Source organism: Manis pentadactyla, chromosome 8 (genome assembly GCF_030020395.1).
Source record: "Manis pentadactyla isolate mManPen7 chromosome 8, mManPen7.hap1, whole genome shotgun sequence".
NCBI classification, from domain to species: domain Eukaryota; kingdom Metazoa; phylum Chordata; class Mammalia; order Pholidota; family Manidae; genus Manis; species Manis pentadactyla.
Window position 1 is genome coordinate 80710223 of NC_080026.1, and position 576716 is coordinate 81286938.

The following is a 576716-nucleotide window of genomic DNA, read 5'->3' on the forward strand; positions in this document are numbered from 1 at the left end:
TCTCTTATATATCTATGTACATCCTGGAGAACCGTAATATACCAGAGCTGCTCTTTATTAAAATAAATTATGACTAGAACCACAGAAGGCTTTTCCTTCTCGTACCTCATCAAATAAAAAATGTTTAAACATTCTTCTGCTTCAGTGCTCAAAATTGGTTTTCATTAACAAAGAAAAAAAAGGATGTGAAATGGATAGAAACCATCTTGAGGGAAACGTAGGTCATGGAAGGGTGTACATACAGAAACACCCTTGAAGGAAGCACCTATGTGCCACTTCTGAAAAGCTTGTGGTTGGCTTCACAACCCTGGAGACTCTGCTCTGTGCCTTGTTCAAACCATGGTTCTGGCCTAGTTTCAAGCCGGAGCTCACTCAACACTGGATTCTAGCCCTATGGAGATTTACTTGGGGACAAGCAAGTTCATGAATCAACCTCAGGCTGCAGCCTGGGAATGGTCCCCTGAAATCTTACGGCCTTTAGCTGGACAGAGTTAGTGCAGAAGGAGGTTAGGACAGAATCTACAAGCCAACAACCTAGAGGGCCATTTGTGAAATACTTCACAAAGAATGTTTAAACTGTATCTGTGCCAAACACCTGTTCTGAGCCATCTCAACTCTCCTTCATGGGCTCCACCTCCTGGTGATTCTGCTTTTACAGTTATGGGACAGTAGAATCACAAGGGGGAAAGGTGCTATTGTATCTGAAGACCAGGGTGGTCTATATGCTCCACACTGTCCCAGGACAAACTAGAGCTCTCATCAGCCTCCAGAAAAGCACCCATAGGTCAAAAGAACTGGGAGCACTTGGGCGGAGAAGCCCTCTACAGACAAAGAGTGCTGACAGCACAGTCAAAAAGAAGCACAAAGGAAAACCCAAAAGGACCTCTTACATTTGCAAGAACAAACATGTCTTCATAGACAGCACGTGGAGGAGAAACAGAATTGGCAATACGAGGACTGTTCCCGGCAGCTCTGAGAAATCGGGTAACTTCCTTTCCAGGGAGAGCCGAGCTGGCAGCGCCCATCTCTGCTGGCCTCACTCGGCCAGGGCCAACTTCATGGACTTGAGGACCATTCTTTTGGCCGATTAACACGCTCGTGCCCCACTCTACATCCCAAGTACCGACAATGGCTGCTCCGTATTCTGCAGAGATTCTCCCTTAAACACGAGTTTCTGCAAAGGAGCTCAGTGTCTGTGGCCTCTTCAACACTGCGCGGCGGTAATGGAGAACCGGCTCTCTGCGGCCCTGCTGCGCAGTGACGGGAAGGTCAGGCTTCCTGCTGTCGGACGCCCGCTCTCCTCCCTCTCGGCCCAGAGCGGGTCCGACCTGTCTGCGTCTCGCGCCCCTCGGAGCAGGGGGTGGCCAGGGCGGGCGAACAGAGGCGGGGCCGGGCCGGCGGAGCTGGAGGCGCTGGGGCGCCGCGGCCCCACCTCGCGTCTCCGAGCCGGCACTCTGAAAAGTGACTGGCCATTCTGATGTACAGCCAGGGTGGAGAGCTTCTACTTTATAGATGGTGGGGCTGGAGGATTCTGAGACCTTTCCTTTCTCCTTTGGCAGGGTGGAAATACAGTAACGGCCATGTCCAGATGGAAGCTGGCATAGGGCTGACTAGGGGGAGAATCCAGGAGAGAGTGCTTAGTGATGAGACCTGAGGATTAAATCCCGATGCGGACGGAACTGACTTCATCGTTTTAAAAGAGTGTATTGAGATATAATTACATACTCAAAAGCTTAAAGTGTACAATTCCATGGGTTAAATATACATACAGAGTTCTGCAACTATTACCATAATCTAGTTTTAGAACATTTCCATCAAGCCCAAAAGAAACCCGCACCCATGAGAGGTCACTCTTCCTTCCCCAGCGCCCCAGCACATATGCACACAAACTTCTCCACCCCCCAGCCCTCAGCAGCCACTGATCTACCTTTCATCTCTGTGGATCTTCCTGCTCTGGACATTTCATATAAATGGGATCATACAGTATGTAATCTTTCTTGACTTACTTCTTTCACTTAGAATAATGCTTTTGAGGTTCATCCATGGTGTAACATCTATCAGTACTCTTTCCTTTTTATTGCTGAATAATATTCCATTGTATGGCTATACCACATGTTCTTTTTCCATTCACCAGTTGATGGACATTTGGGCTGTTTTCACTTCTTGGTTATTATGAAAAGTGAAGCATTGAACATTTGTGTGCCAGTTTTTGTGTGGATGTATGTTTTCATTTCCCTTGGGTAGGTATCTAGAAGTGGAATTGCTGGGTCATATAGAACTCTTTGTTTAACCCTTGGAGAAACTGCTGAAGTCACTATACCATTTTACATTCCTACCAGCAGCACAGGAGGATTCCAATTGTTCACATCCTAACACTTGCTATTCCAATCTTTTATTATTATTATTATAACCATCCCAATAGGTGTGAAGTATTAACTCACTGATTTGCATTCTTGAATGAATAATGATGTTGAATATATTTTCATATGCTTATTATCCATTTTTGTTCATCTTTGAAGAAATGTATATTCCAATCTTTTGCCTGTTTTTAAACTGAGTCATTTGTCTTTATATTATTGAGTTGTGAGTGTTCTTTACATATTTTAGATACAAGTCCCTTTTCAGATGTATAATTTACAAATATTTTCTCCAAGTTTGTGGGCTGTCTTTTCAATTTGTTGATGAGAACTGACCTTTAATAATTTTGTCTTATATTTGTTTTCAAGAACTCTTACAAGTTTGCCATGTCACTGTTACATTTGTTAACTTTGTCAGTTTCCCTGTTACTAATATTAAAATGCCTTCTGAAAAGTCTCAAAGGAAGAGTGTCTATGATTTTAGGGAAAAGTAGTAAGAGGAAGAAATAGGAAACCTGTTGCCGGCTTCCAAGAGGGTCCGAGACAAATGAGAACTACAATGAGAATGAACGTCCAACGCTAGGCATTAAGGTAAGGATAGGGACTATTCTAGAAAGTGTTATCTAGGGGGCAGAATCTCATGTGAGTCGAAAGCAGTCATAATCCCCACCTCCCTTGTGCAATTAGGCTCTATTTTTTGGCCAGTACTTCATGCTCAATATAGCACCTGTTATTACATCAACTCTGATGAAATGAGGAAGGAATCAGGGACTTTCCAGAATATATATAGTTTCTTGAATATGATGCTAGTAAATGTAATGTGTTCCCTCTAATCCATGTAGTCTCTAATAAATAAAACTATAAAGACTGAGATTGGGGAATATGGAGAATTCAAGAGAAATTTCCCCCTAAGTAAGAAACACAATTAAAAGACCAAAAGATAGGACCTAAATGGGGAGTTTAAAGAGTTGCATGAAAAGAGCCAAAAGAATGAAAATAACATTACTGGATGCTTACTCTGAACTGGGTGCTATATAGAGTTTATCTCTCACCCACCCTATGGAATTGGCACTATTACCATCATATTATATATGAAAAAAATTAAGAACTAGAGAGGTTAAGAAACTTGCCCAAAGATACACAGCTAATTAGTACTGAAATCAGGATATAAATTTACAGTTTTTATTCCAATATTATGTTCTTTCTACTCCTCCTAAAGAAAGAATTACATTACCTCCTAAAGAAAAGAGGCTTATTTTTCATATCATCTTCTAGTTAAATTGTAAGTAGGCTTTCTCTAAACTAACTCAATGTAGCAAGCAGTTGTTTACTTTATAAGCATTCTCCCCTCTACCTCTGTCATGAAACCAACCCACTTCCACTCTGGAGGAGACGTAATCTCCTTCTCTAAAGCCAGTCCTTATTTCTGTACTCTGGATCAGTGTTTCTCAAAATTTCACATGCAGATGAGTCACTTGAGGATCTTATAAATGCATATCCTGATTTGACAGGCTTGAGATTCTGTATGTATAATAATCTCCCAAATGACACCAAATAATCACCCAAACAAGCCAGACTTTGAGGAGCAAAGGTTTAGATGTTAATGCTTAAAGGCATTCATTAATGCCCTTTCTATTAATTTTTCCATGTCTCCAGTGGTGGCCACCCTCTCAAATGCCCCCCAGGGATTGTCACTTCCTGGGGTCCACAACTTTGTGTAGTTCCTTTCCATGGGGAGTAGGGGTGACAGTGTGTGACTTCCAAGGTTTGTTTATAAAAGTCATTATGATTTCCATCTTGTCCTTGCCTTGGAAAAAGGAATAAGGTGAAGCCAGTGTCATGTTGTGATGACACTCAAGCAGCCTTATGATAAAGTCCAGATAACCAAACCAAACCAAACCAAACCAAAGACCATGCTGCTATCATTGTGACTTATGTGAGTGAGCCATCTCTGATGGACCATCCTCCATCTCTAGTCACGCCTTCAGATGACTGCAACCCTATTGACACTTGGACCACAGTTTTATGAGGGCCCTAAAGCTGGAACCACCCAGCTAAGAGGTTCTTGGATTCCTCACACACAGACAATATGTGAGATAATAAATGTTGATTGCTGATTTAAGCAGCTAAGTGTTAGAGAAATTTTTTTTGAAACAATAAATAATAGACCTACTAACTCTTTTATATCTACCTCCAAGCATCCAGAGATCTTATTTAGAAAACATCACAAGGGCTCTTTTAGTTCCTATTTCATGCCTCTTTCTCCCTCAACAGCGAACTTCTTCAAAGTGTGATAAGCATTAGTTAATTCCATTTGATTACTCCTTTATTTTCAGCTTTATTGAAGTAGAATTGACAAAATTCTAAGATATTTGAAGTACACATCAAGTGATTTGATATATGTATACATGGTGAAATGACTAATCAACACATCCATCACCTCACATATTTATCTTTTTGTTTTCTTTTTTTAAGAACATTAAACTTTTACTCTTCTGGCAAATTTCAATTACCAGAAGTCACCATGCTATACATCAAATCCTCTGAATTACTCAAGTTACAGCTGAAAGTTTGTACCTTCTTACCAATCTCTCTGTATTTTCCCCACTGCCCAGCCCTTGCAACTACTTTTCTACTCTTTGTTTCTATTAGTTTGACTTCTCTGTTTTTTTTTGATTCCTCACGTAAGTGATACCATGCAGTATTTATCATTCTCTTTTGACTTAATCTTATTTAGCATAATGCCTCCAGGGTCCATCCATGTTGTCACAAATGCAAGATTTCCTTCTTTCTCATAATTATAATATTCAATTGCATATATACACCACATCTTCTTTATCCATTCATCCATTGATGGACAGGTAGGTTGTTTCCATATCTTGACTATTGTGAATAATAGTGCAATGAATATGAGAGTGCAGATATCTTTTTGGTATCCTGTTTTAATTTCTTTTGGATAATACTCAGAAGTAGACTTGCTGTGTCCTATAGTAGTTCTGCTTTTAATTTTTTGAGGGACCTCATAACTTGTTTTCCAGAGTGACTGCATCAATTTACATTCCTACCAACAGTACGCAAGGATTCCCTTTTCTCCACATCCTTGCCAATACTTGTAATTGTCTGTTTGGGGTTTTTTTTTTTTATGGTGGCCATCCTCATAGGTGTGAGGTGATACCTCAATTGGTTTTGATTTGCATTTCCTTGATGATTGTTGGTGTTGAGCATCTTTTCCTATGTTTGCTGATCATCTGTGTATCTTCTTTGGAGAAATGTCTGCTCCAATCCTTTGCCCATTTTTTAATTGGGTTATTTTGTTGTCATTGTTGAGTGGTGAGGATTCTTTGTATATTCTGGATATTAACACCTTATATATATGGTTTGCAGGTTTCAACCATTCCATAGGTTGCTTAGGTTGCTTCTCACTCTGTTGATTGTTTTATTTGCTGCAGAGAAGTTGTTAAGTTTAATGTAGTTCCATTGGTCTATTTTTGCTTTTGTTGCCTACAATTTTGGTGTCATATCCAAGAAACCATTACTAAACCCAGAGCCATGAAGATTTCCTCCTATGTTTTCTTCCATATGTTTTGTAATTTCAGGTCTTAAGTTTAGGTCTTTAATCTATTTTAAGTTAATTTTTTTGAGGTAAGGGTCTTTTTTTTAAAACTCTTCTCAATGCCTTGCCCTCTCCTCCCAAGGAAACTGGCTTCTTCTTTGCTTCTCTTGGCTCTCACCCTAAGAATTTTTCTTGCTTTCTACCTACTTTTTCATCACTGACCTTTCTTTTTCCTCTTATTCCTTCACTGAAGCTATTTCCCAGAGTTCAGTATCTAGTGTCTTACTTACTTATTTCTGTTTTCTCCCTCATCCTTTGGGGAACAATTTATATTTTATAATTTCATACCCATCTGTATTTTCAGCCCCATTATCTCTCTACTGTCAGGGCAATTCCCCATGGATATCTCATACATTTGGTAACCTCAAAGCGTATTTGTCCTAAACTCAACTTACCATCCCCTCCAAAATATCGTCAATGTTAGCACTTTATTCTAGCCACTCACTCTCACAAATTTGGAGTTCAAATTTACTCCTCCTTTATCCAATTTCTTTATTTCATTTTAGCCAAGTTCCATGGCTTCTTTTTTCAAGATATTTTTCTTTGTTTCTAGTGCTGTCACCCTCATATAGGCTCCTATTGTCTTGGCCCTAAATACTGCAAGAGCAACTGAACTTGTTCCCTGTTCTCCGTTTTCTCCTTATCTAGTCCATCCTATGTCCCTCCTCTAGACTCATGTTCTAATTAACATATCACTGTTACACTGCCACTCTCATAATAAAAAACCTCCTCTTGTTGCATGTAGGCTCAATTTCATATTTCCAGACCTAGCAGGCAATGTCCTATCTGATCCTAATCATTGGACACAGCTAGCTTTATTTCCTTGCTACTTCCCAACGGAAAACTTGCGCTCCCTGTGGAACATTTTATGTTCATTTCCATGAGCATTTCCAGATATTAGAAAGTTCTTCACTTATTCCTCTTCTAATTCAAATGCATCCCTCCATTCAAACTCTGCCATCTCTACAGAGGTTTCCTTTACTCTCCAGTCCACAATAATGCCCTTTGTGAATACCTTTTACCCTTATCCTCTGCACCACTTATTTGACTCGGGAATTTTTGTTGCTTAATGAATGAAAGAATATTATCTTGCATTGCTACTTATTTATCTCATTTTTTTTTCCATCTTCCTCTGAGGTAGGTTTTAAGTTTACAGAAGAAGAAGCAGGTCTAATCTCTCTTTTGTGTAATCCTTATTACTCAGTACATTGTAATGACCAAATAAAGGTAATCCTAGGGGTGAAAGCTGTTTATTGACAGTGTGGGCTGATGGCCAGAAATCTGCATTTCTAGTAAGTCTTGCACTTCTCTCTTTATCCCACAGGATTTTTATTTACTATTTAAGGGTAGAGGTTTTGTCTATTTTCTTCATTTGTGACTTCACTGCTTGCTATACAGTAGGTCTTAAATAATATTTTTTAATTTTGCATTTGGCTACAAACCATGTATCAAAACCATGGCCTGGAAGAAAGAACAAGAGACTAAAAAACTTTGAATTATCATATGTTGCATATGTATTTGCATGTTGTGAAAATGCCTATGAAATGTTCTGAAATGTTTTAAGCAATTGCAAGCTGTAAACTATTGTGAGATCTAAAATAGTTTTTTTTAAGTGTGATTTATTTTCTATTGGAAAATATATTTGCCCTGAGAAAGACAAAAATAATCTTGTAGGCTCCCTTTTTAGCTTTCTTATTATTTAGAAAGAACAGAAAAATCTCCTTCTTTTGTCATAAATCACAGACCTTTGTGTTGGAAGGGCCCCAAAAGTTTCAGCTCCATTCACTTTAAACAAATATAACATTAATTGACTTAGTTATAGATGAGGAAATTGGAGCTTTGACAGATTCAAGAATCTGCCTCAGATACAGATGCTCTCACAATATTGTACACTTTCAGCATCTGAATATCCTGGCAAGCTTGTTCAAAAGTATAAACTCCAGAACTTTATCCACAACTTGCTAAGTTAGACTCTTTAAAGGTGTCTGCATTTTTAGAGCCTTCTTGTACATCAGTGGCTTCCAGTATAGTGCTTCTTAGGCCCTAATGTTCATCTGAATCACCTAGGGATTTTATTAAACAGAATTTTATTAAAATTCTGATGTAGCATGGCTGGGGCCTTAGATTCTCCATTTGTAACAAGATCTCAGGTGATGTTGAAGTTTCTTGAGCATGGACCACGTTTTGAATAGCAAATATCCAGAGCAACAGTTCTCCAGGTGCCATCCTAGAACCAGCAGCATCAGCAGCATTTGGGACTTACTAGAAACACAGCTTTGGGCCCCACTCCCGACCTACTGAATCAGAAATTCTGATACATGTTAAAATTTGAATACACATTTAATGATACATATTAAAACCTGAGAAAAACTGATTGCCCTTGCCAGTGCCTGCTAGATAGTCTGATTTAATTACCCCAGTTGAAACTTGGACATTGCTCTATTTTTTTTAAGCTCCCTAGTTGATAGTAATATACACTCAGGACCTAAGTCACTTGCGTGCTGTTGACATCCTCTTTCCACCCTTTCTGTGTTTCCTAAACACTAGCTCTTCAGAATTTCACCACCCTCCCCCTTCATTACCTTTACCTTACCTTTCCTGTTCCCCACCCACAAACAAATGTATAGGAACACAGAGTGGGAAGGAAGGCAAGGAAAGAATCACTTCGCCCAGGGAGCTTTGTGAGAGTCAGAATCCCAGCCTGGGTTGGGGTACAGAAATGTGTACCTTCTTTAAAGTTCTCTAGTTTATATACACCTTGCCCTACATGACCCTGTCTACCCCACACTCCTCCCTTGCACAGGCTCAGATCATTTCTCCATCTGGGACAACTTTTCAAATAGAAAAATGCAAAGGCTTGGGTTAATTTTCACAAATCAGTAGATTAGATAGCTTAAAATCTATGGTTGTTGTATAGATATAAAATCAAGCTATGACTTTAGGTGCTTTTTTCTGCAGGGCAGAGGCTGAGCTGAGAGTGACAAGGTGTTTTTTGGTGTATCAATATATAGCGTTCAAGTCACAAATTTATGGCTACTTGCTTGTGAGAGTGCAGTTTTATCTAATCTCCCACTTTTGGCAATACCCCCCCTTTAACAATCCTACCACCATCATGCTTCTGTCTGCAGAAAATTTTACCATCTTTACCAGAGAAAGGATTCACAATGAATCCCTACTAATTTTACGTATGTGGTGATTGTATGGTTTGGTTAAATTTTTATAGTTTAATGGTGATCAAAATATCAAGCTAAAATAATGAAGTCCCTATAATAAAACTCCATAGACTGACAAGAAAGTGGGTAAGAGGTGGAAGTCAGGGGACTGTGGAATTAATCTCTGTATTAATTTTCTATTGCTGTCCTGTTTAATCCCCTTGCCTTGAGCATTGGTAGGACCTGTGAATACAATGGAATAGTCACCATCTTGATTACTTTGTTATCTTAAGACTGTTTTAGGCTACTGGAGAGACAGAGAGACCCTCCTGCTGACTGAAAAAGCTGCCAAGTTGTGGGACAGCATGTGGCTAGAACGTGAGGGAAATTTCTATGAGCTGAGAATAACAGCTGGCTGACAACCAGAAAGAAAATGGGAACCTCGGTACTACAACCACGAGGTACGGAATTCTGCATACAACCTGAATGATCTTAGAAGAGGACCTCAAGCTCCAGATGTGAGTGTGGCCCTGCTAACACCTTGCTTTCAGCTCTTTAAGAGGAATAAAAAATGATACTAGATGAAAATTCAGATCTGCTTGAGTGAATAAAGAGGGCCAAAATGGTCAATATGTAGACAAATACAAAGGACTATCTTTTTTGTCACTGTTTGATGCAAAATTATAATACATATTTTGGGATTTATAATGTTGGTAGATATAAAATACATTATAACAATAGCACAAAGAACAGGGAGTTATACTATTGTAAATTCTTATATTTTACATGATATTATAAAATGTTAACTCTGAATAGGTTCTGATAAATTTTTAATCCCTGGGGCAAATGTTAAAAAATAGAGAGAAAAATTTGAAAAGAATTAACTAAAAGTCTATTGGTGGGTTTTCCTCATTTTCTTCCTTTTCCTCTTGCCCATTGTTTTCCTTCCCTTCCTGAATACTCTAATTCAGACCTAAAGCCAACATGTAGGGTCAAGCAAGGTAGGTGCCAATGCCAGAGTTGGGAAAGACACACTGGCCCAGACTGTGATGTCACAGCCCAGCTAAGGTGAGGAGGATGCCCACACAGGGGTGGGGTAAGGAAGGTATGGTCAGCAGAATTCTAGTACACCTCCTTTCCTAGGGTTCTGTAAAGAAATATCACAAATGCAGTGGCTTAAAATGACAGAAATTTATTTTCTGATAGCTATGGATGCCAGAAATCCAAAATCAAGGTGTTGGTAGGGTTGTTTCCTTCTGGAGCTTCTGAGGGAGATCCCTTCCCATGCCTCTTTCCTAGTTTCTGGTGGTTGCCAATAATTCTTGGCTTTCCTTGGCTTGTGGCAGCATAACTCTAATATTTGGGTTTGTCTTCACAGGGCCATCTTCTTCTCTATCTCCTCTGTGTCCAAATCTCTCTCTTCTTTCTTTCTTTTTTTTTAAAATTTTAGTTTGGTATCCTTAATCTACAATTACATGGGGAACGTTATGTTTACTAGATTCGCCCCTTCACCAAGTCTCCCCCACAAACCCCACTACAGTCACTGTCCATCAGTGTAGCAAGATGCTGTAGAAACACTACTTGTCTTCACTGTGTTGCACAGCCCTCCCCGTGCCTAACCCCACATTATACATGCTAATCATAATGCCCCCTTTCTTCTTCCCCCACCTCATCCCTCCCTTCCCATCCATCCTCCCCAATCCCTTTCCCTTTGGTAACTGTTAGTCCATTCTTGGGTTCTGTAATTCTGCTGCTGTTTTGTTCCTTCAGTTTTTTCTTTGTTCTTATACTCCATATATGAGTGAAATCACTTGATACTTGTCTTTCTCCACCTGGCTTATTTCACTGAGCATAATACCCTCTAGCTCCATCCATGTTGTTGCAAATGGTAGAATTTGTTTTCTTCTTATGGCTGAATAATATTCCATTGTGTATATGTACCACATCTTCTTTATCCATTCATCTACTGTTGGACACTTAGGTTGCTTCCATTTCTTGGCTATTATAAATAGTGCTGCGATAAACATAAGGGTGCATCTGTCTTTTTCAAACTGGGCTGCTGTATTCTTAGGGTAAATTCCTAGAAGTGGAATTCCTGGGTCAAATGGTATTTCTATTTTGAGCTTTTTGAGGAACCTCCATACTGCTTTCCACAATGGTTGAACTAATTTACATTCCCACCAGCAGTGTAGGAGGGTTCCCCTTTCTCTACAACCTCGCCAACATTTGTTGTTGTTTGTCTTTTGTATGGTGGTGATCCTTACTGGTGTGAGGTGCTATCTCATTGTGGTTTTAATTTGCATTTCTCTGATGACTAGCGATGTGGAGCATCTTTTCATGTGTCTGTTGGCCATCTGGATTTCTTTTTTGGAGAACTGTCTGTTCAGTTCGTCTGCCCATTTTTTAATTGGATTATTTGCTTTTTGTTTGTTGAGTTGTGTGAGCTCTTTATATATTTTGGATGTCAACCCTTTATCGAATCTGTCATTTATTAATATGTTCTCCCATACTGTAGGACGCCTTTTTGTTCTGTTGATGGTGTCCTTTGCTGTACAGAAGCTTTTCAGCTTGACATAGTCCCACTTGTTCATTTTTGCTTTTGTTTCCCTTGCCTGGGGAGATATGTTCATGAAGAAGTCATTCATGTTTATGTCCAAGAGATTTTTGCCTATGTTTTTTTCTAAGAGTTTTATGGTTTCATGGCTTACATTCAGGGCTTTGATCCATTTCGAATTTACTTTTGTTCATGGGGTTAGACAATGATCCAGTTTCATTCTCTTACATGTAGCTGTCCAGTTTTGCCAACACCAACTGTTGAAGAGGCTGTCATTTTCCCATTGTACGTCCATGGCTCCTTTATCATATATTAATTGACCATATATGTTTGGGTTAATGTCTGGAGACTCTATTCTTTTCCACTGGTCTGTGGGTCTGTTCTTGTGCCAGTACCAAATTGTCTTGATTACTGTGGCTTTGTAGTAGAGCTTGAAGTTGAGGAGTGATATCCCCTCCCCCCCCAACTTTATTCTTCCTTCTCAGGATTGCTTTGGCTATTCGGGGTCTTGGTGGTTCCATATGAATTTTAGAACTATTTGTTCCAGTTCGTTGAAGAATGCTGTTGGTAATTTGATTGGGATTGCATTTAATCTGTAGATTGCTTTGGGCAGGATGGCCATTTTGACAATATTAATTCTTCTTAGCCAAGAGCATGGGATGAGTTTCCATTTGTTAGTGTCCTATTTAATTTCTCTTAAGAGTGTCTTGTAGTTTTCAGGGTATACATCTTTCACTTCCTTGGTTAGGTTTATTCCCAGGTATTTTATTCTTTTTGATGCAATTGTGAATGGTATTGTTTTCCTGATTTCTCTTTCTGTTAGTTCATTGTTAGTGTATAGGAAAGCCACAGATTTCTGTGTATTAATCCTCTTCTTTCTTTTATGAAGACACAAGTGATTGGAGTTAGGGCCCACCTTAAATCCAGGATGACTTCATCTTGAGATCCCTAACAACTTACATCTGCAAAGACCCTACTTCCAAATAAGAAAGTCTGGGTAAACACGAACTTTTCGGTGATGTTCCTGACCCCCCAGCATGGCATCCTCCAAGACTCCTGTCTCCAGGTAATTTAACCCTGAACAGAGAATCCTGCTCACCATGCCTAGATTTCTGACCTATGGAAATCATGAAATGATAAATAGGTGTTGTTTTAAATGACCAAGATTATGCTAATTTCTTACTCAACAATAGAAACTAGTACAAACAGTGTCCACAAAGGAAGGTTGCCAGACTCAAGGAACAGCGACCTTGGTGGTGTGAGCACCGTATCCCCCTGGAAGGTATCCTAGCCTGGGGGGCTGGAATTCAAGTGGACTTAGTGCAAAAGGGCGTCCCAGTGCACGGAAGCATAGCCAAGGTGGGTGAAGCGGGCATCAGTGTAGGAGGTAGCACTGCTAGCAGACCAGAGCCTAAGTGGCATGGAGAGACATTCGTGTCAGAAGGACATGGCCCAGTGTGGGGTATTGGAGCCTGAGCTGAATGAGGAGAGTGTCCACGTGGGAAGGCAGACCAATGTTTTCAGAACCCAAGCTGGGTGAAAAAGATACCTCCTAAGAGACAGGCTCAGTGCTACGTGAGAGAGCCCAAGACAGGTGAGGACACCCAAGGGAAAGCCTGGCTTGGATTGTCAAAAAGCAAGTGGAGTGAGGAGCACATTCTGGTGGGAGTCCTGCCTGCGGTTGGGTATCAGAGCCAAGTGGATAGGAGGTGGCATTCACATGGAGAAGCACCCCAACGTGGGGTGTCAGAGCCTAAACACAGGAAGGAAAATGTCCATGTTGGGGAGACAGTAACCTGATGCAAGGTGTTGGAAATTGAGTGGGTGATGAGGGTGCTCTCACTTCTGAACATGGAGTAGGAACAAGAATGGGATGAAAAGGGCATCTGCATGGGGGTAGAGGGATGTGGTAGCCCACTGCACAATGCTGGAGCTCAAGTGGGGTAAACAGGTAATTTGCTCAGGGGATGGGGAGCATTGATGATAGGCAATTAATTATACCAGAGGAATTGACTAAATAAGCAAATATTTTGAGTATAATGAGAGACAAGGTCTCATTGCCAGAGAAAAGAGTTTAAAATTGGAAAGTAAAAAACTGGAATGAGCCTCGTAGTGTTGGAATTGAATTGGAAATAATGGTGAATTGGGAATAATCCTGGTTTTTAATATATCTAGATAGTTACAGAAATAATTATAAATGTCTGTACATACATGTATACAAATACATATATTCCCTAACTTTCTCTACCATGAGGGCCTGCTAATAACTACACCCAATAACAATGACACACCTAATGCCCCGATTTTGGTTTCTAAATATAGTACCTTCAAAAGGAACTAGGATTCCTTGAGGAAAATCGCTGGCTCCAAAGCTGGGGAATGAAAGTGGAAGATGAGCCTAGAGCTGTTTTTCGGTCAGAAAGTAGAGAAAATCTCAAAGAATGGGAAAACATGACAAGAAGGCAAAGAAATCATCTGAAGGAGCTACAACTGGCCAAATCTAGAACAATCTGAGCAACAAAGTAAGTGATAGTAATAGAACATAACTCATTGAATAAAATGGGAAGCCATAAATCCATAGCGATATCAATGAATAAATGAAAAAATTGGCAGTTTGATGAGGAACATCTTACCTAGTCTCAAAGTATTTCCTTATAAAACAATATTTACAAAACAAAAAGTGTAACTTTTCTGAGAGAAGGCTTTGGGTTCTACACCACCTTAATCAAGTGATCAAAATGAACATCAGTAATGGGTCAGATTAAATTTCAAAATCATTGAGATGTATTACAGCATTGCTTCTCTAATATTCCTGCCAAATATCGTAACTGGGATTTAATCGTGACAAGATATGAAACCGAGTAGCAGCCTAGAAAGTAATTGGCCTATAATCTTCAAAAGAGTCAAGATCAGTAAAGTTAAGGGAAGACTGAGGAATAATTCCAACTTGAAGGAGGCTAGAAGACATGACTACTAAATGCAACACATGATTCTGATCTGGATCCTTTTGCTATAAAGGACATTCTTGGAACAATTGGCAAAATTTGTTTAGGGTCTGAGAATTAGATGGTATTCTACGTCAACATTAATTTCCTGATACTGACAATGTGTATTATGGTTATATAGGACAATGTCCTTTCTCACTAAAATTACACACTGATCTATTCATGGGTGGTAGAGTAGCATGTTGGCAGCTTACTCTACTATTGCTCAGGAGAAGATATTTTATACTATATTTTCAACTTTTATTTAAGCATGAGATCATTTTTTAAACGACAAACTCTGTAGCCTAGCCAGTCTGTCCAGATTCCAACACCAGCTCTACTCTTTATGATCCATAAGACCTTTGGCAAATCACTTAACTTCCTGGCAATGAACTACCTGTGCTTCTCCAATAGTGGTAGTGGCTTCTCCATGGTGGCAGTGGCCGAACATGGCCTCACTCCTGACATGACATCCAAATGTTATCAGCTTGGGAATGCAATTCCCCAAATCAGCTGGTGCCCAAGCCCAGACTGTTTCTTCCCTATTTACAAGGGCATTGACATGCTTGCCCTATAAAAAGGAAGAGTAGTATGGGGGTAGAGTCCTCTTATCTAGAGCACAAAAATGGTGCATAAAGTTAGCCCAAATATACCTCTCTGCAGGACAATAAGACCTTGATAGTGAGTTTCAGAAGCTTCTTTGCTCAAAAGTATTTCAAACTTCCCACAGCTGACTAGACCAAGGGTGGCCACATAACCCAAGGGTAGACAATAGTTTGTTCGCTAGCTGACAATTTATAGCCTAGAGTGAAAAGATGAGGTACATCAATGAGATTCTTCATTCTAGAGAGATGAAAATAGGGAGTACCAAAATGCTTGGCTATTTAGCAGCAGGAGCAGTTGCTGGAAGATTGTCAAAAACTGGAGGGAAGGCAGAGCAAGCTCAAGTCATGTATAGGAGAAGCTAAATGGGAGCTGGAAAAAGGTGGGCCAATGTGCAGGAGAAGCCAGATTTTAGGAAAATGAAAGTAAGAGAGTAGCTAGGCTCCAGAGCTGTCTTGTGGTTTGGTTCGGTTTGGTTTGGCTGTGTGTGGGGACGGGTGGGGGCACAAGGAGGTTTCCAAATTGTTTCAGATTCCACTAATTATTTTTATCATTCTTCCACTATCCTATTCCCTTGGACATTTTCTCTTAAATTTCACAAGCAGGATTTTCTTCCTTGCTCTTTGTAAAATGCTTTTGTAGCTACTGTTTCTGGCTTCCTGGAAAGCTTTCCTCCACCCTGACCTTGTAGTAACAGACTCTCATTCTGACCACATGGAAAGAAGGTGGACATATCCAATAGGCTTTCAGAAATATAAGGCTGAAACTGGGGGAAGAGTTTAGGCTGGGAAGAGAGATTTTAAAGTCATCATCATATAGGTAAAAACAAATAAGTAAATAATTTTTATAGAGCACTTTCAACGTATTAGGTACTGTGTTTGGCATGTTACGTATATTAATACTAGCTAATTCTTACCATAATACATTTAGAGATTGTCTCTGTTGACAAATGAGGAAACCGAGACTTAGAGAGTTTAAGGGATTTAGTTACTATCACACAGCGGGTAGGGGTCAGAGCTGGGATTCTTTCCCAGTATAGCATCAATCTACAAAGCCCATGCTGGACGGCCTCCTAGTACAGAGGCATGGGAAGGCACGAGATCTATCTTCTAGGAAGGTATTGATGGTGAGAGATCAAGGCTTGGAATTGTGGGGCACTCCAACTCTTGAGAGGAGGAGCTAGGACCGAGAAGAGAGAGTCGGAGAAGTAAAAGATCCAACCACCATGGTGCTCCGGAAGCCATGAGGGGGTGAGTGTTTTTAAAAGCAAAAGGGTGGCCGGCAATCTAACGGTTTTCATCATGGAGGATAAGGAGCCAATTAGATTTGATAATTAGAAAGAAGGTCAAGTGAGACCTTGGTGAAAATTGATTGTGCTGAAAAGCAGAAGCCAAGTTTTAACGAACACACAGGTTCATAAGAACTGAGGGACTGGGAGTTGTGAATAGATTTATTGAGCAGGTAGTGTCAACGAAGGGAAGGAGCCAACACTGCGGGTGAAGCTCAGAATTCGGAGTTGTTCAAAGCAAGAGCAGACCCTACAGGATTAGCTTTGGATAGAGGAGGTGCCTTTCAAACAGGAACTAAGCAGGTAAGTTAGGAGTCACAATTGGTTGACCTTGTCTTGTGCATGGGTGAGAAATGGAGGCAATTCCTGTGTTTGAGAATAAAGAGTGAAATATGTAAAGGTAAAAACCGTAAGAGCAGCTGTAGCACATATTAGACATTCCTCTAAGTGCTTTACGAGCTAATGCGTCATCGCCATTTCACAGACTGGGAACTCCAGGATCAGTGACCTGAACGGAAATCAAACAGCAGAGCCCAGTGCAGCCCGCAGCAGTTCCAAACCCCGCTGCGAGCAGGGGGTCAGCGGCCCCGCCCCCGGCTGAACTACACTTCCCAGCGTGCCAGGCGGGCGGGAGCGCGCAGGCTCCTTCCCAGAAGCAAAAGCGGAAACAAAGAGTCTCGCCGGCGTCCCTGCCCGCACACTCGCGCACATAGCGCTCGGGCGCACACGGAGTGGGCACCGGCGCCGGGAGCCAGCCAGCGAGCGGCGAGCCGGGGACCCACCGGGCTGAGCCAGCCGAGCGGCCAGCAAGCCGAGCCCGCGACCACCGCACGCCCCGGAGCCCGCAGCCGCCCCCCGCCGGCCGGTGTCCCCGCCGCCCTCCCTGACCCATGGCGCTGAAGCGGATTCAGAAAGTGAGTGCCAGGGCCAGGCCCGGGGCGGCGCGGCTCGCTTCGGCAACCTGCCCACGCTGACCCGGGCGGTGGTCCCGAGAGGCGCGCCGAGAGCGCACGGGAGGGGAGGGGGTCCGGGCCGGCGGGCACCGCACAGGTGAGGTGGGAGCAGGGGCAGGTCCCGGGCGGCCGGAGGGGCTGTGGGCAGGGGGCCCGCTGCGCGCTCGCGCCAGAGATGCCCGGAGCCCGGGCGGAGGTCCTCCTCGGTCTCCAGACCTTCCCGAATCCTGTGCTTCACCGTCACAGCTGGATTTTACCCTACGCCGGTCTGCTCTTGGCCCCTGTCATGCTGTGTTTTCTCCACGCTGTTTCTCAAGCTCATCCTCTTTATGTTCTTGCTTACCCGGGCTCCCGGGTAGGGCAAGGAAGGTGTGGTGGGCCTGCAACCTTTCTCAGAGCGCTGGGTTTGTTCTTTCTCTGTTGTGCGGCCGGCTTTGGCGCACATGTCGGAACGGGCTGGAAAAGCCCACTTGGGGCCGAGAAGCCCGGAGAAGCCTCCTGCCCCTTCTATTTTGGAGCTTGTGCCGCTGCCACTTGAGGTCACATAGCTGCAGCGAAAACATAGCTGCTGATACACAACAAGATGACCTCCTGGCTGTGATTCATGGTGAGTCAAGCCAAACAGGTTTTTTTCCCCTCATGATAAACTTACATGTAAAGTTCGAGACACAACAGAAACTGTCACAAATTAATTTGCTTGATGCTTTGACACATGGGTATAGAATGAGGAAGAAATGTGTATATTTCTTCAGCAAATATGCATCCCAGCTACCTGTAAGAAATTGCCATCTCTTGCATTATATTTATTACTACGTTTCAATTGGGAACATCTACAAAATTGGGTTTGGGGCATTTTCTTTCTGTTCACTTTTATTTCTTGTTTGGTTATTGGTGTGTTCACTGACACAAGTTTTAGGTTTTACAGCTACAGTTCATGTGGGAAGCATTGAGAATTTGTTTTTTAAATGGGGAGTGCATTTAGCAAGTTAGGCCAAAAATGGACAGCATGTTTTGTAAATGATTTCATAAGAAATCAGTGCCTGCTGAAAATTTTTATCAACTTTTTCAGGCATGGATCAATACAGCAGTGATAGAGATGTATACATTGTTTTCTCTGTCACTCCTGGTGACATCTTCTGGTACAGAGGACAGCAACTTTCAGACCCAGCCAATTTTTATTTTTGGTTCACATACTAAACCTGTGGAATACTGTTATTTTTTTGTGCCATTTGAGGCTCCTCTGACTATAAAACATATACCTAACAATCAACACTTAGTAATATGTTTTCTGATTTGAAGATAATGCAATTACACTTTTGTTTTGTATAGATAAAACTACTTTTGAAGCTCCAGTCAGCATTTTTGCCATGCCTTGTATACTTAATGATGATGTAATACTTGCTCGCATTTGAATTAAACAACACACATTTTTCAAGGAAGTTTTGAAATTCCATTTCCTTCTTTCCTAGTTGTGAGAATTTTTCACAAAACTTTACACATACTTTTAAAAACCATATTTTAGTAGTCATTAGTTATGATTATTTTACAGTAGAGTTGTCTGGTAAGAAAATACTGGCTACATAGAATTGACACCAGATCTGTAACAACTGGTATTTTAGAGAAGAAATGGGTATCACATAATATCCTCTGTGTCAATCTTTGGATTCCCTTTTCTGTTATCAGAAAAGTTTTGCACAAATCTCTTTTCCATTAATCCCATTCCCTCAAACTTGAGGGGATATTGTTTTGTTGGAGTCCTTACTTTTCTTCCTTCTTTACCCACCTCCTTGATTAGAAGCCAGTCAGTTCCAGGTAAGGTTTGCTGTTTGCCATGTGAACAGTCCCAGAGCCCTCTTTGATATTAGTATACGCATTCTCATTCGAATCTTGTATGTTCTAGCAAGAGAAGATGCATATCTTTTTGGCCTTTCTTTTTAAGTATATTAAAGTAACACTGTTAGATACCTTCCAGGGCATTAAGTTGTGATTTTCCTGTACCTAAAGTGGCAGACTTTAGAGCTGTGAGAACCTCAGAGAGCTCCGCAGGAGAGGGGAAGTGGGAAGAGGGGGCAGAGGCTGGGGAACAGTTTCTAGGGTAGTGTGTCAGAATCTCCTGTGGGGCAGTTTCAGACTGTCCCTACTGCTGTAAATGGAGAGATGTTGAATTCCTCAAATGGGCTGGGTTGGAAAGAAGGCTGTGATCCACTGATGTTCTAGTCTATTCTTAACTATTCAAAGAAGGAAGCTGTGGCCTGGAGTGGAGGAGTGCTTTGTCCAAGATAATCTCTTAAGAAGTGAATTTGGCATATTTGAGAATGTTGTTCATGACTTCACATTTCTTTACTTAATATGAAAAGATTAAACATGGCTGAATTAAAATTGTATATGTATTTATGGAGCATGTGGATCTCGATGCTTAAAATACATTTTTATATTAGAGTATGCTAAATGATTTAGTACTGTAATTTAGACATCCAGTGGCTGTTTTGCATTTCAGCTTATAAATTTACACACCCATGCTCTATTTTTAGATACAGTAGAAGATGTTATCACAGTCACCTGAATCACACAAGGGAAAAAGCTTTAACTAATTTTGAAAAAAGATACCTAAAACATGACTGCAAATAGAGGACAGTTTTTCAGCTGGGCATCTGTTATTTTCTAGAATTAATTTCTAAATGTTTCTTCTATAAATGCTATTTTTAATCCTTTACAAACATTTTTTGGAAATCATTTTTAAAATTATGAATGTTATATCACAATACTGAATGTTTTGAAAACCAGGAAGAGAAAGAAAGGAAATGTGAATATAGTCATTATCATCATTTTTATTTACTTCTAGAATGAGGTACAGGCTTGTTGCTCTTTTGGTCTATCTTTTGAAAAGTGAAATGAGTTTTGTTTTGCAAATTTAGTAACAGATAACTGCTGCTTAGTGTATAGTTCTGGCCCCCAAATGGAATATTTTTTTAATAATCAATTTAACTTAAAGCATATATAAACATAGATTAAAATATAATTTTTTTTTTAGTTGTCTACAGATGTAATTTTTTAAAATATAATTTTATAAATGTTTTGAGCTGCTGAATTTTTTTATTTGTGCAATTCCACATAAAACTGCTTATGTCAATCTAGAAAACCTTAGGATACTTAAAAACAAAAATCCAGCCTTTTATGGATGGACTATCAAATGGGAGAAGACCTGGTTTCTATTCCTGGCTCCTTTACTTACTAGCTTGTTTCCCTATCCATGCTGTGATGCTATTGATAATTACAACCAGCATGTATAATATATAATGGTTACTCTATAGAACAGCTAGACACTGTTCTAAGTTCTGTATGTAGATTGACTTAATCTTTAGTGGGCCCAAGAGGTAGAAACAATTGTCATCCCTTTTTTACAGATGATGAAACGAAGGCACAAATCTGTTGAGTTAGGTACTCGGATTCACATTATGTAGTAAAAAAAAAAAGTGGCAGTACTAGCATTCCAAACCAGTTGGTTCCAGAGTCCATGCTGTTAATAACCATTTCAGTACAGAGCTTCTCTTATCCAGATGGACTCGTATCTTACATGTATTGTACTTTGAAGGACATATGGAATCAAATGATTATGGATGTAAATGCTTTGCAAAGTGGGATGGTCTATACAAATGTAAAGTGGTATTATAATTAAGAGCTTGGTATATTTAATCATTTTCACTAACATCACTCTGCTGATCATGCACTGTAAATCTCTGCTCTGAAGTGTATACTCCGGATCATTTAATGTAGTAAATGAATAATATAACTTTGTTTCACCACTTGCAATTTTTTTCCTTCAAAAGGATTTAGAAAAACTGATTGTAACTTATAAGTGTTCTGTCAGAAGTATTATTTCATTGTGGAGCCTTCACTTGTGAATGCTGTTCTCAAATGTTCATAATGAATTAGCTCCTATAGTAGTTTTCAATAGTAGTTAACTGTCCAGACTGCACAGGTATGTTAGACTTTGAGATTAAAAGATAAAGACTCAAGGTTTTTCAATAAAGAAGTATGTAATTTAAAAAAAAATCTTAAAAGGAGGAACCCAGTATTTATGGTTCTTGGAGATAAACAGTTTGCCTTGAAATGAAAGGAAGAAGGTGTTCTTTTTCTAAAAAGCCACCATGTGGATTTTTCTGTATTTAAATCTTTGTAATTAAGTTCAGTCTTCCTTTTGCCCCTTGTATCAAGTATTTTTCTTTCTGCATTGCCACAAAGGTGTAAAAAGACGTGATAACCAGTTATAGTTTAAAAGTTCTGAGGTTCCTTTCTCTGTGGAAATAAATAGCATAGATCTAAATGAGGTTGTTTATACCTATTTTAGGAAGCCAGGCACTTATTATAAAAACCAAACCTAGCAGGATGTGGGATTGCATCCTGTAAAGCAGAGTAGAATCCTTGCTTTAGTTCCTTGAAATACATAGAAAATGTATTTAATGAGTGTCAGTAATCAAAATATAAGTCTAATACTTTTCTTTTTCTTTTTTTAAATTTTTATTAAGGTATTGTTGATATACACTCTTACGAAGGTTTCACATGAAAAAACAATGTGGTTACTACATTTACCCATATTATCAAGTCTCCATCCATACCCCAATGCAGGCACTGTCCATCAGTGTAGTAAGATGCCACAGATTCACTATTTGCCTTCTCTGTTAATCCTAACACTTTTCATCTAACTGAGTTAATGATTGTCTACAATGTATTAATTAGCTCTCCCATCCCTCTTTTGTGGATATTACATCTAGTTAAAAGCAGGTACTGAGATACTTGTCCTCTCTCCGCTTAACTCTGTGATGCTGGAAAAAAAGATACTAGAAAATATAACAGCGCAGAGTTGCAGGGTTTGGGGATTGGAGGATTCCTCCGGCCACCTCAGAAATCTGTTGAGAGGTATAACAGGTTCTGTTTCTGGCCTGTCTTGGTCTAGATGGCCTTTGAGAAGCTGAGGTTTTTCTGCATTTAATTTGGTTCTGGGATGAGTCTGTGAAGGTTCAGTTACATACAATAGACAGTAGTAAGAGGCTACTATGTTCCAGGAGTTGTCCTTAATACAGGGAGGAAGCTGCCATCCTGAAGCATACAGTGTAGTGCTGCCCGTCAGATGACCACCCTGTTCTGCAACTTCCTGTCTTACCTTTTCTGGTTGTTTCCCCATTATTGTGTATTCATGTTACGTTTTTTGCTTTTTAGTGATACCATATTGCTTCTTAGATTCCCGGTCTCTTTTCAGATTTAGTTAAGCCTTTCCAACAGGGGTTAGGTAGGGGTAGGGGGTTGGTTCCTTCACCTGATATTCTTAGTAGTAAAACTAATCTGATGGTCCTCACTCCAAGTGGCCACCCCTCCTTATGTGAGCAGAGTTTGTATTGCTCTAGAGGGAGCCAAGCAGACCTGATGGCCTGGACTTTATATTTCTCTGAAGCATTAAAACTGTGGCCTGTGTTTTTGCTTCCCCCAAATTTTGATGTGTTGTATTTTCATTTTCACTTAGTTAAAAATATTTTCTAATTTCCTTTTTGATTTCTTCTTCGACCCTTGAATTATTTAGAAACATGCTGTTTTCCCAAATACTTGATATTTTTACTGACAGCTTTCTATTACTAGTTTCTAATTGAACTCCATGTTATTTGACTCCTTTAAAAATCTTGAGACTTGTTTTATGGTCCAAAATATGGTCTTTATTTTTTACTTACACAATAATAACTTCTTTCAGGTACTCAATATAGCTTTTGAGTGAATAGCATTTAATCATTTCCAGACATCATTTTGCCAGTTTTTGGCTGGTGTCTATAGAACCAAGGTTATTTCTAAGGAATGAATGCCAGACTTGGTTTACACCTATCCAGTGTCTTTTTGCACTTACATGAGCTTCCAGAACAGGGGTGAAAAATTTGTTTAGTGGATCACAAACAGCATTTTAAAAATAGAACAAATTAGTGCTTTGGGTATAGTAAGGGTGCTATTGGTTCATGAAACTTTAGTTATGTATATGTGTCTGTGTGTGTGTGTACTAGGTTGTGATTAAGTTTTTCTTAATATGAATTACTATAAGGAAAGTTTGAAAATCACTGTTCCATAGTATAATAAGATCCCTAAGTAAAATCAATATTGTCAAAATTATATGCCATATACTCATACATATATATGTGTATTTAGAGGTAACAAATTAACATATATACACACAAACACACATATAGATACACAGTGTAAAATGTTCTAGCCTTGGAAACATTTATTTTTGATACAGACTGTCAGTGTTCATTGTTTTTCTACTGCAAGTAGCAGCATTTTATAGCCACCGATGTATAACCACAGCATTCAAGAATAGCATTCGGCGATATTAAGAGGTTAATTTATTAAACAAATACTTATTAAGTGCCTACTATATGCCAGTTAGTAGGGATAGAGCTGTACGAAATGATAACAAATATTTGGTAAATACTGTTGATATGTCTGTGTTTAAAAGTAGGTTTTAAGAAGGAAGCTGCTAGCTTTCTTCCATTATCTTTCTTTTTCCCTGAAGCACCATCTTTATTGGTTACAATGAAGTAAACAATACCTTTTGATAATACAGCATTCAAAATACTCAACGTTGCATGTTCCATTATGTGTCAAAATTCTATTACATATTTTGAAAACTTGGGTGTAATTTCCTGTCACATTTTTCTTGCCTCTCGGAATGTCTTTAAAGCTTATGAAGTAGTGTTCATTTCCAACCTTTTACAAGATAAAAGCTCCTGAAAAAGATAAAAAGAATTCCTTTTCATTCCTTCACTCATCAGACTTTTGTTTCTCTTAAGCATGGCTGAAATGTGTAAATGGCCTTAATTCAGTAGTGAAGCATTGCTGGCTCCAATGTTGAGAGAGAATAATGTGCTCTAGTTATTACAGTTTGCAGTGAGCATTGTTTTGGGGTGGGAAGAGTGCTGAAGTGGAAGTCAGATGGTCTGAGCCTTTGTTCTGGCTTAGCTTTGTGACCTTGGCTTTGTCCAAAACAATCAGTCTTTATTTTCTTCATCTAGAAATGTAATGCATTGAACTAGATCATTTCTGTGGTCCTTTCTGATTGGTCATTTTAAGTACACCTAAAATAATGTTATTTTCTGTTTTTTTTTTTTTTAATTCAGCAAACAGCAAAAAAGATAACAAAAATAAATATTGAGCAGTGGCACTGTGCTCTGTTGCTGTATGAAACTTAAGCTAAAGTTCTGTTTACTTTGAGATGTCAGAATTGAAATAAATGTTGGCATCTTAATGTATACTATAAAATTAATGAGTCTCTAAAGATGTATTACTCTGATTAAAGAAAAATTCTTTGTGATGCAAATAAGATATATTTCTGTACCACTTTTTGTACTGGTAACATGTTTTTCTAATTCCATTTAGCTTCCATCTGTTTTACAGGTGTTTTAGAACTTTAAAGATTGTTTTATCCACATATTTAGACAACTGCCTTGTACAGCTGCCTTACATGTAAGTTTTTTATATTCAGGCTAATGCATTTGTGGAGCACCTTCTGTATAGAAGGCATATATACAAAATGCCAGTAAGGAGATATTTAGAAAAGTAAGGTATAACCAGCAATATCTGAGAACTTTAAAACTAATAAGGGTAAGAAAAGTACCATAACGACGAGGCCAACTTAAGACAGTACTATGAGGAAGATACAGCCTGTTTGAGCAGGAAGAAAAGAGTCAGAGGTGGGAGAGGCCAAATTTATTTGGGGAAAATAAGAAAAAATTCTGTGTAGAAGATGGAATTGCATTTAGGTCTGGAAGAATAGGTAGCATTTTAAAGACAGGGAAACCAGGTTTGTAGAGGAAGCTAAAGCAATGAAAGCACTAGAAATCACATGGCTTATTGGGGAAGGAACAAACAATCCTGCTTTTGGGAAGCATTGAGGGACTAGTAGACCATCAAAGTTCATATTGTGTACTTAATGCAGAAGTTTGGGGGAGCCACTGACAGATTTTGAGTAAGGGAGTAGCATTCTTAATCATAGTGTTAGGTATATAGTCTTGCCCTCATAGAATAAAAGGCTTTACCATTTGTCATAAATTTGAAAAGGAAACGGAACTACAGAGTACTCTGGGAATATATCAGGGACCTTTTGAAGGGTTCAAGGAAGACCTCCTTAAGGAAATGATGTTTAGAATGAAACATGAATGTAAAAGTAGGCAGAGTGAGGTGAGAGTGTGTGTTTGGGGGTGGGGTGATTAAGAGTCTTATCTTAAAGGAAACACATTTGAAACTAGAGGCTAGATAACATTTTGGGGAATTGAAAGTCATGACAGGTGCAGAGAGCACTGAGGGAAAGTGGTTGCAGATGTGAGGCTAGAGAGCAGTCAGTCCTGGCAGGTCTGGTAAGCCATCTTAAGGATTTATAAATCTTATATTAAGGCTAATGAAAAACACTAACAGGGTTGGATGTGGTGCTTTAAGAAGATCATTTTGACCACACTGGGTCGTTAGAGAAATGGGTGGACAGCAGGTCAGTTGAGAAATATTCTGCCCTTGTTGAAGTGAGAGCCAAGGAGGGTTTGAGTCAGGATGGTGGCAGAGGACATTTGGAAAGGGGTGTGTGAAAAAAAAATACAGGGTGGCCTTTTTGAGTTGTTCCAACCCACCCATTCCTACCCTTCCTTGGCCCTTCAAGTAGGGGTTAAAAGTGGTATAGGCAGCCTTTTTAGATCCCTCTTCCTACTACCCAGTCTGTTCCCAGATACTTTAGTAGTGCGTCCCTGGTTTGAACCTGGTGCTTCTTATCCTAAAATGTCTTTCCTCTTGCTTTTCTTAGACTCTTATGCCCTTTGGACAGTTTTTGTGTAAGATGAGCCTACTTCTGGGAGCCTTTCAGTGGGCAGGATCTGGACTGAAGGAAATCTGAACAGCTTGGTACTAATTAATGTGCGGGGATAGGAGGGCAGGGTGGGACATGGAAGGGTCTTATTTTCAAAGGTAGCCGTGTTTTAAACTAGAGGCAAGGCGGCATTTTGGGAAATTGAAAGTCATTACACCTGCTGTAGAGAGTACTGTTGCTAAGTGGTTGCAAACCTGAGCATTAAGTAGATAATGTCCCTAATCCTGACCTCAGATGTTTATTCTGAATTGTGCTCTTTATAGTTCAGATTCAGTAAATACTACTTTGATGTGGCAAAGTCAGTAGTGTAACTGCTTTCTTCATTTTCTCCCTTTTGTGTGGAATTTGGCTGCATTATTATTATTTTTTTTAATGAACAGCCTTTGCCAGAGATACCTGATCCAAAGAGACAGTGAAGCTGCTGGGACCAGTTTGTTGAAGTGAGTTTGGTTCCTGAAAATTAATTAATTGGATGTCGTCAGCGTTTTAAAGTCTTCCAGGAAGAATCTACATGGTTTAAAATAAAGATGTTCTTTAATTTAAGGGCTAAAAGAGGTCTGTATTCGGAGACATTTTTGACAATTATTTGACATATCTCTATTGAAATAGCTCTAGTCAACCAGATAAGGAGATCAGAGTCTGAACTGTAAGCCCATGAAATGTTTATTTACAGACAAGCCAAATATAGCTCATATATTCCTTTAGAGACAACATAAAAAATGCAGTCCAGTAAGAATCACTGTCCTGTTTTAGAATATTTTAGATAAAGATGGTTGTGTCACTTTAATTAATTGCCTGTTGAGCCAGGACTTTTGAAATAATGCTTTCTTTCATATGCTTTGGATTCAGTAATTTAGAGTTTGGACTGTAAATCAGCACGGGCTGTTTAATGTCCTTTACACACACCCAGTTGGGTATATATTCTATCTGTTATTGAGATTTAGACCTTGTGAATGTTGAAGCCAGAGAACAACAAAGCATTTTCACTCTGGTCAGCATTATTTTTTAGAGAATATTTACTGCATTGTGTCATATTAAGCCTGATGGTAAATAAGGCTGTTCTGACTTGTTAGTGTTCATTCTCTACTGTTCAGATTGGGCTGTTACCCTTCTGGGAGCTGAGAGATTAATGCAGGCCTCTTTTCTTTTACATTCCCTTCTTTGTATCCTTTTATTTGTTTACTTTCTTTGAATTAGACTGCCTCATCTACTTTTAGATTTTAAGTCCCCTAGAGGCAGGGACTGTGTCTAGGTTGATTTTATGGAGAACACTCAGCATATTGTGGGGGTGTTATAAACATGCCATCTGTGCCAATTTAAAATTCAGTTTCAGACCTCTCAGTACTTTTCTTTGTGTCTAGCTGGTTACAGAAATCTGAACTAGAATAGAGGTGCTTAGCCATGTAAGGCTATATAAATCTATAAAGTATATATATTTTTATGAATTCATAGTGCTTTTAGTTCCAGTAATAATATAGGATAAAATCTTGAAATCAGCCTTTCATTACCGTACCATATACTTTTATTTTTAAATTTAGATACCCTATTAGTTTTTTTGAGCATTAATCACATTGGAATAGAAAATCGCTTCATTGACACAGACTACTTTTATCTGGGGCATATTTTCACCAGTTTGATATTTATTGCTTGATCTGTGTTTAAATAATAGATCTGCTTTAAGCTTACTTTGTCTTGAAGAAGGAAATTGGATTAACTATGTATTTCAGTTCTAGATTTAAAGTCACTGAACGAAATTGAAAGATACAATATGCACACACACTACATGTGTGTATGTATGGATACACACATAGTTGCTTAGTATAATCAGTTGTTTTCATATGTGGATTTATAACTAATTTCATTCTCTGATAGCCATGTTTTGCATTATATGTTTTCTATGTATTTCTGTTAGGTATGAACCTAAGCAGTAGAATTGCTGGGTCATTGAGTATTTCTTTGAGTATATTCAACCTTCGGTGGCTGTTGGCACACTTCTTCCACCAACAGCATATGAGCGGACCAGTTGCTTCACATCTTTGCCAACACGTGTACTTTTGTCTGGCTTTTTCATTTTAACCATTCTGCCCATTTGTAGTGGCATAGCGTTTTGGTTTTAATTTACATTTCCTTGATAACTGTTGAAGCTGTGCCCCTTCACTTGTGTATATTGGCCGTTTAGATAACCTCTTTTGTAAGTGCCTTTTCAAATCTGCCTTTTAAAAACTGATCCATAGGAATGATTTTTACATATTCTGAATGTGAGTGTTTTGTCAGATATATTTATTGCAAATATTTTCTCCTATTTGATGGCTTGGCTTTTCACACGTTCAGTGTGTCTTTTGATGAATAGATGTTCTTGATTTTTAATCAAGTACACATTTTCCACTTTCTCTCTTATAGTTAGTGCTCTTTGTGTCCTACTTTAAAAATATCAGACTCTCCCAGGTCATGAAGACCTTTTATGTTTTCTTTTAAAAGTTTTATTATTTTACCTTTCATTTTTAAATGTACAATCTACTTGGAATTGATTTTTGTGTATAGTTTGAGGTTGGGGAGGTCAAGGTTCTTTTTTTTTCCATATGGATACCTAGCACCATCTACTGAAAAATATTTTCCTTTTCTCTCTGCTAAATGTCCTTGTCTTCACTTTTAATTTTTGAATTTGAAGCTTGCCATTCTTTTCTTTCCATTGTCAAAACATTGATGAAATAAAGTTAAAATAAGTGCTCATAGTTCCACTCAGATGTCAAACACTATCACTTTTGGTTCTATATGAAAAGTATTCTGTTTTATCCAAAACAGTGATAATATCCTAAGATGGGTTTAGAGGATATGTTGTCCATTTCTTTTATGTGCAACTTCCTGTAATGAAGCTTTGCAGAGCCCCCAATGAGTGGGGAGGCACTACTGACATTGAAGAGTATGTGAAAGGCACCCCTTGGAGTTGGCGCATGGCCTGCATGGCAAAATGCAGCAGCCCTGAATGCTGCTTTTTTGTTTTTTCTCCCCCCAAATGCACAAATTTTGTTTTTCCCCCCATTTGTTTTTTTTTTTAATTGAAATAGAGTTGATACATATTATATTGGTTTCTGGTAGAATGCTACTTGTAATAACTGGCAAAAAAAAAACCCAATTAACTTTTTCCGTGTTCCAGCAGTCCATCTCTTAGCAAATAAGGGCTATGTATTTTTTTTAATGTTTTTTAATTACATCTCATCAGTTGTGCTTTTTTTTTTTTTTGGTATCATTAATCTACAATTACATGAGCAACATTGTTTACTAGACTTCCTCCATCGTCACGTCCCCCACACATACCCCATTACAGTCACTGTCCATCAGTGTAGTAAGATGCTATAGAATCACTACTTGGCGTCTCTCTGTTGTAGGGCTATGTATTTTTAAGTTCACTGTTGTGGTGTGCCACAAGTTTAAAGGGCTCTCTGAGCCCGTGTGGCTTTTCAGAATTTACCAGACCTTATCACCTCACTTTTAAATGTTTCATATTTCTGTTTATTTTAGACTTAGAAGGTAGTTTGTGTGAGTCAAGGTATTTTATACCAGTTCTTTACTCTATCACACTTCCTAGGAGAAACTTTTTAGGACTCTGCAGAGTGTTCTAAACTTTAATGAATACATTCAGAAGGTGACCCTTGAGGCTTATAGCTACTCTTACATGTATTTTCTTGGATACACAACAAAAGTTTAAGCTTCTAAGATTCCAGAGGACCTCTTTCCTCTACCTTTTAAATTACATCTTAGGAAGTTGTTTTTTTCCATAAATCAGTTTTCTTTGAATTTCATGCCCCCGTTTAACCATCAACAAATGTGCCTGACCTGTAGCTTGTGAGAAATTCATTAGCATCATAATCTGACACTATTAAATCTTTGAAATGTTGGAAGGGGTAGAGTTGGGACAAGAGTATAAAAACTGGGTCAGGATTAATCCCTATTATGAGGGATGTGGAAGTACTTAATAAATTTATGCTATAATTAGTCCAGCTGATTAAATTGAGCATGGAACAAAAACATAAAAACCAACTCTAACCGTGCCACAAACTGCAGCTTTCTCCATGGACAGCTCTGTCCCCAAAGATTGCCAGTGTTTGGAGGACGATTTAGTTTGAGACTGGGTCAGTTTAGCACAAACCCCTAACTCCTCATGGAAAAGCAACCAAAAGCTATATCCTGAAAGTAGGTCAGCAGCATCCTAAATAAACAATGAGGATGGAATGTTGAGTGTTTGAAATCTTCTAAACCAGCAAAACCAAAACAAAAATTTCTAAGAATTATGCATGACATTTTGCTGGAATATCATACATTCTGTAAACTCAAAAATAGTTGTAGCAGTAGCATGTGTTTTTAACACCTTAATGATGGATATTCTTTTGAGATTAATTTTTAGGTGGTGTTATATTTTACTTAAAAGGCCACCACAGTATTTTTAAGGGACCTGCACTATTCTCTCTTAAAGGCTATTTTTATGATAATTATTTTTATTATATGCAATCTGCATATCTATGTAGGGGGAATAGTTGATTCTGAATCTGCTGCCAGACCTAATCATTTGTATTTCTAAAAGACTGAAATTTGTTCTGTCTATGCCTTGCTGATCATGTTATTCCTTAAATTTTATTGCTTAACTCAGAGTATCAAGCACCTTATATGATAAAGCATTGTGGTAAGTATTGTGGAGGAATGCATGAATAAATGCATTAAAAGTCCTGGTTTTAGGAAAAATGTTCTGGTAGAAGAGGAAAGGGAGGGGATAAATTAGTATTTATTAAGGTCCATTATACATGCCAGGTATTAAGTTAGATATTCCGCTTATGTGTTTTCATTTAATTCTCAGTGTAGTTCTTCAAGGTTATCAGTGATGTTCCCAAATGAGACCCTTGAGACCCTAAGTAGTAGTCATACAGCTTGTAAGAGTCAGTAGTAGCAAGGCCAGATTAGATCCAGGTCTGACTCCAAAACCAGTGGCTTGAAGTGGCTGTTGAGAAGATGGCCACTGTTGAGGAGAATAGGCGAAATTTGGGCATTCATAGATAGAAGGAAGGTTATTTTAGAAGGAAAGTTTAGAAGGCCAGAAAGCTTAGTTGTGTACAGATAACATCCTAATAGGCTAGACCCGACTAAACTCTTCTCAACCTTTTTAGTCTCAGGACCCGCTTATAATAGTATTGAGGGCCCAAAAGAGCCTTTAATTGTATGGGTTATATCATTATCTACTATATGAGAAATTAAAGCAAATTTAGAAATATTTAGTAATTTACAAATGACAACAAACCCATTAATATTAACATAAAAACGTTTGATTAAAAAATGCATTTCTTAAAAGGTAGAGTAGCATTGTTTCATATGTGTTCAGATCTCTTTATAGCCAGGCTTATATATGATAGTTGAATTCTTGCATTTGCTTATGCATTTAACCTGTTTAAAATATCACATATCATTAAGCTGGAAAACACTGTATTCTCATGAGATATTAAGAGTGAAAAAGGCAAATAGCATTTTAGTTTTTAAAAAAAAATTTTTATTAAGGTATCATTGATACACAATCTTATGAAGGTTTCATATGAGCAACATTGTGGTTACTACATTCACCCATATTATTAAATCCCCTCCCTATACCCCATTGCAGTCACTGTACATCAGTGTAGTAAGAATAGCATCTTAGTTTTATTATGAAATTCATTTTGACCTTAAAGACCTCAAAGTGTTTTAGAAAACCCGAGGGAGTCCTGTGGAGTCCTTATTAGGTAAGCTTGTGAAGAGGAACCAATTGAAAGTATAGGGTAGAGACTAGATAATGAAAAGAACTTCACTGGTTGAATTTGGTCTTTAATAAGCAATGGGAGCCACTGAAATTTTCTAAGCAGAATGAAATTAACAGCTCTGCTTTTAGAAGATTAATGCTTAAGAGTACAGGGAAGCAATTATAGTTGAACTATGATTGGTTTTTTGAGGTAACTATGTTAAGCAATGTAATGGGTACTGAGGTAGAATATATTGTACTCTTCATCTGGCTATATATGAAGGATGAGAGAAAGGAGTCAAAACAACGCTGAGGTTTTGAGCCTGGTGACTTGGAGGCTAATGTTCCCTTACTAGATATAGGGAATACAGGGAAAAAAAGCAAGCTTGGGAAAGAAAACAGTGAATTAAGTGGATTAATATATGAAAAGTTTTACATTATTTTTTATTTTGAAATAATTTTAGTCTTACAAAAAAGTTGCAAAATTAATACAGAAAGTTCACATATATCCGTCACCTACTTTCCCCTATTATTTATAGTTTACGTAACCATGTTATCAAAATGAGGAAAGTAACATTGGTACAATACTATAAACTACAGATCAGTTCAGATTTTACCCATTTTTCCACTGTCTTTTTTTTGTTCAGGGATCCAGTCTGGTAGCCCTCACTGGATTTAGTTGTTGTGTCTCTTTAGTGTATATATATATATATATATATATAAAGAAAAGAGAAAGGTGCTTATAATATATGTAGTGGGGGAAAAAAGCGGTATCATTTCATCTCTTAAAATGTATTCCAACCTGAATTTAAATCATTTTTTTTCTTTAGAAAGTTACAAAAGTATTGTGAAAAAATTGAAACAATGTAGAAGACATTAATAAAAAGTGACAACCTATTCCTAGAGATACTACTGTTAATAGTTTGGTGTGTATTCTTTTATGTATTCTGTATGCATGTATACCATGTGTATGTATTATGGGATTTAATAAGCATGCTCTTCTGCACTTTGTATTTTTCACTCAAAAAACTATATTATATTCACACAACATCCTTTAGTGTCAACATGTATATAGACCTACCTAATTCTTTTCAACAGTTGCACATTATTTCATAATATAGCTGTGTCATGAAAGCATTTGCTTGTTGATGAACCTTTAGGTTATTCTCAGTTTTTCATAACTATGCAAAATGCCTCACTTTATATGTTAAAGATACATATGTATCTTTGGCTCTTTGGACAGTTATACTGTGAGGTGAGATTACTGAGTTAGAGACCATATGCATTTTCCACTTTAGCAATTATTACCAAATTGCTCTCCAGAAGGTTGTATTTCAACTCATACTGCATCCCACAGTGAGTGACATGCTTATTTCCGTCAAAGCTGTGGATATAAGTATTCTAGTAAATTGACAAAGTTTAGGTTTGGGTAATGGTCTTGTGGGTATTTGACTATTTATACATTGCTCTCTGTTTTATCCCTATAAAGCACTGTTTTGCTTTTGTAACACACATACAAACACAATACTTCAGTAAAAGGGAAGGATTTCAAATGTTGGTCTTTTTGAGAACTTTAACTTTTTCTTTAAATTAAAGTATCATTGATATACAATCTTATCATGGTTTCAAATATACAAGGTAGTGTGTCAGCATTCACCCGTATTACCAAGTCCTCACCCCCTCCACTTTGGAGATCTTTAACTTTTCTGCATGGGATAAACGCATGGCCATGAAGAGGCCTAAGCAAGAGAGCTGAGGGGCTAGTGAAACAGTTATTGGGAGACTGCCAATAGGGTGTATACTAGGTGTCAGGGTAGTGGTGGAGTAGGAAGAAGTGTTTTAGAAATGAGTGTCAGGGTCATTCATTGTACTCTAGAAGAGCTTCCATTAGCAGTGAGAAATGTGGAGTTAAGTCTTGGCTCTTTTGAAAATCCTATGGATCTGAGCAATTTGTATAATTAGTGTTAATTCCTACAGAGAGTGAAGAGAGGATCAAAGGAAGAGTTTACTAATCTTAGCATTTCCTTTTGGAATACATAAGAATCATTGCATTATTTTTATACTCCATATGTGGCTATGATGCTAGAAGTAGGTAAATAAGAATGCCACTAATATTAGAGAAAGCCTAAATCAGATAAGAAGTGATTTCTGAAACCTTGAAGTGAACTAAATCAAAGGCAGAATTTAACAAGTATAGGCAGTCCTTGATTTCTTATCTAAAAGTACACTGGCTGCTAAGTAGGCTAAGAAAAAAAAGGGTGGGGTTTTGGTTGGTTTGGTTGTAATTTTTGTTTGTTTTATATTTTCACCACCTTAGCACATCCCAGAATTCATTTTTTTTATTTTCAAATTTAATGTATTTCTGGTCGCAAGAGAGGGGAGGGGATATTGTGCCTTTTGGTCATCCTGTCTTTTACATATGCACCATTTCAGTTACAAATTTCCAAACAATGTACAAGTTAAAAAACTTAATGATTTGCATGTATATATTTTACAGAGATAACGTATATGTGAATAAATCACACATATATATAAATACCTGTCTATATGTAATATGTCCATATTATATACAAATAGATAGTTAAATACACACAAATTAATTTTCTTTACTAAAAAAAATAACCACACCATATTATACTTGGAATAGCCTGTAATCATGTTCAAATTTCAAATGTCACATTTATAGACACATAGTTTAACAAAGGAATAGAACATTAGAAATTTAGACCCTCTTAGAAAGTCTAGGATGTGTAAATCTCCTCATCAAAATGTTAGTGTCTTTATTAGTAGTAAGTAGTGATTAATGTGACTATTAGGAATGTTTGATGAACCATCAGCTACCTCTTTCTAATAATTAAGTGAGCTTTAAATAGACAACTTAAGCACCTGGCCTAGACAAAAGTTCAGTAGTTAGATTTTCCTCTCCTTAGCTCTGACTTCTAATAGGGGAGCTACAGTCAGGGCATAAAAATATAAGAACAAGGTAACTTATTTTTCTATAATTAAAGGGATTTGAAGAACAGTCTGACATTTGAAATTTGAACATGATTAAAGGCTATTCCAAGTATAATATGGTGTGGTTATTTTTTTTAGTAAACAAAATCAGTTTGTATGTATTTACCTATTTGTATAGAATATGGACATATTACATATACACAGGTATTTATATATGTGTGTGATTTATTCACATATACGTTATCTCTGTAAAATATATACATGCAAATCATTAACAGTTTTTTAAACCACAATTGGAGATTAACATTTTCTAATTAACTAGTTTTCTGCTTAAAGGCAAAGAAGTCCTAACACTAATACTTAGGAAGCTCAGTGTTCTCAGAAGCAATCTCTTAAAAAGCCCAGATTAGAAAACTGTTAAATAAGGTGCAGTCATTCTAAAATGAGGCTGTGACTTGGAACTGCTCCTCCACCAATCATTTAAATTATCTAGAGAATTGGGTGGTTATCAATTTCATATTCTCTTAACATTTATTTAATGCTTACTGTATGCCAGAGACTGCTGTGCACGTCACATGTATCTTTTCATTTGTTTGTCATTGATCTTGTGGTTGAAAGTAATAATGACACTTTACATTAAGGAAAACTAAGGTTTAGAAAAGGAAAAAATGTTTTGCCCAAGATCATGTGGTGAGTGAGTGATGCCACCTGAAGTTCAAGGCCTTGCTTTTTAACCACAGTAAGTCAGAGACTGAAATCTTCCTCTTTATTGCTTAACTATACCTGGACCAAAGAAGCTGCTAGCTAAGTTCTTGTCAGGAAGAAAAGCATAACATCAGCTGTGAAAAAAACAGCAACAAAACCAAAAATGAAGAGTACCACAGTATATTGCAAAAGACTGGAAGGCTTCAAAGAAGTAGATTTGAGTTTGCACTTGGCTCAGGTACTTAGCTCATGTATCACTTTTTTTAATTTACAGTGTCATTAATATATAATCTTACATTGGTTTCAAATGTACATCACAGTGGTTCAGAAGTCCCCATGATCAACTTACATTGTGATTACAAATTATTGTGCCCCTATACTCCCCTCCCCCTTGCCCCTTGTACGTGTCCCAACCCTCACCCCTTGGTTACCACTAGTCAGGTCTCAGTGTCTATGAATCTACTGCTGTTTTGTTCTGTTTTGCTTTGTTTTTATATTCCACAAATAAGTGAAATCATATGGTACTTGTCTTACTCTGCCTGGCTTATTTTACTGAGCACAATACCCTTTAGATCCATCCATGTTGTTGCAAGTGGCAGCATTTCTTTTCTTTTTATGGCTGAATAATATTCCATTGTGTGTGTGTGTGTATATATATATATATATATATATATATATATGTGTGTGTGTGTGTGTGTGTACCACATCTTCTTTATCCATTCATCTACTGATGGACACTTAGGTTGCCTCCATATCTTGGCTATTGTAAATAGTGCTATGATGAACATAGGGGTGCATAGGCCTTTTCAAATCAGGGATTTTGTTTTCTCCATGTAAATTTCTAGAGTGGAATTACTGGGTCAAATGGTCTATTTTTAGCTTTTTGAGGAAACTCCATACTCTTTCCACAGTGGTTGCACCAATTGACATTCTCACCAACAGTGTAGAAGGGTTCCTCTTCCTTTGCATCCTCGCCAGCATTTGTTATTTCTTATCTTTTGGATAATGGCCATTCTAACTGGTGTGAGGTGATATCGCATTGTGGTTTTAATTTGCATTTCCCTGATGATTAGCAATGTGGAGCATCTTTTCAAGTGCCTCTTGGCCATTTGTATTTCTTCTAAGGAGAAGTATCTGTTCAGGTCCTCCGTCCATTTTCTAATTGGGTTATTTGTTTTTTAGGTGTTGAGGTGTATGAGTTCTTTATATATTTTGTATGTTAACCCCTGATCAGGTGAGTCATTTACAAGTATGTTCTCCCATACTGTAGGATGCCTTTTTGCTCTGCTGATGGTGTCCTTTGCTGTATAGAAGCTTTTTAGTTTGGTGTAGTCCCACTTGTTCATTTTTTATTTTGTTTCCCTTGCCCAAGGACATGTGTCAGGAAAAAATTGCTTGTGTTTATTCAAGAGATCTTTGCTTATGTTTTCTTCTAAGAGTTTTATGGTTTCATGACTTACATTCAGGTCTTTGATCCATTTCAAGTTTACTTTTATGTATGGAGTTAGTAACCCAGTCTCATTCTCTTACATGTAGTTGTGTATCACTTTCTTAGGAAAGCCTTTCCCTACCACAGCCTCATCCTTATTTGTGTCTTTTAAAACACTGAACTCATTGCATTAATTACTGTATTGAAATAATTCTAAGGTGCACATCTTTTTCATTTTAATATTTCTAAAATCTAAGTGCATCTTATAGTTAATGGAGTCTTAGAATCAATTGGCAGCATGTCTCCTTAATTATTGGTACGTAAAACAAGGGTGTGATTTATATAAATGTTATTTTAGATTTCATGAAATGCAGTATTTGTTTACATGTGTTCCCATAAAAATGTCTACATCATTCCCACAGTTTTAAATACCAGATAGAGGCGATGATTTTTTTTAAGTTTATTTCTTATTGAAGTATCGATATACAATCTTATATTGATTTCAAATATACAACACACTAGTTCAGCAGTTACCCATATTATTAAGTCCTTACCCCCTCTAGTGCAGTTGCATCTGTCAACACAGAAAGATGTTACAGAATTATTGACTATATTTGTCATCTGTACTATCCCCATGACCATCTTACATTACATTTGAGAATTTTTATGCCCCTTTATCCCCCTTCACCCACCCTCCTCAATCCCTCCCCCATGGTAACTGCTAGTCATTTCTCAGTGTCTATGAATCTACCGTGCAATGTATTTTTTATTTCTAGTCTGTTCCTCTTTTAAGTTCCAGCCCTGTATGTTTAACTTAATTTTTCTTTGAGATCACAGGTTCAGTATGTCTACTTTCCAGATCAACTTGTCTTCTAGTATTTCCCCATTTCAGTAAATGGCACCTACATTTGTACAATTGTGAGGCTCAAAAGCTAGAAGTTTGACTGCCATGGTTTGAATCTCAGTTCTACCCTATGCTAGTTATGTGAGCACACAGTGAAGCATGTCGCCTTTATTCTTCATCTGTAAAATGGGAGCATATCACCTACCTCTGACGGTTGTAAGGACAATAAAACATTGAGTAGATATTAGTTACCACTCATCTGTGTCATACCTATCTGTGTGACTTCTCTCCTTAACTCTGTACTTGAAACTCATCATCAAATCCTGTGAGAGGTGGGCCCTTCAGAATATCTCAGATCCATCCACTTTTATCTCATTGATGTTTCTGCAGCTCAAGCCCCTATTTTTCTTGCCTGTAGTGACTAATCTTGTAGCTTCTCTTTCCCATGTCTAATCCATTCAGTACAAAGAGCAGTCAGAACTGAACCTTAGATCAGATCATGTCACTTCTTAAAACCCCTTCCAACACAGTTGGTATAAAAGCTCAAATCCTTAATATGCCATCTGTTTTGTTTTCTGCCTGGCCTCTGCCTACTTTTCAACCTCATCTTATGCCACTCTACCTCACAACATCACTCTTTTTCCCAAAACCAACTCCCTCTTTTCTTTAGATTTCAGCTTAAGTGACACCTTCTCAAAGACATTCCCTGTCTTCCAAACTAAGCTAGGTATTTCAGTCCTAAAATATAGTCCTTTATATTGACATCAGACCTTCCATATTTGGGAGTGATCATTTCCTTCTCAGCTGAAGGTAAGTAAGTTAAGTAACTTCCCCAGGTTCACGGAGCTAGTTATGGTAGAACTGGAATACCAACCTAGGATGGGCCAACTCTAAAGCTGTGTTGTTTCCATGATTCTTCGTTTACTTCTTTGAGAGCACCTAAGAGTGTATGAGTCAATGGTGTAGGCTCCAAAATATGGCCTGATGGCTCTCGTTTCTCTCAATTTAACTTTCAGGTTGTTCTTTAAATATCCATCTCTCTGAGCCTTTACTCTCCCAAAATAGATGTAAAACCATTGAAATAGGACCTGTTTCTTTTATATTACATACCTAGCACTTACATAAATTACCTTGCATACAGCAGATACCCATTAAATATTTTTGTCCTAGGGATATTAAAGAAAAACAATATTTCATTTCATTTCTTTTATTTTTTCAAGGTTTGGAGCTGTCTTATGAATGAATTAGTACCTATTCCATACTCTTCTGTCAGTGACAGTGTATTTTATATCTTCATATTTTGAATAAAACTGCCTAAAATTATTTTAAAGTGAAGTTAATAGTTTGTGTCTTCATGGGTTATTCTTATTTCACTGAAAAAAGAATTAACCTTCATTATATTTGTTTTGCTTCAGGAATTAAGTGATCTGCAACGTGACCCACCTGCTCACTGTTCAGCTGGACCTGTGGGAGATGACCGTAAGTTTTGCTCTTTTGCTAGGATTTTGCTACCATTAATAATACAGGTTTGAGCATTTGTTAATGACTCCAAAACTCCTTTGTTTGTTTCAGTGTTCCACTGGCAAGCAACTATTATGGGGCCTGTAAGTATGATTCGTATATGTGAAATTAATCCCCTCAGCCATACTTCATTCTTGCCATTTCACCTTTGATCAGATGTTTGTGGCTTAGGTTGAATTTTCTTGTACTCTGAATCACTCAGGAAATAAAATATGATTAAAGGATTTGTGATTTGTGATTTTCTAGAGCACTGGTAGCAAATACTTAGTAATGGATCAGTTTACAACCAGGCTGTGTGTTTGCTTTATCTTTTTCTTAAACACAAAAAGTCAGTTGTTATAACTATGCTTTGTTATTCTCACATCAACAGTCTTAATAGGTTACAAATAAGCCTAATCCCAATAATGGAATAGCTACAAATAGCAAGCAGCCTTTTGCAGTAAGTCTCATCGCTGACTGTGTGAGAGAGAACTCATAAAATACTGCAGTGGGTCTGTCTTTGCACCTGATGAATTCACTGCTTTTAGTTTTATTGCATTGTGCTGAAGTCAAAATCACCGGCTATTTTATGACTGGCTTCTTTTAACACTTACTACTTTTGTTAAGATTCTTTCTTTCTACTCCTCAGAGGTAGTTACTACTTGAAACAGGCTTTTCTTTCTGTGAGCAAAAATCTGATTGCCTAAGAATGGGTACTGACAGTTCAGATCTTTCTGGGTGAGAGTACATGAGTGACATGTTCCCATGCACATCATTGGTTTCTTCCTTCCCTGAAAGTTTTATCTAGTAAGCTATTGATCTACCTAGTAAAAGTTTTTACTCATATTGCCTTGTGTTTAATGTTAAAAAAAAACAGTTACTGAATTTTCAGAACGGCAGTCTCGAGCAACTGTCTTAAATTACTAAATTGTTACATTAAGTTCATTTTTTAAAGGTTAAAAGACAAATATACTTAATTCAATTACAACTTTCAATAAGAATCTAGTTGTTTTTCATTGCTTACCAAGAAGCTTCAAAATTTAAAGGCCCACCCTTACCATTTGAAGTATAGCCCTTCACAAATATTTTGTATGTCACTTGTGTAGTAAATGGTTATAATTACGTTACTCATACTCCCTTTATTTTAGTAATTACATGCCACTCTGTAGTCTCATTTGAATACCTAAGAAGACTATCTATTGATTGTAATTTACTTACATTTCCTACATTCCTTATAGATAATTTGTGGTGAACTAGAATTAAACAATATATATAGTAAGAATAATTATACAGTTTAGTTCCCTTATGTATTTGCAGAAACTTAAGGAGAAAGTAATGATAACCTTGGTGTTATTACCAAAATGTTAATTTAACATGAAAAATTTAATTAAATTTAAGGGACTTAAAAATAGAATTTTAGGTATTTTTGCTATCCTTTTTCTTTTTTGATCTTGTTTTTTTTCTTGCCTGTTACATATTTTCTAAGTGCCTTAAAGAAACATGGCCAAATTCAAATTTCTCTTGTAAAGTTGATTTCTAATTTGATAATTATATGAATATCGGTTTTATCTAGTTTTGTATTGGGCTCTCCTTTTTGCCTTTTCCACATTATTTTATAGATGTTACTTAACAAAGATTTGATCTAAATTGTGTGACAGTGTCACTTAGCCATTCTTTCGTCACTTGGTCTTTTCATCTCTATTCTTGCCCCTTAAAGGACCATCAGAACTTACGTTTTATAAGTAAGAAGGTAAATATTAAACCCAACCCTTTTTTCTGATTACTGCTGCAGAAAATTATTCTTTTTCCATAGCAGTCTTTTGTATATACTGATCCTTAAAAATCTGTACTCATAATCATATTTGTTTGGGCAAGTCACACCATTGTGTATGTCCTATTTTTTGTTTGTTTTAAACTCTATGGTGTCTATGTGATTTTTGGAAAACCTTCCTTTGTACCTGCACAGGGAAGCCTATTTTCACGGTAAATGATTTGTACTTATGACAAAATGATAGCATTTTTTCAAACATATATTTGGAGGGAAATCATTTTAGGTTACAAAATAAATATAGTAGTCAAACACTGATGCAAATATTTTGTAATTTCAGCCTGATAGCGCTTATCAAGGTGGAGTCTTCTTTCTCACTGTACATTTTCCGACAGACTACCCTTTTAAACCACCAAAGGTATTTTTATTTTTATGATTGATGTGATTCTGACATCAGGGATTTTACTCTCCATCAGGGGTTATTTTCATGATGTCAAAGACTGTTGGGTAGGTTGCATATAAGACCACTGAATCTAAAATATGCTTTCTTAGTCAAATGTTGGTTATGTCTGTAAATCAAAAGGTAGTATCTGTTATGCTATAAAATAATGTCCTTACCTTTCTTTCCCCCCTCATTAGACAAGTGTAGTTTTTGTGGTCAAGAAATCAGACATTTCCATTCAGGGAATTATCTTTCCAAAGCTGATCCATCTTTCCCAGTTTTTAAGTATTCCACAAACATTTATTAAGCACCTATCTTGTTCTGTTACATTGGGGAATACAAAAGTCCCTTTATTTAGTGTGGTAGGAAAGATAAAAACATGCTCTTACTAAATTTAGATTAAGTTGAGAGGGAACTAATGATTGTCGTATCAAGGAAGGAGAAATTTCTTAACAAATTCTATCACTCAGGAATAGTTATTTTAGATTTTTTAAGTGCCCAATTAACATTATATATTTGAAATGATATGACCACAATTGTGGAACATTAGGATTATTGGTGGGTTTCTTAGGACAGTTGAGGCCCTTGAACTCTCCTCTGAAACAGGGTCAGCATTCTATTTTTAGATCCAAGTGTCACTTCAGGTATCGCTTAAAGTCAAATTAAGGATCACTTTGAAGGATGATAAAAACCCATGATTAATACTTAAGGTGCTTCTCAATCAGTAATAACATTACAGACTTATTTATTATGCTTACCAAAATAATTCTCAATTCCTTGGCAGGGGACAGTGAGAAGCTATTTGCTTTTTCATTCAGTAGCTAAAACTATGTATGCACAAAGTAGAGGCTTAATTTGTGTTGGATATATTTCTCCTGTAAAGTCTTACAGAATTGTGGACATTTACCTTAGAACAAATTGTTTCATTCATAGTTCATGAGTTGTCACATTTTTATTTTGTTTTATGTTTAGATTGCTTTCACAACAAAAATTTACCATCCAAATATAAACAGTAATGGAAGTATTTGTCTTGATATCCTGAGGTCACAGTGGTCACCAGCTCTGACTGTATCAAAAGGTAATTTCATTTACTGGGTTTATAACAATTGATACCAGTGAGATAGTAAAAAACAGACATCTAGGGACCAAAGTTTACAAAAAACAATCTACTGTGTTTTCTTCTGTTTTGATTATTTTGCTTTGCTTTCATAGCTCTTAAATTAGTCCTCTGGTTTTAGCAGGTAGCTGTGGTGGTTGGTGAACAAATAAATAATGAAATGAGAGAAATTTAAAATAATGAAATGAGAGAAAATGTTAGAGCTAGAAATTTGGAGATAAACCTGTTGAAAATTTACCCCTTTATTGTGGGTCTTATCTTTAAAGAGAGAGACAGAAGTAAAAATAAGATTTTAGGACCATTTGTGCCATGCATTAAATGGAATTATTGACATGAGCAAAGCTTTACATCTGTTTTACTTCACTTAAGAAGTATCAGAGTAGGCTTGTAAAATAAATGATTTAAAATGAAAGACATATTTCACAGTCTAAAATAACGCAGTACATATAGGTTGTTACTCTAAAGTTTGAATAATCAATAACATAATTGTAATGACTGATACATAATCCATTGACTTCTCTACTTTTACAGCATTGTTCTCTGCTAAGTTATCTGACTTATACATAGGCCATCTGAAGCCATTTTATTAACTAATAATATTTGCTGTGCCAGCCCTCTTAATTTGTTTTGTGTCTTACTTCTCTAACAGAAGAGACAGGTGGAATATAGTGTTTTGAGTTAGAAGCATCTGTCCCTGAAGTAATTTGGTATATAAAATTTAAGAAAATTGTTACTCTTCAAGGACTCAGGGGAGGAAACCATGAACATTAAAAAAATATATTTAAATAAATGCTACCAGAATATGTAACTTCTTTTTTAAAGTGGTAAAATTTATAAGCAGGGTCCACAGCCATAATTATTTCAAGTATTACCTAAGTAACAGTGCTTCAGGTCAGTTATTTATAAAGGACAGTTTTTCTGACCTAAATATTCATATAAATGATTCATGTTGATTATAGGAAATGTAGGAAAGATTTTGTATCAAAGGGTTATTCAAATTAATATACTCTTTCCTGAAATGGTATCACAAAATGAAATTCATTTGACATAAGTGGCTAAGTACTTGCACGTATAAAAGAAATGGCAGACTGCCAGATGTTGAGCACTTACGTTCTGACATTGGAGCTTCTCTTAAATAATAATTAGTATTGTTAGCTTCTGAAAACTGTCAGTTTCAAACACTTTCAGTTTCCTCATATGTGAAATGGAGATTATAATAGTATAGTTGACTCTTGAACAACACAGGGCTTAGAGGCACTGATACCCTGCACAGTCAAAAATCCACATATAACTTTTGACTCTCCCAAAACTTAACTACAGTTGACCAGAAGCCTTACTGATAACATAGGTGATTAGCACATATTTTGTGTATGTATTTTATACTGTGTTCTTACAATAAAGCAAGCTAGAGAAAAGAAAATGTTTTTTCAAGTTGTTGCAAATTTCCAAAAAATTTTCTAACATATTTATTGGAAAAAAATGCATATAAGTGGACTCGTGTAATTCAAACCCGTGTTGTTCAGTGTTGTCAACTGTGTTACCACATAGGTCACTATGCACCTAGCACATAGATGAATTAACACTCAGATTAATGTTAATTATTATTACCTTTTTCCTTATCTTAAAACATTCGATTTGTATATGTAATAGTGAAATCAGGGCACACGGCTCTTCACAGCAAGGAGTGCAGAGATGAGGAACTTATCTCTTATTTTATAAAGTAGCTTAAACTTTGATCATTTATACATTTTTCATCTTTTTATATTTAAAATATCTTATTTTGCTTTTTAACATGGTTAGTGTTGGAAATGTTCTGGAGATGTGAGCCCAGATATCTACCTTGTTGCTTTAATGTTCAGGGTTTGAAATTTCATTTGGTAGATGGAAGATTAGGAAGATGAATAAAGTACTAGTTTTTTTCTGGTCATTTAAGCATCAGTTCTGCTTTATAAATTTACCTGTGGATTTGTAAGAGTAGGAAAATATAGAGGAATAGAGTAGAGGAGGGCAAACAGGGAAGGTTGTTCCACAGATTCCATGTACTCTGTCATAAGTGGTGGCATGCAACTGAAGCAAATGAGGAATCATAGTCCTCATTCCCTCCTTTTTCAGATACTTAGATTTTTTGAAAAAGTGTAGCTGTTCACATCTTACTACGCTGATGGACAGTGACTGCCTTGGGGTTTGGGGGGTACTTCATAGTATGGGTGAATGTTGAAAACAATGTTGTCCATGTGAATGAAACCTTCATAAGATTGTATATCAATGATACCTTAATTAAAAAAAAAATATATATATATATATATATGAAGTGTAGCTGTTGACATTAGTATTTTGATAATGTGGCAAGAAAGAACCACTTTTCCAATTTTCCACTTATATTTTAAAATATACAAGTTATGTAATGATAACTGCTCACATTATTTTTAAATGAGTGTAATAATAAATAATGTATGTGGAATAAAAGATTCATTGAAAAAATTTGACAAATATTCCTCCTTTGTAGACAGTCTATAGCACTAAACCAAAGTAAAAGAGTGCATGAACACGATGTCCAAAAGGGCTTGGACTGTTAATTTTAATTTGATGGCTTTACCTTGAATTGATTAGAACACAGATTTTCTGCATTAAAATGGAATAAAAAAGGTCAGTTTTCTCATTAAAGTATAAATCTCTAGGAAACATCTAATAAGGATGCTTTTCTAAACATTTTTTAATGTTATCTAAAAATATTTCCATAGAGAATGCTTGAGTAACAGTTGTTAATAACTACTTTAGAGGTTCACATTTTTAACATAGAAATCCAGATAGAATTAAAGACTTCAAAAGTTACAGTAATTTTGTATTATGTGTGTCATATGTTAATCTTACAATTTTAAAAATTAAAAATTTGCTACCAGCCAAAGTCTAAAATATAATTTAATGTTCATTTTATTTTGTTTTCTTTATAAGTTCATTGTACTCAGTAAAATCATTTTCACAAGTGTAATTGTATGAAGTAGATCATTATCTAATGTAATGTTCTCTTTTTTAATCTAGTTCTATTGTCCATATGTTCTCTACTTTGTGATCCTAATCCCGATGACCCCTTAGTACCAGATATTGCACAAATCTATAAATCAGACAAAGAAAAGTAAGTGTTTACTTATATTAGTTTCTTTATGTCTGTATTTCTATGCAGTTTGTTAAAACATAAGTATTATCAATATATTTAAGTACATTTAATCATGCTTATTATATTTATGTTGCTTGTTTATCTCTCCAGTGGAGTAAACCTTTCTTTTTAAACTCTAGTAGTCTTTTTACAAAAAATCATATTCCTTCCTACATACTGTTTAATCCTGTGCTATTTTATAGTGTATGTTCTGCAGTTGCACAGTGTATCATGTTTTCTGATAGGAAAGAACTATGTGTAGTTCAAAGTAGTAAATATAAAATGAAAGAATTTGATACTGGAAACTATTGAATATTGTATTCCTTATCTTCTCCCAGGAAGAGAAGTTATCCCTAGTGTAAACCCCTCTCCCTAACTGACCTAATTTTGAAGCTGCTTCATCTTGCTGGTATAATCAACTCATTTGCAATTTACAGATAATGCCCATTCAAGATTGGCTTTATAGATTTCTGTTAAAAAGCGGTTTTTCATTTTATTTATAATTTAGGTATGTTCTCATATAGGTTGTAGAGAAATCCACTAGTTCAGAAATCACTTATGTTTTCTGTTTTGTTTATGCAAAAGCCTGTCACATCAACATGTATAATTATTACAATTTAACTTAAGAAGGTAGAGTATACAATTTTATATAGATAGATCTTCCGAAAGATTCAGTTTGTTTATTTTTACCATATTCCTTTTGTATGCCTACAGATACAACAGACACGCAAGAGAATGGACTCAGAAATATGCAATGTAAAATCAAAAAATTTTTCATATATACCAGAGTACTGTAAAATCTAGGCTTTTTTCAACATTAGCAGTAAATTGAGCACTGTTTACTGTTTCATTGTACCATGAAATCCTTTGATTTTTACCCATTTTAAATGTATTTCTGAAGCAAGACAAACTTCCAAAAATACCCTTAAGACTGTGATGAGAGCATTTATCATTTTGTATGCATTGAGAAAGACATTTATGGTTTTTAAGATACTTGGACATCTGCATCTTCAGCTTACAAGATCTACAATGCATCTGAAAAGTAACCAAATTATTTTTTGCCGAAACTAGATGTTTTTACATGAGAAATACTGTGTGTGTTGTCTAAGATGTTGTCAGTTTTATAAATCTGTATTCAGATTTCATTCTTTGTTAGTTCACGTTATAATTTGTATTTTTTTACTGTTTAGACTAAATATATTCTATTTACATGTATGTCAACTCATTACATTTTTCCTGTGAACAGTATTGAAAAAACGCAACAGCTGATTAATTAAATGAATTAACTGTCTGTCTCCCTTGTCTTAGGGTATTCTGTAGGTCGACTGCAGATTTAAATCTGAAATGATCTTTACACTGTAATTCTCAGTATACTGATTATGGAGAAACACTTGTTTGATTTTGTTATACTTGACTTAACTTCATTGCAATGTGAATTAATTGCACTGCTAAGTAGGAAGATGTGTAACTTTTATTTGTTGCTATTCACATTTGAATTTTTTCTGTATAGGCAATATTATATTGACACCTTTTACAGATCTTAATGTAGCTTTTTCCATATAAATAAAATGCTTTTTCTACTATTTGTCTTCATTACTTAAAAAGATAAAAAATTAAGTTATCTATAAATAAGGTTCAAAACTATATAAAATCTTGCATGAAAGTTAATTCCAAATTGTGACAATGAGGTCTGTTGTATTTGGCATTCATCACTATTAATTTTATAAATCTTACTGCTTTAGATTTATATCTGTTTACTAAATTATCAGTCTGAAGGACGATATTGGTCCCTTGTTATAGAAGAGAATTTAGAATAAGTTGGGGTTTGCCTTGGATCACATCTAAAATGGATTATTTACTAATGTACTGAGATGAGTATAAGGCAGTGTCACCCACACTGAAGAAAAGTCTTTATGGACCTGAAGAATAATTAGATTAAGTCATTAAAATGTCCCCTAGATGTAACTGACACTGTATTTCTTCACATGTTAAAATCTAGAGTTTCTAAAATAGAATTTTAGTGCCATCACACTTTGAAAGAGGACACCCATTTTTTGCTATAGAAATTATAAAGAAAATTCTAAAATGATACTTTCTTCTGTTATAAATTGCCAGTTAAAAGTGATTTAAATAGACTATCTTGCAAGTTTTAAAGAAAGCTAGAAAGTTAAAGTATTTTAACTTGGAAAAAAATACATCTCTAATTATTCGCATGCTTACCAAACTTGAGTGTCATTTCTAAGAAGAGTTGTTGCTCCTCTGATACTGCAGTAGCTGTATATGTGTGCAAGAATCTGTGATGGGTGTAGTCATTAGCAAAGCATTTAAATCACTTAAGTATTTTACCATGGTTCATGATTATTAAAGCACAACATAACCCGTTGTTAGAAAATGTGTTCTTATAAATGAATGTAAAAAAATTGTGAAATGGATGCTTAAGAAAATACAGGTTTAAAAAGTAACTATATTAAGTGATGTCTTGAAACAGCCATATCATGGAAAGCACTACTTTATTAGCTATATTGTTATAAGAAACATTCACTCAGAATTTGAACACAACATCATTAAAGTATTCAGTATATTTTGATAGCAAAGGGTTTTGTTTCTTGAATATCTTTCACTTTTTAAAAAAACTTTCATTTGTGTGGCATTTACTTTTGGAAGTGTCTTTTTTTTTTTTCTTTATTAAAGTTTTTGAAACTTGCCTAACTCTTGTTTGCCTTTGCTTACATCTGAATTGTACGGCCAGACTCCTGAGAACAAGCACAGTTTTCATAATTAACTAAAAGAGTTCAATGGTGGGCATAATGACCAGTCATATCACTATTAGAGGTGTGTTGTTTTTGCTTAATTCTAACAAAGAGCAGATCGATTACTTTTTTATAACTCTCAATATGAAGCCAGGGGCCTTCCTCCATAGATTAACCATTAATTTAAGGACCTCTTTGGAGTGAGGGAAATGGGCAGTCTTTGGGAAATTTAGGATCCTAACTCTTGAAGTCCTGGAAGCTTTGAGACATAGTTGGAAATATCCGTAATCAGGTTGACTCTGGACACTTGTAACTGCCACATATAATAAATAAATAATACAGGTTGTAAGGGCAACCTCACTCATCCAACAACTATCAAAAGCATGTGATTCTTGAAGTACAGGCTTTACACATGTTTGGGTAACTCATATGTAGTTATTCATTTTTGCTTTAAGTTATTCCCTTCACCCCCCCATGAACTCTGTTAGGGAAAATTAAAACTTTACTTTGTAAATCAGCTACTTATCAATTTCAGAGAATCCAAAGGTATTAGGTGAGAAACACACATAAACATAGGGCACAAGGGCAATCCTAAGAGTTAACATTCAAAAGAGTAACATTTTTTAAGACCTACTGATAAACAACAGTAGTTTTAGTTTTTCATTTTTCTTATTTTATCACAATTTTCTGCTCAGTCATTTTTCAATGAACAGGACCCTGCTTTCTCACAGTACTGTATTTTTAAGATGAGAAGGTGGGAGAAATTAATTTTCCTCTCAGATTAAAAGAGGTTCTTGGTCATGAAGCTGTTTATATCATATCTATTGGCAGTCAGTTTGGACTGGACTTAAAGTTCAGTCTAGTCAGTGATGTTTTAAAACTTGAGTTCTGCAGTAGAACCATCAGACCAGCCATGGAAAATGTGATTAATGCTTTAGCCATGGCCATATAAATAGGGCTTCCATGTACTCAAATTGTTGAATTTGATCTGTTAAGGTATAACAGAATACTGCTTATATTTTTAGTTTGTTTAAATCTTTTAAGTGATCATTAATAAAACAATAACCTGAATTTTAAAAGTTCAGTTCTATCACTCTACTATAAACTAGGGCTTTGAAGATGTTTTTCTTTGAAGCAGGCTTATTTGCCATTTAAAATGTGATTTAACTAAATGTAATGCAGGTTATTTGTGAAAGTTATGTTTTATAGCCCTTTTACTGTTTTAACAGTCATATTGTACAAATAAGGGAGCAGGGAGATACTCATCTAATTTCACTTGTAAAAAGTTGCTATGTACAGATAACTAGTCATTTCTACTTTGTTATAGTTGGTACTGAGTGATGTCTGCAAATTCTTAAAACTGATTGAAATACTTTCACCAGGAGTTTTTCAGTAGTGATAACTGAAAATGTGGACAGCTGATATTTTTGATTGTAGAAATAATGTGTAATGCAGTAATATCTTGGTGACAACCTAATAGTGTTACATCACTTACTTGTATTATATTTGATTTAGATTTCTGCTTCCACTATCATGTTACATATAAAAATGTGGTTTTAAACTACAAATGAACAACAGGAAGAGGGAATATTCACCTGAAAGTATTAGCATTTTTATATAATAAGATATATTTCTTTAAAAACTTACTTTAGCATTCTCGTAGGTTCTGCTGTTCTATAGGGAGGAATGTGCCTTTCTTACCTTAGAAGGCAATTACTTTATTATGCTGGCACACATTTAAGGTCTGAGCTGTGCTTTCCCCATATAATTTTTTTGTGTTTAGATCTTTTAGTGGAAAAGATGACTATGAGTTGTATGTGAAATATTTTACTGTAAACTCAGTAATCATTTTGGGGGAACCGTTGTGACACCACTTGTGTTAGCACTTTGGATTCACCATGACCGCCCACACATTCTGTGTGTCAATAGAAGAATTCATAAGACACCACTTGTGTTAGCACTTTGGATTCACCATGACCGCCCACACATTCTGTGTGTCAATAGAAGAATTCATAAGATTAAACGTATGGTCTCATAGCTAAGATTTATTACAGCGACACAGTGAAGATATGCAGCTGGATCACAAAGGGGAAAAGACAGATCAGGTGGAGTCTGGAGGAATCCATGCAAGCTTCCTGTGCTCTCCTTGAAGGGGCCACAGACTGCACCCTCCAATAGTGAAATGCAGTGACACGGGGTCTAAATCATGTAGGCACTCTGCCCAACAAAATCCTAGTCTCCTAGAAGAAAAGCAGGTGTTCACAGTAAATCATACTATTTAAAAAAAAAGTCTGGTCAGGCTAGCACAGTAAATAACCTTATCACATAAGGAAAGTTTCAAAAGCCAATTTCCTAGATGCCAGCCAAGGCCAACCTGGTAAGCAAGCCCTTTTAAAGATCATTTGTTGAAAAGACTATTCTTTCCCCTTGAATGGGGAATAATAAGAAAATAAGAGTTTATTTCTGGACTCTGTTCACCTACATGCTTTATGCCAGTCCCGTGCTATATTGATTACTGTAGCTTTGTGACTTGAAGTGACTTGAAGTTGAGAAGTGTGGATCTCCCATCTTTGTTCATGTCCCTTGTGATTCCAGATGAATCAGCTTTTCCATTCCTCCTGCTGAGATTTTAATCACAATTGTATTGACTATTTTGGTAGATTTGACATCTTTTGTTCTGGTTATCTATTGCTGATTGACTTGTCACCCATACTAAGTAGCATAAAAGAACAACCATTTTATTGTGCTCGTGCATTCTGTTGGGTCAGGAATTGGGACGGGGCACAGTAAGGATGGTTTGTCTAGTCCATGATACTTCGGGCCTCGCTGGTGTGCACTCAAATGGCTGGGGGCTGAAATCATTTGGAGGCTTTTTACTCAGCTGTTGGCACCTGGACAAGTATTGTCTAGAGCACTTGTTAAAAGCCTTTCTGTGTGGCTCAAGCTTACAACATGGAAGCCGAGTTTCAAGAAGGAGCATCTGCAAAGCAAGTGTTCCAAGAGAACAAGGAGAATGCGGCATGACCTGTATGACCTAACCCTTGAGTCATGTAGTGGCATTTCTGCTGTAGTTTATTGGTTGAAGCAGTTACAAGCCCTCACAAATTCAAGGGAAGGGGATATAGACACCCACTTTTCCATGAGAAAGAATTTGGGATAGAATCTTCCATTTGTGGATATATATATCAATGTATTTAGATTGCCTTTAATTTCTGATTGTTTTGTAGTTTTCTGTGTAGCAGTCGTGCACAGTTTTCATTGGATTTATTCCTAGGTATATAGTTTTTAAAACCTATTACAAAAGTTATTTCTCGTCTCGTTTTCTGTTTGTTATTACTGCATAGGAATCATTTAACAATATTCACCTTGTATCCTGCAGGCTTGTTAAATTCACTTACTAAGATTGTTGTTTCATCAAGTATTGCTTCTGCCCATTCTACTTCTCCCCTTTAGGATTCTAAAATAAGATATATTAGATCTTTTGACTGTGTCCCACATATTTCCTAACCTATGATATTTTCTATTTTTAATTTTTCCTTTGTGCTTCCATTTGGAAATTTTGTATTGACCTTTTTTCCAGTTCAATAATCCTATCTTCTGCATGTCCAATCTGCTTTTAAACTGGTCTGTTCAATTTCAGATGTTGTAGTTAATTTCAGATTACATTTTTCAGTTCTGGACTTACCATTTGGTTTTTTGTTATGTATTTTAGTTTTCTATTGAGTTCGTAAATTGTCTATTTTCTCCATGCTTTTTTCTGTTTTTTTAAAGTCCTTAATCACGATTATTTTAAAGTCTTTGTCTCTTCAACTAATTGAATCACCTATGGATGTGCTTTTATTGAAAGCCAGGTATTGTGTATAAAACTGTAGAAACCAAATGGTATTATCTTCCATCAGAAAGAGTTCACTCTCTCCTCAGCTAGACAGTTAGCATGTGAAGACGATCACCTTCAGGTACTCAGGGTCTGTGCTTGTTTGAGGCTGGTTTGCAGTTTTATCAGATTCAAACCTTGTTGATAGCACACAGCCCTTGAGGACTGTCTCTGTTTCCTCAGACCAGAGAGACTACAGGAAATTCCACTGTTTTTAAAAATGTTTGATTCACACTTTAAGCCTTTTGCTTCTTAGAGGTGCAGAATTCAGCACACATCTTGAGGGGAAACTAACCACAAGTTAGAAACGTTTCATATCTGCTGTTCTGTCACTTTCGATCTCTGCAACCACCAAAAGTACTACTGGTTTTTCTGTCATGAACAGTTGCTCTCTGTCAGAGATCAAGCTTGAATTCTCAGCCTTTTGTCAAATCCAAATCAACAAGTGCCCCAGGGAAAAGGACTGTGGACCTTCAGTATCAATCCCCTCTTCAGTCTTTTAACTCCCAGTGTGTTCTTTGGGGACTCTTTCCTCTGGCAAGTGTTTGTCTTCTCATGAACTTGGATATATGGTTATCTCCCCAGAAGTAGAGTTCTCAGCAATTATTTCTTTAAATAAACTGTCCCCTTCTCTTCTTCCTGGAACTTCCATAATTTGCAAATTGTACCTTCCTATGGTATCCCTTAGCACATGCAGGCTCTCTTCATTCTTCTTGTTCTTCTCTGACTAGATATCAATGTTGTCTTCTAACTCAGATACTTCTACTTGTTCCATTGATGCTCTATTGCATTTGGTATTTCATTAAATTCTTCAGCTCCAGAATTCCTGCTTTAGTTTTTTTTTTTGTCTTAATCTCTTTTCTTAATATTTTATTTTGGTATCATTAATCTACAATTACATGAGGAATATCCCCCCCTTCACCAAGTCCCCCGCAAAAACCCCATTACAGTCACTGTCCATCAGCGTAGTAAGATGTTGTAGAATCACTACTTGTCTTCTCTGTGTTGCACACCCTTCCCCTGCCTCCCCCGACATTATACATGCTAATCTTAATGCCCCCTTTCTTCCCCCGCCACTTACACCTCCCTTCCCACCCATCCTCCCCAGTCCCTTTCCCTTTGGTAACTGTTAGTCCATTCTTGGGTTCTGTGATTCTGCTGCTGTTTTGTTCCTTCAGTTTTTTCTTTGTTCTTATACTCCATATATGAGTGAAATCACTTGATACTTGTCTTTCTCCACCTGGCTTATTTCACTGAGCATAATACCCTCTAGCTCCATCCATGCTGCTGCAAATGGTAGGATAAGTTTTCTTCTTATGGCTGAATAATATTCCATTGTGTATATATACCACATCTTCTTTATCCGTTCATCTACTGATGGACACTTAGGTTGCTCCCATTTCTTGGCTATTGTAAATAGTGCTGTGATAAACATAGGGGTGCATATGTCTTTTTTCAAACTGGGCTGCTGTATTCTTAGGGTAAATTCCTAGAAGTGGAATTCCTGGGTCAAATGGTATTTCTATTTTGAGCTTTTTGAGGAACCTCCATATTGCTTTCCACAATGGTTGAACTAATTTACATTCCCATCTGCAGTGTAGGAGGGTTTCCCTTTCTCCACAACCTCACCAACATTTGTTGTTGTTTGTCTTTTCGATGGTGGTGATCCTTATTGGTGTGAGGTGATATCTCATTGTGGTTTTAATTTGCATTTCTCTGATGACTAGGATTTGGAGCATCTTTTCATGTGTCTGTTGGCCATGTGAATTTCTTTTTTGGAGAACTGTTCAGTTCCTCTGCCCATTTTTTAATTGGATTACTTGCTTTTTATTTGTTGAGGTGTATGAGCTCTTTATATATTTTGGATGTCAACCCTTTATCAGATCTGTCATTTATGAATATATTCTCCCATACTGTAGGATGCCTTTTTGTTCTATTGATGGTGTCCTTTGCTGTACAGAAGCTTTTCAGCTTGATATAGTCCCACTTGTTCATTTTTGCTTTTGTTTTCCTTGCCCGGGGAGATATGTTCATGAAGAAGTCACTAATGTTTATGACCAAGAGACTTTTGTCTATGTTTTTTTCTAGGAGTTTTATGCTTTCATGACTTACATTCAGGTCTTTGATCCATTTTTAATTTACTTTAATGTATATGGGGTTAGACAATGATCCAGTTTCATTCTCTTACATATAGCTGTCCAGTTTTGCCAACACCAACTGTTGAAGAGACTTTCATTTCCCTATTGTATGTCCATGGCCCCTTTATCATATATTAATTGATCATATATGTTTGGGCTAATGTCTGGAGTCTCTATTCTGTTCCTCTGGTCTGTGGGTCTGTTCTTGTGCCAGTACCAAATTGTCTTGATTACTGTGGCTTTGTAGTAGAGCTTGAAGTTGGGGAGTGAGATCCTCCCACATTATTCTTCCTTCTCAGGATTGCTTTGGCTATTCTGGGTCTTTGGTGGTTCCATATGAATTTTTGAACTATTTGTTCCTGTTAGTTGAAGAATGCTGTTGGTAATCTGATAGGGATTGCATTGAATCTGTAGATTGCTTTGGGCAGGATGGCCATTTTGATGATATTAATTCTTCCTAGCCAAGAGCATGGAATGAGTTTCCATTTGTTAGTGTCTTCTTTAATTTCTCTCAAGAGTGTCTTGTAGTTTTCAGGGTATACATCTTTCACTTCCTTGGTTAGGTTTATTCCTAGGTATTTTATTCTTTTTGATGCAATTGTGAATGGAATTGTTTTCCTGATTTTCTGTTAGTTCATTGTTAGTGTATAGGAGAGCCACAGATTTCTGTGTATTAATTTTGTATCCTGCAACTTTGCTGAATTCTGATATTCTAGTAGTTTTGGAGTGGAGTCTTTAGGGTTTTTTATGTACAATATCATATCATCTGCAAATAGTGACAGTTTGACTTCTTCTTTACCAATCTGGATTCCTTGTATTTCTTTGTTTTGTCTAATTGCCATGGCTAGGACCTCCAGAACTATGTTGAATAACAGTGGGGAGAGTGGGCATCCCTGTCTTGTTCCCGATCTTAGAGGAAAAGCTTTCAGCTTCTCACTTTTAAGTATGATGTTGGCTGTGGGTTTATCATATATGGCCTTTATTACGTTGAGGTACTTGCCCTCTATACCCATTTTGTTGAGAGTTTTATCATGAATGGATGTTGAATTTTGTCTAATGCTTTTTCAGGGTCTATGGAGATGATATGTGGTTTTTGTCCTTCTTTTTGTTGATGTGGTGGATGATGTTAATGTATTTTTTAATGTTGGACCATCGTTGCATCCCTGAGATGAATCCCACTTGGTCACGGTGTATGATCCTTTTGATGTATTTTTGAATTTGGTTTGCTAATATTCTGTTGAATATTTTTGCATCTATGTTCATCAGGGATATTGGTCTGTAATTTTCTTTTTTTGTGGGTTCTTTGCCTGGTTTTGGTATTAGGATGATGCTGGCTTCATAGAATGAGTTTGGAAGTATTCCCTCCTCTTCTATGTTTTGGAAAACTTTAAGGAAAATGGGTATTATATCTTCTCTGTATGTCTGATAAAATTCCATGGTAAATCCATCTGGCCCAGGGGTTTTGCTCTTGGGTAGTTTTTTGGTTACTGCTTCACTTTCATTGCTGGTAATTGGTCTGTTTAGATTTTCTGTTTCTTCCTGGGTCAATCTTGGAAGGTTGTATTTTTCTAGGAAGTTGTCCATTTCTTTTAAGTTTTCCAGCTTGTTAGCATGTAGATTCTCATAGTATTCTCTAATGATTCTTTGTATTTCTGTGGGGTCTGTCTGATTTTTCCTTTCTCGTTTCTGAGTCTGTTGATGTGTGTTGATACTCTTTTTCTCTTAACAAGTCTGGCTAGAGGCTTATCTATTTTGTTCATTTTCTCAAAGAACCAGCTCTTGGTTTCATTGATTTTTTTCTATTATTTTATTCTCAGTTTTATTTATTTCTTCTGTGATCTTTATTAAGTCCCTCCTTCTGCTGACTTTAGGCCTCATTTGTTCTTCTTTTTCCAATTTCAATAATTGTGACTTTAGACTATTCATCTCAAATTGTTCTTCCTTCTGTAAATATGCCTGGATTGCTATATACTTTCCTCTTAGAACTGCTTTTGCTGCGTCCCACAGAAGCTGGGGCTTTGTGTTGTTTTTTTCATTTGTCTCCATGTATTGCTTGATCTCTATTTTAATTTGGTCATTGATCCATTGATTATTTAGGAGCATGTTGTTAAGCCTCCATGTGTTTGTGAGCCTTTTTGCTTTCTTTGTACTATTTATTTCTAGTTTTATCCCTTTGTGGTCTGAGAATTTGGTTGAAGAATTTTAATCTTTTTGAATTTACTGAGGCTCTTTTTGTGGCCTAGTATGCAGTCTATTCTGGAAAATATTCCATGGGCACTTGAGAAGAATGTGTATCCTGCTGCTTTTGGGTGTAGAGTTCTGTAGATGTCTATTAGGTCCATCTGTTCTAGTGTGTTGTTCAGTGCCTCTGTGTCCTTACTTATTTTCTGTCTGGTGGATCTGTCCTTTGGAGTGAGTGGTGTGTTGAAGTCTCTTAGAATGAATGCATTGCATTCTATTTCCTCCTTTAATTCTGTCAGCATTTGTTTCACATATGTTGGTGCTCCTGTATTGGATGCATATATATTTATAATGGTTATATCCTCTTGTTGGACTGAGCCCTTTATCATTATGTAATGTCCTTCTTTATCTCTTGTTACTTTGTTTTGAAGTCTATTTTGTCTGATACAAGTACTGCAACACCTTCTTTTTTCTCCCTGTTGTTTGCATGAAATATCTTTTTCTATCCCTTGACTTTTAGTTTGTGTATGTCTTTCGGTTTGAGGTGCGTCTCTTGTAAGCAGCATATAGATGGGTCTTGCTTTTTTATCCATTCTATTATTCTGTGTCTTTTGATTGGTGCATTCAGTCCATTTAAGTTTAGGGTGATTATTGAAAGATATGTACTTATTGCCATCGCAGGCTTTTGATTCGTGGTTACAAAGGTTCAAGGTTAACTTCTTTACTATCTATCTGTGTAACTTAACTTGCTTTTTGAGCTATTATAAAGATAGTCTGATGTTTCTTTATTTCTTTCCCTTCTTATTCCTCCTCCTCCATTCTTTATATGTTAGGTGTTTTATTCTGTGCTCTTTTGTGTTTGCTTTGACTGCTTTTGTGAGTAGTTGATTTAATTTTTTGCCTTTAGTTAGTATTTGGTTGGTCTGCTTTCTTTGCTGTGATTTTATTTTCTCTGATGATATCTATTTAGCCTCTCATCTAGAGCAGTCTCTCTAAAATACCCTGTAGAGGTGGTTTGTGTGAGGCAAATTCCCTCAACTTTTGCTTGTCTGGGAATTGTTTAATCCCTCCTTCATGTTTAAATAATAATCATGCTGGATAAAGTATCCTTGGTTCAAGGCCCTTCTGTTTCATTGCATTAAATATATCATGCCATTCTCTTCTGGCCTGTAAGGTTTCTGTTGAGAAGTCTGATGATAGCCTGATGGGTTTTCCTTTGTACGTGTCCTTTTTTCTCTCTCTGGCTGCCTTTAATACTCTGACCTTGTCCTTGATCTTTGCCATTTTAATTATTATGTGTCTTGGTGTTGTCCTCCTTGGGTTCCTTCTGTTGGGAGTTCTGTGGGCTTCGTGTTCTGAGAGAGTATTTCCTCCCCCAGTTTGGGAACGTTTTCAGCAATTATTTCTTCAAAGACACTTTCTATCACTTTTTCTCTCTTCTTCTTCTTCTGGTACCCCTATAATGTGGATATTGTTCCTTTTGGATTGGTCACACAGTTCTCTTAATATTCTTTCATTCCTGGACATTTTTTTATCTCTCTCTCTGCCTCAGCTTCTCTGTGTTCCTGTTCTCTCATTTCTATACCATTAACGGCCTCTTGCCCCTCATCCAGCCTGCTCTTACGTCCTTCCTGAGATTGTTTTATTTCTGTATTCTCCCTCAACGTTATCTGTTAGCTCTTGCATGTTTCTCTGCAGCTCCATCAGCATGGTTATGACCTTTATTTTGAATTCTTTTTCAGGAAGATTTGTTAAATCTATCTCCCCAGGCTCCTTCTCAGAGGTTGTCTGGTATATTCTTGTGTGGATTAAATTCTTCTGCCTTTTTGTGATGATAGAGGTAGTCATGGGCAGTTGGCACATGTGTCAGCTGGGAGAACAAAGTTCCTTCTTGCTTGCTGGTCACCTTCCTCTCCTGAGAGAATGGCAGCCCCTAGCAGCTTGTGCCGGGCAGCTTTGCACCAACGGGGCCTCTGAGTCTGGCCTGGGTGGCTGCAGAGGAGGGCCTGGGAAGTTGCTGTGGGCACAGCCACTCTCAGGCTGCTCCCCTGCTTTGGTGGGACCCCATCAGAGGGGGAATGGACAGGAGGCTGTTTATCACCATGAGGAGCCTCAGAGCTGTGCTGCCTCCCAGAGGGTTAGGGTACCCGGAGTTCCCCAGAATTCCCAGCTGCTGAGCTGAGTGTGCCGAGATGCTTCCGTCCAGCTGTGAGGCCTCTGTCTCTTTAACACTTTCAAAAAGTACTCACTTTTCTTTTGTCCCAGGGGCACCGGCTGCAGGGACCTGCTCACAGATTTTAGTGTTCCGTTTCCCTAATATCCAGCACACCATGCACTATGTGTCTGTGCTCCTGGTGTGGATGACTAGGGCTGGGTATTTAGCACTCCCTGGACTCCCACTCCATCCCACTCTGACTTCTGTCCTCCCGCTGGGGACCTGGGGTGGGGGGTTGCTTGGGTCCCACTGGGCCGCAGCTTGTATCTTACCCCCTTCATGAGGTGCTGAGTTCTCGCAGATGTAGATGTAGCCTGGCTGTTGTGCTCTATCTTCTGGTCTTTCTTTTAGGAATAGTTGCATTTGTTGTATTTTCAAAAATATATATGGTTTTGGGAAGAGATTTCTGCTGCCCTACTCACACCGCCATCTTGGCTCCTCCCTGTCTTAATCTCCTGCTTTAGTTTTTTTCCTGATGTTTCTTCATTACATTTTTAATGTATTGCTATCCTGATTTTGTTGAGTTGTCTTTATGTTTTCTTTATCTCACTGAGTTTCCTTAAAAACAGCTATTTTGAATTCTTTATCATATAAATGGTCGATATCTGTTTTGGGTATGGTTCCTGGAAGATTACTGTAATCCTTTGGTGGTGTCACGTTTACTTGTTTTTTTCACATTCCTTGTAGTTTTGCATGGTCTTTTCACATTTGAAGTAGCACCTCCTCCTGTTTTTACTACTTGCCTTCAGAGGAGAAGTAACTTCCATCAGCCCTGCTAGGGATTCTGAGTCTTTATCAGACCTATGAAGACACCTGCTCCAGGCTTCTTCCTCCCTCTTGTGGCAGAATTCTTAACTTGTATGCCTTTTAATTTTGTAATGCACTAGACTGAATACCGACTGGTTTCCTTTTGTTTTCCAGTAAGTGGCACTAGAGCTCACATTTGTGGTCTTTCTCTGGCCTGCAGATTCTGCCTGCCTTTCCGTGTTTTGCTCAGAAGCCATATGCCAAAACTTGTCCTCACCGCTGTCCTCAGATGTGCACACAGGGAGCTGGACACAGTGGGTGTGTGTACATGAGGAGCACGGAGTGCTGTGGGGGCCTGTGGGCTGGCTGGGGGCACCTGGGGCTAAGGCATCCCTAACAGCTTGTGGGCTGGCTTTTGGTGGAGTCCACAACACAGTATGATCCATATCTCTTTATTTTCCTCTGAGAATCCTATTTGGGGCTCTCCCAGCATCTTCCCATTCCCCAGTCCTGAAGTTCATGATTCAGTATTTTGGACGGGCTGAGAATGAAATGAATGCCCTTCTCAGTGTTCTGCATGGCGGGGAAGCTGGGTGCTCATTCACATTCTCTCACTTTCCCTTGTTAGAGAAATCATGGACTCAGATCTCTCCTGGCCCTAAACTGTACACCTTGGGGAAGGAGTGATGTGGGTAAATTCTTCCTCTTACTTTCTCTAATGTGTCCAAACCCATATATTTTTGCTTCAGTGTTGTCCTGGAAGTTCTCCACTGGAAACCGGGGCCTACACTGTGGCTCTTTGGTCTGTAAATGATTCTCTGAGATACTGTTTTTCAGGGTTTCCTGGACTGTGGCCAAGAGGGTCTGGAGCCCTTTCATGGACCCCTGTCTATATACCCATTACCCCAGGCAGACAAGACTTCTCTTGGGTCTCTTGGCATATGGTCCGGGATCCTACAGCTTCCACAAAGGTACTTTTGTTTGTGGATGGACGCCAAATTATTGAGGTGGGGACATGAATGAGGGACATCTTATTCAGAAATAATGCTGATGTCACCCTAACCTACATGTGTCTTTATAATTGCCCTTACAATGCTATATTATCTGTATCACTGTGAGTCCTTGGTGTTCCCCATTTCTGATTCCCTGGGACCTAGCATGGTATCTGGCACACAAGAACTCAAATATTTATTGAATAAATAAATGAATGAACTAGGCCTCAGAAGACAGTATTTTAAATGGCATGTTTAACAGCAGCAGACTCATAGACTCCAAGAAGGGACTAGCAGTTACTAAAGAGAAAGGGTTAGGCAGGTAGGGAGGGAGAAGGGGATTAAGGGGCATTATGATTAGCACACATAATGTAGGTAGCTCATGGAGAGCTTTTTATTTAGTATAGACTAGAGACTCTATAGCATCTTACTACTCTGATGGACAGTGACTGCAATGGGGTGTGTGGGACACTTGATAATTTGGGTGAATGATGTAAAAACCTTCATAAGATTGTATATCAATGATACCTTAATTAAAAAAAAAGAAAAAATAAATGAAATGGCATGTTTAAGTAAGGATGGCATTAAGTTAAATAAGAGAAACCAAAGATAATTAAGTAGAAATAAGTGAAAATGGCTTTGGTAGGTCTGTGTGCAATTAATGAGAGAAAAGATTAGGTGGAGAAGGCAGATCTACTGGATGTGAAACCTTTATTTGATAGCTTCTAAGAAGTCAGGGTAAGTTTTTAATGAGCATAGTACGTAATAAAAGCATTTGTTTAGGAATATTTATTTAGTATAGACTTTGAATTGGAATAGTATGTCATACTAGAATCATCAAAGTCATTTTTGGATTCCACAGGCTTAACTGTCAATGAAATCCTGCTGATTGTAATGAGAAATGCCTTTGGAATGTGAGCTGTGGCAGTATCTTAGTTCAGAATCTCAACCTCTTTCCAGGATTATAGCAGTAGCCTCCTGTCTCATCTCCTATTTTACAGTCTCCTCACTCCCATCACTCTCAGTGCTCCTACCAAAGAGAGATTTCTAAAAAATTTAACCTAAAATGTTGTCTATCTTTTGCTAACAAGCTCCTTAGCATATTACACATAGCCCTTCACAACCTAACATCACCCACCTGTTTGTATTTGTCTCCTACCACTACTTTTCATATACATGCAAGTACACCATGTTCCCATGAATGTCTGTGAGTTGCACATACTATTTCCTTTTTCTAGGAAGCACCTCCACCCTTCCCCACTTGAAAAACAGTTCAAATGTCACCTACTTTATGAAGCCATCTCCTAATCTCCCAGGCAGATTTAAACAGATGGATCATGCCTTAGTCATCTTTGTATTTTTAGAACTTATTGCAGTAGCTAGCAAAGTACTGGCTTCTACTAGAAACTGAGTTTTAACAGTATTACAAAAAAGGAATATTACTGTTGTGTTTTGGAAAAAATTTATAAAACAATACAGATCTATATAAAGTAAAAAGTGAGTATCATTTGTACACTACTGCAATACTCAGAGATAGTCACTATTAAAACCAATTTTGTGTGCATTATTTTGCACATTTTTTATGCAGACACACACATGTATGGGTATAATTTTAAAAAATTGAAGCCTAAGTGTTTTTGAATGACTGAGTGAGAAACAAAATGTGAGCTAGTGTTGAAAAAAAAACTACTGCAACCTCCTGATTTGCCTCCTCTGGGCTTACATAGAGACAAATATACTTTGCTGCAACCTATGTTTCATAGGTGGGCACTTTTAACAAGATTCAATAGGGAAGATAATCCTTCCTATCTCTTTCTCTGAATACCAGTTTTCATATCCGTATAAGAGAAATAATTCTACCTTGTAGGATATGAGAAGATTGGAGATAACATATTAAAATGTTTGGCACATAGTTTAGCAATAAATGATAATTATCATTTGTATTAATCAGGTGTTTTACAATAATGTGAGGGCAAACCCTGTAGGTTATCCTATTTACTAACAGCATTATTCCTTCAATGTAATCATTCTGGATTTCTCCCACTCTATTAGTTTGCTCTCAGGAATATCCAGCAATGTCAATTTGGATTTTATAAATTTGCATAAAATTATAGCTATCCTTTTTGCTTGTCCTACCTCCTGTGACTCATTGAATCAGCTTTAAAATAGAAAAGCTATATTTATTTTGCATAATGCCACTAAAGTAATAGCTAAAAATAACTGATATGTTCTTAATAATTAAGACTTTGTTCTAGAGAACTAATTCACAAACTAATTTGGAAATTTGGGCATTACTAACATACATAGATCTTTCTAATTTTCTCTCCTTTAAATCTTTTTGTATACTTTTTAAAGACAAATTCCAGTAAGGTGATAATAGACTCTAAGTAAATGAAAATAGTTTGAAAGAAAAAATTATACATGTAGTGTCTACATGTATAATTTATTAAAATTTTCATTAGCAGGGAAGATAAACTAGGAGATAGAATTTTTTTCTTCTATTGCTACAATGAATTAATTCCCATGTTTAATTCCCATGTTTATACTTTACTTTCCCAATCGGAGTGTAAACTCTTTGGGACAGGAACAATGTCCTATTCTTTTTGTTTCACTTTCAGTGCCTGTTATAACTGGCACTGTTATAACACTACTTAAATATTGTTATATATATAGCACCATTTAATTGCTGATGAGCAAATTGTCTTTAGATGTGGTATTTATAGTATAATCTTATTTCTACAACCGTATGTAACTTATGTCAGAATCACATCTATTCCTTCCATGTATATTTGATATACATGCTAAGCCTATTAGGCGATTGCTCCTATTATAACTGAATTATTTATTCATTATAATTATAAAAGTAAGAGTGCTTTCTCTTAGGAGTATTTTTTCTTCAAGTGATATCTATGTATCTGTTTTAAAAGAATTATCTTGGTGACTGCTGCTATTTATTGATGTCACCTTCATTTTTTCCAATGTGAAAGTGCCAATAAACCGTGATCATGTTTTTTCAATATATATTCCAAAATATGCATGGTTCCCATCTCCACATATAACTGTCCCTTCTATTGGTGAATGACACTTCTAACAGGTAGTTGCTATTTTCCACGAGGCCAAAATCTGTATGTAAATAATTTGTGCAGATACTTATCTTTTCACATTGTTTATCTCTGCACTATCTCTCCCTTTACCCATCCATCATGCTCAGTGTACTATGCTAAGTACTATAGAGGATAAAAAGAAGTATAAGAAAGACTTCTCCTCAAGTAGCTTACCAACTACTGAAGAAAAAAAAATACATACACATTACAAAAAGGATTAAGAACAAGAGTAGTATTCAATATGTCACACGTAAATTATTCAAACTCACACTCTATAGATGACCCAAGGAAGGTTTTTTTGGGTTGGAATAATGAACTGACTGAGTCTGAGGGATGGTCTGATATAATGGAAAAGCACAAGACAATAAGTTGGAAGACTTACTTATGAAGTTTTCACCTTCATAAATGACTAACCTTATGACTTGGGCTTTCTGAACTTAATTTTTCTCATCTGTAATTTGGGAACCATGATCATAATATTCTCTACTTCTTCAATTTGTGAATCATATAATCAAATAAAATTATATAAAAATGTTCTAAAATCATTAAAGTAAGATTTCAACCTAAGGGTGTTTTTCACTATCTACCACAGTGTTCATGCTTAAACATCACTAATTAAGGAAATGTTAAAAGTTGACTAGGAAGAGAGAAGCAATGCTGGTATGTAATACATATATATGAATGTCTAGTCTTTAATAGGGAGGGGAGAAGACAAAAAAAGTAAAGATAGGGCTGTGATGCAAATCTGTCTTTGGGGACAATTCATACTATAAATTATTTAGAAACATTAACAACTGTTATGAATACTCTAAGGATATTATAGCCTTTACTATGTGCCAGGGACTCTGCTAAAAACTTTTTTTTATACATTTGCTAATTTAATCTTCACAAGAATCAACCATTATTGCCCCCATTTCACAGAGGGGAAAACTCTGGGTCAGAGAGATTGTCATTTGGCAAGGGCACAACACTAGTAACAAAAGCAAGATTTGAATCTAGAACTAACTTCTAAGCCTGTATTCTTATCCAGTAATTTCCATAACTTTGGCATATCACACAAAATGCAATGGTAAACTCAGAGCCAAATGAAGTGGTTTGATATATTTATTGAATCAGAAGAAAAAATAGATATTTGAATAATAAATTATTTCAAGCAAAGATGAAGCGAGAAATGAAGCTATCGAGGAAACAGGCCAGTTCATGGAGGACTTGTATGCCATGTATGAGAATTGAAACTTGATTCTGGGAGTAATCAGGAGTCATTTAATGTTTCATGTATAGAAATGTGATCATTGCCTGCCTGGCATAGGGTTTGTGCTCCATCCATACTCAAAGAACAAATGAATGAATGGGACTTGCCTTTTAGAAAGACTGATCTGGTAACTGTGGAATATGGCACGGAGGAAAGTAAGACTGAAAGTAGGAAAACTACTTCAAGAGTTCAGGAAAAGATGGCAGAGCCTGAATCAGTGGCATATAGGAGCTGGCTGGCACTGGCTTTGAGAGCCAATTATGCACGTTTCTTCCCAAGTTCCGGTTCAGTGATGTAAAGTTGGTAGTTTGAAATCAGCCATGGTAGGACTTTACATCATAGATCTCAGCAAACACTACAAAATAGGGCTCTCTTTTTTGGAGAGCTGATGTTACCAACACATTACTGACCTGGACAAAAGCAATAGTAATGGGGCTAGAGAGAAGGAAATACTTACCAGAGGGGCTAGTAAGGTATAATCAGCAATACTTGTTATCAAACTTGATAGAAGTTTAACTTTTATCAAACATCTCAAGGAACAAAAACATTCCAGAAAAATATAGAGAAAACAAATTATTTCAGAAATCAGCTAAAACGTAATTATAAAAAATTGTATCCTATACTTACCACTACCTTGGCACTGTATTAGTTGTTTATTTCTTTGCCTCTGCTACTAGGCTTTACTGGGGGTAAGGAAATGGTGTTTTTTTATCTAGATTTAGGGGCCTTGTACATAGTATATACTCAGAAAAAAATCCATTTCTTCCATGACAAGTTGGGAAGTCAGAAAAGATGACCTGGAAGGTCTCTTTCAACCCTGAGAGTCTATAAAAAGGGAAGGGGGTGATAATTTCTTATAAACATGTGGGCTTATTTAGTCCTGTGTAGCACTAAAGGGCCACTGTTCCAAAGGTAGAGAAAGGCAGCAGATGCTCAACTCAGTATTACATGGGTAAGAATTTTCTAACAATTACAGTATTCAACAGAGGAAAGGCTGTTTCAAGAGGTGGTTATCTTTGAAATAACTGGGATGTAAAAGCTGGAAAGGCCCTTAAATCTTCCCAATCTTTCATGTCATTCCCTACATAGAAAATGGCTGTACATCACATCAACCAGTATCTCAAGGTGTACTTGTCACACGTTCTCAGGGCTTTGGTTGAGAAAATTTTGATCTAGTCCAACATCTTCATCAGCAGTGGGGGAAACTGAATCTTAGGGGATGAGGCATTCCTGAATCAAGACGTTAATGTTAATGATGGGATTAGAAATCCAGTCTTCGGACAACTAGCAAAAGCCTCCTCCCCACATATGAAACAGGGTTGGATGTCCCTTGACTGGGTTAATGATACATCGTTGCAGTGGATGACAGGAAGGTCTACATCAGTATCGCTTTAAATGTGGTCTGTGATCACTGGCATTGAACTTCACCTTGAGGAACTTGTTTAAAACGCAGATTCCTGGGCCTCACACAGACAGTGAATCGGGCTCTGTGGCCAGGCCCGTGAATCCGCATTTTTAGGTTTGACACCATCCTCCCCCTCTCCCTGGCCACCTCGCAGTATTTTTGGACTGAGCTCCAGCTCCGGCTGAACTGCGGGCCTCTGCTGGGCGCGCAGCACCCGCCGACCTGACCTGGGAGCTGCGTGTTCTCCAGGTAGAGCTGTCTGTTGCGTACCTGCCCTTCCGGCCGTCACGGGGACGCCAGCCAGTGCACGCCGGGGTGAGACCGCCACCGTACCTCCATCAGCCTCCTGGCCCTGCTGAGGAACAGACTGCGGAGGGGGCGAGGGGCCAGGGGCAGAGGCGGCTCAGCAGCGCCCCCTCGAGGCCAGGCCCCCCCCCGTAGACCAGCCGGGCTGCGGCTCCCCCTCCTCTCCCGAGCTCCTCCCCCTCCTTTCCCGTCCCGACCACTCGGAAGCCGCCAGGGCGCTTGCGCCAGTTCTTCCTTGCCGCACCGGGCTCTACCCGCCGGATGTGAGCACATTTCCCGAAGTGCCTCGCGAGTGGCCGTCGGGATAGCTAGCTTGGGAGAGTCGTTCGCGGGTTGCAAGTTGTCGTTGTTGTGGGTGTTGCGTGCGCCCGGTAGCTCCACGAGATTGAGGCCCGGTCACTACCTCGTCGGCGCACACAATGGCGCTTCTGCGGGGCGTGTGGGGCGCTCTGAGCGCCCTGGGAAAGTCCGGGGCGGACCTCTGCGCGGACTGTGGAAATCGAGTGCGCTTTCCGCTCGGGTAGGACCGCCTGCTGGCGCTCAGGAGGCAGCAGGGCTCGGGACACACGGGTGTTGGAGTGCGGACGCTTTCCTCCGCTTTCTGTCCCTTCTAGGAGGTCAGGGCCATTTTGGCCCTTTGATTCAGACCTCGATTGGATAGTGGCTGAGACCAGGCGGTAGCCAAGTAATCCCCATGCCTTGTTTCCGGCCATGCAGCATCTCACTCCGGCCCCGACTCCCCAGCCTGGCGCGCTTCTGCGGCTCGCCCTGAGTCGCCGCGCCGAGACTCCCGCCATCCCGTAGGCGTTGAGGAGGCGGGGCCCAGGAGCTGTAGAATAGGTGCTTTTTCCTCCACTCCATTCTTGTGCGGCTTCAGTTTTGCAGGCTGGTTAGAACAGGATTGTAAATGTCACTTGCTTTATTATTGAAGGTGGCGGGTGTGCAGCATCTTGACACCGTATTTGGGATCTGTGTTCATATACATGTGAATGTTGGACCTTGATTACTTGACTTTGGTTTTCTTTTTATTTATATGTAGCGTTTCGTATGTACCAAGATGGTTTTCATCCGCCGTGAGTAGTTATCCAAAGAAGCCTATGACTAAATACGTTCGATTTTCTAAAGAACAGCTACCCTTATTTAAAGCACAAAACCCAGGTGAGGAGTTTGGGTGCAGTACGCTTCTCTGACTTAATAGGGGCTACAGAGCAGTTAAACTGCAAACGGTGTGCACTACCAAAGCATCTAGTTACTGCAGAAACATAACCTTTCTCTTTGACAGCCTGAAAATACGAGATACGTTTATTTTTCTTAACCAAATACAAATACTTTAAATATAATTGAGAACTAATGAAAGGTATTTTAAAAAGAGCAGCATGTAGTGTGGAAACCATTCAGGGAAGAGGATGAAGCAGCCGAATTTTAGGCCTAGTTGCCATTGGCCAGAGAACCACGGATGTATCATTTATCTCTTGCCTAGCGCCTCCTTCTGTTGCAGGAAATTGGTAATGAAGTTACCATGAAGTGACTTATTTGGAAGTGTAAAGATAATAACAAATAAAATAGCTAGCCTTTGTTTATGACTTTTAAAGCCCTTTCATATGCTATCTACATCACAGGACACTTGTAAAAATCAAATGAGCTAGAATAAAAATTTCCCAGCTACAAAGACTTGATATAAAATACATGCTTAAGTACTCACATCTTTTAAAATGTAGGAATTGAAACTACAGTTGAAAGTGGTTTGTTAAAGCACTGACACCTTGTCATTCCAGTTAAGGAAGGAAATGGGGAATAACGAATTGATTGTTTGCAAATGGTATTTCTATAATTGAAATACAAAGTAGTATTATATGAATAAAGATTTTATTGTTTAGTTAGGTCTTACAATTCCTGACTTAAAAAAAATTTTTGATTGAAATATGAAGTAAAACACTTAAATAAATTGATTACCCACCTGCTTAAACTAGTAGGTAATTTCTGAGGACCATTTTGGTGGTATGTGATTATTCCTTAATTACTAGATAACAGACTTTAACAATGCAGGTTAAAGTATTATTTATCATATTTAAGTTAATTAAAACCTAAATCATTGTATTGAGTTGTGTATGGTATAGAGGTGTCCCTATTAAAACTTACTTTAGAACCAATGGGTTATGCTTTCTTGGAAGTCTTTAGAAATTAATACTGAGATGTAAATTGTGACATTTAAAAAAATTTATTCCAATCCATAGGTATGAAAAATCAAGAACTTATTAAAAAAATCGCCCAACTGTGGAGGGAACTTCCTGATGCAGAGAAAAAAGTAAGCATATAGGTTTTCAACAATGCTGACCAGTTTATTCTTCAGTTAAGAATGATGATTATGTCCTACAAAGGGCCTGATGACCCAGTTAGCCATTATATACAAAGGAACTTCATACCTTCTGATCCAAATAAATGAAGAAGTGATAGATGTAGGGGGATGGCGATGCAGGGTTGGCAGCAATTTGAAAGCTGTCACCTTATTATGTTTTGAGAAATACATGTTTTTAATCTGTAGAAATGTGAACCCAGAGCACATTATCCACTTGGGTATTCAGTCTGTCTTTATCTGAAATCATGCAGTTGTCTTTTCCTGGCAGGTGTGCATTGTGTAATTTGCCAGCAACAGTTTATTGACTTACTGAGTTTTTAAAAAATTTATAGATATATGAAGATGCTTACAAGGCAGACTGGCAGGCATACAGAGAAGAGATAAACAGAATTCAAGATGCGCTAACTCCAAGTCAGATTATATCTTTGGAAAAAGAAATCATGCAAAAACGTTTAAAAAGGAAAGCACTAATAAAAAAGAGAGTGAGTATCATTGAAATATTCCTTTCCTTTGACAAAGAACTGAAATTTAAATAACTGAATATAGGTAGTTTTCTTTGATGATATTTGTGGCTGTTGAAAATGTCATCAAGTGTACTACAGTTAGGGTAAAAAATGGAATAACTCTCTTCTGCCACTAGGACCACTTGGCATTGAGTTTGTCTTGGAAACCCTTGTTGCTACTTTTGGATATATTCAAATAAGATACGTAGGAGCAGCATGAGAGCTGTAGGAATAGAAACAGCCAAATAAGGCATAGTAAGAATCTTTGCTTATGGGTCTTGTTTAGAGTAACCTGATTTGAATTATACTGTAAGTAATTGTGAATTTGATACTAAATATTGCTGAATAGACTGAATTCATTAACACATCAGGGAAAAGTACCTATCTAATCAAATAAGTGCCTTTTAGGATAAAGTCCTATTTTTCCTCATTAAAAATCCACATGGTTCAAAATTTGTATTTCTTAGCTCAAGGATATTAATCCTCAAAAATTCCATGTTTGAAAGTTAGACTACATTTTTCCAAAGAACCAATATTAGATGATATGATCAGCTTGCTGGTCTAGTACATACAGCATAGAACATGGTTATCAGAGGTAAAACTATTTTTCTGAAAAATTAGATTCCAGCCTTTATTGTAAGATGACAAGGTACCTCTCCCTAAGCCTAGTGTCTTAAGCCTTCCTAGAATGAGGGCTGAGGATTTCCCAATTTTAAGTCATCAGTGGTAATCTAAGGCTGCTGATGCAGTTAATCAAAGGGAGCCAGAGAAGATTGTAAGAGTGAGAAATATAGTCTCCATGTAGGGATGGTATTTGGAGAGATGAGTGCTAAAGTTTGCTTTCTCTTTGTCCTCAATGCACCCAGCCAATATTAAGAGTGGAGAGGACCACAAATGAGGATTCTGCAGGGATTTCCATTGAGATACTCTGTTGCTTTCTCTCCTGGGTATTCCCATTAAAATGTTTATTACACCTATTATACTTGTCCTGTAGTCCTTGGATATTCTGTTCTGTTGTGTTTTCTTCTTTTTTTTTTTTCAGTATTCTCTTTGCTTTTAAGTTTTCAAGGATTCTGTTAATGTGTCTTCTAGCTTAGAGATTCTTTCCTCAGCCATGTCCAGTCTGTTAATAAGCCCATCAAAAGCATTTTCATTTCTGTTACCATGGTTTTGATCTTTAACATTTCTTTTTGATTTTTAGGATTTCCATCTCTCTGTTTTTTTTTCTCTCTATGCCAGCTGTGCTTGCATGCCATCTAGAACGCTTAACATAGTTGTTTTTAAATTCCTCATTTGAGACTTCTAATATCCTTGCCCTGTCTGAGTTTGATGCTTGCTTTGTCTCTTCAATTTCTGGATTTGGCTCTTTAGTGTATCTTGGAAGTTTTTCTTGATAGCTGGACATGATGCACCCGGGTAAAAGTAATTGCTTTAAATAGGCCTTAGTAATGTGGTGAGATGTGGGGGCAAGGGAAGTGAACAATGATTAGGTCCTATGATTAGGCCTCTGATTAGGTCCCATTCTCAGTGAGCCTTAGACTCTAGACTGTGAACTTCACAAGTGTTTCTCAGTTTTTTTCTCCCCAGGCCTTTTGGAGGGACAGGATGTTAAGAGTCGGCTGGAGTTGGGAATTTCCCTTGCTCAGGTCAGTTAGGATCTGATAATACCTCAGCATGTTAGGCCCTAGTTTACTAGTTTTTCCTGAGGGTAGGGCTTCTTAAGAATACTAGAGTGCACAGGTGTTTCAAAATGGCACATTTTCCTCTTACTCCTGCCAGAAGTAGTGGGGGATTTTTACTTACTATTTACTGTGGCTCTCTGGTCAACTTGGAGGTAAATCTCATTATGAGGGCCCTCCTTTGACTGGGTCCCCCTGGAGTGTTTTTTTCTTTTTGCAATATCATTGATATATACAGCACAGTGGTTCAACAGTTAACCCATGTAATTAAATCCTGATGCCCTGTAGTGCGGGTACTATCTATTAACATAGAAGGATGTTACAGCATCATTGACTAGATTCTCCATGCTCTACTATCCCCATGACCAACTTATATTGTGATTGCAAATTATTGTGCCACTTTATCCCCTTACCCTCCCTCCTCCTCGGAAACCACTAGTCATTTCTCAGTGTCTGAGTCTATTGCTATTTTGTTCTTCTGTTTTACTTTGTTGTTACACTCCACAAATGAGTGAAATCATTTGGTACTTGTCTTTCTCCGCCTGTCTTTCACCCTCTAGATTCATCCATGTTGTTGCAAATGGGAGGATTTCTTTTCTTTGTATGGCTGAATAATATTCTATTGTGTATATGTACCATGTCTTCTTTATCTAGTCATCTATTGTTGGACATTTAGGTTGCTTCCATATCTTGGCTATTGCAAATAGTGTGGCAATAAACATAGTGCATATATCCTGTTGAATCATGGATTTTTTTCTTTGGGTAAATTCCTAGGAGTAGAATAATGGGGTCAAATGGTATTTTCTATTTTTAGTTTTTTGAGGAACCTCCATATTGCTTTTCACAGCAGTTGTACCAATTTACATTCCCACCAACAGTGTAGGAGGGGGTCCCCTTCCTCCGCATCCTCGCCAACATTTGTTATTTCTTGTATTTTAGATAATGGCCATTCTAACTGGTGTGGGGTGATATCTCATTGTGGCTTTAATTTGCATTTCCCTGATGGTTAGTAATATGGAGGATCTTTTCATGTGCCTGTTGGCCATTTGAATTTCTTTTCTGGAGAAGTGTCTGTTCAGGTCCTCTACCCATTAATAGGGTTATTTGTTTTTTGAGTGTTAAGACGTGAGCTCTTTATATTTTGGATATTAATCCCCTATCAGATACATCGTTGATGAATGTATTCTCCCATACTGTAGGATGCCTTTTTGTTCTACTGATGGTGTCCTTTGCTGTACAGAAGATTTTCAGTTTGATGTAGTCCAACTTGTTCATTTTTTATTTTGTTTCCCTTGCCGGAGGAGATATATCCAGGAAAACATTGCTCATTCATATATTCAAGAGATTTTTGCCTATGTTTTCTTTTTAGAGTTTTATTGTTTCATCACTTGACATTCAGGTCTTTGATCCATTTTGAGTCTACTTTTGTGTATGGAGTTAGACAGTAATCCAGTTTCATTCTCTTACATGTAGCTGTCCAGTTTTGCCAACACCAGTTGTTTAAGAGGCTGTCATTTCCCCATTGTATGTCCATGGCTTCTTTATCGTATATTGATTGGCCATATATGTGTGGGTTTATATCTGGGCTCTCTATTCTGTTCCATTGATCTCTGGGTCTGTTCGTGTGCCAGTACTAAATTGTTTTGATTACTATAGCTTTGTAGTAGAGATTAGTCAGGGATTGTGATCCCCCGGCTTTATTCTTCTTTCTCAGGTTTGCTTTGGCTTTTTGGGGTCTTTTGTGGTTCCATATGAATTTTAGAACTCTGTATTCTAGTTCGCTGAAAAATGCTGTTGGTATTTTGATAGGGATTGCATTGAATCCATAAATTGCTTGGGCATGGTGGTCATTTTGACAATATTAATTCTTCCTGTCCATGAGCATGGGATAGGTTTCCATTTATTGGTGTCTTCTTTAATTTCTTTGAGTGTCTTATAGTTTTCAGAGTATGTCTTTCACCTCCTTTGTTAGGTTTATTCCTAGGTATTTTATTCTTTTTGATGCAATTGTAAATAGAACTGTTTCCTGATTTATCTTTCTGCTAGTTTGTTTAGTATATAGGAATGCAACAGATTTCTGTATATTGATTTTGTAATCTGCAGCTTTGCTGAATGCAGTCATTCTAACAGTGTCTTGGTGGAGTCTTCAGAGTTTTGTGTGTATAATACCTTATCATCTGCAAATAGTGAGTTTAATTTCTTCCTTACCAATTTGATTGCCTTTTATCTCAGTGTTTCTGATTGCCATGGTTAGGACCTCCAGTACTATGTTGAATAAAAGTGGTGAGAGTGGGCATCCTTATCTTGTTCCTGTTTCATATCATTTGTTTCTTTGTTCTTTGTTTCATGCAGCTATGGTCTGAGTAGCTGCTTGATACAATTTCAATCTTTGAATTGATTGAGGCTCTTTTTTTGGCCTAGTAATGATCTCTTCTGGAGAATGTTCCATGTGCAATTGAGAAAAATGACCGTGCTGCTTTTGGGTGGAATGTTCTACAGATAGGTGTTAAAGTCCATCTGATCTAATGTATTGTTCAGTGCCTCTGTTTCCTTAACTTTTTTTCTGTCTATTGATGTGAGTGAGTGGTGTGTTAAAGTCAACTAAAATGAATGTGTTGCTGTCTGTTTCCTCTTTTAATTCTGTTAGTATTTGTGTACATATTAGGTGCTTCTATGTTGGGTGCATAGATATTTATAAAGGTTATATCCTTGTTGAACTGACCCTTTCTTTCATCATTATGTAATGTCCTTCCTTGTCTCTTGTTACTTTCTTTGTTTTGAAATTTGTTTTGTCTGATGTAAGTACTACTACTCTTGCTTTTTTTCTCTCTATTATTTGCATGAAATGTCTTTTTTCATCCTTTCACTTTCAGACTGTGTATGTCTTTTGGTCTGAAATGAGTCTCTTATAGGCAGCATGTAGATGGGTCTTGTTTTTTTTATCCATTCTGCCACTCTGTTCCTTTTGATTGGTACATTCAGTCCATTTACATTTAATGTGATTATTGATAGATATGTACTTATTGCCATTTTATTTGTTTTTGGCTGTTCTTATAGCTCCTTTCTGTCCTTTATTCCTCTCTTATACTCTCCTCTTGTTATTTGATGATTTTCTTTAATGTTGTGAATGGATCCTATTTATATATTTATATATTTATTTATTTATTTTCTGTGTATCTATTGTTGGCTTTAGTTTTTTGGTTATCAAAGGTTCAAGGATAGTTTTCTTATTATATAACAGTCTCTCTTAAATTGCTGATTACTGTATTTCAGACACAGTCTAAACAAGAATCTTTTATTCTTCCTCCTCCACACTTTGTGTATTAGATGTCCTAATCTATACCTTTTTGTATCCCTTGACTGATTTTGTGGATATTTGATTTTGCTTCTTTTGTTTTGCTTTAATTTTCTATTTGCTTTGTAATTAATTGGTCTACTACCTTTACTGTGGCTTTATTCTGACTGGTGAAAGCTGTTTAGCCTTAGGAACATTTCCATCTACAGCAGTATCTTTAATATACCCTGTAAGATTGGCTTAATGGTGCTGAATTCCTTCAATTTTTTGTTTATCTGGAAATTGTTTAATTCCTGCTTCAAATTTAAATGATAATTTTGCTGGGTAAAGGATTCTTGGTTAAGGTCTTCTGTTTGATTACATTAAATATATCATGCCGCTCCCTTCTGGCCTGTATAGTGTCTGCTGATAGCCTGATGGGGTTTCTCTTATAAATAATCTTATTTCTGCCTCTGGCTGCTTTCAATACTCTCTCCTTATCCTTAATCTTTATCACTTTAATTATAAATATGTCTTGGTATTGTCTTTCTGGGGTTCCTTTTGTTAGGTGCTCTCTGTATTTTCATGACCCAAATGTCTGTTTCCTTTCTTAGAGTGGGGAAGTTTTCAACAATTATTTCCTCAAACAGACTTTCTTTCCCTTTGTCTCCCTCTTCTCCTTCTGGTACCCCTATTATGCAAACATTGTTCTGTTTAGATTGGTCACACAGTTCTCATTATTATTTCATTCCTAGAGATCCTTTTTTCTCTCTGTTCCTCCGCTTCATTGTGTTCCTATTCCCTAATTTCCACCTCATTCACAGATTTCCTCTACTTGCACTAATATACTCTTAAATTCCTCCATTGTATGTTTCATTTCAGATACTGTATTCTTCAGCTCTGAGTGGCTCTTTTTCAGGTTTTTTGTCTCTCTGTTGAAGTACTCCCTGAAATCTTGAATATTTTCTGTAGATCTGTGAGCATGTTATGATTTCTACTTTGAAATCTTTATCAAGAAGATTGGTTATTTCTGTTTAATTTAGCCCTGTTTCTGGTGTCTTAGCCTGTAGTTTTGTTAGGAACATATTCCTCTGCCTCCTCATTTTGTCAAGGTTTCTGTGTTTCTTCCTTTGTATTAGATAGCTCTGCTGTGCTTCCTGGCCTGTGGAGTACTAGCTTTATGAAGGTGGCATTCTGTGGTGCCCAGAAGCTCAAGACACTCTACTCTCCAGTCCGGGAGCCCCAGCTGTTGGTGTGCAGTGGGCAGGGCTGCCTGTATGGCTTCTGTAGTGGTTTGAGTCTGGGCTGGCAGTTTGCTTCAGCTGTGCCTTTGTGATAAGCACAGAAGTCTGCTGGATTCACTGTGGGTGGGCTGCGCTCTGCTTGTCCTGCAATACAGGTGGGGCTGCAGGGCCAATGGCAGGCTGATGTGTACCTGTGAAGGAGCATTTGGGGCTGGCTCCTGCAGGCACCTCCCCAGTTGGGCTGAAACAGCACCTAGAGCTGGGAGAGTCTCCCTCTGCTTACCAGGCAACAAAGTCTGATGCTGCTTCTGGGCCAAGTGGGTTGGCTGGCAGTGCACATAGGGAGAAGTCTTGGAGCTGCATTGCCAGCAAAGGGGATGGAGTGTCTGGGGCTTCTGAGAGTTCCCAACTTGTTGGGCCGGGAGAGGGCTGGGGAGGTATTGTTCACCTGCCCTTTTCCTGAGAATGGAGCTCTGTCAAGCCCTTGCCTCTCTGGCACCCCTCCTGCTGCTGGCAAGTCTTTCATACTGCCCTCTCTGCTTTTGTCTTGGGGACTGGTGTGTTGCTTGCCTGGTCTCCACAAGCAGCTGGAATATAAGCCGCCCTGAGTGTTCCATCTGTCCTTGGTGTCCAGCCCCACTAATCACCAGAACCCAGTGTATGGTGGGCTTGTGCTGAAGCAGATCTCCAGGGCCAGGTGTTCAGTGATCCTGGCTCCTATCCCTTTCCCACTCTGTTCCTCTTTCTCCCACCTGGAGGCTGGGGCTGCAGGAGGGTTTGGGTCCCACTGGATCACAGCTCTGCCACCTTACCTATTTTTGTGAAATCTTCTTCCCCAAGTGTAGGTAGTCAGTTCTGCAGTCTTCAGGTTGTTTTGGGTTTAGTTGTATTTGCTGTATTTTCTTCTTATATATGTTTTTCAGAGGAGGTTTTTCACTTGCCTTCTTACTCCACCATCTTTTCTCTGCCCCTCTCCCCTGGAGTTTTTAAACTCCGAGTTGTCTACATATAGCCTCCAGCAATTTGTTAATTATAATTTAGGTTTTCCTACCCTGGCACTGGTTCCTGTTGTGGTTTCCACTCCTGTGTCTTCCAGTAAGCCTTAACTCCCTATACTCATCTATCTCCATTCTTGGGTGCAGCATTTGCCCTGTGTTGTCCTCTCTCTCTCACGGTTGCAAGAAGAGCTGTTGATTTTTCAGTCTGTTCAGCTTTATGATTGTTAGTTTGGAATGGTGATTTTTAAGCTCCTTTCCTGTGGTACAGGAAACCTGAAGCCTGGGGGTTCTTTATTTCCTCTGACTTCCATTTTCCCTCCCTGTTGGAATTTTCTTCCTCTTAAAGATGCCCAATGTCAACTAGTTAGAGATCAGGTGAGAATTGTGGGAGCCAGGAAGTTGCAAGTGAAGCACCTAGAAGAGAAATCCCTAGCAGGGGCTCTAGAAACAAAGCAGAAATAGTTAATTCATAAACTGCCTGGAGTCTTCAGTAGTTTAATGACTGAGAGGTTCAGGAAAAAGGAAGTGATCTTTAGATGTAAATCAGAGGAGCCCTACTTCTACTTAGGTATAAAAGTTGGATGTGTTATTGACTTAAAACCAAATTGCCATTACAATCCACATAATATTTATAAATTACAAGTACTACTCACTATCCAAAATTCAGGAACTAAATAGGATACTGCAATATTCCTCATTTTCTGAACTCAAAAACTGAATTGATTTAGCTAGCAAGGAATACTTGCATTATTTTCCATTTTCCCTGCCCCTCAGCCTTTTGATAACTATTTAAAATAATTTAACTATTAAACAGAAAGTCCAGTGTTTATGAATTGTGGTAGAGGCATGTAGTGATTTGGTCAAGGAGATGATAGTGTCTCATAAGGATGAAACAGATTGTTCTATCTTTTAAAAAAGATTTTGTATGTATGTGTTTAGTTACTCATTTCAGAGATCACTGAAAATAATATCTAAAGGAAATGTTTTTGTATGGAAAAATGACTCATAAAATCTATTATAATCTTCAAAATTCAGTGCTATCAAAAAATCCTGAATCCCAAGAGGGAATAATCACATACTTATGAAATTATGATATTCACTTCAAGGAGCATTCTGTAATACATAGTAGTGAATAAAGTTTCTGTAGGTAAAATTAAATCTCATAGAGGTTAAAACTTTATTTAACTCTTCCATTTTTATAACTCAGGAGTTAACAATGCTTGGAAAACCGAAAAGACCTCGCTCAGCTTATAACATTTATGTAGCTGAAAGGTTCCAGGAAACTAAGGATGTTTCATCACAGGTAAAACAAAACTGTATTTATTTTTTAAGTTTTTGTTAATTTTTAAAATATATAGACAGGAAAGTTTGGGGTACTATTAATGTCAGGTGGTGAAGAAAAGTAGTATATCACTATAAGCAAGTACAAATATACAAATAAGGCCTTTCTTGTATCTCTTTTAAAGAAAAATACTTTTTCTTAGCACATATGGTTAGAGTATGTAGTTGCTAATATATATACAGTCAACTTTTTTTTTTTTATTTAGAAAAACAATCTTCAAATTTACAGGGGTGTTAATATTCTGGAGACTTTTCTTATCCAGCATTTCTTAACTGTTTTACAGTCACTGGGAAAGAATGAAAGTAGACTTACAATATTTTGTATTGGGATTTTAATATAACCTATTGCTTCATTTTATATTCTTTAATAAAACTTTGGTTATGCCCATAGGAATGTATTATGCACGTGAATGCCATCATATGAATGTGTCAAAGGAAAAAAAAAGGCTTGTTATTCCTGCTGTGGCTTAGTCTTTCTTTATTTCCTTATTAAAAGCTCAAAATTTGTGATTGTATTTTTCCTTTTATAATACAACATGGTAAGGAAAGTGTGTGTTCAGATACCTAACTCTTGTCACTCTGAGATGGTTTGTGCCATGCTGCCTCTTTGGGGGTTTTTTTGGATTTGTAGTTTCACAAATCTTGTTTAATGTAAGATTAAATAATATGTATATGTGATATGTAGTATTCCCTGGCTATATATTTTTAAGATTTACTTCTCTTGGGTTTTTTAATTGTTTGTATGGCCTCATGTTAATAAAATGCAAGTCTGTTTATTTAGTTGGAATTTCCTCGGTCAGTTCCTTAATTTAGTTTTCTTATCAGTATAGGTTATGTGCTAGAGAATCCTCCATATGAGTGGTTCTCAACTCTGCACCGTGGAACCAACTAAGAAGTTTAACGGCTGGGCCCTATCCCTGGCGTTTTTATTTATTTAAAAACATTGCCTATACTTTCTCATATTTTAAAGAATCAAAATAAGGCTTGTATGGGAAAGATACCAGTTTTCATTACCCTGTCGTATTCCTTACTCCAGAAGCAGATACATTTTACTGATACAGTGATTCTTATGGAACATATCTTTAAATAACATCCTTATATTGTTGTTAAATAACACCCTTTTACTGCTTGATTTTTTCCATTTATGCATTAGTGATATTTTAGTGCTATTTATGGTGAACATTTAAATTTAACTCTTTATCATCACACTGTTCATGTTTCCATCCCCCTGCCTCCCAAGATAATTAATTTTGGTTAGATCAGTATTGGGTATTTATATTATTATGATTATGTAAACCTTATTCATAGCTGTGCCATTTGCTATGATTATTTTTCCTTTCTTGCAAAACTTACTTTCCCTGAAGTTGTGTCTTGTTTTTTGTTTGCTTATTTTTTTATGTACTGTCAGTGAGTCAACCCCAACTCTACAGTTTGTCAACATCTGGTACTGTAGCGATGCATTATATGTTCTGTTAGTTTCCCTCTGGAGCCTCTTTGTTTTGGGTTAGCTATTGCTTTTCATGCCAGTGCACATATGACATCCTGGGGTCGTCCCCGTGGGGCCTTTGCTTCCTCTATTGTGTCTCTGGTATAGGGGTCTCTCAGTGCCACTCCCCAGTAAGGATACATGGAAGATCAGTTTCTTTATTTCTTTATTTTATTTTATTATTGTATCTTGGTATCGTTAATGAACAATTACATGAGCAAAATTATGGTTACTAGACACCCCCCTTTATAAGTCCCCACCACACATGTCATTACAGTCATACAGTCACTGGCCATCAGCATAGTCAGATGCTATAGGATCACTACTTGTCTTCTCTGTGTTATACTGCCTTTCCCATGCCCCCACCCCTATATTATGTGTGCTAATCATAATGCCCCCTTTTCCCCTTATCCCTCCTTTCCCACCCATCCTCCCCAGTCCCTTTCCCTTTGGTAACTGTTAGTCCATTCTAGGGTTCTGTGATTCTGCTGCTGTTTGGTTCCTTCAGTTTTTTTTGTTCTTATGCTCCACAGATGAGTGAAATCACTTGACACTTGTCTTTCTCCGTCTGGCTTATTTCACTGAACATAATACTGTCTAGCTCCATCCATGTTGCAAATGATAGGATTTGTTTTCTTCTTATGGCTGAATAATATTCCATTGTGTATATGTACCACATCTTCTTTATCCATTCATCTACTGATGGACACTTAGGTTGCTTCCATTTCTTGGCTATTGTAAATACTGCTGCGATAAACATAGGGCTGCATATGTCTTTTTCAAGCTGGGCTGCTGCATTCTTAGGGTAAATTCCTAGGAGTGGAATTCCTGGGTCAAATGTATTTCTATTTTTAGTTTTTTGAGGAACCACCATACTGCTTTCAACAGTGGTTGAACTAATTTACATTCCCACCAGCAGTGTAGGAGGGTTCCTCTTTCTCTGCATCCTCGCCAGCATTTGTTGTTCCTAGTCTTTTTGATGTTGGCCATCCTAACTTGTGTGAGGTGATATTCTCATTGTGGTTTTAATTTGCATTTCTCTGATGATCAGTGATGTGGAGCATCTTTTCATGTGCCTGTTGGCCATCTGAATTTCTTCTTTGGAGAAGTGTCTGTTCAGCTCCTCTGCCTATTTTTTAAATGGATTACTTGCTTTTTGTTTGTTCTGGTGTGTGAGCTCTTTATATATTTTGTATGTCAACCCTTTATCGGATCTGTCATTTATGAATATATTCTGCCATACTGTAGGGTGTCTTTTTGTTCTACTGATGGTGTCCTTTGCTGTACAGAAGCTTTTCAGCTTGATATAGCCCCACTTGTTCATTTTTGCCTTTGTTTCCCTTTCCCAGGGAGATATGTTCATGAAGAAGTTGCTCATGTTTATGTCCAAGAGACTTTTGCCTGTGCTTTTTTCTAAGAGTTTTATGGTTTCATGACTTACATTCAGGGCTTTGATCCATTTCGAATTTACTTTTGTGTATGGGATTAGACAATGATCCAGTTTCATTCTCTTAAATGTAGCTGTCCAATTTTGCCAATACCAGCTGTTGAAGGGGCTGTCATTTCCCTATTGTATATCCATAGCTCCTTTATCATATATTAACTGACCATAAGTGCTTGGGTTAATATCTGGACTCTATTCTGTTTCACTGGACTGTGGGTCTGTTCTTGTGCCAGTACCAAATTGTCTTGATTACTGTGGCTTTGTAGTAGAGCTTGAAGTTTAGAAACGATATCCCCCCTGCTTTATTCTTCGTTCTCAGGATTGCTTTGGCTATTTGGGTCTTTTTTGGTTCCATATTTGTTCCAGTTTGTTGAAGAATACTGTCGGTATTTACATAGGGATTGCATTGAATCTGTAGATTGCTTTAGGCAGGATGGCCATTTTGACAACAATAATACTTCCTACCCAAGAGCATGGGATGAATTTCCATTAGTCTCCTTTTTAATTTCTCTTAAGAGTGTCTTGTAGTTTTCAGGGTATAGGTCTTTCACTTCCTTGGTTAGGTTTATTCCTAGGTATTTTATTCTTTTTGATGCTATTGTGAATGGAATTGTTTTCCTGATTTCTCTTTCTGCTAGTTCATCGTTAGTGTATAGGAAAGCAACAGATTTCTGTGTATTAATTTTGTGTCCTACAACTTTTCTAAATTCAGATATTAGTTCTAGTAGTTTTGGAGTGGAGTCTTTAGGATTTTTAATGTACAATATCATGTCATCTGCAAACAGTGACAATTTACTTCTTCCTTACCAATCTGGATTCCTTTGATTTCTTTGTGTGTTCTGATTGCCATGGCTAGGACCTCCAGTACTATTTTGAGTAACAGTGGGGAGAGTGGGCATCCTTGTCTTCTTTCTGATCTTTGGGGAAAAGCTTTCAGCTTCTCGCTGTTAAGTATAATGTTGGCTGTGGTTTGTCATATATGACCTTTATTAATTTGAGGTACTTGCCCTCTATACACATTTTGTTGAGAGTTTCTATCATGAATGGATGTTGAATTTTGTCGAATGCTTTTTTAGCATCTATGGAGATGATCATGTGGTTCTTGTCCTTTTTTTTTTGATGTGGTGGATGATGTTGATTGATTTTCGAATGTTGTACCATCCTTGCATCCCTGAGATGAATCCCACTTGATCATAGTGCATGATCCTCTTGATGTAATTTTGAATTTGGTTTGCTAATATTTTGTTGAGTATTGTTGCATCTATGTTCATCAGGGATATTGATCTGTAATTTTCTTTTTTGTGGTGTCTTTGCGTGGTTTTGGTATTAGAGTGATGCTGGCTTCATAGAATGAGTTTGGGAATATTCCCTCTTCTGTTTTTTGGAAAACTTTTAAGGAGAATGGGTATTATGTCTTCTCTGTATGTCTGATAAAATTCAGCAGTGAATCCATCTGCTCTGGGGTTTCATTCTTGGGTAGTTTTTTGATTACCGATTCAATTTTGTTGCTGGTAATTGGTCTGTTTAGATTTTCTGTTTTTTCCTTGGTCAGTCTTGGGAGGTTGTATTTTTAGAAAGTTGTCCATTTCTTCTAGGTTATCCAGTTTGTCAGCATATAGATTTTCATAGTATTTTTTAATAATTCTTTGTTTTTCTTTGGTTTCTGTCATGATTTTTCCTTTCTCATTTCTAATTCTGTTGATGTGTGTAGATCCTCTTTATCTGTTAATAAGTCTTGCTAGGGTTTTATCTATTTTGTTTACTTTCTCAAAGAACCAGCTCTTGGTTACATTAATTTTTTCTATTGTTTTATTCTTCTCAATTTTATTTATTTTTTCTGTGATCTTTATTATGTCTCTCCTTCTGTTGACTTTGGGCCTCATTTGTTCTTCTTTTTCCAATTTCAATAATTGTGACTTTAGACTCTGCATTTGGAATTGTTCTTCCTTCTTTAAGTAGGTCTGGATTGCTATATACTTTCCTCTTAGGACTACCTTCACTGTGTCCCACAGAAGTTGGGGCTTTGTGCTGTTGTTTTCATTTGTCTCCATATATTGCTTGATCTCTATTTTAATTTGGTCATCAATCCATTGATTATTTAGGAGCATGTTGTTAAGCCTCCATGTGTTTGTGAGCCTTTTTGTTTTGTTTGCACAATTTATTTCTAGTTTTATACCTTTGTCTTCTGAGAAATTGGTTGGTAGAATTTCAATCTTTCTGAATTTACTGAGGCTCTTTTTGTGGCCTAGTATGTGGTCTATTCTAGAAAATGTTCCATGTGCACTTGAGAAGAATGTGTGCTCTGCTGTTTTTGGGTGTAGAGTTCTGTAGATGTGTATTAGGTCGTTCTGTTCTAGTGTGTTGTTCAGTGCCTCTGTGTCCTTACTTATTTTCTGTCTGGTTGATCTGTCCTTTGGAGTGAGTGGTGTATTGAAGTATCCTAAAATGAATGCATTGCATTCTATTTCCTCCTTTAATTCTGTTAGTATTTGTTTCACATATGTTGATGCTCCTGTATTGTGTGCAAGTATGTTTATAGTATTTATATCCTCTTGTTGGACTGACCCCTTTATCATTATGTAATGTCCTTCTTTATCTCTTGTTACTTTTTTTGTTTTGAAGTCTATTTTGTCTGATACCAGTACTGCAACACCTGCTTTTTTCTCCCTATTGTTTAGTTTACCTGAAATATCTTTTTCCATCCCTTCACTTTTAGTCTGTGTATGTCTTTGGGTGTGAAGTGAGTCTCTTGTAAGCAGCATGTAGCTGGGTCTTGCTTTTTATCTATTGTATTGCTGTGTCTTTTGATTGGTGCATTCAGACCATTTACATTTAGGGTGATTATCAATAGATATGTACTTATTGCCATTGCGGGCTTTGGATTTGTGGTTACCAAAGGTTCAGTGGTAGCTTCTTTACTGTTTAACCGTCTAACTTAACTCACTTATTACACTATTATAAACACAGTCTGGCGATTCTTTATTTCTCTTCCTTTTTCTTCCTCCTCCACTCCTTATATGTTAGGTTTTTCATTCTGTATTCTTTTGTGTTTACCTTGACTGATTTTGTGGATAGCTGATTTTATTTTGCATTTAGTTAGTATTTGGTTGGTCTGCTTTCTTTGCTGTGGCTTTGTTTTCTCTGGGGACATGTGTTTAGCTTTAGGAGCACTTCCATCTAGTGCAGTCCCTTTAAAATACACTGTAGAGATGGTTGGTGGGAGGTAAATTCCCTCAACTTTTGCTTATGTGGGAGTTGTTTAATCCCTGCTTCATATTTAAATGATAATCTTGCTGAATATAGTATTCTTGGTTCAAGGCCATTCTGTTTCATTGCATTGAATATATCATGCCATTCTCTTCTGGCCAGTAGGGTTTCTGCTGAGAAGTCTAATGATATCCTAATGGGTTTTCCTTTGTAGGTGGTCTTTTTTCTCTTTCTGGCTGCTTTTAATACTCTGTCCTTGTCTTTGATCTTTACCATTTTAATTATTATTTGTCTCAGTGTTGTTCTCCTTGGGTCCTTTGTGTTGGGAGGTCTGTGGGCTTCCATAGTCTGAGAGACTTTTTCCTTTCCCATCTTGAAGTTTTCAGCAATTATTTGTTCAAAGACACTTTCTATCCCTTTTTCTCTCTTCTTCTTCTGGTACCCCTGTAATGTGAATATTGTTCCATTTGGATTGGTCACACGGTTCTCTTAATATTCTTTCATTTCTAGAGATCCTTTTATCTTTCTCTGCCTCAGCTTCTCTGTATTCCTCTTCTCCAATTTCTATTGCATTAGCAGTCTTCCACCTCATCCAGTCTGCTGTTAAATCCTTCCATTGTTTGTTTCATTTCTGTTATCTCCCTCCAGAATTCATTCCTTAGCTCTTGCGTATTTCTCTGTAGCTCCATCAGCATAATTATGACGTTTATTTTGAATTATTTTTCAGGAAGATTGGTGCTTTCAGTCTCACCAGGCCCTGTCTCTGGTGTTTGAGGGATTTTGGACTGAACAAGGTTCTTCTACCCTTTCATAGTGATTGAAATTATCGCCAGTGAGTGGAGTGTGTGTTAGCTGGGAGAACAAAGTCCCTTCCTGCTTGCTGGCCACCTTGCCTGTCTGTGCTGCCTGTGCTGGTCAACCCCACACAGTGAGCTGCCTGTGGGTTAATCCCCTCAGCTTCCGTGGGTGGGACGGCCCTTGTGATGGCCTAGGGCAATGGCAGAGGTTTCAGGTGAGTGGTGTGTGTTCTCCCGTGAGAATGGCACCCCTTCATGCTTTCGAGAGTCCACGCCGGTCTCTGCTGCCTGTGCTGGTCAACCACACACAGGGAGCTGCCTCTGGGTTGATACCCTGAGCTGCCATGGACAGGGCAACCCTCGGGATGGCCTAGGGCCCTGGCGGGGTTTGCAAGCAAGCAGCACGTGTTCGCCGCTAGAATAAAGTCCCTTTATGCCTTCCTGACTCAGCACTGGTCTCTGCTGTTTGTGTTGGTCGACTGCAGGCAGGGTGCAGTGTTGGGGTCTGGCCCCGTTAGCCACACGGTGGGAGAAGCCCCTGTGTGTTTGCTGTGGGTGGGGCTGCTCTCCGTTTGCTCCGTAGCAATGGTGGATCAGCAGGTTTGCTTGCAGTGCCAGCAGGGGGGAAAGAACAGCAGGCTGCTTAATGCCTTGAGGGGCTTCCGTGCTGCGTTGTCACCCAGGGGGTTAGGGCACCTGACCTTAAAGTTCCCGGCCTGTTGGGCTGAGTGTGCCAGGATGATTTTGTCCACCTGTTAAACCCTTGTACCTTTAATGCTTTTAAAGCGTCTGCTTTTGTCCCGGGGCAGCTGGTTGTAGGAACATGTTCACAGTCTTAGTCTCGGAATTTGGTTTTCCATTCCTCTAATATCCAGTACACCATGTAATGTGTCTGTGCTCCCGGTGCAGATTACTAGGGATGGTTATTTAGCAGTCCTGTGCTTCCACTCTCTCCCCACTCTGATTCTTTTCCTCCCGCCAGTGAGCTGGGGTTGGGGAAGTGCTTGGGTCCCGCTGGGTCATGGGTTTGTATCTTACCCTTTTCGTGAGATGTTGAGTTCTCGCAGATGTAGATATAGCCTCGCTGAGGTACTGTATCTTCTGGTCACTCTTTTAGGAATACTTGTATTTGCTGTATAGTGAAAGTATATATGGTTTTGGGAGATTTCCATCAACCTACTCACGCTGCCATCTTGAGAATCCAAGAGATCAGTTTCTTGAGTTCTTGAAAATGTCTCACTCTTTGTGTTTGATAGTTTGACGGGTCATAGAATTCTAGGGTGGAAGTCATGTTCTTTCAAAATGTAAAAAATGCTGCTTTCTCTTGTGGCTTCTTGTATTGCTTTTGAGAAGTATAAAGTCATTTTGATGGTTGGTTCTATAAATGTGATCTGATTTGGTGTTTTTCCCCTTCCCTCTTTTTTGCTTTGTGCGGACTCTCTAAGAACTCTTACTTTTATGTGTAGTCTGAAGCAGTCCTCTAGTTTTATCTTTTCAGTTTTTTCTCTCAGCCTCTTTTACTTTTCTTTCTGAGATACTGTATTCATTTTTACTTTATCTCCCTATTTTCAACATGGTACCAGGGGCACCAGCTGATATGTCCAGAGTGACTCTCTTTTCCACTTTCGAGAGGATAAATCCTAGAATCTGCCTATGGTGGGACTTTAACCTCTTTTTGAACACATTTTCAGTCAAGCCTGTTTTTAGCCTGTCCTTCACCTGTAATGTATAGTTATCTGGTTTTGCCAATTCCTGAGACACTTGGGAATTCTGCATTGTGAATCCATTTACTTTTTTGGCTTTCCCCCCTGCCAGTTAGGGAATTAGCTTTCTTGGGTTAGGTAAGTCAGTTACCATGGCTCCATCTGTTTTTCAGTTTCTAAAATTTTGTGTTGGTAGTGCCCTTCCTGGTTGCTTTGTCTATGTAGATATTTAAGGCATAAGTGCAAAAGAGGAGTATTTTGTATTCTTTATTTTAAAATAAACAACAGAAGCTTATTGCTTACAGTTAAGGAGGTTTGGGAGGTTCCAAGACCAAGGTACCATCACAGTCACCTGTTGGTGGGGAGGGGGCCTCTTCCTTGGTTCGTAGCTGGCACTTTACTGTGTCCTCATGTGGTGGAAGGGCTTGTTTAATGGGGTTTTAGAAAGGAGCCAAAGTAAACATTTTTCATCCTTTCAATTTTTTTTAATGAATTATTTTGGTGAGTGACCAGATTATGTGTGCAACTTAATAAATTATTGTTCAACTCAATGAATATGAAACTTTATGGATTAAAGATAGGTTATGAAATAATTTGGAGCATTAAAGCAATTCTTTCCAGAACTAAGAGAGCAGTTATTTAGTGAATAATTATCTCTGAATATATTAAATGTGTTTATCAAGGTAAGTTTAAAATGTTCAAAACAATGGTTATGTAGTCTCAGATACTATTTGGTGCTTCTATTTTTGTTGATAGGAAAATAAAACTCAGTCAAAGTTCTAGTCAGACAGAGTTCATTATTCTCACTCAGCTCCTTCTCAAAATCACTGATGATCCTTTTAGTTTTGGGCAGATAACTTTTCACACCATATCACTCTCCTTCACACTCTCGTCCTACCCCTCTGTTTCCACCTCTGCTTCTCATTTTCCACCCACCCAATTTTCCCTTCAATTTCTTCTCGCTGGTACAACAGCACAGGCTGGGTGAGGTGTTCTCACTGTCCTCTCTGCCTCTCCTCCAGTGATGGGTTCCTTGCATCCCTTTAATTTTTTTTGCTTTACTTATTTTCTTCTTTTAAATTATTTTTATTTTGGTATCATTAATCTACAATTACATGAGGAACATTATGTTTATTAGACTCCCCCCATCACCAAGCCCCGCCACAAACCCCATTACAGTCACTGTCCATCAGCATAGTAAGATGCTGAAGAATCACTACTTGTCTTCTCTGTGTTGCACAGCCCTCCCTGTGCCCACCCCCCACATTATACATACTAATCATAATGCCCCCTTTCTTTTTTACCCCCTTTTTCCCTCCCTTCCCACCAATACTCCCCACTCCTTTGCCCTTTGGTAACTGTTAGTCCATTCTTGGGTTCTGTGAGTCTGCTGCTCTTCTGTTCCTTCAGTTTTTTCTTTGTTCTTATACTCCACATATGAGTGAAATCATTTGGTACTTGTCTTTCTCTGCCTGGCTTATTTCATTGAGCATAATACCCTGTAGCTCCTCCCATGTTATGGCAAATGGTAGCATTTGTTTTTGTCTTATGGCTGAATAATATTCCATTGTGTATATATACCACATTTTCTTTATCCATTCATCTACTGATGGACACTTAGGTTGCTTCCATTTCTTGGCTATTATGCTGTGATAAACATAGGGGTGCATCTGTCTTTTGCAAGCTGGGCTGCTGCATTCTTGGGGTAAATTCCTTGAAATGGAATTCCTGGATCAAATGGTATTTCTATTTTGAGCTTTTTGAGGAATCTCCATACAGCTTTCCACAATGGTTGAACTAGTTTACATTTGCCCCAGCAGTGTAGGAGGGTTTCCCCTGTCTCCACAACCTCGCCGACATTTGTTGTTGTTTGTCTTTTGGATGGTGGCAATTGTTATTGGTGTGAGGTGATATCTCATTGTGGTTTTAATTTGCATTTCTCTGATGATTAGCAATGTGGAGCATCTTTTCATGTGTCTGTTGGCCATCTGAATATCTTCTTTGGCGAAGTGTCTGTTCAGCTCCTCTGCCCATTTTTTAATTGGATTACTTGCTTTTTGTTTGTTGAGGTGCGTGAGCTCTTTATATATTTTGGGTGTCAAGCCTTTATCAGATCTGTCATTTATGAATATATTTTCCCGTACTGTAGGATACCTTTTTGTTCACTTGGTGGTGTCCTTTGCTGTACAAAAGCTTTTCAGCTTGATATAGTCCCACTTATTCATTTTTGCTTTTGCCCTTGCCCGGGGAGATATGTTCATGAAGAGGTCGCTCATGTTTATGTCCAAGAGATTTTTGCCTATGTTTTTTTCTAAGAGTTTTATGGTTTCATGACTTACATTCAGGTCTTTAGTCCCTTTTGAATTTACTTTTGTGTATGGGGTTAGACAATGATCCAGTTTCATTCTTTTACATGTAACTGTCCAGTTTTGCCAGTTCTGTTTGCGTTAATGTCTGGAGTCTCTATTCTGTTTCACTGGACTGTGGGTCTGTTCTTGTGTCAGTACCAAATTGTCTTGCTTACTATGGCTTTGTAGTAGAGCTTGAAGTTGGGAAGCAAGATCCGTGCACACACACCACCAACTTTATTCTTCCTTCTCTGGATTGCTTTGGCTATTTGGGTCTTTGGTGTTTCCATATGAATTTTAGAACTATTAGTTCCAGTTCGTTGAAGAATGCTCTTGGTATTTTGATAAGGATTGCATTGAATTTGTAGATTCCTTTAGGCAGGATGGCCATTTTGACAATATTAATTTTTCCTAGCCAAGAGCATGGGATGAGTTTCTGTTTGTTAGTGTTGTCTTTAATTTCTCTTAAGAGTGTCTTACAGTTTTTAGGGTATAGGTCTTTCACTTCCTTGGTTAGGTTTATTCCTAGGTATTTTATTCTTTTTCATGCAATTGTGAATGGAATTGTTTTCCTGATTTCTCTTTCTGCTAGTTCATCGTTAGTGTATAGGAAAACAACAGATTTCTGTTTATTAATTTGTATCCTGCAACTTTGCTGAATTCCCATATTAGTTCTAGTAGTTTTGGAGTGGAGTCTTTAGGGTTTTTATGTACAATATCATGTCACCTGCAAATAGTGACAGTTTGACTTCTTTACCAATCTGGATGCCTTTGATTTCTGTGTGTTTTCTGATTGTTGTGGCTAGGACCTCCAGTACTATGTTGAATAACAGTGGGGAGAGTAGGCATCCCTGTCTTGTTCCTGATCTTCGAGGAAAAGCTTTCAGCTTCTCACTGTTAAGTATGATGTTGGCTGTGGGTCTGTGTTATATGGCCTTTATCAAGTTAAGGTACTTGCCCTCGTACCCATTTTGTTGAGAGTTTTTATCATGAATGGATGTTGAACTTTGTCAAATGCTTTTTCAGCATCTATGGAGATGATCATGTGGTTTTTGTCCTTTTTTTGTTTATGTGGTGGATGATGTTGATGGATTTTCGAATGTTGTACCATCCTTGCGTCCCTGAGATGAATTCCACTAGGTCATGGTGTATTATCCTTTTGATGTATTTTTGAATTTGGTTTGCTAATAGTTTGTTGAGTATTTTTGCATCTTTGTTCATCATGGATATTGGTTTGTAATTTTCTTTTTTGGTGGGGTCTTGGCCTGGTTTTGGTATTAGGGTGATGCTGACTTCATAGAATGAGTTTGGAAGTATTCCCTCCTCTTCTATTTTTTGGAAATATTTAAGGAGAATGGATATTACGTCTTCTCTGTATGTCTGATAAAATTCCGAGGTAAATCCATCTGGCCCGGGGGTTTTGCTCTTGGGTAGTTTTTTTTTTTTTGTTAGATAATTATTTTTTATTGAAGGGTAGTTGACGCACAGTATTACATTACATTAGTTTCAAGTGTACAACACAGTAATTCAACATTTATATACATGATAATTCTAGGTACCAGCTATCACCATACCAAGCTGTTACAATATTTTGACTATATTCCTTATGCTATACATTACATCCCGGTTACTTATTTATTTTACCATTGAAAGTGTGTACTTTTTTTTGTTTTGTTTTCTTTTGTTTTGTTTTGTTTGTGAGGGCATCTCTCATATTTATTGATCAAATGGTTGTTAACAACAATAAAATTTTGTATAGGGGAGTCAATGCTCAATGCACAATCATTAATCCACCCCAAGCCTAATTTTCATCAGTCTCCAGTCTTCTGAGGCGTAACAAACAAATTCTTACATGGAGAACAAATTCTTACATAGTGAATAAGTTACATGGTGAACAGTACAAGGGCAGTCATCACAGAAACTTTCGGTTTTGCTCATGCATTATGAACTATAAACAGTCAGTTCAAATATGAATACTCATTTGATTTTTATACTTGATTTATATGTGGATACCACATTTCTCTCTTTATTATTATTATTTTCAATAAAATGCTGAAGTGGTAGGTAGATACAAGATAAAGGTAGAAAACATAGTTTAGTGTTGTAAGAGAGCAAATGTAGATGATCAGGTGTGTGCCTGTAGACTATGTGTTAATCCAAGCTAGGCAAGGGCAATAAAACATCCACGTATGCAGAAGATTTCTCTCAGAACAGGGGGGTGAGGTTCTAAGCCTCACCTCTGTTGATCCCCAATTTCTCACCTGATGATCCCCCTGCGACTGTGCCTGTCTTAGTTTGTTCCTCCCTTGAGGAATCTTACCCGTCTCTGGCTAAGCAGTCATCTTCCGGGGCCATACAGGGAAATGTAAAGTTGGTAAGTGAGAGAGAAGCCTTATTGTTTGAAATGGTTAGCTTTTTACTTCTTTGCATATTTATGCCCTGTAGCTTCTATGCCCAGCATTTGTCTTGAGGTATCTTTACCACTTGGAAGAATTATGATACTCGGTAAATTTGATATGAGGCACAAATTCTATTTAAGGGTTGTAATTAGGAAGGAAGAAGAAAAGCTATAGAAGTAGCAGGCAGAAGAAAACATGGGAAGATTGATTATTCCTTTGCCATATCTTCTTGTCTTGGGTAGTTTTTGATTACCGATTCAATTTTGTTGCTGGTAATTGGTCTGTTTAGAATTTCTGTTTCTTCCTTGGTCAGTCTTGGAAGGTTGTATTTTTCTAGGAAGTTGTCCATTTCTTCTACGTTTTCCAATTTGTTAGCATATAGATTCTCAGTATTCTCTAATGATTCTTTGTATTTCTGTGGGGTCCATCGCGATTTTTCCGTTCTCGTTTCTGATTCTGTTGGTGTGTATATATTCTTTTTCTCTGAATATGTCTGGCTAGGGTTTTATCTATTTTGTTTATTTTCTTAATGAACCAGCTCTTGGTTTTGTTGATTTTTTTGATAATGTTTTCTTCTTCTCAATTTTATTTATTTCTTCTGTGATCTTTATTACATCCCTCCTTCTGACTTTGGGCCTCATTTGTTCTTCTTTTTACGATTTCAATAATTGTGACTTCAGACTATTCATTTGGAATTGTTCTTCCTTCTTTAAGTAGGCCTGGATTGCTATATACTTCCCTCTTAGAAATTCCTTCGCTGTGTCCCACAGAAGTTGCGGCTTTGTGTTGTTGTTGTCATTTGTCTCCATATATTGCTTGATCTCTATTTTAATTTGGTTATTGATCCGTTGATTATTTACGAGCATATTGTTAAATCTCCATGTGTTTGTGAGCCTTTTTGTTTTGTTTGCACAATTTATTTCTAGTTTTATACCTTTGTCTTCTGAGAAATTGGTTGGTAGAATTTCAATCTTTCTGAATTTACTGAGGCTCTTTTTGTGGCCTAGTATGTGGTCTATTCTAGAAAATGTTCCATGTGCACTTGAGAAGAATGTGTGCTCTGTTGTTTTTGGGTGTAGAGTTCTGTAGATGTGTATTAGGTCGTTCTGTTCTAGTGTGTTGTTCAGTGCCTCTGTGTCCTTACTTATTTTCTGTCTGGTTGATCTGTCCTTTGGAGTGAGTGGTGTATTGAAGTATCCTAAAATGAATGCATTGCATTCTATTTCCTCCTTTAATTCTGTTAGTATTTGTTTCACATATGTTGATGCTCCTGTATTGTGTGCAAGTATGTTTATAGAATTTATATCCTCTTGTTGGACTGACCTCTTTATCATTATGTAATGTCCTTCTTTATCTCTTGTTACTTTTTTTGTTTTGAAGTCTATTTTGTCTGATACAAGTACTGCAACACCTGCTTTTTTCTCCCTATTGCTTGCATGAAATATCTTTCTCCATTCCTTCACTTTTAGTCTGTGTGTATCTTTGGGTTTGATGTGGGTCTCTTGTAAGCAGCATATAGATAGATGGGTCTTGCCATTTTATCCATTCTGTTACTCTGTGTCTTTTAATTGGTGCATTCAGTCCATTTACATTTAGGGTGATTTTTGATGAAATGTACTTACTGCCATTGCAGGCGTTAGATTCGTGATTACCAAAGGTTCAAGGGTAGCTTCTTTACTATCTAACAAACGTAACTCGCTTATTAAGCTATTATAAAAACAGTCTGAGGATTCTTTATTTCTCTCCCTTATTCCTCTTCCTCCATTCTTTATATGTTAGGTGTTTTATTCTTTACTCTTTTGTGTTTGCTTTGACTGCTTTTGTGAGTAGTTGATTTTATTTTTTGCCTTTAGTTAGTATTTTGTTGGTCTGCTTTCCTTGGTGTGATTTTATTTTCTCTGGTGACATCTATTTAGCCTTAGAAGTGCTCCCATCTAGAGCAGTTCCTTTAAAATATCCTGTAGAGGTGGTTTGTGGGAGGCATATTCCCTCAGCTTTTGCTTGTCTGGGAATTGTTTCATCCCTCTTTCATATTTAAATGATAACTGTGCTGGATACAGTATCCTTGGTTCAAGGCCCTTCTGTTTCATTGCATTAACTATATCATGCCATTCTCTTCTGGCCTGTAAGGTTCTGTTGAGAAGTCTGATGATAGTCTGATGGGTTTTCCTTTGTAGGTGACCTTTTTTCTCTCTCTGGCTGCCTTTAATATTCTGTCCTTATCCTTGATCTTTGCCATTTCAATTATTATGTGTCTTGGTGTTATCCGCCTTGGGTCCCTTGTGTTGGGAGATCTGTGGGCTTCCGTTTTCTTAGAGACTATTATTTTCTCCCCCAGTTTGGGAAAGTTTTCAGCAATTATTTCTTCAAAGACACTGTCTATCCCTTTTTCTCTCTCTTCTTCTTGTACCCCTATAATGTGAATATTGTTCCGTTTGGCTTGGTCATACAGTCCTCTTAATCTTTCATTCCTGGATATCCTTTTATCTCTCTCTGCCTCAGCTTCTCTCTGTTCCTGTTCTCTGATCTCTGTTCCATTAACGGCCTCTTGTACCTCATCCAGCCTGCTCTTACGTCCTTCCAGAGATTGTTTTATTTCTGTATTCTCCCTCCTAACTTGATCCTTTAGCTGTTGCATATTTCTTTGCAGGTCCATCAGCATGGATATGACCTTTCTTTTGAATTCTTTTTCAGGAATATTTGTTAAATCTGTCTCCCCAGGCTCCCTCTCGGGGGTTGTCTGGGTAATTCTGGACTGGATCAAATACTTCTGCCTTTTCATGGTGATAGAAGTAGTCGTAGGCAGTTGGTGCATGTGTCAGCTGGGAGATCAGTGCCCCTTCCTGCGTCTTGCCATTCTCTGCTGCCTGTGCCAGTTACCTGCACACGGGGAGCAGCTTCCGGTTTTGTTTTCTGAGTCGCTGTGGGCGGGTCAACTGTCAGGGCAGCCCAGAGCCCCGCAGGGAGAGGCAGGCGTGCTGAATGTGCTCTCCTGCGAGAATGGTGACCCTTTGCGCCCTGTCCCAGCTTCCTGTGTCTGTGTCAGGCTGCCCCATGCCAGCTGGGCCTCTGAGTTTGGCCTGGGTGGCTGCGGAAGAGGTTCTGGGCAGCTGGTGTGATTACGGCTGCTATCAGGCTGCTCCCTTTCTGTGGCGGGGCCATGCGGGAGGGTGAATGGACTGGAGGCTGTTTATCACCGTGCAGGGCTTCAGTGCTGCGTTGCCTCCTGGGGGCTGGGGCGTCTGAAATTTCCGAGGATTCACAGCTGCTAGGCTGAGTGTTTTGGGACGGTTCCGTCCAGCTGTGAAGCCCCTGTCCCTTTAAGGCTTTCAAAAAACACTCGCTTTTCTTTTGTCCCAGGGGCGCTGGCTGCGGGGACCCTCTTGCAGGTTTTACTGTTCCATTTCCTTAATATCTAGCACACCATGCATTGTGTGTCTGTGCTCCCAGTGCAGATGAGTAAGACTGGGTATTTAGCTGTCCTGGGTTCCCACTCCCTCCCCGCTCTGTCTCCTTTTCTCCTGCCAGTGGGCTGGGGTGGGGGGAGTGCTTGGGTCCTGCCGGACTGCAGCATGTATCTTACCCCCCTTGGTGAGGTGCTGAGTTCTCACAGATGTAGATGTAGTCTTACTGTTGTACTGTATCTTCTGGCCTCTCTTTTTGGAATAGTTGTATTTGTTGTATTTTCAAAAATACATATGGTTTGGGGAGATTTCTGCTGCCCTACTTATGCCGCCATCTTGGCTCCTCCTCTATTTTGCATCCCTTTAATTTTATAGCTAAAGAACCAAGCCTAGGGAGGTAATATAACTTCTTCCCAGTCACATAATTCGGTTCATCTAAGTAGATTTATGTACTGGTTGTGTTTGTTCCCAGAACTACACCTGAACATATGGGCACAAATTTTAGAATAAAACATTAAGCTGTTGGGAAAAAAATAAAATACTTAATATTTGAAATTAGGTTTATGATAGAATGTAGATTATACTTGAATGTTAATATTTCTGAGTCAAAAAAGATAATGTGCACAGCAAAGGAAATGAAAAAAATGAAAAAGCATCCTACTGAATGGGAGAACATGTTTGCATATCATATGTCTGATAAGGGTGATACAAAGAACTCATATAAACTCAGTAGCAGCAAAATATCTGATAAAAAATGGGCAGAGGCACTGAATAGACATTTTTCCAAAGAAGACATACAAATGGCTAACAGTACAATGAAAAGCTCAACATCGTTAACTATCAGAGAAATGGAAATTAAAACGATAATGTGATATCACCACACACATACAAGAATGGCTGTTACCAAAAAGACAAGAAAGAAGTGTTGCTGAAGATACAGAGAAAAAGAAACGCTTGTGCATTATAGACGGGAATGTAAATTGCTGTAGCCACTATGGAAAACAATATGGAGGTTCCTCAAAAAATTAAAGATAGAATACCATACAATTCAACAATTCTAATTCTTGTTATTTATCCAGTGAAAATGGAAAAAGCTGTAAAAGTATATGCACCGCCATATTCATTGCAGCATTAAGCGATTCAAGTGTCCATCAGTGGATGAATCTATAAAGAATATACACACACACACATGATGGAATATTATTCAGCTATAAAAAGAAAGAAAATTTTGCATTTGTGACAGCCAATCCATTTGTGAATGGACCTGGAAATAAGTCAGACAGAGAAAGAAAATGCTGTATGAACTCTCTTATATGTGGAAATCTAAAAACAACAACCGAGAATGAATTGGTTGTTGCCAGAGGAGGGGTTGGAAGAGTGGGCAAAATGGATTAAGGGGAGCAAAAGGAACAAACCAAGTTATAAAATAATCAGGTGCTGGGGATATAATGTGCAGCGTGGTGACTATCGCTAATAATAATGTAATACATAGTTGAAAGTTGCTAAGAGCAGATCTTAAAAGTTCTCAACAAAAGAAAAATTTTTTTTAACTATGGTAATGGATGTTAACTATTAACTAGACTTACTGTGATGATCTTTCCTAGTATATACAAATACTGAATCATTATGTTGTACAGCTGAAACTAGTAACTTGTATGTCAATTATATCTCAATAGAAAAGATTAATATCTTCATTTTTGTACTTTTTAACAGTTTAATAGCTTTTACTTAGAAAAGATAAGAATTGATAAGACTTTGCCTATGATTCTTGATACTTGAGCTTTTGTCATTGCAATAACAAAGAAAATTTAATAATAAAAGGGTAATAAAAAAAGTCTTTAATCGCTGAAGTCTTTATATCTGGTACTTATATGTATGTTGTTTTTTAGGTAAAGATGAAGATTGTAAATGAAAACTGGAAAAATCTCCCTAGTTCTCAAAAGCAAGTAAGTAGTGTAGTTTTAGTGTTTGTAGAGCTAGTTAGAATATCTGTGAAAGAATAATTGCAGCAAGGCTTTTAATTCATGGGAAAGTAACTTTATATTACCAATAACACAGTTAAAATACTTAAAAATTATTTTTATATTCTTAGAACCAATTTCGCTTCTTTTGGTAGCTTTTGACTACAAATCAAATTGTTATTTAAAATAATGTCACTCATAACTTGAATATCTACTGTATCCAGTGGTCATACACTGCCTCTGCTCCTTTCCTGCATCTCAAGCCTTGAAACTGTAACTCCATTAATGCTTACAAAATCTTTATCTCTTACCTTTTTCTAATCTTTCATCTCATAAAAACATTCCTTTTCATTCCTCCTCAATACATTTTAAATAGTAAGACGATTTCTTGAGTAAATATGGAAGCATTCCAGAAATTAATTGCAAAGCCTCAAAGAAATCATTTTAACAATTACACTTTTTCTTAGGTATATGTTCAACTTGCTAAAGATGATAAAATTCGTTATGATAATGAAATGAAATCTTGGGAAGGACAAATGGCTGAAGTTGGACGAGATGATCTTGTGCGTCGCTCAGCAAAATTCAAAGAAAACACTGGCCACTAAGGAATGTTAAAGTAGAAGATTGAGTTACTTTGACAATGGATAGACACAAGAAAGCAATTAAGTCTCAATATTTGAAGCTGTTGTAAAACTAGGATAAATTTGGTAAACATTTTATATTTAACTCCTTTTTTTTTAGCTCATGGACTTACGCCACTTTAGTACATTTTGTATTAGTATCATGCTTTAGAAAACCCAAACAGGTAAAAAAAAGGTCATGCAGAATTTATGTTGTGTTTAAGAACTATTGAGGATCAATATAATCCATGAAATGTAGTAGAGAATCATTTTACCTTTGATAAAGGTAAATCAGACTGTGAAGTTTTATTATACTTGATGACTATGGAAAAAGTATTCTTGTTTCCTTATGCTATGGAGTCAGGAGTTTTCTATTCAAAAGTGTTCCAAGTTGTAGAAACCAGAGTGTTCTATGGTATAATCATGTAGTTTTTTAAGAGCAGTGAGTGCTCACTTAGGTAAATTCCAAATTTATATTATATTCAGAGTTGATGGTTGTACATGTAAGGGATTACTGATTTCTTCTGCCACTTTTTATAAAAGGCATGGAAAGATTTACAAACCTTTTCCTAATTTTTTTTTCCCTAAAGTAAAAACTAAGAAATTATGTACCAAATCTATGCATATTGTTTCATAGTGCATGGAATAAAATTTTAAATCTTTTCTAATTATATGTTATAAGGTAGAACATTCATTTTACAGCTTTTTTGGTTTTTTTCCTTCTTTTTTAAGTAGGGATTTTTATCCTGAATTATTTTCTCATTCTCATCTAAGTGCATTTATCCAGTAAGTAGAGAACTTGTCTGGTCTAAGTTTTAAAATGAGGGATCTAGCAAACAAAAAGTCTCCAAAGTCTCTAGACTTGGAATCTGTGAGTTTTAAACATTTTCCTGATGTAAAGGTGTATATAAGGGATAGCTAACAGTGGCTCATGGGCCAAAGCTCACTGCTTGCTTTTAATGGCCTCTGAACTGAGAATTGTGTTTATAATTTTAAATGGTTAGAAGAATATTTCAAGACACATGAAAATTAATAGGAAATTCAGTGTCCAAAAATAAAATTTTACTGGTATATAGCCATACTCATTCTTTTACTTATTGTTCATGGTTGCTTTTGTGCAATAATGACAGGATTGAGTAGTTGCTATAGAGATTATAGCCTGCCCAACCTAAAATATTGCTCTCTGACCCTTACAGAAAAAGTTTGCCATCCCATGGTCTACAGTATAGTGTACTGTGACAAGTGTTCCAAAGTATTAATGTTTGCGGATAGGCTTTTTAAAAAACTGTTTCAGAGATTCTTATTTTAGAATCTTTGTTAGCATTGTCTTAAGAGGAAAGAGGTCAAATCACTAAAGAGGTTAACCAAACTGTTGTCCCATAGTGTTAGCCAGGAAAATAATCCTTAGTTTCAAATTATGTTGCAGTATAATAAAAAAGATTCATATAGTGTGGAATGAGATTCTCTTAAATTATTTACTATGGCTTGGTAAAATGAACCTTTAAAGTTTTCCAGTTAGCACATAATACAAAAGTCTTATCATCTTTTAAGCATTTGCCTTATCTTCTTAGGAGAGTCAAGCAAAGGTTTTCAAAATCCGCCTCACCTTTTTGGGAAGGATCTTTCACCATCAGTTACAGGAATATGATAACTCAAAATTTGTATATACTTAATATTATGTAAAATGTTTAGAAATTGTAGATTCTAGATTTCCAGCAAAAGTTTGAATATTTTTGTTCTTTGTGGGTAGAAATACCTAAAAGTCATGAATTGATGGCTTGTTACATACTGAACTTGGCAAAGGTAGGGACTGAAGAGAAAAGTATAATTTAAGAGAAGGAATAAGATCTGAATATATAAGGATGGGTGTTTCAAACAATTTCCCCTCTTGTTACGAATACAGGGCAAGGTCTGCTATTAGATAAAAAGGTATCTGAGGCGAGAGTTACTTTGGGGAAGAGAGGCAGGGAAGAAGAGACGTGTAGTGTCGTCTGTCGTAGTCTTTTCAGTTGGCTTTCCGGGAGAGAATTAGCCCTAGTTCTGTCTAATCTAGAATCATACTGATGATGTACCATCCCTGGGCTCATGTGAAGCACATATCATACATAGTATTTCAGAACAAAAATAGAGAGCAACATCTTTGCAATTACTTTCTTCTGAGCTCTTTTAGGATTTAAGTACTTTTTACTGAGCACATTCAAATCATATCTTTGCAAATATATTAGGAAGTTCCATGTCTACTAAGTTATCAAATATTTACAACTTAATATCAGGGAAAGAGTATGTGAGAAAAAAACTGAACTGACAAAGGTAGCAAAAAGAGCTAGAGCAAAATCATTTCATAATGTTGAATCATTTCTTTGTTAATGCTTTAAATACTAGGATAATCTGGTTCTACACTTTTCTTAATAAACTTCAGTACATGTTGAATACTGGCATGCCGTAACCAAATGCTATCCTGTTTAACAATACAGAGATTTTCTGTTATAAAGAATAAGAACTTGACCAGTGGCCACTCATATACAAAGCCTTACCTTTTAGGCTTTTCTTAAGTTAGCCCAACAAAGTAGTTGCTATAGGAGCTAAAGAAGAGTGCTAGAGGAAAAGATGCTCAAGGAGTGAAACAAAGCACTGTTTATTCTCTTCTGAGTAGGTAGTCATAAAGAGACTTGATGTTTCTGTTCATTGGAGTAATAATATTAGGTTTGAGAAATAGTTTAATGGAGAGAGGGTTGTGTGAATATTTTCCTTTGTTTTCTTAAAGAGTATTGTGTGCAAATTCAGCCTACTGTAATAATGTAATTTTGTTACTGCTTTTAGCCAACTTCCTTTTTGGAAATGCCATTTTTTTTTATACAAGGCATATTTTTTTTATAGTTCATTTGAAGTGTATATTTAAATTTCTGAATTAAAATGATACTACTATAAGTGGACTTAAAGTAACTAGAAAATTTCATTGATTTTTCTGTTATTTATTGTACTTTAAATTAATCACCACCAACTTGTACTAAAGCAGCAGGAAGGTTTTAAATAGTTAAGTGATGGCATCTATTATTTCTCTTACTTCATCAGTATTTAAGAATATTCTCTCACTTTCTTCCCTCTCCTCACTCTCCCTCTCCCTTCATAGTACCAAGCTGTTACAAATTGGAAAATGTTATAATCACAGACTATTTTGAAATTTTAAAGCAGTAATTTAAAAAAATTGAACCTTTGAAAAGACTAAGATGAACATATTTATTACTTTGAATTTGTAGGACTTTCCAAAGAAAAACTATACAAAGCTAGTGTTATCAGTCTCTCACAATGTTCACAAATAAAGTACTTCTGGTAATTGATGAAATCACTGATTAAGGTTAATGGAAAATACACAAAATACAAAACCATTTTCAAGCATATTTTAAAATATTAAAATGTTTTAACTGAGGAGCTAAACCTTAAAATTGATCCTAAATAAGAATTTTAAGTAAGTCGAACATTTAAAAATCACCCTATCATCATTTAAATCACCCTTACATAATGGCTTCTGATTTACATGTGATATGCAAGAAAATATTTTCAATTTTTTTTTGCATTTATTTAGAATTTATCAATTTTCATTCCTCCTGCATAAATCATGTATAAGATAGGGGAAGAAAAGAGTACATAGTTTTAACACAGTTATATATTATACATAGGTTGCCAACTACTAGCTTTATATTAAAAATGTTAATTTGGTTGTACCTATCTCTGAGGTTCTATTTAAAATACTTTTTTTTAACTGGAAATTTTGTGCATTGAATCTTGGGTAGGATCAAGTGGTGAGAGGAGGGGTCCAAATTTATTAGTCATTCAGAAATTGTCCAAGCATTACGACCATTCTTCTCAATTTTGGATTTTTTTCCTCATCACCAGTCAGAATAGGTCTTTATAGTTGTGTAACTAAAGTGATCAGGAATTTTACTGGTGGTAGGTGCTTAATAGATGCCAGTAGTTTTTTTACAGTGGGATTATATCTTGACTATAAGACTACTTTGATGGGAATAGTGTAGTTTTGTTGAAAGTATAGCCCTTTTCTTTTAATCTTGACATTAATAGTATCTGAATTTATGTAAGCTTAGTATCAAATATTAGTAAGACCTAAACTATTCAGGATATTTCCCCAAAGCTATCCCCCTTGCCCTTAGTTTTTACTTTTGCAAAGCTCCTACTTGTCATTTGTAATAAGAGCCTGCATGACAATTCGAATGGATGGTGAGTCATGTCATAACATTTAGCCAACACTATTATTGACAGTGTTATCTTGGAATCAGAAGGGAAGTGTTCCTTTTTTTACGGAAAATGGGAATTGATTTTTGATTCAATTTGTTGCTAAGTGGTAAGAACAAGAAAATATACACGAACAAAACAATCAGAACTAGCTGTTTATTTCCATAAAACCCAAGTGAAAAAAGGCTTGAAAATGGTGAGACTAAGCCTTCCCTTTTCCTGTTACAGAGTATTATTAACATGACTATAAAGGAATGCAAAATGAGTAGACAAATAGCAACATAAGGAAACAAAAAACAGTATCATATATAGAGCAACAATTTCTAGGTATCTTTTTGAAGATAGGAGGTAGGTGTAGGGATCCATAGGTGCTCATTGGTGCCAATATGAACAAACCAAATCAGAGAAGTAGAAACATGCAGGTCTCACCAGTTACGAGTAGTGGAGGCTGGTAACAAAGGTTAGCCCCTAAAGTGTTGGAGAGAAACTGGTTTTGGGTGGAGCACAAGAGGAGTAGGTATAAATGGACAGACTGAAGAGTTTGTTTCTCTCCAGTTACTAAGTTGCTTAGACTGAGGAAAGTAGAGTGATAGGCTACTGCATCGTGGGTGCTATGTTTGAACTAGGTGCTATGATTCTCACCCTTGCCCAATAGAATCAAACCTAGAGCTTTTAAACGTGCAGTTGCCTAGGCCATGATATACACGGTAGAACTGGGCACTGGTGTTTTTTTTAAAGTTGTCAGATAATGTGAGCCAAGGGTTGAAAACCATTTGGTGCGGGGGTAGTGCTATAGCTCAGAGCTTCCCAACCCAGTAATAGTGGCTGATGTTGAGTGGTCCATGGACAGTGTAATCATAATCCTTTATTCAAGCTAGGAGACTTTTTTAAAAAGTGAGAAGATTAATTGTATATCTGGACAACAAGCAATCTGACTTAGGTCACTAGTTATGAATGTGCTTAGATATTTGTTCCTTTCATCTCTTTGTGTAGTTGTGCTGTTGCCTGAAAGAGACAGTGCTCCATAAGGAGCCTCTTATGTTTACTAAAGTATGCCTTGTGAATATTAGCATTTTTTGTATGTCTTTATGTAAAAAGATTAGTAAGTACTGTTTCTAGCTAACCTCAGGCTACTTCTAACACGTGTAGTGATATGTCACCTCTCCTGTGTTTAAAACCCAATTTAAACCCTGGTTGGTAGGCTTAATGCTGCTTTGAGGCAAGGAATCAAGCTGCCTGAGGATTGTTTTCACTTTATCCCATGTGTATCCAGACATGCTTACTTTACTTTTAAGAGCACATGGAGTATTCTTCAGAATATGCCATATGTTAGGCTCAATAAATTTAAAAAGGTTAAAATCATGCAAAATGATCACAGTGAAAAATAACAAGCAATTTTAGAGAGTATACAAATATGTGGAATTTAAACAATCACATTCCTAAATAACCAATGTATCAAAGAGTAAATCACAAGAAAAACAGAAAATACATTGAGATGAACGAAAATGAGGATTGACCAAAACATGATGGGATATAGCTAAAGCAGTACATAGGAGATAAGGATAGCTTCTACTGGCTATATTATAAAAGATCACAAATCAACAACCCAAACTTTCACCTAAGATTGGAAAAAGAAGAGCAAACAGTGGAAAGCAAGCAGATAGAGTGCAATAAGAATTAGAGCAGAAATTAAAATAGATAATAGAAAAATCAATGAAACCAAAAGTTGGTTATTTGAACTGATCAACAAAATTGACAAACGTTTGTGACCTAGTGACGAAATTGACAAAACTAGAGTGACCTAGTGAAAAAATACTCAAATTAGAATCTGAAATGAAAGAGGGAACTTTTACTGGCTACAGAAAAAAAAGGATTATTATAAATACTATGAGCAATTTTATGTCAAATGACACAGGCAAATACATAGACAAACTACCAAAGTAATAGTAGAACTGATCATTTGGAAGGAGTGGAGATGTTTTCTGAAGTTGGTCAAGAAAAATATAACTGCTATTTGAAATTATATGGCAATGAAAGAAAAATCTATAAAATTGGGAGAAAGTAATGTTACTGTTAAAATTTTCATCTTTCAAGTTGTGGGAAGATGTGGTTTATAGAGAGCTTGAACTCACTTCCTCCAACCTTCACACCCAATCTACACCTACACACAGCAGTTCACCTAGATGAACTAAGGACTGAGTGAGCCTCTTCTACACAATGAGGGATAGAAAAGATCATGTAAAAAAGGCAAGAGAGACAGTAATGGAGGGAACCTAATCCCCAGTGCAGTGACATGCAGAGGGGAGGGATATTTCTTAAGGACCTGGAAACATTTCCTGCCCTGGGGCATAGACAAAAAGTCACACTTTAAAGTCCATCTAAACTGTAAATGAAAAAATCCAATTTACAGACCTAAAGCACCCACTATTGGCAGGGGAACAGGGGAACAGCTGGACTTTCCCCAGTTGGAGGTCGGGATAACACCATTGTTTGCACTCCACATTAATAGTGATGTGGCGAGCAAGATTGGAGTGCACACACATTTCAATCTGGTCTAGGTGGTTTCCCATCTCCTGCCCACACCCAGATGTTGGCTGGAGAGTGCATTCAGGCCTCAGCTGCCTGGAGGGCATAGAGCCAGTCTTTGCTGAACCCTGGTGAGCATACCCTGGCCACTCCTACACAGGTGCTAATCCAGTAGCTATGGAAGTTGGGCTTCCCTGGATCCAAGTATTGCTGCATGCCTGAGCTGCTGCATCACAGACTTGGACTGGGAGCCAGTGGCCACGGGGGCAGGGGCTACACTGGGGCCTGGGTATAGGCCTGAAACTGCACTGCAGGTGCAGAACTGGTGGGTGCAGAGCATAGCGTGCCTGGGACGCTGCTGCACTCTGAGCATGGAGGTAGTGGTCACAGGTGGGGCTTTGCTGGGGGCCATGCCTGGGTGTACATTGTGGATGTGAAGCCAGCCACTCCATCCTGGAGAGTCTACCTAAGCTGTAGTGTAAGTACAGAGCCAGTAGCTGTGGAGGCAGGATTTTCCTGGACAGCCTACCTAGGCCCATTTGTTCCCTGTCAGTGTCTATCTCATTGGTACCCATTAAGGAAGCCCTCAGAATAGACCCCTCCAACTGTGCTGCCCCTCCAACCATGCCCTGACAGCACTGACACCAGAACAAGCATGGCTTATGCTCACTAGGCCTCCAGCCAGCTAGCCAAAACCACCAGGCATATGCAGTATACCCAGGACTGTCCCTCCACAAGGCCAATCCCTCAAGAAGGGGAGAGGTAGCCCTTTCAACTGGTTGAGAGAATCAAACTCAGCCAAAATGAAGAGATGGGATTATGCTTAAAAGTGACATGACAAAATTTAAGAAAACTAAATGAAAGAGTTAAGCAGTCTACTGATAGAATTCAAATTAATGATTATAAAGCTGCTCACCAGACAGAACAGTGGAGGAGCTCAATGCGAACCTTATGAAGAGATAGAAAATATAAATCAATCAAATGAAGAATATAATAAATGAAAAATACACTAGAGGAAAATGAGCAGATTAGAGGATGCAAAAGAACAGTGATTTGGAAGACAAAGTGATGGAAAGCACTCAAGCTGAACAGAAAGAAAGAATAGAAAGACATGACAATAGCTCAAGGGAGCTCTGGGAAAATATCAAATATTGACTTTATAGGATTCTGAGAAGGAGGAGAGAGACAAAGGAGTGGAAACCTTACTTGAAATAATAGATGAAAACTTCCCTAACCTAGGGAAGGTAACACATTCAGGTCCAGGAAGCAGAGAGAGTCCTAAACAAAACCAGAGGTCTGCACCAAAACATAATTAAAATGTCAAAGATCAAACACAAAGAGAATCTTAAAAGGAGCAAGAGAAAGGCAATGATTTACTTGTAAGGGAAACGACATAGGGCTATCAGCTGATTTTCAGCAAAAACTCTACAGGCCAGAAAGAAGTGATATATATGCAAAGTGCTGAAAGAAAAAAAACCTCAGACAAGAATACTCTACCCAGGAAGGTTATCATTCAGATGGGAAGGGGAGATAAAGAGCTTAACAGATAAGCTTAAGTTAAAAGAGTTCACCACCACTAAAATGTGCTTCCAAGAAATGTTAAAGGGTTTTTTTTAAGAGGAAAAGGAAAGACCCTAAGAAGAGGCAAGAAAAATATGAAAGCAAAACTTTTATGGATAAAAGTAAACATATGACAGAGGTAGTAGATCTGTCACTAAAAGTAAAGAGGTCAAAAAGACAAAAGTAGTATAATCGACTACATCTAAAAATTACTTAAGGAAGTCACTAAATAAAAAGGTGTGAAAGAAGGCATGGTATGCATAAAATGTAGAGTAGGGGTAGTAAGAAATGTAGTGTTAGAATATGTTCAAATGTAAGTGACCATCAATTTTTATCATATATAGATTGCTATATATGTAGGATGTCATATACAAACCCATGGTGGTAGAGAGGGGATTAAAGATGGTGGCATGAGAGGAGAGACAGAGGCCTCCCAAAATCACATATAATATGAAAATATAATTAATACAACTAATCCTGAAAGAGCAACAGGAAGAAAGGCTGTGCCAGACTGCATACACCTGGAGAAAAGAACAGACCTCACAGAACAGGGTAACATACCAAAGCCATGTGGTGGGACTCAAGCCTTTCCCCCACCCCAGGTCACCAGCGGGAGGAAGAGAAACAGAGCAGGGAGGGAGTGGAGGCATGAGACTGTTGAACACATAGCCCTAACTATCTGCTCTGGGAGCACAAACCTACATTGCATGGTGCTCTAGAGATTAGTGGGGTTGGAAAGCTAAGACGGGTGGAATACCTGGAGAGACTGAGATTCCAGCTGCTCGTGGAAAACAGGGATCCATATCTGGCTTCTCTTGGACAAAAGAAAGGTGGGCAGTGTGAGAGACTTCCTAAAAGTGAGAGAGCTGCTAAAGAGGCAAGGACAGTATAGACCTTACTGTTCAGGAGAAAGGACAGTTAGACAAAATTTTCCAGGCGCACTCTCCCCGGCAGGTTAGGAACTTTCAGGCACTCCATGCCCCTGGCTGGCTACACAGCTCCAAGGCCCCCCTCAGTGATATGCAGCGTGCTATGCCTTCCAGCCAGCCCGCACATGGCTAACAAACCGGCATCCCCTGCCCTGGCGTCAGGCCAGCCAGAAGGAAGCCTTGCCTATGGCAGCTACAAATGCAAAGCATAGAGGCTTACACCTGTGTGTTCAGCCTGCTGGTTCAGGCAGTGAAGACAGGCACAACAGGAAGCAGGAAACAGCTCTTTCTTCCCCCCAGGCATGAACACCGCTTCCGTGCAAACCCCAACATCACTCCAGGGGCTGAGCAGCTCCAGTGAATAGAGCTTCTGGGCACTAGAGGGCACCACATACAAATATGAAATGTCAGAGGAACTTGGTTCAATCCAAAATCCCGCAAACATCAGAAAAAGGGTCAAGTGAAACTGAACTCATAATCTTCTTGAAAGAGATTTCAAAATGAAATTCATAAACATGCTCATGGAGGTACAGAAAAATATTCAAGAAGTCAGGAACGAATTCAGGATGGAGATCCAATCATTACGGAATACAATGGAGGGATTTAAAAGCAGATTAGATATGGTGGAGGAGAGGATAAATGAAATGGAAATTATAGAAGAGGAATACAGAGAAGCTGAGGCACAGAGAGAAAAAAAGATCTCTAGGAATGAAATAATATTGAGAGAACTGTGTGACCAATCTACACAGAACAATATTCTTATTATAGGGGTACCAGAAGAAGAAGAGAGAGGAAAAGGGATAGAAAGTGTCAGTGAGGAGGTAATTGCTGAAAACTTCCCCAATCTGGGGAAAGAGATATTCTCTCATACCATGGAGGTGCACAGATCTCCCAACACAAGGGACCCAAGGAAGACAGCACCAACACATATAATAATTGAAATGGCAAAGATCAAGGATAAGGACATACTATTAAAAGCACCCAGAGAGAGAAAAAAGATCACATACAAAGGAAAATGCATAAGGCTATCATCAGACTTCTCTGCAGAAAGCTTATAGACCAGAAGGGAATGGCATGATACATTTAATGCAATGAAGCAGAAGGTTCTCAACCCAAGAATACTCTATCTTGCAAGATTATCAATTAAATTTGAAGGAGGGATTAAACAATTTACAGATACGGAAAAGCAGAGAGAATTTACCTCCCACAAACCATCTCTACAGTGTATTCTGGAGGGACTGCTATAGATGCAAGTCCTCCTAAGGCTAAATAGCTGTCACCAGGGGAAATAAAACCAAAGTAAAGAAAGTAGAACAATTAATTACTAAGCAAATGCAAAATTAAATCAGCTACCCACAAAGTCAGTCAAGGAATACACAAAGAGTACAGAATATGATACCTAATACATAAAGACTGGAGAAGGAAGAAAAAGGAGAAAAAAAAAGAACCTTTAGATTGTGTTTCTAATACCATACAAAGTGAGTTAAGTTAGATTCTTAGATGGTAAGGAAGTTACCCTTGAACCTTTAGTAACCACGAATCTAAAGCCTGCAGTGGCAATAAGTATATACCTATTGATAATCACCCTAAATGTAAATGGACTGAATGCACCAATCAAAAGACATGGAGTCACTGAATGAATAAAAAAAAAAGACCCATCTGTATGCTGCCTACAAGAGACTCACTTCAAACACAAAGACATACAGAGACTAAAAGTTGAAGTGATGGAAAAAGATATTTCATGCAACTTATATGGAGAAAAAAGCAGGAGTTGCAGTACTTGTATCAGACAAAATAGACTTCAAAACAAAGAAAGTCACAAGAGACAAAGAAGGATGTTACATTACAATAAAGGGGTCAATCCAACAAGAGGATATAACCATTGTAAATATCTATGCACCCAACACAGCAGCACCTACATATGTGAAACAAATACTAACAGAATTAAAAGGGGAAATAGAATGCAATGCATTCATTCTAGGAGACTTCAGCACTGCACTCCATTCAAAGGACAGATCAACCAGACAGAAAATAAGTAAGGACACAGAGGCATTGAACAACACATGAGAACAGATGGATCTAAGAGACATCTGCAGAACTCTCCACACAGAAGCGGCAGGATACACATTCTTTTCAAGTGCACATGGAACATTTTCCAGAATAGGCCACATACTAGGCCACAAAAAGAGCCTCAGTAAGTTAAAAAAGATTGAAATTGTACCAACTAGCTTCTCAGATCACAAAGGTATGAAACTAGAAATAAATTATGCAAAGAAAATGAAAAAGCACACAAACACATGGAGGCTTACCAACATGCTCCTAAATAATCAATGGATCAATGACTAAATAAAAACACAGGTCAAGCAATATATGGAGACAAATGACAATAATAATTCAACACTGCAAAATCTGTGGGACACAGCAAAGGCTGTGCTAAGAGGGAAGTATATGACAATACAGGCCTACCTCAGGAAAGACGAACAATCTTATATGGACAGTCTAAACTTACAATTAAGAAAACTAGAAAAAGAACAACAGTTGAGGCCCAAAGTCACTAAAAGGAGGGACATAATAAAAATTATAGAGCAGAAATAAATAAAATTGAGAAGAATAAAACAATAGAAAGAATCAATGAAAGCAGGAGCTGGTTCTTTGAGAAAATAAACAAAATAGATAAACCCCTAGCAAGACTTATCAAGGAAAAAAGAGAGTCTACACACATAAACAATCAAAAATGAGAAAGGGAAAATCACTAAGGACACCACAGAAATACAAAGAATTATTAGAGAATACTATGAAAAATTATATGGTAACAAACTGGACAACTTAGAAGAACTGGGCAACTTTCTAGAAAAAAGTTCTGGTACAGGCATAAGAACAGATCCATAGAACAATGCAACAGACTAGAGAGCTCAGATATAAACCCAAGCATAAGTGGTCAATTAATATAAGATAAAGGAGCCATGGACATACAATGGGGGAAATGAAAGCCTCTTCAGCAGCTGGTGTTGGCAAAACTGGACAGCTACATGCAAGAGAATGAAACTGGAGTATTGTTTAACCCCATAAACAAAAGTAAACTTGAAATGGATCAAGTACCTAAATATAAGTCATGAAACCGTAAAACTCTTAGTAGACAATGTAGGCAAAAATCTCCTGAATATAAACATGAGCAACTTTTTCATGACTGCATCTCCTCAAGTAAGGGAAACAAAAACATAAATGAACACATGGGACTACATTAAACTAAAAAGCTGCGCAGCAAAGGACACCATCAACAGAACAAAAAGGCATTGTACAGTATGGGAGAATATATTTGTAAATGACATATCTGACAAGGGGTTAAAATCCAAAATATATAAAGAACTCACATGCCTCAACACCCCAAAAGCAAATAACCCAATTAAAAAATGGGAAGAGTATATGAACAGACAGTTCTCCAAAGAATAAATTCAGATGGCCAGCAGACATATGAAAAGATGCTCCACCTCACTAATTATAAGGGAAATGCAAATAAAAACCACAATGCGATATCACCTTGCACCAGTTAGGATGGCCAGCATAGAAAAGACTAAGAACAACAAATGCTAGTGAGGATGCAGAGATAGGGGATCCCTCCTACACTGTTTGTGGGAATGTAAGCTAGTTCAACCATTGTGGAAAGCAATATGGAGATTCCTCAAAAAACTAAAAATAGAAATACCATTTGACCCAGGACTTCCACTCCTAGCAATTTACCCAAAGAATACAAAAGATTCAAAAAGACATATGCACCCCTATGTTTATTGCAGCACTATTTACAGTAGCCAAGATATGGAAGTAACCTAAGTGTCCATCAGTAGATGAATGGATAAAGAAGAAGTGGTACATATACACAATGGAATACTATTCAGTCATAAGAAAGAAACAAATTCTACCATTTGCAACTACATGGATGGAGCTGGAGGATATTGTGCTGGAGGAAGTAAGTCAGGTGAAGAAATACAAGTACCATATGATCTCCCTCATTTGTTGGGTATAACAACGAAGCAAAACTGAAGGAACAAAACAGCAGCAGACTCACAGACTCCAAGAAGGGACTAGCAGTTACCAAAGGGGCAGGCTGGGGAAGGACGAGTGGGTATGGAGGGAGAAGGGGATTGGGGGGTTTTATTATTGGCATGTATGATGTGGGGGTGGTCATGGGGACGACAGTGTAGCACAGAGAAGGCAAATAGTGACTCTGTGACATCTTACTACACTGATGGATGGTGACTGCAATGTGGTATGTGGGGGACTTGATAATATGGGTGAATGTAGTAACCACATTGTTTTTCATGTGAAACCTTCAGAAGAGTGTATATCAATAATATCTAAATAAATAAATAAATAAATAAAAAGAAAAAAAAGAACCCATGGTAACCACAAACCAGAAACTTATAATGGATACTTGCAAAACAAAGAGAAGGGAATCCAAACATAACCGTGAAGAAAGTCATAATTCAAAAAGAGAGAGCAAGAGAGGAACAAAGGATCAGAGAAGAACACAAACAGCTGGGAAACAGTTAACAAAATGGCCATAATTAAGTACCTATCAATATTTTAAATTTAAATGGACTAAATACTCTAATCAAAAGACAGGGCAACCAAGTGGGTAAAAAAAAGGACCCATCCATTTGCTGACTACAAAAGACTCATATTGGACCTAAAGGCACACAAAGACAGAAACTGAAGGTATTGGAAAAGATACTCCATGGAAACAGGAAAATAGGAACAGAATTTTAAAAAAGCTAGAGTAGAAATACTTATATCAGAAAAAATAGACTTGAAATCAAAGACTGTAATGCAACAAGGAAGGACATTATATAATGATAAAGGTACAGTCTAGCAAGAAGGTATAGCAACTGTAAATTTTTTAATTTAAGTATCTTTTATACACAATCTTCTATTGCTTTCAAGTACACAACACAGTGTATACTTGCATATCAAGTATATCGAGTTACCCATATTATTAAATCCTCATCCCCACTAGTGCAGTTACAATCTATCAGCATAGAAGATGTTACAGAATCATTGACTATATTCTCCATGCTGTATGCTATCCCCTTGAGCAACTTATATTACTATTGAGAATTTTTGTGCCCATTTATCCCCCTCACCCTCCCCTCCCATCCACCCTAACCCCTCTCCAGTGGTAACCACTAATCAGTTATTAGTGTCTATGAGTCTCCTGAATTTTGTTCATTTTGTTTTGTCTTGTTTTTAGATTCCACAAGTAAGTGAGATCATTGGGTATTTTTCTTTCTCTTCCTGGCTCATTTCACTTAGCATTATACCCTCTAGGTCCATCCATGTTCTTGCAAATGGCAGGATTTCCTTTTTTTTTAACAGCTGAATAATATTCCATTGTATATCTGTACAACATCTTCTTTATACATTCATCTGTTAATGGACACTTAGGTTGCTTCCATATCTTGACTATTGTAAATAGTGCTGTGATAAACATACAGGTGCTTATGTCTTTCAGATCAGGGATTTTGTTTTCTTTGGGTAAATGCCTAGAAGTGGAATTACTGAATTGTGTGGTATTTCTATCTTAGTCTTTTGAGGAACCTCCATACTGCTTCTACAGTGGCTGCACCAATTTACATTCCCACCAACAGTGTAGGAGAGTTCCCTTTCTCCTCTTCCTTGCTAAAATTTGTTATTTCTTATCTTTTGGATGGTGGCCATTCTAACTGATGTGAGGTGATAGTCTCATTGTGATTTTGATTTACATTTCCCTAATGATTAGTGATGTGAGGCATTTTTTCTTGTGCCTGTTGACCATCCATATCTCTTCTTTGGAGAAATGTCTGTTCTTGTCCTTTGTCCATTTTTTAATTGGTTATTTTTTTTTGATGTTGAGGCATATGAGTTCTTTATATATTTTGGATTACCCTTACTGGATAAATCATTTATGAATATTTTCCCATACTGTAGGATGCCTTTTTATTCTGCTGATGATGTCCCTTGCTGTACAGAAGCTTTTTAGTTTGATGTAGTCCCACTTGTTCATTTTTTATTTTGTTTCCCTTCCCTGGGGAGACATGTCCAGAAAAAGATTACTCTTGCTTATATTCAAAAGGTTTTTTGCCTATGTTTTCTTCTAAGAATTTTATGCTTTTGTGTGTTACATTAAGGTCTTTAATCATTTTGAGTTTACTTTCATGTATGGAGTTATAGACAGTAATCCAGTTTAATTATCTTGCATGTAGTTGTCCAGTTTTACCAGCACCATTTATTGACGAGACTATCTTTTCCCCATTGTGTTTTCATGGCTCCTTTATCATATATTAGTTGACCATATATGTGTGGGTTTATATCTGGGCTTTCTACTCTGTTCCATTGATCTATGGGTCTATTTTTCTGCCAGTACCATTCTGTTTTGATTACTGTAGCTTTGTAGTATAACATGAAATTAGGGAGTGTAATACCCCCTGCTTTGTTCTTTCTCAGAATTGCTTTAGCTATTTGGGGTCTTCTGTTGGTTGGTATGAATTTTAGTACTATTTGTGGTAGTCCAGTGAAATATCTCTGTTTTGATAAGGATTACATTGAATCTGGTAAATTGTTTTGAGCAGGATGGCCATTTTGCCACTATTAATTCTTCCTATCCATGAACATGGGATACATTTCCATTTCTTTGTGTCCTCTTTAATTTCTCTCATGAGTGTTTTGTGGTTTTCAGAGTACAGGTCTTTCACCTTTTTGGTTAAGTTTATTCCTAGGTATTTTATTCTTTTTGACACAATTGTAAATGGAATTCTTTTCCTGATTTCTTTCTGCTAGTTTTTTTTAGTATATAGGAACACAATAGATTTCTGTGTATTAATTTTGTGTACTGTAACTTTACTGAATCCAGTTATTAGTTCTAGTAGTGTTTTTGGCAGAGTCTTTAGGGTTTTGTATGTATAATGTCATGTCATCTGCAAATAGTGACAGTTTAACTTCTTCCTTACCAATTTGGATGCTTTTTATCTCTTTGTCTTTTCTGATTGCTGTGTCCAGGAGTTCCAGTATTATGTTGAATAAAAGTGGTGAGAGTGTACATTCTTTTCATGTTCCTGATCTTATAGGAAATGCTTTCAGCTTTTTGCCATTGAATATGATGTTAGCTGTGGGTTTGTCATATATGGCCTTTATTATGTTGAAGTATGTATTCTCTGTACCCATTTTGTTGAGAGTTTTTATCATGAGTGGATGTTGAATTTTGTCAAATTCTTTTTCAGCATCTACTGAGATAGTCAGGTGGTTTTTAGCCTTTCTGTTAATGTGGTGTATGATATTGATTGATTTACAAATATTGTGCCATTGTTGCATCCCTGGAATAAATCCCTCTTGGTTGTGATGGGTGATCCTTTTGATGTATTTTTAAATTTGGTTTGCTAATATTTTGTGAAGTATTTTTGCATATTTGTCCATCAGGGGTATTGTTCTATGATTTTCTTTTTTTGTAGTGTCTTTGGTTTTGGTATTAGAGTGTTGCTGGCCTCATAGAATGAGTTTGGATGTATTCCCTCCTCTTCTATTTTTTGGAATACTTTTAGAAGGATGGGAATTAGTTCTTCTTTAAATATTTGGTAGAATTCAACTGTGAAGCCATCTGGACATGGATTTTGTGTGTTGGGAGTATTTTGGTTACTAATTCAATTTCATTACTGGTGATTGGTCTGTTCAATTTATTAGCATATAATTTTTCATTAAATTCTGTATAATTATTTGTATTTCTGTGATATCTGTTGAGATGATTCCTTTTTCATTTCTTATTTTATTTGTGTACTCTTTTTCTTGATAGGTCTAGCTGGGTTTTGTCTATTTTGTTTATTTTCTGAAAGTACCAGATGTTGGTTTTGTTAATTTTTTTCTACTGTTTTATTCTTCTCTGTTTCATTTACTTCTGCTTTGATCTTTATTATATCACTCCTTCTACTCTCTTTGGGCTTCATTTTTCTTATGTTTCTAGTTTCTTATTTGTGAGTTTATACTATTTAGGATTGTTCTTATTTCTTGAGGTAGACCTGTGTTGCTATGTATTTTCCTCTTAGGACCACTCTTGCCACATCCCACAACTTTTAGACTGTGATATTTTTGTTATCATTTGTCTCCTTGTATTGCTTAATTTCTATTTTAATTTGCTAATTGATCCACTGATTATTTAGAAGCATGTTGTTGAGCCTCCGTGTATTCGTGGGCTTTTTTGTTTTCTCTTTGCAATTTATTTCTAGTTTCATACCATTGTGATCTGAGAAGTTGCTTGATATAATTTCAGTCTTTTTGAGTTTATGGAGGCTCTTTTTTTGTCCTAGTATATGTTCTATTCTAGAGAACATTCCATGTACATGAGAAAAATGTGTACCCTGCTGCTTTTGGGTAGAATGATCTGCAGAAATATGTTAAGTCCATCTGATATAGTGAGTTGTTCAGTGCCTCTGTTACCTTATTTATTTTCTATCTGGTTGATTTACTGATGGGAGTGGTAGGTTAAAGTCTCCTAAAATGAATTAGTTGCAGTGTATTTCTCCTTTTAATTCTGTTAGTATTTGACATATTTAGGTGCTCCTGTGTTGGATGCATAGATATTTAAAATTGTTATACCTTATTGGACTGATGCCTTTATCATTATGAAATGTCCTTCTTTGTCTCTTATTACTTTGTTTTGAAGTCTGTCTTTTCCGATACAAGTACTGCTACTCCTGCTTTTTTCTCCCTATTATTTGCATGAAATATCTTTTTCCATCCATCCCTTCACTTTTAGTCTGTGTATATCTTTGGGTCTGAAATTAGTCTCTTGTAGGCAGAATATAGATGAGCCTTGTTTCTTTATCCCTTTTGGCACCCTATGTCTTTTGATTGATGCATTCAGTCCATTTATATTTAAAGTAATTATTGATAGGTATGTACTTATTGCCATCTTATTAATAGTTTTCTTGTTGTTTTTATAACTCCTCTTTATTCTTTTCTTCCTCTCTTATACTCTTCTATTGTTATTTGATGGGTTTCTTTAGTGTTGTGGTTGAATTTCTCGTTTTTAATTTCTTGTGTATCTATTATAGGTTTTACGTTTGTGGTTACCAAAAGTTCAAGGGTAACTTCCTTACTATATAATGGTCTATATTAAGCTGCTGCTTGCTCTATTTCAAACACAATCTAAAAGTACTTTTTTTCTCCTCCCTCCTCTACACTTTATGAATTTGATGTCATATCTACACTTTTTGTGTGTCCCTTGACTGATTTTGTGTATAGTTGGTTTTACTACTTTTGTTTAATTTCATATTGCTTGGTATGAAATTGGTCTATTGCCTTTACTGTGGGCTTATTTTCACTAGTGAAAACTAGTCTTAGGAACATTTCCATCTACAGCAGTCACTTTAATATATCCTGTAATGCTGGTTTAGTGGTTATAAATTCCTTGAGCCTTCATTGTTTCATTTGGATTGGTCACACAGCTCTCTTATTATTCCTAGAGATCCCTTTTTTTCTCTGAGAATTGTTTATTCTATGTTTCAAATTTAGATGATATTCTTGTGGATAGAGGATTCTTGGTTGAAGGTCCTTCTGTTTCAGTACATAAAGTATTTCATGCCACTACTTACTCACTTGTAAAGTGTCTGCTGATGCCTGATAGGGTTTCCCTTATAAGGAATCTTCTTTCTCTCTCTGGCTGCTTTCAGTACTCTCTCCTGATCCTTAATCTTTATCATTTTAATTATTTTACTTCTTGGTGTTGTCTTCCTGGGGTTCTGTTTGTTAAGGGCTCTCTGCACTTCCATGACCTGAGTGTCTGTTTCCTTCCCCAAATTGGGGAAGTTTTCAACAATGATTTCCTCAGAGAGACTTTCTATCCCTTTGGCTCTCTCTTCTTCTTATGGTACCCCTATTTGTGTGACGATTGTTTCATTTGGATTGGTCACACAGCTCTCTTATCATTCTTTCTTTCCTAGAGATCTTTTTTCTCTCTGTTCCTCAGCTTCACTGGGTTCCTGTTTTGTAATTTCCATCTCATTGCTTTCTCCTCTCTTTGCAGCAATCTATTATTCATTCCCTCCATTGTATATTTCATTTCAGTTATTGTATTATTCAGGTCTGAGGGGCTCTTTTTAGCTCTTCTCTTTGAAGTCCTCCCTGTGATCTCCAATACTTTTCTGAAGATCGAGTATATTTGTACCTGTTACTTTGAAATCTTTTTCAAGAAGAATTGGTGATCTCTGTTTCATTTAGCCCTGTTTCTGGTGTCTTATCGTGTAGCTTTGTTTGGAACATATTCCTCTGCCTCCTCATTTTGTCATGGTTTCTGTGTTTCTTCCTGTGTATTAAATAGATATGCTATGCCTCCTGGTCTAGAGAGTAATGGCTTTATCAAGAAGGCAACCTGTGGTGCCCAGTTGCTGTTGGTAGGCTTTGAGTGGGGCTACCTTTCTGCCTGTCTGCCAACAGTGGCTGATATCAGCCCATGTTCACCTCAGCCTGCCTTCCATGAGCTGAGCAGTGAGCTTGTGCTGGGACTGTTCTGGGTGGAGACACCCTTTACCTTCCCTGCAGCAATGGTATTGCTGCTGGGCTGTCTGGGTGAGTGAGATGGGTGTACAGAGGAGTGCGGTGGGGCTGGGCCACCAGTGAGGAAGAAGGATCATTTGGATCTGCCTCCTGCATGTGCCTCCCCACTTGGGCTGAGAAAGCTGGGAAAGCCTCCATCTGCCTACATGGCAATAAAGTCTTTCCGTTGCTGGGCTTAACAGGCTGGGTGGGTGGGTGGGCATGCAGGGAAGCCCCTCAGTGCTGATCGACCAGTGAGTGTGTGCAGTGTTTGGGGCTCGCATGAGTTCCCAAACTGCTGGGCTGAAGGAGGACTTGGGAAGTGTCATCCACCTGCTCTTTCTCCTACAGAGAGAGCTCCGTCTAACCCTCACCCCTCTGGCACCCCTCTGTCATCCCACTTCTGGCAAATCTTTCAAAATGCCACCTCTGCTTTGGGTCCCAGCAGGACTGACAGAATGTGCCTGTCCTCCACAAGCAGCTGGAGTCTCAGCCTCCAGAGTGTTACAACTCTCCCTGGTGTCCAGCCCTGCTAATCATCAATTGCCCAATGCAATGTAGACTCATGTTCCCAGAGAAGATCTCCAGGGTAAGATGTGCAGAGTTCTTACGTGCTTATGCCTTCCCCTCTCTGCTCCTCTCCCTCCCACTTGTGGCCTTGGATGGGGAAAGGGCTTGGGTCCTTCCCTGTCATGTCTCTGCCACTTTACCTTTCTATGTGTGGTCTTCTCATCTTCACCAGGTGTGGATGGTCTATTGTTGTGTCTTCAAGTCATTTTGAGGGTTAGTTGTATTTGCTGTAGTTGCTTCCTTGGTGTGTATGTGGGAGGAGGTTTCTGCCTTGTCTTTCTGCTCCACCATCTACTCCCACAGCTCTCTTCCCATAACTTTTTAAATAGGCTTCCTAATGATGACTCTAAACTTTTGTTGCTACTTAAAGTACTGGTTATATAATCTTGTATATGTATGTACACATCATTATGCACCTCTGTGAATATATCTGTAAGTTAAATTCCTTAAAGTGGAAATACACATTGGAGATATATACAGTTGTAATTTTGATCTGTGATGCCATGTTGCCCTCCACAAAGGTAGTAGCAATTACATACCTGCAATATGTGTTATTACGTAGTTTTCTATGGCTGCATATTATTCTATTATAGGGATTACCATAATTTGTTTAGTCTGTCTCCTGGTTGTTAAATTGAAAATGTTTCTCTATCCCACATTTTTTTGGATCTTTTCAAAGCCATGCTTTTTTATTGTACAATGACTAAATTACTCAACGTGGGGGATTTGAGAATTTTGGGAGGATCCTTGTGATGAACTTATTAGTGTTATTATCATAACAGCACTATGAAGTATTTTCTAAATATTTCTCCATCTATAATCTCATTTTTGTGGCCAGACCTCACCTCCATTCCCTGGCAATTTCTTCTGTGAACTCAGCAGGATGACATCCCTTAAGTCAAATTCCAAAGCTTTGAAGCAGATCAGGAGATCAGGGCCCCCTAATGACTGATTACACACAGCCTTGGCCCCACACAGCTTTAAGCTTGTTGTTTTCAGCAGCCTTTCATCCCAGCATCCTGAAGATGCGTCCTTCTCTTCCCCAGTGGGAAAGCAAACAGTGGAGTAGGAAGTCTGATGCATGCCAAGGGGAAACACTCTGATCTCTGTAGTGACCTGTTTGCAAATGTCTTTTCCTTAATGCCAGAGGCCTGAAGAGAGAAGTGGGAATGGGGACAGCTCTGGCACCTGGATGAAGGTTTATCTGTATGAGGCAATATAAGAAGTAGTTTCTGCTGAGCATCTCCAGCATGCCCTATTTCAGTTCTGCTCTACCTCAGACAGATGGTTGCACACCATTTGTCAAAGAGTTGCCAAATTTTTAGAGGTTCTCAGAGATAGTGGTCTTGGGGTGGAGATAGTTCTCAGAAAAACATGTTATAGCTCTAGCCATGCCTTTTCTCATTAATCAACTTGGCTTCTCTAGCCTAGATCCACTTAGAAAGCAGATTGAGACTGAGATGCTACTAGAAAATATTTTGGGCAGAGAGCTGTGAGTATTTAAATTCTACCAAAGAAGAGCCAAGAAAGGCATATAGTCAAGGAAAGATAGCAAAGGAAAACAAAGTCTTTAACACTTGACTGGTAAATGTGCTTTAGGCCTCAACCCCAAAATAGACAACTCACATAAAGTTGTCCAAAGGGAGCTATTATAACCCGACTTCATCTGAGGATCTCAAACCATATAGTTCTGTTTTACCACAAAATGGTCATGAGGAAAGAAGAAGGAAGAAATGGAAATGATAGTGACTTGCTTACTAGGAGCATGAACCCTGAACCTTACAATTTCAGCAGCTTGGAAGGAAGACAAGAGAAACCACACTGCTAGGGATGCAATACCAGGGGAAAGCGTGCTCCATGCTGGGAGACAAAATCATGCTTGGCATGTCCAAGGGACTGCCCCTAATCCATGGGTTTTATTATTAATGCATGATTGTGGCTGTGTCTTAGATCACATTTGATAGCTATGGATTTAACAATTTTAAACATAGTGGCCTCTATTTCTTGGTTGCACTGAGCAATCCTTTATTCAGAATTTTGTTTTGTTCTACTGACATACATTTATTCCTACTGGCATATAAAAATCTGAAAATCCATGATACCACTTTTCCTACTCACCATTTGTGATAAAGGTATCTTGGGTAGACCTTATAAAGATAGATTACAAACCAAGAAAAGTCAAATGAACAATGCTGTCAATACATTAAACTTTTATTGCTAGTCTTCACTTTGATCCATGATTTATATGAATTATTCATAAATTAATTGATCATCTGCTTTCCTAATCATTGCCTGAACCATAAGAATAGTTAAAACTTTCCCACTCTGATTATGGAGGAAAAAGTAACCTATACCTAGAGGTTTGAGTTAATAACACCTTGGTAAAACTTGATCTGGATGTCAACTGGCCAAATCATTTGAAAGTAGTTTTGCTGTCTAAGTGGTTTTTCCCAGTTTCCATGAAGTTCACACATCCATACCTATTCACCCCAGAAAACTATAGCTAAGTTACATTCTATCATTAGATTGTTTCAACATTTCACAAAAGTAGTTTAGTCCACAAACATCAGAGGGCAGCATTTGATAAGGATTCCAAAAAGACTGAAAAATTCTCTACATCAAACCTGTGTGAGTGCTCTATTGGACTATGGTTTTCTCTCTTCTTTCCTGATTTCACTTCTGCTGTTTTTAAGACAGGAAATGCCTTTAACCTATGGTTTTTCACTGTCTCTTGGCCCTTCCTCCAGGGACACAGCAATCTGGCTGAGGTTCATGTTGATCAGCATCCTTTCCCCTTTAGGACTCCTGTCTGAACTACATAGCTGGAAAGCCAAAAACTCTTCTCTCCTGATTCCCTTAAAGTTACAAATGTGATTTAAGTTTGGCCAGTCAGATGTCTTTGGGGGGCATTTGGAAGACTGTACATGGAGGAGCATTGTTTCTGCTGCTGTTTCCTGCAGGCAAACATGGCACAGAGGGTTTGGCTCTCCATAGCAGCACCACAGTGTCCAGTCACTAGTTCTATGGCAGTCAAGGCACGGGGTACTGGATGTGCAGTTTTTGCAGATGCCAGTCTAGCAGGAGCAGTGTGACTTCAAAGACAATAGCTGCAGGGGTGGGATGTTGTAATTCCTGGATGGCTGTTTAGGCTGTGAGTTTATGTATCTAGCCATTCAGGGTAGTTTCCTGATACTGTGTCTTCTTGATTATGGCAGCTTAGCTGGTCCCATGGCAGGACAGTTCTGTTGTCCAGGAGGCATTCCTGGAGCCCCACCTCATATTTGCTTCCTCAGCCCTGCCAATATTTTACATGCACCCAATTCTCTGTATTTCTGCTTGAAATAGCTAATGTGGTCTCTGTTTTCTAAACTTTTCTAAAACTGACCTGTGAATGATATGTTGGCTGAGGGTAAGCTGAAGCTGAGGCCCAGGTCCAACACAGTGATCCACATCTCTATGATTTTTGTAGCTGTAAGGTGAACTGAAAGGAAATATCACCATGACATCAAAGAAGTAAAGTTCCCTCTTCCTATGTGCTTTCCCCCACTTCTAAAGTAAGAAACTATGATCCCTCCACTGCCATTAATATAATGGATACAAAGTGGTGATCTCTTGGATTGCATGCTGGTGATCAAGCTCACACCATAACTCACTCAATAAGCATTTACCTAGCAGGTGACAATGAGACAGTTTAGAAAGGCTTATTAGGAGCTAACCACGTTAACATTAGTGTAGTGTACCTTCCTTGGACAAGACACAATGGCTGGTAGATTCTGATAACACTGGCTTGAGGACTCCCCAGGTCTAAGGATGCCTGCCAACTTCCTCAGCTATTCTACATACCTTCCTTAATGGAAGAAGCACAGCTAGGAAGTGTTCCCTGACACTATTCACACACTAGTATGAGAAATATCTAAACCCATTTGACTTTACAGAATGGATCTAAACAAGATACATTCTACTTATTTACACATTTCAACAGCTGCTCTTGGGATATTTGAAGTCCAAGAGCCCTTTATGTGAATCTCCAGTATATCAGCCACTCTTAGAATGATGTCATTACTCCAGCTAGTATATTGAATACAAAGTCTCTGATAAGTGAACTCTTATTTTTTTATTTTTTATTTTGGTATCATTAATCTACAATTACATGAAGAACATTATGTTTACTAGGCTGCCCCCTTCACCAAGTCCCCCACATACCCCTTCACAATCACTGTCCATCAGCATAGTAAGATGCTGTAAAATCACTACTTGTCTTCTCTATGTTGTACAGCCCTCCTCATGCTCCCCCCCAACATTATACATGCTAATTGTAATGCCCCCTTTCTTTTTCCCTACCCTTATCCTTCCCTTCCCACCCATCCTCCCCAGTCCCTTTCCCTTTGGTAACTGTTAGTCCATTTGTGGGTTCTGTGATTCTGCTGCTGTTTTGCTCCTTCAGTTTTTCTTTGTTCTTATACTCCACAGATGAGTGAAATCATTTGGCACTTGTCTTTCTCCACCTGGCTTATTTCACTGAGCATAATACCCTCTAGCTCCATCCATGTTGTTGCAAATGGTAGGATTTGTTTTCTTCTTATGGCTGAATAATATTCCATTGTGTATATGTACCACATCTTCTTTATCCATTCATCTACTGATGGACACTTAGGTTGCTTCCATTTCTTGGCTATTGTAAATACTGCTGCGATAAACATAGGGGTGCATATGTCTTTTTCAAGCTGGGCTGCTGCATTCTTAGGGTAAATTCCTAGAAGTGGAATTCCTCGGTCAAATGGTAAGTCTATTTTGAGCTTTTTGAGGAACCTCCATACTGCTTTCCACAATGGTTGAACTAATTTACATTCTCACCAGCAGTGTAGGAGGGTTTCCCTTTCTCCACAACCTCACCAACATTTGTTGTTTGTCTTTTGGATGGTGGCCATCCTTACTGGTGTGAGGTGATATCTCATTGTGGTTTTAATTTGTATTTCTCTGATAATTAGCGATGTGGAGCATCTTTTCATGTGTCTGTTGGCCATGTGAATTTCTTTTTTGGAGAACTGTCTGTTCAGTTCGTCTGGCCATTTCTTAATTGGATTATTTGCTTTTTCTTTGTTGAGGTATGTGAGCTCTTTATATATTTTGGATGTCAACCGTTTATCGAATCTGTCATTTATGAATATATTCTCCCATACTCTAGGATACCTTTTTGTTCTATTGTTGGTGTCCTTTGCTGTGCAGAAGCTTTTCAGCTTGATATAGTCCCACTTGTTCATTTTTGCTTTTGTTTCCCTTGCCTGGGGAGATATGTTCATGAAGAAGTCACTCATGTTTATGTCTAAGAGATTTTTGCCTGTTTTTTTCTAAGAGTTTTATGGTTTCATGACTTACATTCAGGTGTTTGATCCATTTTGAATTTACTTTTGTGTATGGGGTTAGACAGTGATCCAGTTTCATTCGCTTACATGTAGCTGTCCAATTTTGCCAGCACCATCTGTTGAAGAGGCTGTCATTTTCCCATTGTACGTCCATGGCTCCTTTATCATATATTAATTGACCATATATGTTTGGGTTAATGTTTGGAGACTCTATTCTGTTCCACTAGTCTGTGGGTCTGTTCTTGTGCCAGTACCAAATTGTCTTGATTACTGTAGCTTTGTAGTAGAGCTTGACGTTGGGGAGCAAGATCCCCCCCCACTTTATTCTACCTTCTCAGGATAGCTTTGGCTGTTTGGGGTCTTTGGTGGTTCCATATGAACTTTTGAACTATTAGTTCCAGTTCATTGAAGAATGCTGTTTGTAATTTGATAGGGATTGCATCGAATCTGTATATTGCTTTGGGTAGGATGGCCATTTGATGATACTAATTCTTCCTAGCCAGGAGCATGGGATGAGTTTCCATTTGTTAGTGTCCTCTTTAATTTCTCGTAAGATGTTTGTGAGCCTTTTTGCTTTCTTTGTACAATTTATTTCTAGTTTTTTACCTTTGTGGTCTGAAAAGTTGGTTGTTAGGATTTCAATCTTTTGGAATTTACTGAGGTTCTTTTTGTGGCCTAGTATGTGGTCTATTCTGGAGAATGTTCCATGTGCACTTGCGAAGAATGTGTATCTTGTTGCTTTTGGATGTAGAGTTCTATAGATGTGTATTAGGTCTATCTATTCTAGCATGTTGTTCAGTGCCTCTGTGTCCTTACTTATTTTCTGTCTGGTGGATCTGTCCTTTGGGGTGAGTGGTGTGTTAAAGTCTCCCAAAATGAATGCATTGCATTCTATTTCCTCCTTTAATTCTGTTAGTATTTGTTTCACATATATTGGTGCTCCTGTATTGGGTGCATGTATGTTTATAATGGTTATATCCTCTTGTTGGACTGAGCCCTTTATCATTATGTAATGTCCTTCTTTATCTCTTGTTACTTTCTTTGTTTTGAAGTCTATTTTGTCTGATACTAGTACTGCAACACCTGCTTTTTTCTCCCTGTTGTTTGCATGAAATATCTTTTTCCATCCCTTGACATTTAATCTGTGCATGTCTTTGGGTTTGAGGTGAGTCTCTTGTAAGCAGCATATAGATGGGTCTTGCTTTTTTTTTTTTTTTTCTTTTTGTGACTGGTTTATTTCACTTAGCATCATGTCTTCAGGGTTCACCCATGTAGAAGCATGTGTCAACGTTTCCTTTTTAAAGCTGAATAAACTACTACATTTTGTTTATCCATTTGTCCATCAATGGACACTTGGGTGGTTTCAATCTTTTGCCTAATTGTCAGTAATGCTGCTATGAAATGTGGGTGTCCAAGTATCTGTTTGGGTCTTTGCTTTCAATTCTTTTGGCTATATATTCATTCACAAATGGAACTGGCAGATCATACGGTAACTCTATTTTTAACTTCCTGAGGCATGGCCATCCTGTTTCCCATAGTGGCTGTGCCATTTTACATTCCTACTAGCAGTGCACAAGGGTTCCAGTTTCTCCACATCCTTGCCAACATGTTATTTTGTTTTTCTGATTAATAGCCATCCTAATGCATAAGAGGTGGTATCTCATTGTGGTTTTTATTTGTTTTTTCTAATGAATGGTGAAATAAATCTATTTTCATATACTTATTGACCATTTATATATCTTCTTTGGAAAATTATTTATCTCCTTTGTCCATATTTTAATTGGATTTTTGTTGAATTGTAAGAGTTCTTTATATACTGGGTATTAATACCCTATCAGATAAATGATTTGCAAATATTTTCTCCATGGGTTGCTTTTGTATTCTGTTAATAGTGTCCTTTGATGCATAAACATTTTAAATTTTGATGTAATCCAATTTATCTATTTTTTTGTTTTGTTGTTTATGTTTTTTGTATCATATCCAAAAAATCATTGCCAAATCCAATGTCATGAAGCTTTTCCCCTATGTTTTATTCTAAGATTTTTATAGTTCTAGCACTTATTAGGCCTTTGATCTATACTGGATTGATTTTTTTTTTTTGAGAGGGCATATCTTATATTTATTGATCAAATGGTTTTTAACAACAATAAAATTCTGTATAGGGGACTCAAAGCCCAATCATTAATCAACCCCAAGCCTAATTCTCAACAGTCTCCAATCTTTTAAAGTATAATGAACAAGTTCTTACATGGTGAACAAATTCTTACATAGTGAATAAGTTCTTACATGGTGAACAGTGCAAGGGCAGCCATCACAGAAACTTTAGGTTTTGATCACGCATCATGAACCATAAACAATCAGGTCAAATATGAATATTCGTTTGATTGTTATACTTGATTTATATGTGGATCCCACATTTCTCCCTTTATTATTATTATTTTAAATAAAATGCTGAAGTGGTAGGTAGATGTAAGATAAAGGTAGAAAACTTAGCTTAGTGTTATAAGAGCGCAAATGTAGATGATCAGGTGTGTGCCTGTAGACTATGTGTTAATTGGGTCTTGCTTTTTTATCCATTCTATTACTCTGTGTCTTTTGATTGGTGCATTCATTCCATTTACATTTAAGGTGATTATTGAAAGATATGTACTTACTGCCATTGCAGGCTTTAAGTTTGTGGTTACCAAAGGTTCAAAGTTAGCTTCTTTACTATCTTACTGTCTAACTTAACTCACTTAGTGAGCTATTACAAACACTGTGTGATGATTATTTATTTCTCTCCCTTCTTTTTCCTCCTCCTCCATTCTTCATATGTTGGGTGTTTTGTTCTGTGCTCTTTTTAGGAGTGCTCCCATCTAGAGCAGTCCCTCTAAAATACCCTGTAGAGGTGGTTTGTGGGAGACAAATTCCCTCAACTTTTGCTTGTCTGGGAATGTTTAATCCCTCCTTCATATTTAAATGATAATCGTGCTGGATACCATATCCTTGGTTCAAGGCCCTTCTGTTTCATTGCATTAAACTTATCATGGCATTCTCTTCTGGCCTGTAAGGTTTCTGCTGAGAAGTCTGATGATCGCCTTATGGTTTTTCTTTTGTTGGTGACCTTTTTTCTCTCTCTGTCTGCCTTTAGTACTCTGTCCTTGTCCTTGATCTTTGCCATTTTAATTATTATGTGTCTTGGTGTTGTCCTCTTTTGGTTCCTTCTGTTGGGAGTTCTGTGTGCTTTTGTGGTCTGTGCAACTATTTCCTCCCCCAGTTTGGGGAAGTTTTCAGCAATTATTTCTTCAAAGACAACTTTCTATCCCTTTTCTCTCTCTTCTTCTTCTGGTACCGCTATAATGCAGATATTGTTCCTTTTGGATTGGTCACACAGTTCTCTTAATATTGTTTCATTTCTGGAGATCCTTCTATCTCTCTCTGCATCAGCTTCTATGTGTTCCTGTTCTCTGGTTTCTATTCCATTAATGGCCTCTTGCATCCCATCCATTCTGCTTTTAAGTCCTTCCAGAGATTGTTTTATTTCTGTTGTCTCCCTCTGTACTTTCTCTTTTAGCTCTTGCATATTTCTCTGCAGATCCATAAGCATGTTTATGATTTTTATTTTGAATTCTTTTTCAGTGTGACTGGTTAGGTCTATTTCTGCAGGTCCTCTCTCAGGGGTTGTCTGGACTAATTTGGACTGAACTAAATTTTTCTGCCTTTTCATGGTGATAGCAGTGGCTGTAGGCAGGTAGATGGTGTGTCAGCTGGGAGAAGAAAGTCCTTTCCTGCTTGCTGGATGCCTTGCGCTTCTCCGTTGCCTGTGTCGGTTACCCACACTCCTGGAGCAGCCACTGGGTTAATCCCCTAAGCTGCTGTGGTCGGGGTCTCCATCAGAGCAGTGCAGAGCCCTGCAGGGAGTGGCAGGCACGCCGGGTGCGCTCACCCGCGAAAGCGGCACCCCTGCCGAGCAGCTGTGTGCCGGCAGTGGCCTTTGAGTCTGACCCGGGTGGCTGTGCATTGGGCTGGGTTTCTGGGCAGTTGCTGGGGGTGTGCCTGCTCCTGGGCTGCTCCTCTGCTGCCGCCGCCAGCTCCCGCGGGCTGCTCCCGGGCCCCTCTGCTGACACTGCAGGTGCGCACGGGCCTCTCCCGTGCCCCTCTGGCACCACCGCTGCTGGCATGCGCAGACCGCTCCTGGGTCGCTCGGTCGCTGCCACGTCGGGCTCACACGGGTTGCTCCTGGTCCCCTCTGGTGCCACCGCCCCCAGTGTGCACTGCCGCTCTCCCACTACTGGGCCGGTGTGTCAGGGTCCACGCCAGTTGGGGAATGACTGGCAGGCTGCTTATTGCCCTGAGGGGTTTCAGAGCTGTGCTACCGCCCAGGGGGTTAGGGCACCTAAAGTTCCCCAGGATTCCTAGCTGCTGGCTAAGTGTGCCGGGACGACTTTGTCTAGCTGTGGGGTCCCTGTCTCTTTAAGACTTGCGAAAAGCACTCGCTTTTCTTTTGTCTCAGGGTTGCCTGTTGCAGCCATCTGCTCACAGGTTTTGCTTTTCTGTTTCTGTAATATCCAGCACCCCGTGCACCATGTGTCTGCACTCCATGTGCGGATTTCTATAGTTGGTTGTTTAGCAGTCCTGGACTTTGATTCCCTTCCCATTCCAACTCCTTTCTTCCCGCTGGGTCCTGGGGTGGGGGGGCATTTGGGTCCCGCTGGGCCGCGGCTTGTATCTTACCCGCTTCGTGTGATGCTGAGTTCTTGCAGATGTAGATGTAGCCTGCCTGTTGTAGTGTATCCACTGGTGTCTCTTTTAGGGATAGTTGTATTTATTGTATTTTCATAAATATATATGTTTTTGGGAGGAAATTTCCACTGAACTACTCACGCCGCCGTCTTGTCTCCGCCTGATAAGTGAACTCTTTAAGGATAAATGTCCAGATTTTACATAAGATACTTGATAAGACTGAAAATCCAACCTACAACCTATAAAATCAACAAAAATCAGAGTTTGATTTTTAGGGAGTCAAACTGAAAATCCTCAGTTTCCTATGACTAGTATGCTGTAAGAATTCCTTACCCTTTATGGCTGCAGAGCTGAGATTGCTATAAGAATTGGAGAATTGATTGCTATAAGCATCAGAGATTTCCAAATACTCAATCCCACTTAAACACCCACTATTGAAATTTCACTGTGTAAGGAAGCAGTTGCTTATACAATGTCTTCGTTGTCTTAAAAGCTATTCTTGCCACCCTTCCTCTCTTCCAGGAGGAAGCTAATAATCCCCCTCATACTCTGTCTATTGTCAGCAGACTGGAGACTAGGACCAGACCCTATTTCTCCCCTGATGTCATATGTAAAATCAGATATTTCAAAAGAAACTTATTTTCTGAATTGGACAAATTGGGCCAGCACAAAATGTAAGCTATCTTTTTAGGAAAATATATTGAGACTACTTGGCTCAGCAGCATATATGATACTTTTAGATGAGGCTAAATTTGTTTTTATAGGTACACAATTCCCTTATGATCTATACCCTACAACTTGTTCCCTGGACCAATTTTGCTATTTGTTAGGATACTTCAACTTCCTGAGGAGTCTGATCCCTGGGAGCCATATTCTTCTCAGGGCAGGATGGCTGCACTTGTCCATCCACAGTCAGAGTTGGACAAGGGAGTAACTTGAAGTGGCCCAGAGGATCACCTGAGTTCCACACAGATTCCACCCTGTCCCAGTTGTATCACAACAAACCTACCATCTACTAATCAAGGTCAATAACCCCTACAAAGGCAATGACTCCTGTTGTTTCCTGCTGGTCCTAGATATAAGGCGTCCAAAGTGCCCCGATGGCAGAGGTAGGTATCCTATATATCAATGGAAACCTTTCTATGTCCCTTGCAGGAGCAGGTCCCCTTTTGGAATCAGAACTTCTAATCCTGCATGGCCCAGAGTTGTGAAGATGCCAAGCATAAAGTCTCCTAATGGGTCATTGCAAATGATGTTCAGTTGTGCCAATCCTGCTTCATGCCTTAGTTCTTGAACCCATCAACTCTTCCTGCTGGAGCTACAGCAGATATGGAGGTCTCTGATTCAGTCAGTGTGTGCACTGCATTATGAGGGTGGTATCCCACCCTTGGAGAATATTGTCTAATAGGTAGTTCTTTACCAGGTCATTTCATTATTCTAACAGGTTGACAGCTTGTGGATGGGAAGTATGTGATATGACCAGTAGATCTTGGTCCACTCTCATACCTCCTTCTTTCCCCTAACTTCATCGAGTTTTTTGATCAGATGCTATACTGTGTAGGACTCCAAGAGTGTAGATCAGGCACTCTTTAGCCATACCATCCAAATTTGACTTATTGTTGAACGCAGACTCCAGGTTGGAAGAGACTCAGAACTCACCCGTTAGTTCAGGTTCAGTCTGATCCTTGGTTCACATCTATAACACCCTTGCTAAGAGATCAGCAGGCCCAAAGCTGACAGAGCCCATGATTCTCCCTTTTGAGGTCTTATGGTAGACATCACTAAATTTTTATGACATTTCTTTTTCTGCTGGGTCCAGATAAAGCTTCAGAGTCCTTTTCAACAAACTCTGGAATCAGCTAACACTAAATGAGTCTGATAGGCTACATGGGGTTAAAAACTATGTGCTGCTCTGATCTAGCCTCTACCCAAGAGCTGGCCCGGGACTGGGAAGCACTGCTACTTGGAAGAGTGGCCTTAATTTCTGTTAAGACATACTGCCTGATTCACTTTTGAATCCTTCACAATATTTACATAAATGCTTAGTAAATATTTATAGAATAAATGAATGAATGAATGAATGAATGAATGAATAACAGATTTTCAGAAGTGTTTCATAACTTGCTTTAGATCACCCAGAAAAGTTGTTGATTCATTAAACATGTATCAAGAACCTACTGTGTCAAGTTCTGGTCTTGGAGCTAGGAGGTAAAATTGAATAACACAGATAAGATACCTATCCTTATGGAGCTTGCACTCTGGTAGTTGTTGACAGGATACTGAGAACAGATGAAAAACAAGAAAGTAGCAAGTAGTCAGAATGCTATGGAGGAAATAAGACACGATTTTGTGATAGGAGTGATTGGAAGTGTGGTTTTTTATGTGAGGTGAGCAGAAAAGTCTGCAAAGAGAAAAAGACTTTTAAAAAATTGTGGTAAACATACATAACATTCACCATTTAACCATTTAAAAACATATTTCAGTGGTATTCACATTGTTGGATAATCATTAGCAACATCTGTCTATAGAACTTTCTCATCATCATAAACTGAAACTCTGTATCCATTAAGTAATAACTCCCCATTTCTCCCTCCCCTCAGGCCCTGGAAACCACTATTCCACTTTCTGTCCCTATGAACCTACATATTCTAGGTCCCTCATATAAATGGAATCATATAGTATTTGTCTTTCTGCATCTGGCTTATTTCACTTAGCATAATATTTTCAAGTTTCATCCATGTTGTAGCATGTAAGAGAAAATGACCTTTTATAAAGCTTTTAAATATAACAGCTTTCTGTATAACAGACAAAGAGAAAAGTAGATAACTCCTTCACAACCTGAACACATCAGTGTAAGCATCACCTGGATAAGAATACCAAAAGTTACCACTGTGGCAGGAGACCCCCCTCATACTCCCTCAGTGGTAGCCTCTATGCTGACTTCTTAGGAGCACTGATTCATTTTGCCTAGTTTTTAACTTTATTTAAATGAAACTATACCATATTTACTCCTTTTCTATCTTCTTTTGCTCAGTATTATGTTTATGGTATTCATCCATATTGTGTATACTTTATGCTCACTGCTATGTAGCATCCTATTGTGTGAATATTTGTCTATTACATTGTTGATGGGCACTTGGTTTCTGTTTTTAGCTATCCTAAATAGTGCTGCTGTGAACATTTTTTTCTGCATGTCTTTTGGTGAACACGTGAATGGATTTATATTATTTATGTGCATATATAATACACATCAGATATATGGTATATAATATGAACACATTATATATATGCATATACATATATATAGAAGTAGAAATGTTGAGTCATAGAGTATATATATGTTCAGCTTTCATAGCTTTCCAAAGTGGTTTACCCCTTTAGAAAGTATCACATGTAAGCTGTGGCCTGAAAGACAAAAAAGAATGGAAGTTGCACTGAGATATACATACTCAACATCCCCCCACTGCTCTGCTGGAAATGTGCCCTTTCTTCAAGTGGTTGGAGGCAATGGGAGAAGCCCTCCATGTCCTTCCTGCTGTGGCCTCTCAGCAACACCTGAGTGAGAGGGGCCTCTGTCGTTTTGGTCAGACCCAGGGAGGCAGGAGATGATGCCTGATGACAGTCTCCTCAGCTCCACCTCCCAGAGCCCCACACCCCACACCAGTGAGCCTGGCACTGGGGGGAGGCATAAACATAACTGTGGTATTGATATCAATTCTAGTGGAGATGTCAAGAGCCAAAGCCTGAGAAGATGAGGAGAGAATCAGGGTAAATATGTCAGTGGCAAAAAGACTGAGTGAGGGACTTGAAAGTTATGTCAAAAGAATTGTTTACATAGCAGTGGCAAATGGAACAAAGGCCTCTCCTGGTAAAGTAATCAGTGGTACCTGTTTCAGATTCCCAGGCATCTCTCTTTTTGGGGGAGGTCTTGGGACTAAGGTTTTGCCAATTGTGTGGCCTGGAATCAAAGCCACCAGTAGAGGTTGGAATTCAGGGCTTTCACCTCAAGAAATGAAAGGCCAAAAAACTGGCCACAGTAATGCCTATAAATGCTGTGCGGGTATGAGGGCCTGCCTCTTTGTCCTGGTTCAGGAAGTATAAACAAAACTGGCAGAAATGGTTCATTTTGGGTAAAAGTTTCCAGTGGGAAAGAGAAATATCTAGTTGCTTTGCTTCAATGTCTTAGAGTTTCCTCAGGATACAGAGACATGCCAGTGTAACCTTTCAAGTGCTCCTCATGAGTCTCATCTTTTAAAGAAAAGGAACAGACAAAAATGATTGGTGCATCAGGTGAGATTTCCTCTTACATATATGTGGCCACAAGTGACTGATTCCTTTTTGAATTGCATGCCATCTCCTTAAGGTGGTGAAACAGGGGTGGGGCAAGCTGCTCTTAACCACAGTGCTAGAAGGGATTGAGTCTTATGCCAAAATCTGTTTTGGTTATTTTTCTTTCTTCAGTGTGCACAAAAGTAAGATTTTAACAGTATCTCAGGGTCATCATTCTGAGCTTCAGTTGAGTGTTCATGTTCATAGAGTTATGGATGTAGAAAGTATTTATTAAAGATTGGAATGTATATGTCCAATAAAAGTTGTGTGTATGTGTGTTCTAACAGAATTTCTTGTGTGAGGTAATTCCCTTTCATTTATTTTTTCTCTGTTACAATCAAACGGTATCTGATCTCTGCTTATCCAGGGGCTGGGAGAGGCCAGTGCTAGCGTTTAATGCTGAACCTGAAGCCAAGTCAATTAAGTTACTTTACTTGCAACATCTGAAAACCAGAGCTGGCAGAGAGGGGGCCTAAGAGCGTACAAGGTAAAAGCATACATATAATATAATTTGATAAGCTATAAGCATAACAAAAAGTTAGAAAAGAAAAAATACTAAATATACACTAAATGTAAACATGCTGAAGAGATTGCCAGATAAGAGTGTTTTCATAGTGTGGCAAAAAAAATAAATAAATGTTTCTCTGATGAATAGTATATTTAGAAAATTTCCATGTCATTTGTACTTGTCTAGAAAGAGCTATTTTGAAAGCACCTAGATGCCTTGGAATTAAACCTCTCAAGCACTTAAGGAAGGAAGCAATTGCCCTTCATTCATTCATCCATCAACTCAAAATATATTTAAATATAATTTACTATGTACCAAACACAGCACTGGGCACTAGGAATAGGACCTAGAATAAGACCAACATGGTCCTTAACCTTTTGTTGCTTACAGTATAACAGGGAAGACACACTGAAGAGGTTATTATTCATTCAGTCATTGAAAGTGTGCACTGAAAATTGTGATGGAGAAGGGCGTGGTGCTTTTGAAGCCAATTAGGGGAGACTTTATGGAAGAATACGACTTAGAAAGTAAAGAGGACAGAGTTACCTTCCTTTCTTTGGCATATTAAATCAAGTGAGTATCTATTGATCAATTCAGGTTCCAGAGTTGTCACCTCTTGAGCACAGTCTTTCTCGTTTGTCTGAAAAGAATACATTAACATTAGATGAAGCAAAGAGCTCATAAAATGCATGACGGCACACTGACCAATCAAAACATACCAAGCATTCTTTTCCAGAGGATTGGGAAAGAGATTCATTCTGAAGTAATTATCTGGCAATAGGTTTGACCTGAAAAAAATAAACATGAAGCCGTAATTATTTTTCAACAGAACTGGAGACTTATTCATCCTTCTTTCTGAAATTGTATATCTATCTCACAGCACTGGAAGCTCAATGCTATGTTTTATGTTCTAAGGGTAAAAACATGATGTCTGTTTTATTTCACAACATGAATTGAAAGCATTTGTGGGACAGGATGTTGTTTTGGTTCAATAGGTTGTTCAAGGTTCCTTAGGAGTTTTATCCAGTAACTGCTCTCAGCTTTAAGATATTAATGTTTCCACTTAGTTTTCAGATCCAAAGACTGTGTAAGCAGATTTTTCTGTTTTTGATGCCTTAGTCTACTGTTAGTGTGGTTTAAGGTAATCAGTCATATAACTAAGAGTAGTAAGGGCCTCTGGCTAAGAGTTTTTACACAAATAAAACTTGCATTGGCTGAGTGGGTATGGCAATTATTCAAGGATTGCAGGAATAGCTTGGAGTAAAACCTCAAAAATGCCCCAGATTTTCAGCTCATGTGCTGGTTTGGAAGGCTATGCCTCATATTAATTCAGGTAAGATGCTAGCTGGGCTTTGCTAGGAAAATGAGAATACCTGATAGGAATAATAAAGTGACCGATTCCTTCAGGTTATTCAGCAAGTTTCTACCTGCTCCTCAGGAATCTTTCTGCCGAACTCCAGAAGGAGAACTTGCTCTGTCCTGTCTTCCTCGGGGACCTAAGCTCAGGGTTGGTGTATAGGAACACAATGAAAGAAGTCATAGACTGTTTTCTCTCAGAACTCCTTTCTCCTTCATGGGTCTATCACTCCTATCGTCAGTACTGAGAGCTTTCCTACTGCTCCCTAGGCCCAAAGGTCACCACTAAAGAGCTCTGCTTTGTCCCACTTGGCCCAATATTGCTACCTGTTCTGATATTTTCCTCCAAATTTTATACTTCCTTGCTTATACTTGTTTCTTAATGTTGCAAACAAATTACCACAAACTTAGGGCTTCAAACAGCACTTATTTATTACTTTACAGTTTTGGAGTCTGAAGTGTCTCATCTGGGTTAAAATCAAGGTATTGGCAGGGCTGCATTCCTTTCTGGAGACTCTACGGGAGGATCCATTTTCTCTTCTTTTCTGGTTTCTTGTAGGTTCCCTCATGTCTGTGGCTCCTTTTCATCTTCAGAGCCAGCAATGGTTGGTGGAGTCTTTCTCATATCATACGTCTCTGACTTTGCTTTTGTTATCGCATTTTACTCTCTTACTTTCCAGCTCCCACTGTAACTTATCATCCTTTGAGTACCCTGGGACCACTTGAATAATCTGGGATAATTTCTCTACTTTAAGGTCATCTAAGTAACAAACTTAACTCCACTTGCAACCTTAATTCTTCCCTGTCATGTAGCATAACATATTCACAGGTTCTGGGGATTATGACGTGGGTATCTTTATGGGATCATTAGCCTGTCTACCACACTCATCTTTAATCCTACTACCAAAACTTACATGTTCTCCAGTGACTCCTTACTAAGCTGAAGAGTAGACCTTATGATTGAACTTGATGGAACATGTCAAAGGCAGACATGTAGGATATGTTCTACTTATTCTTCTGTATCTGTTTAAATATCATGAGCCAACCACGGTCCTGTTTTATATTGAACCCAGATGAACCTTCAGAATCCTTTTTAACATAGTATTCTTGGAAACCACTTCCAATTGATCAGATTTAATGTTAAGATTAAACTCATTTGATCTGTGCTTTAGTGAGTCACTTGTTCCTTTTAACTGGGAACTTCTGGAGATGCAGTGTTTTAACCCAAAGGAATTCTGTGAATGGTAAACTTTAGAGCACCAGTAACCAGCCTATGGAGACAAGTGTGCTTGGGAAGTTTTCCTAGAATCTAAGGTATAATGTATGTGTCACTCCTAGGGCCAGGGAACAGGATTGGATGATCTAGCACAGGGTTTCTCAACCTCAGCAATGCAGGCATTTTGCATGGGATAATTCTGTGTTGTGGGGGTCTGGTTTAGCAGCATCCCCTGGCCTCCACCCACTTGATGCCAGCAACACTTGTCCAAACAAAAACAGCTTCAGATATTACCAAATGAGAACCACTGTTCCAGAAGACTGAAGTGGGAGACCATCTATTTCTGGAATTAGTAAGTTAGATATATGTTTGTATCGTGTTATTTTCTTTGATTTTCCCTTTGCTTTTATTTAGTGGCATTCCTTTGCCATCAACAGTAGCATTTCCTCAAGTATTCATTTCAGATACCACAACAGAGAAGAAGCCTTTTTATCAGCAAGAGTATTGATTTATGAGAATCACATTGATTCTACACATTAAGTCTCAGCTCAAGCCCCCTCCCTCCAGCAACCCTTCTCTGCCTACTCCTTTAATAGAACTTTCTCCCTCTCCTGAACTCTTGGCTAAACTTCTATTGACCAATGTCATATACATCTGGTATTAGTGGTCATTTGTTTATGGTTACTTGGCTGACACCCCAGATAGAATGCTCTGAGAAGGGTTTCTATAGCTCACTTATGTAAAGTACCCTGCACATACTAGGTACTTAGCAATTACTTTAAAAAAAACTTTTACATTATTTTTTTTACACAATTTAAGTCAAATCCCTGAGGTTTGTTTATAAAAGTAACAGACCCATGTCTCTCTCCTACCATTCTCCCATTTCCCCAAACCTAGAACCAACTGTTTTTACCTTTTTTCAGAATAGATTTTGGTATTTACCTCCATGTTGCTAAATAATACGCTTATATTGCTTCCTCCTAATTTTCCAGTTTCAGGCAATACCTGAAGCTACTAATCTTCAGGAAATGAAAGTTATATTATTAATGTGTACTCCTAGTATAATCTTTCCAGTATGGTTATGTCATCCTTTTGACCTGAATAATATTAATTGTTTATGTCATTATTACTATATAAATGATTTTTACAGCTGAACTGTATAGAATATGGTAATTGCTTTTCCTTTTCTGCACATTTTCTTAAGTTAATACAGGTCTACAGTCCTAATCAACAATTTCAAAATTCAAAAACTCTGAAGACCAGTACTAAAACAAAGTAAAAAAGAATTTTATGTCACAAATTTATTTGGCAGCAGTGTTGGACCTGAACATATCTGTGGCTACTTGTAGTTTTATTAATGCTGCCTGGTGTGGTTATCTGGTTGCTTTGCTGCAGAAATTTTGACGTGTTTCATTACAGTGAGTGACCTTGTTATAGAATACATAGCTTATGCATCTTATTATGTATCTAAAATATGAAAAAGGAATATAAAATTTGAAATATATCACTTCCCAAGGGGTTCAAATAAGTGATTGTCCTCATTCTTTTGTTTCTTTCATTCTTAAATTTACTTTTCAAAACTTTTATATTGTGAAATGCAACAAACTTACAGGAAAGTGCATAAAACATAAATGTACAATTTAATGAATGTTTGTAAAATGAATATCTGTTTATCTGTCTCCCATGTCAAACAATACCAGATCGCTAGCACTCAAAAAGCTCCTAGTAATTCCCTTCTCAGTTATAACTCCTATGCCATGGGTGGTAACCACTAACCTAACTTTTATGTATTCATTTCCTTGGATTTCATTTTAGTTTTGCCATGTAGTAACAGATCCTTAAACAATATATTTTTGTCTTTTTTTGAACTTTATAAAATGAAACCACACATTATATATTTTATTGTGGCTTTCTTTTTCCATTACATCTTAAAAAAAAATTAAACTTAAATTTTTAGATAAGTTGAATATATAGTAAACAAAACATTTTTCCTGTACCCTTTGAGGGTAAATTGCTAACATAATGCACCAATCATTCTGGAATTCTTGAGTATGTATTTCTTATAAACAGAATAACCTGAATACAACCATTGAAAGTAGGTAACTAGCATTGGTTTACCTCCCAATTGTTGGTAGGTAACAGTACCATCCAATCCTTAGATTCCATTTGAGTTTTGCCAGTTGTCCCAATGATGTCATTTGTAGAGAATGGATCCAGTTCAGAATCACACATTGGATTTGTTTATCCTGTCTCTTTAGTCTCCTTCAATTCAGAATAGTTCCTTTATCTTACCTTGACTTTGATGACCGTAAAGCTTTTATAGATTATAAATCAGTTATTTTGTAGAATGTCCCTTGACTTGATCTTATCTGTGTTTCCTCTTGATTAGATTTAGTTTATGCATTTTTGGCAGGAAAACTATAAAAATGATGTCGTCTTTTCATTGCAGTCTACCATGTGGCACATAATTTCTATTTGTTCCATTACTGATGTTCATTTTGATCACTTGATTAAGGTGATTAAGTTTGCTGGGCTTCTCAGCTGTGAATTTACTTTATTCTTTAGTAATTAACATATATTTTCTGGGAAGATTCTTTGATAACATTGAAGTACCCCTTTTTAAAACCCCATGAAACTTTCAGTTTATTCATTTTAAAATTTATATTAATTTTGAGTCAGTTTCCAATTTTATTCAATGGGTTATAGTGATTTAATATATTATTTATTGTAATATTCAAATCACCCCAGATTTGACCATCAGTAGTCCCTTTAAAACAGTTCTTTGACCTCTTGACATGTCACCATTACTCTTTGAGCAATTTCTTATTTTTTGGCACAAGAAGAAAAGATGTTCCAGGATCATCTTCTACTTTTCCTGCTCCTACCCTAGAACCACTATTTTTCCAAGAAACTTAGTGCGATGATTCCATTTAGTAGGTATTTAGAGAACAAATCTCGGCTCTAGGTGTTCTCATTGCTATTGAAGATATTACATTCCCATGTCCTCTTGGTGGACATAGCTAGAGAATATATGTATGTATATGTGTATATTATATGTACACATAAGAATATATATACACACATACATACACATACATATGTATACATAAGAATACACATTTACATCTATATTTGTGTTCCCATCACTATGTATTAAAAACTGAGTCCATAAAAATAGCTCTTATTTTAATTCAGTGCCACAGAGTTCATTCTAATTTTCTTTCTTTCCACATTTTTACACCCTTTCTCCCAACAGTTAGGAAACTGCTTTCCATTATCTTTAACAGATTTACTTAATTGATCAATCCCTTGTATGCAACTGAACTCCCATCACTGCTCTTGGTCCCTCCCCCACTTTTGCACTCACATCATTTTACCAGAGCTCTAACACCATGCAGTGGGTCTCTGACTAGCCTTATGACCTTTTGTAATTCTTCCATCTCACGCCTACCTAAAACAACACTGATCTTCCTATCTCTATAGATTAGTTTGGATTTTCTAGAGTTTTATGTCCATGGAATTATTAGGTAGAAAGATAGACATGAGCAACTTGGGAAGGGGAAGGTAAGGGCAAAACTGCCCAAGTAGGTGGTCCCATATAAAGACAACAAAGGCTTTACAGGGAGATGACTTCCTGCATATAGCCAAACAGGCCCCAGCCAGGTCCCAATGCAGGTGCAATGGAACAAAACTAATAACCACCGAAACTACGCCTCCTCTTAATATCATTAAAATAAAATTATCGTTTTGCTCCCGCCTGCCCACATGGACTTTTCTGTGTGCATTTTGGGAAAAGACCTGTGCACCAAGAGGAATGGGTGTATAACTAGAGCTGTCAATCAAATGACCTCACCCTGTCAATCAAAGAAGTCCCTCCCAGCTAGGTGGTGATAAAGAGACTCTCCCCTAAAAGTTCCCTGCCTTTGTGTGCCTTGACTCTGGTCCGCTCTCCCTGGGAGTATATTCAAATAAAACTTTTATTCTGCTTCGCTACTCTGTCTCTGTCTTTCAGTTCTTTATTGCAGTGGGAACAAGAACCAAGGAGAACAAACTCCACCCATAACAGAATCATACAATGTGTACTTTCATTCAGCATAAGTAATTTAAATTATATCCACGTTGTCCTGTTGCTAGTTTATTCCTTGTTGCTGAGCAGTATCCTATTGTATGGACATATCATAATTTGTTTATTCACTTGTTGATGCATATTTGAGTTGTTTCCAGTTTTTGGCTGTTAAAAATAGAGGTGCTGGAAACATTCATTTGCAAGTCTTTGTAAGGACATGTGTTCCCTTTTCTCTTGGGTAAATATGTAGGAATCAAATGGCTGGATAGTATTTTAGTTTAACTTTTAAGGAAACTACCAAAATCTTTTCCCAATTAGTTGTACCATTTTACATTCCTGCCAGCAGTATGTAGCAGCTTCAGGTTTTCTACATCTTTCCCTATACTTTGTAAGACCAGTCTTTTTAATTGTAGCCCTTCAATTAGGTATGTAGTAGTACCTCATAGTGTGTTAATTTTCATTTCCCTAATGACTAACGATGTTGGGATTATTTTCATGTGTGCCCTGTCAATCTTTGGTGAAGTATCTGATTGAATCTTTTGCATTTTTAATTGTTGTTTGATCTCTTATAGTTGAGTTTTGAAAGTTCACTTTTGGATATATGCTTTGTAAAGATTTTTCCCATTATGTGCCTTGCCTTTCCATTCTCATTCTTTAGTTTCATTTTCATTCTTTCATTTTTAAAAAAAGCATTTTTCCCCACAACTTTTTACTTTGAAAAATTTCAAATGCAATGAAAACTCATCATACCCTCCACCTAGAATCACCAGTTATTAATATTTTGCCATATATGCTCTTTCTCTCTCCTTCCCCTCTACCTCTCCCCAATATGAATACACACATCACACTAAAAAACAGCATTTTTTGAACAGAAGTTTTTTTAAAAAAACATTTTTTAGAAGTTTTAAATTTTGATGAAGTCCAATGTATGAATTTGTTCATTATGAATTGTCTTTTGGTGTCATATCTGAGAAATATTTCCTTAATCCAAGGTCACTATAAGTATTTCATATTTTGCTATTATAAATGGTAATGCTTTTCAAATTCAATAGAATATAGATGTAATGCTATATAGTTCATCTCCATTATGCCTAGAGGCACCTAATGTCTGGTTTTCCCACTCTTAGTCATGCTAAATTTGAGTTGAGATAGTGTCAATATGATCTACCCATTAAGAAGTTCTTCATCAATCTTCATTTAATGTTTCTGGGACCACTAACATTGCCTAGTTGAATTATTTAATTAAGGGTTGCAAACTGGTGATTTTTCTAATGCTATCATTCTTCCTGCATTTACTAGTTATGATTCATTTGTAAATAAGAAATTTCCTTGGTTGCTTTTTTTGTTAACCTGAAGTACAGTGTACGGGGAAACAGTATAAAAACTTGATTCTTTCCTTTTATTTATCATTTTTAGAATAAAGATTTCATGCCCTAACAACTTGTAAAAGTGGTTGATGAGTTTTTATTTTTTGAGTATCGTTATGAACACATTGATGTATATATATCTGATGAACTTCAATTCATTGGAGCCATTACATTTTAGATGCTTGAGCTGTCCTACCTCTGGTCAGTATGAGCACCTTCTAATTGGCTTTTGTGTTCTTTTGGTATGACTCTAGTAGCCATTGATAACTTTCTTGCTTTCAGGATGGACAAGATGTCTCAGATTCATCCTGCACAGATTTGGAATTACCATTTCTATAAGGTGCCCTGGCTCCCTTTTTGAAGAAACAGTATAAAAAAAAATCACAATTTACATGTGAGGTCCCTCACTACTTCTAGATTTTCATTGTTTCTTTCAGTAATATATGTTCATAAACAGAAGAATTTAATTTAAATTTTGTCATATTTGTTAATATTTTTCTTAATATTAACCATATCTCTTTATCTCTTTTTGTGTACTGAGAATATTTCCTACCCCAAAGTTCTAAAAATATTTTCCTGCATTATCTTCTAGAAGGGTTTATTATTTTGCCTTTTCTAATTAGTGCCATGAGCTAACTGGAATTGATTTTGTTGAATGGTAAGTGTTCCAATTATCATTTTCCCCCAAATAATGCCCAACTTTGTGTCATTAAGTATGGAAAAGTTCATTTTTGTCTTTGCTGTAAATTGCTGTATTGCTACCTTTGTCATAAATCAAATATCTACATATGTGGATCAGTTTCTAGAGCACACATTTTATTCTATTGGTCTGCTTGCCTATACTTGCACTACTACCTTATTCTTTTAAGCACTGCAGTTTAATTTCCAGTAGAGTCAATCTTCCTACTATAATTATTTATTTTGTGTTCTAGACTTTTTGTATTTTGCATGTATTTTAGAATTGGCTTATTAGTATTCCTCCAAAAGCCTTTGAGATTTTGACTGGATTACATTGAAAATCTAGATACATTTGTGGAGAATGGTTATCTTTACAATAATGAATCTTTTAAACCATGTGCATAATATATCTCTTCATTTGTCTTTTAATTTTCTTTCTTAAAATTTTGCAGTCTTTGCCATATAAATCCTACAAATCTGAGGTTACAGTTATTCCTAGTTACTTAATAGTTTTGATATTATAATAAATGGCATATAAACTTTTGCTTTCTAAATGCTGCTCATATATACAAATAACAGTTTTATATTTATTTTATATCTAGCAACCTTGCTAAACTGAATTAATGATTTATCACTAGTTTATTTTTGTATTTCTATGAATATAATCAATCACCAGCAAATAATGACAGTTATATTTTGTGTTTAATGTTATGTATCATATTTCTTTATCTTGCTTTATAGTTTTGGCTGGGACACCTACAGCAATGTTGACAAGAAGTGGAATAGTGCTATCCTTTTTTGTTTCTTATATCAAATGTATAATTTTCAGCTTCTCATTAAAAATTATGTTTGCTTTTAGGCTTAAAACATTTTTTTTATTTGTTATTTTTCAGATAAGTAAAATACCTTCTATTCCTAGTTTGCCAAGGTTGTCCTTTTAATCACAAAAGAATGTTGAATTTTTCCAAATATTGTTTTCTGTGTCTATTGAATTGATTGTGTAATTTTTCTTCTTTAACTTCTTAATGTGGCAAATTACATTGATTGACTATTTTTAAAGTGTTAAACCAACGTTGAACTGCTGGTATAAACCCATCTTGGTTTATACTATATTTTTAAGCTATACTGTGATATTTAGGCTGCCACTTTAGTGTGGTTTCAAGGGTGAGTGAAAGTAGGTGCATGTTTTCAGTCTGCCATCTTTACCCTCAAATTAGTGCTCATTAATTTTTGCCAGCTGATTTGCCATGTTGGCACCTTCACTTCTATGCAGTATTCTCCACCTTCCCTCTCTCCACTGGTTTCTGGCCCTGCTAATTGCATTGTCTTCTGGTTGCAAATGTAATATGAATGTTCCCAGAATTGCAAGTATTTTATTTATGTTAATTTTTCTCTATCAGCTAGTGAACCCCTTGAGATCCTAATCTTGTGTCTTTGTCCTTGTACTTTGAGGTGCCTGACACAGAGCATGACTAGTAAATTTGTGATGAAAAGAAGGACGGACAGGAACCTGATGTGTATTGAAAATCTCTTACTGCTGCATTGCTGTCTGGGAACTGCTAAGAGTGATGGCTGCCAAATGGTGTACAAGAATGTGTTTAAGTGCCCCATGGGGCATAATAAATTACACTAATATAGAACCATTGTAGTTAGCCTTTCAAAGCATTTTCACAATCATCCTCTTCTTTGATTCTCACAACTGTGAAATTGGTAAATTCGTAGCTTTAGCCCTGCTTTACATATAAGTAAACAAGGCCCTGCAAGACTAAATATTTACCTAAGACCATATGGCTAGTGTTTGGCCAAATTTGGGCTAGAATCCAGGTCTTCAGACATTTAAATCCAGGCTCTTTTCAATAGACAGTGGCTCTCAATTTTATGGGTCTCAGAAACTGCCACTGAATGGGGATAAGAGATAATATGGAGGGTGAATGATTAGGGATCCAAGCCCCTCACCCTTGTCAGAGTTCTGCTTTTGTCTCTTTTACATATTAGTGTTACAAATAATTTTTCATTTGGAAAACAGCTCTGTTTCTGATAGCAACATGAATCCAGTAGTCTCTAAGCATATACTTCCTTTTGGTACCACGTGATGTTTCAGGCTTACTTTGTATGTCCCTTGTCCTAGACTCGGTGTCAGCCATTTCTCCAAGGACTTCTGAATCTTTTTAGTGGGGAGTGAGGTTTAGAATACAACGTCTGGGCTCTAGGCATGTTCATTGCTACTGGTACCTCATTGTCTCTAGCTTTTTTGGCGGTAAAGTACTAGGAAATTCCTCTTTAAAATCCCGAGTTCTTATTGATACTTCCAGTTCAAATCCAATACCACAAGGTTGTTTCTTACCTTCTCCCATTCCATTTTGTATCTTCCTTCTCCCATAGTGAAAACCCTGCTCGCTGAACAACACAAGCAATATTTACTTACTTGCTCTAACCTACAATGCATACAACACAGTTTTAGAGTGCTATCAGTAGTAGCTTTATTCAAAACAATACTACCAAATAGAGTTCAAAATTTCTTTGAAGTTCTTTTTGTCTTTGGAGTATATTATACTAAGGGTGAACAGTCAAAGAATTGTGTTCAAAATCTACTTGAATTATTTTCCCTGTGTGTTTGTTTCCCTGAATGTTTTGTCAACTTCCTTTATAGGTAGGGTCATTTGTTTCTATTTGTATTCAATTTTGTAGCTTGGATTTAAAACATTTTAATTTTTATTTAACTTTAAGGAATATTTACAATATTTACATGCTTCACAGGTATACATATATATACACATATACACATATACATATATATACACACACACTTGGTAAATAATAGATAATCGTTGTGATCTGTCATTGGTTATCTTTTCTCTGCTTTTCCGACAATAACTGTATATACATTCTCATTTTCTCTTCTTCTTTCTTATAAAAATGGTAGTGTACTCTGTATACATTCTATCATATCTAGCTTGAAATATTTTACATATTCAGGTTTATCAATTTATAATTTCATGTTTTGTACTTTTTGTTTCTTGTTTAAGATTTCCTTGCCTGCACAAAGGTCACTGAAGATTTTCCACCATATTATCCTCTAAAATTGTTAAGGTTTTACCTTTTACGTTTAAGTCTTTACGCAATCTATAGTTGATTTCACATATAGTGTGAGGGAGTGATCCATTCTTTTGTATGTGGATGTCCATTTATCCCATGCACTTTGTTGGATATTCTTTTTTTTATCCACTGATCTTCAGTGTCAGTTCAGTTATATAGCTACTCTTTCATGGGTCTGCTTCTGAATTTCTTATTCTGTTTGTCATTCTATCCTTGAGGAAAAATCTCCTATTTTTAAACTTTCAGACATATTATTTTCATTCTAGAATGTCCATCAAAAAGAAAGTAGTTAAAATTTTTCTGCTGGAGTATTTTCTATTTTTTAATTCATTATGAATGTGTTATCTTCTATGTTCTTTTTTTCTTTTTTTTTGTAGATAATTACTTTTTATTGAAGGGTAGTTAACACACAGTATTACATTACATTAGTTTCAGGTGCACAACATAGTGATTCGACCTTTATATACATGATAATTCTAGGTACCAGCTAACACCATACCAAGTTGTTACAATATTTTGACTATATTCCTTATGCTATACATTACATCCCAGTTACTTATTTATTTTACAACTGGAAGCGTGTACTTTTTTTTTTTTTTTTGAGAGGGCATCTCTCATATTTATTGATCAAATGGTTGTTAACAACAATAAAATTCTGTATATGGGAGTCAATGCTCAATGCACAATCATTAATCCACCCCAAGCCTAATTTTCGTCAGTCTCCAATCTTCTGAGGCATAACAAACAAGTTCTTACATGGAGACAAATTCCTACATAGTGAATAAGTTCTTACATGGTGAAAGGTACAAGGGCAGCCATCACAGAAACCTTCGGTTTTGCTCATGCATTATGAACTATAAACAGTCAGTTCAAATATGAATACTCATTTGATTTTTATACTTGATTTATATGTGGATACCACATTTCTCTCTTTATTATCATTATTTTTAATAAAATGCTGAAGTGGTAGGTAGATACAAGATAAAGGTAGAACAGATAGTTTAGTGTTGTAAGAGAGCAAATGTAGATGATCAGGTGTGCGCCTGTAGACTATGTGTTAATCCAAGCTAGACAAGGGCAAAAAAACATCCACGTATGCAGAAGATTTCTCTCAGAACAGGGGGGGTGAGGTTCTAAGCCTCACCTCTGTTGATCCCCAATTTCTCACCTGATGGCCCCCCTGCGACTGTGCCTGTCTTAGGTTGTTCCTCCCTTGAGGAATCTTACCCGTCTCTGGCTAAGCAGTCATCTTCCGGGGCCATACAGGGAAATGTAAAGTTGGTAAGTGAGAGAGAAGCCTTATTGTTTGAAATGGTTAGCTTTTTATTTCTTTGCATATTTATGCCCTGTAGCTTCTATGCTCAGCATTTGTCTTGAGGTATCTTTACCACTTGGAAGAATTATGATACTCGGTAAATTTGATATGAGGCACGAATTCTATTTAAGGGTTGTAATTAGGAAGGAAGAAGAAAAGCTATAGAAGCAGCAGGCGGAAGAAAACATGGGAAGATTGATTATTTCTTTGACATATCTTCTTGTAGAGTAACTTCAGCATTTATAGGTTTTAAGCTACTACTTAAATTGCGCACACATTTTAACATAATAGGAGTATAGTTACATAACCAAAGCATACCTGTAATTACCAGCCATCTCCAGTGAAACCAAGAAAACCAGTTAGGCACCTTAGGCATTTGTGAAAACTTATCTATGATATGGTGGATATTGTCCAGCTGAACTTGAACAGTCTGAGAGAAATCAGACAAATTAAAACAACCCATTCCTGGGGAATGTTCACATCCCTTATGTTCTTTTAACAGTAAATAGTCTGTAGTTGTAAGATTTTGGAGCGCTACAATGTGCACTTCTCCTAATTCTTGATTGAGTTCCAACAGTATAGATCCAGTCAAATTTGTTGTTTTAATGTATGCACAGGCCAGCTTAGATATCTCCTTCTTCATTCCCATGGCAAGTCCAGGAACTGGTGGGATGAGTGCATCTACAGCTGTAGCAGTGCGTGGATCTTTGTTGGGGTTTTTTGTTGATCATCTTCTCGCATGAGTCTTCCAGAGAGTGCTGATGTTGGAAGTTCTTTTTCATATCGTATCTTAGTTCATTTTCATGGTAGCCCAATTAGGCTTTGATCCTCGGTATAAACACAAACAGACCCTTTGCCTACACTTTTATATGCCCTTTATACCCTTATGTAGAACTCATTGGAGGTTACCACACAGGAACTGCCTTTTTTTTTTTTTGGTATCACTAATCTACACTTACATGACGAATATTATGTTTACTAGGCTCTCCCCTATACCAGGTCCCCCCTATAAACCCCTTTACAGTCACTGTCCATCAGCATAGCAAAATGTTGTAGAATCACTACTTGCCTTCTCTGTGTTGTACAGGCCTCCCCTTTCTCCTACCCCCGCATGCATGCTAATCTTAATACCCCCTACTTCTCCCCCCCTTATCCCTCCCTACCCACCCATCCTCCCCAGCCCCTTTCCCTTTGGTACCTGTTGGTCCATTCTTGAGTTCTGTGATTCTGCTGCTGTTTTGTTCCTTCAGTTTTTCCTTGTTCTTATATTCCACAGATAAGTGAGATCATTTGGTATTTCTCTTTCTCCACTTGGCTTGTTTCACTGAGCATAATACCCTCCAGCTCCTTCCATGTTGCTGCAAATGGTAGGATTTGCCCTTTTCTTATGGCTGAGTAGTATTCCATTGTGTATATGTACCACATCTTCTTTATCCATTCATCTATCGATGGACATTTAGGTTGCTTCCAATTCTTGGCTATTGTAAATAGTGCTGCGATAAACATAAGGGTGCACTGATCTTTCTCATACTTGATTGCTGCGTTCTTAGGGTAAATTCCTAGGAGTGCAATTCCTGGGTCTAATGGTAAGTCTGTTTTGAGCATTTTGATGTACCTCCATACTGCTTTCCACAATGGTTGAACTAACTTACATTCCCACCAGCAGTGTAGGAGGGTTCCCCTTTCTCCACAGCCTCGCCAACATTTGTTGTTGTTTGTCTTTTGGATGGCAGCCATCCTTACTGGTGTGAGGTAATATCTGACTGTAGTTTTAATTTGCATTTCTCTGATAATTAGTGATGTGGAGCATCTTTTCATGTGTCTGTTGGCCATCTGTATTTCTTCTTTGGAGAACTGTCTGTTCAGTTCCTCTGCCCATTTTTTAATTGGGTTATTTGTTTTTTGTTTGTTGAGGCGTGTGAGTTCTTTATATATTCTGGACATCAAGCCTTTATCGGATATGTCATTTTCAAATATATTCTCCCATACTGTAGGGTTCCTTTTTATTCTATTGCTGGTGTCTTTTGCTGTACAGAAGCTTTTCAGCTTAATATAGTCCCACTTATTCATTTTTGCTGTTGTTTTCCTTTCCCAGGGAGATATGTTCAAGAAGAGGTCACTCATGTTTATGTCGAAGAGGTTTTTGCCTATGTTTTCTTCCAAGAGTTTAATGTTTTCATGACTTACATTCAGGTCTTTGATCCATTTTGAGTTTACTTTTGTATATGGGGTTAGACAATGGTCCAGTTTCATTCTCCTACATGTAGCTGTTCAGTTTTGCCAGCACCATCTGTTGAAGAGACTGTCATTTTGCCATTGTATGTCCATGGCTCCTTTATCAAATATTAATTGACCATATATGTCTGGGTTAATGTCTGGATTGTCTAGTCTGTTCCATTGGTCTGTGGCTCTGCTCTTGTGCCAGTACCAAATTTTCTTGATCACTATGGCTTTATAGTAGAGCTTGAAGTTGGGGAGTGAGATCCCCCCTACTTTGTTCTTCTTTCTCAGGATTGCTTTGGCTATTCGGGGTCTTTGGTGGTTCCATATGAATTTTTGAATTATTTGTTCCAGTTCATTGAAGAATGTTGCTGGTAGTTTCATAGGGATTGCATCAAATCTGTATATTGCTTTGGGCAGGATGGCCATTTTGACGATATTAATTCTTCCTAGCCACGAGCATGGGATGAGTTTCCATCTGTTAGTGTCCCCTTTAATTTCTCTTAAGAGTGACTTGTAGTTTTCAGAGTATAAGTCTTTCACTTCTTTGGTTAGGTTTATTCCTAGGTATTTTTTTTTTTTGATGCAATTGTGAATGGAGTTGTTTTCCTGATTTCTCTTTCTGTTGGTTCATTGTTAGTGTATAGGAAAGCCACAGATTTCTGTGTATTGATTTTGTATCCTGCAACTTTGCTGTATTCCGATATCAGTTCTAGTAGTTTTGGGGTGGAGTCTTCAGTACTATGTTAAATAACAGTGGGGAGAGTGGGCATCCCTGTCTAGGGATGCAGATCTCTGCATCTCTGTCAGCATGTTTATGATTCTTATTTTGAATTCTTTTTCAGGAAGACTGGTTAGGTCTGTCTTCTTCTCTGGTGTTGTCTCTGTGATCTTTGTCTGCCTGTAGCTTTGCCTTTTCATGGTGATAGGAATAGTTTGCAGAGCTGGGACAAGCGATGGCTGGAAGAACTTCCCTTCTTGTTGGTTTGTGGCCCTCCTCTCCTGGGAGAACAGCAACCTCTAGTGGCTTGTGCTGGGCAGGTGCGCGCAGACAGGACTTCTGCTTCCTGCCCGGCTGCTATGGATTTTATCTCTGCTACTGCTGAGGGCGTGGCCTGGCTCGGGCAGCTGCTCCAAAGTGGTTGAGTCGTGTTGGAGGGGGAGCGGCTGGGAGGCTATTTATCTCTGTAAGGGGCCTCCCTGCTCCCTGCAGCCCAGGGGATTAGGATGCCCAGAGATCCCGGATTCCCTACCTCTGGATTAAGTGCCCCGCCCTGCCCCTTTAAGACTTCCAAAAAGCACCCGCCAAAACAAAACAACGACCACAAAAAAAAAAAAAATTTTTAATTAAAAAAATAAATAAATAAAAAGTAAAAAATGGCCGCTTGTTTTTCTTTATTCTCCGGCGCCAGCCTCAGGCATCTGCTCACCGGTCTTGCTGCCCTGTTTGCCTAGTATTGTGGTCCCTATCCCTTTAAGACTTCCAAAAAGCGCTTGCGAAAACAAAAGAGCAAAAAAAAAAGGTCGCTTGCTTTTATTATGTCCTCCGGTGCCCGTCCTCTGGTGCCCGCTCGCTGTTCTTGCTGCCCTGTTTCCCTAGTATCCAGGGCCCCCTGCCCACGCACTGTGTCTGCACTCTGGCCCGGATGGCTGGGGCTGGGTGTTCGGCAGTCCTGGGCTCCGTCTCCCTCCCGCTCTGCCTATTCTTCTCCGGCTGGGAGTTGGGGGATGGGCGCTCGGCTCCCGCCGGGCCGGGGCTTGTATCTTACCCCCTTCGCGAGGCGCTGGGTTCTCTCAGGTGCGGATGTGGTCTGGATATTGTCCTGTGTCCTCTGGTCTTTATTCTAGGAAGAGTTGTCTTTGTTATATTTTCATAGATATATGTGGTTTGGGGAGGAGATTTCCGCTGCTCTACTCACGCCGCCATCTTCCGCCCCTCCTCTCTTCTATGTTCTTAAGGATAGTTATAATAAACTTTTTTCTAAGCCCAACATCCAACCAGTCAGTCCCTATTGATTGCCTTTTCTCTTCAGTGTACATCATTATTCTATTTCTTTTTTTAATTGAAGTATGAGTGATATACAATCTTATTGTTGGTTTCAAATATACAGCACAGTGATTCATCAGTTACACATGTTATTAAATCCTCCCCCCCTCTAGTGTGGTTACTATCTGTCAAAGTAGAATGATGTTACAGAATCATTGACTATATTCTCCATGCTGTAGTACTGTCCCCTTGACCAACTTATATTGGGATTGCAAATTATTGTGCCCCTTTATCCCCCTTCCCATCCCTCACCACCCGCCCCAACTCCTCCTCCCCCTTGGTAACCACTGTCACTTCTCAGTGTGTCTGAGTTTACTGCTGTTTTGTTCCTTCTGTTTTGCTTTGTTTTTGTTTTTATATTCCACAAATAACTGAAATCATGTGATATTTGTCTTTCTCTATCTGGCTTATTCTCTGAACATAATACCCTCTAGAGCCATCCATATTGTTGCAAATGGCAGGATTTCTTTTCTTTATATGGATGCATAATATTCCATTGTATATATGTGCCACATCTTTATCTATTCATCTTTTGATGGACATTTAGGTTGCTTCCATATCTTAGCTGTTGCAAATAGTGCAGCGATAAATGGGTGCATATGTATTTTTTGAATCAGGGTTTTTGTTTTCTTTTGGTAAATTCTTAGAAGTGGAATTACTGGATCTAATGGTATTTCTATTTTTAGTTTTTGGAGGAATCTCCATACTGCTTTTCACAGTGGTTGCACCAATTTACATTCCCACCAATAGTGTAGAAGTGTTCCCATTTCTCCGCATCCTTGCTAACATTTGTTATTTCTTGTCTTTCGGATAGTGACCATCCTAACTAGTGTGAGGTGATATCTCATTGTGGTTTTGATTTGCATTTCCCTGATAATTAAAGACACGGAGCATCTTTTCATGTGCCTGTTGGCCATTTGTATTTCTTCTTTGGATATTCTATTTCTTTATATTTCTGGTAATTTTGGATTATATCCTGGCACTGTAAATGATATTTTGTACTCTTTGAATTCTGTTATAGTCCTCTGACAACATTGATGTTACTGGCAATTAATTTTTCTGATCTCAAATTCCTAACTCTGTTTACCTTGCAGGTGAACCTATTTAACCTTGCTAGATTTAGCATGGCTGTTTATAGTCTGCTCCACACATGCACAGTTGTAGGAAAGGAAGCTGTTTGTTTATGGTTAGTACATGCAACTCTAATGTCAGAAATGGTGGCAACTTGAAGCATAGATATGATATACATATGCATATGTGTTGGGGGAAGGTCATTTAATCACCAAGACAGAATATTCAAAGAAAAATATTTTAGTTGACCAGAGAAACACCTGGGGAGTCTAAAAATGAGGACATGAGTGACTTAGTAGATTATTGCAATAGGTGAACTGAGAAGCTGAACTAAAGCAGTGTTAATGAGAATTGACATAAAAGGACCAGCTTTGAAAGAGATTTAAAAACTGATAAGCCTGTATCTATTGATATGGTATTCAAGGAGACATAAGGATGAGAAACATTTTCTCCTATCACTGAAATCACAGCATGTGTCAACCTCTTTGCTTACACATGTAATAATTAGCAAGTCTAGAAAAAGGGATAAAAGTCACTCAAAATTCCATTATCCTTATTAAACTACCAATATTTATACTCCCTTTCAGGTCTTATTCAGAAATGTATGTGTACTTCTCATAGATGTAACCCAACCCCGTGTTGAATGTCTCTGATACATCATAACTTAGTATGATTTCTATCCTCTCACATGAATAAGCAATTGTCATCTTGTTGATCCTTTTACTCTGTCCTTTTTAGTGTCTTGATAGTATTCCATTATTCCATGTATCCCAACTTTTTGAACCATAATTCAATTTGTTGGGCATCTATATTGCTACTAATGTTATAAATAATGCTCCATGGACATGTTTACATATATAGTCTTTCCCTTTTGTGAGAGATATATTGTAACTAGTAAGGTATCTGTGGTAGTAGTTACATTTAATATTGTTTCATTAAAGCCCTGATATTACAAATCCCTGACATTACAAAGCCCTTAGAGTGATATGTGTGAGGATCTTGGTATTTCAGATACTAAGAGAAAGGACTGTGCCTTGCTTATGGTTGTAGCATCTAGCATCCACTATAGTGCCAATTATTAGACTCATAATACCTGTATTTTGAATGCATAAACCATTGAATGTATGATTAATTCAGTGGTCTCATCTCATGAGGAGAATTTCAACCCTTTTCTTGCCATCTGGATGTAGTTTGATTTCAAGTGATCCATGTGATATTGGCAAGGTGTGGAGAGCCATTTAGATAAAGAGTTACTCCAGTGATCTGAGTTTTACAGGAGTCTGGAATGTTGCCCTGAGAACACAGTCTGCAACAATCTTTCTGGGATTTTTGCTTTTACTTCCTGTACTACTGAAGACCCAAGTATACCCCTAGGTTCCCTTTTGAAAACATGAATGTGATCTTTCTTTCCTGGAGGAAACTTAATTTTTTTACCTCAGTGCAAAAATCACTCGCAGAGCAGGCTAAACTTGGGTAGAATGTGGTTTAGATCAAAGTGTGAAAAAGAAGTTTGGTTTAGGATTTAGCTAATCAGAATTATATAATTATGGAATGGAGACCTTATACAGTGTTATTTATCTTTTACTGACAATAATAATCACTGTTTATGGCACATTGTGCCAGGTCCTGTTCTGGAACTTTCCTTACATTATTTCATTGAATTTAATCATCACAACAACTCTGTGAAGTAGACACTGATGTCTATGCTTGTATATCCACTTACAAACCACTTTCATCTGAATTCTACTCTCTAATTCATAGTTATAACACCAGAATAGAGACTGTGATTAGTCCTGTCTGGCAGAGATGAAGATTGAGATTTAGAGATTATGCTCTTTGCCATCCAAGTTTGCATAGGAAAAGCCAGGATGTGAATATGGACCTTCTGATCCCTCATCCCATACCCTCTCCACTGCTCGCTTTGGAGAACTTCCCAATCCTTCACTTTATAGTGGAGGAAAACAGGGCTTGGAATATTGCAGTAATTCACCAGGGTCATACAGCTAGTTAGCAAACTAAGACTAGAACCCAGATTTTCTGCCTCTCAAGCTTATGTCTTTTCTGTTAAATCTATTTGGCAAACAAAAGCTAGTTATTAAGGAATGTTAGATATAAGTTGTATTCCAAACTAGAAAAGACATTGACACAGACCTTCCTGTGCAGAGACCTTTAACTTACCATTTTCATTTTATTAAAATGTCCTCCATCATTTTAGATACCTAGCCGATCTGTTAATCATCAAGTATATACTGAACAACTAGTATAAGCATGCTTAGCACTGGGGACCAGCACCTGAGCAGGGTCTCCATCATCAGTATATGAAAAGTCTCAGAATTAGCAACTCTCCCTCCTCCAGTGTAGACCTCAAAAGAGCTAAAGTAAATAGAATTTTCCACTTCAACAGCTGTATTTATTTTGGGCTGTTTCTCCACCTACAACGCCCATTTGCTGTCCTCAGAGCTTCTGAACCTGTTTATTTTCAACCTCCCAGAGGCAGCCAGCTGTTGTATTATTGTGTCATGGCAGAAAGAAGTCAACAAGTTCTCTGGAGGTAAGCAAGCCATTTCAAGAGCTTAAAGGATATAACTCAAAGGATAGTTTACTGATTGTGGCTATTTCCTGAGCAAGACACCAACCCTACCCTCAAAGATCTTATTCATGTAGCTTTACATGATATAACCAGAGATAAAACTTGAGCACTAAAATTATACAATAAAATTAAAAGGTCTTAGGAGTAGTATAAGCTCAGGGTTTCAGTGATACCAAGTGAATGTGATTGAATATTCTCCGTATTCTCCCCATCAGTGGGCTGCACTAAACTCATAGAAATATCTTGTTTGGGCTCCAAGTTTTGTTTGTGTGTGTGCTTTTTAGTGAGCAGATATTTAAAAATTGAGAATGCATATTTCTGACTTTTTCTGAAGAAGACAGAAGATCTATTAATATGGTTTTATCTTTATTTGGGTCAACAATGGCTGGAATCGTAGAGGTGTTTAGATGAAACACACACTCCCCAATTTGCCATAGTCCTCAGCACTCCCTATTTTCTTCCCACTGATGAGGCCAGCTCTTAATTACCCTCTATCCTGAAATTTTTATGTTATTTTTCTTATACTAGTTGACTTCAGTTATGTGCATATGGGTAATCCATCCATATTGGGGTCACTGAGTGCTCTAAGTTCAGAGGAAGATATCATCCTGGATGGCTGGAGTGGATGTCACACTTATCAAGGGGCTGCTATGATGTGACAAGCACTGTGCTGGACATGAGACCTCATTAATGACTCCCAGAAAACTACCAGATAGGTATTATCATTTCTATTTTACAAATGGGAAAAGTGAGCCTCAGAAAGATATGTGTGGTAAACCAGAAGTTATCTAGTTAGTGACCCAGGGCTGCCTGAGTTATTCACCTTTACATGCTGCTTCCCAGAGAACTAGAAAGTAATAAAGCTGGGTCTTGAACCCAGACTGTCTGCCCCCAAGGCTAGTGGACATTGTAATATATCATACTACATCAGAGGCAAACCCTGCTGTCTGCAAAGGGATAGCAAGCATCTTGTGATCAATCAAGAGGATCAAGAAGGAAGAACCATCTCTATTGGCAAATTATATTCATGTCCAGGAATAACTTCTGAAAGTAATACATGGTGATAGTCCTATATGATAAATATGCCAGCCTATCACCAAGCATTTGGTCTGTGCTTCTGGGGTAGGTTGAAAGTTTTGGCCGTAAGCAGAGTACTGAGCTACTGAAAAGCCATTAGGTATTTTGATAGCAGGGATTGAATCCATTGAAGAAGATAAACAAGGACTACAAATTCTAAATGGTCTGGGCAGAAAAAGGAGCAGAAAAACCTATATTCTAGGCTTTGAAAGGCATATCTAGGTCAATCATCCCCTGGGCAGTGGCCACCACAGGTTGGGCCTCAAAACTGAAGCCCTATGTCAAAACTTATCATGTTGCCTAAAGCTCATCTGGGTCATGGAAATACAAACATCAAATGTGAGTTATTCTATTTTTTATTTTCAAAAAGAGTTTTGAAAGTTTCAAAACTTAGATTCAATTCCTGAACTTCTTGGGTTCCTTTCACTATATGCTGTCTTCCAGAAAACAAATGGTAGAGAGGGGATGGGAAGGCATTACAGGTAGAGGGATGCTATGTTAGGAAATTTCAGTCTCTTTGGGTAGAAAAGGAAACAAAATAGCGGAGGTTAAAGCCTCTGACAAATAGTCACCAGATTTATCACTTATTCTGTTACACTGATTGCAGAGGGCTGACCACATGGCCCCACTGAGATTCCCAGGGGCCATGTCTCTAATGACCACTCTGCCCTTTTCTCTGTCCTTTCTGCAGCCATGGCCAAATAGCCCCACCTGCAGGATCCAGCCTTCTCCCAGCTTCTGTGTCCATCTTCTTCCTGGTCAAGGTAAGTTGCAGGCTAGTAGGTAAACCAAAAGCAGGCTTCAGCCTGAGTAATGTTTAACAACAGCAACAAAGCCCAAAATGGCAATCACTGTAACATTACTATTAGTGATTACTTTTATTGAGCTAGTTCTGTGTTCTAAACTCTTACTTAAATAATTTATATTCTTTACTCCATTTAATTATTATACCAACCTGTTAGGTACTTAATATAGAGAGACAATAGTGAATCTCTTGCATTTCTGCACATTTTGTAAGGGAGACACGGCTCCCTTTTGTTCCAGACTAATTTTTGAAGGATGCTTGTATAAAGACAACCTTGTAAGATAGAGATAGTGTCTCTTGTCCAAGCAAAGATAGACATATTTATTGACCACTATAAAAGATTAAGTTTCTTAAACTGAGGGTTCCTTTTTTGTAACACAACCCTTTTTGCATCTTCCTATGGGAAATAGGGTTTGCGGGGGGCCAGCACAGAAATGTTGATCCTTTGGCTACTGCTAGTGCCATAAATCATAAACTGTCCTTTGGCTCTGACCCAGGAGTCTGTGTCTTCTACTAGCAACCATGAAACTGTAGCAGGCTAACCTATTAGCTTGTGAGTAAGGTAGCATTTCAGACCCTATATAATCCTTTAAAAGATTTTATTATTCCCATTTTATAAAATAGAAACATTTTTAGGAGGTGTTTTCAAATGTACTATTTATTATATCGGCCCTTACACTTCATTCTGTCACCTGGATATTCTTCTGCCTTGTTATAAAGATTAAATCCCCATTTTGAAACATATTTCTGGTATTCAAGTCAGAGTTTTATTCTCCGTTCCAGAAATAGTCATCTATCTATCTATTCTATCTATTTATTCAGCACATGCTATCTTGTTCTCATTAGTTCTCCTAAGGAATGATATCTTTCTTTGAACCCCAACTTCCATAACTCGTAGTATTGAGGTGGAAGGTAAGTAAAAATGGATGTAAAACATCTAATATAAATGATTCTCAAACTGTATGTTACATCTGAAATACTGGGATATTTTTTAAGATACACAACCCAAGACCTCATCCTAAAAGATTTTGTATCATTAGATCTAGGTTAAGACAAAAAATCAGATTTTTTTTTTACAAGAATCCCAGGTAATTTGGTGCATTTGGATCCTATGCTATTTTGTAAAACATTTGATCTATGGAATAAAATGAAACTCCTTTACAAGGTGCACCAGTATTTCCACTATCTAGTCCTTGCTTACCTCTTATGCTGTCAAGCCTTTCCTTGTGCTTTACATTCTAGCAACTCCTAAGAGTTTGTAATTATTTCTACTACTCTTCTATACTTTGGCCACCTTTTTTTCTCTACTTGTATAGCCAACGCCTACTTATTCTTTAGCTCAGGGGTCTCCTCCTCTAGGAGTCTTCACAGTCCGATGAGGGGGTATCCTTTCCCTATCCTCCCAAAGCATGCTGTGCTCACCTCTTTTACTTCTACCTTTTATTAAACTGTGTCTGTCTCCACCACCAGACTATAAACTTCTTGAGGGCAGGTAATTCATCCTGTTCACCAGTGTACTCTATGTGGTAAGCCTTTTATGGGATACAACAGTATCTGGTTCACAACAGGCACTGGGCTTTAAAATTAATTTTTGTTGAATGAAAGAATGAATACATGAATGGAGCCATTAGTTTGCAGGTAGCTTTTAATATAAAATACTATTGTTGATACACTCTTAATTTTCTTAAAAACATTTATTTTGCTGAGGTAAGACTATAAATGTGAGGAAAGGAGAGAGAGCAAGGAGTTAGATTTTAGCATGGGTATAGAGATTAAGGATAATATATATCAGGCCTAATTTTACTGAGAAGGAAACTGAGTTCAGAAAGGATAAATGAGTAACCCAACATCACAGCGTGTTGGTTGCGAAAAGATTGGAAGCTTCATTTCTTGGCTCTCAGTCCCTAGCTCTTTAGGCTAACTATGGTCTCCCCTTTCCAGTAAGTCATTGCCCTACTCAAAGCCCAGCTAAAATTTTCACCATCCTGGCTTTTATTGATCTCATCTGATATTGATAATGTGTTATTTCACATTATCTGAACAATTCCTATATCTATTCCTATTATATAAATTTGATTTCTCTGATGTATACCCAGTATTGGGAGTGTTTTTTAAAAACCTGTATTATGTTAGTCTTACTGTTTAAATTTTCATTTATATCCTGTGAACCAAATTTATCTCATCTTAACTGACTAGTTTTGATATGATAGATTTTTTTAGAGAAATATCTCTTTGATTGTGTGTAGGGGAGGAAAATGTGATATATTAAAAAATAAGATCTCTGGTTTCTCAAATTCATCCAAAGCATAATCATATCCATCTGTGTTTTTTCTCTCACTTTTATAATCAAATGTGGAAAATATTTAACATCCCATTGAGTCCTCCAGTTTAAATCAGTGCACATGATAAATTGCATGGAGTTGTTTAATTTGCCTTGCAATGGAAACCCTTATCTTTGTCCTGCAGCCTGACTGTAGTTTAATAAAAGAAAGGCCTTTTGAAAAAATCTTGTGCAATATGGGGTCCCAACCAGGTCTATGAATAATTTATTAGGCAAGGTACTTCTTTCTGTTTATGAAACAATATTCTGAAGATCATTAGGGCCAAACCTGTGCAGTAGTCACAAAGTTCTCAAGTTCCAGGTAGGAATATGCAGAAAATTGTTGCTATAACTCCTCAAACATATGTCTAGGTTCAGGGGAATCTGCTAACTTCTTGTGTTGCATCCAAAAGTTTTCTATTATCAACAAGATACCAGCCCAATTACTCCCGATGTATTCCAGTCAAGGATTCCAAGTAACCATAGTTGTGTGGGCGTAAGTGGTCTGAAATAACAGGAATCAGTGAAAATTTCAAGTGTAAATACACAATGGAGATCATTTACATATCACAACCAGACAAACGTATCCCACTGAGCTGAATGTGCTTTCACCAAGAAGCAGGAATTTGAGGGCTACCTTCCAACCCCGGGTTCCCAGTGGTTGTAAACTATTTAAGATACATTTTGTTTCCAGTTTTGCAACAAACTTCTCCAACAGCTTATTTGCTTCATGTGTCAACAAACTTGAAAAACACTGCCTCTTACATAAGATACTGAGAAATGTGAAAAGCTATTGTTAATGACCTGGTTACCCCCAAAACTTGGACAAAGATATTACAGACTACGACATGGAAGTAGGCTCTTCTTGATAAGGCTTAATATGTCCCTTCAATTCCTAGGTAACACTTATACTCATGGGAATGAATTGGTTTGGGATCTTTTTAAAGGGTTGTTTATATTTAGTGGTTCTATAAGCCAAAAAATAGCAAAGTAAGAAAGGGAAAATGACTATGCATAGCTTCATGAAAATGCATGCTGCTTTCCTTGGAGGCAAATCATTTCCCACGATGAGGCCGCAGGGAGATTCCTGAAGGGAAAGTCTTGACTGCCCAGGTCCTATGGCCACACACATTGCCTTCATCTATTCAGACAGCAGAAAATAACAAGCCTGTCTGTAAAGTGGTAATAATTTAAGCTTGATCTTCCCAAAATTCAGCGCGGATCATGTCACTGAATTTTTATTGGTTATTCATCATTTATAACATCAAGTGCAAATTCCACAGCCTGGCTCCCACTGGCCTCCCAAAATAATTTTCCAATATTTCATTAATTAAACACATTATTTTTTTAATTGAAGTGTAGTTTATATACAATATTATATTGGTTTCAAGTACACAACAAAGTGATTCAACAGTTACATATAAAATCCTCACTCCAACTAGTGCAGTTACCATCTGTCAACATAGAAAGCTGTTACAGAACCATTCACTATATTCTCCATGCTGCACTTTTATTCCTGTGACGAATTTATGTTATGATTGAGATTTTGTGCCTCTTTATCCCCCTTACCCACTACACCCACTCACCCCAACCCTCCCCCTATGGTAACCATCAGTCACTTCTCAGTGTCTATGAGTCTACTACTGTTTTGTTAATTTTGTTTTGTTTTATTTTTAGATTCCACATATAAGTGAAATCATATGGTATTTGTCTTTCTCTGCCTGGCTTATTTCACTGAGCAAAATACCCTCTAGGTCCATCCATATTATCACAAATGGCAGGATTTCTTTCTTTTAATGGCTGAATAATATTCCATTGTATACATATGAATTACATCTGCTTTATCCATTCATTTATTGTTGGGCACTTTGGTTGCTTCCATATCTTAGCTATTGTAAATAATGTGGTAATAAACATTGGGTACATATATCCTTTCAAATAAGAGATTTTATTTTCTTTGCGTAATTCCTAGAAGTAGAGTTACTGGGTTGTATGGTATTTCTATTTTAATTTTTTGAAGAACTTCCATACTGCTTTCCACAGCAAGTGCACCAATTTACATTCCCACCAACAATGTAGGAGGGTTCCATTTTCTCCATATCCTCACTAACACTTGTTATTTCTTGTCTTTTAGATAGTAGCCATTCTGAATGGTGTGAGGTGATATCTCATTGTCATTTTGATTTGCATTTGCTTGATGATTAGCAATGTGGAACATCAGTTCATGTGCCTGTTGGCCATCTGTATTTCTTCTTTGGAAAAATGTCTGTTCAGGTCCCCTGCCCATTTTTTAATCCAGTTATTTGGGGTTTTTTGGTGTTGAGGCATATGAATTCTTTATATGAGCAAGAGTTTCTTTTTGGATATGTCTCCCTGGGATAAAGCAAAAATGAATGAGTGGGGCTACATCAAACTAAGAAAGCTTCTATACAGCAAAGGACACTATCAGAAGAACAAAAAGGCAACCTACAATATGGGAAAACATATTAATAAATTATTTATCTGATAAGGGATTAACATCCAAAGTATAAAAATGAAAGAAATCCTGCCATTTGCAACAACATGGATGGACCTAGATGGTATTAGGCTAAGTGAAATAAGCTATGTAGCTGTCCAGTTTTCCCAACACCATTTATTGAAAAGACTGTCTTTTCCCCATTGTATATTCATGGCTTCTTTATCATATAGTAGTTGACCATATATGCATGAGTTTATTTCTAGGCTCTTTATTCTATTCCATTGATCTATGGAGTCTGCTCTTGTGCCAATACCATTATGTTTTGATTACTGTAGCTATGTAGTATAACATAAAGTCAGGGAGCATACTACCTCCAGTTTGTTCTTTCTCAGGGTTGCTTTGACTATTTGGAGTCTTGTGCTTGCATATGAATTTTAGGATTATTTGCTCTAGTTCAGTGAAAAATCCCTATTTTGATAGGGATTGCATTGAATCTGGTAAACATTGTTTTGGGCAGGATGGCCACTTTGACAGGATTAATTCTTCCTGTCCATGAACATGGGATAGATTTCCATTTATTTGTGTCTTCTTTAATTTCTTTCATGAGCATCTTATAATTTTCAGAGTACAGTTGTTTCACTTCCTTGGTTAGGTTTATTCCTAGGTATTTTATTCTTTTTGATGTGGTTGTAAATGTAATTGTTTCCTGATTTCTCTTTCTGCTGGTTTGTTGTTAGTATAGGAATGCAACAGATTTCTGTATATCGATTTTGTAACCTGCAGCTTTGCTGAATCCAGTTATTAGTTCTAACAGTCGGTTTTTTGGTGGAGTCTTTAGGGTTTTCTGTATATAGTATGTCATCTTCAAATAGTGACAGTTTAATTTCTTCCTTACCAATTTTATCTCTTATCTTGTCTGATTGCCATGGCTAGGATATCCAGTACTATGTGGAATAAAAGTGGTAAGAGTGGACATTCTTATCTTGTTTCTGATCTTAGAGGAAAAGCTTTCAGTTTTGGCTATTTGAGTATGATGTTAGCTATGGGTTAGTCATATATGGCCTTAATTATGTTGAGGTATGCTCCCTTTATACCCATTTTGTTGAGAGTTTTATCATGAATGGATATTGAATTTTGCCAAATGCTTCTTCAGCATCTATTGAGATAATCATGTGGATTTTATCTTTCCATTTTTCAATAGTGTTATTTGCTTTTTGTTTCTTGAGGCACATGAGCTCTTTGCATATTTTGGATGTCAACAAATATATTCTCCCATACTGTAGGTTGCATTTTTGTTCTACTGATGGTGTCCCTTGCTGTACAGATGTTTTTTAGTTTGATTAGTCCCACTTGTTCATTTTTGCTTTTGTTTCCCTTGCTTGAGGAGATGCTTTCATGAAAAAGTTGCTCTTGTTTATATTCGAAAGAGTTTTGCCTATGTTTTCTTCTAAGAGTTTTATGGTTTCATGACTTACAATCAGGTCTTTGATCCATTTTGAGTTTACTTTTGTGTATGGAGTTAGACAATAATCCAGTTTCATTCTCTTACATGTAGCTTTCCATTTTGCCAACACCAGCTGTTGAAGAGGCTGTCATTTCCCCGTTGTACATCCATGGCTCCTTCATCATATATTAATTGGCCATATATGTGTGGGTTTATATCTGGACTCTGTATTCTATTCCATTGATTTATGGGTCTGTTCTTCTGCCAGTACCAAATTGTCTTGATTATTGTGGCTTTGTAGTAGAGCCTGAAGTTGGGGAGCATAATTCCCTCTGCTTTATTCTTCCTTCTCAGGATTGCTTTAGCTATTTGGGTCTTTTGTGGTTCCATATGAATTTTAGAAATGTTTCTTCCAGTTCATTGAAGAATTCTGTTTGTATTTTAATAGGGATTGCATTGAATCTGTAGATTGCTTTAGGCAGGATGGTCATTTTGACAATATTAATTCTTCCTATCAAAGAGCATGGGATGAATTTCCACTTATTAGAGTCCTCTTTAATTTCTATAATAAGTGTCTTGTAGTTTTCAGGGTTTATGTCTTTCACTTCCTTGGTTAGGTTTATTCCTAGGTATTTTATTGTTTTTGTTGCAATTGTGAATGGAATTGTTTTCCTGATTTCTCTTTCTGGTAGTTCATCATTACTGTACAAGACTGCAACAGATTTCTGCATATTAATTTCGTATCCTACAACTTTGCTGAACTCAGATATTAGTTCTCATGGTTTGGGAGTAGATTCTTTGTTTTTTGTTTTTTTATGTACAATATCATGTCATCTGCAAACAGTGACAGTCTAACTTCCTTGCCAATCTAGATGCGTTTATTTCTTTTTGTTGTTAAGTATGATGTTGGCTGTGGGTTTGTCATATATGGCCTTTATTATGTTGAGATACTTGCCCTCTATACCCGTTTTGGTGAGAATTTTTAATCATGAATGGGTGCTGAATTTTGTCAAATGCTTTTTCAGCATCTATGGAGATGATAATGTGGTTTTTGTCCTTCTTTTTGTTGATGTGGTGGATGATATTGATGGATTTTCTAATGTTGTACCATCCTTACATCCCTGAGATGAATCCCACTTGATCATGATGTGTGATCCTCTTGATGTGTTTTTGAATTTGGTTTGCTAATATTTTGTTGAGTATTTTTGCATCTGTGTTCATCAGGGATATTGGTCTTTAGTTTTCTTTTTTTGTGGTGTCTTTGCCTGGTTTTGGTATTAGAGTGATGTTGGCTTCATAGAATGATTTTGGGAGTATTCCCTCCTCTTGTATTTTTTGGAAAACTTTAAGGAGAATGGGTATTATGTCTTCTCTAAATGTCTGATAAAATTCAGTGGTGATGTCATCTGGACCGGGGGTTTTGTTCTTGGGTAGTTTTTAATTTCCAGTTCAATTTAGTTGCTGATAATTGGTCTGTTCAGATTTTCTGTTTCTTGTTTGGTCAGTCTTGGAAGGTTGTATTTTTCTAGAAAGTTGTCCATTTCTTCTAGGTTATCCAGTTTGTTAGCATATAATTTTTTACCATATTCTCTCATAATTCTTTGTATTTCTGTGGTGTCTGTAGTGATTTTTCATTTCCCATTTCTGATTCTTTTTATGTGTGTAGATTCTCTTTTTTTCTTGTTACGTCTGGCTAGGGGTTTATCTATTTTGTTTATTTTCTCAAAGAACCAGCTCTTGGTTTCATTAATTTTTTTCTATTATTTTATTCTTCTCAATTTTATTTCTTTCTTTCCTGATCTTTATTATATTCCTACTTCTACTGACTTTGGGCCTCAGTTGTTCTTCTTTTTCTAGTTTCAATAATTGTGAATTTATACTGTTAGTTTGGGATTCTTGTTCCTTCTTTAAATAGGCCTTGATTACTATGTACTTTTCTCTTAGCACTGCTTTTGCTGCATCCCAGAGAAGTTGGGGCATCTAGCTGTTCTTTTCATTTTTCTCCATATATTGCTTGATCTATGTTTTAATTCATTCATTGATCCATTCATTATTTAGGGGCATGTTTTTAAGCCTCCATGTGTTTGTGAGCCTCTTTGTTTTCTTTCTACAATTTATTTCTAATTTCATACCTTTGTGATCTGAGAGGTTGGGTGGTACAATTTCAATCTTTTTGAATTTGCTGAGGCTCTTTATGTAGCCTAGTATGTGATCTATTCTGGAAAACGTTCCATGTGCACTTGAGAAAAATGTGTATCCTGCTTCTTTTCGGTGGAGTGTTCTCTAGATGTCAGTGGTCCATCTGTTCTTATGTGTTGTTTGGTGCCTCTGTGTCCTTACTTATTTTCTGTCTGGTGGGTTTGTCCTTTGGAGAGAGTGATGTGTTGAAGTCTCCTAAAAAGAATGCATTGCATTCTATTTCCCCTTTTAATTCTGTTAGTATTTGTTTCACATATGTTGGTGCTCCTGTGTTGGGTGCATAGATAGTTATAATGGTTATATCCTGTTGTTGGGCTGGCCCCTTTATCATTATACAATGTCCTTCTTTATCTCTTGTTACTTTCTTTGTTTGGAAGTCTATTTTATCTGATACAAGTACTGCAACTCCTTCTTTTTAATCCCTATTGTTTGTATGAAATATGTTTTTTCATCACTTCACTTTTAGACTGTGTATGTTTGGGTTTGAAGTCAGTCTCTTGTAGGCAGCATACAGATGGGTCTTTCTTTTTTATCTATTCTGTAACTCTGTGTCTTTTGATTGGTGCATTCGGTCCATTTACATTTAGGGTGATTATCGATAGATAGGTACTTATTGCCATTGCAGGCTTTGTATTCCTGGTTATTAAAGGTTCAAGGGCAGCTTCTTTACTATCTCAAAGTCTACCTTAACTCAACTCACTTATTATGCTATTATAATCAGAATCTGAAGACTCTTTTTTTGTCTCTTGCTCTCTTTAAGATTCTCTATTTTTTATCTTTGACATTTTAACTACTATGTATCTTGGTATTGTCTTCCTGGGGTTCCTTTTGTTAGGGGCCCTGTGCACTTCCATGACCTGGATATCTATTTCCTTCCCTAATTGGGGAAGTTGTGAGCAATTATTTCTTCAAAGAGACTTTCTATTCCTTTGTCTTTCTGTTCTTCTTTTGGAACCCCATTATGCAAATATTGTTTCCTTTGTAGTTGTCACACAGTTCTCTTAGCATCATCTCATTTTTAGAAATTCTTTTTTCTCTCTGTTCCTCACCTTGGTTGTTTTCCTGTTCTCTGTCTTCCATCTCATTGATCTTTTACTTTCAGCAGTCTACTATTCATTCCCTGCATTGTATTTTTAGTTTCAGTTATATTTTTTAGTTCTAATTCATTCTTTTTCAAATTTATATCTCTTTGTTGAATCTTTCACTGAGATCATCAGTTCTTTCCCCCAGGTCAGTAAGCATCTTTATGAGTGTAACTCTGAAATATTTATCAAGAAGATTGGTAATTTCTGTTTCTTTTAGATCTTTTTCTGGTGTCTTATCTTGTTCTTTTATTTGGAATATATTTCTCTGCCCCTTCATTTTATCTGAATTTCTGTATTTCTTCTTTGTATTAGATGTGCTATGCTTCCTGGTCTAGTATGTAATGGCTTTGTGAAGATGCATCCTGAAGCTGAAGACTCTTTGCTCACCTGTGCTCATTTCTCTTTTGCTGTAGAGCCACAGTTACTGTTGGTGGGCTGTGGGCAGGGTCGCCTTTCTGTGTGCCTGCAGGCTGTGGCTGATCTCTGTCAGCAGAGGCCCACAGCTTGTCTCTCTTGTCCTTTGTTTGCTGGGAGTCACTTCTGCATTGATCATTGTGGATGGGGCTTCCCTCTGCCTGCTAGGCAGTAAAGTCTGACTGCTGCTGAGTTGCTGGGCAGGTGGGGTGGGTTCACAAGAAAGCACCTGTGCCACCATGCCACCATGTAGTATTTGGATCTGGTTACTGAAAGCATCCAGCCAGTTGGGCTGAGGGAGGGTTGGGGAAGTGTTGTCCACCTGCCCCTTTCTCCTCCAGAGAGAGCTAGAGCTCTCTTAAACTCCTGCCCCTCTGGCACACTTCCAACTGCTGGTAAATCTTTAAAACTGCCACCTTTGTGTTGGGTTTCAGCAATACCTGTGGAGATGCCTGTCCTCCACAAGCAACAGGAGTCAGCATCCCATGATGGTCTAACTCTTCCTGGTGTCCATCTCTATTAATCATCAAAGTCCAGTGCAATGTGGACTCATGTTTCCAGAACAGAGCTCCAGGGCCAGGTGTGCAGGATTCCTGAGCACTTATCCCCTCCCTGCTCTGTTCCTCTCCCTCCTTCTTGTGGGATGAGACAGGGGGAGGGGCTTGAGTCCCAGTGGACTGTGGCTCTGCCACTCCGCTATACTCTAATCAATATGGTCTTTTCTTCTTCATCAGTGTAGATGGCCTGTTCTGCTGTCTTCAGGTCATTTTCAGTGTTAGTTGTATTTGCTATAGTTGCTTCCTTGAGTACATGTGTGAGGAGGTTTCTGCCTTGCCTTCCTATTCTGCCACCTTTTCCACCCAGAACTCCTGATCACACACATTCTAATAAAACTAGATTACTGGCTTGTCCATGAAATAGCCCTAGTCTTTTCTCTTTTGTTGTCTTTTTTCATGTGATATTACAAAAAGCAGTACTGTTACTAACTTTAATATTGTTGAATATTTACTATGTGCCAGGCTCCATGTGATGACTTTCCATTCATTCTAATTTAATTCTCATAACAACCTATGAGGTAAGGACATAGCATTACTAATTAGTTGCTTAAGATCACAGAACTTTCAAGTGGTAGGGAAGGTTTTTGATCCCTATATCATAAGTCTGACATGAAAGCCCTCATTATCCTGCATCTCAACTTCCATAAAAAATCATATCTCCGAGAAAGTTCATTTTCTTTGCCAATTTTTAATAATCATTTAACAATCTGATTCCCTTCCCCACTACATGGTAAACTGGTAGGGAGTGGGAATCATGATTCTATATTTTCTGTTCCCTTGCAACACCACAGTCTTGTGCATAGCAGGTCTTCCATTTATTCTAGACAACTCTCTGATTATCTGGAGATCAGAACAGGATTCTGAAAAGGAAAGAAGATTAGACCAAAAGGAGAATTTGACATTGATCTCTGGCATCCCAGTCTTCTCTCTCTGTGTTCCTCTTTTCCTCCTGAGAGAAGGTCCCATTCTCCAGGGCACCAACAGAAGTGGGAGGCAAAAAGAGGTAAGGGTCCTATCAAGGCCAGACACTGGCTGTTGGAGCTGGGTTGTACCAGCTTATGAGAGTCAATAATGAGTAAGTTTTCTGAACTTCATGTTCAATGACATAATATTGGAAGCTTGAAATTGGCCATGTGAGAACATTCACACCATGGAAATTAGCAAACAAAACAAACCAGGGCTTTTCCACCCAAGAGAGCTGGTGTGCCAGTATACTAGAGCCTAACCAAAGATGAGAGGGACTCTTAATCCCAATCACCTACTGCCTTTTCCCTGTTCCCTTTGACCCTTTTAATTTTTGGATCCACACGACTTTGTTAAGTGCCTTCTATAAGCAGATACTCTGCCAGGTGATATGAAGAATACCATGATTAATGCCAGCTGGTTCCTCACTGAAGAAGTAACAGATACATGAATAACATGAATATTGCTTCTTGATGATATCATTTGTTTTTTCTCCTCATTTGTTTTAAAAGTATGCCTATTTACTTCTATGAAGTATAGAGAAAATGTAAGTGCCATGAGGACAGGGACTTTACTTTTCTCTACTGTTGTCCTAATGCTAGAACAGTGTGAGGCATGTGGTAGGTGTTAAGAAGGGAATGAATGAAATTATACTTTATAAAACTGAAAAAAATATCCTAAAACATTATCAATGCTTATCTATGAATAATGGGACCATGGGTCATTTAATTTTTGTCTTCCTTTATTTATTTTATTTGGTGGGAGTCTTATCTGTGTTTTGCAAATTTTAAAATAAGATGCATGTATTACATTGGAAACTAAAGTAAAAGAAGAAAAACTCAACAACTAGAATAAGTAAAGTGGCAAACATTAAGAACAAGAAGTCACAGAAATATAAGTCTAGTTGCAGGGCAGTTTGGAAGAAGGCTTCTTGAAGGAAGTGAGACTCAATATAGGTTGAAAATCTTCCCTCAGAGTCATGTTACAGTAGCTATCATAGGAAAAGCACCAGGTTAATACTTCACACTAAGGATTAGTGACTGGTAGATGGTGATGCCATTACTCCCAGGCAACAAAATTCCGAACTGGTAGATTACGTGGCAGAATCTTCTTCAATCTTTCACCTGCTTCTTTATCAATTACTGAGAAATGTACATTAAAATCTCTCACTATGGTGGTCAATTTGTCAATTTCTCCTTCAACGAAAGTGCTTCATTCTATGTAATTTTTTCAGATCTGTTTCCCAAGTCATTAATTTTCCTTTCATCAGTATCTTAAACAAATATTTAAAACTTTCTTTAAGTTCAGACTTTATTAAATTTTTTATCTTTAGACATTTTATTTGGTCTTTTTCCACTTTAGCTCTTCAATGTTGATACTTTAAATACTTTTCTGTTTCTTTAAACTTATTCTGTTTGGTATCTGGCAATTTCAGCATTTTTGTTGTCAGTTTGTTTACTTCATGAGGATGATGATTTGTTTCCAAATATGCCTAGAGGCTTTTAAAATTGTGTGTTCTAGTTCCTCTGGGACATTTTTGTGGCTTGTTTTTAAGAGTGTTCCTCAAGAGAAGATTGGCTTTTGCTTCTGTCAGGTATTTTGTGGCACCATCAACCTGAAGCTGCTTAGATGGTATGAGTTTTAGCCTCAAATCTGTGTGAGGATAGGATTCATGATGAGTTGGGAATTAGGGGAGATTTTTTCTTTTGTTCTGCTCCATCTAGAGCTAAGGCTGAAACACCATAGTGTTCCTACCACCTATTCCTTTATGGCTTTCTTTTTTCTATTTCATCGATTGACATCATTACCTCTTAGGGATTTCTGAATTTATACAGTTGTCTGTAATCCAACCTCCCACATTGCAATGGTCTCAGGACTTGTCTTTTGCCCTTTCAGCATAGGGCCATTAAACCCAAACTCTCAGCTACCAGGCACTTGTAAACAGTGCTGCTTCCTTCTTTGGGTTTGTGCTTTCTTGCTATTTCCTCTTCTTTCTCATTAGTTCTACCATGTATCTAAAAATATGGACTCTATATTTAAAAAAATAAAATCTTTAGATATTCTCTGCTGTGATGTCTTCTCTAAAGTCTAGATTGCCTCAGTGCCAAAAATAAATGTCCTGTGTTCAGGTAACGACTTGCTGTCTTGGTCAAGAGGAATCCCTGCTGCTTTTACCCTTCCATCTTCCCCAGATTCTATATATTCTCATCCTTTGATCTTCTTCTCATCTATTCCAACTAATAAATAATAAGAGCTTCCACTTATTTGAACACTTGATATGTGCTTGTCACTGCTCTAAGTTCTTTACATGTTTTATTTTATTTAGTCTTTAAAGCAGTCCTGTGATTTAGGTAAAGTTTTTGCCTTTGTCTCACAGAAGAGGAGCCTGAGGTTCAGAGAGGTTAAGCTAAAGTGACCAAAAAAGTCTATGTGCCTGTCCACCAAACTACACTGTGTCATGACTGATTGACGGGCACTGATGTGGCAATCTCGAGTAAATGTCTTGAACTCAAATCAGTTTAGGAAACACAGTTAATGAAAACTAAAGGAGTTTCAGAGCTTTTAATATATTAAATGTGCCTTTAAGGGAATTAAATGAGTAGCTTTCCTCAAAGTCCTTTGGTCATAAAACTCTTTTTTCCCAGAGGAACATCTCTGGTATCTGCAGTGCCATAGAGCACAGTTTGGGAAGTGTTGCTCTAAAATAATGAAATTTATCCCTTTCTTTCTGTACATTTAAGCATCAAGAGGTTTTGGAAACTCCAGAGAAATATGAAAAACTCCAAGCTTTACAGTAATGATAATAATAATAATAAACACCAAAGGCAGGTGCACAGCTTGACATTGTTTTCTAATCATGCAGATTTGTCTTCAGGTGACCTTGCCAATATTCACAACCCGACTTAGATGACTTCTTACCAAGGGTATTCAAAAGTCCATGTCACAGTCTATGGGGAGTTAGTTACCAAAGGGGATTCCCTAACTTCCTAGTATGTGGACAACACTGTTGGCACAAGTGCAAGTCTCAGACAGACATTAAGGGGAAAGCCTCACTGGGAGATATGCATTTAGTGATGCTAATGTCCCAGGCAGTTTCACCAAAAGGAATTTACAAAAAATGTTAACAGTGATTGTCACTGGATGATGCAATTATGAATAATTGTTATTTTTTCTTTTAATTTATCTGCATTTCTAAACATTTCTACAACATTATGCATCATTTTCAGCATAAGGAAAGTATTTTTGAAAAAGGATTCCCATAATTACTTAAAAGGGCAAATACGTTTTCAAAACTGAGAAATCTGAAGCTCAGGGAGGAAAATGTGTCAGAGGTCAGATTGGAGTTCTTGACTCCCTGACGAGAACGCTCCTCAGGATACTATATGTTATACTATCATCACCCAGAGTGAGCCATTGTTAGGGCTGTTCCTCCTCAGGAAAGGAGTCCACAAGAGAGGAGAAACATGGGTGCTCTGGGTAGGTGTTTCCCTCCCTCTCTGGACAAACAGGAGGTCTATGCTGCCAATTCCAGGGATTGTCTGGCCTGTGCTTCTTCAGGGTTTCCTACTATTTTTCTCACTTTGGGGGTGTCATAAAGGTGGAAGAGCTCATGTAGCAATGCGGGAGAATTACCTCTCTCAAGTACACTATCCTATAGTACACGGAGCATTGTTGCTGCTCTGTTTTCCCAGGCTGTTTATTGCTGTTGAGATATGGGGAAACAATGTCACTGGGCTTTCACTCAGGGGAAGAATGGCTAAAACCACCTAATGTGAAAGTTTGGGGAATCTTCAGCTGCTGAGGTTGGGAGATTGGGAGGTCTGTGGTGATTCTGGAACGCATTTTACAAAACAGACAATGAAGTAATTGATTGATTCACTGTTTTCAATTAAGATTGCATTTCTGTGGTTTTTCCTGTGGAAATAAGGCCTCAGAGGGATGATGGTATAACACTGGAGAAAGGATGTTGGAACCTCACCCACCTGTGTTTGCCTTCCCATACAACTAGAAGAGTAAAAGCTGGAAAGTGGGGAGTGAAATGAGGACTGGGAGCAAATATCCTCTCCCATTGTTACAGGGAATTGGAAGGAGCACTCAGGAAGCCTGGGTACCAATCTCCTCACTCTTCATATGGGGAAACCAAATTTTACAGATAGGGAAATGGTATTTAAATATTTATTGAGCATCTAGTATGTACTACATACTGTGATATACATTGAGAATACAGCAGAAAGCAATGTAGATGAGTCCCTGCCTTCTGCAATACCCAGAGAGGTAAAATGACAAAACCTTGAACCCAAATCCATATCTTTCATGTTCCAGTTGGTGACCCTGCTCACATTTTCCATCTAATATACTTAAAGCATCTACGATTTTTCTAAATGATTTTCGGCAACTTGTTAAATTACATATGTAGGTTTCAGGCTTACTAATATATAAGAAGAAACTTATAAATTTGCTCATTCATTTATTGACCAAATATTTACTGAGAATGTCTATATCCCAGGTGTAAAGCTCACTGAACTCACAGAACAGGACTGTTCTGCTAAGAGTAAATTTCCATCTGTCAGTGATTCTCTCAAAAAGGCAGCCAATAGGTAGCTGGAAATTCCAGAGCTGGCTGTATTTTCTTTTTGCCATTCAAAGTTTTGGCTGATTCTTCCAAGTACCTGAATTTCTTGGATTTCTTTCCCCACCTTTTCTCCTTTCTCTTTTTTCTATCCATCCATATTCTTCTTTCCTCCCTTTTCCCTCTCTTCCTTCTCTCTTCCCCTCTTCTTTTCCATCCATCCATCGTTTTTTCTTTTGAAGTGTAAACCTTGAAACCAGTGAATTGAATTACAGTAGATTTCAAAGTCAAAAAGCTGAACACTTTTATTGGCACAGTTAGTATATTCTTGCTTTGTAGCTGCTCCATGTTGTAACTTTCATTTATTATTCCTAAATGAGAATTTTCCTGTCTCATGGGGAGGTCAATACTGGATTGTATCCACCACCATATCAGGAAAATATGTTAGTGGTGTTAATCCCAAAGAGGACCAGGGCAAGAGGGAAGAAAAAAAGGAAAAATGCAAAATGACATGATTGATTCTTGACAGTTCCAGATAAAAAGGAAGAAAAAAGCACTGGTCCTTATCAAGGTACAAAAAAGTACTGGTCCTTATCAGGGCAAATAGTGTTATCACATAGTACATAAGAATTTCCAATATTAACCAACCTGTACCCTTCCAAAGACATTTTCTCATAGCTGAAGAATCATATTCTTGTTGCCAGCTGACTTATAAGGGCAGGAATTTGGTTTTTGGATCATTGCCTCATTAGAATGGAGAAAGTTTAGAAGTAATGGATGCACCTCTGTTTTTCATTTCACTTGTATGTAATTTTTTCTCTCAACTTGTGAGAGATGATAGAAAGTAGTTACTTGAAATTAGGAAGAATTTATGAACATACTACTATACACTGAATAACAGCCCTTTCATGGCCACATCCCAGTAAATGAACAAGGTGAATCTGCATATTCTTTTTGAAGGTCATTGTTATATCAGCCTAAAGACTGATGATCTCATTGAGACATCCCTCCTGTTAAGCTGGGAGCACTCTCAGGCACTCTGCATCCATTCACTGATCATTGGTGTGTGTGTGTGTCTGTGTGTGTATGTTTCAGTAGACCCTGGATTCTTCAACAAGTACAGTTGATGGATCTATGTTCTAATTGGTGACAAAGGCAGATCCTGGAGAAACAAAGCTGACCTCCTATCTTGGCAGGATCTTGATACTGCCAAGACTTGGGTTTTCCTCAGGCTGGAAGCACTCTTGGAGATCAAGTATGTGCCATTTCAGGCATTTTCCTATGGGTGGGAAAAATTGATTGTTCTTTGGTCTCATTCTGTCTAAGAGCAGAAGGATCAGAAGACAGTAGGCTGAGAAGAAAACTGTTCTCCAGAAAATCCTACTTGATATTCCATTTATGTGTTTTTACTTTAATTTAATGTCAATACTTCTTTTTCTTTAAGTTGTTTATTTATTCTTACTTATTGGAATATAGTTTATATATAATATTTGGTTTCAGATTAACAATTTAGTGATTCATCAGTTATATACATTATTAAATGCACACCATGTTAAGTGTAGTTACCATCTGCCACCAAAGATATTACAGTATAATGAGCCATATTTCCTGTGCTATGCTTTCATCCCTGTGACTAAATTGTTTTACAATTTGCAGTTTATCCCTCTTTGTCTCCTTCCTCTATTTCACCCCTCACTTATGGTAACCAACCATCCATTTTCTGTGTTCATGAGTCTATTTCTGTTTTGTTGCTTTAGTTTTTTAGAGTCCACATATAAGTGAAATCATATGGTATTCATCTTTTCTCTGATTGACTTATTTCACTTACTGTAATAACCTCTAGGTCCATCCACGTTGTCACAAATGGCAAGATTTCTTTCATTTTTATGGCTGAATAACATTTCACTGTATATATATGTACCACATCTTTATTCATTCATCTATTGATGTTACTTCCGTATCTTGGCTATGATAAATAGTGCTGCAATAAACATAGGAATAATATATCTTTTTGAATTAATGATTTTGTTTTGTTTAGGTAGATTCCCAGGATTGGAATTGCTGAGTCATATGGTATTAATATTTTTAGTATTTTGAGAAACCTTCATACTGCTTTCCACAGTGGCTGCACCAATTTGCAACCCCACCAGCAGTGCACAGGTGTTGCCTTTTCTCCACATCCTCCAGTACCTGTTATTCCTTGTCTGGTTGATACCAGACATTCTGATTTTCCTGCTCTAGTTGATACTTCATTGTGGTTTTGATTTGCAAGTTCCTGATGATTAGCAATGTTGCACATCTTTTCATGTGTCTGTTGCCCATAAATATGTCCTCTTTGGAAAAAGGTCTACTCAGGTCCTCTGCCCATTTTTTAATTGGATTATTTATTTTTTGGTGTTGACGTGTATGAATTCTTTGTATATTTTGGATACCAGCTCCTTATCAGATATATCATTGCAAATATATTCTCCCATACAGTAGGTTACCTTTTCATTTTGTTAATGGTTTTCTTTATTGTGCAGAAGATTTTAGTCTGATGTAGTCCCACTTGTTTATTTTTCCCTTTGTTTCCCTTGCTTTGGGAGATGTATCCAGAAAAATTTTGTAATGTTGATGTTCAGAACTTTACTGCTAGGAGTTTTCTTCTAGGAGTTTTATGGTTTTAGGTCTTATATGTAGATCTTTACTTCGAGTTTATTTTTTGTTTATGGTATAAGAGTGATCCAGTTCATTCTTTTGCATGTAGCTGTCCAGTTTTACCAACACCATTTATGAAGAGGCTGTCTTTTTCCCATTGAATATTCTTGCATTCTTCCTTATGTATTAATTGATCATATATATGTGAGTTTATTTCTGGTTTCTCTATTCTGTTCCATTGATCTCTGTATCCATTCTTGTGCCAGTACCATATTGTTTTGATTATTGTAGCTTTGTAGTATGGTTTGAACCCAGAGATCATGATACCTTCAGGTTGGTTCTTTCTCAGGATTGCTTTGGCTATTTGGGTCTTTTGTGGTTCCATACAAATTTTATGATGATTTTCTCTAGTTTGGTGAAAAATGCCTTTGGTATTTTGATAGGGATTGCATTGAATCTGTAAATTGCTTTGGGAAGGATGGCCATTTCAACAATATTAATTCTTCCTGTCCATGAGCATGTAATAGTTTTCCATTTATTTGTGTCATTTTCAATTTCTTTCATAAATGTTGTACAGTTTTTGGAGTACAGATCTTTCACCTCCTTGGTTACATTTATTCCTAGGTATTTTATTCTTTTTGGAGGAATTTTAAATGGGATTGTTTTCTTACTGCTAGTTCATTATTTGTATATAGAAATGCAACCAATTTCTGTACAGTGCTTTCATATCCTATGACTGCTGAATTCATTTATTCTAATAATTTTTTGGTGAAGTCTTTAGGGTCTTATATATATAGTATCCTGTCATCTGCAAAGAGTGACAGTTTTGCTTGTTTCTTACCAGTCTGGATGCCTTTTCTTTCTTTTTCTCATCTGGATGCTGTGGCTAGGACTTCTAGGTCTATGTTGAATAAAAGTGGTGAGAGTGGGTATCCTTGTCTTATTCCTAACCTTAGAAGAAAAGCTTTCAGCTTTCCCATTAATATTAGCAGTGGGTTGGTCACATATGGCCTTTATTACGTGTGTCCTCTATACTCACTTCGTTGAAAGTTTGTATCATGAATGGATGTTGAATGTCACGTGCTTTTTCTGCATCTATTGAGATGTTCATATGTTTTTCATCCTTCCTTTTTTTAATATGGTGGATCATATTGATTGATTTGTGGGTTTTGAACCATCCTTGCATCCCTGAGATAAATCCTACCTGATGAATGATCTTTTTAATGTATTTTTGAATTAGGTTTGCTAATATTTTGTTGAGGATTTTTGCATCTGTGTTCATCAGGGATATTGTCTGTAATTTTCTTTTTTTTGTAGTGTCCTTTTCTGGTTTTGGCACCAGGTTGATGCTGGCCTCAGAGAATTAATTTGGAAGCTTTCTTTCCTCTTTGATTTTTTTTGGAAGCGTTTGAGTTCGAAATGCATGAGTTCTTCTTTAAATGTTTGGTGGAATTCACTTATGAAACTATCTTGTCCTGGCGTTAGTTGTGAGTTTTCTGATTTCAGTTCAATATCATAACTAGTGATTGGTCTGTTCAAGTTTTCTATTTCTCCTTGGTTCAGTCTTGGAAGAGTGTATGTTTCTAGGAATTTATCCATTTCTTCTAAGTTGTCAAATTTGTTGGCATATAATTTTTCACAATATTCTCATAATCATTTGTATTTCTGTGTTGTCTGTTGGAACTTCTCTTTCACTTCTGATATTATTTATTTGAGTTCTCTTTCTTTTTTGATAAGTCTAGCTAAAGGTTTATCAATTTTGTTTGTGTTCTCAAAGATTAATTTCATTGATCTTTTGTATTGCTTTTTTACCTTGTATTTCATTATTTCTGCTCTGATCTCTGTTATTTGCTTTCTTCAGCTAACTTTGGGCTTTGTTCTTTTTCTAGTTTCCCTTTAAGTATTGGATTAGATTATTTGAGATGTTTCTTGCTTTTTGAGGTAGGCCTGCATTGCTATAAAGTTCCCTCTTAAGACTGCCTTTCCTGTCTCCCAAAGATTATATTTCTATTTTCACTATTCTCCAAGTATTTTTTATTTCTTCTTTGGTTTCTTTGATCACATTGGCTGTTTGGGAGCATGCTGTTTAGCTTCCACATATCTGTGCTTTTTCTATTTTTTTTCTTATAATTGATTTCCAGTTTCAAACCACTGTGGTTAGAGAAGATGCTTGATATGATTTCAAACTTCTTAAATTTTTGAAGATTTGTTTTGTGGGCTAACATCTGACCTATTCTGGAGAATGTTCCCTGTGTGCTTGAAAAGAATGTGTATTCTACTGTTTCAGCATGTCATGTTCTGTATACATCTGTTAATTCCATTTGGTCTAATGTGTCATTCAAATCCACTGTTCCCTTTTTGATTTTCTGTTTGGATGATCTATTCTTTGAATAAGTGTGGTGTTAAAGTCCCCCACTATTATTGTATTACCATCAATCTCTCCTCTTATGTCTGTTATTATTTGCTTTATATATTTAGGTGATCCTCTGTTGGGTGTGTAGATGTTTACAATTGTTATGTCTTCTTGCTGTATTGTGCCTTTAATCATTATATAATGTCCTTCTTTGTCTTTTGTTATAGTCTTTGTTTTTAAAGTCTTTTTTCTCATATAAGTATTGTACACTATAGCTCTTTTTCATTCCTATTTGCATGAGATATCTTTTCCATCCCTTCAGTTTCAGTCTTTGTGCATCTTTAGGTCTAAAGTGAGTCTGTTGTAGGTGGAAAATAAATGGCTCTTGTTTTTACCCATTTGGTCACCCTATGTCTTTTTACTGGAGCATTTAGACCATTTACATTTAAAGTAATTATTGATAGGTATGTAGTTACTGCTATTTTGTTAAATGTTTCCTGGTTGTTGTTCTTCTCTGATCCTGTGCTCTTCTCTTGCTCTCTCTTCCTTTGTGCATTATGATTTTCTTTACTGTTATGTTTGGATTCCCTTCTCTTTGTTTTTTTTTCTTTTTTGTGTGTGTATCTATTATAGGTTTTGGTTGTGGTTATTATGGGTTTCTTATGTGACATCCTTCATATGTAGCAATCTATGATAAGTTGATGGTTGTTTAAGTTTGATCACATTCTTACAACATTAAAATTTTTACTCTTCCCTCTCCACATTTTAAATATATAATGCCTTCTTTTATACCTTTTTATTTAGTGATTTCCTTAACTAATTTTGAGATGTAATTGATTATACTACTTTTGTCTTTTGACCTTCATACTAGCTTTTAAGTGACCTGCTACTCTGGTGTATGTTTGTCCTTACCAGTGAAATTTTCACTTTCATGTTTTTCTTGCTTCTTGTTAGATTCTTACCTTTTCCTCTTAAAGAAGACCTTTTTAACATTTCTTGTAAGGCCAGCTTTGTGGTGGTGAGCTCCTTTGACTTATGTTTGTTATTGTAGCTTGCCTTAAGACAATGGGTCTTTCTTCTTCTGGCTGCTTTTACTTATTATCTCTGTTTTTCAACAAATTTCTGTAATATGTCCAGATATGTCTTTCTTTATATTGATCATGTTTGGGGTGTGTTGAGTTTCTTGAATTGATGGGTTTCTGTCTTTCATCAATATTGGAAATTTCTCAGTCATATGTTTTCAAATATTGCTTCTGATCCATTCTCTTTCTCTCCTCTCCTTCTGGGATTCCATTACATGTATATTATAGTGTTTGAGTATCTCTCACTTTTGGACATTCTCTTTCTTTCTGGTTTAGTTTCTCTCTATGGTTCAGTTTGATTAGTTATTATTGATTTGCCTTTGAATTCATTAACCCTACCTTCTATGTCCAGTTCATTCTTAAGCCCACTCAATGAATTCTTAGATCCAGAAATAATATTTTTTCAATTATAAAATATCCATTTGTTTTATTTCATAGATTCTGATTCTTTGTTGAAATCCTTTATCATTTCTATTTTCTTAAACATGTTAGGCATACTCACTGTGTTGTGCTTTTATTATAACTTCATTATCCTAATCCTCTGTGGGTTTGTGTTTATTTTTTGATTATTTATCACATTTTTTACTTCTTTGAATGTATAGCACATTTTGACTGTATGCTCGGAATTGTATGTAAGAGAATAGGAAACACTTATGGTGATATCTCCTACCAGAGAGTGACCCTTTTTTCTTGGCTAGGCAGATAAGGCCGAGGGCTAATTACCTTAATTAAATCTTAGGTTGAATTGAGGTAAGGCTGGATTTTAACTTTTAGCAAGATTCCAGTCCATCCCTGGTTTGTTCCTGTCCTTTAGACATGGTCTTTCCAGACTTTTGATTGAGAGTCTGGAGTGTCTATGTCTTCTCAGACCTAACAAGGGCTTTTTCCTCTGGACTTTTAGTTCATCTAATTATCCAGAGCTCTTTGATGTTTTTAACATGCTTCTTTCTATTTATCCTTTTTTTTTTTTTTCTTTTTAGTTGCTGTGGCAAGAGCTTTGATGTTCTGTGACCTGCTACATTGTATTCAGGACCAGAAGTTTTTCTTATCCATTATATAGGATAAATTCTTAGATCAAAGATATGTGCATTTGTAATTTTGGTATACATTGCCAGAATGTTCTCCCTAGAGATTGTACTAGCTTACACTTCTACTGCATTATATGAAAGTGTCCGTTTCATTGCATCATTACTGTATGCTAACTGGAGGCTTATGAGCACAGGAATGACATGATCAGAGCTTTGCATTAAGAATGTTAATTCTTAAAACAGAAGGGACAGGAATGGAAGGGACAAGGATGGCTATGGTTTCCCCTTAGGGTTCTAGCAAAAGAGACAGTCTGGGGATGGTAAAAGAACATGAGATGATGTCTCTGTTAAGGAGAAATCTGTTTCTGCCTCAGTCTTGGCCCAAACAGCTGTAAGCCTGATAAAACAATATTGCATGTTAGGTTCAGGAATGTAATTCAGCCATTTCAGTGTTTCCTTTCTGGGTCTCTGTGGACTTCTAACTCTTACTTTAACAGTAAGGCTATATTCTCATTTTCTCCTGCCATCACTTGGCTGTTTTTCTTTCTCTTGGGTTGGGTGAGTCATTTCCTCAAGTCTTCCCTGGTTTAGCTTCAACAATTTAGGTTAATCATCAAGAGCTGTCCTCTTCTCCCCTTCAGGCTTGAATACCCTTCAGGGTTAGGAACCCTTCACTTCCCAGTGTCTGAGGTGGGTGGGCTCCAGCTAATATCCTTTCTTAAATCTTAGTGTGTATGCTAGAGAGCCTGACAAACATCATGAGAAAGAGGTAACAAAATCAATGTTTCAGGGAAAAGAGAGAGAGAGAGAGAGAGAGAGAGAGAGAGAGAGAGAGAGCGAGAGAGAGCTGTAGAGCCATGCATGCTTTATCCAAGTTGCTGATATGAAAGCACTGTTAAAATATTTAAACTATTGGAAGTTTTCTTCAGAATAATATGAAAACATTCAATGCTTTGTGAGAAACATGATGTGGCTTTCTATTGTCTCCTAAGTTTGTATTCTTTTATCTGGTGTAATTGTTAAGAACTGGAGTCATGAAGTAAGACAAATCTGGGTTCAAATACTGACACTACTGGTTAATAACTGTGTGACAATTTAGCAGGTTATTTGACCTGTTTTTTTTTACTCATCTGAAAAAAGGAGAGCATCATAGTATCCATCTCATAGGACTAGTAAAGCAATTAAATGAGGAAAACCACCTAAAAAGTGCTTCATAAATTGCAGCCATTTAAAAAAATTCCTATGGGAATTTAACTTATTCCTGCTATTTGCTCATATGTTTTTTTCTGGGATGTTCATTCACATGGTATTTAATAAATAACTAGGTCTAGATTAGGTATCAACAAACTATTGTCTACTGGCCAAGTCCAGACCATGCCCTGTTTTTGTACATAGGGTTTTATTGGGATATAGCCATATTCATTTGTTTATATATTATCTATGGCTCCTTTTGCTCTACTCTGGCAGAACTGAGTAGGTGTAGAGACTATATGGCCCTCAATGCTAAAAATATTTCCTCAATGCCCCTTAATAGGAAAAGTTTGCCAGTCCTGCAGAGGAAGTGGTATAGTCTACATAGTCACAATTTAAGTGTTTTAAGTAAGTAAATAGTTGTGGACAAATTTGTATTTCTGTGCTTCAGTTTTTCTAACTGAAAAATGCATAGATTAGGTAAGGTGACTTGTCACCTAAAAGTAGGATTTTTCTAGCAGTATTCAGCTATCATTTTAAGTCCTGATGTCTGGAAATTTGCATTTGGTTTGGTCATTCTGGTGGGTTCTTCGATAAGCCATAAGGAGAGATAAAAAGTAGAAAACAATTCTCAGTTACTTAGATATCAAATATCATAGTAAGTCATGAGAGGTGATTTATTCCAGAAAGGAAGATGGCAGTTTTGTGAGGCTTTAACTATGTTTTCTGCAGCCAGGTGCAGGAGATCTTAGCAATCAATGGGCCTGTGCCTGGCTGATCTAACAATTTTCCTCATTCTTTAGCTTCTTTAAAAAATTAATTCTTTCTGTCTCCCCACTGCTTGCTCTCCATACCACTTCCTCTGCAGGCTGGCCCCTGCCTTTTTGTCTTCCTCCAGCCTGACTCCTTTCTCCAGTGGTTTCTCAGCCCTCGGCTCTCCACCCTCTCCTCTCCCAAATGTGATGGAGGTGGCAGGCTGCCAGGTCTCCGAGCCACCCTTAGCCATGCCAACTCTACTGCTTCCAGCACAGCCTCTAGCTCAGGGCCTGAACTCCAAGCAGCAGGGGGACCAGTGAGTTGTATGAAAGGAAAAATACCACCTACCTGTAATCTGCATCCTTTGAAGTTTAGGGTTGGGATGGGAGGTCAGGAAGGCTGGGAGATGTTTGGCAATTTCCAGTGGATACCTGGGGAAGACTCTTAGACCATGAGTCAGGACACTGTTTCAGCTCTGTCCATCCAAATGCAGAGTTCTTGGGCTAAGTCCTTTATCTTGCTTGAGCCTCAGTTTGTCCTTGTTTGTGAAATTAAAATAATTCCGGTCCTGCTTTCCTCCCCAGGTTTTGTGATGGTCACACATATGTGGAAGAACTTTCTTTTTTTTTTCTTTTCACAATAAATATTTGATTTATATTTTTCCCATTTCAATATTACCTCATGCATATGTGATAGAAGAACAATTTATCATTTCATGGCCACTGAGCAGCATCCACCATCCTTCACTACAGAACCCTGATCTCCTTTGGGGCAGTCAACCTATCACCACTGGGTATGATCTTGTTGAGATGGAAAATCCAGCTGCTTATGCTCCAAAGGCCCAGATTATTCCTTTTCTGCTTCCTGTAACCAGAAGGGGGGGGCAGTTGCTTCAGTGCCACCTCTGAAGCTCTCTGCAGGGTCTTTGACTTTTGAGTGTGTGAAATTGGTGAGTGAAGGGTTTTTTTCTTCTGGCAGCAAATCCCTAGCAGACTGCTCTGCCACAAAACCAATCCTGTAATCTCTGCTTTCTAGCCCCTGAAGCTGAATTCGTTTCTGCATATCTCCAAGCCTGATTCTCCAACTTTCCTGCATTATATTAAATAAATTACCCTTTGCTTAAGTTGGCCAAAATTTGTTTCTCTTATCTATAATCAGAAATCCTAAATGACACACAGGGTTGATATGAAGAACCATTTATGGAGTACTTCTGTGTAGGGCCATGGTACTTAAGGCTCTGTATACATTATCTAAATTAATCTTCACAAATCCTCTGAAAGGTGGATATTATTATTTCCAAATGACATATGAGGAAACTGAGGCTCTGGGAAGATGAATAACCCAACCATGTTTGTATAAGGAGCAAGTAATAGAACTGGATTTGGAACCAAGGATTGAACCAAGATATCTTTGACTCCAAACAATTTCACCCTTATGCCATATGAAAATAATATAAAGCACATATTTTCTTCTGTAGCCTGTGTTTTTGGATTAAAAATTTATTATGAACATCCCATGACAGTATCATTCTTGAATGATATGATATATAATGACTTCCTAATAGTCAATCACTTGGATTCACAAGCATTTATACAACCAAATTCATATTGATTGAATTATAAAATACACTTAATGAGTAATCTTCAACATTACTTTTTGTACCTATCTCAAATTTTCTTCTTAAAAATAAATTCTTGGATGTGAAATTTCTTGATTTAAAGCTTCTGCATGCTATTAAGGTTTTTGATATATATGACACGTTGCTCACCAGAGACATTTCATCAAATGTTCCCGTCGCCATTGTGTTTGGGCACCAGCAAAAGGGCTTTCTAAATGAAGAAAAGTGCTTAAAAGGTGTAAAGGGTTATTAATGAATGCCATTCTTTACTTAAAGAAAAGGTAAAATGCCTTTTCAAATTATATTCACCACAACAAAATAATGTAGAAAAATAAATAAGTAAAGGTCCAAAATTAGGGTATTACCTGAAATGCAATCAGTGATCCAAGTGTAGGCAGATTCCTATACAGATCCTGTAGAAGGGAATTACTTTCATTCTGAGGAGTTTTTAAGAAGCCAAATCAAAGATGGAAGCAAGAGATTAATGATGATGTTGTAGATGGACAAGAGGAGGAGGAAGATGATTCCGCAGTGCATCTCTGATAGTCAGAGTAGCTGCTTAGATTCACTTTATTTCTGAGACTTTGCCTCTGCACTCCTGCAGGAGACAAAAGAAAGTAAGGTTTCTCCCCAGACTTTTCATAGCCCCTGTGGTAAGAAGGCAGCTGGACCACCCAGACTTATGTATGTGAAGCAATAAATAGTGATCAAAGCAGTATATTTAAAGGGAATAAAACTCTTTCTCTCCATATACCACCCTCTTTATTCTTCAGCAAATGCACACTGGTTTCTTTTGTAAGAAAGCCTACATTAAGATGAAGAACTTATTGCCTGCCATGAAAACCCTAGCCATAATTATTTCATAAATTTTATTCCAACCATTTAGCAAGACCTAATAGAAGGAGATATAGGACTGATTTTTTTTTTTAAAAGGGATAGGAAAACTAGAAAGGCCAAAAATTATCATAGTTAGGAGTAAGGAATATTAAGGAGGTTTTCAAGACATTTAGGAACCAAGTGGGAGCTTGTGGCTTCGGAGAACCTGGAGTGAGTGTATGAAGAGCAAGGGAGATGGACAATAGAGGGAAATGAGAATAAACTTTGCACTGTGTGATAGAGTTGTACAGGTCTGTTGCCAATAGCGCAAGAAGTGAGACAACACCTCAGATACCCATGTGTGCTCGTGCGCGCCCCCCCCCCCCCCACTGCATTTCATTGATTCTAAGACATACTGTTTTGCAGTTTAACATCTTGGAAACTGAGATTCATCTTACAATCAATGGCATGCCATGGTTTAGTTGGAAGTTTTTTGTTTTTTTGTTTTCTTTCTTTATTAGCAGTACATAAAAAAATTGTGCATATTAAAATCTATGATGTTTTCAACTTTTGTGTGTGTGTGAGAGAGACAGAATACTATGCCATCACAGATAATGTCTGAAAGAATATACTATTTATTTCATTTACCTTAATAATTACTATTTTCTCACTTTTCTTCTTCTACTTCTTTTTTCTTTTTTTAAAGAAAGAAACACAGGAATCACTAAGCCCAGTGTCTTCATGCTACTGGTGAGGGAATGGGCCTGGGGTTAAGTGACTTTGTCTCCATCACATGTGTTTGGGGAGCAGTGATCTGAGTGAGCATTCAGAGCATATGTATATGATCAATCACTTCTCAAAAGTGATTTACAAACTAAAGCAATAGGATTTGTTTAGAGCTGCAAGAACAAGAGTGATGAGGGCTGTGCCCTGTGAAAAAGTGCCCCTTGGTAACTTCAAGCCACAGAATGGGAGAGAAGATGGAGTTTAGAGACACTGATAGTGGCTTGGGGGGTCACTATTAGTTTAGGTCAGTGCTTCTGGCTGGACACCGCTCCTTTCCTTCCCTCCCTCCCTCCCTCCCTCCCTTCCTCCCTTCCTCCCTTCCTCCCTTCCTCCCTTCCTTCCTTCCTTCCTTCCTTCCTTATTTAGCTGGCACCTTCTTGGCCACAACTCTCGTCCTTTGTTCTCTCCCTGCCCTTGTGGGAATGAGTCAGAATTGCACTTGTCATTTAAGTGTAGACTTGGGTTCAAGGAGACCTGGATGAGACAGGAGGTGATATTTTTCCCTCTGGAAAGCTCTAAAATTGTTCCACCTCATTTTTTAGCCCCCAGCTACAATTGATATGGTAACTTCCCTTCCCTACAATTTTTTCTTTCTCCAGAGTAATGATATTCTGACCATCCTCAGGTCAAATTGGGACACAGCTGAATAGGACCCTTAAGATCTCTTTTCCAGTGACTCTTTTCTTTGAATTTTGTATGCTGCTGTTTTAGCAATGTGACCTTGGGAAATATGACCACAGAGTTCTCACCACACATAAGGATATTGAGAAGATTACATGTAATAATGCACACAAAGTCTCCATTTCTTGACGTTAGACACATGACCATTCAACAAATGATAGCTGTTTTTATTATTTTCATGTGATAACTCCTCCCCTTCATCCAGCACTTCATTACAATTCTTTCACCATTATGTCAAATTCATTCTCTATACATTTATAGCTTTTAATATTAATTACTGGTGTTTGTGGGATTTTAAGTTGTTACTCTCCTAAAAGTGTTTGCATTCTTCAATTTATTTTTGCAAAGCATAATTACCCTTCTCATATTGAAAGAAGTTCAGTAGTCATTTTGTAGGGTACATTGGTAGGGAGGTAGGAAAGACGGCCTTCCCATCCACTTTCTCTTCTACTCCCATCTTCAGTTAAGGCTTAGCCTATTGTCTACATACATTTCTCCTGTTCTAGATGCCTGATCTATGACAGTCCCAGGCTTGCCTACAACTGATTCTACCTTTTTCTTCCTGAAGGGCACTCCTACTTAACTCCTCTGTTCCAGAAAACCATTCTAGGCCTTTGAAGGCAAAGAAACTTTTTTTTTTTTTTTTACTACCACCTTTTCTGTGATACCCTAGCCAGGCTACAAGTCTGATATTTCCACTGCAGCAACTCTGTCACATAGCTCAAATCCTCGTGAATGCCCCCCCTCCACCTCTGCACAATAAAGTGTACCCTTTCTTCTATTTGTGAATCCAAAAATGGCTTTGGTCATAAATAATAATTACAGGAGGATAAAAAAAAATATCCAGGAAAAGGAAGCTGCAAACATTTTTGGTTTTATATTGCTTTTATTCAGATTGTAAAAGCAATACATGGTAGCTTCAGAAGTTTGAACAATATAAAAATGTATGAAGGAGAAAGGGAGTTTCATATAACCTCACCCACAAGAGGTGACCACTGACAACAGTTTGGGGCATATTGGTTCAGGTTTTTGCTTTTTTTTTTTTCCCCCTGGTGGTGTTAACTTTTGGGTGCAATCAGGCATAATGGAGAAGAACTGGTTTCCTGAAACTCTAAAAAAGCCTTTTAATATACCTATGCCTGCTCTCAGGAATCAGCACAAATCCTCCAACAAATCCAGTTATTGCTCAAACCAAACAAAATACATAAAAAGAGTTCTTACTCAATTTACTGTTTTGTTTAGTAATGACCATTACTACAGCATTGAATTTGTTTTCTTAATAAACAAAGTGGATTTCATATTCATGATATGTAAAACAGGTCTAATCGTGAAATTTGGCCACCATTAAAATATTATTTTTGTAAGAAAATGTGTACTGAGAAGCCTTGGGGAGATAATTTGGGAAAACCACTATTTATTTCCAGGTGAATGCAGCTTTTGGTTAGAAGCATTCAGAAAAAGATCAGATTTGGAGCAGATTTCACTTTATTAGATGGTAAAGAAAACTTGGCTTAGGATCCAGCTCTGGCTTTGATGAGAAAACCTTGGGCAAGTCATTGAACTTTGCTTGGTGGTTTGGATCTTGCTAGGTGAGATCGTAGCAGATATCTGTGTGCATAGACATTACACTGTAACTGCCAGAAGGCAACAAATAATGGTTTGAGAATGGAAAATGGGTTTTTTTTTTTGTTAAAAAAGAACTAAAGTCAAGTTATTTTAGCAAAAAGAGTTGATTTTAGAGCCAAAACTGGCACAGGGCAGCAAATTAAGAACAGCTGAGTCAAGTAGACAATGAAAGTGAAAACCTGGGAACTAAGGCTATTCGATTACCTTCCAAAGACAGCGTGGTCTGCACTCATGTGCTTCTTTCTGCCCAATGGCTCTCCCTGCTCTCTGCAGTTTTGACTTATAGGTGATGACTCTGGCAGTGAACTTGACTTTGATCTGGGTTTTAATATCTTTGAAACGTGGCTTCCCCTGTATATTGAGCCTACCTTTCAGTACCCCAATTTCAGATTTCCAGGGTGGAAAATCTGATTGTCCCAGATTATGTCAAATGTCCATCCATTGTCCAATCAACTGTGATTAGAGATGCAGTAGAAGCTGAGAGTAGGAGTAGATTTTCTTAGAAAAAGCTGGTAGCAATAGCTGCCATTTTTGATATAACTTAGAAAAAAAAGATAGGGCTTCATATATTCTAGTTCTAATTCTTCTCTGGAGGGCCCTTATTTAATTTAATTCACTTCAACAAATAAACCTTTTTGATTCTAAGACATATATATATTTTTATTTTGGTATCATTAATGTACAATTACTTGAACAACATTATGGTTACTAGACTCCCCCTATTATCAACTCCCCCCAAAAATACTCCTTTACAGTCACTGTCCATCAACGTAGTAAGACACTATACAATCATTACTTGTCTTCTCTGTATATACTGCCTTTCCCATGTCCCCCCCACACTACATTATGTGTGCTAATCATAATGCCCCCTTTTCCCCTTATCCCTCCCTTCCCACGCATTCTACCCAGTACCTTTCCCTTTGGTAACTGTTAGTCCATTCTTGGGTTCTGTGATTCTGCTGCTGTTTTGTTCCTTCAGTTTTTCTTTGTTCTTATACTCCACATATGAGTGAAATCATTTGGTACTTGTCTTTCTCCGCTTGGCTTATTTCACTGAGCATAATACCCTCTAGCTCCATCCATGTTGTTGCAAATGGTAGGATTTATTTTCTTCTTATGGCTGAATAATATTCCATTGTGTATATGTACCACATCTTCTTTATCCATTCATCTACTGATGGACACTTAGGTTGCTTCCATTTCTTGGCTATTATAAACAGTGCTGCGATAAACATAGGGGTGCATATGTCTTTTTCAAACTGGGCTCCTGCATTATTAGGGTAAATTCCTAGGAGTGGAATTCCTGGGTCAAATGCTATTTCTATTTTGAGTTTTTTGAGGAATCTCCATACTGCTTTCCACAATGGTTGAACTAGTTTACATTCCCACCAGCAGTGTAGGAGGGTTCCCTTTTCTCCAATACCTCGCCAGCATTTGTTGTTGTTTGCTAAGACATACATTTTATAATTAACGAATCAGCTATCTCATCATGCCTTATAATCAATGCATTTTTTAAATGATTTACGTTGTAGCATTTCCTTTTCCTCTTTCCCTACAGCCAAAAACTGTTATTGAACAGGTGCGGTTTTAAAGCCAAGGAAATACTGTATATTTTATCAACAGGGCCATTGGTTGCTTTCCATAGAGGACATAATAAAGTCACCACTAGATATGGGGCTGGGTTGGAAGATGGGGAAATATTCCAGTATCTTTTTTCCACCACACCTTAAATACTGCACCAAAAGAAAAAGGACGCTGTTTCCCTCTTTGCTGTGAGAGATAAAGTCCGTTAAAGATTCTGAGGTGGTCTCAGGATGTATAGCCCTGAGAAGCAAACATTTATTTTATAGAAGAATAACTATCAGTGCTGACTGAGCAGGAAGTCAACACTAGAGCATGTGTGGGCACAAAATGTAGCTTTATATGCAACCAAATTCCAGGCAATTGCCTCGTCTAATTCACTCAGAATTTTTTCTTTTAAAGAATGCTTCCTTTGGAACTAAAGTTTTTGTACTTGGTTTCAGCCCAAAGGTGAGCTTTTTTTTTTTTTTGAGAATGTTAAATCTTTTCAGATGTTTTTGAGGTATACAAAGAGGAAACTTTAATTATGCATACTTGAGCTTCTATTTCCCAAATGGATTTGAACTTCGCCATTTGTATTGAGAGTCCCATGATCTGCTCAAAAAGTAGCTTATGGAAAAAAATTCTTCTCAAATCCGTTCTGAAAATAGCTAGTTTTGTATTTGCTTAGAGAGTAAACTTTTCAAACTACATGAGAGGTACACAAAAGATAAGGCCTATACATAGAAACTCATCAATAACTCAGCAGTTAGAATCATTAAATTTCCTGAAAAAAGCTTAAATCAAGTTTTTAAAAAAGTTAACTTCAAAGCACCCACGGATGGGAAAGCAGAGCACTCACACTAATTATTGAGGCTGTATTGTGTAGTGGGTGAGCTTTGATGCTTATTTGCTGTGTGTGGTTGGTTAAATTGCTTCCCCTTTCTGCATTTCAGTGTCCTAATAAGAGGGTCATGATGAAAGAACCTATTTCAGAAGGCTGTTATGAGTAATAAATCAGGTAATAAATGTAAAACACATAGAACAATGAGTAGCACATTGTCACAATATAGGCTATCAAAAAGTTTTCTATTAATTATATTAAATTCACCTTTAGTTACAAAGACCATTTAATTAAGAAATAAACATTGCCATTCTTTAAAGATGTGGTACATATATAACAATGGAATATTATTTAGCCATAAAAGAGAAGGCAATTCTGCTGTTTGTAACAACATGTTTATTATCAGAGACTACTTTGCAAAGTGTCTTGAAACAAGGCACACACTCAATTTGTTAAGTGTTAATAAATGAAGGACAGATTTATTAACTATGGATGAATATTGATTTCCATATTATATATGTTTCTAACATTTGTGCTATAGGCTATTTTTTAAGAAATGGAATATGTGTCATATTAACTTTTCATAGATTTATAATTTCAGATGCCTTTTTACTTGTCTACAGACATTCAACACTTAAAGTTTAAGTGTTTCCTCCTTCTTCCTACTTCACAACCTATCAACACCCTCTTCCTCTTCTCTATCAAGAAGTTCATGATATGTGGGTATCCCTTTTGAATTAGAATAATCAGCCACTGCCCCCACCCACCCCCATTTTCTTCTTGCAAATTTTAATTTCTATGTGACAGGTTGTCTTAATGTAGGGGCAAAATTATAAATGTTTATTTTTCCATCAAAAGGCAAGTAGAAAATAAATTTCAAAGGTAGATAATATCTCAAATTTTATAACCCTAAAATTAGTGATTAACAACAGTATCAATCCTATGAAAATAAAAGATGAAAATTTTGGGTAAAATCTCTTAAATGTAACATAAAACCCTGTTACATTTATGACATGAAAACCAAGGTACCTATTTTCTCTTGGAACAAATAACATGTGTTGGCTGCCTAGAAATGGTTGTAATTATGTGGTATACAATAAAGGGTTCCATTGATGCCAAAAACAGAAAAATTGGGTGAACCAGAATAAAACTCATGTATTGGGTAAACAACTTCCCAAATGAATTTAGATGACTTAAAAAAAGCAGTTTCTTTTACTTTCAATTTTATGATATTTATGGATAGATTCAAACTCTTTAAAAAAATTGAGGTAAATGGGTGAGTATCCATGTTTAATTCCATGAAACACTGTGGTCACATGCTTAACAGAATAAACTGACTACTTTGGGTACAACTTTCAGGACTTTAAATACCAGGCAACTTAAACCTAACCTTTGTAAAAGTTATAAAACAGGTTAGAGAGCTGGTTGGATTATTCTTCAGGAATTATGACATTGATATCTTGAGGTTTTTTTTTACTTCTCAGTAGAAAAATTTAACTCAATTTAATTCTCATTAGTAGGAAGATGCATAATAATTATGATTTTAAAAATGATCATCTTGGACTTAATATATGTACATATGTTTAAAATTCTAAATTTAAGGTAATCATATTTTCTTAGGAGATAAAATAGAAAATCCAAATAAGCAAAAAAAAAATTTAATCTATAATGTTATTCATCCAGAGATAATCACTGTTAACTGTTAACTTTAGTACATATATATCCAACTTTTCATTCCCCTATCATTTAAGAAACAGCATTTATTTATAAAGTAAAACCACAAACATTGTTCTGAAAGGTGTCTTTAAATCTAACAGTATAGAGTATATACATGTATCCATGTCACTCTTTGAAAGTTTGGCATTTCCTTTTTTTGTAGAGGGCCCAGCAAGTCTGGGGGAATTGATGGTTTTGGAAGCATCCAGTTACTGTACTCTTGCCATAGACACAGTACTCTTGCAGTCACAGTCTGCTGAAGGGGGACCAGATATCTTCATATCCTCATGTATGAAAAATATAGTCACAACCACAATCAAACAAGGCATTGGAGCCCAGTCAAGAAAACAAAAGCCATATTAGTTATTTTTAACAGAGAGAATTTGATAAAGAAAATTGATTAACAGTATTAGACTTGGGCAAAAAGGAAACATTAAGGTAATGCAGATAAATACTTGCAGGGAGCAGCTCTGACCCCTGTGTCTGGGGAACAAAGGGAAGAGTTAGATTAGCAAAACCTGCAAGCCAAGTTAGTGAGACCCTGTCAAGCTGGGGATAAGACCTCCCCAGAGTGGGTGTCACAGACTGCTGTTGGTGCCTCTGAGTGTGAGGCTGGCTCTAGCCGTGATGGAAAAAGCTCAAAACTGGAAGTAAACTTTGCTGCTGGGTGAAATGACATGGCTGGAACAGTGATGACAGCAACAGGGGGAAGGAGCAAATATCTCCTTCCTTCTCCAGACTTTTTGTCTCCCTCTATTCCCTTCATTTGCAGAAACTAACAGGAAATGCTCTCGCAAATGAGAAACGGCATTTACAGAGACCGAGGCTCAGGCTCATGGAGCAGAATATGAAAAGATGGGTTTGTAGCTGAGTATAAGAGCTTAGTGTTGCACAGGGAGTGCTTGGATATAAATGTGGTTCCCATTTGGTGGTCACAGGGTGCTAAAGGAGGTCTAGACAGTTCTCCTTCTCTGGTTATGAGTTATTAATTCATAACCATACCAAAGAAACTGATGAGAAAGAAAAGTTGTCTAACTAATTAAGCACAAGTTCGTAGTAATTGAGTCCTTCATTCATCTGATCTTATTAAGTAAATCCAACTGATTTGTTGATTAATCAATAGCAGTAGTTTCCAAAATTATTTTAAAAACTTTTTTGATAGAAAAACTTAAAATTGAAGAGATTTATTTATCAATTTAATATTTTTAAATAAATTGGGGAAAGGTTACATAATTTGACTTGAGAATTTGAACATTCAACCCAACTCCTCATTCTACCAGACATATTTAGAACTAGCATCAAGCTGGTAGGAAATGGCTGTAAAGTCTGAATAGGCACCGTATACTAAGGGCTATTCCTGTTCTACTTTGGTTATTTATTCCTTCCTTGAAGTGACTCTCCTTTTAAAGTCCATGAAAACAATCATGTAAAAATCATATCTGTATGTTGCAACAGCCAGACACTTGAGAAAAAAAGCAAGAAAGAAATATCAGTTATTTTGTGCATGAGCAGCACTCCTGGTCATATTTTCTTTTTCACTTTTTTTTCAGTTTTGTTGGAAGCAGAACATTAATTTTACTCACTTTATGCAGGTGACTTCAGTGTGTCAACTTTGTTAAGTGCTGGGGATATAAAGATAAAAAGATAGACCCTGCTCTTCAGGGACTTATGGTCACATAGCTGAAGGTGGGTATGTGTGTGGTGACTGAACTGTCACGGAGACCATCCCAGCATCAGGCAGACAGCGCTGGGAAGACATTAGAGGCATGGTCCATTCTGCCCCTGGATGGGCATGGTTAGGAAAGCCCCCACTGAGGAGATGACTTATGAGTCTTAAAAATGAGAGTATATCTATCAAGTAGGCAGTGAACATAGGTAAATAGCCTCCACTGATTCTTCTTTCCACCTCCATTGTTTTGGTGGATCACATGTTGTATGTGGAAATGTCAAAGATACTGTACCAGTGGGAAAGTAAGAACAAAACCACAGTGTTATCAGGGCCAAAAGAAAGAAGAAAGGATTCAGAAATAAAAAGGTCTTTGCCAAGAAGAGCAAGTTTTTTTTTTTAATTGTTGGTTTGGGTAACTACTGTATTCAATTTGTTAGCATTAAGAAAACCAGTCAAAGATAGGCTAAGCTTTTTGTATATCTGAACTTGAGCTTTTACAGTACACTATTCCTTTTTAGCTTAGCTAGTCACATGCTCTCTTTAAATGTTATATTAGTCATTTTGCCTTTGGCTTTATAAGATGTAGATTATAGTGTATAAAAGCAGTTTTAATGTAGGAATTAAATATGGATTCCATTAATTTTCATCAAGTATGTGCTATAATCAGAGAACATTGAGCTGTATAACTGGTGGTAGAATTTAGCTTGGACTTAAAACATGGTAGTAACTGAAACATACTTGAGGGAGAAATTCAATCACAAGTATGTGGGGTTTGGGTAGTTTGGTTTTTTGAACAATGTATTTGAGCATGGATTGAAGGATGGGTCTGGGAGTTTTTCTGTTGATTTTCCGGAGGAAAATATTTCCAGAGGGAAAGTATCATTTAAGTGTTTAATTTTTCTTTTTATTAAAAAAAGGAATATGTAACTGGATATCTTATTACTTAACTGAAACACATATAGAAGGTACTGACTATGCACCATTACAATTTGAGCTCCAGCCACAAAGACCTGGCTTAGGAAAAGGCTTTACAACTGAACATAGAGATTGTGTTTTGTTGAAGAACTCAAAATAATGATTTTTAAATAACTATGGGCCTTCTGGAAAACACGTTAATATCTACATTCTCAGGTACTCTGTCTCCATCTCCCACTCTGAGATTCAGAGTCAGTTGGTGTGGGAAGAGTCCTATAGATTTGCATTTTTGATCAACAATGCAAGTGATTCTAATATAGGTGGGCCTTGGACTACACTTTAAGAAAAGGACCACAGAAATTTCTTCATTCTGAGATTTTTCATATTTGAAATTTCTTCTTCATAATGCAGAACATAGACATTGAATGACAAAAGGCTTGGAACAATTCTTATAGACATTCTTATTGATTTCTGCTAAAGAAAGATGACTTTCCTAACTTAGTTAATGCCTGTAAACTTGAAGGTGATGATTGTGTATGGTCTTGTTATCTTGTCCCCTTTTCTCTTTCTTTCTCCCTGTTTTTAAGGCTTTTATATTTTTCATATACTCTCCTGATTCTTCCTCTTCTCTTTCAGTTGTTCTGTCATGTAGAGACATTATATATGACATTAACTCCTTTGTAGCCATCATTTTGTCCTAGTTCTGCAGATAATATGTGTTTAATGTTCAGTCCTTAAGTTGGGTATCTCCCAAATCATTTTATGTGCTGAGAGCTTAAAGTAGATTCCTTACAGATTCTGTAAGAAAGGCTCATGGGAGCAATATTTCTTAGGTACATTCATAACACTTTATCTGTAGCCTTTTTATACTGTAAGTAAACATTTATGTGGATATGTAATCCTTGTTATGGGAGTTTTCCTATTTTTTTCTTGAATAGCTGAATCTTTGCTCTTCTTGAATACTTCAAGTGTATTATTCTTTTGTCTTGTGATATAAAGTGTTGCAGTTGAGAAATCTAATGACAATCTTATTTTTTGGTCTTTTTGCCTGGTAGTCCAAATAATTTTTTCTTTTTATTTAAAATCTCATACCTTTTACTAGACTGTGTCTTAGGGTTGGCTACTCTAGGTTGATTTTCCTAGGTTCAGGAAATTTCCCTTAAATATGAAGATTTATATCATCTTTTATTTCATGAAAGTTTTCTTTAATTACAAGTTTTAGAATTTGTTCTGCCCCATTGCTGTGATTTTCTTCTTCAGAGACTCCTACTATGTCAGAGCTTCCTCCCCATATTCTGTTTCTATCACTTTCTCTCAAACCTCTTTTAAAAATATTTTTCTTTCTTTTGACTTAAAATATTTTTTCTCCTTCCATTTCTTATTATCTTCAGTTACTATCCATTGTGTTTGTTTTGCTTTTTAGTTTCTTCTCATTTAATGTTAATTTCTTAAACTTCTTTGTTTCCTGTGTTCTTTATCCTGTCTTTCAAATCTCCATTTTCTCCATTCATATTAAAGTTTTTTTGATTCTGATTTATTATTCTTTTATTGCTTCTATTATTTAACATATTTGTTTTTCACTTGTTTTGAAATTTTAAGTTACAGTTTTCAAGGCTTTGGAGGGCATGACTTTCTGGCATGTTTTCATTATCTCTAGGGATATTTCCTACACTATTCAATTTCCTATTCCGAATCCTTTTTCCTTGTATTTTAATCTCAGTCCATTTCTGTTGCTCATTCTTATGTGAAGTAGATTTCTTTAGCAAAGAGATAAAAACAGATGACCCCATACTCCTAAGATTTGCTTCCTCTGTTCTCTTTTTCCACTTGAATCTTAATCTCTTTCCTTTGCTCCTATTTTTCTATCCTACTTAATTTGATCCTATTTCCAGAAGTTTCTCCTCAATACAGGGATTTATTTGACTTGGAAGAGAGTTTTTGTGTCTTAGTTTTAAGAGTTCACAGGGTGCAGACTACCTCAGCACCGAGAGACAGATGCTTGCAAATTGGGTCCTATAGGGACTCCCGCCTAGTTTCATTTCAGGGAACCTTGGACTAGCTTTCTGTGCTTTCCAATGAGTCCTCTATGGCAGTTGTGGTGTTCCTCTGATGCTGTCCCTGCTAGTCTCTATCCTAGGGTTTGTGGGGATACAAAGTCATCTAATTTTCTTGTGTACATTTTTGGTGGGTTTTTAATTTTACAAACTAGTTGTTTTTTCTGTTTTTTTTTAAAGAGGGAGCTATATTCAGGAAGTTTCAGAAAATACCTTGCTAAACCCACTTCAATCTTCCTTTATTTATATTTTTCAGGTTTGTGAATACACGTTGTCTGCTCAAGTAGATCACTTTAGTTATGCACAAAACTGTTATTAAAAATAATATCCATTTATTGAGTCCCTACTGCATTCCAGGTACTAAGTGAATTAAGTGCTTTATAATGTGGTTATTAACCTTTACAACAATCTTTGGATATAGATACTTTATGTCCATTTTAAATAAGGGGTAGTGAGGTTTGAAGAGGTAAATATTTAGTCCCAGGTTGGGGTAGGAAGCTTCTAAGATGGCACTAATGATCCCTGCCTCCTGGTATTCATGCCATTGTGTAACCCCTTCCCCACAGCGTGGGCTGGATCAAATGACTTGCTGTTAATGAATAGAGCAGGGAAAATGTGATGGTGTATCACTTTTGAGATGAGCCCACAAAAAGCTGTGGCATGGACACTCACTCTTCCTTGCGTTCTTGCTTGCCTATTTTGATGGAAGCAACACTATGTTGTGTGTTGCTATGGTAGCCCCATGTAGAAGGAACTGAGGATGCTTCCAGCCAGGAGTTGGCAGGGAACTGAGACCTCTTCCCAAGAGCCCTTGAGGAACTGAAACCTGCTAATGGCCACATGAACAACTTAGAAGTGGACCATCCCTCAGGTGAGCCTTTGAATGAGATCACAAGTCCAAATGATACCTTGATGGTAGTCTTTCAAGAGATTTTGACCAAGAGACACCCAGCTGCTGTACTTGGATTCCTGAGCCACAGAAATCCACAGGTAATGTTTGTCTTTTAAACTGTTATTTTGGGGGTAATTTGTTACCCAATAATAGATAACTCATACACAGATCATAAAAGTAATAAGTGTCTCAGCTGGCCTGGAATCCAGGGATCTGATTCCAGGGTCTGTATTCTTTACCTGTGTGTCACACAGCCTTTGACTAGCCTGCACCCTTATGAGCTCCTTTTTCCACCACATTGAATTTGTGGTCTTCCAGTTCTTCTTTGATTCCATTCATTCTTCTTTCAAAGAACCTTTTCTAATTAGAAACTGCCTGTTTCTGAACTGAGTAATAAGTGAGCACTTTCTTTAGGTCATAGAAATTTAGAGTTAGAAGGAACTTAAAATTCATGTAGTACACAAATCAACCGTTCCCAAATTTTACAGATGAAGAAATGAAGCTCAGCAAAATTAAGAGATTTGCCTAAAGAATTGGTGAAAGAGTGGTGGTTAAAACACAGGTCTACTGATGTCCAGGTTAGAACTGTGAGCGGGTACATATTGATAGTTCTACGTGGCTAGAGCTCACTACCACATTCTAAACCTGGAGTAGATTCAGTTTGATTCCCATTTATTTTTACTTTATAAAAACACAGGGATCCTCAAGGGGACAGCTGATAGATAATGAGGAGGGTATTTATTTCCCTTGCTCTTAAGCACATCTCCCTTGGAAGATGGGTTAACAGCCCGTGACCACATGAATGACAGTCTGTCTTCCAGTTCCTTAACCACAGTGGTGGATCCAGCATGGCAATGAAGTTTCATATTGAGAGCCAACTCCAGATGATTTATCTTGGCTGTTCGGACTGTTCATTGAGAAGCATTTCCTGAGCTGGAGTGGCAAGGAGCTGTGACCAACTAGTAATGTCAATCTTGAGGGGAGGTCAAGGGCGTGGTGGAATGTGTGCCATGTATTTTGCCCACTGGCATCTCTGTAGCTTTCAGGCCTCTCCTTCCTTTTATGACCAACTCTTTCCCTGTTATGAACCATTCCTGCCACACAAGCTGCCCAGGAAGGCTGATTTTCAATGCTCCATTGGTCCTATTTTCTGGAATCTTTCTTATTTGATGTGAGGTTTAGCACGTAAGTGGCATTGGTAGAATTTACCTTGTAAATGAGTGTAATGTTAGAAGTAGAGCCAGTTCTCACATCCCTTTAGTCTGGATGTTTTTATGGCTTTACAGTCTTTATTTCTGGCTAGATCTAAAAGTCACATTGCCAGCAGACAGTCAGTCCATCAAAAAAAAATGCAGGAAAGTTCAATTTTGCACATGCTTACTATGTTGTTTTTTGCAAAACCTTCCATCTTTCTCAGTTCCAGGGGGTCATGAGAATAAATTTAAGTGTAAGTGTTAGCCCAAGTATCCTGGATGACAGGGTAAAATATTGGTACTGTAGATCAAAAGCACAATTAACATGAGCATTGAAACTTGGACAACTGCTGAAGCTGTGAGGCTGGTACTTAAATATCTCCATGGGTGGTAGTTTCGGCATGGTACTGCAAGATTTTTTTTCCATTCGGGCAAAGTCAAATGTTGGGCAATGTTAGAATTCAGGTAAGTGACTGGGAAACCTCATTTCCTTCTTCTGTTCTTTTGCTGGCTGCTTAATTTTCTTCTTCCATTTTGATCCATTCTTTTCTCTTTTCAATGACCCATGTTTTCTCTGTTACTTTTCAGCTTTGGGGTGTTGAAAGCCCAATGAAAATTTTTACTTTTCAGAATATTTTTTATGAGAGGCCTATTTTATTGAAATAGTAAGAAAATCCTAGGGCCTTCTGGCAACTAAGTATCCTCTGCCCTTGACCTCTGGAAAGCACAGAACCTCTCAGCTTCTAATGGGCAAGCAATAAAAACCTGAACGTGACTTGATGTTTTGAGCTGTGGAATTTGGGCAATATCTGTCTCAATATGCTTTTCATGTTCCCAGGTATAAATGTGTGTGTGTATGTGTGTGTGTCTGCACAAGACAGAAAAAGAAAATGAGGTCAGTAGTTTTCTGAGCCTTTGGAACCCTGACATAGAAGGAAAATGTTGAGCTAGTGAGATCCCTATCCTTCTTAAACCAGAACAACTCTGTTATTATGAGTTTTCTGCAAGGGCTTTCTGAATTAGACTTGATTTGAAAGACAGTTTCAACTTTTTAAATGTGAAAATTACCAGCATCAGTGAGCCTTAGGTACCTTCCACCTCTGACGTTTTGCATTACCTACATGTTTTCAGGTAGTCCCAGATAGGAGAGAGCACCCATTTAAAAGCCATTTCTGTCAGATGTCTATTTTTGAATTACAACCACACCATACTGCATGTGTCAGGCATGTTATCCTCTCAAGGCCTTAGCTATCCTCTGCTTTCACATAGAGGTAATAGTTGTACCAATCTCATAGGATTGTGGTGAGAACCAAATGAGATAATTACCAGTGTCCAGCAATTATAAAGGGAAATGCTCAACAATTGTTGGACATTGTTGTTAGTCTGAAAAAGCCTTGACATTATATATGGTATGCCTATTTTTCTTTATTGCTTCATTTATATTTATGTCAAATAAACCTCCCCCTAGAATCAACTCTAAAGGCATGAAAATAGAATATCTAATACTTTGCTGCTCTTTTAACTCTGCATTGCAGGGAAAGTTTATATGATTTTAGAATGTTCACTTAAGAGCAAACTGATCTCTGAAATATACTGCACCATGTGATGGGTATGTAGATTTTTGGCCAAAACATTTCAGTGAAAAGTTAAAATGAAAATAAATTTAAGACAAAATGAATGGTTTCTGTGGATGATACCTCGCTGAAAGTCAGCTTTTTGATAAATTTTAATCATATATTTGCAAAAATTTATTTTTCAAGTCTGGATCTCAGTTTCTTGAACTATGAAGTAAAGGGGACCAGACCTGATAATTTTACAGATTCAATATTAGTGATTCCAAGTTTATTGCCTCATAATTAACACATCACTCTAATCAGTTCATCTCGTTTCTCCCCCTGAGGTTTCCTCAGCTGCAAATTGACAAAAGAATGTTCCTACCTGTCAGTCGCCTTTAATTCTAGCATTAAGAGTTTTAACTTTTCTTTTCATGTTCCTTCTCAGTTTAGTTACTCTCTGGTTACATAATCATCCAAATTGTATCACAAAATAATTTCTAAACATATGTTTCTAGGTGCATGGTACAAGTTTATACTAGGCAATTGCTGGGTGCTGGACATACTTTCTGCCTTCAAGAGCTCAGACATTGAAGTGATGATGACAGTGATGAAGAAGAAAATACAGATAATAAGTGCAGAGAGAATTGCTTTAAACAGAATAAGCACAACATTCACTGGAAACAAAAGATAATCCATACCAGCCTAGGGGCAGGATATTTGTGACCACCAGGGGAGCAAAATGGGAGAGAAAATATTTCAGACTGAAGGAATACTGATTGCAAAACACAGAGCTCTAGATGAGAGAGCAGGAAGAGACCAGGAGTTACAAATCATTCTGTACTGTTGGCGGATAAAATGTCAAAAGAGAATGAGTGGGGACAGCTAAACAGGGGCCCACTAAGAGCTTTGTATGCCATTCAATTGAGTAATATCTGGCCATATGTTAAGATTATTCAAACACATGCCAAGGTTTTAAATTAAAATAGAAAAGTAGTTTTAATATAAACTTCTGCAACTGAACAAAAATACCTAAGTTCAGGATCAATAGTTTTATATTTTGCCTTAGAAAAAATGAATTCAGGGAAACTAGTTAAGAGTGCCTGGAAAAGAACAGCAATCCAGTTTACTCAAAAATACTCTCTGAAATTTTTTTTCATCAGATGACCAGTAATCACAATTAGACATGTATTTCTAAGGCAAATGTAAGACATCACTCACTTAAAAAAACAATCTCTTGTGGGTTTTCATATTTTGTGAATTTGAAGATTTAATGTGATCTTAGTTATTTAAATTTTTCCCAGTGATTTTTTTTTTTTTTTACAGTATGGTCCCATTTAAAAAAATTGGCACAATTGATTACCTGATATCTGATCTGTTCCTATACTTAGAATGAATTGAAAATTATTCTTTCCTTCAGTGAAATGGGAAGATACAAATAAAGCAAATATGCTCTAGGAAAACAAAAAGTTGGTCAATTACTCTAACTCTTGGTTCAATTTTTTTGGAAAGAACACAGGACACTGAAGTTGTGATTTCAAGATTCTGCTCTCTATCATTTCAGTAATGGTATTATAAGCTTGTGTTAATTCATTAGCTTTTCTAAATTTAAAGTCATGCATCTGTATGGTTTCAGGAATCAAATTATTCTAGAAAACTTGTATAAAAAGTGGAAGTACCATATGCCTTCCCCTATTTTCCATTTCCTACAGGCAACCACATCCAAGCTTGGTTCTTTTTTTTAACCTCAGTATCTCCAAATAATATGCTTATATTGCTACTTCTTGATTTTTAAAGTTTTTGTCACTGTCTATTGATGTTTCCCTAAAGCAGATAAAGTTTCACTTTTTTACCACTGCTCAGGCATATTTCTGAACCCCCCAAATTCCTACTATAGTTATATTTATAATTTGGGTTAGATCAGTAGTCATGGTTTACATTATTGTTACATTATTACAACTATGTAAATACTAGTTATAGTTCAGCCATGTGACATACTCTAAATACTTTGACTTTGCTGTATATTTTGTTATACTTGGAATTATTGTCAATGGTACAAAAAGTACCACAGTTTTCTATGAACCAATCACTAATTTAACTCAAGTCTCCACCTGAATCTCCTGAGATTCATTCTTAATCTGAGTGTTAATCTCCTCTGCATATGTTCATACTCTTCAAGAATTCAATCTATTTAATTTAGAAGAAATCAAACCCAGGCTTTTGAACTACTCCAGTTTGAGCTCTCCTCTATCATGTGCTGGATCTCCTATTTCTCATGTCCCATATTTTTCTCTTCATCTTGATTTGCTCCTTGTTTTGGTGGCACACAATCTCCAGTAGCTTGCTCAGATAGAGTATAAAGAAAGTAATCTTTTTTGAGACAATTTGTTATTGAGTCCAAGCTTATGTCACTGACTGTACAACATGCCAATAAGATGAGAGATAAAATGTTGGGGCAAGGAAAGTGACTTTACTCAGAAAGCCAGTAGACCAAGAAAATGGTGGACTAATATCCTAAAGCTCACTCTTAACTCAGGGTTGATTTCAAGATTTTTTTATGCTGGGGAAAGGGGGAGCAGGTAGGGAGTGACTAAAGGCTGCTTACATCCAGGCATAAGCAGGGGTCTCAGGAGAGCTGAGAAACTCCATGTCCTTGGTTAGTAGACTCTCAAGATCTGATCTTGATTTGCTATAAATCTTTGACAGGGCGATCATTATTTGCATACATATTTCTCTATTTCTTTGGGGGAGGTAAACTTTCGTAAAGAGCTATTTCCAGAAATCTCTACTGTAAGCAAAATTCCTTTTGATGATTAACAAGCCTATGTGCAGGGCTTCAGGACTGAGAGAAGCCCTTTTCTCTTTTTGACCCAAAGGTTAAAGCAGCAAAGAAGACAAATAGAGTATGGAGGCAGAGATGCCAAGATTTTTCTAATTGTCATATTCTCATACCTAAGAATGAATTTGCCCTCATGTTTGAATGATAGTTTTCCTGGGTATAAACTTCTAAATTGGAAGTTATTTTCCATCAAGGACTGCTCCATTGCCTTCTAGGCCTGGTGTTTCATGTGTTTGGCAGGACTCCTGTGTTTTCTCTGCATCCGCACCCAAGAAGCTTAGCACTGATGGAGAAAGTCAGAACAAGCAGGCTGATCCCATCATAAATTATGACTGCCAACATCAACTGGGCTGTCAACAATGCCAATTCATTCTTTTACAGATGCAAAAGGCTATTTTAGAATCTCTATTAAAAAAAGGATAATTGCTACTTTCCTCAAACCTCTGGCAGCTTTCTTTCCTCACACTTTCAACACATAACTTTGACTTTTACTCTTCTGGGAAAATAAAAGCCTTCAGGTATGAATTCCTTTGCATTCTAGAAGTGAAAAAAAAAGAAAAGACCCACAGTTATACCCATCTGTTCATCTCCTGATGAGCTGTTTTGCCTCTGCTTGTATCTTGGAGTCTATTCTTTTCATGCTTTCAAAGCCCAATAATATCAATTTCTCCTCTTTTTTCCTTATATATTCAATTGTCAACTGGATCATTTTCAGTGTTTTTTTCCAGTGCTCAAACCTCACCCATTAGATCAATCATTCAATCTACCAGCCAACAAATCAATAAACAACAAACAGCTCTTTTATCCACATTATCTTTCAGCTATTATTATTTCCTTTCTTTCTCAGCCAAACCTTTCCTAAATAATTTTCCTTACTCCTCATTTCATTAGCTATATTCACTCTTCAACCACTTTTCCTGAGTTTTTTGCTAAGGTCCCAGTGACCTCCATCAAAAATTTTTCACCTCCCTTATTGTACAAAAATCACACTTTCTTTTTTTGAAATACTCTTTTTCCTGAGCTTAGATGACAAAAATTTGTTTTTTCTTTCCTCTATTAATGCTCCTTCTATCTCCTTTCCCATTATATTGTCATCTACTTGATCACTAAGTGCTAGAATTTGTGAAAGGCTCTTTCCTTGGTTCTTTTTTCTTCTAATTTTCTTCCTTCCCTAGACAGTCCTACCCATGCATACTGCTAGAATTACCCCTATAAACAAATAAATAACACATTTTTTATCTCCAGCCAAGATCTTGCTGAAGTCCAGACACATATAACCAATTGCTTACTTAACATATCTTCTTGGAGATCTCAATGACACCTCAAAGTCAACATGTCCAATTCAACTTCATCTTTCCTGTAGTCAGTATTCTTCCAGTGTTTCCTATTTCAGTTAATGGTGCCTATCTCTCCAATTTGTTAGCCAGAACTGTAGAGTCTTGACATTTTCCTCTCCACTGTCCCATATCCAAACCATTGCCAATCTAGGTGTCAATATTTACCATCAACATATTTCTCAAACCTCATATTTCTCCATTTTCCCACTCTAGATAAGTTACCAGCATCTGTTATCTACACTTCCTAGAAAGTCTTCTAATTGATCTATTTCCATTTTGTCCCTCAATCTGTTCTCCTTACTATAGCCATCTCTTTAAAACGCAAATCTAAGTACATCATCCTTTACTTAAAGCCCTTACATGGCTTTCTTCTGTTCCAAGGAAGACAAAAACTCCTGAACCTAGTTTATAGGCCTTGCATGCTCTATTCCTTACTTACCTTTCCTGTCTTGGCCAGCACCATCTAAATCCTTGTGTTTTTTTTTTTGTGTGTGTGTGCTGGTTATGCTTGTCTTCTCTTAGTTGCCACCTCCTCCAACCACAAGATCTTTGCTTATGCTGATCCTATTGAGACCCTATATGGCTGAGTGGCTAAGTGTAGAGTGCCAGAAGTCCAGTTTTCAAGGAAGTCTACTAGGGTTCAAATCCTGATTTACTTAGTTATGTAACGTTGGGTAAGTTATTTTACCTTCTGTGCATTACTGGAATATAAGAATGGTTGTGATATCTACCTTTAGGGATGTTATGATCAAACAATCATTTGCATGGAAGGCTCTTCCCTCCTCTTTCTTGCCTAGTTAATTTCTTCTCAAACTTCTGTTCCCAGCTCTGGAGTCACTTTCTCTGAGAAGCCTCCACTGACTTCTTTGAATCCAATTATTCCATTAGATGTTTTCTCGTCTCTTGAGTCTCCTATATGTTATGCTTAATATAGGTGTAATTTTATGTTTGAGTCTTACTTATTTTCAGTCAACTTTCTTTCTCACTAGAATATCTGGTCTAGTAGCCTGTAGATGGCATTTGTTTTTGATCACTTTTCTTTGGGCCTAATACAGTGCCCTGAATATGGTAGTTTCCTCAAAAATATTTGGTGACAGAAAATTATGGTAAACATCCCTGATGGAAGGCTTCTCGATAACCTCTTTTGGTGTTTAAATTAGTTCTTTGCACAATGATAAGTTCAGAGAAGGAACACATGGTGGTGAATCATGTGTTTATGGTGTACATCTGCTCCCCGTTCTTGAGGATATAACTCTAAGCAGGTATGACTCAACAAGACAGGGTTTTGTGGACATTCTGTGTCAGATACACAGACCTGGGTTTGATTCTTGACTCTGTTATCTGCTGCTCTGTGACCTTAGTTACATCACTTGACTACTTCCCACAGTCCCAGCTTCCTCATTTGTCAATTATACCACAGTATCCAGCACAGAGTCAATTTTTGTTAACTAGGCAACTGAACCTATAAGAATTTTGATTAACCTTAAGCATAGTACATGATTATCCATGGGCCACCATGCTTTATCTTGCTTCTCCGGTACGCCAGTAAGCCTCCCTCTGTGGCACAGTGACAAACTATCTCATTTGTCCCCTCACCTCCTAAATAAATGTCTGAAATATCTTTGCGCTTTTGGTCAAAAAGAGGGTACAGATTAGTGTGAACTGGGAAAACAGAGTTCCAAGGGCATTCATTCCTGGCTTAAGTTTCTTCCTGGTACTTCAAGTTCAAGTTGAAAATGTCTGTGGGTAGGCTGGTCTGGGTAGTTAGGATCTGAGGTTCATTTGCTGGCCATCACCTGTGAGAGCCTGACCTTGATAATATAAAAGAGCCCTCAGTCCTGACAAGACACACTACCCGGATGCCAGCCAGCCACCACGGCGATCTCAGAGCCTCCTTTCTCCTGACTCCCACACCCCCTTAAAAATCAGCTGAATCCATTCATTATAATCTCAATCCATATTAAGAATCATATATAAAATGACTCTCTTTTCACTTCACTCAAGAAAACAAAATCCCTTTCCTCACAAAAAAAGTAAGCCTCTTGTCCAGCTAGCCACTTCGCTGTGATGACAGGCGCTGCCTGGATTTGAACTCCTAGTGAAGAGCTGCATGTAAGCCAGGACCACAGTGGTATCTGCAGGAGACGGACACGGTTTCTTCCGCAAGCCTTCTCTTTTCTCCCTCCTGTTTCAAACTTGTGGGACCGACTGGAGCTGTGAATTCTGGGGTGTAGTGTGTGAATGTAAATAGAAGGGGAATTGTGTGTGCGCTTCGTGTGCCTTCAGGAGGGTCTCGTGCTTGAACTTGGCGGGTGTCTGAAGAACGTTGAGAGTATGTGTGTGGGACACGCTATATACGTGTTAAGCGCAGAGAAGCGGCAGGAGAGTGTACGTGGTGAGTGTGTGCGCGGAGTGTGTGCGAGCGCCAGGGCCGGGCAGGGCCGGCCGGCCCGCCCGCGCCTCCGCCCGCCGCGGCTCCCCGTGCGCCGGCCGGGCCAATGAGCGCGCGGCGGCGGGGGCGGCGGGCGGGGAGGGGGCGCCGGGGCCCCGCGGATGGAGGCGCTGGCGGCGCGGCGCGCTCATTCCGCGCGGCCGTTGCTGGCGGGGGGCGGCGCAGCCACCGGCCGGGGATCGCTGCCGGGACCCTGGGCTGCGGGTGGCGTGGGCGGCGCCCGGGGCTGGGATGCGCCCGGGGCTCCGCGGCGGCGGCGTCGGCGTCGGCGTCGGCGGCTGCTGGGGGACGAGCTAGCGCCGCGGCGCGGGGAGCCAGTGGAGCCCGGCGGGCGAGCGGCGGCGGCGGCGCAGGCAGAGCGGCGGCCGCAGCCGGGGCCCAAGTGCCGCGCGCCCACCATGGCCGCCCAGGGCGAGCCCGGCTACCTGGCGGCGCAGTCGGACCCGGGCTCCAACAGCGAGCGCAGCACTGACTCGCCCCCGCCCGGCTCCGAGGATGATCTGGTCGCCGGGGCGCCGCTGCACAGCCCCGAGTGGAGCGAGGAGCGCTTCCGCGTGGACAGGAAGAAACTTGAGGCCATGTTACAAGGTAGGCATCCCCGGTTCTCGGAAGCCCCAGCCGAGCGCGCAGCTCCTTCCCGGACCTCCCCGCCCCGCGCCCCAGCGCCCGCTACTCCTGCCCGCAGCTGACTTAGTTCTCCGTCCCCTCCCCCGCGGAGCCGGAGGACAACCCCGGGAGTGAGACCCTGCGGGACTCAACCCTTCCACGCCTCTCAGGTCTCCGGGAACCGGGACCCTTGTGCCAACTGGCCGGCTTCAGAAAAGCCAAAGGCCGAGTTTGCGTGCGCCTGCGTTAAGTTCTGGATACTTTGGAGATGCCAGCTTTAGTCGGGACACCTGGGCTGTGTCATCCGGACCACTCGGGCCACACAGAGTATGCATAACTCTCTCCCCACTCCCCGGTAGCCTTGAATTCTAGTCCTGTCTGTGTCTGTCTCTCTCCCTTGTCAGTATCCGCTTCCTCCAGCTGAGGGGCCTTGTCTCGCTATTGGGAAACGCTCGGCAGATGTCAAGGCTTGGATAGGAGTTCCCGCCCCCCAGCCTCCACCCCACAGTAAGAGGGGCCAGGACGGGGGTGAGCAGCCAGAGCGTGGGGACTGTGTCAGGGCCCTGCTGTCGGGTTGGAGGATAGTGTGTGTTCATCTCCTGACGGGTTTATAAAACACATCTTGAGTTACACTCAGATCATAAAAATCTTCCTGGTACTAGGGGTGTTTAACTTTGTCTTTCACAACTTGGGTTTTTTTTTTTTTTTTTCAATTCCCTAGTTTCTCTGGGACTTTCCCAGGCAATAACAGCTTTAACCATATCGGACTGGAAACAAATTCTGATTTTTAGTGGGAGGATTGGAGTTTTTACAGTAAATGCTAAAAATGTCCAAGGTCATTTTGACCTTCCTTAAGAATGTTAATTACTATCCTACCTGTATAGCTACCATTGTGGCTCATTTGCCTCATCCAGGAAAAAAGGTATTTTGAACGGCTGTCATTCTTAAAATACTGCAGAGGACCACTCATTACTTTGACTAAGGTTGTGTGGTGGGTTCATTCAGAAGCCGGTGTCCTTTTATCAAGGGAGGATCGGAGCTCTTTTGTGGCTTTATGCATAATTTACTTTGACATTATCAGACAACGCATCGCAGTATGGGAGCTATTTAGCCCTCCGTGGAAATGCAGAGGCTTTTTAGAACAATCGAGCAGGTTATTTTAAGAGAGAACATGTTTTCCAAAGCAATAACTTGTTAGAAGCAAATAGCAGGAGTGTTTGGCTGGCGTTTTTGGATGAACTACAAACTCGCCTCCCTTATTGATTATTTATATTGGTAAACAGCCCTAGTGCTCTTTTTCTTTCTTTTTTTCCCTTAAAATCTTTAACTTTCTAGAAGTTGCTTATGTTATAAACTGTTCAAACAGAAATGCTGCAAAGTAGATCTGGAAATTAAAGCCCTGGCTGCATTTCAGTAACTCCTTTTATTTATTTCAGTTTGTTTGTTGTTCTTTTTGCCTCGTTTCTGATTATAAAACAAAATATTACATTAATTTAGAAAAATGCTGTCGTTGAAATTGTTTGGAATGAGCACATACCCATCCTTTCAACAGGTTTCCAATTTGCTTTGTATCTGAGTTTGGAGTAATGTGAAAGATGGATCTGATAACTATGTCTTTCTTACCTGATTTACTGTGCACATGCAAGTAACAACAGTGATGCATAACCTGAACTTTAGAAGTGGATTTCTTTTCTGCATTAGTTAATTTTACATGTGGAGTGAAGTGAAATGTGGGTGAGGCAATTTTTCAGTTTGAAGACTCTTTGCTTCATAGATGATATTCTGTCGGATGGTTTAAAATTGCTTTTCAGTGATAAAGTTTCTTTATAGAAAGCCTTAATAGAGCATTTCTTCAACCTATATATAATGAAGTAATTACATTTCAACTCACAATAATTATTTCATGATTGAACATAGTGCTTTTACTTTCCAAAATCGCCAATAGGTGGATCATGCATTCTAAGAAAGGAAGTTTTGAACATGTTTGACAACAGAACACAGTGTACAGTGTACTGAAGCATTTTGTGATGCATGTTTCCCATTGTCAGATTATGTGGAACTACCATGTTTGAAGGTGTTAAGACTAGTTTTTCAAATAAAACATAATCGTGTGCCCCATTGTTTTACACCAGGTGTTTATAGCTAAGTATGGTCACTAGAATCATTCAGACCTAGGTTCAAAGGGGGAGTTCCTGAACCTCTCTTTGTCTCAGTTTGCTCATCTAGAAAATGGGAGTGGTGTTTGTAGCTTTCTCTTAGGGCTTTGTGAGATACTTAGATAATGCCTAATAAACTAAACTTGCCACACTGGTAAATAAGAGCTTAAAATATATCAATTGCTTTTGTTATTATAAATCATAAATATTACTGCATGGATCCAAAAGATTTCCAGTGCCTATTACAGTTGCTAACATATAGTATAGACTTAAATATTTGGGGAACAAAGGAATTTTGCAATTTCATAATTGCAGAAGTAAAATAGATAAAGATCAACGTCTGGACAAATATTCTTATGTTAGATATTAGATAGTCTTGGGTGGAAAACTTTTCATTTGAAAAGTGCCAGCTAAGTAAAGTCTGTATTTGCCAGGTTGGGTGTCTGATTATTATTAATTTGGGTCTGTCGTTATTCTTTTCACAATCATCTTAAAATACATGCAGTTTTTCAATTTAAATCAGAAAAAAAAGATTATCTGCCTTTAAGTTTACATAGCACAAATTGGTGATTATAATGCTTGGAATTTGTTTCCAGAGAGACTGTCCTGGGGGCAAGTTAATCTTTAATGGGTTGTATTTTTATTAGTAGAGAAATTCTTTTACGCAATGGACCAAAAATTCAGTGAGGTTAAAATATGGGCAGTGGGGTGGTGGTCAAAGAAGTGAAATGCCATTCTTGGAGGATCATTTAATACCAAAATAATTGATATATATTAGAACCATCAAGCCAAAGATGAGGCGGAAAAGCACTAGTTTCTCTTTTTTTTTTTTTTGCCTGATAACTGCTTTGGAATAGCCATGCAGAGTATCTGACATTTTTGTTTGAATCTAAATTTTAAATCAAATTTTGTTTGTTTGAAGATTATGGATTGTATTAGTCAATGGTTTTGTAAATGGGAATTTATTTTCAAGTTCAGTTTAAGTTTTTGATGGGTATGGTGAGCCTTGGAATGGAAACCTGGACAGCACTGTTTAATGATAAAAAATGTTTTTAATTTAATACTGAACTTCAAAATTTAAATTTCATGCTTTATGGGAGATAATAGTGTTGATTCATTCAGTTCAAATGTGAGTTACTGTATGTAAACAGGGAGGAGAGTAGTATAGAGGAAAGTCTGGGAGAAAGTAGGTAATAAATGGGTCAAAAGTGTCAGCAATACAGTCTTTGTGTTTGCCAAAGTCCTGAGAGGGTAAACATGGAGTTTTGTATTTATACTTTTTCCCCTTTTTTCTTTATTGGTTGTTTTACCTCTTACTGTTATACTTTCTCTTTATGTTGAAAAACACATGTTTGCCATACAACTGAGAATTCTTACATAAAATTGAGAAGGACAGGCATTTTCAAAGTTCTGAAACCTTTGTGTTTCATCATAGTAGCGTTACAAAGGGGAAATGGCCTATTTTTATGAACTGTGGTTGACATCTGGTGGGCTTTTAGGATATTGCTGTTAAAGACTTTAAAAACCATATTGCATTTTCACAGTGGTAGGCACATGGGGGAATTGTTTACTGCTACTTGCTTGAGTAGCAGAACTAGCCACGAATCCAGGTTATCACACATCACTGGTTGAAAGTAAATGCAGCAGTTATGTTATCTCTTTAATTTGCCAAACATCAGTGAAGATTGTCTTATGATTTGGTGAATAACTAATTCTTCAGATGTTTTTGTAGGAGCAGGGAGAAATATGAAACAAAATTACATGAAGGTGGTGGGATACTAGAAGTGAAGATAAGTAAGAGCTAGGCTTAATATAGTTTTCTAGCTAATGCCTGATTAGGCTAATAAACAATGAGAACAAATAACTTTATGAAGCTTAGTAGTTAAAAGCACAGAGCTCTGGGCTGGATGTGGATTTGGCACTCAGTGTTACCTTTCAATAGGGAGCTTGGGAAAATTCATCACCTGCAACCCCAATTCTAAGAGAGGGTGTTAATAATAACAGGTGCATCCTAGGTGGTTGTGAGGTGGTTGTGATGAGTAAGAAAAAAAAGATGCACGTAAGCATCCCAGTGCTGGCCAAATAGAAAGTACTGAATCAAGTAGTAATAGTCATTTCTTTATAAACCATAGTTCATAAATTGCACATTCTTATATTGAAAATGAAAATCAAGTATGTTGGAAAATGAATTAGATGGTCTTATGATAAATGAACATTCATAGCTATCTAAATATTGTTATTGGCCTTCCTTGTAGCTCAGTGTCCAGAGTAAATTAGCCCTTGTAAAGGTGGGTGAGTGTATACTGAGTAAAACTAGACTGGACAAGAAGGTAGAACTTCAGATTTTGCTCAGGATGAGAGGGCTTTTATACCCTCTTTAGTTGTAGTTGTCCTTCAGTATTTTTCATTCTTTGAATGGTCCTGAGCCAATCACTTCTGATATTTTTACTAAAGATGAGCAGCAAAATCAATCTCCCTTCTAGTTTTATGTGGTTCTGAACTTGTCATTCATAGGTGGCTGGAAGGAGACTTTTTCAAAGAAAATGCTGTGCCTGCGCTAACGTATTCTGTCTGCTCACTTGTAAAATGGGGACAATAACAGCCCCATCTTCCTGGACTGTCTGGGCCCTGAAAGAGACGATGCACATGAAATGCTTAGCCCAGCACCAGGCACATGGTGCTTAGGGCGGCACCATCCATGCGATGGATAAATAAAGATTTCAAAACACTAGAAAACAAATGCTTGCCAGGTTTTTTAAAAAACTGCACATGAATTCTTTTTTTGTTTGTTTGTTTTTTGGGAGGGGGGAAGGGGTGATTTACTTTTTACGCAAAGTTTTCATTTCCTCCAATCAGAAAGTTTGTTAGGACAATTGTAGTTGACTCAGTGAACAGGATTGAAGGTTAAGATTGCTTTCTAAACTAAATGAAGAACTCCACCAGAAGTTGTGTAGCTTGGTAGTAAATTGCTTCTGAACTGCTCTCAGACTGGCCTGACTAAGGAGTCCTAACTTTGCCTCCTGTAGCGCCCTGTTATGATGAACCGAGATGGGCATTGCTGACCTGTGCTCCTGGGCCTGGAGTAAGGACTCTCAGTAAATCTTATCTATGTGAAGGCTTGTGGGTTTTGGTTAAGTTGATCATTGATAAGTTAAAACACAGAAAAGTTTCTCATATCGATCATTGTAACAGGCAAGAATGTCTTTGGCTGCGACTAACGGAAAACACAGAGTGGCTTAAACAAGCAGGGATTATTTTCCTTACCTAGCAGAAAATCTGGGGCTAAGAGGTCCAGGCCCCAGTAGCTGCCCAAGGGCATCCAGGAGACCAGTGCTTCCCTCCCAGCCTCTGCTGCTCCCAGGCTGTGGCTGGGCCTTGAGGTGTTGCCATAGCCAGTGCAGAAAAAGGGAGGAGAGCAAACACTGTTTTCTATTCAAGTTTTTGCCTTTTTCTGTGACAAAAAATTCTGTCTCTGGAGCTTCCATCTGAATTTCTTTGGCCACTCCCTGCTACAAGAGATTCTGGGAACGTGGCTTCTTTTCCAGTTTCTCTAATAGAAATGGGCAAGAGGGAAGGGAGTCAGCACGGATGCTGAGTGATCTAACCCAGTTTCCCCACCTTGGGCGAAGCAGAGGACATTGTGCAAAACTTCCAAGTTGTGACTGAAGCAAAAGCTTCACTCTGTCGGAGACGTGGGCCTGCATTGGTAATCTCTAGACATCGAGATTGTTTGGTGATGTTATATGTAGGTAGAATCTCTTTCTTGGCATAATTCAGAGATAAACCTAAATCCCAAAGGGGAAATAATTTTGATCACATCAAGCTGTTCTCATCTTATTACTCCTTTTATGAATAGGACCTAGGGCCACTGAGTACTGTAACTATCTTTTTTCTTCCACCATTTTCTCCATGTCAAGTGTTCTTCCCCCCCCCCCCCATTGAAAATTACATAATACAAATACTTTTTACTACTGTAAGATAGCCTTTCTCCCCTTCCTCTTCCTTCCCACCCATCAGCCATCTAAAATTGCTTTTAGAGTCACCAGGTTCAGTGTAGTTCATACTTCTGTCCTTTTGGCTTTTGTAGGTTAGTCACTGTAGTATAATCTGGCCAGCAAAGCCAGAGTTTGTTCAGAAGATGAAGTCATTTTGGAGACAGTTTAATAGTAAAATTATCTTCAGATTTGTGCTGTGTTTTGCTGTTTGAAATTGTCCAGAATGATGACCTAATAAAATATGCGGCTCATCCTTGGTTTATTCTGTTTATTTTAAAAGATAGTTCTTAAAAAATGCATGGGTAATAGTAATCATATATATATTCCTTTGTGTAAAATGCTTAATAAACTATCAGGGATGACGTACAATTTTAATGCTAATTTATACTGGCTCTTGCAATGTGTGAGGATGATGTTGGCACGAAACCCTTCTTCTGCAGAAGCCACCACATTGGATTTTTAATCCTTGTGGTACTAGCATTTAAGGCACAAACCATTAATAAAAACATTTTGTGGCTGTTACACATTTATTAATCCACTTCCTACCTACTAAGCTTCTAATAACTGTAGGTGATGAAAGCATTTATATTTGTAACAAGTATTAAATCCCATTTCATTTATGGTGCTGGATTATAAAAAGAATGCTTATTCTCTAGCTATAAAGTCATTTCTCTGTTACAGTGAATAAGATAAGCCATGTATTAGTCTGCATATTAAGTAGATCTGGAGTTTAACTGCCTCTCTTGAATAGGAAGATGCTTAAACATAGGATATGAAAATTAGCTATTTTCATATTTTTCCTGGTAAAAGTAATATAGTACTTGAAAGTACAAACAGTTGTAAAAAAAAAAAACCCAAAAGTTATCCGTAAGTCTAGAATCCAGCAGTAAACACTGATAATATTTTGGGAATTTTTTTTTTCCTGGTCTTTAAAAAAATAATCCCACACATAATTTATTTTTGCAACAATGACTTCCTACCATGTGTCAGACATGGTGTTAGAGTTTGAGGATGCATAAAAAATGCAGGAGAGATGTGGACCCTACCTTTGTATGACTTGTGTCCCTTAAATTCTAAACTGGTTATCACACTTCCCTTCTTTTCCAACTAATATTTTATCACAGATATTTTCCATTTCATTTAAGATTCTTGAAGAACATGGTTTTTTGAATGGCTGTATAATATTCACTTGGTATAATCTACTTAACTAAGCACTGAAACAGTTTATGACATGCTTAGGTGGCCAGGCAAAGGGAAGTGTCTACCCAAACTACCAGAATTCAAATCCTGGCTCTATTATTTATTGGTTGTGTGACCTCAACTTCTCTGAGCCTTAGTGTTCTCATCTCTAAAATGGGAATAAAAGTATCTTCTGGGTTGTGAGGGTTAGAAATACTGGATTTAAAGTATCAGCAGTGCCAGATGCAGTCTACCTACTCAAGAAATGGCAGATTATGAGTATTAATACTGTTGTCCCCAGTACTTTTGCCTAATACCCTTTTTTGCATCCTTGATTATTCTCATAAGAAATTGTTAGATTTCCAGAGAACAGGGTACAATGGACACTGTTTTATCTTCGACATCTCCCTCCATTGTAAAGCTTTGTTAATTAGGGGGGAAATGGCAACCGCGGGGGAGGGAATAAAGATTACAAATACCGAGAGAAGAAAGCGTAACTGGTAATGGTTTCTAGCAGGGTATCTGCTCCTTGTACCTGGGATCCCACAACCTGGCTTATATTGGAGCTAGTGGTTGTGAAGAATTAAGAAGAAATTGAATTACCAATGAGAGAGTTCTGTTTGCTTCTTTCACTGAAAATTTTGAATGATGTTTGTTTTACTTGATTAGCATGTCTGTGGATCATCTTTTCTTAAAATTTGCACAGAAATCTCTTGGAGAGATTGTGCAAAAAGGTGAACCTAGGCCTCAGAGATTCTGAATCTGCCTATTTGAGGGTCAGTATGCTGACGGGAATTTGCATTTTGAAAGAATCTTGTGTGAGTCTAATGTAGGTGGTCTCAGGAAAACACTTCCAGAAACTACTGCATGGTTGGATGGTGGTCAAAATTAACAAGATTCAGATCCTTTTCCTTCTTTGATTCCCTGTACCCCTGAAGCTAGTACTTTCTGGATGTTACTAAGCCATCTTGAAGCATTTTAGTCTAGGAGCATAATTTTTTTGTTTCTCAGTGTCTATGAGTTTATTGCTGGTGTGTTCATTTTGTTTTGTTGTTAGATTCCACATACAAGTGAAATCATATGGTATTTGTTTTTCTTCACCTGGCTTATTTCACTAGGTATGACACCCTGTGGGTCTATCCATGTTGTCGCAAATGGCAGGATTTTTCACGGAGCATAATTTATAACTGGCATATTGTTGTTGAGAGTGGCTTGTTGTAAGGGACTTGGGGGAAGTGCACAAACCTATACATTCCTGTGGAGGGGATATATTATCTCTATTATTGTGTGGGAGGCTCAGAATGCGTTAATTTTCCTACAGACTCCCATTAAGTTAGGTGTAATAGTACAGCTGACTCTTGAGCAATGTGGGGATTAGGGGCACTGAACCCCTGTGCAGTTGAAAATCTGCATATAACTTCTGACTCCCCCAAAACTTAACCAATAACCTACTGTTGACCAGAAGCCTAACTGGTAACACAGTTAATTAACATATATTTTGTATGTTCTGTGAATTGTAGACTGTATTTTTACAATAAAGTAAGCTAGAGAAAAGAAAATGTTTTTTGTTTCAAATTGTTGCAAATCTCCAAAAATTTTTCCAATGCAGTTATTGAAAAAAAATCTGTGTATGAATGGGCCCATGCAGTTCAAACTCATGTTGTTAAAGGGTCCATTGTATTATGAAATAACTTTAAAAGCATATATTTTTTGATTACAGAAATTTAAAAAGCAATAGGAAGGGAACTTTTACAAATAAAATCATCTTCAGTAACCTCACCATCCTAATAACTATTTTTATTTTTCTGCCTTGAAATGTAATCTTTGACATGTAGTCCCTTGAACCTTGTCTGTTTGCATAGTATATGTAGTTGGTGTTGTAGCATTAGCTACTGTTTTGTATTCTGCATTTTAATCTAATGTATTGTTTTTGTATTTCTAAGCAGTTGTTAGAATTAAATTTCTATGGCTGCAGAATAGTACATTTGGTAAAAAAAAAAATACCTTTTATAGATACGGACCATCTGAGAGTGAACACGAATTGTGTAGCTTTTGTCTCTGTTTGAACTATAGTCTGAGGAAAAATTTTGAGGAATGCGGTTTTACTGAAGAATGATGGTGATTGTGAAAGCAGCAGCTGGCTTACTATGTGTGAGACACTGTCCTGGTGCTTTATGGCTGTTCAGTCATCTCAGCCTTTCATGCAACAACCCAGGAGGTATAGAATCTGTTGGGGTCTGTGCTGTACAGACAAAAAGGGCTGTAAACCCTTTAAACTTGGGGCCTGGGTTTCTTTTTGGAATTCTGAGTGGATCTAGACACTCATTTTCCTCATAGGGTTGTTTAGAGTCAAAACTCTTAATGTGGTGTGGGGACATATCAAACCTGAGTCTCAGATGGTAAACTACTCCACAATAGGTTCTGCGCTTGCCCAGCTCCATGCAGACAGGCAGAGGCATGTGCTGGTTGGTGCAGAGGTGGTTAGAGTTCTAGGAGAGGGTTCAGGTATTCCAAAGCTCTGCCTTCTCCTAGCTTTGGTTTTCTCCATCTCCTCCTTTGTGAAATGGTGACAATAATATCTCTCTCCTAAGGTTCACATGAAGATTGTATGATAATGTATATAAAGTTGGCTGACAGTGGGTGCCCTGTTCATGGTCTGTATGTTTCAAAATCATCTCCTGTACCTCTCCAGCATCTAGTCCAGTCCATGAAAATAGTTGTGCTGTGTTATAGAATAAATGACTTGTGATGGATCTGGATGAAGAACTGTCCCATTTTGGGCTGATGGACCTGGCATTGACCACATGGAATGGAACTTTAAAGCTAGGGCATGTACTTGGCCTTAAGGAACACCAAATAGCTCTAAGAGTAATTCTCAGCCTGCAAGGTAGGCTCTCTTCACCCTCTGTCTAGAGATTGGTAGAATTTTGTACTATTAGTGATAGTACATTAGTGTGGAGTTTTGAATGAGGATGTTCAAAACTTAATTCAAGTGAGATTAATGTTGAATAATTTATGTCTGTGTCTAATCTGGATTAGTTTTATACATTGACATTTGCCAGGGTTAATATAATTTTTCAATTTATTTAGCTTCAGACACTGGATTATCTTATTCTTAAAATAATACATCTCCCAGATACTTGTTTAAATATGATTTTAAAGCATCTCAGATAAGAGACAATTCACTCTTTAAGTGGGCTTTTTTATTAGTTGGCTCATTGCACTAGGGTATTCACTGAGGTGTTTTGAATTAGAGGGAAATAAACCACTCCTCTTAGCAGAGTGGGTGACAGGAAGTCCGGTGATTTGAGTTTGTAATCCGGTCTTGCCAGTGACACTGTCACTAGTTACAAGTCATCTAACCTCTTGGAGTTTTGGATTAAGTGTTCCCTAAATTCCTTCCAGCTCCTGTGTTCTGAGTCTTTTGCAGAATATGCAGTGTAAGCCCAATAATATTTGGCATGTGGTATTGGAGGCTGATTCAGCTATAATAATACATGAATAGTGTTGGTAGGAATTTTCTTTGATGTGTATCACACATGAACATTCACAGCAAAAGGGGAAGATAGTGGAATTAAGACAGTTGGAGTGTCTTGGCCTTGGAAGAAAAGGTACTCAAAAAGCAGCTGACTGCAAGCTGTGATTTCTGACATCTATTCTGTGGGCTAGATGTTAGCTAATTTAAGGTTTTCTATAGGAATTGAGCAGAAATGACAAGTGTAAACCACAGCTGAGATTTGTTGGTGTTGGAATACTATGTAAGATGAACAAAGGAGATAGTGTTTCCCCAAGTAGCATCTTTTTGTCACATTTTCTTTCTCCTTTGCCAACATGCCCAGTTATCAAGCTTCATGTGTCAGGACTTACATCCATCATCTAAACTACTGGAGAGACATAGCAGGGAAATATGATAATGTTCGTTGGGGTAAAATCTCAATTAAAAAGACATCTGTATGTCCAAATTTTAAGTATTTTTCAGAATTGTTTTAATTGCTTATTGATTATTGAAAACTGACACAATATTTCTCTTATCTTGTACAGAAGACCACTAAAGCTTGTATTATCTGTATTTTGAGTTGGTCCCTTTGTCAAATTCTGAGCTTTTGAAGTGCCATTCAGGCAAAGTTAATATTTTAGTAACATTTTTATTATGTTTTTAATTGCTTGACTATGATTTAATTTTAAAAAGCCAGGAAAATATATGTTTAGCTTGAGTGTTGCAGGAGGTATCATATAAAGAAATGTTTATTTAAATCCATGGGGAATGTTTCCTTTAAAATTTATTTCTATGGAAAAAAGAAACCCAAGACTAGCATAGATCATAGAGTTTTAACTTTTTTATAGGTAACTATAGTTTCGTAAAACTGCTGGCAGTCATATTGTCACCTAAACAGAAAGATTGCCTTCAAAAACTTGCTCACTATTTCTGAATAGATATCTGGGGTGCATTATCTATGGAAAGTGTATTTGGCCAAGTCAAAACAAGTAATAAAATATTACAAAAATGGATTTCTATTTGAAGGAAGTTATGCACAAGTGATCAGCTTTCAAACATGTGAAAATTGTCTCATAAATCATTTGGGAATAATGAGGTCATCTGAAAAACCCAGTGGGAAATTATGTATGTGTTAAAAAAATCGTTAAGTTCATGTGATGGGACTACACAAGTGGATGTGACTTTTTACCTTTAAGAGGAATACAATCTAGTGGAAGAGAAGAAACTTGCCTGTTCTCACTTAACAGAAAAGACAAGGAGATCCCATAGAGTAGGACCCTACTGAATGTGCATCTTAGCCGACCCCTATCCCACAAGACAAGGGCTTATGATAGCTAATTTATTTGGGAAGTAGTTTTGAGAAAGGAAGTGAAGGAATAAGGGGAGTTAAGTGGGGAAGGAGGCAAAACCAATATAATGTATTATTGAGTTGGTAACATCTGAGGTCTACTGCTATTTCTGGTGAGTCCCAGAGACTACATCCCTGAGTCATCCATCTAAGGGACTAAGAAAAGTATTTGCCTATCAGTTTCTGCCCCTCTTTGAAGAGGATGGAGGGTTTCCCTTGAGGTTTGCCTCCTCTGCACTTCTGACTTACATATATGTGACACCTACTGGCCCCTGCAGACATCCGCAAACCCCTAGAGCTGGAAGTGGGGAGTCTGTTTGGTGTAAGCTTGAGATAGGGCACTGTCAGCACCAAGTGGATTGATGCCTGCACAGGGCCATTTACTGTAGCCTAACAGGAATCAGAGGTGAGGTATCATGAAGGTGAGATGGTACATAAAATGGTATGTACTATACAATATCTTTATATTCTTTAAATGCCAAAAAAATGTAGAAAGGGAGAGATAGAAGTAGACATTTAAAGAGGTAAAATATTTCATACCCTTTGTTCTAAATTAAAGAAAAGCTTTACTGTAAATATATGAAGTCTATTATCTATGTTTCTGTTGAGTTTGTTGTAACATGAGATTACAGAAATAAACCTGTGGTCAGAAAGATGGTGGAATAGGTAACTCCAGGACTCACTCCCCAAGAAAAACACAACTTAATGATATACAGTCCAAAAAGATGTTGTGACGATGCCCAGGCAAGCTCAAAGGCAAGAACAGATGCACTGAAATGCATCAGAAAAGCAGTTTCATTTCATCTACATTAGCCCCTCCGCAGTTCTGCACAGTTAGCAATTGAGAGGAAAAGTCCAATGTGCTGCTCTTCTTTTAGAAGAGAAAGAGAATAGTGGAACATAAGCCTGATGTTCTAGCTTTCTGGGGGATTACCTGAGGGACTGGTTTCTATTTTGCTTGACTTTGAATGCTGATCGGGAATGGGCATACTTTGGGTGCCTGGGGGCTGTTGAGAACAAAAGAGCAAGCACAGTAGCCTGTGGCAGTGCCAGAGAACCTGAAGTACTTCAGACAGACACCAGAGGGAGCAAGAGACTAAAGCCTCATATAAAAGAAACCCCAGCAAACCTTTCTCATTGGAAAATTACACACAAAAGCTCAGAGAAGATACGGCCTTGTAAAAGGTTTGAGAGATCCCCAGAATCTCTAGCTGGGCTGGTTGGTGGAAATCTTTCTCTGTACAAACTCAGTTTATAAAGACTGAGAGAAGTGGCTGTTTTTTAAATGCAAAAACCACAACCAGAAAATGACAAGGCAGATAATAAGGCACATGAAAAAGCCAAGGAAACATGGTCCAATCAAAGGAACAAAATAAATCCTCAGAAACCAACCCTGAAGAAATGGTAATCTGTGAATTACCTGACAAAGAATTCAAAATAATTATCTTAAACTCAATACACTACAAGAACAGATAAATAAATGAAATAAGTAAAACAATGCATCAATACAGTGAGAGTATCAGTAAAGAGATACAAACTATAAAAAAATAAACTCTGAAGCTGAAAAATAAAATAACTTAATTGGAAAATTCAGTAGAGGGGATCAACATTAGACTTGATCAAGCAGAAGAAAGAATCAGTGAACTTGAAGACAGTTCATTTGAAATTATCAATTCAGAGAAGTGAGAGGAAAAAGATGAAGAAAAGTGAAAAAAACCTAAGGACTTAGGGACACCATCAAATTCACCAATATACACAGTATGAGATTCCTTGAAGAGAAGACAGAGATAAACAGCTTCTTTGAAGAAGTAATAACACAAAATGCCCCCAATCTGAGAAAGGAAATGGACAACCAAATTCAAGAAGATTAAAAATTCCAACTAAGATGAACCCAAAGAAGCCCACACTGAGACACATTATAATCACTCTTAAAAGTCAGAAAGAATCTTGAGAGCAGCAAGAGAAAAATAACTCACTGTATACAAGGAAGCTCCCATAAGATTATCAGATTTCCCAGCAGAAATATTACAGGGCAGAAGGGAGTGGAATGGTATAGTTAAAGTGCTGAAAGAAAAAAAATCCTGTCAACAAAGAATACTATATCTGTCAAAGCCGCCCTTCAGAAATGAAGGCAAACTAAAGACCTTCCTGGATAAGTAAAAGCTGAGGGAGCTCATTACTACTAGATGTGCCTTACAGTAATTGTTAAAGGGAGTTCTTCAAATTGAAATGAATAGACAGCAACAAGAAAGCACTTGAAAATTTAAAGCTGTCTGGTAAAGAAAATACCTATAGAAATGCATAAAAGAAAATGAGGAAGGAATCAAAACATGTCACTATAAAAAAAAATCGAACACAAAGCAGCAAGAGAGGAAACGAGGGAAAGAATACCTATAAGACTTACAGAAAACAGATAATAAAATGGCAGTAGTAACTTCTTCTCCATTGATAATTACTTTAAATGTAAATGGATTAAACTCCCCAACCAAAAGACACAGAGTGGATGAATGGATTAAAAAAATATATGCAAGAGACTTACTTTAGACATAAGGGCATAGACAGGTTGAAAGTGAAAAGAAAGAAAAACATATTCCATGTCAATGGTAACCAAAGGAGAGTAGAGGTGGACATGCTTATATCAGACAAAATAAACTTTACGTAAAAAACTGTCATACAAGACAAAGGTCAGTATATAATGATAAAAGGCTCAATTTGCCAGGAAGTTATAACATTTATATGAACCTAAGAGCAGTGCACCCAATTATATGAAGCAAACCTTGACAGAATTGAAGGGAGCAACAGACAGCAGCACAATAACAGTAGGTGATTTCAGCACCCCACTTTCAATAAGGAATAGATCAGACAGAAGGTTAGCAAGGAAACAGAGGACTTGAAGAACATAATAGACCAATTGGACCTAACAGACATCCAACAACAACAGAGTACACATTCTTCTCAAGTGTGCCTGGAACATTTCTAGGGTAGATCACATGTTAGGCCACAAAACTAATCTTAGTAAAATTAAGAACATTGAAATCATATGAAGTATCTTTTCTGACCACTGTGGAATAAAGCTAGAAATCAATAGCAAAGGAAGACTGGAAAATGCACAAATATGTGGAAATTAAATGACATACCCCTGAACAATCAATGAATCAAAGAAGAAAACACAGGGGAAATTAGAATATATCTTGAGACAAATTAAGATGAAAACACAAGATACCAAAACTGTGAGATGCAGCACAGGGAGTATTAAGAGGGAAGTTTGTAGTAGTAAAAAAAGACAGTAAAAAAGAAGAAAGATTTTAAGTCAGCAACCTTATTTAATAACTCAAGGAACTAGAAAAAGTAGAACAAACTAAACCTAAAGTTAGCAGAAAGAAAGAAGTAATGAAGATTGGAGCAGAAATCAATGAAATAGAGAATAAGAAACTGGAAAAAAAATCAGTGAAATTAAGAGTTGGTTCTTTGAAAAGATCAATAAAATTGAAAAATTGAAAAATTCTTAGCTAGACTAGGAACAAAATACTCAAATAACAAAACTCAGAAATTAAAGAGGAGATATTACAAGTGATGCCACAGAAGTAAAAAGGGTCACAAAGGACTACTGCAGACAATTATACATCAACAAATTGGATAACCTAGAAGAAATGGATAAGTTTTTAGAAACATACAATCTACCCAGACTGAGTCATGAAGAAATAAAAAATCTGAACAGAGTTCTATAATGAGTAAGGAGATTAAAGCAATAATTAGAACCTCCAACAAAGAAAAGCCGAGAACCAGATGGCTTCACTGGAGAGGGATATGAAGCATTTAAAGAAAAATTGGTACCAATTCTCAAACTCTTCCTAAAAATTGAGGAGGAGGGACTGCATCCAACTCATTCTATGAGGCCCCGTTATTTTGATGTCCTGATGCCAAAATCAAAGATACTATAAGGCAACCACAGAACAATATCCCTGATGAATATTGATGCAAAAATCCTCAAGAAAATGTTAGGAAACCAAATTCAACAGCATATCAAAAGGATTATACATCATGTCCAAGTGTGATTTATTCCTGACATGCAAGAATGGTTCAACATATGAAAATCAATCAATGTAATACATCACATTAACAGAATATGACAAAATCCAAATGATCATCTCAATTGATGCAGAAAGAACATTTGATAATAGTCAACATCTTTTCATGATAAAAATGTTCAACAAACTGAGAATAGGAGGAAATGACCTCGATATAAGAAAGGTCATATGTGAAAAGCCCACAGCTAACATCACTCAATGTTGAAAAATTAAAAGCTTTTCCTCTAAGATCAGGAATGAGATAGTAGTGCTCACTCTTACCACTTCTATTTAGTGTAGTACTGGAAGTTCTTGCCAAAACAGTCAGGCAAGAAAAAGATATAAAAGGCCTCCAAATAGGAAAGGAAGAAGTAAAATTCTGTTGATCTTGTGTACAGAAAACCCTGAAGATTTTACACACACACACACACACCCCTGTTGGAACTATTACACGAATTCAGCAACGCTTCAGGATACAAAATCAACACACAAAAGTCAGTTGCTTATCTATACATTAACAATGACCAATCCAAAAAGGAAAGTAAGAAAATCTCATTTACAAGTAGCATCAAAAAGAATAAAATGCTTACGAATAAACTTAACTAAGGAGATGAAAGACCTGGACTTTGAGAACTACAAACATTGCTGGAAGAAATTAAAGAAGACAAAAATAAATGGAAAGTTATCCTGTGTTCATGGTTTGGAAAAATTAATATTGTTAAGATGTCTGTACTACCCAAAGTGATCTATAGGTTCATTGCAAACTCATCAAGATTTCAATGTTTTGTTTTGCATAAATAGAAAAAAAATTCTAAAATTCATATGGAATCTCAAAGGACCCCAAGTAGTGAAAGCAATCTTGATAAAGAAGAATAAAGGTGGAGTTCTCACAATTCCTGACTTAAAAAATATTACCAACCTGTAACAATCAAAACAGCATAGTACTGGCATAAAGACAGACATATATATCAGTGGAACATAATAGAGATCCCAGAAATACATCTTCTCATATATGGTCAGATGATCTTTGGCAAAGTTGTCAGGGCTACACAATGGGAAAATGATAGTCGCTTTAACAAATAGTGTTAGAAAAACTGGAGATCCATATGCAAATTAATTAAGTTGGACCTTACCTTACACTATATATAACAATTAACTCAAAATGGATTAAAGACCTAAATGTGAGACCTGAACTATACTCCTGGGAGAAAACATAAGGAAAAGCTTCATGACACTGGATTTGGCAGTTATTTCTTCGATATGACACCAAAAGCCCAGGCATCAAAAGTAAGAATAGATAAATAATGACATCAAATTTGAAAACTGCAGCAAAGGAAGTCATCAACAGAATGAAAAAGCAACCTATGGAATGGGAGAAAATATTTGCCAACCATATGTCTGACAAGGGGTTAATACCTGTAATATACAAAGAAAATTAAAAAATGTATAAAGGGTTTGAATAGCCATGACTCCAAAGGAGATATACAAATGGCCAACAAACATATGAGAAGATGCTCAAATCAAATAATCATTAGGGAAATTCACTTGAAAACCAAAATGAGACATCACCTCACACCTGTTAGGATGGTCATTATTCAAACAAACAAAAACAAAACAAAACAAAACAAAACAAAATAACAAGTGTTAGTGAAGATGTGGAGAAATTGGAACCTTTGTGTACTGTTAGTGGGAATATAAAATGGTGCTGATGCTATGAAAAACACTACAATGCTTCCTTAAAAACTTAAAAATGAATTATTATATGATCCAGCAATCCTCTTTCTGGGTATATAACCCAAAGAATTGAGAACAGCATCTCAAATAGATAGCTGCACACCCATATTCACTGTAGCATTATTCATAATAGCCAAGAGGTGGGAGGAACCTACATGTCCATCAGTAGATAAATGGATAAAGAAAATGTGGTACATACTTACCACAGAATGTTATTCAGCCTTAAAAAGAAGGAAATCTTACTATAAAGTGGATGAGTTTTGAGGATATTAAGCTAAGTGAAAAGTGAAATAAACCAGTCAGAAAAAAACAGATACTGCATGATTCCACTTACGAGGCTTTAAAAATAGTCAAACTTAAAAACAGAAAGTAGAATATTGTGGGGGAGGGTAAGAAGAAGGGAAAATGGGAGTTGTTTAGTGGTTGTGGAGTTTCAGTTTTGCAAGATGAAAAACTTCTAGACATCTATTGCACAACAATGTGTGTATAGTTTACACACTGTACTGTACACTTAAACTGTTTAAGGTGGTAAATATTATGTTATGTTTTTGATGACAATAAAGAAAACAAACAAACAAAAATTCTGTGTGCTGTCATCTGATTTTTTACCTGCTAGAACAGATTTGCTTTAGGTAGACCTTTATGAATAATCATGATCTTTTAAAAACTGTTTAAAAGTTTTAAAAATTAAAGAACAAAACAGTTGAAAAGTCATAGTTCTTTATCTTTTGTTAATACTTTAAAAGGGGAGCACTTTCTATATTTCATAAGGGTGAAAGCATTCATCCATTGAAACCTGAACCATGAGTATTTCCTTCTGAGAGATGCATAAAAGTAAGTCAGCATGAAGGCAGAGTCCTGCGGTAACTGAAACCTCGTAATAGCATTTACATTTGGTGTTAACATGCACACAACAGGAAAAAGGATTCAGTTATTTTCAAGCTCTTAAATCCCAAATGTGCTGAATAGATACTTCTTTTAAAAAATAAATATACAAAGTGTATTTGTGTGACCTAAAATTTAAAAGAAATGTACTTGCATTCCATAGTTAACAATTGAACAGTATCACTTTCTTAAGTTTCCATATTTTCAAAACGGACTATCATGGTTTGGCTCAGCTACTAAATTAAATTATTGCTGTCTTGCACATTCCTGTTGGTTACACTATAATCTTTACCTCCATTGGAAAACATGTTCTATTTTGAATGTTTATTTCAGGCTACTTGGCCTGAAACACCTCTGTTTGACAGTGAAGCATGGATATGTATGTGTGCATGTGTTTCCTAAAAAGGAAAGAAATAGAAATGTGTTACATTAGAAGTGTATTACATTGTAGTGTTACAAATACACATTACAAGGGATATGAGGTCCTTCACAAGTGGTATGAAAAACATTCACTGCAATTAAATTCTCTTGAACATTGATAAGAATGGTTCTAGTTATATACATACATACAGATACATAATATATATTCACATACATATGTATCATACAAATATATACATGCCTGTATATGTTATAGATTGAACTATGTCTACCCAAAATTTATATGTTGAAGTTCTAACTTGTAGTATCTCAGAATGTGTCCTTGTTTGGAGATAGGGTCTTTACATAGGTAGTCAAAGTGAAGGCTTTAGGGTAGACCCTAATCCAGTATGACTGGTGCACTAATAAAAAAGGGGAGATTTGAATACAGAGACACGCATAGAGGGAAGACAATGAGAAGAGACACAGGCAGAACTTGGCCATCACTCAGAATCCTCAGAAGAGACCAACCTGCAGCTGTAGCACCTTGATTTTGGGCTTTTAGCCTCCAAAACTGTGAGAAAGTGAATTTCTGTTGGTTTAAGCCACACAGGTGTGCTGCTCAGTTATGGCAGCATTTATGAACTAATACAATATACTTCTCTAGTATGCTGCAGATCAAGATATACTCATTTAACTGTGATACATAATTAGTCTTTGGTTAGTTTAACATTTCTTAAATGTGAACATTTCTTAACATCTTTTAAGCACATTTAAGAAATCAGTTACCCAGTTTTGGCAGTAGAGAGATTCAGGGTGGCCATGTTGAAGCATCATGGAGAGTGGACCAAGGATCTCTGACTATACTCTGCATAAATACAAATCAGATCTTTTCTTATTCAGGAGTTTATGAATTTGTGTAATTTGTAGCAATGCCAGAGTCCACTAGTGACCTGATAGATTAGAAAGGCAGAAGTAGAAAGCTGCTGTAATCCAGCACCAAAATAAAACAATTTCTTAAAATTGCACATACAGGCCTACCTCTGAGATAACTGGGTTTGGTTTCAGGCTGCCACAATAAAGTGAATATTGTAATAAAGTGAGTCAAATGAATTTTTTGGTTTCCCAGTGGATATAAAGGTTATGTTTACTGTACACTGTAGTCCTTTAAATGTGCACTAGCATGATGTCTAAAAAAGCAATGTGTAGACCTTAATTTAAAACACTTTATTGCTAAAAAATATGCTAACCATCATCTGACCTTTTAGCGAGTCATAATCACTGATCACTGATCACCATAACAAAAAATAATAATGAGAAAGTTTGAAATATTTCAAGAATTACTAAAATGTGACATAGACACAAAGTGAGCAAACGCTGTTGGAAAAATGTCACTGCTTGACTTCCTCAATGTGGGGTTGCCACAGCCTTCAATTTGTGAAAAATGCAATATATGTGAAACGCAATAAAGCAAAGTGCAATAAAATGAGGTATGCCTGTATTGGAATTAAACTTTCTGGAGATTAGAAACAGATGTCTTCAAATGGCCAGTTTTTCCACTGCCCCAAGGTATAAGTGCCTTTTTATTGTGCTCATTTTATCTCTAGTAGAAGGAACGTTTGAGTTCAGTGCTTGGAAAAGTGGAATATGAAGCTTTCCATCAGCTACATCCCTCTGCATTCCATGGCATACCCATATATCCCATATCCCATATCTGAGTGTAAAACCATATCCAACTTCATGTCCAACGGATGCAAGAACACAGCTGGCCTACCCAAACCTTTGGGGGAAAATTGGAGTTAGTGATAGAGAAGAAAGCTATTTTAGAAGAGTAGGTATTTTTGCTGTTACAGATGGGAGAGGTTAATTTTGGGTGAGAAGTTCTTTACCTACTTGAATTTTGTAGAATAAGACAGTGACAGCTGTTAAAATGCCCTGACCAATGATTTTCACATTGATTTTTAATTAAGAAAACAAAATAAACTACATTATATAAAGCAAGCATTCTTTCAGTCATGTTATTGACTCTTTAATTGTCTAGTATTCTAGTAACTCAGAATATGCCAAGGTATGTCATTTTAATGGTCTTATACTAGTGTTTAAGACAAGTTTTTGGAGTAATGAAGAATCCAAACCTTTTGGAAAAATTGATCTAGTCACTGATAAATTTTTATTATCTATTCTAAAAAGTGAATTTCGCATTTAGAAAATAGCTAGTCAAGGGACGTTGTATGATTTACTGTGCTTAAGAATTTGAGATTTTGTGACATTGAATTTTTAGGATAGTATTATTCTGTGTGTTATCACCAAGAGTGCCCTTTCTAAATACATAAGTTTTTTGTGTTTTTATTATGACTATTTCCATCTTAACATTTTCAAGTCATGTTTTTAGTTATGAAGTAATCTAGTCAGTTCAGAGTAATTTTTTGTTTTTGTTTTTAGTATTTTAAATTGTGAAGTATAACACAACAAATATAGCAGAAATGAATAATAAATTGTTTACACCACTCAAGTCAAGAAAAAAATACTGTCCATACCCTAGAGGCACTCCATTCATGCCCACCTCTCATCTTTGAAGATTATAGCTTTCCTCATTTGTATGGTAACATCTGTCTTAATTTGCTCTATAGCTTTACCACCTGTATGTAAATGAATCCCTGTATACCTGGTTTGGTTTTTCCCTTCTCTTAAACTTCATGTAATTATATGATATATATTCTGTTGAGTCTGGCTTTTTTCCCTCAAAATTAAAAATTCATCCATATTTATATGGTTATAGTTTATTGATTTTCATTGCTGAATGTTTCCTATGGTATGAACATAGCAGTATTAGGTTCACAACAAAATTGAGCAGAAGGTTTACAGAGATTTCCCATATATCCCCTGTCCCTACTCATGCATAATCATTACCAACATCTCCCACCAGAGTGTTACATTGGTTCCAGTTGCTGAACCTACATTGACACATTGTCACCACCCAGAGTCTATAGTTTACAGTAGGGTTCAGTCTAGCATTGTACATTTTAAGGATTTGGACAAATATATAATCGCATGTTCTTTGGTTTTTCTTGTTCAGCCTTCTTCTGGGTTAATTGATTACTTATAAAATTTCCATTTAACTTGCCACGTAGCTTTTTAACAATAGTCCTTTTCCTTATTTTTTAAATGGTTGCTGTAGGATTACTCTATACATCCTGAGGTTGTGACAGTCTATTCAGAGTTATTATTGTACAACTTAATGTAAAAGGAAAGACCTTGCAGCCAGATCGGTCCATTTACCACCATCCTCCATCCTTTGTGATGGATGTAGTTGCCATGTATGTTATGTCTGCCCACATTATAAACTACGATGTTAATTTTTTTTTGTTTTAAACAGTTATTTTTAAGAAATTAAGGGAAAAAATTAGTGAATCAATTTACATGTTTACCATTCCTTGAGCTTTTCCTTCCAGAATGTTAAAGTTTCTGTAATATTTACCTTCATCCTGAAAAAATTCCTTTACCATTACTTAGAGTACAGTTTCTACTGGAGACCAATTTTCTTTGTTTTATCTGAACATGTTTATTACTGCATGTTTGTTATTTTTTTATTTTTTACTCGGGGGTATTTCATTGTGTTCATGTTCATTCCAGCAACTCATTTATTCTGTTGACATCACTTGTTATTTTTGTTTTCAGGCTGTTACAAATAAAGCTGCTGTGGATGTTGCTATGTGTACACTTTGGCAGACTGATTTCTTTTTGGGTGTGTATCTAGGGATGAAAAAATGATATATGGTAAGAATATGTTTACTTTTAGGAGTTATTGCCAGTTAGTTTTCAAGGTCATACCACCTTGTACTCTATCTGCAATGTTTTCCAGTTGCTCCATAACCTTGCTGATAGTAGATATATTGTCAATCTTTTTCATTGTAGCCACTCTGGTGAGTGTAGCAGTATTTCATTGTGGTTTTAATATGCATGTCCAAATTTTTTCATGTTTTCTGGCTGTTGGGATGGTCAGTTTTGTGATAATCTGTGTTCCCATGGAAAAGGTCCCTAGTACTGCACTAACTTTTGTGGTCTTCTGTCCCCAACTGTATTTTGGTTTGGCAATTCTTCAATCTCTTGTAATTCTCTAATGCCTCTAAGCAAATTTTTATTTTTCATTTTTTAGTACTTTGTCCATCTGTTCTAGTTAATTACAATGGAGAGTCTATATTGCCTGGTCTCTCATTGCTAGAAGTGGAATTTCTCAGTTTTATTTTCATCATGTGATTCCAATTTTTCTAATCTTAATTTTAAAGATATGAAGAAAAGCATGTAGTGAGACATTAAGTTTTGCAGGCAGTAATTTTTAAGGGAATTATGTGGAACTTCATTTGTGACTTTGTGACTTTGTTACAAATTATTCTTGGCTTTCAAGCAATTTCTCAGAAAATAAACTGTACTTTCATTTTTGGTTTCCATTTTGCAATATTATTTCTTGATGTTTTTTAGGAAGAAAAATACTTTGGTGACAATTGAACTTTGAAATAGTCTAGATATATTATTATGGCAACAAGCAAAAAGCAAATTCTTTCATAGTAACTTCTTAAATATAAGAATATCTGCCCTTTCAGTTGATTTGATACAGTATGCCTATTTAGGCAGACATGCACTGTGTTCACACAGAATTTACAAAATGGAATACAGTAGACTGAGGAGCTAGAGGGAGGATGGCAGATTAGGAGGCACCAGGAATCTGTCTCCCCACCTAGACAACAGTTGCACTGATGGAATCTGTCTGATGTATTATTTTGGAACTGAGTCTGACACATGCTACAGCATGAATGAACCTTGAAGATCCTATGCTAACTAAAGTAAGCCAGTCACACTAGGTAAATTGTATACTTCCTCTTATATAGAGTAGTTCGATTCATAGACAAAAAAGAGAATGGTGGTTGCCAGGGGTTGGGGTAGGGGAAGTTGAGTGTTAATTGTTTAATGAGTAGAATTTCAGACTGGGAAGATGAAGAAGTCCTAGAGATGAGGGCAGTGATGGTTGCACAACAATGTGAATGTACTTAATGCCAATGAAATGTACACAAAATAGATAAAATGGTAAATTGTATGTTATGTGTATTTTACAACCATTAAATAAATTTTAAAAATGCAAGACAGTGCAATGGAAAACATTTTATTACCTCATGTGTCACAATTACCTAAATTAAGCCATAATTTGAATGTAGCTAATTAAAAAAGTTCTACAGTGTATTGTGTTTCTGCAGTGAAGTCTTCTTTTAGAATGGAAACTCATGCCTAATTTTTGTATTTCTTAGCTTTAGAGTCTTATATATTTGGTTTCCTTTAGTGGGACTCATTGTTTGGATGATATACAGCTCTTTTAGATGATGGGGCCATCTCGGTCTAATAAAATAAGTCCGTGACTATTTGTAAGTTATTGCAGAAAGCTCATTTTACTCTAGGTTGAAAATTATCCAGTGAATATTGTATATGTGCATTCTTGAAAATGCTATGGTATGGTTACCGTTAAGATTGTTCAGGCTATGTAGTACTAGCTTTCCTAACCTCTAAGTATACCACCTCAGCAATTTGTAGGGACAAGCTTTATAAAGGTTAAGCAAATGAATAAATAATGGAAAAACAAGTTTGGTGATCTATGTTATCTAATATCACATTGAAGGCTTGGAAACAATTTACTTTGAAAATATAACTGAATAATAAATATGGCTGAATAATATTCCATGGTGTATATGTACCACATTTTCTTTATCCATTCATCTACTGATGGACACTTAGGTTGCTTCCATATCTTGGCTACTGTAACTAGTGCAGCGATTAACATAGGGGTGCACGTGTCTTTTTGAATATGGGATCTTGTTTTCTTCAGGTAAATTCTTATGAGTGAAATTCCTGGGTCAAATGGTATTTCTATTTTTAGTTTTTTGAGGAATCTCCATATTGCTTTCCATAATGATTGAACCAATTTTACATTCCCACCAACAGTGTAGGAGGGGGTCCCCTTCCTCCGCACCCTTGCCAGCATTTGTTATTCCTTCCCAACCCCCTGAAGATGACTGACTTGTTTACTGTCTTTATAATTTTTCCTTTTTCATAAAGTCACATAAAAGTGATCATATAGGATGAAGCCTTTTCAGACTGGCTTCCTTAGACAAATGCATTTAAGATTCATCCATGTTTTTGCATGGCTTTATATAGTTTACTCTTTTAATTCTGAGTAGTAGTACACTGTATGGAAGACCACAGTTTGTTTATACATTCACCTGTTGAGATTGTTAGCATGTTTTGGCCATGTGAATAAAGCTTTTGTTAACATTCTCCTGCAGGTGTTTGTATGGACATAGGTTTTCAAATGAATTGAATAAATACCTGGAAACATGACTACTGAATTGTATGAAAAGACTGTGTTTAGCTTTATAACACTGCTAAACCATATTCTAAAGGGGCTGTACTAATTTTCCTTTCCACCAGCAATGAATGAGAATTCCTGTTGCTTTGTATTTTTGTCAGTGTTTGGTATTGTCAGTTTTGGGATTTTAGACATTCTAGTAGATGTGTGGTGTGAACTCATTGTTTTTATTTTTATTTCCCTAATGATATTGAGCATCTTTTCATATGCTTATTTGGCCTTTATATATCTTCTTTGGGGAGGTATTTGCTTAGATCTTCTGCTAATTTTTAATTTGGGCTGTTTTCTTTCTGTTGAAGTTGTAAAATTCTTGTGTATTTTGTATACAACTCCTTTATCAGATAGGTTTTTTGCAAGTATGTTCTCCTTGTTGTTGACCTGTCTTTTTGCTATCTTAAAAGCATATTTCACAATTAAGTTTTAAATTTTATGAAGTCCAACTTATCTATCTTTCCTTTCATGTTTCTGGTATTGTATCTAAAAACTCATCACCAAACCCAAGTTCCTGTAGATTATCTCCTATGTTTTCCTCTGGAGATTTTATAGTTTTGCATTTTACATTTAGGTCCATGATCCATTTTGTGTTGATTTTTTTTGGAAAGGTATAAGGTCTAAGTCTAGTTTCATTTTTTTTTTTTTTTTTTGCATATGGATATCCAGTTGTCCTAGCATCATTTGTTGAAGAGACTATCCTTTTTCATTAAATTGTCTTTGTGTGTTTAAAAAATCAGTTGCCTATATTTGTGCAGTCCATTTCTGGGGCTTCTATTCTGTTCCATTGGTTTGTGTGTCTGTTCTTTTGCCAGTTCCACTCTGCCTTGACTGAGTTTGATTTTAATTGATATTAATTTTTGATAGGAGTTGAGAAAGGGGTTCTCAATGTTTTATACCAATGCATATGTGCTTGAGTATTCTTAAGACATCAGATCTTTTATTTCCTTCATCTTGTCATAACTCTTAAAATTGCATATCATGTTTGTTTTCAAGTGTGTCTTAAAATTGCATATCATGTTTGTTTTCACATTGAGAATGCACATCTCTAGTCTTCCATCAATCCCTGTAATAGTAAATACAGTCTCTTCCTGACGTGTGATATACTTATCTTTCATCTGTTCCTTTAATCCTTCTTTAGAATTGAAGATCCATCAGAGTAGGATTTGTATATGCAGTAGGACTGCTGTATCCCTTTCTCCTAGGACTTGCCTTGTGTATAGTAAGAGCTCAATGATATAATTTAAACCAGATGAGTGAAATATAATGTCTCATATTTATAACATCCTTGAGCAATAGGGTGTTGTACAGAGGTGAATTTCCCAAATAACTAAGCATTATAACTCTTAAAGCCACAGGACTTACAATGGGAAAAACCTGCAGTTGGTTTTTTCAAAGTGTATTACATATTACTCATTTCTTAAACACACTGTGCTGAAATTAATTTATCCTTTGTGCTATCTCATATAATATTTTGACCAGAAATCATGAAATTGGGTTTAATCGCTGATTTCTGATATTACCTAGCCAAGGAAATTAGAAAAGTTATAATTCTCTGGGTCTCAGTTGACCACTAATTTTAATGACTAGATCTTTTAAGATCCCAACAGTCCCTAAAATTCTGATTGATAATGACCTTAATTCCTTGTGGCATAATATACTAGGTGCTTTTTTACAAGGTGATATTCAAATGTGTAGAACTATTATGTCTAACAACATGTGGTTTCAGACAGCTATATATTCTTTATTTTAAAAAATATATCTGCCTTTTGTTACTAAGTGTTCCTGTGTTTATCTGTTTTTTCCCCTCTGACTTGTAGTTTTTTTTTTTTTTTGTCATCCCCATTAAATTGACTCCCATAGAACTTGTCCTCTGTACTCTTGTTAGTAGCCTTCCTCAATAAATACAGAACAGGTGTTGGTAGGTAGAATAAAGGACTTCTAAGGTTATTCATGTCCTAATATTCAAAGGAATATTCAAAGAAATATGTTACATTGACAAGGAGGAATTAAGGTTGCAGGTAGAATTAAGTTTGCTCATCAGCTGACCTTAAAATAGGGGGAGTATCCCAGGTTCTCCAAGTGAGCCCAGTGTATTCACAATGGTGATAACTGAAAGAAGGATGCAGGAGAGTTAGGGTCAAAGGTGCACTGTATGAGAAAAACTCTTCTGACTGTTGCTGTTTTTAAAGATGAAGGGGGTCACAAGCCAAGGACTGCAGGTAGCCTGTAGAAGTAAAGGCAAGTGGACAGATTCTCCACTAGAGCTTCCAGAAGGAATGCAGCCCTGACAGCTACCTTGACTTTAGCCCAGTGAAACCCACTTTGGACTCAAAAACTGTAAGATAATAAGTTTCTGTAGTTTTAAACCATTATGTTTGTGGTAGTTCTAGTAGTAATATAGCAATAATTTGTGTTAGCAAAAATACAAATACAGGTATCTTGTGTAAATTAATTTCTGAAATTAATGTTTTGGAGAAATTCATAGAAGATACCAAGACAATTTTGGGGGAACTCCCCTATTTTTAGGTTTCTTTAGTGAACATCAAGTTTGAGTACTCATTTTGTATGTTAAAATTTCATGTGTCATTTTAAAGGTTGACTTTTTTGAAAGTTTTGCCAGTAAGGTACAAAAATTATAAGAAATTTGAAGGTGTTAAGTCTACTGGGTCTGGATAAAAGAGATTTCACTCCTTATAACAGTTTTAGCTTCTTGGTTACCTACAGTGTTTGAGGGGAATGGTGACCAATAGAATTAAGAATATTGAACAATTTATTTGCATTTGGACTACGTTGGGTAGTTTAGAATAAGGATTTTTATTTTAAAAATAAAAATTTTCTCGTGTTTGTAAAAAATAGTTAATATTAAAATGAATTACATTTTCTCAGTATTTAAAAGGACATTTGAAGATTTCTTATGGGTGGCAGTGGAAGGCAGGAATTGATTGAATCCAGAGTTTGCTAATTCCTTATTGGAATCAGAAGGAGCTATGAAGAGGTCATACTAATTCCATAGTTGAAAGCTGTGGCTTAGAGAGGCTAGTTTATGCAAGTAGCTGAAAAGTTAGTTTACCTGGCTGTAGAACCCTGAGAAGAATTTAGGGCTCTGGGCTCTAAATCCAGTTGTCATCTTGTCTTAAACACAAAGTTAAGGTAAAACTGGAAAACTTTAAGGTCTTAAAGTTGAATTTCATTGCTTCAGTCAATTCTGTAGTTATGTACTTTTTATGAAGAGGCTGCAGTATATAGTCTCTTTTTAAATGCAATAGCCATTATAAACATCTTAAACAGGCATTCATATTTTATTGTTTAGTTTTTAAATTTCCTACTATTTGTTTTTACTGTGATGCAACCCTACATAGAAGTAGTTTTGCAAGTTAAAAAAGGGCAAGATTCAGACAAAATGCTGGTTTGTTTTACAGCAGCATATACCAAGACTAGTATTTTGGACCCATAAAATACAAATGCTTGATATGGCAAAAATTAACGACCTAATTTGAAAAATGTACTCTTAATGCTAGTTTAACTATCTGATTTTTAAAGTTCTTACATGAATTGCATGTGGATTTTTTGCTTCCCCAGCTTTCTTAGAATCATATTAAATTTTGGTATAAATTCTACATGTAACTCTTTTTTTCTATAATGCATGTTAATATTGTCCTATTTTCTCATAAGTTTCATTATATTTGCTTTTCTGCCTTTGTGTGTAGTCAGGAACATCATAAATGTGTGTGTTTGCATGTTTGTCCAGATTTTTTGATGGATACTTCAAGCTTTTCTTCAAAGGTAGAAGAGCTAGTAAGTAACTCATGTATAGTGGGGAGAGTTAAATCATTGTATTAGCTAAAATTGATTAGATCTAGGATAATTACTGCAGGGAAATGTGCCTTGTTGAGATTTTTGCTTGATTTACCTTTAGAGAGTGCAAACTTCTGAAATGTGGCATATTGCACTTTCTTGATTCCTGTTGTTGTGACAGCCTCATGGGTGTCAGAAGTCTGTTTCACAGTTGGAGACAGTGGGGGCTGTTGGGCTTTTTCTCAGGTGTTTGGCCCGAGGACACGAGTAGCAACTTGTGGTCCTAGACACCTCACACATTTGATTGAATTAAATTACTCCTTAACAGAGTTGCTTTTGTGTGGTGTCAGGGAGAGGACTGACTATCCAGGTGTTTAAAAAGTAGAGTAATCAGTAATCCTGGCAGGAATCCTAAAAACATCCATATAAATAGGCAGGTTTTCTCTTCTGATCATCAAGATTAAACAAGGGAAGCTGAAGTCTAGGTAGTGAGGTTTTCTGTATGTGAAGCCAGTTAATTCTCAGGGAGGAGATCAGCATTCTCATCTCTTCTCACGATAATGATTACCAACCCTTGGTAAGGGAAGTTTCAGTGAGTGCTTTAAAGATATGGGTCAGTGAGGTCTCTCATGTGAAACTAAACATTGGCCTGGCATCTCTGGAACTCAAACGATGGCCAAATGGGTTGGCCTCTGTTAAACAGTTTTAATCATTAAATGAAAATGGATGAAGTTGGTGAACAAATATAGTGGCTTCAAAGCCCTGATATTGGTTTTTAAGTAGTCCCTAACTTTGGGGGAGAGTCAAGTGAAATATTTCACCACTGGTGTTATCACGAAAGAGAATCAGTTTTGTAAATGGTCCTAGTTTTTCTGAACAGAGCATTGAACACTCAGAATCAGGACTGTCGTTTCCAGTTAGGTAGCATTTGGATGGAGAAGTAATACTGAATTGTATGTTTTAAAAAATGTCTGTTTATTTGTTTAATCATGGTTATTTAGATCATTTATAAATTATAGAATGAGAAAGCCTGTTTGTAAGACTGTGGAACTTCTATTTAGATGTGTTGGGGGATGGTTAATTTTACGACTAACTTGGGCTGAAAGTTATGCCTCCCAGGTTGTGTTCAAAATGTGTCTCTTACTGTTGAATGGGAAGCCTTGATTCTCTAATTTTTATTGGCATAGATGCATGCACGCAAGTAGAAAAATATTAATTTTACTCATTTGTAGGTTCTCAAATTCTGAAATTGCATTATTAGTTCTAAAATAAATAATAGATTAGATTTACTTGGTCATGCATTGAAGCATTTCATGTAAGGAAAAAAATGGATGTTAGAGTTATTGGAATTCTTTATGTGCCATAAATCCACTTAACATAAAAGTTTCCCATCTTAGTTAACCATATGAAATATGACTTGATGAACACTGACATAAGGTATAGTTAGCCTAGTGTCTTCCCCTCTTATGCCAAATTTTGTCTTCAAAATCAAGAGTAATTTGATTGATAGAACACTTGATACAGGCAGGCAGAAACCTTTGTTTTTTCAAAACACTTTTCTGATGCTTGTGAGTTCTTTTTTAAAAACAGCATTTACAGTATTAGAATTATGTAAATATTATTTATAGAATCAAGTAATATGCTTGGAGTAGTTAAGAAAATAATCTTAAGAGTTATTAAATCTTAAGAGTTCAGTCATAATACTTAAATATACTAAACTTGGAGTTTTAAATGACTTACTAACTGGACAATTAGTGTAACTTTTTTTGTTTATTAAAAATATTTAGCATTGAAATTCAGCTAGTATATGCATTGTAGGTATCTATTTCCTGGAATACATGAAATTTTAAATTCAGAAACAATGGCATGTTTTAAGTTTCCTTTGGTGTCTCTTATGAGAACAAACAAGTAATTTTCCTTGGATTACGTTTTTATAAGTGATAACATTTTTGGTGATAAGATAGCATTGAAACTTCTTGAAAAAAGTTGCAAATTTTTCTTAGTGTCTGTTATAAGAAACAGGTTGCATTTTTTAACCCAAAGGCGTGCATTTAATTATTAATAGAATCCTGTAGCACATTTTGTTATGTGCAAGTTTTTCTTTTGGCTTTCAAGTAGAAAAAAGCTCTGTGCTCTTTTGTGATAACTCTGTGATCAGAGTTTGAGGTGAGTGAAAGCTGATGACATATTTAAAACTGATTTAAATTAAAAATCCTTTTGTTTTAACTTTTATGTTTTTGTTTGGTATCTAGGCACAACACAGTAATTTTGGGTCATTTTCAGTCTTCCTTGCCCCTCTCTCTGTGGGCTGTTTTAAAAATTAAACGGTTTTGAAGCAAAGTCTTTCACAAACTGCTTTGCTCTCAGTTATTATTTATTTCCCATGGCTCCAAATCAAGTCCACAAATGAGAAACGGTTTGGCTCCCTGGGGAAGGCCGGAAGTGCCGACTGCAGCGTCCGAACCAGTGGGGCGCCCCTTGGCTGCCTTGGCTTTGCAGGCGGCAGGCACTTCACATGATCATCTCACCATCACAGAGGGACAGGCAGCCATCTCTCCCACATTACGGGACATGATCCTCAGTGCAGGCACGGTGAGCACCCTTCAGGTCAGTCTGCAAGCAGAGGGCCGACTCTTCGGACTCTGTGACACCTGTGGCATTTTGCTGTCTTTGGCCTTTTCTTCTTGGGTGTGGTTAGAGGCAACTATTGGATGTTCTAGTGCCCTTGTCATCACAGAGATCATTGTACCTTCACCCAGGGAGCACTGGGCTAACAGTTCCAGTCCTGAACCAGTTAGTAGGGAAGCCCCACTGATTTATTAAAAGGGGGCTTAACAAACATTGGATATGATCTTACTAAATGTGATTTATTTAAGAAAAATCTATGAAATGATGTGTTTTTAGGAATAATTAAAGAATATCTATGGAAGGATGTGCTTGTATATATAATTTTAGTATTTCCATTTTGAATAGTACTGTTATAAAAATGGAACAGGGAAGGAGGAATTATTCAAGAACCTGGGTGCCAGCTACTTCGAACACCCTCTTCTCTTTTGATTCTTACATTTACCTATGTGCAATTTTTGCTTCAACTCACCTAATTTTGGGGGAAATTTTTATTATAAGCTAAGCCTCCCAACACTTTTCAGAGTCACTGTTTCATTTCCTGTGTGTAATGTGGATATGTTGTTTATGTCCTTGAGTTACAAGGAGACATAATTTGCAGGTCAATGGAAAGATGCATTTTACATTTAGGATTTTATTGGCTCTTATTCTCAATATATGGCATTTCAGGAGATAGGCCTGTGTGAAAGACCTATGTCAATCAGTCATTGGATATTTATTTCATGACCATAAGGACCATATGCCGTGTACCGAGGGACACAGTGTGGGCAAGACAGACCTGGGCTCTCATCTCCAAAGGCTTACAGTCAAGGACTATAGGAATTTTGGGACTTTGAACGAATGCCAAGCATTCCCTCTTTTCATCCTGTCCTTAGGGGAGCTGGTCATTAAGTGGGCCAGAATGCTCTGCCTCTGTGCAGCCCATCCCTTGTGGGGAGTAGGAAAGAGGACAAGCCTCTGAGAAAGACCACCCCTCATCTTCACAGCAACTGGACACTATAGGGCCCCATGCCCACCCTCATTGCCTGCCCTAGGAGGACAGTACTAAATTATAACGGAAAGACAGAATGCTTTAACTGAGAACCGTTTGTCGTATTAAGTAGATCTCTCTTTGCTTTAGGCTGTAAAATTGATTAATATTCTGAAAGTCCTTGAGAAGTCTGTGCTGGCTTCTTTGACTAAGCTGTGAGCAAAGGGCAAAGATGGCATTTTTAAAATGAGGGCTTGCAGTGCCAGGCTGGGCCAGGTAAGTACCCAGGGCACATACTGATTTTTCTCTCTTCCTCTTTCATTTTTCTCCTCCCTTTCTTTTTTCTTCTCTATTCCTCTCCCTCTTTTCCTCCATAGCAAGAAGGATAAGAAGTGCAGGAGTAAATGTGCTGTCTGTTCAATATTTCCCAATTTATGCATGGAGAAGTATACATATATGAATGAAATTCAATGAGTGAAAACATGAGGTATTAATTTTTTTGGAGGGTGTGAATATAGTAATGCAGAACTTACCTGTGTTCCTCTTCTTTGGTCCATGCCTATCAATTGACTTTGTTTTTTATACACATGTAACAATTAAATACTGTGTATATAGGTACATTAGTTTGGTTATAACCATTTTAAATGCATTTTTAAAAAATTTATAAATTTTCAGCAATTAAAATGCTAATTCCAGAACATCTTTTTCCCTGAAGCTGAGAGGACCAATTAATAATCAGAATGTTGCTTAGTAATATTATAAAAGACTTTTAATTAAAAATAAAATAGGAATAGTTAATAAACCAATATGGCTTTATAGCAGAAAAATTATTCTAATTGAATTCGTTTAATGGAATATTTTCAGAGAACTGAAGCCCACACTTTCAACTACCAAGTATTAAAAGTTATATCTTAGCGTATGTTTTTATCTGGTTGTAAAGATAGTGCATATTCATTATAGAAAAACTTAAGGTTAAGAAAAAAATTACCTCTATCTTAGCTATTCATTACTTTATAGTAATAATCATTGTTAATACTTGGTTTTGTCTTGAGGTGTTTCTAAAATTCTTTATGTATCTCTTTACCTTCTTCAATGTACTAACTTGGTGTTTTAAAAGTCAGTATTTTGTAGTATTATATGGTGTCTGACATTATATTTTCAAGTTTTCTGTTCTGGTATTTATCTGTCTCCTAAAGTTAGGGCCCTGCCTGTCATCTTTTCTTTGACTTTGTGGCTCACTTGTGCTGTGACCTGGTTAGGTAATTAAACTTCTTAGGAACTTTAAGAGTTAATAAGATTCAGAGAGGATTAAAGAACAGAGTCAAGTTCTTGCTGAGATTTGTGGTTTTATTTCTGTTAGTTTCCTTTGAGGCTGAATAATGACCCTCAAATATGTCTACATCTCAATCCCCAAACCTGTGAATATGTCACCTTACATGGCAAAGGGATTTTGCAGATGTGATTGAATTAAAGATCTTCAACTGAAGAGACTGTCCTGGATTATACAGTGGGCCCAGTGTAATCATCAGGGTCCTTTTAAGAAGAAAGGTCATAGTAAGAGAAGGAGATGGGATAGCAGAATCAGAGGAATGATTTATTTGCTTTGAAGATATAGGATGAGGCCATGAGCCAAGGTTGGTCTGCAGTTGTTGGAAAAGACAAGGAAGTGGTTCTCTTTAGAGCCTCTGTAAGGAACCTAGCCAACACCATGATTTTAGCCTGTAATAATTTCTGACCTTAGAATGGGTAGATGATAAATTTGTGCTCCTTTAAGCCACTAAGTTTCTGGTAATTTTTTACAGCAACACTGTGAAACTAATATGCCCCCAAAACAATGAAGTATTTGGAAGACAGAACTATGTCCCTTATATTTTAAAATCAGATACATAACATAGTGAACACTACCTTAAGATACAAAAGAATGAATAGGTGAATAAATAAATGAATACTGCCTTCAACTTGACTTTTCAAACTTATAGCTTAGGGGTTGTCAAAATGGACAAGAATGAAATTGCAAAGTAGTGAGCAAAAAAAAAAAAGACTTTTGAAACAAGATGGCGGTGTGAGAAGTGAGGCAGAAACCTCCTCCCAAAGCTGCATATAACACTAAAATAAAATCAATACAACTAATCCTGAAAGAGTGATCTGAAAGAAGACTATGACAGATGGCCCACATCTGGGGAAAAGAGAAGACCTCATAGAAAAGGATAAAGTAACAAAGCCACAATCCAGTGGGACCCAAGTCCACCCCAACCCCTGCTCACAGGCAGGAGGAAGACAAGTGGAGTGGGGAGGCGTAGAAGCCCAGGACTGCTAAACACCCAGCTCTGGAGATCTGCTCTGGGAGTATGAACCCATATTACATGGTACTCTGCAGACTAGAGTGGTTGGAAAGCAAAGATAGGTGGTACTTGGAGAGACTGAGATTCCAGCTGCTTGTGGAGAACAGGTACCTACAGCTAGCTGCTCTGGGATAAACGAAAGGTGGGCACTTTGAAAGACTTCCCAACAGTGAGAGGGCTGCTAAAGGGACAATGAATACACAGAGCTTATTGCTCAGGAGAAAGGCAGGTGGACAAAATCATCCTGGCACACTCAGCCCAGCAGGTTGGGAACATTCAATGGCTTCATGTGCTCCATATGCCTTTCAGGGAATGCAGCACCATTATTCCATAATAATCATTACAAATATGAAATGAATACAAACCAAAATCCCTCAAACATCAGAAAGAGGGCTAAGTGAACCTGAAATCACCAATCTTCTTCATAAAGATTTCAACATAAAAACCATAAACATGTCACAGAGCTAAAATAAATATTGAAGACCCCAGGGAGTACTTCAAGAGGTAGAAACTTTGAAAAATACAGTATCTGAAATGAAACATACAATGAAGGGATTAAAAGCAGATTAGATGAGATAGAGGAGATGGTAGATGGAACAGAAATTAGAGACCAGGAATACAAAGAAGCTGAGGCACAGAGAGAAAGAAGGATCTCTAGGAATGAAATAATATTAAGAGAACTGTGTGACCAATCCAAACAGAACAATATTCACATTATAGGGATACCAGAAGGAGAAGAAGAGAGAAAAAGGGGTAGAAAGTCTCTTGGAGGAAATAATTGCTGAGAACTCCCCCAATCTGGGGAGGTAGAAATAGTTTCGCAGGCCATACAAGTGTAAAGATCTCCCAACAAAAGGGACTCAAGGAAGACAACACCAAGAAATATAATAATTAAAATGGTAAAGATTAGGGACAAGGACAGAGTATTAAAAGCAGCCAGAGAGAGAAAAAAGATCACATACAAAAGAAACCCATCAGGCTATCATCAGACTTCTCAGCAGAAACCTTACAGGCCAGAAGGGAGTCGCATGATACATTTAATGCAATGAAACAGGAGGCCCTCAAACCAAGAATACTCTATCCAGCAAGACTATCATTTAAATTTGAAGGGGGGATTAAACAATTTCCAGATAAGCAAAAACAGAAGGAATTTACCTCCGACAAACTGTCTCTACAATGTATTTTAAAGGGACACTTCAACACCTCTCACTCCAAAGGACAGACCAACCAGATAGAAAATAAGTAAGGAGACAGAGGCACTGATCAACACATTAGAACAGATAGACCTAACAGACATCTACAGAATACTCCACCCCAAAGCAGCAGGGTACACATTCTTCTCAAGTGCACATGGAATATTTTGCAGAATAGATGATGTACTAAGACACAATAAGAGCATCAGTAAATTTAGCAGGATTGAAATTGGACCAACCAGCTTCTCAGAGCACAAAGGTATGAAACTAGAAATAAATTATGCAAACAAAACAAAGAACCCCCAAACACATGGAGGCTTAACAACTTGCTCCTAAATAATCAATTAATCAATGACCAAATAAATACAGAGATCAAGCACCATATGGAGACAAATGAAAACATCAACTCAACACTCCAAAATCTGGGGGACACAGTGAAGGCAATTCTAAGAGAGAAGTATATAGCAACACAGGCTTACCTCAAGAAAGAAGAACAATCCTAGATGAACAGTCTAAACTCACAATTAATGAAACTAGAAGAGGAAGAACGAATAAGTTTGAAAGTCAGTAGAAAGAGGGACATAATAAAGATCACAGCAGAAATAAATAAAATTGAAAAGAATAAAACAATAGAAAAAATCAATGAAAGCAGGAACAAAATAGATAAACCCCTAGCCAGACTTATCAAGAAAGAAAGAGAGTGTACACACATAAACAGAATCAGAAATGAGAAAGGAAAAATCACTGTGGACACCACAGAAATACAAAGAATTTTTAGAAAATACTATGAAAAATAATATGCGAACACATAGGATACCTAGAAGAAATGGACAACTTTCTAGAAAAATACAACCTTCCAAGACTGACCAAGGAAGAAACAGAAAATCTCAGCAGACCAATTACCAGCAATGAAATTGAATCAGTAATCAAAAAAGTACCCGAGAACAAAAGTCCTGGACTGGATGGATTCACTGGTGAATTTTTTTTTTTTCTTGAAAGGGCATATCTTATATTTATTGATCAAATGGTTGTTAACAACAATAAAATTCTGTATAGGGGACTCAATGCACAATCATTAATCAAACCCATGCCTAATTCTCAACAGTCTCCAATCTTCTAAAGTATAACAAACAAGTTCTTACATGGTGAACAAATTCTTACATAGTGAATAAGTTCTTACATGGTGAACAGTGCAAGGACAGTCATCACAGAAACTTTCGGTTTTGATCACGCATTATGAACTATAAACAATCAGGTCAAATATGAATATTCGTTTGATTTTTATACTTGATTTATATGTGGATCCCACATTTCTCCCTTTATTATTATTATTATTATTATTATTATTTTAAATAAAATGCTGAAGTGGTAGGTAGATGCAAGATAAAGGTAGAAAACTTAGTTTAGTGTTGTAAGAGAGCAAATGTAGATGATCAGGTGTGTGCCTGTAGACTATGTGTTAATCCAAACTATGCAAGGGCAATAAAACATCCACGGATGCAGAAGATTTCTCTCAAAACAGGGGGGGAGAGGTTCTAAGCCTCACCTCTGTTGATCCCCAATTTCTCACCTGATGGCACCCCTGCGACTGTGCCTGTCTTAGGTTGTTCCTCCCTTGAGGAATCTTACCCGTCTCTGGCTAACCAGTCATCTTCCGGGGCCATACAGGGAGATGTGAAGTTGGTAAGTGAGAGAGAAGCCATATTGTTTGAAAAGGTTAGCTTTTTACTTCTTTGCAGATTTATGCCCTGTGGCTTCTATGCCCAGCATTTGTCTTGAGTATCTTTAGCACTTGGAGGAATTATGATACTCGGTAAATTTGATATGAGGCACGAATTCTATTTAAGGGTTGTAATTAGGAAGGAAGAAGAAAAGCTATAGAGGTAGCAGACGGAAGAAAACATGGGAAGATTGATTATTTCTTTGACATATCTTCTTGTAGAGTAATTTAAGCATGTATAGGTTTTAAACTACTAATTAAATTGCACACACACATTAACATAATAGGAATACAATTACATAACCAAAGCAGATCTATAATTACCAGCCATCTCCACTGAGCCCAAGAAAACCAGTTAGACACCCTAGGCATTTGTGAAAATTTGTCTATGATATGATGGATATTGTCCAACTGTACTTGAACAGTCTGAGAGAAATCAGACAAATTAAAACAGCCCATTCCTGGTAACTGTTCACATCCCATATGTTCTTTTAACAGTAGATAGTCTGTAGTTGTAAGATTTTGGAGCGCTACAACTTGCATTTCTCCTAATTCTTGGTTGAGTTCCAACAGTGTAGATCCAGTCAAATTTGTTGTTTTACTGTATGCACAGGCCAGCTTAGATATCTCCTTCATTCCAATGGCAAGTCCAGGAACTGGTGGGATGAATACAGCTACAACTGCAGCATCGCCTGGATCTTTGTTGAGGTTTTTTGATGATCATCTTCTGGTATGACTCTTCCAGAGAGTGCTGATGTTGGAAGTTCTTCTTCATATCGTATCTTAGTTCATTTTCTGGGTAGCCAAATTAGGCTTTGATCCTCTGTATAAACACAAACAGACCCTTTGCCCACACTTTGATCTGCCCTTTATACCATTGTGTAGACCTCATTGGAGGTCACCACACAGGAACTGCTTTTTTGTTGTTGTTGTTGTTGTTGTTGTTAAGAGAAAGGAATATTATCAGAAAAGTGTACCTCCATAGCCGCTCATCTGACGCCCTTTAGGTGATCAAAGTTAAGGATATTTAAAGCATGCATAAATTGTTGATTTACAGTTAGTTTTATCCTATCATGGAGTAATCCCCCTTTTCTTTCTTTCTTTCTTTTTTTTTTTGTTATCTTTAATCTACACTTACATGAAGAATATTATGTTTACTAGGCTCTCCGCTATACCAGGTCCCCGCTATAAACCCCTTTACAGTCACTGTCCATCAGCATAGCTAAATGTTGTAGAATCACTACTTGTTTTCTCTGTGTTGTACAGCCCTCCCCTTTCTCCCACCCCCCAATTATGCATGCTAATCTTAATACCCCCCTTCTTTATTCCCCCCCTTATCCCTCCCTACCCACCCATCCTCGACAGTCCCTTTACCTTTGGTACCTGTTAGTCCATTCTTCGGTTCTGTGATTCTGCTGCTGTTTTGTTCCTTCAGTTTTTCCTTTGTTCTTATACTCCACAGATGAGTGAAATCATTTGGTATTTCTCTTTCTCCGCTTGGCTTATTTCACTAAGCATAATACGCTCCAGCTCCATCCATGTTGCTGCAAATGGTAGGATTTGCCCTCTTATGGCTGAGTAGTATTCCATTGTGTATATGTACCACATCTTCTTTATCCATTCATCTACCAATGGACATTTAGGTTGTTTCCAATTCTTGGCTATTGTAAATAGTGCTGTGATAAACATAGAGGTGCATTGGTCTTTCTCAAACTTGATTGCTGCATTCTTAGGGTAAATTCCCAGGAGTGGAATTCCTCGGTCGAATGGTAAGTCTATTTTGAGCATTTTGATGAACCTCCATACTGCTTTCCACAATGGTTGAACAAGTTTACATTCCCACCAGCAGTGTAGGAGGGTTCCCCTTTCTCCACAGCCTCGCCAACATTTGTTGTTCTTTGTCTTTTGGATGGCAGCCATCCTTACTGGTGTGAGGTGATAATTTGCATGTCTCTGATAATTAGCGATGTGGAGCATCTTTTCATGTGTCTGTTGGCCATCTGTATTTCTTTTTTGGAGAACTGTCTGTTCAGTCCCTCTGCCCATTTTTTAATTTGATTATTTGATTTTTGTTTGTTGAGGCATGTGAGCTCTTTATATATTTTGGACGTCAAGCCTTTATCGGATCTGTCATTTACAAATATATTCTCCCATACTGTAGGGTTCCTTTTTGTTCTATTGATGGTGTCTTTTGCTGTACAGAAGCTTTTCAGCTTAATATAGTCCCACTTATTCATTTTTGCTGTTGTTTTCCTTGCCTGGGGAGATATGTTCAAGAAGAGGTCGCTCATGTTTATGTCTATGAGGTTTTTGCCTATGTTTTTTTCCACAAGTTTAATGGTTTCATGGCTTACATTCAGGTCTTTGATCCATTTTGAATTTACTTTTGTATATGGGGTTAGACAATGGTCCAGTTTCATTCTCCTACATGTAGCTGTCCAGTTTTGCCAGCACCATCTGTTGAAGAGACTGTCATTTCTCCATTGTATGTCCATGGCTCCTTTATCAAATATTAATTGACCATATATGTTTGGGTTAATGTCTGGAGTCTCTAGTCTGTTCCACTGGTCTGTGGCTCTGTTCTTGTGCCAGTACCAAATTGTCTTGATTACTATGGCTTTATAGTAGAGCTTGAAATTGGGGAGTGAGATCCCCCCTACTTTATTCTTCTTTCTCAGGATTGCTTTGGCTATTCGGGGTCTTTGGTGTTTCCATATGAATTTTTGAATTATTTGTTCCAGTTCATTGAAGAATGTTGCTGGTAATTTGATAGGGATTGCATTGAATCTGTATATTGCTTTTGGAAGGATGGCCATTTTGACGATATTAATTCTTCCTAGCCACGAGCATGGGATGAGTTTCCATCTGTTAGTGTCCCCTTTAATTTCTCTTAAGAGTGACTTGTAGTTTTCAGAGTATAGGTCATTCACTTCTTTGGTTAGATTTATTCCTAGGTATTTTATTCTTTTTGATGCAAATGTGAATGGAATTGTTTTCCTGATTTCTGTTTCTATTAGTTCATTGTTAGTGTATAGGAAAGCTACAGATTTCTGTGTGTTCATTTTGTATCCTGCCACTTTGCTGTATTCCGATATCAGTTCTAGTGGTTTTGGGGTGGAGTCTTTACGGTTTTTTATGTACAATATCATGTCATCAGCAAATAGTGACAGTTTAACTTCTTCTTTACCAATCTGGATTCCTTGTATTTTTTTGTTTTGTCTGATTGCCATGGCTAGGACCTCCAGTACTATGTTAAATAAGAGTCTAGAGAGTGGGCATCCCTGTCTAGTTCCCGATCTCAGAGGAAAAGCTTTCAGCTTCTCGCTGTTCAGTTTAATGTTGGCTGTGGGTTTATGATATGTGGCCTTTATTATGTTGAGGTACTTGCCCTCTATTGCCATTTTGCTGAGAGTTTTTATCATGAGTGGATGTTGAATTTTGCGAATGCTTTTTCAGCATCTATGGAGATGATCATGTGGTTTTTGTCTTTCTTTTTGTTGATGTGGTAGATGATGTTGATGGATTTTCGAATGTTGTACCATCCTTGCATCCCTGGGATGAATCCCACTTGGTCATGGTGTGTGATCCTTTTGATATACTTTTGTATTCGGTTTGCTAATATTTCATTAAGTATTTTTGCATCTACAGTCATCAGGGATATTGGTCTGTAATTTTCTTTTTTGGCAGGGTCTTTACCTGGTTTTGGTATTAGGGTGATGTTGGCTACATAGAATGAGTTTGGGAGTATTCCGTCCTTTTCTATTTTTTGGAAAACTTTAAGGAGAATGGGTATTATGTCTTCTCTGTGTGTCTGATAAAATTCTGATGTAAATCCATCCGGCCCGGGTGTTTTGTTCTTGGGTAGTTTTTTGATTACCGTTTCAATTTCTTTGCTTGTAATTGGTTTGTTTAACTTTTGTATTTCTTCCTTGGTCAGTCTTGGAAGGTTGTAGTTTTCTCAGAAGTTGTCCATTTCTTCTAGGTTTTCCAGCTTTTTGGCATGTAGGTTTTCATAGTAGTCTTTAATAATTGTTTGTATTTCTGTGGAGTCTGTCGTGATTTTTCCGTTCTCATTTGTGATTCTGTTGATTTGTGTTGATTCTCTTTTTCTCTTAATAAGTTTGGCTAGAGGCTTATCTATTTTGTTTATTTTCTCAAAGATCCAGCTCTTGGTTTCGTTGATTTTTGCTATTGTTTTATTCTTCTCAATTTTGTTTATTTCTTCTCTGATCTTTATTATGTCCCTCCTTCTGCTGACTTTAGGCCTCATTTGTTCTTCTTTTTCCAATTTTGATAATTGTGGTGTTAGACTATTCATTTGGGATTGTTCTTGCTTCTTCAAGTGTGCCTGGATCACTATATACTTTCCTCTTAACACTGCTTTCGCTGCGTCCCACAGAAGTTGGGGCTTTGTGTTATTGTTGTCATTTGTTTCTATATATTCCTTGATCTCTATTTTAATTTGTTCGTTGATCCATTGATTATTTAGGAGCATGTTGTTTAGCCTCCATGTGTTTGTGAACCTTTTTGTTTTCTTTGTGGAATTTATTTCTAGTATTATACCTTTGTGGTCTGATAAGTTGGTTCGTAGAATTTCAATATTTTGGATTTTGCTGAGGCTCTTTTTGTGGGCTAGTATGTGGTCTATTCTGGAGAGTGTTCCATATGCATTTGAAAAGAATGTATATCATGTTGCTTTTGGATGTATAGTTCTATAGATGTCTATTTGGTCCATCTGCTCTTCTGTGTTGTTCAGTGCTTCCGTGTCCTTACTTATTTTCTGTCCGGTGGATCTATCCTTTGGGGTGAGTGGTGTGTTGAAGTCTCCTACAATGAATGCATTGCAGTCTATTTTCCCCTTTAGTTCTGTTAGTATTTGTTTCACGTATGCTGGTGCTCCTGTGTTGGGTGCATGTATATTTAGAATGGTTATATCCTCTTGTTGGACTGAGCCCTTTATCATTATGTAGTGTCCTTCTTTATCTCTTGTTACTTTCTTTGTTTTGAAGTCTATTTTGTCTGATATTAGTACTGCAACCCCTGCTTTCTTTTCACTGTTATTTGCCTGAAATATGTTTTTTAATCCCTTGACTTTTAGTCTGTACATGTCTTTGGGTTTGAGGTGAGATTCTTGTAAGCAGCATATAGATGGGTCTTGCTTTTTTATCCATTCTATTATTCTGTGTCTTTTGATTGGTGTATTCAGTCCATTTACATTTAGGGTGACTATTGAAAGATATGTACTTATTGCCATTGCAGCTTTTAAATTCGTGGTTACCAAAGGTTCAAGGTTAGCCTCTTTAGTATCTTACTGCATAACTTAGCTCGCTTATTGAGCTGTTATATACACTGTCTGGAGATTCTTTTCTTCTCTCCCTTCTTATTCCTCCTCCTCCATTCTTCATATGTTGGGTGTTTTGTTCTGTACTCTTTCTAGGAGTGCTCCCATCTAGAGCAGTCCCTGTAAGATGTCCTGTAGAGGTGGTTTGTGGGAAGCAAATTCCCTCAGCTTTTGCTTGTCTGGGAATTGTTTAATCCCACCATCATATTTGAATGATAATCGTACTGGATACAGTATCCGTGGTTCAAGGCCCTTCTGTTTCATTGCATCAAATATATCATGCCACTCTCTTCTGGTCTGTAGGGTTTCTGTTGAGAAGTCAGATGTTAGCCTGATGGGTTTTCCTTTATAGGTGACCTTTTTCTCTCTAGCTGCCTTTAACACTCTTTCCTTGTCCTTGATCTTTGCCATTTTAATTATTATGTGTCTTGGTGTTGTCCTCCTTGGATCCTTTCTGTTGGGGGTTCTGTGTATTTCCGTGGTCTGTTCGATTATTTCCTCCCCCAGTGTGGGGAAGTTTTCAGCAATTATTTCTTCCAAGATACTTTCCATCCCTTTTCCTCTCTCTTCTTCTTCTGGTACCCCTATAATACAGATATTGTTCCTTTTGGATTGGTCACACAGTTCTCTTAATATTGTTTCATTCCTGGAGATCCTTTTATCTCTCTCTATGTCCACTTCTATGCGTTCCTGTTCTCTGGTTTCAATTCCATCAATGGCCTCTTGCATCTTATCCATTCTGTTTATAAACCCTTCCAGAGTTTGTTTCATTTCTGCAATCTCCTTTCTGGCATCTGTGATCTTCCTCCGGACTTCATCCCATTTCTCTTGCATATTTCTCTGCATCTCTGTCAGCATGTTTATGATTGTTATTTTGAATTCTTTGTCAGGAAGACTGGTTAGGTCTGTCTCCTTTTCTGGAGTCTCTGTTATCTTGGTTTGCCTGTAATTTTGTCTTTTCATGGTGATAGGAATAGTTTGCAGAGCTGGGACAAGTGACGGCTGGAAGACTTCCCTTCTTGTTGGTTTGTGGCCCTCCTCTCCTGGGAGAACAGTGACCTCTAGTGGCTTGTGCTGGGTAGCTGGCGCAGACAGGCTTCTGCTTTCTGCCTGGCTGCTATGGAGTTTGTCTCCGCTGTTGCTGTGGGCGTGGCCTGGCTCGGGCAGCTGCTCCACAGTGGTGTAGTCGTTGGAGGGGGAGTGGCCTGGAGGCTATTTATCTCCGTAAGGGGCCTCCCTGCTCCCTGCAGCCCAGGGGATTAGGGTGCCCAGAGATCCCCGGATTCCCTACCTCTGGATTAAGTGTCCCACCCTGCCCCTTTAAGACTTCCAAAAAGCAACTGCCAAAACAAAAGAATGAACACAAAAAAAAAAAAAAAAAAAGAATTTAAAAAATAAAAAATGGCCGCTCGTTTTTCTTTATTCTCCGGAGCCAGCCTCAGGCATCTGCTTACCGGTCTTGCTGCCCTGTTTCCCTAATATTGGTATCCCTATCCCTTTAAGACTTCCAAAAAGTGCTTTCCAAAAGAAAACAACAAAAACAACAACAAAAAAACAATTGGCCGCTCACTTTTCTTTTGTTCTCTGGCGCCGGCCTCCAATACCCGCTCACCGGTCTTGCTGCCCTGTTTCCCTAGTATTGGTTTCCCTGTCCCTTTAAGACTTCCAAAAAGCACTCACCTGAACAAAACAACAACAACAACAAAATGGCCGCTCGCTTTTCTTATGTCTTCTGGTGCCAGGCCTCCGATACCCGCTCACTGTTCTTGCTGCCCTGTTTTCCTAGTATCCAGGGCCCCGCACATGCACTGTGTCTGTGCTCTGGTCCGGATGGCCGGGGCTGGGTGTTCAGCAGTCCTGGGCTCCCTCTCCCTCCCTCTTTGACTCCTCTTCTCCCGCCGGGAGCTGGGGGGAGGGGCACTCGGGTCCCTCCAGGCCAGAGCTTGTATCTTACCCCCTTCGTGAGGCGCTGGGTTCTCACAGGTGTGGATGTGGTCTGGATGTTGTCCTGTGTCCTCTGGTCTTTATTCTAGGAAGAGTTGTCTTTGTTATATTTTCATAGATATATGTGGTTTTGGGAGGAGATTTCCGCTGTTGTACTCACGCCGCTATCTTGGCTCCGCCTCCTCTCACCGGTGAATTTTATCAGACATTTAGAGAAGACATAATACCCTTTCTCCTTAAAGTTTTCCAAAAAATAGAAGAGGAGGGAATACTTCCAAACTCATTCTATGAGGCAAGCATCACGCTAATACCAAAACCAGGCAAAGACACCGCAAAAAAAAGAAAATTACAGACCAATATCCCTGATGAACATAGATGCAAAAATACTCAACAATATATTAGCAAACAGAATTCAAAAATACATCAAGATGATTATACACCATGATCAAGTAGGATTTATCCCAGGGATTCAAGGATTGTACAACATTCAAAAATCCATCTGCATCATCCACTATATCAAGAAAAAGAAGGACAAAAATCATATGATCATCTTCATAGATGCTGAAAAAGCATTTGACAAAATTCAACACCCATTCATGATAAAAACTCAACAATATGGATATAGAGGGCAAGTACCTCAATACAATAAAGGCCATATATGACAAACCCACAGCCTACATCATACTTAACAGTGAAAAGCTGAAAGCTTTTCCTCTAAGATTGGGAAAAAGACAAGGATGTCCACTCTCCCCGCTTCTATTCAGCATAATACTGGAGGTCCTAGCCACTTCAATCAGACAACACAAAGAAATAAAAGGCATCAAGATTGGTAAGGAAGAAGTCAAATAGTCACTGCTTGCAGATGACATGATATTGTACATAAAAAACCCTAAAGAATCCACTCCAAAACAATTAGAAATAATAACTGAATTCAGTGAAGGTGCAGGATACAAACGTAATACACAGAAATCTGTTGCATTCCTATATACTAATGATGAACTAGCAGAAAGACGATTCAGGAAAACAATTCCATTCCCAATTGTATCAAAAGGAATAAAATACCTAGGAATAAATCTAACCAAGGAGGTGAAAGACTATATCCTGAAAACTACAAGACACTGATAAGAGAAATTAAAGAAGATACCAGTAAATGGAAATATATACCATGCTCATGGATAGGGAGAATTAATATTGTCAAAATGGCCATCCTACCTAAGGCAATCTATAGATTGAATGCAATCTCTATCAAAATATCAACAGCATTCTTCAAGGAACTAGAACAAGTAGTTCTAAAATTCCTGTGAAACTACTAAAGACCCTCAACAGCTAAAGCAATCCTGAGAAGGAAGAATAAAGCTGGGGGGATTATGCTGTCTGACTTCAGTCTCTACTACAAAGTCACAGTAATCAAAACAATTTGGTACTGGCACCAGAACAGACCCATAGATCAATGGAACAGAATAGAAGCCCAGATATGAACCGAAACATATACAGCCAATTAATATACACGGAAGGAGCCACAGATATACAATAGGAAATGACAGCCTCTTCAACAGCTGGTGTTGGCAAAACTGGACAGCTACATGTAAGAGAAAGAAACTGGATTACTGTCTTAACTCCATACACAAAAGTAAACTCGAAATGGATCAAAGATCTGAATGTAAGTCATGAAGCCATAAGACTCTTAGAGGAGAACATATAGACAAAAATATCTTGAATACAAACATGAACAGCTCTTTCCTGAACACATCTCCTCAGACAAGGGAAACAAAAGTAAATATAAACAAACGGGATGACTAAAAAGCTTCTATACAAACTAAAAAGCTTCTGTACAGTGAAGGACACCGTCAGTAGAACAAAAAGGCATCCTACATTATAGGAGAATATATTTGTAAATAGCATATCTGATAAGCGGTTAACATCCAAAATATGTAAAGAGCTCAAATACCTCAACACCCAAAAAGCAAATAGCCCAATGAAAAAATGGGCAGAGAATCTGAACAGACACTTCTCCAAAGAAATTCAGATGGCCAACAGGCACTTGAAAAGATGCTCCACACCACTAATTATCAGGGAAATGCCAATTATGTCCACAGCGAGATTTCACCTCACACAAGTTAGGATGGTCAACATCCAAAAGAGAAGGAAAACAAGTGCTGGTGAGGATGGGGAGAATGGGGACCCCTCCTACACTTTTGGTAGGAATGTAAATTAGTTCAACCATTGTGGAAAACAGTATGGAGGTTCCTCAAAAAACAAAATAGAAATACCACTTAACCAGGGAATTCCACTCATAGGAGTTTACCCAAAGAAACAAGATCCCAGTTTCAAAAAGACATATGCACCCCTGTGTTTATTGCAGCACTATTTATAGTAGCCAAGATATGGAAGCAACCTAAGTGTCCATCAGTAGGGGAATGGGTAAAGAAGATGTGGTACATATACACAATGGAATATTATTCAGCTGTAAGAAGAAAACATTGTATCATTTGCCATTCTGGAGCTAGAGTGTGTTATGCTCAGTAAATAAGCCAGGTGGAGAAAGACAAGTACCAAATAATTTCAGTAACTTGTGGAGTGTAACAAATAAGCAAAACTGAAGGAACAAAACAGTAGCAGACTCACAGAACCCAAGAAGGGACTAGCGGTTACCAAAGGGAAGGGTGTGGGAGGGTGTGTGGGGAGGGAGGGAGAAGGGGATTAAGGGGTGTTATGATTAGCACACATAATGTAGGGGGTAATGGGGAAGGCCAGAGATGACAAGTAGTGAGTCTTTCGTATCTTACTATGCTGATGGACAGTGACTGCAATTGGGTGTATGTAGGGACTTGATAATTGGGTAAATCTAATAACCACAATGTTACTCATGTGAAACCTTCAGAAGATTGCCAGTGATACTGTAATTAAAATAAATCTTTTCTTAAATTTATTGGAATTAATAACCTGTCTGTTAATTCATTAAAACCCAGCTGTGCTCAGGGATATAATTTCCCCATTTAATTAAGCAATACTTATGTTCTACAATACCCTTGCAGCATAAAAAGTGAAACACTTTTTGCAAGGGAGAAACTCACCTTCATATCAATTTTCTCAAAGTCTTACCAAGAAGCAAAAAAGGATGTTAGTAATGAAACTTATTGTGTGTCAGCTGGTATCTATGCAGTATCGATAGTTTTAAGTGGAAATTTGACTCAACACATTCTGCTACTTCATAGGTCAGTTGAAAGTTCTGTATCTATAGCCACATCTATGTCTGAGATTCTGGCTTCTGTGAGAAGTGAGGACTGGGCCCTGGAGCCATGCTGGCATGGCCATTTTCCTGGCTCGCATATACTGTGCCACCTCGGCTTGTCTTGTTGGCAGGTAGCCCTTTCCTAGCTGCCTATTTATGAGAAAGGTAATTACTTGGAACCTGTATGTGTTCTTCTGTTATTTAGTTTCAGCAAGTCTGCTTACCTGGCCTTTATATCCACAGCCAACTGGAAGTGGCACATTAGAAACTTGGAGAAGGGATACTTAAGCCAACTGCTGACATTTTTTCATGTTTCTGGTGACTAGGGATCCCCTGACCAGCTGCTCCTGGAGAGGTGGTGAAGACCCACAGGCGAGGAGAGAACATTGTCCAATTCTGATGTAAGCTCTAAGGACATCCAGACAGTGGGACCTCTAAGTGCAAAGGCTTGGAAAGGGCGTCATCTGCTTGGAGAATAGTGAGAGATGTTATGTGATGAGAATACTGTGGGGAGGAAGTCTGGGGAAAAAATGTTAATCTTTACTTCTGGAGTGGGACTTTTGCAGCCAGTGACATTCTAATCTCATCAACTTTTGCCTACATGAGTTTAGGTAGTTTACCCCATGGGTCTACTGTGGTCTCATCTGTATAATTGGTGGTGCTAACAGTGTCCATCTCCAGGAGATATTTTATAAGTACTAGCTGAGAAGATACAGAAGCCTCTAGCACACTACGTGGAAATAAGTGCTCTACATAGGTGATCCTCTTACTTTCCTTATTTTCCTCAGGACCTCTGGTGACCATGCCTAGTACTTTTAGGAGACGAGAATATGTTGGTAGGTGCTAAACAGAGCACCAGGACTTTGATGGGAAGGGTCTGGCTTGGGGATGCTCTTGGATAAGCAACATTTACTTTGTTCTTTCAAAAAGGAGTTTTCCCTTCATAGTATCACACCCTAATCCTGCGGCAAATTTGTCCTGAGACCTTCTAAAATGAATTCTGTATTATACAGCACGTATTTAAAAGTTCTAGTGGGTTATCTCTTCACCCCAAAGTTTAAACTGAGCAATCATTCTGGCAAGGAGTAAAGGAAAGGAAGAAAGGTTTCTGGCCAGCAAAACAAAAGAGAAGAGAAGCTTGTGCACAGATTGCCCACATCAGCAACCACATCCACTCCAAGGTGGTAGGAGGTATCTCAATACCAAAAATCCAGCCAGGGTTTTTAGAGGTAAGGATTGGGCTTTGTGTCCGATGTTTGTCTTGGACTTCTTCACACTTTTTCCCACTCTTGGTGATCCATGCTCTTCTCCCCACCTCCTCTGCCTTCTCTCAAGTCAGTGGTTTGTCGGAAGAGAGAAGGTTAAGGGTCAAATCTCCACACCCTTGTAGCAATTCTATAGAAACACCACAGCCTTTCGAAGGAAGAGGAATTTCACCGCAAAGCTGCTGGTTGTGCAGTGGAGGACAGAGACCTGTAGTAATCAGTAAATAAGCAGCACAAGCAGCTCAGGTCTCCCCTCCTTTGCCTCTTGTGTTCCTAAGGAAAGGTTTTTGCAAAAAGACATTACCCTTCTTAGGTTATGTTTAAGAATTCTCAGTTTGTGCTTTTCAAATTTTTTCTTTCTCTAAACAGCACTGGTAGGAGATGAACCTGAATAGGTTTGGTAAAAGTGCTGTGCAAGTGCTGTGTGTGTGTGTGTGTGTGTGTGTGTGTGTGTGTGTGTGTGCATGTGTGGGTTTTCTCAAATTATACTGAAAGAGAGAAAGTAGCACATCAAGTTAAATAAGTTCTGTGTGGAATACAATTTATATAGTCAACAACATTCATTTGGAGATAGTGTTCACGGAGTTTCCTGGAGGCTCGCCAGTCTCAAACCTCCTCAGTTACATGCTGTGGCATTTTGCCTTGTGTTGCAGTTCTCCTCACCACAAGGAATGTGTGTCCATGTCATAATGTGCAAATGTCTTGAGGGCCCTGTATTGCAATTAAAATGGAATGTCAGGAGCTTTTTTTGGGGAAACATTTATTTTTATGAATATCCTTCATACCTTATAGCTTTGGGAACCATAGCTTAAGATGATTTCTTGATCAACCTTAGTAATCAGTAAATAAGCAACACAACTGCTGAGCTAGAGCAGCAGTGACAGGAATGTCTATTCCTCTGGTTCTGGGAAGCTCAAAGCACCTTTGTAGGAAAATTTACTTAAGAACAATAGATGCAATGTCTAGTTCTGATGTTAGGGTTAGAGAAGTTATCTTTGGCTGAGGTTATCTTTTATCTTGCCTTGTAACATTGAAATGCATGCTGTAGTGTGATGCCTGCGTGTGCTTTTCCTGGCTTGCTGAGCTCGTAGCTTTGGCCCTGGTAGACTTAAAGGTTCTCCAAGTTGGCTAGCCCTCTTGATGAACTCTTTGAATATTATAGTCTGGAGGCGATTTCAGGAGCAGCCAAGATGACTGGAGTTATGGTTCTAGCGTTGAAAGAGGATGAAGCAGAGCTCTTCAGAACAGATGCAGAGTTACTTATTTCAATTGATCCCATCTTTGTAGGCTTCTTTTCAACCTCAGAACTGCTTCTTAGTTTGGCTTTGTATGTTTATCTTTCCCTTAACTTTTTAGCCATAATATATTTGAGCCAGCGGAACTTAGAATTTGTGCTTAATTTGTGCGATTACAGTTTGGAAACTTAAAGGTTAGAGAAGTTATGTGTAAATAAGAAATTTAACTTAAACCAGAACTGTGTGTCTCTGTTTCCCAGACCTGAACCTGTTTAACCTGGCATAACTAAGCCAACTGCTAATTTAGCATCGACACAGCCTAAAGAGAAACAAATGGATAGCAAGTACAGTTTTGGCCAGACTCTTCCAGATGCTCTTGCTTTATGTGAAGCAAAGTAGGATCTTAGTACTTTTGCGAAATGTTTCTTGACATTACTTCCCTTTTGGGTTTGTAAAAATACTGTTGTTGATCTTTTGTTTCACTTGCACAGAAATGTTTGCCCTACTCTGGTCATTTTCAGTACCCAGCAAAGGTATCCTCTTCATCAGTTTATTTCCTTTACCTTCACCTGTCATTGCTCTGTGTCCTGTGCATTCTAGACTATTTGAGTTGTGAATCTGACTTCTTAGATTTCTTATTTCTGCTTCGTAGACAGCATGGTTTTAGAAAGGCACTCTGACGAAATTAAGAATTTACCAGTTCTGAATGGAGTAATGTGAATTCAGAGACTTGCATATTTTTATTGGAAGGAGCATTTGTCTTCCCACTGGGCCTATCAAAGTACCCAGGTAATGGAAGATGCTTGCCTAAATACTTTGTATTGACCTGATGTGGTCAAGAAGATTTACAGAGATTACCTGGAGGCTAAGAATGTATTATTTCCATGGGGACTCCATTGTTAATCTAACATGACAACATTGTTGATTTGAAAAAAATTTCATTGAAAATAATGTTACTATTCTTAATATGTGTATAAAGCTGAAAAACACAAAATCTTCCTTAAACCTTTATCTTTCTCATACCTATACATCTGTCTATAGAGACATAGCACACAAAGCTATGTTTATGTAAAAAAAAGATGGGCAAAATATCAATGAGGATTAAGTCTGATGTTAGGAAATGTGAGAAAAACAGCCAGCCAGAGGACAAGAACACTGTGCTGTACCTAGGTGCTGGCTCCTGACCTTGGTGTGTACAGGGGTGTGTGAAATGTGGTGAACATTTTCCATTGTCATTAGGTTTTCTTTGATAGCATAATTTTCTGTTGTTTTGTGGTACTCTATTATAGAGATATTTGGCTGATTTTGGTTATCTGGGATATGGGAGGAAATTTGGTGCTTACTATTAATAATTCTTCATCACTATTGATGGAAAGAAGTCAAAGCAGATAATTCATATTTGACTTTGGATTCTATGTTATCCAAAGTTTTACCTCAAACCAAATGATGACATAGCACCTTCACATGGCTTGAATTTGGGGAGTGGCCTATTTTCCCTTCTGGGATCCCCTTACCTGTTGTCTCTTTTCTCTTCTTCCTCCAGTTGTAAGTAGGCCTGATTTAGTGATTGTGTAATAATGCCCTGAGCTGAACTGCCATTCACTGAAGTGCACGGGTCCAGTTTATGGCATTCTTTATAAAGGAATAGCTCAGTGTTGGCATGTTAAAGTAGTCAGAAAATGTTTTTTCCCTTAACTTTTCTTATAAGAAGAGGTAGCTACATAAAAAGGTAACTAGATTCTGAATTTCGTTTAGTGAAAAGTGAAATATGGCCTTTGTCATTCCTGAAGTGATTGGCTTTGTAAGGCAGAATTCCTGCAGCTTCTGAGCCCTTCTAGACAGTTCTCAGCAGTTGGATGACAGTGCTGCTTGAGAAGGAATAGGCATTTCTGAGGTCCAGCTGGTCTCGGAGAGGTTCTGCTAATGCTCCTAATCTCATTTGATGGTTTATAATGATTTGTTTTTGTTTTTGGTAGATATTCATAGTCTAATAGATAACATAGGTGAAGGCGGTAAGTTTCCTTTCAGCAGCCTATTGCCAGGCTGTGTATAACCACTAGGACAAATTTCGCTGTCGATTCGTGCCTCACGTGCAAGTCCAGTACAACTATTCCAGAAGCTCAGTGAGGCCTGAGCTCTCTTTCCTTTTAGGACTCTCACAGTGCTTGTGTGAGACATTCACATAGGCAGAAGGGAGGTTGTTCGAGCCATGTGGTTGATTTTTGGGCCCCCCTCAGGGGGAAAATACTAAGCCTAGGGCCAGGCCTTTGGACTTTCCCCATTCATGTGCCCTGTTTACTCAAGGGCTGGAGTACCTTATAGCATTTCTAGCCAATTCCTATTTAAAAATATCACCCTTGAAAATATTTTAAAATTATGATTTCATCCATGAAAACATTTTTTAACATCCATGTTGCTAATTAACAAAACTTCTGCTATTTTTGAAAGGTAAAGAAATTCAGACTTCTACTCACTGACTCTGGAGTGTGTCCTGCTGAGTGGAGGCTTTCCTATGCTGACCGTCCTGGGGTGTGCAGTCAGCCGGAGCACCCAGCCACTCCTGGGTGTGGGCCAGAGCCAACCAACATACATTTGTCACATGAACTGTACTGAAGTATTTTAAATGTAATTACAGACAACACAATAGGAGGATGTTTTGTGATTGCTCGTGTGTGAGAAGCAGATTGGGAGATGCATTTGGACATAGAAATGTTGACATATAAGGAACATTTTTGTGGTTGATGGGAAAAATTGGAAACACATTTGATGTTAGGACTGGCCTGGAAAGCCTGGGACACACATGGTTGCCAGAGAACAGGCCCTTTCAAGTGCGTTTTTCTGGGCAGAGGCAACATGGAAGCAAGATAAAAAATACAGAATGCAGTCTAATAAGTTTCTTTGCATAAATATAAATGCATGCTCTAAAGTAATCCATATTAACAAATACAAACTTCATTTTATTTATGGATAGCACATTAAAGGTTATATATATAGCCCTTTTACCTTCAGCAACAGTTTTCAGACATTTGGTCTCATGATCCTGTCATATTTTAAAAACTGAGGACCTCAAAAGAGATTTCATTCATGTAGGTTATGGCTGTTGATACTGACTGTATTAGAAATTAAAATTGAGAAATTTTTAACATAGTAATTCATTTAAATATAACACTAAAGCCATTGCATGTTAATAATAATTTTTTTCATAAAAAATTTTGTTTTCCAAAACAAGAATGACCTAATTCTCTATTTTTGCATGTCTCCTTCATCTGGTGTCCTAGAAGACAGCTGGATTGCCAGGCTTGCTTCTGCCTGCAGTTTCTTGCACTCTCACTCTTCGGGTAGCCTGTTAAAGACTCCAATGCACACCGAGGAGGAAGTGAGAATGAAAAAGGCAAAGAATAACTTAGTATGAGAATAGTTTTAGTCTTGCAGTCCCTCCTGAAATGGTATCAAAGATCCCCAAGGGTCCTGGTTGACATTCGAGAACTGTTGCTCCAGAGATTCAAGAAGTGCTCTATGACCCACTCTTCTGTTTGGTCCGTGGGCCACCCCTGGGAAGTCAGCAGTGTCTCCATTTTGTATGAGGGAAACTGAGATTCCAGCAGGCCTCTCCTCGAATGCTGTGAAAGTTCTCAGCTACGAGGGCAGCCAGTGTTAGATGAGGGTCTTCTGCTGGCTCTTCGTGTGTGATTGTTCTTTTTCACTGTATCTCTGCTTACCATGACTTGTGTCTGCCTTCCACTCCAGCTGAGAACTTAAGGAGAGCGAAGCATCATCATTGTTAATGCAACTTCATGATAAGAGATTAGTTGTTCCCAAAGAGTTAAACATCCAGGTTTTCACTGTAATATTTTAATGCTCCACAAGCTCTTACTGCAAGAATAAGTGACACTATTTACTGTGGGGTTTTTTCTTTTGGGTGTGAGTGCTTTCAGTAGGTTATTTGAGGACAGTTGTTTTGTTTTCTCACCTTACATGGATTATATTTCACACCTCAGAAGAGAGAGCAGATTTGGCAGTGCATCACCTACCCCCTAATTAACTATATTTACACTCTCCATAAACTTGTGTTCTCTGTGAAGGTCAACGCAAGTCTTTTTCCTGAGTCTTTCAGGAACAAATCTATTGTGTAGCATCTGCTTTTTATTTTAGAGTTGCAGTGGACTGATACTTTTTATTCAATGTGCTATTCCTTTAATGTTCAATGAAAATGAATTAGGGGAAATATAAAAATGACTAGAAAAGCAACAGAGACAAGCCCCAGTTTTTATTTTATTCTATGTACATATGACTATTCTTTCAAGTTACTATTAAAGTTTCTAAGTGCATACCCACAATTTCTGTACTATCTGTAGCATTTTGTATTACCTTCTTGGGGCCTGGAGAATACACTGTTCACATGCTGGCAGCATATCTCACTTTAAGCAGCACCCAATGTCCACTACAGGCACTGAGCCTTCTCATGCAATTTGGACCTGGTATTTTAGCTGTTTTACTTCCTGCCTCCCAGTTCCATCTCGCTTCAACTAGAGAATTCTTATTTATTCTTCTCAGCCTCCTCAGATAATACTGAAATAGTGTTGTACATTGGAAAGTCTGTTAAAAAAAAAGTATGGTATGCATATTCCAAGTATAATGTTAAAGAGGATCATTACTGTTACCAAAATACACTCAAACTTAAGTTCAAATAACATTGTTCTGAACCTTATTTTCTCACTTAACAAGATACCAGCTCTGGCTTATTTGTTTAAGAGGGACAAAATAACAAGTTAGAGTCAAAGGGAGGTTATCCCAGATGGCTTGAGGTAAGGGAAGGAAGGAATGGTTGCTTGGTGTGTCTTTATGGGGTTCTTCCAGAGCCGCTTTATTGAAGACTTGTGGATGAGGGGTGGGGCAGAGACACAGCCCGGCAGGTGGCATAGCAGCTGAGAAAAATAGGGACAATACAAACGGGCCAGCCACAGGCAGAGGGAGCTGTAGAGACAGAGAGAGCCACCTCACACCCCATGGGGTTGGCTTCCACGCTGTCAGCCGGATGTGTGGTTATCACAGTCAGTGCTGGGGTTTCTCTGGGCACTTGGCATTCATTGGGAGCCTACCAGGTGACAGGCAGGGGCTGGTTCCTTTTCAGATAACCTTTCCTACTCCTCATAGCAGACCCAAAAAGGAGGATAAGAGGACAGTGAGGCCCATGAAGGTAAAATACTTGTTCAAGGGCACACGGTTAACTAAATAGTAAGGCTGGGATTGGAAGCCACATTAGTGTGATGCCAAAGCCTTTTGTTCTTCCCAGATCTGCAAATGTGAAAGGCCGGAACTGAGACTGAGGTGGGCCCATGGGAGAGCTATAGCGTGGCGGGTACTTAATGCAGTATTATTTCTCACCGATTCCCATTTGTCTAGATAAAGAAGATTGAAGATGGCAAAGTATCTGTTTCCAGAAACATTTTTAAGGAAATCAGAGAGAGGCCAAAAGGGACTTAAGTTTCTCCAGAGAGGAAGTTGAGAAACTCAAGCAGAGCAAACCACTAATGCCAGATGTTATTTATCCAAAGGTTTTGGCTATGTTGCACTGCTTTCTGGATCTCTCTTGTTAGTTCTCTACAGTCTTTCTGAAGCTGCTTTGAGTTTTAAAAATATACGTACCTGAATTTGAAACCACAGATATTTAATCCAAAATATGTTCTTAAAATCCTAAATTCTTTGTAATAACAATGTTGGAAGCACAGAAGGAATTGCTCCAAATGATTATTTGAAGTATTATTTTATTCCAAGTGGAAAAAATATTTCTGAGCTGGCAGCTGTTTTCAGCTAGAGTAAGTGGTGTTTTTGCTTTAAAAAAATCACATTTAGCATTCTTACTCCATACACATGGAATGTTTCCTATTTAAAATTTTAATGATTATTCCTTAATGGAAGGCTAAAAGGAGGTTTCACTATAGCTGTCTTTGACCTTTCTGCCTAAATGATAACAAAAGCTTTTATATTTGGCCATAAGGCAAAAAAAAAAAAAATAAATTACTCATTACCCTCTACATGGTGTGTGGGGCTAAGGTCAATTAAAATTTTCTCTTACAAAAAGGACTGTTGGTTTGTGATCTCAATTTGCTAATTATCCTTTTCCTGTATGACATTTTAAGTAACATTCCAACTGTAATATCTTTACTTTTGATCATCTTTTTCTCTTCATTTACATAGTGTTTTCAGGTTGTTATTAATTTGTTTTTGTTAGTCAAAGAATCTCTTTTAACTGCAGAATATGCTCTTAGAAAAATAAGAAACAGTCTGCCTTTCTGTTCCCCAGGATAATCACACAGCCCCTGGTCCAGGGCCCACACTGTATTCCAGTATACTACGCCCCTAATTGATAGGAAACTTGGGGGAATGTATTGTTCCGGTTAATCTGTTTTTCTTCTTAATAAAGAGTTGTACAGAAATTTTTTTTTTCTTTGACTCTGGCTGTTGAAAATGTTCCTAAAACAATAGCCCACATTTCTGCCTTAGTAAGCACAGTGGAAATGATTGCCTCCTGATGGCTACAAGCCTTACAGTGTGTTTGAGAGTGACTTTTCCAGATACCACTCCTCCCTAAATGTGTGGTAAAAGGAGATTTGAAAGGAAGGGAGATAAAGCTCCAGACATATTGGCAGAGAGATTTGGAATCTGGTGGCTATGTCCCCATCTCCTCCAGTGAGAAACTCAAGGTCCTGTGTCCCGGCTGCCTTGCCACCTGTGTGTGCAGGAGCTCAGCCACACTTGCCCCACAAGTATACAGAGTTCTCTCTGTCCCCCCTGTCCTGCTTGTGTTGAAAGTTGGCACAAACATTGCTGTCCTATGTGTGAATGAGGAGAGGCATACCTAGGCAATGCCTTTTAAGACATCAAATGGCCAGGAAGTGGCTGGCTTTTTTTAAATAAATCCATATGATACCTAGATTTCTAATGAGTTGATTGATTCCTCATGAAAGTTTGGACTGAGGAGGATGTGATGAGGAGTCCAGAGCTCCCCTCACGGATGGTCAGCCACACTGAACCCCCACCATGCTCCACCAGGGACCTAAGGCCTTGCTCCTGGCGAGCTCACAGTTTCTGCCCTGCGTCCTTGCTGTCCTACTCCCGGCTTTGTTGGGACTTCCCTGACAGCTGGTTTGACAGTGGAGCTCAGTGGGTGTCTGCAGGAGGGAAGGCCCCTCCACGCTGGGGAGAAGATGCTGTGCCCTCACTCTTGGGTTCTGCTTGCCCCTGGGCTCCTGCTGCTGCTGAGGTGACCGTGAACTGGGTAAACAGACTGCTCCTTGTGAAAGGAGTAGGATGCTCATTGGTGGCAACATGCTGACAGTAATGGTCATATTCCAGAGCCTGGCCTGGAGGGGAGCAGTGTTTACCTGGCTGTTTAGCTCTAATTTTTCAATCCATCCCTGGGCAGAGAAATTCAGGGCTCTTGATGTCATCTCATCACTGCCTGCATTTTATTTCCTTCTTTGAGGAGGGGGGCTGGGTAGGAAGTGGTCATTCCTAATCCTTCCTAATATTTGAATTAATGGGAGCTTTATTTTCTCCCAACTGCCGAGTCAACTGTGAAGGAATTGTCCCTTGTCCCAGTCCACCCAGTCTGCTTCTGGATTATTCTGCCCACTTGGTTGAGGCAGTGTGTTCTTAGGGAATGCAGGCAGATTTAGCTTAAAGGGAGTATGATTAGGAAGGTAAATCTACAGGGCAAAGAAGGCCCTGGTTGCTTCCCAAAAATACAAAAGAACAGCTTTTTGTCTTATTCACTGTATTGGATAATAGGATATGTACATTGTTGCTTATTCTCAACCACTCCTGTTTAGTTCCATGGCTAGGTAAGAATTTTCCCCTGTATTTTCTTTTCTCCTTAATCTTAGGCTTTGGGTTTTTTTTGGCTCTCCCTGCCACCAGCCTGCCCTTCCCAATATCAAGCAACATTTCCATGAAATTTGAAAACCTTAGTTACTAATGGAGTACAAACAAGGGAAATCACACTCCATGTATAACAGACCTAGTAATGTCTTAGGATCCGTCACCATCAGAGGAATTTTATTTAATGCATTTTTAAGTCTGCTTAGGATGTCTTGATGGATGTAAGAAACATTTTTGTGACAACAGTTGTATTTGATTTTAGGAAAGGTTTTAATATGGGAAGACAGAGATGGTATTCAAATTTTGAAGTTTTGTGTAAAAAGTGGCTAGACATGTATAAGAATTTTATTTTGCTTTTAAAAAAATAACTTTATATCTTGAAGTAAGTAAAAACTTTGTGTTGTCCATATCATTAATTAATGGTGGTAATATATCTCTTTATTGATCTGTTTTTTATAAGGATAATATGAAATGTCGGGTAATGTGCCTAGTAATCTTGAAGATTTTAAATGTTGAAGCCTCTTTTTGCATGTTCATTGAACTATTTTAGTGTTTATTTACTAATAGTGTTAATAATAGTGCTTTCTTAAATTCGAGTACTAAACAGAGCCACAAAAAAATTCAGTGGTAATGGTAATATCTATATTTAAATTATTTATTAGGATATTAAGTTACTTGTGGTCAACTTTATCATCGTACCTATATATGTTTAATATGTTTTAAATGTTTTAATATTGTTTCAGTGTTTAAGGTTTCTTAAACCACAGATCTAGATTGATATGGTCTTTGAGAAAATAAATGAAAAATACTCCAAATGTTTTAAAAAGGGCATTTCAAATTTTCATGTGCATCCATTTTATGGTTTTTAAAAAAGAAAAAAGAGAAAAACAGACCAACCAAAACAAGAAGCAGGGATTTATTCCCATGTGGGGTGGTGGAGGGTGGGGGGGAGAGAAAATAGGTATGAGAGATTGGGAATATTCAGATTATTCCATCCAGATATTAATCCATCAAATGATGGATTTGTCTATTCATCATACTGCATTAAACATAAGGGGGGAAGATGCTAAGAAACCCCATCTTCCCCATTTGGGAAGATTAAGAAAAGCATGTTTTTTTGAATGGGTAATATATGCACATGGCAGATTTCCAAAGATAAAAGCTAGATACATTAAAAAGATCAATCTTTGTCCATTCCTTTAATCATCAAATTACTGTTTGCCCATTTTTTTTGAGATAACCACTTTTACCAGGTAGGTTCTTGTGTTTTTTCCCTCCTCAGAGGTCATCTATACATATACAAGCATATGTTTGTATAACCTGTTTTGTTTTCAAACCAAAATTTTAGCATTCTCTACTCACTTTGTCTCACTTTTCATTTTTTCATTTAATATCTTAAAGATTCTCTCTTCTCGGCACTCGTCCTTTCTGACATCTGGCTGCAGGTGCTGACCTTGGTTAGCTAGTGCGCCATGTGAGGACAGTTCTGTTCTCAGTTGATTTAGGATGTGTGCATTTGATTTCAGGTATTACTGACTTGCTCTCCATAGACCCTCCCCTTGATAGTCACAGCAGTAATGAAGGAGATGGCTTCATATTCTGCATTCTCACCATTATTGTGCAGTCGAACTCTTCAACCTTTGTCAATCTAGTAGATGAAAGATGGTATTTTGGTGGCATTTAAAATGGCATTTCTTTTGAGGTTAAACAGAAAAGAATATCTCTGCCAAGATGTTAGATTTGATCACTAAGCTCTTGGTCCCCTTCTTTCCCATTCAAATTCTCTGTGTAGATGGCATTATATATTCCTATTCAATCACCATCCAGTTAGATATCTCAAAGGCCACTTGTGTTTGTTTCCTGTGGCTGCTCTAAGAAATTACCACAAACTTCATGGCTTAAAACAATAGTAATTATTATATTACAGTTCTGGAGATCTGAAGGCAAAATGGATCTCATAGTTTTAAAACCAAGGTGTTGGCAGGGCTGTGTTCCTTCTGGAGGCTTAGGGAGAATCTGTTCCCTTCCCTTTTGTAGCTTCTGTAGGCCACTGGCATTCCTTGGCTTATGGCTCCCTCCTCCATTTCTAAAGTCAGCAGCAAAGACATTTGAAATTTCTCTCTGACTTTTACATCTTTAAGGCCATTTATGGTTATACTGGGCCCACTCAGAGAATCCAAGATAATGTCATTTGAAGGTCAGCTGTTAGCAATTTTTTAAAAATTAAAGTATCATTGATACACAATCTTATGATGGATTCACATAAACAATACTGTGGTTTCAACATTCACCCATATTATCAAGTCAACTGTTAGCAATTTTAATTCCATCTACAACCTTTATTCTCCCTCACCATGCAAACTAACATATTCATAGTTTGAGGGATTGGGATGTGGGAACCACTACTCTGCCACCATTCTCCTTAAACTCCACCTATCCAAAAGAGACTTCAGTTTTCCCATCCTAAATGTAGTTTTCCTCTAATGTTCTGTGTCTTAGTAAATGGCTCCACTGTCTAGCCATTGAGCAAATAGATACTTCAGATATCCTTGATTTTATCTTTGTTTTCCTCATTTTTCATATTAATCTATCATCAACTTATGTGGATTTTGCTTCCAAGGTAGCTTTCAAATCAGAGATCTATTTCTGCCACACCTTTCCCCAGATATCTTTTATCTCTTGCTTGAACCACTGTAGGAACTTCCTTACTGGTCTCCCAGTATTTTTTTCTCCAGCTTTTTTGTGGTATTATTGAGAAAAATTGTATATCTTTAGGTTGTGCAATGTGATTTTTTTTTAAGGTATTCAGCATACCTTCTTTGACCTCCTCCAGAAGTTCTCCACACTTTAGCCAGAGCAATCTTTTAAAAATTCAAACATACTAGTGTCACTTCTTTTCTTAAAAGCTTCAGGAAAAAAAAAACTGCTGTGGCCAGAAGGCTCTACTCCTTGTTCCATATCCTGTCATTCTTCATGGACTCTTGTCTTTGCCCAGAAGTTCTCCCATCTCCCCAACCTCTCACCGTCTTTACCTCACATTCATTCTTCATTTTTTGATCGACACACTTCCTTAAGGAAACCCTCCTGGTGTTTATGGTCTGTGTCAGGGGCCCCAGTTAAATGCTGTCAGACTTGTCTCTCTTCTTTCTTTATGACTCTTGTCACAGTTTGTAACTATTTTATTGAATAGTTGTGTATCTGAAGGTAAACATGAAATTATATACACAACCACACACAGGGTACACACACATAATTTTTCAGTAATTGTTTTCCACTGTGCAATGTTGAAATTGACTTTTTGTGTGAGGCAGAATATAGCATATTCCTTAATGATTTCTCAACCAGAGTTTATAACTTTCTTTTTTCATTTCCATGTTTAAGACTCAATCCTATTCATTTGTCATCTTCTGTCTTCAAATTATGAAAGGGAAGAAATAATCTCTTCCCCATGAATTCTGTTCTTCTCAAACAGTGACCATCCCCTGTGATCTCAGTCCTCCTTTTCTGTTGACTGGGGTTGGGTGGGATGAGAGGTGGAGGAGTTAGGGCAAGTCCTGATGTCTCTTAGTACGTTCTGGAAGGAGCTCCTCTGTCTGCTTTGTGGACAGGTATTGTGGCGTTTTAGCTCTGGGCCTTACACATAATTCCAGGATATGGGAATCATTGCTGTGGTGCTATAACATAGTTTCTTTTTGTAATTGCTAATTAATTTCTCTTTCATTGGCCTGTAAGGTTCATGATCTAAGAATCATATCTTTTTTCCTCTTCATTTATCTTTTACTGTAGCATGACCACCTGTTCCAGTTTATTTAGTAGTCAGGGGTTTCTGAGGACATGGGACTTTCAGTACTAACATGGAAAACTATTCAAATGGGGATAAATTGGTCAGTCTAGCTGTTTACTTAGAAGAATGACTGATAAAGTGGGTATAAAACATTTTTAAAAAATAAATGAGTACAGAAGATTTAATTAAAGGCTAACAAGGCAGGGTATAAATATATTGATTGTAACTGTTTCTGTGTTACTCTGTTAATAAAACTCAGGATAAATAAAACCAGTCATTGTGTAACGTCACCTGTGTAGTTACCAGTTTTCTTCACTTTAGATCTCTAATTTACAGTTGTACTTGGCAAGAGGAAATGAGAAGTTATAAAGTATGAAAAGTGGAATTCAGTTGACTTAATGCTATGTGGACTAGATCAATAATATGTGACATTTAATAAGACTGGAGTAAGGAATTTTAGATAGCATTGCTCTATTGCTATTTTTTCCTTTGATTTTGAAGTGTTTTGCTAAGGATTAGATAGTCTCTGTCTGTTCTTATCTAGGACTATGATGTGACTGTTATGTAGTCATCTTAAAATTTAAATGTAAAATCAGCTATGATTCAGTTTTCTCAATAATTAACTCATTAATATAATTATAAAAACTCTAGACATTGTAGGTATGTGACAGGTGATGTACTTTCAGAGAGGTGGTTAAGTAGGATTGTTACATATATTAATAGATATACAACTTTTGTTCTGAAAGGTAGGAAGGAGTCTGCACTACACAGAAAATACACAGTATTGCTAATATTAATTTTGATTGTTTTCTTCCAGTTAAACTTTATTATTTAAGAAATGCCCTCACCTAAGTATTTAAAATTTTCTACAGCTTGATAATGATAGTTAATACATGCTAATAGTAAAAAATGTAGTCATGTACAATTTTCTCTGAGGATTAAATCCATTGTTTGGTTAGAATAATTGAAAAATGCTACCCATTTGTTTTTTTTAAACCATTCATTTAATGTGTACTATATGTCTGCTGTAGCACAGCTATTGTCAGATTGGGGAATGGATGGGTAAAACCATGAAGTAATTAAGGCCCAATTCATGTCTGAATGAATTGAGGCTCTATAATCGAATATTCTTAGTAACCCCCTATTGAAAGGCAGTTAGCTCTATGAATATTTCCTGAGTATGTCTTCTGTTGGGCACTGTTGTTGGGTGCCTGGAATATAATGCACAGATTCCCTTTTCCTATACGGCATATAGTGGATTTATACACACACACACACAGACACTCCTCCATGTAGACACCTCCCCACATAGACACAAATAACCCCCCCATACAGATACACAACCCCCCCAGACACATATACCCCCACATACAGACACACACACACACACACACACACACACCCCACCCCCTAAACCGACACCCTCCCCATACAGACACACACTTGCATGCAGACACTCCCCCAGTACAGGCACCCTGCCCCATATAGGCATTCACTTTCACACACACACACACACACACTATACAGACATGCCCCCCTAGACAACATCCCCTCCTACAACCCCCCCCATAAAGACAACCCCCCCATTAAAATACCCACCCCATAAAAACCACACTCCCTATATAAACACACACATATCCCATACAGACACACAAGCATACCCCATACAGGCACACACCCTATGTAAACACACCCATACAGTCACCCCCCCCCACAGCCCCCCATACAGACACATACACACACTCCCAAACAGACACACACTCAGTCCATGCAGACACCCCCCGCCAATACAGGCACCCCCCTGTACAGGCACACACACACACCCCATACAGACACACATACACCCTATATAGACACACACACCCATACAGTCACATACAACCCTGCATATACACACACATGCCCTACACAGACAGACACATGCTACAGACAGATGTGCATGCACATACCCTAGAACATACATATAGGCATACAACCTTATAAACATTTGTATATTACTTGGAAATTTGTGTGTGTGTGTGTGTGTGTGTGTGCACATGCACATGTGTAAATCAATAGGTCATTGAATTAAGGGTGACTTCAGGAACTAGGCATCACCCAACATTTACTGGCAGGCAGGATTTTCTCTGGTCTGGTTTGCTCACTTGTTCTCTGTGGGAGATCTGCCAGTTAGCCTGCTGACAGCTGTGGGTTTATTTGTGTGTCTTGCATAGAGGAAGAGAGTGCATGTTACCCTGGTGGCCTAATTAAGACCTCATAAATATTGAGTGCCACATGTTTCATGTATAATTTGTGTACCATGAATACCTAGTGCCTCAGGTGCCTCATGCATATTTATGGTTATGAATATTAGGTGTTTCTTGTATATTTAGCACCTCATGAATTTTAGGTGCCTTTTGGTCCTACCATCAATTTCTGTGTTCACATACATCTTCAACTTGCTTTATCATGTTTCATGACTTATCTATGCTTAACACATATGAGTTTCATCTGTCCATTTACTTTCTTGTGTTGTTGAGCAAAATTTCCTGCCCTATTGAGCATAATTGAATTTTCTCAAACAAGATAGCAAGTGTACATTACAGCTATCCAGTTATAAAGTACCATGAGCCCTGTGCCTGGGAAAAATTTCATTTTCAAATTCAAGTCAGTATGTATGCATGTAGGTATTTTCCAAGGTAGTAATTTTCATTGAAACCTGAATATAGTAAAGTTTGAAAATGAATTGAAATTCTTATGAAAAAGACTATTCTTGAGCAATTAATCTATATTAGATTATGGTTTTGCTTAAAGCTTGCAACATGAAGTTAGTGGAAGGAGATGGTAATGCCATTTAATATTCCTTACTGCCTTGAGGGTTTTGAGCTTTAATTTGATAGTTTTACTCTTCTTTGTTGTAAACATTTTTGATATAGTAATGATTTAAAGTTAGAGTATATGGAAATGTTACTCTGTAGGATAAACTGTCAGAGTAGTGTAAAAAGGTTTTAGGTGGCAAACAAGCTCCATTTCATTCTGCGTGAAAGCTGGATCCTCATTAAGCTCCTGGTTTCTGAGTAATCTGGGGGAATGTTTAAGGTTAGCAGTAATTGAAAGGATGGTTTGTATATTCTGTGTTTTGTGCGAAGCAGTTCATTCCATTTCATTAATAATTGGTCAGGAAGGGGCTTAGGGTTTGGCGTCTTCTCTGCCATCTTAAGAGAGCACCTTACATAAATTATTTGAAAATATAACTTTGAACAGATACACCAGTCACCCTATGGACCTAGAAGAATGGTATGAGACGTGGTCATGTACAGTTGAAGTGCTTTTCCAATGTGATTGAAACCAGATAAACTTGGATAAATTGGGAAATCATAAAAATATAGAAATATACTATAAACATTTTATTATATCCTTAAAATATAAGTATATGTTCACTTTTTTTGTTGTAGGGCCAAGGCCTTTTCTGACTATGGGGTGCTGATTAGAAACATTCATATTTTGGGGGATTATTTATTTGACAGACATATTTGGGAACAGATGCAGCTGGCTCTTGGTAAGCAGACGGCACAGCTGCTGGGAGTGGTGCCCACAGATGCACAAGGGCGTCAGTCAGCCTCCAGAGTGTAGGGCCCTCTTGGGGTCAGTCTCTCTGCTTGCAGGAGGGGAGGGAGAGCGTCAGTGATGTGGAACTTGACTGGGAGACTTGTTGCTATTGGTTTAACACCTTCAGTTCTCTTTATGCCTAACTTGAACATCAAGCTGAGATTCTCTGTGCTCTGTCCATGGCAGAGCAGGTAAGAAAGGCATTTCTTGTACTGGAGACGCTTATTTGTGGCATTCTAGAGCCATGTAAGCAGGCAGGGCTGGCAACTGAGAGGTGTTCTCCAGTAGGCATGGTGCCCACAGTGGCACAGGGCCCACAGGTCTCCTGTGTGGTAAGAGCAGATTCCATGATTCTTATGTTGCTTTGAACATACAGAGGAGCTAACATACATCCCTGAGTGCAGTACTCCAGTGCCTCTGAATGGAGTAGCACATCTGATCCTCACGACATCCAGTGGTGAGCAGACCTTGGCAGCCCATAGCCCTGCCCGTAGCCCTGCCCACGCAGTGGATTTCAGCCCCAGGCAAGTTCACTATGGATTCAATGTGACCAAAGAAATGACATTAAAACGTTCTTGGGGTGAAAGGGTTATACTCAACTTTATTTCCACAGTGGCATATCAATCACTAGAATCCCCTTCACTCAGAGAGTCTGCATGCAGCAAGCCAGTCTCTGCCTCTGGGTCTCTCTGCCTGCACAGCCGTCCTCTGGGCCTCACTGCCCACACAGCCATCCTCTGGGCCTCTGTTCTCAGCACTACCACCACTCCAGCCTCTGCTCTGCTCTCCTGCAGCCTTGCAGCCCTGCCACCATGTCACCCAGAGCACTGGATGGAGCTCTTTATATAGAGTCAATAGCAACATATTGCCCACACTTGTGTAGTGAGCTAGCTAACCAGGGCCAAGTGAGAATCCTGGCCACAGATACTTTCCTTTTATCCACACCAACTGTCCCAGTTTTCCCAGGACTGGGGGTTTTCTTGGTCAATGAGTTGGTCCTCCAGCCCCTGTGACTCTTGCCAAAGGGCCCCTGTGGCCAAGGGGGTTCCTTCAGAGAGAGGCTGCCCTCAACCAGTGACAGGCTAGAACTGATGGGTGAGCCCTCTGGGGAAGCTCTGAGGTGTGTCTCTGCAGTCTCTGAGAGTCCTCTGTACAGTTGGCTCAAGGCCCGCAGAGGGCACCTCTCACACACCTGTATAAGCTTTCCCATTTCCCACCTCCCTACTAGCGACTCCTGGGATCAACTTCTTCATAAACTACTTTGTGGATAAAGTGAAGGTTCCTGTGGCCAGGATTCTCACCTGGCCCTGGTCAGCTAGCTCACTACACATATGTGGGCAATACTTCATTATTGACTTTTTATAAAGAGCTCCTTTCAGTGCTCTGGTCTACACAGTGGCATGGCTGCAAGGCTGCAGGAGAGCAGAGATGAGACAAGACTGGAGTGGTGGCAGTGCTGAGGACAGCGACTGAGAGGGCTACGGGGGTAGAGAGGCCCAGAGGCAGAAACTGGCTTGCTGCAGGCTGACTCGCTCTGAGTGGATGGGATTCTAGTGATTGACCTGCCACTGTGGGAATAAAGTTGGGTATCACCCTTTTAGCCCAAGAACATTCTACTGTCATTTCTTTGGTCACTTGAATCCATAGTGAGCTTGCCCGGGGCTGAAACCCATTGGCAAGGCAACTTTTACTCAGATGCTTGTCGCAGAGTCACTTCTGGGGGAGTCCAGTCAAACACACATTAGTAGGAACTATTTTTACCTCCATTTCACATAAGAGGAAACTGAGGAGCAGAGAGTCATTTTGCTAAGCGTTGTTCCACTGGACATGATAGAGCTAATAATGAGCTCTTACAGTATATACAGCTTTTGTTTTCATTCTCACCGTGTCCAGAAAACCTAAAATTTCATTTATTCATATGGATTTAAGAACAAGCAGCCATCAGCCTGGTGGGATTGTGGATGTTATGTTGTTATTCTGTCTTTGCTAAATTTATTGTCAAAGACTTGCATGTAGAACAAAAAACTCCTCTTTGAGGAGGTGAGTTCGTGTTACCAAGCAGAAAGCCATCTGGTATACCTGGAGTTCCCCAAAGCAGTGTAATTGCTGACTGGAGGGCTGGTCCCTTGCCTGAGTGTTGCTCAGTCTGGCCTTGGCTGGAAGCAGGACTGGTGACCTCTCTGACAGGATTGAATGTAAATAGCCTGCATGTGTGAAGTTGTGTCTGCCAGTTCTTGGACCTCATCCTAGAGCTATCTATGAACTGACTCATTATAAGGAAGTGTATTAAAAACAGCTTTCTCTTTTTTTTAGAGCACATCTTAGAGTTTCTGCTTAATCAAAGAATTTGGGTGCTTTGAGTTCCAGTTACTGCCAGTAAGTGGAGTGTGCATTGAGGAAGGCTGTGATAGTTAGAATACTCGCGTTTCTTTTTTTTTAGATAATTATTTTTTATTGAAGGGTAGTTGATGCACAGTATTACATTACATTAGTTTCAAGTGTACAACACAGTGATAAAACATTTATATACATAATTCTAGGTTCCAGCTATCACCCTACCAAGCTGTTACAATATCTTGACTATATTCCTTATGCTATACATTACATCCCAGTTACTTATTTATTTTACCATTGGAAGTCTGTCCTTTTTTTTTTTTTTTTTTTTTTTTGTGAGGGCATCTCTCATATTTATTGATCAGATGGTTATTAACGACAATAAAATTCTGTATAGGGGAGTCAATGCTCAATGCACAATCATTAATCCACCCCAAGCCTAATTTTCGTCAGTCTCCAATCTTCTGAGGCATAACAAACAAGTTCTTACATGAAGAACAAATTCTTACATAATGAATAAGTTACATAGTGAACAGTACAAGGGGAGTCATCACAGAAACTTTCGGTTTTGCTCATGCATTATGAACTATAAACAGTCAGTTCAAATATGAATACTCATTTGGTTTTTATACTTGATTTATATGTGGATACCACATTTCTCTCTTTATTATTATTATTTTTAATAAAATGCTGAAGTGGTAGGTAGATACAAGATAAAGGTAGAAAACATAGTTTAGTGTTGTAAGAGAGCAAATGTAGATGATCAGGTGTGTGCCTGTAGACTATGTGTTAATCCAAGCTAGACCAGGGCAATAAAACATCCACGTATGCAGAAGATTTCTCTCAGAACGGGGGGGTGAGGTTCTAAGCCTCACCTCTGTTGATCCCCAATTTCTCACCTGATGACCCCCCTGCGACTGTGCCTGTCTTAGGTTGTTCCTCCCTTGAGGAATCTTACCCGTCTCTGGCTAAGCAGTCATCTTCCGGGGCCATACAGGGAAATGTAAAGTTGGTAAGTGAGAGAGAAGCCTTATTGTTTGAAATGGTTAGCTTTTTATTTCTTTGCATATTTATGCCCTGTAGCTTCTATGCCCAGCATTTGTCTTGAGGTATCTTTACCACTTGGAAGAATTATGATACTTGGTAAATTTGATATGAGGCACGAATTCTATTTAAGGGTTGTAATTAGGAAGGAAGAAGAAAAGCTATAGAAGTAGCAGGCAGCAGAAAACATGGGAAGATTGATTATTTCTTTGACATATCTTCTTGTAGAGTAACTTCAGCATGTATAGGTTTTAAGCTACTACTTAAATTGCGCACACACATTAACATAATAGGAGTATAGTTACATAACCAAAGCATATCTGTAATTACCAGCCATCTCCAGTGAAACCAAGAAAACCAGTTAGGCACCTTAGGTATTTGTGAAAACTTATCTATGATATGGTGGATATTGTCCAACTGAACTTGAACAGTCTAAGAGAAATCAGACAAATTAAAACAACCCATTCCTGGGGAATGTTCACATCCCTTATGTTCTTTTAACAGTAAATAGTCTGTAGTTGTAAGATTTTGGAGCGCTACAATTTGCACTTCTCCTAATTCTTGATTGAGTTCCAACAGTATAGATCCAGTCAAATTTGTTGTTTTACTGTATGCACAGGCCAGCTTAGATATCTCCTTCATTCCCATGGCAAGTCCAGGAGCTGGTGGGATGAGTGCATCTACAGCTGTAGCAGTGCGTGGATCTTTGTTGGGGTTTTTGATGATCATCTTCTGGCATGAGTCTTCCAGAGAGTGCTGATGTTGGAAGTTCTCTTTCATATCGTATCTTAGTTCATTTTCGGGGTAGCCCAATTAGGCTTTGATCTTCTGTATAAACGCAAACAGACCCTTTGCCTACACTTTCATATGCCCTTTATACCCTTGTGTAGAACTCATTGGAGGTTACCACACAGGAACTGCCCTTTTTTTTGTTTGTTTTGTTTTTGGTATCACTAATCTACACTTACATGATGAATATTATGTTTACTAGGCTCTCCCCTATACCAGGTCTCCCCTATAAACCCCTTTACAGTCACTGTCCATCAGCATAGCAAAATGTTGTAGAATCACTACTTGCCTTCTCTGTGTTGTACAGCCCTCCCTTTTCTCCTACCCCCCATGCATGTTAATCTTAATACTCCCCTACTTCTCCCCCCCCTTATCCCTCCCTACCCACCCATCCTCCCCAGTCCCTTTCCCTTTGGTACCTGTTAGTCCATTCTTGAGTTCTGTGATTCTGGTGCTGTTTTGTTCCTTCAGTTTTTCCTTTGTTCTTATATTCCACAGATAAGTGAAATCATTTGGTATTTCTCTTTCTCCGCTTGGCTTGTTTCACTGAGCATAATACCCTCCAGCTCCATCCATGTTGCTGCAAATGGTTGGATTTGCCCTTTTCTTATGGCTGAGTAGTATTCCATTGTGTATATGTACCACATCTTCTTTATCCATTCATCTATCGATGGACATTTAGGTTGCTTCCAATTCTTGGCTATTGTAAATAGTAATACTCACGTTTCTTTTAAAGACGGATGCTTCAGGAAGTGAGTGCATTTTCCTCCTATGTGAAAGCAAGTGGCCTGGGAGTTATACTAGACTTAAAACAAAGATTTCTTTCATGGCAAACCCACTGCCTAACTGAAAGTGCTCGTTTCTCCAGTAAATCTGACTCCACTTACCTGAGCATTTAGGATTCTTACTCATTGTTGTCAATCCCTTGTAGTTTTGTAGGTTCTTCAGATTATCTGTAAGAAAAGAGACAAGTGCCTGGCAGAGGATCCACAGGGAAGAAGAAAGAGTTGTGCAGAGGTGTAGAATATCACTATATGCCCATGTTTAGGAATCAGGGGGAAATACTTTACTTTTAAAAAAGACAGAAGAGAATTTTGCTTTACAGAAACTTTTTATCTTTGGCCACAGGTGCTCACTCTGATTTGAAATAGGCTTTTGCCTTTTCAGACAACAGGTCCTTTCTACTGGTGCACTTGTTTCTTCCCTCAAAGGTCTAAACAGACTCTCCCATTTTGGGAAATAGCTCCTCAGTAGGTACACCTGGTTCCACAGTTTTCGGCTTCACATCTGTTTCACATCCTGTGCTCTGAAGGTCACACACACACACGCACACAGACATGTGCTCTGTCATGCTGTTTTGGGTACCTTGAGTCGTAAGAAGATGGGTGCTGGGTAGGAATCAGCTCAGTGTGGGTGTGACTCAGGGCCTCTTCCCTTGGTGGTGACTGAAAAGCAGATTAATTTTACCTGTCGCATGGTAAAAAGTATGGGGAGTTATGCTTGGCTGGTGGGGATCTTGTAAGATGCAGTGAGAAAACGGTGGTACCAGGTGCTCTGAACATGAGGCACTAAGAGTTATTTTAGACAGGCTGATGTGTCCTCAGGAGTTAAGCTGTGTGCTCTTTGACCCTGCAGGCACCCAGCTTTTCCTAACACGCGCTCTGCCCCTGGGGCTTGTGAAATGAATGAATTGCTCTGAATTCTTCCTGTTCCTAGTCCTGTTCCTAGCCTCTGGCCCCAAGTTGCGTAGGTTTGCTAACTGCATATGAAGTGGCACTTAGTAATGTTTGTCTAGATGAGATGGTGTGATTACTTTTTCTAGAATGTGGGAAAATCTTTGTTTTCTCTCTATACCTGTTATAATTTTACAAATGTGATTTCTAATGTCCTCAACTTCACCTTCCTAGACTGAAAATTTCCATAGAAAACTTTGTTAGAGGAAAAATATCCTTTAATAAGTATCATTCATTGTATTAATTGCCTTAATTTGTACACAGTCTTTAGGTGTTGTGATGAGAAATACATGAAGTATCACATGAGTGGCTGAATATTTTGGTTAAATTGGGATAATACTTGTTGCCCTTTTGTCATTGTTCTTTGTGTTTTTGGTGGGGGTGCTGGTGGAGCAAGTTGGAGACAGATTTTGACTTAATATCTTTAGAGAATAGTCAACTTTCTTCCTAACTGTAAGTCCTTCGATTAATTTAAAAAAATTTTCTCCTTTATTTTCTCTTAATTACCCCTCCTCCTCCACTCCCACTTGAAAAAGTGTTGGATGCAGTACCGGATTAGTGTTAATTGCTTGATCAAGGAGCATTTCTATTTTAAGATTCTGAGACCAGTTTCCTTCCATTTCTGGGGCAGGGGAGTGATGGGTAAGGCTAATTTTTCTTATGGGAATATTTCTTCAAAAATGGTAGCCACCTGATTGTCTCCCAAATAACATTTGAGCTCTAACCAATGCAATTTTTGTTGTCTTTCACAAAATCTAACAGAAGAGGGCTGGGAGGGAACACCTGCACCTCTTTATATTTTGTGATTCATTACATTTTTGGAAGTTCTCTGGGCAAAGATTACTTAAGAATTGCTTGAAGATGCATCTGCTGAAGCTCAGTTATTCTTTCCTAATTGTTGGCTGAGAACAGTTTGCCCCTCCCTTTGCTCATTGACTCTGCACGTGAGCGTGAAGGGGGTCTCTCGCGGTCCATACAGCAGCATTATTTTGAGAGAGTGTCTTGCCTATGGGTTTCAGCCCCGGGCAAGTTCGCTATGGATTCAGTGTGACCAAAGAAAATGACAGCAAAATGTTCTTAGGGTGAAAGGGTTATACCCAACTTTATTTCCAGGTGGCAGGTCAGGCACTAAAATCCTGTTCACTCAGAGCGAGTCTGCATGCAGCAAGCCAGTCTTTGCCTCTGGGCCCCTCTGTCCTCACAGCAGTCCCGCACAGCTGTCCTCTGGGCCCCTCTGTCCGCACAGCAGTCCTGCACAGCCATCCTCCAGGCCTCTCTGCACAGTCGTCCTCTGGGCCTCTCTGCACAGTCATCCCGCAAAGCCATCTTCTGGGCCTCTCTGCACAGTCGTCCCACACAGCTGTCTGTCCTCTGAGCCTCTGTCCTCTGCTCCTCTCTCCTGCAGCCTTGCAGCCCTGCCACTGTGGCATGCCCAGAGCACTGGGCAGAGCTTTTTTTATAGAGTCAACAGCAATGTATTGCCCACAGGTGTGCAGTGAGCTAGTCAACCATGGCCAGGTGAGAATCCTGGCCACAGGAACTCTCATTTTATCCACAGACTCCCAGCCCTTGCTGTTCTAACAGGCATGTAATGTAGCGCCCCATTTTTCAGAATCTTTTTGTTGGCTTGTGATGGTGCTTATAAGAAGTGCTTATTTGGAAGTCCCACAGCTATAGTGTTCTGTTTATAGCCACTAAGTAGGTATAGTTAAGCTGCTGGCATTGTCGAAGGGACTCATTTGTGTGGACTCAGGGCCAGGGAATGGGGAGACAGGCTGTTTCTCAGCATAGTGGGAGAAGCTTGGCAGGACCTACTAGAAGGCAAGCATTCTCGCTGGGATAGACAGTTGAAGAATTTGGGCAAGATGTACCGTTTTGCACATTCATTTTGACTTTGTTAGTTTTAAAATATTTTGGAAATCAGACTTTAGATATGAGCAAATGAAAATTCATTGAATCCTTATTTTTCTCATAAATAATTTAAAAAATAATCAGATCTAATGATAAAATCTCTTAAGTGCTTTTTACTTATATGTATGTGTGTGTTCACACTATTTTGGGGTCATTTTCAGAGTTCTGTAGCTATATCTCCCAAAAATTAGGGAAATAAAGATAATATATAACATAATAATATGCTCTTAGCATACATATTTTGGCCTTTTGATGACTGTCCATAATTTTTTGTTACTGATGTATAGTTTGAATGTCTGTAGTTTTGTGTCATTATTTAAAGAATAATAGTTATAATCATATGGGCCAAATAAACTTATGACCTACTTAAAGATCATGCCACCTTTTCTTTTTTTTTTTAAACTGGATAATATAATCATTTTTTCCTTACTGCATCAAAGCTTTTGCAGATCATCTTTTCAGATGACCTTAATGTTTGAATAAATGCCAGTATTAAATTTCCTTAATTTTTGTATTGCTTTTCTATGATATTGCTCAGTGTAAGTATACTAAAGTTAATATGAAAACGAACTTATTGTGCCAATAATTTTCCCTCTTAAATTTTGGATTATATTCTTAGGACCTTGTCTCCTAGAACTAGAACTACTGGGTCAAGTACATGGAAATCATAGTACTTTTTCTTTATATAAACCAAGTTATTTTCCATAGTGATTGCATGAGTATGCACTTCCACCACTGTGTAATCACTGCATCCTTATTGGTGCTTATCGTATTACAGAATATCAGGGTTGTTATAGTACAATTATAAAAACTATAAAATCTTCACCTGAGTTAAATCTTTATATTCTTTGGGAAAATACACCATTTTTAAGAGGATGGATTAAAGTATTGTGCCTGACCCATTAAAATTCAAGGATTTTTTTTCAAGCCTTTCTAAAGGGTTTAGCAAAATCAGAAGGATACTGTAGAGAATTTTTACACTGTGTATTTCAGAATAGGTGCCTCAAGTGTGAGCATCCAGAACTTGACAGAGCATTGCCAACCGTCATTGCTTCTTTAGAAAGGCTTGAATATTTTGGGACTGGTGAATCATCTAGGCCTAAGACATTGCAGTTTCTTGAGCTTAAGAAAAATGAGTTTAAACTTTCCAAAATAAACAGAGTGCAAAAAGCAGCTGGGGAGATAAAACTGTTTAAGAAAATGAGTACATACAGGCCCACTATGTTAAAGCAGATTCATTTTAATTGTGATAGAACATGACTCCTTAACCTGTTAAAATTCTGGGAATAAGAATAAAGCGGTGACTTAGAATGTGTCCACTGTTTTTGCATCATAAATATACACACATATTTTGTGAAAGGAAACCGAGGTAATGATATCTGTTACAACTTTTATCCTAGGCCAAAGACTATTACCTTAAGATTACACTTTAAATGTTGTTTGAGTTGAAAACCACATTTAAAGGTGGTTTTCTGCTTACTGATGAAAAATGAATTCATGTTAATAATCCAAGGACTTTAAACGGAGTAAATTATAATCATATGTTAGATTTTGATCAGGTTTAACAAAAACAAATGATTCTTTTCAGAGATGAGAATTGATGGTTTAGCCCTCAAAGAGTCTATCTTTTTTCCAACTAAACCTATTGAGAGGAGAGATCTGCTTAATTTCATAAAAGTATGATTTATCAGCAGCAGACTGCTGAGTTTCAGAAATAAGAGCTCCATAAATGTTTTCCTAGGCCTTTTGAGTGAGGATACCTTGATCTGTAGTAACTTGATTATGTGAAGCCACATGTTACAGACAGTTGAATTGTACAGCTGGCTATGGAAGCAGGAGGACCTTTCATGGCCAAAGGTCAGATCTCCTCTGAATGAGTCCTTTGCTTCATTTCTTTTGCATATCTGCACTCATTCCATAAACCTGTAGGTAATAGACTTGGTCCTCTTGAGGGGAAAAATAAGTCCTCCAGGACCACTGGGCACCTGCTAATTATCTTAGCACTTCAGCTAATAATGAGGTGCAGTGTAAGGCAGTCTTGGCTCAATAGACCTTAGTAGAGCAAGTTTAGAAAGGGCTGTGAGTCAGTGACTGCTTCTGTCATCTTTTGTTTAGCCCCAAAAAGTAGCTCCTCTAGGTTGTAATGAATTATGCTAAACACCCAAAGCACTGGCATTGCTTTAATATTTAAGTGAGTTATGTTGTCATATTTAAACCCTTTACCTCTCTCAGAGTAATTCTCTGTAGTCCTGGGGTTAAGATGAAATGTGCAATAGACAGCAGTGGGCAACTGGCTAGAGTTACAGATGTGCAACTTGACTGAGATTTTGGAAATAAAAAGCATCAGTGTCACCATGTGATTCTAGTGGTGTCACAGTGTTTGAGACTTAACTGTGTAAGAATTACCTGGTATTTTTATAATTATGCAGATTCCTGGGCTCCCACAAAGATTAAGATTCAGTGGGATCTGTAGGTGGAGTCCAATTATATGATTTTTTTCATCAGCAGCGCACTCCCCCAGTGTGTCTTCAAGTGGCTATGCCTGTGGTCCCCCATCTAATAAGATGGCCCTTGACCAGTTGGCATGTTTGCTTAAGCACACCTGTCTTGCTTGAGCTAGTGGGAGCATCCAATGAAAAAGATACATTTTGTGATATAGTTAAATTTATTGACAACTTAAAAGAGGATGAAGAGATCAAGTGAGTTATCCATTTGGTAGTTCACTGATAGCATAGAAAGAGAAGTGGCATTGATACATACTATTTGGGAGACCAATGACTGAAGAAAGGACAGTCTTATAAGAAACCTTACCCATATTGCTCAATTAGGGGTATTAGCATGCTGTGGGGGAGTCATTGAGCTGGACTCTGTGACTGCCTTGACCCTGCCCACTAAATGTCTGCACTACTGTCCCCGAACTCCCATCCTGACATGACAGTAACAATCCCCAGCCCGCATATTTCCAAACACTCCTGTGAGGATTGGTGCTTCCCCTGGTGGAGAATCAGTGTGACCCAACTTGAGGTAATCAGGCCCCCAGTCACTGCAGAGCTCCCCTTCCTCTGCTTCCTGGACAAAAGGCTCCTTCCAGGAACAGGTGCTATTTAAATGCTCTGAGGCATATACAAGAGAAACTGAAGTTTTAGACAGACAGAGGTATTCACAGCATTCCCTGCCCGGAATCCCTTTCTCCATCTCCCCAATGTCTGTCCTTTCCCATGTTAAACCATGAGCTCAGAAGCTCTACCATATTCATTCTTTGAATTCCTGTTATCTGTGACTCTTATGTAATGTCAACCTTTTAGAGTCTTGTCATTTTTGTTGCTGATCTCAAAGAGCTAGCAGTTGAGTAAGACTAATTTAGGAGGTCAGAGTTGATGGCTTCCATTTATTAAATGCTTATACAGTGCTTATTTGCATATTTTAGAGGTGAAAACAGAGCTGGAAGGAGGTTAAATCCTTTGCTCAGGATCACACCACTAGTTAAGTGGCAAACCTAGAGTTGAACCCAGGTTTCTTTGACTCCATAACTTTTATCTCCTCTGTGTGCCTCAGGTGCTAAATAAGTTTTGTTTAAATGAATCAATAGAAGACTCTTTTAGCATTAAGATGGCTGGAGTAGATAGAAGTAAGCATATCTTTATGCCCTCCCACCCCTACACACATTTTGGCGGGGAGAATAGCAAAACAGATTGCCCTGTCACAGATTTCTGCATATAATGTGAACTTTAAACATGCCCGGAACACATTTGGTTCTGATTTAAAACAAGTTGGCTTGCCCCTTTGCCATGTTATTACAAACACAAAAGAAATATAAACTTCATTCCATTAAATAACCATCCACATAAACTCTTAAATAGTTTCATGGTTTTGGGCTGGGCCAAAGCTGGATATTAAGGAAATGATTATTAGTGTTATATGTTCTATTCAAACTATTCTAATTCTTTAACCCTCCCACCACCCTTGAAAATACCAGCCAACATTTTTCTTCCTCCCTCAAGGTGTTCCCAAGAGATTAAGACATACAGCTTTGATTTCAGGCGCTGCCTCCTGCTACTGGGAAACAGTCCTTGTTCTCAGCCCTTGATAGCCTGTCACTCTGCTCGCTACTCGAATCTTTTCTATACTTTGGGTAACAGCTAAGTGAGTTGCTGTCCCCTGTTTTAGCATTGTACAATGGAAATATAATTGGAACCACAAATGTAATTTGAAATTTTGTGCTCCCATGAAAAAGAAACAAGAAGGTGAGATTAATTTTAATAAAACTTCCTTTATCCCAATATAAAAAAGGTAGCGTTTCAATCTATAATAAAAAGTTGAGATTTTTACTTTTTCTGTACTAAGTCTCTGAAATCCAGTGTGTTTTTCACTCTTACAGCACATCTGGTTTCAGACTAAGCCTTCAAGTGTTCGGTAGCCGTAGCAGTCACTGGTTACTGCTTTGGACAGGACAGCTCTTTGGGAAGACCAGCTTAAGCTCGCTGTGGCATATTAGGTATTCATAATTCCATTGAACTGTGTAAAATCCAGGAACATCCTTTTGCTTTTGATAGAACTAGAGGAATGTTGATCTTTTTAAGAAATTAAACTAATATTAGGTAAATAATCAAAGTTGTCAAGTAGGCCTTAGGACCCCAGGCCAGATTAAATGGTGCTTCAGGATTTGCTTATGTAAGAAGAAATAGGGTCTGAAAGCAAAACACTTGACATGACATTAAAGTTGGACTGAGATTCCATTGACATATGTTAGGGTCATCAGTCCACAAGGACATCTTCATTGTCATGCCAGTACACTGGAAGTCTGAATAAACTCTTAGCCAAAATTGCTTAAAGAGTTCAAATTTAAAGTTGCTTCTAGCAATGAATAATGCAATTTAGATATTCTCAGATTTGTGTGACTATTTGTTTTCCTGTATTTGGCAGCAGCAGATGCTTTCTAAAACTTAAAAGCTTGTAGATAGAGAATGCTGGCCTTGGTTCGAGTAGCTTGCCGTGCCGAGAGTGTGGCCAGGCCACCACTGTTTTAAGATTGTTCCCAGCACTGGAATACTGGCAGATCTTTACTGCCTCGAGAGGTTGAACATGTGAAAAAAGCCCCTGCAGTCGGCATTTCGAGTAGTCTGCAGAGAACTTAAGTGTTGGAGTTTATGGTTGCAGAGAGGCATCACTGGTCACTACTGACAGCCCAGATCAGGACGCCTCCCAACCCTTGTCATAATTTTTTTCTTTCCTGTTCTGTTGAAAATTTGGCAGGAAATGAAATGAAAAAAGGCTCAAAGGTTGTCTTGGTTTATTGGGGTAGCACAATTAATGGTCCATGCTCTTGGCTCAATTATCAGAGATGATCTGTCTCTTTTCTTTCATGCACTTAGCCATTGAGCCATTCTGGAATGTGGCAGATTAGTAAGGTATTATCTCCTTTATTTCATGTTTCATTTGATGTGACTTTTCAGTAAAAGTGACCTTCTTTTTCAAGTTTATAATGAGAAATGTCTACATGAAATTTTTCTTTTTTTTGGTTCATGCATTTTCAAGAATGTCTGTTTCTGGCTTTTGGCTGGCTAGCTGTTCAATTTGGATGTGAATCACAGAGGTTTTCCAAATATTGGATTCTTAGTATTTTCAGCTGTGAAATTTCTTACTGTAGGCATAAAATTCTCCACTGAGAGTTGCACAAAATGAGTGTTTCAATGTAGAAAGTGCTAGATTAATTAAGTCCTATATGGCTCTATACTTGAATGATTTTATTGACCGTCCACTATTCATGTCTGACTACATTAGTCATCCTGTCTCTTCAGGTAGCTAACCTTTAGACTTTGGCCAGACTGCCTTTGCACTATGGGCTGAAAATGATGTGACAAACTAGTAATAATGAAAGCTTAAGTCACTCAAATAGAAGGATCTCAAATGATTTTTACCTGTTTCTTTTTTTCCCCAAATTATAAAGGAGTTCAAGCGATTTGAAGGCATTATGAAAAACATAAAGGAGAAAAAGTTAAATGACCCAATAATTCCACCACTCAAATAACAATATTTTGTGCTTATCCTTTAAGGCTCTTTTTCTAGCATATTCATTATTTTTATTTATATATGCATACATACATATATACAGAATTGAGATCATTCTGTACATCCTGTTTTATAATCTACATACAAAAACAATTTATTGCACTTTTGAACATGTGAATATTTTTTGACTGCAAAAATGAAACAATATATAAGAAAAAAAGTAAACCAAAGAAACCCATACGTAAATATCCAGCCACTATGCAGATAGGTTACTTATTTTTGTCTTTTTTGTCTTGATTTTTCACAACAGGCCTACATGATTTTTTTTCAGCAGATGAATTTGATTTCACAGTGGACACTGCAATCAGGGAGTTTTAGGAAAGCTAAGGTCTAAGAATCCTCACATGTAAGATATACAACATTTAAATGACACTCTTCACTACTGAAGCTTAAACTTGGAGGTAGTCTTCAGTTGGCTAGAGTATTTGAATGATTTTAATTGAGACTTGAAGAAACTTTAAAAATAGACTTAATGTATCTTGTTTCTTTGATCGATTCTCAGAGCTTTGAGTGCCAGTCTAGAGTGTTAGACATAATTCATGAATGTAAAACGTTGTCCAGGAGCATATAGAAACTGCATCTTCTACATCTGTTGCTGTTTCCTTTTTCGGTAGAATTGGCCAACTTGTCAGGGAAGTTTCCTCAAAACAGTAATATATAGACTAGAATATATGGCATAGATCTTTTAGCATATGGATTCAAGTGATATAATAAGTGAATGTTTAAAATTTTCAGTAAAATATTTTTTGCAGGAGAATAAGACTACCTAAATGGCTGTCTTTCAGCTGACCTTAAGATACAGTAGACTTCTTAGTTGCAACTATACTATACTTGGGTTGCATTTTAGAAAAAAAGGAGTGGGGAAGGAATGAAGTTTTGAAGAATTGATTTGAAGAATTACTTCTCAATTATTTTTATAATTTGAATTTATTTGTTTTGCTCCAGTTTCACAGGGATGGAAAACCCATTGATTTATCACAGGAATATTTAAAGATATTTCATGTTTTAAATATGAAACACATAGACCCTGTGTTTGTAGAGTTAGCTCCATAAAACAGGAGATGTTTCATGGAAAAGCATTGCAGAATGAAAAAGATACTTAAACAAGTTTCCATATGCCCTATGAAGAATTTAAATTTGAACTTTTTTCCCTCTTTAATTCAGTAATTAACTAGGCTTGCCTTGTAGTTTAGGGGGCTGTAATAGTTTAAACCTGTTTCAACTTTTGCTGTTTTTATTGGCTGTGGCTTTTGCCATCCCATATTTCTTGTGAAGCAAAAATATGAAATAAAATATGGCAAAGCATTAGAGAAATTATAATACACATAAAAAATGAATTGTTCAGCTTAAAATATGAAATGCTTTACCTGCACAGTCCATGAAGCCATGTTTCAGTAGTATTGAAGTAATTTATTACTGGAATTCTGTGTCATGAAAATAAAGACAATTGCTTTTATTGGCAGGAATATTCAAGGGTTTTTACAATCAAATGATTACATTTTGGAACATCAGGCAGAAGTCATATTGTAAAGACAGTTAGAAAATGTCTGCTAGGTCATTATATGTGTGTTTATGTTCCTATGGAATAAAAAATGAGGGTGTATAAGTTATAAGAATGTGAAGTAAAGACTCAGTAGAACTGTTATACCACAGGACATAATCAGATTTCAAAGGTCATGGAATGCCATGACATCAAGTATAGGTTGGCTCATTTCATGAGCAACATTTCCCCCTCCAAACATAATGAAAAGAAAACCATTGAGTCAAGATATTATCATACCTCATATTTTTTCTTGCAGTCCAACTCTCAAATGGTCTCCCTATTAACACCCTTTTATTCTTCAGGCTAATAGTAGCTGTCCAGCTTTCATGTAGGGTTAAGAGTAAAATGACTAGCTTTTTAATGCATCGTTCAGAATGAGAACAGCTAAATTAAACTTCTGATAAATTTAAGTTTAACTTGGACAGTTGACTGTGAAAAGATCTTTGGGAAGGTTGTCACTAGAACTGAATTTTAACTTTGGCTTAATCTCCCGAGCTGGATGGTTTTGAATATATGGGCCATTGTTGTAAATTGAGTAAGGGTAGGGCCTTGACTACTTTGATTCGCCAGCACAGAACTTAAGTATTGTGGAATGAAGAGCAAAGTTGTCTTTATTCTTTTCTGGATCTGCAAAATGAACATTTAAAAAGACTTAAGTTTATGTTGAGAAATATTCTGCAAGCCTCTTCCCCCAAACCTCTTACTTCTTCAGAGTTTATATTTTAATACTGAGGATTTAGAGTGAGTTTGAGAATTGAGCTCTTAAATCTGAGCACAGAAGGATCCCTGTCTGGGGGGACAGAATACTTCTGGTGAAATGTTGCTCTTCCTTGATTGGCTTACAGACTCGAAGCTTTCCTTGTTGGGGGTCAGTACAAGTTCTCCAGGAGACCCAGCAACCCAAGAATGGGATGAGGACACTGCCTCCAAAGTGCCAGTGACCGAGACCAACCTTGGTTTGCACCAAGACAACGATCTAAGCAAGAGTCCAGCCCAAGTCTTTTACAGAGTACTTGTGAGCTTGGGAAGTGAACACTTCTCAGGGTTTAGGGGGAAATCAGGTTCAGATTTGGAGTTTCTGATACATAAACTCTTGGAATGAACAAAGCCAAAGATTATTGGTGCCATTTTCAACTTCCTGCCTCCTATTCCTCCTCAAGTCATAAGGTTGCTAAAGGTACAGGTTTCTCATTAAATTTTTTAGATGTTTTGCTGGAACACGGTTAATTATAATTCGGAACTAATGAAGGAGAGTCTTCTCTTTTTATTCATCCAAGGATTGAAAAGTCATTCTATGAAATCTGTTTAGCTGGACTTGGAATGAAGGGACATTTCAAGGTTGTGACATGATGAGTATGTTATGAGCAAAATAAGTGTCCTAAAGAAGTTTCTGTAACAAAATGTAATTGTACCATAAAATTGTTAAACTGATGACTTCTGAATTGTGGGAAAAAGGGATGATTATCTGTCTTGTTTAATAGGCCTTTGAAAATACCTTTGATTCTAACATTTCTTTTCAAAGACATTTCTTCATTGTCAGTAGATTTTTTTCAAATCTGTGTGCCCTGGTATGCAATTTTTATTGCCAAGCAATTTTGTCACCCAGTAGGGCCCCTTAAACTATTTTTAGCTTCTGACACAAAGCAGCCCTAGAGGTGGCTGAGTTGAGGTGTCCCCAAGGCACTTGTTTCTAGGTTTGGGTTGTTAGTTTCAGTGCTGGCCTTTTATCTTGCCTAGGTAGCCTGTCTATCTAGGATCAGCCACATTTGGCAGTTCGTTTAGAAAGGGTGAGCTTTACTTTTTTGTTCAAATTTTCTTTGTATGCTTTTTTAAAAAATAAGCATTAAAACTGATGTATTTCCAAATTAGTGAAAATCATAATTTTAGAGTTAACTACAAAGAATCTGTGGAAATGTGTGGTTCAAATGCTCACACCAACGTCTGTGCTTAGTTCATGCTATTGATGAAATGGTATTTGTGCAAGAAGTAAAGATGGTATTGACATCATCCCTGTGACAGTTCTGGAGGTCCGAATATGAAATGGCTTTTGCTGGGCTCTTTCGTGTCAGCAGGCCTGTGCTCTCTCCAGAGGCTGTAGGGGAGAAGCATTTCCTTGTCTTCCCAGCTCTGAGGGGCCATCTACATCCCTGAATCTGTGGCCTCGTCTTCCAACAAAGTCAGCTGTGGCATCTTCTTTCTCCTCTCTGGCCCTCTCTTTCTGTTGTCACGTACCTCTCTCGCCCTCTGCTTCCATTGTCACATTCAGACCTTACTGCTGCCCTCTTATAAGGACCCCCTGTGATTACCTTGGGGCCCACCTGGCTATCGGGCTACTCTTCCCATCTCAAGGCCTTAAATTAATCACACCTGCAAAATCCCTTTTGCGGTGTAAGGTAACAGTCACAGGCTCTATGAATTAGGACATGAACATCTTCAAGGGGCTGTTACTTAACCTACCACATACAGAGTACAAAGTAAACATTTAAAATTTCTTTTTAGCTCATTTTCATATATTTCCTCAAACTGTCCTTGGATATCACAGAAATATGTACTCCGTGCTCTATTTTTTGGATGTAAAACATTTTATAGTTGATTAAAAATAAACATCGTTACAAAATTATAGATTGTGGATTTAGCTGTGAAATTAAAATTTGTGAAAAAAGAATTCAAATTTTATACACGTTATTTCTTTGAGGGCAGAGAGAATTATTTCTTTGACTTGCGAATACTCAACTGAACAGAATAATCTGCCACACTTCTTGGGTCTTTAACAATTTTACAAGTGCCCTGGGTCCCACCCCTGAACGTGCTGTGTCCGTCGACAGTACTGCCCAGTAGGTGGGCATTTGGGGTCCCACCATCTTCCAGACGGCAGTGTCCAGGAGTCCTGTTGCACCTCACTTCTTTGTGCTGGCCACAGAGTGGCTTCCCTGGTTGACCACTGTTACACACTGAGCCAGAATCTGAGGCGTTTTTGGTGTTCGTCTTGCGAAGGATGGAGTTTGAGGCTAGCCAGCCTAGCAGACAAGATGCTGTTGGCTCTTTGTTCCCCATCTTCTTTTAGTCAAATTGCACACCCCTCTCCACAGATGAAAAAAGTGTTCACAGAGTCCTAAGACTTTTGAACGTAGACAACTGGGTTTGTCCTGTATTCATAGGTTACCACTCAGATACAAAAGTGATTGCTCAAATACAGGAACCTTTATATTAACCTCACATGAAATTTTACTGTTGTCTGTGACCTTCACCATGGTGTTTAAATTCTCACATTGTTTTGTCTCTTTGTAAATGCAAATGAAGGAGTGAATCAGTGTGCGATGGCCACTGCAGTCCAAGTAGATGAGATAGTTGTTGCAAAGTGTAAACCTGAAATAGTGCAGAGTAGGCCTTGTCAGGGGAGCTGCCAGTTGAGAAGGCAACCTCATGCCTGGGCTTGATGACCAGTGGGAAATGCCTAGAGTGCTACAGCTAAGATTACGTTGGTAGTTGAATTTGTTCATATAATTCCTTAACTATGAAAGGTTGGGATTACTTTCACCTATGTGTAAAAAGAGAATTGTGAGTGTGAAATCACCTAAAGATGTATACTTGATTGGATTAGTGTTTTCTTCTTTGCCAGCTTTGCAGCATAGTTGAAGCTGTCAGCAGGCACTGAGCTTTGGGAGAGCAAGACAATCATTTATTTGCTTTTATATTTTCATACCTGAGATTGGAGGGTTGTTTAAATACATAGGCTGAAAAAAATTAACTATTTTAAATGTATACATTTTTATTTACAGCTGCTGCTGAAGGAAAAGGCAAAAGTGGAGAAGACTTTTTTCAGAAGGTAAGTTGCTGTTTATTCCTGCCTTGTTGATCAGTGCAGAGAAAATGTCCCTGTTTCTGTAACTGCACTGAAAATCCATGAAAGTTGCCCTGCTTATGAAGGGGAGGAGATTTTGGTAAGAGAGCTGGAGATGCTCAGGGCAAGGAAAAGATGGGATGCCTTCTCGACTTACTCATTCTAAGGAGGTTCCTTCTGGGCAAATCTGATGCCATTTTTACTGGAGGCAAAGAGGCAGTGAGGGCTACCAGTCACACTGTCCCGATGACCTTTTACTGCTACCTGTATTTCTTCCTTCCCCAGACACCTACTTGACTGGGAGGTGGGGAGGAGTCCGTCACAGCTTTCCTCATTTCCAGTAAGCATGACCATGACTGGGATAATATGATTGAGATGTACCTTTAACTCTGCTTGCTCACAATTGGTAACCATGTTACCAATCTGTCCCTGGCTGTCCCTGAAAGTTCTGAGCCTTAGTGAAGCCAGTCTGGCCAGTCATATATAGCAAAGGGAAATAGAGGGGAACTGATTGAAAACTGATAGGAGAAACTGATGAGCAGTTGATTATTTCTAGTGAGCTCTATTTCAAAATAAATGTTTTATATAAGGGAAGATGCCTATCCTTCCAAAGAAATTGAATCGTTCACATTCTTCTTTCTTTTGTTCATTTGGATTTATTACATTTGTGTTTTTGTTTTTGGGATGCAGAAAGTACATGTGTAGGAACAAATATACAGGTGTTCTAGAATGAAATACAGAAGCAACTATAGAGGAGGTTAAATAATGCTGTAGAGGGTCATCAAGCCCTTGGACAACCCCTAGTGTGAGCAGATGGCTTTTACAAGATTCTTCATTCTTTTGCCTTCTGTGGGATCTACTTTTTTGTGTGTGTGCATGTGGGAACTTCATCATTCATCTGTATTCTCTTCCAAGACTATTAAAAGCAAATATTTTCAGAGCTGATGCTTGCATTGCCATTTCTTCATTCTGAAAATATTTATTTACCACCTGCTGTGTCCTACACACTGGAGAGTCCAAAGTGAGCAGGGCGTAGTTTAGGAGATTAGAAGGGACTTCTTGAGCTATTTAGAAGAGTAGAAGTTAGCCATGTGAAGAGGTAGGCTTGCATGGCTTGGGAGGAGGGCATTCTAAGCAAAGAAACAGACTTAGACGGAGTAGAAGAATTCACGTGGCCTTCACATTTCAAACATTTGGCTTGCACACACCATCTGAGGGGATCATAGTGCATGTTGAGATCAGTATCCTATATGATGAAGTGCCTTGTTTGTATGGGGGGGCACCTTTCCTAAAGGGGTTTAAATTTAAAAAATTCATAAGTGCTATGCTGGCCAAGTAGAATGTGCCACAGTTCTCCACCACTGCTTCAGGCTCATTCTATTGAAGTTTATGTTGCTTGACATTATCTGACATTGGTTACTATTCAATATGTCCCTAATACCTGGGCATTTCAGAATGCCCTGCTGTTACGTGGGGCAGCCTTGCTACAAGGGGAAGAAACAAAAGACAAATAGCAGAAATCACAAATTTGGCTGTGATGGTACAAGTAGATGTGATCTATGGAAGGATTTCTTTTTTTCATTGTTCTTCTTTAACCAGATAGATGTAAAAAGCAGACTGTTCAGATTTGTGTGACTCAGACATTTTAAAAACAGAATCAAAACACAGTGTATGTGGTCATAAAGGACCTTCATTCTTAGAAGATTTGCTAATATTTATCACTCTTCATGGAGCCATATATACATTCCAGCAGTTTAAATGGAAACACATGTTTGAATTGAGGAACATGTGCACGTCCAACAAACCATGAGCTGGCATCGTAGCCTCCGTTCTTGGTCACAGGTTAATGAAGTCTCTGAAGAACTGAATGGGAGTAGTTTTCATTTCCTCATTTTCTTCTTTAATGCAAAAAGAGTACCTTCCTGATAGACAAGTGTCCATAAGGATTCAGATAGTCACCCTGGAAAAAACCTGTGCTTAATGAAAAGCAAACATCCCAAATTCCAGAAGAGTGCTTTTCAGTGTTTTGACAAGACAAAAGTAGACATGGTTTGTCTGCAGTGGAATGAAGCTACAGAGAAGCATTGAATTGTCCTCCAGGAACTTTCTTCTAATATATTCCAATTTCACATAATGATGTTTTGGGGAATGTTTAAACAAGATTTAAACATCAAAACATCAAAAGAACACTTAAGAATAAGAAATAGGCCATATTGCTGGTAATTAGCATCTTTGAAAAAATACTTTCCTTCTTCCAGAGTTAATGCAAATATGAAGGCTCCAAATGCTTATTATTGGAATGTGTTTTGTCCTAGAATGTGACTCTAGGTGTGTATCACAAAGCAAAAGTAAAATCTCTCTTTAGCTGAATTTTAAATTTGACTACTTTTATTGTTTTTAAAGCATCCAAGCCTGGAAAGATACTTTCCCAGCTTCATAGTGGCTCTCCCTAAGGAAGGGATTGGAGGAGGAGTGTGAAACTTTTATGTTCCTTTGTGTTGTTGGGCTTTTTTTCCTTTTAATCTTTAAAATCATAACAATATGATCATACTAAATTTTTCTCAACTGAAAAATTTTAAAACTGAAAACATGAAAGAAAATTAAATTTAAAAATTAAATTAAAAATTATTTAAATTAAAAAATATTTTTAAGGATGAATATATTGCCACCAAGGGTTGAAACTGTAGTTCAACAATTACTAAGATCATTAAATATAGTGTCTCAAATTTGAAGCTGTAATAGTTCATTTACTATTCCCTTAAACTTCTCCAGAGTCACAGTTACTGTTCTTTCAGAGATCTGCTTGTTTTTCTATATACTGTTGCACTGCATGCATTTGAAATGCCTTATTTCCCCTGATACTCTAGTAGGACAAAAGGCTAACCTATTATAAGGGAGAAATCTAATAATATGGTGGCTTAAAGAACAGAGTTCATTATTTTATTTTCATGTAATGTTCTAGGAGAGTTTATCCCTTTGGTGGGTGGCCTTGTTCTTTGCTGTCAGTTAGAGACCCAGATTCCTTCTAAGAAGTAGCTCTGCTGTTCCTTAAAGCATGGACCTCATCTGTATGGTTGAAACATCACCCACCATGTCCAAATGTGAGCTCATGAGAAGGAGGAAAAGTATGAAGAAAACATGCCATGGTTTGAAGGCCCAGGCCTGGTTGTGGCATATGTCACTTCTCACACTCCACTGGGAAAACTCAGTTATTTGCCTTACCTAACTGCAGTAATGGGCAGGGGGAGGAGGAGCACATGGAGGAAAAACTGATTTTGCCAACACGAAAAAATGTGTGTGGTCAACGTGTAATGTCTGTGGTGGTATGCTGTGAGACCTTTTTATCAGCTTGTTAGGGCTGCTGGAACCAAGTACCCCAGGTGGGGTGGTTTAAACAACCGAAACTGGTTGTTGTACAGTCCTGGAAGTGCAAGTCCAAGATCAAGGTGTCCATAGGGTTCCTCTGAAGGCTGGGAGGGAGGATCTGGTCCCTGCCTCTTTCCCAACCTCTGCTGGTTTGCTTGCCATCTTTGGTGTTCCTTAGGTTTCAGAAGCATCATCCCAGTTCCTGTCTCCATCCTCACACGTCATTCTCCGTATGTGTGTCTCTGTGTCTCAATTTCCTCTTTTTATAAGGACACCAGTCATATTGGATTGGGGCTCACCCTATTGGTCTCATCTTACCATTTACATCTCCAATGATCTTGTTTCCAGATAAGGTCATAGTCTGAGGTACTGAGGGTTAGGACTTCAGCATGAATTTGTGGGGGCACAACTCCATGTATGAATACCTTTTAATGGAGGAAATGATTCTGCAGAAAAATTTGCTATAATGAGAAAAACTCTACATGTTAACACATTTTGATACTCAATTTGATCTATAGATTTTAATTGCCTAGTCATTTATACTGTTTGTTTTTTTCTTATTACAAATCATTTCTAAATTGTCTGCAACAAATGTATAATTGACACACAAGAAAGAGAAAAAAAAAATCTAATCTGTTAGCCCAGCCCACCTTTGAAAGAGAACTACTGTTCATATAACCTAAATCTTTTTTTGTGTATATATTGAAAATGTGTATAAAGTACTTTTTAAATATTCTTTGATTGGCTGATGGGATTTCAGACTAGACTATTTGCATTGGATACATTCCAAATGTTTTCTGTGTGAAATTTTTGCAAGTTCTCCAGTAATTATATTTTTTAAATTCTTTGGCTCGGACTACACTTAGAAAAGGGAGGGACTGGATGAAACTTAATCAATATTCACCCTAGTTCTTTGTCTTCCTCTCATGGCAACTTGAATTGAAACACATGGAAATGATCTGCCAGGATTTTTAGTTTTTTGGGCAGTTGTTCATGGCTTACTCACTGTCTGTCCTGTTTCCTTTTAATCAGTTCTTTTTTTTCCTTTCTCTTGTGAAATGACTATGGCCAGATCTGGGAGGGGAAAATGTGTTACAGTATATTAGGTGGGGATGGGTATAGTGATTGTATTACAAATGTGACTCACCAAAGCAAGATGTTTTAGGATTCTGAAATCCTAATGGCTGAAGAAGGCAAAAAGCAGTCAGCATTGTAATTGATAAAAGCCACGTTTTCCACTGCATTGGGTTATATCATTATTTTCCCCAAAGTATATATCGCATACTTTAAATGTAGGGATATTTTGCGCTCTTAAAATATGTCAGTTAGGAAAGCTGACTATAAACCATGGCTTTTCACAAGGGCTAATAATAAGACCAAAATAAATAAGATACTGTTTAGTGGCTTATGTGGTATATTTTTATTATCCTCAAACTCATCCTTTTAAAGCAAGCAGATTACTTTTGTCATTTTGAGACAGAGAAGTAGCAAATATTTTCTTCTGGGGAAAATTGCTGGGAGGAATGTTTGGCTCCCTCTGTACCTCAAAATAAGTACATTAGGATTACGTGGCCTCAGATGGGGACTACTTGAATCTTTACTGGGGGAAAGGCAGAGATTATAAAATTGCTTCTACTTCCTCCACTGGCCATTATTTTGTATATACCACATTCCTCTGGTAATTGAAATAAGTTTTGGTTTGATTATTTCAGAGTGAATTCAATAACTGTAGCCCATGACATACTTTCTCTAACACTGAGTCTTTATGTTTAAACATTTAGAATCAAATTTGATTTAGATAGAATTGGGATATTTCAAAGTGTTAATGCTTGTTTCATTAGCTAATACATTTGCATGGTTCATAATTCAGACATTACAAAAGAGTGTATATACAGTGAGTGGTATTTGGTGTCATGGTTCTGAAGATGCTCTGAAAAGGCTGTGCAGCGATATAATGTGGGTTCCAAACTTAAGCAAAGATTATTACCAATGGATGGCACGCTAATGGACAGTTAGGCCTTAGAGCTAACATTCAGTGACACTCAGTGTTTATTCCTGATTATAACATTGTGGCCTGAGAGTAAATTTCAGTGAAAGAATCTGTGATCATGGTTCTGTCATACTACTGGTGAAAAGGGATAACGGACCACATGTGAGACTTAGAAAAATGGAGCAACCCCAAAAACAGGTTGTCTGGTCATCTTGAAAGATAAGAATCTGTCCTATTTTTAAATTTTATAATTTTATGTCTTCTATCAGGAATATAGCAGAGAGGCTTAGTGAGAAAAGATTAACAGAAAGACTGATTTGTTTATCATTCGTTCTTCCATCTTTGTGTTCATCTGAACATGAAGTGTTGGACCTGTATTCTCAGGTGTGCTGTACTAGTGCTCCGTCATAATTTATATATTTGCTTTTAGTTTGGCAGTAATGCCACAAAACTGCTTTATGGAGACCACATTTGTTCTTTTATTCCTCTTTTTGCAGCCATGGGAGTGGGGGATGTCATTGAGATTCCTTTGAAGTGTGTGTTTGATAGGTAGTGAAAATACCCTAATTGCTATTATGATTCTAAGTGAATAATAATGATCTTAAATCAGTATCTAGTGAAACTTTAGTGGTTACTGATTAAAATGTTCTTCTCTCTCCTTGAAATCAAACTCAAAATAATGGATCATGTGAAAAAATCAAATTTAATTCATGACAATAAGTCATTTAAGAAGGGTCATAGGGAAGGACTCTGGATTAGTGAGGTGCAGTGAGTGCCCCTAGGATAAAAGGGCAGTAGAAAGGTCCAGTTGAATGATTCACTGGTCTCAGTTTAAAAAAACTTGTATATTATTTTGTAAAATGCTCTTCCTGAATGGACTAAATTCCATAATTCTTGTGGTTCTCAGCATTTCTCTCAATTGAAAAATACTGAGATACAAACTTCCTTGTTTATGATTGATGTTAAGATTTCAGAACAATACATTATATAGATAAACCAAAACTATACTACATGCAAATGTAAACTTATCTGTGTGGGTGAGAGGCAATTTTTCAAGATCGTGCCATTGACTATTTTTGAGGAAGGATTAAGTTTGATTAGTTCCAATCATAGGAGCTTTGTGTTAGCTCTGGTAGTTTGTGTATGTGTGTGTATTTAATTATATCCTTTGGTTATTATGTGATTCAAATAGTTCCTATATCTAAGGAAATGAAATTTTTAAGAGAAATTTTTAGGCTCATATTTAAGGGAAATTCAGCCTTGTATATATACAGAACATTATCAGAGATGTGTTTGAAGATCATTGTACAAGGATATTCATTGTGGTAATATTTGTAATAATTAAAATTAAATTAAAAACAAGTGCCTAATGTAATGTTTGAAAGATGGTATAGTCAAACTTTACATTACTATATGGGCATTAAAAATCATGCTATTTTGTAAATATTTAGTGACTTGGGAAGTTGATTATCATATAAATGCAAAACTCAAGACAAAAGACATGTAAACAGGTTGACTCAAATTTCATTACATATATTTATGCCTAGAAAAATTACTGGGGCAGGAATTATGCTAAATGTTAGATGTTATTGTGTCAGTGAGGTTATGGTTCATTTTTATTCTTTCTTGTTACTTATCTATAATGAACACCTATTACTTTTAAAATCAAGATTAACCACCACCACCACCTCATAGGGAAATGCATATCATACTGGCTAAAATAGGTTGAGGTTGCCCATGGATGCATAAATTGTTGCCAGTTTACAGAACATGCAATATTCTGTTGAAGAAGTCTAAGAGGCCATCTGATTCTGCTACCCATCAAGTACTAAAGTACCTTCTGTATTACCTACAACAGGTAGAAAGACAAAATAGGCCTCAGATATATGCAAGACAGATCATTTTTAGACAGTGCTAAGTTTTAAAAAGTGTCCTCTTCTTATCCATTTGCACTTTTCTTGCCATTGGTATAAAAAAAAGTGGAGAAGATTTTTATAATATCTCTGTGCCTTCTTTTCTTCAGACTGAAGATACTTAGTTTCTTATTTATCATACATATGACTTCATTTTCAGCCCCCTCACCATTCTTTTCACTTTCAGGGGCAAGATCAATATCCCGTTTCAAATGTGGCAGCAATATGTGGGTATGGCATTTGAATATAGCCTGTACCATATGGTGAGGCCATGATGTCTGTAAAAGGGGTGTGACCCACGAGTGGCTAAGGTGACGTGGTCTCTAGGCACTGTGCTTTGCTCACAGACATGTACAGTTGGCATTTTCTGCCATTCTTCCCCCTTTGAAGAAGAAAGGTTGGCCCCAATATCATAGGTGGGTACATAACACAAAATGAGGACATGTGATTTCAGACTGGCAGGTAAGAGCCCACTTAGATGTAGCTCATAGGCCGTCTCTCACGTGAAGCTCTTGACCTGACCATTTGGCTTGTAGACTATGTGGCTGTTAATATGGCCTGAATATGACAGTGTGGAAAGCATCCCTCTGGAAGATTTCACCTGGTTCTGTGACTAAGTAGTCAGAACTCCTGCCTGGTTGGTTTTCTTCATTATGGGCTGCCGAAGGTCACCTGGAGAAGGGATTCAGCCACCGGACGATGGTCCATAAGGTGGTGGGGTCGGTGCAGTGCCTCCCAGTGTGACTCAAGTGAATGCTATGGCATTTAGTAAAGAACTCAAGCTTAGCTAACTTAAATGGGTTCACAGAAGAACTAGTACTTATTAAAGTTGGTTGTGAGGGTGGTGTCTTTTTCTTCTAGACAATGATCTGAATAGTCTTGGATTGACTTTTTTTTTTCTTTCCCAAGGTCAGACAGCTAGTTGGTAACAGCCAGGACTTGAGTACTTTTCTGACTTTGTTGTTAATAGAACATTAATGATTTTCTTCAAATCAGCAGTTATCATGCCCTTTTTGGTGGGCTGTGCTTCTACACTGAGAAGTTCTGTCTAAAGTTGTAAGTAGGGCTCTGAATGAGGGTCAGTATGGTGCATTTGAGGGACAATAACAGGACTGGAGACAAATTAATACAGTAAAATACATGGTTTGGATGCTTTAGTTCTTTATATCTTACTTAAACAGATTTCCAAATCACATTAAGGTTGGTCATTATGAAATTTATACCTCTGACATTTTACTATTTTATTCTGTCTAGGAGACTTAAAATAATTTGTTGTCATCTTATGAATCAGTCCTTTCTTCAATTTTGGAACTCAGTTCTGTTTTTTAAAGAATGTCCTTTTGCTTGATATGTTTAATATTTTTCATTTTATTTAGACAGATTGCCTTAGAATTTGCCCTTTGGCTAATGCAGCTCTTACCTCACTTTTGTCTCTGAATAGTACTTTGGACTTTATGTGATATGTAGTTTATGTGGTCATGTGCCTTCTCACATACCATTCCACGGAAGAGGATAGGAGCAAGCCTAACTGCTTTCCAACTCTTCTGGTCAGGCTGTTGGGCCTGTATATGGGCACCAGACCCAGTGATGAACCTTCTTTTGTAGACACTGGCCATGACCTGTGAGAATGGCTACAAAAATTCACTGAGTGAGACTTGTTTCTAACAAATTGGGAAGGTGAGACCCAGAAGGCATGGAATGGATAAGGTCATGATGTAGGAGGAGGTGAGAGAGAAACCAGGGGTGACAGGGCTGGCTGTGGGAGAGCTGGAGTAAAGGGAGACTGTGAGTAAGCAGAAGACACCCATCCACAGAAGCCAACGTGGAGCAAAAAAGAGAGAGAGCAGATGTGCCAGAGAGAGAGAGAAGCAGATGTGCCAGGAGCAGTGCCCCTCTGGGAGCCCACATAGTTTGAGATGCTTCTCAGGTTTGGATTTCTAGGTGCCCTGTGGTTTTCTCCCCTCCTTTTGATATAATCGGGAGAATGTGAGGCCTTGTCATCAGGAATCAGACTAAAACATATAAAAGGCATTGAATTACTTGATTAATTGCATAGTCATCCTCTTTTCCAAAGTTTGTGCAGCCACACTTCATCAAAATTTGGTGTGTGAGTGTGTGCATGCATGTCCGGAACAGGTGACCCCCTCAATGAGTGGCTCAGATTAAGTTATATGTTTAAAGGAGTAGTGCTGTTTAGGTAAGGTATAAGATATTTTCCCAAAACCTGTCATTAAAATATGTATGTAGCAGAAATATCACAGTGTGTTTTAAAACATGAAAACACATTATACCAGTGTGTGATGAATACTCTCTCTGTAGATAATACATAAGCTATAGAAGAATAATATTCTTATTCAGCGTGTGTTTCCTTTTTGCTAGTCAGTTGCCAGCATTATTCAAGGAATAGTAGGGTCATTGCTATTAACATGTTAGGTGGAAAAATCTTGTGCTGTCCTTATTTTCCACAAAGATTTTGTTTTGGGCTTTTATGGTACATGTTAGGGTTTCTTCCTTCTCCTGGGCCATTGCTATGAGTATTGTTTCAGTCAATGTTATACTTTTTGTGGGAAGTTTGTAGTCAGCCAACATGCAGGAGGGTTAGTACAGCATAAAATATTGTCTTTCCTAATAGTGGTTAAGAAGAACACTTTGTTACTTATGCCTCTTTAAGTAACATGGTCCTTGAATTAAGTTATTAAATATCCTGAATATTAGTTTCTTACTCTGTATGTTAAGCAGTTGTGGCTTATCCCAACTAGTTCTTTTGCAGTTTTTTATTTCTTTGGACATAAATTCCTTCCTGGAAGGACTGCTTTTTGGTACTTTAAACGGTGTAAAAATAGATTGCATCACCTTTTTCTTTTCTTGGGTGAAGTCAGAATGGCCTAGGAGAAGTGTGTGAGTCTGTCTTTCCTTCCTTAGCATTACTACTTTTAGTACTTTTGTCACCCTGGATTATCATTCAGTGTTTTAAAGTTTCTCCTCCTTAAGGTAAAGTGATGATAGGTGGGGAAATGAAGGAATTTAGCCAGAGATGAAACCAACTGCAGGTCCATATATTGAGGTTTGTCTGTTTTCTTTCTTGAATTGACCATCAATTACTTTTTTGAGAGGGGGAAAAAAAAAAAACCCAGCTTCAATTCCCCTGTGCCTGTTTCTCTCTGGAGTTACCAGGAAACCTTAATCCCCTGTGAATAAGAAAACTTGAAACTCAGTTAGTTTAGAGTTGTTTTCTTAAATAGAACTTCTTCTTGTTATATTTTTTCTATGGGATTTTCTAAGACAGTGGTCCAAATCCATAGGTGAGTCAATAGGAGGTGCCATTTGAGAAGCTCTGTGGCACATTCCCTAGGCTGGTAGGTTTGGAGGGCCCAAGGGAGGTACTAACAAAATTGAGGAAATAGTATTTTTTGTTGCAATACTTAATTGGAACACGCTTATGTTTCTTCTCATTTGAGTACTACTTCACGTAGGTATCCCTCTCATACATTAAAATATGATGAGCTACCTCATGATCTGTGAGTCTAAAAGCTCTCCTGTTGTCCCCTAGGTTCCATGGGAATACCAACAAAGGATTTCTACCTTCAGAGAGCTTTCAGGCTGAGGGAGAAAGAGGCTTGTAAGAAGGGGTTAGAGAGAGTGATTATGTACAAGCTTTACAAAGATGCTAAGGATGCCTTTCATAAGACATTAACTGCCCTCCTTGTGAGCTACACACTGTGTAGGACTCTAGGAGTGAAAAGGTGGCCAAATGGCCCCTGTCCTCAGGAAGGTCACCCTTTGAAGAAGAAGTGGCACATAAATGCTACCCCATGTGGCACAAGCATATAATAGAGGAAACAGAAGGAGTAATTTGTTCTACTCTGAGGAATCGAGAAAGGCTGCCCTGAGGAAAAAAGTGTTTGAGTGGGGATTGGAGGGGTAGGTAAAAGAGTATGGCTACTGGTTACATAAGATTAGGTAAGGCTTTGGGGAAGAGTTTCTGAGCAGAGAGCAAGGTTTAGGTTAGGTTAAGATGTCTTTCAGACCTGTAGTTTCATGACCTAAAGGTCTTCATGGAGGCAAAATGGAACTCTTCCCAGCAGAAAGAACCCGGCGAGTGCCTTTACAAAGGCAAAATTAGAGTTGGGGGTACTGTTTGTTAGTTATATGACCCAGAAAGCAAGTGAATGAGAAGTGATACACAGGCAAACTTCAGGAAGACTGTGGGTTCAGTTGCGGACCACTGGAATAAGTAACTATGGCAGTAAAGTGAATCAAATGCAGTTTTTTATTTCCCGGTGCATGTATCAGTTATGTTTACAATATACTGTAGTCTACTAAGTGTGCAGGAGCATTATATCTAAAAACTAATGTACATACTTTAATTAAAAAATACTTTATTGCTAAAAAGGGCTATACATCAGCTGAGCTTTCAGTTGAGTTATTATCACTGGTCACAGATCACTATAGCAAATAAAGTAATGACAAAGTTTTAAACACTGAGAGTATACCAAAATGTGACACAGAAACCTGAAGTGAGCAAATGCAGTTGGAAAAATGGTGATAACAGGCTTGTTCAACACAGGGTTTCCACAAACCTTCAGTTTGTAAAAGAGGCAGTGTCTGTGAAGCACAATAAAGGGCAGTAAAATGAGGTCTGCCTGTATATCATTGTATCATTTCATCTGAGCTAACAAGGGAAAGATTGAGAAGATGAGTAGAAGGATTTAAAATCCAGATTAAATTCAAAAAGTCATATTGTTTGTATTCCTTGTCTACTGAAAGGTGGTAACAAAAATGATGGCCAGGATAACCAAGCATTTTGCAATACAGTTTGTTTTGCAGCTTCTGACTTTATAAGGGCTAGGTTTAGGGACGTATTACTTTTTTCTTCTCATTGTTTTTCTGGATATAAATGCGTTCACAGGAAGATTAACTTTTAACAATGCTTTGAAACATGAGTTTTCAACTATGGTAACACCTCATTGCATTTTGGATGATGACATTTTCAAGTTTGGAATTATAGCTATAAGAAGTTAGCATTATTTAACTAAGTCCTGACCCTTCTATGATATGTAGTTTTTAAAAATGTAGTTTCCAGGAAGACAGTTGAAAGTTTTGGCATTGCAGTTTTCTTCTGGCTGTGTTTATGGAAATAAAACTAAAACTTCTGAGACCAGTGATTCAAATGTGGCAAATAATAGAAAACTTGGTTCTGTTTGCATAACATTGAAGATTCCATTAAAGAAATGGTTGGTTACCAATTTAGCTTACCCTAGTATTGGTATTAAACCACCAGAATAATGATGAACAACAGAGAAGAGAAGGCCAAGCATATTTGAGATCCAGTATCATATGCTCTGTAAACAGCCAATTCTCAGTTTTTCAGGAGCAGGTTTCCTAGCTGAATTAACTAGAATTCACGCTTCCTTTCCATTTCCCCAACTTCTACCATTAACCACTTAATGGTAGCAGAATCTTAATCCTCCTTGGTGTAGATTTGCCTGAATACCTTTTGAAAACTATTGATGCCCCAAACTAGAGATTCTGATTTACTTGTACTGGAAGTAAAGTTTGGGCATTAGTATTTTTTAAAAGCTTCCCAGGTGACTTTAATATGCAGCCAAGGTTGGGAACCACTGATGTGGAGTATGAGCAAGTACAGAGAGAAATTCTGAGTTTGTGTTGGTCTCTAACGCTGATAAAGAAATTTTGGAAATTCCTTTTTTTTTCACTGACCAAGATGTGTGTTAGGCCTGGGGGTAATGAGGTTACACAAAGGAGGCTTTCTTTAAACTGTATTTCATCAGTGAGCCTCATGATATGATGAGAGTGTAGATCATTCTGGAATACACAATTCTTTTCTAAAACACAACTGTTATTTTATATCTGTGCTCAGAATTTCACAGCTCTCCATTGTCTCCTAGATGAAGCTAAATGTCCATCTTTGACATTGAATGTTCATTCCAGCCTGGCGCCTTCCTGCTTATTTAACTTTGTCTCCTCTTGTTCCTCAGACCAATCCACCTGGCATCAACAAGTGGTTTCCCCAAGCCCTGGACATTCCTGACTCTAATGGCTGTTGATAAAAGTATCTACCTACCTAAAAAGTCTTTTTCTCATCTTGATCTCTCACTCATTTGTATTGCTGAAAGTCCCACCATTTTGGGTCATATTCTGGACTGGCCCAGCTGACACTGACAGTTTTCATTTCTTTATACATTGCACTTACATATCCATATCATTTTAGATTTTATTAAAAAGTAAATTTACTTGCATTATTTCTCTATGTCTTTGAATTGATATTTTAATAGTTCAAATAGTTTCTGAACTCTCAAATGGAGAGATTTAAGTATTTTGGGGCCTAACACATGGCTCTGTGTGCATGCTTGGGGCTAAGTAACTTCCTGGAATCATGATATAGTAGGACTGAAAAGGGATCTTTGAGATTTCCTAGTTTAGCATACAAGGGCAGAAAGATGTAGGATTTAGGAAATTTGTCCATGTCAGGTAACTATAAGTGTTAAAGGTAAGGTGAAACTCAATTCACCATTCTTTTTATTTCACTAACAAATAATATCTTTTTAAAATCCATGTACTCTTTCATGAAAAATAAAAATCTCATGTTCTTCTTTCTTCTTAATGGAAAAAAACAGTAAATTAAGTATTGTTACTTAAAGTAAAGCAACAAGAGAGAGTGATGTCTTGATCTCTTCCTTCCAACATACACAAAAAAGATGTTTTGGGTCTTCTTAGGTTGGAGCATGTGTCTGAGATGGGTGCTGGGAAACTGGGTTTTTGAAACTTGGATGTTCCAGAAGTGACTGCAATGTGTATACCTTCCTGCTCTCTCCTCCTTATCCCTTCTTCCCTCCCCTGATTCCTGCCATGCCTTAATTTTGAATCAATCAGTGACTAAAACAAGAGGTCTCAATGTTATAAAGAACATTAAAGTAGGAGCCATGAGATCTGGGTTCAAGTCCCAGTGCTGTCCCCAAATCATGGGCAAGTCATTTGGCAGTTGACACTCAGTTTCCTTACAAAATGGGGACAGTTCCTCATAGAATAGGAATTAAAATCAGTTGAAATCAAACAGTTTCAAGTCAGTTGAACTAGAAAAGCTTTGAACAAATGTGAGAGATTGTTTCTTCAAAGAGACCTTCCATGTCAGAGTTTGCATCATTGAGGTTGAGGGAAGGCTGCGGGGCTTTATTGTTTTCAGGGTGAGACTCTATGTCTTCTGTTGCTTGGAAAAAGAAACACACACAGTTCTGTAATATTGTGGACAGCTCTCTTCAGTGTAGAATTGAGTGATCATAACTTTTATTTGGGGAACGGCTTTCTGGATTCTCATATTGAGAAGAGATTCCATTTGCTGGATGGTTTTTTACTGAAATGTTTCTATGTTTTGTATTTTACAGTGAAAATGTTTTCTTCTGTAGTGAAGTTTTCCCTTTTTTTCTTGAGATGGTGTTCTCATGCAGTAGAATAGTTCATTACTATTAGAAATACTGTTACTCCTTTGGTATGAAATGGAAAATTGTCAGGGACTGATAGGAGTGGCTAGCTGGGGATTATGACCAGTGAAGAAGTATCAGGGCAAATTGGAACTGTCATTGCAGATGCAAAAATACTTCTTTTGCTTGGCAGAAAAAGATGAAAAGAAAACCCATTCAACTTCTTGACTCAGGAGCTGCCAGTGCCCCTCACGGCTCAAGGAATGGTTTACGTCTTGGCCCCGGAATTTGCCATTTTGGTTCTGGTGTGCATTGTCTTCCCTCTTCATACCTACTCTGCTTTCAGCTTGGGGCTTCCCAGCCCTTTGCTCGGAGGTGATGAAAGTCCGTGGGAGACGCCTCATGAGCTCCTCCTGTATAGCCCATAGGCCTGCTGGGATGGGTAATGGGAGCCGTGTATCATTGTTATCGTGGAAGTGTCTATTGAGTACTGAATGCAGGGCACCGTTAGGCCTCTGCAGTGACATGGTATGACAGTAGATTCTGTTAATTACTGAGAGTGAGGTACTTCATTAGGGATGATGGTAGGTCTGGGTGTTATAACTGACAAGTTGGTGATGGACTGGAGGTGTCTGGGTGACTTAGTGCTGTGGTGGCCAGAGGAAGTCATTTGCATACGACCTGCAAGGTGAAGAAGGCCTGGGTACCTGAGGAGGTATGAGACAGGAAGGTAACAGGAAGGACACAAGGAAATGGGAATGAAGAGTCTTGACAGGATGGAGAGGAAAATTAAGAATGATCCAAGGTTTCTAATACGAAAAGGACAGACACAGTAACATCTAGCAGGAAAGCTGTTTTGGAGGAAAATGTTGACTTTGAAGTCAAGGTGGAGATGTACAGTATTGTTCAGGAGAGAGGTCAGGGCTGGAAATAGTGACTTCCCAGGAATCAGTTGCATTCCAGAAATAGGTGGTTCATGTAGAATTGCCTGTAAGCTAGGAGTTTTCTTACTTATCTCCTCAACATTACAGAAAATAACAACTGTATTTTATGGTAAGCAATTATGGAGGTTTTCTTTCTTTGTTTTTTTTTTTAAAGACCATTTGAAAAAATTGGCTGGAAAATATCCAGTAGGAAATGTGGGCATATGTGTTTTCTTTTTGAAATGTGGGTCTGAATTCAGAGTAAGTGAAGCTGCAGTGGAAGAAAGAGGGCTTCATTTATTTGGCTCTTGCCTTCTTTTCTGTCTTCCTGTTTCAGGCTCCTTTCCCCACCTCTCCTGCCCTCATTTTGGTCTCAGTGCTTTGAGGTGTAGCCCAGAGTCTCACTGCCACGTATGTATCAGTATGTGGTCACCTGGAGTGCACAGACTTGAAAGTTCTTCTTCCAAAGAACTGTGTGTGTGACATGGGCCTTCTCAGTGGTTCTGTGGCATGGTGGCAATGAGAAAGGAAGCCCATAGCTACTGTACCAGTTTATGAACAGCTAGTTGTGAAAAGAACATTGAGGAGGCAAAAGAGGGAGATGATGCCAGTGCTGGATATCTCGTCTAGGTTTCTGGTTCCTTACTCATTAAGGGAGGGGCAGAACCCTCTGTCTCTAAAGCTCTGATACTGTGTTTTTAGTGTACAGAAGTAAGATCCCATATTCATACTGGAAGTTTTCTCAATAAATCTGAACAGGGTCCAAGTAGCAGATCATAGATCGTATTTGTTCTTTATGTGAGATTTATGTAGCAGTCTTAAACTTGCCAAGGTTTTGATTTTCCTAAATGCCCCAGTAAGATAGAGCAACAGGAAGGTCTTCAGCTGATGAAGCAGTCTGGAGAAGCAAGCCCACCACTGAAATTCATCCAGGTTAATCTTCTAGGAAACCACGTGGTAATGAAAAATGAGGTCAGGATGAAATAGGATGCATGATTTGCCCTGAGCCTCATGACTAGCTCTGTTAAATGCATTTTGGACAGAAATGGTAATTTCTCATTAAGCATAAGAAAACATTATTTTGTACTCCTTTTTCTGGTGGAGGCAATATACAGTAAATTAAGCAATATAAGTATCTCAGGAAGGAATGAGTGAGAAAAAGGATTGAACCTGTGGAGTAGTTTTTGTTTTAGGTTCACACCATATGCCCTTCCTTAGTTTAGTGACATCATTCCTTGAAGATTTTCTTTACTGTTTGAGTACTGAAAGGTGCTGGTTTGTAGGAAGAAACCAAAGTTATTGTACAGCTCTTGTACCAAATGTTTACCTGTAGAACTACCTTGAAATGTAGTAGTTTAGTCTTTATTCATGTTGAAGAAAGCTGTATTGTGGCTTTTTTATATATAAAATTTTAAGGTATTTTAAATCATTAGATTCTAAAGAAATTACAGAGCACCCTTCTCTCATTTTTGTGAGTTCGTTAATCCCAGAGACCAAAAAAAATTACATATGTGGTTCATAGACCTTTGTTAAGTCTTAAAATGGTTGTTTTAGCTGTGGAATACTCAATATGTATTTGTTGATCAAATGAATGAAATAGTGAATTTGCTCACTAAAAAAGTTTTCCTGGAGTTCTTTAATGTGTGCCAGGTATTACGCTGGGTCTTAGAATACGATGGTGGATGATTTTGGATATAAGTTCTGCCCCTATGGAGCAAAAGGAAATTTTACTGAAGGATGTAGACAAATTACAAGAAAATAAGCAAAATAATTGATTATAATACATATATGAAAGAAACACACAAGGTACTGAAATAGAAAAAGGCTTCTTAAATGGATGAACACATCAAGTGAAGAAAAAAAATCAATTTTTTTAAAAGTAATTTCAGGGAATGGCTAAATTTTAACCATTTGCTTTGACTAGACAAAAAGCTTAAGTATTTACTTAAACTTTCAAAAGCAATTCTTTTTCTTCCACTTAAACCAGCACATTTCAGGAATCTAACCCATTAAGGATATAATTGTATTTTCTTTCAGTTGTCTTTATTGGAATTCTTTTGCTGTTCTTCCCAAACAATAACACATTCCTTCAAGCTGAACCTCAGCAGGAATAATGAAGCATCTCATTTGCTGTATTGTTCCCTTACCTGTGATGCCAAGATAGTTGGTAAATAATTTCTTTTTATAGAGCAACTCAAGTAAAGGAAGAGGAGGGAGAGAAAGATTTTACCCGGTCTGAGCAGTCTGATGTGCAGGAAATGATTTAGGGAAGCTCCATCATGTGACAGCTGCTATTCATTATCTCCTCTGTGTTGGACAGTCTCTAGGTTTTGTTTGCCTTTTAAATCAGGGCAACAGTCAGATTGTGGTTTTGCCGTCATGCTCTTTCTTCATGTTGGAATTTTTCTAGGGCTTGTTGCAAATTCAGAGGCAGATGTTCGTCATCCTGAGGTTCGGAGGGTGATTTGGCGCCATCTACGTTCATTTTTTGCTTTTTCTGAACGAACAGTCGCTGAATAGTGTCCAGCAGTGACAACAGCTGAAAGGAAACGTTATGCGGTGCCTTCATGCTAGTGAAGTGCTGATTAGTCGTGTGTAATTTGAAGTTCTAATAATACAGTGAAGCTTTTTGCTTGTATTTTAGGAAACCAATAACTTCCACACTTTCTAATGAAGAATGAGGAGTTAGCTATGTGGTTATATAGGAAACCACATAGAAGGATTCTTTTTTTTTTTTATTGTGGCAAAATACATATATAAAATTCACCATTTTAACCAAGTGTAAGCATAAGTTCAGTGGCGTTAAGTACATCCACATCATAGCTACTTAAGAATCATGCTATGAAATAGCAATTCACCTGAAGTGGTATTTTGACATTAAGGCCATGTGTTTATATGGGAAAAAAATTAAAATTGAATTACAAATACAAAATATTTTTCTGAAAAGATAAAATCTGAAAGTGAGTATCATTGCTACAAGTTTACAGTGAAACTGGAATAGCCAGGGCTCAGACGCTGGCTTTGCACATTTAAATGAACAGTAACTAGTCACTTTAAAGGTGGCATTTAGAGTTATTAAATAGTTGGTAGGGACTGAATGCCTAGAAGGAAGCACAAGGAGGCCTGTGCATTTTGCGAGAGGTGAGGTAGACTCTGCTCTTCAGGGGTGAGTGAAAATGAACAGCAGCTGCTCTGTCTAGCTTCTGATGCCCGTGTTGGGTAAGATGGGAGCAAGCCGGAGTGGAGTCCTGTCACATATAGAACTCAGCCTGCTTTCCCTGAAATACTGATTAAATCTCTGTGTCACATTCCAGGATGAGATAAGTGACTGATAGGGCAGAGGAGGAGGTCATAGAGGTGAGTTCCAGGCTGGTGGTGTTCTGGAACTTTGTGGGGCTTTTACTGTGATGAGCTCCTGGTGACTTGTGGGCATCTGAGAAACCTTGCCTTTATGTCTGGGCCGTGCGGTCTTTGCTGCCCTGGTCGGCCTGCCGTCTTCCCTGCAGCCACTGGCCTCATAGGAAAGCGAGGTGGGCTGCACAGCCCATCATTTAATTGGACAAATCAGCAAAACACATTTCTGAAAATAGGCACCATTTGTCCGTATTATTCTTGTACTTTAAGGCCTGTGAGGTAGTGTTTACTAGGGTTCTTGTAAACCACTGAATGAAATTTTGTGTTTTTTGGCTTTCTCAGCTAATCCTAACTTAAAGGAAAGCTGAGTTGAATTTCTCAGTTTAGCAGCTGGTGAGCTGAAATCCCCACGGTTGGTCAGCTTCTGAGGGCTTTGTGATGGTACCTTTCTCAGATTGGGACATGAGCAAGGGAGGGACGGATAATCTTGCTTACGTAACAGCAACATGCTTCCAAGACCATTTGGCTGCATGTAGAGATTTGAAGTGCCCTCCTTTATTACAGAGCTCTTTGCTGCCTTCTTCCTTTGTATCTAATTTTATCAAGCTTCCCAGATATTTCCTGAGGCAGTTTCCTTCTTAGTCATCCATGACCGTCTGTCCATCAGAAAATAAAACCTTTCCATTACCTTCAAACCTGAGCTTGGCTGGGCTAGGTTGAATACAGAATTCTTAACTTTTTCAGTATGAATTCTGAGTGACAGTGTGGTCAGGCTCTAAGGTACATTGTGTTATCCTTTGCTCCAAAAAGGAATTAGAAGTGGTTTTATAATCTATGTGTAGTAACACAGACTGAAAAATAAATGCAAGAGAAAACTGGTATGAAGGGAAAAAAAGAGTCAGAAAATAATTTGAGCCAAGGAACAATAAGATTTGTCTACAGCCCACACCCATCAGAATCTGAGCTTCCCCCATGGCCAAAGTTGAAAGGGAAACCTGACCAGTTATAAGAGTCACAAGGTCTGTAAGATTAAAACAGAGTCAGTGGCTCAGGAAAATCACAGGCTTTATTGCTACAGGAATCTTGGATGAGCTGTGGATTTGCTGAAGGAGACACTGCAGTATCTGGTTAGAATATATTATCAATAGCAGCCACCCACCTGCTATGTGGTTGGTTCTTGTTCTTTTTCAGTGTAGGAAAAATATAGTTACTTCCTCTTACCTGCTATTCTGAGTTAAAGGTGATTTACCCATTTGCATTGACTAGACAAAATTAGGACTATCTAGGATGACCTATACAACTGAGACAACCCTCCATGAATATTATTTCTCCCAGCTGAGTTAGATAAAGTGGTTTATCTAACTTTTATGACTTACTAATTTTCATTATTACTGATAATTATAACCATAGCTACCCTTTTCCAAGTACCTATCATGTCTCAGGCATTGTACTAAGGCACTTGCTGCAGAAAAGATCTCTTAATCAATCCAGAAACCTTGTAGCTTTATTCTTACTTTAGAGGAAGGAAATTGGCCCAGGGCAATCTGGTTGACTCCCAGGTTCCCATAGCCGCTGTTTTGTGCCTCGTACTGATTCCACTGCCTGAGGCCAAGAAGTTGCTGTGCAGGGAAGACAGTTCATCTCCTTTGAGCCAAATCTCATAAACAGTCCAGGGAGCAGCCTTTTTGCACCTTCACTGCGCATCACAGAAATAGACCCCCAGCCACCCCCATGCCTGGGATACCTCTGTTTGCTGTTTAGTGCATGTGTGTGTTGCATACAGTCTTCATGACATTCCACAGCTGGCTCCCTTTAAGACTCCTTTGAGTCGGGCATCCAGGGCCACATTAGAGTGATGGAAAAACTAGATAAGAGCAAGTATTTTCTTGTTTTGACTTTTCAATATTCTGAAGCTTTGAAAATAATTGAATTGAATTTGGCTAATGTTGTCAGGAAGGGCAATCGTATAAAAAGGAAAATGAAAAGCCTTCCATGTAAAGATATTTGAAATCTGGTACTATTTCTACCATGTTCTCTTGATTAAAAATTTAAATTAAAAACAATGTATAAATTATCTCCTTCCATCATTTGACAGTACAGTGTATGTTCAGTATTACTTTAATGTGCCTATGTATATATTTTAAGCCAGAGGCAGGCCTACTTTTAAATGTCAATTTTTACTACTTTTAAATGCCAATTTCAATACCAATGTCATTGAATAGAATTGTGTCCACATTCTAAAAGGTTTAATGTGGGTTTAAACAAAGCATTTGCTTTATGTGGACAGAAAGCCCCTTCACTGTCTACCCCCCCAATATACACACACAATCTGTTGTACCTTAGGTCAAGGTAGCGAAGCTGATAGTTTTAAAGAGGGAAGGGGTATGCAATTAGAACCATATTGGCATTTTGGCAGGTATTTATTTTTCCAGGGTGAACGTGCTTTCAGAAATTGCCAGTAGTTGCTAGGCAGACTTCAACAAACACAAAGGACATTACCCGTGTCCAACCTGGCTGGTTTCTCAATTTCAATTTTGTGATCCTGGCTCAAAATTCAGTAAACTTATTACTATTTGAACTTGGAATACAGAATTTTGCCAGCAGTTGCGTTGGCATTCTGAGGCTGTAGAGGAGTTAAATTTTCTCCCCCAGGAGGCCAGTTTCAATTTTAAACAAGGGTATGCTGTCCAAGATTGTAAGCCAGACCATTTGAACTGACTCAAAGGTGAATAGAAACTATATAAAGAAAACAACTCTGTCTTGCCAGGAGCATGCCTTCTCCTTTCTGATTGCTGGATTTTCCTGCTGAGTATATGCCATGTTTTTGTATATTTCTCTTTCTTCTGGCAAATGAACAAAAATTTCACACAGTTATATTCAGTCCTTTAAATGACTTTTCTAGATAAATTTGGAGTAATGACAGTGAAACTGAAGAAATACATTTTTTGGGGGGATAGTGATGAGATGTGCAAAGATATTTTAAAATAGTTGTTACACTGTAGGTCTGTCCATTTCCTTCTCTGTTTTGTTTTGTTTTGCACTGCCTCTCCAAGCCAACTTTTCCCAAGAACAGGGCTATGCCATTTACTATTAGATAGGAAACTAACTGTGAAGGCTAAAAGTTGAGGAGACAACTCCTTTTAAATGTGTGAATCATGCTGGGAGCAAGATGCTGATAAATATATATACTTTCCCAAATAGAGTAAACATGCAAAGTTGGGATAGTAATAAGAATATGAAATAGGAAATGTACCCTGATCTGTAATAGGAGTGAATAACCTTTTATTTATCTGGGCTAAAAATCTTCATAACGGGACTAGCTTTACCATGTTTCCTAGTGAAGTAGGACTGCCATACATCCTTCCAAATAGGCTGAGGGTCTTGCTGGCTGCTGTATTCTCTGTTTGGAATACATAGAAATGAGGCTATGGTGATCACTGTAAAGATAGATTTCCTTTGCCTGTGTAAACTCTCTGCTAATAATCCTTTTTATTTAGTCTCACATGTCTGGAACGTTTTGACTGAGATTAGCCTGGTATCTGTGTGTCTGCTGCACAAAACCTTTTAGGACTCCCAGTAGAAATGGAAGCAATGATTTTATTTTAGGTTGGGGGGGATTCTCTTGTAAAAAACACAACAGGTTGTCTGCATATAGGAGACATATAATCTCTTTTCCCTGTTCCTGAATAAAATTTTATATATTTTTTACTGATCACTGTCTGTTTTAAGGAATTTACATGCTAGTTTTAAGTATAACAGAAAATGTTTCTTTTCATAAGTTTATATTCTGTTTAGAGAAGTTGCTTTTTCTTAGTAAAAATGGTATGTATTCATTGAAAAAAAAAAGTACAGAAAAAGTACAGAGCAGAAACTAAATAGCCAGATTCTTCCCCAAAGATACAGTACACATTTTGGAAGCATCTCTCTAATCATCTTCGTATCGTAGATATGCTTACATATATTGTTTTATTTAATTGTCATTCTAAAACTAGACTATACTCTGTTTTTTTTCTAGTCATCAACTTTTCTTGTTCATAAATGTAGATTTACAGCATTCTATCTGGTGATCATAGAGTTACTTAATCATCTTCCCATTTAAAAATATGAAAATGTTTTATTAATTAGAAAAGTAGTATTAAACATGGACTATTTGCCTGTAGTAACCATTGAAGAGAGGATGCCAGATTTCCATTGTAAGAAAGTTTATAAAATATTAAAATTATATTGTTTTAGGAAGTAGCATGAATGTTAAAATCTCCCTGCTGCGTTAGAGACTCGAAATGCGTGGCCTTTAGTTTAATTCAGATATTTGAAAGAAAGATAATTCATGAGTTCAAGAAATATTTTAATGCCATAAAATACTAGTTATCTGAAATCCAGAGGAATGATTCATAGCAGTTATACCATCAAAGACTAAAAGGGTAATTCTTCCCACGGTGATTTTCCACACTTCCAAAAACCATCTTCTTCACAGTGATCTGTGTCCTTTGGCTTGTTAGAATTTGAAAAATAAGACTTTTCCATGTCACAAAACCCTCCTTGGCTACTCACAAGTACTTTTCTGTCTTGTTGTGGGGGTATAAAGGTCTAGCTTCACCATGACATGGCTGTATGCTAAGGGCTTGGAGGAAAGCTTCTCAAAAAAAAAATGTGTGTGTGAGTAATGGGAGAGAAAGAAGCACAGCTCTGCAAGCATGAGACTAAGGTTTTGTCCAGGTTTCTTTGGTATTTAGCTTTGAATAGAATTACAGAGAAAAGTTAATGTGCATTGCCATGGCTGACTGATTTTTAAGTGTTAGAAACTGTTGAGAGGATATATTGCATACAACATGTTTCCCAGAAATCACAATATTTTTTTCTAGCTTTAGAACATGCTGAGTTCTTTTTTCAACTTGATCTAGTGTTGTCATACCTTATTTTCATTTGGAAAGGTTCTCAGAAACCAGTATGACACATTTAACTGCCTTAAAACAAGGGCTTTTTCAGCAAGCCTCTATGCCATCTCTAAGGGCGGTATCGGCACTTCTGACTGAGACCCTTTCACAACAGAGCATGGCTTAAATCATCTACTACTATAGGAGTGTGTGGTACTTTGCAGTTTTAGATGCTCACCATATATAAAAATATTCCAGCAACTGTCCTCTCTGTGCTGTGCTCTGATATGCATCGCCAGGCACATGGAGTCGGTGGCCAGTGTCCTGATCCTTCAGCATTTTTTGTGCTCACCCATTTTAAATTCATTTCCTTCTCTCCTTTTCCAGAGAAGCCTTTGAATCCAAACCATAAATAAAAGGCATTTATAATGTGTGAAGTTTTATTCCATGCCATGTGCAACACTCTTGTGTGCTCCCCACTCTTCCATGACTTACTTTATTACTGTAGAGATGTCCTATGATTTCAAAGGCGGTGATATGGAGAGAACAAGCCATATTTAATCCCTGGCTTGTCTCTGTCTTTCTCTCTCTCTCTCTCACACATACCCCATCCTATATCTTTAACTGCTGGAGCACTAAGGTGCAGAAGGCCTCTTCCTTGCTGAGAATGCTCTTCACTGTCTGAGCATTCACCTACTTGGTACTCCTGTCTCTCCTCTGAATCATGACTTCTCGTCACTTTGATTTTCTCTTTCCTCTCTGCTTTTCTTTTTTTCTTGGTAGTTCTGCTACACAAGTTTGAGTAGGACCTTTTCTATTACCCCATAATTGGCAGCTGGCACTCAGAATGGAGGGTCTGTGGCCTTGGCATTTTGAAGAGAGTTTCCGAAAGACTGCCAACATTTGAGTCCTCATGCTTCTCCTTCACACTTATTAAGAGGTGGCAGAAATGGCTCGTACAGCAGCCACTACAACAAACCACCCCCCTCAAGCCCCCTCCCTAATAAAAAATTGAAGTGGGAAGAAAGAGGTGGAGAGTCACTGGGGATGTTGACTTGGTGGGAAGTGGGGCGGTCCCCATAGAAGGTGAGAGGGTGATCTCTTGCTAGAAGGGACTTCCCAAGGAAATCTCTCACAAAGATTGAGCATACCTGCAAGAAGAAGAGACCAGTGTTTCATTATCTTGTGGTGTAACTGCTTAAGTGATAGACTTGCTGATGTTGCCCCACTGCCTATGTGGGATTTGAAAAGAGAACGGGGAAGACAGTCTCCAGTAGTTTAGTATGTGTAGGGTGGGTACTGCTGAAGGAAGCTGGGCTTGGGCTGTTTCTCTGATAACCCACCCATGAAGCCCATCTGCCAGGTGAGGGCCCAGCATCTAGATACCGTCAGGGGTAAGGAGACATGGAAGATGTTGGTTTTCTCATGTCAGGGAAGTGTGCAGTGGGACATGATGCCTCCCAAAATTCATACAGACTCCCACAGAGAGTCTCTTAGAGACCTTCCCCTCCAGTTAGCATTAGAGAGGCACTGGAAAGCAGAGGAGGGAGGACGGCCAGTGCACCCAGGTAAGTCAGGGGGCATTTGCTTTTTCTTCCATCCCTTCTTCCCCCAAATAGCTAATCTCCATTGGCATATTCCATGTGTTCACTCATCTAATCCTAAAGAACACCACTATAGAGGTTCTATTATTGTTCTTGGTTTACAAGACTGGAAACAAAGGCACAGAAAGACTTAGTACCTGGAATTTGGGTCCAAGTGGCCTGGCTCCCAAGAGCATGCTGTGACCACCTTAATGTATTGTCCCACTATCTGATATTGAAAGAAATGATTTTCAGGTTTTTTTTTTAAACTATAACCAGCAGTAAGAAATACATTTTATATCCTGCCCTAAAAATAAATAAGTGAAAAAAGCTTAATGAGGTAACATTTACAAGAAATACAACCCGATCTTCTGTTCTTTTCTCTTTTGTTTCCTTAAAAAATTGCTAGTGACCACCTACTGAATAGATGTGGAGCTAAGAAGAGGGAGGAAAAACAATGCCCACCCCCAGTGTGCCTTCTGGTCCTCTCCTAACTACCCTGAGTTCCTTGAGTTGTAAATCTAGCTGGTCATGGAAAGTGGAGTTAGCTTTGGATTGGTTATGAGAGTGGAGTGTTACACTGCAATGGACTGAGTTTCTAATAAGGAAAGAGACCAGAATTTTATGGATTCTTACTTCGTGTTAAGAGATGGGGGAAAGGGATTCCAGAGAAGATAGTGGTGGCAGGGTTCATGTTGCCAACTCAATTCCTTTGACAGCCTTCAACTGTTTGGACGATGTGAGGGGCTTGCAGTCCAACTAGGATGATCCTAGCCACCCTGGGTCATGCCTGTCATCTGTGGGACATTGGCTGCATTCTTCTTATTCACTGCTAACATAGAGCTGTTGGGGTTCTCATTCCAGACCTCCAGCTATTTTGTAGTCTTAGCCCAGAGAAGGTTTTATTGAAATGACTTACTTTGCTAATTCAGACCTATGTATTACTGCATCTCTTACAGCATATCATATCCGTTCATTCTTCTGTGGTTTAGATTTCTTTTCAATATAACTATATCTCTTTAATAAACTTGTAAAGTCAACGTGGAACTCCCTTTGCTAAAAATAAATAAGTCAAGATGAAAAGATGTCTCGGCAAGAAAAGATGTAAACAACTGCAGTTAGTCCTGAAACCTTATAAGAAGTACAAATATTAATGGCCAAACTGTTAGAATTTGTTGAATCATGCTTTCTACAGACCAGAAAATTATGGGGCTCCCTCTTCACCCCAACCCCAGCTTACAAATTACTTTTTAGGTGGTAAGGAATGCCTGCCTTGAATGCTCTTCAGGCAGAAGTGATCATGGCTAGGCTTTAAACTTTGTGACCTTAACTGCACATTTGTCTGGGAGTTGGAGTGAAACCAGATTCTTCTCTAAGGGAGAGTTTGACCTTCTTGCATATCCTTCCACAGCCCAGTAAGGTGGGTTCTCTGTCTCTTTGTTATTGGAACTAGGCCACTGGCCTGCATTGAGAGACTGTGAGCAGAAAGATGCACACAGCACGTGCCAGTATTGTGGAGGACAGCCGCTGTATCACACACTGGACTCTGAGGAACCACTGGGGGGCTTGCTTCTAGGTCTTATGGCTCGCAGCCTGTATGCTTCCACTCTGAAAAACTGGCTTGATTTTTTAGTTTACAGACAGTGTGAATCCTGTACAAATATGGTGTCTATTTGTTTAAAGGAGGCGGGGATCAAATTTGCAGCCCGAGACAGTGACCATTCAGGCCCTGTGGTGTGAGGTTTTGGGTCCCAAGCCCCCTTTGGCTTTGTTATTTTCTTACCCTGATTTTCCTTCTGGGACTCTTGATTTTTCATTTGATGCTTTTGTGTCTTACATTCTTTTTAAGATACCTCTAATCCTCATGGTTTAGATACATACATCCAAAATGCTGCTACCAAGTAAATATAACACATTTTTAAAGCTTTAGCTTTCTTAATCTACTGCCTTAAATAGTAGTTATGGTTGGAAATAAATTATAGCCCCAAATCTATAGTGAAAGAGCAGGAGTACAGCTTTTCTACAAACCTTGAAATCGTGTTCTTGGTTTGTCAGGAGATAGGTTTGACTAAGATCAAAGTGAGTTTTTCTTGAGAAAACAAGATTAAGATGATTGAAAGGTCTTCTGTGGTTTAGATTTCTGTGGTATTGATTAATTACTCAATAGAGTCACATCAGTTACTCAATAGAGTTAGCTAATACTAAATTTTAAGGAACCACCCGGGAGCCTTTCCAATTCCTTAATGAACTGGGACAGAAAAGATAATCAAAGTTCGTACTTAACCAGTTTAGAAGAGAAAGGTGGAATGAGAGGTGGTGATACTGAGAGGCAAGTGAACTATTATTGGCTGTATTACTTTGAGAAGCCATTTTTCCTTTTATAAATTGGCTAACTCAGCTGTAAAAGACAGGAACTAGACTAAATGAATATAATTCTGCCAAGTCTCAAACTCTGTGATTTTCCAAGTGGAGTTAAAATAGAACCTTGAAAAGAGAATTCACATCACTACTTGGGTAAGGAGTCCTGAGTTTTCTGAGGACTTCAGTGGCAGCTGAATTAACATATTAATCCAGACACTTGTTGCTGGCTCTTGGCATAACGATTGGGCCTCCAGACTCAGAAGACAGTTGTTTTTGTCATAAACATGATGTATCACAGCAATTTGTAGTAAAGCAAGTGAAAGTAATGGAATGTGTATGTGCGGACATGCAGATGTGATTGTAATAGTTATCAGGAAGGTGATAGTTGCCAGGTCATAGAATAGTTACCAGTACTCAGCCATGTTCTTGGTGAGTTTTGATATGCCTATTATAGGTATTCAATAACTGTTTATTGTTTTGACTTGGGATTTTACAGCATTATCCATTTAAAATAATCAGTTATACAATGTTGTGTTCCTTTACATTGGAATTAACTTTTAGAATTTTACAGAGACATACCATTTTAAAGCTCAAAGGGACCTTAGAATACTACCTTCTTAAACATTTTGTTTCATGAATTTTGGGGAGAAGGATGTTCATTATTGTTACTGTCTGGCAGGATGTAACCTGTTTTTACTTATTTTTTGTCATTACAGAACTCTTAAACATGTTCTGTATGTGTAAAGAAAACAAGCATGTGTTTAATACATAGTTGGAGCTTCCTTGCCTCAAATGAGTGTTTGCTATTATCGGAAGGCTTCATAATTGGGACTTTGTACACATGGCGGCTGAGCAGAGGTTTTTTGATAACCTGTTATGTGCCCTACAACATTTTGGCCATGCCAATAAAGATTTTAACCACTACTACAAGATTAATGGACTAAAACAGATTAATGGACTAACACACAGTAGTGCCTAGTTATTGCCTTTAGAGCTAATCATTGATTACTTTGAATAATGAGAATGAAAGTAGTGTATATAAAAGGCTAGTTATTCCCTAAAATGTGAAGCATATTTGGTCAAGGTGAATGAATTCCGATGGTTTGTCCTGCTGATGGCAGCTGCCATGTTTGACATAAGGAAATGCATGTTCACTGAGATAGGCAGATTCAAGTACTGTCCTGGGTTTGGACAATCGGCCAGAAGTAGTTTTGGGATTCACAGGATTGTCTCTAAAATGCCGGGGATATTGTGTCATTTTCTTGGGTCTGGTTTGTTTTCAGTTCTTTTTGAAACTGAGCTGCGCTGGTGGAATAACTGCTCAACAAATCACACGCACGCTGAGACTACCTCAAAGGCAGTGGCAGAAATTTGAAGCCCCTTTTGTAAGCATGAGATGTCTCTTCCAAGGTGGGGTTTTATTTCCATGAAAATGTAGTTTCAACATTTTTTCAAAGTATATGAAGTTTGAACTCACCATAGCCCAGCTTGGAAAACTGTTGAAGTCCAACCCTTGTTTGCCTTCGTTTGAGTCCACAGGTCTGTTTGGATCAGGGCATGGCGTGTCCTTCACCAAGTGTTGTGCTCTGTGTTCCTACAAGTACTTGTTTAGCCTGTACAGATTTGGGCCTCTATAACAATACATCATTGTTTAAATCATAGAGGCTTTCTTTAATAAGTTTGGTCTTCTAAAACTTTTATTCCTTAAGTTACTTGATCTGAAAATTATCAACTTAATCACGTTTTCACAACCTGCTGAAAAAATTAACATCTCCACGCACTGTCATGACTACTTCCAACCTTCAGTATATTGCAGATGCTCAGCTGTATCTGGCATACAGACAATTTATAATCTTGACAGTGTCTCCATCATTACTTAAAATGTTAAACATTCACTGAACATATATTACAAGCTAGGCACTGACCCAGACCTGGGATTGTTCTGATACTTTAAGTGCCTCTGCTTTCTGCACCGGCCTCACTTCCCAGCCTCTTCTATCTCAGCTTCTCTATACTAACCACACAGTGGTGCCAAATGGACGGCCAACCACTCTCCAAGTGCAGCTTAGTCATGTATTTCTGTCCATCTAAATGCTCTGCTTCTATCTCAGCTTTTGCCTGTTGATGCATTATTCTTGAAAGGCCAACTCAAATGCCATCTTTTTCATGAAATCTTCCCTAATCATTTGTGAGCTGGAAGTGACCCTTCAGACACTCTATGTTGTGCACCATCTATCCTTCATTGGAGTTTTTGTTTACGTCCAACACCGCATTGTATTATAATAGATGTGCTATATCCAGATACAGCCAGTGATTGCCATTTTTGCATATTTTGTATAATCCAAAGGAATGTGCCCTGTGGTAGTCTTCGTGTTACAGTAAGAGATCCATACTATTGAAAGGGTTAAAATTCCTGTGATTTAAGTGACACCCACTTAAGGTACACAGTGATTTTTGAGAAGAGTGGGAGTAGTTTGGAGCCATCAAAATTACCTTAGTGTAGGTAGATGATTAAACATCAAGTTGTTTTGTGTATATGTTAATTTAAATTTGTGCTTAATTTATATGTTTACAGGATTCAGGATTCAAAATGTACAAAAGGATATATGTAAAGTTAAAAGATCTTCAGTCACTCTTCCCTTCTCAGCATGCAATTAACATTTCTAGTTTTGCAACTTGCTTTATTGTTAACTTTAACACTGTATCTGTGAACTTATTCCAATTGAGTATATAAACGTTACCCTAATTTTTTCTACCTGCTGCATATTATATGTTATTGTATAGATGCAGCACAAGTTAGCTGGTCTCCCACTGGGGAACGTTTAAGTTGTTTACAACTACTTATTTTTACAGAGATGAATTTTTAGCCATTTGCAAAACTAGAGGGAAAAAAAACTAGAAGAGGTATAAGATCTTGAACAAAGCAGAGAATGTTCTCTGAACATACAATTTTAACAGGTCAAACTTGTTTTATATAAATACTCTTAGTTTAAAAAAAGCAAAAACTGAAATTCTAGGTCTTAAAGTCCCTCTTAAAAACCCATTTGGCACAAGTAGCTGTCAGTTATATTTGCTCTTTTTGTTAACTATTAAAATTGATATTTTATTTGTAGTTTCTAAGGATTCTATGGGCAAATAATGTTTGTAGTAATTTATATCCTTATTTGAGATCAGATTCAGTAATTGTTTTGTGATACTAATAATTTGAGAGATTTAAGTCTTGCTTTTCCAGCATTATTAATATTTTAATTATAGTCTTTTTAATGCTGTCTATGCTAACAGTATCACCTCATCACTTGTAGATCTTTGTAGCTTAAGATAGGTCACAATTATTCAAGATTATCTCTTAAAATTTCAATAGAGTTATGTTCTGCATATAGACGTGAGGTTATGCTAAATAGTTTAATCAGCTATATCAACCACAGACTGACTACTGTATATTGTAGAGTGCAAAGTCAGTGGACTGTCCTAGAAGCATTAAATACTAGTCCTTGATACCTGCCTGCCAGAGATTTAATTGGGGCATCTTCAGTATTGGGATTTTTAGCAAGTGACCCAGATGATTCTTTATTAATAAGTAATTTTTATTTAAAAATAGTTTTGGACCTCCAAAAATGTTGCAAAAAAATCTTGCACTCCTGTCACCCAGATTCCCAATTGTTAACATTTTACTGAATTTCTTCCCCCTTATATTAATCTATGTAGGCTTTTACTGACATGATGCCCCATCACCCCTAAATACTACAGTGAGTACCTCCCCCAAAGAATGACAGTCCCCTACATACATATACACATATATTTATAATCCCCGCTGTATAGCTTCTGTGTCTTCGCTTCATGCTTCACCTTCACCGCCCTCCTCCGTACTTGGCTGTCAGACGTGTGCCCTGTCCCTTTTCCTGTCCCACTTCTTGGGTGTTAACATCTCCATGCTGGGAAGATAAGAGAAAGGAAAGGTAGAATGAGAAGGTGTGTCTGGGTCAGTCAGGAAACCAGCATTATCCACAGCCAGCATCCAGTCCACTCATCCAGTTCATATTTCACAAAGTGCCCCAACCGTGTCTCTCTTTCCCTTTCTGGTCAAGGATCATGTACAGGAATGTGTGTTGAATTTAGTTGTCATGTCCATTGCTCTCCTTCAGTAAAGATCCCATTCCTCAGTCTTTTCCCTGTTTCTCATGTCCTTGACAGGCCCTTCCTTCTGTAGGACAGCCCTCAAGGGGGACCATCCAGGGCTTTCTCATGAACAGACTCAGGCCGTGCATTCTTGGCAGGAATGACACCATGTGCTCTTTTCAGCACATCCCATTGGGGAACGTGATGTGTCAGTGTGGCCTACCGCGGGCGTTGCCGGCGACAGCCACTGGGTCAAGTTGGTGAATGCTCATCTTCTCCACTATGAAGTCACTATGCCCCCTTTGTACTTAATTAGCATTTTGTGAGAAGATTCTTCCATATTACACCCAAATCCTGTTCATCAGATCTCTACCTACAAGCCTTGGGATTCATTAACAGCCCCTCCCTTTTTAGATTGCCATTGTAATGTTGCCAAACAATGATTATTTATTTTCATTATTCCATCTATGTTTATTAGTTGACATAAGAAAGAGCTTTCTTTTCTTCCTTATTTATCAATTTATTTAGCATTTACTTATATATATCAGTATAGATTTATGGACTGTCATTTTATTCAGTGGATTATAATCTAATCTGATAATCTCATTATTTATTTTGATACTCAGACTGTCCCAGATTTGTCCCAGGTTTCAGTCCTTTCAAGTTGACTCCTGTGTTCTTTTGACATGTTCCCATAATTTCTTGAGCATTTTCCTATGTCTAGCACAGAATGTTCCAGGTTATCTTGTACTTTCTCTGCCCCAGCCCTGACCCTCATTCTTTTGAGTGGAAAATGGTAACTAGAATCATGAACTGGGAGTCAGCAGTGTTACTGCTTCTAGGCCCTCTCAGCAGACATAATTAAGAATGTCTGTGCATACATAATGCATGCATGTATGTATGTAACTCTCTATCTGTGTCTGTATAACTTTTGAAAAATGAGTTTATTGTGTTAGTTCAAATTCTAACTATCTCTCTTCAGAAGTTGAGAAAGCTGGTTCCCAGTATGCTCAGTATATTAATTTTATACCCAATTAATTAATTCTGCTTAAAATAACCAAAATTCTAACTACTCAGGAACTCTCCTGCCTCTGCCCCCTGCATGCTCCTCTGCTACCTCTTTCCCTGGCTGCCAGGCACTCTGCTGTGGATGCCTCTGTATGGCACCCCCTCCCCATCAGGGCCCCACTTCTTCCTGCTTTAGTATCTTGATGCCAGGCTGCAGGAAGAAGGGAAGGGCAAGAAAAGAGAGCAGCTCCCTCCAGGTGACTTAATGTGCTGCCAAGGTTGAAAATCACTATATTTAACATATTACATATATTGTCTTAAACATTTCAAACCACATGTTCCCTTGTGAAGTATTTGAGACTTAAGAAAAACATGTCTTTGTTATCAGCTTCTCTTTTTATAATTTGTCCATTTCTCCCATAGGTGGAGTAGAGGTCAATTCCTATTAATTGTGGGACTGTGGTGGGCTATTGACAGATGTATTTTATTCTAATGTTTGTAATTTCCTTGGTGATGGTAGGATGTGGTTTCCAAAATGGCATAATCTGGTATATTGCTAGCAACCTGGGGATGTCAGGATTTTTAAGGGGGAGATTCTTTTCTTCAAATTAGTGACTTTAAAAGGGCTCACAAACTGAGCTTGGATTTTTCTTTTAGTCACTGAAGTTCTCTCATGCCTCTCTCTGCTTCTGCCTCTTCACTAAATTCAGAAACATCGATATCCAAAGGTCCCATATCCCTTCTTCCTGGAGTTTACAGATGGCCTTTTAAGAAGGTCAGGCATCCCCTAGCCTAACCCCAGCCCCCTTTAGGAAATCTGGCGGGAGAAGTGGTTGGAGCCTCTGGCCTAGACTATAAATAGCAAATCCCCAAACTTGATTATAGTCAGAAGACTCTTGGGAGTGGATCTGAAGCTACATTCTGTTTTTGTCTGATTCATGATGATCTAAGACTTTTCATCTGTTTTTCATTTTCTGTAAGTTGTCAAGTTGGTTGCTATTATCAACAGTGTTTAGGTTTAAACAATGAAAATCAAGGTATAGAGTTACCTGCGTACTCTGTGTTCAGGTTTTGCTCATTTGTCGGCAGAAGTTCATTGTGCAAAGATTGCATGGCACAGGTTTACCTCACATAATCTCTTACATAGTGGAAAATATCTGGAATCAGTTGAGGGGTAACTGAGTACTCTTAAGTAAAATTTCACCTATTTAATAAAAAAATTGGATTAAGTATTATTGAATTTATACTGATTTCAAATTTGATAATATTTGAATTTTTAAATATGAGGCTTTATAATATTATTTCTTTGACTAAAAATTAAATTCCATACCTTTCAAATTTGTTAGAGTTTTAAAAATGAAATCAAGAAAGCAAAAGCATAAAAATTAGAGGGTAGTTTGAGAAAAAAATTGGAAAAATGGAGAACTATACTTTTTAACTTGGAAAACTTTCACATTTTAAAAATTGCTAACCATTCTAAAATTTGTTACGATTGAGGGATAAGAAGTTCCATCTCATATGTTATGAATTTCTGTTCACTGTGTTTTCTTTGCAATGAGGTCCTTTGTGAGACACGTGGTCGGATTGCTCCATCATCTTTGTGTTTGTATATTGAGTGACACCTGTCGTCTAATGTACCTGACAAGAACGTCAGTGACTATGGAATTAGAAATTCCCCCAGACCAAAATATCTGACTAAGTCTACAGGAGGGTATAAATGTCACAATTTGTATATATATACAATAGTATTAATGCACATTTAATCTTTTCCTAAAATTATCTGCATGAATTATACTGATAGTTTCTTCCACAGAAGGATGTTCCATTTTATTTTTTGATTCCAAAAAGTATATTTATTTATTTTGTATAGGCATATTCATTTGAAAATGCCTTAATGAAATAAACCTTTAGAGGATTTTCATGTCTTCCATCAATGATAAGGAAAGAAGGTAGATAAAAGACTTTCAACTAAAAATGGGAATGATTTTGTTGTCCTTTAGTTCTTAAATTAAAAATATGAAACCAGAAGTCAGCTGCGTCTCCATAGCAATCAACTCTGTTTTTGAGATGAATAACACATTTCAGTCCTGTTGTTGGGAAAATTCTTGAAAAGTAAAAAAACTCACCAAAAATCGATGTTTTGATTGGAAATTCAGTCATTGATTAATTTGCATTGTATGAGATGGTGTGGCATGACCACTGATTACCTTTATAGCTTTCTTCTGAGTTCTAGTCCATGGGAACATAGGAAAGAACTAGTTTGTTGATTACACTGCAGTTTCATAGGGTTCACCTTAAAAATATGTAATATATTATCATGAGAAAATGCAGGGTATTTTGTAACAATCTGGTAAGAAGATGAAAAACTATTGTGTTCTGACTGATAATATTCAGTCAGCCTATGGAAAGCTTGTCTTTAGTGAGTTTTAAAACTCATGAGTTTCCATGGCTTTTGTTCCCTTCATTTACTTCTGTGAAAATTCAAACTGCAATGAAAAGAAACTTTTTTGTGTGTGCAAAAGAAAAACTATCTTTTGTACTTTATGTATAGAATAGTGCCTGTCATACTGTAGGCAAGTACTTGTATTTGTTGAGTTTATAAATGAAAGACACTTTTACTTGTAGTTAGTTTTGAAAATTAAATTACAAGTACTAATAAAAAGAACTGCGTCTTCTCCCCACCTGTTGGAACAGCATCTTCCAGCACCAGACAACTACCGATCTGTTTCTCTCTCTATAGTTTAGCTTTCTTCAGTTTGTTATTTAAGTAGAAACATAGAGTTTTCAGGTTTATGTGACTTCTTTAGTATAAATCTTTTGAGATTCATCTAGGTTGTTGTGCATATTGTAGTTTCTTGTTTTGGTTCTGAGTAGTCTTTTGGGTAGATACACTACTGCATTTCAGTTGGTGATGTACCAGTGGGGGGGCATTTGGGTTGTTTACATTTTATGGCTGTTATAAATGAATGTGCTATAAAATCCACATACAGGCCTTTGGGTGGACATGTATATCCATTTCTCTTGGCTAAATGCCTTGGAGTGGAATTCATGGCTTTATGTTAAATGTATGTTTCACTTTATCAGAAACTGCCAAGTTGTTCTTTAAAATGGCTGTCCAATTTTGGATTCCTATCCAGAATGCATGAGAGTTGCATTTGCTTCAAATCCTTTAGAGCACTTGGTAATGTCCATCTTTTGAATGTTAGCAATTCTAGTGGAAATGTAGAAGTCTCTTATTGTGAACTTGGTGTTTTTTTGATCACCAGTGTTGTTAAGCAGTTTTTCATATGCTTATTGGTTATTTATGTGGCTTCTTTTGTTTATTGTGTTTGAGATTTTGCTGATATTTTATTGGATTGTTTGAGTAGTAAGAATTCTAGGATATAGGTCCTTTATTGGATATATGATTTGTAAAAAATTTTTCCCAATGTATGTCTGTTCTGCATTTCAAGTATTTTTGTCTCTGTATAGTTTTCAGTCTCTCTGGTAAATGCCCCTGTTTCCTGTAAGCACACATTGATCATTTTTTTCAATGAAATCATTATCATAACTATTTTAATCTCAAAACTACTTAGTTACAAATAGTTCTGATATTTACAATATCTGGGCCATCTTGGAGTCTGGTTCTATTGACTGTGTCATCTGTTAACAGTGCCCCCTCTCCACCCTTTTTGTGTCTGGTAATTTTTTAATTGAATGTCAGGCATTGTGTGCTAAAGAACAAGAGACTGAGATAAATAATATAAATACTATAAATGATCACTTTTCTTTTCTCTTCAGGCCCTTAATATTGTTGATTGTGTCAAATTGTTGGTAGTTTGTTGAATTTGAATCTAGTTGTTGCTCTGATTACTAAAAGTGCAACACAGTCTTCAGTTTCTCCAGTGGTGAACCGCTGCAATCTTGAGCTAGTAGAGGCCTGGAGGGCAGGAGGATTTTCTCAGGGTGCCTGATCCACCCTTGGTTTTCAGTCAGTGCTGCATACCTGGGCCCCAGGGCTCCCTGTGTTCTTGCCTCTTCCCTAGCAGTAGACTGCTGCAGCTTGTTACTTAGTGCAAGGTTCATGGTGGGGTAGAGGGTGTGTTGGTGGTCTTCCTTCTCCCCACCCTCAGTTTTAGGCAAGTCCCATGTGCCTGAGTTGCAAGAAAGGGGCTTTTTCAGTGTTCCTGCCCTGTTTAATTATTTTTGAAATTTGTATGATCAGTTTTGATAGTATCTTGTTCCTGTAACATACTTTTGATAAAGTTTTATATATCTTTAAGTGTAAACATTCTATTTCATATTATTATATATAATACTTGTATGATTTTGGTGGTCTTTCTGTAGCTTATTGTTTCTTTTGACTCTCACTATTCATGACTTTTCCCCTCACATTGTTAGTGACATTTTCATTGTGAACACATGTTCTTTGGAATTTTATCCATGCAACTTCCTTGAAGTTTACTTTCAGATTGCTTTGCTCCCTATAAAATTTGCATCTTTATCTGCTTAGTGGCTTAGCCTTAGTCTAGGACTACTTTAAACTTTTTTTGTGTGTGTGTGTATGAATTCTGTCACCAGGAGTACATGAATATGAAATTCCTGAATATGGAATTAGGAATTCTTAGGGAGATTTTTTTCTTTCCCTTCATTCTACCAAGGCAAAGCCAGGCACTCATCTCCACTATTGATATCTAAGGCAAAAATTTTATTTCATTTCATCATCTGGGGCTTTACATAAGTGTTTTTGATGTGAACTTTATTTTCTATTCTCTGAACATGGTTTGTTAAATCCAGACTATATGCCACCAGATAACAACAGACACTTCTATGGCAAATGCTGACTGTACCTTCGTGTATCTCTTTATTTCATCTTATCATTCCTGATCTCTAAAGAATTTCTTTGCTTTCCACAGTATGTTTCTGTATTTTACTTAGCATTTAAAAATGTTTTCTATTTATATGGCTTTATATGAATATCTAGTTTACTGCAAGAAGTACAAGTTCTGTGTGCTGTTTTCTCATACCTCTGGTGTAGCAGTTGATCATGTAGTTTTTTATCTTCAGCCAAAATTAAGAATTCTGATAGGTTGATGAATGTGACTTTTAATTTTTGAATCACTGACTAAGCACGAAAAGGTGGGAGGAGGAAGTACGAAGAGCTTAGGCTTTCATTCAGGTATATATTGAAATATATATGAACTGGAAATACATCATCAGTTTTATTTACTGTGTGCCTTAGGCAAATTACCTAGTTTTTGAATCTCTTTCTTTACTTATTAAATGGAATAAGTGATGCCTACCTTTTTTTAGAACTAAAGACATGATTAAACAAAGCAATCTACATAGAACCTTCCACTTGCTATGTCACATAGTAGGCATTCACATGTTAATATAATCTCCTTCTCTCTTAAATACCTGAAACACTTGTTTTTCCCTTGAGTCCCTCCTGCAAGGAATTTTAAATAAGATAGTACAAATATCACAGCCATTTGCTCTTATTTAACCTGACTTGTCTATTTAATATTTAAACTCCTTTAAAAAATATATTGGAAGTGATGGCTTATTCTAACTTTGCAATAGTAAACTAGATAAGAGAGGTTCACAGGTAGGCCAGATGGGAAATTCTCAATTCAGTGAAGTTTGACAGTTTCAAGGAAGATCATCACTTACCAAATTAGAATTTTATTGTCTAATTAATTGTTATGAATTTTGTACCTCTGGGGATTATAAAAAGGCTATAGAGGAAACTACTTATGTATTCTCTTTGGCTTTCTAGCCCTTTAAAAGCTAATGTGTAAAGAATGGCTAAATTTAAATTGTCTCTCTATATAACTTCTTACCGGCTATTAGTAATGCTTCTTTACCAAACTTGTTATTATGAGATCACAATAATGATTTATTTTATTTTTTAGTGAAAATGTAAGGTATATGAGGGAACTTATGAAGTCAGTTCTCATTTGTTCACTATCATGAAAAAATACCACATAAAGTGGAAATCTCAAACACTCTAAGGAAGTAATTTTAATTTCTTCTCTGTTTAAGGTTTTTTATTTTTTTTCTTTTAAAAAATCAGAGTGTTGCCAAGTATCAAAACAATACTCTCTTAGGAGCTGGGGGCAGCTCCTCTTTCTACCTTCTAAAGAACAGTGAAGTTACTAAAGAACAGTGAAATTGGATAAAGGCAAGGAAGACATAGTAGAGGTAGGGGAAGAAAGAAGTCTGGCCACCTATCATCAATGCCTAAAAGATCGGATTCACCTTTCAATGTAATTAAAACATTTAGTCGAGCTTTTTTATTTTGCATGTGAGGGAGTGGAGTGGCAGACAGATGACTTAACATTTATAAGAACATGTAGTTAGTTGATGGCAAAGCCAAGTCTGAAGGACACTCCCGATTCATAGCTACATGATCCTCAACAAGTTCTTCAATCTCTCTAAACTTCCTTTCCAAGTGTAAAATGGGGCTCATGCCTACTTTATAGGGGTGTATGAAGATCATGTATATGTGTTCATGAAGTGCTGATGTATACTCGATAAATGGTTTGTATCATTTTGGATTAATAGAAGTTACTTTTTTGTGTACATTATAAATAAACTGGCAGTAAACACAGAATTAAATATTTTATGGTCTTTCACTTTTTAACAAAATTCACAGGGTGCAGGCTGGAAATAAAACTTCTTTGGAAGGTTCCCTAAATCACTTTAACTTGAAAAAAAATGGAAGTTTTACATCATTGTTAGGTGCTCTGACTGTGGTCAGGTATGCCAGTTTACACAAAAAGCACTTTTGAAGACTTTTTCTGGCCCTTTCTTTTGTGAATTACTCTTGTGGGAGCTTTTGATCCTCACTGAATGACCTTATAAAATAAAGGAAAAATATCAGTAAAGTTTAAAACTTACACTTTGCACTCAGTTTTTTTTCCAAATGAATTCATAGAGTTCTGAGTCTCACCTTTAAGTCTGACCCCAGTTGAAAAAAAATGTCAAAATTCTTCTTTGGTATGATAGCTTGTTTCCCAATAATCACATTTGAGCTTTACACTACTTCATTTGCCTTCTTGCCCCCTTATTCCAGGGGTTGCATCAGTTCGAATGTATAGAATGTGTAACTCTGTTACATTCTCTTACTTGGGAAAACTCAGTTTTATTGATGACACAGAATTCTGGTGTTTGTTTACCATATTTATTGAAAGTGCTTTGCTTCGAGCCAGTTATATGGAAACCAGAATCCACTAACTTGTAAAACAAGATTTCTCTTCCCTCTCTAAAACTGGTAAGCGTACCTAGTTCATTATTCTTCCTCATCAGACACGAAGAATTTAGAAACTGAGTACTTGGGTCAGTCTTGGGCTCACTTACCTATTTTCCCTTTACTTTAATAGTGAGGCTCTACAAGGACATAGTGTCTAAGTTTTTACTTGAGGGGCTATTAAACATTTTTTGGAGTTTAAAAGGATTGTAAAATGTTTCATATAATAAGAGTCTAAGCTGATAGCATGTACAGAAAGGAAAGCTACTTGGGATATTCACCAGGCTATATGTTAAAAACCTCATCTGCTGAAAATAAGCAATGAAGTAATTCCCCGAGCAGTGTATATGAATATGTAATTAAAATACTTGTGCTAGTAAATGAAAACATTTTTCTTATATGGTGTCTACAGTTGTGCTTGACACATAATAAACTCTGTATTGGTTGAATAAATGGAGAGTTGATATTGAGCATTTTAACTGGTAGTTGGTTTTGAAAAATCAGTTTACAAATTTTAATTAATAGGATAATTTGAGCTAGGGCTCGAGGTATGGCATATGGTCTGCTAAGATCAACATCATCACTGCATCTCCAGAGAAGAGCCGAGGAGACTCGTTCTCCACCTGCTGCTTCGTATAAAGGGGCGGTTTCATCATCAGTCACTCAGGCTTTGATCAGCATGGGATGGATCCTGTTGCCTTCCATCCAGTCACCAGCTTACAGCACCCTCAGTCAGGCCAACATCGCCTTCACCCTGTCTGTCATCTTGGAAGCGGAGGCAGAGCTTCAACCTGTGACATCATTCCTGTGGCTAAATATGATCTAGTCAGATGGAACCCAGAGGAATATGGGTTTTCAGGCTGAGCATGGCAACTTAGAACTTACAGTTTCCAGATACCTTCACTGAGGAGTTCAGGGATGTGGTTTAGGCACCTACAGGTCTCTTGGCTCATGTCAATGACGAAGGTCATACCAGATATGGGAAATGAATGCAGGTGGTCAGTATCTATAAGCTGAACATCTTCTGTTTCCCCTTTGATGAACACACTCATCTTCAGTGCTTACATCTAAACAGGCAGCTGTCAGGCAGAGGCCCAGCCTCTACCTGATGAACCTTCTGGTGCCCAGTGGCTTTCTGCTTGTTATCGATGGCTTCAGCTTCTACCTGCTGAGAGGAAGTGAGAAACATGTACCATTCAAGATAACACATACTCTGAGCTACACCATCTTTCTGCCTAACATGAATGACTTATTGCTGGCCAGTGGCATCCCCCTTATCCATGTCTCTTTTGCCATATATTTAGCTGATGGTGCAGGTCAGCCTGCTAGAGACCATCTTCATCACCAGCCTCTGTACCTGGCCACCACCCAGCCCCTGTCCATGCCGTGGTGGCTCCATTTCCTGCATCCACACTGTCCCAGCCCAAGGAAATGCTGTCCCACCACACCCCGGAAGGGAAATAAGGACCTGGGTCTCACCCCCACCCACCTGTCTGGCCTGGAGGAGCCAGGGGATTTAAGGTGGAAAGTGCCAGGCACCAGAGAGGCAGAATTAACTGGATGCCCCACATCAACAAAGGCAGCATGAACAAAGGCTCAGAGCAGCACCTAGTGGACTTGTGGATGCAGCCACACAGGTGGACACCCTGTTCTTCCACCTCTTCCTGCTCTTCATGGCCTCCTCCATCAGCACAGTCTTTGTCCTCTGGAACACCCTGACAGATGCCCACCTGCAAAGCTAGATCTACAGGTTCTTCTGCTTCCAGGAACCAGCTAGGCTTTCATGTCCACCTAAATCCCAGGCCCTCAGCTCCGGCAACCACCTTGTTTTTAACCCAGTCCTTCTGTGCAGTTTCACACCAGACCTGGATAGTACCCTGCATACTCCAACATCACGTTCTTGGTCCTGCATGCCATCAGCTGCCCTCAGCTGCCCTCAGCCCTCCCGTAAGTTTTGCCTGGCTTTTCAGGACTCAAGTTCTGAAGTATTTCCTTAGTTGAATCACCCCCAATAAACTCTATTGCAGGAAAAAAAGGACAATTGACTTCATTTTTTGAAGATAAGATATTTTGTAAATTTTAAGTCTTTAATAATTTTAGAGTTATTAATTTTTGCAAAGAAAGCTCTAGCAGTTTTCCTTAAGTAAAAATTGTGTTTGATGATGGAAATTAAGGAATAAATAGTATTCCTAGTGAAATTCTAAAAGTACATTAATGAGTAACATAATGAGACACTTGGTATGCCAGTGATATTATCTCCTTACTAAATAGTCCCTAAAGAGCTACCAGAGTTTGAAACTAAGAAAAGAGCTTCCCTTCACGTTACATAATCAGAAAGACTATTATTTTCCCTCTATTAGCTGAAACTTCCCTATTTTCTTTTCTGAATTTTGGTTTCATTGTTTGAAAGTATTAAAATATTTCTATTTAACTTTCTGCAAAGTACATATTCTGGGCTCTTGATAATGATTTCAGGTAATATTAAAAACAATTGTTTTCTTTGTAAGAATTTGTTACAAATCCCTTAGTAACAAATATTCATGGATTCACAATATAAGTGAAGATGTGAAGGAAGGGAAGGAGGAAGAGTGTGCTCATCTATCTTATTGTAAAGTTTTTGTTAATGCTTTTAAATAAATGCAGTTTGGTTACTTACAGCTCTTTTAATATTTTATTACAAAAATACAGGAAAGTTGAAAGAATTATTCAGGGAATACCATGTGTCCACTACTTAAATTCTACAGTTAGTTTTCAAATATTTGCTTTATCACATATGGATTCACTTACCATCCTTCTATTTATTCATCAGTCCACCTTATTTTTTGTTGCATTTCAGACCAATGGGCAGACATCAGCACACTTAAGCCCTTCACCATGCATACCAGTGACCAGCACTAATAATTGTTGGGAGTGTTTGGTTGCAGTTAAATAAAGTAAACGTAACATTCAATGTGTTTTGACAAATGTATGCATCTGAGTAACCCAAACTCTTAGGAAGATCATTACCACCATTTGAGAAAGTGTCTTCCTACCCCGTCTCCCAAACCTCATCATATATCGCACCCTTCTGAGTTTTTCCACCAAAGATTAGTTTAATTTGTTTTAGAATATTATGTAAATGGTAACATACAGTATGTACACTATGGTGTAACTTTAACTCGGCATAATGTTTTTGGGTTTCACCCATGTTGTTTTGTATATCAGTAGTTTATTCCTTTTTATTAGTGAGTTGTATTACGTTGTATGAAACCCACAACAGTTCATCCCCTTGTTTGTGGACACGTTGCTGTTTTCTATTTTTAGCTATTATGAATAAAGCTCAGAACAAGTCTTTTCCTTTACTGGGTATTTCCACTTGGTTATCTCAGAAACTTAAAACTTCAGATGTTCAAAACTGAGCTCACCCAAGTGTGTATCTTGTCCACAAGCCCCTGTTTCAGTGCATGGCACCACCATTCACGATGTTGTCCAAGCCATAACCTTTGGTGTCATCCTTGACTCCTCTCTATCCCTGATCTCTCACGTACAAAGTCCTGCTAGTACTATCTCCTGAACATTTACTCACTTTGCTGTAGTGCCGTAATTACTTCCTAGTTGAAGCCTTCTCTGTCATTCATCTGGATTGCCTAGATAACCTCCTAACTGGTCTCCTTGCCACCTCTCTTGGCCCTCACTCCAATCCTTCATCCAAACTACTGTCAAGGATTTTTGAAAAAAGGCGTACCTAATGTTTAAAACAATGACTGGCACATATTTGGCATGCAGTGAATATTTGTAAGTGAATGAATGACCATCCCTTTCCCAGGCATGATTTGTGTTAGCCCCATTGATGTAACCCTGCTTCTTCATAGTGCAGTTTGCTTTTTCAGGGTAGCTTTCCCTGATAACTAGAGTGCATGGCAGCTCTCTGTTAGGTGATACCAGGCAGCTTGTTTCATGAAGCTTCTCAGGCTTTGCAATTATACACTGGTAAGGGTTGTTCCTTTGTTAGTTTCCCTGACTCTGCATCAGCCTGTGAGAGCAGTGGCCGTAGTTGTTTGTGCCCATCACTGTTTTCCTCTGCTCCCTCCTGCTGTTTTGTAAATGAATGCAAAGTGGTGAAATATACCTCACCAACTGGTTCACATTTTATAATTCAGGGTAATTATCTGCCTTTTTATCAGATGTGAAGAGGTGTTAGAAATTGAGGATTATTGAAAGAATTTTTATTTCTTGAAACCAGCATTTGGAAAATTTAGTGGTTTTTAATTGGATTCTCCTTAGATGTTAAGAACCTAAAAACTCACAAGGGGAAAACTGTTTTGAAACTTGTACTCTAAGAATTACATGAAGACATCTGAAATATCGCCAGACCCAATTCTGCCCTGCTGTGGATTAATGAGATCTTAGGTCATCTGCAGCTGGTCTTTCCAGGTCTCCCTTGCAACATTGTTAGTGCACTGAAGCCTTCAGAGAAGCTTCTTTGGAAATTTTCATAATTAATTAAATCCATTTGTAAAATGTATAAATTATTTGAATATTACTCATAACTTTATGGGCTCCACACCTTTTTTCCCTTTATAAGAAATTCTAAATTGCTTTTGCTGAAAGATACATTTAGAGTACAGTAGATATTTCTATCATGCTGTATACCAAACTCAACATGATAACACCAGATTTTTCTGGCATCCTCTTGGGAGGGATAATTTCCAATTAGGAAAGCTTAGTAGTTTAAAAATTCCTACTGTGTGCAAGGGGATTCACATTTAACCCTTGTGTTGGGCTTAACTGGCTTCTGTTTTCCAGCAGTCTGAGCCTCTCCAGCAGATACCGTACACCCAAAGTCAGGTGCTGGGCTGTAAAGCCATCTGTCCTTTCTTCCTAAGATCACAGCCCAGCTAGTTATAAAATGCCTGGGGCACAAGATTTTCTGATTCTGGTACAAGGACCACCTACTCATTTTGTTTTCTTTTGTTTTTTGAGTATTGCCACATTCCTGTTATTTTTCTTTTAATTGTCTCAGGTAAACAGAAGACAAGTGAATATTTTGCTGGTTGTGTTTGATGTACAAGTGTTAATAGTTTAGGCCATATTGTATTCATCTGAATAGTGATGTTGAAATAAATTATTTAGCTGCCAACATTTTAAAGTTAACAAGATTTTACATACCAGTCTGGTTTGGTAGATTTTCTTGAAAAAAATCTTGAGGTCCAATAACTTTGGGCTAGCTTCTGTACCTGCTAGTTTGGAGCAAGCAGTAGCAGCCTTGAGCAGGACAACTGGTCTTCCATTAGCCATGCGTCTCCCACTGGCCACACCCGCTGTCATTCCCTGTTTTCCTGACACTGAAGTCAAGTGTTATCATTTATTCTTGTTGTTACACTGTTGGTTTTCTAATGATGGAGTAAAATAATTCTTGTACCATGTCTTCAGGTCAAGGGGAAATGGGAGTGAGAGGGGCTGTCAATTTCAAGAAAGTGAGAGAAGGGCAAATTGGATAAATGAATAACTTTTGTATGTCTGTTTTATCTTTTGTGGAACATATGTTTGAATTAAAAGCATGCACCGTGCCCATTCATTCCTAACTACTCCTTGTCTGGCTCCTATAGACATATGAGTCAGGAACTCAATTTAGATTCATGATCCTATAAAATAGAAAGTGTTTCTTCTCTGTGACCCTCAAAGGACCGTAGATTGTTCTCCTGAAGTTTACACTGTCATGCAATGAAATGCCCAGACATCCTCTCTCTGACTTGTGAAGAGGGAACTTTTGTTGACTTCCCCAATAGTTAGGCCTTGCAAGATCTGGCAAGTTCAATGTAAGTAAACCAGACTTTTCCCTCAAGGATTGTTCGAGAAGGAAGATTGAGCCACTTTGAAAACAGTAATTAACATAACTGGCATAAGAGAGGTAAGAGGGCAACTCCAAGGAGGGAAAGGTTCCATCTGATTGAGGGGAACTTGAAGTCTCTTATGGGCTTCTTGTTGAACAACAGGTAGAAATTCAGTAGCAGGAGACAATGGGACAATAGAACAGTCTAAATCCAAAAGTGGTGGGAGTTGGGTGTGGCTAGGATTGTGGATAGTGGTATTGATGAAAACTGAAGGGACTGAGGAAAAGGAAAACTGGAAAAATGGGGTATGGGCTGGTTATGGACAATTTTAAATGTTAGGCCAAGAAGTTTGTGCCTAATTTAAGAGATTGTAAATAAGAACTGGCAGGCATTTGAATTAGGAAATGGAAATATTGGAGCTCATGACTTCAAGGGGAAAAAGCTGGAAAGGCCACCACCAGATATGAAAGCCTTTGCAGAAGTGCTCACAAGTGGTAATTATCTGTATGGAAGGTTGTCTTAGATTCTGGACAGTTTTGGAGATGGAAGTACCAGGTCTGTGCAACTTTCTGAATATAGGATAGTGTTGGGGGTAAGGGTATAAGGAGTGATGAGGGAGAAGCTGTAGGAGAGGGGAGAGGACAAGGTTTAAACATTCATGTTGAAGAAAAGCATGGACATAGGAGGAGGACTTGGTTTGGAAGGTGTTTCTGGGAGAATGCTTTCAGTTTCCAGTAACAGGCTGGTTTCAGTAATAGGAGCATTAACAGGCTCACATTATGGTGGAATATAGAGGTAAATGAGCTTCAGGAGTAGTTGATGAAGAAGCTTCATGATGTTGTCCAGGATCCAAAGGGTTCCTGACTCAGCTCTGCCTTCCACACTGACAGCTATGTCCCAAAGCTGACTCTCCTGTAGCAAAAGGGCTCCATGTGTCTTTGTTCACATCTAGTGGGAGAGAGAAAGCCTTTTCAGAAATTTTCATATAAAAACCAGAAAGCTTCATTCTCAAAAGCTTCCATGGAAAGAGAGACAGGAGAGATTAAAGATGGTGGCGTGAGAGGAGAAACAGAGGCTTCCCCCTAAAACTGGATACAATTAGAAAATTTAATTGGCGCAACTAATCCTGAGAGAGCAACAGGAAAGAGGACTGTGTCAGACTGCACACACCTGGAGAGAAGAGCAGACCTCAGCGAAAGGGGTAACATACCAGAGTTGTGGCTCCACGGGAACCGAGCCCTTCCCCAACCCCAGCTCACCAGCGGGAGGAAGAGAAATGGAGCAGGGAGGGAGTGGAAGGCTTGGGACTGCTGAATACCTAGCTCCAGAGATCTGCGCTGGGAGCACAAACCTACATTTCATGGTGCTTTCATGAGACTAACATGACTACTGAGTTGGAAAGTTAATACAGGCAGAGTTCCTGGGGACACTGGAATTCCAGCTGCTTGTGGAAAGCAGGGATCCATATCTGGCTGCTCTGGTAAAAAAACTTATACCTGTGTGCCAGCCCACTGGCTCAGGCAGTGGAGACAGGCACAGCAGCCAGGAGGCAGGGAACAGCTCTTTCCTACCCCCAGGCACCAGTACCGCTCCCCTGCGACCCCCGACATTGCTTCAGGGGCTCAGCAGCTCCATAATAGAGCTTCTGGACACTAGAGGGTGCCATATGCAAACACGAAACGCCACAGGAACCTTGTCCAGAGTAAAATTGTTAATACAACTCCTGAGAAAGATTTAAATGACATGGACCTCATGACTCTTCCTGAAAGGGAGTTCAAAATAAAAATAATCAACATCCTAATGGAGGTACAGAAAGACATCCAAGAACTCAGGAATGAATTCATGTCAGAGATCCAATCATTAAAGGACACAATGGAGGGTATTAAAAGCAGGTTGGATATGGTGGAGGAGACAATAAATGAAATAGAAACTAGAGAAGAGGAGTACAAAGAAGCTGAGGCACAGAGAGAAAAAAGGATCTCTAAAAATGAAAGAATATTGAGAGAACCGTGTGACCAATCCAAGCGGAACAATATTCGCATTATAGGAATAACAGAATAAGAGAGAGAAAGGGATAGAAAGTGTCTTTGAAGAGGTAGTTGCTGAAAACTTCCCCAATCTGGGGAAGGAGATAGTCTCTCAGGCCATGGAGATCCACAGATCTCCCAACACAAGGGACCCAAGGAAGACAACACCAAGACACATAGTAATTAAAATGGGAAAGATCAAGGATAAGGACAGACTGTTAAAAGCAGCCAGAGGCAGAAATAAGATCACATACAAAGGAAAGCCCATCAGGCTAACATCAGACTTCTCAGCAGAAACCTTACAGGCCAGAAGGGAGTGGCATGATGTATTTAATGCCATGAAGCAGAAGGGCCTGGAACCAAGATTACTATATCCGGCAAGATTATCATTTAAATTTGAAGGAGGGTTTAAACAATTTCCAGATAAGCAAAAGCTGAGAGAGTTTACCTCCCACAAACCATCTCTGCAGTCTATTTTGGAGGGACTGCTATAGATGGAAGTGTTCCTAGGGGTGCATAGCTGTCACCAGAGGTAGGAAAATTATGGTAGGTAGGGTGGAGCAGCTGATTGTGAAGCAAATCCAAAATTAAATTGACTATCCCCAAAGCCAATCAAGGGATAGAGAAAAAGTATAGAATCTGATACCTAATATATAAAGAATGAAGGAGGAAGAAAAAGGAGGAGAAATAGAAAAGAACCTTTAGATTGTGTTTGTAACAGCATACTAAGTGAGTTAAGTTAGACTCTTAGATAGTAAGGAAAGTAACCTGGAACCTTTGGTAACCACGAATCTAAAGCCTGAAATGGCAATAAGTACATACCTATCGATAATCACCCTAAATGTAAATGGCCTGAATGCACTAATCAAAAGACATAGAGTCACTGAATGGATAAAAAAACAAGACCCATCTATATGCTGCTTACAAGAGACTCACCTCAAACCCAAAGACATGGACAGACTAAAAGTCAAGGGATGGAAAAAGATATTTCATGCAAATAATAGGGAGAAAAAAGCAGGTGTTGCAGTACTAGTGTCAGACAAAATAGACTTCAAAACAAAGAAAGTAACAAGAGATAATGAAGGACATTACATAATGATAAAGGGCTCAGTCCAACAAGAGGATATAACCATTATAAATATATATTCACCCAACACAGGAGCACCAGCATACGTGAAACAAATACTAACAGAACTAAAGGAGGAAATAGACAGAATGCATTCATTTTAGGAGACTTCAACACACCACTCACTACAAAGGACAGATCCACCAGACAGAAAATAAGTAAGGACACAGAGGCACTGAACAACACACTAGAACAGATGGACCTAATAGACATCTATAGAACTCTACACCCAAAAGCAACAGGATACACATTCTTCTCAAGTACACATGGAACATTCTCCAGAATAGACCACATACTAGGCCACAAAAAGAGCCTCAGTAAACTCAAAAGTATTGAAATCCTACCAACCAACTTTTCAGACCACAAAGGTATAAAACTAGAAATAAATTGTACTAAGAAAGCAAAAAGGCTCACAAACACATGGAGGCTTAACAACATGCTTCCAAATAGTCAATGGATCAATGACCAAATTAAAATAGAGATCCAGCAATATATGGAAATAAATGACAACAACAACACAAAGCCCCAACTTCTGTGGGATGCAGTGAAAGCAGACTTAAGAGGAAAGTATATAGCAATTCAGGCATATTTAAAGAAGGAAGAGCAAACTCAAATGAACAGTCTAACGTCACAGTTATCAAAATTAGAAAAAGAAGAACAAATGAGGCCTAAAGTCAGCAGAAGGAGGGACATAATAAAGATCAGAGAAGAAATAAACCAAATTGAGAAGAATAAAACAATAGAAAAAAGTCAATGAAACCAAGAGCTGGTTCTTTGAGAAAATAAACAAAATAGATAAGCCTCTAGCCAGACTTATTAAGAGAAAAAGAGAATCAACACACATCAACAGAATCAGAAATGAGAAAGGAAACATCACGATGGACCCAACAGAAATACAAAGAATTATTAGAGACTGCTATGAAAACCTATATGCTAAGAAGCTGGAAAACCTAGAAGAAATGGACAACTTCCTAGAAAAATACAACCTTCCAAGACTGACCAAGGAAGATACACAAAATCTAAACAAACCAATTACCAGCAAAAAAATTTAAGTGGTAATCAAAAAACTACCCAAGAAAAAAAAACCCGGGCCAGATGGATCTACCTCAGAATCTTATCAGACATACAGAGAAGATATAATACCCATTCTCCTTAAAGTTTTCCAAAAAATATAAGAGGAGGGAATACTCCCAAACTCATTCAATGAAGCCAACATCACCCTAATATCAAAACCAGGCAAAGACCCCACCAAAAAAGAAAACTACAGACCAATATCCCTGATGAACGTAGATCCAAAAATACTCAATAAAATATTAGCAAACCGAATTCAAAAATGTATGAAAAGGATCATACACCACAACCAAGTGGGATTCATCCCAGGGATGCAAGGATGGTACAACATTCGAAAATCCATCAACATCATCCACCACATCAACAAAAAGAAAGACAAAAACCACATGATCATCTCCATAGATGCTGAAAAAGCATTCGACAAAATTCAACATCCATTCATGATAAAAACTCTCAGCAAAATGGGTATAGAAGGCAAGTTCCTCAACATAATAAAGGCCATATATGATAAACCCACAGCCAACATCATACTGAACAGCGAGAAGCTGAAAGCTTTTCCTCTGAGATCGGGAACAAGACAGGAATGCCCACTCTCCCCACTGTTATTTAACATAGTACTGGAGGTCCTAGCCATGGCAATTAGACAAAACAAAGAAATACAAGGAATCCAGATTGGTAAAGAAGAAGTTAAACTGTCACTATTTGCTGATGACATGATATTGTACATAAAAAACCCTAAAGTCTCCACTCCAAAACTACTAGAACTGATGTCGGAATACAGCAAAATTGCAGGATACAAAATGAACACACAGAAATCTGTGGCTTTCCTATACACTGACAATGAGCCAATACTAAGAGAAATCAGGAAAACAATTCCATTCACAATTGCATCAAAAAGAATAAAATACCTAGGAATAAACCTAACCAAAGAAGTGAAAGACCTATACCCTGGAAACTTTAAGACACTCTTAAGGAGAAATTAAAGAGGACACTAACAGATGGAAACTCATTCCATGCTTATGGCTAGGAAGAATTAATATAGTCAAAATGGCCATCCTGCCCAAAGCAATATGCAGATTTGATGCAATCCCTATCAAATTACCAACAACATTCTTCAACAAACTGGAACAACTAGTTCAAAAATTCATATGGAAACACCAAAGACCCCGAATAGCCAAAGCAATCCTGAGAACGAAGAATAAAGTAGGGGGGATCTCACTCCCGAACTTCACGCTCTACTACAAAGCCATAGTAATCAAGACAATTTGGTACTGAGCCACAGATCAGTGGAACAGATTAGAGACTCCAGACATTAACCCAAACATATATGGTCAATTAATATTTGATAAAGGAGCCGTGGACATACAATGGGGAAATGACAGTCTCTTCAACAGATGGTGCTGGCAGAACTGGACAGCTACATGTAAGAGAATGAAACTGGATCACTGTCTAACCCCATACACAAAAGTAAATTCAAAATGGATCAAAGACCTGAATGTAAGTCATGAAACCATAGAACTCTTAGAAAAAAACATAGGCAAAAACCTCTTGGATGTGAACATTAGTGACTTCTTCATGAATATATCTCCCCGGGCAAGGAAAACAAAAGCAAAAATGAGCAAGTGGGACTATATCAAGCTGAAAAACTTCTGTACAGCAAAGGACACCATCAGTAGAACAAAAAGGTACCCTACAGTATGGGAGAATATATTTGTAAATGACAGATCCGATAAAGGCTTGACGTCCAAAATATATAAAGAGCTCACACACCTCAACAAACAAAAAGCAAATAATCCAATTAAAAAATGGGCAGAGGAGCTGAACAGACAGTTCTCCAAAGAAGAAATTCAGATGTCCAACAGACACATGAAAAGATGCTCCACATCACTAGTTATCAGAGAAATGCAAATTAAAACCACAATGAGATATCATCTCACACCAGTAAGGATGGCCACCATCCAAAAGACAAACAACAACAAATGTTGGTGAGGTTGCGGAGAAAAGGGAACCCTCCTACACTGCTGGTGGGAATGTAAATTTGTTCAACCATTGTGGAAAGCAATATGGAGGTTCCTCAAAAAGCTCAAAATAGAAATACCATTTGACCCAGGAATTCCACTTCTAGGAATTTACCCTAAGAATACAGCAGCCCAGTTTGAAAAAGACATATGCACCCCTATGTTTATCACAGCACTATTTACAATAGCCAAGATATGGAAGCAACCTAAGTGTCCATCAGTAGATGAATGGATAAAGAAGATGTGGTACATATACACAATGGAATATTACTCAGCCATAAGAAGAAAACAAATTCTACCATTTGCAACAACATGGATGGAGCTAAAGGGTATTATGCTCAGTGAAATAAGCCAAGCGGAGAAAGACAAATACCAAATGATTTCACTCATCGGTGGAGTATAAGAACAAAAGAAAAACTGAAGGAACAGAACAGCAGCAGAATCACAGAACCCAAGAATGGACTAACAGTTACCAAAGGGAAAGAGACTGGGGAGAATGGGAGGGTAGGGAGGGATAAGGGTGGGGAAGAAGAAAGGGGGTATTATGATTAGCATGTATAATGTTGGGGGTGGGAGAAAGGGGAGGGCTGTGCAACACAGAGAAGACAAGTAGTGATTCTACAGTGTCTTGCTATGCTGTTGGACAGTGACTGTAATGGGGTTTGTGGGGGGGACTTGGGGTAGGGGAGAGCCTAGTAAACATAATGTTCTTCAAAGAAATAAAAATAAATAAATTAAAAAAAAAAAAAAGCTTCCATGAAACCTCTTCTCACTTGTCTTTGGCCCAAATTGGATCACATGCCTGACTATATATTTTTTTATTGCGATAAAAATCCACATAGCATTAAGATATACCATTTTAACAATTTCTTTTTAACAGTTCAGTGGTGTTAAATACATTCACAATGTTAATTCAGCCATCACATCAGCCTTCCCTGTAGCTCTTTCCATCTGGTAAGACTTGAACTCTGTACCCATTAAGCAGGAAGTCCCCATTGCTTCCCAACCCTGCACCCACCCACCTCCACTGCAACCCCTGGAAACAAACCACCATTCCACTTTTTTGTCTCTGATTTTGACTACTCGAAGTTTCTCATATAAATGGAATCATACAGTTTTTGTATTTTTTGTGACTGGTTTATTTCACTTAGTACAATCTTAAGGTTCATCCATGTTGTAGCATGTTAGAATTTCCTTCCTTTTTAAGGCTGAATAATACTCCATTATGTACATGCCACATTTCACTTATCCATTCATCTGTCATCGGACACTTGGGCTGCTTCCACATTTGAGCTATTGTGAATAGCGCTGCTATAAATAAACATGGATATACAAATATCTCTTTGAGATTTTAATTTCAGTTATTTTGCTTAAAATTGCTCTATCATATGTAACAGAAGTAGGAGTACCTGGAAATAGAATTGCTAGGTCATGTGCTAATTTTATTTTTAATATTTGAGGAACCACCATACTGTTTTCTACAGTAGCTACACCATTTTACATTCCCACCAACAGTGCATAAAGGTTCTGATTTATCCACATTCTTACTTGTTATTTTCTGTGTGTGTGTGTGTATGTGTGTGTGTGTGTGTGTGTGTGTGTGTGTGTGTGTGTTCTCTGGATCCTGAGTAGACAATTTACGATGTCCGGTTATATGGAGAAGATTGTGTTCAGTTTAAACATGCCTAAGGAGCTGGTGGGATATGCTTACAAGGTTCCATGTATTAAAGAACTATCTGGCAGAGGCAGTAATGCCCACCACTTACTTTAATTGCCCCCTGCATGTCCCAGCCTCCTTTGAATTGTCAGAGCTATGTGTGTTGTATGGCTAATGGACTGTGAGGGAGGTAGTGTGTTTTTTCTTCCAGGCCAAGGTGATAAAAGATTAATGGAGGGTTCTTCCTGTTCTTCTCCCAAAGGGAGACTGAGGAAGCCATGGATTCCAGATGGGCAGCTATAAAATAGAAGGGCCTCTATCAGCTCAGGCCCCTGAATGTTTGTGTAGAGCCATGCCCCTTGCTGACTCATAAAGGCCATTTAACATGGGAGAGACACAAACTTGTGTCCATCTACAGATATTTGGAGTTGTTACAGGACTATAACCAATATATACCTCTTTTCATTATTTAGTCTTTTGAAGCAAACTTTCCTTGAACCTAATACTCAGTTCCTCGCCTGCTTACCCAGTATAGACTGCCTCAAATTTTTTCTCTTTTTTTTGATGTTGCAGGAACTCCATTGTAGATCTGCTGTTAGGTTGATCTCTCATTACAACCCCCCATCCATTGTCATTGAAGCTTACTGAGCTAAGTAAGATTGTTTACTGTGAGGAGGGTGAGCTGAGTAGTGAAACGTATTTGCTAAAATAGCATATATTATGAATTCATGTAATTGGAATAACTAGGCTTGTGGAAAATTTGGAGGCTAGAAAATTGCAGTCAAGGTCGTTAACTTGGTTTGTTAAAGGTATCAATACCGTTACTTTTCTTCCCAAGTTACACACTGTTACAGCATTACATTCAAGTTAAACACAAGTTATACTCTGATAGTTCAAGTTTAATAAAAATATGTAGCTACCCATGGCATCAGATAGAGGTCTGCGTAATCCTTCTGAGGGATCACAGTGAAGTGATCCCTGGCAAATGAAATGGGCTTAAGAATCACAGATCCTTTTGTCTCGGGAGAACCAAGACTCCACTTCTTCATGAACATTATAGGTCATCACAAATAACCTGTCCATATGCCATGAGAATTCTTGGTTTGGAGTACAGGTCAAAGAGTGAGATCCATGCTTTCTTTGGCTTACAATATGCTTTAACATAATTGAAATAGGTGCCAACATATAGGAATCAGGAGATTTAACATAAAAGTCTGGCACATCTTTTAAAATGGGTAGTGTGGTCCCCCTGAGCCCATGCAAGCCATGGGCCAGAGCAGAAATTACAGAATTTAGGCTTCCTGCATCCCACAGCCCATACTTGGCCCAGCTTGCCACTCACTGAACTTATCTGACCACTTCAGACATTTTAGTTGCAGAATTTCTCCATTATAATACAGATATACCCTGGAAGAATTTATCCTGTCTGAAATTTAGAATTTAATTTCATTTAATAAATATCCACTCAGTTTATTCTGATAAGCAGACTCCTCAAAAATACCATTTTTGAGTGAGTTAAAGGAGGCGCTGTAGATGGAGTGGCTGTTCTCTGAAAGTCTTAAGCAATTGTCACCTCACCTATCCCCTTCATGTTACCTTCCTCATCACTGTTCATTACTTTAACAATGCTTATTGAGATTCTAAATGCTTGCTTCCAGTGTTTAAAAGTGAATAAGATACAGTTGGTCACCAGGGACCAACTCAATGGTGGGATTGGTAGAGTAAACAAAGAGATAAGCCCCATCATGTTGTCACAGCAAAGTCAGAATGGAGAGAAGAGAGAACGGGGACCTCTGGAAGAGAGGGAGGCATTTTCATAGCAGAGGGCAATTTGAACTGGGTTTTAATTGACAAGTATGAGTTCTGTGAACTTTCTGGAATAAATTAGTTAAGCTCATCTGTTGTGTGTAACAGTATGAAACCCTTTGTCATTGATTCTCAGTGGGGCAATCAAGGGCAGTGCTCACCTTGCATGGCAGTGTGGGGCCATAGAAATGACCGTACAAACTGAAACTGTAAAGTGCTTTTAGTAAACTGATGGGAAAGTGAAAGGATCTATGACCTTTAAAAGTTTTGTCAAAACATTAAAATTTTCTCTTACTATCAGTCATAAATATATAGGAAAATGAATAAAATAGTAAGACTAAAATTTAGTGCTTAATATTTAATTTAACATAGAAATATTAAGAATTGCATGTTTTATTTCTTTGTAAAGAGCTAGTCAAGATTAGTTTCAACAGTGCTGGGTTTTTTGTTGTTGTTGTGTAACTTAGAATACAGAGGAAGCATCTTTTCTGGGACTTGGTGAATTGTCATAATCATAGGTCTGCATCCAATTCCAAAATGTCATGCTTTGCACTTTCAAAGTTGTGAAATACCTCCCAGAATTTCTTTAATGTGAACTTTTTTGCCTGACACCAATTCCTCTGGGACATCTCAATCCTCTTTATCATAATTGCTTTTGTTATTTATGTCAGTGAGTTTGTCTTCCCCTTCCCCTGGCTGCATATCCAAAGTGTTTGAAACATTCCCGTGGTCAGCTCTGGATTCTGTACCCACTGGCAAAGGTTCAGATTTCACTTCTAGCCATATCAGTTTTCATATCTTTGTTGGCCAGTTTCCACTTTTCATTATCCACTTTTGTAAGTGTCACTTGGTTTTATCCTAGGGAGGCAAGAAGTCTGCACAGCTCCTTGCTTTGCTGTCTGTGTATGATCTGGTTACAGATGTGCAGATTATCACCAACAGACTTTGAAAGAAGCAATGTGATTGGTCACTGATCACATTGAACATCTGTTATATATAGTGATTTATGTACTCAAGAGCTGGCCTTGTATTTGTATTTGATGCACCTACTCCTAATTAATGTCCTTTGGCAAGTGGAATGCAAACTGGTGTTGTTGCAGGAGGGGTAGTGTCTAAGCTGTGGTAACTAAGATCTGTGCGCGTCAGAACTGTGCAAAGCCAGGTCTGTCTTGAGTGGATTTGTCCCGCCCTTTGCAGGAAGTTCAGCATCTGCAGCCCCAGCCACTGAGTGCCAGTGTGGCCCTCTTTTGTGTCACTGTGAATATGAAGATGCTACATGTTCTCCGTCTCTGCGTCGATGGGGGGTACTTTTCTGGATTGAACCATTCTGGGGATTTCTCTGGGTCACTCTGTCACTTATTAATCAGAGAGTATCGAGAGGCAGCCACTCTGCTGCCTTCAGTGTTCGTGGCAGAGTTCCAGGAGGTGGAGCTTTCAGAGTGACCATCCCTGGAGGATGTGGTGCCTTCCACCTGCTTCGTGAACCAAGTGGGGCAAATGTTGCGCTTGCTGGGAAGTCATATGGCTTAGATTCTAGCCACACTTTGCCACGTACCCATCTGCTGCTTAATCTCTTTGAATCCTGGTTTCCTCATCTGTAAGATAGGTTTCACATATCTGATTTACAAGGTCTTTGTGAGGAGTACGTGGGAAATGTATATGAATACTAGGCAACTGTGAGGAACTGTTCTGGAGATGATGAATAACTGAATCACTGAGATGCATTTCTTGAATTTAAAATGAAATATAACAGAACCCTCTAACATCTCAGCAAAATAAACACCCTCAGCATCTGGACGCCCCCTCATGTGAGAAGTTCACTACTTTCCCATCTCTGTTTCTCAGTGTATTTTCTTGGCTCTTTTCTCACTTTGCTCCTTTCATGGTGAAATGCAGCAAATTGACTCATGATTCGTTAGTACATGAGGTAACTTCAGATAGCCTCCCTCATGAAGATAGACCTCATTTCTCTATTGATACAAGGGAGGTAGAGCACAAATCAGTCTCTTGGAGAAGCAGGCTGCAGATGGCACCCAGCTGGTAGCCATTTTGAATGATGAATATTCAATAGTTTAGAGTATAAATATCGAGTTAGAGTGTTCAGCGTTCTTTTCCTGGCCCAAGAATAAATACTGCAAGTAAAGTCAGCATAAATAGATTTGTTGTAAGTTGATCTGAGATGCTAATTACTTACCTGTGGATCTTTAAACTTTCCATGTGGACTGAAATATTTGGTGACATAAGCTCATTAGTGAAATGTTGTTGGTGTTTGGCAAGGGTTTCCTTCATCTGTAAGATATTATCCTATAATTGCTGTATACTTGAAAAATGTGTAGAATAGCACACATTGGTAGATGTTCTTTCCCCCATGGTGTGCTAATCTACAATTTGTTGGAGAGGGAACCATCTATTATGACTTGAGCATTGAAGAGTGTAAAAGGAAATTATTTTTATCATGGATGAAACTACATGTAGAATTTGATTTGATTGTACTTGTTAATTTTATTCTAATTTGGCAAGTTATTTTAGGACAGTGAAATTATTTAAATGGTTCCATGTAATTCTGTGATGAAATTTGTTTCCAATAGCCATTCAAACTTTCTTCCAATTAAAAAAATTCCAAATTTCTGTTTATATAAATATTACTCTCCCTTCGCACCTTCCCTCACTTACCCCCCACAGAAACTAAAACCAAACGGGAACATACAATTCAATGCTTATTAGGAACTTTTTACCCCGAGAAAAGCAGAACTGTTACCTGATCAGAGAGCATTCCTCCCTGCTTATGAAATGCAGATTGAGGTAGAAAGTTAAGATGACTGTTTAGCTCCCAAAGCTGTTATGTATTCATAGCATGCTATCTTCATAAGATTATTTTATGATGAAAAAGTAACCATTAAAGATGAACTATAAAAATTATATTCTGTCTAATACCAACAATTTTAATATTAATTGCTTCATATATTTCAAAATTGATATTTTTAGGTTAGATACTTTTGTTACTATAAATGCTTGCTATTCATTACCTGTAAGATTAGTGTAAGAATTAAGTTACATTTGATTATTAACCCATTTAAGTAATCAGTACAGTAAGTCTAACAAAAATGTAAAATAGTTACTTCTCAAATAGCTCCATTTTTAGATGGACTGCTCCTAAATTTCCTGTCTCCTGAGCTATATAGGATTGCTGCCTATTATAAGAGAACAGCAAAGTACACCTAGCAAAAATTGGTAGAATTGAGAAGAGATGTCCAGAAGTTGACAATGAAGATGTCCAGAAGTTGTAAGTGAGTTATTGAAATGGCATAAGTGTACAGCATCTAGAATTCTGAGTTAGAACCTGTCTTTAAAATATGTAAGATGTCCTTTAATGTTCATTGCAAGTGATGCAAAATCAGATACTTGTTCTTTGAGCTTTGATTTTGTGAAGATGGAAATCAGGGTAATACTAATAAGATGAAAAAGTAAAACTGGCTGGAACTCATTTTAGGAGTTCTCTTCTCAGAGGTTTGTGGCATTGCAAACCTAGGCAGGCCTTAGTGTAACTGACATCATTGTATTTATTGTTGGCTCCACAAGGAAGCACTAGTCATTTTAAACATGTTTCCAAACTTTCAGTTCAAATTTCACACGATTGAGGGTCATCAGTCTTATTTTTTGGAGAGAGGTTGGTCAGAATTAGCCACTTAATTGAATTATTTCTTGAATGTAACCTGAGCATTTCAGACAATATCCTGACTTGCTTATGAATTAGGGCATATCAAGGGTTTCTGTGAAGTGGTTTCCCTTGTGAAGTTTTGTAGGAATTAATTTTATTGTACAAAATGTGTAATATCCTATTGAAAAGGTGTTAGTGTTTTCATCTATTATAAGATCCATGAAATTAATTGTTTTAGTGTCCCCAGTTCCATGATTTTTAAGAAACATCACTTTAATTCTCACAGTTTTCTGTGAAACCTGTCTAGATTTTGTGAAAATGGTAGAGATTGATGGCACCTCCTGCTACGGTTTTCTCCTGCCTATCTCCTTTCTTGGTGTGCTGACCCTTTAGATGGAATGGGAACTTGTTCTATTCAGAAACGAGTCCACTCACTGACTTCCACATCACTTGTGCCCTCACACATGCTCTTTAACTCAAAGACACAGATAGCTTCTTTGACAAGGAAAATAGGCACCTAAGAGGGTTGTCTGCAAGCCCTCAGGTGTATTTTTTAAAATATATGGAACTCCCCAGTAAGCTTTCAAGCTCTTTTTTGCCTCTAGGAGAAATCCCAGTTTTATCTCAGACCATTTGTTCATTAGCTGCTTTGTTACTGTACATCATCCAGAATTAGGGTATAATTTATGTTCATAGAACATGATTCAAAATTAGTAGTTTGTTCTTTGAGCTTTGGTTTAGTGAGGGTGGAAACTGGGGCCATAATAAGATGTAAAGAAAAAACTAGCCAGAACTCACTTTAGGATTTTTTTATGAGACATAAGATAGTGATTTTTTTCTCAGAGGTTTTATGGCTTCTTAGATGTCAGCTAACGCATCCTGACTTTACCTATTCCAGTTCCCATATTTACCTTGATTTACCTCCCTATTTGTCTTGATGACCTTTTAGGACATTTTTAAAGCACAGCTTGCTGGGTACAGATCCTCTGACTTGCTTACTGCCCCCTTTTTCTGCCTCTGCACCCCAAACTCCCACCTTATTCCACTTCTTTTGGGGGGCACGCTTCAGCCCCCTGCTCCAATATACCAGTTTCAGGCCTGGGGTTTCTGGACCAGCCTCTGCCCATATTCCCGTGGAGAACTGTACTTCCTCCTCCTCCTGATGGGGCTGTGTCACACTCTACCACTCCTGTAACTGACTGAGGCCAAAGCTGTCTAGCAGAGTGCAGTGTCTACACTGTAGGAACTGATGTGGAGTCTCTGTAGATAATGGTTTGGAAAGTTTCACCGATGACTTCCTGAGGGGAATTTTGTCTTCCTGGAAGTCTAGGAAGTATGGCCACTTCCTATTTGTAGTGACTCTGCTAGTTCTCAGGGTTTATTTCCTTTTTTATCACTCATTAGTGATGGCCAAGCACAGGCACTGTACAGCTTTAGTCTGTCATGTCTTCTAGTCTATACTGAGGATGTCCTGGATGTGTAAGCTGGGCCTTGAAGCACCTCAGCCTGGCCAAATCACCCTCAGGCCCTCTGAGGTACCTGCCATCCCTCCTAGACCTTTCTACATGCATTCCTCTTCTTCCTGGGGCACTTTTCACCACCTTTTCCTCAGCTAGCCAACTTTTTCTCCTCCTTTAGGTCACACCATTAATAAACATTTCCTTAAGATAACTTTCCTTGACTAGCCGTGACTGGATTAGGGTTCCCTCTATATGTAGTATATAATGGTGGCTTGACTTGTCTTCCCCTTTGTTAGACAGAGCTTCTGGAGGGAAGCACCAACTATATAGGGCAGTGCCTGACCGAAGTAATTGAAAAGCAATTAACACAAGGGTTGGTGTTACAGAGCACTCACTGTACCACACGCTGTGCTTGGCATATTCCACATGTTTTCTTATCAGAGCCTCACAAACTCTGTGAATAGGTACTGTAATTAATTGTACAGAGGAAAATAATGAGGCTGATAAAAGTAACTTGCACAACATGATAAAAACAGCAGAGCTGGTATGGACTCCAGAGCCAACTGCCCTTAACAACTAAGTTACACACAATGGGGAACAAATAGAAGGTCTGATGAGGCATCCAGTCGGAGCTGCGTATGAGGACTGCAGCCTAGTGAACAACCTGTTTGGTTGATGTTGGCTGGCCACAAATGATGTTCAGTGAAATCGCTTTTTCTAGTCACATAGGAAAGGTCACCTACAGAAGCAAAATTCCAATAATTAGTAATTTGTTTTCTCTAAAAGGATTGATAAATCCTGAGGCTCATAGAACTTTGGAGATCATATAGTATGGAAGACAGAACTCTGGTTTTTGAATTAGGTTTGCTAAGCCTGGGATACCTTTCTTCCCCTTACAGCACTGTTGTGAGAAGGCTGAAAGCGAGTCTTTCTGAGCCCCACCATGTCACTGCATCATACACACAGGGACTGGTGCGAGGCTTAGCGGGGATGTGTGTAATTATGTAGGTATTTAGATTTGATGGCTGTTCCTATTAGGATATTTCCTCTGGTATATTACTTTCTGTCATAGAGCATTTATTGGTGTTTAATAAGAAGATCATTTGCAGGGTGATTTCTGGGAAGTTCTGCAAATGATTTTGATTTCAGAAATTTATACCTTCCAACCATATGTTGACAGGGAAGTTTCTCTATTATAGTATAATAATTATGGCACCTGACATAATTTATTGGTTTAAATGGTCAAATTACTTAATTTAGAAAAGTATATAGATTATTTTCTTACTGTTTCCCCATGAATAACATTATAATATTTCATTATTTTCTATGTTATCTCTTTATAACAGTATCTTAGCCAACTTAGAGGAAAATTCTGAATCTAATTTTAGTCACTTTGAAGATACATATACCTATAGTAGCCAAAGCTAATAGGCGATAAAATATGACCAATGAAAAGTCCTTCCTGATTGGGCCTTCCTGCCCCTGTTTAGTGATTAATGAGCTCATTAATAAATGTACTTTTACTCGGCTTTCAGGGCTTGCATGATTTTGCAGATTATATTTCAGGGCTCCTTTTACTAATCACACCTCCCCCCACTTGACCTTTCAGAACTGGGGCTGTGAGCCACCCTGTGAACTGATCCTGTGCCTGCACCCAGCCTGCTGTCAGGCAGTTGCCTGTTTTGTCTGTCTGTGACCCTGGCTTGGCTGTAAGCTTGTGGATTCCAGGAATGGTCTTAGTCATAGCTGTGAGACCTGGCATTTGTGGCACCTAAGTAGACTTTTGATAAATATTTGTAGCATGTTAAAGCCAGTCAGTATGCTTGAACCCTCAAGCATATTTTCAAATTTGTATATACAGTTTTAAAAAGGTAGAGGAGGCTCTATGTTGGTATGGTGGTTAAAAGTATAATTTTTGCAAGCAGTCTGAGTTTTTTTATCCCTGCTGCATGAGGAGTAACGGCTCTGCTTCCTGAGGGTGTTAGGAAGATTCATGTACCCAGGTCCTTCCTGTGCTTGCTGGGGCAGGTTAGAGAGCTTGCTCTTATTTTTCAGAGACAGACTATAACAAATAAATGTAGAAAATAGGAGAATTTCAGATTGTGATAAGGGTTAGAAGGGGAAACCACAAGCAGTGAGGTGGGAAGAATTCCGGGCAGGATGGTGCAGGAGGGGAAGGGGAAGGCAGCTTGGAGCAGGTGGCAGCTGGGGAGGTGAGGGTGGACGCAAAGGCTCTGGAGGGGTGGCCAGCACAGCTGGAGCAGAGGAAGTTGATGATACTATTTGTTTATTTTATTTAAAAATATGGATTTAGAGTTAACTAGGTAATGTAATGGTGAAGACAACACATTCACAAGGACAGCCGAAGACGGGAGGAGAAGAAGCAGGGGCAAGTCTTGTAGGGTTGGGGTGACAAGGTCATCTACCATCAGGGCCAGGCCAGTACCTTAAATTAGTGAAGACAGTGTGACATCACTTTTGTTTTCAATTTTTAATGGAGACATGAATGTAAAGAAATATTTCTCTAAAAGAAACAGCAGTGCAAGCACCACGATAAATGTCAAATGAGTAATACAAATATGATGATAATGCCAAGTGGCTCTTGACCTCAGTGTGAGCGACTCAGTGGCCTGCGGGGCAGCCCAAACCCTTCCCAGCCAAAGAGGGCATCTGGTCCTCAGTACCAGCCGAGTGTTGCCCTGTGGGAATGTGGGCTCCAGGTGCTAAATCTGCCAAGTCTTTGTGCAAACCTGAATTTCTGCCAAATCTGAATTTCTATGTGAAACTCCCAGATTTTAAAATGGCTCACATTAAAAAAAAAAAATCTTAACACTGGGTGGGCTGCCAGTCTGAAGCTCTGCTGAAAGCACTTTTATGCTCTGATTGTGGGGATTAAGTGAGGTATGACCCATGTTAACTAGTTAGCCTCATGCCCTGTACATAGCCAATACTGAGGGAAAGAAGACACTTTTTATTAATTGCTCTGTTAAAGTGTTTGCCATTAATTTGTTTAGTTAACTCTAACTCCATACTACTCAGATTAATGTGGGGTAGTTGTTATTTGCCTATTAATCTGTTTAGTTGTTTGCTTCATCAATTCAGTAAATTTTGATTCATGGCACAAAAGCAAACATTAATCTCATCTAATTCATGTGATAAAAGCAGAGAAGGCTTAAGGATGAACATTTTGTGGTGGTTACTAATTCTTTTACTGTTTACCACCTACTTCCTGTGCCCCACAGTGGCTTCCTCACTTGTCCTTGCACCGTGGCACAAGGGGCTAGTGTCCTGCTGGCCGGCATTAGCCACATGCCAGTGGGAAGCACGGCGGCGGCAGTGCCATTTTGGACCAGGTGAAGGATGATGGGAATGCAGCCTTACCGTATGATGTCCTGTTTCGAGGCTTTTCATCCGTTTTAATGAAATACAAATGTGCCCAAAGCAAGTTGTTATTTCTTTCCCAGGGAAAAAAAATTCCTCATTAAGTATGGCCTAACCCACGTAGTTTTGTATTACAAGTATCATATTTGGTGTGTTGCAACCCATTGGCGATTGTCTTGGGTAATTGTATTGAGCACAAGCATCTCTGACGGTTCTGGCATCAAGTTGGGTTAATGACTTGTTCATGTACTTTGTGGTCTTATTGTCTCTATATTAAATTCTGGAGTATCTTTGAGAGGAGCACTGAGGGTAACAAAATATACTTGAATATTTCTAATAGATTAAAGGCTTATAGAAGTGCATCTGTTTTTTCCCCAAGGTTTTTTTTTTGCATTGTTTTAAAATGAGATCATTTGATCAAGATGAGGCTAAAGACTTGAAAATAATATTTCTGAGAAAAATCCTATCTGTGATACAAGTTCTTAATTAAATCAATATTTTTCTCCTAATTTGTGTTACAGATCATGGAGGAAACAAATACACAGATTGCTTGGCCATCAAAACTGAAGATTGGGGCCAAATCCAAGAAAGGTAAATTGTGAGAGATGGAGAAATTGGTGATATTGACAATGGAGACTCTGGAATTACTGCATTTGCTAGGGAAAAAAAAATCAACCATTACTCCTATCATGTTTGTCCCAAAATATTTGTCACATAGCAATATTTTGAGAGTTTTATCATAATTAAAAATAATGTGCAGCCTTTTATCTAAAACAGAAAAAAGTATTAAGTATTTTATTATAATGGCAACTTTATGACAAGATACCATAGCCACTTAGGGTTTCAAGGTTGACTGTTCATTCAGTGGTCGTGATGGTCGTGAATCAGGTAACTCTGCACATGTAACAATATGTTTTTGACACATAAACTCCCAGTGTTTACATGCTCAACTTCTTGTTTATGTATGCTGATTTAAGAGCTGATATTTTTCCCCTTCTCAGTGTACTGTGTCCTCAGATTTCCTTTCCTGACTGCTGCTTCTCTTCATCTACCAGACAGAGAAGAACCTGCTCCATCTCTCTTTTAGGCTGAGCACTTCCCTTGCCTGGCCTTTCTTCTGCTTTATCCTTGAGGACACTGCCCAGTGCTCAGGTGGCTGGAAGCGGAAGTACGGACACCCTTAGGTTTCTTCCAAGGTTACATAGTATTTTCTAATGACTTGCCAGTATGTTTTTTTTTTATTAAGGTATTATTGATATAGACTCTAATGAAGGTTTAACATGAAAAAACAATGTGGTTACTACATTCACCCATATTATCAAGTCCCCCTCCATACCTCATTGCAGTCACTGTCCATCACTAAGATGCCACAGAGTCACTACTTGTCTTCTCTGTGCTACACTGTCTTCCCCATGATCCCCCCCACACCATGTGTGCCAATCATAATACCCCCCAATCCTCTCTTCTCTCCCTCCCCTTTGGTAACCGCTAGTCCCTTCTGGAGTCTGTGAGTCTGCTGCTGTTTTGGTCTTTCAGTTTTGCTTCACTTTTATACCCCAAAAATGAGGGAAATCATTTGGTATTTGTCTTTCTCCACCTGGCTTATTTCATTGAGCATAATACCCTCTAGCTCCATCCATGTTGTTGCATATGGTAGGATTTGTTTCTTTCTTATGGCTGAATAGTATTCCATTGTGTATATGTACCATGTCTTCTTTATCCATTCATCTACTGATGGACACTTAGGTTGCTTCCATATCTTGGGCCAGTATGTATTTTTATGGATAGTTTTTCTTTCAAAAATATAATCTTAGTCTCAACAAACTCTGTTGTGTATACTACAAGATGCATGTTGTCATCAGGAAATAATGGGAAATACTATCAAACAATTCAAAAAATAACAATCATGCAAGTTTAGCATTGTTGTGGTCCAGCTTTTTTGTTGATGCTGTTCAGCTCTGTGTTTGCTGTCCCTTCTCTCTGTGACTTTTATTGTCAAATGATACTTAAACACTACAAGATTTCTCAATTTCCTTTCTTATTTTAGTCCAGATTGCCTTCTCTTAATCTCATTTTATTAGAGTTACTCATCATATGAATTTAAATTACTTTTAAGTTGTTGTGGTGTTGTTTGCTGGACTTGAATAGACTGGGATTCCTACAGAAACTTTGATCGTGTTACTTTCTTATATGTGATCATGGTGATCAAGAAGTGGGAAGTCTGTGTGCTAAACAGTCCTTAGAAGACTTGGTGAATTTCCAAGTGTAATTACATAACTTTATATGTAATAAAAAATTTTAATTTTAATTTTACTTAAAAAATTTTTAATATTTTTCCAAGTGTAATTATGTAACATCATTCCATTAAAGATTTTTGCATTTTCCAGGTGCTGTAGATATACTTTCAATTAACATTCAGTGTATTGAGGTGTTTTATACTCATTATGCAGAAGAAGAAACTGCCATTGGAGGGTTATCCACCTATTTGATTGTTTACAGCCATGTAAAAATCCCTGGCCTACTACTTAAGTAAACTGGGACTTGAAATGGATCCTCTTTCCCTATTGTTAGGTATTTTTACTTAAAGAATGAAATGAGCTTCATTGCTATCCTAGTAAAAGCGTAATCTGCTCAGTCCCCCACGAAAACCACCAAGGAAACATCAATATTAAAACAACTTCAGGTAATTTGGGATGGCTTGTTCTTTGCATCACCTATGCTATAGTTTTTTTCCCCACTATCAAGGGTAATTGAGAATTGATTAATTTTTTAAAATGAGATTGCAACTTTAGAGATTTTAGATAATATGAAGATGTGTAGGTGAGGTTAATTTTGAGGATTAGTTTCTAGTCATTGACATAACCTATTCAGAATGGCCAACTCTGTGTTCCACATTTTGAGTGTATGTTTTGCTTTAAAAATAAGAATATTTCAGCAGTACATTTGAGGGCATTTAGCATCATTTCCACATGGTTAAAGTTAGCCTCTGGGATTGTGCCTAAAAATTGATCCCTCCAGGCCTAGGTTTACAGACAGCATTTTATTTTTTATTATTTATGAAGTGCTGTGAGTATACACAGTACTGTGTGATGAGTGGAATGTGCCAAACGAGAGAGATTGAGCCAGGAAGAGTGGGAAAAAAAGTTTTCCTCGGAGGAATTTACTGTTCAGAATTTACTCGAGCTGTTCTTATTACTTAAACATGCAGCTGCTGAATCAGTTCTTGGCTAACACCTTGATAGCTATATATTCCTGCATTATTTTTAAAATGGTTTAACTCAGAGATGAAGTTTGACTAAAATTTGTGTTTAGTAGAAGTACAATGAAAATGGCAGGAGAACCTTGAGAGGGTAATTATTTGCTCTCTTATCTGCTGTGGCTCTCCATGTCTGAATGCTGCTGAGGACAGAGTATGTTACTCTTTATTTTCAGCCTTCTTCATTCTAAACTCTTAGTGTTCAGGACACCAGAGAATATAAATGCATCTAGGGACTCATACCGTGTTTTAGATGATGATTAACTTTTAAATCCCTTGGTGATGTGAAGATTTGGAATATACTGATAATCCCAGCTGTGCTGGAGAGATAGTACAGCCATGGGTTTGTGTTGTATTTTACTTCCAAGACTTAGGATGAATATTGCTTTAATATTTGAGCCGAGACAAGCTTTTTTTTATGGCTGCTGTTTCCACAGTCTGCCCCCTTCTTTACCTTACTGGAATTTAGTCCTGTGCTTTTCAAATGAACTTCCAGTAGTCCTGTCCAAACTATTTTTTAAGCCAATCCTTTAGAGCCGTTGTATGAGTGGCTATGTGGCTCCTTTAGTTGAGGTGCCGGTAGGATGTTGCCTGGCAGAAAGGCAAAAAGCCAACAGCTTGAATGTGCCCATTAGAAAATTCAAATTCTGCTCTAGAGATCCTGGTTCAGTGGAGCTGGGGTAGGACTGGGACTCATATATTTAACAAGTTCCCCTGGGTTCTTTTTATAGCTACGCTGAACTTGGGAAACAAAACTCTCACCATCTGACATGGCAGTGTTGTGATTTAGTCCCTGAGGAGACCATGTGTTCAGAAGGCAATGGATGATGACTATTACTGAGAAACAGAGTCCCTCTTTGGCTTTGGGATAATGTCCGTTCTGGTTTCCAAAGAACTGCACTTTTATGGATTCATTAATTTTAAGTTTGTGTCATCTTTGCAGTCAGTTAACATGGATAAGTTCAGAGTAATGATAACCATAGTTCTTTGCCTGTGTGAAACACAACTTCAAGTAAAAGACCAGCTGGTCTTTGTGGTCCTCTCTACCTCTGCCACCTTGGCCACCCTTCTCCCCTCTCTGCTTTCCTTTTATTCCTCTTCATTCCTCTTTAGCCATATCAAATCGAGTGGAAAATATAATTGAAACATTTCTGTTTGGTAAGCAGGGCATCGTGGGGAGGTACATGTATTGTGATGTAAACTCAGGGACTGTAGAATTTTTTTAAAACTCCCAAGTATTTGAAATTACTGGAAGGTTGAATCCTCACTGGCACCGGAAAGAACTAGAAATTTAAGATTCAGTATAATGGACATTTATTTAAATGGGCAATTCTGGGATTGGCTTAATGGGGGTCATGATTAAGAAGAATAAAGCAATATTTAGTATTTCTTATATATAACGTAAATTTGAGCATAGTAAAACTCCAACTCTTAAGAGTCAGAATATGGGAACATTCTGCTTTACGTAGAAAAAAAATGAGAGGTTTGTGACTATGAGACCATATTTAAGAATAAGGTTTTTGAATCTGTAGAACATGGAATAAACTCAGGCACTTAACTAAATTTTGAATATGTTATTCTGAATAGTGGCCTGTTTTAAGATAAATGCAGCTTTATTAAAGTACAAATAGCATTTTGAACAAGTTTGATTTGTGAAATAGAAGTCCTGCCAGACCTGCCTTAGAAAATAGATAAAAGTGATTTGTAATGAGAGTTTATCACACTGGTATGGGTTTGCTTCATGCTCCATGATGCTGCATGAGTTTGCTCTCTTAAATAAGATAAACATTTCTCTGACAGTCTTAATTTTGCTCTTAATTTGCTCATCGTCTCTTCTTAGTCTGGCAAAGGTAAATGTGGGTAAAAATTGTTGAAAGTTTTTATGCCAAATTCCAATAAATGAGGTCAGGATTAATGGATGTTTATTGTCTTTTGTTCTTGGAGGCATTGTCTTGCAGAGTTTAGCTAAGTGATGGAAACTGTACTCTGCAAGTATTTTTTACAATTTCAGAGTCCCCAGTATGAGCAGGAATGAAATGTGTTGACTGTATTGCTTGATGTATTCTAGTTTGGAGGTGACTTCACACCAAATTTGGCCATTCTTTTCCTTCTGGAATAAACAAGGGAATCTTCAAATTCCATGAGATTTTTATTATTTTTGGTCACATTCCATCAAAACAAGCCATAGCTAAGAGGAGATCTTAGCATGAGAAAACTGTGGACTGTCTTGTTAATTTTTTTCCAGCAGAAAATGTATTGTTGAGTGTACTTATAATTTTGTTGATTGTTCACATTGGACTACTTGAAGCCTTTAACATAGTATTGCTTAAAAGTTATTTCAGTGGTCATAACCAGCATGTAAAAAAATACAACTGGATTAGGAAAGAAAACAGCAGAGTGTCAGAGCATTGTTTCATGAAGCTTTCAGTCATATGTATCATTGTTTACATGTATGTATACAAACATACATACACTCATATGTATGTTACTAGGTCACACTGTAAAATGGGTGACAGAGGTTGGAGAACACTGTTCTAGGCAATCTCTCTACCCAGAGGGTGAAGAGTATGTGCATTTTGTTCATCAGTGTGTCCCCAACTCTGTCCCAGAACATAGTTGGCACTCAGTAAGTATTTGCACATTGTCTGGTCCCCAACTCAACTCAGTTATGGTGGTAGTAGAACCACTAACACAGAAGGGATTGTAAATCACTAAGGTTGGTTGTATAGAAAAAAAAATAATGGCCCTCACACAGGTGTGGTATTCACTGTTATGAAACATACTATTGAGGTGTTTCTTGTAAACCTCTTAAGTGAACGAATGTGGGAAATGATTTGTGGCTGAAGCTGATGTGGCTAACAACCTTTCAGTGGTGCTGAGTAGTAGTCCTAGCAAGAGAGGTGAAAGGAAGCTTAAGGAAAATGACTTGATCATTGTCATTCATGGGACACCTGAATGAGTGAGACACTGGTGCCATTCTTAGTAAGCTTGTAAATGAGACTTAACAAGATGCAGCCTCCTGCTTGTCTTCCAGACCAGAGTTGTGTTGGTTGTGACTATTTTAGTTAGTATTTGTTTATGTAATTGACATATCAGTAGTAATATGGGATACTAAGGAAGATATACAGATGGCAAGTAGGCATATGAGAAGTGCTCCATAGCATATGTTGTTAAGGATGCAGATTAAAACAATGAGATACCACCGCACACCTGCTGGGATGGCTGGAATCCAAGGCAGTGATGACCCCAAATGCTGGCAAGGCTGTGGCATGGTGGGAGCCTCACCCATTGCTGACAGGAGTGCAGAGTGGGACAGCCACTTTGGAAGGCTGTTCAGTAGTTTCTCACATTAACTAAACATATTCCTACCATATGATCCAGCTCTCATTCTCCTTGGTGTTTCCCCAAGTGAATTGAAAACTTATGTCCACATGAGAACCTACATGCATATGTTTACATCAGCTTTATTCATAATTGCCAAATTTGGAAGCAACCAAGATGTCCTTCAGAACATGAATGAATAAATAAACTGGGGTCCATCCAGATGGTGGAGTATTATTCAGCACTAAAAGTAGATGAACTATCAAGCCTTGAAAAGACATGGAGGAACCTCACATGCATATTACTAAGCAAAAGAAGCCAGTCATACTGAGTGATTTCAGCTGCATAACGTTTTAGAAGAGACGAAACTGGAGACTGTTGGCAGATGAGTGTTTAGTGGGTGCTGGGGGCATGTGGTGAGGGAAGGATGAACAGACAGAGCACAGAGGATTTGTAGAGCAGTGAAACTATTCCGTATGATCTAAATGCATGTCATTACCCATTTGTCAGGGCCTGCAGAGTGGGTTTTGCTGTTTGTGTGATTATGGCAGGAGGAGGAGGCAGTGCCTATGTGTGTGAGGGGGTTATGGGAACTCTACACTTAAAAATAAAGCCTATTAAAAAATAAATAGTAAACTGGTCACAACACTTTAATCAGCATTTTAAATGTATTATATGGAAAGATAATATTACATGATCAAATTAACTTCTTAATATGTAAGTTTAAGAGCACTATAAAGTCTCTCAAGAACTAATGAAAAGTTTTGTAAAATTTAAAAAAAGGGAGGGAGGGAGGGTGGAGGTGAGAAGGGAAGGAGGGAAGAGCAGATAGATTAACCAGTAGGCCACGGTGCGCCCTCCCCAGACGGTGACGGGGTGTTGATCCCTCTTACCCGCCTGCCTCTGCAACTGTGCCGCTCTTCCTGGGTAAGCGCCTCTCCCTCAGCCGTTTGTTTCCCAAACAGATGTTTAGTCTCCTGCCTTCAGTGAAGAGAGTGCCACCCTAGGATCTATACCATCTGCAGTTTCTTTCCTCTGTTAAACCCTATGAGGAGGAAGGACGAAAATATTTTTTATTTGTTTGCCTTCTAACAGATGCCGCACTAGGTGTTTGCCTGTGTCATCTCTTTTAACGCTCCCAGCCCCCGCGGATCACCATATTATCCCCACTCTGCTCATTCATCACGAATGTGGAGAGATGGAAGAACTTAGTCAAGTTCTTAGGAGTTTGAGGGGCTGGAATCAGGATATAAACCTTGAGTGCAGAGATGGAGGAGTTTCCCTGCACTCCATACGCCTGCACAGGGGTGGCCGTGATGAGCGCTTGCTCACCGAAGAGTGAAGATTCACCAACACATTCATTTAGAAATGAAATGTATGTTTAGAGTATGTTTTTAAATTATCTTCTTCTGGAAGAAAGGGAGTCCTGACTTCTCGCCCACATTGCAGAAGTTTACTGGATATCTCTTTTAAACTGTCAACCTAGATTTGTTTTTATCTTTCTTTGTGCTTTTTGCAGTATCTTCCTTGGCTTTTCTTCTCTTTTGAAACCCATGAATGGTTTTACTGGAATTTACAGACTTCTGTCTGGAGTAGTGATTCTCAACCTGGGGAAGTGTTATCCCCCAGGGTACATTTGGGGATGTCTGGAGGTATTTTTGGTAGAGGACAGGTATGATGCTAAAATCCCTATGATGCATAGGGCAGCCTCACACCGAGAATTATGTGCTGTAAAATATCAATAGGGTGAGGTTGAGAAATGCTAATAAGCTAGTGGAGGAGGCATGCTACATGGATCCAACTCTGCATAGCACTGGATTCTCATTGGAACTTTCCATGAAACCTGGTGCATTGTGTAGTGGGCTTCCTTGTGCAGCACTGGAAATAGGATATTTCATGTATATTAGTGATTCCTGAAGGCAGAGTGTACATACATAACAACAGGGTGAGAATTTCAGTAAAAGAGAGAAAACATGGTAGGGTGGCAGGTCTACACATTTTAAAGGCTAGTTGGCAGTCAATTTTGAATGGTATGGTTCATGCAACTTCAGCTGCTTGTTTACTCTCCACGAGTGTTCCAGCCAGTGCTTTAAATTGTGCCTGCTGCCTGTGTCTTCCATTCCTCTTTTCTGGAATGTGTAGTTGTGATGACTGTGACAGTTTCTAAGGTTTTATGACCATATTTGAACACCACAATGGTGCTGCATGCTCCTATCCTGGACTAGAGATGGGCATCACATTTTGATGGTCTCTCAAACCATGGATGGTGTTTCCCTGGTTTTCCTCCACTCTGTCAGTCATGGCACTGCTGGCCAGAATTCACTGACATCCGTCAGGCCTGTCAGTAGCAGTTACATTATTTTCATGAAGTCTTTTTGCACTTGCAAACATTGCTGAGCTAACCATGTGGCATTTCTCATTGGCTAAGGAAAATAACTTAAATCATAATGGCATCTTCATTTCCTCAAATGTCCTTTTTGTGCCATTAAAACATGGTTTGTGGCTTATTATAACATTTTTATACAAACATTGGTACTACAATACATTTTTATCAAAAGATATTAGATTTCAGGAATGAGGAGTTACATTCCCAACAAGTTATCTTGTTGCCAGAAATTACTCTTAAAGCAAGTAAGTCCTGTCTGAAATAAAAATAAAATGAAAACACAGTGTTTGTATATTCTGCCTCTTTAGTCTATGCAAATAGTTATGTGTTACTACTATATGAAAATTAGCTCATTCTGTAAGCATAAACATTTATGCAATTGGGTTTTTCCTCTTAAAAAGTAATGAGAGGAAATTTTCCATATAGCACATAAGTAATAGTACTTTTTTTTTTAGCTGTATGAAATGCCATTGTATATGTGGGTACGGATGTAATATATTTTGACAGATCTGTTATGACGGACATTGGGTTGTGTTCTCTTTTTTCCTGCATTGAATGTCAAATATATTTGTCTACTTCTATAAGCTTTCTGTTGCATAAATTCTATAAATAGAATTGTCAGACCATAGGTAATAAGTAACTTTAATACTTTTTTGGGACTACCCTCTTGTTTTCCCAAACAACTTCTGAACTTACACCACCAGCCAGGGACTGGATTCTGGAAAGGAAAGTGACTCTCCCCTCACATCTTTGCCAATACTGTGCTTTTTGATCCTTGGCCAGGTTCAGTGGTGAGAAATATGTTGTCTCATACAACTCCTTGATTGGAAGAAAAGTTGAGCATTTTTCATTTGTTTATAGAACACTTGTCTGTGATACTCTGAATTGTTTATCCTTGCCTTTTGTTGGTTTATTTCCTCTCTCTTTTCTAGGGGATTGTTCATGTTTTTCTAATGAAATAAAGATCTTAAAAAATTTTTTTTCTACTCAGAAATTTAAGGTTACATATTCTCTCTAATTGTATTATCCACATGGCTCATTTATCCCCACAAATATTTATTTACAAAGTAACTTATGGATCATTTCTATTTCAAACAAGAAAAAAATGAATTGATCTTCAATAGCAATAATGTATTAGTTTTTTTTTTTATTAAAGTATCATTGATATACAATCTTATGTTGCTTTCAGTTACACAATGCAGTGGTTCAGCAGGTACCCATATTATTAAATCCTCACCACTTCTAGTGTGGTCACTATCTATCAATGTAGTAAGATGTTACAGAATCATTTACTGTATTCTCCATGCTGTACTGCCATCACTGTGACGAACTTATATTGTGATTGCAAATTATTGTGCCCCTTTATCCCTTCCCCCTCCCCACCAACCAACCCAAACACCTCCCCTGTGATAACCGCTAGTCCCTTCTCAGTGTCTGTGAGTCTACTGCTATTCTGTTCCATCTGTTTTGCTTTGTTTTTATACTCTACAGATGAGTGCGATCATTTGGTATTTGTCTTTCTCTGCCTGGCTTATTTCACTGAGCATAATACTTTTTAGATTCCTACATGTTGTTGCAAATGGGAGGATTTCTTTTCTTTTTAAGGCTGAATAATATTCCATTGTGTATATGTGCCACATCTTTATCCATTCATCTATTGATGGACACTTAAGTTGCTTCCATATCTTGGCTATTGCAAATAGTGCAGTGATAAACATAGGTGTGCATATGTCTTTTTGAATCAGGGACTTTTATTTATTTATTTATTTTGGCGGGTAAATTGCTAGGGGTGGAATTCCTGGGTCAAATGGTATTTCTATTTTTAGATTTGGGGAACCTCCATATTGCTTTCCACAATAGTTGTACCAGTTTACATTCCCACCAACAGTGTAGGAGGGTTCCCATTTCTCCTCATCCTTGCCAGCATTTGATGTTTCTTGACTTTTGGATAGTGACCATTCTAACTGGTGTGAGGTAATATCTCACTGTGGTTTTGATTTGCATTTCCCTGATGATTAGCGATGTGGAGCATCTTTTCATGTGTCTGTTGGCCATTTGTATTTCTTCTTTGGAGAAGTGTTTGTTAATCAGGTTATTTGTTTTTTGGGTGTTGAGGCATATGAGCTCTTTATATATTTTGGATGTTAACCCCTTATCAGATAGGTCACTTACAAATATATTCTCCTATACTGTAGTATGCCTTTTTGATCTACTGATAGTGTCCTTTGCTGTACATAAGCTTTTGAGTTTGATGTAGTCCCACTTGTTCATTTTTGCTTTTGTTTCCCTTGCCTGAATAGATGTGTCTAGGCAAAAGTTGTTCATGCTTATATTCAAGAGAGTTTTGCCTATGTTTTCTTCTAAGAGCTTTATGGTTTCATGACTTATATTCATGTCTTTGATCCATTTTGAGTTTACTTTTGTGTATGGAGTTAGACAGTAATCCAGGTTCATTCTCTTACATGTAGTTGTCCAGTTTTCCCAGCACCAGTTGTTGAAGAGGCTGTCTTTCCCCCATTGTATATTCATGGCCCACTTATTATATATTAATTGACCATATATGCTTGGGTTTATATCTATGCACTCTTCTTCTGTCCCACTGATCTATGGATCTGTTCTTGTGCCAGTACCAAATTGTCTTGATTACTGTGGCTTTGTAGTAGAGCCTGAAGTCAGGGAGTGTAATTCCCCCCAGCTTTGTTCTTCTTTCTTAGGATTACTTTGATTATTCAGGGTCTTCTGTGGTTCCATATAAATTTTAGAACTATTTGTTCTAGTTCTTTGAAAAATGCTGTTGGTATTTTGATAGGGATTGCATTGAATCTGTAGATTGCTTTGGGCAGGATGGCCATTTTGACATTATTAATTCTTCCTATCTATGATCATAGGATAGATTTCGATTTATTGTTGTCTTTAATTTCTCTCATGAGTGACATAGTTTTCAGGGTATAGGTCTTTCGCCTCCTTGGTTAGGTTTATTCCTAGTTACTGTATTCTTTTTGATGCAATTGTAAATGGAGTTGTTTTCCTGATTTCTCTTTCTGCTAGTTAGTATATATGAATGTCACATATTTCTGTATATTAATTTTATATCCTGCAACTTTGCTGAATTCAGTTATTCTAATAGTTCTTTTGGTGGAGTGTTTAGGGTTTTCTATGTATAATATCATGTCATCTGCAAATAGTGAGAGTTTATTTTCTTCCTTACCAGTTTGGATGCCTTTTATCTCATTGTGTTGCCTGACCGCTGTGGCTAGAACCTCCAGTACCATGTTGAATCAAAGTGGGGAGAGTGGGCATCCTTGTCTTGTTCCCAATCTTGGAGGAAAAGCTTTCAGTTTTTCACTGTTAAGTATGATGTTGGCTGTGGGTTTGTCATATATGGCCTTTAATAATGTATTCGTTTCTGAAGGATTATAGAAAAGTGTGCATTAACTTTTAGGGCATTGGATTTCCAAAGTAAACTGTTTGAAGATTAGGTGTTCAATATTGAATGGAAATTTTATATGCACACACATGCACATGTGCATGGATGTGTATGTGTTCATGTGTGGTATGGTTGTGTGGCAAGGCATGAGAAATACTTAAAAATTAAATGACTCTTGTATAACATTATATATATAACTCTTGTATAAAATTATAAATTTTCTTGTGGTAGAAACAAGACCCAGAAAGTTGTTTGACTTTATTTCTGTATGTCGGGTTTCGTTTTTCTATTTTAGGGGAAAACGTTTCTGAGATCATTCCAATCCCCTATATTGAAGGGAAGGACACTTAAGTATGTTATTTTGGATTGACTTGTGTTCCACTTCTACACTGTCTCCATTTCTAGAGGGGGATCCATAAACAGAAGTATTTAGTTTTGGGAATAATCTACTTCCTCTTCAACACTGTTTCTTAAGCAAGCAAAAACCGCCTCTTGCATTGCTGTATTTCGGAAACGCCTCTTTGCCTTCTTTGTGTGGTCCATGCTCTTTCTCAGATCTGACACAGCACCAAGGGGTCCTGATTTGGTTTGCTTAACTCAGAGCATATGTGCATTTAGGAAAGTGAGGAAGAAAGGAAAGAGGACTTTCAACCACCAAAGGTGTATGCATTGAGATCAAATAATACTGTCCCTCTTTCCTTTGCTTTCACCATCAAATGGGTATATTCTAATCCAATTCTCTTGGGTTTTCTCTGCAGGTCAGTGCTATAAAGATTTTTACATCATAGACAAGTTATGTTAACACTCTCTCTTGCCACTCCTGTAAAATGTAATATCTATATAGTATAGGCTTGAAAACTAAATTTCATTGCAAATTTTTTTAGTTTAAAGTTTGTTTCAACAATATTGAGTTATGTTCTGCTACCCAACATGTTACACCATTTCACACCTGTACATATGCTGTGTCTGCTGCAGGGTATACTTCACCCTTTTGTTTCTAACTGCTCAACTCCCAGTCATCCTTCCACATCCATCTCAGATGACTTGTCTTCTTGGAAAATTTCACTCACCCTCCAGGTGGAGTTTAATACTCCTCTCTGCAATAACTCAGTACCTTATTCTTACTTACACTTTGGCACTTTACATGCAGTATCGTATCAGCCTAGACATTTGCCCGCCTTCTGTTAGCTGTAGACTGTGAGCTCAGGGACTTGTGTTAAAGGCTAGCAGGTCTCATACCCTTCCATGTTCATGGTGCCTGCCAGGAAGGTGGACTTACGAATTTTGAGATTGTTTATATTATCATGTAGATTTAGAATAAATTTGAAATTAATTCAATAGTGATACATGTCATTCTGTTATCTTTTGAGACAATGAAAAATGGCCCTGACAGCTTGGCCACAGTGTTCCCAACTGAACATAAATACCCCTGGCAGAATATAAATAATCAGACAAGGTACTCCTTGAGTATGTCTGAGGCAAGACTGAGACAAGGACACCCTGCAGCCACTCAGATAATTAAACATCCCTCTCTTACAAGTGATTGCCGCTGCTTTATCAGTGATGACTCCAACTCAGCTTCAATCCTCTGTCTCGTAGATTAAATTTGCTAAAGATAATCAATGAATTACCCCCACTTCCTTACAGCTTGCAATCCAAATCTGTACTCTACTTTTCTCAGCCCTTCTTGGAATCACCTAGACACACCCAACTTCCATAATAAGCTCCCTGCTATTTCCTCTTAAGATGCCCTAGTTCCTTTGATGAATTCTCTCCCTTGTTCCAGCAAGCTAAAGAACACTCACTTTATTTACTACAGATGTGTTCCTGGTGGTCTTCGGCTAGTGTACACTCCAGTGAGTGTTGGAGGGACTTTGGAAGCACTGATTTCAGTCTCTGCTCCAGGGATCCTTAGAGTTTGGCCAGGGTTTCCTACCCTACTCATTAAAAAAAAAATTTTTTTTAATGGCATTGTTTTCTGTCAGGAATAGAATAGTTCAGAGGAGGAGGAGGAGAGAGCAAGCCTCAGCCAAGGGAAATATTCCTCTGGAGTTGGTAGTTCCTGGTGTGGACCTCAGAAGGGTGGGGTGCTCTGTGTGGGGAAGGCTCAAAGCTGAGCAGGATCATTATGTGTTGGAGAAAGAGAGGAGGTTCTTTAATGGAAGGGAGAGAGTTGGGAGAGTTAATGGCCAGTAAGTTAGGATGCGTCGGGCGGATTAGTGAGGCTGTGACCTCATGAGAAACCTCATCCATCCTGTTCTCTGTGGAAGCCTGGGAGGGGTGGTCACAGGACATAATGATGGCTACTGCAGAAAGGGGTGAAGACTGGAAAATGAGTATAGTAAGTCATATTTGATGACAGGGGATCAAGGAGACTTTCTGAAAAGCGAATCAGCACCATGGTGGTGTGACAAAAGCAAGGCGTTGGCTGCTCTGTAGCACATGCCCTTGGTAGGCTTTGGGCCTTCCTCTGAGTGTGCCCAGGGCAGGCACTCACATGCACACTGGCTGCTTCCTGCTGGAGCCCTGGGCCTGGAGCTGCTCTACTGGGCACCTTGTTCAGCACCGCAGGAGCTTCGGCCTCTAGTTCAGAGAAGCTGAGGCACATTGGTGATGATGCTGGCAAATGAACTGTCCTGGGGGTAACCCTCTACCAGTGAAGGACTGGAGTCAGGAAACAAATGACCAGTTTCCCCTTCACTCTGCGGGGCAATTCTGAGGAACGTTGTTCATGTCTCCTTAGAACACCGCAGGGGATTGAGCCCGCGCACAGACAGCCCCATACCACTCCCTTTATTGGCTTTCTGTTCTCCTCAGTCATATTTTCCTTATTCCCTAACTTGTGCTCCCTGAGATCACCTCCCGAATAACTTTCCCAAGGCAAAAACACTAACCCAAGTCCTGTCTCAGTGTTTTGGTGGGAAACCGCATGAAGACGGGTATCCTAGATGACCAGGGTGAGCATTATGCCGTGCAAAAATGGAGTTGGCATCCTTTCTTTCATTAACTAACGACTCTCTCGTTTAATGGAAAAATGACTGCAGTCATCTCAAGTGTATTTTATATATCAGTGCAGAAATATGGTAAAATGATTTAGAGTTCATGGCTCACTTTGAGAAAAAAATGCTCCAAACCATCTGCAAAAGTATGAAAATGATCCCAAGTGGAACATAGGCACTTGAAGCAGTTTCCAGGCACATTAAATTGTTGTCAACAAAAAGAAAAATATACACTATGGGGAGAAACAAGAAGAGAGAAAGGGTCTTGAAACCCATGATTTTTGCAGATCCAGGAAAAGACTGTGAGCGAGGAAGCAGGGCAGCAGCCCTGAGCCTCCTCACCGGGGCGCTTAGGGATCCCAGGCCATTGGTGGCTGTGGTGTGATTCTCACCAGAGAGCATTGATTATTGACCACAGGGGGAAGGACCCAGCCGTAGGATCATTTCTGTCCACTTGTGCTATCCTGAAATTCATGATTAGTGGTTTCAGCCAAGTTAGGAAAATATTTCTGTTACTAACAATTTAGTTGTTAAATGTGCTCCGTGGGGATTCTGAAATATTTACTTGACAGTAATAAGAATTCGAATTTCATTCTTTTCCTATTTTTCCTCATGATCATATTAGCATCCAAATATTTTGAAAGTTAGCACTTGATGGAGTTTTATAGACACATGGCAAGAAAATTGCTTATAACTAAAGGAAGCCATGAATCCACCCAGTTTCTGTGAACAATCCTACCTGCATTCTTCAGCATTTGGAACTGATGTTTGACTGAAAAGGTGCCCACACAGTGGTGGTCCTTTCCATTACAGTCTCTTTGGAAATAAAGCCCTGGCTTTCCTTAGCTGTTTGTCCTATGTGGGGCCTTATTCTAGAAGAGAAGGAATAGTTCGTATTGATTCTTTTCTCCTAAAATCTATTGGAGATTCCTAATTCTATTGAAACAAGTTTAAACATGTATTGTTTGTTCACCATTTAGTTTTGCAGAGTTCATATATCTATTATCACTTTACAGTCTCATCAATCATTTAAATTAAGAAACAAAGTAACAAAATTTGTTTGAATGCTTTTTAGGAACACTTTTAAAAAAAAATCAGAAAATGCTTATTCCTGTGTAGAAAACATTGACTATGGGAAAGTACAATTAAGTCATGATCACATTAGCAACCATTGAGAGAGCCACAGACACTAGAAGACAGTGACCATGAAAGAAGTAGGCAATAACCAGTATTTCAGGAGGCCTATCTGTGAAAGAAAATGGTATAGATGGGGTAGTTGCTTGACACATCAGTGGCTTGAGGTGAAATGAGTATATTTTTATTTGGCTGCCTAATTTTTTCTTTTCCTACAATAATAAAAGTCACTTGAGTCAACTTCTAGGCTGAGAAAGTGTAGAGAAGAGATTGACACTAGGGAAAATAGGACAGCAGAGCTTACCTCTTGCAGGGGTAGATACAGGGCTGGGTTAATTAGCCTTGAACTGTTCACCTCACTTTGTGACATTTCTGCCAAACTTTGCTCCTTTTAGTGAAATAATAAATTTTGATTTCCGGCTTTCATGGTCCTCACTAGGCTGGGCTAGGGATGGTTGCATATATCATCTGAGGTTATCAATTCTGCCAGGTACATGCCCAGTAGGAAGCTTGGCTTGTAGTATTCCTCAGTAAATATTTGTGAAAATTATTTGAACCTTTATTCTGAATTTGGTGAGAATGAAGAGAGAAGAGTAATGATTATGATAGATTTAAGATAAAGGGTAGAAAATTGAGTTTAGGTTTCCTCTACTTGTATGAGTCTATTCAGAAATAAAGTCATCTCCTGGGAGCATCTCCTGGGCTGGTTTGGAGTCTTGAAGGAGCTGGGGAAGGTTCAGAACAGCTGCTTAAGGAAAATGCAGTAGAGATGAATAAAAAACTTGCCAAAGCAAATTAGTATCCAGCTGAGGCTGCATAGCATGAATGTGTAGTCAGATTTCTTAGGCCACTTATATGTCTTTGTTCAGTTTGGTTACTCGGAAGTGCAGAACAACATAGGGGGTTAGCCATGGTGGGGGTGTGGGGTGGGTGTGGCAGGAAGGCAGAGCAGTGGGATTGTAGGGCATATGATGAGGGTGAAGTAGATGACCTGGGTGGGAGGATGCCACAGGGAAAAGGGAGGCTGGCTGGGAAGGTAGGGACAGGAAACTGGGAGTCCTCCTAACCTAAAGAGCTTGTAGGGTTGAGGGTATTCAAGCATTGCATTGGAAAGAGGTTGTAGCCACAGGAGGAAATGGCAAGTTAGAAGTCTTAGAAGTGGCATGGTCTGGATCATGATAAGGTCCAATTTATGGCTACTTTGTGTTCACTGATATATAATTCATTTCATAATTTAGTAATAGTACCTTTAGGATTGTTTAGCAAAATTAAATAGTCATAAAACAAGCAAAAAGAAACTTGTTAATGAGTCCATTTGAAACTTGTTAAAACCAAGTAAGATGGAAACAGTAAGTGTTAATATGATTCTAGTTTACTGAATGCTATGTGATTTTAAAGCTGAGTAGCCAAGCTCATATTCTTTTAATAATTGACTTTCATGTCTGGAAGAATGGCTTATGCAACAACTGATCAGTGCTTTTGCTAGCCATTTTTAAAATGTTACATGTGCAGACACCTCATAACTTATGCATGATTTCCAGTGAGAATTACATCATAGGTCAAAAGAAAATAAATGCATCCATGGTTCTTAGATGTTACATAATCTAGGAACTTCATAACTTCCTAGTTACATAATCTAAAGTCAATATATAATCTCATGGCTCCTTACTAGGGGGAAAAAGTTACATTTCTTACAGAAATTCAGTAGAATGAGTAGCTAAAGAACTGTGCGTGTATAATTTTGAAAATCCACAAACACTTCAGTACTAGTTAGAATCAATCTGTCTCTCTGGCTGCTTCCCTTACACAACCCCAGTGAACATCTCAGTCTTCTTTTAGTTCCAGAACATCCAAAGGTGTGACCTGGGCTCGTTCAGGGCTGTGCCCAGGCTCCCTTGGAGTCACAGCAAGTGTTCTTCACCGTCCCAGCGGTTCCTTCTAGTCCTGGCCTCTAACTGTACCTGAGTGGCCTTTCGTGCTCAGCCTCTAAACTGGTTGCTACGGAGGTGGGGTCTGCCGGTGACTTCCCAGGTGGTTGGCTTCCAGGTCGGCGGCCTCCAGAACACGTGGGAGCAAAGCCATGGTTGCTCCTGGCCCGATGTGGCAGGCGGTGCCCCTTCGGTTCCCTGATTCCTTTTGTATTTGTAGTTACTCTTCCTGGGGTCTGGCCTTCCTTATGAGAATGAAGTAAAGAGATGGAGACAGCTAAGAAGATCTGAGGAGCTTGTTGCCTGATCTGTCTGTCCATCTGTCTCCCTTCACTGCCTAGAGTCTGACGCAGGTGTAGGGTGAAGTACCCTAACTCTCTTTGAAATACAAATGCAATTTGTTCAAATCCCTTCCCATTTGTCCTGAGAAGCTAGAGTCCATGTAGCAGTTTGGTGGGGGTGGGTTTTGGGAGACTTTCATTTAGTCATTCTACCTTCTTTAAAGTATGGCCTGATTTTCTGACCCATGCCTGTTGTTATGCATTAATGACAAGGAACACAGCCCTTCCTTTTGGGTTTTCCTCTTGGAAGCATCAGTCAAACAAGACCTAAGCATTTGTGGCAGACTTCAGTGTGTGAGCCATAGGAGATTTTGCTTAGCCTGCTCTTTCCATCTGAGACTTTCTGCTTCCTATTGCAATCCCCTGACTCCAGGCTCTGCCCAAATGTAATTCAGCAAACATTTTAAAACATCAAATTCTCTATCTTCATCCTGACTCTGGTCCATTTGGGCTTCTTTGAGGTATGAAAGTTGCAGGATGAGAGGTTATCTTCTCCCTTACCTGCCAGTCTTTAAGAGGGGAGAGGAGCAAGGTGGAGAGGTGGTCATACCAGTGGTGGAATACATCATAGAGCACAGAAATAGCTATTTTGGAATTAAGCCGCATGAGTGTTTGTGTGTTGGCTTTTGCCTTTACATATCCACATGACTCTTGAGTCAGACTGTGGACCAGTGGATCCTCACCTGATCTGAGTGCCTTCCTGGCTGCCTCAGGTTTGTTGGACAGCTCGGATTGCCCTTCTTAATACCATAAATGTGGCAATGAGGAGACATCCTATAGGTTCTTGGTTTCCCAGGAACATATTTTTAGGAAAATGTTAGTAAAAAAAATTTTCTTTATGCTGAATTAAGTTCTTGAAGAATAACCTTATTGTTTTGATTGATGTTCCTAATAACTTTGTGGGGAATGGTTGCAAGCTGAATGCATTAAAAATGCCGTTTATAATTGAGGCACGCCAATATCAGCTTTAACATAGATTGTTAGCTTCATTTTTGCTTATAAAGTTAATTGTTTAAAAACACTTCTGCTTTCTCATATCCACAGGGATTAGAATCTGTCCCTTCGTAATGCAGTTTTAATTAGGCTGAAAATTCACCTCTTACCTTTCCATTAAAATTAACTCTTTGCAGCCTTGAATGGGAAAAACTAAAGATAAAAAAATGAGATCAGATTGTTGCCGGGCAGCTGCATCTGGGGAGGTTTCTCCCTGTGCACTAGATGAAACCTCAGCCCAGATGGGGGAGTGTTACTAACTCTGATCGGGAAAGAAATTCTCAATCATGTCAAACAAGTGCCAGCAAGAAAGGAATTCATTAAAGCAAGAGTAGAAGTGAATGTTAGCAATCATGCAGGCAGCAGAGAGCAAGGTAGAACAGAGGGAGAGAAGGGATGCTCATTGAACTCCTGCTTGCATAGTGCAAATCCCTTGCCAACTCCTAAAGCCAGAGTTGCCTGATGTCCAGTGTCCACTTGATCTGCATGGCATGGGGCTTCTATCCCTACCACCCCAGGACCTGGGGGAGCCACAGAGCACTGAATGGAGTGAGTTTATGTTCTGCGAACTTCACTTTCTTATTGGTCTGAAATAAAATGGAGAGAGAGAGGACTGTGTTAAAACTAGAAAGCTGAATGGAATAATAAAGTGATAAAGACACTTGCCATCAGAGGTGGAGGTTGGCGAGTTCTTGTCTTCACCATGGAAAAGAATTCAGAGATGAACGCAGTCGGCTTATGCAACAACAAAGTTTATTTGATGTAACACAGCACACACTTGGGTGGGAGTGTGCAAGGCCTCAGAGGAGGTGCACTTAAGGGTTTAGGGCTTGGGGTTTTATAGGGTCTTTCGGGTAGCAATCAGTATAAGGCATGATGTATACAGGTGATTAGTAATTCCTTTGAAGTTCTGACTTAAGAATAGGGTTATTTAGGTGACTGTGTTAATCTGGTCTCAGCATTCTTTACCCACTAGGTCATTTACACTCTGGAAGTCTGTCTCTCTTCCTGGTTACAAAGTTACTTAATTGATTAACAGGCTGGAAGAAGAGGAAAGAGGAGCATATACATTAAGTTAAGGAATAAATGGGGCCTTTTTTGGAGGCTAAGTAGGTTTTACAATGGCATGACCCTTGTCCCATTTCCCTGCTCTAATCTCAAGATAAACATGTCAATGTTCATCATACAAATAAGACTGTATTATTATCCACAATAGGTTTATGCTTTTAATGTTTCAGTAAGAATAATAATAATAATTCTTTCATGCTGGCACTTGTTTGACATGATTGAGAATTTCTTTCCTGATCATAAAAACTGCCATTCATTGAACACCTATCAAGTCAGGCATTGGATTATGTGTGTTTTATAACTTATCTCAGTTTTTCAAATAATGATTCTATGAGATGAGCATCTCATCTCAGAGGCAGAAGCAGAGGCTCAGAGAACTTCATATGGCTGCACAACTCTCAGGTGCCCTGACTGGGATTTGCACCTACAGTTATTTCAGTGGAGTAGCCCATCCTCTTTGCAGCGTAGAGCTTCTAGACTCAGATAACAAACGTATACTTTTTGAGCACTTTAGTAGTTAAATATTTCTGATTTTAGTAGATGTTTTTATACATGCCACGTGTACAGATAAGAGATGCTATGCAGTTCCATTCATCCTGTGTTCCATTACTTACACACTGAAATTAATGGTTGCATTTTCTTTTGGAACAACTGAAATTGTTTTTCTTTTCTGTCATCTTCAAAATGTACATCTGTTACCATGGAATTTTATGCAGTTGCTTTTTAAAGTTGAATATCTCAATTGATGGCAAGTATCTTTTAAAATCGCATACAAAGTAACAAGTTTACCCCAGGGAAAATCAGATCTTCAGGCTATGTGATGTAAAATGAAACTTTTTCCTCCTAGAACTTGGCAGAGGTTAGAGTCCAGGAGGAAAAGAGCCTGTATGTGGGTGGAGGTGAAGGAAATGCAAAGTTGACTGAGAAATATAAGCAGCTGATTAAAAAGCAAACATAAAGGCTCATCTGCCAGAGCTTTATAACTGTTTCTCACTAATGTTAACATTTACCTTTAAAAGATGATAGAATTCAGTGTTGCACTTTTATTATAAAATCTAATTGAATTTTACAGAGAGAAAATGGAGTTTTCCATGGTACAGTAAAAAGTATACATATTAAAATGTATATAGCTAATTTTTGGCTATATATTGTGCATGAACTTCTTCTTAAGAAAACTTAATGCATAAATCCAAAGTCTCTAGCCAGATACATAAAAAATGTTTTTCATACTTTAGAACTGAAAAAGGATTCATAGAGTTCTATTTAAAGTGGATCCCTTTTTGTACTGAAAATATCTTTAGAAACTGGATTTATGTCTTTAGCAGCACACCTGAATGATATCAGTTAACAACTTCTAAAGCCAGTCATAAATAATGATAGGCAATCCTGATGTTGCTAAGATAAGCATAAGTATAAACACCTGTAATTCTAATTTTTCTGAATCACTGAGAATCACCACTGAGGTGGTGCCTAGTGCCTAGTAAGTGTTCAGAACATTTTGGAGTGTGTGTGAATGAGTGGATAGAAGCATGCGTGATTGATGCGTGGATCGGTGGGTTGATGTATGAATATATGAGCTTATTAACACTCTTTTTGCTGCCGGTGCAACCTCCTAAGTTATTCCTCCTCTATTCCCTGTCCCCTCACTCTGGTATACTTAGATTCGCACTCACAGATCATGCTGACTTAAAATGAATAATAAACCTGGGCACAAAGTCCAGATAAATTTTGGTGGAGATTTATGTTACGGGGTGGTGTCAGCAGGAACCAGGTCTGCCCTGGGGTAGCCTCAGCCCTCCAGATGTTCTCGGGCGCTGATGCCATGAGGTCTAGCCTGTTTCTGTGGCTGCTGCCGATGCAACTCCCAGTGCTGTTCTCCTGGATGCCTGCTGGCCCACTTCTGGAGATTCAGCTCAAACCAGTTGAGTCAATGGCTAATCAGCCCATTCATGCAGGGTCATCAGCCTGGCACCGTGCATGCAGGCCTAGCTGGCCTTGGTCATCTTGGAAGCACTTTCTTTTCTACTATAAAGATCTTTCACACTAGTAGAGGGTAATCATTCAGAGCATGATGTCTTGATCTAGAACTTCATGTGGTGGGCTCCTGGCTCAGTTACCTGCCAGCTATGAAACAGTGGGCAGTGGGCTCACTGTAAACCTAGATTCCCCAACTGCAAAATGGGAATACAAGGAGTAGCTGCCTCTTACGGGATTTATATTGATCTTAGCCTTAGAGAGTATTCCATCATGGGAAAAGTCTTCTATGAGTGTTGTCACTAACCTGCACAGCAGTCTGGATGAATATGAAGAAGATTTCAATACGTAGCTAAGGCTCTATGTATTTGTTCACCTGCCACCCTGCCTTCAGTCATCTGCAACTATTGGGAAATGAACGCCCCCTCTTTGTGACTTGCCAGCGTGGCAAGGACTGTAGGTCACTGTTTTCCTCCAGATGTCAGTGTTTAATTCAAACTGTTCAGAGTTTGTGATCATTATGATAAAAACGTTCATTCTGGAAAAGTTTGAAATGCTTTCTGGTTAGAATGAGATTTTTGGCATGTTTTGACTATGGTCTTTGGGTATAAATTCCTGAAATGCTGACATAGTTGAATATATTTTTGTTTTAAGCACAACTGCTAACATTTCCAAGTGTCCATATGGACTCGATAAATACTTCTCTTCTGCTCACTGTGTATGTGCACTAGATGAAAAGGAGCAGTCATGGTCTGGGGAATCCTGAACATTTTTCTTCATTTAGCTTGATGCTGAAGTAGATTGGAAGTACTTCTTTGTCACCATAATTTTGGGGTTTCAAAATTTTGTTTGGATTTTCAGGAAATTGGTGGTAACTTTATATTAACTGAGAAAAGTGAATTTTAAAATTCTCAGTGAAGAGGCAAGTGATCTATTTACATAGGAAAGATTTCTTTTTTAAGGGAATTTGCTGCCAAGTTGTCTGCAGTGGCTTCAGGCATTACTTGACCTTTTGGCATATCAAGAAATTGTTTCCTTTGTCTAAGTATTAAGTCAGCATTTTGGGAAGGCTGGGTACAATATAGTATGAAGTGTAGGGGCGCAAAAATAGTCAGCCATGGGTATTTCCACATCTGCAAGTGGATTTGGTTTCTGTAACAGTCAAGCAGATCTTATGGAATGAATATTCATTCCCTCACTACTTTGCCATACAAACTCTACTTCTCTAGGAAATAAACCAACCAGTGTCTCTTCTGACAAAGGTAGACAGTAAGAAATAGTATGAGGATATACTACATCCACCTTCAGCAGGAGTGAATTGCTTTTTTGTTTCTTTTACAGTATAAAAAAGAAAAAAAATAATGGAACAGTTTCTCCAACCATGGATTATCTATGATGTGGCTATGTTCTCTTCTTGGCTGTTTTCTTGATTTCTGACTGCAGCAGGTACTCCTTGGAACATGTAGTCTCCTGTTTGGATGCTGCGGTCAGGAGATAGGGTCTTTTCCTTTCTTGGCTGTGTTCCAGAAGTATTTGCCCTCTACATCAGTTGTCCCATGAGCCAAGGCACCTTCAGCTATGACCTGCCACACACACTGTTAAAAGTCTTGTGATACCAGCCAGGTTTTACAAGGCACAGTGCCTCCCAGGGTGCTTCTTATCAAAGGCTCGTGTGTGCACTGCTAGCCATCTGATGAAGGGGTATTACTTGGGCTTTACAGATGTGTTCACTGTGATAGGAAAAGGAACACGAGGAAACATTTTTTAAAAGTACCTGCTGTGTCTCTGTGATGGTGCTAGAACACCACCACCTACCCAGCAACTTATGGTTGGGAAATGGACACTTTGGAGACTCTCCAACTAACAGGTGCTGGTATTCAGAGCTGTATCTTCTAGAGTCTAAAGCCCATGTACCACATCAACCACCTCACTGCATTTCATAGTAAGTGAAATATTTAAGGTCATTAATGAATATTGTCCAGCTGAAACAAAGTTCACAAATATTCCAGTCTGTGTCCCAAACTATGTTCTTGGTACCATTAGGTTGTTTGATGAAAATGGATTTCTCATAGGTACCTCCTGCTTAGCCTGACCCAAAGTTGAACTTAGGATCTCCCTAAATTTGTTTCCCTTTCAGAATTCCCATTTCAGATGCTCAGGCCAGAATCCCGGGAGTTACCATTGACCCATCTTCTCCCACCCTCCACGTTTCATCAGGCACAAAGTACTGTTGATTCTGCTTGTTGGGCCTCACTGTGTTAGTTGGAGGAATGCCTGTGACAGCACCAGGGCAGAGCCCAGTTCTGCTCTGATCCCGGTGAGGAGATGAGTGGTGGGCCCATGGGGAACGAGCTCTGCCGGTGGGGCAGCAGGCCACAGCACCTCCCCTGGCCCCACAGGAGCTCAGGAGCAAAAGGGGCCCCTACAGAAACCCCATTTTGAGCAGCACAGAAGCGACAAGGTCCTAATATGCCGCTGTGCTCAGTCATTGGCTGGGGCTGCCGGAAAGAATGTGGCCTGGGCTCAGAAGCTGAGGTGAATCCTGAAGGCGGACTCGCAGCTGGAGACAGTCTGCGAACTGCCACCTCCTTCCACTCACCCGAGTCAGGGCCGGGCCATCTCACTACCGTGCTCCAGTTGGTGGGTCTCCATTCTTACCTGGAGCGTAGTTGATATACAGTATTATTTTGGTTTCAGGTGTACAATATAGTGATTCAACAGTTACATACATGATGAAATGCTGACCACAGTTAAGTGTGATTGCCAACTTTTCCCATACAAAAATATTAACAATATTATTGACCATATTCTTAATGTTGTACTTTTTATCCCCATGGCTTATTTTACAATTTGAAGTTTGTACCTCTTTATCTCCACCTATTTACCCCTACTCCCAGCCCCCTCCTCTATGTCAGTCATCAATTTGTTTTCTTGTTTTTTAGTCTTATTTCTATTTTCTTTGTTCGTTTTTTTATTTTTTGGATTCCACACGTAAGTGAAATCAGATGGTATATTTTTCTGTCTGACTTCATGTAGCATAATAGCCTCAAGGTCCATCCATGTTGTGGAAATGGCAGGATTTCTTTCTTTTTTATGGCTGAGTGATATTCCATTGTGTATATGTACATCTTCTTTATCCATTCATATATCAGTGGACACTTAGGTTGATTCCATGACTTGGCTGTTGTAAATAGTGCTGTGATGAACATTAGGGTGTGTGTGTCTTTTTGTTAGTGATGTGTTGCTTAGGGCAAATTCCCAGAAGTGAAATTATTGGGTCCCATGGTATTTCTATTTTTAATTTTTTGAGGAACTTTCTTACTGTCTTCTTTGGTGGCTGTACCAATTTACATTCCCACCAAAAGTGTAGGAGGGCTCCCTTTTCCTCACATCCTCGTGAACACTTATTTCTTGTCTTCTTGGCACTAGCTGTTCATACTGGTGTGAGGTAATGTCATTTCCCTGATAGTTAATGACGTTGAGCATCTTTTCATGTGTCTGTTGGCCATCTATATGTCTCCTTTGGAAAAAAGTTTATTCAAATCCTCTGCCCATTTTTAAATTGGATTAGTTGTTTTTTTGGTGCGGCATTGTTTAACTTCTTTGTATATCTTTGATATTAACCCCTTGTCAGATAGTATCATTTGCAAATATACTTTTGGTGTTTGTTTCACTCTACTCCATCCGCTATGATACAGCCATTTTGTTTTGATTTTTAAGAAGGTGGCTGTGTTCAACAAGTGCAAATAAATCAAATAAATTAAAAAGTTGCTTCTTAATAGGCTATATCCAGACATAAATGGATTGGATAAGTCACATTGAATAAATTATCTTTAGCAGAACTGTTGCTAACACATTTTAGGTAACTTGTACATGTCACCTAAACATTTATGTAGAGCCCCCAAAGGAGTTATATATAAAAAATATAAAACAATAGAGCCTCCAAAGGAGTTATATAGAAAAAATACCAAATAGTGGCAACAGAAGGAAATTTTTAATAAACTTTCTCTGCTGCAACTTTCACAGTACATGAGGTATTAAAATTGCAAAGTCTTATTTAATATGAAAGGATATGTTTCCTTGTTCTTCTTATCTCTTTTTTTCTTTTCTGTTACTGTGTTTCCACCAGAAAATAGCACCTATGAAACATGGAATAGGATGTATTTTGTCATCATGTGGTTCCATATAAGAATTTTTAAATAAATACTATCTTAGGCCTCTATTATTTCCAACCTAAGGCCTTTGAGCATCACAGTACCTATATGACAGCCAGTATTGGGTGACCACCAGTACACAAACTAAGGACTAGTCCTATTACATCAGAATTTCATGATATTTTCCTTTCCATAAAAGGCTTCATTTATGTCCACCAAATTCCATAGTGGGTGATTATATTTTTTCTTGATGTTGTCTCTTTCTATTCTCTTACCCTCTTTGTGGACTCACTGTTGATGATGTAATTAGTGATTTTGTCACACCTTTATTTATTTTAAACCCTCTCCAGATGGGGCCCTCAGTGGGCTGTCCTCTCTCCACCTTTTAGCCTTCCATCCCAACTCACTGAGGAAAATTTATAGCTTCTCCCTTTATAAGGAAATAAAAATACTTTTGATAACTTCTTTTAGCATTCTGGAAGATTAGTATATAAGTCTTAGGTAAATGGCTCATGTAAAGTCCAAGCCTGTTTAAAGAAGGCTGTCCCTTTGAAGTTGACAGTCTGAGCAAGTCTGCTTATTTGCTCTGTAGAGAAGTCATCCAGGTGGCATGGCTTTTTGGTATTCTTTTGTAGCTTTTAGACTGTGTACATGAGCCAGGGAGTCAGACGGTCTGGATTTGAGTCCTCACACGATCATGGCTAACTGGGTTCACTCAACCTCTTTGATCAACCTCCTTATCTGTGAAATAGGAATAATGACTGCCACTTCATTGGGTAGCTGCAGGATCTAATGCAGGAATCTGCAGTGCGTGCCCTGAGGAGTCCTGGCACGAGGGCCCCGGCAAATGGCAGCTATTATTATTATGACCAGTGCCTGGAAATGTTTTTATTTCCCAATTTCAAAGTTAATTTTTGAAATGAAGCTTTATTTCCCCATTGAATTCTAAAAGTTTTGCACACGTATAAAGAAAAGACTGTTATAATTTAGAAATTATATTTTGGAAACTTCTGAGAGTCTTAAAATTTTTTGGCTGTTCCCTGAAACTCCTTTGACATTTAAAAGTTGTCAAGACAACATCAGGTATTTCAGAATGAGATCAGGGTCTGATTCAGTTGGATGGATCTGATGGTTTCTGAATTTATTTGATTATGTTGAGGCTTTTTGTTCCCAGTATTTCACTGAAGTGTGTGTGTGTGTGTGTTTGTATAATCATGAGAAAGTATGGAGTGGCCAGGATTTGGGTGAAAAAAATCTCTGTAAGAATTAATAATTTCTAAGCCACTGTTTATATCTTTCACTTTGTTCCTGAATTTCGGTCACTCCCTGAGACCACAGAAGGAGTGACTAACTCATCTGGAGGACCTCAGAGAAGAAGTGACATTTAGGTTGGCTTTGAAAGATGAATAGTTTGCTAGATAGAGAAAGGGTCGGGTGTTTGGTGGCTTTTACAAACCAAGGGAGTGACATGGTGAAAAGGCAGAGCCCAGAAGGCACACATATTTCATTAACAGTGAGGAATTAGCTGTTGGGACCTTAGAAATTACAGTGTGAATGCTGCATCTTGAAATGTGCAAGAGTGGTCTCAAAAGGGGAAGGCTGTGTCAAGATACTGGAAAAGGACTTGGGGCTAAATTGAGAAGGGTGTGTATCCTAGAGAATTTGTTCTTTATCTGGAAGGTAGTGCTTACACTGTGTTTTAGAAAGGTTTCTTGGTAGAGGATGAGCTGAAGAGGTGAGAACGAGATGAGTTATAGGAAGGTCTTCATTGTAATCCAGCTGAAAGATGAACTGTGGTGACAGAAAAAGGAATGAAAGTGGTTAGGAGTGGGATACTCAGGCAATACAATTGATTTGCAGGAAAAGACATTTTAAATATGTATGGGGTGTATATGATATAGCATGAGCGTTAACCTTATGACAGCCCCAAAAAATAGGTTAGTATTTTGTGACCTGTTTTTTTAAGAAGACATTTCAATACATTTCTTAGAAACACTGTAGCCAAATCAATTTGGGAAAAAGTAGATTAACTAAAGTGAAATAATTTTTGCTCTCTTTATATTGCTTCTTATAAGCTTTAATCTGATAATATGTTTTGTGAATAGAGAGAATAATATAAAATAATAGAAACAGATCTCAAAACCTACTTTATTTTAAGGAAATTTCTTACAAGACTCATACTGGGAGAGGTTTTATAACCTCACTTTACAAACTGGGAAACTGAGACACTAAGATCAAATATCTTGTCCAAGGATTTTATAGTTAATAAGACCTTATATTTAAATCCATACTGTTTATTTTACATGATACTATATGCCTATTGAAAATGTTGGGTTTAGGGTTTGAGGCTAGGAAACACATCAAGGCTGTTTTAAAGGCTTTTGGTTTGAGTGACCACAGTTAGTGTTTTTAACTGAAATAGGAAATAGGAGCAAAGAAGAAGTTTTGTTTTTGTTTTGTATGTGTGGGAATGGAATGGACAGTCATTTAAGTTTTGGACTTGTTGCATTTAAGGTACTTGGTGGAGATGTCTTGTAAGCAGTTAGAATACCAAAAAATGAAGAGATACATTTTTGAATTTGACAGAACTATAACATTTTCTATTAGAAAATGGGCCATTAAAGTTTGGATATTCAGTTTTATTATGGCTTTAAATAAAAGTTTCTAGGTTGATGTCCAAAACTGTCAAAGTAGTCAGTTTGAAGACTTTTGTTTTTTTTCTAGATGCAATTATTACTTACTGCCCAAGTATTATATATTTCATTTTGTGTGTGTATGTTTTGTCAGAAAGCTGTCTGGAGAAAATTTTAGGAGAAAAATAACTTTAATCATTTTCTTGAGAGAGAATTATACTCTCCAGCTCTTGTGGATTATCTGAAGAATTTCTTGACATCCAGGGGGTCCATGTGAACAAATTGTTATGTATCAGTGATGTGCAAGAGTTGTTCACCTCTGCCATAAGGTTATCTGTGTGATTTTATAAGATTTCTATTTAAGTACTGTGTCTCAGCTTTGGCTTGAACTGTTTAAAGGTTTATACTTCAACATTATTCTACACTGGTTGATTGAAATTAATATTCTTTTAAGTTTATGCCATCCCTTCTTTTATCATTGTTGCATCGCAGTTACTGGAGAACTTAGCTATTAGATTAAGAACTATAACCCCTTCCTTACATGAGAGGTGAGGAAGTCATCCAGTATTCTGAAAGGTATAAAGTAAATGTTAAATAAACAATATGAATAAAAGAGTTATTATCAGTACAGAAGGCACTTTCGGGAGGCAGAGGTTGGTCATGGCTTTGTAGATCACTTACCCCTTGTGGGGTGATGGCTCAAAGGGCACTCAGGTGATGGGTGTGGTGAGGGAAAGTCAGCAGATCACAAGCGTATGTATGTAATGACTAGCAGACCGATTTGGCTGAGATGTGGAGTTCATGAAACAGTGTAATTGGAGACAGCCTTAAAATAAGGTGACCTGGAACCAAATTGAGGAATACTTCCTGACATCTGATTTAAGAAAATATAATCTCCAGGTTTCTTAGTCAGTACTAATCTGGCTATTGCCCTTCCATGGATTAGTTTGAGACAAAGTAGGCCAACAAAACTTGAGCTGATAAAATGATGAGTAGGTGCTTCCAATTCATTGGAATCTCTTCTCTCCACTTAAATTTTTGTTTCTCCAATATCATGTAATTTTTCCATTTGGGCAAATTTTCTGATAGTTTGATGGTCATTTTCAGGTAATCTTAAAAGGAAAAAATGAAGTTAGCTGAAATTCTTTTAAAATACCAATAGAAATAAAACAAAGAGACAGCAGCTGTAAAAACATATCCTCTCAGTTATAGTCCTATCATGCTAGTTTCAGTGCAAGCTCACAGTGTGTACTTCTGTTTCCATGGCTACCTGCTAGGCTGCAGAAGCCCCTAGGTTGGTATGTTCTAGTGTCAGAATTTTTCATGGAAAGGTAATTCAAGCCTTTTCAAAGAGTGAAGTCAATACATTTTTTTTAAAGCAGATGGATTATACATTAAAAAAAGTAAAAATGGTTATTACAGTTTTGATTTCCAAGTTATAAGTGAAGCCATACTAGAAGTAAGTGTTTTAAGGAGTATGAAATTCTGGCGCTTAAATGGTTTCTCCTAGATGGTCCCCATGACGACGAAACTCAGTGCAGGTATTGTGTATCATCTTTGCTGTCAAATATTCATGCCATAAAAATGCCTTTCATCCTTAATGCCACCCTAATAAACTAAAGTGAAGAATTTAGCTTATTCAGGGTGTTATATGGACAAGTACTTAAAAGTCATTCTTTTGGTTAATAAAATGGCAACTGTAAGTGAACTATTAAAAATTGATGACATCATAAAGTATTATTTTCTTAAATTGATGTTTTGTTCATATAAAAACAAGTATATATTTCAGTTGCGCCATACATTTGTTAAAAGATGTAATTTAAAAAATAGTTTTAGTGTACTTTTGTAATGGCCATTGTAATGTGTTCCTTTTAAAACTATGTGAGGGGCTAAACTGGTAAATATTAATATATAATGAACAAGGTACCATCTAATGAATAAGCTATTCATTCATTAACCAGTATTAGTTGGATTTTTTAATAGGATCTTTTTTTCCCCTAAAAGTGACAATTATTCTTATATTTATTGTCAAACACCCTATTTTATTTAATTGATCATTTAGGAAAAGGCATAAAATCTTAGATTCCATGATGAACTTTTAATGATTTGACGTATTCATCCTTCTCTTGGGTAAGAAACCATTTGCTGGTAAGCCCCATTTTTCAAATCTAGCTGTCTCTACTTGGTGTTCAGTACAGTATCCACTTCTGGACCATGGTTCAAGGAGGCGGAGATGAAGGAAGTCATGACAAAGACATTGGGGGTGGGGAGGCACCTGAAGGTGAGCAGGGGTAGCTTTATAGGAACTGAATCATAGAAAGGAAGTTAAATTCAACAATGGATGGGATCAGTGGTCTGGAAGAAATAAGAAAGGTTGACTAATCTTGAGAGGTCTTACATGGTATTTTTATTTTGTCTATTTCCACAGATTAAGTCAGGCCTTAAATTCGATGTTCTCTTGTCTATTCTGTTCTGTGTCTTTGGACCCTATTCTCTTAAGGTCCATATTATTGATTAAATGTTAGAACAAACCACTTCACTTCCTTTGACCACATCTTCTGATGATTCTCTGTCACAGGACTTCAAATTTTAACCATGGGATACTGTTGTTCATGAGCTGTTCTTGCAGCATTATATCTTTCATAGTGTAAAGCACTGTCTAAGGTGTGGGATGCTGTAGCCTAACTACTTGGCCCTGCCACTTACTAGCTCTGTAGCATTGGGCAAGTTATTAAGTTATCATGTCATAGTATCTTCACCTGTGAAATGGGAGTAATAATAGTGCCTGCTTCATAGGATTCTATAAGGATTAATATATCTAATGAGTTTTCTATTTCTGCTGTAACAAGTTACTACAAACTTAGTGACTTAAAATAACACAAATTTATTATCTTATCTTGTAGGTCAGAATTCCAACACAGGTCTCACCAGACTAAAATCAAGGTGTTGACAGGACTATTCTCCCTTCTGGAGGCTCTAGGGGAGAAATCATTTTCTTGCTTTTCCAGCTACAAGAGGCTATCCACGTTTTTGGCTCATTATCCCATTGTTTCATCCTCAAAGCCTTTTTATCTGTAGCCAATTTCCTTTTGACTCTCCTTTTCTGCCTCCCTCTTCTATCTGTAATGAGCCCTTGTGATTTTTTTGAGCTATTTAGGTAACCCAGGAAAACCTCCCCATTTTAAGATCAGCTGATTAGCAACCTTAATTCCATCTGTAGACTTAAATATCTTTTGCCATGTAACCTACACATTCACCAGATTCAGGGAGGTAGGATGAGTGAATTTTTGGCTGGGTCATTATTCTTTTCCCTTTCCCTTTCTACATCATGCTATCTTATGTTACAGGGTACATGTTTATAATTTCCCATAATTCTGTTCTGTTCTACAGCAAATATGTTACAGGCACATAAAGATGGGCCAAAGTGAGAAATATGTGCTGATGCTGTTTTTTGCAGCCATATAGCCCAGAGATAATTCCTTTGCCATATTTTTATAGCCATCCAAATTGGCCTTCCCTTTGGTTAGTACCTCTGAAGGTTTACTAATAGCAGTTAAGAAGATAATGGTTAACATTTATCTTTGAGGAGTCATTTTCCTACTGAAGCTTTCTCTTTTTGCTTATATCCATCAACTCTGACCTAACTACTTCAAATATTACAATTTAGAGTACACAGAGACTCAAAACAATGATATGAAATGTATTAGCAGTTGTGACGTGCTTCACAGTTTACAAATGTTTTCATGAAAATTATTTATCGGAACTTGTCAGCATTTTGAGAAGTAAAGCAGCTAGAATCTTTTAGACAACAGTGTCATCTCTAAAGATCTGTTCACTCGTTTTTTCTGCCAGAGGACAGGAGCAAACAAATGCCTACCTTCTTCCCTGATTAAAATTTGGCAGAAGTATGATGGGTGGGAAGGGGGAAAATGAATGTGAAGATGAGTTTCTGGTTTTGCCGCCAAGGATGCATGAAGGCAAGAAACTTGATGGCTGCCCCCTGATTGTGGCTGTGTCTCTCAGTCTAGTTCTCTTTGTTCCTTGGTGTGAATTAGTTTGCAGGGTTGGGATGGGACAGAGAGGCAATACTTTCCTTCCTAACTCAGGCCATGAATATATTAAGCTATTGTTTTTCTAGGCAGTGTACATTTACCAGCACTCTCAATGACTGTATTTAATAAAAAGGGGGTGGAGGGGAAAATATGTTCTGAGTTCATAAAACTCACTAAAGATAAAATTTTAAGTCAGCTGATATGTCAACAGTAGTGAAATAATTCATTCTCTCTTGGAAAAGTGAATGCCGGCAACAATAGCTGTGATTCTGGCAATGGGATAATGCTTGAGAGGCTGACTTTCAGCTCCTGGCTCTCTCCTTTCCCTCCATTTCCAAAGGGCACTCTCCCCAGCAGCAGAACCGAGTGATTTATCTTTGCTCATGTCAGCTGTGGAGGTTCCTGGGACCACACAGTGTGGTTGATGGGCCAGGTCTGTCTTCATGTGGCTGTAATGACAAAGGAAGTATCCTTTTTTAAAAAGAGAAATATAAAGTGATATATCTGTTTGTTATTAAAGCCTTTTTGGATGCTATAGAGAAGCTCAACTTTAGCCTTAGAGAGCCAGAGTAAATTCGCATTTAATAAAGTCATGGTAATTTCCACTACTGTCTTCACTGGCCCCGTCATGTAGATCAGTGAAATGAAAAAGGCAGCCTTTTTAGTATCTACCTTGGTTATAAAAATAAGTAAAATGATATAGGAATGAATTTTATGTTAACCAACTTAAAGGAAGTAAAAGCAAATAAGTAAAGAATGGGTGTAAGAAGTCTCCACAACTTTTTTTTTCATTTTCTTGGGGGGTATAGATTTTAAATAACAAAACATTAACGTATCTGTGCTCTCTCTAAAAATAGGTATTGGAAAGCTGCTTAGAGCCTGTTGTTTGTATTTGTCAACTTAAATTTTAAGATTTAAAACTAATAATTGTTAGCTCTGTTGCTTTGATCAGAGGTCAGCAAATCTGGCCTCCTGCCTGTTTTTGTAAGTAAAGTTTTGTTGGAATTCAGCCACATCTGTCGTTTACATATTGTCTACAGTTGCTTTCATGTTACAGAGGCAGAACTGAGTAGTTGAAATGGAGATATTTCAAAACCTGCAAAATGTAAGATATTTACTATCTGGCCTTTTACAGAAAAAATTGACAACTTTTAGATAGGTAAGATATGTCACACCATACTGGGTGATGACTCAAAAATTATTTAACACTGAATCTCTAATAATTTATAATGACTGAAGACATCTCAATGTTTAAGTGATAGTACACATCAGATTTGAATTTCTTTATTCATTCACTCAAAATGAATGACTTTTGAATACCTCCTGACTGCCAGGCAATGTTCTAAGCATTTGGATATATAGAAGTAAACAAAATTTCTGTCTTCACGGTGCTTACAGCCTAGTGGAGCAGACAGATAATAAAGAAATGAACATATTTTAATGCCTGGTATATGCTATATTTTACTGTATATTGAGGTTCCATCCTTGGTCATACTAATGGTATTGGTTTTCTTTAACAATAAATTGGTTAATTTTTCCTGAATATCTTTATCTCCAATGAGATTCAGATTTTAGAAAAAGGGAGGGGATGGAGAATGAAAATATCTCAAACCAGTAATCCTTTTTCTGAATTTTTACACATCATTCAAAATTATATTTATGCACCGATACAGAGTGGCAAATAATATATATGCATTCTAGTGTGGTAGGAGAACTTTGATTGGGCAACAGGAAACCTTTGTATTAGTCCCTGACTGGTTTTGTAAAGTTTCTTCTCTGCAAAATTTAGAGGCTTGTACTCTCAGTGCTTCTCAAACTTGAGTGAACATCAGAATCATCTGGAGGATTTCTTAAAACACAGATTGCTGCCCCACCTCTTCAGTTTATGATTCAGTAGGTCTGGGTGGGGCCTGAGAATTTTCATTTCTAACAAGTGTCTGGTGAGGCCATTACTGGCTTGAGAGCCATGGCCCTACATAATTGTGGAGGTTCTTCCAGCTCCTCCCTTATTTTTAAATTTCCCCAAAAAGCTTTATAGTTCTTTGAACTAGACTAGAAAGATCCCACTAAATAATGGCTTGGCCAAGGTGACGATTTACTAGTCAGGGTTGTTCACTGAGGAAGTGCTTTGAAAGAAATAAGAATTTTTAAACACATGTTTTGGTCACATGGATTAATTTTCATTTGATTGATTTATATGATTTCTTTGGGAAAATAAGTGTGTGCTCAATTCCAAGCATAGAGGCCATGATTGCCATGATTTCTTCCTCTTCCTATTCTGATTCCATATTATGCAGTAGGTGTTCAGTACTGATCTGTTTAATTGACTGAAATTCAGGAAAGGACATAATGCATCTTTAGGTCATCTTCCTGAGTTGCCATTGGTTTTCTGTTAAATTTCATTTGGAATTAAGAAGCATTAATTCCACTGGTTGTCAAAACTCTAAAACTGCTTATAGCATTTCTGAAAACTACAGTGTTATTTCTATAGAAATTCCAAAAAAAAAACCTGCCTTCATAGGTAATTCAGTCTGTCTCCTTACTTGAGTGAGAAATTACAGCAAAATGAACAAGCAAATACACACAACAGGCATAATTAACAGAAGTTCACAGTGTTTTTCATTACATATAATAACTTGCCCACTTAATTCAGTGTAGTTCCAGACATTTAAAAAAATGTAAGAATGGGTTTTTTAAAAAAGTAAATATTAATTTCAACCTCTGTTCATAAAACATCTATTAGGGGTCTACAAAGATGCATAAGAAAAAAATTTCTGCTGGTAAGGACTTCCAGACCCTTATTGTAAAGTAAGGATTGCAAACTCAAATGTTTAAGGAGCCAGGCACTCAATACTTGAAAGTTTGGATTTTTGTGAGGGTTTTTTTTTTTTGATGAATGATTAACATAAAGAGTTAAATGAACAAAACATGAACCAACAAAACCTGGGTTCACCAGCTGAATTGTGACATCAGACCTCCTGTTTGTAATTCTCAAATATAGATCATACAGACATAGTATTTGGAATGTTTCATAGGGGTGGGGGTGGTGAGAATAATCTAGATGCAGAAACTAGAAAGGGCTGTTTAGAGAAAGCAGTACTAGACATAGATTTTGAAGGACGAATAAAGGTTCAGAATCTAGAACAATCTGAGTCCTAGCAGGAGAGAGCATGAGAAAATACTTATGGCAGGTAGATGGAGCAAATGTTTTAGGGCATCATTTAGGGCATTTAGGCAGCTTATTCCTAATGGCAGGATAGCAAGAATAGTAGCGAGTGAGAGAAAAGCCTGCTAAGTGTAGCTGGGTTGCTATTTGTGGGGCCATGATGGCTAGTGGGGAGAGCTTTATACTCACTCTAAGAACTTGAATAACCAACCAGTCATGGACAAGTACTATTTATCTGGATTACATTTATGCCCTATTTCATTGAATCTACAATGCCATTGAATATTAGAAACATGTATAGCACTAAAGAAGAAGAAATACCACCACTTAAACAATGACACAATGCATTCTTGTCATTTGGAATTACTATTTTAAACTTAAAAGAGCTCTTTTAGAGTGAAAATATGAACCTTTGCATCCCAGTTTATGTATGCACAGGTAATGGAACTATGTCATCAAGAATAATTATAGCTGTCAATTTTATGAGACATTGCTCTTCATTGGTTTTGAGATGTGCATCTTACAGTCAGTGAAATACAATAGGTGAAAACTTCTACATTCTGGATATTATGCTTTTGCCTGTAAATTGGACTGAGTAGATTTTTGAAACTAAACAGTTGTTTGAAACTAAACAACTGAACTACCATTACCATCGAGCTTTTATCGTTGCCAAGTGAAAAGTTCTGTTAAGAAGGATCTAAGTTCTAGAAATCTGAGGGGTACCTGCTTTTTAATTGGAATCAGTCTTAATAATTCTTTTGAAGATACACAAACATTTTGTTGCAGGAAGGGTTCTCACTGAACACAGCCGGTTCCTATTTCATGTTTGTGTTCTTCCTTGGAAGAGTCTTTGGCTTCCCAGGTTTTTTCTTTTATTTTCCCTCTCTGAAAGGGAATGTTTAGGTCTTAGAAACTATAAGCACACTCCTAAAGGATAAACTATTAATTGGGGGGCAGATTGAAGAGGTGTGAAATGGAAGACACACACGCCCAAATCAGTAGCAACAGAAGTTTAGCAAGGCTACAGGTCTCCAGAAATTGCTCTTGGTTCAGGAAAACCCGGAAGGGCCGTGGGCTCCAAATAAGGAAGGTTGGTTTTTTTCCTCCATTAATTTTTTAATATTTATCACTCATTTTTGTAACTTATTTGAAATTTACTCTTTTATTCCTATACTAGTAAAGTGATACTAACCTAAGTGGTATAGTTGCCAAAACACTAGTCACAACCATTTCTCTACTGTGGTGGTTTTTGACTGGTGTCAGACAGTCTAATATCAGCTTTGATGTGTTATTAGCAGATATGGTTTTTTGATAACTACATTTTATGTCAACTGTAGATTTCCTTAAAGTTTAACTGAGTCTTTCATTAGCAATAGATGGGATATATTTTGTATTTATGAAGTAGTATGCCTAGTAGGAACTATTGCCTCTTTTTCTGTGTGTGTGTGTTTTGGGGATGCAACACTGACCAGTTTAGATGCAAAGTATTCTTTATTAGAGCAGGCAGATCAGTACTGCAACAGAATAATTCAAGGTCCAGGAGATAATACAGCCCCAAATATAGCTGGGGTTTACTGCTAGTCAGAATGAATACTCTCCATGTATTTTAGTTTTCTTTATTGAACCATGAATACTTCATATTTTGTTTCTAAGAGGCAGAGTTCAGTTTTATGTTTAAAGTGGCTGAAGCATTTATCCATTCACATGTAGATTTGCAACCAAAAATCTGCAAGTTCAGTATTTTTAGGTGATCTAATTCACATGAGACTTGAGACTGTACATGTAACATGTCTACAGTGTGCATTTATTTTTTTCCAGAAAATCAAGTAAAAAGAAGATGTTAAAATGGAAACAAGCCTCACTTTCTGCTGTAACCTTCTCTGCAGTATACATCACAATGATTTAGCATGAGTGATTGAACTTTTGTATTTTTGCTTATTTTTAGACATAGGATTGAATGCTGTGTACTTTTTTCTTTTCTTCAGGTAAGGAGGGAAAATGGCAAAAACAAAAAACAAAACCCAATTGGATATGATTACACTTCTGAATCAAAGCATTTCTCACTTGCACCAAGTCTCAGAGAGCTTACTAGAGGTGCGTTTGGCCTGCTGTGTGGCATTGGAGCTACTGTGGAATTGATTATTTAAACATAGAAACCTAAGGTTTTATCAGCCTTGTATTGGTGGCATTTCAATGTATTAACATGCAATTTTCTGATACCAGAAGTGCCCAAGGATAGAGTTTGAATATCTGCTTATAAAGGATCTCAGTAGATGGACCTGATTCTGTTGCACAAGTGCAAAATTCAGCTCTTCCTAAACTGCCCAGTTGTCTGTCTGAGAAGCTGACTCTCCCCTGATGCCCCCAGACCCTGGGTAGCAGCTGCTGAAGCAGGCCTTGATGCGGGGCTATGAGAGAGCGGCTGGCCTCTCACACCCTCATCCTTGTTGGCTGCTGGACCACTCCTTTCTCACGTCTGTTCCTCCCATGGTCAGATCCTCCACGGAATATTTTAGGGGCGCAAAGAATTAGTTTTGATTATTTTCAGGAGCACATCTGCTCTGTATATTAGGAAAAATTTTTCAAAAAATACAGCAGTGGGAAGTGTTTTGTTGCATTTGGTACACAGCATTTACTTGATCATGCGCTGCTACCGTGCCTGCAAAGAGCAGGAGTGTCAGTCAGCAGTAGTTTTGGAAAGGTGGGTTACTTTTTCCTTACATCATGAGATCTGAAGGTCAGCAGCCCAGAGCTGGTTCCACTGACTGACGGTGTCTGTGGTCTGACACATAGGTGCTTGCATCTCTCCTGGGTCATGCTGGTTTTCTTTAGGCTTATATGTCATCACAAGATGGTGCCTGCATTTCTAAGCAGTTAGGAAGATGGTGGGCCATCACTCCTTCCTCTGCTGATGGAAATGGGACTGCCTCTGGTGGTCTCCCACCAGCCCAATGGCTGAGTTACCTTAGTTTTTCATCAGCTTGGTTTTGCCTTTCCCATGTAGATCTTTGCTCCATCTGTGAAGTATGCTTGTGTATGATGTAAATTTGGATCCAATTTTCCATAAAAGGAGTCAAATATCTCAATGCCTAAAGATAATCTATCCTTTCCCACTGATTTGTGATGCTGTTTCTCTTGTTAAACAAGTTGATAAACGCAAACACACATTTTTACTCCCTCCCTCATGTTTTATTCTGAAATTTTCATTCTTTTTGTCCCTTAGACTTTGTAATGCCCTAATATAGGGTAGACAAGGACCCCTTTTTCCTGTCCTGGTCCTTCCCTTTCCCTTTTCTATTCTCTTCGAGTGTTTTCACTTCCACGTCCTTTCCTTTTCCCTTTGCTCCCTCTCCCACCTCAGAATTGGCAGTGTGGTCGTAGATGGTATCTCTGCATGCTCACTATGTGCCAGGACTTAATTGTTGTCTTTCTCTTTCATTAATCACCAATTTAAAGGGCAATTTTGAAGTATTAGGTGTATAAGAAGCCTGGTTTCAACAGCCACATCCTGAAAACAACAGTATGAATATTATAATACACTGGCCACTACGGAAGTGTTTGGTTTGGTTTTGCTTGTTTTTGTTTTACTGCCAGTTGGAGTAAAGTATTCACCTAGAAAACACTATGGCACAGTTCTGTTCAATGTTGCTCATTTTAACTTTTGTCTCCTCACATCTCTTATCTGATTAAAAAGTGGTATACTGGGAATTTAGAGTAAATAACTTTGAGAGGAAGTGTTTAATTTCTTTTTATTCCAAGTAGTGACTTTTTTGTTTGATTGGCTAGTACTTGAAAGACTTAGTAAATCTAGTAAATTCTATCAGCAAACTGAATAATCGTGAAGCTGAAAATATGGGGTAGGGGGGATCTGCATAAATCAGCTGCATAGGATTAAAGCACCTTTGGTCACTCTTTGTTAAAAGAAAAAAAAAATCAGATATTTTAAAGTGGGTGTTTCTTCTTGGAGAGAAGTCCAGAGTCTCTTGCAGTTCTATTCTAATTTCTTCCCAACTTGCCAAGGTTGGCAGCCTCTCCTCAGTTGATGTCCCAAACTGAAGGGGGCAAAAGGAATACCTCATCTGTGTCTGAAGTGGGTGGTCCCCCTGGGGAGCCTGAGGCGTGGCTGGGAAATTTTCCTTCTGTGGCCGTCGGTACTGTATGACTTTAGGGACAAGCTTCTGAGTGTGAATATATATGTGTGTGTGTGTGCGCGCGCGCATGTACACGTAACACTCAAGCTCTAATTTCCAAGCTGAAATTGTTTACCTTCCAAATAACTTGGAGAGGAAGAAAGAGGAATTCTGAAAAGGGACTTTGAATGTGAAAATGCTTCCTTGTCGCTGTTCAAAATTGCAAGCGGGTCCCCTTCAGACCTGAGGTTTATTGCTTGCAATACCAGACGAATTACAGTATGTACTGCAGTCGTTGTATTTTAGGTTACATCTGCTTTCTCTTAAAGTTCCTTGGTAAACCAAAACTGTTAGTGAGGAGAAGTCTGACTGCGAATTCTGAAAAGCAACTTTGTCCAGATCACAAGATTTTTCTTTGTTTTAGTTTCATGGAGGAGTTCTGGGTTTGGTGACTCTTTTATTTAAAACAAGTATAAATGCAGGGAGTATGTAGACACCCTTACTTTAGCTTTATGACCTTTCATGTGTGTATCTTTTTGTTTTAACTGCCATGCACACATTTTAGTGTCTACCTTACTTTCTTCTGCTCTACTGTTTTGCTTTTGGTCCTGTTGGGGAAAAATGGTCTGAGAGCATTCATCCTCAAACTGTACTCAGCCTCAAACAAACAGCTTCCATGCACCATGGTCCCAAAGTCATATGAGTTTCTCAAATTAAAAATGGACAAAAGCTGGTTCCTTGGTGAACAGCTGAGACTCTTCATGTGATTTTGGTTTACATTTGGTTGGGTTCACATTACAGTACATTTGGTGAATTATTTCTTGGGCTCAGGCAACTCTGCACTGCTTCCTCTGTGTTAGGATTTTCTGTCTGATGTCTTCAGGAAAAGCTGCACAGAATTCGTGTTAAAGCCCCAAATTCTAAATGGTCAAGTGAAGAAACATCTTAGGTTTGAAAGGGTGCTGTTTAATTACCTTCCTGGATCTGTGCTTTTTTTTTTTTTCTATTTCTTTTTACCTTTTGTTGTGAGTATTAAATGACATACGACATTCTGGAAGGTGAATTTAAATTGGGTTTTGGGAAAATCTTTCCAGCAGTGGTTGAGTCCGGATTAGATTCCACAGTTAACTGGGCAAGGCTCTGCGTCGACTGCACCTGCTCTTGAGCAACCGCAGAGGCGCTGCTTGTGGACATTTTCCACTGCGTGGTGATCAGTCACCTCTCAGTTTTGTGGTTGCACTTTCCCCTCCGGAGCACAGGAGCTGCCTGTGTCTGTTTTCACCTACCTTGGCTTTTTCCATTTTCCTCTGGATTTGTTCTCTTCACTCTTCTTTATACCTTTGCTGCTTCTCACCCTTAGAAGGTCACATCTCTGCTTGTTCCATTTTCACTTACGTCTTAGAGTTTTGTATCTTTTCCTCTGAAAACCGTTCCTTTTTTTTCTTACGTAACCTGTACCAACACCATTACAGTGGAGACCTTTTTTTAATTCTCTTTCATATCTTAGAAACCAGTAGCTCTCCTCACTGAGAGACCAACTGGAAAGGCTGCTTTTTGTTTCTCTGCTTTTTGCTTTTCCTGAGTAGACTGGGTTGCTACTTACTTGAGAAACCACAAGCATTCCTGAGCAAAATTAAACTTGCTGTTTTGTGTTTTTGTGTGTGGGTGGAAGTGGGGGAGCATGGTAATATTTAGTCACTGGCCTTCACCTCCCACAGGCTTTTTGTTAACATTTTGTTAATTTTAAGCTATTCCTATATTAAGGACTGGTTTACTGAGTTTCCCTCTCATTCCCTTTCTGGCAGGACACCCAAGTGTCCTGTTTGCTTGCTTCTTCTTGCCCTGGTCCCACCCCAAACATTTTCCATATGATCACGATCTTTCTCACAGAGGTTCCTGTTCTTCAGGACTCTTTAACACCTGCTAGTAATTTTGCCAGAATGTTCTCCATGGTAACTGCAATGATGTATTAACTTAGAAGTTAATTCTTTTGTGAGGAAAAGCAGAGCTTTAATAAAATTATATTTGAACAGTTATTTCTGATTTAACACTCTGGCAACACTGAGATGCCTTTTAAAATGGATTCATCTCACAAACAAAAGAAATAACATTCTAGCCTTTGTACCTTGCTCTGCAAACCATGCTATCAAAACTTATACTGTCTGAAACTCAGGGACATAAAAGATTCAGATTAACATGCTATCCCTTGCTGTAGGATTTCGGCAACATCATAGACTTTAATAATAAGAAATGTTTGTATGGTATTTGCAAAGAATCTTCATAGGTGCTAACATTAAAACTTTGAATTTGTTATCTTGGTGCTTTACTTTCTTAATTGCTGTTATAATAAAACTGGTTATACATAGAAATAATCACATGTAATTAAAATATAAAATGCTGAACATAATTTATATGTATAATCAGCTAGCATCACTTTGGAATATACAAGGGGTGCTTATAAAATAGTAAAATCAATTCTGTGGCCCTGGCATAAAATCAGCCTCTTTGTTGAATGATAACGTACATGTACATTATGTTCAGTGGATTTGTATTAGCTCATGAGTATGTGGACACATCTCAACTGTGAAATACAGATTTTAGCAAGTTCATTGCTCATAGTACACTTTCTACAGCAAGACTATTGACATTAGGATTAAGTGTAGTGCCAATTCATCTGTCCAACTATCACATTTCTGTGTTTCTGTTGGAAAATGCACCCCTAACAGAGGTGTGAGAGGTCAAAAACACAACAAGTATTATAGTGCCTCATGTGAGCATCACATTATTCATTAAATATGCAAAAGTAAATATCAGAAAGTCCACACCATAGTGTAGCTTACAATAGTGAGTGGATTTTATGGAGGATGTGTTCAGGGTCTCTGACTGAGGTTTCAGTTGCTTGAAGAGGTCTTCTCCACAAGCACGGGCAGAAAGGGCAGAGGCCTTCTAGCTCACCCACCTGTACACCTGCAGCCCTAGCCCAAGGCCTAAAGCCCACCCAGATCAGTCATTTCGAGTTAAGGAATGAGGGACATGGCAGGACAGGGCCAAGATGTGACCTCCATCACTGCTTATTCATATGTTGAGGTTACTCTTGGCTGCAGTTGTTAGAACCAGAGATGCCCTAAATACCGATGCAGTCGGTCCTTCAGCCTGAAACCTCCAACTCAGGTCAGGTGTGTGCAGCTGGCCTTTACATCAGAGCTTCTCTTTTCGCTCTCACAGTAGAAGTTTGGAGTCCTTGGAAGTTGGCAACACTGAAAAGCTGCATGTACTGTCTCAGAAACAACACACAGGAAACAACATTAGAACTGGTGCTTGGTTTCCAAAGCCATTCTGTGAAAGACAAGATATACTGATACGCATTTGCAATATGCTTTCTCTACTCTCTTAAAAAATTATATATGTGCCTAGTTTTTTAGTTGCATTGTGGGTTAGTAGGCATTTGGGAGCCAAATTAGGATCAGAGCCATCATGTTAAAAAAAAAAATCTGTTTTCTCTTCAGGAAAATATACTGTGCATTTCATACAAGTGATTCACAAAAACACAAAATGTAACATGTTTATAAATTTATGGTCTCCAAATGTGTGTGGAGCATGTGTGACATACTCAGAAGTAAGAGATTATGTGGGAGCTGCACTGGAAGTGCCTGAAGGCTGCTAGATGATTTCTGATGCCCTCCTTCCCTCCCATAGTGACGAGTTTATTAATTCTACTGAATAAGAAGTGATATTTGTGGGGGATCCTGGTAAAGGCAATTACATTGCTGCCATAAATATGATAATAAGTAACAAAGCAATTCCTGGCACATAGTTCATCTAGTTTCTCCCTCTTATCTTTTGGGGCTATGACAAAAAGCCAGCCCATTACCACTTCTTGCAAAGACTAGGTTAGTTCTAATAACCAAACTTCCAGACTAGATAGCAGTTCTGGTTTGAGCCTGTAGATCATTACCAAAAACTGTCAAACATCAGAAATATTTTTTTAGCCATTTCTTACCACCTGTAGGTTCAAGATAATGAAACAAATAGGACAAGCTTTCTTTTATTTCTTGTTAAAAATTTCTGTTGCTCTTGGGAATGAAAACTATTCAGCTCTGTAAAGTGTGATCAGAGAATAACTGAAATTAAAATACAATCTGGGCATTTATTGCAGTGAGTGTTTTCTTCTTTAAGCTGGCCTCTTGCTGAAAGCCCAAATGAGATTCCAAACAACAGTGTCAGTCATTAAAATATTTTGAGAACAGTAAACATATTTCAATATAAACAAAAAAAGATTTGTAAAACCTAACATCTTTGTAAACTTTTCCAGAGATAGAACATCAGCTAAATAAATATCTGGGAAGTAGGCATATTTAAGCCCTTTTGCTGGCACATGGAAAGGATTTATTATTCATCTGAGCAGCTTTGGGTATTTACTGTGTGAATGTATTTATATAGTGCCATAAAGCATTCTTCACTAAGTTACAATTCAAAGTAGGCAAGAAATGAAACCTGCTAAATTGTTAAGACAGTACTTTCTGTTTACTCTTTTTCTATGGTGTGAAACTCAGTGATGACCTTCCGTTTCATGAAACCTAAAAACAGAATCACACTAAGAAGGGCAAAGGCAGGAGAAAGATTATTCACTTGTGAAGGGAGTTGTGGTCGTTTGAAAAATGACATAATGTTAGCTGCTTTCCATAAACACGTTTTAAGAAAATGTGTTCTCAGGTCTGTTTTTGGTTTCAATAGTAAGTCCAGTGAATCTGTGTACTGCGGAGAGAGCGGATGGGGTTAAAGGGGCCTGGCTGTTGGCAGGTCCGAGAATGGGAATGGTTTCCTCAGGGAACCCTTATTCCATCAAGGGTGTTAAGTTACTGTGAATTATTTTCATGCAGATTCGTGAGTCCCCAAATAACAGCTTCTACTACTTTCTAGCTCCTTAGTGTATCTGTACCTAATAATGCTTCTTGTTAAACTATGGATCTCATAGATTATATTCTCTTCTACAGAGAAGCTCACATGTACATTCCAGGTGAAATCTCACCACAGTAAATACATCACCAGAGAGCTGATTTTCTAAGCCATTTGTTTAAACTAATATTCAATGCAGAGAAATTTCTGTTAGCCAGAAAGTCTTCTTAGAATCAATTGTAATGGTATTTAAATTGTCCTTATTAATGGCTTTGGGTATTATTTGTTTCAAAGGATAATTTTGCAAAAGAAATTGAAAATCATGACTCTCATACAAGACATTAAGTGAGCACTTCTTCAAAATGTTATTTATCTCATTATTAATGAGAGCATCGGGCAGATGTTTCAACCATTCACAGGAGAAGCACACATTTATATGGTAAAAAGGAATGTCGGATAAATTTACACATGGATCTAAAGCTGCCCTTTTTAATGTGAGTGGAAAGGGAAGTCAGTTGAACTGCCAGGGGACAGAATTTATTTGCATGTCTGTAGACAACACATATTTTGCTTTGCTTTGGGTTATATAAAATTTAGAGTTATAGTTTAGAGGCAATGAAAAGCTAGAATCAGAGAACCTGGAAGGATGTGCTTTTACAATGTATAGTTTCTATTCTACACATTCAGTCATCATTTCCTTACATTGGTTTTGAGTGGTATAAATGAACCTATGATGGTACCAGAGGAATGATTTGAGAAGTAACACACATCCTTCCTTTGGTTATTTTCTGAAAGGCCAAAGTTTATTTTAATTCCATTACAGACCAAGACTTCTTGATTCACTGTTTTAAAGTACATAAAGTTCATTCTTCAATGGTATGATTTCAGGTTTTGTAAGATAAGAGACTAAGAAATTTATGAACTGAATGATGAGGTTGTGTGAAACTAGACAATGCCAAGATGTGGGTGGAGGGTGCTCTTTGTACCAGCTGTTTATAGAAGGAGGAGGTTGGGGCTGGGGAAGAGAGTTGATTCCTTTCTAATGGAAAGAGGAGGTGTACACTAGGGGAGAGGGCAAGGACAAGGTTTAAAATCTACAGGAGAGAAGTACTGAAGAATGAGTCAGCGAAAGACTTTCAGCTCCATGGGGCTGAAATCAATTTCCACGTAAAGGAACTGGCAGAGTTACCCATCGATATAGAATTTTAGAGATGGTTTGTTGTGATTTCCCTTGTGTGTTGATTAGTTCCATCTGTCTCTGTTTGTTTTGATAAAATCACTTAGAAAGATGTAGAAGTGTTTGTGCTTAAATGTTATAATACAGCTGGAAAAAGAGTTTTGCTTCTGTAGATAAGGGTTGTTGAAAATGGATGACAAACACACAGTTCAGATTGCTGTTTCCAAGTCTGTGTAAGAAAAAATTTACAACTGAAGGAGGGGATTGTAAGCAAGCGTTGGCCCAGGGAACTTTGATTCTTGGGAGTGTGTCATCATCCTCCAGGAGTCTAGGATGAGTGCCTGTCTAAACCTTACCATGAACACGTTTCAAGAACTGATGGGTTTGAAGTTCCTATCTGTCATTAATAAAGCACCCACTTCCTTAAAGATTTTTGTAGAAAAAAATTCTTAGGAAACATTTCTATCAGGTAAGAACTGGGAGCCTAAAGTCAGAGGAAAATAGGTTAAAATACAAAAATTACCTTTGTTTTGTATGTGTGAGTCCAGCATTCAGCCTGAAACCACACTCCTTTCAAATGTCTGTTTTTACTTGGTAGCACTTTCCCTCATGACACTAGATGCCTTGCACGTCTGTGTTGCTGCTGGACGTCAGAGTGAGCCCGCGCCTGCTGCACACCCAGCCTGGCGGGGCCGGTGCCTTTCCACTCTAATAGAAACTTGTGGCCAGGAGACTCACAGAACTGATCAAATTCAAAGGAAGTGAGAGCTGTATAAGCATACAAACATAGAACAACAAAAATCATGGAAACTTGAAGAGAACAAAACTAGAGAATGTAAGAGGTGCCACTGAAGTGAGGAAATATGGTCAGACACTGAGATCTGATCTGCAACCGAGCTTGATGGGAATGTCTGTGAAATACTGGAGAAAAATTGTTAGGTCTGCTAAATACAGCAAAAAAAAAAAAAATGTTTAAAGCACATAGTGGTAGTGCCAAAATCAAGATCCATAAGGTTTTACATGATGTATAGTAGTATCTGGCCAAAAATGTAGTCAACTTTATGTTTTCTTTTTGTTTTTGCACTATGTGGTAAAAAGAAGAGGAATAGGTTATAAAGTGACCAGTGTTCTTTACAAACTCGGGGTCTGAGTCAGCCTGCTGCAGGTAAGGGCCAGCCTGTCTGGTTAAAGGAGTGGATTGGTTGGCATAGGCCATTTCAGTGCCAGGTGATACATATACATGATAGTAAGCTTCTCTCCATTCACTTTTCAAAATTTTCTTTACATGGCACTTGGCATGTGTTTATTGTGAGATGGAGGTTAATAGGTATTGGTCAAACTTGCAAGTATACTCTGGAAAACTTAACAAAGAGTATTAATCTGTCTAGATTAGCCTTACAAATACATGAGTGATTTCTTCTTTAAACAAAGGACACACAGCACATCCTTCATTGCTATAGCAAATCCCCATATATTGCTCAGACTGAATGTAATAGAAAGTGAAATCTCATAGGTTCTAAATGTAAAATGAAGCCAGCTATATTATGTTTGTTGTTTCAAGACCCTGTGATATTTTACTTTTGTGAATGTGGGAAAGACAAGTGAAGCCACTGAGTGTTGAATTATTAACATGACCTGATTTCCTTCCTAACACCCACATGTAGTTCTGTCAAATCCTCAAACTTGCACAATCTTGACCATCTCTACCAGGGATACAAATAATAGAGTCTTCCAATAGTGAATAAATCCTGAAAAGATAATGGTAGTTACTTTTAAATTACTGGAGATTTTGGGAAAAATTGATGCCTAAAATACGTTATCTTGTTATTTTTGAAAATGTTGTTTAGGTACCAGACATTGTAACTGAACATGGGTTGGTCACCCTTCAAAGGTGACTTAAGAACTATGAGAGTATAGCCTTGAGCTTATCCTAAAATAGTATTCCAAATCACAAACTAAATCTAGTTTAGGTGGAAGAAGAAAGTATTTTCAAATATAAGTTTGGGAATTTTTCAAAGAGGAAAATAAGCACAATGATCGCTAATAATGGACATTGATGGGTGGATAGATAAAGAGTGGTACATATATACAATGGAATATTACTCAGCCATAAAAAAGGAAATCTTGCCATTTGCAACAACATGGATAGACCTAGAAGATGCTATGTTAAGTAAGTCAGAGAAAGACAGATACCATATGATTTCACTTACATTGGAATATAAAAAACAAAATGAACAAAAACAGACATAGACTCCTAAACACAGAGAACAGACTCACTGGTGGTTGCTGTATGGGAGGAGAGTGGGGGGATGGGTGAAGTAGTTGTAGGGGATAAAGAGGTACAAATTTTCCATTATAAAGTAAGTTAACCACAGGGGTGAAAGTATAGCATAGGAAATATAGTCAATAATATTGGAGTAACTTTGTTGACAGATGATAACATATTTATCATGGTGTGCATTTTATAATATATATAACTGTCAAATCACTATGTTGTACATCTGAAACCAATCTGATATTGCATATTGACTATATTTCAATACAGAAAAAAAAATGGGCAGAATCACACTGGCCAGTGCTGGTGAAGCTGAATTACTTATGTGGTTTAGTTCTGAGCCCAGGCCAGTGTTTGTATTCAAGTAGGACAAGATCATATGCTGATCACGATCAGTTAACCTTTGAATGGCTTTTTGCACAAGTATGGTCCTTCTAAACTGTTGAGATCTCCATTTCTCCCAAAAGGAGAGAGGACAGTAATGGATTTAGATCTGCTATGTTGAAATAGAAGAGCATAAGGATGGTGAGAAGTTGTTTACTAGGTGGCTGGAACTATGGAGAGGCCAAAGCTGGGAAAGTGGAATTGTAAAACACCAGAGAACTGGGTGGGAGTTAAAGCCTCATAAGTAGTTGTGTTATCCAGGTAAATGACACAGAAGATTGACGGCGGTGTTGTGGGGGTGGGGTGTAGTACCTTGGCAGCTGAGGCAGGGAAGGCAGGAAATGATACTGAGAAGGAATACCAAGTGGGGACTCAAATTCATGAAACTGCCATAAGCTGAATGCTGTTTGGGGGCCCTCAGAAGTACAGGGGTAATAACAGCTTATTATGAGCAGGCAGTGTTAGCAACACCATTTTATGGTGTGAGGAAACTGAACTCACGTCAGTAGAACCAGGGCTCATACTTATTTTCCTTTGATAATAACCAGTTGCCTACATTAGGCTTTTGAATGTTTAACTAGACAAATGATCCAACAAAGAGAGCTAGAAATGACCACAAATTGCAAGAAACACAGTTCCATCAAGGATCCTTAATAATTCAGCTTACATACCCAGAGACCTTAAACTGAGCAGCAGAAGTGGAAAAAATCTGGTTTATATGACTATGGAGAAAATTATATACTTGGAATGCTGTATCCTGTCCCAGACACCTTATTGGCAGAGAGATCCATTAACTTGGAAGGGACCTGACATTCACTTGTGGTTAAAAAACTGAAAGAAAGAAATGCTTAGGGCAGTAAAAGCATATAGAAAGTTGAAAAAGGTGATATGTGTGTATGTGCTTATACAGCAGAAGGGCCAAAAGGCCTGAGTAAGCATAAAAATCCACTCCCGACTCGGAAGAGAAACATCAAGCCTTGAAATTGATCAGTGATTTCCTTTTTTTTTTATTCCACTTTGGGTGTTTCCCACTTTTTCCTGAAACAGGAAAAGGAATCGGTTTTAAATTTTACACATTTAATTTTCTTTGACTCTTGCCTGATGGAGATACTGATATAAAATTAGTGGGATGAAATTTAGGGACACTGAGGAAATGAAAATGGCCCATAAGTTTGGGCACATTCATCAGCCTGTCGGGGAATAATCAACAGATTATATGAGAACATACATTTCAGTGAATCATTGCTAATCTGGAATAATTAAGGTGGTATCTGTGTCAATTAGGGGGAAATTTGAATCCAAAAGCTGTTGCTAGAAGAAAGTTCTCCTTTCCCTCCTTGGATTACATAACCAAATTATGGCCTAATAGTCCTGGAAGACCAATTTAATGATTAGTTATTATGATTTTATAGGTAGTATATGGTTTAAAATGTATAAATTCAGTTTCTAAAGGGCCTGATGATGTTTGAGTTTCATTTCTCTTGCCCAGACATTTTTATTTACATTCATTTACCTATCAAGCACTTTCTTCATATCCAAAGTAAGGGTAAATCCCAGCCTAGCTCAAAACTTCATATTGTTAAAAGTGATATTCACATTAATGAGCTTGTATACATGGTAAATTCCCAGTGTGAATCCTGAAACATGTTCTCTATCAAGGGTATGAGAATCCCATTAATATCTTAGATTTGAAAAGTTATTTTAGCAGATAGACCAGAGTACAGAAAGCAGTCTAACTTTTCTCCAACTAAAAATTTGGATTCTAAGATAAAGACCCAGAAGAGGAACATGCTTTTTCTCCTGCTCTAAAAGGATACTTCTAGGCCTTCTGTACTTAACAATCATGTCAGATTTGCTGATGCAAATTCCATTTCTCCTCCTGAACTCACCCTATGAGGGAGAAAAGTCCTGTTAAAATTTAATCAACAAAAGCAGGTGTTAGACAGAAGGGTAGGTCTGTTGAAATCTGACAGTGAATTTAAATACCCTCTCCCAGGCACACAGTAAAATTAGTCCATAGGGCATATGAAATCTTTCCAGGCTGTAATAACCTAGAGCATGCATTGTGTTGCTGGCCTCAGCACAGAGATACTCCCTTTTGACTCAGTTCCGTTCCTAGTCATCCCACCCTCCTCTGCTCCCCCACCCCCAAAAGCTGCCTCCTGCTGGTTTGAAAATCTGCATGTTCCTGGCAGGACAGTGGTCCCCTCTCCATTTATATTACTGCTTAGTGTCTGGTAGTTGCAGAGATGATTCATGCTCTGTTGTGTTCCAAGAAAACGTCACAGGCCAAATCTAGTTTGGGATATAGCGCTGTGGGGTGGTGGCTGCAGAGGGGGAAGGCAGGGCACCGGCTTGCGGGAAAGCTGGAATTGGGTGGAACAATTCAGAAGAAGGACCCCATGTGTGTATTTTTTATTGTTCCCCTTGAAACAGAGAGTAACTGGGTACGAGTGCAGGAAAATGTTTCACTTCCTTAGCCGTATACATTTTTATTTGTTTAGTGACATAGACAGTGGTAACATTTGGACCATTTGTGACCTGTCAACAGAAGGAGCTAGTAAGATCTCTTTCAAACAATAAAAGCTCTTAATTTTCAAAGTACTCCCCTTTCATGCCCATATTTCATTAGGGAAGGATTTTATACCAGTATGAATATAAGTACCATATCTTATATATTTGAATTTCCTATTTTTGCCTATTGCTTAACTAGTATTCTCTGAACTGCTGTTGACCCAACTGTATTTATTTATATGAACAGTCCTGAACTCAACTCAGTAATTTTCTGTGAATATTGGTAGCTCTTTATTTGAGGCTTCTCTGTTACCATATGTTGTCCTTCACTAAGTAACTATACCATGTTTATATTTTAGCAGCCAGGGAGCTGAGAGGATCCCCAAATATTTAACATTTGGGGCCTAAATCCCTAAAAGTTAGCAGTAAAATAGGAAGTATTAAATAAAATAGTATCGTTTGGGGACTTGTATACTAATTAGTATGAACTTTCAAAAAATTTCTAAGTAGGACTGCAGTGTTTCAAGTTTACGTGTCTTTATTATATATTCATTCAAAGCTGTCTAAATCAGTTAAGCTTTTAATTATAATTGAAAAATGAAAATTCCATAAAATCTTGAGTAATTGTTTATAATATTTAGCAGGTATGACCTAGTTTAATTTCTTTAGAAGTCTTGCTTAAAACACCTTTTTTGTAATATGTAAGTATCATTGAAAGAAACTGCTGTGAAAAATTCATATTGTAGAGATGTTAGAAGTTTACACTAGTCTATTGATTTTCAGACTTTAGAATTCCTGTTGTGGCTATAATGATCTAATCTGGGATTTTGCATTTTTTCCTGTCTTTCTTTTTTCTTTTTCTGAGAGAAACAGGTGATGGCAAAGGGAATACATCCCTTTTTTAATTGTCTCTTTCTTTTCAAATGTTATTTCACAGACCACAGACAGAACCCTCCCCAAGGGGTTGCCATGCTGGTATGTCGGACATTCCTAATGTTCCTCAAAAGTGCCAGGAAATAAATACATTAAATGTCAAATAGCATACAACAATTTCTCTAAAAAGCCAGGAGTAGGGTTTATCATATTCTCACTGATCATGCCTCTATGAGGATGATGATAACCGTTCAATAGTTTTCCGTTAAAACAAAAAGAAAATAAAAAACACAAACACTATCATAATAAAGACAATCTGAGACATATAAATATAATTTATACTAAAACCATAGTTAAAAAAAAGAGAAGTTGACAGCCTCTTCAACAGCTGGTGTTGGCAAAACTGGACAGCTACATGTAAGAGAATGAAACTGGATTATTGTCTAACCCCATACACAAAAATAAACTCAAAAATGGATCAAAGATCTGAATATAAGTCATGAAACCATAAAACTCTTAGAAAAAAAAATTGGCTAAAATCTCTTGGACATACACATGAGCGACTTCTTCATGAACATATTTCCCCAGGCAAGAGAAACAAAAGCAAAAAAGAACAAGTGAGACTATGTCAAACTAAAAAGCTTCTGTACAGCAAAGGACACCATCAGTAGAACAAAAAAGACATCCTACAGTATGGGAGAATATATTCATAAATGACCTATCCGATAAGGGGTTGGCATCTAAATTATATAAAGAGCTCATGCGCCTCAACAAACAAAAGGCAAATAAGCCAATTAAAAAATGGGCAGAGTTGCTGAACAGACACTTCTTCAAAGAAGAAATTCAGATGGCCAACAGGCACATGAAAAGATGCTCCACATCACTAATCATCAGAGAAATGCAAATTAAAACCACAATGAGATATCACCTCACATTGGTGAGGAAGGCCACTGTCCAAAAGACAAACAACAAATGCTGGCAAGGATGTGGAGAAAGTGAAACCCTCCTACACTGCTGGTGGGAATGTAAACTAGTTCAACCATTGTGGAAAGCAGTATGGAGGTTCCTCAAAGAGCTCAAAATAGAAATACCATTTGACCCAGGAACTCCACTCCTAGGAATTTACCCTAAGAATACAGCAGCCCAGTTTGAAAAAGACATATGCACCCCTATGTTTATTGTGGCACTATTTACAATAGCCAAGAAATGGAAACAACCTAAGTGTCCAACAGTAGATGAATGGATAAAGAAGATGTGGTACATATACACAATGGAATAATATTCAGCGTTAAGAAGAAGACAAATCCTACCATTTGCAACAACATGGATGGAGCTAGAGGGTATTATGCTCAGTGAAATAAGCCAGGTGGAGAAAGACAAGTACCAAATGATTTCACTCATCTGTGGAGTATAATAAGAAAGCAAAAACTGAAGGAACAAAACAGCAGCAGACTCACAGAACCCAAGAATGTACTAACAGTTACCAAAGGGAAAGGGACTGGGGAGGGTGGGTGGGAAGAGAGGGACAAGGGGGAAAAAGGGGCATTACGATTAGCACGTATAATGTAGTGAGGAGGGACACGGGGAAGGCAGTATAACACAGAGAAGACAAGTAGTGATTCTATATCATCTTACTACGCTGATGGACAGTGACTGTAATGGGGTATGTGTTGGGGACTTGATAATAGGGGGAGTCTAGTAACCATAATTTTGTTCATATAATTGTACATAAATGATAGCAAAATTAAAAAATTAAAAAAAGAAGTTGTGTGCCCTGGACAGGATGGTCCAGGCGGGAAAATGCAGGGCTTAATGCCAGTTGATGGGAGGACAGCTCTGGGTTTGGTTGTTTGGTCACTGCTCTGGCTGTGACGTGTCTGCAGTGCTATTACTAATGCCATCTTACGCAGCTTCAGCCGAGGGATCCAGAGGTTATATAGGCTTGTTGGACTATGCTAATGAGTGCACATCTCTAAAAGAGATAAGCGCAAATAAGAATATGTCTAGAGCTAGAATGGTAATCCTTCTCTCATTAATAATTAACATTTATTGACCACTTACTAAGAGACAGTGCTGAATAAGCCCATTATGTTATCCCACTTACTAAATTTAGTTTTCATAACTGTCTATATGCTTGGGACACCTACTTCACTCCACTACCTGTGCCAGAGACTGAGGATTCAGAAGATTAAATTTGCTCTACTTAAAGCCAGTTCATAGAAGGAACAGCTAAGGGTGATGGGGTGGTTGTCCAAACAGAAAGTGGTTGAGAGCATAGCTGATGGCTGTCTGAAGTCCGAGGGCTGTCTTCAGGGTGCCTAGGGGAGTGGGCTTTTTAGCATGGAGGAAGAGGGGATAGATAAATGCATAAAAAAAGACCAGGAAGCAGATATCAGTGACTAGTGAAAGACCAATAGTTCTCTAATGCCTGTATTCCCAGATTCAGTACATAGCATGTTGTGTGGAACATAGAAAACCTGGACACGGCGGCTCCCATCTGATCAAGGAGCCTGCAAGACTTAAGGAGAATGGTAGATATGCAGTAATAGGGTAGCACATGACAGGGGTGATAGAGGCCTGAGCAGTGATAGGAGAAGCCTGCAGATATTTACACTGCTCTGAGGGACCTGGTGACAGGTGCCATTTGGGTTGGCCTTAAGGAGGTGAGCATCAGACAGATGGAGTGAAGGTAGGAACAGTGCCATGTCTGGTGGCTTCAGGCACAGGCATAGGGATGGGAAATCAGGATGGTTTATTGCAGTGGTGGGTGTCCAGGTTCGGGTTACGTGAGGGGGAAAAGGAAGTGAAAGCTGCACGCACAGCTGGATGTGGTCCAGTGCTTTGAAGACCACAGCAGACAGTCCGAACTTATAATTCCATAAGGTTGGGGAACCATTGCAGGTTTATGAGGAGCATGGTTTCCAGGAAATTATTTGTAACAGCTAACTTTGTCTTTTTGGTAAAGTGGTACACTTTCTGTCACTGAAAATACGGCAGTCTAGGTGACAGTTTGGGAGGACTGTTATACAGAAGGTCACAGGTTGGGAGTGGGAAGTTTTAAAATCCATGGTCACTTATGTGGCTCGGTCTGTGGTGTCATCCTCACTGTAACTGGACTTTGTAGCGGGTGCCTGGCCCAGCACAGCCACTCCAGGAACCTCGATGAAGGACAGGGAGGAAGACGAGAACTTCGTTCCATTCCAAGCCTGAAGTTCTATGATAAAGTTCTGTGAGTCCTTCTGAAACAAGATTTCCTATTGTCTGTTGAATAAGATCTATTTTGGTATCAGAAAGATGAAAATTGTAGGATTTTTACTGTAACAAAATATATAGGATTTTTTTTTTAAAGGAAGGAAAGAGTTAAATTAAACAACCTGATTCAATCTGGACTTCTTTTGCAGACCTTCCATTCTTTGTTTGTTACTATAGTCTCCTGTGTCTCTTATAATAATTGAAAGAAAGTAAGATGAACACAAATTTGGTTTGCTGACCAGTCATCATACTGGTCAGCATTCATGTTTAAGTATAATGGTTAAAATTATAGTGTTCAAAAAAGACTGTTGAAAATTTCTGAATAGAAGATAAATATCAGGTTGTAATAATGCCAAACCAAAATGGAATCTTTTAAGTATTTTAAAAGATGCTTTCTTAATGTCTTTATGAAATTCCATACTGCTTAGACCAAGACTTCCTAACCTTTTCAGCCTTTTTGAGAATCTATAGATTTATTCAGAAAAATTACCAGTGCCTGTGTACATAGTCTTTGAGTCCAGTTATAGGCAGGCTCACTGGCTCCACAAAGATAGCATAGACCTCCCAGAAACTCTGACTTTAGAATGATTCAGTGGTTTACAGAAATCCCACTTCCATAGTTTGGAGTTGGCACAGAACAGATGTGTGTATCTACACTTAAAACAGTATTTCTTTGGGTGGAACATACAAACAAATGCCTTTAGAGGTAAAAAGTGTACGAAAGCCAAGAAAGTACTAAGGAAACTTTAAAATGCTTCTGAATCCACACATATTTCTCAAAGGTCCTGTAAACATTACAACACATTTATCAAGAAGCATCTGAAGGTGCCAAGATACTTCCAGTAATGTACCACAGGATAAACATGACCATATGCTGAAAACGCATCTGTGTAGCCTGGAGAGAGCGAGCGAGGTTGCGGGGGTGGCGAGGAAGGGAAAACGGCATTGCAGTTCTCTGCTGGGGCTGTGGAACTTACTTGGGTTGAACATGAAGAAACAGAAGTCAGTCTTTTCAAAAAAGTGTCTGCTGAAACCTAAGGCCTATTGTGCTTAATCTGTAAGGCATGGAGTCCACCCCCATTAATATTAGTGCATTTGTGGGAAAAAGAGGCAAGCACAAATAATGTGGGGTTCTCCACAACCCCCAGTTCCCTGTACACTTTCTCCTCAAGAGGAGAAAAGGAACTGGTGGAAAAGCTGTTACATTCATCTTGGTCTGACAGAAAACAGAATGAACTCCAAACGGTTTAAATAAACTCTGATGAAGGAGCTGCTTGAAGTGGACAAGATAAAGGGATAAGCAAGCCGGTGTCAGCAGGTGATGAGGCACAAACCTGGCAACAGCTGGAGGCCATCGTCGCCAGTGGCGAGAAGGGTGAGGGGCAGACACGGTGTCACAGCCCCCCAGAAAGGGCTGCGGCGAGAGGGCGCTCAGTGGCGTCTGGTCCTGGTGCCATGAAGCTGCTGCCTGGCTGCCCGAGAGGCAGGTTCGGCTGCCTGGGCAGAAAGCAGAGTAGAGAATGGCCATGGGGCAGGGCCAGTGGGGCTTAATCAGGTACCATTTTCAACTGCTGGACTTACCTGCTGAGGAAACAAAAATTGTTATTGCCATCCTGGTAAAACTGTTACGAGGGCACTGTACTTTGGAGTTGTTACCTACGTAAATTGATGGGTGGTTTCATTGAGAATGGTACATAAATAATGCTTTTCTAAATGCCCTTGTTTGGGGAGACATTGGAGAATTCTTCCAAGACAGCGCACTATACCTCCATTGCCAGGATTGCTCCAGTTTCCATTCATTTTGGAAACAATTGCTTAAGAAAAAGAGAGACGTGGCCATAAATATTTAAAAGAATTCCAGGTATAGTTAGTGGTGGCCATAAACACATGGCCTTCACCAACTATTTGGACTGTATTCCAACCGTGTCTTTCAACTGCAGTTAGCCCCATCATTATATATTCTTGCTCCATTTTCACCGGGCAGTCTGTTCAGAGTCCAAAGTATGTTGATAAAATATTAAGTGTAATGGCAGAGCAAATGAGAGAAAGTAAAAAATGGAATGGCAAAATGCCTGTCACAGAATTGTAGATGACAAAGAAGGAACTGTCCTAATTGAGACAGCACTGCTGTCATTATCTTTAACATTTTTAAAGGTCTCAGTCTTTAAGGAGATTCTCCTTGAAACGTAGTGCTTGCAAAGGAAAACAAGGAGTTCTAGCTTAACTACATTTTGTTTTAAAGTACAAAGACGTAATTTGAACAAATTGATCTCAGACTTCATTGATAATTTTTAAGGTATTTTCCATATTATAAATGTATACTTCTTCATGGTAGAAAATATAGATGAGTTTGAAGCATAAAATAAAATTAAAATTGTCTATGGCTCTATTACTTGGAAGTAATCACTATTAATTTGGTTGTTTTCCTTTTCATTCTACTGAAGATTTTGTGTATCCTTAAAATGAAATTATGATATTGGAATTCTTCGTTAGTATTTCCAAATTGTTCTCCAGACATTTTGTACCAATTTTTATTTCCATCAAGAGTATGTTAGTTTGTCTGACTATATATCCTTGTTAGTCTTACAACTTTAAAAGCTTTTCCTAATTTTATAAATAAAAAGTCCTTTGGTAAGGTTAAGGTTGAACTTTATTCACGTTTATGTATTTATTGACCATTTTTCTATTTAATTATCTGTGTTTTTTTGGTCATTTTCCTGTGGACCAATTAGTGGTTTTTTTTCTTGATTTATAGGAGCTCTCTTGTAGCGAAAACCAATTTATTTCAGAAGACCAAATTTCTTGTTAGAAAAGATAGGACTAATTAGTCACCCTTATCAGGTAATGTTTATTTTCTGTGATTTTTGATGAAAAGCCCTTGCCTTGCTCACAAAATAAAGCCAGTTTTAAAAACTGAACTCTCAAATTTTCATTATTTAAGGTACCTAAGCAGGAATATTACCTTTGAATAAATGTTGGGTGAATCTTGATCTAGAAATTGTTAGGCCTCAAGATAACTTCAGATATTTTAATTAGGAAAAATAATGGGGCCATTTTGTAATTTATATTTTTACCCCAGAAGACATAAATCACTTAGGAATGAAATATTAAGATCATTGGTTCCTACTTACTCAAAACAGTTACCAAAAAGTATTACAGGAACAAATAATACAGAATATATATAGTTGGAGACAAGGATATAACTATTGTTTCCAGTATATGTATGTGACTGCATAGAAAAACTATTACTATTTGTAGAAAGTGGAATTAAGAAGAAATTATTGGCAGATAGGCATTTCCCAAATAATTTTCTTTTGAGGCTTATTTATCTAATACTTTTTTTGTGAAGATTACTTTCTTAAGGTAAAGAATAAACTTGAAATAATCTTTAACACCCAGAGTTGTATGAACCCTTAATTAACTGCTCTTCAGTGTAATCTGTAAAACTTCAGCACTGGATCTCATAACAAAGGTGGAGAATTTTTTAGTGCTAGTCTCAAGTTGGTAAGTTATTTTTAGAACTGAATTCCTACGAATTTTGCTGTTTCTTATGTACACACTTAATTGTGCCTCAAATATCTTCAACAGACAGAATTTCTGGTTTTTAGATTTCTTCTCTTACCCGGCCAGAAATAAAGAGATCACGTATGTGATCAAGCCTTCATTTACGATTTTTCCTTGTCTAATGTGTGTGAACCCTTAAAAGTATGGCTGCTTTTCTGTAATGGCAACCAGCAGTTGTATGTGAAGATTTTTCACGAATAGTTCCAGCTGTTGTTAAAAAGGAACAATCTGCCTTGGCCACAGATTACACAGTACTTTGGGTTTAGACCACAGGCAATACCCCTGGGACCTGCCATGTACACTGTGAACATCAGTATTCCTTGGACAGAAAGTGAAGATTAGTAACTTCTGGCTCCTAGAAATTCTTGCATAACTTGCTGTTATCTGAGTACAGTTTCCTGGGGATGCATTCTCCAGGCACATGGCTCCATCCCCGCTGCGGCGCTCTCCTTTATCAGACTGACCATTGAGTATTAGACTAGGACTCCAGTTCTGTTCCCAAGGGCTGGTATTCAGTTCAGCTCTTCTCCATGCTCCTTCCTCATCCTGGGTCCCTGCTACATTGCCTTGTCACACCATGTGTCCAGGGCTTTGTTCCTCCTGTGTCACGAGTCGTCCATCTCTAGCACATACATACACGACTGTCCTCCTGTGCAGTAACCTACCACTGCCTGTGCTTTCTGTAGAATTGTTACATGCAGACAGACAATCCCAGATTTCCTCCTGGCTCTTTGTTTCCTTTCCTCTCCCTTCCCAGAATCCTCGTCCTTATCTCTGGAATATAGAGCTCAGATGCCAAAGGGATTCAGTTAGGCTTTGTGTTTTTAGCTTGCTTTTTCCACACTACATGTTCCAAAGCTATATTTCTCTTGTGCTTTGGATTTTTTCTGCCCTGTTTCTACCTGAACAGCAACTCTATAATATGCGTGGAGTTGAGTTTATACTGCATAAGATAAGGTGGTTTATAAGATAAGGTAGTTTATCCTTTTCCAGTTCTCTCACTCCTTAAATACATCTGTTCTTGATTATTTCATCTGTTATGCCTTGATTTTGCTTTATACTTTGTTTGCATTTCATTGCTCTTCTGAGATTATTTCTAGTTTTTTGCTGAGTCCCTAGAACTTGACTCTAATTTAAATAAACAGCTTTGATAAGGCACATAGGAATCTTAACGGAGAAGAGGCATGGGGCCTCTTCCCTCTCTTATGCCTTATATCTTCCTGAGGTTGAAATAATGGAGAATAATTATAATAGCATCTTATAATTGTATTTTGAACTCTTTAATTGCTGATGATGTTGGAAACTCTGGTATTCTATCAGCAGAAGCTCTTGTTTATCTTCTAGCTAGTATTGGGTTTTCCCAAGTTGATAGCTCTTTTCTGTGTGATGGATGCAGGGTCCGTTGGTTCTGTCTGTGTGTGTGAGTGCACCCTCTTGTTCAGCCAGAAATTGTCTGAAGTGCTCCTTACCATGGTGGTGAGAGCACCTCATCTCCAGTCAGTGCCGAAGAGTTGAACTGAGGAACGGCTGGAGGACCTGCTCTGCTTTCTGTCTTTTGATTTGCTTGTTGCTCATGCTGCTTCATGTCAAGAATACACTTCCTTTGCAATGGAATCGTGACAGGAAGCTACCTCGAGGCATCGTGGTGTGTAAACTGTGGGTGTCAATGGAAACATTTTGTCTCACATAAACTAGGTTCTTGAATTTAAAAGATGTTTGCTTTTGCACTTTTTGCTGTTCATGCCTCTTCTCTTCTAGTTGACTAGTAAGGAGATTGATTTTTTTCCTGTTTTAAATTAAGGTAAATAAGGTTGATTTTGTGCCTTATCTTAAGTGAAATAGTTGGTTTATAGAATGCTTACAACAGGTGGATTTGTTTTTCTGTATCCCAGGTGTGATGTCTGTTATGTTATGGCTGCTCAGTAACGTTTTACCCTAAATACTTACAGCTTGGGCTCTTCTACCCCCTCTCCAAATATACCCTTTGCCCTTTTATTCTAACTCAGTTTATTGTAATTCTTGTTGTCAAATAGCATTCCTTGAGAGAATATGGAGGCTGTATTACTCGCTGCAAAAGAAGCTGAAACTGTATTGACTTCCAGCCTTGTTTCTTTTAACATTTCCAGGCAGCTTTCATGAGTCAGGTCAGGTTTTCTCTCTCTCTTGATAAAGTGTCTATCTCCATGTAATAATGTGATATTGGTGTGTTTTTTGACCTGTATAACATTTTCATTTAAAAAGGAAAGTCTATTTCTCAAGAGGTCAGAGGGAAATTTTTGTTTCACAGGGAAATATAGGCTGTGGCCAGTTGACTGTGAGTTGAATTCACTTTTGCTGATCAGCAAAGTGACTTGCCAACCTAAAGGAAAAGTAATCAAAACAGCTCAAATATTGGATGGATCTAATTTTAACCTGTGATGCACAGTTAATAGGGCTTGAAGTAGAACCCCATCTCCATATGGGCTCATCTGTGCATTTGTTTTGTACCAACAAGTGTTACTCAGGAAGTGCCAGTGGAGTGAACACTGAATTTCATCTACTTGACACAAAATAGCGCTTTCCCAGAGTGTGCAAAACACGAGAAAATTCCAGGCTGCTGTCTCTGAAGGATCCATCACCAAGGTTCCAAGGCTAGTCTTTCACTCAGAAGCAGGTTGCTATTTGAGACACATTTGTGTTACTGCCTGGCAGTGTAAGGTTCTTGGAAACACTCCATGTTGAGCTGCTCATCCTGAGATAACCAAAAATTGGAAAATAAAGTTGTTTATGAAGTTAGTTTTAATTAAGAACCTCATAATACTGCTTTATACCAGAGAAATTTAGATTCATAAGAAAGTATAACTTTTTGATGATCTGGCCAAACACCCTCATAGTTGTTGAAGAAACTACTCCAGAGATTCAGTGACTTTTCCAAGGTAACAGGGCTCATTTATGGCTTAATTAGGATTCAGAACTTATTTTCCACACAAAATGAGGGAACTCTGTAGCATATTGCAGAATCCACATCATTAGAACTTAGTGCATTCTGTGTGATATCTTCTGGCTTTTCCTAGCATGTCCCTGTGTGATTCAAGTCAGCCAGTGCCCTTGAGATGTCTGAGGCTTTTCCTGAGACTTGATATATATTGGCTGTTTGACAAAATCTTTACCCTAAAGCCATAGTCTTCCTTATGTAAAAAAAATTTGGCCTTTACTTACTGCTTTGGAACTATTTACCAACTGTGTGTGTACCCCAGTGGTTGCAGAGGATTTCAGAGGACGTTGGAAATGCCGGTCTACCTGTCAACATTGACCTCTCCTAACAGGACTGATGAATCCAGCCCCAGCCAATGTCATTCTTGGTTAGATAGTTTCAAAGGTTAAGACTCCTTGGGAAGAATTTGAGAAGGAAGTGAAAAGAGCTCCAAGTCAGGAGAAAGGGAGGACTACCCACTGGCCTCTTCTTACGGATGTAAGGCCAGTCTGACAGTTGTATCTGTGTGCATTAAATGTACCAGAGCCATCCAGGTTTTAGGCCATGATATGGAACTTTTCCCCATAAACAGAAGTGCAACTGTAATACGTTATCTTTTATTTTGGAATCTTGTGGGTGGGAGAAGTGGTCAAAGTGGGAGAAGGGATTTGCTGTTGTTTTCTCTCTCTGGTAGAACATGGTGAGAATGAGAGCATTATTTTGAATTATGTAGGTTGAATCTTTCACTCAACAGCACTAGTCATGGAGACAGGAAAGTAGCTACAGACAGATCTTTGGTGAAACATTGAGGGCTTAAATTCATCATGTCTCAATAGCACATTTCTTCTGTGGCATAATAAATACAGTGAAATGGCTGACATATGTATTTTCTGTAAACTTTTCTGTGGGATAGGAATGAAACTGGAAGGTTTAAGTTTAAGGAAAGAAAGAAAAAAGGCAATAAAATATTCATAAATGTTTCCAGGAATGGGAATATTTCCAGGGATGGAAAACCAGAGAGTAGAAACCAAAGTACCAAGAGATAATCTTTTAAAACCATAACTAACCTTCACTTAAGTTCATATAAACACCCTGACTCTTTTAAATATTTATTTTTACTGAAAATACAGTTTTTAGCATGTGTTCTTATGAAAACAGTTGTTGCTTTATCAAGTCCTTATGAATTTCCATATGGAAGTCATAAAAACCTTTTAGCTCAAAGGTTTAGCTCTTGCAGAATACACGTGTAAAATACACATTTCATGCCTATGCTGTTTCTCATTACTTATTGAAGGTTGGATCACTGTCTGGTTTTTCTCTCTTCCATAGAATGACACGAGCAAGAGGTAAACAAATTGATGGGACATGAATCTAAAAACTAAAAATCTGGATGAATATATATGTTTTTATAGAGGTGCTGAGAACAGAATATTTGAAGTCAGAACTATTTGGGGACATGTAGGACATATGGTCAGTCACCTTGGGTATGAAGCTTAGACTCTTCCCACAGATTTCCATCTCCTCCCTGTGTACTGAGTTGTGTCCCAAAACAGGAACCATCGGTCCATTCAATAACAGTTTATGGAGCATCTGCTACTTGTCTGGCACTATGGAAGTTACACAGCCAGTTAAGTCAATTCCTATATTCAGGGAGCTTGAGGGTTGATTATAAAGCAATGAATATTATTTTTAGAGCAAATACCTCAAAACTTCCATGCCCAAATTGGAGCTGTCCTTCAAAGCAATTATTTTTTGGGAGAGGGAGGCTATATACTTACTTTCCAATTTCTCTACATCTTTCAGCAATCTTCATGGCTGAACTTTTCTTTGTTTTTATGTTTATTAATGGTTAATGTATTGACTTCCCTTTTTCCATCAAATATTTCCAGAATGGGTCTGAATAAACCATAGACCCTTGTGGTATTATTACATGGACAAGCTTGAACTGTAAAATGTAGCACTCATTGAAAACAGAGAGCTTTCTTACAGAATTTGAAATGAGCATGTTGAGTTCAACCTGGAATAAGAGCTCACATCTGGTAGATACCTTTTAAACAAGGGCAAAAAAAAGGGAATGAAAAATGCAATATTGCTAGGCACCTTAGCAATCAAAACCAGAATTTTTCCATGTTTATTTTTCTATGTATTTATTAGACTTGATTATTTAAAAGACCATTTTCCAAACAAGTGACATTTTAGGTGGCGGAGACAGTTTGATGTGTGTTGGAGACCATGTGTTGTGTGTGTTGTATCTATTTGCGTCCATTGACAATTTGTATTTTTGGTCACTAGATGGTGCTCCTTCACTTTGAAATGTATTTTCTATTGTGGCTTTTGCTTTTTGTTTATTCTGTTGATGCAGAGATGGTGGAAAATCAAATTATTTTTAAAATTGGATCTGAGGCTTCCTGTCCCTCTACAGATGCATAGAATTTTAATGTGATTATTCAACCTGTAAAGTAATAGGTTTTCAGATTATACCACTCAATACTTACTGTTAATTTATTTTCTAAGAAAATATATTTTCCTGTAGAAGCATTTTATACTATCTGTACTTGGCCAATAATACATAAGAGTCTACAGTTACATTTTTTTAATGTGGTTTAATCTGCTGTGTCCTATAGTTGACTTGAGAATCACTTGGGGAGCCAACAAAATCCCTGTTGCTACATCCTGGAGACTCAGGAAACCTATGTTTTAGCAAGTGCTACAAGTGAGTCAGATGAGCTGGCAGGTTTTTAGAAGTACTAGGTTCTAATCCCCCACTACAGGAATGAGCACTCTCCATAGAGATAAATGGCAGAGACAGCCTACAGTAATTCAAACCACACTTCAAGATGGTTAGTACCAGAATCTTGAATGTAGGCAGCTCTTTATGTAAATAGTGCCTAGAGGAATTTTAATGGGTATGATAAGACTATGAAAGCACGTGGTTTGTTTACATAGTGTATTAACATCAGCAGGAATCTGACAGAACAGGCAGTCCTGTTAGGATGCCTTAAGGAGCAAGGTGTGAACTTGATGCCATATGGTGGAGGCTCTCTCTGCTTGTAGTGGTTGGCCATCCATTTTGCCCTGCTTTTAGGCCCCCTCACTGTGCAATAGCTGATACTGAAATGGCATAGGAAGTTTCAACTGATCCTAAGGTCTTTGATCTTCACAGTGTCCCTTTGACAGGCAAGTGTCAGAGGAAGGATTAAGGAACTGGTAGGAAGCGCCTGAGGCCAAGAGCAGCCACCTGGAGACAGTCGGGAGGAGGCGGGGCTGGGGGTGGTGGCACTGACACAGATCAGCCACAGCTGCGGGATGTCGCCCCAGGAGGCAGGATGCTTTCCTGGCCCTGAAGCTCAGTGGTGCTCTGCTGTTGGCCATGATTGCTCCATCCTGGTCCAGTAGCTTTAGAAAATGGTTTCCTCCTCCCTTCTAATCCTTTCCTTCCCTTGTCTCACTCTCCCACCTCCCACACCTCAGTTGCTCAACTGCACCTTATGAACACATGTTATTCCTCATGTTATTGATTTTCCGTGGACTGGGGATCACAATATCAGGAAGATGTGTGTATTTTGTTAAAATCCCCACCAGGGTATTCTCATTTCTTATCCTAGAGAATTAATGGCTTAGAAGGATTTAGGCAGAACTGCCTCTTAATTGTGAAAGATGCTCAGCAAATACTTGCTAACTCTGACCTGAGCTGCCGTTTGTGCATGAAGGACTTAGAGAAAGTGGTGTGTCATAGGCAGGCAGTGAGATGGGCATTCCTGATGCTCGTGGTGGTCGTGGTGACAAGGGCGATGGTGGCGAATCATCTCTGTTGCTCAGCTGTGTCACTAAAGCCAATGGTCTAGACCTTTGGCCTCCCCCAGGGTGTGCTGGGTTTCTGTCAGGCCAACCCAGGGGTACAGAACACCTGGATTGTTGGGAAGACTTGGAAACCTGATTCAGGAGAGAACTGAAGTGGCACGTCCTCCCCTGGAGCTTTGGCTCTGATGTCTCTCTCCTTCTGGAAGATTCCGGCTTGGCCAACTGCCTCCCCTCCCTTAAGCGTTTACTCAGACCTCACTTTCTCAGGGAGGACTGATGCCCAGACCCCCCTTCTCATTGCTGGAACCCCTGGTCCTTTTGTCTTGTTCTCCTTTTTCTTTTCTTTTTAAAATAACAGTTATATTCTAATATACCAGATAATTTATTTGGTTCATTTTTGACTCTATGTGGTCTGTCAGGTCCACGTGGACAGGGGTCTTTTTCGTCACTGATACAGTCCCTAACTCCTAGAGTAGTGCCTGGTGCCTAGGAGAGGTTCAGAAAAGATTTGCTGAATGAATGAGTTCTTTCCTATGTAACATTCTGTGGCGGTCATAAACAGTAGTAGTAACATACATTAGTCACTTAAGGCTAATTCAGAATAAATATTAAATATTCTTGAATGAAATTAACCCTATAATTTAGAGTATGGATCCAGAGTTGAAAGACACTGGATTATAGTGAACAAGCTTCTGAGTGGTTTTCTGGGGCAAGTTACTGAACTGCTCTGAGCCTTAGGTTCCTCTATGAATGATCTCACGAAGCTGTGGTGTAGATTAAATGAGTTAATGCCCTTAAAGCCTTAGAACAGGGCCAAATGTGGCAAGAGATCAATTAATAAATTGAATTTATAGACTCCTCACTTACTTAAAAAATAATTATATAACATACTTCATTTGCAGTTAAGTTTAAAGCAAATGGTTAGCTAGTTTTCAGAAGGGAAAAGAATTCCAGATAAACGCACAATTTGGATCTTTTCCGTATTCCTGTTTTTATTACAATAACAACACAAAGAATGAATCAAACATTGAATTTATTATGGAATCTCTTTTCTTGTAACATCAATTTTAAAGCAGTGTTTGGGATTTCACATGAGCCCTTTTTTTGTGTTTTTGATTTTTTTACAGATCCCCATATTAAGGTTTCTGGAAAGAAAGAAGATGTTAAGGAGGCCAAGGAAATGATCATGTCTGTCTTAGACACAAAAGTAAGTGAATGATAAGGACACTCAGATGTCAGAATCTTGTCTCTGCAAGGGCTACTTCATGCTGTTATGAAAGAACCATTTGGAGAAGAAAAACCAAGAGAAAGTAATGGTGGGTTTTAAAATAAGCACATGTGATTCTATAGTGAATGTGAAGTTCTGTTTTAAAATTTGAATAGGTTCTCTCCTGTTGGGCAATTGAATAATATTATACAAACAAATGTATGTGCGTATAGGTGTGTGTGTGTGTACATATATGAACATATGTATGTGTGTATATATATGTACCATCTTCAGAAATACACATTGACCCCCATCAGTATAGGGCAAGGAATAAAGATTGCAAGCATTAGCTTATTTGCCTTTATGATGCCAGTAGTAAACCAGAATGATCTTCTGTACAGCTGTATGTGTGTGAGGGCATGAAATTTGATACTCTCTCTTGTACATTCTCCCTCTCTCTCTCTCTACAAGTGTGTGTTTAGAGAGATAATAGAGAAATTTAAATATGTTGAAAGGTATACTCATTTGTGGGAATTTTATTTTAATAAACACTACTAGGTCACTTACTGTATATTATGTACTTTGCTAAGCATGTTATAAATATTAATTTGCTTAATCCTCATAACTCAGCACAGAGATATTAGGGAGTTTGCCCAGCTCCAAGAGCTGATAAATGGGGAGTTGGGATTCAAATCCAGGCTGTCTGGTTCTTAACCACCATGTTTTACCACCTGCTATTTCACGGAAATGTTTTTTGATCTCTTGATCTTTTGTTTTCTTGTTCTTTTTTTATTTTTAAGAATTATTCACCTTATAAATATTAAAATTCTAGAATTCCTCTCCCCTCCCAAAAAAGAAAATCTTTTCCTGGTATTCCAAAGGTTAAACTCAAAGAGTAACTAAGTTTAAAACTCAGAGTATTTAATGGATATGTTTAAAATGTAAGAATTCAGAACATGCAAAACTATTGATACTTTTAACAGCTTGTATTTTGACTTTCATTTCCTGAGAATCGAAGCATTTCAATATCAGTCTCATAAATGAGAAGATTTCCCATCCGTCTTTATAATTTTACAACACTAAGTTTCCCAAAATTAAATATATGGATTCCAATATAACCATGATTATTATCTTAGAATTTTACATTTTTGTTTTAATGTAGCTCATCTTGTATTGGTTTACATAAGCCATTTTTTCTTTTTTTTTTTTTTTTTTTACTGCTAGAGATCTACGCTTTGTGATCTCTTATTCTTTTTCCAGTGAGAATAATAGATCTTAACTTTGTAAAATTTGACATATGGTAGTAGACAAGTTGTGAAAACAACACTTATAAATATTTTTTAATTGGATTTTGGTTTTATTTCTAGTTTTCTATGAAGTTCAGCAGCCCTAATATACATAAAGTCAGTCTTGTCATTGTTTTAATCTGTTTTTAGTTATTTGAATTAAATGTTTCATGGATGTCTATTAAAGAAAAAAATGAGTAATTTATTTGTAATTGTACCTGGCTTTATTTAAATGCTACTTAAAAAAAATATGTTGGTAAAGAATGTATCTTTCTATTTCTTTTGACAAACTTATCTTTCAATGATAATTTTTTTTTAGAGCCAAAAGAGAAATAGATAGAAATTGAACATTTATAGATTGAGATGATCTTATTAAAAAATCTGTCAGATCTTGTCAGGGTCACTTTTTGTTACTGTTCCCTTGGGGTGAAGGTGTTGTAAGGAGTTGCTCCTTCCTGTACATTCATAAAGAAATAATATGTTGTTTCCACGTAGAGCAATCGGGTCACCTTGAAGATGGATGTTTCACATACAGAACATTCTCATGTAATCGGCAAAGGGGGCAACAATATTAAAAAAGTGATGGAAGAAACAGGATGCCACATCCACTTTCCAGATTCCAACAGGAATAACCAAGCAGAGAAAAGCAACCAGGTGCCTTGCCTTTTCCCATGAACTTTTTTGGGACACATTAAAGACTGATTTTCCATAGGCATATCTTTCTTGGGAGATGAGAGCAAAAAAGTAATCATGGAGAGGGCATGGAGTAGAGAGTATATGACCCCCTCCACAGAGACTCGAGATTCTCTGCTATTTTGAAAAAATGAGCTGTCAGTGGGCCATAAACTCTTGATCTCTAAGTGGTTGGTAGAGGAGAGGGGAGGATGTGATGGTGGCATAAAATGAAGACCCTAAGGAAAGGCTCAGAACTCATGTGAGTTAGGTAAGAACCTGAGAGCTTTGCCTGGTCCAAGCGCCTGTCCATTGCTGGGGTTCTGCCTGTGGTATTGCACAAATGCTGCTCTGCGTCATCCAGGTCACCTGCTGAGAGGCGACACATGAGTGCCCGACTTGCTCATATTGACTGCATTATGTCTGTCTTTAGTTTATACACATTTTTTCTAGTCTTGGGTTTGGAAACAAATGGAAGTTCACCTGTCCACATGAAAGCACTTTCAGTACTTGAAGAACAGTATTATTGTGTTATTTGGAAGTTTTCTCTCTTCTAACCTAATCAATCACCATACTAGAAACTACGTTGGCCACAAAGATGAATAAGTTTTAGTCTTTTTCTCTGTGGGGACTAATGGCGACAGTGGGACTCATACATATGGAGCTAGATAGTAAGCCATGGTAAAAACAAAACAAAACAAGGGCAGTATTCAAAACATCTGACAGCTGGTATGGCCCTAAGAGCAGTCTCGTGTGCCCCCACACCCTTCCTCTAATGCCAGTATTCTTTAGCTGGCAGATCCTGGGAAAGGCCAGCAATCCCAGGAGAGGGCTAGAGAAGGGTGTTTGAAAGATAATTTTCTACCAACTAGCATGAAAGTAGTTCAGTATTTTGAGAACCTAGAGCAGCAGTATCAGCATATTTTATTGATTCTCATCTAGTGTGCAAAGAGTTTAAACAAAAGGGAGAAAATGCAGTCAATAAGAGAAATCATACAGGGAGCAGGATGGCTTCCTGGGGGCTGTGAGGTTGTAGGTAAGTCCAGGGAGTGATGTAGTCAACTGGAACAAACTACTTGAGGAGCTCACTAAAATGCAAATTCTGATGAAGCAGGTCTGGGTTGGTGCCTGAGATCCTTCCTTTTTAACAGACTTCCGGTAATGGCAATGCTGTTTTGTTGTAGACAGCACTGTGAGTAGCAAGGATGTAGATCACTGGAAGAGCAGATGTGGGTTCAATCTAAATAAATCTTTCTGTTCTCTTATTTTTGCAGGTGTCTATAGCAGGACAACCAGCAGGAGTAGAATCTGCTCGAGTTAGAATTCGGGTAACTATTATTTTAACACTGTAAATCAATGCTAGCAATGTTTGCATTACAAAGCAATAAGATTTCATAATTTATTAATTTACAACCAAATCACATGTTCAATGGGTAGGACATAGTGACAAAAGTTGTTTTAATTTGTTGAAGATATTTCTTAGAGATGTTCTGGGTTTTACTGGGCTCAATTTCTCTGATTTTGAATTGATCAAAAAGAGGCCTGAAGAAAATGCCATAGGCAGTTTACTTTACAAACTCTGCCATTTTCACAAAAGACTCCTTTCATTTAAGAAACTTTAGTCTACCCAAGCTTATGTTTATAATAACAGCAATTTACATTCTAGAATTCCATCCTCAGAAAAGAATGAATGAGTTATACACATGCCTATGTGTATAATGATTTAACTGCCTTGGTTCTCATAATTTCATTTTAGGAGCTGCTTCCTTTGGTGCTGATGTTTGAGCTACCGATTGCTGGAATTCTTCAACCAGTTCCTGATCCCAATTCCCCCTCTATTCAGCACATATCACAAACGTACAACATTTCAGTGTCATTTAAGCAGCGTTCCCGAATGTATGGTGCTACGGTGATAGTACGAGGATCTCAGAATAACACAAGTGCTGTGAAGGTAGGCAATTGGGATCATGCTGAACATAAATGTACAACTCACACAAGTTTTATTTTTAAAGGATTTCAGACTGATTTATTTTTCAGAAATTTCTCCCGTCTTACATTCTGGATTATAGAATGTTCTAAATTTTTCCATAGCTGTTAAAAGCATGCTAGACTCTTGCTGTGCACGTGGACAGTTGTGCTGTGGGATTATTTCCCTCCCACCCTTTTCTCCTAGGAAGGAGCCGCCATGCTGTTGGAACACCTAGCCGGGAGCTTGGCATCGGCCATTCCCGTGAGCACACAGCTCGATATCGCTGCTCAGCATCATCTCTTTATGATGGGTCGGAATGGGAGCAACATCAAACATATCATGCAGAGAACGGGTGCTCAGATCCATTTTCCTGATCCCAGTAATCCACAAAAGAAATCCACCGTCTACCTCCAGGGCACCATTGAGTCTGTCTGTCTTGCAAGGCAATATCTCATGGTAGGTTTACTGAAATAGGGTTAAAAAATTTTTTTTTTCACTCTCTGGGTACAGTGTGTGTTACTGCACACACCATTCTAATGTGTATTTGTGAAAGCACTTTGGAAGCCTGGTCGGGGAAGAAGTTTCTTGGCAAAAGGAAGTAAAGCAAGAGGAAGGTACATGCTGCCCTGCAGCCTTAGTTTCTTGCATAGCTCAGTAATTTCTCTACAGCTTTTTTTTTTTGACTTAGACTAAACACAGAAGAGGTTACAATGAAATCATTTGCTGTATTTTGTAGAAGGTGATAATTTTCATCTGATATGTGGTAATAATTTGCATTTGACAAAGAATGGCTTCTGTTTAAACAAAAAGTTTACTTTCTAAATTTTAGCCTGAAAGACATAAATTTTGGTAGCATGAAACATTTGAACATTTTGCAGATCTCTGATACAATGTTTAGAAATGCTGTTTAAGCCACAAATTTGAGTGTCATGAATTAAAGAAAAATAGCAGAATTATATAATTCAAAACTGTTTCCAGTTTATAATTTGCCATATTTCTGTTCTTCCTCAGTGTGCTTAAAAACCCGGTGTGTATGTAGGTTGATATAAAGTAAGAAAATGTAGTGACATAATGTGTATTCAGAAATATTCTTATTAAAAATACCATTGTATTCTCCTGTGCAGGGCTTGACCTTTAGTGACATTTGAATCAGTAAGCTTCAGATGTGACCTTTGCTATATTAACTTGCAGAATTCACTTTTAAGAAACTTTCAGAAAATCCAAATTTGTATTGTTGATTCCATTTCTCTGACAGATGAGAACTTGTTATAATCATTAAAGATTATAACACATAATTTTAAGAAATTATTTTGTGAAAATAATTTTTTTTTAGCCAAGTATACTTTTTCAGGCCCCTTTTAATATATTACTAGTTAGGTAGCATATATTCCTCTCCACAGATTATTATGATTTCTCTTCATATTTTCTTTTTCTGCTTTTCAAGTTCTTTAGATATTATTTTGAGTTCAGTGAACTTTTTCAAGCATTTGACAGTTTTGAATTCATATTCATAGTTTGACCATATCTGCCAAAAATAAAGGTTTGCAAGAAGACATATTATTATTGTACTATATTGAAAGGATGGGGAGAGATAAATTTAAAGGCTTTAACCTGTATTTTAAACACCATCACCTTTTTTTTTTTTAAATAGCAGTGTCCTTACAAAAATCACTCCTATTCACAAGAGAAATGGAACATAGTGATTTCATTTTAATACTAGTATGTTTGACGGCAACTTCTCCTGATACTTATCTAGAAAACCCAGGAGTCAGTGGGCCAGCACTGAGTATCCTGTGCGTCAGAAAAAGTATGGAATGTGGTTCCTATACTCAGTAGATTAGGGACCAGGAAGAAAGCATCAGAGAAAAAAACAAGTGCTGAGCTCTATAGCACCAAAAAAAGTGAGATAGTAAAAAGAAGGAATAGTAGCAGTATACTCCAGGAAGGAGGTAAGGTTTGAGCTGCATCAGAAGAGAAGTATGACTTGGATTAGTGAAGAAGCCTTTGGTGAGTTAAAATACCAATGTAGAGAATCTATTTAAAAGTGAGTCAAAAGGCTGGTCTAGCCTGGAGGAAGGGGCAGACATGTAGACATATAGACCTGTGATTGCTCAAGCAGAGCCAGACCAAATTGTAGAGTTCTTTAAATGCTGATACATGTTTAGATTTAATTGAAGAAGCAATTGAAAGCTACAACTGTAAGTTTGTGAGCAAGGACACAAGATTAGTACCCTTGATGTGGTTGAGAATCTAGTTTCTGGCATCACTAACAAAACAGAAGTCAGAGAATGGAAGAATTTTCTTAGAGAGTGGGGATAATTTAAGGGCCAAAAACAGAAACTTAAGACATATAATTCTGTCATCTAAAAGAGTTTCTGCCCATCAACATTGTTTCTACACCAGCCCTCTAAGCTTTGTGAACAATGTAATCTAGCTTACTGTAAATCAACTGTATTCCAATAAAAAATAATATTACATTGGTTTCAGATTTACAACATAATGATTAGATAATTATATTCATTACTAAATGTTCACTACGGTAAGTGGAGTTACTCCCACTTACCATACTGAGATATTACATTACTATTGGTTATATTTCCTATGCCGTCCTTGCATTCTTGTGATTAATTTATTTTATAATTTGCAGTTTGTACTTCTTTATCCCCTTCATATATTTCGCCCATCCCCTCATCTACAATCTACAGTCTGTATTCATGGGTCAATTTTTTTTTTTTTTTTTTTTTAAGATTCCACATTAAAGTGAAATCAGATGGTATTTGTCTTTCTCTGTCTGACCTATTTCACTTAGCATTATACCCTGTAGGTCCATAAGTAAGCTTTAATACTTTGGTTTACTCTTTAAATCCATAAAATATTATTTTATTTGTAGGCATGTTAAATTACCAGATTTTTAAATGAGTAACTTTTTACCTTCTACACTTTCTATTATGACATTACCTAGGGTTGTCTTCCTCTTGTGCTGATGTTTGATATGAAGGAAGAAATTGAAGTTGATCCACAGTTCATTGCTCAGTTGATGGAACAGCTTGATGTCTTCATCAGTATTAAACCAAAGCCAAAACAGCCAAGCAAGGTTGGTTCAGAGTATGGACTCAGAAAACCGTGTATTACATCACATTCTATATTGTTTTATTTTTGTATAAATGTGTATTTGTATATACATGGAACCATATTCTAATTAATATATATATTTATATTATATATTATATTAAGTTATATAAATGTAAATTTTAATAACATTCATGATGGATCTTTTTTTATATATGTGTTAGTTTTTGGAGTCCATTTTTAGTGACCATTATCTTTTGTAAATTTATGAGAAGGAAAGAGAAAACATTTTTTTATTAATTTGCAATCTGGTAACTTTAAGCTTTACTAAGTTACCAGAAAGTTGATAAGACTAAACAGTGTGTTATGTGTTATGTGTATGTGTACGTATACAAAATGCAATTCCAAAAACATTTAGTTTCTTACTGTTTGTGAGCCCTGGAGATTTAACAACAGGTGCCCATCTCTTTAATAAATTCCTTAAATAATAGTGTCCCCAGGTCAACCTTCCTGAAACTTCCCTAAGATGTTGCAAAATGTCATTAATTACATGTACAGTCAAAATTTAATGGGACAAATATGATGATATAATGCTAGTGAGAATATAAGGAAAGAGGAATGTTCTTACATAAATATTGTATAAATTGGCACAACCTCTGAAGAGCAATTTGGCACAATCTGATCACACTAATGCCCTATCCCCAGCAATTTACTTCTAGTTACACTCCCTAAAGAAACCTTTGTAACAGAAGTCAAAGGCCAAGAATTGTGTTGAATAAAAAAAGCAAGTTGCATTTACTAAGTGATAACCTTTATGTATATATTTTATTATAATGACTAAAACCCAAACAGTTGTGCTTTCCATTTTTAATTTCTAAACTATAACTCTTATCATAGAAACATAAGGGTATATGTATAATATACATAATTTTATGTATATCCAATAATGTGGTCTTCAGTGTCCAACTTAAACAATCATACCTTCTTCAAAAGAAAGCTTTTTAAAGGAAAAAGTAAAATTGATTCTAAGGGAACTTGATATAATGAGTTTAAAATTAGAGAATAAGACATTAATTTTATGTATTGTGAAACTTCATGCATGACCAAGCTGGGCTGACTAGAGTCACTGTAGATACCAAGAAGAAAAGGTAAAGGCAGAAAAGATGTTTGAGGACTTGTGAATATGAAGATGGTCAGGCAGGACAAGAATTCCTGGAGTTCAGTCAGCAGTGAGCTGAGGTCAGGGGAAACAGATTGGGAGTGGGAGTTCTGAAGCCTTGCAGCATCGCCCCAGGGCTGTTTTGTTGTGCCCAGATGGCCCCAGGGTGGAGGGCTGCTTTAACTCCTTTGTCAGCCACAGATTTCCTTTATTGTCCATTGGAGGCTTTCCCCCTTTGGTTCACATTTCCTATTTTCTAGATAAGTCCCTTGAGACAAAAAAAAAAAGAGGATTTTTTGCTTGGAAATCTGTTTTACCATAAACTTGGTCATAGATGTGTCGTCAGTGAGGAAGAGTGCTACCTCAAGGTCTATTAGTTACCTAGTAGACTGTAAATGTCGAATGTAAGAGACTGTTATTATGTAGTCTATATATGGTAACAGGTTTGTTTTATAAAGGTGAGATATGAGAGGAGAGGAAAGCTTCAATGTAAAGGCAAGGGGATGTAAACAAGAATGGGTCACAGAGATGGAACCACGTTCCAGTGCTCTGACTGACCCCTCACGCTGTGTTGTGACCTTGGCTAAGTCCCTGTCCTCCCAGAATGTGAATAATAATTTCCCGCCCTGTAAGACTTGGGCAGGAATGGAAATGTATGTGCAGCTTCCGTCACAGTTCCTGGAACACAGGACACACCCAATAAATGGTAGTAACATTTCATGGTTGTACCAAAAGGAGTAAACTTAAGAAATAAGTGTTTAGAATTTGCAGTTGATTTTAAAGCACCTTTAAAATATTCCCTGAGTGGAATTCTTATTACCATATTCATTCCTCACCCACCTCCCCCATTCATTGTAGACTACTCGCATGTCACTTTTTTCTTTCCCATTATGTGTTTTCATAGTCTGTGATTGTGAAAAGTGTTGAGCGAAATGCCTTAAATATGTATGAAGCAAGGAAATGTCTCCTCGGACTTGAAAGCAATGGGGTTACCATAGTAACCAGTCCGTCCCCAGCATCGTGCCCGGCCGGCCTGGCATGTCCCAGCCTGGATATCTTAGCTTCAGCAGGCCTCGGACTCACTGGACTAGGTATAAAATTTATTATTATAGTGCTTCTTAGTCACTTGGGGATTGCTTATCCAGTTCCCTTTCTTTCTGCCATTTGGGGCTACATTTTAAAGGCTATTTTTTTTCCCTCTTCAGGCCCTTACTTAGATCAGGTGAAAAGCAGCAGAACTAGAATCAATCCATCGTGGTTTTTTGCTAGACTCTGTGGATTTCTGTTACCCAGATTCTTTTTATTTTGGCATAAGTAATCAAGGTCTGACTGTTTTATTTTCAGCGGCTGTATTTGTTCTTCTAAATTAAGAATGCTATCCAGAGTGAAGTGAGCAAGCCAACTAATTCAGTGTTTGTTCTCTCTTTCATTTGCAATAATGCCATCAGTCCCTAGAGATAAAGATTATCCAGTTTGCTTTCCAAACAGTAATTGCAAATTTGTATGAGGGGTAGGGAGGGGGAGGTGAAAGCATAGAAAGCCCGGAGCCCCCACTCCAGAGACCTGCCTCACCCAGACACAAAGCAAGTCTAGCCTGAGGCCACTGGCGGGACCAGTAGACCTGTACTGAGGCGAGGAACACAGATGAGAGAGCAGCGTCAGCTCTGTGTTTAAGCTCTTTAAGAAAGTAGTGTGAGCCCTTAATAGTCATGGTGACATGTGTTACCTCATTTGTACATTCCCATCTCAGAGGCGGAAACTGGTTGCTCCGTTACAGTTTGCGAGGTTCACTACTTCCTTGCACATTTTCAGTGGCCTTTATAAAAAAATTAATGTAATAACCCTAGCACATCATTGTATCTCATTCAGTGTTGATTTGAGACAGAAAAAGATATGCTCAGCAGTCTTTAACTTTTTTTCTAATAGCTATTCTTGCTTTTCAAAAATACAGTATGTCTCTAAGATGATTAAGATTCTGAGTAGCCCTGCCTAGACACCATTACAATAGAGACAAGGTCTTTCCCCCTTCTTGGCCACTGATCTCCCAAAGTTATCCCTTACACGGGAGAGCTGCAAAGAGTAATAACAATACAACATTGCATGTGAATCAGGAAATGCCAGTCAGGTAACTTAGCAGGAACTGAGTTACTAGAGAGAAAAAAAGTGAGCAAAGATTCAGAGTTACTCAAATTTTTAAATGTTTTCATGGCTAGACCTATCCTATGATACTTAATGCTTTAAGTATTCCTGAAGCCTTGTATACAAATTCACATTTTACTTTAGAACATATTTTAAGGGAATTACTAAAGTGAAACATTAAATCCTAAAACCAGCAAAAAAAAACCCAAAACAAAAAGCATTTCTCTGAAAAAATTCTCATACACATTGAGATGGATTCAAAGAAGTAATGTGTGTGTTTGACATACATGTGAAAACTGTTCCAGGTAGCTTGGCCTATCTGCGGATTTGCCAAATGAGGCCATTCTAATGCAGGAAAATATTCCCCTGTTCACTGCTAATTTTAAGTGCTTTGAAAAGAGTTTCTTTGGAAGCAGATGATAACTGAATTATGCAGAGAAATAAAAATGGATTTTCACTTGAGCAGAATTTTGTTCATCCTGGCTAGTTGAAATAAATGCAAAGCAGGTGGCTGTGCCCAGTGACCCCGACTGCTTCCCTGGCTTGGGTACACTACCCTTCCATTTTCTGATTAGCATCTCTTTGTGGATAAGCTGGGTCCTGTGCTGGAGTTCTGTCGTGCAATATTTCAAGTGAATATTTGAGAAAAGGTAATCTGTTGTTCATATTTGGAAATAATCAGATTATATCAATGTGCATTGCAAATGGCAGTATTGGTGCCATCTGTATTTTAAAATCTTGAATGTATGCATATTGACTTTATATTCATTTATTACAGGTCTTTTGGGGCCCACCACCTTATCTCTAAACACTTCAACAACCCCGAACTCGCTCTTAAATGCTCTTAATAGTTCAGTCAGTCCTTTGCAAAGTCCAAGCTCTGGCACCCCCAGCCCCACACTGTGGGCACCCTCACTTGCTAATACGTCAAGTGCTACAGGTCAGTATCATTTAAGTACAACCAAAGGCACGTATTCTTAGGTATTATCAGTTTTTAAATAAAATTTACTAGTGGTTCCATTTCCTTAGGGGAAAATTTATGGTTCAAAGCATATTGCAGCCAAAGAGAAATTCCCTAATGTGTACATTAGTTAAAATGAAGCATAATATAGCAATAAATTTTTTGTAGATCTAAAGTATAATCTTCAAACGTGACAAGCAAATCAGGAAACAGAACGTGATGTACAGAAAACCATGGCAAAGATACATGTAGGTCACTGACCTGCAATTAGGTAATGTAGGTTCTAGTTGGACATATTTGCTTGGTGGTTATATGCTAAGTCTAGCTGGTTTTCTCATCAATCCAGTGACAAAACTTGGTTTAAATATTTAGCTTAAATATTCAAGTATTGTTCCATTTTAACATTCATTTGTGTTTTTATAGTAATGTTAAGCTTATTATTTTTTACAGAGAGGGATCAAAATGGAAATTCTCTTCCGAATTTGCAGCAACAAAAATGATGGTTTTGTTGTTACTGAAAATAATAAAATAATGCTTGTTGATTCTGACCTTTGTCCTAATATCTGTCTTCATGAATATTGTTACAGGTTTTTCTGCTATACCACACCTTATGATTCCATCTACTGCCCAAGCCACATTAACCAATATTTTGTTGTCTGGAGTGCCCACCTATGGGCATACAGCTCCATCTCCTCCTCCTGGCCTGACTCCTGTTGATGTCCATATCAACAGTATGCAGACAGAAGGCAAAAAAATCTCTGCTTCTCTAAATGGACATGCACAGGTAATGCCCTTCAGCTAGAATGATGTGATTTGTGCCATCTGTAAGAGATAAGCCTCTGGTAATGTATATTTACATTTCCTCCTGAAGTGAACGTAGGATTGTGACCATATCTGTATGTTATTTTCTATTGTTATTTCAGTCTCCAAATATAAAATATGGTGCAATATCCACTCCATCACTTGGAGAAAAAGTGCTGAGTGCAAATCGTGGTGATCCATCCAGACAAACAACTGGATCTGAGCAGGCAGCTTCCAAATCAAACCCTGCAGAAGGTATCTTTCCTGATGAACGTCAGCTTAGTCCAGTATTTGGATAAAGGGGGTTATAGAAAGTTTATGCAGCACTTTTGTATTGGTTTTGTTATCAAGTTGGGACTCATCCTGCCTCAAGTATGCAGAAACACAGCATCTTGAATGAAATTCCAAAGAACATGGTGAAAGATAAACGGAAACGCATTTTCTGCAGAAAGAATCACGTTCCTATTACATGGGAACCTCCTTGATTAAAGTGAATGCAGTTGTGTAACTGAAGAGGATCAGTTTACTAAATGTATATATGTAATTTTTTTCCAAGTTGAGTATTTCTTTACATAGCCCTTTTTCACATCTAACAAAAATATGAGGGTCTTCTCTTCAAATTTCATTTTGAGTTTTTGAGATGGCTAGCATTTGCTTAGGTGTTATCTTTGGGGCTGAAAGGGTTGTGTCTCCGTAGGGTTGGAATCTGATTAGTTTCCATTGCAGATGATTGTTGATGGTAAGGTGATGTTGGGATGCTCTTTTCTTTCCTTTCTGCAGGTTGTAATGATGCTTTTGTTGAAGTAGGCATGCCTCGGAGTCCTTCCCATTCCGGGAATGCTGGTGACTTGAAACAGATGCTGGGTCCCTCCAAAGTTTCCTGCGGCAAGAGGCAGACAGTAGAACTATTGCAGGGCACGAAAAACTCGCACTTACAGTATGTATTTTAATCTTTAGAAGCCTTTGATCCTTTGAAAGAAAGTATATAACAGGCTGCATTTGTTTTAAACTCAACACTTAGTGCTCTTTGTTTTAAGTGAGTTGATCTTATCCACAATTTTTTTTATTTCTCTTTATAATTATCTTTTCTTTTTCCTTAAAAATTTTTATTAAGCAGTAATATCTGATAATTTTTATCTTTATATCTTCTCTACAGTTCCAACCTCCTTTGGCTGGTTTGGTTAATAGCTGGATCCTCCAAACCATATACATGGATCTGAAACTTTAACATTCTCTCAGCTCTTCAGAAATCCACAGGGCAATTTTTACTCTCTGATTTTTGTTAGAAGTTCTCCAGCTGTGAATTCTACTTTATTGTGCTTTGAATTTCTAGCTTAAATCATGGCTCCCCTGTTCCAAGGTAGTTAACTTCTTACTTTGGTAATAAACACTCATCAGTATTATGATTTCATTCATTACAAATCACAGTGAGTATAAACACGTATGCTGTATTAAATATAATTCTCCCTTGCCATAGCACAGTTACAAATGTGTTATCCATTTTTCTTTCCTTCATTTATTTTATTTTTTCAAATAAGCAGTCTATTCACATTTTTAAAAAAAGCAAAATAATGGAAAGCTTCTGCATTGAATGGTTTTGCTGCCACCCATCTCCATCTGCCTAATTTCCTCTATGGTCTTATTAGTTTTATTCTATATCCTTACAGAGCAGAGTGTCTTTAGGCAAATATAGCATGTATATTCCTATTTTCTCTTTCTCTTACCAAAATCTTTTGCTTTTATAAACTCCACAGTCAGTTACTGTTGTTCCCAGTTTGTCCAAATCTGCTTTATCTGTTTTTCTTTACATGTTACTAATACTCCAAATTAACATTATTTAGTATGAATAATGTTAGAGAAATGGTGTTGCTTTCTTCTCTATATTGAAGTATCAATATATATCTATTCCTGTCATCATTAGTGTGTTCTAAATTTACTCTCATCTGAATTAAGCTACAGCCTCTGGAATGGTCTCCCTGCCTCCAATCTTTCAATCAGTCCTTTAGTTTGTTTCAGTGTTTTTGAAACACACAAGTCTGATGTTGTCACACTGTAGCTTTCAAACCACCAAGAATCTACATCATGTGCTCCCTCCCCTGCACTTAATGCTGTTCCCTCCCAGTTGCTGTTCTCCTGGTGAACCTGTGGATGCCCTTTAAATTCCTCTGTGAAGCTCTGTGAGCTTTTGTCAAGCAAACAAAGTTCATTGCTCCTCTTTTTGTATTCCAGTAGCCCTTTATAGATTCCTCTGAATTCCCCTGGTACTTTTATCACTCATTGAATAATGAGTGATAAAAGAAAGAATGAACAAGTCAGCTGTTTGACTAATACTGCTCTCTTATTTTTGTTATACTTGGGCTTACCAAGGAGTTGGCTTTGAACTCGCAGGGTATTATAAGGCAGTACCACTTCTTGTAATTTGGATAACCATTCCCCTTTTAAGAAGCACTTTCTTTCATGGCCCTTCCCAGGTGTTGGAGGGCCTGGGACAAATATTTCTTTTTTGTCTGCTGACTTTATCACAGCAGATTTGTTACCAGTATCATACACACGTCACGTACACGAACAGAGTCATCCACATGCCTTCAGATTGACTCATGTCTATTTAGACTGCATATACATAGTTCATTGATATCTCCTTGATGTATCAAAATTAGAAATCTTATCTGTAGGTCTACTCCATATGTAGATATACAATGTACCATACATACTACATACAATGTGTATGACTATATATCATGAAATTGTTTCGGCTCCCGTTGTGGAGTCAGAATGCCTGGGGTCAAATTCTGGCTTTACCATTTACTAGAGGGTACAGCCTTGGCAAGGTAACTTCCTTTGTCTGTAAAAGGGGATAATAATACTGCCTACTTATAGTGGTGGTGTGAGGATTAAATGAGATAAAATGTGCAGCTGACAGTGGTAAACACACACAGTGAAGGTGGCACGTGGCCAGCATTCAGTGTGTTTGATTATGATAGTGGAGTATTAAATTCTGAACTCTGTTCCACAGCAGCACTGATAGGTTGCTCTCAGATTCTGAGCTGAGTGCTGCAGAAAGCCCCGTGGCTGACAAGAAGGCTCCTGGGAGTGAGCGAGCTGCCGAGAGGGCCGCGGCTGCCCAGCAAAACTCCGAGAGGGCCCGTCTTGCCCCACGGCCGTCATACGTCAACATGCAGGTAATGATTTTAAAAAAGGAGGGAAGTCATCCAAATATAGGGTGTTTAGGGTGCTTGGGTTAGGGAATGGGGCATTCTGTGAGTGTTTAGCAGTAGAGCAGAAATTAGGTTTTCCTTCTGCACTCTAGTCAAAAATAAAGTTAAATATGTATGCAGTAGTGAGGAACTGATTTTGTTATAAACATTAAAAATGAAATGCAGTATTCAGCTTAAGAAGAATTCTTAATAAAAAATGACATAAAATGTTCTGTCACTATGTCTTATGTGAATGACATCATTCATCTGTTTAAAAAGTTTTAGATAAATATGAGAGCTGTTATTTCTAAATATTAACTGCCTCATGACATAGTCTTGGTTGGATAAATAGTATCCTTCTATCTATGAAATGAAGATGATAAATTTGGTGTTATTTAGATAGTTATAAAAATAAAATGAAGCTTTAGTCTTTTGAAAGTAGATGCTAAATATTATTGATGATTATGTTGGTTCACAGATTTTTATGATTTTTAAACAGTTTCCTTAGGGAGTTTCTCTTATGCATTTTCAAAGTATTAGGCTAATTATTCAAAATAGATTACTGACCATGAAATTCAGAAATATGATTTCCATATAAATCATAATATGAAAGAAATATTTTATTCTTTATGCTTTCAGAGATTCTTATAAACATTTGATTTCAGTATCAGAATTGCTGGGTAGACTTACCTATTTCATTGTAAGAGATTTGTCATCCCTATCCCCCCACCTTCAAAGTAGGGGAAAAAATTTTCACAAAATCCTAGAAACAAAGAAACCATCACAGATTTGTCAGAGAAATTAATTCATGGAACTAAATTATACTTACATAATTCTAGTGAAAAACTGTAGTTCAGTCAGCTTGCCTGGTTTTTTAATCCTTTGCATTTGAGCATTTTCATGAGTCATCAGATGAATGTTTTTACAAAAGCCATGGCCTTTATAAAGTGTCAGCTTTTTAAAAAAGACATTTCTTACAGTTTCTCTGGTGTCTTGATTTTCAGTTAATATAAATTAAAATGTTCTTGCTTAAAAAAGTATCAAATTCCCTTTACGATTCCTTTAAGGTTTACATCCATCTCATGGTTCTCATCTTTTCCGACAGGCTTATGGTTACAGGGAGCCATTCTCACGTTCCTATCTTATAGGATGGATGGGGATGTTCTTGGTGACAGAGCTTCAACTTAAATAGATATATTTATGCCATACCTGAAGAGCTGACTCTCAGAATCACTAAGAACTCAGTGATAATATTCACCGAGCATTCACAGGGAGGAAGGTGGAGGATGTTCCTGATCTCTTCAGCTAAAAATGGCCTGTCTGCTGCTTGTTCTTGGAGTGCTGTGTCTCTTGCTCTCTTTCACACTCACCTCACTTCCTAATTTATTTTGCAGTTATTTGTTTTTACCAATTCTGCTAAGACTCTGTGCTTTTAGGTTATAGATTATTTTTGATTAATTGTTTTATTTTTCTACAAAGCACAGCACCGTCTCCTTAAATATTGAGAAGGCACCCAATGAATATTTATTGAACAAGTCAATTTAGGATCTCCCCACACATTGCCCTTAGACATTAATCATTAAAAGTTTATTTCAACTCTCAATGCCATTTTAGACCTAGAATTTCAAAAACATCACCAAGCTATGTTATGTAGCTTTCCCAATTGACTGCCATGTTCTTAGAATTAATCACACATCCTGATTTGTCTCGGCCAGCCCATTTCCTTTTTTTCCTGGCCTCGTTTTATTTGTAGCACATTTCACTCTCAGAAGTATCCTGTTTCAGACTGTGAATTATGTGGGCACCCCGCATGTGATGGTGTAGTTCTCCTGGGAGAAGGTCAAAGAGCTCCTGCCAGTTGGTTCTCATCCCTCTGGGTAGGCCTTTGAGACATAAATAAAGTCTTAACTAGTCCTTAAATTGGGGTGTTGAGAACACTGGGTTAGCATTTGAGAGGTAGCTGCATCTGGACTACTTTCTTCAATGTGAATGGAAGGAATGAACGGTGCCATCCTAGTGCTGTGCAATGAAAGATATCTAGGTGTAATTTTATTGTATTGCTTTATGTCATTATAGGTGAAAGCTAGACACTTGCCATTTATCTCACTTCAGAAGCAAAGACTGTGCCAATTAGGCTAATGAAATTTCTGAGTTGTTTTGTCATCATACCACTTGAGGCCATGCTTTACCTATATGAACAGGGGATTTTGAGCAGCAAAGGAGGCCAATAGATAACCTGAAAGCATTTTGGTAACATTATCTTGAAACTCAGCATAACTATCATAGGTTATTCACTATACTGTAGCTTATATAGGTCCTGGTGTGGTAAATATTCAGAATAAATAGGAATTTTTTTTTTTCCTTTTGAAGGAAAATGTTAACTCTTGTCACTATCATGATTTAAAGCCAGAAATAGTAATTTATTGTTCTAATTAACTAGTTTTGAAAACATGTTTAAATTTACCAGCCTTGGACTGGTTTACTGTCACATTATGGAGCAAAGCTTAGCGTGTCCCAGCAGATTCATGGGCTGTAGTCATGTTCTCTAATCATGGCATATTGGCATGACATTCTGTAAACTGTCAATAAAGATAGTTTCTCTGTGTTTAATTTTCAGGCATTTGACTATGAACAGAAGAAGCTACTAGCAACCAAAGGTATGTAAACACATTAGTGATCTATACTTTCTTCTTTTTTTTTCAGTAGACCCATAGTAGGTGTTCCAGTATTCATGCTGAATTGAGAAATTGAACCTTCATAAAATAAAAGCCCAGATTATTTGGTTCAAATTGTGCAAATACTGTTGAGATTGAATATATTTTATTGAATAGATTAGCATTAGATCCATTAGGAGATAATGTAGCATGTTTTAACTTACCATTACTTCATATAAAAAGTTTTATGAAGACATTTTAAGGCATGTTGCAGTAAATAATATTCTGTGATGATTACATGTATCAAATAATAGCCATCAATATTTTATTTTAAAAATACCAAGCATTTGTTTTATATTCTGTTCTGCAAAGCTATGTTAAAGAAGCCAGTGGTGACGGAGGTCAGAACACCCACGAACACCTGGAGTGGTCTTGGGTTTTCTAAATCCATGCCCGCTGAAACAATCAAGGAGCTGAGGAGGGCCAACCACGTGTCCTACAAGCCCACGATGACAACCACTTTCGAGGTTTGTAGAGTCTGCCCTCCGCGTTCTTCCTATCTGTTCTCTCAGCAGAAAAGATCGTCTCTCCCTTCCCATTCTTTATTTACACAAGGAAAAAATTAAAAATGGTGATTTGTTTTTATTTCTGTTCCTGTAAACATATTGCTAAAAACCAGTGCAATCTAATGTAGTATGGTCACTTAACCATTTTTCCTCTCAAAGTTGTTGATCAGCTGTTAAGGAGATGTGAATTCGGGTAATTGTGTTTTTGTTACGGCGAGAGTGTCATAAATGATAGAGCAGGGCTGAGATTAATCCAAGTACAGATGTAATAGTCCATAAAAATTGTATAAAGAACCCCTTTGTCCAAGGATATCACTCGCAAGCCCACCTCAGGGGGAAAAGGCAAATATTCAACAAAAACAAGTTTTCAGATATGAGTTAAACATTCAATGTGTTCAATGTGCCAGGAACACAACAGGAAGTATCACAAACAAGAGCTCCAGAATTTTATGTTTCCCAGATGTTGGCTGCACTGCTCACAGTGAGACTGGGAAGTTGGCATCCTCACCACATGGAGGAGGGTCTAGAGTTCCATACTTCTCAGTCCAATACACGTGACTCACCAACAGAGTTCTCAGTTTGAGAGTGTCAGATTTGGGCTGTAAACGTTTTGCAAGTGGGGTGGAGTTAGAATGCACACATGGATATATATACAAGACTGGGGAGGCTGTGCAACCCTGAACGTGGATGAAGATGATTAATTCATGAATCACAGTGTTCAGCAGAACACTGGAGACTGAAAAACAAATACTGGTTAAGGGTTTCTTAACTGTTAGTCTAATAATTAGCATTTGTAGATTGACCTTTTTTTCTCCACCCTTTTTCTTTGTAATAAATTAGACTGTTGATAACAGGCAAAAGCAAACCTGTGATTTTTTCTTTGTCTTTTTGAGTAAGTGAAAAAGAAAATACTATTGAAATACTAAAAAAACAGTCTTCTGTGAGTTCATTGTCAGAGTTGCAGTGTAGCAACCTGGCAGCCTATATGTAAAGACTGAAGTTACTGTCAGCAGCTAGAATAGACTGTAGGAACCATTATGAAATATTTTGAGGCTTTAGGAGGTACAATCCCCTTTCTGCCATTATAGCTCTGAGAAAAAAATAAACCTTAAAACTGCTGTGCTAATAGACCTTCAACTGATGCACCTCTGGTCATCTATTTCACTCACCCTTGGTGCTGGCAGAATGGAATGTTAGGTGGTTGACTGTTTTTGTACACATCAGAGATTAAATATTTCACTTAAGAAATGCTAATTCAGTTCTGTTCTCAAAGACCAAGAGTATGACAAGTTGAAATAATGGTCATTCTAATAATGTAGCAGTCAGGTGCAGGAGCTATGAGGTCTGACAGCCACCCCTGACAGATGCACAGCTCTGATGAGTGACTTCACTTCTCTGAGCCTGTTTTCTCACTTGAATTGTTCTGAAGATGACATGGGAGAGGGCATCCAGTGTGTAGCATGGTGTGTAGAAAGTTCTTCGTGTATTCAGTGGCTACTGTTATTTCCACTGGAAAACTTTACACTGAGGAAAACCAAGAGCTTGCTGAGAGACGATATTATAAATGTGAAAGCTTATGGCTAGAGGTATCTCTGCAAAAACTAGATATGCTTTTTATACCCAAAAGAATACCTCAGAGTATTACATGAACACATCCTATATTAATAATAATTATCTTAAATCACAATTTATTTCTTTGTGGTTTATAAGGTACTTTTTCATCTACAAGCTTTCTGAATCCCTACAAACTCCCAGTGAGAAAAGAGGGGCCCAGATCAGTTAAGTTTCTTTTTCGGGGCCATAGCAGTAGATGTCAGAGAATGGACTTGAACTTATTTTACAAAACTTCCTTATGATCCTCTTCCTAATGGTTTAACCCAAGAGGGTACATAACAGAGGTGATATGTAAGTGATCTAGAGCCAGTTGGCATGCCTTAACAGACATAAGAAAAACCTGGGGGGCTTGATAAAATTCAGGCGCCTTCTCCAAGATCATCAAATAGGGAGCAAGAACCAGGAATCTACATTTTCAGCAAAAGCCTAGTATGTTTCTGATGCAGGCACCCTTCTGGAAGCACTGCTCCACAAGGATGTAGCTGTAAGGGGCATGGTGCAGAAATGATGTCAAACCCTGAAAAACCCTTCTGCCTCAGCACTGGCCAAGGGTGGGCAGCCCACTTTCTGTGGGCAGGAATGTACAGGGTCCTGACTCAGTAACCAGCCCCCTTCCTGTGGGTTTTCTGGCTTTGGCTATCTTGGGCCTCCCTGTTTCACGTTCCTGGCTAATGTCTAGTAGCACATTCATGCTGAAATGTGTGGGAGAGTGTGTGACTGGCTAGATCAGCGCTTGGGTATTCACCATGTAACCTGCTTTTATTTATACCCCCTTTAAACACTGCCCATGAAAAGACAGCACCAGGCTTTCTTTGGGAATAGTGTTCTCAATTTCTTCAGAGGTGTGGACTTGACCTTTTCTTCATTCATGCCAGATCCATTGAAAGGGGGTGAATGGGCCCCTTACACAGCATGATCTGGTATTTTGCAGCAGTTGCTATCTGCGTGTACATGCCTTTCTCTCTATTCTGCAATAGTTCAGAGGGATTCAAAACTAGAAAGTAAGAGAGGATTGCTTCTTTGGGTTAGGACATGGGACCGGGTAGGGTAGAGAAGGACCTGGGGAAAAGTGGAGAGAACTTAAAAATTTTATCTCTGTTTATAGCACTAATACTTTTAAATTAGAGGATGTTTAGAAACAGTCTTTCTTCTTCCTTCTTCCTTTCCAAAGATAAACAAAACCGAATGGGCCAGTAGAAAGCTGATTGGTGAGAGTAAGTGTGTTTAGCCAGTGGGTCCTCACGGGCGTGGTCCTCACGCAGGGTGCCAGAGATTGAGGCACATGGAGTTTCCTGTTCTAGGAAGCTTGCTTGAGGCAAGAAGTTGATGTTTTGAGCTCCTTCAGATTCCTGAGAAGCTAGACTTGAGCAATTGTTTCCAGTTTTAGGGCAGTTTTGAGAAATGAGCTTGTTCCAGGACCTCCTTTAGATATGAAGCAGGCAGCTTTGTTTTTCTCTTAGACTCAAAAATATAATCCTGTCCATCCCCTTGATGATGAACTGGGACACCAGAGGTCAAATAAAAGGCTGCTTTGACCGGCAGTGTTGCAATGTCATATCAAAGAGCTATAAAAGGTTTGGGATTTTTCCATTTTTTTGTCACTCATTTCTTAAAAGCATAAGTAATGATCACATATTCTTTCAAGCAAATAAAAGCCAGTACTGGGAATCAAAGGTGTCTCTAGTTTTCCCAGCACTAAGAGTAATGAGGTTGTCTGATTATTTCTAGACTTACAAATCTAACAGTGGAGGTGAGCTGCTCTTTATGATACCTTAGTTAGTAGGTGATGAATTAGTAGATATCACAAGATTATGTTTTACGTAATGTTTTTAGAAATCACCATGTTTAGCCAGATCTGATATAGCCATGTGAATTAAGCTAGCTTAGATCTTAGATGGTTTCTTAACACTCAAAAAGAGTTTAGAGGCAGAATTTTTATAATATTTATGAATATCACATAATGATCTCATTAATGTTTCTGGCAACTACCAGTTTTGAACATGTTCTTATTTCCTTTGCTGTGTTGGATTTATCTTGGTTGTAGTATGTTTAACTTGGTTTTAAATGAAAAAGCCTGTTATTTTTTGGTTCTCAGGAGCCTTGTTTTTCTATGCCCCTTCGCAAAAGTCAGGTAAGGGCAACCCACAGGGAAAGGTATCTATGAGATTCAGTAATTCCACAAAATTTATTAAGCAGTGTCCATGTTGGAGGCACAATTCTAGGCCCTGGAGATGCAATGCTTGAATATAAGTTCTTGCTTTCAAGGATGGAGCTTTCTTTTTTGTAGGTAGAAATACAAAACAAGTAAACAAGAAGGCATTATATCATAAAAGTTCCTAGTAAATATGAAATAGAGGCTGCTTTAGATTGAGATGGCATTGAAGCTAAGACCTAGATGACAAGAAAGGGCCAGGCTTGTGAAAACATAAGGAGAGAGTATTAGGCTGGCGGAAGAGCTGGCATGATTGTCCAGAAATCACAACCAGCTGGTAAGTTCGTGGAACCGAAGGTGGATAGGGTGATAAAGTGTTGGAGATTGGAGAGATAGGCAGTTGGAGATGCTCAATTACGGATACCTCAGCCCATGGTAAAATACTAGAAAAGCATTACAAGACCTTATGTAGAGGCATAATTTGTTCTAATTTGCATTTTTAAAAACCAATGTAGTTGCTTTATGGAAAATGGATTATTGGGGTGGGAGACAAGTGTAGAATCAGAACGTCCACTAAGGAGGCTATTGGTAGCAGTTATGGAGGTGGGGAGAGTAGGTACATTGGGGGTATGTTTAGAGATGGCATTGATCAAACTTGCTGATGGATTGGATATGGTGAGGGAAGAAGTGAGTACTCTTAAGTGGGCTTGAGCAGCAGGGTGGATGGTAGAGCCACTTACTGAGATGTATGAATTCTGGGGAGAAGCAGGTTAGGGTTGTAGCTGGTGGGATGGGTTAATCAACAATTTACTTTCAAGGACTCTAGATTTAAAATGCCTATGAAATAGTGAAATGGAGGTATCAGATTGGCACCTCCGTGATTCTAAATTTCAAATCTGGAGGTAAAAATTTGGAAGTTGTGGCTATTTATCCTTAAGCCTTGAAAGAGGTTGGAATTACTTAACAAGAAAGTGTAGAGAGACTGGAAGGAATGCTAGGACCCAGCTCTGGCATAATGTGACCTTTGGAATGAAAAAGGGGTCGAGACTACAAGGCTTGTGAGAGGTAGGAGGAAAACCTGGATAGTGTGGTATTGTGACACCTTGAAGAAGGAAGTGTTAAAGGGGGTCCTGGCCAGCTGTGGTTATGCTACTGTGAGACTGAGTGAGTCTAAGGAATTGAATAGTAAAAGATTCTCTTAAACTTCCCCAACAAACATAAAGTTTTGAAAATCAGAGAATTTTGATACTTTCATACTTTAGATATAGTACACAAAGCTGGATGTCTGGAGTGCAGTGATTAAGTAAATGAATAAAGGAATGAACAAGTGCAAGTTTAATGCAGACTTGGGATCTTTTACTATTTTTTTTTATTTGAGGACATTAAAAAGGGTACATTTTTTTCAGGTATTTTTAATTTGTTGGAGAGAGTCTGCCGTCATTTGGGTGAGGCTAACACAGGAAAAATGCCAGATCTCTCTCTACCTTCCAACTCTATTAGCCTGACAGCTCAGTTCCTGTCAAAGCACTGGGTCTAACTGTACCTGTTCCTCATTTGTCATTCTTACATGATGCAAGGCAGAGAATCTGTGCTATACTACATGGAAGATTTACTTTGTGCTTCCTGAAAATAGGAATCTGAGCATCCATTCTTCCAAATCTTATAGGAGTGAGTCTTTATACTGGGGGCTCCAAGAACTCTGCTGGGTACCCTCATAATGAAGGAAAAAGACTTCATTGCGTATATTACCAAGTGCCCTTAGTGGCTGGAAGACAAAGGCAATAGGCACCTCAACCTGTTCCTGAGAATCAGCATTTATAGGTAACTGCAGTGGTTAACAATTGTAGAAGAAAATGGTGGTGGTCTCATGTGGATACTTATCTCTTTGCACCCCAGGATATCTATCTTATTAAGCATTTCCTTATCTGGCTTTAATTGTTTACAGGGCTCATCAATGTCCCTCTCAAGATCCAACAGTCGTGAGCACTTGGGAAGTGGAAGTGAATCTGATAACTGGAGAGATCGAAATGGAATAGGACCCACAAGTCATAGTGAATTTGCAGCTTCTATTGGCAGCCCCAAGCGTAAACAAAACAAATCAAGTGAGCTTTGACTTTTAGTGATACTTTTAGGTGTAATCAGCTTGGAATTTGTTTAGTTTAGAGTGATATTCAGATATAAACTCTGGACTCCATGCCTTTTAAGTGTTTGGCATTAACATGCCACCTCATCTGGGAAGCCTTCCCTGTTTTGCCTGGTGGAGCAGACCATGTAGTTCTGTGCTTTCACTGTAATTTGCATATGCTTTCGCTTGGACACTGGTCATACTATAGTATAATTACATATTTACATATCTGTCCCTTCCTGTAGAATTTGAGCTCCACAAGCTAGGGACCATATCATTCAGTACATATGTATTAAGTGCCCCTGTGCCAGGCATTCTGCTGGGCTGCAACTTAATTATTTTCTTCTCAAATGTGTAACAGTGTTTGACATCTAATAGGTGCTCAATCGATGTTTGTTGAATGAATGTATAAATGAGTCATGCATACACAAGCATCCAGATGGTGAGGAAAACACAGGGATGTGAAGTGGTTGAGAAGAATGTGATCAAATTAGGACCTTGAACAATTGAAGAATGACTTCCCAGTATGTAGCTACTAAAGGTGGAGAGCAGGATTTGATTTTTTTAATTGACAAGATATAGCTGAATTAGCATAAACAGAAAAAGTTTAAAGCATAGAGGTTCTGGCTTTGAACAACTATGGTTAAGACTAAACTTGAGTCCAGTGCTTTTGTCTGTAATTGGACCTGTATTTCTGGGCTGTATAAATAAGTAACCAGATAAAAATTGATAATATTAATCACAAGATATGCCTTTAATTCCGATTTTTTCAGGGTTTTTGACAAACTTGGAAACCTGTAGCTTGGAGTATTTGGAGAATATTTGAAGAAAGGCATGAGCATAATAGACACTAAATGAGCATAGTAGACACTCAGTAAGAGTCAGTTGTTACCATCAATCAAGTTCACTGTGTTGTCAAGAGTCTCAGATTTGAAATGGCCAGCCGTAGTGTCAGCCAGGCTAAATTAGAAGGCACTGTCAACTTTTTCATTCCTAAGTGTACTGTTAACAGTAGCCTAGTGACTTCCTATTAGTTATTGGCTGGATCCTTCACCTTGGACAGGAGGATAGAGCTGAGAGGCAAACTGGTGCCAGGTGTAGATCTATGGGTGGAAGTGATCTGTAGCCCATTATAAGCTAGTTTTGTGCCTCTCTTTTTCTGTATCTCATTTTGCTTCATTTAACTTTGGATAATTAAAATTGACTCCACAACTTAGCTGTACTGAAGTTCAGGATTAAGGTTAAGATTCGTTAATAAGAAGGAATGATTAAAGAAACATAGTTATTTGGCTTTTGTGAGATGTTTTAAGAGCATAGCAAGTTTAAAAGAACACAGAAACTATAAGGAGTTAAGATAAGAAATGCAAAGAAACTTATGTACCACAATAAATATTTATCACTGAGAAAATTTTATTTTAAAACAACTTTTTTTCAAATTTTACTACTGTATTTGCTTAACCCAACATAAGTAAAATATGATGATATAAACATGTAATCAATGTGAAGTCATTTTCTATGAGATATTTTACATTCTTTTTTTCTTAAGTCTTTAAGGTCTGGTTGTAAGTATTTTACACTTACAGGACATCTTAATTCCCAGCCAAATTTTAGGTGTTCAGTAGCCACATGTGGCTAAGGGCTACTGTATTGAACAGCACAATTGTAGATAGTTTTTCTTGACACCCTTGTCAAAGTCACCAATGTCTAGGTTTTCCCCTGGCATCCCTGTTTCTATCAGTTATTCTCAGTAACTCCCTCTTTTGTTCTCGAAGTAAATTCATCATCTGAATGATAAATCATATGGTCAGCCTGCCTGTGGGTCTCATGGCGTCCAGCCCAGGGGTCATTCTGGAGTGCCCCTCACACTGTGCCTTGCATTGCCCAAGAACCAGTACCTCGCTGGTCATTCCTCCTCAGTCTTTTGTAATGACTTTGGGGCCTTACTTTCAAATGGTAGAGTGTCCAGTGTTCAGGAACTCAGGGCTTGGTCCTGGATCCTTTTCTCTACACATTTTCCCCATAAGAGATAAACACCTGTTTTAAAGAGAAGCCTTATCAAGAAATTCCTTCTACTTGAGATATATAAAGGCCTTCTCAGTTGGGAGATGAGAACAATAGAAGGAAGTAATTAGTGGCACCCAAAACAGGGCAGAACACAATTCTTAAATTTGGCAAATGCACTGATCGCAGAGGAGATGGATCTGATTAGCCAGCCAAGTGTCGTCGTCCCTCATCAATCTGGGATTCTCTCCTGAAGCTGCCTCGTGGGTATAAGAGGATAGAGTTCCCACGTGGACTAGAGCCATTTGTTGGTCAGGGAAGTAGGAATGGCTGCACAGCTCTGCCAAAATATCCCAAGAAGCTCTTGAAGGGTGTTTGAATATTTGGTCAAGTAGTTGGCATGGTTCACTAGCCCGTCACCCAACCATGCATGTCATTTTGGGTCTGAGAGCCACAGTGTAGAGAAATCTTTGCCTACCAAGTCAGTCCCAGAGCCAAAGCTCAGCCCTGCTGTGTTAGAATTTTTCTCAAGAGACAGATTCATTTGTGTCATAAATTAAATCCAGGAACTCTAGCATCATTCGTAGCACTTCACATTACTCTTAATTTTGGAAGCGCTCTATTTTGTGAAGTCTGCCTAATTATATTTTTGTAAGGAGTGAGATTTGTATGTTGCACTATCATAGAATTCCTTTGGCTGCAGGGAAGCACAAGTGTGGACACCCAGGGCCATTCTGCCATCCACAAGGAACTGAACTTACAGTAACTTTCATACCTTTATTGTATCCCAGGGATCTTCCTTCCAAGTCTTCATTTAATTCACATCAAATCAATTATAAAGAGCAAATGTGTCTGAATGCTCAGGGAGAATATGATTAATGATTATTAACTATAGAGGCACTGTTGCTGAATTGCTGCCTCCCTAGTGTAACCTTTTAAATGGCAAGAGCCTTCCTGAAAGCAATAACCAGCATTTCCTTAATGAAAAGCCAATGTTGCGGTAAAGGATTGCTGTGTTTCTGCAGCTACTGCTCTATTCAGCCCAACAGTGAAATCTGAAATATTTGAGTGATTAAAACTTTTAATTAAACCATGTTCTCTCTGGGCATTTACACTTCAAGCCTGCCTCCCCTTTGCCTTTCAGCTGAACACTATCTCAGCAGTAGCAATTACATGGACTGCATCTCCTCGCTGACAGGAAGCAATGGCTGTAACCTGAATAGCGCTTTCAAGGGCTCTGACCTCCCCGAGCTCTTTAGTAAACTGGGCCTGGGCAAATACACAGACGTCTTCCAGCAGCAAGAGGTCGGTCATTATTTATTTATTTCCCCAGACATCTTTGTTTTGGTTGTGTATGATGACTTCTGTGGAATGAAATTACCTACTGACCTATGACTGTGCTTTCACTGAGCATTTATTCAAGTCTCATAGCTTGTTTTTGCTGCTAAGAAAAATGTCATCTCATTTCTTTCTTATTGAGTGCTAAACAAGTAAACACAAGAGAGCAGAAATACAGAAATTGTGTTTGCAAAAACACACCTTCACCAGTTTTAGCCAAAAGACCTAATTAGTGTATTGATTCATAAGAATTTTTTGATTCACACCTCCCCTAAGACCAGCAACAATTATGCATTTGATGTGATTTCACTCTTTAATTGGTGTTTCGTGGCACTAAACAGCATCCAAAATAAATATGTATGGTTGTTTTAGACCCCATCCTAGTCATATTACTGAAGTCTGTTCTCTCAGAATATAATGTGCTTTTTATACATATTAATTTACCCAATTTACTGTTTAGGGTTTGCATGAACTGAAACAGAACTAAGATGTCTTCTGAAACACCCCCACCACGGATTTTGGTCAAATGTATCAACCATGGCCATTATGCACTGATATAAAGAGAAGAGCCCCAGTGCATGATGGGGCTTTCTAACAATGCTTCTGTATTACCAGAGCATAACTAACCCATTGCAAAAGAAAGTTAGAATAATTCTGTAAATGTATCTATTTTTCAAATCCAGCCCTGGTCCAAGTTCCATGCTAGTTGGTTTTATTTCATGTTAAGAACACATGATTAAGTCAGTAATTCCTAGTCAGGTATCAGTCAGTAAAGAATCAGAGATTGTTATTAGGTAGTTTGTATCATAAATTTAATGTATTGCCATTGATTCAAAAACTTACTAAGTTTAATTGCTGAACTTTTTTGTTTTTTAGCACCAAAAGAAAGCTTGTCATGTGTGTATTGGATCTCAGGGTATTGATTTTGTTTTCTTTCTCCTAAATCTAAATTAGTGTTCATTTAACCAAGGATTTTCTAAGTCAGATAACTTTCATCATCAATGCATAAGAAAATTACATTTACTTTGTCTTGCTTGTTAGATGAAGGTGGCTCAACTTCAAGGGTGGAGGTATTTTAACTTGTCCAGACATTGAAGATTTTCAAGTAATACGTCAGCTGTTACTCAGTTATTTTCTGGGCTTGTTTTATATTTATTTCCATTTGAAGAAGTATAAAAACAAATTTATTACAAGTATTTCTTTTCTAACTACTCCAAGAAGAAAAAAAGCATGGCAATATAAAGCCAGATTGACCTATTAACTAGAGCAGGGGTCAGCAAACTATGGCCTGCAGATATGCTGTCTGATTTTGTAAATAGTTTTATTGGAACACAGGCACACTTGTTCATTTGCATATTGTCTGTGGTTGCTTTTGATTTAAAACAGCAGAGTTGAATGTGTACAACAGAGACAATATGGCTCGCTAAGCCTAAAATAATTACTCTTTGGCCCTTTAAATAAAAGCCTGGGGATCCCTGAAATAGAGAGTCTTCATTAAATAGAATTTCTAAAAACTTACCTCTAGATCTGTGGTAAATGAAAAGTTTTCCAAGATCTGGATATACCTTCAAAATCAAACCAGAAAATTTCAAATTAATTTCTATATAATTTGAATGAAAGTATACTTCACTGTTTTCAAGGGTGTTAAAACTTGGTACTGCTTTCTTTATGTACAATATTTTCTAATATTTGGATATAACTTAATAAGAACCTCCACCCCCATTAAGTAACCTTGTGATGTTTAATTCATTGTAAGCAGGTTGATGATTTATTTATTTAGCAACTTTCACAGATAATGTCTATATATGTTATTACTAACCATAGCAGCCCTGTAAGGTACAGCATTATCAACCCTAAGTGCCCACAGCTTGTACTGGCAAAGTTACAGTGTGAACCCGTCACTCCACCTTCAGAGCCCATTGCCCTTCTGTCCCTCCACGTTGTCTTCAGAGAAAGGGTGGGCTCCTTGGGCTACCTCTTTCCACACTTCGTTACTGATTCTGCCAGAGTATATTTATACCATTCCTGGAAATACTTCTGGTTTGCCACTTTCAGAGACAGTTGCTGGGCTGAGCCAGGTGAGTCATGGGTCTAATGTAATCTGGGAGTTCGGTCGTTCTTATGTAGAACACAATGGAAGATACCTTTTACGGTATTATTCAGTTTCCTTGTGTGGAGATACACAGAGTCCAAAGCTAAGAAATAGTATTTTCTCTCTCCTGGGTGGATAAGCATTTTCTTTTATCAGTTGACAAAACTGCGGTTGTGTTTCACCTTCTACCCTTGCTGCCAGGATGCTAAACCCTAAATTTTTAATCTCAACTGCAGTAAATCACTGGCTTAGATTAAGCCTCTGCTGCAATCGTCACTTTGATTTCACGTTTATTAACTCTTGTCTCTTAGGTTTGTGACACCACCATTCTTTTTTTAGAAGTAGGCAGAGCATGTAATTAATAAATAAAATAGGTGTAATAGAGTTGAACCTACAATGAAAAAGAAAATAAGTACTTAATATATTGATTACTTTTTCACCCACAGATTGATCTTCAGACGTTCCTTACTCTCACAGATCAGGATCTGAAGGAACTGGGAATTACGACTTTTGGTGCCAGGAGGAAAATGCTGCTTGCAATCTCAGGTAAATATAAGTGCTTATATTCGTATTTTAAAATCTGAGTGATCTCTGCCTGTGGTCTCAGCCAGTGGGACTGGTTCTGCCTATCAACCACTTATTACCCTGGCAGCTTTGTGGGTGTAGTCTCAAAGTGCTTTCCTCCTAACAGCATGGCAAATGCTAAGAACATCCCCACCCCTTCTTCAAGGCATTGCCTGAAAACCTGCCTTAAACAGATCTCTTCAGAAAGATCTAACCAAAATTGTGCTTTACAGAACATGAGGATGGGGGAGCAGTTGCATTTGATTTGTGGTTGTGTTAAGCAGTAATCACTGAATACTCTAGTTAGTCTAGGTTGACTGTCATGTTTCCAAGCGCATGTGTCTTTGTACAACAGCTGAGATCGCTGCTTCTTGGGATATCTGGAACCTGGCAGTGTTACTTATTTTAATGCTTTTAATGCTTTCTAGTTTTCCCAAAATTTTAATGTAATTTGTGAGTCACAGAAGGGTTTGGTGTCCTGAAGGCAGTCATAGAATGAAAGTAATGTCTGTCTTTCAGAATGCCTTCTTTGTGCATCTGTTGCATATTCTGTGTAGTAGAAAATGCCCTATACATATTTACAGCATACCTCCCATTTGAAAGAAATTGAGCTAGATGATGAGTTAGAAGTTAACAAATGCATGACAGTGGACCTCAAAAAAGGCATTTAGAGAAATATAAGGAAGAATTTGGTGGGGGTAGGGGGCAAAAAATGTGGTTTCTGAAGATGTGATAAAGATCATAATTGCCAGTTTTATATGTGTATGTGTCTCAAATAGAGACACCAAGGACAGAAGCCAAATGTCAGGTATGGTAACAATGACTTTACTTTTTCAAAACACTGAATGTGCAGGCTATGACTGTACGAGGCCAGCAGACAGCATTCACTAATTAGATAAGCAAATAACATTAAAAGCCTCAGTGATTTTCCACTTTATTTTAGCAGCACATTGCATCCACCTCCCCACAGGAAACCATATATATATAACCTAATACCTGAAAAGAAAAGCTTTGAAATAGGGGTGGAAATTCAGCCTTTGAGCAGGCCTCCGGGATAAGTAGGGCTCACAGATCAGTTTGAGAAGTTTTCCTCCACCTGGTGTACCCAAGCCACTGCACTGATGGAGCTTCACAGGGCAGAAATTTTTCTTAATAGCTCATAAGGTCAGCTTGGTATAGTGGAAGGAACACTGTATTTAAACAAGGAGATTTGGGCTTTGCCTCTGCCTAGTCATGAGGTCTTGGATGAGTTTCCAAGCCTCTCTCTTTTGGTTCTGCTTTCTTAACCATTAAGGTAGTTGGGGATACAAGATTGTGTAAGGACACCTTCCATTTCTGAGATAGGTCTTTCATGTGGTAAATTGTCAGGCAAAGTGAACCTGTAGTTTTAACAGCATATATATACGTATTACCAGCAGGGTATTCCCATGATCTTTTTAAGATCTGTGGCAATGGCATAGTTTTTAAACTTGTTTACCCTAAACCTCAGCCTCAGAGGGCTATTCCTAGGCCCAAATTAATTTTATATATTCTCACATTCTTTTATTAATTTGAAAATGAAATTAACTTACTAATTGATATTTGATTAGCTGACATAATCATCATGCCTATATTGTTACAATATGCCTGTGGGCCAGCACATTTATACCAGAGATGTCTATATTTCAGAACTCTGTAATCTTTCACTAGAAGTTTGTGGAATGTCAGTGAACATACAGTGAAAATTAAGTTCTTTATCTGTGCACCAACCCAATTCCAAACTCTGTAAAGCTTCCAGTGACAAGCAGATATCTATAAATACCTTATAGATATTTACAGATGAGTCATCAGGGCCTTTACTCTGGAACACATGTGTGATCTATTCCAAGTGGATTTGGGGTAGTGTTGGGGGGCAGTTTGAAGTGTCTTTAAAATATATATTTTTTCCAGTCATCATCTTCAGTGTGGTTCTATTGTGGATATTATATACTACTTTTGTAGACTGCCTCTCTCAGTGGGGTTCACAGATCCTCTTGATTTTAAAAGGAATTAGAGACTTTGAATAAGATGCCTCATGAACTGCACAGTGGGCCGTATTTGATTAAGGATGATTTTTGCCTTACTTTATTGAGTGTATTTGTTTGAATCTGGTAAAACATCTTCTCTGCAAATAATAAGTTTTTATTGAGAAACTCTTCGTCAAAAAGCTTCTTTTTCCAATTCAACTCATCTGGTAACAGTCATCCATTTATAGTCTCAGAACATTCCATTTCCAGGGTTAGATTCTCGACTCATGTTTGTCTTGTGGCTACATAGTTTGGTTAGATGTACAGTTGGCTCAAAATTCCTTTTAAAAATTTTATTGATTTTTTAATTTGTACTCTTCCAGTATGAGGTTTTGTTCTGTTTTTAATCTTGGGCCAGAAGACATTTTAATATTATAGAAAATGAAATTTATCTCTAATTGAGATGGATCAAAGGAAAAATACCTTTTTTAAAATCCATGATTTAAACAGAATCCTTTGATTTCTCTGAGTATTTTAGTGGTAAATGTACAGGCACTAAGTGAAAGGAAGTCTAGCATCCTGTTGACAGGCTTCCTGCCACAGCCTCAGGTAGATCTAACATTTCCCGACCTATTCTTTTAGTTTGTGACTCTGTTCAGATCCGCAACAAGATCCTGAGAGCTGCCAGGATTGTGTGAACCTTGGAATTTCAAAGAAAAAGGTTGGTATTTTCCCAAACTAATCTCTTAGGCTTACTGAAAAAAAATCAGAGGAGGCAGTTTGCTTTTTAATTTGAAAACAACAAAAACTAAAGTCTCTTCAGTAGGACTTAATCCTTGCTAATCTCTTGATTTATCTCTGTGCGTCACACGTGGAAACATATAAGAAATTGTGTCTTTAGAAAGTGACCAGATTCCTTCGTGATCATTTTATTCCTTCAAAAGTCTAGATAATACTTTTGATAATTCAATATATTTTAAACATTTGTCTTCAGTGGCCCAGTTGTTTTCACGTGCTCAATTGTAAATGTCGTATACTAGGAGAGAATGTTTTTTGACCTCATTCATTGCTTCTCCTTCCCCATAGTAGGGAAATGTCCTCCTGATTTATGGATTATTTCCCGCTGAGAAAACAGAAGACTTTCTTTGGCCTCCAACTTGAAGATAAAACTTTCCCAGGCCTTGTACTTAAGGGGAATCATTTATGCATAGCTCTCCTACAACTGCCTTAAATATATTAAATTCTGTCTTAATTTGTTTTTGAAACAAGATATATGTGTTCAAATAGGAATGTCATTGCTACTATGTTTCTGCTGGAATTTGAAACAATAGCAATCTATACTCACGCCTAAGTATGTGTTTTGCTTATAAAGAGATTTTCCTTGCTTCTTCAGAGTTTTTAGGCTTTAAAAAAGTTTTAAACATATAAGTAGGAAGTAAAGCTCTGTTATCTGGAATATCTGAAACTACCAGTTTCTTAGTTTGTATTCCTGATGTCTCAATTGGTCTTCTCTGCTCAGGGATGGATCTTTGCAGCCCAGGGCCTTTGCATCAGGCAGGCAGTTTACTTTGTTGCTTAACAGCCTGTGGACAGGTTACTTTGTCTATTTTTATAATTCGGTTTTCTTTAAGTGGGGAATGGTAATTTAAGGAGGATTTAAAAAAACAAAATAAATGTGAAGTATTTGTCCTATAATAAGCTCTAATTTAAGATCTAACTGGGAACAAGAGAGAAATGTCTCTATTCTTGAATCACCCTGTGGGGCAGGTATTTACATTTTGGAAGGCAAGGGGGTAAAATGTTGAAGGTATTGGTCCATCTTCTAGAAATTGGGAGATAGGAAAACGTTTGGCCATGTGGCTGTCCTTGGCTACCCGTCACTCACTGCACTGGTGTGAGTTTGTGTTCTCATTCTCAGCATCACCCTGTCAAGTGTACTTCAGAATTCAAAAGGAGAGTGTGTGTGTGGCTGAAAAAGTACTGAGTGCCATGCAAATATATGGTGCAGAATCACTCACTGGCTCTACCCACTCCACCCTCGCCCTCCCAAAAGGAACAACTTCTAGTACATTAGCCATAATCCATTTAAAATTCAGTTTGCAGATATTTGCATGTGGTGGCTATTAGAACCCTAATTTTCACAGTCTGACAATTCTGTTTACTTGTCTGAGTTCATTAGCAAGACTTATATCAGTTGATTTGAGGATTTGTGTATATGTTGTGGGGTGCATGGAGGGGTTGCACAGTTATAAATGTTGTAGGATACTTCGATTAATGTTTTACCTTTCAGGGTAATAGTTAGTTGGCAAAAGACAAAACTAAACAGTGTTTTCTAAGTACTCTGGTTTCCTCAAAATTAAAATAGAGCATGTTAGATTTTCTCTGAAATTTTGGATTCCAGTATTGGTTGTTTTTAGTTGCACTAATTTCATAAACTGTAGGCTGTTTTTACTAAGTTGAATTTTTTATTCAGAGAAACCTCCCGCTGATACACTTCTTCACATAATTCTGACTCAAGGAGCACAGGGGCTCTGGTTAACACTACAGTGCGCTTCTCCAGTATTCCTGTTTGTGGGGTCTTCTTTCATGTCTGACTTTAATAGTTTAATGATTGCTCTGTTTGACATGGACAAGTTCAATAGCTGTAATAACATTCTGTGTCACTGGCAATGCATCCTGACTTTCACCAGCTCTGATGCTCCCCGTCCCCGCTTTGCCTCTGAAATGACATTTGGAATAGATCAAACTGTATTTTGTATATCCAGAATGTATCAGATTCTGAGAATGACATATCCTCCATATAGTTTAAAAACTGCAATAAAATCTATTTGCTGTCCTTAGTTCTCTCAGCTACCAACATGGCTACCTTTAATATCAGACTTTCTGGCATTACAGAAGTGTCTTGACCATCAACTAAAGATTTTCCTTTTGCTACATGACTTTCCCCCAAAAAACCTGCCATGTCATGTAGATTGCAGAATTTCTCCATTAAGCTTCTAACAATTCTCTCTTTCTCTCTTTAGAACTTAACAAAAACCGAAGAAAGCTTTTTGAACCACCAAATGCCCATACCTGTTTCCTGGAAGGCGGAGCAAGTGGGAGGCTACCCCGTCAGTATCACTCAGACATTGCTAGTGTCAGCGGCCGCTGGTAGCAGTACCCTCGAAGCGCAGGCCTGCTAGCAGGAGATCTGTGAACAGCCGTCACTACACGCCATCCTCAGCCCTCTGGGTGTCTGTTATCAGGACCAAAGCATTTTATTCACACCTGAACTTTGTGCCAAAAAGGAAGAAAAGAGAGATGATGTTCATAAGTCATCATACACAACCACATGTGTATTACTTTTATTTTTAATGGCAATTGGACAGATTTGCAATATGAGGATAGGGCTTTATTTCCTGTTTTTATTTACCTATATAACATATGCACTGATTTTTTTTTTTTTTTTTACTTAATGAAGGATGAGTTGACATCTGGGATGCCAGAAAATATGGAAATTGCTTGTTTTGTTTTGGTATTTGGGGATTTTAAAAAATAATCAAAGTACAATTTTCTGGTACTGCTTTAAAATAATTATTGAGGTCTTTCAGCACTTTACATTTTCGAATTTCTTGTCCTGTGGAAGTTCTCTCTCATTTTCATGTCACCTGATACTGGTACAAATCAGATTTAGTCACATTTTTCTGACTGCGTTAAATTTGTATTTGAAATGGTACTGGATTATTAATTTTCATGCAGCATATTCTGTGACTTTGGGAAATGTAAGTGACTCTTCTTGGTTCTGGACCAGTTCTTTTTATTGATGTAAGTATCCTAGAAACACATGCAAAGAAAGACCAAATGGACTTTGCAATATTAACCTTTTGCAGTCATATTTAGCTGCTGCCTGTATTGCTAAAATGATCTTAATTGTTGTCTGAAGGCAAAGGGCTATGTTTAGCATACTGCCACTAAAGGACACTTATTTATATCAAACTTTTATTTTTAGATATTATAAACATACAGTACATAACTGATTAAATTGATATCTACTAGAGATTTATGGTAGAGAATGGACAGCTTTCAATAACTGGATCCCTAGATTGTCACTTTATTTAAGAAAGACAAATAATCATCTGACAAGACAGCACTGTTGCCATTAGGAGGAGAAAACAGATTACTGTCCTCATCATGTATGCATTAGCTGCGCTCTATCTGGTCACAGGACTTTCCTAAAACTATAGCTGTCTGATTGAAGAAGACCTGGGTTTGAGAACAGAAAAGTTTAATTAAGTCTCCAGGGTGAGAGTTTATAAAGACAGCTGAGTTCTAAAGGAGGCGGGGAAAATAAGACTTTTCTAAGTGGCTAGACTTATTGTTACAATCATACTGTGAAAGTCCAAGAAATCAGGCAATATTGTTTCCTAGGTCTTTTCAGACATCTTATTGTGGATTTTGTGAAGAGTTTTCAATCCATGAAGAAAATCACTAAGTGCCTCTCTTTCTTCAAAGCAATATTATTTACAAGTGTATTAATTTTTTGGAAAATGTTCCCATAGGAAATGTTGTGAATTACCTGTACTGTAATGACTTATTTATGTTCAATATTCAAGACTTTCTACATGGACATAAACCACTGTCACATGATCTCAGCATATGACATTAGATAAGCATACCTAACAATTGGGGGAACTTTTATACAAACATGGGATCAGAAATATTTATCTGACATTTTTTCCATGCCTGAGTCTAACCATTGAAAGCAAGAACAATAATGGAAGATAAATTTTGCACACAGAAAACTTTTCACTTTAAAAGATTGTATTTGTTTCCATGACAGTATAATTGATGATTTTATGACAGGCCCATTCCTAAACTAAACCGTATCTGCTTATGGAGGTAGAACTAATGCAACCTTTGCAAATACAACAAAATATCCTGCCCATATATCATACGGAGGTCCCCACATTCAGCACAGGGTAAGAATTCCAGATGTTTCCCAGTCAACAACTCAGTGCTCTTAATTTTATCTTTCCTTAATAAAACCTTCCAATATAAAAATCATTTGGAGCTCTCTTCCCTGCTCTGTACCTTCCATTTGCAACAGGAGGAAGATGGAATCAATTTACAGTATTAAGTTGATACAGGTTTTATGAACAGGGCTTAGATATATGCCAAAGGGAAAACTGTCCCAATCAAACTAGATTAAATAGGGTGGCTAAAAATAAAAACACTGGAAATTACTTTTCTCACTTTCTCTTATTCAATGAAGGGAATATGACACTACAGTATACCATGTTGTCAGTGTTATATGATGCACAAAATATTTGGAGATATGTTAGTTTTTAATCTGTGCCTTAATTGTGACTGGTTATCTGTAAATATAGAACAGATACAGATTGTATTTTGTGTGGGGTTTTGTCCTTTTAGTGATTAAAAAAATAAGATGGAATTAAACATTGAAAATGGGAATTTTTTCTAATCAATTGTTATATGAAAAATAAATTTATATACCCCCTTTGCATTGCCCTTGCTATATTAAGTGTGTCCTTTTTTTAAAAAAAAAATCTTTACATATAAATTCTATGCTTTTTTTGGATGTGGAGGGCTATTTTCAACATGTGTGTTCTCTGTCCTTTGTTTTGCATCGACAGTTGTCATTTTCAACTAGACACTAAGGCACTTTAGTTTATCCAGTAAATCTAGGACCAGTAATCAATCTCTATTTCAGTGACTACTCACAGGTACATACAAAAAGAGAAAGAGTATGGAATAAGTTTTTATTCTTTCTTTCTTTTATAAAGATTCAAGTGTATGGCTGCTTTGACAACCTCATCCATCAGCAAAGGTGACGCTCGGCTTCTTGACCCAGGTTTCCATTTCAAAGACTGAATGTTGTGCTGTCACACTGAGTGCTCACCATGCCTTGCCATGAGATTCTGTCTGAACTCATTCTCAAATGGAGTCGATACTGTATTACTGAGATGTGTCTAAATCTCAAACCATTGCTGCCAGATATCTCATTCATTTGCCACATGAATTACTTGTACCAATGGTTCTTAAAAATTGTTTCTAGCACAACAGTTCTGTTGATAACTGAAATTATGACCCAATATTAAATTATCCATTCATTCATATCACTACTCAATGAGTACCAGGTCCTATTCTAAGAACAGCAGTGAATGAAACAACCCTTACCCTCACTAATCTTTCATTCAAAATGCAGAAAGATGGAGCCAACTGGAGGATGGAACACACACACCTTCAACACAAGCCTCTGTGTGTTTACAGCACTCTGAGGAAACTCTTCAGTTCTGTCTAGAAACTCCATTTTTTGACAAAACTGTTGAAAGTACCCATCTTGCAGAAACTGTGTATTTAAATGTATAATATTCCTCTCACATCCATCTGCCCTCCTTTTCCTAGGTTTCGGGCTTAATCATATCAAAAGGGTTAAGACCCACAGCTTCATAGTTATTTATGACCCATCACTTCTTAGATTTTACTCCAAGTGATTTTGCAATGTTTAGAAGTCAGGTTTATCTTGAAAGAATATGAGTTTGCTGCCACTATGGATACCCCTAGAATGCAGTAATAGAAAGTAGTGCCACCAAAATGGCAACATAGGTCATCCCTGACTTCATGAGAATGAACACCTATTCAAGAACAAGACACATCACTAAGAAAAATCCTACATGAGTGAGGCTGAAACTCTGCCCTACACCTCAGAAACCAAAGCAGATGGCATTAAATGGCTAAGAGAAGTGGCTACGTGCTGATCACAGTGCCCGTCCCCAGGCCAGAGCAGCACCACTAAGGTACCCCTTGGGTCTCCAGATCCTCCAGCAAGAAAAGAGAACCTCTGGGGACATCCAGCCTACCCCACTAGCATTGTGGGTTGCTTTGTGAGAGCCTCTACTTTGGTCTCACACCATAGGGGTCACACGGGAATCTGTGGGGCTGGCTCAACCACTAGGAATGTGATTGTGACAGAGAAGTGGGAAGGGGCTTGCAACAACCAGCACACAGATCTTGGCAGGCCAAGTTCATACTTGGCAGTGCCCGGGTGGTAATCCCAAAGACAGCTTTGCTCACTTGCAGAACCAAATTGGTGGTGCAACCTGAACAAAAAACTACATGGGATGCAGGGCTGCCTGATTTGGGTCCTCAAATGAGGAGACATGCCACCCCAGGAGTCTGGTCTGTTCACACCTAGGAGGAGGAACTGAGTCATATCCCCATCAGCTGTGTGTCGTGTCTCCCAGTCCCTTCTGATCAGAAAGCCTGTTTGAGAAATTCTGGGTGTTACCTGAGTAGGCCTCAAAATCCTACCCAGGCAGGAGAGCTGAGTCATGGCTCCCACCCTTTGCAAAGCAGGGCCCCCAGCCCTATCTGATAGGCCTGGCAGAATGCCTGGAAGCTGCTAATAACCCAGTAATGTATGTGTTGAGAGATGGGAGGTCAATGCTGATTGCCCCCAGTGCAAAGCAAGTAGCCTGTTTAGCCAGGGACCTTGCGGTACAGGTTGACTTGAGTCAAGAACACAAAAAAGTGATCATAGAGCTGCATCTCCCATTGTACCCAGGCCGGGAAACAAATTCACAGCCCCACTCATTGCTGAATACAGCCTTAAGCCTGCCTGACCAGGGAACCTTACCAGAGCATACTGGAAGCTGTTTGGGCCTTCTAGTAGCCTGTTTAGAGTGGCACTTAAATGGCACAATGCGTGGTTTTCCCCATCTGCTGAGCAAAACTGGTGGTTTCACATGACCAGGATATTCACACTCTTACCTGATTGATGTTCTGAAACAATGAGCCATGCAGGCCCTGGACCCACCCTGCTGCCCTACCAGGGAAGGGATCATCATTCATAGTACCAATTACTGTTGAGTATAGTACCCAGTACTAACAGGTAAACCTGATCAGAGAATCCAGGCATATCTGTGGAGGCCACACTGCAGTCTCACTTGGGTGGGGAATCAGGCCAGCAGCCTCATCCAGCTTTTCTCAGCCACACACCTCTGAACTCAGAGCTCAAATTGCCTTGTCCAAAATTGGAACCAAATGATAAATTCTACCTGCTGAAGGACATTACCAACAGAGGTATCCAGAAACCTGAACTGAGCTGATTGGTAAAGAATTGTCTTTGCCAAAGTGAACCTGGAAAGTCTCAAAGAGCACACTGCTTACTCAGTGCACAGATACCAATGTAAGGAATCAAGAATCACAAAAGATTAGGTAAGTATGATAACACCAGAGGAAATTAAAGTATTAATGATAGATCCTAAAGAAATGGAGATTTATGAACTATGAGGGAAGTAATTCAGAATAATCCTCATAAATGTTAGTGAAGACAATTACAGGAAATTAGGAAGAAAATGCATAAACAAGTTCAACAAAAAAATAGAAATCATCAAAAAAATCTAGAACTGAACTTCAGAAACAGACTTGACCATGCAGAAGAAAGAATCACTGACCTGAAGCATAGGACATTTGGAATTATCTAGTCAGAAGAGCAAAAAGAATAAAAAGAGTGAAGAAAGCCTACAGAACTTATGGGACACAATGACAAGGAACAATATTTGCATTATAGGAATTCCAGAAGAAGAGAAAGGAACAAGAAGTCTATATAATGCAATAGTGGTTGAAACCTTTACAACCTTCACAAACCTGAGAGAAATAGACATCCAGCTCCAAGAGGCCCTAAGGATCCCAAATAAGTTGAACTCAAATAGGCTACACAGAGATACACTTCAATTGTCAAAAGTCAAAGACAAAGAATTTTAAAAGAAGCAAGAGAAAAGAGAGAAGTTACTTACAAGGAATCATCATAAGACTAGGCAAATTTCTCAACAAACTACAAGCCAAACTGTCAACCAAGAATACAATACCCAGAGAAACTACCTTCATAAATGAAGGAAAGATAGAAACTTTCCTGAACAAAGCTGAGGGAATTCATCACCAGTAGATATCTCTTATAAGAAATAATTAAGGAAGCTCTTTGGAAATTAAGGGTGCTAACTAACATCATGAAATCATAAGGCAGTGTAAACCTCACTGGTAAATTAATAGTCAAAGTTAGATTCTGTAATATGTTAATGGTTTATCATTCACTAGTAACTTTAATAGTCGTGAAAAAGTAAAAATAACCATAACTACAATATTTTATTAGTGACACTATAACTATGTAAAATATTTATGTAACAAAACACATAAATTGTGACATCAATAACCTAAAATATGAAGGGGAGGAGAAATAGTAAAGCTTAGGAATTCTATTGATGTTAAGTTGTTATTAATTATAAATGGGGTATTAAAACTTTCAGATTTTTACATAAGCCTCATAGTAACCACAAGAGAAAAACCTATAGTAGTTACATGAAAGAATGTGAAGGAAGTCAAAATATACTGATACCACATGACATCAAAACATACAAAAAAATAAGCAGGATGAGAACAAGAAATAATAGATCTATAAAACCAGAGAACAATTAACAAAATGGCAATGTCTTATTTATCAATAATTATTTTAAATGTAAATGAATTAAATTCTCCAATCAAAAGACAGAATAGCTGAATGAATTAAAAAAATAAGATCCAATGGTATACTGCCTACAAAAGCCTTATTTTAGCCTTAAAGACACACATAAACTGAGAGTAAAGGGATGGAAGAGAACATTCCAAGCAAATGGTAAAACAAAACAAAACAAAAACAAAAGCAGATTTGAGTAACACTATGAAGTAAATGGGCCTAAAACACATATACAAAACATTATATCTGAAAACAGGATATACATTTTTCTCAATTGCACATGGAACATTTTCTAGGATAGATCATATCTTAGGCCACAAAAATCTTAGAAAATCAAAAGACTGAAATCATATCATGTGCCTTCTTGCATCACAATGGTATGAAACCAGAAATCAATGGTGAAAAAAACTGTAAAATTCATAAATACATGAAAATGAACCCTATCTTGAACAACCAATGGAGCAAAGTAAAGGGGAAATAAAAAGGTATCCTGAGACAAATGAAAGTGGAAACATACAAAAACGTATGGAATGCAGCGAGAACAGTGCTAATAAGGACTTCTATAGGAATAAATGTCTATGTTAAGAAGCAAGAAAGATCTCCAAAAAACCTAACTTTATGACTTAAGGTATAAAAGCAACAAAAACAAATTGATACCCAAAAGTAGCAAAAGGAAGAAAGAATAGGATTCAAGCAGAAATAAATGAGAGAAGATCAATAGAAAAAATTAACCAAAGAGTTGATTCCTTAAAAGATAAACAAAATTGACAAACCTTTAGCTAGATTGACCAAGAGAAAAAGGACCCAAAACAACAAAATTACACATGAAAAAAGAGACATTACAACTGATATCACAGAAATAACAGGGAACATAAAGGCTATTGTGAACATCTATATCCCAATAAACTGGACAACCAAGGATAAATGGAAAATTTTTAGACATAAAAGCTAGCAAGATGCAACCAGAAAGAAATAGAAAGTCTGTTACTAATAAAGAGATTGAATCAGTATTCAAAAATCACCTAGCGAGAAAAATCCCAAGACCAGACGCTTCACTGGTCACTTTTATCAACATTTGAAGAATGAATGCAATCCTTTTCAAACTCTTCCAAAAAAAATCAAAGAGGAGGGAACTCTTAACCTCATTTTATGAGGCCAGTATTATTACCTGATAACAAAGCCAGAAGAGTACACTACTAGAAAACTACAAATATCCCTGGTGAATATAGATGTAAAATCTTCAGTTAAATATTAGTTAACCAAATCCAGCAGCCCATTAAAGGATTATTCACCATGATCAAGTGGGATTTATACCTGGGATGCAAGGATGGTTCAATGTGTACAAATCAATATGATACATTATATGAATGGAATGAAAAAAAAACATATGAATCATCTCAGTAGAGGAAGAAAAGGCATTTGACAAAATTCAACATCTGTTCATGATAAAAACTCCTAATAAATTAGGTATAGAAGGAACATATCTCAACATAGTTATAGGCTCATTATATTTGGCTTTTATTAACATTACACTAGTGGTGAAAGATTGAAAGCTTTTCCTCTAAGGTCAGGAACAAGATAAGAGTATCCTGAGACACTTTCACCACTCCCATTCAATATAATACTGGAAGTCTTTGCCAAATCAATCAGGCAAGAAAAAGAAATGAAATGCATCAGTATTAGAAAGTAAAGCAAAATTTTACCAAGTAAAATTGTCTCTATTTGCAGACCACATGATTTTGTATGCAGAAAACCCTAAGCACTCTACCAAAAAAAGATCTAACCACCAAGTTCAGCAAAGTTGCAGAATATAAAATTAACATACAAAAATCAGGAGTGTTTCTATACATTAACACATCCATTTATGACTGAAAAATCTAAAGAATAGTGGATATAGAGGAAACATACCTCAATGTATTAAGGTTATATATGAAGAACTCATAGCTAATATCATACTCAGTGATGAAAAGGTGAAAGCTTTTCTCTAAGCCAGAAAGAAGACAAGGATGCCTACTTTTACTTTTACATTTTGTAAATCTTTGTATATGTTATTAAATTAGCTAAGGATTTGTCCTGTCTTGAATACTTATTAATAATAAATATTCAAGTATAGTAAAGTACATTTATCCTAATCTTGATAATAAACTCATGTTTATTCAATATTATGTAATTCGAATCAACATTAGAGTCTATGATTCCCTACAATCCTGCTCCAGTAAAGTCAGCTAGCTGCCTTTCCTCACCTCAAACATTCAAACAACTTTCAGGTAATCTGGTTGAGGGGTGAAGAGCTTAGAATTTGTAGTTAGACAGACATGCATTTTAATTTGGTCTTTAGCTCACAGGAATTCCTCTGTGCCTAAGACAGAAATAATATGCACTTCTACAGTGGTTGAAAAGGTAAAAAGATGCCCTGTGTAAATATCCCACACAGTGAGCAGTGACTTAGTAGCAGCTACGATTGCTAACTGGGCATTCCTTATACCGCATGGGAGTTTCTTTGCCCATCAGGGATCTTCACTGTTGTTCATCTCCCTTCTGCATCAGCAGGGGGATACTATTTCCTGTGCCAGAATATTGGTCAGGAGGAAAACTGTAAACTCCAGTCTCAGGGATCTTTCTCCAGACTGATACGGTTGCATTCAGAACACTTTCCCCAAGGTGAACACTTCCCTCACACTTTTTACAGAAATCGTCACTGTGTTTGATTGCCTTTTGTCTTGATTCCTTTAAATCTGATTCACTAGAGTATTAATAACTGAGTTCTCATGTGTGGAGAGGGTTTGTAGCTAATTCTAAAAGTCATATACTCTGTGTCTAATTGTCATGTTCCCAGAGACTTCTCATTATTTCCAGACGGCATTTCCTCCTGCTAAGGTTACCTCAATCTTACCCCCTGGCTTTGACCAATGTCTCCCACTCTCATTTCTCTGGACCCACCACCCCAGAATTTAATACCAGCTTCCTCTGTATGTGTAAAATGAGCTCTTTTCTTTTGGAAGGAGTCATTTGCCTATATTTGTACTAATTTTAGTTGTTTTCCACTTTAAAAGTGAAGTGAGTTAGATAATATGTGACCATTCCTACAAATGTGGCCAGGACACTTCAAAAACACTTCATCAGGGGATTTCACATTTTTTTGCTGCTTTTTAAAATACTTTGACTCATTCTTAAAGGAGGCAAGTTAAGCTTGAAGTTCCTTTTCTTAAGGGTTAGGCCATGAATGTGTTTTGGAACAGATTTGGGAAATTGGATTCTGAATCTGACTTTGGAGGTAGAATTTCAGTGTGGGAACCAGAACCTTTAGGAAAAAATTACAATAACTGAAATGTTTCAACTTCATAATAGGATGTTTGGATGGGTTACAAGAGGAAAAGCAGAGTCACTCAGTAATTTGTGTTTGGGTCTCCCCGCTTTTTTTTAAGGCCAGGGAAAAAAGATGATTCTGAACCCACTGTGTTCAGTGCTTCTTAATCCCTAATAGAGAGGTTGTGGGAATTAGACATTAAAAGACCTTAGCAAAACATCTAGAAAACAATATATGTTCAAACAAAATTTTCATGGAAGCACAACTGCCTCTTGTCCAAACTGCTGATGCAGTTTGATGCACAGTCACTATGGATAAAGTTTTCCAGCCTTTTATGTTTGGTGTGGTTGGGTGACACTTCCTTTGTTTTTCCTCCCCAACCTTTGCCAGAATCTTAAACTGACATTAATAACAACCAACTGAAGTTGCTGTACATGAATTCTTCCTGTGGATTGAAAAAATTTCCACAATGAAAAGTTATACTATCTTCACTTCCACAAATCTGAGTAAAATTCTTAAATGAGGGGGGAAATCCCATCCTATTTCCTCCCTTTTATGTTTGTAAAGTTTTTAAAAATGCAGAAAACTACCTTAAATATTTCCATCAGAAAAATGTAAGGAAAGGGAGGCTTTACAGAAAGTTACACCTTTACCTTTTATATAATAAATTTTAAGTCAGGCAGTCCTATATAATGAAGATGTCTTTAAAGAACTGACTTTTAGAAAACTATTACAGAATTTGAGTTAGAAAAGGGTATCACAGGAATGATTAAGGATAATACCTATCTCCTTTGTGTCTTTATCTACTTTACATACAAACATTTTGGAAAACTATTAGGAAGTGGAAATATGAAAAGTGGATCCATTACTTTCTGGTCACATTACTTTCAAGGTAATAATATGTTAATAAGATAGAGAAGCCGGTTAGAGAGTTAAAGAAATAACCTTACGTGAATAATTTTATGTCCTATCATCATATGGTATTTTTCTCTATATTCTTTAGTTCTGCTGTTAGTTAAAAACAATTAAATTTAGATGGTATGAATATGGATGTTATGCCAGTGTTTCTCAAACAATATGTGATGAAAAGCCAGTGTTTTTTTCTCAGTTCATTTGGAAAAATGAGTTCATTTGACTAATATATTTGTAAAACATAGTAAAAAAAGTTGTTTTAGAACATAAAAGTTGTTTTAGAAGTTTCTAAATGCTTATTCTCACTTCCTGTCCTTACTGTATACCAGGAACAAGTGGTTCTCAAATTCACAACTGTCCACAGACCATTCGAAGGAGTAGTCAATAATAACATTTTCAGAATAGAAAGCTTAAAAATGTATTTTAAAGAGATATACATGGAATTTTTTAGTGTCATCTGCATGTTTTATTAGCTGCACCAGCCTAGAAAGAGCTTAGATGTGCTTTTGGATGCTGTAAGTTTTATAAATCTGCCAGAGAAACATCAAAATGTGCTTCCCGTGTGTACTCAATGTAAATGTTCTTTGCTTTTGATTTTGGTTCTTTTGCCAGTCCTGTGGCTACTACTGCTGTGTGTTTAATGTATTAAATTCTCCCTCTGCTTGTTTCTCCATCTCAGGCTCTCCCATTTATTTATGCTTTCCCACAATGAAGGGAAAATAGCATTTTCAGTCACTTGGAGGAGAGTTTATTTTGTGTGGCAGTACCTCCAGGGTCTGGCCTGCTCTGGAAGTGGAAAATACTTCCTTTGATGTTCTCAAGATGGTGGTTTGTATGGTCATAGGCAGAGGCTGGCAGGGCACACATGCAGTATTACAGCACTTTGGAGGCAGGCCCATTACCGTTTTCCCCTTGCAAGGCTAACCCAGGCCACTTTGCTCATAGCCATTCTTTATTAGCAGATGTTAAAACTTTACCTCCTTAGGATGCTTTTGGAAATTGATTTTAAACATTCTGCTAAAGCAGAGGAATCATCCCAATACACACAGCAGTGATAAAGATACACTTTCATAGCAAAAAGGGAAAGCCAAATCCCAAAGAGTGGCCACTCTGGCCTAAAGCCTAGAGAAATGAGCTGAGAGCTACTTGAAAAGGATATCCAAACCAATGTGCCTGATGGAACCAAACAGGGCGACCATGTGCAGTGATGTTAACAAACCAACTACAAGATGTTTGGGATTATGAGGACCAACCATTCACACAGAAGGGAAAGGAACCAAATAAAATACAAAAAAAGGAGAGAGGGAAACCAGGGGAGTATGCTACAGCAGGGCCCACAGGCCACAACATAGAATGAAATCCCTGAATTTGTGTGTGTGGATCTTGGATGTGTTCTGCTTCCAGATCCTCAAGCCATGCAGTGGGAACTGGTTCAGCCCAAAGGGCACTCCTGAGATGATGAGGCTGCAAGAAGTGCCTTATTTTCCAAGGCTGCTTGGGCCTCTCAAGGGGGAGAGAGGGGACAAACAAGAGCATCACCTTTCCTATGATGGAAAGAATAGCGGAGATGCCATGGTCAATTTGAAGATGAGCCATGGTCAGAGGCTGGACACAATCTTCCTTTATAATTAAATACCTTTCCCACAGCCGTGCATCTACAGTCCTGCCTGGTAGTGTGGGTCTGTGTGTGCAGAGTGCCTGTGCCAGCTTGGAGAGTCTTGTACGAGATACTATCACTCCTGGCTCTCAGCCCCAGCTCCACCTATGAGGTACAAAGGTTAATTCCCACTTTGTGTACTTAGGTATTTGACTTACAGTGTTTAGCCTGTATGTTTACTTTTAATGCTTATGAAATTAAAACCAGTACATTTTATAGAAACAAAGCTCATCTGAATGATTGAAAAAATTTTCAGGGAAGGTTCAAGCGATCTGTATTGTTCTAAAGGCATCCCAGATGGGGAGAACATTAGGGCTGGAAGACTAGTCTTTTGAGCCAGTGAACCATTGTTGAATGTTCATTTCCAATCTAACACTTTTCTATGATTCTAAACTCTAACTCCATTATGTAGATTGTATTTAAAGACTTCAGGCAGGGGATAAATTGCAAGTTGCTTTTATTTGGCAAATCCATTCTACAGTTGTAAAAAAAAGGGGCAAATATAAGCTCTGAATGGAACAATCCTGAGGAAAACACACTTTAAGCTCACTCAAGCTTTAATTCTACTACTACTATACATATATCTACTATGTATACATCAGTTGCAGAGTAACCCAAAACTAGTCACAGATTCCCTAAGGATTTGTATTAGGCAGTGGAGTAGATTAGCAGTCTGGACACTGTACTTACAAGGAGTAAAATTACATTATTAGAATTCTGCCCTTCAGACTGCCTTCCCCTCAATTAGTAAAGACCATCTCCATTTTAAAATTAAAATTCATGCTGCTGAAGCTCTTTCTGTAGGTTAAAGTCTCAACCTCTGTGTCCTTAAATTCATCATAGAAGTAATGATTTGCAATATTTTGCCTTAGCACATCCTTTCTCTCTTTTTTTTGTATACCACCAATTCTCATCTTGTGAAGGGTAGATGTTAGTCATTACCACTAACAGAAAGTGGGCTCGGGGCACTGAACACACTGAGAAGGCAGCTCCCACTGTGATCTAGGAGTCCATCCTCTGCTGGGGCCTAAAACATTTCTGGACTGTAATGGTACCCAAAGTCCATCACTAAATCTGTCTCTCTGGGATAAGTCAGGTATGTCCCCTAATATACAAAACAGGGAGTTTGTCCCATCATGCCTCCTTTTATCCTTCCTCCCTTGCTGGATCTCTTGATTCTGGGCAGGGCCAGCTTCACGGACATGTGACCAGTGTGGCTAAACAGGGAACTATGCTTAGCTGGGCCTTGCACTTGGTTTAATGCAGTGCTGTTACTATCTGGAGATTCTTTTCTTTTTAAGGTATCATTGATACACAATCTTATGCTCAGGTTTCACATGTGCAACATTTTGGTTACTACATGCCCCCTACTATCAGGTCTCCACCACATACCCCATTACAGTCACTGTCCATCAGCATAGTAAGATGCTATAAAGTCACCACTTGTCTTCTCTGGCTATACTTCCCTGTGCCCCGCTGATATTATGTGCGCTAATCATAATGCCCCTAAATCCCCTTCTCTCTCCCTTCCCACCCACCCTCCCCAGTCCCTTTCCCTTTGGTGACTGTTAGTCCATTCTTGGGTTCTGTGAGTCTGCTGCTGTTTTGTTCCTTCTGTTTTTGCTTTGTTGTTATACTCCACAGATGAGTGAAATCATTTGGTAACTTGTCTTCCTCCGTATGACTTATTTAACTGAGCATAATACCCTCTAGCTCCATCCATGTTGTTGCAAATGGTAGGATTTGTTTTCTTCTTAAGGCTGAATAATATTCCATTGTGTATATGTACCACATCTTCTTTATCCATTAATCTACTGATGGACACTTAGATTGCTTCCAGATCTTGGCTATTGTAAATAGTGCTACTATAAACATAGGGGTACATATGTCTTTTTGAATCTGGAATCCTGTTTTCTAAGGGTAAATTCCTAGGAGTGAAATTCCTGGGTCAAATGGTACTTCTATTTTTAGATTTTTAAGGAACCTCCATACTGCTTTCCACAATGGTTGAACTAATTTACATTCACACCAGCAGCGTAGGAGGGTTCCCCTTTATCCTCATCCTCCCCAGCATTTGTTATACCTAGTCTTTTGGATGTTGGCCATCCCAACTGGTGTGAGGTAATATCTCATTGTGGTTTTAATTTTCATTTCTCTGATGATTAGTGATGTGGTGCATCTTTTCATGTGCCTGTTGGTCATCTGAATTTCTTCTTTGGAGAAGTGTCTGTTCAGATCCTCTGCCCATTTTTTAATTTGGTTATTTGTTTTTTGGTTGTTGAGGTGTGTGAGCTCTTTATATATTTTGGATATCAACCCCTTATTGGAAATGTCATTTGCAAATATAATCTGCCATACTGTAGGATGCCTTTTTGTCCTACTAATGGTGTTCTTTGCTGTACAGAAGCTATTTATTTTGATATAGTCCCACTTGTTCATTTTTGCTTTTGTTTCCCTTGCTCAGGGAGATATGTTCATGAAAAAGTTGCTCATGTTTATATTCAAGAGAGTTTTGCCTATGTTTTTTCTAAGAGTTTTATGGTTTCATGACTTACATTCAGGTCTTTGATCCATTTTTTTACTTTTGAGTATGGAGTTAGACTGTAATGCAGTTTCATTCTATTACATGTAGCTGTCCAGTTTTGCCAACACCAGCTGTTGAAGAAGCTGTCATTTCCCCATTGTATGTCCATGGCTCCTTAATCATATATTAATTGGCCATATATATGTGGGTTTATATCTGGGCTCTCTAGTCTGTTCCATTGGTCTATGGGTCTGTTCTTATGCCAGTACCAAATTGTCTTGATTACTGTGGCTTTGTAGTAGAGCTTGAAGTTGGGAAATGTAATCCCTCCTGCTTTATTCTTCCTTCTCAGGATTGCTTTGGCTATTCAGGGTCTTTTGTGGCTCCATATGAATTTTAGAACTATTTGTTCCAGTTTCTTGAAGAATGCTGTCAGTATTTTGATACAGATTGCATTGAATCTTTAGATTGCTTTAGGTAGGATGGTCATTTTGACAACACTAATTCTTCCTCGCCAAGAGCAAGGGGTGACTTTCCATTCATTAGTGTCCTCTTTAATTTCTCTTAAGAGTGTCTTGTAGTTTTCAGGGTATAGGTCTTTTACTTCCTTGGTTAGGTTTATTCCTAGGTATTTTATTCTTTTTGATGCAATTGTGAATAGAATAGTTTTCCTGATTTCTCTTTCTGCTAGTTCATCATTAGTGTATAGGAATGAAACAGATTTCTGTGTATTAATTTTGTATCCTGCAACTTTGCTGAATTCAGATATTAGTTCTAGTAGTTTGGGAGTGGATTCTTTAGGGTTTTTATGCACAATATCTTGTCATCTGCTAACAGTGACAGTTTAACTTCTTCCTTACCAATCTGGATGCCTTTTCTTTCTTTGTGTTGTCTGATTGCCATGGCTAGGACGTCCAGTACTATGTTGAATATAAGTGGGTAGAGTGGGCATCCCTGTTGTATTTCCAATCTTAAAAGAAAAGCTTTCAGATTTTCACTGTTAAGTATGATGTTTACTGTGGGTTTGTCATATATGGCCTTTATTATGTTGAGGTACTTGCCCTCTATACCCATTTTGTTGAGAGTTTTTATCACGAATGGGTGTTGAATTTTGTCAAATGTTTTTTCAGCATCTATGGAGATGATCAAGTGAATTTTGTCCTTCTTTTTATTGATGTAGTGGATGTGTTGATGGATTTTCAAATGATGTACCATCCTTGCATCCCTGGGAGGAATCACACTTGATCATGATGTATGATTCTCTTGATGTATTTCTGAATTCAGTTTGCTAATAGTTTGTTGATTGTTTTTGTATCTATGTTCATCAGGGATATTGGTCTGTAGTTTTCTTTTTTTGTGGTGTCTTTGCCTGGTTTTGGTATTAGAGTGATGCTGGCTTCATAGAATGAGTTTGGAAGTATTCCCTCCACTTCTATTTTTTGGAAAACTTTAAGGAGGATGGGTATTATGTCTTCTCTCCATGTCTGATAAAATTCAGCAGTGGAGCCATCTGGTCTGGAAGTTTTGTTCTTGTGTAGTTTTTTGATTATCGATTCAATTTCACTGCTGGTAAATCATCTGTTTAGATTTTCTGTTTCTTCCTGGGTCAGCCTTGGAAGTTTGTATTTTTCTAGAAAGTTGTCCATTTCTTCTAGGTTATCCAGTTTGTTAGCATGTAAGTTTTCATAGTATTCTCTAAAAATTATTTGCATTTTGTTCGTGTCCATAGTGATATTTCCTTTCTTATTTCTGATTCTGTTTATGTGTATAGATTCTCTTTTTTTCTCGATAAATCTGGCTTCTGGTTTATCTATTTTGTTTATTTTTTTCAAAGAACCAGCTCTTGGTTTCATTAATTCTTTCTATTATATTATTTTTCTCACTTTTATTTATTTCTGCTCTGATCCTTATTATGTCCCTCCTTCTACTGATTTTGGGCCTCATTTTTTCTTCTTTTTCCAGTTTCAATAAATGTGAATTTAGACCATTGATTTGGGATTGTTCTTCCTTCTTTAAATAGACCTGGATTGCTATATACTTTCCTATTAGAACTGCCTTTGCTTTATCCTACCGAAGTTGGGGTGTTCAGCTATTGTTTTCATTTGTCTCCATATATTACTTGATCTCTGTTTTAATCTGGTCATTGATCCCTTGATTATTAGGAGCATATTGTTAAGCCTCCATGTGTATGTGAGTCTTTTTGTTTTCTTTGTACAATTGATTTCTAGTTTCATATCTTTGTGATCTGAGAAGTTGGTTGGTACAATTTCAATCTTTTTGAATTTGCTGCAGCTCTTTTTGTGGCCTAGTATGTGATTAATTCTGGTAAATGTTCCATGTGCACTTGAGAAGAATGTGTACCCTGCTGCTTTTGAGTAGAGTTTTCTATAGATGTCTGTTAGGTTCATCTGTTCTAATGTGTTGTTCAGTGCCTCTGTCTCCTTACTTATTTTCTATCTGGTTAATCTGTCCTTTGGATTGAGCGGTGTGTTGAAGTTACCTAAAATGAATGCATTGCCTTCTATTTCCTCCTTTAATTAATTCTGTTAGTATTTATTGTACATATTTGGGTGCTCCTATGTTGGGTGCATAGGTATTTATAATGGTTATATCTTCTTGTTGAACTGACACCTTTTTCAGTATATAATGTCCTTCTTTGTCTCTTGTTACTTTCTTTGTTTTGAAGTCTATTTTATCTGATACCAGTATTGCAACTCCTGCTTCTTTCTCCCTATTGTTTTCATGAAATATCTTTTTCCATCCCTTCACTTTTAGTCTGTGTATGTCTTTGGGTTTGAAGTGAGTCTCTTGTAGGCAGCACATAGATGGGTCTTGCTTTTTTATCCATTCTGTAACTCTATGTCTTTTGATTGGTGCATTCAGTCCATTTACATTTAGGGGGATTATCAATAGATACGCACTTATTGCCATTGCAGGCTTTGGATTTGTGGTTACCAAAGGTTCAATGACAGCTTCTTTACTATCTAGCAGTCTACCTTAACTCACTAATTATGCCAATACAATCTGAAGATTATTTTTTCCCCACTTTTTTTTCTTCCTCCTCCTCTCTTTATATGTTAGCTGTCATATTCTGTATTCTTTGTGTATACCTTGAGTGACTTTGTGGGTAGCTGATTTAAATTTGCATTTGGTTAGTATTTAATTGGTCTACTTCCTTTGCTGTGGTTTTATTTTTTTCTGGTGACAGCCATTTAGCCTTAGGCACACTACCAACTAGAGTAGTCCCTTTAAAATACACTGTAGAGATGGTTTGTGGGAGGTAAATTCCCTCAACTTTTGCCTATCTGGATATTGTTTAATCGCTCCTTCAAATTTAAATGATTATCTTGCTGAGTAGAGTATTCTTGGTTCGAGACCCTTCTGTTTCATTGCATTGAATAAATCATGTCACTGCCTTCTGGCCTGTAAGGTTTCTCCTGAGAAGTCTGATGATAGCCTGATGGGTTTTCCTTTGTAGGTGATCTTTCTTCTCTCTCTAGATGCTTTTAATACTCTGTCCTTGTCCTTGATCTTTGCCATTTTAATTATATGTCTTGGTGTTGTCCTCCTTGGATCCCTTATGTTGGGAGATCTGTGCACTTCCATGGCCTGAGAGACTATTTCCTTCCCCAAATTGGGGAAGTTTTCAGCAATTATTTCTTCAAAGATGCTTTCTATCCCCTTTTCTCTCACTTCTTCTGGTACCCATATAATGTGAATATTGTTCCATTTGGATTGGTCACAGAGTTCTCTTACTATTCTTTAATTCCAGAGATCCTTTTTTCTCTCTCTGCCTCAGCTTCTTAGTATTCCTGTTCTCTAATTTCTATTTCATTTACTGTCTCTTCTGCTTCATCTAATCTACTTTTAAATCCTTCCATTGTATGTTTCATTTCAGACACTGTATTCTTTGTATCTCATTCCTCAATTCATCCCTTAGCTCTTGAATATTTTTCTGTAGCTTCATTAGCATGCTTGTGACTTTTATTTTCATTTCTTTTTCAGGAAGATTGGTGATTTCAGTCTCATTGAGCCCTCTTTCTGGTGTTTGAAGGATTTTTGATTGAACAAGGTTCTGCCTTTTCATAGTCCTGGTGTGATGTAAGTGGTTGCAGGTGAACAGTGCAGGTTTCAGCTGGGAGAACAAAGTCTCTTTCTGCTTTTTGGTTGTAGTGGCTGTCTCCAATGTCTGTGCTGGTTAACTGTGCACAGGGAGTGGCCTCTGAATTAATCCCTTAAGCTGCCATGGGTCGGATGGCCCTTAGCATGACCTACAGTGATGGTGGGGGTTGCAGGCAAGTGGCGCAGATTTTGCCATGAGGACAAAGCCCTTTTGTGCTTCCCAGTCATAGTGCCTGTGTCCACTGTCTTTGCCAGTTAACTGTGCACAGGGTGCTGCCTCTGGGTTGATCCCCTAAGCTGCCATGGTCCGGGCAGCCCTTGGGATGATGGGGTAGGGCAATGGCAGAGGTTGTAGGTGAGCAGTGTGGGTTCTGCTGTGAGGACAAAGCACTTTCATGCTTCCCGATCACAGTGCCTGTCTCCGCTGTCTGGGCTGGTTAGCCGTGCATAGGGAGAAGCCTATGTAGTTGCTGGGGAGTTGCTGTAGGTGGGTCTGCTCTCTGGCTGGTCTTCAGCAATAGCGGGGACAGTGGGTTTGTGCACAGGTGCCGGTGGGGAGAAAGGAGCGGCAGACTGCTTATCATGGTGAGGGACGTCAGGGCTGCCTTGACAACCAGGGTGTTGGAGCGGCTGAAACTCCTGAAAGTTCCCAACCTGCTGGTCTGAGTGTGCTGGGACAATTTTGTCCATCTGTTCCTTCTCCTAAACCCTTGCCCCTTTAGCAGCCTTCTGACTGTTCAGAATTCTTTCAAAGTACCTGCTTTTCTTTTGTCCCAGGGCAGCCATTTGGGGGAACCTGTTTGCAGTCTTAGTCTCTCACTTTGGTTTTCAGCCCCTTTAATCTTCAGAGCACCTTGCAATGTGGGTCTCTGGTCCTGGGGTAGATTTTTAGGGCTGGGTATTTAGCAGTCCTGTGCTTCCACTCCCTCCCCACTCTGACTGTCTTCCTCTGCCAGTGAGCTGAGGTGGGGGGAGTGCTCGGGTCCTGCCAGGTCATGGCTTTTTACTTTACCCTTTTCCATGAGATGTTCACTTCTCCCAGATGTAGACTGGCTAGTGTACTCTTACTTATGCTCTCACTCTTTTAGGAATAGTTGTATTTTCTGTATTTTCAAAATATTTGTGGTTTTGGGATATTTCCATCACACTTATCATGCCACCATCTTTTTTCCTCTCCACCATCTAGAGATTCTTAATATTTTTTTTAACAAGAGATACTGCATTTTCATTTCACATTGGGCTCAGATTATGCAGCTGCTCCTGCCTCTCAGGTTAATCCTACAAATGCTAAGAAACACTTGGCCAGTCCAACTTTCTTTCATTCACGTGGCTGTCACATGAATTGTGTGGCAAGATGAATGATGAAAAGTGACCTGATATGGGGCATTAGACAGAAGTCTTCTCACTGGAACACTAATGGGGAGCATGCTTCCTTTTGTCCATTACCCCTTCTTGGAAAGACACATAGAAGAAAAAGGTCAGATAAAATAGTCCACATGACAAGTAGTTAAGGTTTTGGGAGGAATAGTACCCAGCAAAATTCTGAGGATTGTAGAGATCAGAAGTCACTCAAAGGAGAAAAGGATGATGTAGCTGTTTTGGCATTTACCAAGTGCTGAGGATTTCATGGCAAGCACAGCCTGCAGAGGGGAGTCAGTCTCTTCTAGAGAGCTTTGTGCTCAAAGATATAAAAATGGGCTGGCTAGTTTTCAACTATTTATTTATTGAGTTCTTGTTATGTACCATGCATGCACTGTGCTAAGTAATTTATAGAGATTATCTCCTTTACTCTCCACAATAACTTTAAGAAATAATGTATTAGTCTGCACTCCTAAGATTGCAAGTGACAGAAACCCATTTTGAATGTGTTTAAGCAAAAAAGGGAATGTACTGGCTCAAATAACTAAAAGGCCAGAGGATACTTCAGCCATGGCTAGAGCCCTGTATTTAATATTCTTAGAAATCTATTTTAATCTCTCAGTTTCACCTTTCTTTCTGTTGGTTTTATTCATTTGCTCTCCCCAAGTTGGCCACTAGCAGCTACCAGCTTATAGCCTATGTGGAAAGATGTTTATCACAATATTCTAACTAGACTCTCGCTGGCTTACACTGGTTCACATGATGATCACTGACCCAGTCTTTGACTCTGATTAGCCAGCCTTGTATACATGCCCACTCATGAAGCCTAAGGGTAGGTATAGCCCAAACAGCCACATGAAATGAATGGAGGAGGGGTAGCTCTCCAAAGAAAAAAAGAGGGGTTATTATTGGAAGAAAATGGAATAAATGATAGCAGGGAAAACAAAAAAGCTTCCATAATCGGGAGGCACTATTGTCATCCCTCTATCAGATGGTAAAGCTAATTCAGAGGCATGTTAGCTAACTTAACAAAGGTCATATAGCCAGTGGGAGATTAGCTGGGATTTAGACACATGCTACTTGACTCAAAAAGTTGAACTCTTCTCCACTACACTGAGCTGTAAAAGATCTGAGGCAATGGGGGTTGATTTGGTTGGTATCAGTGGTCTATATGCTTTTAGAGGGGACTGTTCTCATTGGAAGATGACTTGAAATTAGAACATCTTTCTGTCTCTGGGAGCAGATAGGAGGGTGGAATTCTGTGCAGCCTGCCCAATCCAGACAATGGTGAGAAGTGATGATGAGATTTTGTATAGGTGGGGGTCAGAGGTGGGAGTCAGAGCTGAGTGTGCACAGCTTAGAAGTGGCATCACCTCCTCTGAACTGTGTGTCAAAACCCTTTGACCTGGGAGAGTCCCATGGGGAGTAAAGGTAGAAACATGCTCTTTGGGCACTTCAGCCCTCTTGGAGGATTCATATGCTCTGATTTCTCTAATTGCCATGGAACCTAAAAAAAGCCTTGATGTGGAAAACAAAGAAAGGGGTGTGGCTCCTATATGCACTGCTTTCAGCCAATCAAGAGAAACTTGCATTATCACAGAAAGGGGGACGGTGGGAAGAATGAGCTGAGGTCTACTTCCACCCTCTATTCCCACCCCTCCTTCAGGGTTGGGGGAAATGCCTTATGCCCCTATGACTTCTGCCAGCGGCATTGATACTAAGGTGTCTGCAAACATTCTGCTGGGCTCCTCCTAGAGAGCTGATGGAATTTAGCTCTGCTAGTGGGTAAACCTTGACTGTTGGATTTAGCCACTTATCATCTCTTTCTTACTTCGGGCAAGTTATTTGACTTCTCCAACACGCAGCTTCTTTATCCGTAAAATGTAATTAACAAGTATCTACTGCCTAGGGGTATCCTGAGGATTAAGAAAAATAATTTAGGTTAAGAATCTCATCCAGTGTCTTTCAACTACAATGTGCTAATAATAAGTGTTTGCTTCTTTTTTCTCCTACCCCAGCACAGTGATATTTCTAGGGCAACACTTCAAAAGCTGTAGAAAAAAAAAATTACTAAAGTGATTTGCATAGAAATTACATGTTTTATAATCTGACATACAGGATTCTTTGTGTCTGCTCAAGTGAATTTTCCACAGAAGGTGGTGGTTGATGCCCTACAGCCAGAGCTTGCAGGAAACACAGATGACAACTTAGGTTTATTCCTCATTGGAGGGAGGAAGAATGCACAGTAGGGGGAAACATGAGGATATCTCAGTAAGCGGGTATTAGGAAGGCCTTCTAGGATCTGGGCTGGTATCAGCTGATTTGGGGGGAAGGTTTAAAGGAAGAGAGATTTTGCTCTGGATTGGATGCTGTCAGGAAGCAGGGGTATTTCTGATTTGGTTTCTTACTATGTCTTATCTAGAAAGATGTAGGACAAAATAAAGCTATAATGTGGAAAGAAACAAACAATCAGTCATATTAGCTAGGAGATGGGAATGTTTCTAATTCTGAGGTTCAGACAATGTTCATGATTTGTCTGTGTTCAGACAGAATGGAATGCTCTGGTTTTTGTCTTGATCCATCATGGTTACAGAACGGCCTTGTCTAATGTTGAGTTACAAAATTGCTTATGTTCAACGGGAGAATACTAAGGTCTGGCTGTGAGTGCCAGTCCAGCTCCCAGATGATAAGGATTGCCTTTCTCTTGTGATTTTTAAAATTTATAACTATGTATTTTAACAAATTTATTTATAGCATTGACTATTTACTACATAGCAGGGATTGTTCTGAGAGCTTTCTCAATATTTAGACCTTTGATCCTCATAATACCCCTAAGAGGTCAATACTTTCATTACCTCTATTTTACAGATGAGAACACTAAGGAACAGAGAGATTAAATAACTTCCCTGAAACCCACAGCTCATGGGTGACAGAGTTGGGATGCATCCCCAGGCAATGTGGCTCCAGCGTCAGGGCCCTTATGCTATAGCCAGGAAGGCAGGGTTGTGTTTGTCCGAGAAGGTGGCCATCAGCTTCCTTTTCAGTAACCTCCCTCCCCTGCACCCCATGAGCTTTACCTGCTTGCCCTTCGAGATGGCTAATATAGTGTGTAAAGGAAGGAGGAGCCTTAGAGGGGGCATTTACTCAGTGCCCTGAGTCTCTGGGAATAACACTTCAGAGCCAGTCTTGGAACAGCTTGGGAGTGAAGAAGCCAGAGGACAGAAGGAGCCTTAACAAGAGTTCTCACAGTCCACATAAGGGTTTTTTTAAGTTATTTTTAAAATTTTACTCCTCTTTGAGGCTTCTCATTCCATCATTGATCCCAGAATCAGCATGTATTAAAAGATCTTGATCAAGTACCTACTGTGTGCACATTGTGTGTGTGTGTATAACTCAGATATTGCCAGGCCTCCTGTGGGCAGTCTCCCTTCTCTGTGAATATGTCAGAGTCCACACCAACTCATGTTTATACCAAGGCAAGAGACAGGTCACTCTCTCTCTATTTAATTGTTGACAAAGGACATAGTCAATTTTGAGGGCATGACACATACTAGACCCCCCACCAGCACTTTGCTGTGTCATCACCACCTGAACAAATGGAATGAGATGTTTGCACCCCAAAGAGCACTACAATTCCAGGTGTTGTTCAACCAGAGCAACAGAGGGCAAGATGAATAGATTAAGTTGGCTGATGAAATGCTCACTACGGTTTTGATGCTGGGGTCAGAACAGTGGAAAGAGACAGAACAACCTTCCTGTGTGACACAGTGGCGCTTGCTTGAGATTTCTCTTGGCAGTGCATCCTCCAAATGAATTAAAATTGAAACTCCTCCTAGAACTATAATCTAAGGCAAGCTCTCTTGTTGACAGTATTTCTTTAGAACAAAAAATGCAAACAAAGACCCAAAAGGAAATGGGAAGTGCACGTGGAAATGGGAAAGATAAATTCAAAGCTGGTAAAGACTTGGGATGATTGCCTGCAGGGGGTCAAATATCAGTGAACAAAATATCTTGGTCCCTCCAGCAGTTCATCTAGTACAGCTACTAGGAGGGAGTTCTTCACTTATATCTCTCATGCTTTCTGCATGCTTAGTTACAGGAGAGAAGTAAAGTTATCTGTGGGAGAAACTATAGAATAATTGATCCATGATAGGCTCTGCACTCAGCTTTCCCTCAATTTTCTAGAAGCCTCTGCTATCCCCTCCTAGAATTATTTTCATTGGCTCCCCAACTTCTATCTCCTTCCTCAACCACTTAGTTTTATTTTCAGGTCAAATGAAATCATTTGGAGAAGGGAAAAAATATCCTGCTTTGGTATGAATGGCAAGAAAGTGGCTATTGGTATTTTGTCCAGAAATAATGACTTGATCCAAAGGGATGAAGGACCAGTTGTGAAATATCAGGCATCAGCTGTTGTCCTTTCTAGAAAGGATTGTCACAATCCTTTTCAATGTACCTGGGACCTGGGTACTGGCTGTGTCCCCATACAGGCATCCTCTGTGGAGGATTGACAATCATCATTCGGTTAAGTAACACATATATAAAATACTTATCATGGATTTTATCTCATGGTTAGTGCTTAATGAAAGGTAGTCATAATCATTATGATATATTAAGTTGCTTTTTCCATGCTTTGGCTATAACTGATGTGGTCAGGGTGGTCTCAGCCAGTTGAACTTACAATTTGAGTTATGATCATGTACAATAAGAGATTCAGGTCAGGGGTTGGAGTCTGGGAGTGCCATTTGCCACTCCTTCACTCTAGGATATTCTGTCCTCACAGAATGATTGGGTGCATGTTTGGGTCTTGCTGCACTTTCTGTAACCAACCACAGTAAACCAAAGTGCTTACTATTAGTACGTGAGCCTGGTAACTTACACTTTGACAATTGAGCTAAAATATTATATGAATTCCATCCAGAAGTTGACCGAGCCTTCAGGACTCACATTGGACACACACTAAAGATGTCTAATTAGACACTTACAGAAAGCTGTGTGGATTTGGCCCAATTCTGACAGAATTATCAGGGATGGAAGGCTGTCTTGAGATTGCTTTGAGGGAAGTGAAGCCCCTCTTATAGCTCTCCTGGGAGTTGGAGAGGAGACTCTTAACAAGGTTCTTAGGTCAATCTAGAGGAACAGGATGGCTTAGCTGCAAATTACAGCATGGAAGCCTCCTGGGACAGACCTGACGATATATGGAACTGATTCCTTTTGGGGTGATTATACTCCTCATTTCAGCTCCTACCTGAGGGTAGAGTAGTCCTAGGAGAAGGATCATTAGGGATGTGACATGGAGGCATTCACACAATATATTCAATAAGAATTATATGAAATTACAAGAAGAGGGGATAAATCTCCATGGGTTGTCTTGCTCTTTTCTTAGCTTGGGTTCCCTGGAAACAGAGGAAAACCTTTTGTGTTAACACTTCACTGAGGGTGCATTCACAGAGAAGAAGTGAAGATGAAAGGATAGTGAGTCACCGAAGGAAGGATGGCAGAGATAAGGTAGTACATTCCTAAGCTGACCACGCTTTGTGGCACAACCACAGGGTCTTGAGGGAAGTCTTCTGAGGGGCCATATGGATCTCCTGCCTCTCTGAACCAGCTTTTGAATATAGGGGGTAGATAAAGATAGAGGAGCCCATGCTCATCCTGGGTGCTGCTGGTCAGATTTATGCTCCCCTGACCATCAACTCCCACATGCTTCTGGGTTGCAAATGCATGGATGCCAAGAGGGTCCCTTGGTGTCTTGCATCTCAGGGGTGACAAGCAACCCCCAAGCAGATGGTACACAGTATGGGCATGAGCAAGACACAGACATGACATGCTCAAGAGAGACTGAGGATCAGGACCAGCTGACCTAGCAGGACCTACAGTCAGTAGCAAGAGAGATGGTGGCAGTAGAGACATGGCTTCCTGACCATAGGGACAACGCAAGCAGATGTCAGCGCTGCTCAAGACAGAAAGCAAGGAAGGGTACAGATCTATGGTGAGACACTTCCTGCCTTCTCTTGATACTCTGGAAACAAGAAAGTCTGTTTTTCAGCCCCCAGGTAGACAAGAGTTAAGAAAGCTTACCTCTTTCTTAGAAGAAGTGACCCAACAATTTAAAAACACTCTGGACAGCAACAGTACATGCATTGTTCAGAACAGCATGAAAAAGAAATAGATCAAAGCTATAGAAGCCAAAAGATACTGCTTTCAATGTTGCAAAAGATTCTATGAAAGGGTGTCACCATTTGGAAGAAGGGGTTAGGACAGTTAGGATTTTAAGTTAAAGGAAGGGATTATAATAATGGAATATTCATGATTCTTCTACTAGTATTATATTCTTTTTGTGATGTAATATGAGGGAAAAAAAAAGACAGTAAGAAGAATAGATTGGAAAGATATCAGGAATGGTATCCTTTTGGAGAAAGCTAAGACAGAGAAAAATAGGGGGAGCAATGGAGAACGTAATTGATGAGACTGATAATTCTGAGTTGCAAGGGGAAGTGTACCAGGGTTAGTAAGAAGGAATACAATGGGTGAAATCTGTAGATTCAGAGTAATGTGTACAGATTATGAAAGACTTTGTGGAGAAACAAAATAGGGAGAGGAATCTGCAGAATGTTTGAGCAGTGTAATAACAAAGTAAAATAAGCCAAGGACCATGTAAAAGTTAACAGAAAGAGGTGCTTCTGCCATAAGCTGGGACATGTCTGACAGTGGGGATCCTCATGCTACTGACATTATCATGAGAAAACACCTACATGCAAATGAAGTAAACAGTTATTAGAGGTGTCACCGCAGGTGGGAATTCTGGTGACAGATTTGACAACTATTTATCCACAGATATGAAGAATGAGGTTAAGGGGGAAGAATATGAGTTCTGAACACAGAATTAAATGGAGGCTGTGTGATCATAGGGTTCCTGGATATATCTCATAGCCTGGATTTTTACCACCTTCATAAAAGTCAGGACAGGTACTAAACATACCATGCAGATGCATACTCATATTGCTTCCAAGTTCTACTTAACAGCATTAATTCCAGAGGGAACTGCACGATGCAGAGGTGATGGACATTTTCTGTCCTGGCTTGCTGTGCAAGGAGAATGGGAATTCCAGCATCTGGAATTAGATTTTCCCTGTTGTTATTATCCCTTAGGAGGATGGCTTGGCCCACCCAGGGGGGAAGTAAGAGTAGAATAGGAGGGCCTTGGGGAACAATATCTAAATTGGAAATGAAATACACCATCTTATATTAACTGGGTACATGTCTAATTATCAACCCCAAGTCCCCTTCCCAAGAGGGTGTCTTTGATGAAACTGAGTTTGGGAACATGGCTGAACCAAGCAGTAGAGTGAGGCATTTATTCCCTCTGCCTTGACACTGGATGGCTGGGTTAATGGAGCACAAGGTAAATTCATTCCTAGGGTCTGGGCCCTAGGCTTTTATCATATGGATGCAGAAGGTGGGAGGAGGAAGCAAAAAGATGGTCCAAAGGACAGGGGCCGCAAGTAACAAGAGGCAGGCTGTGAAGCTCAGCACCAGCCCAGTAGGAAAAACAGATGCATGAGGGATGAATACTGTAGGCTCTGCCAATTAGATTTACAACTTTTCCTTTTTTTGGAGAGGAGTCATAGGGAGGGATGCATATGTGTGAAAGAACTTCCAAAAACACCTCTCCTCTAATTGTGAGCCAATGTAGACATATGAGGTGACAGGAAAGTTATCTACCTCATCATTCCCCAGTTCCTTAGATTATAGTCCAAGTCCCTCATCATAGTTTACAACCCTCCACACTCCATTTCCAGTTTCATCTTCCAAGACTCATGACACACACTCTCTGTCCAGTCTAATTAAACAGCTGGACCTTCCTAGAGAACCTTCTTCATGTCCCTGAGTCTACTCACGCAGTTTCCTCAGTCTGGAATGTCCTCCCAGACACTTTCGAGTTGTAGAAATCTATCTCTGTAGGCCAATTCAAATGGCAGCTCCACTATGCATCTTTTATGATTACCTGAATGAAATATGTTATTCCTCCTCTGAATTCCTGAAGCTCTGTGTACCTCTCTCACAATGTTGATCAAATGATGCCTTGCAATTCAGTTAGAGGATAGATAACTAGCTTTCATTCTTTCTATTGCTTTATTGGTGCCTGAGATTGTATTTAAGATAAAGACTGTGGAATAGTAAGAATTCAGCAAGTATTTGCCAACATGAATTGAATTCAAGGATACTTAATGGAAAATAAGGAGAGCTATAGACAGAGAAGTGGAAGTGACCAGTATTTTTTCTTCTCTGTTACTGCTTAATAAATACAATTTCATACCCAGTCATAGTGTAGGAGTCCTGGAGGTGACTGAACTAAGGCAGGAAGTGGGAGGATGGAAGACATATGAGATCCAATTATATTTTTTCCAAATGCAGAATCTGTTGTTCTTGAAATGGGCAAAAAGCATGCTCTGCTGCAGTTCAGTGTCATTTCACAGCATGACCCATCTGCTGTAATTGCTTTGTGCACATTTATTCTGATATCTGGTCTGATGTATGTGTCAAAGACCAACTGATGAAACCAATAAGAATTAGTGAGAGCAGTTTCAAACTAAAAGGCAGAAAGGGCAATTAGAACAAAAATGAAGCACAAGTGGGAGCTATTGGGAAACTAACTGAAAGTTGAAGATCATTCTGGAGGGTACTGGGAGTCAGATCTGCTAAACAACACCCTCAGCAATGAAGACTTTCATTGGCCTAAGAAGAGGGAGGTACTAGAAACCAGGAAATCTAAGTTCTTTTCATAGCTCTAATCTCCTCTAGCAATTAACTTTTATTGGCCTCAGTTTTTTTCATCTATAAAATAGTTCTGAGATACTGCAAAGCATCTATCTCCCAGAAATTATGTAGCACATGTAACACTCCTCTTCCAAATCACCCAGCTTTTAATTCTATAAGGACAACACTTCATACAGGATAATAAATGTGCCTGTCCATTCCAAAATTATTTCATAAGTAGCAACTATATGCCAGATTCTACAACATGTTCTGGGAATGAAAAAAATGAACAAGACAGGTAACTTTTGAGCCCCAAAAGCATTTGATATGGTTCTAGTCAAGTCTGCATTAGGTGTGTGACCTTAAGTACCATGCTTGCCATCTGCAAGCCATTTCCTTATGTGTAAAAATTAGATGACAGTAGGAGACAACTCAACAAATTGTTGTGATGGTCAAGTAACATAAAGGTGTGCAAAAATAGTGACATAGGTCATTCCTGACTTTGCTTCCTCTCACAAGAATAACAAGTGGAACTATTCATAGTCAAGACACCACTAAGAGAACCCTAGAACATGGAGGTGAAGCTGAAACACTCCCCTGTATCACAGCGACTAAGATGGCCTACATTGGAAGGATAAGGGAAGTGGCTACATGCTGACTGCATTACCCCCACCCACATCCAGCCTGGCCCAGCATCATGCAGAGAGATCTTCCCTGTACCTGTGGTTCTTCCAATGGGAAGAAATAGCCAAAGGAGACCTTTAGCCTCCTCAGTGTTGTGAGTCAGTTAGTGGAAGCCCCTATTCTGGTGTCATCCCACAGTGATTGTAGGGGAGTCCAGAGGGCTCAACCTCTTGGAATCTGACTGTGAAAAAGGAAAGGGGAGGGGCCTGCAACCAGCCCATTGATCTTGGCAGACAGAGTTCATAATGGCAGAGCCCGAGTAGTAGTCCCAACAAGCAGCTTTGTGGAACCAAGTCAGTGGTACCTCTGATCAGGGAACTTAGAAGGGTGCAGGTCTGCCTGATTTGGGCTCTCAAACAAGTTTTTCTGGCCTTAAAGCATGATTTACCCATGCCCAGGCAAGGGAGCTGAGTCACATAGCCACCTGCTGCTGCAGAGCATGACTGTCAGACCCATCTGACCAGAAGGGATGGCAAGAAAACCTGGAAGCTGCATAACCTAGCTCAAGCTGAGAGGCAGATGGGCAGAGCAAATGCTTTCTTGCGAGAGGAAGCAAAGTCAGTACTGGGTGTGGAGGGTTCCCCTGCTACACCCAGGCAGAGGAATTAATCTATAGCCTCAAAAGAGGCTGAGAGTAAGTAGCTCTCTGCTCCTACTGCCCAGAAAGCCTGGTTAGGAGTTGCCTGGAGTGGCTCCTCCTTGTCCTGCAGTAGATAGGGCTATGAATCAGGGAGCTGTCTCCTATCCCATCTGACCAGAAGGGATAGTGAGGCAACTGGAGGCTGTGTGACACAGCATGCTGAAACTGAGAGCCATGCAGACAGAGCTGGTTAGTCTGCAGAGCAGAGTCAGTGGTGTTGTTTGGCCAGGGAGCTTGGGGTATGGGATGCCTTGAGTTAAGGCTGCAAACAAAGAGCCTAACTGATTTTAGAGCTTCTTTACTTGCTGTGCTCAGGCAGGGAATCTAACTTATAAGTGTACTAATTGCTGAATATAGTCTTCAGACTGCCTGACCACCTAACCAGAACACATGGGAGACTGTGTAGCTCATCCAACAGTCCTGCTTACAATGGCACTTGAACAGAGAAAGAGTCCATAGCTTTTCCCACCTGTAGAGAAAAATCAAGGGCCTCACTTGACCAGGGGATTTAGTGTACATTTTCACCTGATTCCAGTCCCAAACAATGAGCCATACAGCCTCAGGTCTTGCCCCATTTCCCTGCCAGGGCAGGAAAGCTAGTGCTGGGTCTACTACCCAGTCATGACTATCAAATAAACCCTGTCAGAGAACTCAGGGAACTGCAGAGCCCTTCTTATAGCCTCACTTGGTCAGGGAAAAAGTCAGAAGTCCTATCCAACTGTTGTCAGCCAGTGGCCTACCCACCTGACCTCAGAGCTTGAACAGTTGCCTCACCCAAAAATAGAACCTTAGATAAGACCCTGCCTGCCCAAAGACATTACCAGCAGACAGGCCCAGAAACCCAGATTGAATTTTGTAAATCATCTCTGCCAAAGGACACCTGTAAAACCCTGAAGAGGAGCCTAATTAACCAAATGTACAGATACCAATGTAAGGAATCATGAATCATGAAAAAATCAAGTAAATAATAACACCAAAGGAAAAGAACTAAGCTCATGTAGCTGACTGCAGAAAAATGGAGATCAATGACCATCAGACAAAGAGTTTAGAATAATCCTCCTAAGGAAATTTAGTGAACACTGACAAGGACACACAGAAATTAAGAACTCATAGACAGCTAAAAATAATTAGGAAAACAATGGATGAAAAAAGTGAGAAGTTCAACAAATAGAAACCACCACCAAAAAAAAAAAAAAAAATTAAATCCTAGGGTTGAAAAATACAATCACTATAGAGAGCTTCAGAAAAATTCAGAGAACTTCAAAAACACACTCAACCACATAGAAGAATGAACCCGTGACAGAAGATAGGATTTGTGAAATTACCCTATCAGAGTAACAAAAAGAAAAAGGAATAAAAAAGAGTGAAGAAAGTCTATAGGAACTATAGAAAACTGAAAACAAACAATATTTACACTATCCCAGAGAAGAGAAAGAGAAAGGAATAGAAAATGTGTTTAAACCAATAATGGCTAAAAATTTCTCAAACCAGGGGAGAGAAATTAACATCCAGATCCAGGAGACTCAGAATACCCCAAAATCAGTTGTATCTGAATAGGACTACCTGGAGACACATTATAATTAAGTTGTCAAAAGTCAAAGACAAAGAAAAAAATTAAAAGACCAAGATTAAAGGGAGGTAACATACAAGGGAACCCCCATACGACTACCAGTGGATTACTCTATAGAAACTTTCAGGCCAGGATAGAATGGTATGGCATATACGAAATATTGAAAGAGAAAAAATGTCAAACAAGAATTCTGCACCTGGCGAAGCTGTCTTTCAGAAATGAAGGAAGGATAAAGACTTTCACAAACCAGAGATGAGGGAGTTCATTACTACTAGAGCTTCCTTATAAGAAATACTGAGGGGATTTCTTTTAGAGGAAGTAAAAGCACACTAAGATAATACAAACAAAAGAAGGTAATATAAAACTTACTGGTAATGGTAAATACATAGTCAAGGTCAGGTTCTATACTGTAATTATGATACATAATGCACTTCCAACTCTAGTTTAAAAGTTAAAAAACAAATGTAGTAAAAATATGCATAACTACAATAATCTATTATTATTTGCACAATATAAAAATTGTGAATAATAACATCAATAACCTAAAATGTGAGGAAGAAGAGAAGTAAAACTGTAAAGCTTAGGAATTCTACTGAAGTTAAATTATCATTAGTTTAAAGTAGGACAGTAACATTTTAAGGTATTTTATGTAATCCTCATGTTAACCACAAAGGAAAAACCTGTAGAAATTACACAACAGAACATGATGAACAAGTCAAAGCATACTGATACCAAGAGACGTCAAAACACACAAGGAGTAGAATAAGAAACAAAGAACAATGGATCTATAAAATAACCATAAATCAATTTTAAAAATGGCAATAAGTACATACCTATTTATAATTACTTTGAATATAAAGAGATTAAATTCTCAAATCAAAAGATATAGTATGGCTGAAAAGATAAAAATAAAAAAGCAAGATCCAACAATATGCTACCTACAAGAGACTCACTTTAGTCTGAAGACATGAATATTCTGAGAGTGAAGGGATGGAAAAATATTTTTTAAGCAATGGTAACAACAACAAAAAAGAAAACAACTAGGGGTAGCTATACTTATTTCAGGTAAAATAGACTTTCAACTAAAAATAATAAAGAGACAAAGCTCACTGCATAATTCTAAAGGGGTAAATCCATTAAGAAGATACAATGATTATTAATATTTATGTGCCCAACATTGTGAGCACCTAAAGTAAAAACTAACAGAGCTAGGGGGAAAAAAAATGGCAGAGTAGGAAGGCAAGGCAGAAACCTCCTTCCAAAAACACACAAAACAAGAAAATACAGCAAATACAGCTAAACCTGAAAATGACCTGAAGACTGCAGAATGAACTACCTACAACTGGGGAAGAAGAGAAAACCTCACAGAAAAGTGTAAAGTGGCAGAGCCAATCAAGTGGACCCAAGCTGTTCCCCATCCCCCAACTCCCAAAACCTAGCCCAGAGGTGGAAGAAATAAAGATGGAGCAGAGAGGGGGTAGGAGACCAGGATCACTGAACATTTGGCCCTGGAGATCTGCTCTGGGAGCATAAGCCCACAGTACATGTGTGTTCTGGTGATTAGGGGGACTGGACAACAAAGATATGTGGAACACTTGGGGAGGCTGAGATCTCAGCCACTGGGTGAGAACAGACATTCTCCACCTGTGCCCCTGATACAAAAGCAAAGTGGACAATTTGAAAGCCTTCCCAGCAGCAGGAGGGTGCCAGAGGGGCAAGTGTTGGACAGAGCTCTCTTCTCAATAGAAAGGGCAGGTAGATGATACCTCCCCAGCCCTCCTTTGGCTCAATAGGTCAGGAAAGCTCAGGATCCCCAGATGTTCCATCCTCCTCACTGCCAATGCAGCCCCGATGTTCCTCCCTGCATGTGTGGCTGGCAGACAGTCACTTGGCCTGCCAGTATCGTCAGACTTTGCTGATGGTTAGGTAGAGGGAGACCCTCCCAGCTTTCTCAGCTCCATTTCAGCCCAAATTGGGAAATGCCTGCATAAGTCAGCCCAAGAGCTCTTTCCTCCCCATGGGTGCTGGGTTACAGCATGATGGGGGATGGGCAGAACCATACAACAGCCTGCCAACCCCATTAACCCTGAAGCCCCTGCCATTGCTGCAGCCCAGGGAGAGGGCAGCCCCACCACAACAAATCCAGCAGAGATTTCTGCATTGATCATAAAGCTATGGCCAAAAAAACTGCCCACCTAGAATCAGACTAGTACAAGCAAGACAGAAAGAAAGCCCTACCACACTGCATGTCAACAGCTGGGGATCCTACACTGGAAAACAGAGTCTTGTGCTTCTGGGCACCAGAGGATGCCTCCTTTGAAGAGCTATTACTCCACAGGAAGAAACACAGGATCCCTAATAAAATAAAGAAGCAAAGGAATATGTTCCTAATAAAACTAAAAGACAAAACACCAGAAAGAGGGCTGAATGAAACAGAAATCACCAATCTTCTCAATAAAGATTGCAAGGTAAAAGTCAGAAGCATGTTCACAGATCTACAGAACTGTATTCAAGATCTCAGGGAGCACTTCAATAAAAAGATAGAAGACCTGCAAAAGAGCCAATCAGAGTTTAAGAATACAGTATCTGAAGTGAAATATACAAGAGAGGGTTTTATTGGCAGATTATCACATGTTGAAGAAGCTGTAAATGAAATGGAAATCAGGAAACAGGAACACAATGAAGCTGAGAAACAAAGAGAAAAAGGATCTCTAGGAATGAAAGAATAATAAGAGATCTGTGACCAATCCCACAGAACCATATTCACAAAATAGGGATACCAGAAGGAGAAGAGGGAGATAAAGGGATTGAAAGTCTATTTGAGGAAATAATTATTGAAAACTTCCCCAATCTAAGGAAGAAAACAGACACTTGAGTGGTAGAAGCACAGAGAGCCCCTAACAAAAGGAACCTCAGGAAGACAACAACAAGACATATAATAATTAAAATGATAAAGATTAAGGATAAGGATAGAGTACTGGAACAGTCAGAGATAGAAAAAAGATTACTTATAAAGGAAACCCCACCAGGCCATCAGCAGACTTCTCAGCAGACACTTTACAGGCCAGAAGGAGTGGCATGATATATTTAATGTAATAAAACAGAGGCACTTTCAACCAAGAATTCTCTACCTGGCAAGATTATCATTTAAATTTGAAGCAGGGATTAAACAATTTCCAGATAAACAAAAGTTGAAGGAATTTACCACCACTAAGCCAGGCTTACAGGGTATGTTAAAGGCACTGCTGTAGATGGAAATGTTCTTAAGGGTAAATAGTTTTCACCAGTGAAAATAAACCCACAGTAAAGGTAGTAGACCAGTTAATTAACAAGCAAATACAAAATCAAAACAAAAGAAGTAAAATCAACTATTCACAAAATCAGTCAAGAGATACACAAAAAATGCAGATTATGACATAAATACATATCAGGAGGTGGAAAAAAGTACCTTTAGATTGTGTTTGAAATACAGTAATCAACAATTTAAGATAGACTGTTATATAGTAAGAAAGCTCTCCTCAACCCTTTAATAACCACAAAACTGAAGCCAACAGTATATACAAAAAAATAAATAAATAAATGAAAAAGAGAAAACCAATCACAACACTAAAGAAGACCATTAAATAACAAGAGTATAAAAGAGGAAGAAAAGAAAAGAGAGGAGATATAAAAACAACCAGAAAACAATTAATAAAATGGCAATAAGTACATATCTATCAATAATCACCTTAAATGTAAATAAACTGAATGCACCAATCAAAAGACAGAATGGCAGAATGATTAAAAAAACAAGACCCATCTATATGCTGCCTATAAGAGACTCATTTAGGATCCAAAGACATACACAGACTGAAAGTGAAGGTATGGGAAAAGATATTCCATGGAAATAATAGGGAGAAAAAACGAGGGGTAGCAGTAATTATATCAGACAAAAATATTTCAAAAAAAAGAAAGTAAAAAGAGACAAAGAAGGACATTACATAATGATAAAGGGGTCTATCCAACAAGAGGTTATAACCATTACACATATTTATGTACCCAATATAGAAGAACCTAAATATGTAAATGAAATACTAACAGAATTAAAGGAGGAAATAGACTGCAACACATTCATTTTAGGAGACTAACAGACCACTCACATCAATAGACAGATCAACCAGACAGAAAGTAAGTAAGGAAACAGAGGCACTGACCAATGCATTAGATCAGATGGACTTAACAGCAGATATCTACAGAACATTTCACCCACAAGCAGCAGGATACATATTCTTCTCAAGGGCACATGGGATTTATCCAGAATAGATCACATACCAGGCCACAAAAAGAGCCTCAATAAATTCAAACAATTGAAATTGTATCAAGCAGCTTCTCAGATGACAATGGTATGAAACTAGAAATAAATTACACAAAGAAAACAAAAAGCCTACAAGCACATGGAGGCTAAACAACATGCTCCTAAATAATCAGTGGATCAATGACCAAATTAAAACAGAAATTAAGAAATACATGGAGACAAATGAAAACAACAACTCAACAGCCCAAAACCTGTGGGATAAAGTGAAGGCAGTTCTAAGAGGAAAATACATAGCAATGCAGGTTTACCTCAAAAGATAAGAACAATCCCAAATAAAAAGTCTAAACTCACCATTAAAGAAACTAGAAAATGAAGAACAAATGAAGCCAAAAGTTAGTAGAAAGTGAAAGGAAAGGAGCGACACACAGCAGCAATTCACCGGAGAATTCCACTTTATTAGGGAAAGGTGCTGGGTTATATAGGAAGGGGCATGGGGGTGATTGTGGTGTCACTTCTACGGGGCTGGTGGCTATTGGCTAGGTGCTGGGATTAGGGGGGCGAGGGGGTGATTTGGGTTCAGGTGACGCCGGCGGGAACTGAGGACCCAGAAGAGAAGCAGGAATTTTGCCATCTTATGGGTGGGGGCCCTTCAGAAAGAGAGACATAATAAAGATCAGAGCAGAAATAAAATAGAGAAGAATAAAACAATAGAAAAAAATCAGTGAGACCAGGAGTTGGTTCTTTGAGAAAATAAACAAAATAGAAAAACTCCTAACCAGATGTAACAAGAAGAAAAGAGAGTGTAAACACATAAACAAAATTGGAAAAGAAGAAGAAATAATCACAATGACATCACAAAAATACAAAGAAAAACAAGAATACTATGAAAAATTACATGCCAATAAATTGGACAACTTAGAAGAAATGCATAACTTTCTAGGAAAATACAATCTCCCAAGATTGACTAAGGAAGAAATAGAAGATCTGAACAGATCAATTACTAGCAATGAATTGAACTGGTTAATAAAAATCCACCTAAAAATAAAACTTCAGTTCCAGATGGCTTCACAGCTGAATTTTATCAAACATTTAAGGAAGAGCTAATACCTGTCCTCCTAAAACTATTCCAAAAAGTAGAAGAGGGAATACTTTCAAACTCATTCTATGAGTCCAGCATCACTCTAATACCAAAACCAAAGACACCACAAAAAAGAAAATTATAGACAAATATACCTGATGAAAATAGATGCAAAAATTCTCAACAAAATGTTAGCAAATGAAATTCAAAAATACATCAAAGAGAACATTTATCATGACCAAATGGGATTTGTTCCAGGGATGCAAGGATGGTACAATATTCATAAATCAATCAATATCATATATCACATAACAAAAAGGACAAACATCACATGATCATCTCAATAGATGCTGAAAAAGCACTTGAAAAAAAATTCAACATCCATTAATGATAAAAACTGTTAACAAAATGAGTATAGAGGATACATACCTCAACAAAATAAAGGTCATATATGACAAATCCACAGCCAACATCATACTTAATAGCGAAAAGCTGAAAGGTTTTCCCCCAAGATCAGGAGCAAAGCAAGGATGTTTGATCTCACCACTTTTATTCAACATAGTACCAGAGGTTCCAGCCATGGCAATCAGGTAACACAAAGAGATAAAGTCATTCAAATTTATAAAGAAATTAAACTGTCACTATTTGCAGATGACATGATATTATACATAGAAAATCCTAAATAAGCCACTAAAAAACTATTAGAACTAATAACTGAATTCAGCAAAGTTGCAGGATACAAAATTAGTACACAGAAATCTGTCACATTCATATATACTAAAAATGAATTAGCAGAAAGAGAAGTTAGAATAAAACTCCATTTACAATTGCACCAAAAAGAATAAAATACCTAGGAATAAACCTAACCAAAGAGGTGAAATACATTTATCCTGAAAACTGTTAGATACTGGATAGAAATTTTACACCAATAAATTGCAGTCCATCCCATGCTCATGGATAGGAAGAATTAACATTGTCAAAATGGTCATCCTGCCCAAAGCAATTTACAGATTCAATGCAATCCCTATCAAAATACCAGCAGCATTCTTCAATGAACTAGAACAAATAGTTCTAAAATTCATATGGAATCACAAAAGATCCCAAATAGCCAAAGCAATCCTGAGAAAGAACAAAGCTGGGGGTATTACACTCCATGACTTTAAGCTCTACTACAAAGCCACAGTAATTAAGACAATTTGGTACTGGCACAAGAACAGACCCATAGATCAATGGAAGAGAACAGCAAGCCCAGATAAAAATTCACACATATATGGTCAGTTAATATACGGTAAAGGAGCCATGAATATACGATGGGGAAATAACAGCCTTTTCAATAAGTGGTGTTGGGAAAACTGGACAGCTTCATGTAAGAGAATGAAACTGTATTATTGTCTAACTCCACACAAAAAAGTAAACTCAAAATGAATCAAAGATATGAATGTAAGTTATGAAACCACAAAGCTCTTAGAAGAAAACATAGGCAAATTCTCTTGAATATAAGCATACTTTTCCTGTACACATTTCCTCAGGCAAGGGAAACAAAAGCAAAAATGAACAAATGAGACTGTGTCAAAGTAAGTCTTCTGTACAGCAAAGGACACCATCAGTAGAAAAAAATGGCACCCTACAGTAGGGGAGAGTATATTCATTAATGACTCATCTGATAAGAGGTTAACATCCAAAATATATAAAGAACTTATATGCTTCAACACCCAAAAAACAAATAACCCAATTAAGATATGAATAGAGAATCCAAACAGACTCCTATTCAAAGAAGAAATACAAATGACCATCAAGTACATGAAAGGTTTGTCCACATTGCTAATCATCAAGGAAGGGCAAATCAAAACCACAATGAGATATCACCTCACACTAGTTAGGATGGCCACTATCCAAAAGACAAGAAATAACAAATGCTGGCAAGGATGTTGAGAAGTGGGAACTCTCCTACACTGTTGGTGGGAATGTAAATTGGTACAATCATTGTGGAAAGAAATATGGAGACCCCTCAAAAAACTAAAAATAGAAACACCATTTGGCTCAGTAATTCCACTCCTGGAATTTACCTGAAGAAAACAAAATCTCTGATTTCAAAAGACATATGCACTCCTATGTTTATTGCTGCATTATTTGCAATAGCTAATATATGGAAGCAACCTAAGTGTCCATCAACAAATGAAAAGATAAAGATGTTGTATATATACACAATGGAGTATTATTCAGCTGTAAAAAGAAAAGAAATCCTCCTATTTGCAGCAACATGGATGGAGCTAGAGGGTATGATACTCAGTGAAATAAGCCAGGAGAAGAGAGACAAATACCAAAGGATTTCCCTCATTTGTGGAGTATAAGAACAAAGCAAAATAGAATGATCAAAATAGCAGCTGATTTATAGACACTGAGAAGAGACTAGTGGTTACCAAGGAGGAGGGGTTGGGGTGGTTGTGAGGGAGAGGGAAGGGAATGAAGGGGCACAATAATTTTTAATTACAATATGTTAGTCATGGGGATAATAGTATAACATGAAGAATACAGTTAATGGTTCTGTAACATCTTACTATGTTGATAGACAGTGACCACACTATAGTGGGTGAGGATTTAATAATATGGGTAACTGTTGAACCACTATGTTGTATATTTGAAACCAACATAAGATTGTATATCTATGATACTTTAATAAAAGACCTAACAGGTAAAAGGAGAAATAACCAAATATAATAATATTTGGTGACTTTAATACCACACTGTCCATAACAGATCATGCAGAGAATCAATAAAGAAACAGCAGATTGAACAAAACTTTAGACCAAACAGACCTAAAGACATAAACCAAAATTCTGATAACAGTGGACTACTCATTGTAGTCTTTGGAATATTCTTTAGTATACACTACATTATGCCACAAAACAAGTCTTAGCAAATTGAAGAAGATTGAAATCATACTAAGCATCTTCTCTGACCACAATGACATGAAACTATAAATCAAAAAGGGGAAAACTGGAAAATTCAAAAACACATTGAAATTAAATAACACTCTCCTGAACAACTAATGGATCATAGAAAAATTAATGGGGAAATAAAGTATCTTGAAATAAGTGAAAATGGAAACACAATATTCCAATATTTATAACATACAGTTTTAAAAGAGAAATTCATAGCTAAAATGCTTACATTAAGAAGAAAAATCCCAAATAAACAACCTAACTCTGTGCCTTAAAGATTTAGGAAAAAAAGAACCAATGGGGCCCAAAGTTAGTGGAAGGAAAGAAAGAAAATTAGCACAGAAATAAATGAAATAGAGACTAGAATAAAAATATAAAAGAATAACCAAACTAAGAGTTGGTTCTTCAAAAAGGTAAACAAAATTTCATCAAAATTATAAGTGAAAAAGGAGCCATTACAACTGATACCAAGAAATACAAAGCATCATAAGAGGCTATTATGAAGAATTATACATCAATGAACTAGACAAATTAGAAGAAATGGAAAAATTTTTAGAAATATACAACCTATCAAGACTGAATCAGGAAGAAATAAAAAAACCTGAATACACCAATTATTAGTAAGGAGATTGAATCAGTAAGCATAAATCTCCCAATGAAGAAAATCCCATTACCAGGTGGTTTCAATGGTGAATTCTACCAATTATTTAAATAATTAGTACCAACACTTCTCAAACTCTTTCAAATATCAAAGAGGAGAGAACACTGCCAAACTCATTTTATGAGACCAGCGTTACCCTGATACCAAAACCAAAAAACACTACTAGAAAATAAAACTATAGTTCAAAATGCCTGAATATAGATACAAACATTTTCAAGAAAATCTAGCAAACCAAATACTGCTGCCTATTCACCATGATCAAGTTGGATTTGTCCTAGGGATGCAAGGATATTTCAACATATTTAAATAAATCAATGTGATAAATCTCATTAACAGAAGAAAAGCAAAGAATCATATCCATCTAAATAGATGCAGAAAAAAACATTTGACATAATTCAACATATGTTCATGATAAAAGGTATAGAAGGAAATATCTTAATGCAATAAAGGCTATATATAAGAAGCCCACAGCTAAACTCATACTCAATGGAGAAAGGCTGAAATCTTTTACTCTAAGATCAGGAAGAAGACAGGATGCCCACTCTCACCACTTCTGTTCAACATAGTACTGGAAGCCTTTGCCAAAGCAATTGTGCAAGAAAAAGAAATAAAAAGCATCAGAATTGGAAAGAAAGAAGTAAGTTGTTTCTATTTTCAGGTGACATGATTTTATATAACAGAAAATCCTAGATGCCACCAAAAAAGCTGTTAGAACTAATTAATAGTCAATAAAGTTGCAGGATATAAAAATAACACACGCAGATAAAAATTATTACTGTTTCTATAAACTAACAATGAATTATCTAAAAAAGAAATAGATCTCATTTGCCATAGCATCAGAAACAAGAAAAAAATTTTTAACAGAGATAAAAAGTCTCTACTATGAAAATTATAAGACATTGATGAAAGAAATCAAAGACAATGCAAATAAATGGAAAGGTATTCCATGTTCATGGATTGGAAGAAATAATACTGTTAAAATTTCACTATTACCAAAAGCCAAGTATAGCCTCAGTACAATCTCTATAAAGATTCCAATGGCATTTTTTTTTTACAGAAGTAGAAAACATAATCGTAAAATGTATATGAAACCAAGCAATCCTGAAAAAGAAGTACAAAGCCAAAGGCATCATATTTCATACTTGGTTTCAGGCTGTACTACAAAGGTATAATAATCAAAACAGTATGTTACTAGCATAACAACAGAAAAACAGACCAATGTAACAGAATTTAGAGCCCAGAAACAAGCCCAAGTATAGATCTTCCTTGACTTACTATGAGGTTACATCCCAATAAATCCATTGTAAGTTGAAAACACATGTAATATACCTAACTTATTGTGCATCACAACTTAGCCCAGCCTCCCTTAAATGTGCTCAGAACACTTACATTAGCCTATAGTTAGGCAAAAATCATTTAACACAAGACAATTAAAAAAAATAATGTGTTGAATATCTTATTTAATTTAAACCCTTATGAAATAGTTTGTAAATATTTTTCCTTTGGATATATTCCAAATATATATATATCAAATATAAAATTATTACAGTGGGTTGTATTGAAAATGATAAATAGAATGCTTGGATGAATACAGAATGGCTGTAAGTGAATCAGTTCTTTACCCTTGTGATCATATTGTTGACTGGGAGCTGGGCTCCCTGCCATAGCCCAGCATCATGAGAGAGTATTGTATTGCATATTGCTAACCTGGGAACAGATCAAAATTTAAGGTATCATTTTTCCTGAATGTATATCACTTCCAAACCTTTGTAAAGTCAAAAAAATAAATAAGTCAAATCTCATAAGTTAAGGAACATCTGTATGTACAGTCAACTAACAGTTGACAAAGGATCCAAGAATGCTCAGTGGAGAAAGGCAGTCTCCAGTAAATGGTGCTGGGAATATTGGATATTCAGATGTAAAAGAATGAAACTACACCCCTAAATTACACCATTCAAAAAATTAACTCAAAATGATTACAGACTTATATAAGTCCTAAAAGCTTGAAACTCCTAGAAGAAAATATAGGAAAAAGCTCCTTGACATGAGTCTTGGCAATGATTTTGGATATGACACCTAAAGCATAAGCAAAAAAAAGCAAAACAAACAAGTAAGACTGCATCAAACTAAAAAGTTTCTGCACAGCAAAAGAAACTACCAAGGAAGTAAAAAGACAACTTACAGAATGGGCAAAATATTTGCAGACTATATATTTCATAAGGGGTTAATATCCAAAATGTATAAAAGAACTCATACAACTTAACAGCATAAGTAAACCAAATAATTCAATTAAAAATTGGCAAAGGCTATTAGACATTTTCCTAAAGAAAATATATGGATCGCCCACAGGTACATGAAAAAATGCTCAAAATTACTAGTCATTAGGGAAATGCAAATCAAAACTGCAATATGATATATGGCATATCTGTTAGAATGGCCACCACCAAAAGGACAAGAGATAATAAATGCAAGGAGATGTGGAGAAAAGGTAACCCTTGTACATCTGTAAATTGGTACAGCCACTATGGAACACTATGAGGATCTTCAAAAAATTAAAAATAGAACTATTATATGACTCAGCAATTCCACTCTGGGAATATATTCAAATGAAAATACTAACTTACAATGGTATCTGCACCCCCATATCCATTACAGCTTTATTTACAATAGCCAAGACATGGAAACAACCTATGTGTCCATCAGTGGTTGAGAGGATAAAGGAATAACACCCACCCACACACAGGGATAATATTCACCCTTGAGAAGGAAGGATATCTTGCCATTTGAAAACATGAATGGACCCTGAGGGCATCATGCTAAGTGAAATAAGCCAGAGAAAGAAAAAAAAATACCCTATGATCCCACTTATAATGTGGAACCTAAAAAAATGTTTTAAAAACCACAAAATTCAATGAAAAAGAGATCAGATTTGTGGTTGCCAAACCTGGGAATAGGGATGGGATGAGGGGAGGAGGTGTTGAAGGAAGGTGGTCAAAAGGCACAAATTTCCAGTTATAAGATAAATAAGTACTGGGGATGTAAGGCACACAATGATAATTATAGTTACAGTACTGCATGATATACATGAAGTTGTTAAAAGAGAAAATCCTAAGAGTTCTCATTAAAAAATAGAAAAACTATCAAGTCAGGAAAAGAAATGGGATTATCTTGAATGCATATTACTAAGTGAAAACGGCCTATCTGAAGAAGCTGCATACTGTATGAGTCTAACTGTATGACTTTCGGGAAAACACAGAACTATGAAGACACTAACAAGATCAGTGGTTGCCAAGATTGAGGAGGAGGGAGGGGTAAGTAGGCTGAGAACAAGGATTTTTAGGGCAGTAAAAATACTTTGTATAATATTATAATGATGAATATATGTCATTATACATTTGTCCGAATGCAGAGAATGTACAATACCAAGAGTGAACCCTAAGGTAAACTTTGGACTTTGGGTGATGATGTGTCATTGTAGGTTCATCCTTGGTAACAAGAAACATTCTGGTAAGTGATATTGATAATGAGGGAAACTATTCATGTGTTAGAGCAGAGGGTATATAGGAAATCTCTTTACCTTCATTTCAATTTTGTTATGAACTTAAAACTACTCTAAAAAAAAAAAAGCTAAAATGTAAATCCCACTGTCCTGAATAGAATCCTTTACTTGGGTTTGGTGTGTTAGAAATTCCAAACATTTCTACTCTCAGCTGGCCCTTGCAGCTGCTCTTTTTCAGTGTTCCTGAGTTCTAGGATTCACCGTCTCAGTGCTGCGTCTCCAGCTCCTAATGTTAGAACTCAAGAACTCTGAGCACACATGACTGTGGTTCAGGGTAACTTCCCATCTTGGGGAAGGCTGAGGAAGGGTGAAGAAGTAAGCAGGGACATCCCATGACAGACACTTTTGTTTTCAGCTTCCAGCCTCCCCAAGGTATCATTTTTCTGTTTGAGAATAATAGACTGCTGGGAGTGAAAGAAATTGAGATTCAAAGAGAGTAAGTGACTTTTCCAAGATCATCCATCAGTGTCAGGATTGGGACTTAAATCTAAGTTTACTGACTCTCACTGCCATGCTCTCTCTATTATGGCACTTTCCCACTGAGCTTGTTGCATAGTGAATGATAGAAAAGGAGCAAGGAGAGTTTGGTGGCATTAAGTATGTATTTCTCTTGCTATGTTGTCATTAACACGCTTGAATAAGTTCTGAGGTTACTTTTGCATAGCATCTAAGATAGTATGGTCCTACTATGCATTCCATATTATCAGCCCTTGTCACCTTCTGTATACTCCAAAACATCTGTACTTTTCTCTTTACAGAGTAGCACTGTGCTAAGGTAACGTGGGCCCCTCCTCCAGACCCAAGGAATGACCCATGGTATGTCTGAAGCCAATCACATCCCAATTGTGGCTTACTTCTGGCCAATGAAATATAAAGATATATCTTTTGGGGACTTGCAGGAAAGAATTCCCTCTCTGACAAAAAAAGAAAATGGCTTCTAACCAAATTCCCTTTTACACTGTGCAAAGAAGAGACTGGGAGTCTCTTTTTCACTTCCTGCTTTTTCATATTTTCATGATGATGAGGTGCTCTGGAAGCCATTTTGGGACGATGAGACAAAAACCAGATAATTGGAGAGAAGTCACTGAACTGTTGAATTGTTCAACTCCAGAATTTTCTACCTTCAGACTTTTACATTAAAGAATAAGAACATTAATTGTTTAAAAAATTCTACTAGTTACAGCCAAAAGTATTCTAGTAGATTTTGAAAGTTTCCTGGAGGAGATGATAACTGGGCCTTGAAAGACAGTAAGATTCAGGTAGGCATAAAAGAAGTGGGGAGACCTTCCATTAGAAGATTCAAAAAGGAAAAGGAATGGGAATTAGCTTGGCCCAAGTGGCTGGTGGGGAAGATAGTCTACAGGCTGCTGTGGAGAATGTCAGCAGGAATAATTGTACCTTTCTCTGAACTCATAGTATTTACTCTAAGTGTGTGTATATGGATTTTCAAATATTTATGTGAGTGCAGATTTTTGTTAATAGGAAGGGAAAAGTGTTTGGTTCGGGTGCCTGAGATACGAGATGACAGTACAATTTTTTCCCAGCTCTTGGTCTCCTGGCCAGCCCCCACAAACTAGTTTTGGAGTGTTATGGAGAATGATTATAGGCAGAAGCCAGACTAACTCTTCTCAGAGTATTCTGAGACCAACCAAGAGCACTGCTTTGGTTTCCAAGTAAGTAGACCCTGCAGAGCTGTGACAAAGTTGATACTGTGAGGATATTGTTATGCAGCTCTGGGGAAATCAGGGTGGTGCACTGGGACCCATCAGGTCTCCTGGAGGGCACAGGCAGCTGTGCGGGTGAGTCACTGCTCTCAGGGGAATTCTGAGCTAACACAGTATGGGCAGGAACCAAGAAAGCCTATATGAGCCACGTATGAGTTTACTTGAGACAGCCCCTGAATGTCTAAGTGAAATAAAATTTATCACTATATGCAGGTGGGTGCCTGGTTGTATGAAATGGCACTCATTACAGTGAATATGAATCTATTGGAATTCCCTGGAAAATGAGGCTGGATCAGTGCTTTTCAAGATTGGCACTATTGGTTCTCTGTGCTGGCTGATTTCTTTTGTTGTGAGAACTGTCTTGTGCATTGTGGATGTTGAGCAGCATTCTTGGCCTCTACCCATTAGATGCCAGTTACATACCTTCTTCTGAGCTGTGACCACTAAAATTGTCTCCAGATATTTTGAGAACCATTGGTCTAGGAAAACATAGTGTGTGTGTTTGTGTGTGTTTGACTCAGAGAGAGAAAGAGAGAGAGAGAACGTTAGTCATTTATATTTATGTTTGTTGATCATTTAGATTTCCACCTTTTCCCTTAAAAAAAGCTTCAATGAATATTTCCTTAGTTTAATCCTTACCAAAATCATTATTTTACTGGGATAATTCCTAAACAGGGAGTTGCTTGGTGAAGGCGTGGCAACTTTTAAGAGTTTTAAAAATACATACAGACTGAATGAACTCCAGAAAGATTTTTTCAATTTAGATTCGTGTCAACTTTGACGCTTTTTAATCTACAGAGTTTAGGACCTAATTCTGTACATGGTGGGTACTCAATACATACTCAGGTGATTGAATTTTGTTTCTGAGTCTCTATTCCTCTTTTTTCCAACAAATATCTGGTCATATTGGTATATGGCAGTTCATAACAATATCTATAAAGGGTAGGTTTGCAGAAGGTACTTATTATTTTATATATACTGTTATATTTGTTATATATGATTATTTCCTGAAGACCCATGACTCTAAAAGTGTGGTTCCTGAACCTATGGTTCCCACTTGAAATTTGCTATCTAATGAGCAATCAGACAAATGATGTTGAACATGCAAGCATCAGTCTTCATTTAAAACATTCAGATTCTAGATGTGCAAATTCTCTGGTCCCACCCTGGACGTGCTCTGTGTTTTAAAATCCCTCCAGGTGAACTGAAAGTAGAAGATGTAGAACCACTGCAATAGACAAGAAAAATGAATAAACTCTTCTCTCAGCATGGAAATTGCTATTCCCTAGACATTCCTTCTATAATGGCATCCCCCTGGTGGGAACTGGGCAGCCTGCCCTTTGTTCAAAAGAGGTTGTAAGTCTTCGAAATCTAAATGTGTATAATGCTATCTCACTTCATCTGGTGTCCTAGTGGGTCTCTGAGAAGCTCTTCCCATGCCCATACCTTACACTAAGGCCCAATTCAGCCTGTCTGTGAGCCAACAACTGGGATATTTAAATGAAGACTGATGCTTGCATGTTCAACATCATTTGCTAGATTTCTCATTAAGTAGACAATGACCTATCTGGGCCAGATAGGCAGTCATCTGGTCAGGGCTGGATCCTTTTGATACAATCAGAGATTGCAGGGCTCCAGTGGGCACCTCTGTCAGAGAGAAGAGCAGCAAGTCAGTGGGGCTGAACTTCATGGATGGCAGTGCAGGGTAGAGGAGGTGTGTGTGTGTGTGTGTGTCACACACACTTTTGAAGGTTAAGTCAGCTTTTCCTCCATGTGGGAGGACCTCAGGACACCCAGATGCCTTCCCAAAGTGTAGGAGGTGCAAAATCAGGAGGTCATTTTGGAAGGGAACAGCTGCGGCTGGCAGGAACTTTGGTGCTTAAACTCACACCTGGTTCCCTGCTTCCTCTGTGGGTCAGAATTGAGGTTCTGTACTAACAGATCCTGACATCCATAATCCCTGGGCTTTCAGGATTTTATTCGTGTGGGTGGGGGGGCGGGAAGGTGGGGGGCATGTGTGCGTGTGTGTGTGTATGCATTTACCTAAGTAGACTGCTGCATCTCTTAAAGGCAGAGGCTGTGCTTCTCACCACATGCTCAACCTTGCTTATAATGGAGAGTTTTTTTTAAATTAAGGTATCACTGATTTACACTCTTATGAAGGTTTCACAAGAAAAACAATGTGGATATTACATTCACCCTTATTATCGGGTCCCCACCCATACCCCATTGCAGTCACTGTTCATCAGTGTAATAATTTGCCACAGAGTCCCTATTTGTCTTCTCTGAGCTACACTGTCTTCCCTGGGACCCCACACATACCATGTGCACCAATCATGATACCCCACAATCCCCTTCTCCCTCCCTCACCACCCACCCTTCCCCACCCCTCCCCTTTGGTAATCACTAGTCCCTTCTTGGATTCTGTGAGTTTGCTGCTCTTTTGTTCCTTCAGTTTTGTTTCATTGTTATACTCCACAAATGAGGGGAATCATTTAATATTTGTCTTTCTCTGCCTGACTTATTTCACTGAGCATAATACCCTCTAGCTCCATCCATGTTGAAATGGTAGAATTTGTTTCTTTCTTATGGCTAAATAGTATTCCATTGTGTATACATACCACTTCTTCTTTATCCATTCATCTACTGATGGGCACTTAGTTTGCTTCCATATCTTGGCTATTGTAAATAATGCTACGATAAACATAGTGGTCCATATGTCTTTTTAAATATGAGAAGTTGTTTTCTTCGAGTAAATTCCTAGGAGTGGAATTCCTGGCTCAAATGGTATTTCTATTTTTAGTTTTTTGAGGAACCTCCTTATTGCTTTCCACAATGGTTGAACTAGTTTACATTCCCACCAGCAGTGTGGGAGGGATCCCTTTCTCCGCATCCTCTCCAGCATTTGTTTTTCTTAGTCTTTTCGATGCTGGTCATCCTAATTGGTGTGAGGTGATATCTCACTGTGGTTTTAATTTGCATTTCCCTGATAATTAGCGATGTGGAGCACCTTTTCATGTGCCTGTCGGCCATCTGAATTTCTTCTTTGGAGAAGTGTCTGTTCATATCCTGCACCCATTTATTAATACGGTTATTTGCTTTTTGGGTGTTGAGGTGTGTGTGTGAGTACTTTATATATTTTGGATGTTAACCCCTTGCCCTATAAGTCATTTACAAATATATTCTCCCATACTGTAGGATGCCTTTTTGTTCTGCTGATGGTGTCCTTTGCTGTACAGAAGCTTTTTAGCATGATGTAGTCCTAATTGTTCATTTTTAATTTTGTTTCTCTTGCCCAAGGAGATGTGTTCAGGAAAAAGTTGCTCATGTTTATATTCAAGATATTTTTGCCTATGTTTTCTTGTAAGAGTTTTATGGTTTCATGACTTACATTCAGGTCTTTGATCCATTTTGAGTTTACTTTTCTTTATGGGGTTAGACAATAATTCAGTTTCATTCTCTTGCATGCAGCTGTCCAGTTTTGCCAATACCAGTTGTTGAAGAGGCTGTCATTTCCCCGTTGTATATCCATGGCTCATTTATCGTATAATAATTGACCATATATGCTTGGGTTTTCTGTCTGGGCTCTCTATTCTGTTCCATTGGTCTAGGGTCTGTTCTTGTGCCAGCAACAAATTGTCTTAATTACTGTGGCTTTGTAGTAGAGCTTGAAGTCAGGCAGCATAACCCCTCCCCTCCCCCTGCTTTATTCTTCCTTGTCAGGATTGCTTTGGCTATTCGGGGTCTTTTGTGGTTCCATATGAATTTTAGAACAATTTTCTCTAGTTTATTGAAGAATGCTGTTGGTATTTTGATAGGGATTGCCTTGTATCTGTAGATTGCTTTAGGCAGGATGGCCATTTTGACAATATTAATTCTTCCTATAATGGAGATTTTTAAATGGAATTTACTATATCTTTAATGCACATGCACTCAGGTACTTCAGGTTTCCCAGGGAGAATCAGGTGGTCCTGTCCACAGGACACATACCTCTGAGAAGCTAATTATATGAAGGATCGAACAAATGTAAAACAATTAATCAAAAGTCTTCATTAGGACCAGTTCCAGATACTGTTTGTAACTGAGAGTTTTCTAAATGGTGAAATGCATCATTATTCATGTCTGACTTCTTTACCCCAGGTTAACAGTAGCTTATCTGGTGACCAGTTCAGAGATTCAGCAGCTCATGGGGATGGGGTTAAATTCTAAACAATGCTCCACCTCCCCTCTGGCTGTGAGGTAGCAACTAGGGAAAATCCCACTTGATTTAAAGAGACCAGGTAAGAGAATAAGGTACCTGTTCTAAGGAAATGGGTGCCGAGGTTACAAGGATAATAGCTGAAGGATTCAGAAGACATGTGCATGATTGGATACCTCCACAGAAATGAATGGCACATCTTGGCATGTATGGAATGTGCTGGAATGAAGAGGAATCCCAGGGATTTTTGCTGCCCCTAGCGTGAGTAGAGCATGACCATCATCCCAGTTTTAGCATTGAAAGTCCCATGTCCCTAGAAGTCCCCCAGTCCCTATCAAACCAAGATGGTTGTTCACTCTACAAGGCTTCTGGATATCTTGACTCACACTCTCTCTTCCCACGATAGCCTTTCAGAGATGGCTGAATTCTTTATGTGATACATTTCAGGCAGCCTTGGAAAATAAGAAAGCCAAGTCATCTATATAGATCTGAACTTCTCTTCTCCCTATAAAGTGTGTGCTTGGCAATTGTAGATTCCCCTCACCCCCCCACCTTTCAGATCTATGGCAAGAAACCAGTAGGTAGGGCAGTCCTAAAGGGCGGGAGATGCTCCTGTTGGAAGTAGACTGTGCTTCAGCACTAGAAGCCAGACTTCCCTAGATGCTTTGCAGCCTCTCCAGGTGCCTGCCCTTAACCTCCAGAGTGCCAGCAGGAGGTGGTGGGCTGAAGTGAGGTATCACAGTGGGAGTGCACATTAGAATGATACTGTAAGAATTTTCAGGGTCTTTCCCATTCACTTGGTTTATCACTTCTCTCATTGCTAGGACATCTCATTAGGTATGTTTCCCTTTAGGGACTTATCAATACCATTTCACCATTGTCTGTCTAGTAGTCTAAAGTTCTGAAGCTCTTAGTTTCAGAATATTTGAAAATATATTGGTGGAATGTGTTGAGAGTATGGTTTCTGGGGTCAGGCTTCATGTATTTGAATTTTAACTCTTCTCTCTTAATGTGTATGACTTTGGGTAAATTTTTCAAATTTTATGATCTTAGTTTCCTTACCTATAAAATGGGGATAATAGTGTCTTTTTCATAGAGTTTCTGTGAGAATAAAATTATTTAATATTATAGTGATTTTTTTTATTTAAAAAATTTTTAAGTTTTATCTTTTTTTGTACTTTTTTGAAATATGGTTAACATATAACACTGTGCAACTTTAAGGTGTTCAATGTGTTGATTTGGTACACTTATATATTACAAAATGATTACTACCATAGTATTAGCTAACACCTCCAGCATATCACATAATTACCATTTCATTTTTGTGGTAAGAACATTTAAGATGTACTCTCTTTACAACTTTCAAGTATATAATACAGTATTGTCAAATATAATCACCATACTGTACATTAGATTCCCCAGAACCTACTCATCTTACTACTAGAAGTTTCTAACTATAGTGTAAGCCCTAGCAGTTGGTTTTTCTTTTTTGAAGTACAAGTGCCTGACTTAAGTTTTGATTGCCAAGGATCCACATCAAGGAGGTGTCCACTTCAAAAATGGCTATCTCCAATAAGCACATAGATAGCCATATAACTAGATAAATAGCCAGGTCATACTGCCCACCCACTTCCCAGGCTCCCTTGTTCTAGAGATCTTAGTTGATTTAAATAACTGACTATATGTGCTGCCTGCTTTTTCAGCCTTCCTGAGCGTCAAATTCCATTTTATGTTTTAAATTCACTAGTAAAGAGGAGGCCCTTGAAATCGTAAGCCCTCACACTTGACCCCAATAAAAGCAAAATCCAAGGCCCACACTCTATTTACCTATGAGCTCTCTGTGTGGTCCCAGGTGCGCTGTGTGCTTTCCAGGACCTGTGAGTAACACACTTTCTTTCTTCAGTGTTTCCTGATGGTTATTACTGAGAGTGTCTTACAATCATAATAACCAGTGCAGCCACAGCACTCATTGCCAATAGGTTGAGACTGGCACAAAACGGTACCCTTCAACCAACATCTCCCCATGTCTCCTACCCACCAGCTCCTGATAACTATCATTCTGCTATGAGTTAAGCATTTTTGATGTCACATAAATGTTATTATACAGTATCTGTCTTTCTCTGGTACTTACATAATGCCCTCATCACTTAGCATAATGCCCTCAAGGGCCATCCATATTGTTTCAAATAGCAGGAGTTCCTTCTTTCTAACAGGAGAATATTATTCCGTTGTGTGTATATACTTCTTTATCTATTCATCCATTGAAGGGCAGTGAGGTTGTTTCCATATGTTGGCTCCTGTGAATGATGTTGCAACAAACATGGGAGTGGAGATATCTGTGAAATCCTGTTTTCATTTCCTTTGGATATATATGCCAGAAGTGGGATTGCTGGATCACATGGTAGTTCTATTTTTAATTTTTTGATGAATCTCCATACTTTGTTCTATAGCAGTTGTACTAATTTACATTTCCACCAACAGTGCACAAAGGTTCCTTTTTCTCTGCATCCCCACCAACATTGGTTATCTCTTGTCTTTCTGATGATAGCCATTCTGACAGGTATGTGGTGATGTCGTGGTTTTCCTTTCCATTTTCCAAATGATTAGTGATGTTTAGCTTCTTTCATGTACCTTGTCTTCTTTAGAAAAATGTCTATTGAGTTCTTGTGTCCATTCTTTAATCAGGGTTTTTTTTTTTTGCTATTAAGTTCTGTAAATTCTTTTTAAATGATAGATAATTATATGATTTGGAAATATTTTCTCCTATTCCATAGGTCATTTTTTCATTTTGTTGATTGTTTCATTTGCTCTTCAGAAGTTTGATGTATTCCCACCTACTAATTTTTGCCTTTGGTGCTTGTGCTTCTGGTGTCATATCAAAAAAATAATTGCCAAAATCAATATCAAGAAGACCTTCCTGTTTTCTTGTAGGAATTTTATGATTTCAAGTCTTATTTTTAAGTTTTTAATTCATTGCAAATTATTTTTTGTTAGTGTCTTAAGATAGGGGTCCAATTTCATTCTGCATTTTGGCTATCTAATTTTCCCAGCACCATTTTTTGAGGAGATTTCCCTTTCCCCATTGAGTTTCATGACTCCCATGGTAAACATTACTTGGCATATATGCTAGGGTTTATTTCTAGGTTCTTTTCTGTTTCATTGGTCTCTGTGTTTATTTTTATGTCAGTACCATACTGTTTGGATTACTATATCTTTGTAGCATAGTTTGAAATTGGAAAGTGTAATGCTTCCAGCTTTGTTCTTTCTCAGGATTGCTCTGCTGACTATTCAGTTTTTCTGTTTTTAGTGTGTGTGGTTCCACACAAATTTTAGGTTAGTTTTTCCTATTTTTGTGAAAAATGCCATTGGCATTTTAATAGGATTTGCACTGAACCTGTAAATGGCTTTGGGTAGTATGGCCATTTTAACAATATTCATTCTTCCAATCCATGAGCACAGATTATCTTTCCATTTGTTTGCATCTTATTTATTTCATTGAAGTCTTGTTTTCAGTGTACAGTTCTTTCATTTCCTTAAATTTATTCTTAAGCATTTTATTATTTTTGATGCTATTATGAATGGAAATAGTTTTTCTTTCAGATATTTATTAGTGTGTAGAGATGCAATGATGTTGTATGTTGACTTTGTACCTTGCAAATTTAATGAATTCATTAATTAGTTCTAACTTTTTGGAGAAGTTCTTTAAGACCTTTATATAAAGATCATATCATCTGCAAATACAGGCAGTTTTACTTCTTTTGCTTTGGATACTCTTTATATATTTTTCTTGCCTGACTGCTCCAACTAGGACTCCACTACGATGTTGAATAGGAGTAGTGAGAATGGGAACTCTTGTCTTGTTCTTGACCTTAGAGGAAAGAGTTCAGTCTTTCACCATTGAGTGTGATGATAGTTCAGGGTTTTCCATATATGGCCTTTATTATATTGAGACATATTCTTTCTATACTCAGTGTTGAGTGTTTTTAATGACGAAAGGATGTTGCATTTTGCCAAATGCTTTTTTCTGCATCCATTGAAATGACTATCCCATTAATTATCTGTCATCCTTTTAGTGTATGTGACACTGATTGTTTTGCAGATGTTGAAATATCCTTGCATCCCAGGGTTAAATCCTGCTTATTCATGATGTGTGATCCTTTTAATGTGGTGCTGAATTTGGTCTACTAATATTTTGGGAATTTTTGCTTCTAATTCATCAGGTATGTCAGTATACAGTTTTCTTGCAGTGTCCTTATTTGGCTTTGGTATCAGGGTAATACTAACCTCATAAAATGAATTTGGATGTGCTTCCTTCCTCTTCAATTTTTCAGAAGAGTTTTAGAAGGGTTGACATTAATTTTTCAAATGTTTGGTAGAATTGACTGTTGAAGCCATCTGGTCACAGGATTTTCTTTGAAGTCTTTTGATTACTGATTCAATTTCCTTGTTATTGGTCTGTTCTGATTTTCTATTTTTCATTATTTAGTGCTTGTAGGTTGTATATTTCTAAGAATTTATCAATGTCTTCTACGTTATCCAATTTGTTGGCATATAATTATTCATAGTGGTCTCTTATGAGTCTGCATTTTCGTAGCATCAGTTGTAATGTGTCTTCTTTCATTTCTGATTGTATCTGAGTCTTTTTCTTAACCCATCTATAGGTTTATTAGTTTTATTTTTTCAAAAAAATCAACTCTTAGCTTTGTTCATCTTCTCTATTGTTTTTCTGTTCTCTATTTCAGTTATTGCTGTTGTGATCTTTGTTATTTCCTTCCTCCTGATAACTTTGGGTTTGGCCTTATGGGGGTTCCCTTTATGAGAATTTTCCCTGTTTATAAAATTATTTGTCTTTGATTTTTGACAGTTTTATTATAATGTGTCTTGGAGATTATTTTGGATTGAAATTTTGGGGTGACTTGTTAGCTTCATGAAATTGGATATACAAATCTCTCCCCAGATTTGGGAGAGATTTGGATATCCAGTTTGGGAGCTTTTAGCCATTATCTCTTTAAATAAGCTTTCTACCCATCTCTCCCTTCTCATTCTGGGACTATAGTGATGAGTACATTTTTTTGTTTTAACGGTGTCTCATAAGTCCTACAGGCTTTCTTCATTCCTATTTAAAAATTTTTTCCTCTGATAATTTTAACTGACCTGTCTTTAGTTTACTGATTCTTTGTGATTCTTCAAGTCTGCTGTTGAAGCTCTCTGTTAAAGTTTTGGGTTCCATCATTACATTCTTCAGCACTAAGATTTCCATTCAGTTCTTTATGTTTTAAAAAAATATATTTATTGAACTTAGTTTATTCTTGTAATTCTTTCCTGATATTGTTAAATTATTTATCTGTGTTCTCTTGTAGCTCTCTGGACATCTTTAGAACAATTATTTTGAATTCTTTGTCAGCAAATTCCTGGATCACCATTTCTTGGAAGCCAGTTACTGGAGGCTTACTATATTCATGTGTCCCTGATTATTCACGATCCATGTAGAATTGCATAGGTGTCTGCACATTTGATTAATCAGTCACCTCTTTTGGACAATGGACTGATTTTGGTAAGGGAAGACTTTCACCTGAAGGTGGGGGCACCCTGGAGCATGCTGTGACATCAGGTCTAATGGTGCAGGGTACTATGTGGTGGCATGTGGTAGCACCAGGTCCAAGGGAGCATGATATCCTTTTGGGTCAGTCTGCTGAGGTCCACAACATTGACAACTGTGTGGTCCTTGAGGAAGGACTTCAGGGAGTCCACAATAGTTGTAAGAGCTTTTGGGGTCCTCAGTGCTACCTCCAGGTACAGAAGCTATGGACCAGAACATGCAGTGGTAGTTGCCTGATTACAGATACACATGTAGTTGTGGGTGCCAGAGCAGTCAGCAAAGGTGAGGGCCAACTATGGGCTTGCAGGAAGCCCTGGGAGCTTTGACTGTCCATATGCTCTCTTATGGCTGCACAGTCTTACCTCAGCCCTACAGAAGAGGCCTAGGATGAGGGTTGGGTCAGGGGGTTTCAGGTGCATAGCTTCAAGGGTTAGCTGTAGGTGAACCTGCTGGTGCAGGCTAATGACAGAAAATAGGGTTTGATATAGGCACACAAGCAGCTGCTGGGACCCTGGATGTCATCATGCTGTCCTGTGGTTGCACAGTCTTCTAGTTGTGTACACTCTAGGGGAGGCTGGTGACAGATGTTAGCTTGTTGACATACCAGTGCTCTGGAGGAGCAGCCCCAAGTGCTGGCACTGCAGTAGAGTTAAACTGTGAGCATCTAGCCTGGCATTTTGCACTTGCACAGCCACAGATGTCTGGGCTAGCTGCAGGTTCAGTTCCTGGAGGGAGTGAGTGAGGAGGGATTCAGACAGCTGGCAGCAATGAACACAAATAACTGTGGGCCAAAATTGGTGATATCTGTAGGAGGCCTGCATCACCTGGGCTGATCATTAGTTGTTTCAATGGCAGAATCTGCGAGGTTTGTCTGCAGAGCAGGTTACTATGAACTGAGAGGGCTCACACTATGCAGCTGCTAGTGGTAACTACTGCTTTTCTTTCTTGTTCCTAGCTGGCTCTACACATTTTATCTTTGCTAGTGTGTGGAGTGAAACTGAATTGGGACTTTCATGTAGTGTCGGGAAAGGCTGGGGAAGCTGGTTGCTCAGCCTACACTTCCTTTCCCGGCAAGGGGAATTCTTTCTAGCTACACAGTTCTCTCTTGGCACTGAACAATGCTGGCTTGAAGGATAGGATGATGCAAAGTGAAACTGTCTTCATTGTCATTTCTCTTTTTGTGTCTGAGTTGTCCCCCACCCAACCACTATGTTGCTTAAGTTTTTTAAATGGACTCCAGAGTTCCTCCAGAACTGGATCTGCTTTTATATGTGTATAGCTGTCTGTGATCTTCATGGGGGAATGGAGGCTGGCATGATGTCATCTCAAATTATATATATAAAGTGCTTAGAGCACAGAATGAGTGCTATCTAAACATTTTCTGTAGCTATTATTACTATTAATTTTCCAAGGGGAGAGAGTTAAACAGACATGACTCCAAAATATACCTATATTATTTATTAGCTATGTGGTTATGAGCAATTTATTTCACCTTTTGGAGCCTGAGTTTGTAAAGTTGTATCTCATAGATTTGATGTGAGAGCTAACGTATACACCTAGTTAAAATATCCAGCAAAATATCTGGCATCCTGCTTGTTTGATACATGTTGATACTTCTCCATCCTTCGTGAGTTAACAGATTTAGTGCAAGAATTTAGTCATAATCATCAGGTAATTACATACAAGGCACTAACAGGGATAATCAAAGCTGGTCCTTTGGTTGTCACTCATCTTCGCTGGGTGCAACATGTACTAACTTTCATGCTTGATTAATAGTGACATCCTTGATCTCTTTGGAACTTCAATAGCAAGGACTACTGAAAAAGTTCTGGGAATTCTGTATTTTCTTGCAAGGATATAATCTCACTTCATAACAGCATATTTTCATGAAAGTCATAGATATTGTTTACCAGCTCCCAGGGGATTTGGTTATAACCCCCAAATTGCCTACCAGCCATAAATGAATGTTTTTGTCTTTCTGAAACCAGTTCAGTACCATATAGTAGTTGGAACAGCCCCAATTATGGCACTGAGGTCTCTTTCCAGAAAGAGCTAACCACTCCTTGCTGGTTCCAAAAGATTGCCTTGTGTCTTCTGTTCCTTTCATCCCTTGTTTGCATGGCATAGCCTTAGACTCCCCGAATGATGGGATGATGCATGCAAAATGAAACTGTCTTGTCATGTTATCCAAATGCTTCTTTTGCTCTTATTTCTTGGTAACCTAGCTTTCAGGCTTGATCTCTCACTCTGCGTGGCTACTCAATGAGACTCTCCCTGACCGGCTAGTAGGGTTAATGGCCCTACCACAGTTCCAAGGAAAGTCCAAAGCTGTTTTAGAGTACTTCTGAAGCATGAGTGAACTCCATGCCAGTCACCACACCAGAAAGGTCAATAGCATAAATATCTCATGCACACCCTCATTCTTTTCACTAGCTTCTATTCTTTTCAGAAGGCCAAATAAACAGATTGTGGATTCTAGGCAACTGTTATAAGTCACATTCTTGACTCTTTAATAGAGTAGATCATGTCCAGGTGGTGTTATCTGTATATTTTCATTACCTTAGACGGTGCACACTTCTGGTTATCTGACATGAATGTAAAGCTAAGCACACTACATGGTTATTTCATGGGTATGAGCTGTCTCTTAACCCTGCTGTTGGCTGAATATTTATCAGCTATCTACAGTATGCCATACCTTTGCCAAATGCTGTGAGAACAGGTCAAATAAGGCAAGGATATTGGCATGACATAGCATTATGGTGAGACAAAATGGATTAGTGCTGGCAGGACCATACAGTAAAATCTGTGACAGAGCCGTGCTGAAGAATCATGTAGAGTCCTCGTTGGAGGCAGTGTGGAAATAGAACAAGGAAGAGCTTTTGGAACACAATCACTCTAAGCCGACTCTGCAGCAGTGGTAGAAGCCAGACAGATGGAGACAGGTGGGAGAGAGGACTACATCTTTCAACCTCTGTCTCTTCTCATTTTGTCACTGTAGACTACATTTTAACCCTGTTCTATGAATGAGGCACTCTAGAACCTTCAAATAAAGGGATACAAATCCCTCAGTTTCTCACAGTGAAATAAAAAACCTTAAAATATTCTTTAAAAAGCAATGACTAACAGTTTAGGGCAGTTTTGTTCCACCCTATATTCAGGCATGCCTGTGATTTTAGTTAAGGTTTGTTCCCCAGCAACTGTCTCTCATGATATTAGGGTTGGGGCTGAAGTAGGTTGCCCTAGATCTCTGAGCTTTAGAAGACGTACCATTTTATGCTGCCATACATCCTCATCTTTGACCCTGCTCAGGGAGTCTGTAATCATGGCAACAGGGCAAACTAATTTCATAAGGAAGAGTTTTCTGCTTGGAAAACTTAGGCCTGTGTGAAGGGCAGGAGAAGTGGCTAGGCAGTAAGGGAATGATATGAGGGTTTGGGGTGCCAGGAGGATATAGGAAAAGAGGAGGAGGAAGCTTTTAAGTAAACAAGGCAGCTTCAAATATAAACTTGGCCTTCCTTGGGGCATTTTTATGGAGTTCTGATTATATCACTAGCTAAATTGTTCTGCCGTAGGAAGTGAGTTGTAGTAAGGATCTCTTGAGACAAGAAAGCCTTACAGACAATAGCTGTAGTAGAACTATAAGGCCTCCCATCTAATTGACCAGGTCTTTCCTAGGGAAAGACCTTGTTTTCTGAAAATGTAAATTGTCCCTGGAAAACTAAATGCCTTTTGCAGTCTTATAGGCCTGACTGGCTCTGCGGTTTCAGTGCTGCTGATCTGCAGGTCAGGATGGATGCTATGGGAAGTGCCCAGCATCTGGGTGTGGGGTACCCTTATTCTCTGGGGATCAATTTCATTGAAAATTCTTTAATACCAGCTTCTTGCCAAGGTTTCCCTGGCTGTTTATGATTATAACCAATCATTATCTGAGTCTGAGAACCTCACATGATCTAATCAGAAATTTAGAGCTGGTATGGAATTTCGACTCCAGCATTAGAATTTCATGCAAGAGACAATTAGAGAAAATGTTGCATCACCCCTCACAGTTCATGCTGCAGGAAAGTCCCAAACAAAATATACGGACTGATTATTTAATATTGTCTGCTACACAGTCTACTCAAATGCAAAATAAACTGCAACTTATTCCATTATACTGAGAGAATTAAACATATTGTAATTATTAGAATATATTAGGAGAGATGATTTAAAATAATTTTTTTTGATTAATCAAAGTCATCTTTTCCAATGTATGTGCTACAAAACTATGTGACTAATACCATTCTAATTCTTTAAGTAAGGGAGGAAATAGTGGATAAAAAAATAATTTCCCTTTTGAAGAATAATTAAAAGAATGCTGTGCAATGTTGACAGTAACACTGAAATAACTCTTGGAACAATAAATTTAAAGTGCTGCAAATGTAAGGTGGCATGATTATGCAAGAAAATAGAAATGAAACAGTTAAAGAGTAAGTAGCATATTTTTGTAAGGAATTTTCAAAGAATGGTAACTATGATTCTGTTTTTGAAACAATCTAGAAGAATAGTTACAGCTGACATTTCAGCACTTCCAAAACCTTTTGGTCTGTTTTTGACTCTATGAGTCTGTCTTTAAAATTAAAGATTCCATCCCCTTTTCTAATTATCTTTTTTTTTTTTTTTAAAGAGGAGTTAAGGACTAGCTGAACATTAAGAACTGAATGTCACTTCCAAAAGAAGATGAGTCAGGGAATAAAAAGGGGAGCACCTTGTATCATGACAGAACTATATTGACTTGGGAAAGTCAAGCAGCTCCTTCTCAGACATGGAAAACAGCAGGCCATTATGCTTTTATTGGTGAAACTGTGTCCCAAACATAGTCTGGCGGACTTGGGAAAGCTGAACTCTCACTGGGCGTTACCACTTCCGTTCTCATGCATCCAGAACTCTATCATGGGTGAGAATTACTTTCCTTTTTGCTGGTGACTCCTGTTAATGACAAGGATTTAAGGATGATACAACCATGATGCCTGTAAGCCCTCTGACCGCCAGGGCTGATGTGGCTGATGTGGCTGCCATGTGCTCTTCCTCACTCCTCACATCACGATGGATCCCTCTGACGTTCTGAGAGGACGACTCTGGAGGATTGTTCTTCAGTAAGAGGCGTGCTAGCACAGCACTTGCCTGCAACTTTATTAGTTAAAACATTATTGGCTAATTTAAGCAGAAAATGGTGATTATTGTGAGGGTGTTGGGAATACCTTTAGAGGAAAATATAAAATATTTTTATGATCATAGGCATGGTGAGGAAATATTTCTTATACAAGACAAAAAGCACAAACCATACAAGATTGATAAATCTGACTATATTAAAGGGAATTTAAAAATCAGTGTATCCAAAGATACCAGAGGCAAAGTAAAATCAACCATGAGCCTTAGGAAAATATTTATAAATACATACTTGACAGGAAATTAGCATTTAGAATGTGTAAAAAACTCCCATAAGTGGAGGGGATTCAAGATGGCAATTTAGGAAGATCCTCTACTAACCTCCTCCTATGGATCCAACAAATTTACAACTACCTATAGAATGATTTTCCTCTCAAAAAGGGCCTGAGAACTAGATAAACAGCACCTCTACAACAAAAGATAAAAGAGAAGCATCAGACAAGTAAAGGCAGAGATTAGGTCTTACCCAGGACTCCACGCCAGGCAAGGGGGACCACAACTGGGAAGGAATCCCCCAAATATGGAAGTTTTCCTTAAAGAGTAAAGGGACCTTATATTAGGCACTCTGATCCTTGGGTCCAGCATTGGAAAGATGACCCCCCCCAAATGTCTGGTTTTGAAAACCAACAGAGATCAAGTTGAAGGGAACCAAATAACTGTAGGAAATGGAGAACCCACTTGCCCTGACATCTAGTACAAAAGTAACAGTTTGAAAAGTGCCAAGATCATAAGTAAGGGAAAACCACCTACTAATCCAAGAGAGAGACAGGAACCTACAGTGATTTCCTCGAGGGACAGATAGACTTGTGGGTGCCAATTTTGCAATCTCATTTTAAATTGCTGCTGATGGGTTTGCCAGGTACAATTTTTGGTGCCTTCCCTCTAGCCTACCAGCATTGGTGGGTTTATGTGCTCTGTGCCCCACACACCATGCACAGCAGCCATGCCACAAACAGGCCAGGCAAGCATGCCATTCCCTATCCTTCCTTGCAGTAGACATGCCAAAACCAGGTGGGGTGAGCACCCTGTGCCATACACACCTGTGGCTCCTTGAGAGTTGGTGGTCAAATACAATCCATACAAGGGATGCCCCCTGAGCATCTGGCTCTGAAGACCAGGGGAGAGGAGCTTCTGGACCCATGTATCATCTCCTACACAAGACCAGTTCTTCAAGACAGAGAGGCAGCTGTATTGCCTAATACACATAGACAAACAGTGAGCCAGGCAATATGAAGAGACAGTGAAATGTGTTCCAACCAAAGAGCATGATAAATCCACAGAAGACATTAATGGAAGGGAGATAAGCAACTTACCTGACAAATAATTCACAGTAGTGGTTATAAATATTCTCAACAAACCTGGGAGAAGAATGGATAAACAGTACAAACTTCAACAAAGATAGAAAATATAAGAAAGTATCAAACAGAAGTTATAACTGAACTGAAAAGTACATTAAAAGGGATCAATAGTAGAATGGATGGAGAAGTAGGAATCAGTCAACTGGAAGACAAAGCAATGGATCTAACCCAGAGAGAGCAGCAAAATGAAAAAGAAACTTTAAAAAGTGAGGATACCATAAGGGACCTCTAGGACACTGTCAATTAGGAAAACATTTGCATTATGGGGTCCCAGAACTAGAAGAGAGAAAGAGCCAGAAAAATTATTCATCAAAATAGTGGCTGAAAAGTTTCCTAATCTGGGAAATGAAACTCACATCCAGATCAGGTAAGCCGAGATAGTTCCAAATAAGATGAAGTCAAAGAGAATCACATTAGAAATATAATTAAAATGGTAAGAGTCTGAAGAATTTTAATGCAGCTAGAGAAATACAATTTATTACATACAGTGTAAACCCCATAAGGCTATAAGCAGAGTCTTCAACAGAAACTTTATAGTTCAGAACAGAGTGGCATGACATATTTAAAGTTCTGAAAGGAAAAAAATTGCAATCAAGAATTCTGTGCATGGCAAGGTTATTATTCTGAATAAAGGACAGAGTAGGAGTTTTCCAGATAAGCAAAAGCTAAAGGGGTTCATCATCACTAAATCAGCCTGAAGGGAATGCAAAACAGATTTCTCTAAACTGAAAAATCACTTTCACATTTTTCCTTATTAATTAGTGTGATAATCTCACTGGAAAAGGTGAATATGTGGTAAAGACAGTAGATCAGTCACTTAATAGTATGAGGGTCAAAAGACAAAAGTTTTAAGTCATACTAGAATTATAATAAGTAGCTAAGGGATGCATAAAATAAAAAGATGTAAAATGTGTCATCAAGAATACAAAATAGACTGGATTAAACAAAATGACGGCATGAGAAGTTAGGCAGAAACCTCCTCCCCAAACCACCAATAACACAAAAATACAGCAAATGCAACTAATCCTGAAAGAGTGACTGGAAAGAAGACTGCAACAGATGGTCTACATCTGGGGAAGAGAGAAGATCTCTCAGAAAAGGGTAAAGTAGCAAAGCCACGATGCACAGTACCCAAGCCCTCCCCACACCCCAGCTCACTGGCATGAGGAAGAGAAATGGAGCAGAGAAGGATTAGAAGCCAGGACTGCTAAATACCCACCCCTGGAGATCTATTCTGGGAGCACACACCCACATTACATGGTGCTCTGGAGATTAGACAGGTTGGAGAGCAAAGACAAGTGAAATACGTGGAGAGACAGAGATTCCAGCTACTTGTGGAGAACAGGTACCCACCAGCAGCTGCTCCAGGACAAAAGTAAGGTGGGACTTTGAAAGACTTCCTAATAGAAAGAGGGCTTCTAAAGAGGCAAGGATTACACAGAACTTGCTGCTCAGGAGAAAGGACAGGTGGACAAAAGAGTCCTGGCTCACTTAGCCCAGCAGGCTGGGAACTTTCAGGCGCTTTAGGTGCTTCATTCCCCTAGCTGGTAAGGTAGAGACAAAGATCCCTACTGCAATATGCAGCCTGCTGCTCCTTCCTCCTAGTTAACACTAGTTTGCAAACCTGCTGCCCCTTCCATCATGCCAGGTCAGCTGGACAGCAGCCCTGTCAATGGCAGCTACAAAGACTTTAGGCAGAGGTTCCTCCCTGCATGCTCAGCAGACTGGACCAGGCAGTGGAGGCAGGCACTGCAGCTGGGAAGCAAGAAGGAGCTCTTTCTTCCCAGAAGGCAGCAACACTGCCCGTCTGTGACCCCAGTCATTGCTCTGGGTACTGGGCAGCTCCAGAGAGTAGAGTTTCTGGGCACCAGAGGGTGCCACCTAAACAAAGTTATTCAATAGTAATCATTAGGGACACAAAACAGCAAAAGAATCTTGTACAAATCCAAATTCTGCAAACACAGAAAGAGGGGTACATGAAACTGAAATCACTAATCTTCTTGATGAAGATTTCAAAATAAAAATCATAAACATGCTAATGGAGTTACAGAAAAATATTCAAGGTCTCAGGGAAGACTTCAAGAAGGAGATAGAAACTTTGAAAACTATAGTATCTAAAGTGAAACATACAATGGAGGGATTTAAAAGCAGATTAGATGAGGTAGAGGAGACAGTAAATGAAATAAAACTAGAGAACAGGAAAACAAAGAAGCCGAGGCACAGAGAGAAAAAGGGACCTCTAGGAATGAAAGAATAATAAGAGAATTATGTGGCCAACCCAAATGGAACAATATTCACATTATAGGGGTACCAGAAGAAGAAGAAGAGAAAAAGAGGGGTAGAAAGTCTCTTTGAGGAAATAATTGCTGAAAACTTCCCCAATCTTGGGAAGGAACTTCTCCAGGCCATGGAAGGGCAGAGATCTCCCAACACAAGGAACTCAAGGAAGACAGCATCAAGACATAATAATTAAAATGACAAAGATCAAGGACAAGGACAGAGTATTAAAAGAAGCCAGAGAGAGAAAAGAGATCACATACAATGGAAAACCCATCAGGCTATCATCAGACTTCTCAGCAGAAACCTTACAGGCCAGAAGGGAGTGACATGATATATTCAATGCAATGAAACAGAAGGTTCTTGAACCAAGAATATCCAGCAAAATTATCATTTAAATTTGAAGCAAGGATTAAACACTTTACAGATAGGCAAAAATTTAGGGAATTTATATACCAGAAACCATCTCTACAGTGTATTTTAAAGAGACTGCTCTAGATGGAAGTGCTCCTAAGGCTAAATAGCTGTCACCAGAGAAAGTAAAACCACAGTAAAGGAAGTAGACCAATTAAATACTAAGAATATGAAAAATTAAATCAACTACCCACAAGTCAGTCAAGGAATATACAGAGTACAGAATATGACACCTAATATATAAAGAGAGGAGGAGGAAGAAAAAGAAGAGAGAAGAAAAACCCTTTAGATTGTGTTTGAAATAGTGTAATAAGTGAGTTATATTAAACTGTTATATAGTAAAGAAGCTTCCTTGAACCTTTGGTAACCACGAATCTAAAGCCTGCAATGCCAGTGAGTAGCTATCTTTTGATAATCACCCTAAATGTAAATGGACTGAATGTACCAATCAAAAGACACAGAGTTACAGAATGGATTTAAAAAAATAGGATCCATCTATATGCTGCTTACAAGAGACTTACTTCAAACTGAAAGACATACACAGACTCAAAGTGAAATGATGGAAAAAATATTTCATGCAAATAAGAGGGAGAAAATAGGATTGCAATACTTGAATGGGACAAAATAGATTTTGAAACAAAGAAAGTAACAAGAGACAAAGATGTTCATTAGATAATGATAAGGGGGTCCATCTACCAAGAAGATATAACCATTATAAATATCTATGCACCCAACATAAAAGCACCTAAATATGTGAAACAAATACTAACAGAATTAAAGGGGGAAATAGAATGCAATACATTCATTTTAGGAGAATGCAACACACCACTCACTCCAAAAGACAGATCAACCAGAGAGAAAACAAGTAAGGACACAAAGTAGAAGAAGAGGAAATACCTCCAAACTCATTTTATGAGGTTAGCATCAGGCTAATAGCAAAACCAGGCAAATACACCACAAAAAATACTACATACCAATATCTCTAATGAATATTAATGCAAAAATACTCAACAAAAATTCAGCAAACCAATTTCAAAAATCCATAAAAAAGATCATCCATCACAATTAAGTGGAATTCCAGGATGCAAGATTGGTACGATATTCAAAAATCCATCAACATCATACACCACATCAAAAAAAGGACAAAAATCACATGATCATCTCAACAGATGATGAAAAAGCATTTGACGAAACTCAACATCCATTCATGATAAAAACTCTCAACAAAATAGGTATAGAGGGCAAGTACCTCAACATAATAAGGCCATATATGACAAACCCACAGCCAACATCATACTTAACAGTGAAAAGCTGAAAGCTTTTCCTCTAAGATCAGGAAGAAGACAAGGATGCCCACTCTCACTACTTTCACTCAACATAGTACTGGAGGTCCTAGCCACAGCAATCAGACAACACAAAGAAATAAAAGGCATCCGGACTGGTAAGGAAGAGGTTAAACTGTCACTGTTTGCAGATGACATGATATTGTACATAAAAAAACCCTAAAGAATCCACTCCGAAACTTCTAGAATAACTGAATTCAGCAACGTTGCAGGATACAAAATTAATACACAGAAATCTGTGTCATTCCTATATACTAATGATGAACTAGCAGAAAGAAATCAGGAAAACAATTCCATTCACAATTGCATCAAAAAGAATAAAATACTTAGGAATAAACCTAATGAAGGAGGTGAAAGTTCTTTCAGGGTGAAAAACCCTGAAAACTATAAGACACTCATGAGAGAAATTAAAGAAGACACCAATGAATGCAAATATATCCCGTGCTCACGGTTAGGAAGGAAGAATTAGTATCGTCAACATGGCCATCCTGCCTAAAGCAATCTACAGATTCAATGCAAACCCTATTAAAATACCAATAGAATTCTTCAATGAACTAGAACAAATAGTTCTTAAATTCATATAGAACTACAAAAGACCCTGGATAGCCAAAGCATATCCTGAGAAGGAAGAATAAAGCTGGGGGGTATTATGCTCCCCAACTTCAAGCACTACTACAAAGCTACAGTAGTCAAGACAATTTGGTACTGGCACAAGAACAGATCCATAGACCAATGGAACAGACTAGAGAGCCCAGGTATAAACCCAAGCATATACAGTTAATATATGATAAAGGAGCTATGGATATACAATGGGGAAATGACAGCCTCTTCAACAACTAGTGTTAGCAAAACTTGACAGCTACATGTAAGAGAATGAAACTGGATTACAGTATAACTCCATACACAGAAGTAAACTAAATGGATCAGAGACCTGAATGTAAGTCATGAAACCATAAAACTCTTAGAAGAAAACATAGGCAAATATCTCTTGAATATAAACATGAGCAACTTTGTCCTAAACACATATCCTCAGGCAAGGGAAACAAAAGGAAAAAATGAACAAATGAGACTACATCAAACTCAAAAGTTTCTGTACAGCAAAGGACACTGTCAGAGCAAAATGCATCCTACAGTATGGCAGAATATTTTCATAAATGATATCTGATAAGGAGTTAACATCCAAAATATACAAAGAATTCACACACTTCAATACCCAAAAGGCAAATACCCCAATTAAAAAGTGGGCAGAGGATCTGAACAGAAGCTTCTCCAAAGAAGAAATTCAGATGGCCAACAGGTACATGAAAAGATGATCCACATCACTACTCATTAGGGAAATGCAATTAAAACCACATGAAATATGACCTCACACTAGTTAGGATAGCCAACATAGAAAAGACAAGGAACAACAAATGCTGGTGAGGATGCAGAGAGCAGGGAACCCTCCTACACTGTTGGTGAGAATGTAGATTGGTGAAACTGCTGTGGAATGCTATATGGTGGTTCCTCAAAAAACTAAAAATAGAAATACCGTTTGACCCGGGAATCCAATTCTAGGAATGTACCTGAAGAAAACAAGATCTCAGATTCAAGGAGACATATGCACCCCTATGTTTATCGCAGCACTATTTACAATAGCCAAGACATGGAAGCAACCTAAGTGTCCATCAGTAGATGAATGGATAAAGAAGTGGTACATATACACAGTGGAATATTATTCAGCCATAAGAAGAAAACAAATCCTACCATTTGCAACAACATGGATGGAGCTAGAAGGCATTATGCTCAGTGAACTAAGCCAGGCAGAGAAAGACAACTACTCAATGATCTCATTTATTTGTGGAGTATAAACACAAAGCAAAACAGAAGGAAAAAAATAGCAGTGGCCTCACAGACATGGAGAAGGGACTAGTGGTTACCAAGGGGAAGTGGTTGGAGAGGGAGAAGGGGATTAAGGGGCATTATGATTAACACACATAATGTAGGGGTGTCATCGGAGAAGGCAGCATAGCACAGAGAAGACAAGTAGTGACTCTATAGCATCTTACTATGCTGATGGACCATGACTGCAATGGGGTGTGTGTGGTAGGACTTGATAATATGGATGAATGTAGTAACCACAATGTTGCTCATGTGCAACCTTCATAAGATTGTATATCAATGATAGCTTATTAAAAATAGAACAATCTAATATAAAAATATTCCAGTTTAGTCATTTGACTAATAACCTATTATTTCCATTAGAAATTATGGAAAAAGGGGTGCTTTTTTTTTTTTGAGAGGGCATCTGTCATATTTATTGACCATATGGTTGTTAACAACAATAAAATTCTGTATAGGGGACTCAATGCACAATCATTAATCAACCCCAAGCCTAATTCTCAACAGTCTCCAATCTTCTGAAGCATAACGAACAAGTTTTTACATGGTGAACAAGTTCTTACATAGTGAATAAGTTCTTACATGGTGAACAGTGCAGTCATCACAGAAACTTTCGGTTTTGATCACACATTATGAACTATAAACAATCAGGTCAATTATGATTATTCACTTGATTTTTACACTTGATTTATATGTGAATCCCACATTTCTCCCTTTTTATTATTATTATTATTATTATTTTTAAATAAAATGCTGAAGTGGTAGGTAGATGCAAGATAAAGGTAGAAAACATAGTTTAGTGCTGTAAGAGGGCAAATGTAGATGATCAGCTGTGTGCCTATAGACTAAGTATTAATCAAAGCTAGACAAGGTCAACAAAATATCCACGGATGCAGAAGATTTCTCTCAAAACAGGGGGGGGTGAGGTTCTAAGCCTCCCCTCTGTTGATCCCCAATTTCTTACCTGATGGCCCCCCTGTGACTGTGCCTGTTTTAGATTGTTCCTCCCTTGAGGAATCTTACCCATCTCTGGCTAACCAGTCATCTTCCGGAGCCATACAGGGAAATGTAAAGTTGGCAAGTGAGAGAGAAGCAATATTGTTTGAAAAGGTTAGCTTTTTACTTTTTTGCAGATTTATGCCCTGTGGCTTCTATGCCCAGCATTTGTCTTGAGGTATCTTTACCACTTGGAAGAATTATGATACTCGGTAATTTTGATATGAGGCACGAATTCTACTTAGGGGTTGTAATTATGAAGGAAGAAGAGAAGCTATAGAAGTAGCAAGAAGAAAGAAAACATGGGAAGATTGATTACTTCTTTGACATATCTTCTTGTAGAGTAACTTCAGCATGTATAGGTTTTAAATTACTAATTAAATTGCATGCACACATTAACATAATAGGAATACAGCTACATAACCAAAGCAGACCTACAATTACCAGCCATATCCAGTGAAACAAAGAAAACCAGTTAGGCACCCTAGGCATTTGTGAAAACTTATCAATGATATGATGGATATTGTCTAACTGAATTTGAATATTTTGAGAAAAATCAGACAAATTAAAACAACACATTCCTGGGAACTGTTCGCATCCCATATGTTCTTTTAACAGTGGATAGTCTATAGTTGCAAGATTTTGGAGCGTTGCAACTTGCACTTCTCCTAATTCTTGGTTGAGTTCCGACAGTATAGATCCAGTCAAATTTGTTGTTTTACTGTATGCACAGTCCAGCTTAGATATCTCCTTCTTCATTCCAATGGCAAGTCCAGGAACCAGTGGGATGAATGCAGCTACAACTGCAACAGCACCAGGATCTTTGTTGAAGCTTTTTGATGATCATCTTCTGGAATGACTCTTCCAGAGAATGTTGATGTTGGAAGTTCTTCATCATATCGTATCTTAATTCGTTTTCTGGGTAGCCAAATTAGGCTTTGATCCTCTGTATAAACACAAACAAACCCTTTGCCCACACGTTGATATGCCCTTTATACCACTGTGAAGAACTTATTGGAGATCACCACACAGGAACTGCTTTTTTTTTAAGAGAAAGGAATATTATCAGAAAAAATGTATTTCCATAGCTGATCATCTGACACCCTTTAAATGATCAAAATTAAGGATATTTAAAGCATGCATTAATCGTTGATTTACAGTTAGTTTTATCCTATCAGGGAGTAATCCCCCTTTACTTTCTTTCTTTTTTTTGTTATCATTAATCTACAATTACATGAAGAATATTATGTTTACTAGGCTCTCCCCTATACCAGGTCCCCCCCACCACAAACCCCTTTAGAGTCACTGTCCATCAGCATAGCAAAATGTTGTAGAATCACTACTTGTCTTCTCTGTGTTGTACAGCCCTCCCCTTTCTCCCCCCCATTATGCATGCTAATCATAATACCCCCTTTCTTCTCCCCACCCCCATCCCTCCCTACCCACCCATCCTCCCCTTTCCCTTTCCCTTTGGTACCTGTTAGTCCATTGTTTGGTTCTGTGATTCTGCTGCTGTTTTGTTCCCTCAGTTTTTCCTTTGTTCTTATACTCCACAGATGAATGAAATCATTTGGTATTTCTCTTTCTCCACTTGGCTTATTTCACTGAGCATAATACGCTCTAGCTCCATCCATGTTGTTGCAAATGGTACTATTTGTTTTCTTCTTATGGCTGAGTAATATTCCATTGTGTATATGTACCACATCTTCTTTACCCATTCATCTACTGATGGACACTTAGGTTGCTTCCAATTCTTGGCTATTGTAAATAGTGCTGCGAGAAACCTAGGGGTGCATCTGTCTTTTTCAAACTTGAGTGCTGCATTCTTAGGGTAAATTCCTAGGAGTGGAATTCCTGGGTCAAATGGTAAGTCTATTTTGAGTGTTTTGAGGAACCTCCATACTGCTTTCCAGAGTGGTTGAACTAATTCACATTCCCACCAGCAGTGTAGGAGGGTTCCCCTTTCTCCACAGCCTTGCCAACATTTGTTGTTGTTTGTCTTTTGGATGGTAGCCATCCTTATTGGTGTGAGGTGATACCTCACTGTGGTTTTAATTTGCATTTCTCTGATAATTAGCGATGTGGAGCATCTTTTCATGTGTCTGTTGGCCATCTATATTTCTTTTTTGGAGAACTGTCTGTTCAGTTCCTCTGCCCATTTTTTAATTGGATTATTTGTTTTTCATTTGTTGAGGTGGGTGAGCTCTTTATATATTTTGGACGTAAAGCCTTTATCGGATCTGTCATTTACAAATATGTTCTCCCATACTGTAGGGTACCTTTTTGTTCTATTGATGGTGTCTTTTGCTGTACAGAAGCTTTTCAGCTTAATATAGTCCCACTTGTTCATTTTTGCTGTTGTTTTCCTTGCCCGGGGAGATATGTTCAAGAAGAGGTTGCTCATGTTTATGTCTAAGAGTTTTTTGCCTATGTTTTTTCTAAGAGTTTTATGGTTTCATGACTTACATTCAGGTCTTTGATCCATTTTGAATTTACTTTTGTGTATGGGGTTAGACAGTGATCCAGCTTCATTCTCTTACATGTAGCTGTCCAGTTCTGCCAGCACTATCTGTTGAAGAGACTGTCATTTCGCCATTGTATGTCCATGGCTCCTTTATCAAATATTAATTGACCATATGTGTTTGTGTTAATGTCTGGATTCTCTAGTTTGTTCCATTGGTCTGTGGCTCTGTTCTTGTGCCAGTACCAAATTGTCTTGATTACTATGGCTTTGTAGTAGAGCTTGAAGTTGGAGAGTGAGATACCCCCTACTTTATTCTTGTTTCTCAGAATTGCTTTGGCTTTTCAGGGTCTTTGGTGTTTCCATATGAATTTTTGAACTATTTGTTCCAGTTCATTGAAGAATGTTGCTGGTAATTTGATAGGGATTGCATCAAATCTGTATATTGCTTTGGGCAGGATGGCCATTTTGATGATATTAATTCTTCCTAGCCACGAGCATGGGATGAGTTTCCATTTGTTAGCGTCCCCTTTAATTTCTCTTAAGAGTGACTTGTAGTTTTCAGGGTATAGGTCTTTCACTTCTTTGGTTAGGTTTATTCCTAGGTATTTTATTCTTTTTGATGCAAATGTGAATGGAGTTGTTTTCCTGATTTCTCTTTTTATTGGTTCATTGTTAGTGTATAGGAAAGCCACAGATTTCTGTGTGTTAATTTTGTATCCTGCAACTTTGCTGTATTCCGATATCAGTTCTAGTAGTTTTGGAGTGGAGTCTTTAGGGTTTTTTATGTACAGTATCATGTCATCTGCAAATAGTGACAGTTTAACTTCTTCTTTACCAATCTGGATTCCTTGTATTTCTTTGTTTTGTCTGATTTCTATGGCTAGGACCTCCAGTACTATGTTAAATAACAGTGGGGAGAGTGGGCATCCCTGTCTTGTTCCCGATCTCAGAGGACAAGCTTTCAGCTTCTCGCTGTTCAGTATAATGTTGGCTGTGGGTTTATCATATATGGCCTTTATTATGTTGAGGTACTTGCACTCTATGCCCATTTTTTGGGAGTTTTTATCATGAATGGATGTTGAATGTTGTCGAATGCTTTTTCAGCATCTATGGAGATGATCATGTGGTTTTTGTCTTTCTTTCTGTTGATGTGGTGGATGATGTTGATGGATTTTTGAATGTTGTACCATCCTTGCATCCCTGGGATGAATCCCACTTGGTCATGGTGTATGATCCTTTTGATGTATTTTTGAATTTGGTTTGCTAATATTTTATTGAGTATTTTTGCATCTACATTCATCAGGGATATTGGTCTGTGATTTTTGGTGGGGTCTTTGCCTGGTTTTGGTATTAGGGTGATGTTGGCTTCATAGAATGAGTTTGGGAGTATTCCCTCCTCTTCTATTTTTTTGGAAAACTTTAAGGAGAATGGATATTATGTCTTCTCTGTGTGTCTGATAAAATTCCGAGGTAAATCAGTCCGGTACGGGGGTTTTGTTCTTGGGTAGTTTTTTGATTACCATTTCAATTTCTTTGCTTGTAATTGGTTTGTTTAACTTTTGTGTTTCTTCCTTGGTCAGTCTTGGAAGGTTGTATTTTTCTACGAAGTTGTCCATTTCTTCTAGGTTTTCCAGCTTGTTGGCATATAGGTTTTCATAGTAGTCTTTAATAATTCTTTGTATTTCTGTGGAGTCTGTTGTGATTTTTCTGTTCTCATTTCTGATTCTGTTGATTTGTGTTGATTCTCTTTTTTTCTTAATAAGTTTGGCTAGAGGCTTATCTATTTTGTTTATTTTCTCAAAGAACCAGCTCTTGGTTTCATTGATTTTTGCTATTGTTTTATTCTTCTCAATTTCATTTATTTCTTCTCTGATCTTTATTATGTCCTTCCTTTGCTAACTTTAGGCCTCATTTGTTCTTCATTTTCCAGTTTTGATAATTGTAATGTTAGACTATTCATTTGGGATTGTTCTTCCTTCTTCAAGTGTGCCTGGATCGCTGTATACTTTCCTCTTAAGACTGCTTTTGCTGCGTCCCACAGAAGTCGGGGCTTTGTGTTGTTGACATTTGTTTCCATATGTTCCTTGATCTCTATTTTAATTTGTTCGTTGATCCATTGATTATTTAGGAGCATGTTGTTAATCCTCCATGTGTTTATGAGCCTTTTTGTTTTCTTTGTAGAATTTATTTCTAGTTTTATACCTTTGTGGTCTGAAAAGTTGGCTGGTAGGATTTCAATCTTTTGGAATTTACTGAGGTTCTTTTTGTGGTCTAGTATGTGGTCTATTCTGGAGAATGTTCCATGTGCACTTGAGAAGAATGTATATCCTGTTGCTTTTGGATGTAGAGTTCAGTGTAGATGTCTATTAGGTCCATCTGTTCTAGTGTGTTGTTCAGTGCCTCCGTGTCCTTACTTATTTTCTGCCCGGTGGATCTATCCTTTGGGGTGAGTGGCGTGTTGAAGTCTCCTAAAATGAATGCATTGCAGTCTATTTCACCCTTTAGTTCTGTTAGTATTTGTTTCATATATGCTGGTGCTCCTGTGTTGGTTGCATATATATTTAGAATGGTTATATCCTCTTGTTTGACTGAGCCCTTTATCATTATGTAGTGTCCTTCTTTATCTCTTGTTACTTTCTTTGTTTTGAAGTCTATTTTGTCTATTATTAGTACTGCAACCCCTGCTTTCTTCTCTCTGTTGTTTGCCTGAAATATGTTTTTCCATCCCTTGACTTTTAGTCTGTGCATGTCTTTGGGTTTGAGGTGAATTTCTTGTAAGCAGCATATAGATGGGTCTTGCTTTTTTATCCATTCTATTACTCTGTGTCTTTTGATTGGTGCATTCAGTCCATTAACATTTAGGGTGACTATTGAAAGATATGTACTTATTGCCATTGCTGGCTTTAGATTCGTGGTTACCAAAGGTTCAAAGTTAGCCTCTTTAGTATCTTACTGCCTAACTTAGCTCGCTTATTGAAGTGTTATATACACTGTCTGGAGATTCTTTTCTTCTCTCCCTTCTTATTCCTCCTCCTCCATTCTTCATATGTTGGGTGTTTTGTGCTGTGCTCTTTTTAGGAGTGCTCTCATCTAGAGCAGTCCCTGTAAGATGCCCTGTAGAGGTGGTTTGTGGGAGGCAAATTCCCTCAACTTTTGCTTGTCTGGGAATTGTTTAATCCCTCCATCATATTTAAATGATTATCTTGCTGGATACAGTATCCTTGGTTCAAGGCCCTTCTGTTTCATTGCATTAAATATATCATGCCATTCTCTTCTGGCCTGTAAGGTTTCTGTTGAGAAGTCTGATGATAGCCTGATGGGTTTTCCTTTATAGGTGACCTTTTTCTCTCTAGCTGCCTTTAATACTCTTTCCTTATCCTTGATCATTGCCATTTTAATTATTATGTGTCTTCGTGTTGTCCTCCTTGGGTCCTTTGTGTTGGGAGTTCTGTGTATTTCTTCAGTCTGTTCGATTATTTCCTCCCCCAGTTTGGGGAACTTTTCAGCAATTATTTCTTCAAAGACACTTTCTATCTATTTTTCTCTCTCTTCTTCTTCTGGTACCCCTATAATACAGATATTGTTCCTTTTGGATTTATCACACAGTTCTCTTAATATTGTTTCATTCCTGGAGGTCCTTTTATCTCTCTCTATGTCAGCTTCTATGCGTTCGTGTTCTCTGGTTTCTATTCCACCAATGGCCTCTTGCATCTTATCCATTCTGCTTATAAATCCTTCCAGAGTTTGTTTCACTTCTGTAATCTCTTTCTGGGCGTCTGTAATCTCCCTGCAGACTTCATCCCTTAGCTCTTGTATATTTCTCTGCATCTCCATCAGCATGTTTATGATTTTTTTTTTGAATTCTTTTTCAGGGAGACTGGTTAGGTCTGCCTCCTTCTCAGGTGTTGACTCTGTGATCTTTGTCTGCCTATAATTTTGCCTTCTTGTGGTGATAGAGATAGTTTGCAGAGCTGGTACGAATGACGGCTGGAAGAACTTCCCTTCTTGTTGGTTTGTGGCCTTCCTCTCCTGGGAGAACAGCAACCTCTAGTAGCTTTGATTCCTGCCCAGCTGCTATGGAGTTTATCTCTGCTGCTGCTGTGGGTGTGGCTTGCCTTGAGCTGTTGCTCCAATATGGTGGAGCCGCATTGGAGGGGGAGCGGCCGGGAGGCGATTTATCTCCGTGAGGGGCCTCCGTGCTCCCTGCTGCCCAGGGGGTTAGAGTGCCCAGAGATCCCCAGATTCCCTGCTGCCGAACTAAGTGTCCCAGGATGCTTCTGTTCAGGTTTGGCATCCCTGTCCCTTTAAGACTTCCAAAAAGCACTTGCAAAAAAAAATAATAAATTAAATAAATTAGATAAAGAATTAAAAAAAAAAAAGCTGCTCACTTTTCTTTGTCCCCGGGCGCCAGCCTCAGGGACCTTCTCACAGGTCTTGCTGCCCTATTTCCCTAGTATCCAGGACCCCACGCATGCACTGTGTCTGCGCTCTGGTCCAGATGGCTGGGGCTGGGTGTTTAGCAGTCCTGGGCTCCCTCCCCCTCCCTGCTCTGACTCCTCTCCTCCCACCAGGAGCTGGGGGAAGGGGTGCTCGGGTCCCACTGGGCCGGGGCTTGTATCTTACCCCCTTCACGAGGCGCTGGGTTCTCGCAGGTGTGGATGTGGTCTGGATGTTGTCCTGTGTCCTCTGGTCTCTATTCTAGGAAGAGTTGTCTTTGTTATATTTTCATAAATATATGTGGTTTTGGGAGGAGATTTCCGCTGCTCTACTCACGCCGCCATCTTGGCTCCACCATGTGGAGGTCAAGGGGTGCTTTTAAGATACAAAAAATGACATTATGGTTTTTTTTGAATCTTGTCAAAATGGTGGACTGAGCGTACAGATCTACTTCAAACATCTCTAAATTTCTACTTAAACAGGCGAATGAATTGAAAATGCATGTGATAATAAGAATTCTGAAAAACAAAAAGACAATTATCAGTAAACCAGAACATTTTGAGGAAATTCTGGGAAGTATAAAGTAGATGGAGTCAGATTAATGCAAGAAAAGAAAAGCAAAAATATTAGGGGATGTCACAGTTTCTCCTGAACAGACATAAATGTACTTTTTCTTGGAGAACCCTTATGGCCCCCATCTCAAAGTCAGGGAAGTGCTGGATAATTATTTATAGAACCACCATTATTGTCTTTTCGGGCTGCACTAACAAAAGCTATAGACTAGGTGGCTCAAACATTTATTCTCACAGTTCTGGAGACTGGGAAGTCCAAGATCGTGGCACCAGTGATTTGGTGTCTGGTGAGGGCGCCCCTTCAGGTTAATAGTGGAAGGGCAGGAGATCTCTCTGGATTCTCTTTAACAAGGGCACTAATCCCATTCATCAGAGCTCCTACTCTTGTGACCTAATCCCATCCCAAAGGCCCCACCTCCAAATACACTCACAGTGGGGATTAGGTTTCAACATATGAATTTTAGTGGGATACAAACATTCACTCTATAGCATCCACACTGTGAAAGTAAAGGCTTTTTACTACCCCTAGCAGAATCCCTTCAGGACAAGGCCTTATTATTCATTTACTAAGCAAAAAGTTAAAGTGCAATGATTATTCTCTAAAAATTTAATTAGTTAACCAGAGGAGAATCTCTAGAGTAGATGTTAAGGTCTGAGAGAAAAACAGAAAAACCGGAGGCAATGCAGGACCTATATATCAGTAACTTTTGATTTTTTTAAGTCACTTATTTCAAGAGTGAAATATTTTAAGTTGTTCTACTACAGATAAAGTGCTCCTTGTTATGGCAATTTTGGAGCCCATGGTCTGCCTCTCTTCTCCACTGCTGTTGATATGCTCTGCTTAAATTTCACAGTGCATCACTCTTTTATTCCACAAAGATGTCTTGCATGCCTACCAGCCCCAGAGAAGGAAATAAGATGGACATATCCCTGCCCTCACAGTCCTTACATTCTAGAGGGAAAAGACACAGTAATCAAGCAAGCCAGTATGCAAACCAGAAATTCACATTCTGAAAACTGCTAAGAAGGAAAGAACCAGAATAATGTATAAGGTGGTATGGAAGGTTCTTCAGAAAGCATGTCAGAGCAGAGACATGTGAACTAAGATCTGTAGCAGGAAAAGGAACCAGGCAGAGAAAAGCTGAATGGAAGTGGACCCTAGGCAGCAGGAGGGGATAGGGCTAGCCAGCCCTCTGGTTTTTAAGGATATGTTGAAGAAAAGTTTGGGCAAATCGAAGGGGGAAAAGTTTTACTGGACTGTTTGTCAACTTTCTGCCCCCTTTTGTTTTTCCCTTTGAGGAACTATTACAACCCCCACACACCCACACACACATTTACTGGTAGGATTGTCAATCATGGGTTTTTCCTCTCATCCCTGCTAAGAGGTGCACCTATGGCCCAAACAGATGCTTTTGCTAGGCATTTGTATTCTGAGTGGAGTGACATAAGGAGGGGGGATTTGGTGTGTCATTTTAAAGAGAGCTCCCTAAACATGCTTGTCCATTACTTTCTTCTATGGTCCCCTGTACCTTTGATAGGCAATTTATCTATTGCCTAGAACCTTTCCTTCAGAAGCAGTTTTCTATCTTCAATTCTTTGTAATCAGTCTGAATCCTCCCAGTGAATTCCTTATCTGCTTAAGTTAGCTAGAGTTGATTTCTGTTCTTTGTAGTCAAATTATCCTAACTTTGCAGAAAACCAGTCTAGGCACCAATCAATCTAGCTTTTTAATTATGAAGCAAAAAAAAAACCTGACAACCAAGGATCACATGACATTTGGAGAAAACTAACAGCAGAAAATAAAACCAAGATGATTAAATTAAAAAACTGACCTCACAGTAAACAGAAACACAAAAGAGAAAGCCATGAATATAAACCATAAAGATATTATGAAGTTAACCATGAAAAAATACATATAACAAAAATAAGGCTAAAGAGATGAAAGTTGTTGGGTGTATAAATGTGTTCAATTTCTCATCTTTCATGGTGGAAAGTCAACAAATTCCTTAATATTGATCATTCAAGCCAGGGAAGTATGAAGATATTATTTAAACTTATGTCAACAGCAGAAAATCTAAAAACCAGGAACAATTTAAAGCAGTTACTTGAGACATGGATTTGAAGGTGGAAAAAAGAGGAATTTTAAATTTTAGATTTTTCTCATGGTTTGAGGTTTTTAAACTACATGTAGGTATTACTTTAATTAAAAGTTAAACCTAGTTCAAATTTAAAATTATGACTTGTAGTGTACAAATGATTCATATCATTAGTTAACACCTATATTTAATTTTTAAATAAGAAGTTATATCCATTAAGGATATCCAGGAACCTCCAAGTCTCATTCTTCTCCATGGGGCCATGAGTATGAAGTATGCACACAGGAGGCAAAGCAAGGCAAACAGGAGGCAAAGTAACTCTTTAGTCTAAGCTACGGTCTTATCTTACAAACCTGTGCTCAACATGGGGACACTAGTTATCTGGGCAATGACACACTTGGTAGGCACTTTCTTACATAAATAACCTGGAAGTCAGTCAAGCAGGCAGGAAGAGTCAGATCACACACACTGATGGGCCAGAAGACCGGTCCCAAGCCCAGCTGCCATCACCAAAACATTTGACGCGTCAGAGAAGAGCCCACAAGATGAATAATTGTCCTCCTGCCCAACTGATGTGGGGAGGGAGGCTTAACCAGGAACAGCGAGCTGCCTGTACCTCCTCCCCCTTGAAGCAGTCCCCAATCCTTACCATTTCAGTCACATGGAAGCAAACAGCAGGGAGAGAAAAGTGAGAAAAAGCCTGCCTACGTGTGCTGACCTTTAAACCCACTGGCTCTCAGGCTGGCTATCCACTAAAATCACCTGGGAAACCCTAAGACTTGTAAGGTCTGGGCTGCAGCCCCAGAAATTGATTTAGTTGTTTTCAGGTGCCTTGGACATCAGGCATTTTTAAATTTCCCCAGGTGAGATATGGATTAAGAACTCTGAAACTGCTTTTTCTGTATACTGGAATCAAAAGAGTAAGTAAATGGATAGTGGATGGTTGGAGTCCATTTTCTCAAAGAAGGAAGTAACAGATAAGCGAGAAGGGAAGGCTAGAATGAACCTTATGCTGGAGTTGCAGACATTATTATGAGCTCATGTTTAGCTACACACACACACACACACACACACACACAGATGAATAGATACAGAATAACAGATATGTGTTCACCCATAGGCTAGTATACAAATCTCTATTACCTAGCTCTGTCCACTGAAGGTAATATCACTCTAAAAGCAATGAACATTCCTAGTTCCTAGATCTTGGTTACTAATTATCATTCTCCAATAAAAGGAACCAGATCTATTTGAATAAATAAAGGGCAGGGAGAACACAGAATAAGCCTGGAACATTTTGTACTACCCGAAAGTAAGGTGTTGCTCAAAAAATAAAAGGATGGAGTCTTGCCAAAGGGACACAGGAACCAATCTGAAAGAACTCCCAATGGCCAAAGCTAGAAATATTTGAGGAACAAAATTAATAACATAGTATTGGATTATAGTCCAAAGTATAATACTAACACATGGGAGTCCATACTAATATGACTGAATACATGGGAAGAAAAACACAAATCTTTCTTATAGGATGCTTCCAAGTAATTTATGTAGCTCCTTCCCCTTCCAGGAGGCGGAGCTTTATTCTTGTCTCCTCTGCTTAGACTCTGTGACTTGCTTTCAAAGAATGAAATAGGGAAAGAGAAAAATAGTAACTTTATGGTAGAAAAACCTGGAAAACACTAACTAAGGGATGAGGGTTCATATTGCCTGGGTGCCATGTGGCTATCTTGTATACCCTGACGTGATGAGAAGGGCATTTACCTCTATGGTGCACTCTCCATAAACTTATAATTCTAGTCTAAATATGAGAAAAATATCAGATATACCTAAACTGAAAGACATCCTACAAAATACCTACTAGTATTCCTCCAGGCTGTGAAGGAAAGCCTGAGAGACTGTTACAGACCAGAGGAGGCTGGGAGACATGAGGTCTCAGCACCATGTGCTGCCTTGGATCGGATCCTGGAAGATAAAAGGATATAATGTAAAAATTGGTGAAATATGAATGAAGTCTGGATTATAGTTAATAATAATGTACCAGTGTTGGTTTCTTAGTTTTGACAAATGTACCACAATAATATAGGGTTATAATATGAGAGAAAACTGAAACTGGGTCCGGGGTATATGAGAACTCTGCATTATCTCTGCAACTTTTCTGCAAATCTAAAATTATTCCAAAATAAAATTATATTTAAACAGCAACAATAACAAAACAAGCAGATAAAGTATTGGCCAGTAGTGCCCAGGACAGAAACAGAGATGAGCACAATTATCTTAATAAAGCTCTTATAATGCAGTAAAACCACATTTCCGAGGTGATTCTAATTGCAGCCAAATTTGAAAAAACTGTTTTTAACCCCGTTGAAAGCTTTGACACTTGAACATGTGCCCAAATTGGCATCTTTGATTTTGACCAAAGATCCCTCCTTCTGATAGTGGACAGGGAAGGAGGCTTAGGAAGAGTGAGAACAAGGTCTTTGAACCACTTATCACACGGGCCACTGATCTACATCAAGGTTGTGGAGGAATGCTCAAGACTGTGGATAATTTATTTTTCAGTAAGTGAAATGTGCTCTTCAGGCATATTTAGGAAAACATAGAAGAACTCAGGATTAAATCCACACTGGCTTCTAGTGGGAAACAATACTGATAGGAGTGCCCATTCAGCAATTTAAGTAGATTCCAGAGAAGAAACACAATGCAAGGGATGCTCTGCGTGTTCACCAGTTTAAAAATGTTTCCCTATCACGGCACATAGAAGGCATTCAATACAGATTTATTGAATAAATGGCTTAATGTCTTCTGTGGTCAGTGCGAGAGATTAGAGAAAAAAATCTTGATCCTGAATCACAAAGACAGTATTTACGGATAAAGTGGCAGCATTTACTTTAAACTTGAAAAGATGTACAGTTCTGGCATACATTAAAAAGGCATAATAATGTCCCATTTATACTACTTCAACCAAACTTTGTAATTATGTATTGTACCATGGGGAAAAGAAAAAACGCTCCTAGGATGAGAAAAGGCTACTTTTCCTTTTCCAAGGATTTATTTCATTTCCTTTCCTGAGATGCAAAGGTATTTTCAGAAAACACAGCCTTCCCTCTTAAATATCAGTAAACAATACACTCTCTTTGAATTCAAGAATTCTTGCCATCCCCAGGGAAATGTGGTTAGAGCACTTAAAACTTTATTCTTGAGGCCAAACCCATCTTGACATATGATCTCATGGCTTATGTTTTCTGGGGGAGAAACAAGACTGAAAGTATTTCAGGGAGAAGAAAGAAGAAAGAGGAGGGAGAGTGGTGAGCTGGGAAGCAGGAAGAGCCAGATGGTTCCAAATGAGAATGAAGAATTAGCCTTTCATTCCTCTATCAGAGAAATTGTTCCTGGCCTAAGAGGATGTCAAGAAGGACAAGGGGCAAAGAAAATGAGAAGATTTGGTCTAGGACCTCTCCAAGGAAAATGTTTTAGAAAAGTTGAACAGGGAAAAAGAATTTTGAGTTTTGCCATTCCCCCTGGGGCTTTCTTTTGTTGTTTTGAGTTGAGAAAAAAAAGAACTGAGTCAAGAAAGGCTTAACCATAAGTAGAAGTGCTCACAGGCTGCCCACTCCCCAAATTCCTGGAATTGGAAACTTGCAAAAGTGGGAAGTTGGAGTGATGGGAAATGTAACTCAAAGATGAAAGGAGGGAGTAAGGGGTGCATTCATCAACCTCAAACCAAGCACTACAGAATTTGTCTTCCTAGATCCTGACTATAATGGAAAAATCTTTCATTATCTGAAATAATATCTAATTAGTGGTTCCTTTTTTTCCACAAATGGCAAAAAAATCTTTGGCATACAAAAAGCTATACATAACTAATGTATATAATTTGACAAATTTGGAGATACACATCCATGAAACTATCCCCACTATCTATGCCATAAATCTATCCATCACCTCCAAAAGTTTCCTCCTGCCCTCCTTGTTATTGTTTGGTGATAAGAACACTTAGCAGATATTAGCAAACTTTTAAAATAGTAAGTGGTTCTTTATAGGCCAGGGAACTGGATCGCATGGAGGACTGAGGGCTACAGGATTCTGTTAGCTGCAATGGGAACACTGGTGAAATCTGAAGAGCAACATAAGAATCCACTGTATAGGAGTCAGTATCTTTCAAACCAGGATGAACGAGGAGAAGGTCATTTCTTTCCTAAATGAAGGTTAAAATTCAACTCCTTGTTTTAAAGTATCCCATTTCCCCTTTCTGGAAGTCAATTTGGCTTTCTTAAAAATTCAAGAAGAAATTATATTAAAATCACAATGGGCTTTACATATTACTCTGAATTTATTAGATAGAATTTATTAATCAATACTTATTTACTGAATACTCACTATGTCTCAGGCACTGCTTCAGGCACTGGGGAAATAAGAAGAACATCACTTCTCCTTTCCTAGCTTGCCGTTATCTCTGGGGGAGATTGTTTGAGAGTGACATGGACTTAGCTCTCACTTCAGAATCTAGACAAAGCATAGCTCCAAAGTTCTGGTAATGCATGTCTGGGTTCTGACCTAATCATATGCCAGGACAGAGACAAGTGTTATACTGGGAGGGAAGGTTTGAGTTATAAAAAGATGAACCTTCTGCCTCTATCTGTCTCCATGAAGAACATAGACATGCTGGAATTGTGCAAGCTGTAAACATGATCTGTCTCTGACATTTTAGAGTGAATATATCATTTTTTGGAGATCACTGCTATTTTAAATAATGTGGGAGCTTGTGAAATTATGTATCACCTGAACTCCAGTTTCCTTGTCTGTAAAACTGGGATAATGCCTATTTTATAGAGTAGTCATATGAATAAGTATATCTGTACAGTGCTAGGTACACAGTTGATCATCAAGTCGTTAATTTTTCCCCTTGTCATTTTTTTGCAATTAAATGGCTGATTGACAGAGGAGCAATACCTCTGTATTTGAAAATGTTAATACCCAAGAGGCTGGAATGAGTAGCCGTGGACAGAGAAGATGTAGAGACAAACCATTCATTAGGGAGGACAAGAGCATATCTGAACTGTTTTCAAACTCTGAGATTCTATAAAAGACTTGATTAGATGTTGCCAAGGAACTACAGTTTCTTTTTCCCTAATAAGCAAGTCCAGATACCCGATCTACTTTAGAGGCTCAGATTGTCCTACTTGTTTACTAAGTGTCTGATGTAGGAGCCACATTCCAGATGTCTCCAATACATTAAATGCATTTAATCATTCCAACACCTTGCTAGGAAATTGATTTTAAAGGTTTCAAAAATTCAGTGTAAATTTAATACAATAATAATTAATGGAAAAAGTAAATATAAACTCAATGAGTGAAAGGGGGTTTGCGCTCAAGACTTTCTACTAATCCAAATCCACATCTTTTCCCCCAATAATACTGAGGTTAGGATGAGATTACATTGAAACTTGATATATCTGGCAGAAGGGGCCATAGGTAGTAGGTACTTTTAAACTTTTGGCTTCTGGTAACCAAACAGAGTATCTTCTGCTAATTTAATGTTATCAAGGGCCACCTGTGTTTCTTGCTATTGCTGAGGCTACTTGGACAGCATTGTACCGTTTGGGTTCTGGAAGCACAGGTGTGGAAACTAGTGTAGAAGCCAAAAATCTAACAATTTTTAACTCCCAAAGCATGGGGCTCTGGGATCTCAAGTCCCAAACTGAAGACACAATGGAAATAATGAGAAGCAGCTGCAGTATTCATCTTTTTCAGATTTTAGAGGGTGCAGGGCAAAGGAGGTCATTATAGGTCATGTTTTTTGTAAGTCACTGGTGTATAGAAGAGGCCTTGAAATATTGTGTCATGTCATAGTTGAATATGGAATGCAAATTGCATTTAAATTTTCTCATCAAGGCTGAGGGAAAGCAATTTTGCTCAGAGGCAAGCATCCATCTGCAAGTTTAGCAAACCAGGCACCAGCCATACTTTTGAACAGGCTGGAAAGATACCCCAGAAATCAAGGGTGTTCTGGCAGAAGTGCTAATTCTTACTAGGTCAGCTGCAGATGGTAAGAATCCTTCTGTGAGCGTTTGCAGTCCATTTATCCATAAAGGAAGCTCAGTCTAAAGTTCCTTTCTCCTAAGTAATCAAGGCTGAGAGTTGAAAACAGAAGAAACCAGCTCTTTTCAAAGGTGTGATGGACTTTGTTGGTTAAACACACAACATCTAGCAGATTACTTAGACACTATTTTGCATATTAAACTCAAGCTTTGCATTAAATATTTGCAGCATGGAAGGCACTATATGTAGAAGATAAAACCCCCAGACAAAATAATTCTCTAAGTAAATGAATCCTGCTCCAGTATTTGCAAGGATATATGTGTTGTTGGGACCTTGTGCAGTTACTATGGAAATAATAAGTTAAAAAAAAGCTATGATTTCCATTAGTACTGCAAGAATGACCCCACTTAGCACTGTCAATTGATTGACCCTCCCCTGTAATTTAGTAGATGGTGCAAAGGCCTCCAATCTCTTTCACTGCTCTTCTTATGAAAAGCAGTTGGCTCAAATAGCTTGTATTAGAGAGTATTAAAGAAATGCAGTGGTTTAGCTAAAAACTAGAGCACATATTTAAGGATGCATATTTTTTGGAATTATAATATCAAAATTATTTATTTATTTTGGAAGTTTAGGAATGTGAAATGGTTAGCCAGCCTCAACTGCTAGTATGCCATTTAATTTTACTTCTCAATGAGAAATTATCATTTTTTCATCCATTGCCAGGTTAATCTGAAGCTCTAAGTCATCCGAAAAAAAAATTTTTAGAATCTGGGTAATGTTTGAATTGACTAAGAAATTACAGAAGCAAAATAGATGTGTTGTTATCAGATTTGATTTTTCATTATTTTAAATGTATCTAAACTTGTTACTATTTTTACTGTACTTTTCATCAAAGGAATGGATGCATAAATTATACACCAAAGTGACCTGAATATTAGAGAGTTGAGATCCACTCTTCACTATTTGCTGATGGGTGATGAACTATCAGGGAGGCAAATAATTCTGCCATGGAATGAAGGAAATAATGTTTTGTTTTTAGTTGTATTGTTTGCTTCCAAATCAGTTCCACCCAATTACTCTGATGTCTTTGACAGCCTCCCTACTTACACCAAAGATGTGGTCCTTCTTTGCCTATTGTCTTAACACAAGTCCATAGCTCCACCCAGCATCCCAAACCCAACACACATTATTCAAACTCCATTGCTTCTATAAGTTCCAGGTCAGATTGTTCTTTGTGATGCTGTCTCAGCTGGTCCAGCCAGCACTGTTAAAATTTCTACAAATAAAACTTTTTTTCAAATGATTAAGCCACTTATACTCTGTGGCATTAGTTGAGTTTTCCCCAATGAATCCAATATCCTCATTTTAGTTTTCAATTTTCAATCTTGGTAATATTGCTGCATCATTTAACACCATTCACCAGACCTCTGCCCATATCTATTGTGATTCTGTCCACTCTTGGTTTCCTCTTATTTTTCTTAATGCTCCTTCTCAAATCCAGGTAGGAGACAGACTTAAGGAAGGCTTCCTAGAGGAGGTGACCCTTGATGAAGTCTTTTTGAAGGGGTAAAATGTATTCAGATGAAGTAAAGGGTGAATTTTCAGGCAGAAGTAACAGCATAAAACAAGGGATACCCAAAAAGGATAGCATGTTTGGGGAAGTAAGGAGCATGGATTGAGAGGCAGTGTGATTTAGTGGGGAAGATCATAGTCCCTGGAGTTGGATATGGGATTGATCCTGGTTGTATGATCATGGACAAATTGCTTAATCTCTGAGAGCCTCAGCTTTGCCATTTATTCAATAAGAATAATAATATCTACCATGTAGTGTTTTTTTGGGGGTAGTTTAATGATAAATAACACATGCTACCTGCATCATACCTGGCAACATAGTAGATACCCAGTAAACTGTGACTTCAATTATTATGGTGATGACAGTCTACAATGATTAATTTTATTCTGTCAGTTTTGCTGGGCTGCAGTGCTCAGATGTTTGGTCAAACATTATTCTGGATGCTTTCTGTAAAGGTACTATTTGGATGAAATTAACATTTAAATTGGTGGACTTGAGTAAAGCACATCACACTTCACAATGTGGGTGGGCTTTAATCAATCAGTTGAAGGCCTTGAGAGAACTAAGACTGACCACCCCTCTGAACAAGAAGGAATTCTGCCAGCAGACCACCTTTGGACTTGAATGGCAACTCTTCCCTAAATTTTCAGCCTGCTGGTCTACCCCATCAGATGATGATGATGATGATGATGATGATGATGATGATGATGATGATTTGGACTCATCAACTTGGATTCCACAATCATTTGATCCAATTCCAAAAAATTACTTTTTCTCTGTCTATACGTACATGCACACATGCCTGGTTGCTTCAGTTTTTCTGAAGAATCCTAACACAGATGGCTTACGTGACCCATATCCAACTGCCTACTCAAAATCTCTTCTTGGATTTCTAATAGGTATTTCTAGTTTAACGTATCTAAACTGAGCTTCAGATTTCTCCTCCAAACACTACTCTTCCTGCACTCTTTCCCATCTCAGAAAATATCATTCATATAGTTGTTGGGGACCCAAACCTTGATGTAATCTTGGACTCTTCTTTGTCTCACACTTCACATCTATTCATTGGCAAGTCTTGTTAGCTCTACATTTACATCCAGAATGCAACCATTTTTCACCACCTCCATCACTATCTCCATGGTGCAAACCACTTGGATTATTGGAATATCTTCTGAAATGGTCTCTCCTTCTCAGAAGCCAGAAAGATCCTGCTGTTGTCTGCTCAAAACCCTCCAGCATCTTTGTGAGAGTAAAAAGGCTGAATTCTTTACCTGACCCACAAGGTGCTATGCAGTCTGACCCCTCCCCTATGGCCTCACCTCTTTCTACCATCCTCTTGCTTATTGTTCTTTACCCTCCATTGTTCTTCCTTGAACTCATCACATTGCAAATTTCTGAGGCTCCCTCCACTTGCTATTTCCTCTGGCTAGAATACCTCCCCCCAGATTTTCAGATGGCTTTCCCATTCTCTCTTTTAGGTCTTGGCTCAAGGCAGTGAGGCCTTCCCTGAAAATCTTGTCTAAAATTATAACTCTCTTTTCTCAATACCCTCTCCACACACAATTCCTATCCTCCCTCTTTGCCTTATTTTTCTCTTTAGCACTTATCACCATCTAACCTGCTAGATTTTACTTATTTACTTCTTTACTCTGTCTCTACTAGAATTAGGCTGCATGACAGCAGAGGTTTTGGTGTCTTTTGTTCAGTGCTGCATCCCTAGTGCCTAGAGCAGAATAGGAACTCAATAAACATTTGGTAAATGGTCAAATGATCTAGATGATGACAATTAGGAGGAGGAAGAGGAATACCTAAAATATTTGCTAGAGGGCTCACCAGGTTTCTGATATTTGTGCTATTGGACCATGTCCATCTCTCAGATTTCTTAGGCTCAGAAAATCCAATACCTCAATGTTGGGCCACCCTCCCCTTTCATTTCCACCAAGAACACTTACTTAGATGTGCTGACTGCTGCATCTTACTTCTGGAGATTCTGATTCAGCAGCTTTGGGTAGGACTATGAATCTCCATTTTAAAAAATGACACTGATGCAGGTGTTCCTTTGACCATACCTTGGAAAACATTGACTAGTACTGCATCCCAAATTGTATAAGCCACATCTAGTTCACAGATGTATTTATTTGGTTCAGAAAGTATTGGCTCACAAAGCACCTTAAGAATAGATATGTATTACTTAGCAATATTTAAAAAATAAAATACTTGCTACAGCATCCTTATTTCCAGATTTGTATTTTAATTTGATGTCCTGGCAACACTGGACCTATATTCCTAAATGGAATAATTGGCTCAAGCTGAGTGGCAGCTGAAGACTTCTTTTCAAAAGGACTTGTGAACTCCAGGTCACCACAGATGCCACTTCTCCTTAGGCCTTAAGCACTGTGCTTATCTACATTCACAAAGCTGCAGAAGTTGCATCTAGGTTTCTTGCCTAACCAAATCAAGCCCCAGATGGGAATGGTCACAAATGGGTACAACTCTATATACATCCTGGAACTCAGAAAGGCTGTTGGCCACTGCCTGAAGCCAGGAATCCCAGAACAGGAAACACAAAGATCATTTTTGTGAGGGACATGAAGAAAATAGGCTTTTTATTATTTTGTTGATGATTCTGTTCTGTAGGAAAAATAAACCACTGGGTAATTTCTATACCACACTTTTAATACATTAGTCAGTAGTTTTGTTGGTAAGGAGAAATATTTACATAAAGATGTACACTGATTTTTTTTCATCACTCACCAACAACAAATGTGTGAGCAATTCTTGGCTCCTCAGAAGAACCAGAAGAAAGCCTGCAACACTTTGAGAATCACACTCCAGAAGGAATATTCTGACTGGAGCAGGCCCTTGCTCTGAGTTCTCTCCCAGGACTCTCTCTCATGGTCAGCTTGGCAGTGTAGTTTTGGCTGTGACCTGGGTTATGGCACTCCTATGTATGCCAACCCAGTCCTAAGTAAAGTTGTCCCAATTGCTTCAAGTGTCAATTAAAAGAAAATGCAATTCACCCTTTGGGGAGCCCAATATAAACACAGATAAACCCCAGCCTGGGAATGCTAGCCTCTGAGGAAGCGGCAGTCCTCTGGCCGTGAGAAGGAGCCACAGTTCTAACACTGAAGGACCATTACTGGCAAAACTGGTGATTCACCAGTTGGGTTAGGGGGTAGCTGGTGAAATTTGAGGTCGACAGTTAATACAGGTAATAGACTCTCCAGGGGCACACTGAGGCATTTGGGACCCTGCTAAAGGAAGGGAGGATATTCTAGCTGGTGACTATAATTAGTGTAGGCTTAGTCAGAGATAGTTTCCATTGTTGTTACCCCTGGCCTTGACTCTCTCTCTCCAGCTTCTAAGGCCTAGGAAGCAGTGGCTACATAAGTAAAGCCAGCCTGAAATATGAGTTCAAATATCACTCTTTCCCTATTCAAAGGTAAAAACCCTGAATATCTTTTTTCATTTTTTAAAGGAGTTTGAAAAAGCCATCAGTCCATGCCAAACCCACTGTATTAAAGTGGCTATTAACTTTTTTCACCATCCCAGTGTCTGTTGTAGGTTTCCCTGAGACTAAGTGCAGTAGACAAGAGTCCAGCCTGATGGTGTCTCTGGCCATAGCTGGCAGCCCCACTCCGGTCAACTGATTTGCAGATGGTGCCATTTTTACATTATTATTGGTTACAAAGGAAACTCAATAGTGTGTAGGACAGCGAGAGCAAAGACACTCCACTCCTGGAAAACCATCTGAGGACGAAGGGCTTATTTCCTCTTCCATACAGAAGAACAAACAGCATGTTGGAAAGAGCATAGGTTTGAGGTTTTGAGGATTCGAGTTAAGATTCAACCTCTGCCACTTCCTAGGGTTACAGCTTCCAGCACTTTATTTGCCCTCCTGAGGCTTGTTTTTCTAATCTGTAAAATGAAGATAATGATGCATACTCCACAGAGTTTGGGCTCAAATGAAGAACATATGTAAATGGCCTAGTCCACTGCCTGATGCATGTAGGCTCCATAAAGGGTTACCAGTTTGATTGTTGTGGTTGTTCCTACACAAAGAATGTCCAAGGGTATCAGAGAGCCATAGAACTGAAAGGGATGTAAAGTTTTCTAATCTTATTCTAAGAGGCACCAAGCATTTCAGATAATAGATTACTGAGGCTTTGCTTCAAATTGTCATTTCCATTAATTAGCATTAATAATAACATCATTTAACATTGTTTGAGTACTGACTATATGTTAAGTTCTGTTATTTAGCACTCACTCTGAACATAGGACATGAATACTATTATTATCATCTCCCTGCTTTATAATCAAGGACTTGGAAGCTTAGGAAAGTTGCATCATTTGCCCAAGGTCACACTGTTGGCCTTGATCTCTGATGCTCTTACTATCATTCTATGTTGTCCCCTATGTTCAGACTCCCAAGGTCAATCTTGCTGCCCACACAAGCCCTTATTTTTTGTTTTCCTAATTTTATTTTCTAAATAAAAACCAAACAAATAGAACACAATAGAACTTCCAGGCATATAAAGTCCCTGCTGATTCCAGAGCCACAAAAAAGTAAACCTACTTGACTTGTCAGCCTTCTGTTTTGTGACCTCTTTTCACCCTGCGTCCCACCAAATTCAGAAGCTAAAGCAATTTTAAACTCCCTTGGCTTTTTCTGTGATGATGTATAACAGTCATCCTTTCTGAAATCTGTCTTAGAGATTCTGGTCTAAAGTTCTACCTTATAATTTTACATGCTGAGGGGCTACATGACTATATTTAATTGGGTTATTTTGATGGAGGTCTGGTGATGACATCGTTCCAGGTGTAGCTATGAAAAGGTAAGGATGGAATTTGAGGGACAAGGTGAACCTGGCAGAGCTCTTGGGGGTACTGTCTGGTTAGGGGGATAGAAGGGGTCAGATGGTCTGGAAGGAGGTAGTAACACTTGTGTGAGGATCTGTGTGCAGGCAGAGTCTGGGCAGTGGAGGGCAGATGGCTCTTCTGTAGGGACTTTCTGTGTCTGCAGACTTGGGGTTCAGATTCTCAACAGGGGTAGTGGTCTGGCTCTTTGGAGGAAAGATTATCTGGCTTATACCAGTAACATGTTCCCATAAATATTTGTGGGATCAGTGAATAGGAATAGCTGAAGAAGGGAGGGGAATGTGAAAACAAGGAGAATGTTTCCAGCAGTGGCAGCAGAAGTGAGACTCTTGTGTGGTGACAAACAGAAAAGGAGGTGACTCTTTGGATCAGGTTTACTACATAAAGAAGTTAACTACAAAAATATGACACAAACTCAGTAGTAAATGGTGGATAGATGAGAGGTTGAATCCATCCATATAAAGTTTGCAGTGTTTATAACTGTAGGGTGGGGATTATGGACAGTTTTATTTCTTCTGTTTTGTTTATCATTATTTTATTATTTCAGGTTTGTGAGCATTTACCTAAATGTTATGCTTGAGTCTGTCACATCTTGCAATTAACTCTAGCAAAGCTTTTGTCCTTTTCTTTCATGGGGAACTGAAATCTGTAGGTCAGTTGAGCCTTAATGAGGAGCCTTTTTCTTAACTTATCTAAGGTTTGTTTAACTCCATCTACTTGTCCACATTAGCCAGCTGTTAACAAATGTGCACTCTATAATGATCCTTTCTGTCAGTTCTTCACATCCCTTTTTTCAGATGCTTTTCCTGGCACTCCCAGATATCAGTTAGGAGACAGAGATTTATGTTATCTCTTTGAATGGACAATGCCCTAATTCCTTTTTGTATATGCAACCCCATGGACAATAAAATCTGATTAAACTTAAGTTACTCTTACAAATACTTACAGCAATGATATAAGAAAAGCTATTTCCCAGCCCAAATAATTTGGAGAATACTATTGGCTCTGTCGATGAAATGTATTTAGCATAAACCTTGACTTTGATATTTTCATCCTTCTTTGTCTCATTTTCCTGCTTTTAGCCTTAGAGATGGTGTAACCTGGGACTCGATGCTAGCTTCTTGGTGCTCAGCAGGATTAATAAGCCTGTAGAAAATGTGGTTTGACATTAAAGATGTTTAAAGTTTATTTTTTCGGAATGCTATTGTGTACAGGCAATTACACTACACCCTGTTGACCTCTTTTTTGCTTGGATTATGTCTTAGCTCTTATTTGTCTGGTATTTATCTACATTAAACCTCTTTTTCTCTTTCTCTCTCTCATTTTCACTCTTGTTTCTTTCATAAATAAAGTATCTGAAGAAGACAGAGGTGAAGAGTTCAGACAGGGAAGAAGTTGTCTGGAGCTTTTTCCGTATGGTTATTATAATCTGAGGAATAGTTTTGGGGGAAGATTCCCCTGTTCTCTGTTGAATCTAAAACTCAGGCTTGTGTAAAAGCAGTTTAGAACATATGTAATTTTCAATTTTAAAGACCAGTGTCTGGGGTAACAGTCACCTTTTACAGGGAACTCTGTCTTTGAGGTCTAGGGGTGACCAGAGACCAAAGGATGATGCAGTAGGTTTATCTGCTTATTTCTTCTTCACTTTCCCTTTCTATCCCATTTTTCTTTCTCCAAGGTACTCATGCTTTCATCAAGACCTATCCCATGGAAAGAACTGGAATCAGTCATTTATACCTTAATATGAATGGAAGTTTCTGTGTTAACATTTGTGGGTATTTTGAACCTCATCTTTCATTTTGTATCAAAAGATGGTACTCTGAGAAAGCATTTAGGAAGAGATGAGAAATACAAGTCAAAACTGATGAAAGTTGATTAACTTCTTCAAGGACCTGTGTCTGTTAAAGTAGCAGGTTATATTCAGGTGTGGATAAGTGAATAAGGCAAAGCCATAACATACCCTCATGTTTTTTTAATATAAAAGAAGAATTGTGCATTAAGAAAATGATACATGTTCACTAACTTAGGTTTCCTGATCACAAGCCTAATGCAAGAGAAAGAATGAAAGGAAATGTAAACCTTACATAAAAACCAGAGTATTTTTTTTTACTTCTTCAAAGTTAAGTATCCATCAAGCTAAGTATTTTTTATATTTATAAGAAGGCTGTAATTATAATTATTATATGTGTATGTATTTGGGTATTTGTTTGGGGAAAATAATTAACTCTGTTACCCTTTTCTGCCCACCTGCAAGAAGAAATTTTGATATTTGCCTGTTCCATCTCCTTGCCCCTCTCCCTCTCTCTCTTTTTAATCAGTTCTCCAGTGAAAATTCTTTTTGAGTACTGAGTTTCTGGATGTTTGCAATGCAGAAAGGAACTGCATCAGAAATGGCCGGTTTCACTCTTTAGAGTAGTGATTTCAAGGAAAATGATACAAATTAAAGAAAGAAGTGAGCAAAACTAGGAAAAAAGAGGAGATTAGAGAAGGGTTGAGAACATGATTTGGAAACATGGAATTAGGAAAGAATTTTAAGAAGTGTATTGAGGTTATATATTTGAGAGAATGGAATAAAGATTTTGATTAGTTTTGATTGCTAGGGTGTTTTCTTTTGATATGAGAGAACCATGATATATATTCCTAAGTGATTAGAGCTTCACAAATACATATATATATATATTCTGTTTTTCATGTAATCTGGGATGACCATCTAATTGGTGATTATTGATTTTAAGATGCACCATTATTTCATATACCTACCTTTAAGAAAGAGAAAAATACTGCCAATTATTATTTTAACACATCATCAATAATATAAGATGCATCTGTTTCAGACATATTAAAATGTGGCTAAAAGTATATCAATAAAAGAATATGCAAAATACTACAAAAAATGCAGCAAAATACTAAGAGTACTTACCACAAGATTTTGGAACTGCAAATTATTTTTGTTTCCTTTATGTTTTTATGTATTTTCTAAGTGTTTTACTGTGATCATGAATTACTTTTCTAAAACCAAAAACACAGCTAAGATATAGTTTTGTCAGAAATTCACAGGGAATGAAGCCCTTTGCTTCTGGGAACTTCTGTTCTCATTGGCAAAATTCTGCAACTGCTACCATCATCAGATAATTCTGTTCCAAGGTCCAGCAAAAGAGTCTTTCAAATGATTGTTACACTTTGTTCTTTGGATTTCCTAAGATTTAGTGAGTGTTCCTGCCAATAAAACAAAACTTCACTTAGTATAACTTATTTGTGCATCTATAAATGTATACATATCAATTTACAAAATATAATGGTGGGTCAATTTCTAATAGTGCAGGGCACAATTTCTTTTCAATGGCCTGTAAAATATTAATCTATCAATGTTCCCCAGGCTTCTGGCCTCTTAATGCTTTCTTTAGCTCATCTGATGGCCCACTGGATTCAAGGTTTGAAGATTCTGCCATGTAACCTGAGGGCTTAAGTCCAGCCCCCATTCACACTGATGGACTCCTCTGAAAGACTGGGTTCAGTGGGTTAAAGGGTTCGTGTGTCATCTACTACCTTCCCTTGATGAGAAGTCCAATGTAATACAGAAGCTTAATTGGGGAAAAGCTTTCATATTTCCTACAGCAGGGCTTCCAGTTTGAGCCAAACTCTGCTTGCCTGAGAATACAGATGAGTCTGAGTCAGCAGGGAGGGAGGAGGATGGTGATTGTGTTTCTGAAAAATTTTCCCCCAAAGCATCATCTTTTAATGATGTTTTTAAGTTTATCATCAAAAGAGCTCTTGAAAAAAAGAAAGCTATATGAAATACATAATAAAACATTAGCGGTCAGACAGTGAGGCATGCAATCAAAGGGTGGTGGCTGTTTTACGTGCTTGCTTCCAGCCCAAAGTACTTTCATTCCCAGCACCATCAGAACCTCACTTTGCTTAGAGTCTGGGCATGTCTGGAGGGCCTGGAGGGCTGATCCCCAGAGCACCAAATAGGAAAAAGAGTCATCCAACTGGAAGAGGGAGTCCAGTTCACAAGTTTAAGCCAAGAAAAATAGGTCGGAGTCAGAGAGCAGAGGTGGTTTTGCATACAGTGTAAATGTCTGCCTCTCAGTATGTCCTCTGGATCAACCCTTGCAGAATCATGGATTGTTTCTGGAAAGAGACTACTTCAAAAAAGAGGAAGTTTAAAGGAAAAAAAAAACTTGAATAAAACTTCAGTAAGACCAGAGAGCAGAAGCCAATGCTGTGAGGCAGAGCGTGTGCAAGTGGGGATGAAAGGAACTTTTTTGACTTGAGGAGGCCTTTGGGGCATGGAACAGATAGGCTTACATTTGGACTGGAGACAAGAAGCCAGGGAGTTGAGCACTGGGGTGGCTGCCACACAAGAAGTTCTGCCAGAGAAAAGAGAGTTTACCTCAATAGTCTGAACAGGAGCAGAGAGAGGAGAGAACTTAAATTGCAGCCTAGAGTTTAGGCTAATGAGCATTGTGATACATTCTGTAAGGAGGTGTGGAGAGGCAGTCACAGGTGGTCAGGGCAGTCTTTTAATTCTTTTAATGATTATTCTTTGTTATTCTTTTAATGATGCTGTTTTGACTTAAAGAATTTGGGTTGCATACTTAAACTAATCCCCTAAACTTGGTGCAAAGTGACTCCTGACTTTGCATTTAATCAGTGAGGCTGTGGACTGTGTTTGTCCAGTGATCTCATCACTGAGGTGGTGTTCTTTGTCTAAGGTAAGACTCACTGCTGGGCACTGCCCATCTTCCAATACACAGAAGCCGTGCCTCCTTCTAATACACAGGACTTCAGGACTCTGAAGTCAGTAACCTTCACAGAATTAAGAGTGCCCCAGATTTCCACGGGTTCTCCAGCCTTCAGAAGGAAATCTTTCCTCAAACTAGTATTACAAGTATTTCCAAGGAACCTTCAATACTCTAAAATGTGGCTCTGGTTGTTTGTCTCCTGAGAAGAGAACTACAATGGAGGAAAAAACATACTTAAAACTGGATATATATATATATATATATATATATATATATATATATATATATATATATATCACTCTTTCTAGAGCCATTGGAAATTCCCCTCCACAGGGTTCTTTACTTGATGTTCACCTGCCACCAATTTCCAGAGCTAAGCCTACTTTCTCTCAGAAACAATGCTTTTGATCAGAAGTTCCCAATATGCAGACTCAGCAGCTCACAGCCCCAAGGAGACCAACGTCATTTCCTCCTCCAGGCCTTTAAGGTCTATTCCATTTTTTTCTCTTCAAGGGATTTGACAGAAGATGCATAGATTTTCTTTAGGGGAATGTCCCACTTTTGTTTATAGGATATGGTCTGGACATAAGTGGTGTTCTCTAGCCTGTTTCATTTCTAGAATATTCTGAATTAGGATCTGTGAGGAGGAAGAGAATAAGCACTTGGATTTCATTCTGGAATAACTTTCTTATGATCCAACAGAACTCGTGAACTAATACATATGTCTATGGCTACTACTTTTACATTTAAAAAAGGTCTTTTTCTTGTCTTTTAAATCTTTCTTTGGAAAAAGTATTTTAAATCCTCCTGAGTCTTTTTAATATTCTAATTCTTGGCCTAACCTTTTGAATCGCTGCTTTCTAGCTTATCTTTGGGATCATGATTTTCTGTTTGACTGTCCATAGTGTCAACCCAGTAAAAGGTTTATACAGACTGAATGTAGTCAAAATTATAGAAATGGTTATCTAGGTGGAGTTCTCCGATTTAATGCTTATCGGGTCAAGAAGGGGATTCTGAGGTTATACCGCCTGGACCCCTCATGGCCTTGGGTATAAAGTCTCTGCATTTTATTTTTATTCATCCTTCTGGATTTCACTCTACTTGCATGTTTGTTCCTCCAGGTCTCTTTTGTTTCTCTGGTTTTTACCTATCTCTTAGACAATGATATATCTCCTAGACATTACCTTCTAGACAGTGATATAGCTGCCTGATTTTATGTATTAAATAAACATTTACACAGTGTTTTGCTCACTTCCCCTTTCTTACATTAGTTTTCTCTCCTGTCTCCTTTATCTAGCAAAGACCTAAAAGAGGTAAGACAGCCAGCAATATGGATGGATATCTGGTGAGAAAACATCCCAGAAGAGGAAACAGCAAGTTCAAACACTGAGGAGGAGCATGGTTTGGCTGGGGTGGATAGAGCAAGGACAAGAGGGTAGAAGATGAAGTCAGGACACTGGACCTTTGTGAGTCATGTAAGGGCTTTGGCTTTTGCCGAGTGAGACAGAAAGCCACTGGAGGATGCTGATCAGGTTTAGCTTTCAGCTTAAAAAGCCCCACTGACATTAGTGGGTATGTTGAGAATATACTATGACCAACAAAGATGGAAAGGTCCAAGGGTGGGAACCAACTGAAATAATTCAGGAATGGGACGATGGTGACTCGGACCAGTTAAAAAGATTGAAGAATTGTTTGGAGTATGGATATATTTTGAAAGGAGAGCCCATAGGATCTGACAACCAACTGGACATGTAGTGATGAGAGAAATATAAAGAAAGAATCCAAGATTTTGGCATGAGAAACTGAAATAAAGGAATTGTTACTAACTGAGATGGGAATGGCTACTAATTCAGAACAAATCTGAGAGAAGGACAAAATCAAGAGTTCAGTTTCTTTGGCTATACTCATAATGGTAATCTATAAATAGATATGCAGGTGTACATGTCAAGCAGGCAGGTGAATTTATGGGTCTGGAATTCCAGGGGGTGTTCCAGATTGTATATACAAATACAAGAATCCTCATTACATAGATAGTATTTAAAGACAGGAGACTGAAAAGAATTACCAAAAGAATAAGAGTATAGATGAAAAGGAGAGGGGATTGATGGACAGCAGTCTAACATATCCAAGGGTTTTCTTAGATTATGTCCCATTACTGCAAATATCTCACTGGCATAATAGTCTGTCCTTTCTTTGAGGGAAAATGCTCAAAGAATAAACATCCCATTGAAGGTTTCATTTTCTCTCCTACAGAGCACAAACATTTACTGGCAGTGACCCAAGAACTGGCATGTGTTTGCACACATTTTTCTTCTGGTTTTGAAATATGTTGAGTGCATTGGATTGATTGGAAGGTTAATCTATTGGAGGAAGAAAATATATCAAGATGTGTTAGAAGAAATAAAATAAATTAATTGATAAATCTAGAGAAAATGGTAAATAAAGTTTGTGGGTCTTTGTGGAAAAACTGATGTCACAGAGAGAAGGATTTCTGCTGAATGCGTCTGCGGTTAAAATGAAGGTTCCTGTGACCAGGATTCTCACCTGGCCCTGGTTGGCTAGCTTACAACACAAGTGTGGGCAATGCGTTGTTACTGACTCTATATAAAGAGCTCCACCCAGTGCTCTGGGTGACACAGTGGCACAGCTGTAAGGCTGCAGGAGAGCAGAGACTGGAGCAGTGGCAGTGCTGAGGACAGAGGCCCAGAGGACGGCTGTGTGGACAGAGAGGCCTAGAGGATGGCTCTGCGGGTCAAGAGGACCAGAGGCAGAGACCAGCTTGCTGCATGCAGACTCGCTCTGAGTGGATGGGATTTTAGTGATTGACCTGCCACCATGGAAATAAAGTTGGGTATCACCCTTTCACCCCAAGAACATTCTACTGTCATTTCTTTGGTCACACTGAATCCATAATGAACTTGCCCGGGACTGAAACCCATTGGCAAGACAGTGTCCTTCTTACTGCCACAACAGTGAGGTGAGCGAGAACACTGTTGGCAGCCTGACCAGATGCAGGAGACGCTTGGCAGACTTGCACACATGCCACTCCTGGTTGTCTTGGTTACAGGCAACTCACAACACTTGCAAAGGAAGTAGATGGTAATTAGCAGTGGAGCAACAGGTGATCTAGCTGGCATTACCCTGGAGGGGGGCCGTGTGGCAGGAAAAGGATTAAGATGAGAGACAAGGAACTTGTAAATAAATAATAAGGGCAACACTGGGCCTGCCTCTTCAGAAATCTCTCAGTGCTACAGAGCTTTTTATGTCTTCCAGCAACTTCAGTCAATCTCAGTGTAGATAACCTGCAGCATTGCCATCCCGGTCCCTTTCTGATGCCATTGCTGCATAGAAGGGTATCCTGTAGAGAACAGGGTGGGTGGGTGAAAAATAATTTTTACAAGTCCTCTTTCTTCTCACAAAAGCGAAGAAGACGTTCTAAAATGTACCTGGACATTATATCATTAATTTCTTGTAAATCTCTGTGAGTACATAACCCCAATATTAGCTATGCATTATTCCGAGTTAAAGTGAAATGGAAAATAAATCATATAATAGAATCTATGCGTGTGATACTGACTGCTCAAGCCTTCATAGTAAACCCAAATCTCACGAGTAACATAGGTAACATTTAAGAAATGAGACTGTTACTCCCTTTAAAGGGATTTGATAGGTTGATCTGAAACAAGCCAGAATTTCTTCGGAAGCCTGGTCTTGACACTGACCCCCTCTTCTTTCACTGGCTGGCCTCACTGCATTAAGTCCCAGGAAGAAGCCTGCATGCTTGTGAGGGTTGTGGCACAGCTTCCCAATCTGGGGCTATCAGAGCCATAATGAGTAACAGTATTACAGCCACGGCTCCTTCTTGAAGCATTCAAAGCCAATTTGATTTTTATTCTTTCTGGCACAAATGTACTTTGGAAACTATAATTTTGACAGTTCAGTATTTGATTCACAGAAATCTTAAAATGCTTTGAGGGTTGATTTCCTGAAGAAATCAAGGAAGCAAGTAAACAAGGGACTATATTGCTATTTCTTATGTTGAACTTTTGCACATGGATGGAGCATTAGCAAGGGGGAAATGATACACAGTGCAGATTTGGCCCAGCAAAATTGGGAAGTTGATTATTTTGTCCCATACTGTTTCATCAGGGGAGGAAGAAGATGAGCTACTTAAGGAGCATCAGGACAGAATGCCAGTTCTCAATGCATCCACAACTGATAATCACATTGGTCCCATTATTTGAGCAAAGGCAGAAGATCTGGCTATAAGCACAAGCAGATGGTATTTCAATTTTTACTCTTGCCAAAATAATCAACTTAACACTGAAAAGCTTTAAAAGCTTGTCAAATTATTTAACATCTTCCGGTACTCAATCAAACATCAATTCTTGCTGTTAATGTTTGTTCTGACAGGGAGAAGTACCTCTTGGCCAAATAAAGCCCACAGATATAGTACAGCAGTACATGAGGGATACTCTGTTTAAGGGAATACTTTAACCAGTGTCCCCGTGCCTTTATACAATATATCTTTTTCCCCTGTACAGTCTGAAGAAAAATCCCAATGACTTGCTTAACTCAGAAATAGCATTAATAACAGCTTAAAAAAGAAATTCTTATGTGTAGAAGCTGTTTTGAGAAAACTAATTCTTACTCCAAGCAAACAAAAGCATTTGGAAATCAAAGGCAGAATCTAGTTCTCTTTAAATGAGATGGAAGGAAGCATAGAGTATTTATCTTTGTGGCATATATACTTTCAAAGAGAAAATGTTGAAAGATAACATTTTTTTGTCAGGTTACTTTTAAATAGAGATGATCACCCACACACTCTTTTCCTGCAGCAAGTGTTCATTGATTATCATCATTCTCTTTAATAAGGGTCTGTGCCATCCACTTTGTAATGTGGTTGACCCCAGCCCCTGCTCCTTCCATGTGCCTTAGTGACGCATTAGCTTTCATGCTGACTGACTTGTTCCATATTCTTGTTGCCTGAGAAAACCTAGCACAGTTAGCTTTCTGACTAAACTTGAGGAGATAAACATTTATAAACTTTTCCTACTTAGAAATTATTGTAGATGGAATTTAAATATTGTTTAGATCTATATGTAGATCTTGTTACTTAGTGTATTAATAAACATATGTCACTATATCATGAATTTGCTTTTTTAGGCATTTTTTTATTTGACTAAAATGGGCTTCCTTTGTGATTTTATGTATTTAAGGACCAAGTGTTCATAGGTCTCACCAGAATGCCAGGGGGGGCATGGCACAAGAAAAAGTTAAGAACTCTGATAGTCATTTTTGCAGTTTCTGCTTATCTGAAAATGTTTCCTCTTGTCTTTTGGGGTTTTCTTTTTTCCCCTGGATCTTAAATTCTAGGTTGCCTATTATTTTCTTTCAACATATTGACTATATCTAGCCACTGTCTTTTGGCTTTCATTATTGCTATTGAGGAGTCACTACTATTCAAATTGTCAATTCTTTGAGGATATTCTCATTTTTCTAAGTGCTTTTAAGATTTCTTTCTTTCATTTTCCCACTTTTAGTGTTAGTGGATTCAGATACGTTTTCTTCTTTTTAAAAATTTTGTTTGGCTTCTTGAAGCTATGGCTTGACGTCTTTCAATAGTTCTGGAAAAATTATCTGAAAATTATCTTCAAATTTTGCCTCTGTGCCATCATCTTGTTTCTTTCAGGGACTTTCTCACTCTGTGGTGGCAATTCAAAACATTTTCCTTCCAGGCGTTCTCCCATTTTTTGACAGGGGATTCACCAAGTTTGAGATGCCTTCAGAACCCAAACAAATTAATCACTTGTCATGGAGTTTTAAAAATAATGGTCAGCACTTGAGGAAGGTATTTTAGGACAAAACACTTTTATTGAGAGCTGCTAGAATCATAGCCCTGAAATGTACAGAAAAATGCATAGCGTATTTCTACTAATAGTGGTTTGTTAAAAGGAAAGATAAAGGAAAGATGAGAGGCATTTCAGTATTGAATAGTCAGATGTCAATCAAAGCAAGAGTGTTACCCTAACAACTTAAGATACAGTAGTAGCCACAGGAGTCTGAGGCAAGTGTCATGATCTAAACACAACTCTGATTTCTTAAATAAGGTACTAATTATGATTTAAATAATGTTTGATGCTCTGGAGTTAGCCCTCTGCTGCTCTCCATGGGCTGCTTCTTCCTACTCTGTTACCATCTCATGACTTTCTCTTTCTCTACTTCCCTCTACTTGCTCTTTTCTCTCTGAGATTTCCTCCTTGCTGCTACTTTGCTTTCTGCCCACTCTCACTGTAAATCCCATTCAGGTTCTTCAAAACATGATCAGATTGATTTGAACCATTACCATCTGGTCTGAAATGGCCCTGCTGGACAGAGGTCTCAGAGTAGACCACCTCAAAGGCCACAGACCACAGATAATTATCTCTAGCTCAGATGTCAATCCTGGTCAAATTGGGTATGCCTAGGATAGCTGGAACCCATGGTCGGTGAGGTGACTTTTGGGTAAAGAACCACTAAAAAGGGGGTTGTAAGAATGACAGACACTTAGTGAACTGTTAACTAGATATTCCCTGAAGACACAAGCCTGTTCCACATACTTCATCTGATTCCTGTTCAGATGCACTACTGAGCAGGGCTGAGAGGTGGGTGAGGCAAGAGAGGCCTGGGTGCAGAAATTTAGGAGATAACTCATTCTGTAGGTGGTACAAGGTCAGTCACCTGAGAGTGAAGGACTCCTTAAATCTTGCATCCTAGGCACTTTTGCATCTGTCTTACCCTAGTCCTGGTCCTATGCTGCTGAGAGGCAGTTTCCTTTGTTTTGATTTTCTTTTAACTTCCATTGCTTGAATTTTCACTGTGTGTCTACCACTAACACTGCTATTTCCAATGTAAAAATGCATAAGAGTTGAAATAAACCTGTCCATAGGGTTGCATTTTGCATGGAGAAGTAGAATTTAGTAGTCTTTCTATAAGAATAAAAAAAAAGATAAACCACAGGTTTTATTTCACCTTGATGAGGGTAAATTAACAATAATAGACAACTTGGGAATTTTACCATCAGTTTTGTTTCCTTCTGTTTTGAAAGGAATACAACAAATAGCGCATGTGGTGATTTTTCTGAGCTGAACTCCAGTGAACTGCACAAGCTTGAACTCTTTCAGAGGTGAAGAATCTTGTGGGCTAAGGGTCAAGTGTTCTTCACAGAACAGAAAAAACAAAGATAAATTTTTCCAATGGATTGCTTAAAATATTTGAATCATGTGGTCCACAACTAGAATTATTTGCATCCAGGTTATAAGCTGTTTGCAGCAACTGTAGTATTCCTACAGAGATGACCATTATATGATAGCTTAGGGGCAAACCTCAAATATTGAACTTGAAAGTAAACCAAATGGCAGTTATGGGGCAAACACTAAGGGTAAGTGGCAATTTTCTTCCCTAGTAAGTTATATGTAGATCATAAAAGTTTCTTTGGTAAAACCGTAAGACCTGTAGTGAATGCTCTAACCAGATCTCTGTTTAGGCATTTGTACCTCCAGCTGACAAGAGTGTTAGCCGCTGAAGGTTCATAACAATGTCCCTATTTGGGGAATTGTCCTCAGCCTAGGGGCACTGCTTTCATCCAGGTTATGCTCCTTCCAAGGGAGAAGTCTGCATTCAATAACTGGCCAATGCAGGGATGCAAAAGCCTTTTGCCTCTATTACTGGCATCTCTAATGGATCATCCCATCTTCAGAGCATCCTGGGAGATCTACTGAAAGTACTGCAACTGCATTACAGTTCAACTTCACCCTCTGTCCATTCCTTCTTGTTGTGCACCCTCACAGCCCTCACAGGTGTTGTTCCTGAAAGTGTTCCTCAAAAAATCTCTCACATGCAAATCCCAAAATTTAGGTGTCTGTTTCCTTGATCTGTGACAATTGGAATTGGAAGTTATCCTAAGAAGCAGACTCTAGAATGAGATTCTGGAGCCAGATAATCCACCAGCTGAATTGCCATGAGAATTCTATCAGTGGTGGTGGGTGGAGGATGAATAAGTCCTGACATGCTATAGGAATGCAATTGGTCATATTTCTTTGGTGGGGAACGAGAATGTGATACTGTTAGAAGAAAATGCACTGAGAGCTGTAATATCTCAGGTATATAAGATACAGGTTGTGGAGTCTTCAGAACATGGCAGTAAATTTTTTAATAGTCCTCCCATTATTAAGTAGAAAGTATGTCCACTATCTCTGAATTTGAATAAACTTGAGATTTCTTTGACCAATAGATTATGGTGGAAGTGATCCTATGTGTCTTACAAGAGTATGTCATAAAAGGCCATGTGGTTTTCTACCCTTGTTTATTCTTTTTTCTAAACAATATATTTTGTTCTGTTTGACCATTTTAATCATTAAAGTGTACAGTTTAGTGACAGCCTTGTTTATTCTTAAAACTTTGTGCTATCTTGTAAAAACTCAACTACCCTGAGGTTGCCATGCTATGAGGAAGGCTGTCTTATGAAAAGGTCCCAGATGTGTCCAGGGTTTGGGTTATCTTATCCCAAGTGACCAGTATGTGATGGAAGAAGCCTCCATGTCAGGATATTTCAACCTCAGTACTGTTCACTTTCAAAGCCAGATAACCCTTCATTGCAGAGTCTGGTGCAGCTGTCATGTACAAGGTGAGATGTTTTGCAGTATCTCTGGCCTCTAACTACTAGATACCAGTAGTATTCCTTCCTCACAATTGTGACAAACAAAAATGTCTCTTACATTGCTGTGTTCCTTTGGAACAAGATCCCTCCCAGTTAGGAATCACTCCTTCAGATACATTCTACTCTGACCCTTTTGAGTAATGCCAAGACACCTGAGCCACCCCAGCCTATATCCTAGATATTCTGAAGCCAAGAAAAACAATTTCTCCCTTCTGTGTCATGTCCAAATTCCTGTCCTGCAGAATCTGTGAACATACTAAAACTGTTGTTTTACACCAGTAATTTTGGGGATAATTTTAAATGTAGTATTAGATAACCAGGACAAGGGAGAAATACCTATTATAATGACTATGGAATTAGATGACTGTAGTTGAAGGCAGTCAATACATGGAGAGGATAATAAAACTGGGGATGTTTTTAATCACCAATTAAAAAGTGACTAGGAAAGCCAGAGGTTCTCTTTGACAGCATAAAGAGGCTCTCTTCTCTAGAGAGCTGAGGACTAGGTTCCAGAACTTAATTATAAAAGTAGCAGAATTATAGAAGAGGTTGAGTTCTCAAATTTGGCAAGTTTCCTTGCCAAAGGCAGAGCTATATTTGGAGAAGGCCATGTGGTTTTCTACCCTTGTTTATTCTTTTTTCTAAACAATATATTTTGTTTGCCTTAGACATGGCATGGGGAAATCTAGGTGGATAATCTCAAAAATCGTGAATCCCCAGGTTCCCCTTAACTTTATGGGCCTGAAAAAGTGGCCCAATCCTCTCTGTGAAAGTCCAGTTCTCTCCACTTGCCTGAAGATGATGCAGAGCCTCTGCCTTATTTTTTCACTTCCCTCCTTGGCCACCAGTTCAGGTCCTAGGGCTGAATCACTCACTACTCAGCCCCACTGCGGAAGTGCTGGGATTGATAAGAGAGAAAAGGGGCAATAGTGTGAGGAGCTGCAGGTTCTAGCCAACACATACCAGCAGGAATTGGGAGAAATAAATAGAACTGGATCCTGAGGCTGCTGGCTCAAGCAGGGAAGAACAAAAAGGCAGGTAAGAGAGAGTTTATATAGGAGCACTTTTGAGTAATACAGGATTTAGCACCCTGGAAAATACCTTAGAAGATGGTGTTAATGTTATCTTTGAGGATGGCTCTTAGAGGCTTGGAGGAAGACAACACCAAGCAAAAAATGCCATACCTACCATGGTAAAAAGGATGTCATACCTACCATGGTATCAAAAACAAAGTGGACTGGAAATGCTATAGTAGATATGCCACACAGTTCAAGAAAACCCACCAGCCCACTATATGAGAGGGCCCAGAAGACACTCCACTTATCAATGGCATGGGGAATGTACCAGTGAAAGGGAACAGCATTGATGAAAAGCTGAGTTATGACCCTGCTCTGTAGGCTGTGGCTGATGATATGAGATGTTGTGCAGAACTGGGCCCCCCTGATAGCAGTTAATAGGAGAGTGATTTCTGGCAAGTGATTAGTACCTTTCTAGCTCTTGTTCAGTGCTAGTGATAAAGAATTACTCTAAGTATTAAATTAGATAAAATTATCAAATTGTTTCCTAAACTATAAATACTATTCATATAAAAGCCCAGGACTTTTATGTACTAAGTTATGAGACTGAGTCATATTAATTCTGTATCTCAGTTGAATAGCATAGTGCCTGGAACCTAAAAGGGGCTTAATAAAGATTTATTGATTAAATTATTGTGAAAATTGACCATTAATATGCCAAAAAAGTCTCAGCTATATTGATGACATGAAAGAGGTAGTTATGTTTTATTATTAAGGTTACCTGGCAACCCAATCCTCATGCTTGTCATTGTAGAGTCTACTCACTTCAGTAAAAAATAAACATGTGATTTTTAATCTCTGCCCTTGAGGAAAAGCTCTGCAGTCAGAAGCTATACTTGGAGAGATTAGACTCACAGCAGAAACAGTAAAAGAACAGATAAGAAAGCCTGTTAAGTTATCAGCGATTCAGAGATGATGGAGATCAGTGTCCATGAAGGCTTCCAGGAAGAAGTGTGATTTAGAGTGGGTTCAAGTGAGAAGGGAGGACACTGGGCAGAATGGGTGGAATTGGAGTGGTTGTGGGAAAAAAGGTGTGGTGCATGAGGTCAACTAGATTGAAAGCCTGGAGGCAATATTGAGCCTGGAGAGCTTATAGACAGAGAAGACAGTTTCCACCAGAAACTCTGGTAGAGTATGTATTGATGAGTAGTGGAGGATTTGCTATTAAAAGAAATGAGGAGTCACTGAAATTTTTAAGCATTGGAGGTAGTCATGGGCAGTTTCTAGCTCAATCATCTACCCTTGTCCCTACACAATATTTCTCAGGTACCTCTAGTCACCAAGATAAATCATTTGGTGCATTTTAAGATTTCTCTGTATTTTTCCTTTATGTGTGTGGCTTTTATGATGATACCTAGTCTTATATTGTTTGAGGATAAAAATCAATATATTTTCTCTATTTCTCCTGTATCTGGCAGCTCATCTATAAAGATGTGAAGAAAAGGCACTTAGCATCCATCTTTGACCTGCTTTACCAGATCCTACTCACTGGCTCTGTACATTCCTATTAAAATGATTTCCACTACACTGTTTCTGGGGTAAAGCATTAAAGGGCTTATTGAAACTTAGGATGGTCAATGTCTAAAACAATACTTAGAAATCACTTCATCAGCAAAATTAGTTCTTTATCATATATTAAAAATATGTACCCCATTAAACCAATTCTCCAGGCTTACATATTCTGTAGAATATATAATTTGTGAATAAAATACTCCTTTAAAAATGTTCTGAAGCTTAATAGCAGCTTTTGATTAAAGAAGAAAGAGGAAAAGGAAGGAAGAGAAGGAGGGAGGGAGTAAAGAGAAAGGGAAAGAGGGACAGGGGAAAAAAGGCAAAGAAGAAGAGGCATGTCTGACATAGATGCTGTCAAGTCCCTGGTATTTTTCCTCATGTGTGGCTGTGTGTTGGTCATTAAGTATTAAGGTTTCATGCAGAAGATTTATCCCGTAGTGGCTAGTTCTTTTTGCAAAGGCAATATTCATGGAGTTTTGTTAAAAGTCATCTGGTGGAAGATTTTGTCTTTTTAGGGTAGATTTCTCTTTTCAAGTTATTTCAGGCATGAAGGGTAGCTGACAGACACCAAAGTGTGCACTTCTGTGCTTGCGCATATCTTTAAAAAAACTAAAATGTAGTCCTTTATTGTTTGAATACTGATTAAACTGAGAAAATATGGAACATGATGTACGAAATGTCTTTGGTAAGCACAAATTGGCATATTCTCTAATAACCACTTAAAATTATTGATCATATAAAAACTGCTAGTGTCTGTGATCTAAGCTATAAACTGTCACATGTTGTTTATGGTTATTACTGTCTGAAATAGGTTTCCTCAGTGGATAGGTGAGAGTTCTTTCCAGCTGCTTGGCCACTTGCATTTCATTTATTCACTTAAATATTCTAGTTGGGACCCTGTCTATCTGTGTCATTTTAATGTGGGTATCCTAATCTGCTGAAAAGAATGGCCTGTTTCTGTAACCTCTGACTGAAATCTTGCCATCAAATAATATGGCAGTCCACAGAGACAGAGAATAAGGAAACAGTAAGGTGATAAAGACCTTTAGATATCTATGGTTCACATCTTTTATTTATAATGACAGATGAGAGACTAAGATCTGAGATTCATCCACAGAGACGAGAGAAGAACTCAGAGTTCTTAACTCCTGAATTAATTTATCTTTCCTGTCTTTATCTTCTCTTCTACTTACTAAAGTTTCCTCAACTCACTCTCAGTTGCTTTGCCCCCTCACACCTAGACACCACCACTGGGATGATTCTGTTAGAACATTCATCTTGGCGCATTTTACCTTGGCCTTATCAGATATCAGTGGCTCAGATAAATTTCTATTGGAGTATTTTCTGAAAAGGGCCTTCCTGCACCATAATTTAAATAAGCAATATTTAGAAACAATATACAACAATATATAATGGGTTATATGTGGCTTGTTTTGTTTTGTTTTATAATAGTTTACTCAGAGAAAACTCTTAATGTGCTTTTTGATCCTGATGCCCTCAAATAATTTAAAAAAATATTAGAACCTTATGTTAAATAATCTTCATAAGTTTCTTATTTTTCAGGTTACCAAAACTAAAGTGCTCTTTTGTTCAAACACTTGCCTATCCATGACCACCTTTCCTTGCCAAGCATAAAATTTGGACCATTGATTTTTGACAAGCATTCCCCTTTTGCAAAACTTTTCCCCTTCCAAACTTGAACCATTATTTAGGACTTGTTAGCTACATGGATCTTTAGAATTTTGGTGTTACTGACAGAAGACAGATAGCTTTTCATTAACTCCACCATTCTGGAATAGCTCTTCTATGATTGCCTTTCTTGTATATCAGAGAAATTCTTTTTCATTTTGACTTTTAGTCCTGTTAACCTTGAATCACACTGGTCCAGGTCAACCATGTCAACAATTCAATGAATTCCAGATTATACCTAGCAGCCAGACTGAATGAGCATTAACTGAAATAAACTGCCTTGAGGGTATGGGTAGTATAGGGGAGACAAAACAAAAGCCGCAGTTGAATTCCAAGTATAGCTCTAAAGAGCCTCCTTGATTGAAATTCTATCAGGTTGTGCTGCTCATACTGAAGACCATTTAGTTAGGGGAATAAAAAAGCTAAAGTACGTATAAAGCCATACTAATGCCTCTTTGTTGTCTAATAGTTTAACATTGTGATGTTTCTCTGTAGATTTAGAGGTTTCTCTGGATTAAATTTTTATTAACCAGTCTCATAGGTTTTCCATGATTACAAAAGTAACTAACATATTTTCTTTGTAAACTGTCCATTGTTTACTGAAAGGTGTAAAATCACTTGTACTCTTGTCATTCAGAGATAACAACTGTTACTATTTTGGTGTATAGCCTTTCAGAGTTTTTCTATGCACAAACACACATATGTGCATTTCACAAAAACTGAATCATGCTGTAAAATGCTATTTTCACTTGATCATCTTTCTATATCAAAACTATCATTTTAATGAAAGATCTCATTGAATTCTATTTTATGGACATGGACCAATACCATAAACTTGTACTTATTTTTTAAGTAGCTTCTAACTTGAAGCTGTTATAAATATCACTGCAGTGAACATCCTGTTTATTCATCTTTGCCCATTTATCTAATGCTTCCTAGGATTAATTTTTGTATTTTAAATTTCTGGATCAAAGGAAATATACATTTTAAGGGTTTGGATGTATACTGTCAAATTGCCTTCCAAAATGTGCCAATTTAGACTCCTGGCAAAAGTAGAAGAGTAGAAGAGAAATTCCTCACAGTGTACCCCACACCAACAATGGGACTCAGCCTTCCTTTCACTTGCTACTCTTGGGTAAAAAGGGAATTTTGATATTTCAATTTGCTCAAATATTGGTCATGTTGAACAACTTATTTGTTTTTTTATTTTTCATTTTTTATTTTGGTATCATTAATCTACAATTACATGAAGAACATTATGTTTACTAGGCTACCCCCTTCACCAAGACCCCCCACCACAAACCCCATTACAGTAACTGTCCATCAGCGTAGTAAGATGCTGTAGAATCACTACTTGTCTTCTCTGTGTTGCACAGTCCTCCCCGTGCCCTCTGCCCCACATTATACATGCTAATCATAATGCCCCTTTCTTTTTCCCAGCCCTTATCCCTCCCTTTCCACCCATCCTCCCCAGTCCCTCTCTCTTTGGTAACTGTTAGTTCATTCTTGAGTTCTGTGATTCTGCTGCTGTTTTGTTCCTTCAATTTTGCTTTCTTGTTATACTCCACAGATGAGTGAAATCATTTGGTACTTGTCTTTCTGCGCCTGGCTTATTTCACTGAGCATAATATCCTCTAGCTCCATCCATGTTGTTGCAAATGGTAGGATTTGTTTTCTTCTTATGGCTGAATAATATTCCATTGTGTATATGTACCACATCTTCTTTATCCATTCATCTACTGATGGACACTTAGGTTGCTTCCATTTTTTTGCTATTGTAAACATTGCTGTGATAAACATAGGGGTGCATCTGTCTTTCTCAAACTTGGCTGCTGTATTCTTAGGGTGAATTCCTAGGAGTGGAATTCCTAGAAGTGGAATTCCTGGGTCAAATGGTATTTCTATTTTGAGTTTTTTCAGGAACCTCCATATTGCTTTCCACAATGGTTGAACTAATTTATATTCCCACCAGCAGTGTAGGAGGGTTCCCCTTTCTCCACAACCTGGCCAACATTTGTTTTTGTTTGTCTTTTGGGTGGTGGCAATCCATACGGGTGTGAGGTGATATCTCATTGTGGTTTTAATTTGCATTTCTCTGATGATTAGTGATGTGGAGCATCTTTTCATGTGTCTGTTGGCCATCTGAATTTCTTCTTTGGAGAAATGTCTGTTCAGGCCTTCTTCCCATTGGATTATTTGCTTTTTGTTTGTTGAGGTGCATGAGTTTTATATATATTTTGGATATCAACCCTTTATCGGATTTGTCAGTTATGAATGTATTCTTCCCATACTGTAGGATACCTTTTTGTTCTATTGATGGTGTCCTTTTGCTGTACAGAAGCTTTTCAGCTTGATATAGTCCCACTTGTTCATTTTTGCTTTTGTTTCCCTTGCCCTGGGAGATATGTTCATGAAGAAGTCACTCATGTTTATGTCCAAGAGATTTTTGCCTATGTTTTTTCTAAGACTTTTATGGTTTTATGACTTACATTCAAGTCTTTGATCCATTTCGAATTTACTTTTGTGTATGGGGTTAGACAATGGTCCAGTTTCATTCTCTTGCAGTTTTGCCAGCACCAACTGTAGAACAGGCTGTCATTTCCCAATTGTATGTCCATGGCTCCTTTATCATATATTAATTGACCATATATGTTTGTGTTAATGTCTGGAGTCTCTATTCTGTTCCCCTGGTCTGTAGGTCTGTTCTTGTGCCAGTACCAAATTGTCTTGATTACTGTGGCTTTCTAGTAGAGCTTGAAGTTGGGGAGTGAGATCCCCCCCACTTTATTCTTCTTTCCCAGGATTGCTTTGGCTATTCAGGGTCTTTGGTGGTTCCATATGAATTTTTGAACTATTTGCTCCAGTTCGTTGAAGAATGCTGTTTGTAATTTCATAGGGACTGTATTGAATCTGTAGATTGCTTTGGGCAGGATAGCCATTTTGACAATATTAATTCTTCCTAGCCAAGAACATGGGATGAGTTTCCATTTGTTAGTGTCCTCTTTAATTTCTCTTAAGATTGTCTTGTAGTTTTCAGGGTATAGGTTTTACACTTCCTTGGTTGGGTTTATTCCTAGGTATTTTATTCTTTTTGATGCAATTGTGAATGGAATTGTCTTCCTGATTTCTCTTTCTATTAGTTCATTGTTAGTGTATAGGAAAGCCACAGATTTCTGTGTATTAGTTTTCTATCCTGCAAGTTTGCTGAATTCCAATGTTAGTTCTAGTAGTTTTGGAGTGGAGTCTTTAGGGTTTTTTATGTACAATATCATGTCATCTGCAAATAGTGACAGTTTCACTTATTCTTTACCAATCTGGATTCTTTGTATTTCTTTGTTTTGTCTAATTGACTTGGCTAGAACATCCAGTACTATGTTGAATAACAGTGAGGAGAGTGGGCATCCCTGTCTCGTTCCCAATCTCAGAGGAAAAGCTTTCAGTTTCTCACTGCTCAGTATGATGTTGGCTGTGGTTTTATCCTATATGGCCTTTATTATGTTGAGGTACTTGCCATCTATACCCATTTTGTTGAGAGTTTTTATCATGAATGGATGTTGAATTTTGTTGAATGCTTTTTCAGCATCTATGGAGATGATCATGTGGTTTTTGTCTTTCTTTTTGTTGATGTGGTGGATGATGTTGATGGACTTTCGAATGTTGTACCATCCTTGCATCCCTGGGATGAATCCCACTTGATCATGGTGTATGATCCTTTTGATGTATTTTTGAATTCGGTTTGCTAGTATTTTGTTGAGTATTTTTGCATCTACATTCACCAGGGATATTGGTCTGTAATTTTCTTTTTTGGTGGGGTCTTTATCTGGTTTTGGTATTAGGGTGATGTTGGCTTCATAGAATGAGTTTGGGAGTATTCCCTCCTCTATATTTTTTGGAAAACTTTAAGGAGAATGGGTATTATGTTTTCTCTGTATGTCTGATAAATTTCCGAGGTAAATCCATCTGGCCTGGGGGGGTTGTTCTTGGGCAGTTTTTGGATTACCGCTTCAATTTCGTTGCTGGTAATTGGTCTGTTTAGATTTTCTGTTTCTTTCTGGGTCAGTCTTGGAAGGTTATATTTTTCTAGGAAGTTGTCCATTTCTTCTAGGGTTTTCTGCTTGTTAGCATATAGGTTTTCACAGTATTCTCTAATAATTCTTTGTATTTCTGTGGGGTCCACAGTGATTTTTCCTTTCTCATTTCTGAGTCTGCTGATGTGTGTTGATTCTCTTTTTCTTTTAATAAGTCTGGCTAGAGGCTTATCTATTTTGTTTATTTTCTCAAAGAACCAGCTCTTGGTTTCATTGATTTTTTTCTATTGTTTGATTCTTCTCAATTTTATTTATTTCTTCTCTGATCTTTATGATGTCCCTCCTTCTGCTGACTTTAGGCCTCATTTGCTCTTCTTTTTCCAATTTTGATAATTGTGACATTAGACTATTCATTTGGGATTATTCTTCCTTCTTTAAATATGCCTGGATTGCTATATACTTTCCTCTTAAGACTGCTTTCGCTGCATACCACAGAAGTCAGGGCTTTGTGTTGTTGTCATTTGCTTCCATTATCACTTGATCTCTATTTTAATTTGGTCATTGATCATTGATTATTTAGGAGCATGTTGTTAAGACTCCATGTGTCTGTGAGCCATTTTGCTTTCTTGGTACAATTTATTTCTAGTTTTATACCTTTGTGGTCTGAGAGGTTGGTTGGTGCAATTTCAATGTTCTTGAATTTACTGAGGCTCTTTCTGTGGCCTAGTATGTGGTCTATTCTGGAGAATGTTCCATGTGCACTTGAGAAGAATGTGTATCCTGCTGCTTTTGGATATAGAGTCCTGTAGATTTCTATTAGGTCCATCTGTTCTAGTGTGTTGTTCAGTGCCTCTGTGTCCTTACTTATTTTCTGTCTGGTGGATCTGTCCTTTGGAGTGAGTGTTGTGTTGAAGTCTCCTAAAATGAAAGCATTGCATTCTATTTCCTCCTTTAATTCTGTTAGTATTTGTTTCACATATGCTGGTGCTCCTGTATTGGGTTCATATATATGTATAATGGTTATATCCTCTTATTGGACTTACCCCTTTATTGTTATAAATGTCCTTCTTTATCTCTTGTTACTTTCTTGGTTTTGAAGTCTATTTTGTCTGATACAAGTACTGCAACACCAGTTTTTTTCTCCCTGTTGTTTTCTTGAAATATCTTTTTCCATCCCTTGACTTTTAGTCTGTGCATGTCTTTGGGTTTGAGGTGAGTCTCTTGTAAGCAGTAGATAGATGGGTCTTGCTTTTTTATCCATTCTATTACTCTGTTTCGTTTGATTGGTGCATTCAGTCCATTTACATTTAGGGTGATTATTGAAAGATATGTACTTATTGCCATTGCAGGCTTCAGATTCATGGTTACCAAAGGTTCAAGGTTAGCTTCTTTACTATCTTACTGTCTAACTTAACTCACTTATTGAGCTATTATAAACACTGTCTGATGTTTCTTTATTTCTCTCCCTTCTTATTCCTTCTCCTCCATTCTTTATATGTTGGTTGTTTTATTCTGTACTCTTTTGTGTTTCCTTTGACTGCTTTTGTGAGTAGTTGATTTTATTTTTTGTCTTTAGTTAGTATTTGGTTGGTTTGATTTTTTTGCTGTGATTTTATTTTCTCTGGTGACATCTATTTAGCCTTAGGAGTGCTCCCATTTAGAGCTGTCCCTCTAAAATACCATGTAGAGGTGGTTTGTGAGAGGCAAATTCCTTCAACTTTTGCTTGTCTGGGAATTGTTTATTCCCTCTTTAATATTTAAATGATAATCATGCTGGATACAGTAATCTTGGTTCAAGGCCCTTCTGTTTCATTGCATTGAATATATCATGCCATTCTCTTCTGGCCTGTAAGGTTTCTGTTGAGAAGTCTGATGATAGCCTGATGGGTTTTCCTTTGTAGGTGACCTTTTTCCTCTCTCTTGCTGCCTTTAAAACTCTGTCCTTGTCCTTGATCTTTGCCATTTTAATTATTATGTGTCTTGGTATTGTACTCCTTGGGTCCCTTCTGTTGGGAGTTCTGTGTGCTTCCTTGGTCTGAGTGACTATTTCCTCCCACAGTTTGGGGAAGTTTTCAGCAATTATTTCTTGAAAGACACTTTCTATTCCTTTTTCTCTCTCTTCTTCTTCTGGTACCCCTATAATGCAGATATTGTTCCTTTTAGATTGGTCCCACAGTTCTCTTAATATTGTTTCATCTCTGGAGATCCTTTTATCTCTCTCTGCATCAGCTTCTATGCATTCCTGTTCTCTGGTTTCTATTCCATTAATGACCTCTTGCATTTCATCCATTCTGCTTTCATTTTATTTTATTTTATTTTTATTTTTGAGAGGGCACCTCTCATATTTATTGATCAAATGGTTCTTTACAACAATAAAATTCTGTATAGGGGACTCAATGCACAATCATTAATCAACCCCAAGCCTAACTCTCAACCGTCTCCAATCTTCTGAAGCAGAAAGAAAAAGTTCTTACAAAGTGAATATGTTCTTACATGGTGAACAGTGCAAGGGAAGTCATATCACAGAAACTTTTGGTTTTGATCACGCATCATGAACTATAAACAATCAAGTCAGATATGGTTATTCATTTGATTTTTATACTTGATTTATATGTGAATTCCACATTTCTCCCTTATTATTATTATTTTTTTAAATAAAATGCTGAAGTGGTAGGTAGATGCAAGATAACCAGAGATTGTTTTATTTCTGTTATGTCCCTCCCTACTTTGTCAGTTAGCTCTTGCATTTTTCTCTGCAGCTCCATCAGCATGGTTATGACCTTTATTTTGAATTCTTTTTCAGGAAGATTGGTTAGATCTATCTCCCCAGGTTCCCTCTCAGGGGAGGATGTCTGTGTGATTCTGGTCTGGGTCAAATTCTTCTGCCTTTTCATGGCGATAGAGGTAGTTGTGGGGAGTTGACACATGTGTCAGCTGGGAGAACTTCCCTTCTTGCTAGTTTGTGGCCTTCTTCTACTGTGAGAACACAACGCCTTGCGGCTTGTGCGGGGCAGCTGCACGCAGATGGTGCCCAGCTACTGTGGAAGAAGCTCTGCCTGGCTGCTGTGGGCATGGCTGGCCTCAGGCTGTTGCTCCACTATGGCGGGGCCCCGCTGGAGGAGGAACAGACGGGAGGCCGTTTATCGCTGTGAGGGGCCTCTGAGCTGTGCTGCTGCCCAGGGGGTTAGGGCATCCGGAGTTCCCTGGGATTCCCAGTTACTGGGCTGATTGTGCCGGAGCGCTTCCATCCAAATGTGAGGCCCCTGTCCCTTTAAGACTTTCAAAATGCACTCGCTTTTCTTTTGTCCCAGGGGCACCGACTGCAGGGACCTGCTCACATGTCTTACTGTCCTGTTTCCCTGGTATCCAGCACACTACATACTGTGTGTCTGTGCTCCCGGTGCAGATGGCTAGGGCTGGGTATTTAGCAGCCCTGGGCTCCCTCTCCCTTCCCGCTCCAACTCTTCTCCTTCCACCGGGAGCTGGGGTGAGGGGCGCTCAGGTCCCGCCGGGCCGTGGCTTATATCTTACCCCCTTTGTGAGGTGCTGGGTTCTTGCAGATATAGATGTAGTCTGGTTGTTTTCCTGTGTCTTCTGGTCTCTCTTTTAGGAATAGTTGTATTTGTTATATTTTCAAAAATATATATGGTTTTGGGAGGAGATTTCCACAGCTCTACTCATGCCACCATCTTGTTTTGCGTATTTTTGGGGGTTGAACATCTTTTTATGTATACTTTCGGTTAAGCCTAACAAGAAAACAAAGAGGAACTTAAGTATGAATTGTGTCTAAAGTTGATTTTATTGAACTGAAATAAGATGGTAAATATACTCTTTAAAGCTATTAAATGTACTGAAATTTGGAGATCTATTCATTGCTAAGCCTTTTCTGAGAGGTGATGTTATGTTTATGGAATATTTGTTTTATGCCAGGAATTTT

The 576716-nt window shown here is 38.1% G+C and overlaps 3 protein-coding genes across 11 annotated transcripts; all 3 read left to right on the forward strand.

Moving 5' to 3' along the window:
* The first annotated feature begins 17211 nt into the window (after positions 1 to 17211).
* UBE2D1 (ubiquitin conjugating enzyme E2 D1) lies at positions 17212 to 47643 on the forward strand. 7 transcript variants are annotated; one of them, XM_057505883.1, is made up of 8 exons: positions 17214 to 17465; positions 26772 to 26831; positions 39495 to 39558; positions 39652 to 39683; positions 41688 to 41765; positions 42762 to 42867; positions 45946 to 46039; positions 46775 to 47643. In XM_057505883.1, the coding sequence occupies exons 4-8, from the start codon at positions 39675 to 39677 to the stop codon at positions 46818 to 46820; spliced, it is 333 nt and encodes a 110-aa protein (XP_057361866.1). In that variant the 5' UTR covers positions 17214 to 17465; positions 26772 to 26831; positions 39495 to 39558; positions 39652 to 39674; the 3' UTR covers positions 46821 to 47643. The 7 variants fall into 7 exon arrangements, with proteins under 7 accessions (XP_057361865.1, XP_036750982.1, XP_057361866.1 ...); XM_036895083.2 differs by lacking the exon at positions 26772 to 26831; XM_036895084.2 differs by lacking the exons at positions 17214 to 17465; positions 26772 to 26831 and adding an exon at positions 17470 to 17601.
* Positions 47644 to 67273: 19630 nt separating this feature from the next.
* On the forward strand, positions 67274 to 98867 carry TFAM (transcription factor A, mitochondrial). The gene is made up of 7 exons (XM_036895041.2): positions 67274 to 67544; positions 68064 to 68182; positions 69259 to 69329; positions 69713 to 69862; positions 78286 to 78381; positions 97097 to 97153; positions 97636 to 98867. The coding sequence occupies exons 1-7, from the start codon at positions 67444 to 67446 to the stop codon at positions 97771 to 97773; spliced, it is 732 nt and encodes a 243-aa protein (XP_036750936.1). The 5' UTR covers positions 67274 to 67443; the 3' UTR covers positions 97774 to 98867.
* Positions 98868 to 205392: 106525 nt separating this feature from the next.
* On the forward strand, positions 205393 to 461902 carry BICC1 (BicC family RNA binding protein 1). Of its 3 annotated transcripts, XM_036895092.2 has the most exons (22): positions 205397 to 206197; positions 291959 to 292005; positions 356717 to 356786; positions 423974 to 424053; positions 425835 to 425993; positions 427286 to 427339; positions 427768 to 427962; positions 428185 to 428436; positions 430943 to 431074; positions 433113 to 433299; positions 435126 to 435287; positions 435896 to 436092; positions 436232 to 436364; positions 436890 to 437046; positions 439123 to 439288; positions 441921 to 441960; positions 442330 to 442484; positions 448235 to 448391; positions 451560 to 451720; positions 454292 to 454391; positions 457037 to 457115; positions 459418 to 459549. In XM_036895092.2, exons 1-21 carry the CDS (start codon positions 205711 to 205713, stop codon positions 457090 to 457092), a joined length of 3147 nt encoding a protein of 1048 aa, XP_036750987.2. In that variant the 5' UTR covers positions 205397 to 205710; the 3' UTR covers positions 457093 to 457115; positions 459418 to 459549. The 3 variants fall into 3 exon arrangements, with proteins under 3 accessions (XP_036750986.2, XP_036750987.2, XP_036750985.2); XM_036895091.2 differs by lacking the exon at positions 457037 to 457115 and having other exon boundaries at positions 205393 to 206197; positions 439126 to 439288; positions 459418 to 461902; XM_036895090.2 differs by lacking the exon at positions 457037 to 457115 and having other exon boundaries at positions 205398 to 206197; positions 459418 to 461902.
* Positions 461903 to 576716: the final 114814 nt, after the last annotated feature.

Coding starts and splice junctions, on each gene's coding strand:
- UBE2D1 (XM_036895083.2), top strand. CDS start 17,442: ATGGCGCTGAAGCGGATTCAGAAA. Junction 17,466..39,494: donor CGCTGAAGCGGATTCAGAAA/GTGAGTGCCAGG, acceptor GTTTTGCTTCAG/GAATTAAGTGATCTGCAACG. Junction 41,766..42,761: donor ACCCTTTTAAACCACCAAAG/GTATTTTTATTT, acceptor TTTTATGTTTAG/ATTGCTTTCACAACAAAAAT.
- TFAM (XM_036895041.2), top strand. CDS start 67,444: ATGGCGCTTCTGCGGGGCGTGTGGGGCGCTCTGAGCGCCCTGGGAAAG. Junction 69,330..69,712: donor TTCCTGATGCAGAGAAAAAA/GTAAGCATATAG, acceptor AAAAATTTATAG/ATATATGAAGATGCTTACAA. Junction 69,863..78,285: donor AAGCACTAATAAAAAAGAGA/GTGAGTATCATT, acceptor TTTATAACTCAG/GAGTTAACAATGCTTGGAAA.
- BICC1 (XM_036895090.2), top strand. CDS start 205,711: ATGGAGGCGCTGGCGGCGCGGCGCGCTCATTCCGCGCGGCCGTTGCTG. Junction 441,961..442,329: donor GAAGCTACTAGCAACCAAAG/GTATGTAAACAC, acceptor TGTTCTGCAAAG/CTATGTTAAAGAAGCCAGTG. Junction 448,392..451,559: donor GCGTAAACAAAACAAATCAA/GTGAGCTTTGAC, acceptor TTTGCCTTTCAG/CTGAACACTATCTCAGCAGT.